This window comes from Ambystoma mexicanum, chromosome 6p (genome assembly GCF_040938575.1).
Source record: "Ambystoma mexicanum isolate Mex_15411 chromosome 6p, UKY_AmexF1_1, whole genome shotgun sequence".
Lineage (NCBI taxonomy): Eukaryota > Metazoa > Chordata > Amphibia > Caudata > Ambystomatidae > Ambystoma > Ambystoma mexicanum.
Window position 1 is genome coordinate 778,548,040 of NC_090935.1, and position 576,716 is coordinate 779,124,755.

General features: G+C 46.8%; 1 protein-coding gene across 1 annotated transcript; it reads right to left on the reverse strand.

Annotated features, from left to right (window-relative positions):
• Positions 1 to 109,664: 109,664 nt before the first annotated feature.
• On the reverse strand, positions 109,665 to 473,966 carry ELL2 (elongation factor for RNA polymerase II 2). The gene is made up of 12 exons (XM_069627653.1): positions 473,585 to 473,966; positions 381,922 to 381,969; positions 288,367 to 288,488; positions 227,795 to 227,958; positions 223,490 to 223,749; positions 169,456 to 169,580; positions 169,236 to 169,329; positions 148,146 to 148,725; positions 118,575 to 118,641; positions 117,204 to 117,375; positions 110,543 to 110,587; positions 109,665 to 110,072 (listed from the first exon to the last, which is right to left on the reverse strand). Exons 1-12 carry the CDS (start codon positions 473,741 to 473,743, stop codon positions 109,959 to 109,961), a joined length of 1,950 nt encoding a protein of 649 aa, XP_069483754.1. The 5' UTR covers positions 473,744 to 473,966; the 3' UTR covers positions 109,665 to 109,958.
• Between the last annotated feature and the right edge of the window lie 102,750 nt (positions 473,967 to 576,716).

Sequence of the window (576,716 nt, forward strand, 5' to 3'; positions counted from 1 at the left end):
TGCTCATCACAGCCAATATCTCCCTCTCACTACCCATCTCCTGGTCTGACCATGCTCTCCTATCCTCACATTTGGAGATCTCTGGCTAAGCCTCTGCCTTCACTGCCAGTTTCCTTCTCCATCAGTCGACCGATTAAGCGAGTGTCAGTAGCTACTTTGGCCACTTCCTTCATCCCTTCCCCCACTCCTGCTATGGACTCCCACATTGATTCTTCTGTTGGTAACTTTTACATCTCCATCTCTAACACTCTCAATATCTTTGCCCCTGCCATGAGGATCCGCATGAAGCCTGCCTCCTGCTGGACCCACGATGATGCCACTGGCTGCATCTGCGGGTTGGCCCGTCATTACCGTAACTTCCACCTTGGCCTGGGCCTCCATTGCTGCCCGCACCTCACCTGGGCCTGTTAACCATGCTGGGTCCTGTCCATCCTCGTGCTGGGCCTTGCTCTTTGTTCTGCTGGCGGCACCCTCCGCACCCCTCTGGAGCCCTTCTTCACCTGCTGACGTACCTACCTTCTTCCGAATTCAACTAGCTCCTTACACACCTTATCATCACCAGTTCATTTGTGTACATTGAATTGACTTTCTGCAACTGTGAACTTGGTCCCTTCAACAGCAATACGTTTATGTACGCTGAAATGACTACTTGAATTGCGACTTTGGTCCCTTGACCCTCCGTGCTGCCTTTTGCTGCTTCTTTATTCAGTTGCTGCCTCCTAATGATGCAATTTCTACTCTCTGTCTTTATTGCAATAGTTGGTATGATTCTGACATGGTCTTGCTTAAACGCAAGTGCAAAGTTGCTGAACGAAAATGGTTGGCTTCTAGCATATCCACTGACAAACTGGCTAGTCAGCTGCTCCAAAGGTAATACAGGCTCCATCTGTTCAAAGAAATGTGCCATATTCAAGCCTGCATTTCTGGGGCCACAAACAGATCTGAACTATTAAAAATCTGCAAGGAACTTGATGATCCTACTTCTCTTCCTTACCAGGCTGTCTGCAAAGCCCTGGCCACCCATTTCACTACCACAGATTTTCTCTTTCTTTCTCTCTTTTTCTCTCTCTCTCCCCCCCCACTCTGCCCCTGTACCCAGGCCTCCCTTGGCCACCCCCCTCTCTCCTTCCCACCTACTCTCCTCCTCACCCATAGCGCCAGACAAGGTCACCAAGACCATCTGTTCTATGACAGTCTCATCCAAACAGGTGCTCCATTGCTCCTCTGGAATTATCAAGGACAACACTGCCTCTCTCCCTCCCTGGCTCAGTTCTGTAACCCTTCTTATGCCACAGGCTCCATTCCATCAACCCCTCAAGCACTCCCATGTGCATCCCCTCCTAAAGAAGCAGTCTACAGACCCTTTCTGCCCAGCTAAACATCGCCCTATCCCCACTACCCCCTGCTTGGGCAAACTCTTGGAGAAGTTGATTATCTCCAAACGAATCCATCACACTGAATCAGTTGGCTGTCTAAATGACCACCAGTCTGGCTTCCGAGCAGCCCGAGGCACGGAAACTGCTCTCCTGAACACCGGTGACAAACTGGTCTCAAAACTTGATTCCAACTCTCCCTCTGTTCTCATCCTCCTTGATCTGTCCTCCGCCTTTGACACAATCATTCCACCCTCATAAATCAGCTTTGTGATACCCTAGGCATCCACTGACTGGTCATTGTATTGGTGGACCTCCTTCCTCTCGAATAGGCCCTCCCAAGTGCAAATGGGACAGTTTCTCTCCTCTATCTCACTGGCCACATGCAGTGTCCCTCTGGGCTCTATCCTCTCTCTGTGACTCTTCAACATTTACCTTGCCCCTCTCACCCACCTGAACTCCACCTTCTCTCCTCATTTTCAATGCTAGGCTGATGACACAGCTCTCCTTCAAGCTTCCCTCCTCTCCTTCCTCTCTCATTCCCGACTGACTGCTATTCAGGCATGGTGTGCTTCTAACAAGCTCTACCTTAATGCTAGTGATACTAAGATCCTTATCATTGTGACTCCTGCCCCCTACTTTCCTCCTATTCTTCTCTGGCCACCCTCCTTGTGCCCCCTCCCGACACCCTCTTATGAGCCAAAAAACCTGGGCGTCATTTCAGACTCTTCTCTCTCTCCTTCTCACTTCACATTGCTGACCTAGTCAAGAAATCTCACTTTCAGCTTCACCTCCTCAGAGGTATTCTCCTTTTCCCTACCTTCCCCCAGAAACTCAATGGGCCTCGTTACGACCCTGGCAGCCGCAGTATGAATGGTACCGGTAAAATACTGGCACAATTCATACCGGGCCGCCACATTAGGAGTTTGCTCGCGGGTGGCAGTATGCACGTCTGGTCTGGCCAGACAAGCATACCGGCACCCACGAGCAGGCCAGTATACTAACAACAGACCCATCATTAACGGGACCATTTTTAGCATCCTCCCCATTCCCATTGAGCCCTATGGGGGCTCAAATGGGAATGGGGATATACCGGGTCCGGGTCCCGAAAATGGAAATTACCGGGCCTGCAAAAGTTAGAATGGCCCAGTAATTCCCTTTTTTCGGGACCCGGACCCAAGTTTGGAGGTAGCCATGCCGGTAATGATGGCATGGCTACCTCCAAACTCTTAATGAGGCCCAATGTCTCCAGAACTCTGGTTCTCTCCACGCTGGACTACTGTAACGGTCTCCTCCTTGATCTGACTCTTTCCTCCCTTCTCCCTTTCACCTAATCCAGAATAGGACTGCAAAAACATATCCTTGGCCTCAAGCACAGGGACCGCATCTCTCCAGCCCTAAAATGTCGACACTGGCTCCCTGTGGCTATAAGGATCAAATTCAAAACCCTCTGCATCATCCCATCCACAAGGCTTTCTGGGGCCTGGGACCTCACTACATCCAACTCTCTTCCTAAATACCTCCCTGCCAGAACTCTTCGGTCTTCTAGCTCTAACTCTCTGCAAGTCAGACGCTTCTCGAAGCAGAGAGCGGGGGAGGGGGAGGTAGATCTCTTTCCTCGGCAGGATCCTCCTTCTGGAATGGCCTCTCTGCCCCCCTCTGTCTTGAGCCAGATCGCCTTAAATTACAGAAGCTCCTCAAGATGTTCCTTTCCTCTCTATCTCCTTCCCCTGCTAGTTTCACCAGCCTCCACGTCTGGTCCAGTCTGCCTGTTCCCCCTCATGAGCCTCACTAAGGCCTGGCCCTCATTAGACTAGTCTCTCCTTCAACCCTCTACCAGCACTTGCCCTTGGGCACCCTTCCCAGACTAGCCTTCAGTCTTGTCCACCCCCTCCCTCGCACTAGTTGAGCCCCCCCCCTTGTTCCCCGAGCACTTACCCTCCTGGGCCTCCATTTGCACTTGCCCAGCCCCTTTGCCCCGACCTCCCCCTTCCTGCTATTGCACTTACACGATCCAAATTTCGCAAGGCCTAGCAGGACCGTTACTGTTATTTTCTCCTCTGTACCCGCCAACCCCCTTTGTCTTGCGGTGCCTGGAAACACTTAATGTATAGGCACCATACAAATGTTCAATAAATAAATAAATGAAGGCTGGTGATGTGAAGCATACACTGTCTTGGCACTGTTCTTCTGGTAATGGTGTGGCCCTAAGAGATAACAAGGAATGTCAGAGCTATCACCCATGGAATTCCCAATACCCACCGTAGTCCAGACCCCAGGGATGGTGGACTTACCGGGGTGATGGTGGGTTCAGAAGCATCACTGGAATGACCCAATTCAGCTGTGGACAGCTTCCCTCTGTCTTCCTGTTACTATTCCAAAGTTGGCCCAAAAAGCAGCTTCCTTCTGCAAGTTAAGTTTTAAAGTTCCAGGATGATTTCCAAAATATCTTGATAATGTGAATGAACTCCAAATGCCTTACTTGTATGTTTTCTGTTGTGTCCGGATATGTTGCCTCTAAAAGCGATGCCTTTAATATGGTGTTCTGCCTATTGCAGGCCCCTTAAAGCAGGCGAAGACGTGGGGGCCAAGGCAGGGGTGGCAGAGTTCCCCAGAAGGGGTTCGACACAAGGAGATGCAGGTGAGAGTACTTTGCTGCTGGTGCAATGCTCTTCGTGTGGGCCTCCGACTGATGAAAACTTTCTTTTCAGGTGTTGCCATAAGATCCAGGTCCGTGGAGAGGCGGCAGAGGAGAAATAATGGTGGTGTCTTCAGGTAAGTGGCTACTGCAGCACTGGATGCCAAACGCTGAGCATGTGCAGGATTTATATAGCCCTACCCATCCAACATGGAGGATGTGATTTTGGAAGTCTCACAAGATATGCTGTCTTCCTGTACTGTTCCTTTGGTGGTGGCCATCTTAAAACTGCATTCATCATCATCCAAGCAGCAGAGTGGTCTATCTGCATCCATCCTGTGACTGTGGTACTGTGAACCCTAGGGGCTATATGATGGATTTGTGTGCATGCAGGGTGTACATGAGGGTCTTGGGGGCTCTACTAATGACAGGTGTGATAGTCTTCTGGTACTGATTGTTCCATTCCAGCTGCAGTGGAAGAGTGAATTCAGCAAACGACCAGCATTGTCACTGTTGGAGGAGGAGGAGTCGGTTGTGGTGGGACTGGAGCCAAGCTGAAGACGATTGGCGAAAGCAGAGGTGGTGTTGTCACCTGGGGTGGCGATCGCAGCAATGTGCATGAAACCAGGCCACGATCCAAGAACATTTGTCTGCAGTGTTAAAAGGACCGAGAACAGGCCGCGCCACCAGGGCTGGAATGCAGATTTCCACTGATGGACCTTCGCCAGTATCCAGTCTCCTGGCTGAGGAGGGTAACATGGCTCAGGGGCTGGTTCAGGCAGGGCGTGATGGACCGGAGCATGGAGGGATCGAACAGTTTTAATCAACATGCAACAGTATTGAGTAATGTATCATCCTCTAAAGGCAAACTTTGGATGTGGGTGGACTTCTGGGGGTGCAGACCAGGGAGGATTTCATAAACAGTTTGTGTTTACGCTGGGGATTATTGTGCATGGCGAACAGAGCCAGGGGCAAGGCCTGGTGCAATTTTAACCCAGTCTTTTTACACACTTGGGACAGCCTCAATTTAAGATCTCTAATGCATTGTTACACATCGAGCTGGACAGGGGTCGGCAGGGGTGATAAGCGCAATGGAACTATTGAGCTATTCCTAAAGGTTTGCACACTTCTTTAATAACCCGAGCAGTAAAATGGGTGCCTCTGTCACTGTCTGTTCTAAGTAGCAATCTAAATCGAGAAATTAGACTCGATTAAAGACAGGCGCCAAATCATTATATTAAACATCACTATTTATTTCATAGTGTGGTGCTCTTTAGATATTCCATAGTATGGTGCCCTTTAGATGACACATGTTTCAGCCATTGGTCTTTCTCAATTCAGGGCATACGCGAGAGACTGAACACTTCCACCAACTTGGGATTTAACCCACCATTACATCGGACGGAATTAAGCCATTAAGGAGTAATGACAAACTGTTAAAAATACAAATATTAACTATGCCGTGATTTGAGAAAGGCCAATTTAAGAACATCAGAACTTTGACTTTGTCCATCGACTTTGGCTGTCCTGGCTCCCTAAAGGCCTCCTTCTGAACCAATTGGTTTTGGCAGTGCTTGTTCCCTTACATGTTTTAAAAGTTAAACACTTTAATGCTGGGATAATGGACTGCCTGCATTCCTCTGAGTGAATCTAACTGTTCTCATCACTTATCAGTCTGTAATGATCTAAGCATCACCTTTCCTTCCTGGACTAACTCAATATTGCAAAGGTGATCCTATATAAATGCTATACTGTCCTCAAATGACGTCACCTCAGGGTGCTGCAACATTGTTCACTTTTTTAATTGAATCCTGAGAATTAATTTTATAGCTAATCACTGCTCTTTAAAGAAAGCTTTAATTATCTGTATAAATAAATATTTATTATATAACTAAGTGTGTAAGTGTTTATGGATACTTGTATTTACTGGTTTCATTGCACAGCTCTATAGCTCACATTACCCCTATGAAGATAAGCCTGGCTGCTCAGTCACACTACCAACTTGTGTAATACAGGCCTATATTAAAAGGTGGGTTACCTGATACCAAGAGATAAGTAGTTTAGTCCCACACCAGTTGCACTGCACACTAATTATTACCCAACACTGGTGCCAGGCAGTGAACTTGGTGTACAGTGGTTGCATTGACTATTGGTTGTACTTGTGCCCAAATAAACCATCCACAAGGCTAACTCCACCAAAAAGAAAAGTAATCTTGTAACTGAAAATAATGCCAGGAATGGATAATTTTAATCAACAGTCCCTAACTGCACTTACAATGGAAAAATTGAAAGATGTATATAGGACAAGGGGCGTGAATTTAAAGGCTAGAACGAGTAAGTTGATTGAACAGTTAATCACCAAAACCCTGGGAGTAGACCCATAACCCCTACTCCCAACCCCGATATGGAAATTGATGAAACTGGAGCTAAGCTGTAAACTATCAATCTGCTAAATGTATTTATTTAATTTACTTTTGTTGCTTATATAGCACGCCAAGCCCAAGGGCATCAGTGCGCCTGCTTACATAAAAAGATTACAGTTGTTACACAGGTTTCAGGCATACAGTAATATTTACAATTATTCAAATGTATACATTTTTGCAGCTTTAACATTGTACACATATATAGATGTTTGGGGTGGCTATAGTACCATGGGATACAGAATGCAGCGTGCACCGATGTAGTACGGTAGTCGTATAATTTATGACTGAAGGTGTGTTTTAAGCTGTTTATGGAAGATCCAATAGGATTCCTGGGCTCTGAGTTTGACAGACAAGGCGTTCCGGAGTTTACTGGCCATCAAGGGGAAGCTGCTGCCACCCGCTATTTGGAGTTTGAATTTGGGGGTGATCAGGAGGTGTTTGTAATCTGTATTGGTCAGTTTGCAAACCTTGTTTAGTAATGGCGCTGGTCAAAGGTGGAAACCATATTTGCAACTGCTGCTTGAAAGAAGTCTGCAACACTTGCTTCGTGTTCACGTACAGGGTTTATTAGCAATTGTTTGTTAATAGAGATCGAGTGCCCTGGCACAATTGTGCTGGGTGCATGTGAGAGACGCCAACACGTGTTTCAACCGAAGTCTTTGTCAAGACAGAGGGCAAGTATTGGGTGGTCCTTCTTGAGGATGTCTTGTGCCCGTCATTTGGTACAGTACCAGATGGTGATGAAAGGTTGGATAGTCACTGAGTTAGCTGGATGACGAGCTGTGGTTTAACGATGAGCATCAGGCGTGTTTGTAAGCTGTTCTCGTGGGTCTGGAAGATTGTGGTTTGGATATTATGTCTGCCAGATAGGCGGGGCTACCCGGTGAAGGCATTTGTGCATCAGAGTGAGCGTTTTGAACCTGATCGTTTCTTGGATGGGTAACCAGTGGAGTTTGTCTAGTTTCAGAAATGTGTGCTGATCTGGGGATATTAAGCGCTGCTCTGATGGCATTATTTTGCAGGACCTGGAGTTTGTGAATGTTCTAAGTCGAGGTGCCGCTGTATAGGGCATTGCAGTAGTCCAATCGGGCTAGCACTAGGGCTCTAGCCAAAGTGATGCAGCTATCAGGAGAGAGAAAGGGTCTGCAGGCGTTGATGAGTTTGCATGTGTAGGAGGTTGCAGAGGTGGTGGTGGCGTTGACTTGTTTCGATAGGGTGAGGAATGAATCTAGGTAGAAACAGTGTTTTAACCTGGTTGGAAACTGTGATGGTGTTGCCATCAATGTTAAAGGATTGAAATGTTGTGCTAAGTTTGGCAAGCCTGAGTTGAGAGCCTATGAGGAGTAGCTCAGTCTTGTCATCATTAAGACACAGCCCGTTATGTGCAATCCATGCTGGAATGGTAAGCTAGATGGCATTGAGAGTAAGGGTGTCAGCAGCATTGGTCTCCTGTGATGGGTATGAGGACCTGGGTGTCAGCATAGTTGGTGTTGGTGACGCCCAGGCCATCAAGGCGGTCAAACAGGAGCTTTGTAACAATGTTATACAAAGTGGGAGACACGCGTGAGCCCTGCGGTACTCCACAGGTGACTAGGGTGGGTCTTCAGCTTTTGGTGAGACCACCTTCATGGTCCTGTCCGAGAGGAACGATTTTATCCATTGGGTGGTGTTGGGAGAGAATTATGCAGCTGTGGTTAGGTGGTTGCAAAGCGTGCTATGGTCCATCAGATAGAAGGCGGCCGAGAGATCCAGTAGGAGGAGCAGGGAAACCTTCCCTTTATCCTTCAGGTCATCCATTTGGACTTTTAAATCTAGGAGAGCCGTTTGTCCGGTGTCTGGGGCAGAAACCAGATTGCCCGAGTCCCAGAATGTTGTTTTCTTCCAGGTACTTCTGAATTTGGAGGTAGGCAACAATCTAAACATTTTTGTAGAAATGGGACAGTTGTGATTGGGTGGTAATTTGTCAGGATGTTGGCGGTCGAGGCAAGGTTTAATAATGGTAGAACCCAATAATTTTTTAGGTCAATTGGGACACAATTGTTACTGAACAAAGAGTTGATGAAATTGGTGATGAACGGGGCAAGTTGGGATGCGCATTCCTTGATGACTGAGGGTGGTCAGGGATCCCCTTGGCATTTGGATGGTTTTAGGCTAGAGATTTGGAGAACTTAAGTGTTGGTGACCTTCGTGAATTCGAATTGAGGAGTTTCAGTTGTGTGTGGCTTTAGGTTGGGGACTGATTGTGGCCGATGAGCGTGTTAATATTTTCTTTTTTTCTGTTATTTTTGACTGGAGTTGAGAGATTTTGCCCAATAGGGTGTTCTGAATGTCTAGGCACCAGCTAGCAATTTTGTTGCAGTAGTTTTCTACAGGGGGCATGGGGGCTTCTAGCTCTCTAAGGATAGAGAATAATGCCAAAGATTTTGAGTTGACCATGGCGATTCTGTCATTGTATAATGCGCTTTTGGTTTGGAGTACTTGTAGTTTAAATTCTCAAGCAGTTTTGTAGAAGGCAATTTTATTTAGTTTGGTAGGTGATTTCTTCCACAGGGCTTCACTTTCTTTACTTTCCTAAGGGTATTTAGGTTGGGGGTGAACCACCCATTTAGGTGAGCAGCTTTAGCTTTGCGAAAGGCGAGGTGGGATAATTTGTCAATGGCTGCCAGCATGGTGTCATTGTATTGTTTGGTCATCATGCTCGAGTCCTGGTTGTCCTTGAGTTGAGTTACAAGGAGGGGTTGCAGTAACGGTAGAAGGTTGTCTGCCGTTATGTTTCACTTATTTATGGTTGGGGCAGCTGGAGTTCGTTTAAGGGTGTTGGACTTGTTGGTCAGTGCCTCAATCTCGAACGTTATCAGATGGTGATCTGACCAAGGACATTGAGTGTTCGAGGAGTTGGTGGATTTGTAGTTGATGTCTGCGAGCCAATCAAACGTGCAGCCTTTGGCATGGGTAGGATTGTGAATCCTATGTGACAGCCCGAGGGCTGACAGTGTTTGCTAGGGTGTTTTTTGTCCAAAGGGTCAATGAAACTCAAGTTGAAATCCCCCAATATAATAGATTGGAGTTTGAGGATAGTATTTGAGTAACATCGTTTTCGAATGAGAACACAGGCCCTGGTGGTCTGTAGATAAGGTAGAGTTGCAGTGGCATTCGGCAATATTTTTACCCAGAGGTGAAGGGAGTGGTGGGCGTCTCGTTCAGGGACATTTTAGTGATGATGGCAATGTCAAGTGCATGTGCTCGTAGGGGTCTGGTGTTTAGCGTGCCTAAAATGTTATGGGTAGGCGCAGGTGAGAGGGATGTTGAGGGGGGGGGGCACTCAGGCATGCGGTTCTCAAAGTGAGGAGAGAGTTCTTTCTTGGGATGGTGGGGGTGCTGCTGCTTTCTCTAATGAGGTTCGTTCTGGGTGCCAGGTTTTTTGTTTCCGAGTGTGGGAGGATGTTTGGGCAGTGGTTGATGGACTGGAAGGTAATTGGGAAAGCGGCATGGTGGCATGGAGCGGGCCAATCAGGCTTTGCAGGGTCGAGGACCTGCTAAAAAGATTGAGAAGTTGGGTGCCCATGTTGTAAAGCATGAGTAAGGGATTCATGGGTGCACTAGTGTATGTAATCATGTTGCACTTGTGGGCAGATTGGTAGGAGTCCCTGTATATGGATTTGAATCAGGTCAAAGCACAACGTGGAGGAAGGTGACAGTGCAATGGTAATCAGTTCTTCCCTGTATCAGCATACATAATGCGTGGCAACCTTGTTACGCAGTGTGGGTGATAAGCAACACATCAAGAAACAGCTGGGTGGGGCAGAGCAGAATTCAGGCAGAGCAATATTCATGGGTACAGATATCAACTAGGGATGTACCGAACTTCGGCTTCAAGTAATTATTCGGCCGAATTGTGGCTGAAAAAAAGCTATTCGGCTCCAGCCGAATAGTTTCTTGCTATTCGGCTCTTGCCGAATACTTTGACACCCTCATATGAATGCAATACAACATGAAACTCAGTTTGCAAAACTGAATAGAATTAGACCAGACAAATTGCTATCACACAGCTGAAAAATATCTTATATTGTTATCTGCTCTTTAGGACATTTTATTTTTTAAAGATTCTTAGACATGAAAGGGGCTCAGCTTTTATACTTAGCCTGCAACAATACAGGAAAATCTTTTCTTTTTGAATGTTTATTTGCAATGTGCACTTTTTTCAGTTGGAAAAGACAAACTGAAAGAAATGTGCATAGATACTTTCAGTTCCTGTCATGTCACTTCCCATTGCGTACGTCATAGTCCCCCCTTTTCTTTTTTTAAGGACTTGAGTCAACATTATCTGATTATTTTATCAGGAATGATAAGTTGCATATGTTTGTGTATTGGCGAGAAGGAGTGGCAAGGATGAGTGAAAAGTGAGCAGCATTTGTTTCGGTGTGGTGAATAGTTGTGAGATGGAGTTCACGCATTTCAGATTTCCTCTTGACTTGTGTCCTGCATGAGCCGACATGAACCATTTTATACATTTCTATGTGAGCTGCAAAGAAGTTTCGAAAATAGAAACAAAGAAGATAAATAAAAGTACAGAATGCCTTTAAATTGGTGCTTTGTTTATTTAATAAGTGTGTTTTTTGAAGTTTGGAACATGATTTATTAAATAAAGCAACTATTCGGCTTCATATTCGGCTTCGGCCAAATAGTTGACAAACTATTCGGTATTCGGCCGAATACTAAATATGCTATTTGGTACAGCCCTAATATCAACAATGACAATGTGTGCCACTAATTAATGAGGCGAGTAGGGTCTGGCTAAGCAACAAACCAGGTAATAGCTCAGCGAAAAAACCCAGGTAATAGCTCAGTTGGAGCAAGACAATATTTGTGGGTACAAAGATCAGCAATTACAATGTTTGCTATGAATTAATGAGGTGAGTAGGGGCTGGCTAAGCAATAAATCAGGTAATAGCCCAGCTGGCTCAGGTAATAGCTCAGGAGGAGCAAACAATAATAATTGGTACAGAAATCAGCAATTAAAATGTGTGCCACGAGTTAAGGAGGCACTTAGGCGCTGGCTAAACAAATCCAGTAATCGCCCAGCTGGCTAAGCAATAAATAGGATAATAGCTTGGATGGCTCAGCAACAAATCAGGAAATAGCGTGGTAGGAGCAAACAATATTAATGGGTACAGATATCAGCAATTACAATGTGTGCCACGCATTAAGAAGGCACGTAGGGGCTGGCTAAGCACAAGTCTGGTGATATTTGGAGCAAGGCACTATTCAGTACGTTAGTAATAGCAGGTACGCTGCAGAGATTATTAGAAACGTGGGGGCTGTGGGTAATCTGGACGTTGTTGGTTCAGGACTGGTGCGAGTCTGATCAAGGCTCAGCAAGGGGCTGTGCTAATACCCCCATACCATGGTGAGCTGGGTGGCGTGGGCGATGCAAGTCTGGTTGGGAGTTCATCTTGTGGCAGAGAGAAGGGCACCAATGTTCCGGTATATCTACTGTGATGATGGCAGGGTGTAGAATATGTTGAGCTTCCTCGCCTGCCTTGTGATGTTGGTGCTCAAAATAGGGAAACCGGTGTTGTATATTTGGACATGATAGCGCAGCTCGTGGGTAAGATATGGCCACTTACCGATTGCTTGTGAGGGGGACTGGGCAGATGAGACCGGAGGCACAGGCAGGAGGGGCCTTGTGCAGTGGGCCTTAAGCTTGGGGGCCATTTTCCACCTTCCGGCGGACGCTAATTGGGTTAAAAACTTCGATTGTGCCTGTAACTAGGCAACCAGATTAAACAAAGTTGTGTCAGAAGGTGAGGCGGACCCTCAAGGATTGAGTAACTCCCCTCTTCAGCCTGCTCCTGTAATTCAACAGTCTCCTATCATGACCCCTGTGAGTCACAATCTAAGCCCAGAATATCCATCTCTTGAAAGAATGAGACTAACTGGAATTCAAGAAACTTGCAGTACAATCTGTAAACAGAGAAGGCTCAGAGTGAAATGCAGCAGGAGTATGATATGAAAAAGATGTCCATTGATTCTGCTTGTTTCACAGGGTCCTCTCGGTCTACTAGTCCAAGAGACCTGGCTTACCAAAAGAGGCTGCAAGCATGTATGATCCTAAACTTTATGTGTTGTATTGGTTGAGTACATTTGAATTCACTGAGGTTTGCACAATATTTGTTGGAATGATTTAGTTGCATGTATCACGTCTATGCTCCCCCAGAATGGTTGTGATGCCATTATGGAATTAGGTGCTACAGACAGGAAAGATTATGAACTAATGGAACAGGCATTTGTTGTAAGATTTGGGAAGACTCCTTCTCAATACCTTAAAAGGTTGAGACCAAAAAAAGAAAGATGGTACCCCTTGGGTTACCTGGGTTTGTGAATGCCTGAAAAACTTAGATGGTTGGGTGAAAGGTTACAAAGTAAACTCCTTTGAAGGAATGAGGACTTTGTTTTTAATAGAAAATATTTTTGATGCCTGCTCTTCTGCGCTGAGACTCTAAGGAACTCGATCCCAAGAGACTAGCTCAAGCTGCTGACTTATGAGTAGAAAACAGGGCCAATCAGAAAAAGGATGAAGGGGGAACAGCACAAGAAAGATGGTAAAGAATATTCTAATTCTACACCACCTAAAGAGGGCCACAAAAACAATAAGGGTACATTTCATGGGAAACCTTATAGGGCTAGTGAAACCTCTGGCGCCAAACGAGCGGGAGGTTACCACAGACCCCATTGCAGAAAAGCTTTGGTAAATGTGTGGTTTGTGAGCCTATTGACCATGTGAAAGGAGATCCCAGATTAAGGTAAACCTTCAGTGGTCCACACCGTCTCCTCAGCCTTACAAAGGAGGGGAGCTCCAATCACAGGTGCTCACTTTCACCTACTAGCCGATGACCTCATTGGAGTTCAAGCTAGTGTTTTAGTGTCCTTGGATCTGTGGGAACAGACTATTGATGTATGTAACAATACCTGACAACACAAGATTATAAAGACAGTACATGTAAATGGCCAGAAGACTCCTGCCATCAGAGACACTGGGGCCATCATTACCGTGGTTGATGAAAGCTTCAGGCGTGAAAATGTAGCCAAGGCACCCAAAGGTCCCACTAAACTGAGGGCCTATCCAAATGGCTCCTATTTTTCCAGCCCTCATCTAGCGCAATAACAAGACTATGAATTCCTGTTGGTGTACAATCTGAAGTACCTGGGAATGTTCTGTTGGGGAATTACTTAAACTCTTGGAGTAGCCTCCAGTATCCCCAGGCCTCCCAGCACAAAGAAACAGGTGCTTAACAGGTTAGCCGCCAGAGAGGCAACCTTAGGAGACTCAGTTTGGAAGTCAGAGGAATCCAGTACCTCAAACCAGCAGACAGGTCAACTTTCCACTTCTAGAAGGAAGAGACCAAGGAGAAATCCAGAGTCACTGAAAAGAAAAAGGCTCTCAATCCTAAATCTACGCTGAAGACAAGGACTTCCCCAAGAGGACAGTCACAGGTCACCCCAGTGACCCCATCCCCAGTTGCAACTGAGTGGGTGGACAAACCAACTCCTGAAAACGCAGCTACTGGTGAAACAGAACTGAAGGAGATCCTTCCCTACTTGGAAGATCTTGATCCTAGAGACCATCCTGATCTGCAGAAGGTGGACCCTCTAGGGCAGGGCGTGTTCCTTTCTAGAAGGTGCGAGACAACAGACCGCTTCCCAGCTGGAAGGGCAAGAGCCAGGGAGGCATACACTACTAGGATGGACTCCTACCTACAGTGAGCATACAGAATCTACCCCAGGTTACTTCAGGCAACTGGTAGTAGCCCAGGAGGTGGGATCCAAGCTACAACTAGCACATGATACCTTTGGCTGGTCACTAGAGCTCAAAGACCACCAAATAGGCTTTCTCTGTGCTTTTACTGGGCCAAGTTGGGTGCAGATGTTGAACATTGTAGAAGCTGCCACACCTGCCAAACCTCTGGCAAACGTGGATCTAAACATGTGGCACCTTTAGTGCCCCACCCAGAGGTGGGAGTTCCTTTTGCGAGGAAGGGGATTGAAATTGTTGGGCCCCTAGACCCTCCAACTTTCTCAGGCAATCATTTTATTTTGTTTGTGATAGACTATGCTACCAGGTACCCTGAGGCTATACCTATGAGGTTTGTTACTGCCCAGGCAGTGGCTAAAGCTCTCCTTTGTATTTTTACCAGAGTTGGGTTTCCTAAGAAAGTTATATCTGTCAGGGAATCTAATTTTATGTCTCACTACAAGCAGACCATTGGAATAACTGGAGTAACTTACACATTCTCAACTTCCTACCACCCTCAAACAGGTTGGTAGAGGGGTTGAACAAAATAATGAAGAGCATGATGGGTGCCTTAGAAGAACGCTTGAGAAGACAATGGGACCTTCTAGTGCCATGTCATTTATTTGCTTACAGAGCAGTGCCTCAAGCTGGGGTGGGTTACAGCCCCTTTGAGCTCCTCTATGGTCATCCAGCCAGAGGCCCCTTGGCCCTGATCAAAGAGGGTTTGGATGGAGAGTCCCCCATCCCTGAAGCCAGTCTGTTGCTAGGCCATGAAGACCCTCACGTATGGAAACAAGGCACAATCACCATACACTAAGTGATACCACAGACACGAGGTTCGATTTCCAAGTACTAGGGTTTATTGCAAAGCAAATATTCTCAGTCGGCCGACTGGGTCTAACGTCTTGCAACGTGCATCACCCAGACCTCGTGAGACGCAAGAGAGTGAACATTCTATAACAGCATTATATATATAAAAAGACAATCGTACAATCTCTTTGTGACACATCAAAAACGTCCATAATGTATCTTCTTGAGCTAGGGTTCGGTGATTTACAATTATGACACATTATGACACGTTTCTTATCCAATCTATAATACACATTTTAGCAACAGTTGCAATTTTGCCGTAAGCAGACAGTTCTTTGTTATGAAGAACACAAGGCACTTTTTCAGCGAGGATACTGTGTTCGTAGGAGAGAGACATTCCGAAGCATGTTATCTACTGGTTTCTATTCTTGAACTAGGGGTCAGCTTGATCTAAGGAGAGCCCCAAAAGGGGGGCCGCTAGGAAAGTATAATTCATGCTTTAACGGCCTGTTTCTACAGCTTCAGCAAGACCGGCCGGCACCTGGGCCACTGATTAAATGCCTCGCTGCTCGCCTTCAAGGAGACTTGTGAGGGAGAAAAAAAATGCATCTCTGTACTGTTTGGTGTTTCTGTCTGAGCCGGTCTCTCAACAGGCAAACCGTGGTCTTGCTCTGTTCATGAGCTCACGGGAAAAAATACATTTTGCAAAGTGTTGAACAGAAAGGAAAAGAAAGCAGATGGAGGATGTTACAGCACAAAATGGACGCTCTATGTTTATGTTGACGATTCTCTATTGGTGATGTAGGGCTCATGATGCGATTGGTTTTCGGCTAACATAATATACCTTCTATGCTTTTGTAGGGTAGTTTCTAAACTTACAAACCCTCCTTTTGGCCGTAAGCCAAGAGCATCATCCAGACATCGCATCTTCATCTGACCACGTATCTAGCTCTGAGCTATGCATGCTACTGTAATCGTCATCATTGATGTTAATTGACATGAACTCTTTCATTGTCTGTATTTGTATCCAATTTGGAAGTTCTTTTTTCAGTTACCATGTGTATACATTCGTTATTTCAGAGCATATGATTGGTAGACAATGTATGCAACAGCATGTCATGACGATTCAAAGTAATACTAGAATTGCAATTAGTTTCCATCCCCATGAGCGCAGTAACTCCCAAAACCATAAACTTATATTCAGCTCCCAAGCGCCTGTTGGAGTATGAATGTCAGAATTCAGAATGTGCAATTTCTTGATTGCCTCAAAAATCGTAGGGGAGAAGTCACTTACAAATACGCAGCACGCTGACCCCACGATTTTGCAAACACCTCCACGGTCAGCCAAAATTATATCAAAAGCCATTCTATTTTGAAGTGTCATTAATGAAACTGCCTTTTCTTCTAGGGTCATTATACAATATATTGGTCGTTCCATTTATCATTTTCTCTAATATTCTGGACAGTCTCCGTATATTCCAGGAGGTTATTGCTTGCCCCCAAAATGGGATAAATGATTTTGCTATGTTCTCCGCAATTAGTCCTGTGTCATCCCGCTGGGGCCTGGATCTAGATAATTTCGATATGTCTGATGTTTTGGAAAGGAATACACCAGGGAAAAGGATCCCTAAGTAACAGGTCCCTCCCCAATTTCTAGGCAACCAGGGATAAGCTTTTTCACCACATATAAAATAAACAGGATCACCTGCATATATTGGTTCTTCTTCTCTCAAGTACTGCAATATTCATGCATCTAGTGAATGTCCCCACTGAATAGGAACCTTTTTTTTTTAAATAAAAAAAAAATGGGACAGTGCGCGGTTTGTAATTAATAGTACAGGAGAGGGGCACAACATACTTGTTTCTACTGGAAACATGTGAAACGTGCTTACAGATGATTTATAAGGCACATAAAGTCTATCTACTGGCCTTACCACTGGTTTTATCACTCTTGCTCTGTTAAATATGGAACTTACATGTTCCATTACCACTCTTTCAAACTCATCTATGTTTGTTCCATCTAATTGACCAGTATCTCTCTTAATCCACTTCCCATAAAATAGTGCACTTAATGATGCCCAACATGCCGTATTAAGGGATAATGTCTGTACATACCAACCCATTCCTTTCCCGCCATGCTGGGGTAAATGGGACCAGACCCAGCAATTTGTTCTATTCAGGATAGAGTGAGTCATATTCATGATCAAGTGTAACGCTCACCTGATTTCCACGGAGGCGCTGGGCTGGACTGAGCTGTTGCCGTGTCTTCTAGTGTGACTCGTAGATCTCGGCCTTCTCCTAGGGCTGGTCCCCTTCTCACGATGTACCGGACGTGTAAAGTGAGGTGTCTGCAGACGGAAGAACAAGGATTTAGGAACTGGATTGACTGAACTTCTCCTTCCTCAGTCCTCTTATTCGAACCAAGGGCGTGGCTTGCTCACCTTAGATATATTAAGGCCGGGCTCTCCATCCTGCGTCTTTGGAGGGGCACAAGTACCAGTTACTTCACTGGTTCACTGACAATCCTCTTGATTGCAGAGGTTGATGCTGGAAGATACCGCCGTTTACCGCACGAGCGGTTTCTTGATAGTTATTGGAGCACCCTTAATTTAGTCCCTTGCTCAGTCTCAGGGTGTCAAGATTGAAATTGTAGAGGAATGATGCGGCGAGCAGGAAAGATGACCGGTTGCTGTCACCCTTTCTAATGTCTCTCTTTGTCCTGCAGGTTTAGGTGCAATGGACGCTGATGAATAAGTGCCCAGGATCGTGCAAGCGCGTATGTACGAAGAAGATGAAGCGCGGTGCACGTAAGTAAAATGACTGCTGTTTGTTTCAAAAGCACGCCTTAATGTCTCTTTTGTCCTTGCAGATCGTGGATGCAGAGAGCGTTGCTAGATGGATGCCGGCGAACGTGCGAGCGCGTAAGTAGAAAGTTTATGGTTGGTTTAGAATGCGCCTTAAAATGTCTCCCTTTGTTTTGCAGATGCCGGCATGCAGCGCTTCTTGAAGTTCAGAACGTGCGGAGCGCAGGTAAGCAATTCAAGAATGCAATGCTTAATCAAGTCCATTTCTTTGCAGATGTCGATGGGGAGCCGAAGAAAGCGGCGGAAGGCTTTGGAAGATGCCGCCGTATTTGGTAAGTAAGAGCGCTGCTCTCGAATTGAATTCTGCTAACCTGTTTTGTCTTGGCAGGTGCAGCTGAGGATCGATCTCTAGCAGGTAAGGAATTCATTTTCACAGGAACTGGAGCTGAAGAATCTGAGGAAGACTGGAGCTGACACGGTGAGCGTCCTGCTGCAGATGCAGAATAACGCGAAGCACGTTTCATCAATCGGGTGTGGTTTAAATAGCCTTCTGTAGTGCTTAGGCGTCTTCTTCCACAGCCTCGCCCAGGTAAGAAAAGAGTTCCTGTGTTCTGATTCCAGGGAGTGGCTCCTGCCCCACCCAGACAGGAAAAGTAGTTCCAGGCAGAGAAGGATCAGAAGACCATCGAGCTGGTAAGTAAGCAGCATGGTCTGCTGCAGGTAGGTCCACCCAAGCACTCTTAAGCATTATGAGCCCGGCGCTTCCAGCGCCGGGACCGGTCATCTTTATGAGCCTGGTGCCACTGGCGTCAGGACAAGGTCCAAAAGGTCCCGATAGGGACTGGCTGGTACCCAGGATCAAGGTTATGGGCCTGCTTCCAAGGATGTGAGGCAAGTCCTGACCCCTTGGAAGCAGGGATCATGACAGCCCCCCCCCCTCAAGGCCCCTCCCAAGCTTGACTTCTCCGGGGGTCTTGGTTTGTTAGGAAATGTTCGATGAAATTTCTTGACTAAACGAGGTGCGTGGACATGTTCTGCAGGTTCCCAAGACCTTTCCTGGGGGCCATAACCTTTCCAGTCAATCAGGTAGTATAGCCTTGATTTGGAGATTTTGGAATCTAAGATGTTTTTGATTTCAAACTCGAGTTCTCCATCAACTAGGATAGGTTCTGGAGATTTAGTCAATCGGGTCTCTGGCTGCACAGGTTTTAGTAGCGAGACATGGAAGTCTGGGTGCATTTTCATATGAGGGGGCAAGTCCAACTTGACTGCCACTGGGTTTATTATGGTAGTGATTGAGTAGGGTCCCAGGTATCTTGGGTTGAAGGTGCGCGGACCTTTTAGGGGTAAATGTTTGGTGGATAACCAGACTTGATCTCCTACTTGATATTGAGGGGCCTCCTTCCGATGTTGGTCTGCTCCTTTCTTGTATTGTTCCTTAGCCCTTTGCAGATGAGAAGTGGCTTCCTTAAAGGCTTGGGTGATTGCAGAATGCAGGTGGTCTACTTCTGGTGTCCCTAGATCCTGAGGTGGATCCAGATTAGAGGTTCGAGGATGGCTACCATATAAAAGAAAAAACGGGGTTTTTCCGGTTCCAGAGTGGACTGAATTATTGTAAGCATACTCGGCTATCCAAAGGATGTCCTTCCAAGTTCTTTCTGTTTGTTGCAGCATGCAGCGTAAGTACTGTTCCAAAGTTTGATTGGTCCTCTCGGTCTGTCCGTCGGTTTGGGGGTGGTGACTGGTTGAAAGCCTTACATCAATTTGAGCCAACCGACAGCAACTCTGCCAAAAGTGGGAGACAAATTGACTTCCTCTATCCGAGATTAAAACTGAAGGAAAGCCGTGCAACCGAACAATGTTTTCGAGAAACTCCCGGGCCAGGATTGCTGCTGACGGTAGACCTTTCAGTGGGATGAAGTGTGCCATCTTGGAGAATAGGTCCACGATTACTAAGATCGTATTATATCCGGAACATGAAGGTAAGTCGGTGATGAAATCCATGGAGAGAGTATGCCAGGGACGAGGTGGGATGTCAAGTGGGCGTAAGAGGCCTGCTGGTTTCTCCTTTTGACTTATTTTGAGCGCACACTCCACAGGACATTACAAAGTCTCTGATATCCTTTCTCCAAGACGGCCACCAGAAGTGACGCTTGATCTTTTCCGAGGTCTTGGCCATACCGGGGTGTCCCTCCATTAGGGAGTCGTGATAACAAGAGATGACTTGATTCTGTAAACTAGCACAGGGTAGATATAACCGTTCTTGGAAGTACAATAGGTCGTTCTTCACCGTGAAGTCTTTTCCCTGAAGATGCTAATTCTGTATGTCTGCTGGAGTTATAAGTTGTTTAACTTTGGCTTCAACTTCTTCGATGGATTGTGTGCCGATTAGACCTAGGATTCTTTGTTCGGGAATGATAGGTACGGGTTCAGGATTGATATGTGCTCTTCCACTCCCATCCGGGAAAGGGCATCAGCTTTACCGTTCTTGTTGCCTGGTCGGTAGGTAATGACGAAGTCAAACTCGGCAAAAAATAGTGCCCAGCGGAGTTATCTGGAGGATTGAACTTTAGCTGTCTTTAGGTATTAAAGTTGCGATGGTCTGTAATCACTGTGACTGTGTGTCTGGCACCTAGAAGATAGTGTCGCCAGGCCTTGAAGGCGGACTTAATAGCCAGAAGTTCCTTATCGGTAATGGTGTAGTTGATTTCAGGAGCCGAGAATTTGCGGGACCAAAATGCCACGGGGTGTAACTGGTTTGTTTCTGGATCTCTTTGCGATAGGACTGCACCCATCGCAAGACTGGAGGCGTTGGTTTCTACAATGTAAGGAAGCTCTGGGCGGGGATGTCTCAAAACAGGAGCGGAGATAAACTTGGCTTTTAACTCTTGGAAGGCTTGCTCCGCCTCGGTAGACCACACAAAGCGTTTGTTTTTCCTTAGAAGGGCAGTAATGGGCTGGACTATTCGGAAGAATTCTGGAATGAATCTACGGTAGAAATTGGCAAAACCCAACATGCTTTGGACTCCTTTCACCGACGTTGGTGATGGCCACTTAATGATAGCGTCTACCTTTCTTGAATCCATGTGGACTCCATTTGGTGACAGAATGAATCCCAGAAATTCGACCTCGGTGACATGGAAAACGCACTTCTCAAGCTTGGCAAAGAGTTTATGTTGGCGAAGCCTCTCAAGAACTGCCCTGACGTGTTTCCGGTGATCGGCCTCAGAGGACGAATATATAAGGATATCGTCGATGTAGACAACTGTACACACGTCAATTAGTTCTCTGAGGACGTCATTCATGAAGTACTGGAAGGCGGCCGGGGCGTTACATAGTCCAAAGGGCATTACTTGATACTCAAATAATCCATACTTGGTGCGGAAGGCCGTCTTCCATTCGTCGCCCTCTTTTATTCGGACCAAGTGGTAAGCTCCTCTGAGATCCAACTTCGTATAAATGCGAGCATTCTTGACTTGGTCTAGAAGTTCAGGGATCAATGGCAAAGGATATCTGTTCTTGACTGTAATCTGATTCAGGGCGCGATAATCGATACATGTTCTGAGATCCCCTTCCTTTTTCGGAACGAAGAACAGAGCTGAAGAGGCTGGAGACTTAGAAGGACGAATAAATCCATTGGCCAGGTATTGGTCCAAATACTGCCTAAGGTGGAGATTTTCTGGTTCGGTGAGAGCATAGATCCTACTACATGGAGGAGTGGACCCAGGTACCAGGTCTATCTGACAGTCATATGACCTGTGCAGGGGTAGGGAGTTGGCTTGTTCTTTCTGGAAGACATCTTGGAACTCTAGATATTCAGGAGGCAGTTGGGGACCCTCGGATGTAATTGCTGCCAGCTTAATGTCGGACTTCAGATAACAAGTGGAGGCACATTCCGGAAACTGAATCGTCTTTGCTCGCCAATCAATTTGAGGATTGTGTTTTTCTAACCAAGGGATCCCCAGGATAATTTGAAACTGAGGGGCCTTGATCACATCAAACACGATCTCCTCACAATGTCCATTTTGGCTTACTAACGTCACTCCCTCGGTGGTATGGGTAACTGGTCCGGAAGCTATTTCCGTACCATCCACTGTGGTAATAACGTCTTTAACCATTTTAGGACAGAGAGGTAGATTCATCCTGGATGCCATCTCGCGATCCACATAATTGCCGATTGCTCCACTGTCAATGTATGCCTTGATGGCATGCAAACGATCTGGCTTCTCGGGGCTTATTAGGACCATGGGCACGATGAAATGCGAGGTCAAAGAACTGGTTTTAACTCTCGGCAAGCGGACCTCTACACTTGTCGGACGAGGTCGTTTCCCGATTCTGGCTTTTCGACGCTTTTGTCGGAAGCTCCCACGGTCTTCTTAGCAGGTTTCACCGGGCATTCACGAAGAAAATGTCCTGAATTCCCACAATAGAGGCACAATTGCAGCTGTCTTCTTCTTTCTTGTTCCTTTTGTGTTAATGGCCCTTTCACGACTCCTATTTGCATAGGTTCTACGGTATTGACTCCTTTGGCGGAACTCTGTGGTCTTGAAAAAACCCGAGCTTCGAATCTGGAGCGATCAGCCTTCCTATTCTGTAACCTGTGATCCAGTTGAACCACCAGGTCAATATATTCAGAACAATCTTGCGGAGGATTTAATACTTGGGCCAGGACATCTTTGAGTTCTCCACGCAACCCCCTATAAAACAGCGTAATCCTTTTATCCTCGGGCCATCTGGCTTCAACTACCAGTCTGTTAAATGATGCAATATATGCCAGAAGATCCTGATTACCTTGTCGTAAAGAGAGGAGTTCGTTATCTAAGGCCTGTCCCTGAGAGTGTCTGGCAAATAGTCTTTCCATACTGGACTGGAAGGCCTGAAAATTACAAAGAATCGGGTCATCCTGGGTTACCAGGGGAATTGACCAGTCTGCAGCACTGCCACTTAGATATGAAAGTACGAAGGCCACTTTGGCCTGATTAGTGGGAAATGCAGCTGGCTTACACAGGAAGTGCAGACGACATTGATTGATGAACACTGCAAACCTTTTGGGATCGCCTGAGAAGCGTTCGGGTGGAGCCAAAGGCACATTTCCAGGTAGATTAATTTGTACGGGATTAGTGGAGGTCGCTGGGATATTACCCCCCCCTGGGGTCGGCAGCAGTGTTTGCCCCGTCTGCGTTTGTAACAACTGTCTAGCAAGATCATCTGTGCGCTCTTTGGAGACAATTAGCTCCCTCCTTAGGGCGTTCGTTTCCTGGCGCGCTGCTAGTACTTCTGCTCTTAATTCCCCTAGCAACTGGGCTAGTTGGTCAGTATCTGAGGTTTCCATTGCGCCTGGGTGGAGGATTTGTGGTGGGCTTCGCGTTCTGTAACGCTCACCTGATTTCCACGGAGGCGCTGGGCTGGACTGACGCCGTGTCTTCTAGTGTGACTCGTAGATCTCGGCCTTCTCCTAGGGCTGGTCCCCTTCTCACGATGTACCGGACGTGTAGAGGGAGGTGTCTGCAGACGGAAGAACAAGGATTTAGGAACTGGATTGACTGAACTTCTCCTTCCTCAGTCCTCTTATTCGAACCAAGGGCGTGGCTTGCTCACCTTAGATATATTAAGGCCGGGCTCTCCATCCTGCGTCTTTGCAGGGGCGCAAGTACCAGTTACTTCACTGGTTCACTGACAATCCTCTTGATTGCAGAGGTTGTTGCCGGAAGATACCGCCGTTTACCGCACGAGCGGTTTCTTGAGTTATTGGAGCACCCTTAATTTAGTCCCTTGCTCAGTCTCAGGGTGTCAAGATTGAAATTGTAGAGGAATGATGTGGCGAGCAGGTGAGTAGGAAAGATGACCGGTTGCTGTCACCCTTTCTAATGTCTCTCTTTGTCCTGCAGGTTTAGGTGCAATGGACGCTGATGAATAAGTGCCCAGGATCGTGCAAGCGCGTATGTACGAAGAAGATGAAGCGCGGTGCACGTAAGTAAAATGACTGCTGTTTGTTTCAAAAGCACGCCTTAATGTCTCTTTTGTCCTTGCAGATCGTGGATGCAGAGAGCGCTGCTAGATGGATGCCGGCGAACGTGCGAGCGCGTAAGTAGAAAGTTTATGGTTGGTTTAGAATGCGCCTTAAAATGTCTCCCTTTGTTTTGCAGATGCCGGCATGCAGCGCTTCTTGAAGTTCAGAACGTGCGGAGCGCAGGTAAGCAATTCAAGAATGCAATGCTTAATCAAGTCCTTTTCTTTGCAGATGTCGATGGGGAGCCGAAGAAAGCGGCGGAAGGCTTTGGAAGATGCCGCCGTATTTGGTAAGTAAGAGCGCTGCTCTCGAATTGAATTCTGCTAACCTGTTTTGTCTTGGCAGGTGCAGCTGAGGATCGGATCTCTAGCAGGTAAGGAATTCGTTTTCACAGGAACTGGAGCTGAAGAATCTCAGGAAGACTGGAGCTGACACGGTGAGCGTCCTGCTGCAGATGCAGAATAACGCGAAGCACGTTTCATCAATGGGGTGTGGTTTAAATAGCCTTCTGTAGTGCTTAGGCGTCTTCTTCCACAGCCTCGCCCAGGTAAGAAAAGAGTTCCTGTGTTCTGATTCAAGGGAGTGGCTCCTGCCCCACCCAGACAGGAAAAGTAGTTCTAGGCAGAGAAGGATCAGAAGACCATCGAGCTGGTAAGTAAGCAGCATGGTCTGCTGCAGGTAGGTCCACCCGAGCACTCTTAAGCATTATGAGCCCGGCGCTTCCAGCGCCGGGACCGGTCATCTTTATGAGCCTGGTGCCACTGGCGCCAGGACAAGGTCCAAAAGGTCCCGATAGGGACTGGCTGGTACCCAGGATCAAGGTTATGGGCCTGCTTCCAAGGATGTGAGGCAAGTCCTGACCCCTTGGAAGCAGGGATCATGACATCAAGAGCAACGTGTTATTATCGTACCTTTCTCTGTGTCTTTCTTCTAGTGGAGGGAGAGTATAAGAGTACATGGACTTGACTGTCTGTAACAGGTGCATTGGTAGCAGGCAAAAGAGAACTTAATGGGTGCATGCTCTCCAAATACCATAATACTGGGATCAGTGTACTTAGAATACAAAGTAGTGTTGTAATCCTTCGCATGAATTTTCTACAGCAAATCCTTCTAGACATTTTTAAAGTCTCTAAATCTATTATGTCATTAGCGTTGGTGCAGGAGGAAACAGCAGTAAATATAGGCATTGTGTGCAATTCTTTTCTCCAGCAATGTTCGTAGTGAATAATTTCTTTACAGCAGCGTTCATTAAAACAGCAAAGTGTTCAAAGAGGTCAGCAAAGCGTCTAGGCCAGTTCTCCTTAGCCCAACTTGCTAAACATGTGGCAAGATTATTGTCTCTCTATACAGTGCTCCAAAGAGTTTAGAGCAGGCATCAATTTTGTTTGTACCATATGCGCCCCGCTTGTTCGCATCGGGGTGATCAACATAGGTCATTCACTTTTTCAAAGATAGCACCAGGAAGCCACGTTCCAGAGTTTTCGATTAGATGCAGATTATTACAGCTCCCACGCTCCACTTCCCTAGGCCTCCGATTCCCAATTCAACCGTTTTGGGATTAGAGGCAAAACAAAACATGTAGATCAGATCACTTACGATTTTGGGAATGTAGGTTGTACCTTATTGCTCCCGCGTCATCTATGAACAATGCAGATTCACTTCCAGATGCAGGCTCGGTGTCAGCCTGTGATGCAATAAGTGACAAAGCAAGCTTAATGTCAGCCCGTGATGATGCAGGTTCAGATGGGCAAAGCTGGGGCACTTTTAGCCCTCTCTCCTTCGTAGCAATCTTTTCAGGCTCTTTCTCAGACTTGGGCAGTATTTGTGAGAGAACTGGCGATGGTGTCTTTCGAGTCAATGGCAGCTGTTTCTTTCTCGTCGTCTGGATCAGGCAGCTCTTTCAACTGAAATGGAATTCTTTTTGTATGGGTGGCGTGAATCCATGCTTTTCAACCATCCACTCTAACTGCAGTCTGTGTTGCCAGGAGAATCTGATACGGGCCCTTACACTGAGGGGCAAACAAAGATGTTCACCAGAATCCACTCTCCCGGCTGCAGACAATGCCCTAGGCCTGTGTATCTGACAGGAAGGGCCTCCTGCACCTGCTGATGTATCAAACCTAGTCCGAGTTAACACATCACAATAAGTGCTGAGCAAAGGGTATTCTATCTTATTCAAGTGCCTCTGCTGTGGGGCGCTCCAAACATTTGCAGGTCTTCCTATTATGATTTTGTATGGGGAGAGTGCAGTCCTTGTCTGCACAGACATGCACAACACAGCTAAGGGCAGCGCATCAGGCCACTTGAATTGACTCCCTGAACAGATTGTGCTAATCTTATTCTTCAAGATTCCGTTTTGGCGCTCAACAAGACCAGCACTCATCGGGTGTCTGGCCGAATAGAATCGTTTATCAATCTGGAGGCCTTCACAAATCTGTAATATCACGGCGGAAACAAAATGCGGGCCGTTGTCTGACCATATGACCCGTGGCAGGCCAAATCTAGAGAAGTACTCTTTCAGCATTACTTTTGCTGTGCTCGTTGCTGTGCAGTCCTCAAGCAGGTATGCTTCCACCCATTTACCGAATGCACATACTACCACCAGTACATACTTCAGATTCTGACATCTTTCCATTTCTATGAAATCTGAATGGATGACTTCAAAGGGCATAGAGGGGGGCCAAAACTACCTGCTGGAGTAGTTCCTTATCCAATGTTATGTTGCAAACGAGTCATACAATTCTGGACTAGTCTTTCCGCAGTTTTCTTTGTGTGGATTCTGCCATACTGTGGCTAAATGCCAACTCATTTTTTTTAGCACATGTGTGTGGGACTGTGGGCCATAATGACCATTGCGGTTAAATAGGAGCTGGGCAGCATCCATTTTTTACTTTCTTTGTCTACCCAGCAACCCTCTACGTCTAATTCTGCTGGACCCTCAGCCCAAGCTTTTATTTCATCTGTAGTTGCTTCTGCTTGCATCTCCTTAACTGTGGCAATCCCATTTTCTATCATAAAGGGCACTTCTGATTTCTCAATGAACATTTTCGTGTGTGGATCAATGGCAGTGTTTTTTCGCAATCTTTTCTGCAAATGCGTTCCCTTTTCCAATGTTACATGTTACTTTCTTATGCGCTTGGCATTTCATTATTGCTAATCACTTAGGATGCGCCAGTGCAGACAACAATCTTGCTATCAAAGGACTATGTTGAATCTTGTTAGAAAACCCCTCTCAGCCCAGAGTCGACCAAAATTGTGCACCACCCCAAATGCGTACTGACTGTCAGTATATATGTTTACATTCAAGTTTTCAGAAATTTCACATGCTCTGGTCAATGCTATTATCTCTGCAGCCTGTGCTAATTATATGGGATTCTTTTGCTTTCAACAATACTCTTTAGGGTTGTGATGGCATATGCAGCAGTTGATGTGCCATCGGGCAATTTAAAACAAGAACCGTCAGAAAACAGCTCTCCGTCTGGCTCTTTCTGTGGAGGTGTCTGCCATGTCAATTCTTCCTTTTGTTTCTTGTCCAGTAACCATTATACAATCATGGGGTGGTGATTCCCTTTCACCCGTTCTTTCATCGGGAGGGGGCATTAACTCTGCAGGATTCAAAGCGCAACATCTCAAAATTTGAATATGCAGTGTAAATAGGACAATTTCATATCTCGTCAGTCTAGCGGATGTAAGATGTTGCGTCTGCGTTCCATTTGAAAGAACGTACTGTGTGAGGCACCATTAAAGTTAAGGCATGCCCCAAAACCATTCCCTCGGTTTGTTTTACCGACGCGGCAGCCGCAGCAACAGCTCGTAAACAGCACGGCAAAGCGCATGCAACAGGATCCAGCGCAGAAGAAAAATAACTGCATGGTCTATTTCTTCCTCCTCGTTCCTGAGTCAAAACAGCCAATGCACGGCTCTATTTTCAAACCACCAACAACATTGTCATTCATCGCCCATATACAAATTGGCACACTACTTAACTCAGTAGGTAATGGTTGAGACAAAAATTGTGACACTGGCATTTTTTGTGGTGCTATTGTCAAATACACTCCATCAGGGGAACAATTAATAACCGCACTCAATTGTTTCAACAAATTTAAACCTAGTAAATTCTCGCCATAATTTTGTGTCAAAATAAATGGGCAAGACTCATTGAATGGGCCTAATGTTATAGGTACCGATTGTGACACTGGACTGATTACTGGCGTACCTGGAAACCCTACTGAAACAGTCTTTTGCCTTGACAGTGGTATTTCTGGAACCAAGTGACTGTCTATTGAGCACTTTTGCACACGTGTCCACTAAAAATGTATGCTCCCTATTCCCGACCTTCATTTCTATGTAGGGCCCTTTCTGGTCAACGGGAATAGACACTGGTTTCGACCCCTGTCTTGGGCTGTCCTAGTTGAACAATACATCATCAGATGTAAAGTCGCCAGAGTAGTATGAATTGGACTGAGTGTCAAAAACGTTTCCTTCTCCTGCACTATTCTGCTGTTGCGGATTTCAGTTCTGATTTGGGTTGCTATTTCCCTGGTGATTCTGATTTTTCTTGAGTTTGTATTTTGTCCTTGTGTTCCTGGGCGACCTCTATTCTGTCTTCTCGGGGCATTTCCATTCCTATTCTGTAAATGTGGGCACTGTGGTCGCCAATGACCTTCTCTACAGTATGCGCACTGGACCTCCATGCATGTTGGAAAAATTCTCTTTCGTTTGTGCATTACCTCCGCCCCTGTTATTATTCGCTACCTGTTGCATTAATACTCTAATTTTTAAATTCACTCTATCCCTCACTCTTTCTCTTTTTCTGTATTCACTCTATTCTCATAGTATTGTGCCATATGTAATACCTCACTCTGATTTTGCTTGCCGTGCACTTTCAGATGTCATTATTCAATTTTGAATTTTCGGTAGCAACCCTCTTACATATTTGTCAACGAATAATCTCTTTCCTAGTTCAGTGCTCAAATCTTGGCCACTAAAATCTGCAAATACCTCTTCAAATCTATTAAAATAGTCAGTAGCCAATTCATCTTTACCTTGCACACATGCCGTTAATTTATCCCAGATAATTCTTCTTTCAGGAACTAGTATTTTTAATTTCTGAACTATGCGCGCTGTTAATGCTAATAAAACTGGCGATGGTTTTTCGCCAGCTTTCCTGTCTGTATCCTCTTTGATCAGATGCTCCCAGGTTCCAAACTAAATATCAATATCATCTACATTTCTAATTTGTTTCCATATGTCTATTGGAAGAATTACAGGAAATAATAGGTAAATATCACTCATTGTGAAGATGGACAATTTCAAATTATGACTCAATCTCTTTATAAAATCCTGCCGGATTGTTTCTTAAATCAGGGATTTTTTTATATTATTTACCTCTTGTCTGGGAAAAGGGACATGCACAAACTGTGCTGAATAATGGGCTTCTATTACCTGTGGTGGATTTCCATCCGTGGCAGCAATCTCTACTTTTGGCACAAGGGTCGGAGGGACTTCTCTCATGGGCAATATCGAACTGGGCATTTCCTCATTGGTTCGCTTATTAAGGATTATAGCTAAGTCGAGGGAGAGGGCAGACTTTCCAGTTTCAGATGAAAACGCTCTTTTGAATATGGTCATTAAATTGGGGGGGGCAACAATACTTTTTTCAAAACATTCATATTGTAAATACTCTGCATCTCTACTGTATACTGATCAAAAGTATCATGCACCTCCATCGGAGAAATGTTAGCATCCATAATCCATCTAATCACCTCTCACGTACATATTTTCATCTCTTCACTAACAGGTTTAGACAGTGGAAAAAATATTGCCGCTTGACATGTGGGATCACCTGTTTCCTTCTTTTCACTGCTGCATGCAATTCATCTAGCTCATTTTTGAACTCAAATAGCCTGTCTACATGCTCTTTTATCTCTGCCGCACTTTCCCTCATACGCGAAAAAGCATTTAAATCCTGCAACTTCTGCGGTGCTAACATACCAGTCAATTTCTTCCAGCTATCTATAAGATACTCCCCCATGCATTCCAACAATACCTGTTGTTCACCAAGCTTCCCCTAGTCATACATTGCACTCGGCGCGTATCCTTCGTCATTGCCATCAATGTACGTTTCTGCCCATTCTTTCAATTCTTCTTTTCTCTCCCTGCTAACAGTACTACGAGTTACTCTGGTGCTTCCTCTCTGTGCAGGCCCCACCTCCCTAGAATTGTCTCCTTCTGCAGCTGCTAATTCCTGCTCTGTCGGTGGTGGGGGAAATGGAGGGAATGGTGTCACGTGCACAGGGGGAGATGGTGCAGTTGGAACATGAATGGGGAGTGGCAACAGAGGTGGAGCAACGTGTATTGGTGCAATAGTGTCAACATTACTATGAGGACGCTCTTTTCTCTGCTCGTTTAGAATTTTGTTTATTAGTTTGTCTGATGCATGCAATTCTTGTTGGGGATATATTTTTTGTATGCCTAATTGGATACTCCTATCCCCTCTTCTGATATCCTCAGTCCATTTTAGCTCTTCTAGTTCTATCGCTTTTTCTGCGTTTGATTTATGCCTTTATGCATGTTTCTCCGTACTTTTTAGACAAAGATTAGCTTCCTTCCTCCAGTCTCTTATGAGGTCAAATGTCGCGGGGCGTGCTTTCTTGCGCAGCAGTACTGATTCCAAGTGTTCTATACATGCAATATCAAAAGTACCATCTTTCGGCCACTGCAAGTCTTCTACATGGCTGATCTGCCTATGCCAAATGTCATTAAACATTATTGCCCCTATCCCATATTTTACATACATTTCAAACGCTGGCGACCCTATGGGTGGTGCAGCCTGGCCAGTTTCCAAAGATTGTCTACCGCAGTGGAAAAAATCCACTAGACAGGAAAATAATTTCCCAGGCATATTGATCTTAGTCGTACCTTACCCTGGGCGTTTGATCTTGCAAGAGCAACTCTCAACCAATATCAGGGCTGTTAAGAATCGGGGCACGACTCACCTGATCAATCAGTTTGTCTCTCAATATGCAATTCGTCCATATACAGATGCAACCAAGAATCGGTGTGACTGCGTATCTGGCTCAATCTGCCTCGTTTTGGGACCCTCGCGCCTCAATGTTCTCTGGCCGCTGCTCGTCAATCGGGGATCAGCTGTGTACAGATCTGAAAAAGGAGTCCATCACTTTTACAGGGGCGCCCCGAACACCTTTCGATCCGGGCTCGACGGCCTCGTCCTCGATTCATTTTCACCTTCTTCTCTTCAACGTACACGATGGAACAAAAGGGGGAGGGTCCCTGCTCAGGTGCCATTTTTTGCTAGGCCCTGAAGACCCTTGCATATGGAAACAAGGCACAATCACCATAAACTAAGTGATACGAGAGACACTAGGTTCGATTTCCAAGTACTAGGGTTTATTGCAAAGCAAATATTCTCAGTCGGCTGACTGGGCCTAACATCTCGCAACGTGCGTCACCCAGTCCTCGTGAGATGCAAGAGAGCGAACATTCTATAACAGCATTATATATATAAAAAGACAATCCTACAATCTCTTTGTGACACATCAAAACCGCCCATATTGAGGTAGGGTTCCGTGATTGACAATGACAAATATGACACATTATGGTACGTTTCTTACCCAATCTATAATACTCGTTTTTTTGCAGTAAGCAGCCATAGTTCTTTGTTATGAAGAACACAAGGCACTTGTTCAGTGAGGATATTGTGTTCGTAGGAGAGTCAGCTTGATCTAAGGAGAGCCCCAAGGAGAGCCCCAAAAGGGGGGCCGCTAAGAAAGTATAATTCATGCTTTAATGGCCTGTTTCTACAGCTTCAGCGAGACCGGCTGGCACCTGGGCCACTGATTAAATGCATCGCTGCTCGCCTTCAAGGACTTGTGAGCGAGAAAAACAATATATCTCTGTACTGTTTGGCGTTTCTGTCTGAGATGCTCTCTCAACATGCAAACCATGGCCTTGCTCTGTGCATGAGCTGACGGGAAAAAATACATTTTGCAACGCGTTAAACAGAAAGGAAAAGAAAGCAGATGGCGGATGTTACAGCACAAAATGGATGCTCTGTGGTTATGTTGACGATTCTCCATTGGCGATGTAGGGCTCATGATGTGATTGGTTTTCGGACAACATAATATACCTTCTGTGCTTTGGTAGGGTAGTTTCTAAACTTACACTGTGTCACTGACTATGTTCTAGCCTCAGGAGGATGGTACTTTTGATGACAGAAGCAACAGAAAACCTGAAAGCTGGTCAGGCTCTGGTCAAACATTGGCTTGACCAGAAGGCCAACATGGTGGACTTTACTCTAGGCCAGTTAGTATGATCTGTGTGATAGTTTATTTATATAGCACCTATACACAATGTGTTTCAAAGCACTTCACAGCAAGGGAGGGAACAGGGGGAAAATACAACAAAATTGTTATATGGATAAAACTAGCGACTATCGTACTAGGCCTGATGACATTTAAGATAGTGCTTGAGGGGAAGTGGAAACAAGAGAAGGGGGAGGGGACAGACCGTTGAAGCTATCATACTAGTTCCAGGGACAATTCTGATAAAGTGCATAAAGGAAAGAAGGGAGGTGGGGGGCAGAGAATAAAAACCAATGAAGTGGGAGAGAGTACATTTGCAGTGGTCAGTAAAACACAATGTTACAGAAGAAATGTAAGCAAGGATTCAAGAAGGCGATGTGCACAACATGAGAGGGCCATCATGCGTGCGAGTACATGGATAGGACCCTCCAAGGTTGTAGGCAAACTTGGAGCGGTGAATTATTTAGTGGACTTGGGCAACCCCAAGGACCACCCTAGGGTCTTTCACACTAACCGTCTGGGGGCCTATGTCTCTAGACCACAACTGGGAGCTTTGCTTCTGATCAAGAGGAGAGTGAGCCTTTCCCTGATGTCCTCGGGGTGACATCCTTCATATGAGACGATTCAGGGAGTCAAACTCTCTTCAGATCTCACTCTGCAGCAACAGGAGGAGTACAAAGCTCTGTGAAGTCAGTTTGCCTCCTGGTTTTCTCTGACACCAGGCTCGACCCCTTGGGTCAAGCATGATATTCTCACTGGTGACAGTCTCCCTGTTAAAAGCAGGGGCTAGATAATATCTGGTCATGTCAGAACTAGGAAGAGGTGAACAAGATGCTTGACCTCCAGGTTACAGAGCCATCTACATGTCCAATGGGCTAGTCCAGTTGTACTAGTGCCAAAAGCAGGAACCAAGGAATTCAGATTGTGTGGACTATAGAGCTTTAAATGGAGTCAAAGACGGATACCCATTCTTTACCAAGGACAGATGAGCTGGTGGACACACTTGGATCTGCCAAGTTCCTCAGCATATTTGACTTGACCTCAGGCTGTTGGCAAATAGCACAGACAGACCACGACAAGGAGAAAACGGCATTTTCCACCCCAGGAGGCTTATACCAGTTTAGGGTTATGCCTTTTGGACTAAGGAATGCACTTGCTTGTTCCAAATGATGGTGAACCAGGTTCCCAATGGGTTAGAGGACTTCTGCATGGCATACTTTGATGTATTCAGCACCATTCGGGAAGACCATCTTCATAACCTTGGATATGTATTGCTGACTGGAACAGCCGATCTGACCATAAAGGCAACTAAATGTCAAATTGGTCAGAGCAAAGTGGTCTACTTTGGACATGGGGTAGAAGGTGGCGAAAATAGTCCCTTGCCTAGCAAAGTACAATCTGTACAGGATTGAGCCACCCCCACTACTCAAACCCAGGTGAGAGCCTTTCTAGGTCTCACTAGGTACTACAGAAATGTCATTGAGAACTATGAGACCATAGCTTCTCCCCTGAATGGCATCTCCTCGCCAACATTTCCTAAGACGGTCAGATGGAAGGAGTGTGCCAAGGCATTTGCAGCGCTGAAACAAGCCCTCTGCAAAGCTCCAGTCTTAAGAGCTCCTAATTACAACCAATCCTTTATAGTATAAGCAGATGCTCCTAGTACAGGGATTGGTGCAGTCTAAAGTCAACTGGATGAGCAAGGCAGAGAACACCCCATGTGCTTCATCAGTAGGAACCTGATGGACAGTGAAATAAGGTGGGCAACTATAGAGCCTGAGTGTTTTGCCATTGTGTGGTCTTTGAATAAGGAAATTAGAACCATACAAGTATGGCCTAAACTTCAAACAGACCACCAACCCTTGAGTTGGGTAATGCAAATGAAGGGGGGAAATCCTAAATTACTCAGATGGTCCATCAGCATCCAAGGGTTTGATTTTACCATTGAGCACAGGTCAGCGTGCAATCACCAAAATGCTGATGGTCTCTCCAGAAAGTATGAACAACTGCAACAAGAGATTCATCCAGTAGTGGATTAAATCCTGTCTTAGTTTTGGGGGGGGGGGACAAGTGTTAGGGAGAATCTTCATTTGTGTGCCAATGCTCTTTTGCTGGACTCTGGTCTTTTTAATTTTTACTCCCGAGTGAGTGGGACTTTTTTTTTTTTTACTCATGTCTTTCAGACTACGATTTTCTATGTTCCTTACTGTTTTATGGAGTCTGGTGTGACCTTTTGTGCAGTGCCACTGAGAAATCCCTTGCACTTCACCCAAGAAAATGTAGTTAAACATTAGGAGAACTACCGTTCCCAAGAATAGTAAGATGACCCCCGTCTGTCTTACCTTAACTTTATGGGTCCAGCACACAACCCTATGTGGAGAGCTGGGGGGTTACATAGTAATTACTTTAACCCATTCCTAATGTTAGATTTTGTTACACTAACTCACTTGAATGGCTGGTGGCAGTGGTTTCTTTTTTACCACCTAGTGACATGCATCTGCAGGATGATACCTCAGCTGCAGTGCTGCACCCAATGGTGACCATTTTTTCAAAACGGGCAGTATTCTTTTGCCATTTCTTGTTAGTTTCTTCTTGGCTTTTATTCTGTTTGCATCAGGTTTGAGTCCTTTGTGTAGTTTGCCTTTGGCGGGCTTCAGCCCTGAAGCCCACCCAGGCTACAGTATGTCTGGAAAGGCGGTGAGGGAGGGTCCCGAAACTTCTGTCCTGTATCCGGGTGTACCTGAGTGAAACCAGTTCCCATTGGCTGTCTGGCTGTCCAGCCACCCTGCTGTGCGATTGACAGCCTAGGGCTGTGAATGAATGGCAACTTGCATAAAAAGCGAGGTTTTTGGGACTAAGAGCCGAGTCGACCACTGGAGGACATCCAAAGTAGAAGCGAGAAGACGCCATCAGCATCCTCCTGGACCACAAAGTGCCCAGTGAAACCCTGCAACTGTGCTGACCCCATTTTCGAATCGAAAGGGAAGACCCGCAAAGGACTGCTTAGGCTGGTGGGAACAACTAGCCTCGAGACAAACTATTTTGGTGCAACCCCTGACTTACTGAGACTTTCCAAGACTACAGAAGCCCAATACCCAGAGTACCCCGACCACTTGTGAGTGCATTGTCTTATGAAGTCCGAATACGGACAGATGTTCATGGCCATCCAGAGAAATCTGCATCCAGAGTCCCCCCTCACCAGAGTCCAGGACCCAGGGATCAAGGAAATCCTAACCGGATCTGTTAATTTTTCTTTGGTGCTGTGAAAAAGGTGCCAAAACCACAAAGCCCCTGAATCGACGAAAATCCATTGCTGCCAAGTCCCTCTCTCGAGTGCTGCCACAGGAGCCTGCCAGACATCCTCCCTTTCATCACCATGACCAAGTGTCTACTGCATTGCATCGTGAAGGCAACCAGCTGGAACACTTCATTTTCAAGGTACTGTGGGGGTGAGGGTATAATATCCTTTTGCCATTTGGGGTGCTTCCCATCTTTGGAAGAACGATTTAACCCTGCAGTAGATTTACCTCAACTTAACTGCATTGGCCTTACAGCTTGTACTTTCTAAAGTTGACTCATCTTGAATTGCTGTGATTTCTCTTGAACACCGACTATTCAAGAACAATTTTCTAAAAACATCAGAACTTTCACTTTATCCATTGACCTGGTCTGTCCTGGCTCCTTAAAGGCCTCCTTATGAACCTATTGGTTTTGGCAGAGCTCGTTCCCTTACATGTTTTAAATGTTGAACACTTTAATGCTGGTATAATGACTCCCTGCATCCCTCTGAACATTTTAACTGTTCTCATCACTTATCAGTCTGTTCTGACATAACCCTAACCTTTCCTTCCTTGACAAACTTAATATTGCAAAGGTGATGCTATATAAATGCTATACTGACGTCAAATGATGTCACCTCCAGGTGCTGGAACATGTGTAACATGAATTAATTACTCACCTGCTTTGTTCACTTTTTAAACTGAATCCTAACTGAGAATTAATTTTACAGCTAATTACTGTTTTAAAGAATGCTTTAAACATCTGTATAAATATATAACTTCATATTTAATTGGATACTTGTTATATTATGTGAATTTCTGAAGTGCAACATTCACCTTGAGGTATCTTGGCGCTAAGGTATACAGTAAGGTACAGCAGCAAGTACTAGAACAAAAGGGTCTTCAGGTTACAGCGGAAGACCAGATGGTTTTCGCAGGCGCAAAGATCTAAGGGAAGTCTGTTCCAGGATAAGGTAGCCATTACAGAGACGGCACGACCGCCAATCCAGGACAACCTAACTCGTGGAACCGCAATCAGTAAAGCAAACTGGGAGCGCAAAGATCGAGATGGCACATAATGGGAGAATTTTTCCTGTAGGTATTCAGCCCCTCGATTGTAAAAAGTGTGGTGTACTAGGCACAGGGATTTAAAAAGAATGCGCTTCTCAATCGGGAGCCAATGAAGTTGCTTGAGTAGCGGAGTCATGTGGGCACGGGGAGGAGGGCAAAACGCCACCCGAGCCGCAGAGTTTTGAAGAAGTTGAAGGAGCTTAGTGAGGTAGCTAGGCTGGCCGAGGTATAGAGAGTTATAGTAATCTGTGGTGCTCAAAACCAGGGCAGCCACCACAGGAGCCCCATGTTTAGCTGGAATGAACGGGAGCACCTCACGTAAAATCCGTAATTTGAAGTGGCCAGATTTACAGACAGACACCACCTGGGGTGCCATGGAAAGAGGATGAAAACAGAACATCCAGATTTTTAACTGAGGTCGCAGGTGTATGGCACATGCCTAGTGAAGTAGGCCAGAACTGATAGGTCCAGAAAGAGTGCGGGCTAGAGGTGCCCACGACCAGAAGCTCAGTTTTAGAACCATTGAGCTTCAGCCAATTAGTCGCCATCCAGGCGCCAAGATCTTCCAGGCAGCTACGTAGCTGGGCCGCAGTGTCAGCCCTGGTGAGGTCAAGCCGAACCAGGATCTGCATTATCATCGGCATAGGAATAATATCTGAACCCATGTGCCAATAAAAGAAGCAGAAGAGGGTGAATGTACAGGTTGAAAAGGATTGTATTTACTGGTTTCATTGCACAGCTCTACAGCTCACATTACCCCTCTTGAGATAAGACTGGCTGCTCAGTCACAGTACCAACTTGTGTAGTTCAGGCCTATATTAAAAGGTGGGTTACTCAATAACCAAGGGATAAGGCTTGTGTAGTCCCACACCAGTTGGACTGCAATCATTCTTAACACTCCGTGCTCACCGGGAGGCTGTTTGGCAGGCTTTCCGCAGTGCTGTGGGCCAAGCTCTGATGCACATAGTAGCACAGCAGGCCATCCTCAAAGCTCACAGCAATCTGGGCTCCAATGCCGGCTGCAGATATGCAGGCCAGGTGCCTGGGTTTCTGGATAGAAACAGCCTCCAGTATATAGGTAGGAACGGATAGCTCTACACAACATGTGGTTGTTCGATGAGGAGCTGCAGCTCAGACCAGGATTCGATACTCATCCAGGAGGACTCATGCCTTCATCATTCCGAGGTTGTAAAGGGAGTACCACAAATGTGAGTAATATTGATAGTAATTAGTAACACCTGCTACCAAGTGCTCTGAAACAGGAATTCCAATATGCAGCGCAATATAAAAACAATGATAATCATAGCTATATCCTCTTGCCCCCCCCCCATTAAACATGCCACGAAGTGGCTGGTACCAAGAAGTACTCCAAGACCAATATGTCACCAGGCTAGTTCCATAAAACCCTGTATTAAAAGTCCTTGATAGGCATCCTCTAGATTTCCTTCAATATTTTTAATAATTCTTTTTGTATTGAGGTTCAAGATTCACAAACCCTTTCTTTTTGCAATATCTACTTGCAGGCTTCTGGGTTCTCAACCCAAAGCAGGTCTCCAAATGCCTTTTGGTAGTCTGAGATTTCACCTCAACTTGTTACATACATGTGAGATCTTAGATGTCCACCATAAAACCGTGGTTCGAATGGCTCAATAGAGACGAATTTTGGGACAGATTATGGGCAGGGCAAGAACAATTTTTAACAGTTGAAGTTTTAAGATTTTAAAATAAGATTTGATTAACAAATAGTACTTGATTTTAGGATTTTGTAAGACATGATTTCCTTATAATATTGTGCAGTATGCCAATTTATAGAATATTTGTAAACATTTGATTTAGTGGATTCAGGCTGGATTCTATGGCACCTAAAAAAGCTTAATGAAGAATTCTCATTCACTGCATTTCTGTAATTATGGAACCAATACCATCATTGGTATTTTAACAGATGATTGATTTTACCTATTCTGATACAACAGGAGTAGCTCCACATGGCCTCATCTACTTCCTTGCTGATGCAGCACAGGTGGAGATGTAAAGAAAGTGAAATGTGTGTTTATTTGATCTGAAAGAAAAAAGAAAAAGTAAAAAAAAATTCTTGCTGTTTTTCGACTGCTGGCCCTGCGTTTTGTGGCGCTTTGTGTGGCCTAAATCCACTAATCACAGCATCGACTTCCTTTCCAAGATGGCTTACCACTTTGGTTAGGCAAGAGTGTCTGGCCATGTGTGAGGAAAGCTGCGATTGGGCCCCTGTTCCAGCTTTAGGCCCAATAAGCTAGCCGGCAGGTGATTGCCGGCCTGCATCTGAGGCCCCACTTCTAAGGCTCCTGCCTGGGCAGCCACAGCCCTGCATCCCCAACAATGATCCTTCCACAGACAAATTGTGATTGGTTTTCACTGAAACTGCTCCAAAGACGGCCACGTCCCTGGCTGGCATGAAAGGGAGTACCATCACTAACTCTCCTGAAGTTTCTACTGTTGCTCCAGCCTCACCTTATCCAACTTAATTCCTCTTTGCATTTCCTACCCATATTGTGTACTGGTGTTCCATCTTCTTTGCAGTTTGCTGCCCCCATTTGAAAATCGAATTTGGCTGTTTTCGCATTCATTGTGTTACATCTGCTTTGCACAGTTTGCCACCCTATTTTTCTGCAAAATCAAATTTAGCTGTGTGCTCATCCTGCACTGCGCTACTGTTCTTAACTTAAATCTTAATTTAGCTGTGTGCACACATACATTGCCTGGTACTCACTGCCCTCTGTTGGAGTCTCATCCCCCCCACCCTCTGTTCTCATATCTTCCTCTTCCCATCCCTCTGTGTCTGTGTGCCAGCTCCATTCCTGACACATTCCTCAGGTTCCTTCCGGGTTAAATGCACCACCTTGTGTCCACTATGGCACTTTCTATCGCCCCCATCTTCTCCAACTGCTTCCCCATCACCTATCCTTCGCCTCCAAGGACAACCTTGCCTCTAACCCAGGCCTACCTATTGCTGACACCCATGTCAGTGCTTCCACCAGAGAAACTCTTACCTACATCCTCTTTGTCGACCCTTCACCCAGGCTATGGACCCTTCATATGGTTGCTCTGCTCTCTCCCTACTCTTCCTCACACATCACTGGTGTCACCCGTTGGGAGGCCCTTTTTGCCCGCTTGTTAGGATCCCTGTGGGAGACTACACCAGCCTTGTCCTCTAGGTAATAGGTAACCCCACCTATTGGAATGGGTCTGTACTACACAAGTTGTTAGAGTGACTGAGCAGCCAGAGTTATCTCGAGAGGTAAATGTGAGCTGTAGAGATGTAACACAGATTCACAATTACAAGTATCCAAACACTTACACTCAAGGTTTTCTAGAAAAAGAATTATTTAATGGTCCGTTTTAAATAAGCCTTCTTAACAAATGGCAATATGCAACAAAAATGCACTTTGTAACACTTACTCAGATTTAAGGTAAGTAGATCCCCTTTTGGGATGCCTCACACACACTCCCTACACTCTGAGGTGACTTCAATATACTAGGACACTGTTGGCATGGATATATCACTTTGGCACTTAAAGGCATGGTCTAGTAAAAAATGTTATTGTCCCTACGGGTCGGCCATGTTTTTTTAAGCCTAAGTGGCTCGATTTTAGAAAACTTTCCTATGGACCTTACCCGAGTTTTCGTCCATTAAACGCACGCGAAAACAAGCACCAGGGCGCCGCCATTTTCTGATAATCCTATCATTTCCCCCATCGCCCTGGCTGACCTGCTTTTGCGGCACTAAATCAATTCCCCCGCCCCAGAGCCTGACATTATCAAAACATTCATATTCCCCGCCTCTCCCCGTGACGTTACTGTGCTGCGTAGGCAAACGCGCCCAGTCTTCTACGCGACTCCACACAGAACCCGGAAACCAACACAGACCATCTCACAACACAGCGCTCCACAATTCGGAATATGAAACTGTACTTTAAAATCAAACAGCAACACGGTACATTTGGTAAAGTACATTTATTTTACATTAAATGTTTAGAGAATATTCAGCAATTGCCATATGAACTTCGAAAGCCATTTATTTTCTTTTATCTGTATCCGCCATGGTACACATGGTGTTGCTTTTCGTTAAAAGAAGCACTTTGGAAGCACGGTGAACCGCAAGGCTGTTCCATAAACTAGGCACTAGTCCATCGTAAAGGTTGATAGGTTGCTTCTAGCCACTACTACAGCGTAAGGGCATGTGGGCCCTTGGCGATCGTCCCATAAAATTGTCAGCGTGCTCCAGTTGTTCACACTAAGCTGCAGGTGTCTACTGTAAAAGCCATCTGCTGGTGTCTCAAACCGATGGCAGTAGCAGAAGGGGAGAAAATACCTGTTATGAAAACAAAAAAATTATAATTAGTCTCGCCAGCCAATCTTCATTAATATTACTTATTTTATTTATTACAGCCGATCAGAAACTATTTGCTTGCAAGGATAGTTCAATGGAGTATGTTCGGCTCTAAAATCAATGCAAAAAGTAACGAAATAAATCGAGGCCAATACACAATGATAAACGACAGTCTACATGCGTGAGGAATGATATGATATGGCATTTGTAACGCGCCTATACTCAAGTGTTTCTAGGCGCGACGAGGCAGGTGGGGAACAAGGGCAGACAGACAACGATCCTACTAGGCCAGGTGTCGTTTTGATCGCTCATGGGGAAGGAGGGAGTGGGGGGCGTGGTGGGGAGTGTTGTACATGGTTAGTTGAATACAAATTAAATAATAGGGCCAGCTGGTGGCAAGTGCAAGGTAAATGCCGGGAGAAAGAGGCTGAAGGATACAGAGACAGTCCCGTAGTGCAGGTAGGCAGTGCAGGGAAAAGTGGCTGGGCCAAGGACCGAGATCGGTGAGACCAGTGGACCTGCATGCCCATGTGCCCACTACAAACACATTTTACTTGCTTTTCCTAGCTCTTCATTTATTCATGCATCCATTCAATAAATCTTCATTCCGGTATAAAAGCGTGTAAAGATTTACTTACATTATATTTGAAATTTCTATTGTGTCTCTTCGTAATGCAGTCTGTAAAACGGACCGTGCTCTTGACAATGATTTTTCGTATACTGAACTAAAATGAAACTGTCTAGTTTCTGAATTTTCTGCCTTATCGTCTTACGTTATTGCGCACCCCCTTCAAATGTAGTTCTTTCGGCATGGTCCCTGTCACAAGGTCAAAAAACAATAGACCCTTATACTTCCAGTGTGACTTGTGGGCCTCATCTGGGCGCGAGCTGAAAATCAAAGCCGCTGTCCTTCGCATTCTTTATTTGCAACATCACGTAGTATAGGCATCTGTGAGAACTTGAAGTTTAGAATCCGTCTATGTAGTGCGCATCAATGTGCAAATGCGAACTGGCTTCTCTCCCAAATGCCACGGCCCGCTTGGCTGGCGCGTTCTAAGTGCCCCAATTTTGTCCCCGTTGTCTGCGAGCTTTGCAGCCCAAATTGAGACATTTAATTTTTGGCGGAAGGTCAGGGAAAGTATAAAGTACCACAGGAGTTGAGTTAAAAGTGAGATTTATTGTTTGTTTTATTATTTGCAATACGCAAGCCTCCCCTCCGTTAACAGTGCGCAGCATCTACATTTACATGAGATGAGACATGAGAAAAATATATACATACACATATATGAGGTGAATAGAGAGAATTCAAAGATGACACCCAGCTTGTTCGCCACCCATGATGGTGAAGGTAGGGGTTAGTGTTTACAGGTACACTGTACAATAACATTTATTTACAAAAAGACAATCGTATTGCAATTATTTAAACCGGGATTTGTACTTCACAATCAGCTGTGCTTCGGGTGGGCATGGCACAGTCGCAATGTTCGGTGGCAATGGATCACTGCTCTGCACAGAAACGTCCAAAATTCCATATCTGTGCTTCTATAACACAGCAACAATAAGGCCTTTCACAAAGTCGAACTGCATTTCATCATAGACTGGTTTGATCACCCATTGCTTACTTCGTTTTGAAAACACCTTAGTGTAGCGAGGCATCCTTACTTTACCCCTAGTCCTAGATTGTTCACGTCCGACATTGCTGTTATGGGCCAAGACCGCTAGTAGAGTGCGATGTTTCATGCCCCGAAAGCTAAAATGCAAGCGCTTTGGCCTGTACTTTAGGCACATATTGTGGAACACCTCCAAATCTCCTGTGTGACAGAATTCTGTCAGTCCTCTCAAATCTCTTGATAGAGTTTTGTCGAAAACAATCTTCTCAATGGCTTTGTGTGTCGGTGAAGATGGAATCAACCACTTCTTCTTCCGTGCCTCCTCTGGGGACAAAGGGCCATGTTCACATTGGTGGAAATGTTGATTTGCTGTCCAGCGGTGAACGTTGGTACAGTGGTGAATCAGTGACCGCCATTTTTAAAGTAGTATTTCCACTGACCCTTCACAAGTTTTTGAGCTCCACCAAAGATGGTTGGTGATAGAATGTAACCACTGCAAAATACTTTCAAAACCTTTTTTTTTCCCTGCAGCCAAGATTTTCTTATTGATTGATTTAGCAAGATGCCATACGTCAAATTGATGTTTAATATGTGGGAACTGCTCTCTCATTGTCTTGGCAATTGAAACGTGTCTATCCGTGGCTATGAGGTCGATGTGCATTCCCCTTGATTGTAGATATTCCACCGATTTTATAAATCCTAGTTTCTCCATGGCCACTGACGATGTACATTGCGTTACATGCACGACCACCGAACTCACAATTTTCTTACTATCCATGTCCTGAAAGTGGTAGGTGCAGTACTTGGCAGAAAATCCAGGGCTGTCGCACTGTCCATCGCCGGCTAGCCTGAATCGTTTGCCTTCGAATGTACTTGCTAGAGACAATTGTTCAATTTTCCAAGCATCACTAATGGCCGGAAACAGATAATCACGTTGGTATATGTAGTACAGCGCTTTAGAAATGAAATGGAGTCCCACAAACTGAAAGAAAGCCTCTAACTTTCTAAAACTGGAGCCACTAAAAAGTGATGCAACTGCACACAGTAGATTGCCTGCTGGCAGTTTCCCCAGCATTGGTTGTGCAGACCATGAGAACCTATGATTTAATCTACAGGCGGCATTTATTTTGACCTTACTGCCTTTTATTTGACGAGTCACATTAATCAATGGCTTCCCACATACTTTCCCTCTAATGGAATGCACACATTTCAGCATACTTATAATTTCCATCAAACAACTGTCGAATACAATGTATTTGCTCTTTCATTAGACTGTCATCCTGCGTCAACGTTGTTTCGGCCTGTGACGTTGTGGAGATTTCAACACATTGGAAAGTAATATCGCTGATATCAAGTTCTGATGCGTCTATGGATGCTGCGGCTGGTTCATTCTCTGTCATTTCGACATCTATTAGTTCAACATTGATGGGAGAACACAACAATGTCAACCGGTTTTTTGGTGGCAAATTTTTGGCGGGTGTAGATTGTGTGAATTGATCTGCAACTACTTCACAGCTATCTTCAATACATTCAATAACATCTTCTTGTGGTGGTGCGGTCGCACTGTAGCTATGGTCCAATGCAACTTTGCTGTAGTCTCCAAACACAGTTAATTCATGTTCTGGCCATTGGACATGAGCATCTCGAGCCTGAACATGCCTCGCCTCAATTAATAGTTCCTCCATAGTGTACACGGTCTGGCAAGCCACATCTCTCATTCGCTTCACTGTCTGTGTATGTATAGTTCTGACACCCACGGGTAACTGGAGGAGAGATTGGAAAAGGGATGTTCAGTTTAAACACAAGATGGTGTAGTAGAATTGACTGGAAAAAAACATAAAATAGTCTGCAGCACAAACATTTTTTTTAAAGTTATGAACTGTTTGTAACTAACTTTTTTTTGTTTTTTTTCTTTGCAACTTTTTTGACTCGACCTTCAACATCTACACGCTGTAGCTACGATTCGTTTACACATGTCCTCCCTTCCTCTTGCGCTGCAACGACTATATTTTCTGTATCCGCATAGACAGCAAGGAATGAGGCTCCATCGTCTCCCTGAAACATAGTAGTTTCGTTACTATGTATCAAAATATTGTTAGCATAAAACACACGTGAGGACGAACACACAGGTACATTTCAATAGCCAAACACGATTTAAACATTGTGTGCAACAATCGAACAAGTATTCGACCAGTGATGATCTATTTCGATGGAACTGTCAGTATCCATACCTCTGGCTCTGCATGGACTGCCATGAATGGTTGTATTGGAGACGAGGCATCACCATCTCCCTGAAACACAGTACTTGCATTAGTATGGTTTTCAATATTGGAAACCTAACAGACTTGGGGTCGAACGCACAGGTACATATAAAGAGATAACCGCAAATGATGCATTGTCCAAAAGAATCAAGGAAAATCTAAATATGATCACATTTCATCGACTTATTTCTCCGATTTATTTCCATCTGCATCATCTAAATTGGATGTTGTGATTGTAGTGGAAGCTTCGTCGTCTCCCTGAAACACAACACTTGCGTTAATAAGGAAGAAAGTATAGCAAATGGAATCACGTTATATGATCACGCATGATGGAGCTGTCATTATCCATACCTCGTGCTGCTGAAGAATATCTATGGATGTTGCAAATGTAGTGCGCACCTCCGAAAGACTTTGCGCCGATTCGTATACGCATGGTCCCGCTTCCACTTCCCCTGGAATTACTTGAATGTCAGGCTCTGCATCAAGTGCAGGGGTTGACGCTCCATCAACTGCCTGAAACATAGTACTTACATTAGTGAGGATTACAATAGTGAAAACATAACACACACCTGGGGTCGACAGCACAGGTACATATCAACAGCTAACCACGAATGAAACATTGTGTAGAACAATCAAACGACAAGAATTCCAGCTCTGATGATGACGCTCGATGGAGCTGTCAGTATCCATACCTCCTGCTGGTGAAGAACATCTAGAAATGTTGTAGATGTGGCGGACGCTTCAGCATCTCCCTGAAAGACAGTACTTGCATTAGTATGGATAACACTAATTATAACTGAAAACAAACACCAGTGGACGATAACTAAGGTGTATATCAATTGGAAAGCACTAACCAAACATTCGGTAAAATAATTACACGATAAAATAAAACTATTACTTGACATGCATAAAACAAGTCTGTAGCGGATTAGCCTAGTAAGATTACCTGATACGCGCTAGAAGTGGTTGATAACTGCGACCACGTCAAGGATGTAGAATGTTCTTGCTTCAGATTCAAGGGATAGTCAAGAAGTTGTAAAGGTAAATTAATGATTGATAATGAAATGCCAATATTAAAAATAGCCATGTAAGGCGACAGAATACTTAAAAAATGCTCAATACAGCACAGTTCCCTGTTCCCATATATATATACATTGCGTTTGTGGGTTATGAAATCGAAAAAGAATATATTGATAAATGTCATTATTCAAAAAAACTATAGACTCCTATCAATATCGAAATTATTACAAGGGATAGAACACCTACAATATCAATTAATCCGTTCGGATACCTACACACTACCGCAAGGCCTAAAGCTAAATCCGGACACTTGACCCAGCGGTGGCGGAATGTGGACGAATAGAGTGGGAATAGCTTTTGAGCAATTTCCGTGTCGTTCGCCGTTTATTCTTCTTTGTTACCCAAGATGTGTACATGTCCAAGGAAAAGTGCCGGCTGCAGATGCGGTATCGATCACCCCTCTTGTCCTCAAAGACTTTTTGGACTCTACTTTCCAGCTCATCCAGTGGATATCCGCAATGTCTGACCCATTCTCTTATTCGATCAACAGTTTTCGGGAATACATGCATTTTAGTGCCTTCAGATTTCGCATGGGTCTTCGAAGGGCAACCGCTAATCGAACAGGCAGGCATTGTTGATAAATCTGAAAAGTAAATATCGACATTATTATACAATCTTCAAGAATAAAGATTTGATACAAAAGTAAATGAATCATACAATGATCAATGCAAGGTTTGTTTTGGTCGCAGGAACTATACCAGTTCATTATGTGCGGCTTAGTATTTGCATAAGTTGCAGAAATGAATAATTGATGTGACTAAAAACTGAACATGTGACTCATCCCTTGGATGTTCTGTATTGCACGAGAAGGAAACATGCTTACATTATAGACTGGACCCCCGAAGGATACAATTCGATGACAGACACAGATGAAAATAAATAGATCTATTGATAGCATAGCAATGGAAACTCAAGTCAATAGCAATGAGACCAATGAACCTAGCACTATTGTGTACTCAACTCGCAAATAGACATCTGCGAAATATGACTAGGATACATGGCCTTACCTTGACCAACAAACAGTTGGATTCAGCAAGCAGAGTAGTATGTTGCAGGAGAATAAGTGGGTGGCCACAGGTAGCACACTGATGGGTTTGCTCTAAGCGGTCACAGAAGTTCACGGATAGCACGACGACGAGCAGATTAGCGTAGATCTCAGTGGTTGCCAGGTAACACGTTCAGGAGTTGATTTGCAGAGCACAAAGATGTTCTCATGAGACATATCAAGTGGTTCATAAAGTATTAGAAACAGGGGTGTGTTTGTGAATGAATGACATATGTATGTCGTGGTCTTAGGGGGGCGGCCTGCTTCAAGGGGAGGCCTGGCTGGAGACACGGGGTCTGAGGAGGCCATGTGACCGATGGCCCCTTGGCGTGGGATACCTTTTGAAGTGTACATGTAGTTTGTATTTAGTGCATGCATTATCGAGAATATGATGTTAGCTTAGATAGTGACCACCCTGCTTCACAGCGACCAGACCCTCACCCATTCGGAGCACAGATGTCTGACGTCCATCCTTGAATGGAGACATTTGATTCATTTAAAAAATCGAAACAACCGTTGTTAAAATATATGTGGTGTTTCATTTTCATGACACAAAAATACAAGACTTTAAAGATTATACAGGTCAGGTTGCAGCACAGCGAGAGAAAATCCCCTGTATTGACCGCTGTCACTCGGGAATGTGTTTCTCTAATGGCACAGGCGGGTATCACTCTTCGAACGCGGTGTCCAAGCCTCCCGTGGAGCCACCATGTAAAGGAACGATAGGCCACCAGCCTGTACCACCTGTGAAAAGGAATGAAAAACTGTTTTTAAATGAAGATAAGTTTAATAAACGTTTGTTGTCAATGACAATTCTTGTAACTAATGGCATTCTGCACGGACAAATGCTATCTAGACAATGCACACTATTGAACGACTTCCATGCGTTACAATGATATGTAGATGTAATTTTGGATATAGTAGAACATGAAATAGGAGTGGCATGACAAGCAGAGTATACTTACTCGTTACTCGGATTACGAGGACGAACATTTGCGCGAAGTTCGTGCATAAGCACCATCATTATTCTCAACACGGCCCGTGTGAGGCAGGCTGCCCTGAAGTCTGGCAGCTCGGTGATGCATTGCGGTCGTGGCTCGCCTTCCGAAATGTAGGCCAGGCATCCCGAGTTCTCTCGGCAGCAGCAGTTCTCGTCCTCAGTTGGCATTAGCTTGCACCGATTGCATGTGCACCAGGTGGAGACGCCGTCCATTCGACTAGGCCCAGGCTCTTCATCTGTTGATTCGTCCTGACAACTGCCGTCCGAATCCCCATCGTTTTCGCGTGCTTCCCTTTCCAGTAGTTCCTCCTCGGTATACTCGGGCTCGTACATGTAGGGCATTATTGTAGCCATTGTGTGTTAAACAAACTAAAATAATTTATAGCGGTGGTACTGGTATCTGTTCACACGGGCTACAAGCAGCGAAGGTAGCTGACCAGAGCACTGAAACGAGTCACAGAATACTCAAAGTAACACAGAGAGGAATGGAATCGAAAATCTGCTGCTGCGTGTTGTGAAACGGTCTGTTTATACTTATTGAGTAAAGAGGCGTCCTGCCATTTCCATGGCGACACGTCATTAGCTGAAGCACAGCGAATGTTGACAAGACGTGCTTTGGCGTTGGGAAATGGGCGGTACGAGTCTGCTGATGACAGGCTCAGGGGCGGGGGATTTGATTTAGTGCCGCAAAAGCAGGTCAGCCAGGGCGATGGGGGAAATGATAGGATTATCAGAAAATGGCAGCTCCCTGGTGCTTGTTTTCGCATGCGTTTAATGGACGAAAACTCGGGTAAGGTCCATAGGAAAGTTTTCTAAAATCGAGCCACTTAGGCTTAAAAAAACATGGCCGACCCGTAGGGACAATAAAAATGTTTACTAGACCATGCCTTTAATACAATTCCGAGGTTGTAGAAAAGGAAAAGGTTAGGGAAGGAAAAAGGTTAACAGGTTCTTAGAACATGTGAATACTTTTCAATCTCCCAATGAAATCTAGATTAGATGTTTCCCAGCAATACAAGTTAAAAACTTATGCACCACCTATGAGGGACAGTTCGAACCAAAGTCAATTGTTTAGAAGAGTCTGCAGGGAGCCAGGACATACAAAGTCAATGTGAACTATGACTATGAAGCTGAGGCACTTCTTTAGATAGCACAACATTCTTGCACAATGTTTGAAGAGTGTTTGTTTTAAGAAAGAATCACTGTTGGGCCACAAGCTGTTAGGCTTGTGAAGGGCAGAGCTGAAATCAACTCTGCAAAAAGCAGCTACTGCAAGTCTCCAGTGAGAACAAGCAAGCTACAGACCAAAGAGTAAGTACCCCTTAGTCAAGACAATACCTTAGGTTTGAAGAAGAGTATCTAGCTGGCTTCTGTTCTGGTTGCAGTCTTGCAGATCCTTGGTTCCTGGGCCTCAGTCGTGGGAACAAGAGGGAGGCCATCTGGAGGACTACTGCACTGCAGTTTGTATGTCGTCGGCAGCTATGGGCTCTTCAGATCAGCGGCACTGCACAGTTTCAGCTACCAGTCAATAGCGCCACTGTGGTTCTTGGACACTTGATGGGCTTCCCTTGCTTCTGGGGTCCAGCACTCTGTTGAGGTGGCTCAGACTTTAGTCGTCCTGCTTCGGAAGGATCCTCGGGATCGTCCTGGAGCTTGGGTCTGGCTTAAGGAAGATGCACTCGATTCTGGGTTTCCTGACCCCTGGCACTCAGTTCCAGCAGCAGCAAAGCAGTACAGCCAGCAGGCAGAGGGTTTCAGGCAGAGAGTCTTGGGGTCAGTTGGTCCCACCAACCCAAGGGAAGAAGTCTTCCGTTCCAGGCTTCTCTGGTCAATTCGGAGTTTAGAGCTTCAACAATGCAGCAGGGCTTCACAAAGGAGACCAAGGACAGGGAGTTTCCGGTACCTCTCTCGCTTCCTGCCCTGCCACACACTGGAGCCAGAGGTGGGTTTCAGCACTGAAGACCGTCCAATGCAAATGAACAAAAGGATTAAACCTGGTTTGGCGTGCACAGTAAAACCCAGGACCGACCTCACAAGCAAGAAATGGCGAAAAAAGACCAGGACAATTTTGACAAAATGGGCACCCGTGGGTGCACTAGGCAGTTGAGGATTAAGCCTGCTGTAGAAATGCACAATGGTAGGATAATTAAACCACTGCCACCAGCCAATAACAGTAGTGAGGGTCACATAAAAAATGTAACATGAGTAGGTAGGTAAAGGGGCTACTAAGTAACCCCACCCACCCCACATAAAATGGGGTGTACTGGACCTACATAGAAAAATAGGCAAGTAAAGTCAATTTCACTTAATTGCTCTTGGGAACAGTAGTTCAGCCAAGAGAAAGTATTTAAAACATTTGAGAAATCAAAAAGACTTCCCTGTGACACTGCACTGAAGGTGATGTGTGTCGCAATACAAAAAGCAGAGGCCTATGGATTTCGTCAGACTCCAAAACCAAAGAAACAGTCCAAATCAGATCAAAAATATGAGGGTGAGAAAAGGTCTCACTGAAGGATAAAAATGAAAAGTTTTAAAGTCCAGCAAAAGAGCTGGGGGTCTCCAAGGTTGAAGGGAATTAGCACCGAAATGTGAATTCTCCCCAACGCTCCTCCTCCAGGGTTATCATTAATGTCTATCTGAATGGTACTGTCCTGGTACAGGGTTCTCAACCCAACTTACAACTCTGATAGGATACTCTCGCTCCTTATCAATTTTTCACCCTCTTCAAGGGCACCCTTGCCCCCTTCTGCTCTCACCTCCACATGCGCTACTCTACCTTCTACTTCCAACTCCCAGGCATTCTCGCTGCTTGCAGGAGGGAGAGCTGTCCCATGTGATCCCCCAACCCACATATGTCTCTCAAAAGTGGCAATTTGCTCCATGTTGCCACTCTTAACTCTCGCTCTGCTGTCAAGCACGCCTCCATCTGCCACCTCCTTGGTTTAAGGACAGCTCTGTCACGAGTTTTGACACTTCTCACTTAAGGCTACAAGATCCTCTGAGCCCTGGACAGAAAAACCAGGAGTGGAAGTAGCACTGATCTGTCCAGAGTGGAACCCCGTCTCCATCATTCTCACTCAGGCCTACTCCTACTTTGAATCCCTGGTCTGCAGGCTCACTCTTCTCTTACTTTGGCCACCTTCTATAGGCCTCTGGAATGAGAGTACCTGGCTGCCTCTCCTGCTGGGGAATCTAAACATCCATCTGGACTCCCCCAGACTCTTCAGGACTGTCACGCTCACCTGGTCTCTACGGAGAGTAGCACGTAGTCGTATGACCGATATCTGTACTGGCGTAGTTTTGATGGTATGATAGTTAGCCTGCAATGTTGAAACAAGAGGTTAGCTAATGAGTGGGTTGGATTGGTCCCACTTCCTGCAACCTCCCGATGCCAGACTCCTCTCCTGCTCACCTTTGAGTTTGGTGAGGTTGGCTCTCCGTATTACTTGACCTTCAGCAGGGGCGCAGTAGGCTCAGTCTTTCTCTGGGTACAGTTATTTCACTGTTCCTGAGTGTCTGTTGCTGTGTTTCGGGAAGGCTTGGATTAATCAGGTAAGTCTCTATCCCAATGACAGCTTGGTATAGATGCTCAAAGTCTTATTGTTCCAAGGTTTAAACGCGTTTTGTCTTTCTTGCAGACGCGGTTTCGTACGGAAGGTTAGAAGAATTGACTCTCCTAGGATGCTGAACTGGCTGCCTCCAGGTGAGTATTAGCACGGATGAGTGGCGCTGGATGACTGAACAATTGTTTGGTATTGTGCGCGACTAACCTGCTGTTTCTGTTCCCTTTTTGCAGGCGCGGCCCCAAGATGAAGAATAGAAGAACCGCTCCGAAGTAACCCGGAGGAATGCAGAATCCCGGGTGAGTATTGGATGCCTGCGCAGAAGTCCTTTCCCAACAGGGGCAGCGGTCGGAAGACCAGCTGGAGACGAGACCGATTAACAGAATTGCGGGTAAGGCCTTTGTCGCTGTAGTAACACCTGTTCTCCTTTTCTTCTTCCAGGCACTGATGGATAGAAATCTCAGACGGGCGTGGCTGTAGAAACTCGATGACAGAGCAGACACGGTGAGCGTTACGCTGCAGGAGTGTAGAATAGCGCGAAGCGTATTCTGCCTGCAGGGTGTGGCTTAAATGGCCTTGCAAGTAGTTCCAGGTAAAGTAGTCTCTTTACCACACCCTGCCTCTCAGGAAAAGTAGTCCCTCTGCCACACCCTGGATATACAGAAGGCTCAGCCTCACTAGGCAGATTAAGAAGTTCCATAAATTCAGCCCATTTCATGAGCCTGGCGCCAAGACTGAGTCCATGAGGCTCTGGGGCACTTCCTTGGTGCCTGACAAGTCCTTCTGGGTGACAGGGACTGGGGAGGGCCCAACAGTTCCAGGGGGTTTCGGAGAACGCACCATGACAAGGACCTTTCCACAAACTGTGCGACACTCTCTCCCTGTCCATCCTACCCTCTGGGCCAACTCACACTGCAGGCCACACCTTGGATGCTCTCATCTCCACGACAAGACGAACGAGGCAGCATTGAGATCCGAAGCTGCATCCAGTCCGCTTTTCAGCTTGTTGTGAAGAAGCTGATGAGGGAGACCCGAGCGCCTACAGCCACAAGCTGAATTTCTCTTTTTGGGCTATATTGTGGCCCCCACACAGCATTTCCTCGCACTGAACCACGTGGAGCGTCCTAAAATGGCTGATGCAACTTTGTTGATAGTGGTTGCCTAGCAACCCTCCTAGGAGCTCATTGGCTCAACCCTGCTTATTGCTGGCCCGGTTCCGCCGGAAGGCGTGAGCTGGCATTCCCACTAAAGGCACCCTTTTAAGGCACCTTGCCTGTTCTGTGCCTGTCCAGTGCTGACAGTGCCCAGGGCCAGGAACGCTGCCTGAGCGCCGACACCTACACCGAGCCCCCTAGCAACTCAGACAAGCGGTAAGAAGCCTAGACCAACCCCCATCTACGGGGAACACTCGTCCTGCTTGTACCCGAATGCTTGCAATATTAACTCAGTCTACCACACGATGCGCTCCATGCACCTCATCAGAACTATATTAGCACCTTAACTTTGTCATCCCGCCACCCGTTGCGGCTGATATCCATTACATGCTGTAGCTGATCCACATGCTTACCCAACACGTTCCATACTTAACCTGTTCATTTGCTAGTTATTTCCTCGTGCTGCATAACACCCTCTGCCTACACACTGCACTCTATTCCTTTGCAACGCCTCAATCTAATGTGAACCTTCACTGCCAATTGCTTCCACTTGAAAACACGTTTCTAGCCCTATTACGATTTTTCGAATCTAGGTGACCCTTATAGCGCTATTGCAACGATTTTGCGGCACTATGATCGCCTAGAGTCTCTTGCCACAAATGCGTACACCCTATGATCAGACCACGCAGTAATCCTGCTCGGCCCTATGGTCGCCCTCCTGCACTCTTGCCAATGCTGATCGCAAGCTACATTGCCTTCACTCAGTCTTCTGCAATTTACGATTCTTAGCCGATTCCCTACTGATCAACTGTACCTGCTTGAAAATGCCTTTTTCTACCTTTTTATGCCTCTTTTGCGATTTGGATTCTAGGCGACCCTTACTGTGCAATTATTGGCTGCTGAACTTGGTCGCTCCTAGACCACACTGAAACCTGATTATGCATTATGTCGCTTAGCAACCCTGCTGTGCCTCATGGTAGAGACTACATTGTTATTCTGTTGCACCCCTTGGTTGCTTAGTAACCCTGCTGTGCCTTATGGTCGCGCATATACCACATTGTAATTTATGTTGCTCCTTATGGTCGCCTAATCTCATTCTTGCTGTGCCTAAGACCACATTGTATTTATGTTGCTCCTTATGGTCGCCCAATCTCAATCTTGCTGTGCCTCATGGTCGCGCAGAGACCACACTGTAATTTTGTTGTACATCTTGTTTGCTTAGTCATCTTGCTGTGCCCTATGTCGCTCAGTAACCCTGCTGTGCCCTATGGTCGCGTAAAGACCACACTGTAATTTTGTTGCACCTTATGGTTGCCCAATCCTCAATCTTGCTGTGCCGTATGGTCACGCAAAGACCGCATTGTAATTATGTTGCACCTTATGGTCGATTAATCTTAAACCTGCTGTACCTTATGGTCGCGCAGAGACCTCCCCTGCCACTATTGACTGCTCCCAATAGTCGCTTCTAGGCCACATTGTAATTTTGTTGTACCTCATGGTCACTCATCTACACATTTGCCTCCTGCTGCTCGCCAGCTACATTGACACCCCTAGTACCCAGGATGCTCTCTAGCCCACTCAGAACCTAACTGTTCCTGCCCTCCACTGGCTAGAACCACCCTACCATCCTGACTGTGCACCCCACCGGTCAACACCTCTCCCAGCATACAATCATGCTCTTAGCCTCCTGCAAGCTTGTCACTACTACCTTTGTACTGTGCCTCCTTACTATCATGGCACCTGCACCCACTGCCTCCTGCCCACCTAAAGACAAACATGAGACTAAGGGCTAGACTGTCCCAACTACATGAACCATCTTCCCATCACACAATTACGGGCTATACCAGCCTAACTAAGCCAACGAACACATGATCTCAACACCCTAAGGTCGCTCCTCTGACCCTAGACGCCTCACCCACTATCCCTAGCAACAACCTTGACTAAAAAGCTGGCTTCAGGACCACATTTATCGTTAGCCATTCCTGCCAACTACTCCATCCTCAGAGCCGACAGACCTAATGGTAAGAGAGGAGGCATAGCGATCTTTTCCAAATCACTACTAGGCTGCAGACTAGCTTCCACCCTATCACTTAAATCCTGTGAGCTACTCACAATCAAGTTAAACACTTCCCCCACAAGTACGATCACATTACACCTTATATATAGACCCCCAGGCCCTCCTGGAGCCTTCGAGGAAGACATTACAGCGCTCATCACTGAAAACTCCAAGCCACTAGCACAAACTATTATCCTCAGCGACTTCAATCTTGGTTACAACGGCCCCAAGGACACACCAGCCACATCCTTAGCAAACGCCCTAACTGAGCATGGATTCGCTCAACTCAGCATCTCACCGACTCACCAGAAAGGCAGCATTCTCGACTGGGTAGCAACTCTTAACTGCAACACCACCTGTAAGAATCCCCAACCACTTACATGGATGGATCATTACCTTATCCCACTCGAAATTTACATCAACCAGGCAACTCCTAAGAAACACCCCTTGGCACCAGCCTGCCCAACCAGAAACAAGTGCAACATCACTGCCGAAGCCCTGTTACCTCTGGTCCTACCCACCCTTAACGCTCTACCGGACAATGCTGACCTTAACCTACTAGTTGACACCTTCAACAATTCTATGGCTACCGCCATCGATACCATTGCCCCTTTGAAACTATGTAAAAGTAAACCAATAAACCACTTGAATTCATGGTACACTCCCGAACTCAAACTACTCAGGAAAAAGAAAGCCAAACTAGAACTACTATGGAAAACCAATCCATCACCTGAAAACAAATCCAAACTCAAGAACATCTCCGCGCTATACAAAAGTGAGATAATTCGCACCGAAAAAGATGCCTATAACATCAGGATTGACCAGGCAGGCTCTTCCAAAGAATTATTTAAAATTCTAAAGGAGCTAGAAAACCCCAATCCCCCTCCAGACAACTGCTCTAAAGATAAACCCTGGTGCACCAACATCCAGAATACCCTCAACAATAAAATCACAGGGCTCCAAACCAAAATTGAGGACAAACGTCAACAGCTCTTCAGCAACAAAACTACTAACCCAAGCATAAGCCCACCAACACCTAACAAAGCCAATATAGGCTTCACCTTTAAGAAAGTAACTATCTTAGAAGTCCAAAAAATCATCACTTCCCTAAAACCTAATTGCAAAGGGGACAGCTGCCCTGCCCAAATAATAAAAGACGCTGCCAGAGACCTCTCCCCTTTTATCACTAAGCTAATCAACCTTTAATTTGCGAACAATTCTGTCCCCAACAACCTAAAACAATCTTGGGTGCTCCCTCTCCTAAAAAAACAATCCCTAGACCCAGCCATACCAACTAATTATAGACCCATCACCACTGTCCCTTTTCTGTTAAAAATCCTGGACAGAGTCGCCTACATTCAGATTCAGGAGTACCTAGAATCTAACCAACTGCTAGGTATACGTCAATCTGGCTTCAGACCTCAACATGGACAGAAACCGCTCTGGTTGACCTCAAAAGCCAGATTGACGAAATCAAAGGCAAAGGCAATACAGCAATCGTACTTCTTAGACCTTTCAGCGGCCTTCGATTTAGTCGACCACAAAATCCTATGCAACCACCTATCTATCGCAGCCCACTTCTCCTCTGCCTCTTCTTGGATACACAATCCTTCCTGGCGAATAGAACCATGCGAGTCTTCTCCACGACAGCTGGTGTTGACCCGATCCCCATCACCTGCAGAGTCCCACAAGGCTCCTGTGTCTCCCCCACCCTGTACAATATATTTACGAAGCCACTATTTGACAAACTGGACCGGCTGGGTGTCACCTACACCAACTATGCAGTCGACACCCAGATTCTCCTCACCATCTCAGGCAACTACAATACAGACGTCACCCTGATCAACAAAATCTTCTCCATCATTCAGGCATGGATGGCTACCCACGGCCTCTGCCTGAATGATGAGAAGACAGAGCTTCTGCTGGTAGGCTCTCCTAATAACCTGTCTAAACTCAGTCCCAGCTACAAGATCATAGACGGGAATACTATCCCCATCGTTAAGTGTGAAAACCTTAGGCTTCCACCTTGATGCCAACACCAACCTCTCCAAACAAATCAACTCAACCGCCTCGGCCACTGCTTATACAGGTAAGCGAATCAGGTCTAGCAGACCCTTCCGATCCCCCGACAGCTGCCTGACTCTGGCCAGAGCACTCATTCAATCCAAACTAGACTATTGCAACAGCCTGTACCTAGGAGCCAACCAGTCCGTTACTAACAAACTCCAGGTTCTCCAGAACAATGCTCTGCTTGCAGCGCTCAACATCCCAAGGCGTGAGCACATCTCCACAACCAGGAAAGCGTGTAAATGGCTTTCCATACAGCAAAAGATTACCTCAAAACTATCTGCCTGACTTATAAGGCCTTAAACAACCTAGCCCCACCGTACCTCTCTAATAAATTCACTTTAAAATCCACATCCAGAACCACTAGATCATCCAACTCCTTATGCCTGCTAGTGCCCAGATTTGCCTTAAAAAGAGCAGGAGGCGCTAGCTTCACGGTGCTAGCCTCCCAACTTTGGAACACCCTACACTCAAAATTAAAACCACTGAGTCCTTCCCGATCTTTAGGAAACTTGTTATTGGCTGGTTATTTAACAAAGAGTAGCATTTACCCTCACTCTAATATCTAACAGCCGCAACCATACCTGTATTATATGTAAATTGTTGTACTATGTAAAAAAAAAAAAAATGTTTTTGTAAATTGCTGTACTTTGTAAATGTAAATGCATATCTCATGCCTGTAACCGCTTCCTTAAGCGCCCTTCTACCCACGGGTCCGGAGCGCTCTACAAATAAATTAAACAAAGGAACCCTCTACTACCCTACCAACCAGCACTCTCCCGCTAACTGGCTCCCTCATTAATGCTAGATCTATGGTTGCCCAACCTACTGAGATTTCAGACACCTTAACTAACGAGAACCTAGACCTGTTCTGCCTAACTGAAACCTGGCTCCACGAGGCTGCTGGCCCTGCTATTATGCTAGCAATACCAGACGGCTACCAACTGCTAAGAGCTGACAGACCCAACACCAAAGGAGGTGGCTTAGCTATTATCCACAAAGCCAACCTGCCCATCAGACTAGCTACTACCATGCCACTTCAGTCCTGTGAACTCCTCACTGCCAAACTTCAACTCTCATGCAACCGCACTCTCACCATCTACGTGATCTACCGACCACCTGGACCACTAGGCACCTTCGAGGACACCCTAACTAGTATCCTAACCAACAATACAAAAGACCATGCGCAAATCCTACTAGGAGACTTCAACCTTGGTTTCAATGACTGCAACGACAAACGTGCCACATTTTTTATTTTTTATTTATTTGTTTTTGGTTTTGCAAAAAAACCTTTACAAAAACTATGGTCAAAATTCAAATCATACAAGAACCAAATATACATTCATACTTAACACAAAAGATGGTCAATTACAGACTCCGAATAAAATTTCAAATTACGATCTCAGAAACCAGGGAATAACTGAATGGACCGGTTCACATTAACCAGGGAGCTCACTGGCATAAACTGTCTTTTGGTAATTCATTAGTATGGTAAGTTTCTCCGAAACCTTCACTATCGCAGCAGTGAGCATAATTTCCTGGCCGGTGATCAGTCTATTCCAGAATGCACTTGGAGTAAGCTCTCCTCTCTGGTTACGAATCTCCTCAGTGATGATGCTCTTATGGCCCATGTGCCTTCGCACTCCAGCAGTAGATGTTTGAGTGATTGCAAATTCGGAGAGTCGCAGACTTCACAAAATCTTAGAGCCTTCTCTCCCTGGTTTCTTTGATCCAAGATTTCACCCGTGTGGACTAAATTCAATCTGAGTCTGAGAAAATTGTTTCTTATTGTTTGATCGGGGAACTTTTCCAGATAACGTGGCATGGTGCCGAGTTTCCTGTCCATTGTCAGGAAGAGGTTTGGTGTTTTAAGACTTCTGACTCCTGTGATTGTTTGGATCCAGTCAACCATTTCTAGTTTTTTTTTTACTTTCAAGGGGTTTTGCACAAGGATTAGTTAGTTCCAGCCTGTGCAGAATGTGTCCAATTTTTTTTTCTATACCACGAAGTTGTTGATTTTGCTTTTTTTAGGTGTTGATTTACGTCAAAAAGGAGAGTGGACCTACTGGCTGTAATTATGTTACGATGAAGGGACAGAAGTTTCCACTCTGCACGGCAACTCAAAGAAGTCAGACCCAATTCAAATCTCAGGCTAACAGAGGGAGTGCACATTGGGAGGTGAATAGATGATTTCCACAGGAGACCCTCAATTTTGCTCCAGTCGTAGTTCCACAGCAAAGGCTTCGCCTCAAGGCCATAGAGGAGGACCGGAACTGCTTTGCCTATGTAGAACTTCTTGAGTGGAGATAATGAGAATTTGCAGAATTTTCCATTCAGGTTTTTCATTTGTGCAATGATTTTTGATGTCTTTCCAAGGATAGATGGTATCACCTTGTTTGAGGTTGGATGAGCTAGGATTTCATATCCCAGATATATGAGCTCGTCCACACGAGGGATTGCCTTACTGTCCAGGACCCAGTTCCTTGAGGTCACCTTTTATTTTGGATGTTTAAAGATCAGGATCTTAGATTTCGATGGATTAATTATCAGACCATTTAGTTTGGCGTATTCATTGAGTTTGGTCAGAAGATGCTGCAACCCTAGTGCTGAACCGTCCAAGAGCACTAGGTCGTCCACGTAGGCTGGCCAATGGAGTCTTCTACCATTGATCCTAGAGCAGATTAGCAACGCCGAAGCCAGAAAATCTCCAATGTCCGATAGAAATAAATTGAAGAATAATGGTGCACCCAAACATCCTTGTCGTACCCCCTTAAGGACCTGGATTATTTCTGATAGGTTACCAAGATCATCCAGCCTCACCCTAATCGTGGTGTTCTTGGGAAGCTCTATGAGCATGGCCAGGAGGGGAGCAGGTATCCCCCAGTTATGAAGTTGCTGCCAAAGGAGTGATCTGTCCACAAGGTCAAATGCCTTGGACAGGACAACCCAAGCCCCATACAGCGGAGAGCCTTCTTTCTCATTTGAACCTTCGCTCAGCAGGTTCAGGATGAGACCGTTAAGGCTGGTGGAAAGGCCCTTCCTAAAACCTGTTTGGTGCGGTGGGAGAATCTGTTTTGAGTCCACCCATTGAGAAAGTTCTCTCAGTAATAGTCTCATGAATATTTTGCCATCTATATCCGATGGGTCGATAACATGTTGGACTTAGCCTATCACCCCCCTTAAAGAATGGAATAATAAGTGCGTTCTTCCATGATGGTGGGAAGATTTTTTCCTTTATAATTCCTTGGTAGAGATGAAATAATAACTTTGCCCATAATTTTGGCTGATTTTTTAACACCTGGTAAGTGAGGCCATTAGGACCTGCCGCCTTTGACGTAGAGGATGAAGTTATAAGATCTTCAATTTCTTCTTCAGTGAATGCGAGGGACCATATGATGTTGCGGGGGGTAAAGTCTCTGGAGCCAGTCGCTTCAAAGTTTTTGGACAAATAGTCTACCCAATTATGCTCCGGGACTAGATTGCAGAGGGAACTGTTTTGGCCGGTTTCAAGTTGGTTTAGTGCCGCCCAAAAGTTTCTGCAATTGTTTGCACGGAGAAGAGAAAGCATTCTCTCCCCATCTTCTTGGAGTTTTTGATGTTTGTGATTTTTAGACCAATTTCGGTAGATTTGTTTGGTCTTTTTAAGCTTTTGCATACAGCTGAGAGGGTCTTCTGCTCTATTCTGTCTTATTCTCTATTCTGTCTGAGTGTTTGTCGCAGGGTTCTTTTCTTGTTGAAAGTTTCCTCGTCAAAATGATGAAGATGTATCTGTTTCCCCACGATTTTTACTTCACTTGGATGGCAAATGGACCAACTCCCCCCCCTCCCAGTCTAGGGTAAGGCAAGGGCAGTGTAGGGTGAGGGATGATGAAACGAAAAAGTAGTCTAGACTTGACTGCAGCGTCCCTTGGCGCCATGTTGGTCCGGCCATTCCCACACTCTATTTTTTTCAATTATGTCGAGATCCCATGACTGAAAAAAGTCCCACCATTGTTTGCCTATGTGTGGTGCTTTGTTTGATTTGGCCATTCCTCCTATTTCCTGGGTTAATATGGTCTGTATTCAGATCCCCCGCAACAATGATCTGCGCTCCCTCGTAGTTAGTCTTAGCCGTAGAGAATAATTCATGAAGGGTATCTATGAAGTCTTGAAGTTTTGAGCTGGCTGGGTTCCAATAGATGTTTACCAGAATGAGAGTGAACCGACAATCATTCTGCCCTATCTCTGCTTTAAAAGCCTGGATACCCACCATGTTGTTACATAGCGGAACAATATCTTTGACGCTGGAATTTTTAGTTGCCATTATCAGACCTCCTGCTGGTCTTCCCTTTGGCTTTTGTGAGGCCTTGAGGTTTTGTACTGTGAAGCCCTCTATCTCAACGAAGTTGGCTAACCATGTCTCCTGGAGCAACAAGATATCATTGTGTTCTAAAAGGTAGTTTTTAAGTTGCTTTTTACGCAAGAAGCTCGGACCGCTCGTGTTCCAGGAGACTAATCTAAAGACCTCTGCCTAAAGACTGTTCTGCTCCTCACCGAGTTTCAGGAAGATTTGCATAATGATTTCTGGGAGTTTTGTTATCAAGTTCTCATTTAGTTTGAGACCAGATGATGCATTACTTTGGGGCCCTATAGCCGTTCCGGCGGAGCCCATGGTAGTAAGTGCGTGCTCCACTCCTGACCGTTTTAACCCCGAATGGTTTCCGCACCTGCCTGCCTTCCTCTGATTCGTATACCCAAAGACCTTCTTTGGCCAAGTCATCTTTGTTGATAAGTGCCTGTTGTGCCTTTCTGGAAGTAAGAGCTATCTCTACGAAGAATTTGTCTTCGCTAATCGGAAAAGTAAGGTACTCTGTCCTCTGGAGGCAAAAAGAAACAGGTTATAGTTTTTTTTTATTTTTTTATTTCCGACAGTAGGAGAGATCTACAGAGTGATTTCTTTGTATTCTGTTTCTCAAGTCTGAGCCATACTTTTGGAGTTGTAAAGTTTGATGTCACGTTTCCTCTTTTCTTGTAGCAAGGTTATGCTGATTTTGTTCAGGTTTCTCTCTTCCGCCATACTGAGGACATATTTCAAGATTTTTGGATTTCCCAGACCCATTCCGACAGTCAACTTCACAGAGTATGGAACTTAGTGGCATCTCGTCTTGGGTAGCTGACGCAGGAGATGCGTTGATTAGTGGTAATGTAGGGACAGTTTTCCCTAGCGGTTTTAAGAAGATTGGGGCCATTTTTAAGGCAACTTGTCTGGACTCCATATTGGTTTCCTTTGTTTGCCCCTTGTGTGCGTTTTGTTTCAAAAATGTTGGGGCAATCTTGATATTTGTATGAGCCAATTTTTCATTTTGGTTGTTGGGAGCTGCAGGTGGCAAAATTATAGGATCCGTTTGCATACCAAAGTTAGAGGTTTGAGCTTTGGTGTCACTGGGACCCTCCTTGCCTATTGAACATGCCTTTTTTTCCTGTTTTTCCCAGAAGCACACTTGATGGCCAGGGAATCGTTTGGATTTGATGTCTGAAGGATTGATGACTGGGGATGCAATTGCAGCAGGGTCAGCTGCCTTTTCAGCTGAGGGAGTAGTCCGATTTTTCAAGAATGTGTTTTTCCCTGGTTTTTTTTAGCCTTATTTTTCAGATTTTTTGGTTTCTTCATGGTCTTATCTAATTGTGTGTAGAAAGTAGTCTCACTTGGTTTGACCCCTTTATTCCTTTTCTGCCACTTTTTACTCTAAGTTTCTGTGGTGCGTCAGAGCTCTGACTTGAACTACCAGTCGGTTTCTTTTAGGCTTTCTTTATGAGCATTTTGAGTGCTATCACCGATTTCTTCAATCACGTCGATGGCGACATTTGCCAGCCTTCGAAACTCTTCCAGTATTGAATCAGAGAGCGGGGTATCATCAAAAAAATCCTTAGCCCCCTCTTCGTTCAAAATCTCGTTCCAATTTTGGAGATTTTGAATTTCCAGAGGCAGTTTCTTTAGAAGCTCATGGGTTGTGGCATTGCCTTTTGCCCCCTCTTTCAATAGGTTTTGAATTTGGGCGATGTCCAGCCCTTGTTTAACTCCCTCTGTGTTTCTTTTAGGATTGGAATCAGAATAGTATTCATGATGTTATTTACGGCTACCATAGCTGATTCGTTTTTAGTGATTTCATGTGACATTTCCAAAAGAAGGCCTGCTTGTGTTTGTACTTCTGTTTTTAACAGTTCGAATACTGAGACCAAGGAATTAAGTACATAACTCAAGGCTGCCAATGTACTTTCGGGAGCTGGAGGGGACCCTTCTGGAGGGGTGGCTATTAGCTCTTCTTGTTGGTCTCGGTGGATACGTGAACTCACCATATTTTCTTGAATAATGTCTGTGGATATTAAGTTTACTTGTGAGCCCTCTATAGGGGTTGTGCTGGCCAAAATGGTATGATTGTGAACTGGTAGCTGCCAGGTGGTGTCCATAATGTCGACCAGGTCATTAGCACTCTTGTTCCTTTTCCTAAGGAAGTGATCATCGATTCTTGTCTGGATTTTTTCAGTCAGTGTACTCCAACCCTCGTTTCCAACTTTTCTGAATGAGGAGGTTAGGAAACCTCCCCTCAGGGGTTTGCTGTTTGTCTATATGGCTCTAAACATGGGTATTGATTGAAACCACCTGTGCTGGGGCTAGGCCAGAACCATTAGAAACCCTCTTGCCAGGCTCCCTCTCTGCCTCCAGATATGACCCATCTTGGACGTCCATCTCTTCCTCAAAAGGTGAGCTCCGTAATCTCATTACAGATGTAATATATAAGATTTTGTGGCGATAGTGAGTGATAAACCCTGAATTTATTTACTTTTTTGGTGCGACCCCTGTGCGCCAAACAGTCACTCAACAGTCCCTGGGCTTTACTCCTGACAGGCTTAACGCCGCAAGGGTGGTAGCCTTCCTCCTTTGAAGAGGCCCACAGCCACATGATCTGGGCACGTGTCACTCTTGCCCCGCCTCCTCCAGGAAGCACGATGTTGCGTGGGCGAAGCCGGCAAGAGCCCAATGTAGCTCGCAATGCCGGGTACACAAAAAGCAGCCTCTGCACAATGGGGAAAGTTCGTTTTTCAAAAGAACGTAGCACCACATCTGGTGCCACATCTGTTGCAGCACTACTGCACGACTATGGATTAAAGCAAAAAGTCGCCACCTCCATGCACTCCAGAGGCAGGACTCTCGACTGGGTTGCTGACCTGCAACATCAGCATCACTAATATAACCCCAAAAATATGGACAGACCACCATTTAAACTCATTCTCTGCCTCACTTGACCTTACCCATCCTAAACCGATAATGGCCACGCCATTCCCCACTAGAAGCAAAAAAGACATCACTGCAGAACGACTCCTTGCTCACCTCCTCCCCACCCTTAACAATTTAGACAATATTAGACCCGTCCTTACTTGTGGAAACCTATTTACCAGGTTAGTCACTGTAGTGACCACCTTACTCCTAAGTCCATATTCCCCTTTCCTCCATACTTGTGGGACATCTCTCCGTCCTGTGGGACGGGACCGGAGAACTTTGTAAAAAGCATGCACATTTTTTTCAAAAATGTGTCCCTCTTTCCTGCGCGGGGCCCGGCACGCGGCTGTATCCCCGCCCACCTTGGCTCCACCCCGCGCATCGCCCATTAGTCCTTTTCTATCGCCGGGTCAAATACCCATTAGCAATAACAGAGGAACCTTATTAGAGGGGACGACAGGTGGGCGTATGGAGGAAAGGGGACTATGGACTAGGAGTAAGGTGGTCACAACGTTGAGTAACCTGGTAATACTCCAAGGTTCCGTCCCCTTTCCTCCATACTTGTGGGAGATTCACAAGCACTCCTTACAGGAACTACGGGTGGATGGAAATACCCCTTACTGAAATAGGTTCTTCAGCACAGCCTGACCAAACAGCATCAGCTCTAGAGCTCATGTCAAGACAGTAATGCTTACAGAAAGCAGATGGGGAGGCCCAAGTAGCTACCTTAGCGATGGCCTCCCAGGGAACATTTCTGAAAAGCAACCGCGGCTGCCTTGCCCCGCACCAGGTGTGCATGGATACCTTTAGGAGGTTTCAGCTTTTGGACGGTGAAAGACTCCATGATGCAGGCGGCAATCCACCTGGAAATAGTTGCCTTAGACGCTGGCTTGCCCTGAGGGTTACCGAAGGTCACAAAAAGTTAAGAACTCCTAAGCTCGGAAGTTCTGTCCAGGTAGAACTTAAGAGCTCTTCGGGCATCAAGACAGTGTAGAACTCTTTCAGCCTCTGAGGCAGGGTTTGGAAAAAATACCGGAAGGGAGATCAACTGATTCAGATCGAATTCGGTCACTACCTTCGGCAGGAAAGTCGGGTTTGTCCGAAGGACTACCTTGTCCTTGTGAAAGACCAAGAAAGGATGCTCCACCGACAATGCCTGGAGCTCACACTCTCCTCGCTGACGTAACGGCGACCAGAAAGGACACTTTCCAAGACAAGTACTTGAGGTCTACCGTAGCCATTGGTTCAAAGGGTTTATGGCACAGCGCCGTCAGGACTACATTTAGGTTCCATGGCGAGTGCGGATTACGAACCAGAGGGTAGAGGCATGTCAAGCCAGCAAAATGCCTCTTCACCACAGGGTTAGTTAGAGGATAAGAACAAAGGTCTGTAGAAAGGTAAGCGGAAACCGCTGAGAGATAAGTCCTGCATGACAGAACATGAACCCCTGACTCTGCTAGGGAGGACACGAAGTACAGCACCGTGTCAATCGTGGCCACCCTCGGATCCAACTTCTTCTCCAAACACCAATGAGCCATTTACTCCTGTATTGAGATCTGGTCGAGGGTTTCCTGGCTGCCTGGATAATGCGCATATTATCCGCAGACAAACTCAGATGCTCTATAGACTTGAACTCAGACACCATGCCGCCAAGGTGAGCGATTATGGGGAGGGGTGCCACATCTGTTCCCCCTGCTGAAGATTGGGAGTTACTGGTAACCTGATCGGCGGAGACACCGACAGATGTTGAAGTTCTGAGAACCAAAACCTGGCCGGCCACCACGGGGCTATCAGTAGAAGGGAACAGTTCAGTGTTAAACTTCCAAATTGCACAGTGAACTAGAGGCAGAGGTGGGAAGGCGTAAGCTCATGTTGTGCCAAGGAATCTCGAGGGCATCCCCCAGAGAGGAGGCTCCCAGCCCCCCTCTGGAGGCATACTGAGGAAGTTTCTTGTTCACCGCCTTGTCGAAGAGGTCCACCTCCGGTGTGCCCCCAACGCGAGAAAATCCATGATAGGACCTCTGCCTTCAACTCCCACTCATAGCTGACCACTGTCCACCGGCTGAGGGCATCCGCTGTGACATTCAGCTGGCCCGGGATGTGCACTGCAAGCAGCCAGACACCATGAAGCACGGCCCACTCCCAAATCTGGATGGACAGGTCCACGAGTGGGGGGGGGAACTTGAACCCCCTTGCTTGTTTATGTAATACATTGATACCACATTGTCCGTTCTTATGCGGACCACCTTGTTGACAATGAGCAGTCTGAACGCCCTGAGCGCTAGGAAGATTGCCAGAAGCTCCAAATGATTTATGTGCAGGAGCTAGTCCTGAGGCGACCAGAGATCCGAGACCTGAAGAAGATCTAAGATCGCACCCCACCCGAGGAGGGAGGAGTCAGTCGTGATCATCACTGTGGGGACCGGGTCCTGAAACCCTGCGCCCCCAGACAGATTGCTGAGAGATGACCACCTATCCAGGTCCACTCATGGAATCCGGATCCACTGCCTGACGCCATGAATTCCGAAGAGCCATCTGGGTCCGTCTCATTTTGAGACAAGCTAGAGGAAGAGCCAGTACACACGAGGCCATGAGGCCCAGAAGCCTCTGGAACCACCAGGCCGACATGCTCTCCGACTGCGCAAACATCTGACACATGGCCAACAGATCTGCCATTCTGTCCCCGGTTAGATACACTCTGCAGTCGATCGTGTTCCAACGAAAACCCAGGAAGATCAGGCCCTGTGAGACCGTCATGGAGGATTTCCACCAGTTCACCGACAGCCGAAGATGGAACAGGAATCTGAAGGAGAGACTGGAGGTTGCCCGCTGCTGCCAACGGACAAGGGCTGCGTAAGAGCCAGTCGTCCAAATAAGGATACACATGGATACCCTGGAGACGAAGATAGGCCACAATCACAGACATCTTCGTGAAGACACACGGCACCGAGCTGAGGCCAAAAGGAAGCACCCGAAACTGGAAGTGCTCCTCTCCCAAAGAGAAGCGGTGGTATCTCATGTGTGGATTCCAAATCAGGATATGCATGTACGCATCCTGTATCTACCACGCTGAGCTAATCGCCCATCTGCAAAGAGGAGCAAATCTGGTCGGGCGTGATCTTGAATTTCTCTTGGGGTAGGAAAAGATTGAACTGTGAAAGGTCTAGGATGGTACGCAGGCCAGCCAGGTTGGGTTTGGGCACTGTAAACCGCCAGGAGTAGAAGCCCTCCCCTCGCTCCCCAAGAGGAACGGGTTCCACAGCTGAGGTCCAGAAGTTTCTGAACCTCAGCCTTGAGCGAGGGTGAGTCCGACAGCTGAAAAGGAGGGTTAAGGGGTGGGTTAGGGGGTAAAGGCAAGCGGAAGCCCGCTCCAGCGACTGACAAGACCCATCTGTCTTCTGTGATGGTCTGCCACGCCTCCCAATGAGACGCAATGCGTCCTCCCACCGGGGTCTCGTGCGAGCACGGAAAAACCCTCATTTGGCAGCCTTATCGGTGGCGGTGCCACCAGAACCTGATGAGGAGGCTGAGGAGCGGGAGAAAAACCGTGTACGCTGTTGTCTACGGCGGTCATTCCCTGCAGGAGTATCCACTCTGAGATTTGCGGTCGAGGAAGCCCCTAAAACCAGAGGAAGATCGACTTTGCGACAATGGTCTCTGGGATTTGAAAGGAGCTTTAACCAGAACAGACAATGATTTAGCCGTCCGAGTGCTATCCTTGGTTTTAGTGAGCTCTACATCAGTAGAAGAATGAAAAAGCTCCTTACCATCGAATGTAAGGTCCAACACCTTGACTTACACTTCCTTAGAAAATTTAGTGACATGCAGCCACGCCTGCCGAGAGGTATGAATCCCAAGCATCACGCCCCGAGCCGAGGTGTCTACGTGATGAGCCGCAGCCTCCAGGAGATCCTGGGTCAAGACCCTGGCATCGGAAAGGCCTCCTTTGAAGTCTTCCAGCTTCTCGACCGGGATGTGCTCCTCAAACTAAGACCTTTCCACATCCGCATGTTAGCTCCCGCCAATATCAATTCGGCGTTGGCCTGCCTGAGCTGCAAGGCCGAGTTGGCGAAGATTTTCCTCCTGAGGAAGTCGAGGAGCTCGTCCTCCTTTCCCAGAACCTGAGTAGCCGTCGTGGAAGAGGATGCTGCAGGCCTGGACTGCAAAGTGGCTGCAGCCACCACTATTGAGGAGGGAGGCGGACAAGACGACAGGGCCACCTCTTACGAAGAATGCAGCCTGTACCTCGCGTCAATCTTTTTATTGACAAAAATTCCCAAGTGTGGCTTTTCCCAGACTCTTCGGACCTCGGCCAGAACGTCCTTCTGCAGGAACAGGCCGGTACACTCCAAGAGAGACAGGGTGAACGACCCAGAAAGCACGCCCTCCTCTGGAGAGGGTGCCTCGGGCACCGGAACATCTAAGAAACTCATGTCCAGTACCCGGTCATGAAAGGCTCTGATAGAGCGGGGAAGGTCCTCGTTGTCCTGATCGCCTTGAGGTTCATCTGACGGGTCAGGATCCTGCTGAGCCGTGTCAGGCACTGCCTTGTCCACTGGGGACAATGGAGGCAAAGGTGGGAGTACAGGGGGATGAGGGGGGGCACCACGGGCAAGGGAGGTGCCGGCGGAACCACCGGAGGAACGAGTGGAGCCGGAGGCACCAGTGGACATATCTCCTTGAAAAGCCCTTTGAAATATTCCCTCATGGGGTTGGTGCGCATAAGCGCTTGAAATTTACTGAAACAGGCATCCTCAGGAGATTGTTTCGGGACCTGAGGAGGCCTCTCATGAGGTGGACAAATCCAGGGACGTAACTGGGATGTGTGCCACACCGGCCCCTCCACAGACGTATCCACATAAATCAAAGGACCCGCCCCCGCTGGCAATGAAACACTGTGCGGAAGAGGCATCCGGGCGTTTCAATCATAAACCGGCAAGGATGCGCACAAGGGATCTTCGGTTCACCCAAGAGACCATGCCCTACACCAGAAGCCGATGGCGTAGTTGTAGGGGTAGCACCTAAAATGGCCACTGTGGTCGTGGCGGGAACGGGCGCCATTTTGTCCTCATCTGAGGGGAACTGCGGCACGTGAGGAAGTGAGGCAGGGGCCCCAGTCGATGGATCAGGGGTCTTAATCTTAGCCTTAACATAAGGAACCTCGGGCGAGCCGGTACTATGAGGCCTGGAATGTTTTTGTGACATACCAACCGCCAACTGAGCCTTCGAAGGAATGACCTCGGCACTGCCGGTAAAAAGAACTTTGCTTCTTTGCCCCCTCAACAGATCTGGCGTCACCACAAGAGCGGGAACGGTGCGCTTTCACCGACAAAGCGTTGAGGTCGGCCTCTCAGAACTGTTGGTAGCTTTAGCCTCTGTACAAGGGACCTCGGACCCAAACCCGGTAACAGCCTTTTCTGCGTGGGCCTTGAACATCCGTTCGGTAACTACAAGCCCAGCAAAGGCCTCGGGGCGCACCCCGGTTTTGTGTTTGAGGGAAGCCGACAGAGAGGCCTCAGAGCGAACTCCGGTACCCCACGAATCAGTAGAACTAGGTCCACAAACAGCCCCCACAGGAGGGGCCTCGGAGCGTACTCCGGTGTTCACAGGCCCCTTACTGAGACCCTCGGAGAAAACTCCGGTAGAATTATTAGGCCCAACGGGCACCTCAGGGCGAACCCCGGTAACAGAGCGATCAACGCCCCTCCCGGACCGAGAGGAACCCGGGAAGGTATCCCCCAGTCGGCGTGCTCTGAAAAGTAAAGAACTTACCGGGCATTTTTTCTTCTCGTCGATGAATGCCTGAAAATGCGAAGGAGGAGTTCGTCGGACCTCCTCCCACTGCTCCAACCGACGTTGAAGTGCCCGGACCGAAAGGGAGTCACAGTAAAAACAGGACTCCCAACGGTGTTCTGGACCCAAACACTCTAAACAAAGTCTGGGGATCCGCCCTCGCGAAGCGACTGTGACACGATGAACAATCTGGAAAGTCTTATTTGAAAGACAGACTAGTAAACGAACGCCAGCGAGAGCCAGAGAGGAAAAAAGGGAAGAAAATCTTCGAGGATGCAAGTGCGTCCGGCCCCGATGGAGCTGAGAAAAGGACTGATGGGTGATGCACGGGGCGTAGCGAAGGTGGGCGGGGTTACGGCTGCGAGCCGGGCCCCGCGCAGGAAAGAAAGGAGGGACACATTTTTGAAAAAAATGTGGATGCTTTTTACAAAGTGCTCCGGTCCCGTCCCACAGGACGGAGAGATGTCCCACAAGTATGGAGGAAAGGAGACGGGACGTAGGAGTAAATACCAGGACCACGGCATTAGATATGGTCGCCCCCATTAAAATCCGTAAAGGCAAAGAACTCTCCCACCAAAATAACTGGTTCACACCTCAACTGAAAGACCTCAGACCTCAAAAAAGAAAACTGCAATCTATATGGCGACACTCGCCTACTGAGGAAAACAAAATCAAGTTAGTCACCAATGCCAAACAATATAAAAAGGAAATCATTAGTACAAAAAAAAGAACACCTACGACGACAGAAAAACCAAAGCCAAATCTGATACTAAGGAGCTATTCTCCATCCTGCGTGAAATGGAAGCGCCCATACAGCAAACGGATAACGCTCCCAAAAATAAACTCTGGTGCACTAACATACAAAATGCCCTTGCAGGAAAAATTAGCTCTCTTCAAACCAAAATTGCAATTAAAAAAGATGCCTTGCTAGTGCCATCTGAGCCCACTCCCAAGGCACAGCCCTCCCCAAACCAGCCCAATAACACTCCTCACCCCTTTAGCTTCAAACAAATAACCATACTAGAGACAGAAAAAATGATACTCTTCCCTAAAGCCATCTAACTGCAAAGGAGACAACTGCCCTCAAATTATAAAAGATGCAGCGAGACCCCCAGCTCCCTTCATCTCAAAACTAATCAACGCCTCCTTTAGGACTAACCTAGTGCCCATTAACCTGAAACAGCCCTGGGTCCTATCTTTGCTAAAAAAGAAACTCTCGACCCCTCCATCCCGACAAACTATAGACCTATCACTACCGTCCCATTCCGACTCAAAATAATCGACAGGGTAGCCTACCTGCAAATCCAGGATTACCTTGAGTCCAACAATCTACTAGGATCACGCCAATCTGGCTTCCGCCCCCTTCACGGCACCAAAACAGCCTTGATTGATCTTAAGACTCAAATTGACGAGTTGAAGGACAATGGAAAATCAGCTATGCTACTACTCCTTGACCTATCGGCAGCCTTCGACCTGGTAGATCACGCAGTTTTATGCAATCACCTCGGCTCTGCTGCCCATTTTTCAAGCGACGCCATAACCTGGGTTCAATCCTTCCTTGCTAACCGCACTATGAGAGTCTTCTCCCCCCTTGCAGCTGCTGATCCCATACAAGTCTCCTGCGGTGTCCCCCAAGGATCATGCATGTCTCCTACTATGTATAACATTTGCCAAACCCTTGTTTGGGAAGTTGGATAGACTGGGTGTCATCTACACCAACTATGCAGAGGACTCAGATCCTCATCCCCCTTTCGGGCAACTTCTTGGAAGACTCAGCTTTGGTAAATAAGATACATCTCCTCATTCAGGCATGGATGGCATCCCACGGCCTCTGCCTGAATGACAAAACAGATTCTGATCCTCGGCACAGAGACAGCGATTAAAAAACTAGAACCCAACAATGCTTCATTTAACATTGACAACAATGTCATCAAAGTGATGCCCACAGTCAAAACCCCTGGGGTCCATCTGGACTTGGCACTCACTTTCAAGAAACAAATTAACTCCCTAGCCTCCTCCACAGCCTATACTTGTAAACTGATCCAGGCATGTAGGCCATTCCTAACGGAGGCCAGCTGTACTACCTTAGCTAATGCAATCAAAGATTGGACTACTGTAAAGCCCTATAGGCGGGATCTAACAAGTATATCCTTAAACTCCAAACTCTCCAAAATAACACTCTTAGAGTAGCCTTAAACTTTTCCAACAGATCCCATGTCTACACCGCCAGAAGGAACATCCACTGGCTAAAAGTTAGACAGGATCACCCTCAAAACTCTCTCGCTCAACTCCAAATGCCTCAACAATATAGCTCCACCATACCTAGCAAACAATCAGCAAAAGAATCTCGAACCGCCCCACAAGAACGTCCAACGCCTTCACCTTGCTGGTGCCTTGATACAAAAAAAGCACAGCTGCCCAAACCTGGAACAAACTCCCCTTAGAACTCAGACATGACCAACCTTACCCAAGTTTCAGGCGCAAGTTTCTCTCATGGATACGATCTAATGACATCTAATGTGATCCTCCTCCTTAAGAGAACCACTCGTCCTGAGCGACACCTTCCCGACTATGCCCTTGCTAACCTGTCCCCGAGGGACCCCGACCTCCACTGCTAGTATCCAGCTACCTCACTGGACCCCACTGGGACTACATCCTGTGGCTGAATCCCACTCCGCTCTCTTGCTTCCTACTCCTGGCACTCAAATGCTCAAGTACACTCAAACTGTAATGTCACTGTACGGTCCCACCGCCCATCTCTTTTGCCTCCAACACCCGGCTCCAACTGTATAAGCACATGCAGACTATAATGTAGTTGAACTGTTCCCACTGCTTATTTCTATGTGTGTCGCTGTAACCAAGTTCTCAAGTATCCTTGTAATGTTCACGCCCGGCTACCTACGGGTTTGGTTTCGTGCTATATCAAATAAACAAACCAAACAGACATCCATCTTGCCACCCCTCTTACTACAACACTCTCCTGGACCAATCACTTCTCATCTTAAGCTCTTGTTTCCTCTAGCACTGGCATACCCCACACTGCCTCCCGTATTCAAGGACATCCACCCCATGAAAAGAGTGACAGTGGCTGCCTTTGCATCCTCCTACTCTCCGCACCCTACTCTTGCAGCCATCGCCCACCCTGACACAGCCCCCTCTAACATTCATCTCTCCATTTCCAACACTCTTGCCATCCTTGCACCCGTCATTAGGGTGCACATAAAGCCGCCCAAAAAATGCAATTCCTGGTACGACTCAGATCTGGCTGACCTCAAACACAAGTGTAGAGAAGTAGATCGGGAATGGATGGCCTCAGGTGCACCCTCTGACAAACTGGCCGGTCACCTTATCCAAAGGCAATATAGACTCTGCATGTGGTCTAAGAAGAGTATTTCGTCTGCAAAGAATTGGCAATCCCTTCTGCAGCCTCATCTTCCACAGTGCCCACCCAGGCCCTCTGCTGGGCATTGGCAGCACATTTCACCAACAAAACCTTGGACATCCTTTCCTCCTTCACCCACACATGCACCAAAATCCCAGAGGCCTCTCAAACTCTTCCCCCTCTACCTTTTCCCCAGTCACACCTGAGGTGTTCACTAGCGTAGTCTGGTCTATAAAAGCCTCCAAACAGGTGGATCCATGCCCCTCTAAAACTATCAAAGACAATATTGACACTAACTCCAGCCTTGGAAGATCTCTAACCTCTTTCGCCGCTTGAGCTTTCCCCTCCTCTCAAGCACACCCTGGTGCGTCCACTACTCAAAACCTTCTGCCGACCCTTCTATCCCGAAAAACTATTGTCCTATTTACATCACTCCTTTCCTGGGCAAACTACTGGAGAAACTGGCTCTCACAGCTTACTCACCCCACATTGAATAGGTTGGTTGTCTCCACAATTGTTAGTCGGGCCTCAGAGCATCCAGAGGCACAGAAACTGCTCTCCTGAAGACATGTGAAGACCCGCGCTCAAATCTTGACTTACTCTCCTTCTGTCCTCATTCTCCTCGACCTCTTCTCTGTATTAGACAGTGATTCATAACACCCTGATCTATTGTCTCCGTGATACCCTGGGCATCACTGATCAGGCCCTGGCGTGGCTTGCCTCTTTTCTCAGACTGTCCATCCCAGGTGGAACTGGGGCCCTTTCTCTCTGCTATCACTCCCTACTTGTGAGGTCCCTCAGGGATCTAACCCATCTCCCTGGTTCAATTTCTACATGGCCGCCTTGGCCTACTATCTCTTCCTTCACTTTCAACTGTGTGTATGCGGATGACACTCTGCTCTCATTCAAGCTACCCTCTGCTTCTTCCTCCTCGCTCATTCATGACTGACTGCCCGCAATCCAGTCATGGTGTGCAGCCAACAACCTCTGCTTTAATGACAGTAAGACAGATTATTCTCATTGGCACCCCAGCTCCTGTTTTCCCATTCTCACTCGGCCAACCTCCGTTGGCCCTGCACCCTCGCCCAACAGTGAGGCAAAAAACCTGTGGGTCATCTTCGACTCCACGGTCCTCAAACGCAGATATATCCCAAAAATAAATCTCACTACCAGCTGCACCTCCGCCAAGGTATCCTACCTTTTCTCACTCTCATCCCCCACCTCCCTGTTCCCCCAGACATTGTCTCGAGAGCTGTGGTTCTCTCTAGACTGGACTACTGTAACAGTCTCAATCCCCCTACTTGCACACTCAGACCATTATAACTCACCCAGAACAGAACCGCAAGACATCTTTGGCCTGAAGCACAGGGACTGCATCTCTCTGGCACTGAAATCCCTCCACTGGCTCCCTTTAGCTGCAAGGATGAAGTACAAGACCCTCGGCATAGTTCACAAGGCTTTCTGGGTCCGGGGCCACACTACTTGCATCACACTCTTCCCAAATACTCTACCTCTAGAGCACTCTGCTCTTCCTGTTCAAACTCTGCGAGTGAGCTGTTTTTCCAAACAGACTGGGGGGTAGATACTTATCCTCTGCAGGAGCCACCCTCTGGAATAATCTCCCTGCCCCTCTGTCTCAAGCTGGAATTCCTTAAATTCAAGAAACTCCTCAAGACCTTCCTCTTCTCCTCTGCCTTCTCTCTACCACTCCCCTGCTAACCTCTGCTTTCTACCTGCTACCACCTCATCTGCTCAGCTGGCTGACTGGTTGCCTGGCTTACCTCAGAACCTTTCCAGGTCCCAGGCACCCACACCAGTTCCTGCACTTTCCTCTGGGCACCCAGCACTACGCACTTTCCTAAGAGACAACCCGCTGCACTAACCAGGCCCTCTGGGACCTGGCACAATTCTAGCTACCCTGACTGCTTGTCACGCACTTACATTGTCAGTTGTGTTTGTACCCCCTCTACTCCTGGTCTCCGCACCCCCCTCCCACAACTACCCCGCAACACTTGAATTAGCAGAAATTTCATCAGGCCTGGTATGCTTATTGTAGATCATTCTGAAATTTCCAAGGCCTTATGAATGTTTGCATCCCATGTTCCCCTCCTGTCTTGGAGCACTTTGAAGCACTCATTATGCGCATAAACGCTTTATAAACTATACAATAAGACCAAAACATTTCACCAAATATTTGGTCACACAAATTTGCTGAACAGTAGATTTGGTGTACACAATGAAAAGAATGTAACTAGATATTGGACAGATTATGCTGCAATCACCTATGAAATGACAAGTATAAAAGATATGAAGTGTTAAATGTGTTCAATGAATGTATATATTGCAACTACTTCAAAAGTTATCACTGATAAATGCCTGAATACCATCCTGTTGCGATTATGCATGTATCCACATTATAATCCTGATTCTAGCAAATTATCATGAATGCTAATCAACACGAGTCAATGTTGTATGTATGTAATAGCTTTACTGTAATGTAACAAATTGATTTAATAACTGTTCACAATGTCCATGTTGAGGCATGTAACAAAATATTAACAGCAGCATTCTTGCTGGGAGACTGAGAAGTGTTTCCACATTGCAACGCAGCAAATTGAGATTTAGGACATCCGTAAGAAAATATTTATGTTCATTATTTTGTATTACTATAGAAGACAAAGGAGACAGGCATTAGCCGCACTACCTACAGACGGGTAAATCTAAATATGTCGGCACGCCCACAAGGATGTGCTGCACGTCAATATTTAAAACAGCCATTTTGGATGCACCAGTGTTTTCCCTCAAGTCCATGAGGATCGTTGTGCAACAGGGAATAGGATGACACCCAAGTGGATCGCCTAATAGATACCTCTATTTTAATAAGACAAAGTGAATACCTGGTCAATTGGATTCATAGATCTCTGAATGGATTGGACCGCCATACGCCATTAAATGAGCCATACGTCATTATATCAGCTTCCAGTATTCCAAGGGATACCGACACGCTGAGGTAAATGGCCTAACTAAATTTCATACTGTTGTGTAGGCGAAAGAAACTGACAAATAAGCTCACGAGAAGTGATCCAATGATCATGGTTTTCTTTAGAACATCAGCTCTAGAAGATACAAGATTCGGAAAATAGAGTACCCCATTAACACAACTCAAATACTGCATTGGTAGGAATTTGGAGGTAGACATTTCACAAGTAATCCATCACAGCACAGATCAGTGATTATATGGCGGTTAAAACATTTTTTTGTATAATGCTTTTAGCAGATTGCTGCATAATTAACAGATTATGCAATAAGTAATTTGGCCTATAAAGATCAGTCAGCTCTTCCAAGCATAACATTTCCGGACAACCATTCAGGTGATCATGCATACGTGTGCCTATATTGACACATAATGTGTTTCTATATAGAAACCTGTGAGAAACAGTGTATTGTATAATGTTTAATTTACATTTTAGATATTGTAGGAAAGTGGAAGCTAGAAGTCTGATCCAAGCCTCTGAAATTGATGCATTGTGCTCCTGATGAAGGGAACTTGTTCCGAGAAACGCATCGAGAACCTTTTATTTGATGTATATGCACTTGAACTTCTTTCTGAAGCGAATTGAAAATATATTTTATATTGATCCCACTAAACTGTACACGCTTGATTTTTTGTGAGCAAAGAATGTTAGAATACCTACAGTCCTAAACTATCAATTGTTGACAGATAGTATGAGGCGAGCAGGGGATGGCGTGTCTACCAATTGTGGACACCATTTGTTATTACGTATTAGAGACTTCTAGTGCCAGAGTGGCACTGTTCTCCCCTGCGGACTGCCACTAAGTCAGAAGTTAACACTACATATCTAGCCACAAAGGTGTGCGTCTCCTATATATCCCTTGCACCACAAACACTCCCAGCCACAATGAATCCCTCCGACTCAGACCACTTCCACAACATAGCCCATGAGCTACAAATCCATCCTCTAAAATCTCAACGCTCGCTCCCCCTCACCCACATCAGAACTGTCCAATTTTGCTCTATATTCTCAACACTCCTCTGGAATACCTGAAGCTACTATCACTCAGGCTTCCCTAGAGACCCCAGCCCCTCCTCAATGCTAAAAGAAATCTTGAAAGCCACCTGCACTGGAAACCTCGCAAGATCCATCAACTCCTAATTGACTTCTGGTACCTTCCCAGCGGAATTAAAGATCACCTACATGATATATGATATATGGCATTTATAATGTGCCTGTACACAAATGTTTCAAGGCGTGACAAGATGCGGGGGAAACAAAGGGAGGACAAACAATCTTACTAGGCCTTGCGTCATTCAGATGGCGCACATGTGGTGAAGAGGGAAGGGGAGAAGTGCCAGGGGTGGGGAGAGGGAGAAGAGCAGGTATATCAATAAGTGCAGCCAGCAGGTGGCTCATAAGTGCAGAGAGAAGGGACTGTAGGAACACACCTTTAAGTGCTTGGGGTCAACAGGCAGTGCAAGGGCAACTGGACATGCAGGAGCCTGTGCCCGAGTTCAGAGGGTATCCAGGTGACCAGTGCGCAGAACAGTCAGGTACATCAGCAGGGAAGAGGGAGACAGCGGAAATGAAAAGGAAGGTCTCGAGTGGTTTCTGGAACCAGAGGTGGTTCTGCTCAAGTTTGAGAGAGGCAGGGAGGCTATTCCAGAGGGAGGCTCTAGCCGAGGAGATCGATCTGCACCCAACTCTCTGCTTGGATCAGCATCTGACCCTCAGAGTTGGAGGAGCAAAGAGGTTGAGAACGAAGATGTTTTGGAAGAGAAAGTTAGAGTAGTCCCAAGCCTCAGAAAGCCCTGTGTACGATGCAGAGTGTCTTAAAATTGGTCCTTGCAGCCTGGGGAGCCAGTGAAGAGATTTCAGTGCTGAGAGATACGGTCCCTGGGCCTGAGGCCAAGGACAAGTCTTGCAGCCCTGTTCTGGGTAAGTTATAAAGGTCCAACAGTAGAGGCAGGCAGATTTAGAAAGAGGCTGGTGCAGTAGTCCAGTCTAGAGAGAACCAGAGCTCCAGAGACAGTGAGCTTCTGGGGAAGTGAGAAAAGGAAGAATACCTCTGAGGTGCAGCTGATAGTTTGGCTTCTAAGAGACGTCAGAAACGTGAGTCGAGAAGGAGTGTGTGGAGTCGAAGAGGACACCAAGGTTCTTGGCGTCACATAAAGGAGTAAGAAGAAATCACAAAATGTCTGGCATGATAGAAGGAGCAGAGTTGGCTGAGGGGAGCCTGAAAGAGCTGGGTGCCATCCGCATAACACTGAAAATTGGAACAGAAAGTGGCGATGTGGTGGGCAAGAGGTGCCAGGCATTGGTTAAACAGCCAGGGAGAGAAGTTAGACCCATGGGGAACATTCCAAGTAGAGCGATAGAAGAGGAAAGACCCCAATTGGATCCGAGAGGGTCAGTGAGAAGGGTAGTCAACCAGGCCAGAGCATGATCAGCGATAACCAGGTTGACGCAGAGGCGTTTCAGCAGAATGGCAATGTTGACCGTGTCAAAAGCAGAGGATAGATCAAGGAGAATGACAGAAGGGAGATTAGAGTCAAGATTAGAGAAGTCTTCACAGGTATTGAGGAGAGCAGTTTGTGCTTCTGGCAACTCTGAAGCCAGACTGGTGGTCGTGGAGGCAACCAACAGATTCAGTATGCAGATTAAGCTGGGAGATTGCCAGCTTTCCCAAGAGTTTGCCCAGGAAAGGAGTGATGGAGATAGGGCGATAGTTAGCCGGAGAGGAAGGATCGGCTGAGGGCTTCTTCAGAAGGGGGTGAACAAGGGAGTGCTTAAGGGGGAGAAGGTTCCAGTGTCAAAGGAGTGATTGCAGGAGTCAGCCAAGGCTGGAGCAAGGGTGTTGATGTGGTCCATGGTTTTTGATGAGCAGGGGAGAACATGCTTTGACACTTTCATAGATCGGACTTATCTAGAAACCTCGTCAGGGGTGAACAGGGGAAAGGAGGGGAGGAGAGAGCCTCAGATGGGCCAGGAACAGTAGAGGAGGTAGAGAAAGAGTGGACAGGATGTCCTGAATTTTAGTGGTGAAATGAGAAGCCAGGGCCATGCAGAGGGCCTTGTGAGGGAACAGGAGAGGTAGAGACTGCAGCAGGATTGGCTAGCTCCTTGGAGATTTTGAAACGTTCGGCTGAGTTGTTGATTCCGCAGAGATGCAGGTTTGGATGTAGGCTCTCTTAGAGAGGACAGGGTCTGTACTGCCATTGGAGCAGGCTAGGTTGTCGGGGGGTGCGCTTCATGCTCTCCACTTCCTCTCCGCCACTCTACACTTGCGTTTAAGGGTGGAGAGGTCGGAATCGTACCAAGAGTTGCACTCAGATTGGGCTTTAATCAGATCCTCATGACAGGGGCAAGAACATCCAGAGTGAGAGATGGAAGTTAGAGAGGGCTGTGTCAGGGTGTGAGTCAACCAAAGGTGAATAGAAAGTAGTGGCGAAAGCCTCAACTGACATACGCTTCATGGGTCCGATGACTGAGAAGGTAGATGGCAGTGCAGGAGTCGGCTTGACTTGATGGGTACAGAGGTGGGAGGAAAGGATAAAGTTATCACTCCAAGAGAGGAGTGTTAGAGAGGGGGAGGTCAGAGGAGATCAGAACATCCAGGGTGTGCCCCGCAGAGCAAGTTGGGCCAGAGGGAAGAATAGAGAGTCAGAGGTTGCGAAAGAGTCCCGAAGAAGGGCTGGTAGCATCCAAGTGGATGTTCAGGTCTCCAAGGAGAATTTGAGAGGAAGAGGCAAGGAGGGAGGAGGAGAGGTCAGCCCACTCAGAGGAAGAGAGCAACCTGGCCAGGCAGCCTGTAGACAGTGGCCACAGTGAGAGGCCAGGAGAGAGAGAGCCTGCAAACCAGGTATTTAAAGGAGGAGTAGTCCTGCATTGGAATGATGGAAGCCAGGAGCCACTCTGGGAAACCTAAGTCTACACCCCCACCGGGACGATTGGTTCTGAGGTCGGAGAGGATCTTGTAGCCATTGGGAAGCAAAACTTGTGACAGAGTTGGCCGTGAACCAAGTCTCGGTGAGAGTACATCTAAATCAAGTTCTTCCAGGAGACACCAGATGTCAGGAATGTTTGACAGCTGAACGAGAGTCAAGTAGCAATGTGTAGCAGGTTGCCACATTTGAAGACTTCCAAGGAGGGGTACAGGCCAGAAGTACTCCCTGCAGAGGTGTAGGAGGCACCCGCGGGTGGGCAGAAGGAGGGAAGAGAAGTCAGGGTAGTCGGAGGAAGAGGCCTGAGGGGTGGCAGAGGAGCCCAAGATGGGTAAGAAGGGATAGCAAGAGGAAAGCAAGTTGATGAGGCATGGTAAGCGTCCATCCAAAAGGAGGAGAATGGCCTGAGGGCCCTAGACCAAGACAGCACCATTTAAGTAGACATTAATGATGGTCTTAGAGGAGTAGAATGGGGCCAGAAGAGACTCCCACCGGGTGCCACCATTAATGGGAGAAGAGGAAAAAGGAGAGAGAACAGAGACCGTATGGGGATTCATAGGCCTGGCGAAGAAACGATAAGAGTGTCAATAAGAGTGTCTGGAGGAAGCACTGCTGCATCACCGATAAAGAGATAAATGCAGTCTTGGTCGACTAGTTTGACGAGTCCTTGGGAAGTTTTCTTAATATGGGTTATGTCAGCAGAATGATGTTCAAATATTGTGACTGCCCAATATTAATTAAAAGTTTGTTTTCTAACTAGGATTATCCAAGCCCCGCCAACAGAGTAATTTGGAAAGAATGCTTTCAAATGTTTGGGTGATCAAGAATTTAATATTTATTCTCCGATGCGTCTCATTTGTAATAAACTTAAAGTTCCAAGCAAACTTGTTGTCTGGTTTTTAAATTGTAAATAGACTTGTTGCTCATTTCTTTTGACAATCATTCTGAAAGATCCTTTTTGGATACCTCAAACGCATTTCCCCACTTCATTTTCAGTGGTTCTTCAGGAGGGTTTATTGTTATCTTTATTTGATTCTATATCGAATTAAAGTGAAAGGCAAAAACAAAATAGAAAAAAAAGATTCATAATTGATTAGATATACTTTATATTGGCTAAATTAGGCCGCTATGTTATTCGTTTGTGCAGTGATTTATACTGCTATCAACTTGTAAACCTGACTCACCCCGCCGTCTTGTGCAGGCTTGTATTACATCATTTGAGATCGAATGGGCTCTTGTTTGTGTAGATATGCCCTGCAGGTAAGGAGATTCCAGTCTATTAGTACTCAATTGTGAGTAATCGGGATGTATAGGGACACAGATTGGCTAGATTGAAAGTCATGCAAAGTTACTCACCTATTTTTTTTATTTATAAAGTGCCTATACACATGCAAGTGTTTCAAGGCGCGCTCAAGGAAGGTGGGAACACGGGGAAAAAACAGTTGCTCGGAGCCCATGAATTTCTGAAGCGCTAATAGTCTGCACTGGCCGATTAAGTGAATATGTACATTTGACAGGTAAGATAAAACAAATAGGCCTGACGGTGATTCTGCTGGTTTTTCAAGTGCACATTAAGGAGTGAGACATGGAAGGACAGAACGATCTACAGGCAGAGCTGTAGTGCAAGTGCAGGCAGGACAAGGGAGGGGTAGGGGACCAAGTGCACCCAGTCTGTCGAGACTGGGGAAATGCAGAGAGCAGCTCAGGATTTATTTCAAGTGCAGCGAACGGGTGGGTGGGTGCAGAGCAGGGCTGCGATTGTCCAGAAATTCAACAGTGTTAGGACAGTTTTTCTGAAGTCCAACTACGGGCTTAGTAAAACCATGCAACTGAGGCAGAGCAAGACTCCACTCTTAGTATAAGGCTGTACCACCAAAGTACATGGTCACGTAGACAGAGCAGCCAGGCTCATCTTAGGAGGGAGAGAGGGCTGTAGAATCAGTACAAATGAAATAGTTATACAAATGGTCCAAAGAAACACTGAAACACTATGTAAAAATAAAGGCTTTATTTAAATACAAGTAGGCCCAGATACATTTAGGGGGTGAATAAGCGCTAACACATGAAATCACAATTTAAAAAAAAACACTATAAAGTACACAAATGTAAGTATAAACCTGATTTGAAATACCTAGCAGTAGTTCTAGGGAAGTCAAAACCTTTTCATACACATTCGGTATAGGTCACACCTATTCTTGGGGAGTAAAAAACCAATGGTTACTTTCACAATTACATTCAGTAATGCAAGGGCAGTAGACCCCACCAGTTGTACAGTGACTCAGTACAAATCACATAAGTCAACTGGACAATATACTTTGTGAATAGCGGAACACTTATTCCAGGTACAGTAAAAACTATTACTACTTTTGCGATAATTTATATTAGGTGAGTAAAACCTAAGGATGTAATATTCAATTACAAGTGCTTTTGAGATCAGAGAAACACAGATTGAGATGAGCAGTAACTCTTCTAACTTTTTTGGATGGCACATAGCTCACTCAAGGTAAGTAAAACCTATATACTTTATCTCACAAGGGAGTCTAGGTTAGATCGTTCCCAGCTATACAAGGAACTTATGTAGGACTTATAAGGGACAGTTCGAACCAGACTCTGGGTTAGATAGCACAGGGAAAGTAAACCCTAATGTTACACTTTACTGAATGGCTCGAGTATTCTAGGTAGGCAACAACTCAATAGACTTATTTTGGACAGGCTAACAGCAAGTCACGGGAAGCAAGACCCAGTTGAGGGCCACTCATACTATTATGCCAACAGGACTAATCTGGTTATACCAACAGTTGGAGGACACTAATACAGTTACCCTGCAGGAATAATCTGGCGAAACAAACATTACTTTTGGGAAGAGGCACAACCTAATCACAGGAGAGCATCTACCTACACATCTACTCTGTTAGAATGGCAAAACCATACTTTTGAGAATAATGCATCACACATCCAAGGTAAGTGAGAACTTTTGTAACTGTTCACTCTTAGAGTTAGTTAACAACCAACTCTTTACAAGTAATTTATAAACACTTATTTTTTTTCCTAGCCAAAAGTCCCAATCCCTTAAAAGTCTTTCCCTTATTCTTATTCAGCGAGATTCGGAATTCGGAAGACTGCACTGCACAGTGGATGAGGTCCCCGGGTATTACAGCAACACAAGGGCGCGGCAATGCGTGGGATGGCTCAAAATGCAGGTCTCGAGTCTAGTGGGTCTCACCAGGGTGTGGGTCACTGTTTTTGGAGTCCCCAGGTCGATTGGAAGGCAGGGCTACAGCAGGCTCAGGTTACAGAGCAGGCTCTCCGGTTGTTGGAAATTGACTGCCACTTTTCCTTCATCATCCTCTTCAATTTCAGAACCAGTGGTCAACTTTTGTTCAGCTTCCAGCTTTGCAGTATTTATCAGGAATGACAACTCTGCATTCAATCCCTGCATTTTACAGGAAGGGACGGTCTGGTTGTCCAATCAGGACAATGGGATTTGTCCCCATTCAGACAAGGGGGAAGACAAAGGGCTGTTGAGTTGGACTCCTCCCTCGCTTCCTGCCCTCACAGACCGACTGGAACCTTGACAGGGAGTCCAGGGGACTCCCGCCGAAGATAAAAATCACACAAAGGAATTTTCCACCTTGGATGTCAGGGGAAGACCAGACAAGAAACACTAAAATGGTTAAAAAAGAAGATGCGCCCTTTTGGTACAATAACCCCCATTAAGTGCCTGTACTGCAGCTGTGAACACAGCCTGCGGTAAAGGTGCACCAAATTTATACAAGGCATCACTGCCACCATCCACTGAAGGTACGCTTGTCCTTGCAACAGAATTGTTACAGTTTTAATGCTAAAGGGGATACATTGCATCTCTGCAGCACTCCACAAAAGATGGGGTGTGCTGGTTTCACCAAATGAAATGTAAAAGTGATCCAAAGATCCTTTCTACCCTTGGGAACTGTAGTTCTCTAAAGGTTAGCAAAATAAAGTTAAAAAGGGAGCCCCTAGGGCAACCCAGCAACAGGCACGTATTGCCAATAAGTTGTTAAAGAGGATAGCTTTAAAAAGCCACTATGGAGATTCTTAAACATGACACCCATAAAAAGAGTAAAAGATTCTGTGAGTGTGGAAAAAGGTTCCCACTCACTGAGATATTAAGGAAAAATATCCCACTAGTAAAGCAAAAAGTTCTGGGGTTGACCCAGGTCAGGAAGACTTACCAGTTCTGTGAAAATCCTACCAAACAAAGTGTTCCGGGCCCACGTTAAACGCAAATCCATGATGGCCGCCCATATTTGTGTGCACGTGATGACATTACGCTCATTGGCACAACCGCATCATCATGTTTAAACGCTGTAGCGGCCATCTTTAATTGGGCTCAACGGTACCAACTTTAATCTGTACTTTGTTTTGACTACAAATCACAACCTAAAGATTACAATAAATGGCTACTAAAAATGCCATAAAACGGAGGCTTAATATTTAAATGCTGTTTCTTCTCTCTAATGCTTTGACTTACTTATCCAGTTCATTAGCTTATTGGGCTATGTCATTTGATTCAGAGGATACTCCTAGCATATGTTTTTCTATCTTGTATCATTTTTTGAAAATAGACTGAGTGACAAATATTGCAGTCTGGTATACCTAGTCTCATAGGTTCAGAGCTCAAAGTTGTATTAAGCATACATTACTAACAATTCTAGCACTTAAGAGTCAGTTTTAAAGGTAGTGACTCATTTCTGTATCAGGACTCAAACCAAGAGGTGCAAGTGTCCATTATATTAATTCATACTGCTTTTTCTTTTTGTCTTCATATAAGTTCCTTGTTGCCTCCTCTGGGTGGCAAGTTGATTTTTTTCTATGCCATAAAATTGAATAAGATTGATATTGTCTACGGTGTGGTCCGTTTGAAAATGCCATGTAAGAGGTTGGGATCTTTCTTTGATGGCCCTCAGTTCCACAATTCTGATTTTAAGGGGGTGTATATTGTGCTTCCTATGTATGGGATACATTACTCTCCATAACTCGTATTTATGATGCTTGTACCTGCTTAGATTCACATGCTGTGCATAGACCGACATCTAATGGAAGCTGCAGAGTATTGCAGTTTTTTAAAATCGAAGAGAGAAGTCGAAAGGGATGTGCCAGTAATACTATCCCTAGAGCATATGTTACAGTTTCCACATTCATAGTTGCCCTGAGGGGTTTGGAGCTTCCACATCTTCTGTAACCTTAATAAACTGCGCTTGGGATTGAAATGTGGTGGACTTATGTTCTTAATAGTCTGCTCTTTGATAGGTAACTGCTGGTTCAGTATCTAAATATTGACACATTTCTTGCTGCAGTTTCAGTATAGTCCAATTTTTTTTTTAGAATTTCTCTTTATATGCATCAGAGCTGTACAGTGTGATGAATCTCAGTTTTAGTGTTTTGTCAGAGTATTCTTCAATATATTTTGATGTGAGATCCTTTCTTGATTTTAGTTTTGTTTTTTCAAGGGCTGTTTAGATTGTCTCCATAGCCTTTGTATTAGTTCATTTTCTGCACATTAAAGAAATTTATCATTTGTGCAATTCCTTTCGATTCTCAATAGTTCTCCAAAAGGGGAGGTTTACAATGTAGTGCGGATGGTTGCTATTAGCATGGTGTGCACCATTTCCTGATGTGGGTTTAATCTATAGGGTATTCTGAATAATGATGTTTTCCACATACAGTTCCAAATCTAGAAAGCTTAATCTGGTTGTGCTTTCGCTCATTGTTAATTGAATGTTATATTGGTTGGTATTTAGGTAGTTGACATTGTAGGGATGGTTTGTCTCCACACTAACAGGCCGATTCATGGAATTCCTCACAAAAGTGTCGCACGTGGCTGGCGCCCAGTGTGCCCGTGCGAATGTATGCGCCAGCCGCGTGCGATAAAATCAATTTCCGCGCACAGCGTATTCATGGATTCTCGCCTCCAAAAGCAGACTTGGTGCAGCGACCCGGCAGCAGCGCCAGTTACGCCCCCAAGAACGCCCTCACGCAAGGAAAAGCCATCAAGATCGCAAAACCATCGCAAAGGGCTGCGCCAACCCTGTACCAGTTTACCGGACTGGCAAACAGCAAACGCAAAGCGGGGAACGTGTATTACGGGTTTCGGGAACACGCGTGCGCGAGAAGTCTCACACGCGATCTGGCCTGGGGGAGCGTGTGCGTGTATTTCAGGGGTGCGCGAGAAGTTCCACAAGCGATTGGCCTGGGCGCGTGCATTTCAGAGGTGCGCGAGAAGTATCACACGCGATCGGGCCTGGGGGAGCGTGTGCGTGTATTTCAGGGGTGCGCGAGAAGTTCCACACGCGATTGGCCTGGGCGCGTGTATTCGAGGTGCGCGAGAATTTTCACACGCGATTTCAGCAGGGTACATGTATTTCAGGGGTGCCGGGGAGTCCTACATGTGATTTGGCAGTGTGGGTCCTCCCAGGTGTCCCCTGTACACCCTCCACGGCCCCTGCAGGCAGCCCACACCACAGGGGACTACCCTGCATCCCTGGTCATGTCCCGCAGGCACCCCCACCCCCCAGCATTGCGGGGCACCTGCCAGCAGGCCCTCACTCATGTCCCACCCATGTCCCCCTGCACCCCCACCCCCCAGCATTGCAGGGCACCTGCCAGCAGGCCCCCACTCATGTCCCCCTGCACCACCACCCCCCAGCATTGCGGGGCACCTGCCAGCAGGCCCCCACTCATGTCCCCCAGCCAACATGTCATCACAATCTAGATCCCTGGCCCTTATGGTCAGCCTCCAAATGCAAAACACCCACTCGAGTATTGCATCCACCCACTTAGAAATGGCAATGACATGATAGAACCCCAATAGGAAGTTTGGAAATGAACACATGGCCCTCACATACACCCAATGGGTGTCAGTGAATCTCAAAACCCATATCATGATATGCATGATACCAATGAGATGATACATTTTTTTTCATCAAACTTCAATGTGTAGTATTAAAAACAGCATAAATGGAATTAAAAATAAACAAATGACAATGGGAATCAAAAACCAAAAGCAGCATGTCCGTAAAATAATGAAAAACGACAAATCATAATCCAAAGGAAAGGTGTCCAAAGTCACAGTTCAAGAAAGTAAATCCAAGGTAAAAACAAAACCGAAAACCATTGCTCCATGGGTAAATCCCCAAAAAAATAAAAAAAATCCAACAGTGAACTATATACAGATAAACAAACCAGGGTCCATGATCCCAACTGAAGAAATGAAACCTACATAAAAATACTACCTAATAAAATAAAACTATACAAAAATGTGGCCCATTGTCCAAAAGGTCCAAAATAAATAAAAAAGCAAAGGAAACCTAACACTAACTACATAACTATTTACAAGGGCAGCGGGCTAGTCCGACTGCTCACTGGATGTTGTCATGGGCCAGGGCATCATCAAACTCCTGTTCAATGGCTTGGAGGCGGGCATGTTCCCTGGCCCCGAGGTCCCGCAGGGATAATGCAGTGTCCAGCTCCAACTCCCTGCGAAGACCCTCGAGGCACTCAGCCCGCCTCAGCGCCCTCCGCATGGAGTTCTCCGCCATGACCATTGTGAGCCGTTCCTCCTCTGCCCGCTGCCGCTCCGCACCTATCTGCTGGCCCAACCGCTCCCACACGGAAGCCACTCCCATTCCAGGGTTCTCCTGCCCTCCGGCCGATGCCTGCACCCCTGATGTTGATGGCCCCGAGCCATGATGCCTCCCACGTCGAGCCTGCCGCTGCCTCCGACGCAACTGCCTGTGCCAGCACGACAGCATCCAGGCTGATGGAATCCACCGACGCCGTCGTGCCTGTGCCCTGCCCGATGATGCCGTCACATCCTCCATCTACTGGGGTCCAGTTGCTGGTGTGTCCACTCCTGCTGGACCTCCGACTCCCGAATGTGGCAGGGATGGGATCCCCACCGAGGTGGCTGCATTGGTCGGGGCAGGTCCACAGGGGGCCCTGGTGGCATCTGGGCCGGAAGACGGCATGGAGTTTGACTGGCGCATAGCCTCCACAGAGGAGGAGAGGGTCGCCAGAGTGCCCGACACATGTACGAGACCCCTGACCATGACCGCTCCCAACTGGGCCACGTTGGCACGGTGTTCTTTGTGATGACATGCGTGCCCCGCCCGGGAAGCACGCACCTCATCACGAATGACAGCCATGCGCAACGCAACACCAATCAGGACCTTCTCCATACGGCCAGGGGTCCCCTCGTCCGCAGGTGGAGGGGAGTCAGATGACATGGACATCCCCCCCCTACCTGTGGACGGGCCTGGGATGGGGCATCCCTGCTGGTGCATGGTGGTGCAGTCACAGTACTTAGGTGAAAACACACCCCTATTCAAATGTTTCCACACGGTCAGGGGATGACCTAAATATATTGGTATGTAAAGGCGATCATTACACCATATAACATTTTACTGATCTAGTGCATATGTGTAGGTGTGTATCCCACACTAATGGTACCTTCAGTCCTGAAAAAAAATAGACCCGTACTTGTTTCTATTGTAAAAAAGTTTTAGTTTTTAATCATTAATTCAAAAATATAAAAACACTTATAAAAGTGTTCGGTATGAGTCAGACCCAACCTCACACAGCATGGTAATAACATTACAAATTTCACATTCTTATAGCCACATAAAACGATAAAAAATTGCACAAAAACAATAAATGGATTTAACAATTTTCCAAAAACTGAGTGTGATGACTCAGATACAAACAGCTCCCGGCATGTTTCAGTTTTTGGTTGCTCAAATGCATGAACTTTCTTCAGGGGAATATTACAATTTCTAAGTTTCCACCATGCAATCCAAGGTCACAGATATGGGTTCTCACAAGTTTCCCCTTAAATTGGCACCAGTAGCGCCGGTGTAGCAACACCACAAATTGGCCATTGACTCCAACAAGTCGAGTCGTGATTATTCAATAGCTCCTAGTAGCTGAGGGCCAACTTAAAAGCTCCTTTCCCAAAATGCACCAAGTCAATATCTGTCCTGTTCCTCTTAGGAATGGATCGAAAATCGCTGTGTTAAAGTATCCACAATTCAGGACCTGTGACACGCGTAACGAAGAGTATATATACACTCCGGAGCAGCCGAGTCTGGGACAGTGACATGCACAGGCATCTCCACGGCGACCTGTGCTGCCTCCTGCCCCTGGACTGCACCACTTGCACCAGCAGGGATGCCCCCACCAGGCCCCATGTGCGGTTCAGTAGCGGCCTCCTCCTCCTCTGTGGAAACCACCAACCTGGATGGCTCCACATGTCTTCCGCCATTGCAAGCCCCTGTGGGGGCTCACCCACCACTTCCGCTGCAGCCGTGGGGGCATCCCCGCAGCTTAGCTCCACAGCGCCGTCTCCGCCCTCTTCTTCACTTTGCGCTGTGTAGAGGGAGACATAGAACACAAGCATCAGGGTACTGTACAATGGTCCCCTAGACAGGAAGCAATAGCAGATGAGTGGCACTGTCAAAGATCACTTCCATCATGTCCCTCCACAACACATGGGTCAGTGCAGGCAAAACACATGCAGTAACAGGCATGGCGCATGCTATGGACATAAGCAAACATGTCCAAGGGACTCTTGAAGCATACAATGTTTTTGGACTCGCATGCATCATGCCTATCACATGCACACACTTCAACGTACTTTCATCCATCTGGACTCGTACACCCCAGACACAGTGGATGCAAGGATAACTAGGCTGCATCAGTGAATCTGAACATTGTCACAGACATGTGTCATGCATCCATGGCATCCACAAGCCACAGACACGCAGGTCAAAAACACAGACCTGGACACCATACATGTACATGGCATCAGCACCCATCCCACACCCATGTCCAGGAACAGGGACTGGCATGCTCTCATGTGTTCATTCCACATAGGGCTCCCCATGTTACATTTAAACACATACACCGTGTGCTTCACACATTACTGGTCTCACATGCATGACCATGATGTCCCTACACACACACACACACACACATGTACATGGCCTATGTCACGCATACAGGCAAGTATCAGACAACCAGCACGCTGCAACATGCACTGTCTCACACAGCAATGCTTGGCCACTTACCGCTCGACTCCAGACGGGTCTGCCTCTCAAGGATCTGGGCATGGAGCGCTGGGCGTATGCATTCCAGGACCCTCAGCTGGATGGTACTCATGCTGCCCCGGCCCCCCTCCACGAGGCGCCGGACCTTTATGAGGGTCCTGGACCTGAAGTCCTCCCAGCGCTTCTTGACTTGCTTGATGTTGCGGGTTGCCACCCCCTCCGCGTTGATGGCAACCACAAAGTCGTCCCAGATCCTGTCCCGTCCTTCCTTGTCGGCGCGTGGTGATCCGAAGAGGGCATCATAATGCCCCAGGACAAGCTCCACCAGGACACCAACTTCCTTCTGACTGAAGATGGTGGCCCTCTGCCCCTCTGGCTGGGGGTCGCCAGTGGTCTCGGATGGTGTTTGCCCCGACATGGCGACCCCCGAGGCAGGCGTGGGTGGGCAACTGGGTCCTGGGGCTGTGGAGCGATGGTATCCCAGTCGGGAGTGTTCTGTTCCAGCAGGGGTGGACACAGCAACTGGACACCTGCAGATGGCTGATGTGCAGGCACCAAATGGCAGGGCACGGTGGCAGCAGGCAGGCAGCAGCAGATGGCTCGTGGGAGGCTGCTCGGGGCACTGGGGGCAGTAATTCGGCCTTTTGGGCAGGAGCGTGGTCTTCCGTGTGCTTACGCGTGGCCAGCTTGATACGGAGTGATTTGGCACGTGAAAATTCTGCACGTCAGCGTGTGTATCGAGGAAAGGCCCTTAGCGCGTAAGCGCGTCAGCACGCATACGCGACTCCATTGGACCAAAGGCCCTTATTGCGTATGCGTGTCTGACGTATCGCGCACAGGCGTTGCTTTTCGTGGGGTGCGGTGCGTGTGTTTTGCAGGAGTTGGGGTTCACACGCTATTACTTCACAGCTGGTGGGTGTTGGCTACGCGTTCTTTTACACGCAAGGCAGACGGTGAGTGGTACCCTGCTCCCCCAGGCCCGATCGCGTGTAAAACCACCCGCGAGCCCCTGAAATACATGTACCCCGCTCCCCCAGGCCCGATAGCGTGTAAAAACACCCGCGAGCCCCTGAAATACACATACCCTGCTCCCCCAGGCCCGATCGCGTGTGAAAACACCCGCGAGCCCCTGCAATACATGCACCCAGGCCAATCGCGTGTGAAACTTCTCGCGCACCCCTGAAATACACGTGCCCAGGCCAATCGCGTGTGGAACTTCTCGCGCACCCCTGAAATACACGTGCCCAGGCCAATCGCGTGTGAGAAACTTCTCGCGCACCTCTGGAATACATGCAAACGCTCCCCCAGGCCCGATCGCGTGTGTAAACACCCGCAAGCCCCTGAAATACACGCGCCCAGGCCAATCGCGTGTGAGAAACTTCTTGCGCACCTCTGGAATACACACACACGCTCCCCCAGGCCCGATCGCGTGTGAAAACACCCGCAAGTCCCTGAAATACACGTACCCCGCTCCCCCAGGCTCGATTGCGTGTGAAAACACCCGCGTGCCCCTGAAATACACGCGCCCAGGCCAATCGCGTGTGAGAAACTTCTTGTGCACCTCTGGAATACATGCACACGCTCCCCCAGGCCCAATCGCGTGTGAAACTTCACACAGAAGTTTTTTCCTGCGCAGGGACGCTACCGCCTGCTTTCGTGTGGCAGACATGTATGGGCCTGTGCGCGTCTTTGGCCGTGCGCGGTTTTTCCCTATTCGATTCCATGAATACGTGTTGCAGGCGAGCGTGTGGGCGTTCTGCGCACTTGCCTCCTGTACTTCCCCCGTGACGCCCACATTTTCACGAGTGGTTCCCCATTCTGCGTGTGACGCCCCGTGTTACGCCTACTTTTGTTATGTGCGCCGCGCTATGTGCGAATTCGCTGTGGCCTTATCGCACGGCGTTCGATGACCTGTGCGCCAGCGTGCGCCGCGCACTTTCAGCGCACATCCCACATTTTGCGCGTGCACGGACTTCCATGAATTGATGTGCGATGTTTTGTGCGATAATCGCACTTGCACTGCGATTTTCGCTATTTCACTGCGAATCGCACGTTTTCGCACACGTGCACCGTTTTTTCGGCGCACATTGATTCCATGAATCGGCCTGTAAATGTCAATAAATGTGGAACAAATCTAGTATTTACAATTTGAAAAATTAAAGAAAACAAAGCCAACAAGTTTGCTTGGAACTTTAAGTGTATTACAAATGAGAAGCATCAGAGAATAAACATTCAATTCGTGACCACCCAACCATTTGAAAATGTTTTCTTTCCAAATGACTGTTGGTGTGACTTGGATAATCCTATTTAGAAAACGATCAGCGATAGGGCGACCTGGGTTAGTGACCAGGATGTCTCTTTTGAGATTCTTCCTGCCAGACCTAGCGAGTAGGATAGTTGATAGAAAAGCAGTTAGAGAAGATGGGGGGGCATAGCATCGTAGGGGGTGCAGGGAGGACGGGAGAAGGGAGTCCAAGCAGGGAGGGGGGCTGTGCATTGAGGTGGGGAGTAGACCGGAGGTAGGCACAAGGGGGACACATGAGGGAGGGGAGCACAAGCAGGGAATAGTTTCTTACCTGTAACTCCATTTCTCCAGCATTGGTATCTTTCATGGATTCACATGCTTAGAATATTTCCAGTCGTCAGACTGGGAACCCTCGGTACACTTATAAAGCCATTTTTCCATAGGAAAACTTCGACACTTGTGTCCTATCCACGTCGTTTTTGGGCTGCTCACGCATGCCCCAATAGGACGTAGCGGTAGAATTGTCCCACCCCCGCGGCTCCCTTCAGATTTTAACCCTTCCAAAGTAGCATGGGGGGATACAGCATGTACATTGCATTCAGGGGAGGCCGGCGGGCGCATGTGAATCCATGAAAGATACCAATGCTTGAGAAATGGAGTTACAGTTAAGAAACTATTCCCTTCTCCAGCATTGGATCTTTCATGGCTTCACATGCTTAGAATAGATTGCACAGCAGTAACTGATATGGTGGTGTGAATGCAAACCAAATTATATAATATATATATACACACACACACAGTCATTCCCCCCGGACGGGGCTTACCTCACTGAAACAGATGGCGCAAGACTGCTCTTCCCATCTGCACATCGTCCGCATGTTGCCGTTCAAGGCAGTAATGGCGGGTAAACGTGTGTGGCACCGACCAGGACGCCGCTTGGCAAATGTCTCAGCGGAATCCCTGCCCACAGCGCCGCCGAGGACGAAGTTGATCTCGTGGAATGAGCTCTCGGATGACATAGCGGTGTTCCCACCTTGGAGTGACAAAAAGCAATCGTTGACCAGACCCATCTAGCTAGTCCTCGTTTTGAGATTGCCTTTCCTCTCGTCGACGGACCATAAGCCACAAACAGTTGCTGCGTAGTCCTGATTTGCTGAGACCGATGAAGGTAGAATTTCAGAGCTCTCTTCACGTCCAAAGTATGGAGGGCCTTTCCCGCAGCTGATGAAAGTGTTGCGAAAAAGGTAGGTAGAACAATTGACGAATGTTTATCATAAACAGTAGGAACTTTTGAAATAAAATGATTAGTCGACAGCACCACTTTGTCCTTAAAGAACCTCAAGTAAGGCGGATCTATGACCAATGCTTGCATCTCCGAGAGCCGTCAAGCTGAGGTAATAGCTATTAGAAAAGCCAACTTCCACGATAAGAACTTCATAGACGAGGAAGCCATCGGTTTAAAGGCAGCTTTCATTAGCCCCGCTAACACCAAGTTAAGATTCCATGTTGGTGGAAAGCGCTTAATCGGCAGGAATGTACGGAATAGGCCCCTCATGAAGTGCTTCATCAGCCTGTCAATAAATAAGGGAGACAACTGCCTTTTCCTTGTGAACCTTGAAATGGCCGCTAGGTGTACCTTTATCGACGAAAAAGGCAATCCGCTGTCCGCCAAATGCAGCAGATATGGGAGAAGCTGTTCTGGAGTTATATTCAGGGGGTGCAATCCTGGCCGACTTTGACGCCACCCACAGAATCTCCTCCACTTGCATGCATATGACGGGTTCGTGGAAGGAGCCCGTGCGGCCTGCAGGATTCTCCGACAATCCGACGAAATACTCAGGTTACCAAACTCTGAAAAGTCAGGAGCCAAGCTGGTAGGTTGAGACTGTCCGGGTCGTGATGCCACACTATCTTTGTCCCGGGACAGGAGGTTTGGGGCTTTCCGAAATGTTATCAGCTGCTCTATTGACAGTTGAAGCAGGTCGGAAAACCAGACCTGTCTCTGCCAATACGGAGCCACTAGGATGACTCAACACCTGCATCTGAGAATCCATTGCAGGGTTCTCCATATGAGAGGAAACGGGGGGCAAAGGCGTAGAGAAACTTATGTCCACGGGAAGGAGAACCCCTCCCCCAGCGAGCCCCTCTTTGGCCACCTGCTGGCGTACAGTTCGCACTTCTTGTTCTCCTTTGTTGCAAAGAGATCCAGAGGAGGTTGCCCCCACTTCTTGAAGATCGATAACTGAAGACAGTCTATCCCTCATTCGTGTATTTGGTCAATTTTCCTGCGGAGGGAGTCTGCTTGCTCGTTCCTTACTCCAGGGAGATGGTGAGCTACGATGGTTATATCGTGCTTCCGAGCCCATTGCCATACTTTCTGAGCCTCGGTGGAAAGGGTTCTGGACCGAGTGCCTCGTTTTCTCAAGTAAAACATTGCTGTCGTGTTGTCTGTCAACATTCTCACTATCGAGCCTTTTGTGTGGTAGGAAAGATTTTAGGGCCCAGCGCACTGCCCTCAACTCCAGAACGTTGATGTGCAGGAGCGATTCCCTCGGAGACCATCGACCTTGCGTTTGGAGAGAGCCCATATGTGCTCCCCGACCCGTCAGCGACGCGTCCGTCATTATGGTCACGCGAAATTCTGGTGCAGGGGTAACCCCCCGGATAGGTTCTGAAAGCTCTGCCACCATCGAAGAGCTCGTAGGAGCTTGTTGTCGTCGACGACCAGTTTGTCCGACCAGAGTCCTTGGGTCTGGGTCCACCGGTCCGCCAGGAACTCTTGAATTGGCCTCATGAAAAGGCGGCAGTTCAGAGGAATGCACAACGCCATAGTACCCAGTATCGACATACATCTCCTCACCGATACTCTAGTATTGATCCTCCACTGATTTGCTAGCTGATGGAGTCTGGATTCTGTCGACGGATGGCCTCACCAACCTTGACTGGGTTTCAAACTGCGCACCTAAGAACACTAAGCCTCGACGGAGTCAACGAAGACTTCTCGAAGTTTACTGCAAATCCCAGCCATCGTAAAAGTTACATGGTGGCTTGTAAACTTGTTTGAGTTGCCATAGGGGAGGATCCCCTTACCAGCCAGTCGTCGAGATACAGGTACACGTGATGGCCTTGCTTTCTCAACCATGCTGCAACTGGAGCTAAACATTTCGTGAACGTCCTGGGGAGGATTTTAGTCCAAAGGTAAGCACTGAACTGGTAGTGAGTCCGTCCTACCACAAACCTTCGGAACTTTCAGTGTCGTCGACACATTGGTATGTGGAAGTATGAGTCTTGAAGGTCCAGCGATGCCAGAAAATCCCCTTCTTGGACAGCCCGGATCACTTCCTGGAGTGTGAGCATCTTGAATTTTAGGATTTTCAACACTTTGAGGTCGCGAAGGTAGAGAATGGGACGCCATTTTCCGTTTGGCTTTTTCACTACAAAGTATCGGGAATAAACACCTTGACCCCTCTGCGATGCAGGAACCAATTCTATAGCCCCTTTTTGTAGCATAAGCACCACCTCCTGTTGCAACACGCTCAGGTGGGTTTGAGCCAAAAACGCTGGAACATGCGGAGGGTTGCTTTTGAAATGCAGGGAATGTCCAAACCTTACAGTGTCCAGCACCCACTGATCGGTGGTGATTTGCTCCCATTGGTCGACAATGCGATACCCTGCCTCCCAGGACGTTCGACACCCATCATTGCTGGTCTTTGGCCTGCTTATCTTTCGACGAGTAGCCCCGTCCTCTTCCTGGAGGTCTGGTAGTCTCGGCATCGTTTCGCAGCTTGAGAAGTCCGTCTGTAGCCGTGCCAGGAGTACGCCGGCCTATTGAAAGACCTGTCCCTTGATGTTGAGGATCAGGAGTTCCCTGATGCTCCCCTAAAGGGGCGAAAAGAACGAAAATTCCTTACACTCTGGAGGGCCCCAAAGAACGTGCCGTGTCAGAGTCCTCCTTCATGCCCTTTAAGGCCTCATCCACCTTTTTGCCGAACAGATGGTGTCCCTCAAAGGGCATATCCAGCACCTTGTATTGCACCTCAGGTCTAAAGTTGGTGCATTTAAGCCACGCTTGTCTCCGTAGAACCACCCCGTTGTGGACTTGCTTACATCCCGATTCTGCGAGGTCCACAGCGATATTTATACAATGATTTGAGGCCTCTTCACCCTCTCAGACGAGTAACATCGCCGCTTTCCTCTGTTCTTCTGGGAGATGTTCTAGTATGGGTGCCAACCGGTGCCACATCTATCATACCTGGCCATTATAGCCAGAGAGTTGGCCGCCTTCACCGTCGTTGCACCCACCAACACAACCTTGCCAAAGGCATCCTGTCTCCTGGCCTCGTTCTCCGGAGTAGTTGTGCATTTGTGCTGGGACCTTGCTTTTCTCGCTGCAGCCGCTGACACCACCGACTCTGGGACTGGTTGGGAGGATAGACATTTGGGGGTGGATTCTGGAGCCTTCAATTTCTTCTCTAGCCTACCTTTTATTGCGGGCTCCAAGAAAGGAGGATGCATCGTCTGTAAACCCTCCTGCCACACATGATCCAGGATGGGTACTGAGAACACCAACCTCTTTCCCATGTGGTTGAATAGAAAACCGTCTTTTTTCTCTTCCTCTTGAGCCAATCCGAATTCGGTACATGCTTTGCTCATCATGGCATGGAACGACCCAACGTCGTCTGGGGGAGACGGCTGAGCTGGGATCCTTGGGGCTTCGAATTCTGCCGCCGACTCCCAGGTTGGATCCCTAGAGGGGGATAACGAAATATCCGATAAGGACCTTCTGTCCGAGTCCAGCAGCTCTCCTTCCTCGGCGTGCACCTGTGAGGTCCTCACGTGCCGGTACTGCAGTAGACACCGGAGTTGGCCGACGGGAAGGGCCAGGTTCGTCGACGGTCGATATGGTCGGAGCTGCCATTTGAGGTAATTTCTCGTCCAATTTCTTTAACAAGGTCTGCAACGTGGATAGAACTTCCAGTGATAGAACAGACTGCGGGTTAAGAAGAGGGGTTGTAACCGGGATGTTTGTCCCGCTGGAAAGAGCTTGCTAACCCCTTGTAACCCGAGCTCTGCAGGCCGAGCTATCCTCTCACACTCCTCGTCCACAGAGGATACAGACAAGGCCGCCTCCTGTTGCAGCAAGGATTCTGGTAAAACCGGGTCTAATACCTCCGGTCGCCAGGCCTCCTGCGGGATCTCTGTCGACAAGGCTAAAGTTGGGCCAGCCGTCATAGCCACCACCTGCGGCATAATAGACGAAACCAACTGCATCATTGGTAGTGAGGGAGTCTACGATCACCCTCCCGTCGACGACGGTGGTATCTGCACAGCTCCCTGAGGCGTTCCTGCCTTTTTTGAACTTGACCTGTGTTTCTCAGACTCTCGACTCGAGGATGATCTATGGTGATCACCTGAGCAGGATCTCGACTTCTCCTTTCTCTCCTTTTTTGACGATGAGGTTTTCTTCAGTGAAGATTCCTTTGCGGAATGGTTTCCCGAAGACCACCTTCTCCACAGGGCGTGCTTTCTTCACCGGTGGTTCAGCCGATGCCGAACGGCAGGGGGCCCATGAGGATTTTAATGCTGAGGCCACGCTGCACGTGGAGCCTACCTCCAAAGGCAGGTACGCACCCGCTCCATCGCTCAACCAGGCCACCAACCGCCGACTCCGGTCTTTTAGTGTTTTGGGAGAAGTCCTCACATATGTCGCACTGGTCTGCCGAGTGGGGAGGGTGTAGACAATATATGCAGTCCATAAGTCCATTCCCTCATACACTTTCTTCAGCCGGCATGTAGCGCACGGGAGGAACAGAGCTTTTCCATACATCAGGAAAAAACACAACGAACAACCTTGACAAAATAGATGACGCAAGGTGATCCCACTACTTTGGAAGACGGTTGAAATCTGAAGGGAGCCGCGAGGGCGGGGCATTTATACCACTACGTCCTATTGGGGCATGTGTGAGCAGCCCAAAAACGACGTGGATAGGACACAAAAGTGTCGAAGTTTTCCTATGGAAAACTGCTTTATAAGTGTACCGAGGGTTCCCAGTCTGACGACGGGGAATATTCTAAGCATGTGACTCCATGAAAGATCCAATGCTGGCGAAAGAGCATAAACGGACCTAATAATCAGATGCAATACAGAACCAACAACAAAGCAGAGCACAACAGGGAACCTAGAAGTAAGAAAGCAGATGTAATACAGAACCAAATGCAAAACAGAGCTCAACAGGAACCTGGAAGTGAAGAATGCAGGTGATGCAATGTATTGCCAAAGACCATGGAGAACACAAAGTCAACCATCAACAAAGCACAGAACACAACAGGCCTAGCAGAAGGAATGGAACACCACAAAAGGAACAAGTTACTTACCTGTAACTGTTCTCCAGCATGGGTCTGGCATGGATTCACATGCTCATGAATAAAGAATACATAGCAGTACACACATGCACAACCACGGGAGGTGGCAAAGGCTCAACATTAAGCAATCTTACCTCCTCACCAGGCTCACCTCAGGCGAACAGGTTGCGCAGCACTGCTTGGCCGATCCTGGACTCCTCCCTGGAATCCCGATCGACGCAGTAGAATTTCGTGAAGGTGTGCGTCGACCTCCACGTAGCAGCCCTGCATATGTCCAGCAGGGGCACACCAGATAGGAACGCCGTGGTAGCTGCGATCGCTCTGGTGGAATGGGCTCTCGGACGGCCAGGCAGCGGTCGGTTTGCCAACCGATGACAGTACATGATACAGCCGGAGAGCCATCTGGAAATGGAAGCCTTCGAGAGAGCCTTCCCCTGATTGACAGGTCCAAAGTTCACAAAGAGTTGTGACGTCTTCCGAAAGCACTTCGTGCGGTCCACGTAGAACTTCAGCGCTCTAGCCACATCCAGCGAGTGTAAAGTCCTCTCAGCCGGCGACGAAGGCGACGGGAAAAACACAGGCAACACCAAGGGTTCGTTGAGGTGGAAGTCCGACGGCACCTTGGGCATGAAGGAGGGGTGCATCCTGAGCACCACCCTCGTGTCGTGAAAAGTCAAGTACGGGGCCTTGCAGGAAAGGGCCTGGATCTCTCCCACCCGTCGTGCGGAGGTGATGGCCACAAGAAACGCTGTTTTCCACGACAGGAACTTCAACAGGGCCGAGTGCAGAGGCTCGAACGGAGGTCCCATGAGCTTGGTCAGCACCACGTTGAGCTCCCACGCCGGGGCCAGAGCCTTCACCGGCGGGAACGATCTAAACAGTCCCTTCATGAACTCTTTCACCAGACGAAAAGACCACAAGGACGTCCGCCCCGTGGTTTTGGTGTATCGGGAGATTGCAGCAAGATGAATCTTGATGGATGCGTGTGCCAGTCCAGCCTTGGCCAGCGTCAACAGGTACGGCAGTACTTGGGGAGCCGTAATCCTTAGAGGGTTAATCTTCTGTGCGTGGCACCAGACAGAGAACCTCTTCCATTTGTGTCCGTAGCATTTAAGAGTCGAGGAGGCCCTGGCCATTGCAAGAACCTCTCTGCAGTCGGCCGGTATGTCGTATCCTCCAAACTCTAGCGCTGCAGGAGCCAGGCCTGCAGGTTCAGCGACTTCGGGTCGTGGTGGAGGATGGCGCCTCCTTCCCTGGAGAGCAGATCCGCGTCCACTGGCAGCTTGATTGACGGGGACGCTGACAAGTCCAGAAGGTCCGGGAACCATATCTGCCTCGGCCACGCAGGTGCGACGAGGATCATCCTGCACCGTGACCTCTTGAGCTGGTTGATGAGCCGGATCAGCAGTGGCAGTGGGGGGGGGGGGGGGGGGGGAACGCGTATAGGAACAGGCCCTCCCAGGGGAACGAGAAAGCATCGCCCATGCTCCTCGGCTGGGGAAACCTGCTGGCGAACCTCCGGCACTTGGAGTTCGTCGCCATCGCGAACAGGTCGATCTGGGGTGTGCCCCACCGTCGGAAGAGGCGATCCACTAGATCCTGCCGTAGTTCCCACTCGTGGCACGAGCGCAGCTCCCTGCTGAGTGAGTCGGCGATGGTGTTTTTTATCCCTGCCAGATGAAACGGCACCAGAAACATCCTTTGGGCGACGGCCCAAAGCCACAGGTCCTGCGCCTCCTTGGACAGTGCTGGGGACCTGGTTCCGCCCCGTTTCCTGATGTAAAACATGGTGGTGGTGTTGTCGGTGAAGATCCTCACCACCTTGCCCATGAGGGACGGAAGGAAGGACCTGAGAGCCCAAAACACTGCACGGAGCTCCAGGACGTTGCTATGGAGGGACTTCTCCGTCGGGAGCCAAAGGCCTCTCGCGTGCAGATTTTCGGTGTGCGCTCCCCACCCCTCCAGGGAGGCATCCGTGGTCACTGTCTCCTGGTGGCCTGGAGTCTGGAAGTCCATGCCCGCCGTCAGATGCGCGCGGGTGCCCCACCACCAGATCGCTCGTCGGAAACTCTCGTCGAGTGTGATCCTCTCCTCGAAGCTGCCCGTCGTTTGTATCCAGCGCGCGTCCAGGAACTCCTGCAACGGGCGCATCCGGAGCCTGCACATGGGAATGAGGTAGATGCAAGAAGACATCATTCCGAGGAGGGACTTGATGGACCTCACATTGGCCGTGTCGGCAACCAACATCCGCTGTACCTTGCCCAGGATGGCCCTGGTCCTTTCCTCCGACGGGGAGGCCAGAAGGGACACTGTCGAGCTTCGCTCCCAGAAACAGTGAGTCTTGCGCGGGTACCAGGTGGGACTTGGCGTAGTTCAAGGAGAATCCCAGGTCCGTGAGAAGTTGGACAGTCCTTGCCGTGTGCTCCATGGCGAGCTCCCTCGTCTTGGCACGGATGAGCCAGTCGTCCAGGTAGGGGTAGACGTGGATCCCCTCTCGGCGCAGCTGCGCCGCCACTGGTGCAAGGCACTTGGTGAATACCCTGGGTGCCGACCGTAGACCGAAGGGAAGGGCTCTGAACTGATAGTGACGCCCTTGGACCACGAACCTGAGAAATTTTCGGTGCCCCTTTAGGATGGGAATATGGAAGTAGGCATCCTCCAAATCCAACGACAGGAAGTCGCCCTCCTCCAGCTGCCCCAGGACGTGCTGGAGGGTGACCATCCGGAACTTCTGTGCCTTGATGAACTTGTTCAGCCGTCGTAGGTCTAGGATGGGGCGCCATCCTCCCGTCTTCTTCTTCACAAGGAAGTATCTGGAGTAAACTCCGGAGCCCCGAAGCCTCTTTGGGACGAGTTCGATGGCGCCCTTCCTGAGCATCGCCTTTACCTCCCGGAGAAGCTGAGGGACGTGAAGCTCTTTCCTGGCCACAGGGGGGACGCGCGGGCACCTTCTTTGAAACTCAAGCGCGTGGCCCTGGGCTAGGGCGTCCAGCACCCAACGGTCAGTGGAGATGGACTCCCGCACGCTGACGAAGCTCGCCAGCCGGCCTCCCACCGGGGTGCTTCGGTGGGGGCCCGACCCCACGGCCGGTTCAATCCTGCTTAGACGAGGCTTTGCCGCCTTGGCCTCCTTGGCGACGGCGGGGCCCGCCTGACTTGCCTCGTCCCCTGTAAGCTTCCTGAGACGACGAACGGGGCGCTTGGCGGTAGGTGGAAAATCCGCCGCCGGAACCTTTGGAGGCGCCCTTGCCTCCACCGCTCCGAAAGGGCAGCCGCTGTTGCTGGAGAACCCCGAGAGCCCGGGCCGTCTCCGTGTCCACTTTAATGGGTTGAAGGGAATCGTCCACTGTTTTCCCAAACAGGTTGTTTCCATCGAACGGCATGTCCAGGACTCTGGTCTGTACGTCTTGACGGAAGTCAGTAGCCTTGAGCCATCCACGCCGCCTAAGGCACACGCCGTTGCCCAACTGGCGATATCCAGTGTCGGCGATGTCCGTCACAAAAGTGATGGCGTGGTCCGACGCCACCTCACCTTCCTGCAAGATCTCAAGGGCATCCGCCCTCTTGTCGTCCGGTAGGAAGTCCAGCAGGGGAGTCAGTTTGTACCACAGCTCCCTGTCGTAGCGGGCTACGATAGCCAAGGCGTTGGCCGTCTTAATCGTCGTCGCTGCAGATGAGATGACCCTGCGCCCCATCGTGTCCAATTTCTTTCCCTCGCCATCCGGCGCGGGGAAGTCGACGTGGAGGCCGCACCCCCCCCCCGCTTTCTTCCTGGCCGCCGCGGAGACGACGGAATCCGGGGTAGGCTGTGCCCGGAGGCACAAGGGTGCCGCGTCCGGGACCCGGTACTTCTTCTCGTACCGGTCTCTTCTAGCCGGCGTCGTGGATGAGTTCTTGAGGAGGGCGAGGCCCTCATCCCAAATATCGTCCAGTAGAGGTACCGCGAGGACCGTCTTCCTCTTGGCCTCGCGCCGCTGATAAAGGAAACCTTCCTTCTTCTCCTCCTCAGGGCAGAGCTGGAAGAGCTCGGATGCCCTGGCGATCATGGAGTGAAATGATCCAATCTCGTCGGGCGGGGAAGCCCGGGTGGGAGGTGACGGAAGATCCTAGTCGTACACCTAGTCGTCCGTACACGTCGCGGCCGTGTCAGTCCCCGTATCATCCCCTCGAGTTGTGGACGGGGAGGAGGGCTGAACGGGGCGCAACGGTTGAAAAGGAGGTGGAGGGTGAATCCTTTTCTTAGGAGGGGGGCTGCCAGAAGGGCCTGGTTCCGGGTCCCCCGACGGGAGTGGTTCCTCCACTGGTAACGGCAGTCTCGTACTGTATAGCCAACAAAATGGCCGCCGAGTTGTCTTGCGGCGCTGGCAGAGGGGAGTCCGACAGGCGGTCAGGGGCCCCGTCGGTACCCTCGACGATGTCGTCGTCTCCTGCGTCGGGATCCCTCCCGACGGGCTGGTCGTCTTCCACGCCAACGCCGTGGCTTAAGACCTCGATCAGTTCTTCCTCAGAGGTTGAGGCCGAATCCACGACGACCTCCTGCCCCCCCTTTTCCTCTCCGTCGGAGGTTTCACGGGGGTCCTGTCGATGGGCATAAAAGAGGACTCCCTCCGCGGCGGCAGGGAGACTCTGGGCCCCCGAGGTCGCCACCACTGGTGTAGCCTCCACAGGCTGAGCCAGGGCCGCCGCGACTATCTCGATAGAGGCCTTAGCCGGATGGATTAAGGATTTCACCACCTTAGGTGCGCTCACAGCCTTCTCCTTGAGGGGGGTGGGGACACTGCCTCGCTCTCCCTCCGATGGGGCCTTCGAGCTCGACCGGGGCCTCTCCAGGAGCTTCGCCGGGTGCTCGGCCTTCCTCTTACCCGACCCAGAGCGTTGGCTCGTGGTTGATGGTGCCAGGGAGGGTGCGCCCTGCCTGGCGCCCGTAGAGCCCGACCGTTCGGCGCTCCCGGTGCCAGCGGACTCGCGGTGCTTGGCCTTGTGTTGGACCCCCGTCGCCGGGGCGTCCTCAAAGGTCTTAGAAGACCGCTCGGATTTCTTCCTCTTCTTCTCGCCGGACGGGCTCATCCCTTCCAGCCAGTTGGCGAGACGTTGATGGCAGTCCTTCATGGTCCGCTCCGACATGTTGCGGAAAAACGCACAGTCCTTCTCCACGTGCGTCTTGTCCTCATGTAGGCAGTAAAGACAAAAGGAGTGTTCGTCTTCCTTAAAGACATTCTGCAGCTGGCATCCAGGGCAGACCCTGAACAGCTTTCCAGGCGTCGAGCTTCCCTTCTCCTGGGCCATGACCGAGATGGGCCTGAGAAACTTCTGGAGTCCTCCAAAAGCGTAGCTCGACGAAATCTTCACCCTTGAGGGGCGTAGACGAATCCGACACGGGTTCCCGTTGATCGGATGGAGAGTCAGTGGAGCTTGAGGCTCTTTTGACCGAAAAAGTTTGAGAAAAACGTGAAAAATATAGCACTAACGCTCGAGAGCAATAGCACGAGGATCCCAACACATGAACGCGTGGTAAAAATCTGAAGATGGCTGCCAGAGGCGGGGCTTAGGTAGAGGGCAGTCATTGGCTGTGGTCAGCATGATGCAGAGATCAGTGATTGGTTACTACTACGAAAGACAGATCAGAAACGAAACTGATACTGGTTTTTTCTTTACAGAGGATTCCCAGCCTGACGACGGGGAATATTCATGAGCATGTGAATCCATGCCAGACCCTATGCTGGAGAATGTTGAAAACAGTACACAACAGCTCAAAGGGAGGGGCTAAAATGCGTATGCGAAAATCGGTGGGGGAGCAGAACAGGATGCACGGACCTACAATGCGAGGGAGCGCACGCAGCTAGAGGAGCAAGGGCGCGCATGCAGCCAAGTTGCTAGGGAGCACACAGGATGCGGGAACCTAAGATATGAGGGAGCGCATGCTGCTAGAAGCAAGGGAGCGCTAACAACCAAGTTGCACGGGGGGCACGCAGCCAAGTTGCGAGTGAGCAAATATAAGAGGAGATGCGAGCATGAGGGTGCGAAGATTGGTTGCAGGGGGAGCAATGCATATGCAAGAGGGAAGAGGGGCACAAGGTCAGGGGGTTATGTGGAGTGTAGCAAAGCTAACTCTTTGCACCTTAACTTGCAGACAGGAGGATGCCCACGTTCACAATCTGTGCTGCTACTCCATTGCTGCCAAACACCTGCTTTGCTCAGCACTGCAGCACTGTCCGAAACATTCGGTTCTTATAGGCATGGAAGCATGGCTCTAGCGAAACATGCTATGTATAAACTGGCAGCATTTCCTATGCACCCAAGTTGCTCAACACTGCGGCAAGAGTATGAGGCACACCCTATTCCTATGTATGAATTATCTGTGTGGCGCCGTAAACCACTGTTCGCCGATTTGTGGCCTAGACCAGGTTTGCAGACATCAAGCACCTGCAAAAAATGTTTTAACGTCCTCGCCCCTCTTGTCCAAACCAACTACAGACCCATCTTGAATCGCAGCAACATAGGTAAATTAGCTGACCAAATGGCATACTCACAACTATGAACCATTGAAGAGGAACTGAATCCTGCCTAGTCTCCATCCAGGCCCCTCTAGAAAGGCACCCAGAAGGCTATACCGCCCTACTGCAACATGACCTCTGGGTAGCGTACAACACCACCGACCTTTCCATCGCCAAGAGACTACATACCATTGGCATCAGGGATAGAGCTCTGAATTGGTCATTGTCCTTCCTCTCCAACAGACCGCAAACAGAACACAGTGCGCCAGATCAGATTTTGACATGGGAGTAGTTTACTCCCTATTTTTTAAAGTTGGGAGTAAAATGATTTTTTAGGGAGTAAAAATGTAAGTTCAATTCCCAATGAGAGTATTTTCTAAGTGGGTAAAAATATGTTTTAACTGGGAAACGGAAATGTTTTTTGTAATCATTTCTTGGCACCCATTTATTCACACAAATTAAAAGATAAGTTTACTTCTTCTAATCATGCAGTAATAGCAGTTTCTACTGGTGGTACTACGTGCACTGCTGGTCCGTTCATGGAGCTGTGCGAGCGAAAGCAGTGGCACAAGGTCATATGTCCGTTTCCCATTTTTATTCCATATTTTTATTCTTTGGGGAGTATTTACACTATTTTTAGAGCGTAAAAATGGGTGATACACCCCTTATTTGTAGGGCTCAGTAGACATACCTCTGTTCAGCTCGTCTCCCCTCCCAGTCGCCCACTTGCGGTAGCAAGGTGCACCGCTCTCCCTTTACCTCAACATCTACCCAAGCCAGATGACCACACATTCGATTCCACTGTCCATCATGCTACCATTTATAGACGCCCAAATCATTTTCAAAATCTCAAAAAGCCCGCCCGCGTCTACCTCCCTTGATCTCGCAACCTGCCTCTCAGAGATCAAACACTGGTTGACAGCCAATCACCACCTACTAAATCAAGGCAATACCGAGATCATGCTATGTGAGAAGACCGCCCTCGTCCCTCAACCCACCCACTGGTCTCCCTCCCTAGGCCCACCTCCAACTCAGTAAAAAATCTCGTATGGACACAGAACTGACTCAGTCACATCTGATAGAATGCTGTTTGCAACTCAACATCCTTGAAGGGTGCAGCTGATGGCTTGGCATGTGCTAAGATTTATAAAGTAATGCTTTCTGACTATGGCAAACTCACCTTTGAATTAACCAAGTAGTAAGCCTGCATTTGTAGTAACATCTTAAACAATTTCTAAATCTTGACAGATGCAAATGTAAGCGGCAGAGCTTCAGTTCTTCATTTACAGCAAACATTTACAAGAAACCAGAATAATAAAAACAAGTCAGATTTGCAAAGTCAACTTCTTTATTAACAACTGAAATTGGTGTAGAACACATAGGGGCAACAATGGCTCATAAACGTCATTTGCTAACAAAATGCCCCTGTGGCATTTAGCCTATAATCTGAACAATACAGTTTGAATGGAACAAATGAGAAATGGTTTAACACTTAGAACCATGGACAGGAATACAACCATATTGTCTCTTCAAGTTAACAGTTCCAATGCTGTTAAAGAAATTCAGTTTCCCTCCCTGGCTGATATCCTTCCACAAATTTATTTTTAAAGTGCTGGCTTCAGCTATGCCCATTGTGTGGACACAAATTTTGTATCGCATGTGCAGAGACAGTAGCAAAGGCAAGTGCCAGGCCTACATGGCAGGAGTCAACATTTGGATCATCAGAAGGATGAAAATAAATAAATGTGTGGTATAACAAGGTTTGAAAATTGTAGTGGTGCCTTGAAGTGAAGTTAGTGAATTTGATTCTTCTTGTTGACAGACTATCCAAATACGAATTATCTTTTAGATGCCAAGCATAACTTTCCCACCAAAAAGCATTTGTACATAGATTTCCAAATTTTAAAATATGTAAGTTGCAAAACAGAACAGTTTGATTCTCTGCAGAAAGGAAAACATGATTTTAAAGTTACATGTCAAGTGGGACACTTTAGAGGAATAATACTGCAATGAGGATTCATAAACAGTCCTTACTAATTGTAACATTATCTAATGTTGTGCTGGCGACCAGACATAGGACTTCACCAACTCTGACTTTAGGCCAGCCATGAAAAGGTGGCATACATGTATTTTTGCACACATGATCTGTTCATTAGCAAGTACTGTTCTGATGAACCATAGTAGTCTTGGTTTTTAGACCAGATATTGGCCTCCACAACATGATCCCATTACAAATGTAATCAAAACAAATCTGCATAGTAGTGTAACTCAAACTGTTTTGCCACGATTTGCACAGATTATTTTGCTGGCATTTTAGAAAAAAAACAAGTCAAGTGGTGAGCGTAACACTTGTAATGGCCCAATAGTTCCAGGCAATTACAATTTTTGTTCAACAGGAATGTAGTCATGGGCGTAGCAGAAGATATGTAGACTTGCAGGACTACTTTACAAGACAGGGCAACATCATTTTCAAGACCTGAGAGATGCACATGGTTAAGCACAAGCCAATTCAGTTGAGGCTTTACAGTAGTTCGTCAGGCCTACCAAACATGTGCAGTGAGGACCTCTGATATTTAGGCCGTCTTCAGTTTTAATGAATGCACTCAGCCTGTAAACCAGAAAATGTGATCTACGGGAATGATGGCGTTTTCAGTTAAGGCCAGTCAGAGCAGACTTGCTCAACCAAAGCCTAGTTGTAAACCCAGGATGCATAAACTCTAGATGTGCTACCAGATTAAGCATGGTCAGCTACAGATGAAACATTGAAAGGACCCCTAATGTGCACTGATTTAACTGATGCAGTTCATTTTCCTGTCGGTGTAGTTCAAATAATTGGCACAAAGTCCTGTAGATCTGGTTTCATTATGCATTTCTACAAAATTATAACAAAGTTGTAAATACATTACATATTACAACCTGCCTGAGCAACTTGCATCCCTTGTAGGTCTAAGTGTAATAGTGCCATTGAAACTACATAGATGGCGTGTGCAGTTACCTGTATAAAAAAGGTAGATGGGCAACTGCTAAGTGTTTTGGGGAATCTCCATTGTAATTTAATTGTAGCGTTCATCTCATTAAATAGCCATCTTTAAAAGAAATAAATAACTCCTTCATATATATTTAACTTAAAGTCAGGTAATTTTCCAACAGATCTAATTTACAAAGATTAATTTTGGTTAAATTAATACAGATTTTATGTGCAAATCTACGGACTGGCAGTCTGGCTGCAAATAAAGGACAGTGCCTCAAAAAAAGAAGTTAGCCAAAATAATTCATGTTGGCTTTGTTTCAAAGAACATTTTCTGGTTTACAGTGATTTCATAAAACAATCTAAGATGATAGAAGCAGAATTTATTAAAAATACTACCAAAGTTTTGGCAAACATTCCAATAATCAGCTCTGTAAACATAATGCTTCCCTTTTCAATTGGCAGCACTTTGAAAAGACAAATAAGACAAAAAAATATATAAGGATGTAGAATTCAAGTCAAGATAAACTCATATCCTTACATTTGACCAAATAACTTATGTTCCCACTTGATAAAATAACTGATAGTTTATATCAAAGTAAACAGAATCGCATGAAATGAAAGTTTGTGCTGTTGGATCACAGTATGCTCTATAAATACATCTGTTCTTAGTTATATTCCTGGTACTCAGGAGAAACATCTTTAAATATACATTTTATTTAGGCAATAGCTTCTTTGCATATCTCTTCAAAAAATACTTTATAGCAGTATATAAATAGGATACCTACATGGTAATTTCTTTTGACTTTTACCCCAAAACTATAGATCTGTTTACTCATTGTATAAGTTAGCACCCCTCCCATCCCACCCAGACCCATCCTTGATGTTATTAAAGCTGAAAACTTGAAATGGAAACACTTTCCCCTCTAGATGAGAAGTAGCAAATTGTTTTAGGAAAATACCCTACAACACTCAAAAGCTGGTTAAACCTGAGCGTTTGGCCTACAAAAGGAGTAACAGCTTTTCTTCATGCATCCTCCCACACACACAACTGATGCACGCAGACAGGCAACCTCTTTCAGAAGCTGGTAGGCCACAGTATGCTTCCCACTCTCAGAATTAAGTGGAAAGTAGTGTAGCTAATTTTTTAACCACACTAAAATACACAAGCAAACACCTTAAGGCAATCACTGCAGTGGGGGGTTTAAACTTGCAGGGATAAGTTACAGTTCAACATAAGACTGTATGGTATCCAGATATTTTACTGTTCAATCCGCTTAAACCTCCAAAACAATGTTTTTTTGTCCATTTTGTGCAAATTTCATAATACCTTCTACCATTTAAGGCAAAGGGCTTACTTGACTATAAAAGATCAGAAAACAGACTCCGGTTTGTCCAGACACATTTCATTTAGCGTCTTTAAATAAGCGCATTTCAAAATTAAAGACACTGGATCCCCAGTGTCTCAATTTGTAGACAAACAAGTCTGTAGAACAAAAGGAAATAAAGGACCAAATAAAGCAGCTTTAAATACGCAGGAAAGCAAAAGAAAAACCTAGTAACTAATCTGCTAGCCGCAAAACTTGAGAATTACAAAGGTTTTGCTTTTCGTATCTTTGAGGAGAACAATTGGAATTTTAAATAAATAAGGTTAAGTTTATTCACATCCTGTGGGTGTAGCAGAGTACTAGTGCCATGACTCTGCCTGTTGGTCAAATTCACTTATTAGTCTTTTAATGTGTGCCAGCTTGCTGTGAAGGTACTCGCATCTGTATTTTTCTTCATTGTAATTTGGGCTGGACTGAAAAAAAGAAAGGAAACCAATGTTAAGATCGTCATTTAGGTTTTAAAGGATATGACGCACATTACATTCATCAAGTCCAAAGGATCTATGTAGCAGAAAAGGTACACTGTTAAAATAGGCCTAATAAGCCTCTACAAGGAAGAACACCTTTCCAAAAAACATGAATGGGTCCAGGGGAGAGCAGGTTTGGGTGTCATGCAAGTTTTTTTAAGGCATGGAGGAGGCTCTAACAAGTACAGGGGCGGTCAGGTGCGGTTTGCATTGGCATTCTGCTTAGGCTGCATGTGGAAGCCTAGTACGCACCAGAACAGGTACATGCAGACAGGTTTACACAGCAACCTGTGCGAGAAGGGTTAGGAGCAAGGTGCATTGACATTTTTAGATTACAAACTAGAAAAGTTTGACCACTGAATTTGTGAAATGTACTATAAAAAAAAAAATTAACTACCATAGTAAATATTACTAACCCGTTTGATCTTCCGGTACTCCTGTAATACTTCCTCGTGAACAATCTAAAAGCAAAAACAGTTAGAACAAAGAACTTTTCGTTAATGGTTGTAATCTGAAAAGCAGAATTACAGGTTTACTTTTAGAATGTTAAATGACAGCACTGAATGGTGGATTCTTTCAAGCAGCTCCGGCAATGCCAGACAGTTAACCTAACTCCCACTGAACCAGAAGGTAAACAGCAGTGTCACATACAAACCTAACAAGGTGGAAGAAAATTCGTTGACATAGAAACTAAAAATTGTATATTTTAAGAATGGCTATTTTTGGAAACTAGCTGCACAAGTAAAAGTAATGTATAGTAATCTCAGATCAATTACCCAAAGATTTACATTAAAACATGAGCAAGTACATCACCTTAAAACGGCATCAGTATTTGAAGAGACATTAATACCAATAGTGTAGACAGTGGTAATCTATACATTTGTCATACATAATCCATAGTTAGCAAGCTGGAATGCACAGACTAGCACTGTGGTACTGCTGCCTCACGCCGATGCTTAGGGAAGCATACAAACCAGTTGATGCAATTTCATTTGCCATCTAAACCTTACACTCAAAATACCAAAATGTTTTTCCATGGCCTACAGAAGGTACTGTGCCTTTATACCCTGCCATTTCTAGAACTCCATTCCATAGGCTGCTAAACAAAGCACATTTGGGGCTCTGATTACTTTATTAAACAATAACTCCTCACTGTCTGCCTAAATAGCATGCTTACATAATGTTTTTTAAATCCATCACATATCCAGTGTTGAAGGTGCTCATCTTAATCAAGTTAATTTATCTGAAGGTAGAAAGGACCTACTATCTGCTTCATAAGTCCATTCAACTACAGTGGTGTTAAGGCCCAGATTTGCTTAGCCCTTCCAACTACATGTCTTAATCTGCATATTCATTTCATGGAGAGCAGATCAAGCTTAAGCTTTCAGATAAAGGAGTAACAACGCTGTTAGGGCCAATTCTGTGCCAATTCTCTTCAACCTCAAAGACCCCCAGCTCTTTTGTTGGACTTAAGGACTTTTTAAATTTAACCCTGGAGAGAGCCTTTTTTCTCACTCATGTATTTTGATCCGCTTTGGATTATGTGTGTCATTTGTTTTTGGAGTCTGACAAACTCCATAGGCATCTACTTTTTGAATGTTAACAGCACCTTCAGTGCAGCGTCAGAAATCCTTTAGATTTCTCATAAGGTTTAAATACCTTTTCTTGGGTGTTAAAGGACATTTGTACCGTGCACCATCACCACCGGAGTGGTCCCCTGGAGGCTCTGAAAGAGGAAGGGAGGGTGAGTTAGTGAGGGGGAAGCTGGAAAAGTGCAAGAAAGCAATGATGTGCTGTTGGCGGCCTCAGCCTGGTGGTTCCGTTGGCTGGGCCTGGGGTGTTTGTGGCCGGTAGTTGTCGTGTACTATTGTGCGCGAGTGTGTGTTTTTTGTTTTGTTGGTGCAATGTAGTGAAGTTTGTGCAGTTTGTTGTGTAGTAGGTTTGTGGTTGTGTTTGGTTTGGAGTTTGAGAGGTGTATGCAGAGGGGGAAATTTTTGGTGGAATTGATTAGTTGGCATTTCTATCTTGAATTGAGGCGCTGGGTTTGTGTAATCTCCCCAGATGGGTGCGGTAGCATTTCTGCGCCTCTGTCCTGATCTAGGCTTGGCTGGTATTCACGGTCCCTTTCGCATCAGGCCTCCACTTCCAACTTTCTTCATGACCTTACCAGTCTTCCTTTCCCACTCATATGACCAGTGTACCTGCTAATGTCCACAACTCAGTGTGGCGATTGCTAATATTTTAACAATTCTGTAACATTGTGGTACCTGGTAGAAGCTAAGGGTCAAGTGAGGAAGTTGGGCGGGATTGGCTGGGGTTGTTTGTCTTTATGGGTGTCGCTTGTGTTCTATTTTACTATTTTATCTAAAAGTGTCAATGCACCTTGCTCCTAACCCTGTCTGGGTGTTGTGGGAGTTTTAGCCAGTTCTGGGAGTTGTCAGTGCCCTCTTTAGTCATCCTATTTCCTTTCCGGTTTTCAGTTTGAGTCTGTGGTGTTGAAGAGTCAGGTTTTTAGTAATTTCCTGAATTTTAGGTGATCTTTGGTGTCGATTTCCTTTGGGATGTTGTTCCAGGTTTTTGCGGCCAAGTGGTAGCAGGAGGTGCCTCCAAGTTTTTTCTTCAGGTATAGTTTCAGTTCCAGGCGGATTTCGTTGCTTGACCCAAGGAGTCTAGTTGGCTTAATTTTCTTTTGTAGGAATTCTGCTCCTTGTCCACCGATTGCCATGTGCGTTATGCACATTGAACTAAAGTTCCCAAGAATAGTAAAGGGAAATTGACTCAACTTACCTTTTCTCTTGTAGGTCCAGCACACCCCATCTTATGTGGAGTGCTGGGGGGGTCACTTAACCCCTTTTCCTACTTACTCATGTAACATTTATTATGTTACCCTCACTACTTTAAATGGCTGGTGGCAGTGGTTTAATTTTCCTACCATTGTGCTTTTCTACCGCAGGCTGAATCCTCAGCTGCAGTATACCACCCATGGGTGATCATTGCGTCAAAATGTCCTGGTCATTTTTGCCATTTCTTGTTTGCAAGGTCTTTTTTTGGGTTTTACTCAGCAAGCCAAACCAGGTTTGAGCCCTTTGTTCATTTTGCCTGTGACGTGCTTCAGTACTGAAACCTGCCTCTGGCTCCAGTGTGTCTGCAGGGGAAGGAAGTGAGGGAGGTGCCCGAAACTCCCCCATCCTTGCTCTCTTGGCAACCCTGAATGACCCCAGTCCCGATTGGCTGGCTATCCTTGCAGGACAGCCACCCTACTGTGCGAGTGACAGCTGGGCCGTGCATGAATGGGAGAAACCGGCTTAAAAGGAGAAGCTTCTTGGACCGAAAACCACTGGGAAGAACAACCAGACAAAGAAATACTTAAAGCTTGTGCATCCTGCTGGACCACTGAACCGCCCGGTGAAGCCCTGCAGCTGTGCTGCAGTTCCTTTATGATCGACAAGAGAAGCTCTGGAGAGGACAACTTCTTCCCTTGGGTTACTGGGTGTGATGATGCCTACCCCCGGAGCACCAGGCCAGGCCCAGCACCCCCGGGAGCAGGCATCATGCCCCCGGGTAAGAGCCCAGCAGCCCCTTATAGGGGCTCTTTGGACTCAGTCCTGGCGCCATAGGCTCATGTTGGACATCAGTCCTGGCGCCATAGGCGCCAGGCTCATAAAGGAAAGTGTTTGGTGCACTTACCTGATGCAGACCATGCTGCATGAAGACCCAAGCCAAATGAGGCTTAGGCGGGACTATTTTTCTGAAGGGAGTATTTTGTTGCTTGGGTGGGGCTGTGGAAGAATACTTACCTGGGACTTCTTCCAAGGCTATTTAAGCCACGCCCGGACAGCCACACGTGCTTCACGTTGTTCTGCATCCCGCAGCTGAACGCTCAGTAAAAGTAATGCCTGCTCCTGGACTCCAGCCATGCCCGCCTCGAACCTGGAACACCTGTAAGGAAAGAAGAGAAAGGTGAAAACCAAAAACTTATTCAAACTTCTTACCTGCATCCGGAATCTTCACGCCAGCATTCTTGGAGAGACTTCCATTTAAAAGCATCGCGTTGCTTGCTGCAGCGCCGCGCTTCACTCACCTGTCCTCGAGACATCTCCCGGCTCCATCGCGGCTGTCAGCACCGGTCGCCACATCTCTGCACCTAGGGGAGAGAAGAAGGGGCAAAAGGTGAGCAGAGGGAACACAGGAGGAAAGCCGAATTTTCAGCCATAATACTTACCGGCATTCCACATTTCGGGTCGGCGCCGCTTCTTTGGCAGGTACCGCACCCCGGCCCCTATGGGGAAAGGACAAAAGACATTACTGGGGAATTATAAAGACATTTAGAGGGGTCGCCCTCATCACTAACTCACCTGATTTTACCGTCGGCAATTTAACCCCTCAACGCATCGCCTTCGTTCTGCACCTGAAATAAAGGACAGATCACAGGTTAGGAAGACAACATTAAAAGAGGCTTACACTTGAACTTTTGAATCTTCATACTTATGGCGTATCGTTCTGAAAAGTCAAGTGGATTTTGCCAGCGCCATTCTGAAAACCGGTGAAGTAACTGGACGAACGCGCGCCCCTGCACCAGAAGCAGGATGGAGAGTTCATCCTTCCAAACCATAAGGTGAGCTTAAACCGGGGGTTTTGGAGGAAGTCCGAGAAGAACGAAAGGGGGAAAAGGGGAAGCAAGCACACTATTCTGCAGACAGTTAATTCCCCTTTCTCATCTGCAGAAGGATATTCCTACGGGTCAGACAAGCAAGATTTGGGGGTCCTGTCCAATCGGTGGTCCGAGTTCTGCGCTTCACGCTTGAAGAGGCCACAGCAACCCAGACTAGACCAGCGCCTCCGTGGGAGCCAGGTGAGCGTTACACTGGGACCAACTAACCCCGAGACGAACTTTGCTGGAAGACCTCTCACGATGGCTGTACTTTGCTGCTGCAGGAACCGCCAGGGGTTGAGAAATCCACAGTCGAGTGCAATGTCTGTAAGCCGGTCAAAAGCTCCAGGAGTCTCCCCAGGACCCTCCAGAAGCAGTACGACCCCAAGCTCGAGTCACCTCAGCAAAGTGCAGGACTCGAGCAGTGAAGGAAGTCCAACCGGTGTCCAAGATCAACAGTGGTGCAGTTTACCGAGCGATGAACCAGTGAGGTACCACTGATCCGTAAAGAGCCAGTAGCTGCTGCTGACCATCAAATTGCTGCCGCAGGAGTCCCCAGACCACCTCCCTCTTGTCCCCATGACTGAGGCCCAGTAACACAGGATCTGCATCACTGCAACCAGAAAGGAGCCAGCTAGACCCTCTTCTTCTAACCAAAAGGTACTGTTCTGAATTTGGGGTACTTACCTCATTGTCTGTAGCTCGCTCTTCTCAGTTGAGCCATGAAGTAGCTGCTTTTCTAGAGTCGCAGCTAACTTTCACAAGTTTAATAGCTGGTGACCCGACAGTGATTTTTCTTCAACAAACTAACTTTGTGCTAGACTAAGCAGTGCCTCAGCTCCATATACTTTGCTCCAATTGACTTTGGCCATCCTGGCTCCCTGCAGACTCTTCCATTCAATTTGACTTTGATTCTTACTGTCCCCCATAGGTGAGGCATTGGTTTCAAGCTAATTTTGTTGGGAAAGCTTTTTATCTAGACTTCACTGGAAGATTTAAAGTGCTCACATGCTCCGACACCCTGTTTAACCCTTTTCCTTCCTTTAACCTTTCTGCCAACTTCAGAATCTACCAAAGTATACAACTGATAAAAAAAAGCCATTAGTGTCCTAGTTCGTGAAGTCACCTCAGGGTGTAAGAAAAGTATGAAGCATATCTAAAGATGATCTACTTGCTTTGAATTGATTCTGGAAAAGTATTTTGTAGTATATTTTTATTGTTGCACACTGATTTAAAACTGTTGAATAATTATTTTAACTAGAACCCTGGAGTGTAAGTGTCATTTGGATATTTGTATTGGTGGATTTCATTGCTACAGCTCACATTTACCTCTCTTGAGATAAGCTTGGCTGCTCAGTCACACTACCAACTTCTGTAGTACAGACATAGGTGGGTTACCTAATACTAAGAGGACAAGGGTTGTGTAGACTACCAAAGGGTTAATACATCAATTCTTGCTTAACAGATGCTGCTTGTGGCAGACAGTAAAGAAGTCGTTCTGGCATGCCTAGATCTAGGCTGTTGGTGTAGTCTACTCTGGACATGAGCAATGAAGGTGAGCGTTTTGTTGGCAAATGAGTGGAATGGTAGCATCTTTTTACTGCTCGCAGGAGAAAATTATTTGATAAGAGTGTTCACTTGTGGCTCTAGAGTTAGTTGGTTGTCCATCAAGACTCCCATGTTTTTTTTTACTATTGTGGGCTGGGTTGTACCAAGTTCAGTTGGCCAGCGGGTGTAGTGAGTGTTCTCTCCGTTTTTACAGATCTTTTGCCTGGGTTGAGTTTAAATGTCTATTTTTCCCTAAGCACATTTAGGTTAACATTCATAACTACAGATCTCACTCATGTTAATTATCTTTCAAAATTAGTTGACATCAGCTTCTAAACGGAGCTCTGTTCTAGGTATTTTATCATGTAATTTTATTTAAATCTCGTGTATCTGAATTTTATGACATTGTATGCTGAATTTTGTGCTTGTGAAAAGCTTATATGCTATATCGTACAATAAAATGATAGATTTATTCAACAAGAACCAATTCAATCTTATGGTAAATCATTTGGTAGAACAAAAGCTGCCATTGGCATGGAACAATTGACAGATTGCAAAGTCTCAAAACATATGCCAACTTGTCCTAACAAAGGCTTAGTTTTACTACCATGGGAAAACATCCAATCAAAAGGTATTTTTATGAAAATAAACTAATCTGAGGTCTTGTTTAAGATGAGATTGAATAGGGTACAGTGCAATGTAGTTTTCTACCCCCTTCTGGCATGCCATTTCTCGGTGTACATTCACAATTAGGAAATTGAAGGTGACAAGAGTAAAGCTTGTACATTTCCAGTAGAAACATGCTAGCTCTAATCAGAAATATACTGTAATAAGAGCACAAACACTTGTATACTGCAGATGTGAAGTCCATTCCTTACTTTATATTCTTTAGATCCAGGCGAAAGACGTTTCCGCTGTGAATCAAGTTTCATAAACCTTCTAGTGACATTCTCCACCCTGGCATGTAAACTCCGATATTCATCATACTCTGAATTGAAGTCACTCTTGTACGTTTGACGTTGTTCAGAAGATAAAATGGCTGTGTATTTCCTATTACAAAATATCACAATATAATTAGTGTTCACACAACATTCTTGGCAAGGCTACAATAAAAACAAGGAAATCTATTCAGGCAACAACCAATTCTAGGCACGCAGAGGTCAGCTCAAATAAGAGCTGCACACTACCTTCCGGGTAAGAAGTATGTGTACACTTTCAAGGAAATGGGACAGGTGATTTTCAGCCAGAGTCAAAGTCTGTATTTAACAGAATTAGCATCAATGATATCAATGTGTAATGCAGACAAAGTGTTAATGGGTCAAAAGACAGCTTAGTCAATGTGATGATTTTATCGATCCAATTACATTAATCTGTATTGTATGCTTTTAGGGAAATATGTACCATTTCCGAAATAAAAATATGCTGGGAGTAAAAGCGTGTGCCTTGAACATTTGAGCGTATTTGTCCAAGAGGAGAAGGGGTGTGTAGTCTCAAGTGTTACTACATTAATTCTTGCCTAACACTGTATGAGAGAAACCTTCCCAGGGATGGCTGGGAGAGGTGGAAATGTTAACGGGTTAATGGCAAGTTCGCAGTTGGATACAGACCCAACACTAACAAACAAATTAAGCAGCACCCGCACCCCCAAGCAGTCTGTCTCATTTAATATCGCTATTGCAGTGAAAAGGAGGAGTCGGACATTGTGTTGAAATGCAAGATTACTTGAACGGCCAGCTGAGATCAATTTGCGATTACTTCAGACACCAATCCTGGCCAGAGGCATAGATTGAAGATTAGTGAGTCTCAGCGGCGATGTGGTCCAGGAGGACCTTGTGGAAGTAAGCAAACCGGTAGAGAAACATCAAAAAAGCAGGATTGTCCTGCCAACATGTATGGGCTGGCCCAAGCAATATGATGCCCGAGAGCCAGACATATCGGATACGGCTGGGATTCTTGGCCACCTGTAAATTGGGTGGTACATCACATCTGAAATACTGAAGTGGCATGCTAAGCTAGTGGCTGAAAAATGGAGGCACATAAAGAAAGGTGTGCTTGGAAACCAATAATTCACAGAGTGAATAAGAAACAGGACAAAACAAGGGAAAGGATGCAGAAGAAAACCTGAATAGTATTTAATAGTGATGCAAATCATGTTTGGCTGAACAAACAAATCTTCAATTTTGCATCCACAACGCAATTGGACCAACACGAATACACAAACCAAGTTTTTGAACAGCATATTTACTTACGTCAAGTAATCTGGTAGTTCAGTTGTTGATGAAGGATCGGAAGAGGCGGTGCATATCTCTTTAGCTCCTGTGGAGAATAATAGCTTAATTTATACATCTTAAGTTAACGTTTGTACTGCAAAACGTTCCGGGAAGAGCCTAACCAGCAATTCTGTAGTGCAGTCTCAATCTACAATGAATAAGTGAAAGGAACGACTTCACACATAGGGTCCATGCTTAAAACAAGGCAAAGTTAAGCTGCTCTCATTTCTAGGGCACTGGAAAATACCGTTCATACAAGACACGCTAATTGTAGAGGAACAGGCAAAACATTTATGAAAGAACCCTTCATGCTATTTAGTCGCTACTACCAGGACTGACATGATCAAAAAGGTTCATCTGGCTGCTAAAATGCATCACTCAAGGATTGAGAAAAGAACAAACCTTACAGTACCACACCCCCTCCCACCACCGGCACAACAAGGTTTACAGGGCCATCAACTTTCTCTATGTAGTACAATATAAGAATTAAAGTTCATTCAATCCTTTTTCAAGAGCGGATTATGCATTGCATTAGAAGAATAATTATCCATGGCTGTGCACTATATATATGCCATTTCAGTTCGATCCAAAAACACATGGTCTTGTTTTGGCAAAAGTAGCACATGTGCGCACTTCTGTAGCCAGGACCTGGAAGCGGCCATGATGGAGAATGGGTAAAGTGTGTATATATTGCGAGTGTGTGTGTTGCGCGTGTGTGTTTATTTTCGGTGGAGTGAGGATGCAGGGTGTCGTTCGGGGAGGGGGTGAAAACCCCGATATTTAAATTCTGTCCAGGGGAAGGGCAAAGCAATGTGGGGTTCGCTTTTTGTAGGCCGTACAAAACAAAACACCAAAAAAACCTACAAATCGGCTGCAAAAAAAAAAAATCAGTGTTGGGCGACCTACAAAAAGCAAAATGATCACAGAACCATATATTGACTTAAAACCTACTTTTCTGTGAATGTGAATATCCCTAGCCCAGGAAAAGTTCATATGCTCCTCTTCCCGGTTGATTAATGAAGTAATTCATTCATGCAGTGTCGAAACTGAGTGGGATTTGGAAGAGGGCGTACAGGATATGGCTTGCATACTGCATATGAGGGCTAGGGACACTAGACTAACTTAAGAGAACCAAATCAGAGGGCTTCTAAAACGTTAACCCATCTTCATGTTTTACATTCTGTTTTTTCATTAGTAAACAGCTCATTGAAAGGCTTATGAACACACTGTACAATACATCAATGAGCCTGCCTCCTGAAATATTTCTGAAGGCCTGAACCAGAGGTGGAATAGAAGCCTTGCAGTTTGCACTGTGCAGACTGCCATAGGCAGGAGAAACAGGATTGTAAGAAGAGGAAGAATCCGTCTAATGGGATCTACGTTAAAAAAACATTGACAAGCTTGAATTGCTAAATTGCAAAGCAGACTTGGTCGCATTTTGAAACTGAAGATTTTTGGAATCTGGTCATTTGTCCTCCGCTTACCCTTTAATGTATGTAGGGGACACCCCTGTAACCACCGACGCCCATAATACTGAACTAGGGGAGCAGGGGACAACCCCGCTTACCTAAATCAGCATTTTGGGATTTGTAATTAGCAACTTTTTTAAATGTTATTTTGGGGAAATACCGTCTGTTAGCCAAGAAAACATCTCTAAAAGAACAGTCTTCCCTGAGCCGCACTGTGGACCACTCTGCACTACCTGGCTACAGGACCAGTGTTGCCAGCTTGCCGATAGCTGCACCATACCCCAGCTTTAGAACACCTCACTCTCTGTCCAAGCACCATCAATGGCAAGTCTATTCCTCCCATTCTGCAACTGGTGACCTTTGACTTCTCATATATTTCAACATTTTCGGATAGCTGGTTTTCCTAGAACTGCAAGTGCTTACCTACGGTCTTTACAGTGCTGCACAGTCTTCTTTGGACGAGATTTATAATAAACCATACTTTGTTACTATGCAGGTAGAAAGATCTGTAGAGATCCTAGGGTTCGTTTTCAGGAAGATTAGTACACAACTAGGTTCCAGGGCTTTCCTGTGTATGCCAGACGGTCACTAACTGTGGCAGAACAGTCAAAGCTGTACTCCAGTGGGAGCAGGATGGCAGAAAGGTACAATGGAACATACTATACATGATTGCCCACAGTAATATTTTTAATTATCTAGATTTATGCAAGAAAGATGAGGGTTTTACATGCAGCTTACTTCAACATTACATTGTTGGGGTTCTCGTGCCATTTAATGGGACCCCTAAACTCTGTTCCCCACCTCCCTCCCCAATTTTCTTTGGCTTTATTTCTGTGCAGGGAAACTTCTACCTCTGCACGTCCCTCATCCCCTTGCTGTTGTACTGCTTTGGTAGCCCATATGGCTTCCACTTTAAGATAGCTTTTTAAGCACCCCAATTTTGGTGCTATGTTGATCCCATCACCCTGCAAGTATTGTATATTTATATAGCACTCTTTCCCCACCTGTGTGGCCTCCATGCGCTTTTCCTTGGTTGAACGCCCTTGGTGATCATGGTCGACGTGGTTGTAAAGTTCTAGGTTTAGTTTAGGAGATGCGTGTATGCATGTTGCCGTTCGAGGACTTGGGTGGCTGGCAAAGCGTGACTAAGCAGCCCAAGAGGGGTCAGGCATGTGGGTGGGTGCTGGCGGGGGTTCGAGATAGCTTGCTATTGTTGAGTCTTTGTGGAGCCAGCTATACCAAGTTCCTTTTGGGTGGTGGTCACTGTATGCTAGCTGCAGAGGTGTTGAGGTACGTCAGATGTTTGTCTGGACGGCTGTGTGTGCACTAGGCTGGATGTGCATATGCGTGTTCTATCGTGCATGGATGCTTGGCCGTGCTGGTGGCCCTTGTCCACGCCGATAGACGTACCTTAGGCTGCGATGTTGCTCCAGGTCTATTCCAGATAATAGAGTCCTGTCTAGTGGGAAAGAGGCCTAAACCCTATAGTGCCCCTTTGGGTACATGGAAAGAACAGCTAGAGTTGAGTCCTGTGGCAGCTGCATTTAGTTTTTGGTTTCAGATTGTTGTAGCCATTTTCACTTTACGGAATGCTCCGAGCAATTCTGTTTTGTGGCCTTCCTTTAGTGGCCCACAAAGCAGGTTAAAAATGTCCATTGTGCAGACAGGCTCACGGAGCCCAGCCCTGCACCTTTTCAGGTGCAAACTAGTTAGCTTGGTTTCCAGCCCCAGACCGGATCACATTGTATGGGTGGACCGTAAACCCTTTGTGCTGCCCTGTTGTGGGTGCCTCTGGTGAGGCATGTGCAACCATCTACTCCAAGGGTACACAGGCAAAGAATCAGTGGGAGACACTTAACTCAAGATGGTTAATGGAACACTAGGTGCTGCTACTAAAGGAATGGCTGCTGCAAAGTGTCTTGTCCTTGCCATACGGTTGGGGCCTGGATACATTTTGTCCTCAGCACTCCACTTTCCTTTTAAATAAGAAGATAATTCCCATTGGACCGAGTGCTTCAAGGTGGGGTGTCTCACTGCCTTTATGAGCAAGGGTCACCACTTCTCTGCCTCAGCTCCGTCTTGTTCCACCACCCATTGCTCCCATCATGGGACGGATCTTGCTGGCTGTCCCCCTCTTGCCACTTCAGCTGACCGAATCCCAATTTGTGAGGTTCCTTCATCACTGCTGCTGCCTGGCGAGTCATCCTGCTGCGTGCATGGTTTACAGTAATCTGCAGCATAAATTAGTTGCTCAAGCGTCCAAGTCAGTCGGTGCCAGATCCTTTTCCAAGACCTGTACTTCCTGTGTTTTTGCGCCCTTCGAGCCAAATACAGTAACTGGCACTAAATACTCGTCATGGGTACTGATACATTCCTTGGATTAATTGTCGGGGTCCTGGAGCAGCGGGGAGTTGCAGCCCATCCTAGTGCACATCACCACCGATTGGTATTGGGGTCCGCCCTACCTGGCTTCCATCACTACAAGACTGCTAGGGCATTGAACCCAATGGTAGTCTAGCTGAGTGTACCCTCTGGTGTTTGAAGGTCGGTTGCTTCAGCATATCTGGTACGTACCTTAGTTTACCCTAGAACCACTGCTTGCCTATGGACTACAAACTTTAGCTCCTAAATCGACGAACATGGTACCAAACGTTGGGGAGATTATTCCCCAGCCCTTTACGGTGTGTGAAACCATCCATTTTAAGTGTACACAAGGCTCCAACCAAAAAGCAAGCCATATGTGATTAGTCTTTCACCGACATTTTCTACAGCTCTGGGGTGATTTTAAAACAATGTAACCTAATGCCAAGACAGGGTTTCCAACCAAGATTAAAAAAAAACAAACTTTAAAGCATAGGTATGGCAGAGCAGTATGGCATCACTCAAAGAAGGAAGATTGCCAGTGAGGTATAACTGGTCCCACCCCAGAGAATACACCACACTCTTATACTGAGGAAATATACACCATTATGGTCACTAGAATTTTTAGAAGGTTAAATATAACAGCAAACCCAGTATCTATAAAAATAAAAAGGGCCATAGTAAGACCCATCCCACTACTTAAGTGATAGTATGACTTCCCTGGTGGTGAACTCAGTATCTATAAAAAGGGGCTTGGTCTGCAAAATGGGGCCCTATTGGGATTCTGAAGAATCTCAGGACTTGGCATCAGGGACATGTTTATGGCAGTAGTCACTGAGGATTCCGACTGAAGTACAGGGTTACAGTGCTGGCCATAGGATCCTGTACTCTGACTAACCAGAGCCCAGAACCATCCAGACAACTATCAGCAGCCAGAGGTCAAAGCAGGTACTAGGAAGGCATTAGGAAACCGAGCAAGGAGAACCAGGTAGCTCCGGCGGTAAACATGGGAAGGCAGCCTCCAAAGAATGGTCCCACAACTGGAGTAATGGTTGGAGACTCCAAACAAGCCAAGACTGAGGCAGAATAGTGGTGACCCACCACTCCAAGCGTCTTATCTTGAGATGCTTGATCCAAGAGAATTTGTTCCCAACACTGAAATTTTCCATGGCTCCTCTTGGGTCCCTGGAGTTTTACACAAGACTGGATTATTTAGCTATACCTGTGATTTCTTGGGGACTTGAAAGTAATAAAATCACTGCACTGATGCCTGTAAAAATATATTTGTGTTGAGGGAAAATTCCATTTGTGGGTTCATGCTCTTCCATTTTATGGGCCCCTTAAGCGGTTTACTTTTTCCGGTTTTGACATTTCTGAACTTACATTTGTGGTCAGACGGAACACTAGTGAAGATTCCATGCAACCTTTTTGTTGCAATATGGGATACCATGGGCCTTAACCTTATGGGCCCATAGCAGCCCTTATGGCTGCTAGGACAGGGGTGCACTTAAAGCACCCCATTTTGGCCCCAGGTTTAGTATATTACACTACAATGGTGCTGTGGAGTAGGCTAGTGGCACCAGTCAGTTTTACAGCATTAATAGTTCAATGTACCAGTTATGAAGATTTATAACGAATATGAAAATCTTACCTGACCAGTGTCAACCCCAGAACTTCTTGCTTGGACTTGGTGACTATTTTTCCTTGTCCCTAGACTACTGGGAATCTCCCCCCACCGCACCCCCACCTAGTATTTTACTCTTTATGGGTGAACTTTTTATTTCCTTCCATAGTATATAATTGGAGTATAGTTTCCTGTAACCTTTGGGATTAGAGTGGGTCGCCCCTTTGTAATTTCTCTTTAATGTGGTGAACTACTGATCCCAAGGTGTAAATGCAGATTTTCATACCCTTCACATTTTATATAGTGAGCCAGTACTCCCCACCTTATGTGGAGTGCTTGGGGGATACAATGTATCTCCTTACTTACCTGGTAACATTTTTGTTACAATTGCAAATTTACTTGAATGGCTGGTGGCAGTGGTTTTAACTTAGTGACCTTTTAGTCTTATTACTCACAGGCTGTTAAATTACAGTGGTAGATTAAAGTGGATTCAAACCGGAGGATGTAGCCAAGGACCACGAAGGTCCCACTAAACTTGCAGGTTCCCATTCTGCCAGCTCTCATCCAGTGCAATAATATGACTGTTCGAATACCTGTCAGTTTACAGAATGGAGTGCCAGGGAGAGTCCTGTTGAGCAATGATTTGAAAACTCTTGGGAGTTGTATCCAGTACCCCCAGGCCTCCCAGCAAGAGAAATCGGGAACAAACAAGATTGGAAAGAGAAACAACCTTGAGGGGCTCTGTTTGAGGTTGAGATTTCAAATACCTCCAGTCCACAGGAAGGGCGCTGTTCTATTCCCAAGAAAGACAAAGGAGAAATCCAAGGTCTCTGGAAGAAAAATCTCTCAAACCTAAACCTGTTCACAGGACGAGACAATCCCTGAGAGGACTGTCCCAGGTCACCCCCAGTGACCCCTTCCCCGGCCGAGTGGGAAGAACAACCAAACTCTTTAGGGACAGCTACTGGTGACGGAGTGGAAGAAAACCTTACCTGCAATGGAGGTCTGAATCCTAGAGACCATCCTGAGCTGCAGTCTTTACTTGCAGGTGGTGGACCCTCTAGGGCAGACTTCAGCAGAGGACAGAGTGTCCATCTCTAGAAAATCTGGGCCAGCAGACAGCTTCCCAGCTGGAATGGCAAGAGCTAGGGAAGCATAGGCAGTGAACCTACTGAATCTACCCCAGGGGACTACAGGAGACTAGTAGTGCCCCAGGAGGTGAGACAGAAGTTCCTACAGTTGGCACATGAGATTCTTCTGGCTGGCCATTCAAGTTTCAAGGACCAAAGAGGTCATCTCTGTACTTCCACTGGTCTAAGGTGAAGGCTGATTTAGAGAAATTCTTTAAGAGCTGCCACACTTGTCAGACTCCTGCCAAGAGTGGGTCGAAGAATGAGGCACCTTTAGTGCCCCTCCCTGTGGTGGGAGTCCCTTTTGCGAGGGTAGGGATTACATTGTTGGTCCTGTAGACCCTCCAACTTCTTCAGGCAACCGATTTATATTGGTTGTGGTAGACCATGCTACCACATATCCTGAAGCAATACCTATGAGAACTGTTACTGCTCATGCAGTGGCTAAGGCCCTCCTTGGTATCTTTACCAGGATAGGTTTTCCAAAGGAGGTCATCTCTGACAGGGGATCACATTGCAAGTTCCACTACATAAAGACCATGTGGAAGAACTGTGGACTGACTTATAAGTTCTCAACAGCCTACCATTCCCAAACCAATGGATTGGTAGAGGGGTTTAGCAGAACTATGACGAGCATAAGTGATTTAGAGGAACCCCTTAGAAGAAAGTGGGACCTTCTTCTGCCATGCCTTCTCTTGGCTTATAGAGAAGTGACTTGAGCAAGAGTTGGGTTCAGCCCCTTTGAAATTCTCTATGGTCATCCAGTCAGGGGCCCCTTGACCTTTATCAAGGAGGGGTTGGGGAGTGCTCCTTCCCTACAGCCAGTGAGAGTCACTGACTAAGCGCTAGGCCTCAGGAAGAGGATGCACTTGTTAGGCAAGAACTGATGTAACCCGGTGGGAGAATAAACAGTAAATCTCCATGCCCTTAGCCTTGAGGACAGAACCATATCTCTGCTTCTTCCGCAAAGGCCAAAAACCTTGGCTTTTTACCCAAGATCTCATCTAATTTACGACTGGTGGTATCACAGGCAGATAACCGTTAGTTGTGCAATCCTGTCTGCATCATCTGTATTCACTTGATCCAGAGGCTGCCTGTAACTAATGGAACCAATTTAACCAATTACCACATATGATCTTTAATTAAAGCAAGACAATACCAACTTGTAATTTGCTACACATGCAAACTTTCTGTGCAATGGCTGTTACCAGCTACCACAGCACCTTCTGTAACCGAATTCTTAAGCGAAAAGCGCTTGGATTCCTTTGGGTTACGTGTGCTATATAAATGTCAAAGTAAATAAAATAAACCCTTGTCCTCTTGGTATTCTGTAACCCACCTTTTGGTATAGGCCTTTAATATACAAGTTGGTAGTGTGACTGAGCAGCCATGAATATCTAAAGAGGGGTAAATGTGAGCTGTAGCAATACAATCCACCAATACAATCAGCCAATTAACACTTACAATCAAGGTTGTTCTAATTATTTGACAATAGTTTAAATAAGCACTCTTTAAAAAGGGCAATATGTATAACCATCAAATATACTTTACTAGCTTTGTGTTTCTGGAATAGTATTTTAGATACACTTCCTACACCCTGAAGTGACTTCATTAACTAGGACAGTAATGGCATTTATATATATCACTAATGGGTAATGGTCATGCATTTAGCGAGTCGGAAATTTCTGCAGGTGGCCCTTAATGGCTTTCATTCATACACAATAAGTTGGTGTAATACAATGTGCTTATTTGTACAAGCTACTATATGTGCAATTCCCCCCCCCAGTCTACTGAATAGTATAATCTTCAGGGGATCTCCATGGGACCAAGTGTACTAATCCACCAGCCTTCCAAACTCCCTTGAGTGAAGACTGAGGGCTGCTAAAAGGGCTGTCACAGGATCTAAAATTAGGCATTTTGTTTCCACTCATGTACTGAGACTATGCAGGTCTGGTATTGTAAATCCAATTACTATCCAACTTTCGAAGGCTCCTCTGGGGCATGTTGTAACCTATTACCCATTGCACTATACATATTTACAGGGTTATCTGTATTACTGTATATTAGACAGTGAGTATACGGTGGAGGTTAACTTACTGTCATTGAGGATGACTAGGGCTATTAGATGCATGCTACCAGTGTCTATGGACTTTATTGTATTTTTCATAGCAAAGATCCAGCTCGGAAGTAGCAAAGCTCTGTGCAAGGGACAGTCCTAGTCCACACCTACCAAGATGCAGGCCAAGGATCTGAGGAGGAGCTCAGTGAACCCCAGCCAAAAACGAGTTTAAAGGATCATGGTAAAGTTAACCAGTGGGCTGAACCCAATGCTGGGATACAGTGCAGCTACTTCATTAGATTAATTTGCAGTCTTAAGCGCAACGTGGTGCAGGGGTCAGCTCAATGAAGGCAAGTTGCTCTCTGCTAGTCAGTTCAGAGATTTGGGTCCCTGAAGCAAGAGGTGCCATGCAGGGATCAACAAGACGTGCTAATCAATGGAGGGAGGAGCTCTGGCGAGAATAAGCACATGCACGCTTACTCAAGGAAAGTGAGCACTGGTGTGGCTCCCTTGGTCCCTGTAGAAATGTCTGGACTGCGCAGAGCCCAATACCACTACATTTGAATTGTCCATTTGGATTAGGATGCATCAGCAAATCCTTCATATTTGGGTAAGTTCTTCTAGCAGCCCAAGAACATCCAGCGATTGACAAGTATGGTGCAGAACCCCCATCTGTGTAGCACACTTGCTGCAAGCCCATCGAGGTTCCCATCGGGTACACTTCACTTTTGAGGCCACCCAATCGGGTATTTATGTTCAAATCTTACCAAGGTCCTTGACCCAGAACTACTTTGTATGTAGATTCAGCAGTAAATCCCAGACCACCACATATCTGGCCAGAGCGAGTCATATCTACTGTGATCTTCCAACCTAAAAGTTTGAGATCATGAGCCTACATGTGCAGAAAGGGGCTTCCATACTAGCCAATTTAACACTGGAGTTTAATTTGACCTCTAAACTAGGTAACCATTTTAATGGAAACTTATAGGGAACAATCTTTAGTCCCATAAATGCAACAGGGCCACAGAAGAGTGCTTTAACATTTACACAGAGCATCTGCCAGCAAGTAAGTTACACAAGGAGCCAAGCCAGGGGACCGATTCTGGGAAACAATTTAGTTTGCCTTTTTATCACAATGCACAAAGTCTTAGGGACCCCAGGTAGATTCTACACTTGGATTGCTAGTGTTGCAATTAACTGTGAGGGCAAGCAAAGTTTGAAGACTGATGGGGTTGCATAATAAGACTTTAAACCCAATACAAACCCTAAAGCGATAATACCTTGGTGTCCGCAGTATACCAGAGTGGCACCCAGCTTGTCATGGTCACAAAGTCTTCAACTAAACATGTAACAAAGTTGCTCAATTGCAATTCCTTTCCCTTGGACACAAAATAGTAAATATATTTGGTTTAAGTGTTTCTTGAATGTTAAAGCGTTTTCAGGGCCCTTGACCATGCTGCTTGCCTCCAGAGTGCTGCCCTGAATCATTTCCAGGTGTAAGGAGAGTCAAAGACTTGTGTGTAACCCTGCTGCATAGATGTGGGCAGAATTTTTGTTTAGAGGAGAAGGGGGTTAGTAAAGCACAATATTTACCCAAAAGGTGTGCCACTGTAGAAGAATAGATGCTGCCAATATAGGATCCATCACGTTTCCAGAGGTTTTAAAAGGCAGATTTTAGAGTAGGAGTTTTTGCTACAAAAGTTGATACAACCAATCTAGCTTTTAAATTTGGGGTAGCAAGAACAAAGGCCAGTTGTAACCACAAGGATAAGCGGGGTAGAAGGCTGTACAATCTTAGTGCACCAGGCACATCTTTTAAATGTGCTGCTTGGCTGGCATCCAGTATAAACCAGTGCCCAGATGAAATGAACAATTTTCTGTTTCCCAGGAGCATCCCAACAGTTTTCTGTACAGGTTGAAGTATGGTCATCTTTTTTGACAGAGGAAGACTTGTAATGGTTTCCAAAATTCAAGCCCCAAGATATGAACTCATTAAGTATGGTCACTTTACAATTTAGGGAAAAAAAGACAATGGCTTACATTTTGTAAGATGGAAAATGTTTTATGGGTAAACAGGAGTACAGTAATGCCACGGTTTTCAACTTATGAGAAAGGTGGTTGTCATTCACCAAAAGAATTTGCTAAGTGTTACACCCCCGCCCCCTCCACACAACAGATGAGCCGTGGCATTAAAGTTAAGTTTCAGAGGGTTTGACCTTATGGCAATTGTTGCCCATCCAATTTTTGATTGCTACTTAATGGAAACGGTGACCATCTACAGGAAATGTTATTAAAATCTCGTCCACATAATTTAATAAGCCATGTTTGATATTAGTCAAAAGGGCCAGATAAAGGTTAAAAAGCAATAGGTTAGGTGGAGAGCAGATCCCAAGGGAAGCCATATCAAAGGTGTTAGAGGTAAAATCATCCAAATTAAACAAGTGGGTACAATTAGTTCGGAAAGAGCGTGTCCATTAGAAGACTTGGCCTCCAATACCCTATTTGAGGCGTGCAAGTAGGACAGGATGGTCCAACACTTCAACACTGCAGACTTGTCTGGAAGGCACAATTTCTGATTAAGTTTTTAATTTGTTAAGCATGGTTGTGGTAAATCTGTGCTGAAAAGGTGTCTGAAACCTGTATGAGAGATTAAGAATTTGGGCCAGCATGGTTTGTTGGGTTTAGCCAAGTAAGGGATCAAATAGCTAGGTCTAAAGTTTAGGTCCAAGATGGACTGCTTCAGCATTGGACGGAGTGTTAGGGAAGTTGAACAAGTTACTTACCCTCGGTAATATTCTTTCGACTGGACGTATTCCTCTTCTTTGACATGCAATGTCCAGCTTCAGCTGAATATGAAAACTTTTTTGGCAGAGGGTGCCGTGTGTCGAGTCGATGTCCCTCAGTGGCCTCCATCAAGGGTGACATTGGATGGTATATGTTGTACGCACAATGCCCGTTGGCCTCAGATCTGTTGTCGCCCTCCTCGTGTAGCTCGGATTCCCATAAATACAGGCATGACAGTACTCTGCCTTGGTGGAACGGAAGCTGTAATAGCATGGGAAGACATTCACTCTAATATCCTGCTGTCCTTGTTCCCCCTGCTCCACACGCCCTGACGCTGACTGATACTTATAACCCCAACTACCCTCTTAACTAGTAGACCAGCAAGGTTGCAGTGCCCTTCAGAACACCTCCCCATCCCCCAGCTTCTCATGCCCCAAGCCTAACCATATGAGAAACCAATTACTAAGAGCTTTCTCCCTTCATACCGCAGCCACCACTAAACTTAAGCAAGGAATGCAACTACACCCACTCCCCCTAAAGCTACGCTTACTGCTTTTCCAAACTAGGAACTCTAACAAGGATACAATGACTCCAGTTCCTACCAAAGAAAAGAACACAACAGCTTCTCCCACCCCACTCCAAAGTGCCCTTATTAATGCGCGTTTACTCTGCACATTCCACTGAGATTTGTATCCTGCTCACCGACCTGGATCTTCTTGCACTCGCCATTACTGAAACATGGCTTCATGAAGCATCTGGGCCACCCATCTCTCTAGCCCTCCCACCAGGCTATATCATAGCCAGTCAGGACAGAACTACCACCAAAAGAGAATGTGTGGCCATCATAGCCAAGGAATCTCTTGCTATTAGAGAAATAAACTCACCAGTAACTGAGAACGCAGATGCCTGATCTCTCCCTCTCACCTAATACTATCACTCTCCACATCATCTACATCCCCCCCCTGGCCCTTTACCCGACTTCCAAGGAACTCTTCTCCACCTGCTAGGCGATAACTTAAAAAACACCACCATCCTTTTGGAAGACTTTAACCTCAGTTTCAATGATCCAAAAGAGAAGCAAAGCAATGCCTTTGCCAAATCACTCGAGGACATGGGTTTCCTCCAGAGAGTCACTGACCAGACTCCTACAAAGGTTGCATATTAGACTGGATAGCAGATCACAACTGTGCTGCAGATATCAGTTATAATGCCTCCCCTCCCTCCCACCCGTGGACTGACCACCACTTCATACACTTTCACTTTGGTAGGGAAAATTCTCAAAATGTGCCAATTCCTCCCACCTTAGAGCCATCCAGCTCCTTTGCTAAACTTAGCGACTTTGAATGAACTTTTCAAATCAATGTGTTGTGTGTTCTTTGGTTATGGAGTCTAACCAACTCCACAGGCATCTTTTTCAATTTGCCTCACACAGCACCCTCAGTGCAGCGACAGGGAAGCCTTTCCGGCTTTACCAAGGTTTAACTACCTTCTCTGGGACAAACTACTGTTTCCCAGAGTAAGTAAAGTGAAATTGACTTTACTAGTCATAAATTCCTAAACCCAGCACACTCTTACAATGGAGTGCTGGAGGGGTTAATTAGTATCCCGTGTCTAGATACTCATGTAACAGTCAAATGTTACCCTTTCCTCTCAGAATGGCTGGTGGCAGTGGTTTTACAACAAACTACCATGAGGTGTCCCAACCGCAAACTATTCATAACGCTGGTAACGTTAAATCGCGGGACCCATGTTTTTCAAGATGGCATCTGAGCCCCCTTTGTTAAAACAGGTCCCAGTGGTCTTTTTTCACCATTTCTTTGAGAAAAGGTCCTTTTAGAGTTTCTCTGCGTGCCAAACCAGGTTTGGTCTCTTTGTTCATTCGCCTTTGGTGGGCTTCAGGAGTAATGACCGCCTCTGGCACCAGAGTGTCTGGGGTGGGCAGGAAGTGAGGGAGGTGCCCAAAACTGCGTGCTTAGTCTCCTAGGAGTCCCAAATACACTCTGTGGTGATTGGCTGGCTGACTGTCCGGCAAGGACAGCCACCCTGCTGGATTAGTGACAGCTATGCTGGAATGAATGGGAGAAAACTGAATAAAAGGAGAGTCTCTTGGCTTGGAAGGCAGAGTTGACCACTGGAACGAAGGAACCAAAGAAGAGTTGAGAGGACTGCTGTACCTCCTGGACTGTTGGTTTGCCCGGTGAAGCCCTGCTGCAGGTCCGAATCGCCAGAAGCCCTGCAAAGGGCGATTTCTCCCTTTGAATTGGTGGGACCAATCAACTCCAAAGTAAGCCACCTGGATACGCAGCTCAGAGCTGGTTGAATTTCCTCAGAGTTTCTGCAGGACACCGTAGGACCAGGGAGAGGGACACTAGCTTATGCGTGTTGCTTACAGCCACCAGAATTTAAGTTTGACGGTTGCAAGCTTTTTGACCAGTCCGAGTGCAGTGCAGGAGTCCCGACATCCTTCCTCTTGTACCCACAAATGAGGAACAGGAACAGTGAGATCTGCAGGAACAGAAGTCATCAGCTGCCTCTTTCTTCATTGAAAGGTACTGTGAAACGAGACAGTACTTACCTCTTGCGGTGAAAGTGCTTGAAACTTTTGCAACTTGCAGGCCTAATCGGCTTGTGACCCAACATATGATTCTTCTTTTTACAAACTACTTCTGAGAACTTGTGCAGCCAGGTGGCTTACTTTAGAGTCGATTGGTCCCACCGTTTACTTATCAGAACCGCTTTATCCTATCCAAGACTTTAGCCCATTGACTTTGGCCTAGCCTATTGAATTGACTCTTGTGAACTCAGTATTTGCACTGTCTACGAATAATTAACATGTTCTAATCTTTCCCTTTTACTCCTTTTGTATTCTGAAACAGTATTGAAGTAGATTTGTGTGTTCTATAATTGCCTCCTTCCAATTAATGTTTTATAACTGACAAATTAATAAGTATTTATCAAAGAAACCGAGTGTAAGTGTTTTTGAACACCTGCGATTGTAGACTTCTGTAATATTATTGCTAAGATTCCACTCTTGAGATAAGCCTTGCTGCTCAGCCCCTCTACCAAAACTGTGTAGTACAGACTTATACCAAAGGTAGGTTTGCTTACACCTGTAGTCATAGTTGTTAGTGTTCCCAAAAAATACTGCATACAAACTCTGCCTAACACATCCCAACCAGAAACATCACCAAACGCAACACATCTGCACCCTCAGCTCTGGCCAGATGCTCACGGCTCCTTACCAAATTATATTATTATAAGTTACTCACCGTAGTGACTAACGTACTCTTAGTCCATAGTCCCCTTTCCTCCATACTGCATGGGCTTCCCTCGCGAGGGATGGGAGACAGCCTTTTTCACCAGAAAAATGTACTTCCTCTAAATTTAGAGGCCTGGGAGCATGCGCTGTCCCGACTCCGCCCTCGGCGCCACACCTCTGTCCCCAAAGACGCGTCGACAATACAATTACCATTGCCTAATGACACCAGATTATTAGGGGGGGGGGAAGGATGGTGGGACGTATGGAGGAAAGGGGACTATGGACTAAGAGTGTGTTAGTCATTACGGTGAGTAACTTCCTCTTACGTCCCGTCCCCTTTCCTCTATACTGCATGGGCGATTACAACTGCATGTAGCCCCAGAGTGGAGAGGAGACCCTCCTTAAGCAATGAGGTTCCGGAGAACCGCCTGTCCGAAAGCTGCATCTGATCTGGAGCCAGTATCAGAACAGTAATGCTTGCAGAAAGCCGAGGGAGAGGCCCATATGGCCCCCCTGCTAATGACCTGCTAGGGGACATGACGCTGAAAGGCGATGGTCATTGCCTTGGCCCTGACCGCGTGGGCATGTATGTTGGCCGGAAGGGATCTATGCTGGCCCTCGTATGCTTCCTTGATGGCCGAGACCATCCAGCGGGAGATGAGGCTTTGGAGGCCCGATAGCCTGGTCTGGCACCTCCAAAGGTGATAAATAGGGCATCTGACTTGCAGAAGCCCTTGGTCCTGTCCAGGTTGAATTTCAGGGCACACCCGACATCCAGGCAGTGCAGAACTGAGGCTCGTCCTTCAGGTCCGCAAAAAATGTAGGAAGGACGATCTCCTCGTTTAAGTGAAAGACTGATGGCACCTTAGGTAAAAATGCCAGATGGGTCCACAGGACCACCTTATCCTTGTGAAAGGGGTGTAGGCAACTAGGGACTGGATCTCACTGACCCTGCGCACCGATGTGAGGCCAACTACCAGGGCCATCTTGATGGTGACCAGCCTGATGTCTGCCGTCGCCATAGGTTTAAAAGGCTTGTGTGCGAGGGCGCCCAAACCAGATTTAAATCCCAGAACTGGGTGTGGCTTCCTAATGGGCGGGTAGAGCCTAGCGAGCCCGGCATAATGCCTCCTGACGATTGGGTTGGATGAGTAGAAGACTCTTCCTCTGAGTTCCTGTAGGCCCCAATGGCTGAGAGGTATGCGCGACAGGTGTCACCTGCATGCCAATGTTGGCGAGGTGAGCTGAGAATGACAGCACATCGTCCAATAAGCAAGCCAGCGGGTCGATGTCCTTGGAGTGAGCCCAGTGGCAGAAACTGGTCCATTTACTCTTATACTGGGCCCTGGTACCCTTGCTCCTAGCCCCTTTATGATTTCTAGGTGGCTTGGGATAGGTTGAGGTGGCCGAGCATCACCTGCTCAGGAACCACGCTGTGAGGGTCAGCTTCTGGGGGGGCGGCGTGAACGACCATGCCCTCATACTGTGTCAGAATGTGTGCTGGGAGGTGGATTGGAGGGACCGCCGAGAGGCTGAGCAGCTCCGAGAACAATGGCAGCGATGGCCACCAAGGAGCTATCAGAATGAGGTTGAGCTGGCGAGACTCCTTGAACTTGCCAAATACTCTGAATCAGTAGAGTGGGCGGTAAGGCGTATGCGGACATGCCGTTCCATTGGATCCGTAAGGTGTCGCCCCATGGAGCCTAGGCCCGGCTCCTGCCAGGAGACGAACTGGGGCACTTCTTGTGCCTGGTGGCAAAGAGATCTACTTGGGGGAAGCCCCAACAGTGGAAGATCTCCCGTGCAACAAGGTCGTTCAACTGCCACTCGTAGTTGGCCGCTCCCAACCTGCTGAGCCTGTCCGCTTCCAGCTTGGATTCCCCCGGAAGGTGTACTGCCGTGAGGTAAACTTCGTTCTCCAAGGCCCATTCCCACATGCTGATCGCCAGTCTGCACAGGGAAGGGGACCTGGTCCCCCGCCCCCTTGCTTGTTGATGTAGTACATACTGGTCGAGTTGTCTGTCTGGAAGAGGACCACTCTTCCCTTGATACGTGGGAGGAAGGATCCGAGTGCTAATCCAGCCAATTAATGTGGTATGCTGGTTCTTGCCTGGTCCACGTGCCGTGGACCGCTAGGTCCTCCAGGGTGGCTCCCCAGCCCTCTAGGGAGGAGTATGTGGTAATCGTTACCTGAGGGACGGGAGAACGGAAGGGCTTGCCCGTCCGCAGGTTGCAGTCCCTGGACCTCCATGTGAGGTCCGGGTGGAGAGAGATGGAGATCCTGATTCGGCCTGGGAGCCCTCTCTGGGTTCCACAATGTTGCGAAGTGTAGCTGAATCCTCATCATCATGAGTCTTGTGTGGGGGACAGCCAATATTACCCCTGCAAAGAGGCCCAGCAGATGCCGGTACCGCCAAGCCGAAGTAGAGCATCGGCTGAGGAAGTGGGATGTGACCCTCCTGATGGCAGAGATCGTGTCCTCCGAGGGGAAGACCCTCTCGGAGCGTGTGTCCCAGAGGAGGCCCAGGAAGGTCAACAACTGGGTTGCAGTTGTGACTTGAGATTGAGAAAAAAGCCCAGGTTGTTTAGCGTATTCATCAGTGCATAGGAGGAGTGGTGAACTGCTTCCTGAGATGTAGCCCTGCCAAGCCAGTCATCTAGGTAAGGGTATATATGAAGACCCCGAGGAGGGCTGCCACTGCATTCATGAGTCTGGTAAAGACCCTGGGGGCCGAGTTGATCCTGAATCTGAGGAAAGACCGATGGGGTTGCCAGATTGGGACATGCAGATAGTCGTCCTTCAGATCCAGGTAGCACATCCAGTCTCCCCTGCCTAGTGTCTCCACAAAAGCTGGCGTCACCATCTTGAACCTCTGGAGCGGTAAGGAGAGGTGGAGGGTAGAAAAGGTCCAGTACAACTCAGGCCAGCCTGGTTCTTTTTCTGAATGGCAAAGATCCTTGAGTAGAAGCCCGATCCCAGCTCAGAGGCTGGGACTTCCTCTACAGCCTGGCTCAGGATGAGCGACCGAATCTCCGCCGAAAGAGTTGCTGTCCCGACATGCAGAAGAGGGGGAGATGGATGGAGGAGTGGCAGGAATAGGTAGACTGTGCCCAGAGGATACTACTGACAGGATCCAGGTGTCCGCGAAGTTCTGTCACCAGAAGTGTGCGTGAAGAGCAAGGCTGCCCCCCACTAGCGACATGTGGACCCGAGTGGGTCTGTCATTACTTTTTGCCCTTGGAGGGGGGACTGGAAATGCCCCCCCCCTTTTGATGCTTGCGCCGAGTGTTCCGGCTGCTTAGACCTCCGTTCCTGGAAGCCGCCAAAGCCTCCAGATGAGCGACCTTTATCCAAGCGTTGCTGAGACGGAGTATGCTTTGGGCTTGGCCTTTGTCAGAATGGATTAAAACTTAGCAGTCTGGGAGCTATTCTTCTTGTCCAGCTCTTTGTGCTGAAGTGGAAGAGGTCACTGCCCTCGAAGGGCAGATCTAGAATACGTTCCTGGACATCTGGGTTGAACTTGGTTGCCTGGAGCCAGGCCATCCTTCACATGTCCGTGGCAATACAGATGGCACATCAAGAGGTGCCAGAGTGGACTCCACGATATCCTGCGCCATGAGCTTGGCCTCGGCTAGCCCCGCCTTGAAACATGATTGGCTGCGGGTGGGGAGTTGCAGGAGGAAGTCAGCACTTTCCCACCATAATCTCTGGTTAGCGGCTGCCATCATGGCGTCTGCCTTGGCCTGTTGCAGGTGCAAGGAAGCATTGGAATATAGCTTCTTACCGTATGCCTCCAAGATTCTCCTCCTTGCCAAACAGCGTTGTTGATGAAGACGAGGACGACTGAGGCTTGGAGTACACCGAGGAGTGTGGCTGAGGATGGGAGGAGAGCAAGAGTACCCCCCTCCATCGGTCTGTACTTGGCATCCAGGCAGCGGTTGACTGGCTGGACAGAGTTGTTTGAGCCAACCCTTCTTGGCGAAGAAGACTACATCGGTTTGCAGTGGCATTCCCGTTCGGGCAGAAGGGCACCTCGTGAGGACTTCAGCGAGGATGCCCTCTGCCGGCTGTTCGAACTGGGGCTGTGCGAGGCCTAGGTATTCCGCCAGGCCCGCGATACATTTGCAGAAGGCCCGTGTGTCAGGATTCTCCTACTCATCAGTATCCCGAGGGTCTGGCAGATCCTGTGGAGGAAGAGTATCTGGAGCCGGAGGCTGGGGCACAGGGACCACCACCGGAGGCGGAGGAAGAGGCTGGTATGGAACCACCTGTGGAGTAGGCTGAGAAGCCAGAGGAGGCGGCTGTGCCGGAGCCAGAGGCGTTGGCGTCTGTGGTGCCGCTAGCGTCCTTGATGATAGCCCCCATATCTTGAGACTTCATGAGGCCGAGGAACCTCTTGAAGATCCGGTCCTTGCTAGCCGAAGTTGGGCACTGAGGGGGTTACTAGAGGAAACTGAGGCCACAAAGGAAAACAGCCTTGCGCATACGAAGGGTAGACCGTAGGCCACGTACCTGGTTGATGCCAGTCCCACCTTGATACTCGTTCTTCACTGAAGTCATGCAGAGACGTCGAATGGGTGTCCTTTTCTGGCACGTCGGCCATTTTGTTGAACTGCTTACCACGTGGCTGCAACGTGTTGCTTGGCCCAACCTCTGCCAAGTTTCATGTGTGAGGCGCGCGACTTGCCCTGCTCGAGCATGTGCCGGTAGGTGTACTAAGCTCAACCCGGGGGTCATTAGAGCTGTGTTCAGGGGCCCCCTCGGACGTACTGCCAGTAACAGGGGGTAGCCCCTCGGCCATGATGCCAGTACAAGGATGGAGCCCCTCGGCGCAAGCCCAGTAATAGAGCCTAGAGGCCCCTCAACTATGACACTGGGAGGATCCGAGGAACCCTCACCCCGAAGGCTGGTAGCTGACAGCCTCGGTGTGCGAGTTGGTAAAAGGACCAGACTGGTCCCTCCCACGTAGGAGTCTCCCTGGGAAGGAATCACCCTTGTGAGGTGTGGATGAATATATAGGCCCTACCTCTGGCCTGGAATGTCTCACGAACCTCTTGAGGTCCTCAGAAGGAGACCGCTGAAAGAGCTCCCTCCACCTGGCTAGTCTGTTCTTCAGAGCTTTCGAGGACAGCGAGCTGCACACCGGACAGGCTTGCCAACCATGGTCTGAGCCAAGGCAACGTAGGCAGAGGGTGTGGGGGTCTGAAGTTGGAAAAGTCCCGTTGCAGGATGGGCACTTGCTGAACCCTGTCGAAGTCGACATGCGCCGGGGAGCAGCTGTGGCGTCAGAGGACCAAGTACCTATTGAACAAAAAGACAAAATAAGAGGAAGAATCTTTGTGTGGAATTACATGGCCGAATCCAACTCCAGGAGCGCTGGTGAATTTGGCCTGTTTCCGTCAGTGCGGAAAAGGGGACTGAGGTGTGGCGCTGGAGGGTGGAGTCAGGGCAGTGCCTCTAAATTTAGAGGCAAGTAGATTTTTTGGGTGCAAAAGGTTCCGTCTACCGTCCCTTGCGAGGGACGCCCATGCAGTATGGAGGAAGGGGGACGGGACGCAAGAGTAAGATAGGATCTTTCCACACCTAGAGGTCTCATCACTGAAGCCACCTTTTTCCAATGACTCCCCTGGCACTGGTAGAACTCTACAACAGCATCAAAGCAGCAGTAGATGCCATTGCCCCGCACCACCCCCCAGAGAGAATAAAAGCTAAAAATGAAAATAAAAATTCATGGTTTACTCAAGAGTTACTAGAACCAAGATCCCAGAAGTGCTTTGTACCCACCAAATGGCAAGCCTTCCCTCACAACGCCACACTAGCCGCTTACAAAACACTTAGCATACAATATAAAAAGGCCATCACTAGCGAAATCCTCAGCCTACAAATCCAGAATCTGAAATGCCAAATCAGAAAAAAGATTGGTTTGCAATATTTAAGGAGCTGGCTGCACCACCCACCAACACCCAGGAAACAATGAAAGATGAAGCCTAGTGCACCATTATGCAAACTGCCATGCTGAATAAACCTCCCCAGAAAAAAAAAAAAAAGAAAACGCTATAATGCCCTGCCTAAAGCCAGTCTGCCCTCTGCAACAGTCATCAATCTGGATAACAGATTAAAAATCTTTCGCTTTCCAAGAAATAACTTCGGCAGAAGTTTTAGCTATCATGAAATGCATCAAACTGTCTTTGCCCCACCAACCTTATAAAAGATTGCGCAGACTCACTAGCTCCATTCCTCACAGCATTATTAAATGCTTTGTTCTCCTCTGGCATTGTCCCCCCCCGAAGGAGTCATGAGTTCGCCCTCAGCTAAAAAACCTCCCTTGATCTGGATTCGCCAAATTAATTATAGACCCATAACTACCGTGCGGTTTGTTATATTAGACAAAGCTGCTGATTTACAAATTCAACACTTTCTGGAAATCAACAATATTCTTGGAAAGAAGCAATCTGGCTTCCGTCCACATCACAGAGTCGGCCCTACTCTACAAGAACCAATTAGGGGGAACTATGGACAAAGGCAAGCCACGGCTCTTGCTCCTTAACGGGTCTGCAGCTTTTGATCTTGTAAATCATAAGACACTGTACACTTCTCAGGGATGCTGCCCAATTATCCCAGGAAGCCACATACTGGTTCACCTCATTCCTTGAAGGAAGACTTATGAGAGTGTTCTCTGACCAGGCTTGTGCTGCCCCCACCACCATCTATTGCGGAGTCCCTCAGGGCTCCTGCACCTCACCTACACCGTACAACATCTTTACTCAACCACTTTTCCATGACCTGGAAAATCACAGCAAAGCATATACAAACTATGCCGATGATACTCAGTTCTCCTCCCCCTCTCTGGCTTTTATGAACAAGACTCAGCAAAACCTATGTCCTTATCCAGGCCTGGATGGCGTCCAATTGTCTGTCTCAATGGGGACAAAACAGAAATCCTCTTGGTAGGCCCCAAGGAAATTCTCAACAAGAAAGACAGTCTCTACAGATCCTTCAGCATTGAGAATACTGTAATCACTGCCTCGGCACCAGTAAAAACACTGGGAATCTACTTTGACTCCAGCCTCTGAGATACGTCAAGATAGCGCCATCTCCTCGTCGGCAGAACTTACTACCAAAATCATAAATGCGGCCAAACCGTACCTCATCCAAAAACTGCCTCACTATAGCCACCATTGGGGACTAGCTAGACTATTAACATTGTTTCTAGGCACCTCAACAAAATACCTTAAACTGCAAATCACCCAAAATAATGCCCTTAGAGCAGCGTTAAGCATTCCCAAAAGGGTGCACATCTCCCAGGCTAGACATGATGCAGTGGCTCAGTTAAAGAGCGTAAACTCTTTAAAACCCACGCTATCACACACGTGGCTGACCCGCACAGCACCCCCTTACCTTTCAGAAAGAATTCACTGTGCCACTTCTAATAGACCCAAGCAGGCCCAGAATTCCCACCAGCTCCTTGTCCCTACCCTTAAAAGAGCCAAAGCTGGAGGTGCAAGCTTTCCCTGCCTAGCACCAAAAAATTATATATAATCTTCTTTGACACGACCAAAGCAGTTATGATTGGAGGAGGGTGTAGAATTTATATATTAATTATTTTCAAGGGAAGAGCCAAGTATTGTCTTGCCAAAAGCAACCTCTTGAGAATTGTAAGCATCCAGAGAATAATGCTTTGTAAACGTGTGTATTAATACCACGTTGTAGCACAGATATTCTTAATAGGGACACCCTTTGACCCCCCCTCCCCTTTAATGGGCCGTAGATGTAGCCATGCCCCTGGTGGTATGAGCTTGCAAGCATTCAGGAGGGTCTTTCCCTCTTTCCCCGCCAGCCTTTAGCACTCAGGATCTAACCTATGAAGTCTTTCTTCCTCCTTCACAGGGTGAGGTGGAGGATAGAAGGAACAACAATTTTCTGGCTCAATGGAAATCGGAAATGATTATCAGCAACGAAGGTTTGACCTTCAAGACAACTTTGTCCTTGTGCAAGATTGTAAAAGGTGGCTTTACTGACAGTGCATACAATTCGCTCACTCTGCGGGCTGATGTAAGCAACCAATAAGATGGTTTTAAAGGTTAATAACCTTAAAGGACATGTGTGCAGGGGTTCAAAGTGTGCACACATTAGGAACTTTAAAACCAGATTTCGGTCCCAGACCGGAACCTGGAAAGAAGGAGGGTACACAGTGAGCCCTTTCAGAAATAGAGTCACCACTGGGATTTTTAAATAAAAACATTCCTCGGACGAGTGCTTAGAAAAGCACAGCGCCGCCAGGTAGCATTTAATGGTACCAATCTAGATCCCAAAATTGGCCAAGGATAGAAGGATAAAACATGGGGGTTTTACACAGAAAAGGATCTACATTATTTTTCTTGCACCAGTTGCAGAACTTGTTCCAACGGCACAGGTACAAAGATTTTGTTGCTGTCTTCTAGCCAAAAGGAACACCTCCATAACGTTATCCGGGAGGTCCCAATTCTTATATTTCAGCCCTTCAGATACCAAGCGTGAAGGTTTAGAGTGTTGACCTCTGGATGGAGAACCAGACCCTCCTCTTGCAAGTGAACGTCCGCTCTTTGTGGAAGACTTATTGGAGGACAGATGGACATGTCCAGAAGGTCCAGGTAACATGTTCTCCTGGCCAATACGGGGCACTTCGGATCATGTGTTTCCCGAACTTCCTCAACCTCCCGATTACATAAGGAATGACAGGGACTGGAGGAAACTCATACAGGAGTGGAAACTCCCATTCCACCACAAACCCGTCTCCTAGAGCTCCTCCTGGAGGAAATTCCCTGTAGTAGTACAGTTTGCACTTCTGGTTGACCCAGATCCACTTGAGGGGTTCCCCAAAGAGTGAAGTTCTCCTGAAGGACTTCCTGAGCTAGTCCCACTTGTGGGAGACTGCTCTGCCTACTCAGAGCGTCTGCCTCGGTGTTCTCCTCTCCGGCCAGATGAACTGCTGATCGGGAGATTACTTCTTGAATTGTCCAGTACCAGCGCTGCATTGCTTCTCTGCACAGCGGTAGTGACCCTACAACACCTCTTGTTGAGGTAGTACATGGCCACTGTGTTGTCAGTCATTATCAAGACATTCTTTCCCCGTACAGAGGGCAGAAAGGCTTTCAGCGCTAGTCAGATTGCCCTCAGCTCCAAAAGGTTGATGTGTATTTTGAACTCCGATGGAGACCAACTACCGCTGACTGTCAGATCATTGCATGGGCTCCCCACACTGAGTGAGGCGCCCGTCACTACTGTAATCTCCGCCCATGGTTGTCAAAAGGGCTCCGACTTCACAAATATTTTCCTCGCAGGCCCACCACAGAAGATCCTGCAAGACGCTGGTTGGAATCTGAAGTCGGTCTGGCAGTCCAACATCTTTCCCGAGAACTGGGACCATTGTGTTATTGGAGCCCATTCAAGGGTTCTTATTCTCAGGCAGGCCTCTGGCACCAGAAAAATGCAGGATGTCATGAGGCAGAGCAACCTTTAAAAATAAATAAATCGGCCGGAAAGCGTCTGGGCACTGACATTTGGAAACCATCTGAAGAATGTCTTCAGCCCTCACCTTGGGTGTCAAGCTCTTTCCCAAAGATGTGTCTAGTACAGCTCTGATATACTGAGCTGGAGGTGTCATGTGGGACGTCTTGTCATTGAGGGAAAAGGCCAATATGTGGAGCGTGGCAGGTGACAGATGATCCAAGACTTTCAGGAGAATGCGCCCTGATCAGCCAATCATCCAGGTAAGGTAGACGTGAATCCCCATCTCCTGAGACTCTGCCACCACCATCATCAGTTTGGTGAACCCTCGGGCGGAGGTCAGCCTGAATGGCAGAACTCGAAATTGAAAATGAGAACCGCCAACTGCGAACCTCCGGTATTCTCTGTGCTGGAGATGGATTAGCACATGAAATTAAGCATCCTGAAGGTACAATGACACCAACCAATCCTGAAGATGGAGAGCGTGAAGGATCTGAGAAAGTGTGACCATCTTGAACTTGTCCTTCCTGAGAAACTTGTTCAAGCATCTCAAGTCGAAGATGGGTCTCAGTGCCCCCGTCCTTTTTGGGGATTATAAAGTATGGAGAGTACCACCCCTTGTTGCTCTACACTATAGGTACAGAGATTCTATAGCACCTTCCTCTAGCAGGGTTAAAACTTCCTGCACAAGGAGCGGATCCGGAACCATCGAAGCGCAGTTCCACGGTGGATTGTTCTGATGTCTTATTATAAAAGGAAGGCAGTAACCCCGGGCTACGGTTTCCAGAGCCCAAGCATCCAAAGTAATGTCTCGCCATTCTTCTAGATGCACTTCCAACTGAGTAGCAGAGAAAATATCTACCCCTCCAAGGTTGTCCACTAGAATGAAAAAGCTGAGGTTGCCCAACAGCTGTACCTAAAGATTTGTCTGCCGCTTTTGAGATCTAAAACCTCAAGGCTCTCGTCAGCCTTGTTGGCCAAAAAGATGAGAACCGTCAAGGCATGTTGGAGTGTAGACTGCCCATCTGGTGCAAAACCAGACTTCCTCAAACACGCAAATCTGCACATGACAGTGCTTTTAGCCATGGATCTGCCGATTCTATCCGCAGTATCCAGTCCCGATTGAAGGGATCCACAATTAGCTTCCTTGCTGGCGCTATTATGAAAATCTTGCTAGGGCACAAGTGGAGTTTGCAGATTTCAGTGCCATGCTACCAGCAGAAAATACCTTGCTCGCCCATCCAGCTACATGCTTGTCATTCCCATCAGGAGGAATGATTGGGTACGCTGCCTGTTTTAACGTAGCTGTAGCCGCCTGCATCACAAGACTCTCCGGAGTGGGGTGTTTCGACAGGTAGTCAGGGTCACTACAGGTATTTGTCAGATTCTTATTAACTGCTGGATTTGCCGCCAGAGTTTCCCAGTTTCTAGCCTACCTTTTTTGTAATGCCATGCGGAAGGGCAAAACAGAGTCAGACTGAGGACCCTTAGCCAAACTATTGGTGAGATCTTGTTCATAAGGGAATGGTGGCCTACTCCATCCCATGTACTTTAGCTACAACTTTGGACATTAGTGGTCTGTATGAAGCGTTGGCATGTTCGCCAGGCTCAACTCTTCCAAACTCCAGTTTGGGTGAAGTATCAACTCCACTTGCAGACTGTAAATTGTCATACAAGTCCTTAATTCTGGACTCCTTGGATATAAAACACACTGGCACCAAAAGGTTAATCTTCCTCATCAGAGCGTACCTCTTCATAAATTGAAGTTAGTGACTTGAAAACGTAACTTTTGGGAAGAGGAGCATACATTTTCTAAGGTTTTGAAGCGGTAGGCTTTGACGACAAAGGTTTTATTGCCGCCGACAAAGGAGGGGTGTTCGGCTTGGTTGCAACAGCCAGCGTATGTGGCGCAGCTGGTGTTGAAGATTTAACACTTTGACTTTGCCATTGCTTGATCACACAAGCACTCCGAAAGTTTGGAACACGTTTGTTAGCTAGTTTAACTCTTCCCCAGAACTGTTCACTGGACCCCTTAGAACCTAGATTCAGGTTTGCCAGCTTCATAAACTGTGTGGAACTTTGCTGAACTTTTGGGCCCCCCTACATATTAGGGATGCACTTCTGAAGTTAGTATTTATTCTCTGTGGACATTCAGTGCAAATACGAATCTGTACCTTTCTTTACAGGGGTTTGATATGTATTTTGCCCTACCCTACAGATTGTGTAGGTATATCATCATTTTAGTGTTGTGTGATATTACCCGGTTGTAGTGATTTACTGTTAAGTCTTTTTATGCCCGATTGTACAAGTGTAGTCTGACTGCTGCACTGTGTGTAGTCCTTATTGACCCCTTACAAGCTCAACACCTCTTGCGACTTGACCCACACCACTCACCTTGCTACCTTGGACTGGTTTGGTTACAGCTCAGAGTTGTCCCTGTCACAATATAGGTTGGCCTTCTATACATCTGTCCACCAGGCCAGAGTAAAGAAAATATGTCCCAACACAGCACCGTCTCTTTGAATGTGGGACTATAGCAATTGGAAGGAAAAGATTAAATGGATAGTAAATCTTCCATGTAACATGGCAGAATGAACTCCGGGCCATTGACAAAATGGGCACCCATGGGTGCACTACTGCAGCTGACGATTCAGCCTGCGGTAGAAACACAATGGTAGGAAAATGTAACCACTGCGACCAGCCTTTAAAAGTAGTGAGGGTAACAAAGAATGTTACAGGAGTAAGCAGAAAAGGGGCTACTAAGTAACCACCCCCCCACACCCACCCCCACCCCCACCCCCCCCTGTACTTCCACATAAGATGGGCGTGTACTGGACCTACAAAGAGAAAAGGTAATTCAAGTCAATTTCACTTTACTATTCTTGGGAACTGTAATTCACCCCAGAAAAAGTATTTAAACATTATGAGAAATCTAAAGGATTTCTCTGGGACACTTGGTAGGGAGGTGGCAGAAACTACCTGTCCTTGGTTACCTGAATGCACCCAGTGCAGATTGGCTGGGTGGCTTTGCAGGACAGCCACTCTGCTGTGAGTGACAGCTAAGCTGTGCATGAATGGGAGGAACCTACATAAAAGGCGAGGTCTCTTGAACAGAAGGCAGAGTCGACCACTGGATGAAATATCTGAAGGAAACTGGAAGAGAAGTTTGGTGCACCCTCCTGGACCTTTGAACTGCCCGGTGAAGCCCTGCTGCAGTGCTTAAGCTCCGAACTCCGAATGGACAAGAGAAGCCCGGAACAGACTTCTTCCCTTGGGTTGGTGGAACCAACTGACCCCAAGACAAACTTTGCTGGAAGACCTCTCCCTGCTGGCTTTACTTCTTTGCTGCTGCTGGAACAGAGCGCCAGGGGGTCAGGAAACCCATAATAGAGTGCATCGTCTTTAAGCCGGATCTGAGCTCCAGGAAGATCCCGAGAATCCTGCCAAAACAGGAAGAAGCAAGCTTGACCCACCTCACCAGAGTGCTGGACCCCAGAAGCAAGGGAAGCCCATCACTTGGAAGTGTCCAAGAACCATGGTGGTGCTAGTTTACCAGTAGCTGAAACCGTGCCTCTAATCTGGAGAGCCCTTAGCCGCCGACAACCTTCAAACTTCAGTACAGGAGTCCTCCAGATGTCCTCCCTCTTGTCCCCATGACCGAGGCCCAGGAACAGGTTCTGCAAGACTACAACCAGAACAGAAGCCAGCTGATCCTTTCCTTCAAACCTAAGGTACTGTCTTGACTAAGGGGTACTTACCTCTTTGGTCTGTAGCTTGCTGTTCTCGCTGGAGGCCTGCAGTAGTTTTTTTTGCAGAGCTCAAACTCTCTACAAACATTGCGCAAGACATTTGTGCGATCTAAAGTAGTGCCTCAGCTCCATATACATTGTTCAAATTGGCATTCCTGGCTCCATGCACACTCTTCTTTGTAACCCATTGACTTGGTTTGAACTGTCCCTCATAGATGGGGCATAGGTTTAACTTGTATTGCTGGCAAAGATCTAATCCAGACTTCATTGGGAGATGTAAAGTATTCACATGTTCTGAGAACCTGTGAATATTTTTCCTTCCATGACCTTTTCCATAACCTCAGAATTGCATTAAGTACAAAAAAGTGATATATCAATGCCAAACATTGCCATAGTAATTGAAGTCACCTCAGAGTGTAGGAGTTGTGTGAGGCATCTCAAAAGGGTATCTATTTGCTCATCTTAAATCTGAGGAAGTGTTATGTAGTGTATTTTTATTGTTGCATATTGCCCTTTAAGGTTTATTTAAAACTGACCGTTTATTTTACTAGAAAAACGAGTGCTACTGTTATTTGGATACTTGCTTGTAATTGTAGATCTCAGCGTTACATCTCTACAGCTCACATGTACCCCTCTTGAGATAAGTCTGGCTGCTCAGTCACTCAGCCAGATTGTGTAGTACAGACCTATACCAATAGGTGGGCTACCTATTACCAGGAGGACAAGGCTGGTGTAGTCAACCACAGGTTTACTGCAGCCAATCTTGCCTAACACTGCATTGAAGGTGCTGTGTGTCACCATTCAAAAAGTAGATGGGTATGGAGTTTGTTAGACACCAAAAACAAAGGAAACAATACAAATCAGATCATAATATGAGAGTGAGAAAAAGGGCTTGCTCACTCTAGGGCTAAAACTAAAAAGTCCTTAAGACCCACAAAAGAGCTGGGGGTCTCTAAGGTCGAAGGGAATTAGCACAGAAATGAGAAGTCTACCAAACAGGGATGTTGTACCAAACCCCTTTGGAGCAGCATAAGCAGCTTTCTGCCATTAGCTTGAAAGGAGAACACATGTTAGGTCTTCTACAAACTTCACAACCAAAAGCAGTTATAGCTGTGACTGGAGCACTACTCCAATTGGCATTTTTGAGGGCTGTTAGCAGGCAGATGTGCAGTGTATTGTTTGGAACTAGTCAGGCTCTGAAAGTCAGAGTGGATATTGCAAGGAGCTTGCAGCAGGCAAGCCACTGAACTGTTTTGAAGCAGTGTGGGATAGACCATGGTCACCTTCTGTAAAAGGGCTCTTCACTGAAGGTGTGAATCAAATTATGTTGCTAACTGCAGTCACACATTGATCAGACTTCGTGCCATTGATTGCAGTTCATGCTCTTTGCTATAAACTGAAAAGGATTGGATAATGCCATCCAGATATACTGCGGGGTTGAAAATCCTTGCAAATGAAAGCATTTAATCTAAAAACATGCAATGTTACTGTGAACTGCCCTAAAGAAAAAGAACACCCACCAGACAAACTTCTCATTGTGGCAAGTCATGCAGTGACAACTAGCACATCGAAGTGTCAAGAACTTTTGCACATATTTTACAGCAACACATGTTTGTTGGTATGCATACCTTTATTTGTGTCTGGGCTGGAGATCTTCTCCATCTGGACTATTTCTTCTTTCTTGATGTGCTCTGGTTTCTTTTCCTCAATACATTCAATGTCCTCCTTTTTTGTTCGATCCTTCTCTTTGTGTTTCTTGGATTTCTTTTTGGATTTTTTGTGCAATAGTGAATAGTTCTCATCTGCTGACTTTGTGCACTCCAGTTTTATTGGCGGAGGAGAAGGGCTTTTTTCCAAAGAAGTCCTAGAGGTATATTTGTCTTGCTGGTCCTCAAAAATGCCACCATTTTGGCTAAAACTGTCCACAGGCAGGTCTTGCGTTCCTCGACCTTCAGGTGTGCTAGGAGAATTAGAGTTAGAGTTTACAGTGCGGGGGGGATTTGATGCTGGCAGGCGAGCAGGAGGCATCTGGGGAGGTGCTGGGGCAGCAGCAGGCGGAGGTGGAGGAGGTGCAGCAGCTGCTACAGACTTGTCACTGGCAGGAGTCAAATGACCATTTAAAGTTGGCTGGACTCTATTTGTAAGATGAGATATTCGAGGCTTTTTATGTATTAAGGGGTCAATGAAATCTGAATCCGAAGGCCGTTTCTGAAATGATAAACGATTGTGTATCATGTACATTTTACTTAATGCTTTTTGTAAGCACCCAATACCTTTATGCTAGCAACTTTACGTTTCCAATAATGTATGTCCCAACTGCTAGAATTGTGCCCATTGCAATGGAAGCATCCATAATGCCCCAATACAGCAAACTGGTGTGCTGTGTGTGCAATACTACTGGATATGCAGCTTGCTTCCCATAAACCACAGTCTATGATTAATTCCTCAACTTGGTCTAGACAGACATGGCAGAAGAAAATGCCACATACAATGCTTGCCCAATTCTCCATGTAACTACTTTTTTTTTGCTAACACTTTGGTAACTATGCTTACAGGGATAGGCAAGAGATTAAAACAATACCAGTTTAGTTATTCTCATCATAACACCTGAAGAGAAAAAAATACAGCTTCACCCAAGCAGGAAAAACTAGCATTAATGTTAGGTTAAAAAGAAAAGCAACTATTTAGGATTGTTCACCCCTTCTATAATGCTTTCAAAGACCCCCAATCCTGCTTATTGCTGCCCTTCAAACTGCAAGAAAATTGAAATGTTTGAAAAATGAAAACATCTGTACTAGAATGCCCACATTGCGCATACCAATAGGCAGGCAAACCAATGTATCTAGGACTGGTTCATCCTAGAGCAGGTTAGCATATTAACCAATTTAATCTCTTATGTTGACTTGAGCATTTGACAGTCTAGACTACAGGTTTCTAACAAAAGTTCAGCCATCAATGCTCACACTTCAAGCTTCACATAGCACTTCAGTATGTGCAGGCTAGCATGGTTGGACCAGCATGAATTAGCCCACCAAAGAGGATGCCATCAGGTGGATCGCTTTAGCATGGATTTGCAGAGTGCATAATAGTTATGGCACATTAGCCTCATTTTGGTCTTAACTGGGATATGGATTTAAGAATCTGGACAACTGTTAGGTCAGACAAATAACACCAACTCACCGGAGTGAACATAGGACTTCAGATCAGTTGGAATGTCAAAAAGTACTTGAAACAAAGGGCAAAATGCTTTGAGCAGCAAACAGATGATTGTTCAGATTTTAGAATGTTGCTTCACACAGTCAGCACTCTGCGTATGCCTCTATTCTTGGCTGCCTTTATCACTACTCGTTTTGGGGTAGCACACACTCTCATGTAGTCCCTTAGCTACACTGCAGCTTTCTGTGCTACTACCCTTCCACAGGGCTCCACTCTGCAGCCGTCACCTCTGCCAATAACCTGGGAGAGCACCAACCAGCAGCCTTATTTCAGCAGTGTGCCCTTTTGGCTTACACTTCCAGCACACTGAAGGTCCTCTTCCCATTAGTGCAGCCAATGTGGTCTGTGGGTTTTAGACTAAGGACCAGGCGTACAGAGAAGTCATATCAAACAAGGGAATAGGACTATATCAAAAGTAAAAACAGACAGTGAAAGGACTTTATTTCCCGATTAAACAAATCGGCCACTTCCATCCTTCATGTATTCTCCCACCTTGGACAACCATTAAAGTGATGGATGTTGATATGGCTATGTGCAGAAACATGGTTACACGGATCACTAGAACAATCACGTTTCTCAGACCCACATTGCAGACCATCTAAAAAGCCCAGGGTATATTATTTTGTGCCCCAGAGGCTACGCTATTAGAGTTGATGGCACTATTGACTCCCACAAAAGATGAGTGGGAGGCAAGATTGTATGCAGTACCCTTTGGGTGCACTACAACAACCCTGACACCCTGGCAATAGGAACCAAACCTTTGATCCAACTAGCTCCGAGTTGTGTTCTTGCTTCAACAGTGTTTGAACGGAACGAGACTCTGGGTTTCCTGAAACCGACATTCATTTTATATTAATTTTTGACTATCGCCGACACCACTTACATCGCTATGGAGTCCCAGGTGCGCCAGAACTTTCCGAGTGCGAAACGGGCATCAACCGCATGGTTGACACCGAGCAGTAAGTCTCCTACGTCTACCTGTCCATGTCCTACTACTTTGACCGGGATGATGTCTCCCTGAGCCATGTGGCAAAGTACTTCAAGGAGCAGAGACATGAGGAGCGCGAGCACGCCTAGAAGTTAATAAAATACCAGAACAAATGCGGGGGGCACATGGTTCTGCAGGATATTAAGAAACTAGAGCGTGATGAGTGGAACGCCCTCGATGCCATGCAGGCTGCCCTGCAGCTGGAAAAGACCATGAATCAGGCTCTGCTGGACCTGCACAAGCTGGCCTCTGACAAAGTCAATCCCCATCTCTAACTTCCTGGAATTGATGGCACAATTGATTTAAAAAAAAAAAAAACTTCCTCCAGGTCACCACATTGCCCTGGTCACCTAAACTCGGGAAAGCAGCAAAGGCACTAGACTCCATTAAGGAATTTGTATTCAACACCGATTCAGCACACTATTGCCAGCTTCCAGATTAGAGAACGTGGATTTATACTGAAATTAGAATTATGGTGATTCATTTGCCAGCTCTTGGCCAGGGATTTTAAGCTTTAAATGTTTATTATTGAGCCAGGTGCAACACTTTGCAGTGTTTCAATGAAATACTAACGTTTTATAAGTAATGCTTCCTGACTGAGTTGGAGCCTTTAATCCGAGTGGCATCAGATATTACTCTAGACAGCTGTTGAGGGTCTGAATTCAGAGTGCTCTTCACCCAGTGATGGCAATGGATGTTGTGCAGTGCTGGAGGAGCATAAAGAATGGTAAACCCGATGTCCATGTCCTAGAACATGTAATCCTGTGGCCCTGCAGAAGTTCTGGACTTCAACTCCCATTATCCCTAGCCTGCATAAGCCATGTTGAGCCAGTATGGGAGTGGGTAGCCAAAACATCTGGAGGACTGGAATGAGTAACCATTGTTAGGGAGAATTCTCATTTCTGTGCCAATTCCCTTCAACCTTAGAGGCCCTACCTCCCTCTTCTCCTTTACTGGACTTTAGGCCTTTTTAATTTCAACCCTGGAGAGAGGAAGCCCTTTTTCTTACTCTTTTGATCCAATTAGGATTATGTGTTTCCTTTGTTTTTGGAGTGACAAACTCCATAGGCATCTACTTTTCTATGGCGACAGCACCTTAAGTGCAGCGTCACAGAAATCCTTTAGATTTCTTTTAAGGTTTAAATACCTTTTCTTGTGTGAACTACAGTTCCCAAGAATAGTACATTGAAATTGACTTTACTTACCTTTACGCTTTGTAGGTCCAGCACACTCCATCTTACATGGAGTGCTGGGGGGGTTACTTATTAGCCCCTTTTCCTACTTACTCATGTAACATTTTTTATGTTCCCCTCACTACTTTAAATGGCTGGTAAATGGTTTCATTTTCCTACCATTGTGCTTTTCTACCGCAGGCCTGAATCCTCAGCTGCAGTATAGCACCCATGGGTGACCACTGTGTCAAAATGGCCCCACACTGACATTTGTTTGTGAGGTCTTTCTTGGGTTTTACTCTGTGCACCCATTAGGCAAGATTGTATGCAGTACCTTATGGGAGACTGCACCAGCCTTGTCCTCCTGGCAATAGGGAACCCAACCTTTGGTATAAGTCTGTACTACACAGGTTGGTAGTGTGGCTGAGCAGCCCGGCTCATCTCAAGAGGGGTCAATGTGAGCTGTAAGGTTGCAACTCAGTTACAAAGACAATTATTCAAATAAACACTTAAACTCAAGGTTTCTTGTTAAAACAATTTATTTCACAGTACGTTATATAAGACTTCTTCAGAAGGGAGCAAAACATAACACTTAATATACTTCAAACACTTCCTCTAAATTAGATTATACGATTGGGGATGGCACACAGACACTTCCTACACCCTCAGGTGACTTAGACAGCTAGAACAGTGGACATTGATTTATCACTATTACATTTATAGCAATACTGAGTTTGGTGCAAAGGATTAGATATGGGAATAAAACAAAGATTAACAAATTAATAAACTGGGAAGTAACCCTCCAATGCAAAGTAAATTAACCCTTTCCTGGGGGAAAGGCAAAGCACAAAGTCAGAGGTAAGAAGAGTCTCAGGGAGCCAGGACAGCCAATGTTAGTTGAGCAAAGTCTAGTGGAGCTGAAGATCTTCTTGCAGGTACGTAAAGGTCTTGCACAATGTTTTTAGAAAAGCTTGTAGAAATAAGATTCACTTAAAGGGTCAAAGCTGCAAGCAACTCTGCAATGGCAGCCAAGATGAGTCAACTGAGAACATGTAAGGCTACAAAACAAGAGTTAAGTCCTCTAACTTTACAGAACCTTTGGTTAGAAGACATTGATCCAGCTGGCTTCTGTTCCTTTGTAGCTCTGCAGTTCCTGAACCTCAGTCAGGGGACAAGAGTAAGGACATCTGGGGACTCTTGCACTACAATTTGAAGGTTGGTTGCAGCAATGGGCAAACTTCAATTCAGCTGCACTTTGTGGTTTCAGCTCCTCATGTCTATAGCAAATAGCACCTCTGCGATCTCTTGGATACCACTCTGGACATTCCTTGCATCTGGGGTCCAGCACTCTTGAGGTAGCTCAGGCTTGGTCAGTCCCGCTTCAAAGGAGTCTGGGGGGGTGGGGTGGATCTTCCTTAAGCTCGGGTCCAACTTAAAAGCAATGCACTCCGTCTGGTGTTACTCTCCCTGGCACTTCGTTTCCCGCAGCAGCAATTGAAGTACAGCCAGCTCCGAGAGGATGTCCAGACGAGTTCACTTTGGGGTTGATTGGTCCCACCAACACAAGGGAAGAAGTTGTCCTTGCAGGGCTTCTCTAGTTCAGGCAAATTTGGAGCTTCAGCACAGCAGCAGTGCTTCACTGGGCAAAACAACGGCCCAGGAGTTGCAGCAGGCGTCTCTTCTAAATTCTTCTTCGGATTCCTTTGTTCCAGTGGTCGAGTGCCTTCCAAGCCAAAAGCCTCGCATTTTCTGCATGTTTCTCCCATTCACTTGCAGCCTAGCTGTCCCTCACAGCAGGGTGGCCATCATCCAAGGACAGCTAGCCGGCCAATCACCTTTGTGTGCATTCCTGTAACCAAGGGGATTAAGCACTGGAAGGTGCAGGCACCTCCCTCACTTCCTGCCCCTGCCAGACACACTGGAGCCAGAGGCGGGGTTCACCACTAAATCCCGCCAAAGACAAAGAACAAAGGGACCAAACCTGGTTTGGCGTGCAGAGTACATCTCAAGATGGACCTTTCCGACAAGAAATGACAGAAAAAGACGACCAGGGCCATTTTGACAAAATGGGCACCTATGGGCGTCTTACTGCAGCTGCAATTGCAGCACGCGGTAAAAAACACAATGGTAGGAAAAAGGTATACCACTGCCACCAGCCATTAATTGTAGAAAGGTTAACAAAAATGTTAGATGAGAAACGACAAAGGGGGTACCAAGTAACCCCGCCAGCACCCTATTGGAAGATGGTGTGTGCTGGTGTAGAAAGTTACAAAACTTAGTCAATTTCACTTCACTGCTCTTGGAAACAGTTTATCTAAGAGAAAGTATTTAAACCTTCTGCGACATGTAAGACTTCGCTGTGCCATTATGTGAAGAAAATGCCTATGGAGTTTGTCAGACTCCAAAAGTCAGAAAGAAACCGTCCCCATCACAGAAAGATATGAGTGTGGGAAAAAAGTTCACTCCCTCCAGGTTAGAAATCAAAATTCCTAAAGTCCATCAAAAAGAGCTGGGGGTCTAAGTTCGAGTGAATTAGCACATTTCTGAGAATTCTCCCCAACAGCACCAATCCAGGTTTGAGCCCTTTGTTCAGTTTTGCCTTTGGCAGGCTTCAGTACTGAAATCCACCTTTGGCTCCAGTGTGTCTGCAAGGGCCGTGAGGGAGCTGCGCGAAAACTCCTGTCCTTGATCTCCAGGGAAACCTGAATGCACCAAGTCCTGATTGGCTGGCTGTCCTTGCCTTGTGAGTGACAGATAGGCTGTGCATGAATGGGAGAAACCTGCATAAAAGGCGAGGCATGTTGGAATGAATAGAGTCGACCACTGGGAAGAATACCCAGACGAAGAAAACGTGAACAAAGCTTGCTGCATCCTCCTGGACAGTTGATCTGCCCGCTGTAGCCCTGCTGCTATGCTAAAACTCCCTTTTCTGATCAACAAGAGAAGCTCCAGGAAGGACTTCTTCCCTTGTGTTAGTGGGAAGAAATAACCCCCCCCCACCCCCCCGAGACCAATCGTGCTGGAAGACCTTCCCCAACTGGCTGTACTTCTTTGCTGCTGCTGGAAGAGCGTGCCAGGGGTCGAGCAATCCATAGTCCAGTGCAACGTCCGTTAGCCGGCCAAAAGTTCCAGGACCCTCCCAAAGCAGGACGAACCAAGCGCGAGTAAACCTCAGAGTGCTGGACTCCCAACCGGTGTCGAAGATCGGCGGTTTTGCGGTTTACAGAGCGCTGAAATCACAAAGTGCAGCTGATCCGAAAAACACCCATAGCTGCCGCAGACCTTTGAAATGCTGTGCAGGAGTCCTCCAGATGTCCATCTTGTCCCCACAACTGAGGCCCAGGAACACAGGATCTGCATCACTGCAACCAGACAGAAGCTAGCTGGGTCCTCCTTACCTCTGTTTGTAGTTCTGATCTTTTCAGTTGAGACTTGCAGTAGCTGCTAGTCTAGAGTTGATTTTAGTTCTAAATTTCACAAGTAACAGTTTGTGACACAACAGTGATTTTCTACAACAAACTAAACTTTGTGCAATACTTTTTCTATCTAAGAAGTGCCTCGGCTCACTAGACTTTGTTCCAATTTACTTTGGCTGTCCTGGCTCCCTGCAGACTCCTCTAGTCTATCAACTGATTCTTACTGTCCCGCATAGGTGATACATTAACTAATATTGCGGGGAAGGGTTTTTATCTAGCCTTCATTGGGAGATTTAAGTGCTCACATGCTCGGAGAACCAGTTCAACCTTTTTCCTTCCCTTAACCTTTCTACCAACCTCAACCTACCAAGTACAAAAGTGATATATAAATGCCAATACGGTCCTAGTTAGTGTGTATGAAGCATCTCTAAAGATTAACTACTTGCTTTGCCTCCATTCTTAGAAAGGATTTAAAGTGCATTTGTAGTTTTGCACATTGCCCTTTTTAAAGAAGGCTTATATAAATGGACCATTAAATAAATTATTTTACTAGAAAACCTTCAGTGTAAGTGTTATTTGGATACTTTTATTGGTTCATTTCGATGATACAGCTCTACAGCTCACATTTAGCCCTCTTGAAGTAAGTCTGGCTGCTCAGTCACACTACCAGCCTGTGTAGTACAGATCTACACCAATAGGTGGGTTACCCAATACCAAGAGGACAAGGCTGGTGTAGTCTCCCACAGGGTTACTACATCAAGTCTTGCCTAACAACCATGCTCTAGGGGCTGCTCTATGACAATTTTCCCAACGGCAGAAGGCTTGCTTTTAAACTACAGCACTGATAATTTCCAACTCAAAAGGTCATGTTAGGAGTTGTGGCACACCCAGGTTCGGGAACTGTGCATCAAACAAACTGGTCTCATGACGATACCATTGCATAGGTGCCATACCGTTAAAGGGTTGAGAGCAAAATTTGGTTTGACAATGCAGGTTTGAATGATTTGATCAAACCATTTAATAGTTGTGTCATAGGGTGCCATCTTGTGAGGGTTATAGGAAAAGGGATCTGGCTAATGCAACAGACTTTAAGGTAGCCTACCTGAAGAATGCGAGCTTGGCATCAAGACTAACTCCACTTGGGGCGAGTAGTAAACGAAAGGACAAGGAAATGTTACTCCCCTGGAATTCTAGCATTTGCAACTTCCAACATGCAACTATAAACCCCTGTTCAATCTATAAAAACTGCATTGAATCACAGCCTATCCACATATTTTGGTCATAGCTAATTAAGCTCTATTCTGAACGTTTGCCCCCCCCCACCCTCCCTGCCCCCAGAGTCCACCTTCAGCTTCTTTAAGCTCAACGTGCCTACAAATATCCATCAGCCTTAATAGGTGGCAGGGTTCAAAGATTACAGGAGGTGGGAGCTATTTAACTCCTGGTTATAGCCAAAAGGTGCCTGGTTAGCTTGAAACCAACAGCTACCAGGAGCTACTTTGACTCTCCAGGCAAGTGGTGCCATACAAACAATGCTATGTGATAACAGTTTAGATTTGGGAATGTGTTTGAAGGAGAATAAAGGACAAACCTTAAAGGACTATTGTATAATATGCAATGGACAAAACTAGTTTGCATCTTGCGCACATGTTAGATTTTCTGTGCGCTATGGTCTGGCTCCTGCCTCTTTAGAGGTAGCTCCTGCCCAACAGGTGATGTCCGATACCCAGGAGCCGCTTTTTGCTCCTGGTGAACAAATCCTAATTTGGATCCCTGGGTTAGGAGTGGTCATTCAGGCACCCCCTTTTCTCTAAGCTTCTTGAATCACTGGTGTCACCCTTACTCTGCTTTTCTGGAATCTTCTGCTCAGTCTGGTTTTCGTCCCGGTAGAGGCACTGTGAGTGTACTGGTTGCCATCCAGGATGACATGGTCAGGCTGGTGGACACTGGTGGAGTGGGTGCCCTGGCATTCTCGATCTCCCAGCAGCGTTCGATATGGTTGACCACTGCATCTTGCTGTCCCGCCGTGCCCAATTTAGTATATCTGGTCAAGTGTTGGCCTGGTTCACGTCATTCCTGGTGGATCGTACTCGGACCCTCTCGATGCCAACCTTCCTTTCTGATCCACGTCACCTCAATTGCGGAGTCCCTCACGGCTCCTCTTTGTCCCCAATCTCATTTAACATCTATATTTGGGCCCTTGTATGTATGATCCGCTCCTTCGGCATCAGATTAACAAGTTACTCTTACCTGGTATCGTTCTTACGATGGGATGGTCCGACAACGTATTCCATATCTATGACATATAATCACCACAGCTGTGCTGATTATATGTCATAGATATGTAATACGTCGGAGGACCCAATCCCCTCGAAGCTACTTGTATGCCGACAACACCCAGATTCTGATTAGACCTTGATCAAGCTGAGGGGTCGTCGTGCTCGAGTGTCTGGCAGCCGTGGGAGAATGGATGAACTGCAATTGGCTCAAACTGAATGGGGACAAAACTGAAGTGATGGTGGGGAGTTGTCCCCCTGATCCCACACTGACCCGATTCTCTGGGTCCTCTAGCAGTTCCGGTTAGTAAGGTGAAAAATCTAGGTTATTCTCTCGGCTACACTTAGGATGGACAAACAGATTACAGCAGTCTGCCCAGCAGGTCATTTTCAGCTCAAGGTCCTTCGGATGTTTCTCCCCCATGATCCCAGTCCCACTTCGTCCTCCAGTGGTGGCTGCCTTGGTACCATCATGCCTAGATTACTGCGACTCTTTGTACCTGGCCCAACCCAAGGGCTAGATAAAACAATTACATTTGCAGAATTCACTGGCTACCAGTGATCCAACAGATCAAGTTTAATTGTTCACCGTGCCCTCCATGATCAAGCCAAGTTTACGGTACCTTCCCAACCGTGACCTTCACTCAGCTTCTGCATGCTGTGTAGTGGTGCCAAGATAAAAAAGGGGTATGTGTTGGTGGGTGGGCCTTCTCCATGGCTGCTGCATTCCTGTGGAATGAGCTCCCGTTATCCATAAAGAGAACAAATAAATTACCCTTTAGAAAGGCTGTTAAAACCCATCTATTCGGACACTTCAGCGATGTTCGGCCTGTTTTCATCTTCCCATAGCGCAAAGATACCTTTGGGTGATGGTGCGCTCAATAAATACTAACATAACACACCAACACTGAATATCTAGTCATAAATAACTGGCTTCTTCTCCAGAACTGTTCTTTAAGTGCACATGCTTTAGATTCAAAAGGAGCGTTTGTACACCTTTACAGCATATGAAAAAAGGTGGGATGCGAAAAAGGTGTGATGCGTAGGCTCACTTTAAAGAAGTTCTAAACCACCTCTGCTCCGCCCCCTGCTTCTGCATTCTTTAAATTCCAGTCAGTATTGCCTTGTGAAAGTTTGTGTTACTGTTCACATAGCCAAGCCTCAATTGTTTGAGGCAACACCTTTCGGCATTAGAAGGAAGTCCCCCATGCCCCATTTCTATTTTGGTGAAAGGTGCAATGGTGGTTGCTTCCTTGATCTGGTCATCTGGCCCCTTGCAGTTCTGTAGTGACGAGATAGTTGTGGTGCCCCTTTAAGAAGCAACTATTCATGGTCTAACTTTTGCCCACATCTGCCCAGAAGTGGGGAGTCCACAGCAAAGCAGCAGCCATCTGTAATACAAATTCTCCTGAGGGGATTCCTTTAGAGCCCTTCCCATCCTTGCTACGAAGAGGTGGTATTTATGCCTCGTGAGCCACTTCTTTCTATGCAAGACTTAACACTGTTACCGATTGGCAAATATAGGTTGGCAAGATGTTTTGCCTTTGTACCAACAAGCTTAGAGAGGTTTGTTCGTGCTTCACATTCTACAGAAGTGCCACAGGGTAGAAGTATCCAACCAGAACGGGGTTGTGCCTTTAGCAGTCTGCTCAAATTCGCAATATTCACTTGCTGGGGAGCATTGGGTGCGCTACTCTGGGGAGGTCACAGAAGTGGCTTCCTACTCCAATTTCATGCCATTGCCAGTATTTCAAAAACCTTTTCTAGTAGTCTTCCTCAAATCCCTTGGTTTTCTGTATGCCAGGAGATTTCTGTACCATCCCACTCAAGTGTAGAGTTTCTAGGCAGGCTGGGATATGTGGGGGGCCTCACTTCTCACCATAAGGAAGATCTTGGGAGCCTTTTGTGCAGAGGAACAGTTGCAATGGACAAACTTGGCAGCGCTGCTGTTTTGAATGGGACATTGATGCAGTTACTGATCCAATTGGGGATTGCAAGATGCCTCTCAGCAGTTACTTCCAACAGGCTTCTAGGAGTACAAAGAATGTGGATACCATATTTTGCATATTTATATATGCTGCCTACTGGAAGGAGAGCTTAAGTAGGCTTATCCTGAGAGAAAAATGAATCATTATTGGATTGGCACTTTGCCAGGAAGGTCTTATATAGGAATATAATACCTAGACTGTGTGGAACAGAACATGGACTGCCAATCACTGAGAAATCTAGGACTAATTGCCAACTACATGAATATGTGGTTAATGACAATTTGAAAGGGCATAAAACTATGTAAACTCAGTAAATGCAAGTTTCAAATCCTTTGCAACATGTAACAAACTGAAGATTTAGTGCAGACACCATTTTATTGGGCTTGCCCGTTTGGTTCACAAAGATCAGCCACACATCTTTCATCTAAAAGTCAATAGGAGGACTTTAAAAAGATACATGCCTTTTGGCAGGAGCAAGGTTACCTGTATGGCCAATAGCCTGTGTTGGGTAAGAATTGGTGCAGTCACACTGTGTGAGACTACACAAGACATATCTGCTTGGTATTAGGTAACCCCAACCCTTTGGGTACAGGTCTGTACTACACACACTAGTAGTGTGACTTAGCAGCCAGGCCCATCGCAAGAGGGGTAAACACGAGCTGTACAGATGAAGTCAATAAAAGTAACCAAGTAACACTTATTCAAGGTTTCAGTTATGAATATGTATTTATACATTCGTTTTAGTTCAGCATTCTTTAGAAAAGGCAATCGTTTGTAACAGTCAAGTAAACTTTGGAATCGCTTTACAAAGTCAATAAAGTGGACTACTCTTTGGACATGTGAATACATTTCTCCTACTACCTGAAGGGACTTCAATAACAAGGATAGTATTGAATTAATCTTAACACCAATATACTCTTCAGACTGGGTTTCAGGAAGGAAGTGTTAGGGAAATAGAAAGCCTAGAACATACTAATAAAGTGAAGACAGTTTGAATCCTCTAATGAAATCTAGGTAAGCCTTTCCCAGCAGTAAAAGTGTTCAACAAAGTACTACCTATGAGGTGACAAGCAATGCTAAAGTCTTTCACGAAATCCGATAGTTCAAGAAAATCACTAGAAGAAATACAAGCTGTTAAGCCTGTGCAAGGAGAGTTGAAATCAAAAAGGTAATCCAGTGCACTTCAAGTGAGAAAGCACGTCTTCTGGCAATAAGTTAAGTACCCAAGCCCCCCACGGTACCTCTGGTTTGAAGAAAGTGTTCCAGCTGCATTCTGTCTTGCTACAGCCAAGCAGACCTTTGCTCCTGCGGCAGCACTCGGGAGAGGACTTGGTCATCTATGGATTTGCTTCGATTCAGCGGCTTTGTGCTTTCAGCGCCTTGTAAACAGCACTGATGCAGAACGAATATCCCCAGTTGGACTTTCCTTGCTTCCTCGGTACGGGACTCTGGATCGGTATTTCCTGCTTCTGGAGTGTCCTTAGGCTCCTGGAGCTTTTGGCCAGATTTGTTCTGTGGAAGATGTTGCACTCTGTAATAGACACTCGACCCCTGGCATTGGGCTTCTGCAGCACTGGAGAGGCATAGCAAGTCGGGGATTGCATCAAGTGGAGTTTGTCTCGGGGTAGTTGGTCCAACCAGGCCAAGGGGAGAAGTAGTTTCGTCCAGAGCTTGTCGATGTGAAAAAGAGGTCAGCACAGCACCAGGGCTTCATCGGGCACTCCGAGGTCCAGGAGTTTTCAGCAGGCTTCTCTTCACGATTTCTTTTTCCGAAGTTTCTCCAGTGGCCGACTATGCCTGTGTCTCAAAAAGGAACAAGTTACTTTCCTGTAACTGTTGTTCTCCAGCATGCGTCTGGCTTGGATTCACATGCTCATGAATATTCCCTGTCAGGATGGGAATCTCGGTAAAGAAAAAAATCAGTTTCACTTCTGAACTGTCTCTCCTAATAACCAATCACTGGTCTCTGGGTCCTACTGCCACCAGCCAATGACTGCCCTCTACCGAAGCCCCTCCTCCAGCAGCCATCTTCAGATTTGGTAACACAAGGTGGCAGTAGGACCAAGAGAAGAGCTGCAGAGGGGTAGGTGGGAGGTTTCATATGTGAATCCATGCCAGACCCATGCTGGAGAACAACTGTTACAGGTAACTTGTTCCTTCTCTGGCATGGGGTCTGGCATTGATTCACATGCTCATGAATAAAGAATACATAGCAGCACACGCACAGCCACGGGAGGTGGCAAGGCTAAAAACATTAAGCATCTCAACATTAAGTATCTCTTACCTCCTCACCAGGCTCAACCTTCAAGCAAACAGGTTGTGCAGCACTGCTTGGCTAACTCGACTCCTCCCTGGAATCCCTGTCGACGCAGTAGAACTTTGTGAAGGTGTGCGTCGACCTCCATGTAGCAACTCTGCAGCTGTCAAGCAGGGTCACAACAGATGGGAATACCGTAGTTGCAGCGATCGCTCTCGTCGAATGGGCTCTTGGACGGCCAAGCAACGGTCTGTTTGCCAACCGGTGACAATGGGGGATGCAGGCGGAGAGCCACTTGGAAATGGAAGCCTTGGAGAGTGCCTCCCCATGGTTCACAGGGCCAAAGTTCACAAAAAGTAGCGATGTCTTCCGAAAACTGTGTGTTCTACATATAGCTACAACGCTCTAGGCACATCCAGTGATTGCAAAGTTCTCTCAGCCGGCAACAAAGGCGTCGGGAAGAACACAGGTAACACCAAGGGCTTGTTTAGATGAAAGTGCGACGGCACCTTGGGCATGAAGGAGGGATACGTCAAATAAGGTGGTTTACAGGACAGGGCCTGGATCTCTCCCACTCGTGCGGAGATGGCCACAAGAACTCTGCTTTCCACGACAAAGTCAGTGGCGCCGAATGCATAGGCTCGAACCATGGACCCACGAGCCTAGTAAGCATCAAATTGGGCTCCCACGCCAGAGCCTTCACCAGCGTGAACTAGCAAAATAGTCCTTTGACCAACTCCTTGACCAAATGATGTGACCATAAGGATGATCGTCCAGGAGATCTGGAGTAGCAGGAAATAGCCACCAAATTAACTTTGATGGAAGCATGACCCAGTCCTGCTTTGGCCAACAACAACAAATACGGAAGCACCTACGCAGCAGTGACTTGTAGAGGGTCGATCTGAGTACGGCAAATGGCAAACCTCTTCCACTTGTGCCCGTAGCATTTGAGTAGATGAAGCTCTGGCCTTGGCAAGCAACTCCTGGAAATCCGCTGGAAGATCGTAGCCCCCAAACTCGTACTGCAGGAGCAAGGACTTCAGGTTCAGCGATCCTGGGTCGTAGTGCAGAATCGCGCCTCCTTCCATGGCAAGAAGATCTGCATCCGCCAGAAGCTTGACTGGAGGGGACGCTGACCTGTCCAGAAGGACCAGGTACCGTATCAGTCTCGGCCACGCCAGTGCGACGAGGATCATGCACCAGAACCATCCAAGTTGATGGACTAGTTGAAGAAGCAACAGAGGGAACGCATATAGAAACAGGCCCTCCCAGGGGAACGAGAATGCAGCCCCCATGCTCCCTGGTTGGGAAAACCTGCTGGCAAACCTCCAGCACTTGGTGTTCGTCGCTGTCGCAAACAGGTCGATCTGGGGATTGTCCCATCAGTGGAATAGGTGATCCACTTGGTCCTGCCGAAGTTTCCACTCGTGGCAAGATTGCAGCTCCCTGCTGAGAGAGTCAGCGATGGTGTTCTTCACTCCTGCTATATGAAATGGGGTGAGGAACATCCCCTGGGCTACGGCCCAGTGCCAAAAGTCCTGCGCCTCTTAGCACCAGGGGATCTGGTTCCTCCTGCTTCCGGATGTAGATCATCATAGTGGTGTTGTCCGTGAACACCCATACCACCTTCCCCTTGAGGGCCGGAAGGACTTTAGGGCCCAAAACACTGCTCCAACACGATGTGCAACGAGTGCTCCTCTGGTAGCCACAGGCCTCTTGCATGAAGACTTCCGGAGAGCGCGCCCCATCCTTCCGGTGAGGCGTCCGTCGTGACCGTCTGACGAGTTGGGGTCTGGAAATCTGTGCCTTCGGATAAAGGTGCGCACGCCCCCCCCCCCCCCCACCACCGTGTAGCTAGACGGAAACTCGTTGTGTGATCTTGTCCTCGAAGCTCCCTGCCACTTGTATCCAACAGGCGTCGAGGAACTCCTGCAGCAGACGCATCCATAGCCTGCACCGCTGAATGAGATATGCATGACATCATGCCGAGTAGGGACTTGACACCTCACCCTCGCGACCTTCAGGGCCAACAGCCGTTGCACCTTGCCCAGGATGGCCACGATCCTATGGAGACACCAAACATAACACTGTATCGAGTCAGGCTCTCAGAAACAGTGCGTCCTGCGATTGAGTCAAGCAGGACTCTGCAAAGTTTATCGAGAACCCGAGGTCAGTCAGTAGTTGGACCATCTTCTTTGTGTGGGAGACAGCAATGTCCTACGAGTTCGTACAGATTAACCAGTCGTCCAGGTACAGGTACACGTGGGTCCCTCGTAGAGGCAGCTGCGCCGCCACCAGGGCCAGACACGTGTGGCGTCGACTTCGAAGGGAAGGGCCTTGAACTGGTAATGTTGTCCTTGAATTACCAAGTGTAGGTATGCGGTGTCACTTGTGCATCTAGATGTGAAAATGGGCATCTTTCAAGGCCATTGACATGAGACAATCCCCCACTTCCAGCTGTCCAAGCACGTGCTGAAGAGTCACCATCCGAAACCTTTGGGACGGAGGTCTAGAATGGGCCTTCTTTGGTTAATTCCCCCCCAGGAGTACACTCCGGAGCCTCTTTGGGACGAGCTTGATCGCCCCCTTTTTTAACATGGCCCGTACCTCCAGGAGCTGAGGGAGATGGTTTTCCTGACGTGTCACTGGTGGTATCTGCACACTTCCGTTGGAACTCTAGGGTATGTCCGTGGGCCAGACAGTCCAGCACCCAATCGGTGGAGATGGTCTTCCACACGCGGACTAAGTATGCCAGTCGGCCTCCCACTAGGGTGCATGGGTGGGGGCATCCACCTCCAGACTTTGCGCTGCCCCTATAGGTCTCTTGGGCCGATGAGCGGTAGGGCCGACAGGACACCGCTACTGTTGAAGCATGCCCAAGGCATGAGCCGTATGTCTGCTTTGATGGCCCGGAGAGACTCGTCCAGTCTTTCCAAACAAATTGTCCCCATTGAAGGGCATGTCCAACACTTTCAACTGAACATCCTGGTAGAAATGAGTGGCCCTCAGCCAGCCTTGCCAAAGGCAAACGCTGTTGCCCATTTGACAGAATCCCGTGTCGGCAATGTCTGTGCACCACAATGGCGTGGTCCGAAGCCACCTCGCCTTCCTGTAGAATCTCCAACGCCTCAGCCCTCTTGTCGTCGGGAAGGGAGTCCAGGAAGGGGGGGCCATCTTGAACCAAAGTTACCTGTCGTAATGTGCCACAATGGTGAAGGCGTTAGCGGCCTTGATGGTAGCTGCCTATGTCATCACTCTTTGCCCCATGGCATCCAACTTCTTCATTTCTTCATGTAGAAATCCCTCCTCGCCGGAGCAGATTAAGGTTCTTCATGAGGGACAACCTCTCGTCCCAAATGTCATCCAATAACGGATCGAAATCACCGTCTTCCTCTTCGCCTGCTGTCGCTGGTAAAGGAAACTTCACCAGGACAAACTGGAATAGCTCCATGGCCCTAGAGATCATGGTGTGGAATGAGCCAATTTCGTCGGGCGGTGAAGAACTGGCAGGCGGGGATGGGAGATCCCACAGGCCGCCACTGTCATCCGTGCCAGTCATTGCAGTGTCTGGTTCTGTGACATCCTTCGGGGGGGCGCAGGATGCGAGGGGTGAAAAGGCAGAGGGGGTGAACTCTCCTCTTGATGGTGGTGGTTCCTCCGATGGGGCCGACGCTGCAGGTAGGGTCGTCGGCGGGGATGCCGGCGCAAGAGGAATCCTTGTCTGGATCTCCGAGCACAGGGTATGCAGGGCAGTAAGAATGTCCACAGAGATATCCCCAGAAGGCTGCTGGGGTGTTTGCGGCTTAGGCTGGTCCGCTCCGTCGTCACGGCTGTCATGATCTCTGCTTCCAAAAGGTCAGGGTTTTCCCAACTCCCTTGGAAGCAGATCCATAACCCAGGTTCCGAGGGCCAACCAGTCCCAATTGGGACCTTTTGGACCCAGTCCTGGCGCCAGTGGCACCAGGCTCATAAATATGCCCAGTCCCAGCGCTGGAAGCGCCGGGCTCATAATGCTTGGGTGGACTTACCTGCAGCAGACCATGCTGCTTACTTGCCTGCCAGCTGAGCCTCTGATCCTCTTCTGTTTGGAACTACTTTTCCTGTTGGGTGGGGCAGGAGCCACTCCCTAGATTCAGAACACTGGAACTCTTCTGGAAAGCAGGAACTCTTTTCTTACCAAGGCGTGGCTGTGGAAGGAGACACCTAAGCACTACAGGAGGCTATTTAAACCACACCCGGTGGATGAATCTTGCTTTGCGTTATTCTGCATCCTCTGCAGCAGAACGCTCATCGTGTCTTCTGCATCGGATCCTGGGCCTAAGGGAAAAGGCTTACCATCCTGAATCCAGTCTTCAGCAACACCTATAAAGACAAGAAAGAACAGGTTAGCATTCCGGCATCTGAAAGACAAAAGCTTACCAACTCTTCGCACGCTGCGGAGGCCTTCGGCGCTGCATCCTGCATCTGAAAGACAAAACAAGGTGCGTTTAAAGACATTGGGGAACTTTAATACTCGCGTGCCATTACTCCTTTCCACATCTAACCCAGTGGGTAATCCGGCACCCTGCAGCCGCTCCGAACTCGTACCTGCAAAATAAAAGACAGTTGGAGCGCATCGTGAAGCAGGCAACAAGCGCTTACTTACGTGCTCCCAGGCGCTTCTATTCATCACACGGACTCCATCTTCAACTCACTTCAGCCCGTCATCTGCCATCGCCGGAACCTGCAAAACAAGAGACATCATTACTAAAGACTTTAAAGACAATAGAATTACTCGAAACGTACTGTTCGTGCAGTAAACGACGGACAGCAGTCCTCTGAAGTCAAGAGGCCTGCGCTACCGATCCAGTGAAGAAACTCGTTACAGCACCCTGCCCCGAGGCAGATGGAGAGCTCAGCATTCACTTACCTAAGACATCTTACTCTTGAAGTCAGGCATACAGTGCACAGAGGTCCAGCCCAAAGAGCCAACCGGGTGCTACACATCACCTTTGAAGATCCCAGTCAAGACCGGCGCCTCTGCGAGAATCAGGTGAGCGTTACAACGGCCCTGTTGCTCCTAGTCTGTTTCCTTTTGATCATTGCCCTCTTCGGGATCCACCCCGTAGGGACTGCTCGACGCATCTCCCCTCTTGGAGGACCGGGAGGCTGGCAAGTTCTTCCTCTGAGGAAATGTCTGTGCCCTGGAGAACTACCGTGCCCCCCCCCCTCTCTGCGAACAAGGTAGACAGTTTCAGTGAAATGATGGGCATCACCTTCTCCGGAGTCTTCGCTGGGCTTTAAAGAGGACTCCCTCCTGCCAGGCAGGGATACTCTCGCCTTCGGGGCCGTGTCCTGCGAATCCGTCCTGGCTGCCTTCGCGAGGGACGCCACTACCACTTCAATGAAGTGTACGTCTTCACATCATGCACCTGGGCCATCGCGGTCTTGGCGATTCAGAGGCCTCCATATTGGGGGAGGGTTGGGCCCACTCCCCATTGGCCTTCTCTGTCGGGCCGATCTGTCTTTTCCCGAAGCTTACCCGGGTGGTCTGACTTCCTCAAAGAACTTGAGGTGCCCGTCACAACTGCGCTCCCGGAGGCAGTGGCCTCGCGGTGCTTAGCCTTATGGTGGTCCCCGCAGGAGGGGGTGCTCTCAAAAGGTCATAGACTGCTCACCTTTCATCTGGGCAGGGGAGGCATGTTGCCGGGAATTCACTCAGTAAAACTTAGAAAAATCGTAAAATGCAGCTTGAGAGCTAAAGCACGAGGCCTCCAAACACTTGAACGTGCAGTAAAAATCGGAAGCTGGCTGCCGGAGGAGGGGCTTAGTTAGAGGGCAGTCATTGGCTGGGGGCAGTAGGACCCCAGAGACAAGTGATTGGTTATTAGGAGAAAGACAGTTCAGAAGTGAAACTGATTTTTTTCTTTACCAAGGATTCCCAGCCTGATGGGGAATATTCATGAGCATGTGAATCCATGCCAGACCCCATGCTGGAGAACCTTGCCTTTTAAGCTTGTTCTCATTCATTCACAGCCCTAGGCTGTCAATCACCTAGCAGGACAGCCAGCTGTCCTATCAGGACTGGTTTCGCTCAGGCACACCTAGAGACAAAGGACAGGGGAGTTTTGAGACCCCTCCCTCACTTCCTGTCCTTCCAGACACTGGAGCCAGGGGCGGGCTTCAGGGCTGAAGCCCAAAAAAGGCAACACACACAAAGGGCTCAAACCGGTCTCAATTTGCAGAATAATATCCCAGAAAGACCTCACAAACAGAAAATGGCGAAAAAAGACAACAGGGGCCATTTTGACAAAATGGTCACCCATGCATGCTGTACTGTAGCAGAGGGTTTCGCCTGCAGTAAAAATGCACACTGGTAGTAAAATGTAAACCACTGCCACCAGCCATTTAAAGTAGTAAGGGTAACACCACGTTACATGACAAAGTAGGAAGAGGGGCTACTAGGTAACCCTCCTCCCTCCAGCACTCCACATATGCTAGTGTGTGCTGGACCTAAAGTAAATAAGATCAAGGTCACCACACTATTTTTGCGAATAGTTCACCCACGAAAAGGTATTTAAACCTTAAGAGAAATCCAAGGGATTTTAGTGACACTGCACTGAGGGTGCTGTGTGTCACAATACAAAAAGCAGATGCTTATGGAGTTTGTCATACTCCAAAGCAATGAAAACAAAATCCTAGTCAGAGAAAAACATGGAGTGAGAAAAAGGTCCCACTCAGGAGTAAAAATTAAAAAGTCAAGTCCAGCAAAGGAGCTGGGGTCTCTTGGGAGGAAATTAGAGAAATGATCACAGAAGAAAATTCTCCCCAACAGTCTGCATGACGGTGCTCAAACAAAGGGTAACCGCATTGAAGGAACTTACTTGTAAAACCAGTGAGGCAGAATATAAGACCATGTGACTGGTTGAAATGAGTGATGACAAACGGCCTCCCTCAGATTTGAAGGAGATGATTCGTAAGCAAAGGGCAGCTGCTTCAAAACAGATAAATCGGATCTCAATCTGAACTATCATGTCGAAAAAAGGGGAAGAGTTAAAACCATTGGCAAAAGAAAGCTAGATGGACACTCATTTGCCAGACTTCAAGGAATTTGGGGTGGCGAGGGTTAAAGCAAAAGGACAATGGAGTACGAGCAAAATGCAACACCATACCCATTGTTTCAAACCATCAAATCCATTGTACTGCCTGATGCCCCAAGCACGGTTCATGATGTGCATTTGAGTGCACAACCAAGCTTTATTCAGAATAAAATAAGTGGATCCAAGAAAAAGGTTATTCAAATTAGTTTTACAAAATGCATGTTAAATCACTGCACAGCAACATCACAAAAGCAGCGCTAGCAAAATCACATTTTGAAGATTGCAGATCATGTTGCTGCTTTAATGTTTAGTGAGGACAAAAGTACCTGGGATGGAGAAGTGGAGGCAGGATCTTTAACAGAGGTTGGAGGTGAGTCAGACAGACCAGTGCTGGAGCCATTCTGGGACGGATTTTGTTTCCTGACATCACACCAGGTTGTAAAAAAGAAAAAACAATTTGCAACCTCTTTGGTAAACTAATTGATGCATAAAGACCAATTCTAAAAATTCTATTCTATAAAATTACTTCATTCTTTGATTACATACCTGGAAAGAACTCTGTCTAACAACTGCTTATCTCCATCCAAGTACCCAGGCCAATCCTTCTGGATCTCCTTAAATACAAATTCCTTTAGCGTGTAAGAGTTGTCCTTCGGATTCAAATTTGCTACCTACAACACAATGTCACACTGTTACGGTGAATACAGGAATGCATGCAAGAACCAATTTCTTTTTTCAAAGACAAGGCAGCACAAGTGCAAAATGCATTTTTGACCCTTGCAACATTCAAGTGCTAAAAAGGTGGTGCGGATATTAACTGCTCATGATCAAAGCTCATTTTTCAATGTGCATAGACATTTTTTTGGAATATCCTAGATTAAATGGTACTATCTTCTGAAGGAAATGCTTGACCAAGTCTCTTGCTTGATCAGTCTTAAGATGTTACAGTACTTTAGTAGCAACAATCTAAATACAATCTGGACAACCCATTAAATACAAATTGGACAGCTCATTACTGTACACTTCTAAAAACAAAATATGTTGTTCAATACAAGAGAAACATTAAGCTTAACAGCCATTGATGGCCCGATCGGCAAACTGGAACACTGATGCACAAAAGAAAACTAGCAACAAATGCAAGCTGCAACTACATTCTGTCAGTGTGGTGACACGTTAAGATATTCCTGCAAGATCCCAATGACTCAGGAGTCTCATTTTCATAAGAGGACATGTAGCGTCCCATGTCTAGAATCAACTGGAACTCTGGGCTTGTTGGAACAAGAATCGGAACTACATTTCAGGGATTTGTTGCCGTGTGTGTGTATGACTGATTGAAGTAATAATTGTCGATCACCTTGAAAAGGAAGTATCTTCTAAGCCCATCTACAACTATTTTACACAGTTTATACTAATTGGAAGAAATTGATACAGGCAACTGAATAAGGGCGCTGTTCAGAGGTTTAAGTTATAACTATGGACAAAAGCTTGATCACAGAAGCCAGCTCTGTTTTTATAAGCAGACAGAACTCGTAAAATATTGTAAAGCCACAGCGGCAGGCTAAAGCTAAATCAAGTGGTTGGACAACTGCAGTAAAGCTCTCCTTGGTGCTTTAAAGAGTTAGACAATTACCTATAGGAGGTTGGCATATAGACTTTGAAAAGGTGAAGTCTGTTGCGCCATCTGCGTCAGGACTGAATCTTAAATGGATCTTTATTACTTGTTCACATAGCCTTTCCAGTGCCCACCTAGAAAAGGGGTTTGTTCCTCTGCCACACGACCACTGTACTGGGTAGCCCATGAAGGAGATTTTCTAACAGCCCACTAATGATAGGTGTTAAAGAGAACACTAATGGGTCGACCAAGTCAGAACAAAACACTCCATTTGTAATATAGTTGTACAATCAAGCTTCACTCTTAGGAACTGTTAGTGACAATGGGCCAGACAAAGGAAGATTACACAGATCTGAATAACGTATACACTATCACAAGAAATAATAAGTTTAAATAAGTAGACCAACACAAGAGTCACACCACCTTCTGTGGAGTGCCAAGGGGATACTTTGTCTATGACAGCCACAGCAGCAGAGATAAGAGGGATACAATCTCCTACTTATGGCTGGTGGAAGTGTTCAACTATTGTGTGAATTTTCTATCGCAGGTTATGTCCACAGCTCTGGTTATGCACAATAGGGTCACCCAAGTATTAACTAGGCGGCTCCCTTCTTTTTTGCCATTATTAGCGTGGTTGTTCTCAGTCAAGCCTTCTTTTATGGTCCTGGGTGGGAGAGGCCTGTGTGCTTTGCCTTTGGCGGGAACCCTCAGATGTCCCCCCCACCTAGGATCCAGTGTGTCTGGGCAGGCAGGAAGTGGGGTGGAGATTTTCACTCCACTGCCCTTTGTTAGGACAATTTTTCTGAAGTCAACTAAGGGCTTAGTAAAACCATTCAACTGAGACAGTACAAGACCCCACTCTTAGTATAAGGCTGTACCACTAGAGCACATGGTAGCATAGAAACATAAGCCAGTCTGATCTTAGGAGGGTGAGAGGGCTAGCAGTTGTACCACGACGCTCAGCAAGCAATCACTTAGTAAACCAACTTGACAAACTTTGTGAATAGCAGAACACAGAATCCAGTAACAGTAGAAACCTATACACGTTTTACAGGAGCTATCAGCAACTTAAAGGCAGGTATAAACCCTGTTATTGTGTCGGTTTACAACAGACCAAGGAATGCAAAACCCAGTGTTACACTTTATGAATTATTACAAGTTATTCTAGGTAGGTAAAACCCAAGACATCATTCTGGACAGGCCAACAGTAAGGCAGGGGAAGCATGACCCAGTTGGGGAAAAATATAATACATTTATTATAACAGAAATAGTGAAGTGAAACCAACAACATTACTTCACAGGTGAGTAATATAACCTTACATCTACTCTGTTAGAATGGCAAAACAGTTTCTAAGGAAAGACGTTGCATATAATTTTCAGAATGGCAGAAGATTTCTAAGGTAAGTAATAACTTTTGTAACTGTTCACGCCAAGTTACAGTTACCAACAAACTTCTTGCTGGGATCACTAGGGTCTAGAGTCCAACAGGCAGGTCAGGTCCTTAAGTAGTAAAGTTCCTAAGAAAGACTTTTACAAGCAAGTACTTTAGAGTTCGCTGAGGATCCAGGGCCGTCACAGAAGACACCCTAGGAGGATTCCAACAGGGGCCTGGGTGCACTGGACAAGGGGACTCCTAATCACAGACAACACCCCAAAACTACACAGGAATCACAAGAGACTGAGGTATGTAAACACCCAAGCCAGCACAGTACCTCAGCACAGAAGACTTTGCAGCAGGACTACAAGATCTGCAGCCAAAAACCTGGTAGTTGGATTCCAAGAGGACAGGACACTGGAAGGGCCTATGCAGACTTTAGCAGCAAGGATCACAGGGAAGGCTCTAGGCAAGGTTTTCCTCACGGCTGGATGCAGCTATGGATTTGGCGCTTTTTCATGAGCACAGAAGACAATCACTGGTCGGACTCTCATCGTTTGTAAGGTCCAGCATTCTGGGGAGGACTTTTTCGGGTTAGAATTGTGCCTCTGGTGATCCAGCAGGCTGTACATGAACTTTCAGTGAGATTCATATGTCTGTGCACTGTACAATGCTCGAGATACCAGGGAATTGGGGGTATTGCAGCCCTGCAAGGTAGCAGCATGGCGTGGGATGGCTCAAAATGCAGGTCTTCAGTCTAGTGGGTCCCACTAGGCTCTGGGTGGGGGGGGGGGGGTCATTGTTTTCCGAGTTCCCCAGGTCGATTGGAAGGAAGGGCTACAGCAGGCTCTCAGGTTGCTGGAAATAGTCTCAGCTCTTTTTCCTTAATCATTCTCTTCGGTTTTGGTTCCAGTGGCAGACTACCTCTTCAGCTTCCAGGATCTGACTTTTATGCAGGAACCTAGCCAATCAAACAGCCTTGGAACATTCAAACCTGGGGGTTTGGCAATTCTTTCGTCCAGCCTCCCAGTTTGAACTGGAATTCCGCAATTAGGCTTGAAGACAAAGGGCTGCAAGGGTTTGACTCATCCCCAGCTTCGGAGCCTGGGCAGGGAGTCGATCCGACCCCCCCCCCCCCCCCCCCCACCTGAAGATAAATACACAAAGGAATTTCCCGCCCTGGATGTCAGGGGGAGGGGGAAATGGGCAGACACTAAAATGGTGAAAAAAACAAGACCAGGGCCATTTTGGTAAAATGAGCACCTGTGCAAACAGCCCACAGTAATTGTGCACCGAATTGGTAAAAAGGTTCACAGCCACCAGCCATTAGAGATATGTTTGTCCTTGTAACAAATGTTGAATTTAAAATGAGAAAGGGGATACTCAGTATCTCCCAAGCACTCCACATAAGGTGGGGGGTGCCGGTCTCACTTAATAAAATGTAAAAGGGAAGATCCTTTCTACCCTTGGGAACTTTAGTTCTCACAAGGTTAGCCAGAGAAAGTTAAAAGGGGAGCCCCTAGGGCAACCAGCAACAATAGGCACTTGTTCCCAAAACGTTGTCAAAGAGGCTCATTTGTAAAAGACACTATGGAGAGTATTAAACATGACACCAATAAAGAGTAAAAGATTCTGTGAGTGTGAAAAAAGGTTCCCACTCAGAAGTATAAGGAAAAATAATCCACCCGTAAAATTAAAAAGTTCTGAGGTTGACACAGGTCAGGAAGATTTATCATTACTTTGAAAATCTTACCTAACAGGAATACGTCCAAGTCTTCGTTGAGCCTTCAAGGACACCCACGGAGATCCGATCCAACTCGTCCTGACCACCTCAGCAGAGTGTGGGACTGTAAGACGTGAAGACTGACCAGGTGAACAACATCCTGTTTGTGCTGCAGAAAAGGTGCCAAAACCGCAGGGTGGCCAGAGAAGTTGCTGAAAGCTGTGCCAGAGGTCCCCCCTCGAGGCTGCTGCTTAGAGATCCCATCCATTGTCCTGCCTTTTGTCAGACCAGAAAATCCAGGTCAGGTCGAGCGCCAACACATAATGGAGAATCCAGCTACAATCTTTTCCTCTAACCTAAGGTACTGGGTGGGGGATGGGGGGTGAGTGGGGAGGGGAAGGCATTGCTCATCTTGATCGGTGAAGTCGCTCCAAAGCTGAGAGCATAGGTGACCAGGATACATCCCTCCCCTAACTTCCGACTCAAGACGCCGAGTGTGTCCCTTTAGCAAGTCCTTAACAGGGTCCCTGAAGTGAATTTAATCTTGCTACACACTAGAGACTAGAGACTTGTATCCACAGGAACCTTTCATATTCTGCTGCTTGTCAAGACTAAGGCTTCTCTAAACTACATTTAACTAGGAGATTGAGTGTTGGAATTAAAATACTTGCTCTGAAAAGAGACTGCCTTTAGAATCTTAAGCCTTGCTAGTACAACACTAACCCAACTATTTTTCTTCACAAAAATCACCATTTTAAATGTGTATGCAGAGTAAATGCCTTTACCCTATTCCTGTTAAGATTTGCGAGTGTGCGTTATTACCAATAGAAATTACTGTCAAAAGCTGCATCAAAAGTAACGGCAAGCAACTATAAACTAAGCATTGGCCTTTGAAAAGTATCCTACAGTATTCCTGAGTGTTTCAGTTTGTGCTTAGTATTTTAAAGTGATTAATAAATCTATATTTTAATACATATGTAAGTGCAAGTGTTTCTTTGATGTGCATTACTAGCTAGGTTCAGTGTACTGACCTACAGCTCACATCTTCCTCTCATAAGCCCAACTGCTCTGCCACTGTACTAAGGTTCCACCAGCAGTACAGACTGATACTAAGTTGGGATCTCCAAACCACTGGCATTGTTTTGTGAAGTCCTATCTTCCAGAGTGGGAAAACGCTCCACAGCCCCAATGCCTGCCCCTGTATGGCTATACCAGCTGCTCAGCAACAGTAGCCTATGTTCAGCAGCAGTTCTCCAGCAATTCAGGCAAGAATGTGCAGGGTCTCAGAAAATATTCACTCCAGGGGTATTGATATTTTATTTCTATTGCGCTCGTACACAAGTGTTTCAGAGCGCGACAGGGCAAGGGAGGGGAACAGGGAGTACAAAACAACGATCTTACTAGGCACAGTGACATTGAGAACGCGCAAGTGCATGGGAAAGGGGTTGGGGAAAAGTGCACTGAATGGGGAAGATGTGGAAAGCGCGGAGGAAAGGAGAAACAAATAATAAAGGCAATGAACAGTGGTAGTGGAGCCGGCAGGTGCTGGGTTTAAGGCAGCAGACAGGGTAGGTCTGATAAGTGCAGGAACAAAAAGGGGGGTGCGGGGGCTGTATGGCTCCAGATACAGACCCCAGTGAAAGGGGTGGCCTGGAGGCAGTGCAGGAGGGTGGCCGGGTGAGCAGGTAGCTGGGCCCGGAGGACAGCGGGTGGCCAGGTGCAAAGTGCCAAGAGAGAAAAGATCAGCAAGAGAGGGGGAGCAAAGGCAGAAGCAAAGAGGAAGGTCTTGAGGTGCTTCCGGAACCAGAGAGGGTTCTCCTCAAGTTTTAGAGTGGCAGTAAGGCTGTCCAGAGGGAGGCCCCAGCTGAAGACAGATCTACCCCCAGCTAGTTTCTTTGAAAAACGGACCCTGAGGGAGGTAGAAGAGCAAAGAGCTCGAGAGGGGAGGTATTTGCAGAGGGATAGCTGAAGGTATTTTGGACCCAAGCCCCAGAAAGCCTTGAGGACAATGCAGAGGGTTTTGAATTTAATCCTTGCATCCACTGGGAGCCAATGGAGAGATTTCAGAGCTGGAGAGATACGATCCCATCGCTTGAGGCCAAGGACAAGTTTCGCAGTCCTGTTCTAGATTAGTTGCATAGGGCTAAGAGAGGAAACAGGTAGATTTATAACTAGGCTGTTACAATAGTCCAACCTAGAAAGAACCAGAGCTTGGGAGACATCGAGCTTCTGTGGGAAGGAGAGGAAAGGCAGAGTACCTCTGAGGAGGTGCAGTAGGAAGCTTGACTTTTTAGAGACAGATGTGGGCGGAGAAGGAAAGGTGTGGAGTCAAAGATAACCCAGAGGTTCTTAGCCTCGGCAGTTGGTGGTAGGAGGGGGGCCAAGGGAGGCCGGCCAGAGACTGAGGGGAAAGGATGGTGAAGGTGTGCTGATGAGGAGGATCTCCGTCTTGCTGGCATTCAGACAAAGATCATTGGCGGCAGACTAAGATTGGATTGCAGTTAGGCAATCAGAGGTGAGGGAGAGGAGGTGGCCGAGTGCAGCCTGAAAATTAGTCTAGTATCGTCAGCGCAACACTGGAGATTTGAGCAGAAAATGGCAATGCAATGGGTGAGAGTTGCCAGGGTGGCAGAAGCTGTCCCTCTATAAGGCAGCACAAAGGTTAACATGGCTGGCCAATCGGGCAGGCCACAAAACGTGGCACTCCAATAGGAAGTACACTAGGGATGTGTCTGGGGACTGTAAACCAGCTCAAACCACAGAGAGGATGAATTGTAGGCGTGGGTTCAGGGTGAGACTCCGTCATAAAAAGCATAGTGAAGCCAGAACCAAATTCCACCAGCCTTCTCCAACCCAGCGGTCCTTTTGAAGCAGTTGTGGTCTAGGTTGACCAAGGTAAACCCAAAGAATGGGTTGCAGTGGATGGTATACTTAAGTGCAAGTTTATCTGGCTACAAAAAGAAAGTGCACTCAAATTTGTACGGAACAACCCCCAAAATTGGATTCAATCCTATTTTTTTTTTTAATTTGCGTGGAAACATCCAGAAGGTTAAAATCACCACTTCTAGCTTTGAAGAAGGCTGGGTCCATTGGAATGGTTACAAGATGAGCGCTAGAGGAAATCATGTCAGACAGCTAATGCATAGCATGCCACAAACAGCATAGGGTCTGATAGTCTCTAAATATTTCAAAATAATGGTCCAATATTTGTAGCCATCTTCTGAACCTTCCCTTTAACTTCACTAAACACATGTGTTGCCAAGAAGGATCCATGTGTTGCCAAGAAGGATGCAATCATTGAACCCTATACAACACACAAGTGAGCCATTGTCCGACTGGACCAACAGATTGAGTGGCTTACTCTAAATTCAATTTTGTCTGCTATTCTGTATGGATTTAGGGAGGGCCTGGACTCAGTCACAGGGAACAAATCTGCATTTGATACTTTTGAAAATGTATATTCTTATGGGAACCCTGCATTTTAAGCCCTTGTGGACTGGTCAGCATGAAGTGATATGGTTCTAGCCAATGGGGTACATTTGATTCAAACTGCACCATGCTAATACTACAGCAGTTTGAACCTGCAAACTCGCCGCCTATAAATTCAAAAGGTGATGTCACAAGGAAAAACATCCCTTTGTTAGGTAAGATTTTCATATTTGTGATTAATCTTCCTGACCTGTGTCAACCTCAGAACTCTGCTTGGACTTCGGTACAAGGAGAAAAAATCCCCATGTGAGTGGGAATCTTTTCCCCCCCTCTCCTAATCCTTTACTCTTTTTATGAGTGACCTTTTTATATGTCTCTCCATAGTGTATGGTTTGAACTATAGTTTCCTATAACTTTTGGCCTTTGGCTGGGATGCCCCTTTGGACTTCCCTGTTCTCTTTTATGTACTTGAGTGAACTACTGTTCCCAAGAGCTTAATAGGGATTTTCATCCCCTTTACATTTTATATAGTGAGCCAGCACCCCCACCTTATGTGAAGTGCTGCGGGATACAATGTATCCCATGTCTCACTTACCTGTAATATTGTTGTTACAATTGCAAGTTTACTTGAAATGCTGATGGCAGTGGTTCTACCTTAGTGACCTTTTAGTCTCATTACGCGCAGGCTGTTAAATCAGCCCTTTGTCTTTCGCCCTACCTGAAAGGAACCAACTCCCAACGGGGGCTGGCTGTTCCGAACGGACCACCAGAAAATCCCCTTATGTAAACTGCAGGGAGAGATTGCAGAAGGTGTGATGTAGTTACTGATAAATACTCCGAACCTGGAAGCCGTTGACCATTGGAGCTGGAAGCAAAGAGTAAGAAGGCGTCTGCAGTGAACGGAGAGCCTGTGTAACGGGAGCCTGATGCAACCCTTCCCCATTGGCCTGGGGGTCCTAAACAAGACTGCTAGCAGAGGCTGGTGAGATCCACTAGTCTCAGGAAGACCTGCATTTTGAGCCATCCCACAACATGCTGTTATCTTGCTGGGCTGCAAACCGCCAATACCTTGGGATCTCAAGCCCGAGACCAGTGCATGGTCTTCTGAAGTCCGAATCCGTCCAAAACTTTGGTGGACTTCTCCTGGACCACCAGAGATGATGCAAATCCCTGAGGCCCCCTTACCAGAGTGAAGAGAATCTGACCAGCAATATTTGTTCATCTGGCTGCTGTAAAGAAGGTGCCAAATCCAGAGAGCCGCAAGAATCTGTTAAGAAACATTTGCTGGAAGCCTCCGACGACGACTGCTGCTGCTGCTGCACGTTCCCATCCGGTGTCCAGTTCTTTTGTCTCCAGACCAAGAATCCAGGGACTGGACCCTGTGCTGCTGCATCCAGAAGGCATCCACTACAAAGCTCTTTTCTCACAAGGTACTTTCTGGGCTTGGGTAATAACTATCCAAGTCTGTCGTGCAATCTGTGAGGGGGGAGTGTGTGATTCGAGTGGTGGGGAGTTTGCCCAACCACTTGCCCAGGCCTAATGCTGGAACACATAGGGAGCCTTCTGTGAAGTCCCTGAATACTTCAACTAACTTTGAAAGTGAATACTTGTTTAAGAATATCTCCTACGGAACTTTGACTTTCCGGCAACTGAACCCCGTTTCAACCTGCCTACAGCTGTTACCTAGACCACTAGAGTCCCTCTTCTGCCCGGAAGAACTCCGACAATAGACCAGGGAAGGATTGGATTAGAAAAGGATTCTGACTTGAAAGTATAACAAGTGCAAAGGTACTTGCTTGCTTAAGAAGTTAGAGTGGTAACAGTTTCTCTGTGAAAGTAGTAAGTCATTATGTTTAGGCTCATTTTCGAGTTGAATGGAGTTCCCCCTCCTAAAAAGTAATAGGTGTTGGTACTGTTTTATCATTGCTTAACTGAATGAGTCTAAAAGCTTACCGATAGGGTTTACATGCCATGAATAACCTTGTGTTATTCTTAAAGCTTAACATTGGGATTTGTTTCCCGTGGTCTGCTTTATACAGATCTAAAACAGTCTTCGAGTTTATTTTATTTATATAGCGCTGGTAACCCACAGGCATTTGGGCACACGAAAACACAGCCAGCCATACATGAAGGGGATAGAAAACTAGACTATACAGTATGAACTGAGCACATCATGGACGTGGGGACTCTAGTTGAAGAGTAAGGTCTTCAGTGTTGTGCAGAATACAGCCCCGTTTATCTCCATTTAAAGAGACGGTGTAAGGGAGCTCCACAACTGAGCAGCTAGCGTAGGGAAGGTCATTTCACCTGATTGAACTTGCAGCAATTGACCAAAGCAATTTCTGATGACCGAAACATACGTTTGGGCTCATACAGGGTCCTGTGAGCCTGATGGGCTTTACCATAGAGGCATTTATTCATGAGTAGGGTAGTCTTGAACTTTATCTAGGCTGGAATAGGAAGCCAGTGTAGGGCGTTATATGCTTGCGTCGGGAAATCCTCTTAATGCAACTGCATAATTTTGGAGAGTTTGTAGTTTCTGCAAGCATTTTATTTGTCCTCATCAGTAGCGCATGACAGTAGTCCAGCGAGAAAGAATTGTTGCTAGTGCTACTGAAGAACAATTAGTTTGAGATAAAGGGTTTTATGTTCTTTGAGAGTTTGATAGTAACGACACCCGAGATGGTTTAGCTGTGATTCAGCGCTAAGAGGCAACAAGAAAGACCCCAAGGTCTTGACTTTTCCAGCAACTACGATGGGGCAGTCCTTGATACAGAAGCAGGAGTACTTTCCCCAATTTAGCTCCAGCCTGCAGTGTTCCAAATATAAGTAATTCAGTTTTTCCTCATTTAAACCTAGCCAAATATCAGTCTTCGATTATACAATAGATGGAATTGAGTTTGAGGTTACTGGAATCACAGTCCCCACTGATTTCCATAATCAACTGGGTACCATCCGCATAATTTGTTAAAAAAAAGACCCCCCTTTTCTCTAAAAGACTACAAAGAGGTCTAATGTACAAATTAAGAGTAGGAGGAAATGCAGGCCCCCTGTGGAACCCACAAGGAATCAGTGCTGGGTTAGCTGAAGAGATCTCCCAACATAAATAGGAAATTGTGTGAAAGGAAGGACTGGATCCAGCTACTGGAATTGAGCAGTTTCACACCCCCGCCAAGATGTGTAGCAGGAGTTCCGGGCCAAGTAGGTCGAATGCTGCAGACAGATCAAGAAGGACAAGTAGCCCCGTTTTCCCCTGGTGCAGAAGCTCGCACATGTTAGTCTGAAGGTCGAGTAAGGCAGTCTTAGTGCTGTGATCTGCTCTGAAACCAGATTGTTTACTGTGAAATTGTATGTTTATAAGAACCTTTAAATAGCGGTAGGCTCCTTTGAAAAGTGTTTATGTCTTACCTTGATTAGATGCTGCTCATCTAAACTTGTAACCCTGTGTTGCGTTTCCCTGAATTACTAGTTCTTACCTTAGAAACTGTATTATACACTTCTTCAAAGTATACTGGAATAACTAGCTATATGTACCAATAGGTCAATTATTTACCTTGAAATACAGTAACTTTCTTAAAGTAATTTGGTTTTGCTTTACCCGATTTGCTTCGTGCATTCTCAAATAGTGTTCATATGTCATAGCTTGATGCCCCTGCAGAAAGTAGGAGTCATTTTACTAGTTCTGATCTCTTAAAAGTAACATTGCAAGGTGTATACTTGTAACAAGGTTGATTTGATTATTTCTATAACTGAATCACTGCATGACTGACAGGGTCAACTACCCTTGAATTACCGATGGTAGAATAAATTATGGTAGAATAATGATGGTATTCTAAAAAGTACATCTAACCTGGTCTTATTCTCCAAGAATAGTATATTATCCTGAACGTATAACCCCACTAAAAACCTTCATAGGTTACAAGTAACACAAAACAACGCCCATAGAGCTGCACTGAACATCCCTAAGAGGGAACATCTTTCACAGGCTAGGTGAGATGAACATTGGTTACCAGTCAAAGAGCGCATTCTCTTTAAAACCTTGGCCACCACACACAAGTGCATCTCCTGCACTGCTCCACCTTACCCATCAGAAAAGATGACTTCTCACATCTTACAGACACTTCCGATCACACCTCCCCAACATGATGTACGCCCCCCACCTTCAAAAGAACTAAAGCTGGAGGGTCCAGCTTCCAACATCTAGCCCCAAATGAAGGAACGCCATGCCCACAGCACTCCGAAATGAAGCCTCATTCACAATTTTCCACAAAGCTCTTAAAAGTAAGAGGGCGCTAGAGAGCCAAACAAGATGGTGGCTCCCTAGCGAGCTCTGACGCTGCACCTTCAATAAATCCTGAAAACACCCAATTCCAGGCTCATTCAAACTCGCTTTGCCCTCACGCGCCACTCCAGCAGCCCAGAGTCAAGGAAAAACCATCCACCAGGGGCCCTAAACCTACCAGGCGGTCCAGCCGTATCAATCTGCGCCGGCCGGACCTCAAACACACGAGAGGACCGCTGCGCCTCCACCCGCAGAGACTGATCGGCAGCGAAGCCCTAACCGAGCACGGCCAGGAGGGATCACGAGGAGGAGCTTCCCTCCGCTTGCAGCCACGGCGGATCCGGGCCGCGCAGCGAGGTGTGCCCTGGTACCCTTTTGGGGCGCGACCGGAGCCGGGATCCTGCTGGGACTGGCTGTGAGCCCCGGAGGCGGCCCAGCGTCCACAAGATCCATACCCCGGAGGGGAATCATGGTGCTCAGCAGTGCGGCGCACAGAGAAGCCAGAGCGAAGCTGAGGCAGCTGTGGGGACGCCCGGAGCCACGTCGGCCCTGAGCCCCGGATGGGCCGTGAGCTGTGCGGTCCAGAGGAGAAGCCAGCCACTTACCTGGAGCCGCAATTGGGAGCAAACACTCCCTGCAAGGTGAGAGGAACCCTGGCCCTCGCCCCCCACCTGAATTCACCCAGCAACCCAGTCCTGTCCACAGCGTGAGGACAATAGCAGTCATTACAAGCCGGTGGCACCCGCTGTGTGAGAAGTGGCAATAAGCGGCAAACCCACGGAGCGCACTGGGACGTCCCCACTGTCACTGGGACTAAATTACAGTTATCAAGCAATGGGCTCTGACCCCACCCCCTCCAGATCAACATCCTCAAACTACACACCCTATAACGGAAGAAAACGCTCCTGAACCACCACGCAGGCACTCCCACACAGTGCTTCAGCCACACAGCACTACCCAATCCCACAGAAACTAAGCTGGGTAAGGGTCCCCTAATGCCACTCCTGTGGCTCTGTGCTGCACCCAGACCCAGCTATTAGGACACACTGCACCGGGAGCCTCTCTCCCCCACCTGGCCACCAAGAGGAGATGCCTGCATTGGGAACCGGGCCAGCAATCCATCCCATCCTCTAGCTTCTACCGCGCACCGGTGACTCTCACAGCTGTCCGGTTTCCCCAGGCCTCCTCTTGACCCAAAGATCTGGTACAATGAAGAAGCTTGAAAGCAGAGTCGAACAAGCCCACAGATATAGGGAAATCCGACAAATCACAAAGGAAACTTACTTTTGGACTGGATTCAAACAATAGCAAAAGTGCAGAACTCTATTCCATGTAACAAATTCCTGGCTGCGGAAAAGAAACAAGGTCTTCTCCCTCGTTATTTGGTAAAATATCCTGACCATAGGATCAGGAATAATTTCCTAAGGACAAGATTGAACCTATTGCCCACTGGCGAGAACTTAGAGGCATGTCACTAAGGCGAGGAAGCAGTTAAGCTCTGCAATATCTGCACTACTCTGTCAAACCAGTCATCTTCTAATGGAGTGTGAAGGGACTTGGACTCTAAGAAGGGACAAATAAGAAGATTTGTCTCAGGGGAGGAAAGAATTACATCGGATCACCTCTGGCACAGAATGATAACAGCATGAAACGCTTCTAACAGTGGTAGAAATACTAGTGGCCCTGAATTTTCTTAATTAGATCAACTGAGAAAGGGTTATCGGTTTGGCTGAGAGCAGGAAGAAGGAAAAAGTAATATATATTAAACGCTTAGAGAATAAGGCAGTTTGAAGGGGTTAATGGTGGAAACTGGATAAGAATAGAAGTAGATGGGAATAAAATATGACTAATCTTGATTTTGATAATGGTTTATGAATTTGTTTTACGCATAATCTGAGGTTTTTCTTTCGTTTTAATTAACTAAATTGTGAAATGTTAAAGGTTTTGTAAAGGTTTAAATTCTTGTTTGAATATACCAAATACAAAAAAAGGTACGGCAGTAAATCCCAGTAAATGCAGTAGGAGGTCTTTGACAAAACTGCAGTCAGCGATTGTGAAAAGCAGACACCAAGACTATTAGGAATAATTTTCAAAAAGTCAGTTGGGGCACAAGACATGTAACGGACACATGTTAGAAATGTACATAACAAAATATGCTCCTTGCCTCAGCCGATACTGTCACTTGCAACCTAAACCCCTGTTAATTCTCATCAGGCAACAGTGTTGGGGAGATTAATCAGTTTTATGAATGTGAAGTCCAGGACTGCTGCCATTTTTCAAAAATTACATAGCCAGTGTAAAGCAGCTATGTCAGGTTGGACTCTTGCTGAAAGCGGTATAAAGCACGATTTATACCAGAAGGTAATCAACGACTCATGATTGGCGTGTTATGATCGTAGTGCATCATTTAGTACTACAGTTGTTTTTCTAGCTCTTTTAAAAGCACCAAGACCTTTGAAGCATCATTTGGGTAATATATTTTAGGATGTCTTTGGTATTACTGGATGTGATTCTCTGATTCTCTGATTAATGAGAATATCACATAAATGAATGCAAATACTATAACTGCATGCTTTATTGTATAGAGTATGGTTGTATTTGAAGTAAACAAAGACAAGTTATTTTTTTTAAAGTCTAAAATGGGCAAGTAACATGTACATGCATGAAAACTGCACGCAATAGCATTTGCAGCAAAACCTCCATTCACTAATTGCGAGTGACCTTAGAGCCAGGGTAGTAAGATAATTTTGCCATTTTGCACCATGTCCTATTGTGGGCATTAAAAAGGGAAACGGAATGGGTGCAAAAAACTCAGAGCTAAAGGCGGCACAGTAGGAGGGCAAGGGGTGCAACCAGAAAATGTTTAATTACTGCCGAAAATATGGGGTGCGAGAAGATTACAAATTCAAATACTTGCAAACGTTTAAGCATTACAAATCAGTGATGTTTGCCGCTTTGGAAAGTCTCTAAAAGATTTGGGACTGATCAATTGGCTAGGAGTCACACAATTCACTGAATTTATACTTCTACACAGGGACTTCATTTCACATCACACGACCCTTGACCCCTGATGGCATCACAGGAAGTGATCATTTGACCCCACCCAGAAGTGATATCGCGGGAAGTGATGGAACACGACCTTTCATCCGTTGACAACCAAGGAAGTCGCATCACATAGCATTGTACACTACGAAAAATATGGTTAAGATATCACTATAATGTGATGTACATTTCATACAAGAATGGATCACCATATGTATCCGTTAAGATCAGTGTATAGGCCCATATTACCAAATTACTGTGAATGCAAGCAGACGTCACTGACCAAATAATGGTGTTATTATATAGCACTTACGCTTAAGCGCTTTATATAGAAAAAATATACACCCAATATCACCCAACCTGTGTTGGTACTCTTATCGACCTCAGAAGGATGAAAGGCTGAGTTTGAGGCGTTTAACAACAGACTAAATCAGTGACTCACCCTCTGAAGTGTGCCTGAAATAAATATTTGAGTAGAAATTGACTAAAATTCCAGAAAGACACTATTTGGTATATTTTTTCTTATTTAGGGTCAGTGCTTAAAGTGTTAGACTTGTGGCACTTTTTTTTTTTTAAAGGGGGCCTGAACAAGAAACCCAGCCACTCCAGAAGTTAAGAGCCACAAGGTGCTGGTCACATCCCAGGAAATTGCATTGAAATAGAAAGAAGAAAAAAAAAAAAAAGAGAAAAACATGTTTACATTTTTTTTTATAGAGGTTGCAAGGGAGACCACAGATGTCGCAACGGAGACCAGAGGTCACACTTGCTACCTCTGGCGCCCCCTAAATGACATCCCTGCTTCCACACTTCTAAATAATCATTTAGAAAGGTTATCAGTTGGAAGAATAAGTTACCTGGTAACGTTCTTTCAATGGGATGATGCGACAACGTATTACATATCTATGACAGTAATCACCACAGCTGTGCTGCTTCGGAAAAAATCTTTCTGCGTCCTGCGTCAATGACGTCAATATGCTGTCCTCGGGGGGCCTCCGTCGAGCAGACGTCACCAGATGTTATAAGTAGGACGCACGACGCCCTTAGCCTCAGTTGTAGTTTTTTCCCCAGAACGTGTGGCACCAATCTACTGCCAGTATGACCACAGAAAGCCTTGCGGAAACGTAAGCTGCAATCGCATAAGAAATTCTGTAGCGGGGTAGGCAGGGGGAGACCATCTCATCTAAAGAATGTTACCAGGTAATAGAGTAACTTGTTCTTCAAAGGGATTGGGTCCTCCGACGTATTCCATATCTATGACAGACTCCCAAAGCAGTACCAACGTAAGGAGGTGGGAAAAGAGTTTAGAATATACAAATTTAGAATGTCCAATCAAATCGCAGAGTAAAGGACCGCCTTGCCAAAGGCTAGATCCTGCCCATGGGATGAATCTAGTGAGTAGTGACGTACAAAAGTATGGACCGAAGCCCAAAAGGCTGCTTCACAGATGTTACGAATAGGAACACCCCTCTGCAGAGCAGTAGAGGCAGCCATACCCCTAGTCGAATGGGCCCGTAACCTACCGGAGGGTCCTTACCCGCCAGGCGGTAACATTCAGAAAATAGCAAGATAATCCATCTAGACAAAGTCTGCTTAGTCACAGCTTATCCCAAACGCCTTCCAGCGTAACCAATAAAGAGCTGATCGTCCACTCTGACCCGGGACATGCGTGAAATGTAGAAACTTGAAGCTCTCCTAGGATCAAGCCTATGAAGCCTCGCCTCTTCCTTACCAGGATGTGGCGGAGGATAAAATGCCGGAAGAACAACCTTCTGGCTTAAATGAAATTCCGACACCACCTTCGGAAGAAAAGGACGAACTCTAAGGACAACCCTGTCCTTATGAAATACAGTGAAGGGTGGCTTAACTGAAAGTACCTGTAACTCACTCTGCGAGCGGAAGTGACCCTAACTAAAAAATACAGTTTTAAGGGTTAACATTCTCAAAGGACAAGAATGTAAAGGCTCAAATGGAGCACCCATTAGAAACTTGAGAACAAGGTTCAAATCCCAACCGGGCACCTAAAAAGGTGACGGAGGGAACACAGTGAGCCCTTTCAGAAACTGAGAAATTAAAGGAATTTTAAAATAAGAACACTGAGGGGTGCTTAAATATGGACAGCGCCACCAGGTAACCTTTAACGGTACCCACTTGCAAGCCCCTGTGGGCTAAAGAAAGCAAAAAAGACAGAACCACAGGAATGTCACATGAAAAAGGATCCACATTCTAAACCCTGCACCAGTCACAGAACTTTCTCCAACGCCAACAGTACAGGGACTTTGTTGCAGGCCATCTAGCTGAAAGCAACACCTCCATCACGTCTTCAGGGAGGTCCCAATCCTTATACCTCAACCTTTCAGAAGCCAAGAGTGAAGGCTGAGGGATCAGACCTCTGGATGGAGAACCTGACCCCCCCTCCCATGAGAGCAGATCGTCTCGGTAGGGAAGACGACGTGGAGGGCAGATGGACAAGTCGAGAAGGTCCGGGTACCACGTCCTCCAGGCCCATGCCGGAGCAATGAGGATCATCCGGGAACCGAACCTCCGCAACACTTGCGGGATGACGGGGACTGGAGGAAACGCGTACAGTAGTGGGAAGGACCACTCCACCACAAACACGTCTCCTAAGGCTCCTCTTGGAGGAAATTCCCGCGAGCAGAACCTTACGCACTTCCGGTCGACACTGGAGGCGAAGAGATCCACTTGAGGGGTCCCCCAAAGGGCGAAGATCTCCAGGAGAATCTCCTGAGCCAACTCCCACTTGCAAGAGATTGCGCTCTGCCTGCTCAGAGCGTCTCTCGTTTTAGTCTCCAGCCAGATGAACTGCCGAGATCGAAATTTCCTGCTAGATGGCCCAGAACCAGAGCTGCATCCCCTCCCTGCACAGAGGAAGTGACCTTGCCCCACCCTTTTTATTGAGGTAGTGCATGGCCACTGTGTTTTCCGTCAGAATCAGGACATTCTTTCCTTGCAGAGTTGGCAGAAAAGCCTTCAGGGCAAGCCTGACGGCCCTCAGCTGCAACAGATTGATATGGAGTCTGGACTCCAGAGACCAAGGACCGCTGACTGTCAGCTCGTTGGTATGAGCTCCCCATCCCGTGAAGGACGTGTCTGTCACGATCGTCACCTCCGGCCAGGGTAGCCAAAACAGTGGCCCCCCCTCATCAGATTGCCTTCGACGGCCCACCTCAGAAGGTCCTGGGCGACCGAGGGCGGCATCTGAACAGGGTCCGACATCCTGCCGGAGGACTGACCACTGGAGCTTGAGAGCCCATTGCAAAGATCTCATCCGCAACCTGGCCTCTGGCACCAGAAGAATGCAGGATGCCATGAGGCCAAGCAACCTCAAGAACTCAAACGCTGAGAGACTCTGGGCATGCTGAAACTTGTGCACCATCTGCTGAATGTGGCGAGCCCTCACCTGGGGAGGAAAACAGCCCCAGGGACGTGTCGAGCACTGCTCCGATGTACTGAAGCCGCTGTGTTGGCGTCAAGTGGGACTTCTTTAAGTTGAGGTAGAAGCCCAGCTTGTGAAGGGAGTGGCAGGTGACGGACAGATCCAGGACTTGCTCGGGAGAGCGCGCCCTGATCAACCAATCGTCCAGCTAGGGGTAGGCGTGAATCCCCTTTCCCGAGATACGCTGCCACCACCACCATGAGCTTGGTGAAAACCCTCGGGGCGGAGGTCAATCCTAACGACAGGACCCGAAACTGAAAGTGCGAGTCGCCAACCGTGAACCTCAGGTACTTCTTGTGCTTTGTACGGATCAGCACATGAAAATAAGCATCCTTGAGGTCGAGAGACACCAACCAGTCCTGAAGTTGAAGGGCCTAGAGGACTTGAGAAAGAGTAACCATCTTGAACTTGTCCTTCCTGAGGAGCTTGTTCAAACCGTGCAAGTCCATGATGGGTCTCAATCCCCAGTCTTTCTTCGAAATCAAAAAATAAGGGAATACCATCCCTTGTTCCTCTCCGCTACAGGCACCAGTTCTATGGCGCCTTTCTCCAGCAGGGATTGCATTTCCTGCGCAAGGAGCGGATGCGGACTCTTCAAAGAGATTCCCTGGTGGATTGTCGCGAGGCCTCTGCCGGAAAGGAAGACAGTAGCCGTGGGCTATGATCTCCAGAACCCACACATCTGAAGTAATGGCACGCCATTCTACAAGATGCTGCGCCAGCCTTCCCCCAACCAGAGAAGCATGGGCCTCATGACTGAGCTGAAGCGGCAGTGCCCGAGGGTAAAGAGGCAACTGCTCGTGCGGCCTTGGCACCTCGTGTACCTTGTTTTCCACCTCTGGCACTCCTACGGTTCCCGACTTGCAGCTCCTCTTGATTTACTAAAGGACGAGTAATATCGAAAGGAACCTCCACTCCATTGCTGTCACCTAGGACGAAAAGGCGGCGGTTGGCGAACTGCAGCGTCCAACGACTTCGCTGCAGCTTTGGAGGTCTGCAACCTCTCAAGACTCGTCAGACTTGCTGCCAAAAAGATGTTCACCATCAAAGGGCATGTTGAGGAGCCGGGTTTGCACATCAGGAGCAAAACCGGACTTCCACAACCACGCAAACCTGCGTATTATGGTGCTTGCCGCCATGGACCGGCTGACGCAATCAACCATGTCCAGACCCGACTGAAAAGATTCACACATGGCATCCTTGCCATCCTGTACAATAGCAAGGAAACCATCCCATTCCTCCCCTTCGGGAATATAATCAGCTGCTAAGGAAATACAGTTCCACTGTGTGTGAAACGAGACAAGGCACAAACCGAGTTGGCAGCCTGAAGCAGCATATCCCCAGAAGAAAATACATTCTTCGCCCAGCCGTCAAAACGTTTGTCGTCCCCATCAGGAGGGATGGTAGGGTACGACGCCTGCTTTGCTGGGGCCGTAGCCGCCTGCACCCCCAAACTCTCCGGAGTAGGGTGCATGGTCAAGCAGCAGTGGGTCGCCACTGGCTGGGCGATATTTATTCAGCAAGGACTTGCTCACTGCCGGGAGACTCTCCGGAGAAGTCCAAGCCGCAGCCACCCTTCTCTGCAAGGCCATATGGAATGGCATCGCCGGGTCAGTTGGAGGACCTTGGTCCAGGATATCAGTCAGGTCATCCTGCTGAAAATCCCCCGGGGCAGACCACCCCAGGTAATCCGTGACCCTCGACATGAGGCGCTGGTATGAGGATTCGGCATGCGTGCCAGGATTCGGCCTACCAAACTCCACCTCCATAGAGGTGTCTAGACCACTGGCTTTGTGCAGCGACTGACGCAGTTCCTCAAGATGACTATGACCAGAAACAATGTCATCAGGAACCACTGCAGGAACCTCACCTTCCTCAGACACCTCAGAAATATAATCCAGAGGCTGGAAGGAGGGTACAGAAAAAAGGCACAAAGACATGTTTAGCCTTGGCCAGCGCCTTCCTGGGGGGTGCCACCGACCCCCGACAAAGCCACCTCGAAAGGCATCAATGGAATTGATGTCGAGCGCGGCGCCAACAGCTTCGACAGTGTTGACACAGGCCTCGAGGGTGGAGCCCCGAGCGTTTATCGACAGCCTGGGCACCGATGGCGTCGACGACTTCCTCGAACGCGGGGCCTCGAGAGAGTCTGTCGACCTCGACGTCGATGTCTTCCTTGAAGACATCTCAGGTTCTCACGGTCTCGAGGGCATCGAGGACCGGGACCTTGAAGGGGCATGTCTAGAGACGACCATCCTTGTCCGACCGGGACCTCGAAGGGGCCCGGTGGTCGCGACGACTGCTCGAGCCCAAAGTCGGACGAGCGGCGTCTCTAGCACGGCCACGACCGGCATCCTCAGACAGCGCGAACGGACCGGAGCCCTGCGATTGAAAAATAGCCAACATCTCCCTTCGGAAGGAATCCCATTCCTCAGGAGTGGAATGCTCGTTGGGACAAGCAACCCGCTGACGGGCGGAGTCCTCGGAAGAGGAAGACGACCTGTGACCGCGCTTCCTGGAGTACCTCAAAGAGGCAGAAGAATGACGGGACCGACTCCCAGGCCGAGAACCCCCGGACTGACGACTACGCAGAGAGTCCCCCCCTCGAATCGTCCGTTGAAAGACCAGTGGAACGCGACTTCTGGGGTTTGGCCACCTTACCGACCGACAGCAGCTTCTTACGCTCCCGCAAGGCCTTCGATGTGAGCGATTGGCAGTCGACACAGTCGTCCGTATCATGGTCCGAGGCACCAGAGGCAAGCGTTGTGCGTATCCGTCAGCGACATCTTGGACACGCACACCCAACACTTGTTAAACCCAGACTGCGGGGTGGAAGAAGCCTAAGACATACAAACTCAATGAAGAAACCGGTTCGAAGAACCGAAAGAACAGGATTCAGTAAAATCGAGGCGCGCCGAGATCTCCACAGCGAACACATTCGCAGAAAAAACTGAACTGAGGCTAAGGGCGTTGTGTGTCCTACTTATAACATCCGGTGACGTCGGCTTGACGGAGGCCCTCGAGGACAGCGTATCGACGCAGGAGCCGAAAGATTTTCCAAAGCAGCACAACTGTGGTGATTACTGTCATAAATATGGAATACATCGGAGGACCCAATCCCCTCGAACAGACCCTCGGACCAGGACTTCACATTTGAGGTTGCCCTTTATTGCAGTGAAGGGTCAAAGGATAGCCCACACTCACATTAAGAAACTAAAGGCTGGGAGAGGCTATGAATAGGCTAAAAGCTATCTGAAAATCTGGTACATGCACCAGAATATCAAATGCTTGCAGGGCAGTTTAACAGGAGACTAAACTGAGGATTTATGAGCTGGCATGCAGTTAGTACCCAAGCTGGAGAGAGGATTGCGGTAATGTTTTATTGGCCAATTGGTCAGATTATAGAAGTTAGAGGCCAAATAGGAATCCAACATCTTAGATTACATGCAAACAATACACTGGCCTTCTATCCTTGCTTAAAACATTACCCTAAAGTCAAATACCAAAGTACTGGCCCACTTGAATCTCAATAGATCCAATATAGATGTGCCCACCCATTCGGTCTGAACTTCAATTGGCAGGGCAGGCAACACAAAGTAACAACCTACGACCAAGGGAATGGCCCTCCTGGGTTTGGAAGACGGTCCTACAAAGAGTCCCCACCCCTCAGTCTCCCAAACCAATCCCCGTAAGCCATGGGAATGGTCCACGGCGAGGTCCAAGTGGCAGAAAAGTGGGAACGTAACCCCCATACCCAGAAATGACTCCAAGAAGCCCATGACCGCAGGGGGGAATCTGGACTCGGGAGCAGTACAAAGCAAGGGAAGACTCTGCAGCGGCCATCTCAAAGCCCTTGTGAGAAGGGCACAGGAAACCCCAGGGAGAGGGATCTATGTGAGACATGTAAATCGCTAACAAAGATCAATTGAAAATCCTATCACTGAATGTCAACAGATTAAACTCACAGGCTAAAATGAATGTCAAAAGATTCATAAGGAGGGGAAAAACCACAGTGACACTACAAGAGACCCACATACAAACCAGAGTTACGTACAGGGTAAAGTTTTGGGGATACTCAACAATCCTCCAAGTCACATAACCAAACAAAAAGGGTGTGTGCTAATAGCCCTGAAAGATGGGGCACACTTGACAATCAATAGAGGAAGAAGGATGACCACGGGAGATACTTACAATAGCTCTGAAGGGGAGGGGGGAGTCCTACACGGTAGCGAAACACTAACAGGACAGGATGCCTTTATCCAAAAAACCCTCACCCGCCTGGAGAAGTTCCCCAAGTCCCACATCATACTAACGGGTGATTTTACCCTGGCCTGGGACCCTACTGCAGATAGTGGCCCTGAGGAAAGGACAGGATCTCGCCATTGTCAACGTGTGGAGGGAGCTCCAGGTGAGTATAGACGGGTACACCTATTTGCACGCTCATCGATCACATTCACAAATAGATGACTTCTGGGTCTCCAGGGCCCTGGTGGGAAAAGCAGCAGACATCACAATAGAGGCAACGGCAATATCTGACCACACTCCAATGACCCCATCCCTAAATAGAACACGAGACCCGCCCGGCCTGTGGGAGGTGGAGATACCCAACCCTGCTCTTTAAAGATGCAACCCTCGCCTGAGAAATAGAAGGGGAAAATGGAGATGTACACAAACCTTAAATGGGAAGATACCACACCAGATATGATGGAACGCCCTCAAAGCGACAATACGAGGTAAAATTATAGCAACAAAGGCAAGAAAGGACAGGGAGTTAAGACTGGAGTAAGATCAACTCGAGACTAAGCTAAAAGTGATAATGGCAAAGATGGGCGAAAAACAAACCAAAGCCACAAAAAAAAAGTACAGGGCAGTAAGAGGGCAGCTTAACTTCATTCAAAATAGAGCAGTGGAACGCAATCTACTACGTCTGACAAAAATACTACATCAAGACTAATAAATCAGATTGTCTCCTAGATACGATATATGATATGGCATTTATAACATGCACATACACAAGTGTTTCAAGGCGCGACAAGGCAAGGGAGGGGGAACAGAGGGAAGACAAACAACGATCCTACTAGGCCAAGTGTCATTCAGATCGCGCAAGTGCATGGAAAGGGGAAGGAGGAGAAGTGCGGGGGCAAGGGGAGAGGATAGTGCATTTCATGGGATATAAATAAATAACAGTAAAAGTAAGGCCAGCAAGTGCAAGGGTAAAGGCAGACAACAGGTGTCAAGTTCTGGTAGTGGGACTGTAGGGATACAGAAACAGTCCAAGTACGGGGGTGGCCAGGAAGGCAGTGCAGTGTCAGCCAGGAGGTCAGCAAGGGAGACAGAGAAAGCAGAAGCAAAGAGAAAGGTTTTGAGGTGCTTCCGGAACCGAAGATGATTCTCTTCAAGTTTCAGGGAGGCTGTTCCAGGGGGAGGCCCGAGCAGAGGAAAGAGATCTACCACCAACTCGTTGCTTGGAGAAGCGACTGACCCTGAGGGAGTTTGAGGTAGATGAGCGAAGAGCTCAAGAAGGAAGGTAGTTCTGAAGAGAAAGTTGAAGATATTGAGTCCCCACGCGGCCGTGGACTATGCAGAGGGTTTTGAATATAATCCTCGCAGCCACTGGGAGCCAGTGCAGAGATTTCAGTCCTGAGAGATACAATCCCTGGGCTTGAGGCCAAGGACAAGTCTTGCAGTCCTGTTCTGGATAAGTTGCAGAGGGCAGAGAGTAGAAGCATGCAAATTAAGAAAGAGGCTGTTGCAATAGTCTAGCCTAGAGAGAACCGGAGCTCTGGATAGACTGCTGAGGAAGGAAGGAAGGGAGAAAATTCTTAAAATTAAATGAGGGAGGCGGGACGAGCACCTATAATAGACATAGAAAAGGAGTTTGTCCGCTTCTATACTAAATTATATAGTTCCAATAACCCGCCACCTTCAACCCAGGAAACCCATCTGGATAAGATAGCCCTGCAAAGAATCTCTGAGGAAAGAGAAAGCCTGGAAGGGAACATCACAAGGGATGAGGTCAGACGGGCAATGACCCGCCATCTAATAAAGCCCCCCGGTCCTGATGGATTCGTAGCAGAATTCTCTCAAACACATAAGGAACCCTTGATCCCACATCTCAAACACCTTTTCAACCACACGGGGCCCACTAAAGCTTTCCACAAAATCAATGGAAGAAGCGAAACTAATACACAAGCAAGGCAAAGACCCCACGGAATGTGGGTCCTATCACCCCATACCATTGATAAACGTGGATGTGAAAATATATGCTAAAATCTTGGCAACTAGGCTGGACGGGATCCTCCCCAAATTAATACAGCCCCACCAATCTGAAAGAGGAAGACAAACGGGAGACAATGTGAGGAGGACTGTTCATCTAATCGAAAAAACACACAAAAAGGTAAATACCCACCCTTCTGCTCGCAATCTATGCTGAAAAAGCATTCGATCGGTTGGAGTGGGGATTTCTGTCTGCCAGCATGACCAAGATGGGCTTCTAGACTAGGCTAAACAGGATCCTCCCCAAATAAATCCTCTGGTGAGGGGACTTCAAGGATTTGATCCGTGTCCTCCGAGATCCAGCAGGAGCCCAAAGTTTCAGACGGAATCAACTAAAGACCATGCACTGCACACTGGCTCATGGTCCAGGGTATTGGTGGTTTGCAGCACATTGTGTGATAGCTCAAGATCTCTGGTTAGGAGTAATCTTCAGGACGACTGGAAGGAAGGGTTACCTCAGGCTCCGCTTACACCGCAGGCTCTGTTCGCTGGAAATAGCTACAGACATCTTTTCTTCAGCTTCCTCATTGGCTTCAGCTCCAGTGGCAAACTAGTCAACAGCTTCCAGGATCGGAGTACCTATCTGGAGCACCACAAATTTGGCAAACTCTTCCTGCAGATAACAGAAAGGTACGGTCTGGGTGTTGCTCCCCCCTCTGGTAACTGGTTCCTTTCAGGCAAGTTGAAAGACAAAGGACTCCTCACTCGCTACCTGCCTTCTCATATGCTCTCCTGCCAAAGGCTGCCCTTATCAATACTGGTCCCTCTCTCAAACATGCCTGCACATCATTTTATGTGCCTGTTACTGCAATTCCTTTGTATTCCCTGCCTTGGCTTCAAAGACGAAACTTCCCACCTAGAATGGCAGGTGAAGACCTCAAACAAGCAAACTAGAACCAGCAAAAAAAGAAGCCCACTATTCTAGAAGAATGGTGGTCCTGTGCATTACTGAAATTGACTTAACAGCCTGCAAGTAATACGACTAAAAGGTCACTAAGGTAAATCCACTGCCGCCAAGCATTCAAGTAAACTAGCAATTGTAGCAAGAATGTGACAGGTAAGTCAGGAAGGGGCTACATTGTATCCCCCCCGGCACTCCACATAAGGTGAGGGCTGCTGGCTCACTATATAAAATGTAAATGGGGATGAAAATCTGGCTTAACCACTTGGGAACAGTATTTCATGCAAGCACATTAATGAGAAACAGGGAAGCGCAAAGCCAACCCAGCCTAAGCCCAATGGTTATAGGAAACTATAACCCCAATCACACTATGGAGAGAGACATAAAATGTCACCCATTTAAAGAGTAAAAGACGAGGTGGGGGAGGGGGGAGATTCCCTTCACCTCAGGAAAAGGGAAAATAATCACCAAGTCCAAGCAAAAGGTTCTGGGATTGACAGGTCAGGAAGATTCATCACCAAACTGAATCTCACCCAGCAGTTGCATGTAATCTTTCATCCAGATTACAGGCTCTGGCTGCCAATCCACCTATGGAAGGGCCTGCATTATTTGATTAGGTGGAAGCTATCCAAACAGTGGCAGCCTGCCACCTCAAATAATGCCCAGCAACAGGCCATACCCTTGCTGGACAGGATTGTGAACAGACAGTCCAAACCCCAGTTTTAGCCAGTTAAAGCACTGACCCTGCAGTCCAACGCTTGATAGCACAAAAGTGCATGTCCTCAAATATTTAAAACCTAAGAAAAGATAAAAGGCAAAGATGGCACAAAATCCGACTTTCATCATGAGGCATCCCTGTTGAGTTCATGGTACTTAAAAAGTACTATAAAAATTGGATGTGCACAGCAGTACACCAGGATAAGGAACAGTTCATGGCCAGCAGTCCGCTCAGTGGATTGCTGTCGGGATGCTGTTGTGTGTACCGACGGTGACTTGCATTAGACTGCAAAAATTGAACAAATTAGATTCCCTGCATGGTAGCCAAAAGGGACTGACCATGGCATTGCAAACAAAAAGAAGCAGGAGAGCCAGACCATAGGGCATTACCCCAGAAACTGGTCACAATCCAGATCAAATAGATATGTTGGTGACTCCATTGAAGATAATGGAGGAAAGTTGCAAAGAGAAACTTCAACAGTTTAAGAGTCTCTGAACCCACCAGACTAGGACGAATTAGGATCCACAACCTTCCCTTTGCACCAAAGCACATCAGCTGCAGCCAGCCCAGCCCCTCCAAAGCTACCACTCCCCCAGAATTAGATCAACAAATTGTTTATCATCCAGAGTTCCCTGCTCTATTCTTCCCTCTGTGCTACACACCCACCAACCCTCCCCCACCCTTCCCCACCACTTCCGAACATTGGCTCACTTTTCAACACTGGAAAGGGAGAGAGTGAAGGATCCAACAACCATATGCACAAAAGACCTTAATGAATAACCTGGTTACCTAAACCAGAGAGGACAGACTGCTGTTATTACCCAGTAGCCATTGCCCCCTGCTTCATTCCACATGCATCCATCTATTGCTAGAAAATGTGTCTTCGCTTTACTGCATACCTAAGCAACAAGAATTTCAACTCACATGAGAGCTCCTTACCCGTCACAATGTGTTACCTTCATTTTGCATAGAGTCTCAGAACAAGAAATATTCCTTTAATTTCTTGATCTGCAACATTTAGTGACTACTCGGGCAGAGTTCACTATTGGGTTTGCAGCATCTAAGGATTTTGAGGGGGGACATCTGTGTGGTAGCATATGGTGCTATCCTGTACCAGAAACCCGTTTCATCACAGCACTACTCTAATCCCTCCCTTAATTGGCCGGAAATGCCAATGGCATGCATTAATGTGAGATTAAAGTGGGGGTTTCTCATGGGATAAGGTTCTTGTAATCTGAGCAATACCATTACCCATAAGAACTCAATTTCTTGTGGAGACAGAATTAGGACATGTTCTCATTTGCCTAGGGAGCCCCCGTCCTCTAGAATATCAATTGAGAACATACTCCGACACCAAGGTCTACCACCACTACTGTATAATTGTGTGCATTCCTCAAATTGAGAATCAAGCATGCTCAAAGCTTCTTACCAGGGTACAGTTTGCATCATGGGCACAGTCATGGGATACATGTTCTCATTACCAAAACCATGTCACTACATGCATTAGTCACTTAGCAATGGCCTGTTCAACCAGAAGGTCAATTACAGGTCACCAAACAGCTTTGAATATTAAGGCTTTAGTTGTGGCAATACTAAGCCGACCCTGCGGTTCCAGGCCTTGCAGTCACAAATCCAAACTGGTACCATCAACCTAGGTCTCATATTCATCCTTTCTCTACTAACTCATTTCATGGCCAGCGTTCCACAAATTGTAGAAACCAGGTTTAAGTCTCAACCTGCATACAACATATTCCAAGCATCCACCTGCACACTGACAAAACAAATCGATGTTAAATCATTAGGCCCATCTGCTTCAATGAGATCACCCCCCATACCCTGTACAGGGTTGCAGGACGGTTATCAGTAACACCTTGTTTCGGTCTTGAAATCCAAAATGTGTAATTTGTAATCCACCTCCATTCTGTGAGCATCTTCATCAACACCGTTGACAATGATATCCAAAAGGCGTGTGGTCACTCTAGACAGTGAATTTAGTTCCCAAGTTACATTCCTTAAATTGGTTTATGGCCCACTCAATGGCAAGAGCTTTCTTCTCAATCACTGAATACCTGCGTTCATGAGACTGGATAAATTGTTTTCTGCTCCTGTCCATCTAGATGCATTGAACCGTGCCCTGCATTCATTCTCACTAACCTTTGTTAATAGGTTGTCATCCCCGTTCAAAGTGAGTTTTTCTGATTTCCCATATCCATAAGACCTCTCCAATCCAGCCCTCAGACCAATTAAAGTGTACATTTTTTAGCTTGGCTCCTAACACCAGAGATGAGATGCCTCCGATTCCTCACAAACTTGGAATAGAACTGATCCACAGCAAGACATGTATTTTCAGACAGCAGTGGCATGACCCATGGCCTTGACTGCATCATTCTTTGGTCTTTTCCTCTCCATGATTAATGCCCCATAGTCTTAGTTTCGCAAAATGTATAGTTCCATAGGTTTATTTTAAGGTATGCTATCCAATAAAATCTCCAACACTGCTTAGCTTACTATTGTGTTCTTCTACAATGTTTCCCCACACATGCATGGTGTCCTGCTAATGCTCAAGCTTTCCAGCTCATCTTGAACTCTAGCTCAACATCCCTTGATTTCTAAAGAGGGCACCAACTCCCAAAATCTTTATGGCACTTCGGCTCCTGGGTTTGTCTGCATGTCTGTCTCTTAAAGGGAAAAACAAGTGTGTACTCTTCTCGGTCGTCATTGGATCTATTTAATAACATTCACACAAGTACCTAGTAGGTTTCTACGTAATTGCTATTCAATGCTCCAGACACACCCCTCTAACGCAAGAGATGGAAGTTTCCTTAAACTTGCAGTTTCTGCCCATATAACCCTTTTTACCACACTGGTCATGCCAATTGCATAACGTTTGGTCAATGGCCAGATTCTTCCTTTTGGTTTCTGTACATAGAAGCATCCACTACACCAGCACACAGTGCTTAGTCCTTTGAGATTCTTTGTTGCTTTGCCCTACTCTGGCTATATTCAGTTTATTCTTGATTTGCTTCAGACTCTACTTTCCTTATGCACATCTCACTATGTTCAGCTACTTTAGATGCTTCTCTAGCAGCACTTAAGATGGGCTCACATTTCTTATCTTGTAGGATGCAGGATGATAAGCCAGATGCGGGTGCTCAACGTTATCAGGGCCAAACTCACATTTTACAACAAGTACTCCTAAGGCAAAGATGAATTCTTTGGTTTCACTTTTTTTTCTAAAAGCAAGAGTATTTTATTTAGCAGCATAATGCTAATCCTGTTTCCTGAAGCATTTTTTGAAAACAGAAACAGAGTTCCACGACTACATAGGCATCAAAATTGTTGGAATGACTGTTGATGTGCCAGATTTGATGAGGTGCTAGTGTGATTTTCCTGAAAGCTCCAAGGTGGGGTCCGATTCCCTCAAGCTCATCAGGCTCTCAAAGTTGAAGACATGACCGTGCAGCCATGGCTCAATGGTGTGGTGGCTCACAGGTACAGTAAACACTTTACATTAATAACAAATAAGAACGGCCACACTTTGCATAATAATTGTAAAATTGAGGTCACAATGTAGCAGGTAAAAATATTAAAGTTATTTTAGAATCCGTTCTTCCTGAAAAATGTTGTTGAGGCAGGTATGTTTGAGAGAGGGACCAGCATTGACAAGGGCAGCCTTTGGCAGGATAGTGTTACCAGAGAGCTGAAGTGCTTTCAAGGAGCAGTTCCTGTAATTCCATCTGGAGACCAGAGTTTACGACAATTAAGCGGTCCAGAGAATAAAAACAGAAAGCCTGCCAGTAGTGCCAGAGGGTCATGAGACTAATACCCTGGCACCAGGTCAGCACTTCAGCAGGATGTAAATGGCGGTTTCCGAAGGTGCTTGCTTCAAGAGTTCAACCACGATAGACTCCAGTATCTGCAGTGAAGCAAATGGGAACTCTAGACCCTAGGGAAGGATGAGGATTCTTGTTTTGCAGATCCCCAGTTCCGAGCCATAGGAGCAGAATGAGCCTGCTGTGGATGCTGGTTTCATCCATCCACACGCACAGGATATAGCTTCTGAGGAGGGTGAAGAATGAATATTGAAGAAAAGTTGAAGAGAGCACACCGCGAGAAGCCAGCCTTGGAAGGACCAGGAAAGGGTTGAGTGGTATGGTCACAGGTGGGCCCCCTGAAGCGTCCCAGATGAAGGGTGAATTAATCTGACTAGCCTGGGGTCCTGTGGTGAAGATGGCCAGATCTGCAATTCTGCAGGGTCCTGGCAGCAAAGTAACAGCCGCTGCTTCAGGGTCTAGCAATGCAGCCATTAGCAGAAGCGTTGATTCAGTTGTCCTCCGTTTACAGCTAAGGAGAAGCGGTGTGTTCCTTCTAGTCTTCAGAGGTAGCGCTTCAGTCTGATTCTTCAGGACATAAGAGGGTGCTGATGCAGAATTGCGGTCTTCCCTAGAGTAGCAGATATTGCATTGTGCAGGTTCAGAGATCCAGCTGTAGAGAAGGTGAGTGGAAGGGGGTCCGCTTTTATACACTCAGGAACCAGTGAGTGAGCACTGCACCCAATCACACCAAGCATAATACAAACTCAGTGGTTGTCAGCCAATGGCAGACAATCGCTCCAAGCAGACATGCATTCTGGAAATGTCTCGCTTAAAGGAATTCATCCACAAGGGCCCCAGACAGCCATCTGCATCGAGCAGTCAGAATTTGTATGTTCGACTACAGCCGCCAGTCCTGGGACAAACCCATTAGCCAGAGACTGGTAACTACCAACATACACAAAGAGGGACAAGCGACAGTCATGTGAACCACCAGGCCTTCCAGCCAGAACATTTTATGCAGAGCCATCAGACTAGCCACATGACTACCCAAGAGATGTTACTATGGGAGATTAAGGGGGTATACACTCGAGGTACTGCTGGCTGGAGCAATAAGGACTAAGGCACAGCATAGAAGAGCGACAGTCATGTTGGAGGTCAAAACTGGCTGGAGCAACAAGTCACAAATCCAAAAAGGCCAGCAAATAGTACAGGTGGCTACCACATGTGGTACAAAGTGGGCTCTCAAACGGGTGCCACCAAGGGGCATTCTCCTGATGGCAGGAAAAGCCACCTTGGACTCTCTTCTGCAGACCTGCCAGGTCCTTAGAAGAATCAGAGTACGGGGGGGGGGGGGGGGGGTGAGTTGTAACAGTACTTTCCCAAACCTCCAACTCACCTTTAAAAGTTTGGTAACTTTTAGAAGCTTTTATAACCGTTTAGTTTGCCATTGCTTGCTCAGGCAAGCATTTTGAAATGGGGGTCACTTATTAGCTAGGATAATGTGTCCTCTGCCACTTGGAACTCATTTGATCACAGAAGCCCTACACTAATTTATTACTGTCACACAAAACAAACTTTGGTGAACGTTTGGGCACAAGGCCCCATACACCGTATGGATGGACTTTAGCGTTATATCTCTGGACCTGTAGTGCTGCCTAATAATAATAATTGCCTCCTTTTTCAGGGGTTTATGTTATTTTGACCTACTCCAGTGATTGTATATACACATCTTATTTAGTCTATTTGTTCAAGTGTGTTCCTTGGCTTTTCACTGTACTCATTGAGGACTCCATACAGGCTCACCACCTCTTCAGACTACCACTCGCCTTGTTACCTTGAACTGGTTTGGCTACAGCTCCCCAGAGGTGTCACCGTCACTAAACTAGGTTGGCCACATGTCCAACAGAGCATAGCAAATCAGTCCCAACAGTGAGCATTCTTTGTTGGAAGAAGCCACTACTTGTGTAGTGCAATTTGGAGGATACAATGTTGCAGGTCTGCTGGAATTAATTTAGGACAGTTAAAACGTGTTGGTAGTTTTTGAACCTTGACTGCATGATGCTTCTTATAAAGCAGCACAAATAATTCTACTGCACCATGTAAGAAAGCCACTACACCATCTTCGCTCATTTCATCCACATTTATTATGCAATGTTTGGGACTGAAGAACACCACAATTCTTGGCTCGCTGCCGGGGTCAGAACCACATTTAAGATTACTCATGCAGAAGGCTTTGTGGTAAATCCCCTCTCAAGGACTAAGTTGCAAGGTTCATGACCCTCCCCCCCCCACCCTCGCAGTCCCAGCAATAAGGGCTAAGGTAACCTGTGCAATTATGAGTTTAAGTGATGCGTCATAGGCTGATCTTTCAGGGTCCAGGAACTACGCCCATCTCCATGTTTCAGACAAAGAAAACCTGTGGATCCATGTATACTCCACCTAACCCGTTGATACACTACTCCACCAAACCCACAGCAGTTCGCACACAGACACCTTGTCTGCACTTTAATTTCATTCATATTTTCAAAGTGTGGAAGGGTCATCACAATTGCACCCCGTGAGGACAATATCCAGATGGGAGTGTAGGCTACTTCTAAGCAGGAAAATGCAAATTCGAAATCTAGCAATATTTACACAGCAGACTAAGCAAGGGCAAAACAAAATATATACATATAAATCCACAAATAAATGCTAGTGGTCCTTATGTGGTGTCAAATACACATTTCTGAAGATTCGGCATTATGTGTTACGACATTACACTACATCCCACTTTACAAACGGTTACACAATTGGACTATGGCGGCATACAAAACAAAAATGTATAAAAACGCCCCACTATATTTAATAGGCCTTCAGACAATATGTATTAGGGTCATTCAGAAATATGGCTAAATAAACTCATTGGTATGTTAAAGCAAAGCCTAGTTTCAGTAATACATTCTGCTCAAAGCCAACCATTCATCTGGAGAATGCACTTTTCTACTGAATGGGAAATATCTGAATATCCTGTCTGTTTTACAATCCACAAAGTCTTTCAAATATTCTACTTTAAAGATTTCATGCAGTGCATTTAATATCCACTGTCCATGTGAAAATCTGCTAAGTGGCAGTGTGTGCCAGTGTGTCATACCTGTAAATTGACGACTTGCAAGCCATCCAAGCTTCCCCACTGCCCAATAAGGATGTACATTAATTGTGTTCGAAGTGCACAGCTTGCTGCAGAAGTTATAAATAAACACAGGATGCAGTGTCGAGTTAGCAATAACGAAGCAGGAAGACGACGGCCGGGGGTCCAGTGGACATGCATCTCTATGTGTAACTATTCAGTGCATTATGATTTCTGCAACAAGATGCACCAACAGTTGGTGGGTGACACGAAAAGACAAGCCGTGATCAATATTAACTGGGGGCTGTGGGCGTCCCCCGTTCAGACAAATTTAGTTTTAGAGTATGGTACAGCAAAACAATTTGAAGTCAGTCGTCATTAACCAGTGAAGACGAAACCGATTAAATTCCAAAGCAGGAAGCGTGAGCAAGATTAATTTCAAATACCAGAGTTACAACACAATAACATCTAGCCGTCTGATCCATTTTACTACATGCTGTCGACATCTCGGGACCAATCCAATACGAGAAAAGTACATTCATAAGTGCGGCCATACACGTGCCATTTCAGAAACAGGTGTACCTTTAAAAACTTGAATGTCAAAGTCAGAATCTACCTTCAACTACCACAATAAAATATCAAGAAATCTAACGTAGAGGAGAGCATTTCAAACCAATGGGACAGATGTGAAACATGGGCGTGCAATTGCACAAGAGTGCACATTTAGGCCAAGAACTTCAGTCAAAAGAATGCGGCCAAGAGTGTACCTTGGGTGTGGGTTCCAAGTTGATCAATTGGATTGCAAACAGTGACAGGTTACTAAAGGGTGCTAGTTACAAGTAAGCTACACACGTTAAAGTGGATGGTGGGAGGAACACAAGAAAAAAAGCCTCGAATTGAATTTAATAAGTGTGCAACAATTCTATGTGCATAAATGTCTAAAAATGAACTACCTGCAAATTCCAGGTTGCATCAGCAGTCTTCAGCCAAAATGTGCCTGGACGTTTTATGGTGAGCAAGTGATATCACCTCTGCACCACCCGCCACCCCACATTGCAAAACGGATGATCGGTATAGATCCATAGTTGTGCAACTATTGTCTGGGAACCAGAAGGGACGACAGTTAGGATTTCAGCACATTCCTCTAAAAGTCTAGGGCAAATTTGCAGATTTGATAAATCACGTCTGAAAGGCATAGCAAATCCCCCATCGCATTCCAAAGGTAAAGTCCTGTGTTCCAACCTTCCTCCATTTGCTGCCCCCTTTCAGTAGATAAGGCACTGTTCCTGTACAAGATTCATATATTTTGCTGTTTTAAGTATCTGATATTTGCTAAATATTGCCTGTGCAGCAGTAGCGGAGTTTGAGAACATTCATGAGGTGAAGATGGGAGCACAGACTCTGGTCTCACATCCGTGCATTGCAGGTCGAAGTTCTTGAGAACAACCTGTAACGGAGGCAGGGCAGTGGGGTGGCATGTAGAACTGTGTCTACAGCCCTAGAAAGGGAAAGTTAACGGGCATGCTCCCATTGTTTCAGGGAGCCCATTAGGTTTTGACCAAATAGTTTAATATTTGAAGTTCAGAACTCCACTCTATTGACTAGGGAGTGCCCTTATTAACTACCCTACATAATACTCAATCCTGCATGTAGACTACTGCCTCCCCACACATGCACCCAGGACATAAACATACAAGTTCAGCACACTTCGGAGAAAGCATTTTTGCACAGTGACCTGACCAATTGGGCATTACCATGTCCAGTGTGGAGTGGTGACATCGGGAATAGCAGAACCACCTGGGGACTATTACCAGGATGTTTTCCTGGGCGGCACACGGATTTTCGCATGGATCTTAAGGAAGACCCAAGAGATGGACAGTATACTAGCAGTTCGATTTAAATTGGTTCAGGTTAACTGGATAGGACACGACTACATTTTGAAGCTCATACAAGACATGCTAGATGTGAGAAAGGCCATCTAGGCCCACTCCAGACTCCTGCCAATTAAAACCTAGCTGAAACTAAAGAGGTAACCAATGTGTGGAATGTCCCCTCGCCCTCTTCACATGTACCCCAAGATGCTTCCAGGGATGGGCTTTGTGGTCCAAATTTTACAAGGCCTGCCTCCCCTCAGAATGCAGAGGCTGCAGACAGGTTAGATCCACATTACATCCAATATCCTACCCCCAGTGAATGGGGCCATTCACAGTGATTACAACATGTAGACTAGAGAAGGCAGTGCATCTCAGATTAAAAGCATAATGCCCTAGACATGGACTAGAGATAATCAGCTACTTCAACGGAATCTTCAACTCCTGTAACCCTAGTCAGGAACTGCAAATCACAGAATTCAAGACGCCAGGCTGCTCAACCCCTCACACCCTTAACTCCAATCTCTGACAGCCTGTCTGAAAACGTTCACAATATCGCTACTGCTAGACACGGTCATCCTTTTAAAACTAGCCTTGCTAGGCAAGATTTTAAGGTTGGTGCAAAATCTCCCTCACAAGACCCCCAGAATGTTTTGTTGGCCTGGTGGATTATTTGTCCTTATTCCTCAGTGAGTGGCAACCTTTTTTCACACTCCACCCTTACTCTTTATGGGTGTCATTTTTAAGACTATCCTCCGACAACGTTTTGGCATGCATAGCCTATTGTTGCTGGGTTGCCCTTTGAGGCTCATTTGAAATAATTTCTGGCTAAACTTGTGAGAACTACAGTTCCCAAGTGGTAATGACAGATTCATCCCCCCCCCCCATCCCCTTATATTTTATAGTGAACCAGCACACACTCCTTTATATGGAGTGCTGGGGGATACAATGCATCCCCTTTCTTACTTACCTGTAACATTTGTGTTACAGTTGCAAGTTTGCTTGAATGGCTGGTGGCAGTGGTCGTTTACCTTAGTCATTTTTAATTCCAGGCTGTTAATTCAGCCTCAGTAATGCACAGAAGAGTCACCATTTTTCTGCAGTTTGAGGTCTTCCTCTGCTGCCATTCTAGGCAGGAAGGACCTCAGTAGTGGGAGTTTTGTCTTTGGCAGGAATCTTTTGTATTCCCTGCCAAGGCTCCAGAGTGTCAGAAGGCAGGAAGCGAGGGAGGAGTCCAGTCTTTCACCTTGCCTGAATGGAGCCTGGTCTCAATGGAGGGAATGCCGAAGTTGTGATGTAGTTCCTGTTAAATACCCTGAACCTTGAAGCTGCTGACAAGTTGACCACTGGACCTGAATTCCAAGAGGAAGATTAAGAAAAAAGGCTGAGACTATTTGCAGGGACTGGAGAGCCTGCTGTGCAACTAGAGCCTGCTGTAGCCCTTCCTTCCAAGTGACCTGGGGACTCCGAAAACGACAGCCCAGAGCCTGGTGAGATCTACTAGACTCAAGACCTGCATTTTGAGCCATATCACAACGTGCAGCAACTTTGCTGGACTGCAATACCCTAATACCATGGGACCTCGTGCCATAGGGCGGTGCACGGTCTTCCGAATTCCAAATAGAGCTGAAACTTTGGTGGCATCCTGCTGGACCTCCAGAGACACAATGAGTTCTTGAAGTCACCAGAGTGTTGAACCAGATTAGATATGAGAATCTGACCAGCAATATTCAGTCTTCTCCCGTCTCCTGAAAAGGAGGCCAAAACCACAGAGCCGCATACAGCAACAAAAACTTTCCGAGTCTTCCCCGTTGATCCCTGCTGCAAAATCCCTCCGTTTCCAGTCTTCATGACAAGGAATTTAACAACCGGGTTTTTGGCTGCAGATCCTGAAGTCTTCCTGCTGCAAACTCTTCTTTGCCGAGGTACTGTGTTGGCTGGGGTATTTACTTACCGTAAAGCTTTTGCGATTCCCATGTAGCTTTGGGCGATTCTTGCAATTGGGAGGGCCTCTCATACAGTTCACCCAATCCCACTGCTGGAATGCTCCTAGCTCTCTTCTCAGAAGTCCCTGGACCCTAACTCTAAAGGGAAAAACTTGTTTGAAGAGACTTCCTCAGGAACTGCGACTTTCCCTGAATCGGATTCCGCCTTGAAAAGTATAACAAGTGTTTAAAAGTTACTTGTGACAGAGTTGCTTGGTAACTGCCCATCTGAGTGAGCAGTTACAAAAGTTCTTACTTACCTTGAATGTGTTTAGCCATTCTGAAAAGTATATATGATACATGACTCACTGTAATCTTATTTGATGCTTGTATCTGCTTAGATTCACATGCTATGCATAGCAGACATCTAGTGGTAGCCACAAAGTATTACATTATTTGTTTCTTTTAGAATATAAATTTAAACTTATACCATCTGGGTCTTGCATCCCCAGACCTGCTGTTAAGCCGGTCTAGATTAAGTCAGCCTTGGGTTTTACCTGCCGTGAATAGCTGTGTGCCTTTCTTAAAGAGTGTCCTGTAGGTTTAGATGACTGGTCTGCCTGGTGCAATACTAAATTAGTGTAGAAAGTTATTGCTTACCTAGTGTGTGTTCCACTGATCTGAAGAGCAACTAATTGTATATTACACCATAAGGTCCTACCTGGTATAACTTATCCTGAAGGTAGTTCTAGATTTATACTGTTCCATGCATTTGTGTTCCACTATTCAGAAAATGATCCTGTAACAGGGTTGGTTTACTAAGTGATTCCTTAACAGGGTGTCACTGCATGACTGACAGGGTCTACTACCCTCGACTTACTGTAAAGTAATCCAAATGTAACTGATGGTTTTACTCCCCATGAATACGTGCGTCCTATGCCAACTGTTTGATAAGGTCTGACTTCCCTAGAAATACTGTTTTCAGAACAGAATATGCTTTGCTCTGCAAGTTAAAACATTGTTTTTTATAATGTGTTTGTGGCTACGAGAAACTAATTACCCCCAAGTCTCAACTTGGCCTAATGGTATTTATAATAAACCTTTATTTTTTATATTACTTCTGGTTGCAAGTGTTTGTTGAACCCTTGGTACACTACAAGTTTTGTACATTCCTACAGCCCCCTCTCCCTTCCAAGATAAGCCTTGCTGCTCTGTCTACGCCATCATCCTCTGGTGGTACAACCTTCTACTAAGTGGATTTTTCTACCGTCTGAGTTGTATGGTTTTACTAAGCCTCTAGTTGAACGTCAGAAAAACTGTCTTAACAGGGATGAATTAAAAAGATCAGCAGACTAGGAAGGATGCACATCGCTCAGCCTTTGACACAAAGGACCACACCATAAGGTCAGGCTAAACTGCTTAGGAATCAAAGACTCTGCTCTAACATGGATCTCTGCAGTCTTCAACCGCTCGCAAATTATGCTCCTCCCTCTCGCCCTGTGCCTAAAGGGGTCCCGCACGGAGCCTCTCATCTACCTTGGCCCATTCCCTGCACTCATGCAATCTAAACCTCATTTGCTACAACTACAAACACCCTGACCTCATCCTGCCTTTCAGATATCCATCATTGGATGAAAATCAACCACCTCCTCAAGCCCAGCAAAACAGAAATCCTACTATGCGGCAAATCCACTCTCCTTCCCCAAACTATCCCCAGGCCACACTCCCTAGGAACCGCAACATCCACTTTTGTAAAATAATCTCAGATGCATGCTGGACTTGAATGCATCACATTCCCACCACATCAACTGTCTGGAACCAGTTTCTTTCACCTATGCATCCTCAGGCAAATCTTGCCGTACTTACCCACACCAAATATCTGCTTATCCATGCCATCCTCTCCCGCATGGCTGCCTGCCTCCTCCTTGGCCTCTCACGAAGAGAACATATTAGCCCCACACTCTGGCTACACTGGCTCCCTATCCCCCAACAGACTACCTTTAAAGCCATGTGCATCACTCACCAACCCCTCCACAACACCAGACCCGAATTACTCCAGGATAAACTTGCATGCCATCAACCCACCAGGAACCTCCAAAGTGGTTCTGCTCCGATTGGGAGGATCATCCTCCAACCAAACCCCACCATCTGTAACTCGCTTCCACTACACATCCACTGCATTTGTAACTACCTCCCTTTCAGAAGAGCCTACAAAACCTGGCTATGAAACACTCATCCCCACCTTTATTTCTTTTGCCTCTGCCTCATTCGCATACATCAACCTCACTCACGTCTAAACACCAACAAGTCACGTGTGCACACATCTATAAGCAGATGCCGTCTGTTGATGCGGCCTGCCCTACATGCATGAAAACACAGAAAAGCCTCTTGTACATAAACCCACAAGCGGCCGCCCTACACACCCATCTGGATATTTGTATTTATTGTTTTTATAAATAAATGTTTTTATATCACAGTGTACAAAAACATCTGCCCACTAGGCCTCCTTCGCTGCGACTGGTGCGCTCAGGCTACTCGTGTAGAGCTCGACAGTTTGATGGCAGCTTGTCCTTTACCAAAAAAGTGTATTGGGATATTCACCCAGGACCCAAACATGCACTTCGTTCCCGTTTACTTCACCAGCCTCTGCTGCACACCTGTAGGACCCATACTGCAGCCCATCCCCTGTCAAAGATTAAGGGGATTGCAGACAAAGCATGCAATGTTCATGAAACTGAAATCGCAAGTTAAAGGACAACCCACCCATTTGATTACAAGATGTATTAGGCCAGCATGTCCAGTTCCAATCTAGAGATAGCGGAGCGTTTACAGATGACCTAAGCAACAACTACTTCAAAGACAATTGAACATTAAGAACTGTGAAGACTAGCATGGGTACTGCTCTAGAAGAGATAACAATCTAGGAAGGTTAGACGGATTGAAAGGGGGCAATATGCTTCACCTGGACAGATCTGGTAGTGGACACTTGGGACGGCACCTTATGTTAACCTTTATTGCGCTAAAAGATACAATGGTAACCCATCTATTGCAATTAGAAAATGTTACATTATACACAATATATGCAGGGATCCTCAATGCAGCTCTGGAACTATTCTGGAACTTCGAAGATCTGAAGTAACTCTAATGGTAGCTTGTATTGTGCTAAAAAATCCTGTGACCCTAGATTTTAAGGCAGTCTGCTACATCTAGAAGATGAAACAAGACGCCATCTATTTGATGTTAGATGACCTAGGGTAGCCCATCTATAGTGCCTAGAAGAGCATGAGGGTAGCTGATCAAAGAAGCTCTGAGCATAAGGTATGTATGAATGCACCACTTCAGTGGACATATGCCGCAGGTACAGCTATCCATTCACACTCTGGAATGCAGCTACAACAAATCAGTCTAGCTGGGTATGTAATGGCTTTGCCCCCAACACCAGACTTGCCTTCACACCTCTGTCTTGCTCTGTCGCTGTATTCTAATGGCAATCTGTTTCAGCTGGTCACATATCGAATCTCTCGCACTAGCCCTCGGTCACGACCTCCCTCAGCATCCATCCACATGCCGGACCTCTTGGGTTACATGCTGGAGCCTAGACTGCCACCTCATTGCTAATCTTGGCCAAATGCAAACGCAAGCTTTGAGAATGTTCCCATACCTTGACTTCGGTCCCTGAGGGTGTTCCTACCACAAAGTGCTTTGAGGCCAGACAAATGGGAAATGGCCTTTATGAATGACAACCAATACTAATGCAGACACTCCCATCCAGACTTGTGTTCAAGGGTATTAAAGATCATGATAGGGCTGGACCACAAGGCAGCTGTCCCAATACAAGGTTTGTACTCGCCCTCGAGCTAATAAAATGCACAGAAAGGGGGAAAAGACCCTGATGAACCAAGGGGAGCACTCCCTATATTGGCAGGATGAGCTTAGGAGTGCATCAATTGGCACTGCAAATCTGTAGAGGCCAGGGGATTCTCGCAGCCTACAGCCTTACCCAAGGCATTTACAGTTTGGGGATACCTTTAATGAGATGGGTGAAGTCAGTGGGCAGGTTAAGAGCACCGAGTAAGGCAGAGACCTCAATTAGGAGAATCTTCTAAACTAGAGAAGTCAGAAGAGCACAGGCAGGAAGTGCCTCACTTCGCAATTATCACAGACGTAATCAAAAGTTCCAAAGTGGCAGGGGCTTCTCTCAACAGTGGGACCACCGACAAGATATTGAGGGAGACTTTGGAACGCCACACTCCAACCCAGCATTATGAGAAATTGCTGCCAGGAAGGCACTGTTTTAAGACTACAGAAAATATCTGATATGTTTTTTTTGGAGACACTCCATTCCAAATTAGTTTTGCACATTAGGATTTTCTAATCCAGAAATGGACGTTCGAGATCAGGTTCAAAATATTAAGCAGGTTGGTCTTCCCACAGGTTTAACAGCTATTCCTTACTCACAGGAGAGAACTAGTTAAGGGGCGTGCTCTTATTTCAAGATAGACGGTATACATCCTTTTGAAATGTACCGGCATGTTGAGTTAATGCTCAATGTAAGGTTGCCATCCAACCCCCACAGAGTAGGCACCTCTGACGGCCATTATGGCACATTGGGAGTCTTCCCATAGGTCTGTGCCATTAGTTTCAGAAAGATTAAGAAGCCAATGACTGCTTTCATAGAGGAAAATGTGCAGGCTTAATTTCTAGACTACTGGGACACTCATTTTCAAGTGCCATGCCACAATCATTTTGAATAAGATTGGTGATAAATATGCTAATCTGTTTAGGATTTCTAATCAACTGGACAAGCTTGTGCCATCTGGGACAATAGCTAGAATGTGTAGTATTCACATAAGAAAAGTATGGCATCCCAAGAACTGTAGGCTCAGAGAAAGTGTAACCTATAAGCAAAGATGCTCTGTGATGAACAAAGGAGAACAGGCCAGAACTGTAGGACTATTAGCATGGTCAACACAAGATATTTTTATGGGTCTCCTATATAAGGTATCTTCGGTGGGCACACAAGACCGTTCCTCAGCCAATGCAATAAACCACAACAGAAGGGTCTTCAGTGCTCTCCTGCATTGTGTAAAGACTCTGCAGATACCCAATGCGATGCTTTAAAGAGACTGCACAAGCACTGCTTTGACTACTAGTGCCACCTTTGGTTACCAGTTGCATGGTTGTGGCATTGTGCGGAATTCCATAGAGAAATTGTTACTGAAGTAGGCAAGTTGGTACCCGAATGAACGCATCCTTGCATGCAATACCAATTGCATTGCAGCTCTCGGCTGGCATGGCAGCCAATGGCCATCTGTTCAAATTTTGAAGCCAGGCATTCAGGCTGTGGTGTGTTGTACTGCTTTGTGAGGCGCAAGGGAAGAGAAGCAACCGTAAATACAATGTGCCTTTAGTCTAGGCAGGTGAAAACTAGGGATTGGAGATAGATTCAGGGATGGGAAATTAGGTGAAGAAAGGGTGGTTTTGTTAGAGGTCAGTTCATACTTGGAGGCATGGGCTTTTTTGCAAGGTACTGTGAATGAGGTGTGGCAGTCTGATTTAACAGGGCTAGCTTCAGTGTGAACCCTTCAAGATCCATGCAGATCGCTATAACTCGTTTATTAGCACTACTGCTGGGCTGATGAGCACAAACTGTTTTGTAGGAGTGAAGTTAAAGAATGCGGTAGATCGAGGATTTAATGAGCGCAAGACTGCATCTCAACCATTAGATTTCTTGCAACAGCTCTGGTTCATTAAAGATCACCCTTAGAGGCCATCTATAGATTAAAGACTACTTGGCAAAAGGGAGTCCTGAGGCACCAGGTAACTGGGCGATACATTGTGTATTCTACACATCTAGAACTGTTGGAATTTTTTGGTTAAGAGGCAACAGACATGCAATGAAATCGGTGAACCCCATCTGTGTTGCTCAAAGTGCCAGTAGTGGTGTGTGATACTGTCAATGCTGTAGAGTTTGAGTAGAAGCACGGACACAGGATATGTAGTGTGTTGTCAACATGTTTGTTTGATCTTTCAGTGTTGCATCTGGGTCTGAAATCAGATTGGTAGTCCTGTAACAGTGCCGATTTGCTTGTGCTGTTTTAAGGCCACAGTCCTTTCCTGACAAGCTTCCCCTAGGAAGAGAATGTAATTCAGCCATGACCCAGCACAGTCAAAGGCCATGACAGATCTGTGTGCTACCATGAAGCCTGCAGCCATTTGTGAGTTTGAGAAAAGTACAAGTTGGATCTTCAAGGAGGGCCTGAAGCCTCTGGGCTCGCCACCTGATTTGCTTGTCTATATTTTACCCTTCTGCCTAGTGAAGGGGACCTATATCCCCTTGCAATGTTTTTACAGCACAAGGTCTTGTAGCGCATGAAATATTGATAGATCATGACAGTTCAGAAAATTCACAAACCATTTAGATTGGCCGCTTTCCAACATCCAGTCAGCTTACTAAAATAGGCAACTTGCCCATTCAAGACCAACACACCCAGTGGATCCACAATTGGGAGTCCAAATTGCCATTCATAATTTCAGACTGTGGCGGTCCCCTGGGAGTCCATCTATACACACAGGTTTCGGATGGGGCAGTGGTGGTGTAAAAAGGGGGGCGGAACAAGGATTAAATAATCCAGTACCAGTAAATAGACCAGTTTTTGTTGGGCCTGGGAGCAAACCATGCCCAATTGCACATCCGGATGGGTGACTGCAGGACTAGAAGTACACACGTCTTGCCCAGTGGCCACTTTGGCTAGGATAGTCTTTGGTCAGGCAGTGGGAAACCCAGTGATGCCCATGGGCTTCTACCAAATCTGCGGTTCTGAATATGGCAGAAAAGGCTGTCTTTTTGGGGCCCACCCAATTCCTCTGGGCCCCAGTCTAGCTTGAGGGCAATCCATTGGGCTCCAATCTGCCCAACTGTAGTGAGCCACAATGTTGGCACTTCAAAAATAGGTTTCACACTCGCACCAACCATATTGGCCAGTCAGACGAGCATGAGAACCCTTTATTAATGCTCAGACCGGTGGGGCCCATCCTGTAGGACAGAATGTCCCGGAAGTGTAGAGGAAAGAGGACAGAGTAAGGAAAAGTTACAGTAGTAGCTGTAAAGCCCAGAGTCCTTTCCTTCATACTTCTGGGACATTCCATCCTAAGGTACAGACTGGTGCCGCATAGGCCGAAATGTGCCAGAGGTTTTGAGGACGTGGGACAGGAGATTAATTAGGGGATAAACCACACTTGTTACTTGGTAACACCTTCAATGCTCTTAAGCCATCTCAAAGCACTGCGGGGGAATAGGGTGAAGCAACTGCAGTGTAACAAGTTAGTAAAGGCAAATAAAGAGAAAATGTTGGAGGATTCACTTGAAACAGTCTTGTTTGAATAGGAGATCACCCACCCATACCAATACATTAACCCCAGGGCTACTGTGCCTTGGGCTCTCAGCGATGGCTGAGCCAAGAGGGGACGATTGAGAAAGCAGTGTAGTAATTGGAAAACAAGGGTGAGTCAGGTCTGGTCTACACAGTACCCACCAGGACACGGTGTGGAGGTTTGTCGTGTAATTAGATGAGGTTGCTGATGCATTAAGTGTCCAATTATAACGTTAGCAATTTTGATCTGTTTCCCAATCACACCCCTTCTATAAATACCCGCCCCCAAAATCTGATAAATGGTTCATGGTCGAACTTATTGAACTTACATTTGTTTTGTAATTAAGAGCATGTATGCCATTGTAAGTACAAGGAAAAGCAAACAATTGTAAAATACAATGCCATTCATGAGGTCAAAGCTAAAAATGTAACCATGACACCTCAAAGGTCATCAAGCCTCAATATACTGAATGTATGGTTGACTCCCCTAAACCCAAACAGCCCCTATATTTCCACCTAAGAATTTCGAGGCATATCATTACATTTTTGCTGTCAGAAAATGTAAACAAGCTATTTTCTATAGGAGGCACTGTATCCGTAAGGGAGGTTTCGGGTAAACCACATCATTGAGGAGACCCGGTTTGCAAGTTTCACATCTGCCTGAACAGTTACCACTTCAGCAGTCAAGCAAACCCTTCTAACATCTGTCTTACGTAGGTTTACAAACTTCCACCTCAGGCAAGTTTTTAGAAGAATCACTTGGGACACAGGGATCCAACACTGCATAGGCCTGAACCACACAAGTATGTTGGCAGCAATGGCAGAGCAGCCAGACTAATCTTTAGAGTGAGAAAGGGCTGTAGGCATTTCAAAGAACTTAGAGTATACACATAGGCCCAAAGAAACAGACTAAAATTATAAAAATGATGGTTTATTTCAAACACACACTAAGGTAAGTACTAGACCACAATAAGTAACTAAGAAAACCAATGTATTATTCACAGTAGGCCTAACACTTTAGAAGTCCATCCTTAACTAGTTATGAGTGTCATCAGTTTGGAGAACAGGACAGTAAGGCACAGCTGTAGAAAGTTCAGATGTTCCAGAGGAAGTCTTGAGTAGCAAGTAACTATTTTCATCTGGAAAAGGGTCAGGAACTTTGGAGAAGTCTCCATGTAGGCTCAGAGGTGTTCAGCAAGGGTGAACGTGAATGGGCAAACTCCCAAAAACTCAAATAAGCACTCCAGCAACACAGGAGCAGCAATTCAACTCTAGGTAATTTCTACCAAGAGTCTCACATTACCTAGGAGTGACGTTGCAGCACAATGACCCCATGATGCAGTAAGACCTGGTCACTGCATTCTTGGTCAGGCAGATCAAAGGAACACTGGAATGGATGTAGTAGTGGAGAGGCCTTCAGCAACGGATTCTCAGTTCTGTGATTTTGTTGCGTTTTGGGAGGAACTAGTGAAGAAAGATAACTGCCTTGGTCATTTTGTAATGCTTTCTCGGTCCTGCACTCTGGTGAAGGGACCGAGTGGAATCTTGCCTCTGGAAGTCCATAAGGAGTCTAGCAAAGTTTCTGGAGGATTCGATCTTCGGAAGATAGTGGCCACAAATTCCAGGGTATCGACAGGCTGCAGCCTGTGAAGGCCACAGCTCATTGTGGGATGGCTTGAAATGCAGGTCATCTCAAGACCGATCGGTCTCACCAGTCTAAAGGGGAAGTTGTCCTTTTCCAAGTTCTCCCGATGCTTGGAAGCAGGGGGTGTAGTGGTGAGGGGGGGGGGTTGGTAGTAGTGATTGCACAGCAGGCATTTACGGTTCTCTAGAAGCGGCTGCAGACACTTATTCCTCATTGATTCTTCTGTTCGAGGGGTCAGCTGGTCTTTAGCCTCAGGATCCATGCCTTTTATGCAGGAACCCAGCCAATCAGCACCCATGAATCACTCAAACTGGTTCCAGGACAGCCAGCCCCCGCTAGTTGGCACGGGTTCCAGGCAGGCAAACCAGCACACAAAAAGCAGAGTTCGAGTCCTCCCCTTTTCCTGTACACAGATACTGGAGCCTTGGCAGGCTTCACAAAGGATTCCCGAAGACAAATCAAACTAAGACCTGCCCCACTCAGCATGGCAGAAGGACCAAGCAGGGACAAGCAAACAAGAAATGGTGAAAAATAAATATTCGCCATTTTGGGAAATGGTGACCCTTCTGTGCACTACTGCGTCTGAGTACAGCCTGGAAGTAAAAATGGCACAAAAGTAGGTAGGCTAACACCACAAATATTTCAGGAGCAGTGAGAAAGGGGATACTGTGTAGCCCCTCAGCACTCCACAAAAGATGGGGTGTGCTAGTTGGAAGGATACTAATTATCCCCTGCTCTTGGGACCATTAGTTCTCACAAGGAGTGTAACAGAAAAAAAAGGGAAGCCCAAGGGGCTCCCAGCCATACTGCACAGTGTCGTGTGTAGCAAGTCAAAGACAGATGCCATGGAACTTAGAGGAAAGCATTTCACCAAGAAAGTTACAAAAAGAAATACAAAGTATCCCAAATAAAAAGGGTAAAAAAAGGTTCCAACTCACTCATGGATTTTTGGTCTGTTCCCCAAAGTAAAGCAACATGTTATTGTTAAGCAGGAATTGGTGTATTAACACAGGCTACAGAACGCTTGTCTGCTTGGTATTAGGTAACCTACCTTTTGGTATAGGGCTGTAATACACAAGTTGGTAGAGGGACTGAGGAACCAGGCATATCTAAAGAGGGGTAAATGTGAGCTGTAGCACTGAAATTCACAAATCCAAGTAGCCAAGTAATACTTATGCTCACGGTTTCAGTTAAATATTTAACAGATTTTTTAAATAAACGTTCTTTAAAAAGGGCAATATATGTATCAAATATACTTTAAAATACTTTTCCAGAATCAGCACTAGTTATAGGTCGGTCAAACAGGTTTCTCAGGGCATGCGAGTATACCTAAATCTTCCAATGAAGTCTAGACAAAACCTTTCCCAGCAATAACAGTCTAAAAACAAGTTATCACCTCTGAGGGACGGAACAAAGTCAATGACTAGAGTTTACAGGAAGTCAGGACAGTCAAAAGTCAATTGGAGGACAGTCTATGGAGCTGAGACAGTTTATACTTGCAAAGATTTTTGTAGAAATCACTTGTAGGGTCACAAGCGGTTACACGTGTGGAGAGCAGAGTTGCAATGAACCCTAACAAAAGTAGCCACTGCAAGTCTCAACTGAGAGGAGCAAAGCTAAGTACCCCAAGTCGGAACAGTACCTCTGGCTTGAAGAGTGGTCCAGCGGAATTCTTTCCTGTTGCAGCGATGCAGATCATGGGTTCCTGAGCTCAGTCGTGGGGACAAGAGGGGTGATGTCTGGAGAACTCCTGTGGAAGCAACTTCGAAGTCGTTGGCAGCTACGGGCTCTTTTTGGATCAGCAGCACTTTGCGGTTTCAGCATGCAGTAAACAGCACCAGAGCAGATCTTGGATATCAGTTGGGCGTCCTTCACTCCTTGAGTCCTGCACTCTGGTGAGGGTACTAGAGCTCTGGTTGTCCTGCTTCTGGAGGGTCCTTGGGAGACTCTTGGAGCTTCTGCCCGGATTGCAGACGTTTCACTACACTACGGATTTCTCGACCCCCTGACACTCTGTTCCTGCAGAAGCAAAGTACAGGCAGTCAGGGGAAGAGGGTTCAGTGGATTTCGTCTCTGGGGCAGTTGGTCCCACTAACCCATGGGAAGAAGCCATCCCTTCCAGAGATTCTCTCGATCAGAAAAATTAGTTTCAGCACAGCAGCAGGGATTCACCAGGCATTTCAAATGTCCAGGAGGATGCAGAAAGCTTCGTTCATGGTCTTAGTCGTGTATTCTTCCCAGTGGTCGACTAACTCTAGTCCCAAAACCCTTGCAGGTTTCTCCCATTCATGCACAGCCTAGGCTGTCAATCACACAGCACGGTGGCTGTCCTGAAAGAACAGCCAGCCAATCAGGACTGCATTCAGGTATTGGTAGAGACAAAGGACAGGGGAGTTTCGGGAACCTCCCTCACATCATGCCTTCCCAGACACACTGGAGCTAGACGCGGGTTTCAGGACAGAAGCTCACCAAAGGCAAAACTAAAAGGGTTAAAACCTTGCTTGGCGTGCAGAGAAAAACCCAAGACATGCCTCACAAAATGAAAATGGTGAAAAAAAGAAGGCTGGTCACCCATGGGCGCTATGCTGCAGCGGAGGATTCAGCCTGTGGTAGAAAAGCACAATGGTAGGAAAATTAAACCCCTGCACCAGCCATTTACATTAGTGAGGGTAACACTCCACACATGTCCCCGCCCCGCCCCCAACACTCCACATAAGAATGTGTGTGCTGCACCTACAAAGGGAAAAGGGTAAGTAAAGTAAATTCCACTTTACTATTCTTGCGAACAGTAGTTCACACAAGAAAAAGGTATTTTAACCTTCTGAGAAATCTAAAGGATTTCAGTGACAGTGCACAGAAGGTCAGTCCTGTGTGTCAAAATTCAAAATGTAGATGCCTACGAGTTTGTCAGACTCCAAAAACAGTGGACACAATCCAAATCAGGTCAGAACACGAGGGAGGGAGCAAAAAGGTCTCACTTCTTCCAGGGTCAAAGTTAAATAAATTCCAGCAAAAGAGCTGGGGGTCCCTAAGATTGAAGGGAAGCACAGAAATGAGAATTCTCCCAACAATTGCTATGAATAGCGTACCTAACATTGCGTAAATTTAAGACCAAGGAAATACTGTGAAAGGCAAAAGTCAGCACAGTCTGAATTTCATCAGGTAAGGTTGTTTTGCAGGAACTGCAGACCAGAGACGACCAAGGGAAAAAAGGGTTAGGGTAAGCAGGTGAATGAGACCTCAATCTAACAAAGACCAAACTACTCCACTGCATCAGATAGAGGCGTTTTATGACAAAGTTAGAGGTAATCATGTATGGCAAAGAAGTTTGTCTAGTGAACCAACCAAGAAGACACTTGGGAAACTACTGAGCCCCTGAATTGAGCAAAGGAACTTCCCTGTCTAGAGCTTGGGATGACCTAAAGTTATTCTATTATGCTCTGGCAGTTTAGAGGATTGAAATTTGGGTCCATACTGCAGCAGTATTATGTTGCAACCTGATTGACGACCTAGTGACCAGAGAAAGGCCAATGAAAACCCTGGCTTTGTGAAAAAAAGCTTCATTAAGTGGGTCTACAAATTTGGCAAACACTGCATACAAGAAAACTAATGGATGCATGCCAGCCAAAAATTCGCAGTTAAATAAAATGTCCAGAAGCAAACTAAAAACAATTTCAGAATTTCTAAACTGTGCCTGGTTATGAGCCAAATATGCATTATACATGTCCAAAGAAATTGAGACTTACAAAAGCCAGATTCGTGCAGCTTAAAATGTATTTTCTTGTTACCACATGGCACAATGTAATATGCACCGGTAAGGAGCCGTTTGTTTCTATGTGAAATGACTACATTTTAACGAACACAAAAAAAGATTTTTTTTTGGGCCTTTGTGTTCACTTTAAAATGCGCCAGTATGGCATGCTCGCCCCATCCCCATCTCCACCCTCTCCTACCATGCATGTAAAACAAAACGGGGGGTTCACCACCCCTACTCCCCAATAACCCCACCCCCATTTCCCAACACAACCCACCCCAAGTCTTAACACACTCACCTGTCAGCCCCTGCATGCACTCGTGCGCAGCAGGGGTTGACAGTTTCAATTTAGAATGACCACTCTGGTGTTTCAGAGCGGTCATTCAATCGATCTTCTAAGTTTCCGGTCAAGGTGAACTTAGTACCAAGGAGCCACCTTCAGCTAAGTGCCACAAGGATGTTGCAGATAAAGCTAAAGCAATTCATTTGCGTTTCCTTTATAAACAAAGCAAGGAAAACCACCTCGAAAGGTTTGGTTTAGTCACACAGGGGTGTGGTACTTGTGCAGTGGCCAGAAATGTAACCATTTCCGTGGAACAATTCCCACATCAAGTATAATTGAGGGGATACAAAATTAATTTCAAACTTAGCAGCATCTTAAAATTATTTGCCCACTGTTTAATGTATCCAAGTTTGAAATTAATCATTTTTTATCCCCTCAATTATACTTTATAGGATTGTAAATGTAGCACTGCCCCACATTTGAAACCCAGCATAAAGTCAGAGCCGCCGACACTGGACTACTGTGTTCAATTGTCAAATAACGCCATCTTCAAATTATTTGCACATCTTTTTTAATGTATCCATTTGCCAATTGAACACAGGAGTCCAGAATCGGCGGCTCTGGCTTTATAGGATTGTAACCCAGCCGCACATTTGAATCGGGGACTACACATACAGATGTTTAAAATCTGTACTGCCTTTCTTAGTTGCATTTTAAGAGAATACAGCTACTAGCTTTTTTTGCAGATGGATCTTTACACGCAATTGTCTCATAACTTTTGCTAACATTGTTGAAACTGCATGTTTGTTTCTAGTATTGGAGGTTCCAATTAGTGAAATGGCCCGACAACTTCAAAACACGTATGGGAGTTTAAACGTTTGAACTGTGCAAGAAAGTGGTAAAACGCTAGCACTTTTTTTTTACTATGTAGACTGAGGTCTCTGAATAAGACGGAGGGAGCGTCACATTAGATTTTGCTCGATAGTAATTGATAATTGGCCACCTGTCCAGTAGTCTGGAATGTGGATTTGTGGGGCTGGATATCCAGCACCACACAAGGTATGAACAACCTTTGGGAAACAAGGAGCTAGTACATCTTAAATTGCACATCCAACTTCCACATGGGAGGCAAAGCGTGACCTCCTTTCCATTATATGACCCATTATGGTTGAAATGTAATCTAGATATGTTCCTTTGAGCACATACCCAGACTTCATGTCACAGGCATGGTTTCAAGGCACTAGTTGGCCTAGGGAGTACAACGTATCTTTTGGTACCTCCAGTTCCTGGCAATTCTGAACCCTGGAGAAGTGGGAAAATAGATGCAAACCCATCAAGCCTAGTTCGGTGGCATCACAAGATGGATTTGATCCAAGATTATTCCATACATTACTAAAGGTAAGCCCACCAGCCGAATGAGCTTTAAATGGTGTAGGTTCATGAACTATAATGGAACCTCTCGGGTTGACAGATGCTGAAGTCCCTACTATAATGCATGCAGAATATGGCAGCTAGTCTTCTGTGCAAACAGACCACAAGACCATGTGTCTTGCTCTGCATTTGTAAGCAAAAGAAACGAGCAACGAAGCTATTTGCCTAATTCATTTATGTTTAGCTGGTAACTAGCACCATAACTGTTAAACTGGAATGCTCCCTTGAGATGCAAGTGGAACATATTGAAAATACCCAACTATTGTCTAAGAGTTGGAGAAAAGTCTCCCCCACACCACCCTCTTGAGGGCACAAAAGCCAAACTCTGACAGTGGACATCAGATGGCTCACCCACCTCGTGGAATTTCGCAAGAAAATAAAGTATTGGCTATATTCAATTATGAGACAAGTACTACTGATTGATAAGCTGCGGCCACTAGATGATGCAATTCGAGATGTTTTTACTTTACAAATGCCTAGAAATCAAAAACCTCAGTCTAGATAGTGATTTGGAGTCAAGAAGGCATCACTGCCCATTCTGTCTCATGGATCATCTTAGAATTGCGTTGCACAGAACTGACAAACTACTCCTGCCCCACCTGCAGTGAAAATGGCCAGCCATTAAGACAGACCTATTGGAGGGCTCTAGGTCTTCAACCGGCTAGCTGAAGTACTCACTTTTTTTTAAGCCCATCTGGTAAAGCCTTCAACAGGTGGGATTGTGCAGCCATTGTGGAATTCACCCATCACGACCCATAGCAACATCCATAGGTAGGATTGGCATGTCTCCGCTACCCCATAAACCACTTCCATGTCCAACCCCCACCTTTCTCATCCACACTGCATTAAGTGTAATTCCTGTCCTGGCAGAACCACCCTCTGACCCCCCCTCCCCCCCACATCCCTACCTACTTGTTCCTGCGGGGACTTTCTGGTTCCAGAGGACCAGGTCATGCTTGGGGGCAGGTTGTAAGAGAATGATAACTTTGCAAAATAAGTGTTTGATTCTTGTACCCAAGTGCACGCTCAAACGACCATCCACCATGCTTGACGGGAGGTTCTGTGAACTCTAGTTCCATGGCAAATTCTTTTGAAGTCTGCATTCCAGAGTGCACTGGACCAGTTCGATTACCAGCCATGGCATGTGGTGAAGGAGATGGCATGCAGAGTAATATACTAACGGGCAGCAAAAGCCTACGTCATTGTTCACACAAGGAACTCATTGCAAATACAAAGTCAAGAGGTTTTCCTACAGATAACCAGTATTTGATATGATATCCAGGTTTCATAACATAACTAAAATACATGGATTGTGAAGCTATTTAAATAGAAAATATGGCATTAGTCCTACTCTTTTGCATGTTAATAGTTCAGTTGTGCACCCGAGCAGCGATGCCAAGTTATAGGAGCAAATTAACAAGAGGTTGCTTAATCTGCACCAGTGTCCCAATACTTCAGTGAGGCAATATTATCAGCGGGATGGAATGAGATCATAGAGGGGCACCTACTGTGCAGAAGAGGCAGTCGCAGAAACGACATGGCAGCCAAACAGAAGTGCTGCGGGGCAATGAGAGTCAGGACAGAGGCACGGTAGAAGCGAGAGGTTGGCTGCTAACGCACAGGTTGAGAAAGTTGGGCAGGACAGTAGGTGGGACAGTGACTAGCGTGCGCTCATATGGGAGGTGGCAGGGAAGTATCTGTAAAAATAGAGTAGTGTGAAGGTACAAGAGCCTAACCAATGCAAAAACTGCAAGTCAAATGAAGTGCAGAAAGCCAGGCATGGCAAGGAATGCTGCACGGCAGAAATGCTATCGTGGATGAAACTGGTGTAAAAAAATACTCCAGCAGACAACCAACATTGAATGTATACATTCCATCTGCTGAACATACACAAGCCGATTTCTAAGGTGTGCATCTGCATGAGGAACAGAACAACCCTCCTTAACGGTTGCTTGACCATACAAAATAATTCAACTAAATTGCAAACAAGTCTGCATGAAAATTAAATGTAGAAGAATTGAATAGGTATTGGTGCTGAACACATTTTTAGTTATTCCTAAGCAACTGTTTAACAGTTCATTTTAATGTTTCATTGGAAACAATTTGAACAGCCACACTTCAGTAAGAAAATACAACGTAACAGCATTACTACATTCCTCCCAACCCCACTAAGTTCAACTAAGTCCAGTTCATGCATGGCCTTCAAGACAAACATTTTATAAAGTGACATTACATAATAGCCATAAAATGTGGTGGGAGGCTAAAAGATCAACCAGCTCAAAGCAACTTTGCACAGTAGGGAATTCACATGTAATGTGCCATCTGGTATACGATTTGCATGGAATCCTCAAATATGACCACAGGATACCTACCTAGAGTGTTCCACAAATTGGCTTCTACACTCCAAGTGATACGAAGCAAAGAATACGATTAATAATTCTGCTCATTATTGGCTTTACAAATTAAAGGCATCATTCTAAAGTAGGTTGGCACAATAAAACAGTTAGCAAAAGCTTTGCAATCAACTCAAAAGGTGGCAGTGAGGCAATATTTGGCTGTGCTTACCTGTAGCAGGATTGCGCCAAGGGCATTCTTGTCTTTCTGATTGACACCATCTTTCTGTAAGCGAGCGAGAAGCTCTGGTTTCTTGTAGGTCTTCAGTGCTAATAAATGGATAACCCTTTCCCTGTAGGGACGCTGAGCAATGCTGCTGTTTAACCCAGTCTTTCGCAGTGTGTTTGCAGGGTTAATAGGCGCCGACCTTTTCCGTTCAGGCACTGCATCTGGAACACTTTGCACCGGTTTACGAATATGTACTCTTTTACCTAAGAAAATGGATAAAACATGCAGTGTGTATAACGGAGACCGATTTAAAAATATATTTTAAAGTAAACTGCAATGGTAGAATCTTAATAGGAGGGTTAGCTTTATCCCCAAAGTTGAGTTGTTTACAATATGCATTGCAATAGCTGCGCTTAAGTGAAAACTTCAGGGAAATGGCCCATCCATTCAACTACAGCATCCATTTTGTTCTAAAGGTTCACCAGCTATACCTTAGGAACCCAGATGTTCTGGTTTAATGGATGTATGTAGAAGAAAACGTGTGCCCATAAAGTAGCTGTTAAGGTTTCACTAACTCCCAAATACACAGTACTTTAAATGTAGCATCCGGTAATGTTTGTCAGTCAGCACTCTGAGGCCAGTGGGCGAGTTGGCACTTTATAAAAATCCTATAGAATAGAACAGGCCTTTATGGAAAACCCAAGTCTCCGGTAAAAAACAAAGTTTAAAAAGTATGAATTTATGTATACGCCAAGTTACCAAATACTGTTTCGAACAATTTCCAAAAAAAACCCCAGCTTACTTTCATATTCAGTCTAGTTGAACATAAACGGGTCTCAGTCATTAGCTGGGCAAGGGAAGGGAATGACTGGCAGCAGAGTGTATAATCAGTCTGAGGATTGCAACCTAAAAAACGTAGTTTTCCATCAAGTTTATTTAAAACTACAATATGCGTACAGAGGACAAACACTGGCTTAACAATTTAAAACATTCAGGACATGGCCATACACAACATGAGTGAGGCTGCTCTGCTTACAACAGCTGCAGCAACGCAAAAGGAAAAGCGGAAAACGAACACAAGATGATAACTTTTTTTTAATTTGGAGGATATAAAATAAAAAAGGTATGAACGTAGAAATCGCACACCAAGTACCCAGAAAAATGTACCGATTTCTTCAAAATGATATCAGTGCGTATATTTGGTAGTTCTCAGCCTTATCACCACACTATTAGAACACAAACGTACCTCAGACCAGTGGAGCAGTGTCACCCTCGTGAAGGGACAACTCTTTGTAGGTTTTCCATCAATCAAACAAATTATACTTTAATGGAATGTTAATCTTACCATTTATACAGAAAATTAGTTTGCATTATAAAATTAATCAATTCCATACAATCATAGTTCAAACAAATCAAAACCAATTGGTCAAATTCAAATGATCACATTGATACATCACAAAATAATTTTAGAAAGTCCAATCGGAGTACAACCCATTAAACGATTTTCCAAAGATTTTATGCAAATATACATTTGATGTCTAGCAGTTTGTGTGCTATTATTCATACAAGCTGTTTGAGGATACCATTTATCATGAATGGAGATATTTCTTTAATTATTCTGCCCTCTGGTGTATTGCTGAAATGTTCAACTGCAACAAACAAATGAAAATTCAAATTAGATGTAACATGCTCTCCCCTTCTTGGAATGTAGAGAAGTCTCATTAAATCTATGGTAACTGGGTGATGTCATGAGATCTGAAATATGGCCTGATTTTATAAACTGTTGGGCGGTGTACCCAGCCGACATGGACAACTATCACAGGGCATCCCCGAAAATGTGTCAAAAATACTTGCAGACAAGATGCAAGAGCAATTTATATCATAATGTAATCTTTGGACATTGGTGTAAAAAAAATGTCCAATCTGTTAGAATAAAATCATTTGAGGTAAAAAGGCGATCTAAATAATGTAACTAATTCGTTTTTGATTGGTTTGAACTATGCTCAAATTGTGAGGAATGGATTAATTTTATAATGACATTTCGATTAATATGATTCTGTATATAAATGCAGAGAACAAAATTGCTCATCAAGGTTTAATTGGAAGCATCATTTACCTATAATTGACTGGGAACTATCAAGCAGCCATCCTTTAGTGAGTGCAGCAACACTGTACCAACAATTTAAGCCATCAAACCACCATTAGAGCCACAGACAACCCAGTAACAACTAAGATCTGGGGAGCAGAGTAGATAACTACAAGGGACAGTTTAAAAAACCTAAAAAACTGAAGAGCAACTAAATTTCTAACCATGGACAGATAGTCTCACTAAATTCTGCCAACCTTGTAATGCTATAACACTTGAAAACTGGCAAACTGTACACCCACTGTATACATTCGTTTTCAAGAGGAAAACCCCAGCTAATTAATAGCGCATAATAGTGACTTTTCATTTAAAGAATGTCAAAAATAGAAATGTGCTATAAGGCATTAACAGGTTCTTACTACAGTCATGTGCAGCCTCTTCTACGATCACTTCACATCTAACAAACATAACTAATGCTACAGTCGTGAATTGGGTAATACAACCGGAGGTTTTGCATAACTTCCTTTATGGACAGCATCCCAGACTTTCAGAAAAATAAGTCGGATGCTTCACAGTTTAATAAGAAAACAGTTTCAGCAGGCTTCCACACAGAAATGATGCCATGGTATCCTGTACAAACTAGCTTCAGCAGGGCAGCTGGACGACACAACCATTTTGTCGACCTAAACCACAATTTAATTCGGAATTCTCAGCAGAGGGTCTCGAATGGCAAGGAAGCAAATGCATTAGGACTATGTTGCTTTGTCTGGGCACATAAATGTATCGATTTGATAGTCAACTTTCGCTTTATGAATACCAAATCTGAAAAAACAGTAAATTCATTACTCATTTTCCATGTCATATACATACACACTTCAGAAACCGGTGAAAGGAATCCACAGGAAGCTCAAGTCGCACTCCAATAGGCAGCAGTAATTCATAAATACTAATGGCCAGAGACCAATGTCAACCAAAAAAAAAAAAAACATTTAAAACCTCATACCCAGGCTACAAGGGACGGCTGCATAACGCCTTTCGCAACGGGCTTGTTCACATCGGGTTTTGCATAACTCAAAACTCTTTATAGGAGGCGTGTACATTGCCAATTACATGGCCTTCCTTTCTTTCAACCATGCACTTGGTTTCTAGTGGGCTGGTGTACGCACCAGTTCGCGTCGCCATGTCGCCCCATCATATATTCCCCTACAGACACCTGAATAAGTAAAATGGTGAGAAGAATTAATGCGCGAAGGTCCCTGAAATCTAGCCACAAATGGTAAGTGGCTATTCAGGAATGCACAAAGGTATATTACATCTAAAATACCTACCCATTCAATTAACAGGATTGCCACGCTCGCTTGCATGAAATTAAACATGTGCAACACAATACTTCCTGCTCCCATGGCAACGCGTTCTGGGACACATACAAAACACTTTACATTCAGGTGCATAATATGTTTCTTTGCTTATACACCAACATCTGACAAATGTCATCCACACTATAACACTGATTGTGGCAATCGTAGTAAAACCAGTTAAAATCCCAATATATAAATGACACAATTTGCCGCCACCACAGTGCATCATAAATACCATTTTCAAATCTCCTGCGCTATATTCTGAGCTTAGTGCAGGTATACGGCACAGAATACATACACATCTATATGGATTGGGTAGACCAAAGTATATCAAATTGCAACATTTTTCAATTAGCTGACATTCACTTGTACACACAATTGCTTGAGCTTTTAGGGATACTTTTCGGGGCACGGATCACATGGAATCGCTTAAACCTCTTGGTGTTAATTGAGAGGCACTAAAATATTGCTCAAGATTTTAGAGTGGTCTATTCATCCCTATTCTATACAAAACTGCAATGTCTGCATACTGCAGGCAGTTTTGAGCCCCTTGCGCATGTCAAATGCCAGCTCAGGAAAGACTTCAGGTGGACTGCAGTCAGTCAATAGATACATTTTTTTTAGTAAGATGTAGATTGCTATTGTGAAAAACAAATCTATTAAACCAAGTGATGCAGTTACTGCACACACTACAACTATTACTCACACTGAAATAAGCCCTCAGAAAGGGATCAGAAGGATTGCCAAATTAAGTTCACGCACCATTGTTAATATGTTCTTGTTTGTGGTGTAGCCAATAAATTAAAGAAAATTACATAAAAATAAAAAACAGATTTTTTTTTAAAAAAGGTCAACCATACATACCAACAAATGGGCCGCCCGGTTTTATGACCTTTGTACTTCGACTGCGGGAATCTTCATCTGCTTGGGCCATACGTTCTCTTGTTATTTGATAGGAGTCATTAGTGGCACAGACAGTAATTTTATCTTGTATAACCCCCAGGCAGTTTAGTTGTGATGTTCCAGAACTACAAACGAATAGTTGGGAAAGGGGACAAGAATCAATATCCTCAAGTGCAACTTGAGTCCCCCGCCCCCTCCACCCAACAATCAAGACAAAAATTAAACACTGATCGTCTTTCTGGTGCTTATTTAGAATCACATACTATGTATACTCCGCAAACTAGTTATGGATCCGAAGTATAAAAGGTCTATTCAAAGAAAAAGCAAGCGTAATAAAAAAAAAAAGGCACTCATTTCATAACTATACAACCCATGCATGAGCCTACAAAGGCCTCACTACATACACCGATTGATTTTTCCATGCAGCAATCATAGGAAAGTCAGTGGTCCCTTACCCCATTCAACTTTTTTATAGTACCTAGTCTAACCTTGTGAACGACTGGAAGGCTGACTGCATGCAATTATAAACATCTACAATCTCCAGACAAAACTTACTGGGAAAGTACAGTCATTTATTTAGGCATTTATAAGGCTTGTATCACTGTTTAGATTCACATACTATGCATACTTCTTAGCATAGTGTTTTCTTGGTGAGTGTAGTTGGCACTGCAGAAAGATTATACAGTACTGTCTGACCCACTCTTAAACCATTGTTTGGAAAATGGTATGTACTGAATGACTTTCACATTGCTGCCTTGCAAATGGTGTTACGGGGAACATTGTTAAACTGAGGGCACATTACACAAGAAAAGGGCAACAAGCATGAATAGCACATTGTTGTGCTAGTGGCGAGCACCATGCAGCATGCAATCCTCTTTGTAATGGTAGATTTAGTGACAGGACATCCTCTTGTCCCAGAGAAAACAGGCTTGTTTTGTGTCGCTTTGGCGCAGTTTATGTCAAACAGGCCTGCCCTGCATGCATCTAGGGTATGTAAAGCTTTTTCTGATGTGTGGTGATTGGGGCGTTCGGGGGAAGAAACTGCCGGCACAATGGACTGGCTCATTTAACTGATACGAATTGTGATGAAAATCTACAAGGTGTCCAAAAGACAGTCTTTGTCCTTGTGCACGGCAATAAGTGGTTAATCTACCGACCAAGCCAGAAGCGAGCCCCATCTTCAAGTGATTGAATTAGGAACACCGTTTTATATGAAAGGTGTTGCATGAACATTCAGGACTTGTTCAAATGCTATGAGCCTGTGAAAGACTACTTCAATCAGAGGAGGGTGCAAAGTAAGGGTTGTAGGTCAAAGGATCGACAACCAAAGGATCGAATGGTCAAAGGGTCGACACCAAAGGACTGAAAACAAAAGCATCGATTTTTTTACATTTTTGGGGGGGTCCCCCCCTCAGCCCCTGTTTTTTGTGGTAAAAAACACTTTTCCCATAAACGAAACCCCCCCCAAAAAAATGTAATTTAAAAAAATGATATCCTTTTGTTTTCGGTCCTTTGACCATTCGACCCTTTGTAGTCGACCCTTTGACCGGACACCCCAAGTAAGTACTGGTGGGTGGATACATTTCCCCCCCCCCCCACTCCATGAAAGCCTCAACTACTGGAGCCTGCCACCTTAAATTCAACACAAAGTCTAAATCTAGAATGTTATCACCTTGCAGTAGAATTCTTTAGATTGACAAGTTTTGTTTCACCACATGGCAATTGTTGCCACTGGTTAATCAAGTGTGCATGTTGGGCTGGAGAAATGAGATTGAGCTAACTGCACGTTGGTTTCTGTACCATCCTTTGCTAGTGGAACAGCATAAGCAAACATCCTTGACCTAGTCATCTACAGTGCATTGCCCAGCAATCGGTCTTGTGGGCATCTAAAAGCATAATTTTGGCATTTTGCATAATTTGAGGCAAATGGCTCTGTAGTTAAGTTTCACACTTTTGGAAAACCTGTTAGGGCTGCTGTCCTTTATCTAAAAGGATGCCAGGCAGTTTAGTATTCCAAAGGTGTAATGACTCTGGGGCCATTTTGCACCCCAGTGCAGATTTGCGGTCCAGCTTTGAATAGTGAGAAGGAGCGAATTGACCCCAAACCAAATTGGCTGGGGCAGTCTTTACATGTGAACACATTCTGCAGCAATGTTTCGAAACAGTTATGTTCCAAGAGGTTTAATAGTGCGTCATGAGAATCCCATTTGTATTGTGCTGTGGGTGTGCACTCCTCACCCAGGTCTGCAAATGGTCCCTTCAGGGGGTATTACGAACAATTGCCCAAACATTTAGTGGATTCCACCATCACAGACCTTTTACAGCCTCAATACCACCACTATATCTCCCCAGCCCCTCGTTGCATGTGACCACAGATCCATTCTTGGGGTGATATTATGCATACCCTTGCCTACAGTATCTGATAAATGCAAGGGGCCATTATCCCACTACTTTCATCATTTGTTTGCAGTCGCAACATTTCTGGCCAATTCGAGTAAGCAGTCGCCTGGAAAGCATGTACCCACATGCAAGATGGGTATGTCGTTATGATCACCGTTTAAATCTGCTCACAGGAAAGTTCTGATTGAAGAGGGACGCTAGCTCAATGTTGGGACAATCAAAAATATCTAATGGTGAAGAAATGTAATTTTCTCCTGTGTGCTGGAAATGCTGCTTGGTGGTGTTTGCCGTTATGAACCATTCTTCCCAGTATAGAAAAATCTGTATCCTCTTCGTAAATGGCAGACCACGACTTCCAGTATATTTGTGAATGCGTGTGGTGTCAATGCTATTTAAAATGGAATGATTCAACTGCTAAATGGGGCTTCCAACCGGAAAGCAGAGAAGCTTAGTTTTGAAAATATCGTAGGATGAATCTTGTGTTTCCATAAGAGGCCCTAGAATTTGCACTAACCATTGGCTACTGACAACAGTCTCTTAACGAGTGAAAAGGGTGTGCTTTGTATAGGTAGCAAACGACTTTGGGCATGGCTAGTAGCTTGCACTTGACCTTTTTACCTGTTCTATTACCTCTTGGAACATTGGAACACAATCATTCAGAATGTCTACACCTTGACAAACTTGTTTGCAGGACACAGGTCGAAGAATTGTTGCATTTGTACGTTTTTCTTTGGTACAAGAAAGTAGGCAGAGTAAATGTAGAATAGAGACTGCTGCTCTAATGGAGGAAAATTTGGTGCCCCTATTGTAATAGAGCAATTACCTATGCTAGTAGAAGTAGGTTCTGGTTTTTGATTTCTTTTTTTGTTGGTATGTACAGGCATGTTTTGAATTCCACACATTAACCTATGCTACCAATTCTTATTACTGACATGTCGGCTAACCATTTACTGATGTAAGCCAATCTTATCTTGCCACCTACTGGGGTGGTGTAGACACAATATGAAGAGTAACTAAGGAGCAGACCCACGACGTTGGCAAGAAATTCATCTGGTGGGAGAAACTCATCCTGATAGTTGTCCTAGGCTTTTAATTTTGTTTTTTGCCTTTTCTGGGCACTCCTCCAACGACTTCCTGAAAAGGACATCCTGATCCCAGGGATTAATAAACACCACCTGCGTTTCCGGCATTAAGCCAGTTACAACCACAACACTTGAGCACTACAGAGTTTACTGCAGACGCCCAGTAGTGTCTGCTGCATCTAGGTTACTCTTAATCAGAATTGGACACCAATTGGCCTTCCTGGATGATAAACTGAGCTTTTGCCTGGATGCCATTGGGCATAGTCTCGATCAGGTCTTGCATTTCGTCAAATTGTGCTGTCTCATACCTCAAAACTGGTGGTATTGCATTTGATACAGGTATATTGTATGCGAAAGTGACTACTTTTGTCTTAACCATGAAATATTATCTTACTTCCCTTGCGAGTTTCTGAAGAGTCAGTGCCATAATTTCTGTGAAATAGTACATGCCATTGAGTCTTCAAATACCTGGCCTTCAAATTATGAGGGAGTCTGAGCACAAACGTTTATATTTCCCCTCAGTCTGCAAAAGGAGCTCACTTGCACATTGAGGTTCCCACTGTGGCTGGGACTAGATGTCCAACAGACATGAGGGGCATATATTGAGCTGGTAGCTTTGATGTTGAATTCAATACATATCAAAAAGTGTTTACTCTCTAGAGCAGGACATAATGAATTGGTAGATTTACATGGATCCTCCATTGGGGATTCAGAGGCTAGAAGTTCGAAATCCTATAGTGCAACAGTGGGGTAGTCTTGTGGTTCTTACTTATCAATATCTTCTATGTGAATCCTACCCTGTGTATCATAGGCAGGGTCCTCCTCTGTAACTTAGTCTTCCCTTGTTACATTATGTGATCTATTCCAGCTACAGAGGGTGGCTGTTTCTTTGTACAGTGCTACATTGCTTCGCAACTAGGTTCACGCTTTATACATCCCATACATATTTGCTGCTACTACCTCTCCCTCATGAGACATTGGCTGTTTGTGCCAATGACAGATCTTATCACAGTGTCCACATCTAGGATACAGATACCCGTCCATCGCAATTTCTCCTTCCATCAGGTCTTGCTCCAATTACCTTTTGCTCTAGAGTGCGCTAGTGTGGGGTTTTCCAGCAGATGCATAGGAAGTAATGTGTTAAAACTTTCTGGACGTTGAAAATTAAAGAAAAGTTTAGAAAGGGTCTGCACTTTTCTGGCGTTCTTTCTGCACAAACCTCTCCATTTGGTGTGCTTAGGCGCTTCTGCCTCTCCCTGATGTGTATGTGCACCGTTTGTTGTAAACATTTCAGTGCTTTTAGGTGCAGATTTCCCGTTCCTATGATGTAGAGACCGTTTTAGTGCTAGTCTTTTCAGCACTTTACTTGGGTAGATGCTGAATTGTGCAAATCAATTTGGTGCCCGGTTAATTTGTGCTCTTTTTAGCAATTTGCTTTACACACGTTTTGACCACTGGCTGTGTGGAAAGGCTTTTAATAGATGGCACTGTTAGGGAGAATTCTTAGAGACCCCCAGCACTTTTGCTGGACTTCAGGACTTTAATTTTTAACCTGGAGAGAGCGAGGCACTTTTTCCTCCACTCACGTGTTTGGTTTATTTGTATTGCGCACCTGGCCCAGGGGCATCTGGGCGCATTTCTTACAAGTTACAGATGAACTTACAAAAAGCATCGCGATACAGATAATGAAAGTGCGTATAAGTACATATTTTACATTACATATATTATGCAGATTCATATGTCAATGATGTTTCGCAGAGTAATTACAGAGTTATAAGCTACTAAAAGTAGACAAAGGAATCAGTATGCAGAGATATATACAAGGCATTTAAAGAGTATATACATCAGGAGGAGGCGGCTATGTCCTGTTCCGTGAGCCAATGTTTGGCTTTTTTCTTGAAAGCAAGGTAAGGGAGTTCCGTTCTGAGTGGAAGGGAGTTCCAGAGTTTGGAGGCTAGGACTGGGAAGCAGAACTCCCCAGCTTTCTGCAGTTTGACTCTGGGTATGGCCATTGAATGAGCTTGTGCAGATCTGAGTGGTCGGGTGGCAGTGTGGGCTGTAAATCGGTTGGCTAGGTAATCAAGAGCTTGGTTGGATAAGCATTTGAGAGTGCAAGGGTTTTTAGCGATATTCTAAGTGCAACCGGGAGCCAGTGAAGGTTCCGTCTTGCATTGGAGATGTGATATTTTCTGGGAATATTAAGGGCTGCTCTGATAAAATTATTCTTAGTTACTTGAAGCTTATTGATATTTGAGACTGGTCCCTAAGTAGAGGGCATTGCAGTAATCAATTGACCATAATGAGCGTTCTTGCGAGAATTATGCAGTTCGAGGCGGTGAGGAACGGTCTGCAAACTGTTTGGAGTTTGCATGTGTATGCCGATAAACCACTGCACTGACTTACCTCATCAGAGAGGGTTGGGTCAAGGTAGAAGCCGAGGGTTTTGGTATTATTGGACACTTTGATGGTATTCCCATTGATGTTAAAAGATCTAAAGGTGGGGTTCAATTTATTGAATTTGAGGTGGGAACCTAAGATAAGTAGCTTAGTCTTATCGTTTAAACAAAGACTGATGTGCCATCCTGGTTTGGATGATAGTAGACCTTGTTAAGAGCTTTAGAATCTGTTTCGTGGTCACCAGTGATGGGGATGAGTATCTGGGTGTCATCTGCGTAATTAGTGTAGGTGACCCCAGATAGTGGAGAATATCTAATAGTGGTTTTGTGAACACATTATACAATGTGGGGGAAACAAGATCATTGCGGGACACTGCATGTGACTGGTAATGGCTGGGCAGATGGGGAGAATACCCGCATGGTTCCGTTTGCCCGAAAGGAGCTGATTCAGGAGGTGGCTTCTTCTGAGAAGTGGACAGCTGTTTTTAGATGACGGCAGAGAATTTGATTGTTAACTAGGACGAAGGCTGCAGAAAGGTCTAATAGGAGTAATAAGGCTAATTTGCCCTCATCTTTAAGGTCCTCGATTTGTGTATTTAGGTCAATGAGGGCGGTCTCTGTTCCGTGTCTAGGACGGAAGCCTGATTGCCGGACGCCAAGGAGTTGGTTAGATTCAAGGTAGCCCTGTATACTGCTCGGTCTACGATTTTCAGGAGAAAAGGCACCGTGGTGATGGGCCTACAGTTTGAGGGGTTGCTTGGATCAAGAGTAGGTTTTTTGATGAAGGATGACCCACGCATCTTTGAGATTATCAGGGACTACACCTGATTTGAATGAGGCATTGATGAAGGTAATGAATGGAGCTAGGTCGTGGGCAGCTTCCTTGACTGTTGCGGGGCAGGGATCACCTTGGCAGTTGGTGGGTTTGAGCTTTTTTTTTGTTTTACACCTCCCAAATAGACAGTAGCAAGTTGCTTTTTTGTTATCGATTTTAACCTTTAAAGTGGTTATTTTATCGAGAAGCGCCTTTTGGATGTTAGAACACCGAGGGGTGTCTGTAGTACACTTGTCAAATGGGGGTTATAGGAGATTCAAGTACTTTTAGAATTTTGAAGAGCTTTTTGGTGTTAGATTCCGCCTGCATGATGAGTTTACTGTATGTGTCCTTTGCTGCGAGTATCGCTTCCTTATAGTTGGCAGAGGCGGTGATTAGCATGCTTTTATTGGCATTGGTTTGGTGACTTTTCCAGTGTGATTCAGCATTTCTTTTTGCTTTGCGTAAGTCTCTCAGCTATGGTGTGAACCATGAGTTAAGGTGGACACGTGGCTTTGATGTCATTTTCTGTGATTTGAATTCTGTTCCTTTTTGGTTGTGGAGTCTGACAAACTCCACAGGCCTCATCTTTACATTGTGGCACACAGCACCTTCAGTGCAGTGACACAGAAGTGTTCCAGAATTTACAAAGGTTTACATACCTTCTCTTGGATAAACTACTGTTTCCAAGAGCAGTAAAGTGAAATTGACTTTACTTATATTTTGTAACTTTCTAGACCCCAGCACACACTCTTACCATAGGGTGCTGGGGGTGTTACTTAGTATCCCTTGTCTAGTTTCTCATGTAACATTTTTATGTTACCCTTTCTACAATTAATGGCTGGTGGCAGTGGTTTACTTTTAACTACCGTTGTGTGTTTTTACCGTGGGCTGCGTTCGCAGCTGCAGTAAGGCACCCATTTTGTCAAAATGGCCCGTCTTCTTTTTGCCATTTCTTGTTAGAAAGGTCCTTCTTGAGATTTACTCTGCGCGCCAAACCAGGTTTGGTCCCTTTGTTCATTTAGTCTTGGGCAGGATTCACAAGTGAAGCCTGCCTCAGGCTTTAGAGTGACTGGCAGGGGCAGGAAGTGAGGGAGGTGCCTGAAACTCCGTGCTTAATCCCCTTGGTTACAAAGGTGATTGGCCGGCTGTCTGTCTGGCAAGGACAGCCACCCTGCTATGTGATTGACAGCTAGGCTGGAATGGGAGAAACCTGCATAAAAAGGCAATGCTTTTTGGTGTGGAAGGCAGAGTCGACCAATGGACGAAGAAATCCGAAGAAGAACTTGTAAAAGACGCCCGCTGCAACTCCTGGACCGTTGGTTTGCCTGGGAAGCCCTGCTCCTGCGCTGAAGCTCTGAATTCAAACCCTGCAAGGACAACTCCTCCCCTTGGGTTGGTGGGACCACTCAACAAAGTGAACTCGTTTGGACATCATCCTCTCAGAGCTGGCTGTACTTCCACTGCTGGAACCGAAGACCACCAAAAAGAGTGAATCGCTTTTAAGTTGGCCAAGAGCTCCTGGCAGATCCTCGACTCCCAGGAAGCAGGACTGACCGAGCCCGAGCCACCTCAAGAGTGCTGGACCCCAGATGCAAGGAAAGCCCACCTCAACAGCCAAGAGTCTGCGGTGGTGCTATTTATTGAGATGCAAGGAGTTAAAACCACAAAGTGCCGCTGAATTGAAGTTTGCCCTTTGCTGCTGAAGACCGCCACCATGACTGAGGCACAGGAATAACAGGATCTGCAGAGCTACACAGGAACAGAAGCCAGCTGGAACCATTTCTTCTAACCAAAGGCACTGTAAAACTAAGGGGACTTACCTCTTGTGTAGCCTTAGTTCTCAGTTGAGACTTGTCTTGGATGCCATTGCAGAGTTGCTTACAGCTTTTCCCCTCCCAAGCCTACCACCCTGTGGCTCTACATTTCTACAAAGACCTCTAAAACATTGTGCAAGACTTACTTACCTACAAGAAGTGCTTCAGCTCACCTACACTTTTGCTAACTTAATATTGGCTGGCCTGGCTCCCTGAAAGACCCTTACCTTGGACTGGTGTATACCTTTCCTCCAGGAAAGGGTTAATGTACTTTGCATTGGAGAGTTAAAGAGTACTTGCCTGCTTCAAAATATTTGTGTAACCTTTGTTTTATTCTTAAACCCTTTTCTTGGACACTAAACTCAGTATTGCACTAAATGCATCAGTGATATATTAATGTCCACAGTGTCCTACTTATGTAAGTGACACCAGGGTGTAGGACTAATCTGTGCCATTCCAAATGGCTACTTACTGATTTAGAGAAAGTGTGTATTTTGGAGAGTATGTGTGTTACTGTTACATTGCTCCCTTCTGAAGGCTTATTCAACTGACAAATTAATTGTTTAATCAAGAAACCTTGAGTGTAAGAGCTTATTTTAATATGTGTCGCTGTAAAACTCAGACCACGACTGGTCACATTGACCCCCTCTTGAGATAAGCCTATCTGCTCACCCACACTGCCAACCTGTGCAGTACAGACTTCCAACGGTTAGGTTCCTATTGCCAAAGGGTACTGCACACAATCTTGCCGAACTGGCACTGTGGTGTGTGGCCTCCCAACCAGCCTTGGGTCCTCTCCAGTGATGGCCTTATATCTAAATCTGGAATTGGGGCCCAGCTGGCAGACTTTACATTCCTAGTTTCTGGGCATTCAAATCTCGGTCATATTGTACTCCTTCCCAACAGTACCTCTATCACTGCACTCTAGTGAGATGGCAATACATCGACCTCCATGGCATACTCCACCCATCTCTGTACTGTACTCAACTGTAGCCTAATAAACTTTCTATAAAGGGTGCATGAAGTTACTAGAAAATCTTGAAGCACATTTTTACTGCATACATTACGAAATATCAGTTCAGGGGAAATAACTTAAAGAATTCCAATACAGAAAGACCTATTCCCAGCCAGTGCCCTGCATTGGCCTTGTTCAGTAGATGTTGGGACGGTGATTCCATCTGGCCATTGTAGCAGTTTTCTAGTTCTGAATAATTAGAAAAGCCTGTTTTTACCACATACACTCGTAAACACACCAATGACAAAAAATAACCCAAGGACGAAGGGGTACGTCAGTGTTTACATTCCTAGGACACGGCTAGCATGACCATACACCACTGTTGACACCTACTTTGACTTGGAAAGAAAACGTGCAATACCCTGGACCCAACACTGGATGGTGGAATGTGCATAGCATGTTAACGTTAACAGATCCACAATCCCCTGAAACATTATTGTAGGAGTAACTAATTAGACAAACCCTCGATTGTGTCATAGTGTTTCACCAACTGCAAGCATCACCGACACACAGCATGATGGAAGTACTGAATTTACACAAGTGAGGTTCAAGTAATTCGGTAATTGAGAAGATTTTGCATGGAGACAGACACATCCAGGGTCATCTTGCCCTCCCGGACCCGGCACTCTTAAAAGGAAAAGAAAAAAAGAAAGCAAACACGCTCTTGAGCGCCTGCTTCCCTCTGCCTTGTTTTCCTGCTCCCTCCATCCCACCCACCAAGTCTGATTGGCCTCTACTCCCTGATAAGACACCTTCCAGGGGAGCCCTCTGCCCATGCAGTAGGGACTGCCTCAGGGGAGGCTAAGGGCGGCTCCAGAAAGTGTCTGCAGGTTTCAGCTGGCCGCTGGCTTCCCCTATCAACCAGCAACCATCAAGCTAGGTGTGGCCTGGGTTAGTTGAGCAATCACTAAATCAGAATCCCTGCCACTCTGCCCACCCTCAGACCATAGCAGATCAGGATATTAATACTAACCTGCTTAACTGGATAACATTGTGAACACTAGCCTGCATCGCATCTAGATAGAACTGTGATTGTTAGCTAGTGCAACACTTGGAACTGAAGGATAGCAAGTGCCACAACGATACAATTGTCAACATTAGCCTGCGTCGCATTGAGATAGGATTGAGAATGTTAGCAAGTGCCACACTTAGATGGAATTGGGGATGATGACAAGTAAAACATTAAGATGGGATTGTGAACGTTGGCCTGCGCTGGACCCGGACGGATTTGTGGATGATATCAAGTGCCACATTTAGTTACAATTTTAAACATTAGACTGCGTCGCACCTAGATAGGATTGTGAATGTTAGCAAGGGCCACACCTAGAATAGCGAATATTAGCCATTGACACATCTACACTGCATTGGGAATACAACCAATGACACATCTACATATAATTGTAAATGATAGCTTGCTTCGCATCTAGACAGGTTTTGAAGGTGGGCCAGTGCCACGTTTGGATACAATTGTGAATATTGGTGTGCGTCATATATAGACAGGATTGAGAATATTAGCCAGTGCCGATCTAGACAGAAATGCAGAGATATTCACAAGCCACATCGAGTAAGAACGTGGACATTTAGCACATATCCCTTTTAGATGGTGAGGCCAATAACTAACCCACTAACAATTTCACCCCTCTGCATACACCTCAAACTCTAACCAAATACAACCACAACCCTAAAGCACAAACTTCACTACAATGCAACAACACCACATGCAAATAGCTTTGCACAACAGCACACACCAGCTACCGACTGGAAATCGCCCCCCCAAGCTCAGCGAATGTTGTTAACTGAGCTGAAGCTGCCACAGCACATCACTGCTCTCTTAAACTCATCCCAATCGTTCCCACTAACACCCCCCACCCCCTTTCCTTTTCAGATCCACCAGGGGACCACTCTGGTGGTGAAAATATCCTTGAACATTATCAAATGTTCAAGTTAATATCACTTCAATTGACAAGACAAGCATATTAAAAAGGGAAGGGAATAGTTTACCTGTAACTCCATTTCTCCAGCATTGGTATCTTTCATGGATTCACATGCTTAGAATATTCCCCGTCGTCAGACTGGGACCCCTCGGTACACATATATAGCCTTTTCCTATAGGAAAACTTCCGACACTTTTGTGTCCTAGCTACGTCCTTTTAGGACCCGCCTACGCATGCTCCGTAGGCCGTCCCAGTATAAGAGGCCCGCCCCCGCGGTTCCCCTTCAGATTTCGGCCCCTCCAAAGTAGGAAGGGTTAAACTTATCAACCAAATACATTGCATTCCGGGGAGGTTGGCGGGCGCATGTGAATCCATGAAAGATATCAATGCTGGAGAAATGGAGTTACAGGTAAGAAACTATTCCCTTCTCCAGCATTGGATCTTTCATGGATTCGCATGCTTAGAATAGATTGTATAGCAGTAACACTTGAGACGGCGGTGAGAATGTAATCTAATATACCCTCACCATACTACACAATGTATATGTACAGTAGGAATAAGTTAAATCATAACCTTACCAACAGAAAGTATACTGTCATCAAAAAAGGTAGAAACAGATTCTCCACAGCGTGAAGCTTACCTTACTGAAACAGATGGCGCAGGACCGCTCTTCCCATCTGCACCTCGTCCGCATGCTGCCTGGCAAGGCAGTAGTGGCGGGTAAACGTGTGGGGCACTGACCATGCTGCAGCTTGGCATATGTCCGTCAGCGGAATTCCTGCCCATAAAGCTGCTGAGGACACTGATCTTGTAGAATGGGCTCTAGGATGTCCTTGCAGTGGCCTTCCGGCCTTGGAGTGACAAAACGCAATCGTCGATGAGACCCATCGAGCCAATCCCGGTTTAGAGATTGCTTTTCCTCTCGTCGACGGACCATATGCGATGAACAGTTGTCGAGTAGACCCGAGTTCCTGTGTATGATGTATGTAAAATTTCAGTGCCCTTTTAACGTCTAGGGTATGAAGAGCTTTTTCTGCTGTCGATGGTGTGGCGAAGAAAGTAGGGAGAACAATGGACGAGTGTTTGTGATACACTGTCGGAACTTTTGGGACAAACGTAGGATTAGTTGCCAGGACCACTTTGTCCTTAAAGAATCTTAGGTATGGCGGGTCTATGACCAGCGCTTGCAGTTCAGAGATTCTCCTAGCTGATGTGATAGCAATCAAGAATGCCAACTTCCACGAAATGAATTTTATGTCGGACGTGGCCATAGGCTCAAAAGGCGGTTTCATTAAGCCTGCCAACACTGTGTTGAGACTCCAAGTTGGGGGGAAACGTTTTACAGGGGGAAAAACTCGAAATAAACCCCTCATGAAGTGTTTCACCAGTCTGTCGCTAAATAGAGGAGACGACTGCCTCTTCCTCGTGAACCTTGAGATGGCCGCCAGGTGCACCTTTATCGATGTGAAGGATAACCCCCTCTCCGCCAAGAGGAGCAGGTAAGGTAGAACTTGTTCCGGCGTCACCAACAACGGTTGTAGGCCTTGTTGTCCTCTACACCATTCACAGAACCTCCGCCACTTATAGGAGTAAGATTTGTTTGTAGAAGAGGCTCGAGCCGCCTGCAGAATTTTTTGACAATCCTCCGAAACGTCTAAAGCACCGAACTCCGAAAAGTCAGGAGCCAGGCTGCAAGGTTGAGACTGTCCGGGTCGTGATGCCACACCGTGCCTTTGTCCCGGGATAGTAGGTTCGGGACTCTCGAAACGCTATGGGATGTTCTAGCGACAGGTGAAGCAGGTCGGAGAACCACGGTTGCCTTGGCCAGTATGGTGCCACTAGAATTACCCGGCAATTGTATCTGCGTATCCACTATCGTCCTCCGTATGAGGGGGAACGGGGGAAAAGCATAAAGGAACATGTCCGTCCATGGGAAGGAGAATGCCTCCCCATGGAACCCTCTTGGGGCCATCTGCTTGCGAATTGCTCGCATTTCTTGTGGTCTTTGGTCGCAAAGGCGTCTAGAGGGGGGGTGATCCCATTTCTCGAACACTTTCATCAGGTGAACTGTGTCCATTTCCCACTCGTGTATCTGGGCCATGCTTCTGCTGAGGGAGTCTGCTTGGGAGTTCCTCACTCCTGGGAGGTGGTGAGCCACGATGGAAATGTCGTGCTTTAATGCCCAATGCCATGTTTTCTGGGCTTCTATGGAAAGAGTTCTTGATCGCGTCCCTCCTTCTTTCCTCAGATAAAACATGGCCGTTGTATTGTCGGTCAGTACTCGTACTCGCGAACCCTTGATGTGTGGTAGGAATGCCTTCAAGGCCCATCGTACTGCTCTGAGCTCTAACACGTTTATCTGTAGGAGTGACTCTGTTGGAGACCAGCGACCTTGCGTTTGGAGAGCACCCATGTGAGCTCCCCATCCGGTTAGGGACGCATCCGTGACTATGGTTCGCTGAAACTCCGGTTCCTGTAGGGGTACACCGTTCAGATTGTGGAAACTGCCACCACTGAAGGGTCCGACGCAGCTTGTCTTCGTCGATGGTTATCTTGTCTGACCACGATCCTTGAGCCTGCGTCCATCGGTCCGCGAGGAATTCCTGGACTGGCCTCATGAATAGGCGACAGTTTTCCACCAGATGGATGCAGGATGCCATGGCCCCTAGGACCGAAACGTATTTTCTCACCGAGAGCCTGGTGTTTCGCCGTAGTCGGCTCGCTTGCTGATTGAGTCTTGAGGTTCTGTCGAGAGACGGTTTCACTAGCCCTAACTGGGTCTCGAACTGTGCCCCCAGGAATACCAGCGTTCTCGATGGCCGCAGAGAGGATTTTTCGAAGTTTATGGCGAATCCCAGCTGTTGTAGAAGCTGCATGGTGGCTTGTAAACTTGTGTTGGTCGACGCTGGGGCGGATCCCCTTACCAGCCAGTCGTCGAGGTATGGGTATACATGGTGGCCTTGCTTCCTTAGCCAGGCCGCTACTGGAGCCAGGCATTTCGTGAACGTTCTGGGGGAGGTCTTGAGCCCAGAGGGAAGAACCGTGAACTGGTAGTGAGTCCGCCCTATTACAAATCTCAGGAATTTCCTGTGTTTCCGACACAATGGAATATGGAAGTACGCGTCCTGTAAATCCAGGGATGCTAGAAAATCCCCCTCTTGAACGGCGCAGATCACCTCCTGCAGAGTGAGCATCTTGAATTTTAGGCTCTTTAAAGACTTGTTGAGATCGCGTAAGTCTAAAATGGGACGCCATTTGCCGTTCGGCTTTTTTACGACGAAATATCTTGAGTAGACTCCTTGACCTCTCTGTGATGTTGGAACTAATTCTATCACGCCTTTTGCTAACATGAGTGTTACCTCTTGTTGCAGTACCTTCAGATGGGAATGAGCGGTGAACGCAGGTGGAATGTGCGGAGGGCTGTGTTTGAATTGTAGAGAGTGTCCGTTTCTTATAGTGTCCAGCACCCATTGATCTGTCGTTATTCGTTCCCATTCGTCGACATATGCGGACACTCTTCCCCCCAGAACGGTACGTTGTATGTCACTGCTGATCTTTATTTTGCTTGTCTCTCGACGACGACAGATATGATGGTCTTTTCCTGGAAGTCTGGAAGTTACGGCGTCGGTTTGCCAATTGGGAAGCACGTCTGTACCCCTGGGAGGGGTAAGCCGATCTGCCAAAGGATCTGTTTCCAGAGGCAGAGAATCTGGAATTACCTGAAGCTCCTCTAAAGGGACGAAAAGACTTGTAGCTTCGGCCACTCTGGAGGGCACCCAATGAACGTGCCGTGTCCGAGTCCTCCTTCATTCCCTTTAGGGCTTCGTCCACCTTCTCACCGAAAAGAAGGTCTCCCTCAAAGGGCATATCTAAAACTTTGTATTGTACCTCTGGCCTGAAGTAGGTACACTTAAGCCATGACTGTCGTCGTAATACGACCCCATTATTGACTTGCTTGAAGCCTGACTCAGCGAGGTCCACCGCGATGTTTATTGCGTGATTTGAGGCTTCCTCACCCTCTCGGACCAGTAACATCGCTGCTTTCCTATGCTCTTCCGGAAGATGATCAAGCAACGGAGCTAGCCTGTGCCACATCTCCCTGTCGTATCTGGCTACAATTGCCAGAGAGTTTGCGGCCTTTACTGTGGTTGCTCCCACGGATAGCACTTTTGCCAAAGGCATCCTGGCGTCTCGCTTCGTTTTCAGGTGGAGTCGTGCACTTGTGCTGGGCCTTCGCCTTCCTCGCCGCTGCCGCCGACACCACCGAGTCTGGCGTTGGTTGGGAGGATAAACACTTGGGGGTAGACTCTGGAGCCTTAAACTTTCTCAAGGCGTCCTTTCACTGACGCATTGTCTGCAAACCCTCCTTACACACGTGGTCTAGTATTGGTATTGAGAACACAGACCATCTCTTACCCATGTGGTCGAACAAAAAACAGTCCTTTTTCTGTTCTTCCTGGGACAAACCAAATTCTTTGCACGCCTTCTCCATCATAGAATGGAATGGTGCAATGTCGTCCGGAGGGGACGGGTGAGCTGGGCTTCTAGGGGTTTCCAACTCCACCTCTGACTCCCAGGATGGATCCCTGGAGGGGGATGATGAGATATCCGACATGGCTCCCCTGTCAGACTCCGAATCTGGCAGCTCACCTTCCTCTTGTGCCAGTGCTGAGATTGGCGTGCGTAGGTGCGTCGGTGGACGGGACGGGCCCGGCTCGTCGACAGGTGACTGTGGCGGGTTTGCCTGAGGTAGTCTCTGGTCCAACGACTGTAGCAAGGACTGAAGCGTGGACAGAATTTCCAACGACAAAACAGATTGAGGATTGAGAAGAGGGGCAGATACCGGTATACCGGATCCCCTCGTCGACGACTTGTCAGCCACTCGTAGCCCTAGGTCTGCTGGGCCAGCTATTCTCTCGTTCTCGTCTTCCGAGGACAGCGACACAGCCTGTTCCTGCAGTAAAGTATCCGGGGGGGATCGGATCAAAAACTTCAGGCCTCCAGGCCTCCTGTAGAACCCCCGTCGACGAGGTCATCGTCGCCGCCGTTGTCGGTGGGACGGTGGATGCAACCTGCGTTAGTGGCAGGGTGGAGGCCGATGACTGGACCGCCGACGACGGGACTTAGCAGGTGGTTTAGGCGGTCCTGCCTTTTCCACACTTGGCCTGCTTTTACTCGACTCTCGACTCGTGGTCGATCTATGATGATCGCCCGAGGAGGATTTCCTTTCCTTTTCATGCTTTTTTGAAGATGATTTCTTTGACGAGGAGTCTCTAACTGAGTGACTCCCAGATGACTCTTTTTCCATCGGTCGAGATTTCTTCGCTGGTGGTTCCGACGAGGCAGCGCGGCGTGTTGTTTTCGCCGATTGTGTGGAGCCTACCTCCGAAGGGGGGTATGCCCCCGCTCCATCATTCAGCCATGCCACCAGCCGTCGACTCCGGTCTTTGAGGGTTTTTTGAGAAAACCCTTTGCATATGTCGCAGTTATCCGCCGAATGATGAGGGTGGAGGCAATATATACTCGTAAACTTTTTTCAAGCCGCACGTCGCGCATGGACGGAACAGCGCTTTTCTTGACACGGAGGACATTTTCTCCAACTCCAGGTATACAACCTTGTACAAAATAGTAAGAACGCAAGGAGATCCCACTACTTTGGAGACGGTTGAAATCTGAAGGGGAACCGCAGGGGCGGGCCTCTTACACTGGGACGGCCTACGGAGCATGCGTAGGCGGGTCCTAAAAGGACGTAGATAGGACACAAAAGTGTCGAAGTTTTCCTATAGGAAAAGGCTATATATGTGTACCGAGGGGTCCCAGTCTGACGACGGGGAATATTCCAAGCATGTGAATCCATGAAAGATCCAATGCTGGAGAACTATGGATACAAAATGAAATTCACAAACAATTGTTCAGCCCATGTGGTGAAATGATATGCGATTGCCTTCAACACAGAATTTGAGCATACTCCGTTAGGCAAAGTTTAAATGCAGTACCCTCTGGGAACACTACAAACAACTATGACCACAGGTATAGGCAACCCAACCTTTGGTATAAGCTTGTACCACAGTTTTGGTAGCGTGTTGAGCAGCCAGGCCTAGCTCAAGAGGGGAAATGTGAGCTGTAGTGGAGTTACAAAGATTGTTACAGGTACTCACAAACTCCTACACTCAAGGTTTCTTACATAAACAATTATCAATGTATTTTACAGTTAAAGCCTTCTTTAGAAGGGAGCAAAAGAATAGTAACAAATATACCATACTGTACACTGAGTTTCTGAATCAGACAAGACCCTTTTGGGATGGCCCACAGACAACCTACACCCACAGGTGACTTCAGTAACAAGGGTGCTGGGGACACATCTTACTGTTGGCATTCAGAACACGCTTTAAAAGTTGGTAAAAGGCAAGGGTTATTAGAACACAAGAGACCACAATTATTCTTAAGCAGTGCAGATACTTGTAGAGTTCACATGAAGAGATTCAATTCAATAGGCTAAGCCAAAGTCAATGGGCAAAAGTCTTGGATAGGATAAAGCACTTCTGGTAAGTCAATGGAAGAGTCTTTGCACAAGTTCTTAGGAGTCTTTGATCAAAGGAAGAATCAAATGTAGGGCCACAAGAAAGACTTGAGTTGTGGAAGTTACAAGCACTTCCACAGTAAGAGGTTTCACAGTACCATAGTAAAGAAGAAAAGATGCAGCTGATTACTTCTGTTCCTGGGCCTCAGTCGTGGGGACAAGAGGTAGGACGCCAGGACTCCTGCAATGCACTGGATCTGCCAAAACCTGCAACCGGCAAACTTAACTTCCAGTGGCTGTTTCGCGTTTCAGCTAATGCAAATCGCAGCAACCCAGCTCCTGGCTGTCAAGGTGGACTGTCCTTGCTTCTGGGGTCCGACACTGAGGGGGCTCAGGTTTGGTCAGTCCTGCTTTGTGGAAGTCCGGAGGACCTTCCCAAAGCTTTAGGGCAGCTTAAAAGTAACAGAATCTGGTGTCCCTCTCCCTGGCTATATAGTTTCCTGCAGCATCTGAGGAAATTCAACCAGCTCTGAGATGGGTGTCCAGGTGGTCCCACCAACTTAAAGGGAGGGAGAAGCCCTCTGTTGATGTGAACTTGGTGTTTCAGCACTGCAGCAGGTCTTCACTGGGCAAACCAATGGTCTAGGAGTGGCAGCAGGCATCCTCTTCAAGCTCTTCGGTTACTTTGTCCAGTGGTCAACTCTGCCTTCCATGCCAAGAGGACCTACTTGTCACACCTACTCAGAAAATGTGGAAAATGATGAGGATGTTAATGATTCAGAGTCCAACTCTAATGTTATTGAGGAGCCAGAAGTGTCAGTCGTCTCAGGTTGTGAGCCCCTCTTTACCTCAACAAGCTCTTCGGCCTCAACCATTAGCCACAGGGACCCTACCGGGTCCAGTACTGAGTCCAGAATGTGTCTCTTGAAAAAATGAGACTGTTAGAATTCAATAGGCTACAAATACAAACTGAAAGCAAACATGAAGACATCAAACCAAGGGAAATTGAAATGCAACATGTTCTTGCAATGAAGAAATTGTCTCTTGAAAATGTTTCTAACCCAGAGTCTTCTAGGTCTTCTAGTCCTAAGAGACCTCACATGCCTAAGTAAGATGAGTATGTATGAGGTGAAACCTGATATTTTGGATTGGTTGGGTGCTTTTGAATACAACTATGGGATTCAGGGTTTCACATGGAATCTGTTGATTCCTTGGCTTTTGTCTAGGCTTCCCCCAGGTTGCAACTGATGCTGTAATGGAGGTGGGGGAACTTGAAAGATTGGAGTAGGAAAATGTGAAGCTAGCTTTGATGGCTAGATTTTGGAAAACTCCTCCCCAGGACCTTAAGAGGTTTAGGACCCTCAAAAAGACTGATGGTACCCCTTGGGCTAACTGGGTGTGTGAATGTTTGAAAAACAGATGGTTGGGTTACAGAGTGAAATCTTTTGAAGGAATGAGACATCAGTTTTTGTTGGAAGCTATTTTTGATGCCTGCTCTCTTGAGCAGAGACAGCACTTGGCTGACTCTAAAGCGATTGATCCCAAGAAGCTAGCAAAAGCTGCTGAGTTGTGGGTTGCAAACAGGGCCACTCACCAGGATTCTGGGGTCACTCAAAAAGGATGAGGGGAAGCAGCAAAAGAAAGATGAAAGAATTCTAAAACCGCCAATCCAAAAGAGGGCCCGAAACAGAAAAAGTGTAAGCCACATGGGAAACCAGGTCAGTCTAGTGAAACCTCTGGTGCTAAACAAGAGGGAGGTCAGCAGAAGCCCCCATTTGTCAAAACAGTTGGAAAATGTTAAGCTTGTGGGTCAAATGACCATGTGAAAGTGGATCCCAGATGCAAGGGTAAACCTTCAGGGGTCCACACTGCCTCCTTAGTCTTCATCCCTGAGGGAGAAGTACATATGGCAAGTGGAAACTTTCAACTATTGGCTGAAGACCCCATTGCAGTCTCTGCCAGTATTTGTGTCCCTGGGTCTGTGGGAACAGCACAATTTAGAGGTCTATAATTCTATACCAGATAAAACAAAAGATTCAGAGCTGGAAGAAGACCTTCCCCCTGTTGGAGAGCTCGATCCTAAAGACCATACTTGTAAATGGACAGGAGACCCCTGCCATTAGAGACACTGGGGGCCAGCATTACAGTGGTGGATGAAACCTTTTTCAAAGCCGAGGATGTTGCTAAGGCAACAAAAGGCCTCACTAAGCTGGCTGGAGGTCCCGTCTAAATTCTTCCAAGACTGCCAGCTCTCATCCAGTGCAACAATATGACTAAGAATACCTGTCGGTGTAAAAAGTGAGGTGCCGTGGAGAGTCCTGCTGGTGAATGACTTAAAAACCCTTGGTGTTATATCAATCACCCCCAGGCCTCCCAGTAAAAAGGAACCAGGAGCAGACAAAGGCCAGAGATCTCACCTTAGATGACTCTCAGGAAGTTGTTACAGGAGAACCTATAACACCCATTCCACAGGAAATGCCAACTTCTATTTCCAGGAAAAAGGCGACAAAGGGGAAACCCAAGGTCTCTGGAAACAAGATAGCTCTCCTGTGAATCAAACCAGGACATCCCGAGAGGACAGTCCAAAGTCACACCTGTGACTAGTCCACCAGCTGAGGCCGAGTGAGAACAACCAGGAGAGGTTGAATCAGCCGCTGAAGATTCAGAGCTGGAATAAGACCTTCCCCCTGTTGGAGAGCTCGATCCTAAAGACCATCCTGAGCTGCAATCTTTACTGGCAGAAGGTGGCCCTGTAGGGCAGACTTCAGCACAGGTCAAAGAGTGTCCTACTCTTGAAGGACTTCGCCAACAGGCAGCTTCCCAGCAGGATGGGCAAGAGCCAGGGAAGCACAGGAGGTACTGGCAGGATGGCCTCTTCTACAGTGAACCTACTGAGTATATCCCAGGGGACTATGGAAGACTTTTAGTGCCTCAGGAGACTCAGGAGATAAGACACCAGTTTCTACAGTTAGCCCATGAGATTTCTTTAGCTGGTCACTTAAGCTTTAAGACGACCAGGGAAAGTATTTCTTTATTTCTACTGACCTAAGCTGGGGTCTTATGTAGATACATTCTGTAAGTGCTGTCACTTGTCAGACATTTGGCAAGAGTGGAGCCAAGAATGTGGCACCTTTGATGCCTCTCCCAATGTTGGGAGTCCCTTTTGAGAGGGTAGGTATCAACCTTGTTGGTCCCTTTTACCCTCCAACATCTTCAGGCAAACTATTTATATTGGTTGTGGTAGACCATGCTACCAGGTATCCAGAAGCTATATCTATGAAGACTTGCTGCTCAGGCAGTTGCTAAGACCCTACTTGGTATTTTTAACAGGGTAGGTTTTCCTAAGGAAGTCCTCTCCGACAGGGGATCAAACTTGATGTCCCACTACATGCAGGCCATGTGGAAAAACTGAAGTGACTTAGAAGTTCTTAACTGCCTACCATCCCCAGACGAATGGATTGGTAGGGAGGTTTAACCGAACTATGAAGAGCAGGATAGGTGCTTTACAGGAACCCCTTAGAAGAAAGTGGGACCTTCTACTGCCATGCCTTCTCTTTGCTTACAGAGTGGTCCCTCAGTAGGGAGTTGGATTTAGTCCCTTCAAGCTCCTCTATGGTCATCCAGTTAGAGGTCAGTTGGCCCTAATTAAGGAGGGGTTCAGAGTGCTCCTTCCCCCAAGCCAGCGAGAGTCACTGACTGTGTTAGGCCTCCGAAGGAGAATTAACCATGATGAAAGAAGCTTCTGATAACTTAAGGCAGGTCAGGCTCTGGTGAAGCATTGGCATGACCAGAAGGCCAACATGGTCGAGTTTACTCAAGACCAGCTAGTTCTAGTTATGGTACCTACAAGGCAGAGGGCCTTCCAGGACAAATGGATTGGGCCCTTCAAGGTTGTGGGAAAACATGGAGGTCAATTATTGCGTGGACTTCGGCAATCGTAAGGAGGACGCCAAGGCCTTTCACGCCAACCGTCTAAAAGCCCATGTCTCTAGACATGAAGTGGGAGCTTTGCTTCTAGCTTCTGCTTAGGAGTAGAGTGAACCTCTATCTGGCCTCCTCAGGGGGCAACCTAATCTGACACTGGAACAGGAGGAGTGCAAATCAGTGTGTCCCTCTGTTTTCACCATCACCAGGCTTGACCCCTTGGGCCAGCACAATATTCTCACTGGTGACAGTTCACCTGTTAAAAGCAGAGGTTACAGGATGTCAGACCATGTAAGAACCCACATAAAGGAGGTGGTCAACAAGATGCATGATCTCTGGGTAATAGAGCCATCTACGAGTCCTTGGTCTAGTCCAATTGTGCTAGTACCAAAGGCAGGATCCAAGGAGTTTAGATTTTGTGTGGCCTTTAGAGCCCTAAATGCAGTCACAAAGATAATGCCCATCCTCTAACTAGGACAGATGAGTTGGTGGACAAACTTGGTACAGCCAAGTACCTCAGTACATTTGACCAAATATCAGGCTATTGGCAAATCGCTCTGACAGACCATGCCACAGAGAAAACTGCATTTTCGACCCCAGCAGGCCTCTACCAGTTTAAGGTGATGCCTTTTGGATTAAAAAAATGCACCTGCTACATTTAAAAGGATGGTCAATCAGTTCTGAATGGGATGAGGACCTCTGCATGGCATACTTGGATGACATTGCAGTGTTCTGTCCTACTGGGAAAGAACAGGTTGACCACTTAGGATATGTATTGCAGGCTCTTGAGCAGGCCCATCTGACCATAAAGGCAAGTAAATGTCAAATTGCTCAGAGCAAAGTTTTCTACCTTGGACATTAGGTAGGAGGAGGTGAAATAATGCATTGCCTAGCAAAGTACAACTGTACAGGACTGGGCCACCTCTACTACTCCTACCCAAGTGAGAGCCTTTCTAGGTCTCACTGGTTATTATAGGAAGTTCATAGAGCATTATGGGTCCACAGCTTCTCCCTTGAATGTGGTCTCCTCACCCAAATTCCCAAGGTGGTCAGGTGGAATGAGGAGTGCACTAAGGCATTTGAAGGACTCAAGAAAGCCCTTTGTCAAGCTCCAGTCTTAAGAGCTCCTGACTACAGCCAATCCTTTATTGTACAGACGGATGCTTCAATACAGGTATAGGTGCAGTCCTGAGTCAGCTGGATGAGAAAGGCAGGGAACACCCCATCTGCTTCATGAGCAGGAAACCAAAGGAAACAGAGCCTAGGTGGGCAACCATAGAACGTGAGTGTTTTGCCATTGTGTGGTCTCTGAAGAGGTTTAGACCATATTCATATGGATCTACATCAAACCACCAACCCTTGATGGTTAACTCAGATGGAGGGAAATCCTAAATTGTTAAGATGGTCAGCCAACAGGGGTTTGATTTTACCATTGAACACAGGTCAGCGTGTAATCACCAAAATGCTGATGTCTCTCCAGAACGTACCAACAACTGCAGTAAGGAGATTCATCCAAGGGTGCATTAAATCCTCCTGTCCCCTAGTCTGGGGGGTTGAGGGGGAAGGAATTGGGGGATGAGTGTTAGAGAGTATTCTCAAAAATGTGCCAATTCCCTTCACCTTTGAGACCCCCCCCAACAACTTTGCTGGATTTTGAGGACTTGATTTTTTTACCTGGAGAGTGAGCCTTTTTCCCCCCACTCATGTATTTTGATGTGTATTTGACCTCTGGGTTTTATTTTGTTATGGAGTCCAACCATAGGCATCTTTTCATTTGTGTCACACAGCACCCTCAGTGCAGTGGCGCAGTAAAGCCTTTCCAGGCTTTCCCGAGGTTTAAATACCTTCTCTGGGATGAACGGTGTCCCCGAGAAGGTAAAGTGAAATTGACTTTCCTAGTCCTTTTAAATTCCTACACCCAGCACACCCCATCTTACAATAGTGTCCTGGAGAGTTACTTCGTATCCCCCGTGTCTACATACTCATGTAGCAGTCAAATGCTACCCTTTCCTGTCAGAATGGCCAGTGGCAGTGGTTTCACAACAAACTACCATGATTTTTCCCGACCGCGAACTATTCGTAGATCTGGCAGCGTTAAATCGCAGGAGCCATGTTTTTTCAAGATGTGTCTGAGCCCCCTTTGTTTAAACAGGTCCCAGTCTTTTCTCACCTTTTTTTGGAAAGGTCCTTCTAGTGTTTGTCTCTGCGCACCAAACTAGGTTTGGTCCCTTTGTTCATTCGCCTTTGGTGGGCTTCAGGAGTGAAGGCCGCCTCTGGCGCCAGAGTGTCTGGGGTGGGCAGGAAGTGAGGGAGGTGCCCGAAACTCCCTGTGCTTAGTCTCCTAGGAGACTCAAATGCACTCTGCCGTGATTGGCTGGCTGACTGTCCGGCAAGGACAGCCACCCTGCTGGGTGAGTGACAGCTAGGCTGGAATGAATGGGAGAGAACTGAATAAAAGGAGTCTCTAGGCTTGGAAGGCAGTCGAGCACTGGATGAAGGAACCAAAGATCTTGAAGAGGACGCCTGCTTTAACTCCTGGGCCGTTGGTTTGCCGGTGAAGCCCTGCTGCAGTGGCTACTTGCCATTTTCTAATCGACAGAAGCCCCTGCAAGGACGACTTCTCCCTTTGAGTTGGTGGGACCAATTAACTCAACAGTAAGCCACCTGGATACTCACCTCGGAACTGGTTGAATTTCCTCAGAGTTTCTGCAGGAAACTCTAGAACAAGGGGAGACACCAGTTTGTGTGCTTGACTTACAGCCACCTGAATCCAAGTTTTACCAGTTGCGAGCTGCTTTGACTGTCCCAGTGCAGGAGTCCCCCCGACGTCCTCCCTCTTGTCCCGACTGAGGCCCAGGAACAGCAGTCAGCTGCCTTTTTCTTCATTTGTAAGGTTCTGTAAAATCAGACGGAGTACATACCTCTCGCAATGAAAGTGCTTCAAACTTTCGCAACTCACAATCAGCTTGACACCCAACATACGATTCTTCTTGCTACAAATTACTCCTAAGAACTTGTGCAGAGACTTTTCTGTTTAACCAAGAGAACTGCTTTATCCTATCCAAGACTATTGAATTGACTTATGGTGAACTCTAAGTCTTTGCACTGTCTAAAGAATAACTAACCTTTCTTGTTCTAATAACCTTTGCCTCTTACTCCTCTTGAAAAGTATTCTGAACGTTCACAGTAAGAAATACATGTCCCCAGCACCCTTGTTACGAAAGTTAACTGATTGTAGGTTGTGTCTGTGGGCCATGCCAAAAGGGGTCTTATCTGATTCAGAAACTAGAGTGTACAGTACTGCGTTATACAGAATTGCCTCCTTCTATTGAATTTTTTATAACTGACTGGTTAATAAGTTTTTAACTAAGAAACCGAGTGTAAGTTTATTTGAACACCTGTGATTGTAGACCTCTAACATTACAGCTCAAATTCCCTCTTATAAGCCTGGCTGCTGAAGACGCTACCAAAACTGTGGTACAGAATACCAAAGGTTGGTTTTGCTTACAACTGTAGTCCTAGTTGCCTGTAGTGTTCCCAGAGGGTACTGCATTCAAACTTTGCCTAAAACCCCTCTTAATGTTGAGCTACATTTTCTTGGGTGAACTACTGTTGCCAAGAATAGTAAGATGAACTCTGTTTTGCTTACCTTTACTTTACGGTCCAGCACACACCACCCTATGTGAAGTGCTGAGTGGTTACATAGCAACTGCTTTAACCCATTCCTCATGTAACATTTTGTTACATTAACTCACTTGAGACTGGTGGCAGTGGTTGCTTTTTTACTATCTAGGGTGACCATTTCCTCAAAATGGCCCCAGTCCTTTTTTCTCCATTTGTTGTTAGTTTCTTCTGGGCTTGTTTGCATCAAGTCTGAATCCTTTGTGTTTTGCCTTTGGCTGGCTTCAGGCCAGAAGCCCACCCATGCTCCAGTATGTATGGAAAGGCAGGAAGTGAAAGAGGGTCCTGAAACGTTCCTGTCCTTTGTCTCTAGGTGTGCCGGAGTGAAACCAGTTCCCATTGGCCAGCTGGCTGTCCTGAAGGACAGCCACCCTGCTGTGTGATTGATAGCCTATGGCTGTGAGTGAATGGTAACTTGCATTAAAAGGGGAGTTAGGACTAAGATCAGAGTCGACCACTGGAGGACAACATCCGAAGCAGAGAGAAGACGCCAGCAGCACCCTACTGGACCGCGAAGTTCCCGGTGAAGCCCTGCAGAACCCATTTTCTGATAGACGGGGAAGACTCAAAGAACACTTCCCCCCCCCCTTAAGGCTGGTGGGACCAACTAGCCTCAAGACAAACTCTGGTGAAACCCCAGACTTGCTGCAACTTTCCAAGGCTGCAGAATCCCAAGACCCAGGGTACCTCGGCCACCTGCGAGTGCATGCATTGTCTTCCAAAGTGCGAATCCGCCAAATCTTAGAGGGCATCCAGAAGACCCTAAAGAAGCAGGAAATCCGCATCCAGAGCCCTCACCAGAGTCCAGGACCGAGGGATTAAGGAACTTCTAACCAAAGCTGTTAGTTCTTTGGCATAGAAAAAAAGGCACCAAAACCACAGCCGCTGAAATGACAAATCCATTGCTGCTGAGTCCCTCCCTCTAAAGTGTTGCTGCAGAGGTCCTCCCTTTCCTCACCACAACCAAGGACCAGGAACAAAAGTCTGCTGCATTGCATCCAGAAGGCATCCAGCTGAACTTTCAGTTCAAAAAGGTACTGTGGGGCTTGGGGTATAATTTTGCCATTTGGGGTGCTTTCTACCTTTGGGAGTGCTATTTAACCCTACTCCGAGTTGACCGACTCCCTTGCAGTGAGTGGCATTTCAGCTTGTGCTTCTTGAAGGTGACTCCTTGAGTTGCTGTGATTTTTTTTTTCTTTTAACACCGACTATTTCCGATTTTTTTTCTGATAAGGGCAGCATCTGAACTGACTTTGCCCACCGACTTTGGCTGTCCTGGCTCCCTAAATGCCTCCTGAACCTACTGGCGTTGGATGTTCCCTTACAGGTTTTAAATGTTGAACACTTCAATGCTGGGACTGCCTGCTAAGATAGATTCTCTCAAAGATATGCGGGAACCTGTTAATAGAATATCAGTCTGTTCTGATCTAACACTAACCCATCCCTCCTTAATTCAATACCGCAAAGGTGATACAAAACAAGTATTATACAGACGTCACTTCTGGGTGCTGGAGCATGTGTAACATGAATGAATTGCTCGCCTGCTTGGTTCACTTTTTCAATTGAATCTTAACTGGATGTTATAGCTAATTACTGCTTTTTAAGGAATGCTTTAAAATATCTGTATAAATAAATGATATAACTTTAAGCGTGTAAGTGTTAAATTGGATACCTGTATTTACTGATTTCAGTGTAGAGCGCTACAGCTCACATTACCCCTCTTAAGATAAGCCTGGCTGCTCAGTCAAAATACAGACTTGTGCAGTACAGGCCAATTTTAAAAAGATGGGTTACCTAACACCAAGAGAGAAGTATTCTGTAGTCCCACACCAGTTGGGGCTGCACCAATTATTACCCAACTATAAATCGATCTGGCACAACTGAGTTGCAGATAATTTGGTCAGCAGCTCAATTTGGTCAGTAGCTCATAAAATGATGGGGGCCTGCACTCTGGGAAAATAAAAAGATCCAACAATGCTCAATAGGGGGCTGTGCACAGGGGGACGGGGGGTGTAGCACAACAATGATGAATCCTCAAAACAAAGTTTATATATCAATTTGCAACATGCACATACTGGGGGAAGGCAGAATAAGCCAACAAAAGGACAAGTCAGAATAAGAAATGTTACTTCGAAAAGGTCCGGTTTTACCAACAGATGCAAGCAATACATAAGGAGATGGCCCTTTAACACCAGGTGGTGAGGTTTAGTGATGAGGTGAAATGGTGTCTAAAGTGGAACTAACGCCATATCTTCAGATGATTTGAATACGATTATGACCAAATTCTTGCAGGCTTCTGGTTTCTATGCAACTGTAAAAGGTTTAGTAACATTTTTGCGCAATGAAATTAACTAAATTCTTGCAACCGCTCAATCTGCCAAAATGAGGACTACGAAACTGGTTAGGCGGTAGTGGTTCCCCTAACCTATGTTTCATAAGCACAAGCCACAGCAATGCATCCAATGTAAGGCAATGTAACTACTTACATGGTTGCATTTTAACCACAGTTTTATTTTTCCTTAATAAAAAGACAAATCTGTTTTCAAAAATAGATTAGCAGAGTTTGCCAATTAATATTGTATTGATTAGCAAACTAACTTATTTGATCAGCAATGTTGAACTAATTTTTAAAGTCAGAGGTTATAACCAGGTTACTCACCGTAGTGACCACCTTACTGCTAGTCCATAGTCCCCTTTCCTCCATACTTAGGGGACATCTCTCCGTCCAGTAGGACGGGACCGGAGCACTTTGTACAAAGCTTCCCAAAAATGTGTCTCTTACGCGGGGCCCGGCATGCGGCCGTAACCCCGCCCACCTTGGCTCCGCCCCATGCATCGCTCATCAGTCCTTTTCTATCGCCAGGTCAAAGACCTGTTAGCAATAACAGGAACCTTATTAGAGGGGACGGCAGGTGGGCGTATGGACTAGGAGTAAGGTGGTCACTACGGTGAGTAACCTGGTTATACTCCTATGTCCCGTCCCCTTTCCTCCATACTTATGGAGTTTCCCAAGCACTCCTTAACAGGAACTACGGGTGGATGGAAATACCCCTACTGAAAAAGGTTCTTCAGCACAGCCTGACCAAACTGAGAATCAGCTCTTGAGCTCATGTCAAGACAATAATGCTTACAAAAAGCAGATGGGGGAGGCCCAAGTAGCTGCCCTAGCGATGGACTCCGAGGGGACATATTTCTGAAAAGCAACCGCGGTTGCCTTGCCCCGCACCAGGTGTGCATGAATACCCTTAAGAGGTTTCAGCCCTTGGATGGTGAAAGAGCAGGCGGCAATCCACCGAGAAATAGACGCCTTAGACGCCTGCTTACCCTGAGTGTTACCAAAAGTCACAAACAGTTGAGAACTCCTAAGCTCGGAGGTTCTGTCCAGATAGAACTTAAGAGCCCTTCTGACAACAAGCCAATGCAGAACCCTTTCTGCCTCTGAGGTAGGGTTCGGAAAGAAAACGGCAGGGAGATCGACTGATTCAGATGGAATTCAGTTACCACCTTCGGCAGGAAAGCAGGATTGGTCCATAGGACTACCTTATCCTTGTGAAAGACCAAAAAGGGATGCTCCACCGACAAGGCATGGAGCTCACTCACCCACCTCGCAGACGTAACAGCGACCAAAAAGGACACTTTCCAGGATAGGTACTTGAGGTCCACCGTAGCCATTGGTTCAAAAGTCTTGTGGCACAACGCCGTCAGGACTACATTTAGTTCCCACGGTGGGTGCGGACTACAAATTGGAGAGTAGAGGCGTGTCAAGCCTGCAAAATGCCTCCTAACCACTGCATTACCCAGAGAGTAAGAACATTGGTCTGTAGAAAGATAAGCGGAGACCGCTGAAAGGTAAGTTCTGCATGACAGAACGTGAACACCTGACTCTGCTAGGAAGGATACGAAGGACAGCACCGTGTCAATCGTAGCCCCCCCTCCTCCTTGGGCCCAACTGTTTTTCCAAACACCAATGACAGAACCTGAGCCATTTACTTCTGTATTGGGATCTAGTCGAGGGTTTCCTGGCTGCCTGGATAATACGCATGTTATCCGCAGACAAGTTAAGATGTTCTAAAGACTTGAACTCAGGCACCATGCCGCCAAGCTGAGCGATTGTGGGGAGGGGTGCCACATCTGTTCCCCTTGGTAAATAAGATCGGGGGTCACTGGTAACCTGATCGGCGGATACACCGACAGGTGTTAAACCAAAACCTGGCTGACACCACGGGGCTATGAGCAGAAGGGAACAGGTCACCGAGTTCTTCAGCTTCCAAATCGCTTGGTAGACTAGAGGCACAGGCGGGAAGGCGTAAGCGGATGTTGTGCCATGGAATCTCGACAGCATCCCCCAGAGAGGAGGCTCCCAGCCCCCCTCTGGAGGCATACTGAGGAAGCTTCTCGTTTACCGCCGTAGCAAAGAGTTACACCTCCGGTGTGCCCCAACGCAAGAAAATCCATGAGGACCTCTGCCTTCAACTCCCACTCGTAGCTGACCAATGTCCGCCGGCTGAGGGCATCTGCTGTGACATTCAGCTGGTCCAGGATGTGCACTGCAAGCAGCCAAACACCATGAAGCACAGCCCACTCCCAAATCTGGATGGACAGATCCACGAGAGGAGGAACGCCCCAAGCGCTAGGAAGATGACTAGAAGCTCTAAATGATTTATGTGGAGGAGCTTTTCCTGAGGCGACCAGAGATGCGAGACCTGAAGAGGATCCAACGTTGCACCCCACCCCAGGAGGGAGGAGTCCATCGTGATCGTCACCGTAGGGACTGGGTCCGGAAACCCTGCGCCCACCGACAGGTTGCTGAGAGAGAACCACCATTCCAGGTCCACTCTCATGGAAGCCGGAATCATTATCAGCTTGGTATCCGGGTCCACAGCCTGACGCCAAGAACTCCAAAGAGCCATCTGGGGCCACCTCATCTTGAGACGAGCAAGAGGAATAAACACACACGAGGCCATGAGGCCCAGAAGCCTCTGGAACCACCAGGCCGACATGGTCTCCGACTGCGCAAACATCTGACACGTGGCTAACAGATCAGCCATCCTGTCCCCGGTCAGGTACACTCTGCAGTCTATCGTGTTCCAGCAAAAACCCAGGAAAATCAAGTCCTGCGAGACCGTCATGGAAGATTTCCGCCAGTTCACCAACAGCCCAAGATGGAACAGGAGCTGAAGGAGAGACTGAAGATTGCCTGCTGCTTTCAACGGACAAAGGCTGCTTAAGAGCCAGTCGTCCAAATACGGATACACATGGACCCCCTGCAGACGAAGATAGGCTGCAATCACTGACATCTTCGTGAAGACACGCAGCGCCGAACTGAGGCCAAAAGGAAGCACTTGAAACTGGAAGTGCTCCTCTCCCAAAGAGAAACAGATATCTCCTGTGTGGATTCCAAATCAGAATATGCATGTACGCATCCTGAAGATCCACCACACTGAGCCAATCGCCCATCTGCAAGGAGGACCGTATCTGGCCGGGCGTGATCATCTTGAATTTCTCTTGGGGTAGGAAAAGATTGAACTGGGAAAGGTCTAGGACGGTGCGCAGGCCAGCCTGGTTGGGTTTGGGCCGAGGGGAACGGGTTCCACAGCTCCGAGGTGCAGCTCCCACCGGGGTCTCGTGCAAGCGCATAAAACCCTCATTTTGCAGGTTTTTCGATGGTGTTGCCACCTGAACCTGAAGGAGGCCGAGGAGCAGGAGAAAAACCGAGTCGGTTATTCCCCGAGGGGGTATCCACTGAGATTTCTGGTCAAGGAAGCCCCTAAAGCCAGAGGAGGGTCAGCTTTGCGACGGCGGTCTCTAGGTTTAGAAGGGGGGTCTTAAGAAGGACCGACAAGGACTTAGCCGTTTGAGTGCCATCCTTCGTCTTGGTGAGCTCTACATCTGTTGAGGAATGAAAGAGCTATTTACCATCGAACGGAAGGTCCAACACAGTGTCCTCTACCTCTTTCGAGAATTTAGTGGGATGCAGCCACGCCTGCCGTGAGGTATATACCCCCAGCATAAGGCCGAGACCCGAGGTGTCCATGTGATGAGCCGCAGCCTCCAGGAGATCCTGGGCTAGGACCCCGACATCAGACAATCCCCCCCCCCCCACCCCTCAAAGTCTTCCAGCTTCTCGACCGGGATGAACTCCTCAAACTCAGACAGACCTTTCCACATCCGCATATTAGCCCCCGCTAACACCAGTTCGCATTGGCTTGCCTGAGCTGCAAGGCCGAGTTGGTGAAAATCTTCCTCCCAAGGGAGTCAAGGAGCTTATCCTCCTTTACCAGAACCTGAGTAGCCGTCGTGGAAGATGATGCTGCAGGCCTAGACTGCAGAGTGGCCACAGCCGCTACTGTGGAGTAGGGAGGGGGAAGGGGGGGAAGAGGGTCGACAAGACAGGGCCACCTCTTCCGAAGAATGCAGCCTGTATCGCGTGCCAATTTTCTTATTGACGAACAGTCCAGAGTGTTGCTTCTAGACCCTACGGACCTCGGCCAGAACGTCGTCCTGCAAGAACAGGCCGGTACGCTCCCAGGGAGACAGGGTGAATGCCCCAGAAAGCACACCCTCCTGCGGAGCGGGTGCCTCGGGCACTGGAACATCCAAGAAAGCTATCATGTCCAGTACCCACTCATGGAAAGCTCTGATAGAGCGGGGCAGGTCCTCGTTGTCCTGATCGCCTTGCGCGTCATCCAACAGGTCAGGATCTTGCTGAGCCGCATCGGGTGCTGCCTTGTCCACGGGGGACAATGGTGGCAAAGGCGGAAGAGTCGGGAAGGCACTGTGGGCAAGGGAGGCCCCGGCGGAACCACCAGAGTAACAAGTGGAGCTGGAGGCGCGGGCGGACATATCTCCCTAAAAAGCCCTTTGAAATATTCCCTCATGGGGTCGGTACGCATGAGCATCTGAAATGACCGAAAAAGGCTTCCTCCAGGGACTGCTTTGGAACCTGAGGCGGCCTTTAATTCCAGGGACGTAATGGGGAAGGGTTCCACAACGGCCCCTCCACCAACAAATCCACATGAATCAATGGTGCCAACCCCACAGGCAACGAAAGTGCGAAAGGGGCATCCGGGCGTTCCAATCATAAACTGGCCGATAAGGATGCGCACAAGGGACTCTGTTCACCCACGGAACCAAGCCCTATACCCGAGGCCGATGGCGTAGTTGTAGGGGCAGCACCCAAAATGGCGGTCGTGGCGGGAACAGGCGCCATTTTGTCATCACCTGAGGGGAACTTCGGCACGTGAGGAAGTGAGGCAGGGGTCCCCGTCGATGGATCAGGGGTCTTAACTTTAGCCTTAACATAAGGGACCTCGGCAGAGCCGGTACTGTGAGGCCTGGAATGTTTGTAACATACCAACCGCCAAATTAGCCTTCGAAGGAAGGACCTCAGCACTGCCGGTAAAAGAAGAACTTTGCTTCTTTGCCCCCTCAACAGGTCTGGTGCCGCCGCAAGAGCAGGAACGGTGAGAAACAGCTTTCACCGACAAGGCCTTGCTAGGCCTCTCAGAACGGTTGGTAGGTTTAACCTCTGTATGAGGGACCTCGGACCCGGGTCCGGTAACAGCCTTATCTGCGCGGGCCTCGAACATCTGTTCGGTGACAGCAAGCCCACCCAAGGCCTCGGGGCGCACCCTAGTCTTATTTTTGAGGGAAGCAGATGGAGGCCTAAGCTCCGGTACCCCACGACTCAGTAGAACTGGGTCCACAAACAGCCCCCACAGGAGGGGCCTCGGAGCGTGCTCCGGTATCCACAGGCCCCTCACGTAGACCCTTGGAGTAAACTCTGGTATAATTATTAGGCCCAACGGGCACCTCAGGGCAATCCCTGGTGACAGAGCAATCAACGCCCCTCCCGGTCCGGGAGGAACCCGGAAAGGTATCCCCCGCCGGGGTGCTCTGAAAAGTAAACTTATCGGGCGTTGTTTCTTTTCGTCGATGAACGCCTGAAAATGCAGGAGTTTGCCAGAACACCTCCTCCCACCGTTCCAACCGACGTTGAAGTGCCCGGACCGAGAGAAAGTCACAGTAAAAACAGGTATCCCAACGGTGATCTGGACCCAAACACTCTAGGCAAAGAGGATGGGGATCCTCCCTCGCGAAGGGACAGTGAAACAAAGAGCAATCTGGAAAGTCTAGTTTGAACGACAGACTAGTAAACGATCGCCAGAGAGGAAAAAAGGGAAGAATATCTTCGAGGATGCAAGTGCGTCCAGTCCCGAACGAGTGTAGAAAAGGACCGATATTCGCGGGGCGGAGCCAAGGTGGGCGGGGTTACGGCCGCGTGCCAGGCCCCACGCAAGAAAGAGGAAGGACAAATTTCCGAAAACATTTTTTTGATACTTTTTACAAAGTGCTCAGGTCCCATCCCACAGGACGGAGAGATGTCCCATAAGTATGGAGGAAAGGGATGTAGGAGTAAATGAGCAATACACCATGTGCATCTGAAGACCTTAGTGAGAAGAGGATCCGAAATGTGATGGTTAGCTGCATGCATGGGTGTTATGGAGAATTCAGAAATGTGCAAATTCCCTCCACCTTAGAGACTCCCAGCAACTTTGCTGGATTTTGAGGACGAGGTTTTTAACTTGTGTGACTTTTTCCCACTCCCTCATGTATTGTATTGTGATTTTGAACACTCTTTTGGTTGTGGAGTCTGACAAACTCCATAGGCATCATCTTTTAAATTGTGTCACAACACCTTCAGTGCAGTGGCACAGGGAAGTCTCTTCAGATTTCCCAAAGGTTTAAATACCTCCTCTTGGATAAACTACTGTTTCCAAGAGCAGTAAAGTGAAATTGACTTTACTTACCATTGTAACTTTCTAGTCCCAGCACACCCAATCTTACAATAGAGTGCTGGAGGAGTTACCTAGTATCCGATTTGTCTAGTTTCTATGTAACTTTTTTTGTTACCCTTTTTGCACTGAATGGTTGGTGGCAGTGGTTTGAACTACTATGGTGTGCCTTTACCGCGGGCTGCGTTTGCAGCTACAGTAAAGCACCCATGGGAGCCATCTGTCAAGATGGCCCCAGTCTTTTTTCACCATTTCTTTGTGGAAATGTCCTTCTGGAGATTTACTCTGCACGCCAAACAAGGTTTGGTCTAGTCTGTTCTCTTTGGTGGGATTCACGAGTGAAGCCTGCCTCGGGCTTCGTGGTGTTTGGGTTAGGCAGTAAGTGAGGGAGGAGCCTGAAATTCTGTGCTTCGTCTCCTAGGAGACCCAAACGCACTCTGATGATTGGCCGGTTGACTGTCCGGCAAGGACAGCCACCCTGCTGGGTGAGTGACAGCTAGGCTGGAATGAATGGGAGAGAAGGGAATAAAAGGCGAATTTCTTGGCATGGAAGGCAGAGTCAAGCACTGGATGAAGGAACCAAAGATCTTGAAGAGGACGCCTGCTTTAACTCCTGGACCGTTGGTTTGCCCGGTGAAGCCCTGCTGCAGTGCCGAAACACCAAGTTTACATCAACAGAAGTCGCTGCATAGAGGACTTCTCCCCTTGAGTTTGTGGGACAAATCGACTCCAAAGCCAGCCACCTGGACATCCTTCTTGGAGCTGTTGAATTTCCACAGAGTTGCTGCTGGAAACCGTATAGCCAGGGAGAGGAACACCAGATTGTGTGTGTTGCTTTTAAGCTAGCCTAGAGCTTCAGGAAGATCCTCTGGACTCGCAGGAAGCAGGACTGACCGAGTCTGAGCCCCCTCAAAGTGCATGACCCCAGAAACAAGGAAAGTCCATCTCGACAGCCAGGAAATGCAGTGTTGCTATTTGCGGTAGACGCAAGGAGCTGAAACACTGAACAGCCACTGAAAGTGAAGTTTGCCGGTTGCAAGTTTTGACCGTCCCAGTGCATCCTCATCCCCACGACTGAGGCACAGGAACAGTGAGACCTGCAGAGCTGCACAGGAACAGAAGTCATCAGCTGCATCTTTTCTTCATTTTTAACGTACTGTAAAAAGTGAGAGAAATTACCTTTTACTGTAGAGTGCTTGCCATTTCTGCAACTCACAATTCTAATCAGCTTGTGGCCCTACATTTGATTCTTTTCATCAAAGACTCTTAAGAACTTGTGCAAAGACTTTTACTTACCAGAAGGGATTCATCCGATACAAGACTTTTGCCCATTGACTTTGGCTTAGCATATGGAACTGAACAACTCTTCTAGGAAAATCTAAAAGTATTTGCCTGCTTAAGAATATTTGTGGTCTCCAATTGTTCTGTTAACCTTTGCCTTTTACCTATTTAAGAGTATTCTAAATGCCAACAGTAAGATATTAATGTCCATAGCGCCCTAGTTATTGAAGTCACCTGTGGGTGTAGGTTGTGTGTGGGCCATCCCAACAGGGTCTTTACTGATTTAGAAACTAAGTGTACAGTATTGAAGTGTATTTATGGGATACACTTATATTGCTCCCTTCTGAATGCTTATTCTAACTGACTGAGTAATTGTTTATGCAAGAAACCTTGAGTGCAAGTTTATTTGAATACCTGTAACTGAATCTCTAACTCCACTACAGCTTACATTGACACCTCTTGCGATTCAACACGCAACCAAAACTGTTGTACAAGTGTATACCAAAGGTTGGGTTGCCTATACCTGTGGTCATAGTTGTGTGTAGTAGTCCCAGCGGTTACTGCATACAAACTTCGCCTAAATATGGACACAAATAGAAATGAGAAAAGCTCTGAAAACATTTCAGTGCAAGGCTGTATAGCTGGTTGCAGTCTGTTGCACAAGGCAGTGTCCAATATACTGTGTGCTTGCCCCATCATCTGCCATCTAAGGAGAAGTTCAGAAGATTCATAAATCAAAAGTTTCACAATGTTACAGGAAAGTCATAGCTGAAGAACAAGTACATAGTGTGGTGTTGCAGCAGGCAGGGTAATTGTCAAGGGCCATTTTGTATACCTGAAGTTGACGGTCATTGATCAACTGTTTTCAATATAGCATAACAGTTACTCACTGCAGTGACTACCTTACTCCTAAATCCATAATCCCCTTTCCTCCATACTTGTGGGACATTCCGTGCTTCGGGAAGGGACCGGGGCACTTTTGTAAAAAGCTTCAAAAATGTTTGTCCTTTTATTTTTATGCTGGGCACCGCAAGTGGCCGTAACCCTGCCCTCCGCCCTTCAGTCCTTTTCTATCGCCAGGTCTGAGACCATTTAAGCAATAATAGAGTATACTTTAGAGGGGACGGCGGGCGGGCGTATTGAGAAAAGGGGACTATGGACTAGGAATAAGGTAGTCGCTACAGTAACTGTTATACTCCTACGTCCTGTCCCCTTTCCTCCATACTTGTGGGAGATTCCCAAGCGCACACACACCATAGGTAGTACGGGTGGATGGAATCCCTTTACTTGAATAAGTTCTGAAAAGTGGCCGAATTGGGCATCAGCCCTGGAGCTCAGGTAAAGCCGATGGGGAGGCCCACTTAGCCACCTTGGCGATGGACTCCCAAGGGACATACTTTTGGAAGGCAACAGCAGCCGCTTTGCCACGCACTAGATGCGCATGGATGCCCTTGGTGGATGAAGGCCTTGAATCTTATAGGACTGAAATACATGATGCAATCCAGCAGGAGATGGATGCTTCGGAAGCTGGTTTCCCTTTCGGGTCTCCAAATATGACATTTGCAAGGAGTTTGAGTTCACTCGTTCTAGCGAGGTAAACTTCAGGGCTCGCCTGACGTCCAAGTTATGTAAAACTCGCTCAGCATCAGAAACCAGGTAAGGGAAGAAGACTGGTAAGGAGATAGATTGGTTCAAATGAAAACCAGTAACCATTTTAGGCAGGAAGGATGAGTTCGAAGCACAACCTTATCCCTGTGGAAAATGAGGAACGGATGTTCCACGGAAAGAGCTTTGAGCTAGCTTACCCGCCTTGCCAATGTAATTACAATCAGAAAAGCAACTTTCAAAGAGAGGTACTTAAGATCGGTAGCGGCCATGGGTTCAAATGGCTTATGGCATAACACGATGAGGACCACATTCAGATGCCATTTGGGATGGGGGTACGCACTGGTGGGAGAGATGAAGACACAAAATTTCTTGATTGGATTAGGCAATGAAAAGGAACAGCTGTCCGTGGACAGGTAGGCTACAATAGCGGATAAGTAAGTTCTGCATGACGGACCATGGCCGACAGAAGCGGCCAGATGAGAAAAGATAGAATGGTGTTGACCGAAGCTTGCCTGGGATCGTGCTGTTTAGCTAAAAACACTGATGGCAAAACTGGAGCCATTTGCTCCTGTACTGAGAACTTGCAGAAGGATTCCTGGCCGCTGGGATAATGCGCATATTGTCTTCGGACAGCTCAAACTGTCCTAACGATATGAACTCTAGCACCAGCCTGGCAAGCTGAACTATTGTGGATAGGGGTACCACATCTGGTGATTGCTCTGGTGGAGCAGGCCGGGAATTTGCAGCAATCTGATCGGGAGAGTACCACAGATGCGGTTGTTCCGAAAACCAGAGTCTGGCTGGCCACCAAGGAGCCATGACAGGCAAGTGCAATTCAATGTGCTCCTGAGCTTGCAGAGTGACCGATGGATCAGAGGCAATGGAAGAAAGGCATAAGCGTTCATGTCCCACGTGATTGAGGGTGTCCTGCAGGGAGGATGCTCCGAGCCATCCCTGGATGCGTATGACATGCATTACTTACCGTAAAAGCAATTCTGATGATTGTATCTGCTTAGATTCACATGCTCTGCATATGGTCCGACATCAGTGGTAACCGCAGAGTATTGCATCATGTCTTTCGGGGACCGAGAGGGGACATCGGCATAGGCATGTCTGTAACACCATCCCTATCGTGACGTGTGTAGTACCCAAAATCCCTCACGCGCCGAGGTACCTCCGATTGTATTTTTTCTGCCATGAGGGAGCCCAAGGCTATAGTGAGTGAGTACATGAAGAGAAAGTAGTAGGAAGTCTATGTTCCTTCCACCCCGAGCGGGAGGCGGGGAGGGTGCATGTGAATCTAAGCAGATACAATCATCCGAAATGCTTTTACGGTAAGTAATGCATGTCTTCTGATGCTGGTTAATCTGCTTAAAATCACATGCTGTGCGTAGACTAGCGAGCAGTACCCGGAGTTTGAGGTGGGTTGTGAGAAGGAACAGTAGAAAAAAAAGATGTCTTATTACTGCATGTCCCACCTGAGAATCAGACCTAGAATGAGTATCTAGGCAATAGTGTTTTGTAAAGGTGTGTACAGAACTCCAGGTTGCCGCTTTGCAAATGGACTCTAGAGGAACATTTGCAATGAATGCTATGGATGCCCCAGTGCCTCGAGTAGAATGTGCTCTAGGCTTGAAGGGCAGTTATCTCTTTGCAAGATAACAGTGTGATGCATTTGACAATCCACCTTGATATTGCTGAGTTAGAGACAGGATCCCCCTCTCTACCAGCTGCCACTGAAACAAAGAATTGTTTAGTATTCCTCAGTGGTTTAGTTCTATCCATGTAGAACATGACTGCCCTGCGCACATCTAGTGTGTGAAGGCTTCTTTCGGCGATATTAGTAGGTCTCTGGAAGAACGTAGGTAGTTCGATTGACTGGTTCACATGGAACTTCAAAATAAATTTCGGCGCAAATCTGGGATGAGTGCGCAGAATTACCTTATCTTTGTGGACTGTCAAAGGGGTCCAAAACCGAGCGCCTGTAGTTCGCCAACTCTTCTGATAGAAGTGATAGCTACTAGAAAGGCTGTCTTGTAAGTCAGGTCTTTCAGACTAGCTTTATGCATAGGCTCAAAAGGGGGTCCAATGAGCCTAGTTAAAACCACATTTAGATCCCACCCAGGGGCTGGGTGAGTGATGGGGGATACATTCTTTTAACCCCTTCCATAAAGGCTTTAATCACAGGTATTTTCCACCACGACACCTTCTGCTGTGACGTGGTGTAGGCTGACAACGCCGCTAGGTGAACCTTTAAGGAATTGAAGACTAACCCAGAGTCCAACAGATGGGTTAGATATAACACAATGTGTGAAGGCGAGCAATCGGTGGGATTGACGCCTTTGGAACTGCATCAGATGACAAAACGTTTCCATTTGCTGGCATAGCAATAACGTGTGTTAGGCTTTCTTGCCTCCCTCAGTATGTCCATGTATCTTTGAGGGAGTTGCAGATGTCCAAACTCTATGACCTCAGGAGCCAGGCTGCTAAATTCAGAGTTTGTGGGCATGAGTGCAGAGTCTCCCCCCTGTCCTGAGACAACATGTTGTATGGGCAGGGCAGCTTGACTGGTGGGTAGAGGGACATTTCCATCAGGTGCGCGAACCAAGGTTGGCGGGCCGACATGGGAGCCACCAGAATCATGGTGACTGGTTCCTGGTGCACCTTGTGTACTATCTTGTTCAGAAGGGGAGTCGGGGGGGGTGGGGGGGAGAGGTAGACAAATTTCCCCGACAAGTTATCCAGTGACCGTTCCCCTTGGATCGGTTCTGGGGATACCTGGAGGCGTAATCTTGGCATTGGGCGTTCTCCTGCGTAGCGAACAGGTGATCTCTGGAAACCCCCATTCTGCGAAGACGTTGGATACAATGTCTTTGTGCAGTCGCCATTCGTACTCTTCTGGCAGAGGCAAATCTCTGCGGAGTACGTCTGCCAGAAGATTGAGTTCCCCTGGAACATGTTGGGATATCAGGAACATCTTGTGTTTGAGAGCCCATATCCAGATGTTTTGGGACAGCTTTGATAGCCCTGGAGAGCGAGTGCACCCCTGTTTGTTCAGGTAATACATTGCTGTTGTGCTGTCGGTTAGGACTAGCACGGTCTTCCCTTGCAGTTGCCCCTGAAAATCTTTCAATGCTTTGAACACTGCTAGTAGCTCCAGTAGGTTTATATGGTTGGACACTACCTGAGGGGAGCACACTCCGTGCGTGGTCTGTTGAAGCAGGTGAGCCCCCCACCCTGTGAGAGATGCGTCTGTCGTGAGTGGCTTCCACTGCAGGGGTGGTGAAGGTGTTCCCCCTTCAAGAGGTTCTCCCTCGACCACCATTGCAGAGAGAACGAGGGCTGGCGAGACAACTAACAGATATTCCCATTGTCCGCTGGCCTGACACCACTGGCTGTTGAGCCACTCTCGCATGGGACGCATGCGCAGCCGCGCGTGGGGGACCAAGTATATGCATGACCCCCATCATCCCTAGCAAACGCATAGCTTTGCATACCGTCACAACTCAACTGGCTACATACTGAGGAACCCGAGAGAGCATGTTCTGAAACCTCTCGCTGGAAGGTAAGACTAGACCGTCTTCCGTACGAATTAGAGCCCCCAGGAAGGGTTTTACTTGGCTGGGGAATAAGCTGGATTTCTTTTCGTTGATAGAAAATCCTAGGCTGAATAGTAGGTCTCCTGTTTTTTGGGTGTTCGAAAAACAAACGTCGAACGAGTCCCCCGTGATGAGCCAATCGTCGAGGTAAGGGTGAACTGAAAGTTGCGCAGGTGTGCCGCGCTGCCACTGCCAGGACCTTGGTAAACACCCTTGGCACCGAGGCTATGCCGAAGGGGAGTACCTTGAACTGGTAGTGTTTGTCCTGAATCACGAAGCTTAGGAATTTTCTGTGCGCTGGCAGCATTGAAATATGAAAGTATGCATCTTTCATATCCAATGTTGGCATGAAGTCCCCCTGCTTTAGCAACTCCCACTGCACCTCTTGCAGCGTTACCATGCGAAACCTCTGGGGCTTTATGAACTTGTGCGCTGGGCGCAGGTCTAGACCAGGATGCATGGCGAGATCCTTTTTGGGTACAAGGAAGTACAGTAAATAGACACCCTTGTTTACCTGAAGAATCGGGACGGCTTCTATGGCGTCCTTTCCCAGCAGCGCTTCCACCTCTTGGATCAGGACCTGCAGATGTTCCGGTGAAAGGCGTCGATGTTTCGGCGATCTGAACTGTGGGTGTCAGGCGAATCCCACGCAGTAACCGTGGGCGACCGTCTTTAAGACCCACTGGTCTGAAGTTAGCCCCTCCCATGCCTTGAGGAAAGATGTTAAATCGCCCCCCCCGACTGGGGCTACATGGAAGGGGACCTGGACTAGGTGGTCATTTCTGACCCGAAGTTGACGCTCTGCTGGAATTGGAGCCTCTGCCTCGATTCTTTCCGCGCTTCCGACCCCTCTGGGGGTAGTAAGTGGGGCTTGCAGCAGGTTGAGTTGAAGTTGCCCGTGCCGAAATTATTTTGAGCGGCGCGGGCTCGTCCTCGAAAGGACCACCGATAATTACTGCCCCTCTGAAGGGAGTTTCTGGGAAATTTGGTGCAGCGACTTAATAGTCTCGTGCTCCTTCTTGGCTGTCTCCAACGCATCATCTACCGCCTTCCCGAAGAGGGTGGCCTCTTCGATGGGTTTGTTGATAATGGATGCCTGGGTCTCCGGCCTGAAGCCTGACGTGCGCAGCCACACGTGCCTCTTTAGGAGAGTACCCTGTGCGAGAGACCTGCCTGCTGTCTCTGCGTTGTCCAGGGTATTCTTTACCACATTCTGATTGGCAGGTTTGCCCTCGAGACAATGGCGAGAAGCTTGGCTCTGGTTGGTTCCAGAACCTCTTGAAGGCCTTCCTGGAGTAGGTTCCATTGGGCGTCGATGTAGCTTGCCAGTAACGTCGTGTTATTGGCAATCTGGACGGTATAGGCCGCCGCAGACGTAACCCGTTTGCCCAAGGCATACAACCTTTTGGACTCCTTGTCCGGGGTGACTCTCACGTGGCAAGGGGAACCCCTGCGCTCTTGCGAGTGTTGGTCACCACCAGCGAGTCTGGGATTGCGTGTCCTTTGATATAAAGCGGGTTGGTGGGGGAGGGTCGGAAACGTTTTGACCCTTGGGTTCACAGCCCTAGTCTGAGTGTGAGTGGAAGGGGCCAGCCATCTCTTTACAGAGATGAAGAGGGATAGACTGGCTTGCCTGAGGCTTTTCATTAATAATATCCTCTGCTAAATCTTGTTCGGGCAAGGCTTCAAGCGTGGCAATTTTAAAGAATTCCGCTGCTTTTTTCAACATGTTGAAAGCCAATTGATCATCCACCGAGGAAGCTTGTCGAATCGGGCTGGATGGGGGAGAGTCGAGGCAGACGATAGAGTTGTGATCGTCCTGCTGGGTGTCCTCCCAGTTGTCCGTTGCTCCTCGATCTTCCCCAAAGTAGTCCAGAAAAGACTCCTTCTGTATAGATGTCTCTACAAGTGTCCATCTGGACATCTTCTTGATAGTCAACTTGGTGTTGGACATCTTGTGTTTGAGGGTTAGGGTCTACCCGAGCTTTTTTCGGTGGAGGTTGATCAGAAACCCTGAAAAACTGCTCCAGCCGATCCATACACCCCTCAAATTGCTCCGTGGTCCACTTGGATGACCCAAATGGACCTAGCTGAGTAGGAACCATGTTCTCCGCCCTAGGGCGTTGGGGGGTCGGGGGGGGGATCTCCTCAGGGTGCTTGAGAGGGGTACCTGGCTTCCGGCGGATTGGCCCATAAATGGGCGGAAACGGTACTAGGGTGTGTCGGCAGTGAAAATGGCTTCTGCGGCTCCAGAAGGTTTGTTCTGAAACTTTGGGGAGTAGCGCCCTTGTTATGTTTGTTATGCCCAGTCATGCGCTGCTGCAGATGCGGGGAAGGCTTCGGATCAGACCGATCCGTGGGCGCCGCCGAAGTTTCCGGCGGACCCGTTGGCGCTTTCACCTTCGACGAAGTCGTCGAGGAGGGCGCTTGGGTTGTGTGCTTTGTGCGGTGCGATTGTACGCCCCTGTCACCGGGTGTGGTCCCTGTAGCAAGACCGGAGTCGAGCCTGGAAGGGTCGTGGACGGGCGTGGCGGCCTTATAATAGTCCGCCTCAAGGACTATAACGTCCACGTTGGACGTTTGGTCATCCGATGTACCCCCGTCACTTTCGGCTGGTGTCGCAGCAGGGGAGGGAGGCTTCACGCTTAACATTCCGTATGCGGCCCACCGCTTTAACCGGCGCCCCTTAAGGGTTTTAGGTCTACACGCCAAACACCGCTTCTCGTCGTGCTCTGGGAGAGATGAGCGTTACGACATGTGCTAGTCTTTCCACGGATATCTGACCCTACACACAGGGCAGAATCTAAATGGAGTCCTTTCCATAGCAGAAGGAAAGGGTGACCAGACCAACAAGGAAAGCAGTGGAAAAGACATAATTTCTAACAGTATGGCAAACCCCGAGCCCACTCTCCCCTACTGTGTAGGCCGGCCAGAAGGCCCGACCACGTGAAGTCCGAACGCCAGAACTAAGGTGCCAGAACCCAGCGCCGTAGACGATTCCCCCGTAGTCTTTGTCAAAGATGTTCTTGATGGGCGAAGTGACTTAACGGGGATTAAACCGACAATTCGGTAAGGTAAACAATGTCTCATGAAGAGCTCCGCTATAGGGCGACCAGTTATCTGGGTGGAAAAAAACAATGAGGGACCTCGGCGCGTGAGGGATTTTGGGTACTACACGTCACAATATGGATAGTGTTTCAGACACGCCTATGCTGACGTCCCCTTTCGGTCCCCGAAAGACAAGATGCAATACTCTGGTTACCACTGAATGTCGGACCATATGCACAGCTTGTGATTCTAAGCAGATTAACAAGCATCAGAAAGAGGGAGTTTCTTATTTTAAGAAGTTGCCAAGAGTTCCACCTCTGGAGTGTCCCATTAATAGAAACCGTTGAAGAACATTGCTGTTCATCTCCCACTCGCAAGTGCCATCGACTGGCGACAGTAAATCTGCGGCCACGTTGATGTGACCCGGTATGTATACATCCTGGAGCCAAACATCGTGCTGGATGGCCCAGTCCCAAATTTGTATGGCAAGATCCACAAGGAGAGGAGACTTGGTGCCGCCCTGCTTGTTGATGTAAAATATCGCCACTGAATGGTCAATGCGAACACGGAACTACATTGTTGCTGTAAGGGAGGTATTCAAAATGGTCGCCGTGGTCCAGGGAGGTTGGGCCGCCATTTTGTCAACGCCTGAGGCAAATTGCGTCACAGGAGCAAGTGAGGCAATAGTCTCCTCAGGGAAGTCAGGGGCCTTGTGAGCCATCTTAGCGTTGAAACAAGGAACCTCGGCCGAGCCGATACTGGCAGATCTAATGTTTACTGGACATCTGAGGGAATGCCCCAGAATTAGCCTCTAGTAGAGAATCCTCAGCAGAACCGGTACTGCAAGGCTTGTGGTGAGTGACTGCCTTCTTTGCTCCCTCAACAGAACTGGTATCACCACAGCTGTACACGTGGGAATGCTGAGGGATATACCTTACAGCCAAGACCCTCAATGGCGACACCCAATTCTGTTTTCAGATTTCTCCCCAAGAAGGGGAACCTCAGGTTTAACCCTGGTACGTATAGCCACCTCGAAAGGGGCCTCGAACCAAGACACTGCGGTTAGCTCCAGATGCAGAAGCCTTGGGAGAACCCCTGTATCCAGCGAGCGCCACAGAAGAACTGGGTCCAACTATAGCCCTTAAAACTGGGTAACTCAGAAGATCTGGTTTTGGCAGACCTGCAAGGGGGGGGCGGCTTTCGGAGTAGTTTGCAGTGTGCCTCGCTGAGCTGAGACCAAAGGGGAGTACACAAAACCAGAAGTGTTCTGCTCCCATGGAAAATCGCAGATATTTCTGATGCAGGCTCCAAATCAGAATGCATTTATGCATCCTGGAGGTCTACCAATCTGAGCCAATGGCCCTTCCGAAGAGAGGACTTTATTTGACAGGGCGTCATCTTGAATTCCTCTTGGGGGAAGAGAAAGATTGAACTGGGAAAGATAGAGGATAGTGCGCAGGCCAACCTGGTTGGGTTTGGGCACAGAACAGACAGGAGTAGTCCTCCCCTTGCTCCCTCAGGGGAACAGGCTCCACTGATCAAGGTCTAGAGGGAGGGCCACCCCAGTCTGCTGGAAGGGAGGGCCACCCCAGTCTGCTGGAAGGGAGGGCCACCCCAGTCTGCTGGAAGGGAGGGCCACCCCAGTCTGCTGGAAGGGAGGGCCACCCCAGTCTGCTGGAAGGGAGGGCCACCCCAGTCTGCTGGAAGGGAGGGCCACCCCAGTCTGCTGGAAGGGCTGAAAAGCAGGATGGAGGGGAAGGGCAAGCGGAAGCTCGCCCGATAGATGGACAAAACCCACCCGTCTTCGGTGATGCACTGCCACACCTCCAGATGAGACGAGATTCATCCTCCCATCGGAGTCTCGTGTGACCAACAAAAACTATTTGAATGATTCGTCGGTAAGGAGACTACCTGTCCCTGAAGAGAAGGATGAGGGGCGAGAAAAATGGCTACCTTGCTGTTTTCGGCAGGGCCTGCCAACCGGAGTTTCAGATAGGCACGCACAGCGATCCTGAAACCCACTGAACCCAGAGAAGGGACCATGACCTCTGTGTATAAGGTGCCTTAGCTGGAGCTTAGATTTGGCGGTTTGAGTACTCGCCTTAGTCTTTGTGAATTCCCCATTTGTGGAGGAACAAACTCTTTGCCATCAAAAGGAAGGTCTAGCACCTGGTCCTGCACTTCCTTTGAGAACTTCGTCCAAAGGAGCCGCGCTTGACCGGAGATGTCGACCCCAACCATAAGGCCTCAAACTGAGGCATCTACGTGGTGTGCAGCAGCTTCCAGTAAATCCTGTGCTAACACTTCGCCATCTGACAAACAGACTTTGAAGTCATCCAACCTATCTGCAGGAAACATTCCTGGAAATCTACGAGCTTCTTCCACGGTCTAAGGTTTGCTGCTGCTAAGATGCGCTCGGTGTTAGCTTGACGACGGACTGCTGAATTGAAATAAAGATTCTTGCCAATGGCGTCTAGGAATTCATCCTCTTTGGAGAGGATTTCGGCCGCTGCCATGGAGGATAGAGACCAGCTTGGACTGGAGGGTGGCTGCTGCCATCACAGTGGACTATGGGAGCAGACAAGCCGAAAAGGCTATATCTTCTTTACAGGCCTCAGCCAAGACATCTTTCTGGTGAGAGTAAAGGCTCCAGAAAGCACCCCTTCCTGTGGAGTGGGGGCCTCAGGCACTGGAATATCAAGCAGAGCCAACATATCCAGCACAGGGTCATGGAATGCTCTAATGGAGTGGGGCGGTTAATCACTGTCCTGGTCCGCTTAGGGCTCATGCAGTGAAAAGGGAACAGAAGACTGACCCACTGCACATAATGCCTCTGGTTTTAAAGTTATTCGGTTCCGCCAATGTTTTTTCTATCACAGAAAGCAGTGGTGGAGAAGGTGGCACCACCAGGACCTGCGTGGGAACAGCCGGGACAGGAAGTTCAGGGTACATTTACGAAAAGACCCTTAAAGTACGCCCTCATGGGATCAGAGTGCATGAGCGTCTGAAACTTCCCAAAAAAAATGCATCCTCAGACGAAGGTCTAGGCGCTGGGGTAGGCAGACCATGCTCATGAGGGGCGTACCCCATGAACACAATGAGGATGGTTGCCAGGAAGACCCACCACCGGCTGGATCCACATAGATCAGCGGAACCAGGAGGAAGCAAGACACTATGAGGCAGTGGTGCCTGAGCACGCAAATCCATTGAAGGGCGGAATGGGTTCTTGTTGTCCACATGGCGTGGAAAAGACTGCTCAGCACCCAAAAGAAATGCTCCCAGCTCCAGCCGTTGTGGACGTTGGTGTAAGAGGTATCCAAAATGGCCACCGTGGACCACAGTGGTTGAGCCGCCATTTTGTCAACACCCAAGGCGAACTGCGTCATAGGAGAAAGTAAGGCAAATGCCAGGGGACTTAAGTAACACTTTTGCCTTGAAACAAGGATCCTCGTCCGAGCAGATGCTGGCAGATCTAGGATGTTTACTGGACATCTTAGATACTGTCCCAGAATTAGCCTCCAGTGGAGACACTTTGGCAGAGCCGGTACTGGCCTGTGGTGCGTAACCGCCTTCTTCACCCCCCTCGACAGAACTGGTACCACCATGAGCATGGGACGGTTGAGAAATGTACCTCAAGGACAGGACCCTGACAGAGGATCCCTCGACTGTCGGTACTTAATTTAGCCCCAAGAAGAGGAACGTCGGGATCTAACCCGGGACATATAGCTCCCTCAAGAGGGTCCTTGAGGCATGACTGTGTGGAAAGCTCCAGAAATTGAGACCTCGGGGTGAACCCTTGTATCCAGAGCCACATAACTGGGCTGAACTTTAGCCCTCAAACAGGGAACCTCTGAACAATGTCCGGTTTTGGCAGGCCCACTGCGGGAACCCTCAGACCTCCAGTGTGCCCATTAGGCCCCTTGTGGGGCACCTCAGGGATGCCCCTGGTAACAGAGCTACTCAAACCCCTCCCAGTCCTGAAAGACCCTGGGAAGGAGTCCCCTGGCCGGGGCACCCTAAAAAGTAAAGAACTTACCAGGCGTTGTTTCTTTTTTTCGATTAAGCTGAAAATGCAGTGTCGAACCACCACCTCCACCGTAGAAGCTGCTGGAGTGCCCAGACAGAGAAGGAATCGCAATAAAAACATCAGTCCCAGCGATGTTCCGCGCCAAGTCACCAAGCAAAGAGTGGGGATCCGCCCTTGCGAAACGACGTTCGCATGAAGAACAGGACACTAATCCCAGACGCTCTGGCATAGACTGAGGACTAGAGGACCGTGGAACCGGAGCAAGAAGGAAGGACAAAGGTAATAAAAAGGAACATTTGCGGTGATGCTCACGCGTCCAGCCCGGACTGCGCGGATAAAAAGGACTGAAGGGCGATGCAGAGCTCAGGAGGGTGGGGGTATGGCAATTTGTGGTGTCCTGCCTAAAAATAAGAAACTAAATTAATGACGCGTTTTATAAAAGTGCTCCAGTTCCGTCCCGAAGGACGGAATGTCCCACAAGTATGAAGGAAAGGGGACAGAACATAGGAGTAAACACTTTCGGGGGAAGGCAGAGCTGGTAATTGCCCTCAAGACCGAGCCAAGGATGAAGTGCAGCATTACAGCCCTCCACGCCCACAGAAACAGTATTCATCACTATTGGCACCCTGAGGCACCATTTTGAGGGAACCAGACTCTGCAACTCATTCCTCCATTAAAGAGAAATAATACATGTGTCCGTGATTGGAAAGATACATGACCTGGGAGGTGGGCCAGGTGGTGTGCTGCCAAGTTGGTAGGAAGGCTGGGGACTCGGTGGGGGACTGAGTTGAGTTAAGTTAGTACAGTGGACACTCTTCATAGGTTACTGCCTCAGAGGACAAGGTGAATGCTGGTCAGAAGCAGCAGTTCAGCATGAAACGCAGGTAGCCACTTGCCGATTGCACGTGTTCCTGACCTTGATTGACCGGTTTGGACTGGAAGGACCCGGGACAAGAAGCCCTGCTCCTCCAACATCAGGTAAGCTCCCTTGAAATAGGTTTCACACCCCTCTCCCATCACCACTCATCACCTCTCCCAGGTGCCAATATATAATGCAGTCAGTCTCCAGAACGCACTTTGCTCTACAACTACAGTGTATGGTACTGCAGTAGGTCTGTAGATTTACAAACTGCTAATTGCTACTTTGTGTAAACATCTAGTTAGCTTTATTTATTCATTACATAAGAACAATAAGTAAGCAGAGTGGATGGCATAGCAGGCAAAGAACTGGGCAAACTAGGAGGAATATTGTAATTTGCGGATATATATATCACTTTCAGGGTAGCTGGTATAAAGCTTCAAAATGATAAAATAGAAGTAGTTTGGGGGGGAAATCAGCTCATGGGTGGAACACCAGTTGCACAGAAGTATGCAACTAGCAAGTCACAGACCTACATTTTCTGTCAAAGGCATTGGGCCTTGTGATCATGTTCAAGTCACACGTCACTATGATGCACCTGCCCCTTGCAAAATGAAATCTAGTTGACAGATGTCAATACACTAGCTTACCTGTAATAACAATGGAGACCATGCAGTATTTTACAGTAGAAACACTAATTATTCATTATGCACCAACTCAGATTTTTAGGAATGGAATTGCAGGACATAAAAATAATAAAGTTAACACATACTGATTTATGCCAAACAGACTATGGTGAGCTTAGCATCACCTGGATTACTTGTGCTTTTCAACTGTTTGAAATATATATAACTTTTCTTGTCTAGCACTCTTAGCACCTTTCAACTTGCAGTGAACCTAGTAATTTAAAACAGACAGCTGTGCTACACAGGTCAATTTAATTAGTAAACCTACAACATTTTATAGCAAATTGCTAGGCTTATTTTATGCCTTGCCTTATGTACAGCAGACTTGCAAAAATTGCTAAATAACTCCTTACGATGAACAGCTCAAACCAAGAATTTTTATTTTCCCAAAACTCTGAAAAGGGTTGCTATTTGTGTCTCACAAACAGCTTTAGGCAATCCAAGACATTTTGGGAGGAAATTTGATGTTGGCCTAACCTGGAAATCTTAAAGAGTGTTTTATTATACCAGATGTGAATAAAGCAGTTTTAAATGCATGAATTATAGAATCACTAAAGGAATAGGATATCTATTTCGACCACAAGCCAGTATGATGTGCTTTGCTTGTCATTACCCAAGACGCCATTAATTGAAAGTCTGGAAGAAGCTCTTACAAGTGCAGTCACCCCTATTCAATCTCTGGCTGAATCTGGGATAACCCAATGTTAGGCAGAGTTTGAATGCAGTACCCTTTAGGACCACTACACACAACTAGGACTACAGGTGTAAGCAAAACCAACCTTTGGTACAAGTCTGTACTACACAGTTTCTGGTAGCGGAGCCAAGCTGCCAGGCTTATCTCAAGAGCGAATGTGAGCTGTAATGATGTTACACAGAGGTCTACAATCACAGGGGTTCAAATAAACTTACACTCAAGGTTTCTTGGTTATAAAACATTCCCCTTGGCGGCCAGGTGAAACCAGCAGGGTGGCTGTCCTTGCTGGACAGTCAAGCAGCCAAATCACACCAGAAAGCGTTTGGGTCTCCTAGGAGACTAAGCACAGGGAGTTTCGGACACCTCCCTCACTTCCTGCCCACCCCAGACACACTGGCACCAGAGGCGGGCTTCAGTCCTGAAGCCTGCCAAAGGCGAATGAACAAAGGGACCAAACCTAGTTTGGCGCAGAGAGAAAAACTCTAGAAGGACCTTTCCAAAAAGTAATGGCGAAAAGAAGACCAGGACCCGTTTAAACAAAGGGGGCTCAGAAGCCATCTTGAAAAACATGGCTCCTGCGATTTAACGCTACTGGTGTTCGCGGTTGGGAAAAATCATGGTAATTTGTTGTAAAAACACTGCCACCAGCCATTCTGAGAGGAAAGGGTAGCATTTGACTGCTACATGAGTATCTAGACATAGGGGATACTAAGTAACCCCCTCCAGCACTATTGTAAGATGACTAGTAAAGTCAATTTCACTTTACTTTCTCTGGGAAACAGTAGTTTATCCCATAGAAGGTATTTAAACCTTGGGAAAGGCTGAAAGGCTTCCCTGTGCCACTGCAGTGGGGGTGCTTTGTGACAACTACATAGGCATCCTCTTCAGTTGTCTAAAACGCCATAATCAAACACAAGAGTAAAACACACATCAAAACATGAGTGGGAAAAAGCATCACACTCTACAGGCTAAAAAAAAATAATCAAGTCCTCAAAATCCAGTTGCTGGGGGTCCAAGGTGAAGGGGATTAGCACATTGCGAATTCTCCCTAACACCCAATATAAATGTACTAAATTAGGACATAGATAAAATAATCACTGCAGGACCTTGTACTTGACTCAAGGTAAGGGAGCTGGCAGAAGTAAAGCTTGACCATGGAAATCACATGAGAATCTGTTTAAGAAAAAAAAAGCCTCCGTTTATGTTTATCATGGTCTTCTCTGAATGTAGGAGTTTACTAATGTCATTAAAAAGGTAGAACACCAAATATCTACTGTAATTCTATCAAGCACAGTAGTTTGGTCTTTTAAATTAGGCTTGCAAATACAAGGCACTTGCCCTTCATGGAATGCTATTTAGTACGTACTAAACTTCAGCACACTGGAAGGGAGGCAGGCTCTGAACACAGACTGTACATTGTCTGGGACCAAGCAGAATTCCAATAAGCCTTTGTGCTGGTAGCCAGTGCCCCAGTCCCCGTTTTTCGCTCACCCCTACCCCCCAAAACGTTTAACACCCATGTAGTTTCCTATCTGGGTGCCAAGAGTATTTTTTATTTTTAAAATTAACTTAAACTTGCTGAGCAGTGCTGAGGTTTCCCAAAATCAGTTTTCATTGTTGATGTCAGGGTCAACAGACAGTGGAAGCACGACGCAGCGCCATGCAAGTTTATTAAAAAAATTAAACCAAAAAACCACCATTAGCATAGAGTAGGGAATTACATGGGTTTTAATGTCACTACCAGGTAATGGCACTGCCAACCGTGTTGAGGGTCCCTCTGACTAATCAACTTCTAGTGCGCTATACCAATATAAAAATAAACTTCCAGGGCACCAGTGGTCCAGGGATGAATATCTTTCTGAACCATCAATTAATCCCACACCTCTAGTACACCAGAAGGTAGCCGAACAGATTGGAAGACAAGTCAAATATAAGACCTTGTCCAATTTTGGAAACGTGCCTGGACTGGCAGGCTCATCTCCACAAGGTCGTGGATTAATTGGTTAGTTCCAACACAGCAAAAATACAATTACCCAATGATAAAAGTGACTGTCCAGTCAAGGTTGTATAAAATATCTACTTTATTACTACTACAGCGGACAGTTCTAGCAAACTACAAAATACAACCCACTCTGTAAAAACACAGGGCCGTTTCATGAACGAAAGGTATGCACTCTGGATACTGACAGGAGGGTGGTTGGTAAATAGGATATGAAGTTTCTAAGCGCAGACCTGGGGATCGAACCTGTGGTTCTCCATGTCGTCTTGCTTTCAAGTAATCAGTCTTCCTGTTTGAGGTTATTGGGTTCCAGCACCAAGGGGGCAAAGGGTCGTAACAGCGTCTAGGGGCCTTTGGAGAAAGACCAGAGGCGGGGCAGAACCCCAATGTACCTTGTGATAAAGAGGTTTTTGGTGCTCAACAGCGTCAAGGTGGTTCCAAGATGCTTCACAGTCCTTGAGACAGTTGGCGGCAGGCAGTTCGGCAAGCAAGGCTGGACGGACATCTGCCGGCTGTCCGGCGCGGCAGCTTGGGCCAAGAATCATTGTCTGGTCTAGGTTGGCGGATCTGGAATGCTGGTTGAGGTGGCTCGGATGGCTCTTGTGACTGCGTATGACAACAGTTTTACTTTATTCAATTTATAACACTTCCTTGAAGCCTGAGGCGTGAGGGTGCAAAGACATGACAGACAAGACATAAAACCTAACAGAAGTAGCAATGGATCAGAGGGGGATGTGGGGAAGATCAGAGCAAAGGGTGTGGAGGTACCGAGTCAGCAAGATGGATACAAGAATATTAGTTTAGTAGCAAAGATGAGTCTTGAGATACTTCTTAAACGAGGTGACGGAAAGTTGCTGACAAAGCATAGGGCGAAGCAAGTTCGAGTTTAGGGGCTGCCATGTAAAACGCCCCATTCTCCACCTTCTTAAGTTTGCAGCGTGGTAAAGATAGCAAGTTCTGGTTGCTGGCTCTAAGAACCCTGGGATTGGATTTGCCTAAGATTTGATCCAGTAGGTATTTGGGCATTATGCCAAGCATACATTTAAAGGCAATTGTGAGAATTCTGAATCCAACCCGGGCCTCAATCGGTAGCGAGTGTTAGGAGCGTTGAGCTTCCGAGATGGTCGCACTGCCAGGCCAGTGACGACACGGACTGGTCCATTCTGGACTACTTGAAGTCTTAAGATCAGTTTTTCCTAATCCGGCTAGAAGGCTGCCACAGTAGTCTCTCTTCGCCCCAACTATGGCTCTTCCTATGGTCTCGGCATTTGCCTGGAGAGGTATGGGGTCTCAGGTGGGACAGGAGTGTTAAATAGTAAGTCGAGGCGGAGATGACACTACTAACATGAGCTCTCATGTTGAGGGACTGGTCCAAAACGATGTTAGGCAGAAACCTGTGCAGTTCCCTTAGGGACCACTGCAAAACGTTTTAGACTACAGGAGTAAGCAGTAAACCCAATTGGTAGCAGTCTGCACCACCCAGATTTACCTGGTAGCTGTGGCTGAGCAGTCAGACTTCTCTCAAGAAGAGAGAGGCAGTATATATAGTATACAGAATAGGGCTAAAAATACAGTAGCACAAGCAAACACTGACCAGAGCTTTGGTATAAAAGTACATCATTATTTAAAAACACACTTATAAAAATACACTGGCACTAATATGTCAAGCAAGTTCAAACAGTCAAGTATATACATCTCCCTAATTAATCATTCGACAAGTCTAGGTTAGGTCACCACTTATTTAGCAAAACAGGTGAGCACGTAACCGTAGATGGCACTCCAATAATTATTTAAAAAGGGAGAGAAAAGGTAGAGTAGGAAAATAAGACAGTACCAACACTTAAGAAACCACAGCAAGTCAAGAAAGGCAGGGTCTACTGTAGAGCAAAAAGTTCATAGGTCAGGCCCACTCTTGCAGAGAGCAGGGCGGAATGTGCCCAAGATCACAGTGGAAATGCACTCAAGGTCTTTGCAGAAAAGTCAAAAGAGGTTGGATCAGTTCAGAAAGGCAAAGTTAGCAGCAGCAAAGCTGCTGGGGGACTCACTAGTTTTGGGAAATTAGCAACAGAGAATTCTCCCTAACAAACGACACCTAATATTTTTCGGTTGGGGAGCAATATCAACTAGACCTAGCCTAAATGATTTAAACATCGGATCCAATTTGGCAAGGTAGTTTGTGTTGCCCACAATCATGAGCTCAGTTTTGCTTTTGTTTAACGCGAGATTGTTGGCCATTATTCAATTTTCAATAAGGGCAAAAATTCTGTTAAGCTCTAGTTCATCCTGAGAATGAACACCCGATAGTTTTACTAACACCTGGGTGTCATCAGCGTAGAGAATGAAATACCTTCTTCCTCAAGCATCTTAAAGAAGGGAGCTGTGTATATGTTAAAGGCAGGGAGAGGTACTGGCGCCCTGCGGCACCCCAAAGAGAACTGGGATTCGATCAGCGTCAGACTACCCGATGCAGACTCTAGTTTGTCTGTTGGCCAAGAAAGAGTTAATCCATGATGCAGCGGAAGGGGAGAAATTGGCCACCTCATCCGTTCTAGCTACCAAAATCGAGTGGTCAACCAAATCAAAAGCCAGGGACACGAGAAGAGTTGGTAGGCCTTTATCCATGTTAGCAAATAAACGTGACTTGAGGTCTAAAAGGGAAGTCTCGGTGCCATATCCCTGCCTAACACCCGACTGGTAGATATTTAGGATGTTATTCTGGTTCAGGTGGGAGGCTATTTGTGAGTAAGCCACTCAAGTATTTTCAAAAGAAATTGTGTTAGTGATTGGGCGATAATTAAGTGGGTTGTCGGGGGAGAGTCCAGGCTTCTTGAGAATGTGCGTGATCCAGGTGGTTTTGAGGTTATCTGGGATACAGCCCTCTTGTAAGGAGGCATTAACAAAAGTACAAATCGCTTTTATCAGCAGGAGAGGGCAAGATTTTATGATTAAAGAGGAGCAGGGATCACGTTTACATTTAGTGGGCTTAAGTTGTTCGATGGTAGATTTTAATTCAGCCTCTGAGATTGAATGAAAATTAAATTAAATTCAGTAATTGAGGGATTTCTAATAAATGGTTTACCGTGTGCCGATCCTGGGTTTACGGTCTGCTTCTGAATAATATCGGCTCCAACGCCAAGAAGTTTATTGTGCATGCCGTTCTGGATTTGTAGACACCAGGAGTTGTCTAATGATGGAAGTTGTCCCTGTGGCTCAGGAGTAGATTCTGCATCTTTTAAGATCCTAAACAATTCTTTAGTGTCAGATTTAGCGGTAAGTATCCGATTGTTATGGTCAATTTTTTTTGCGGCTGTGAGCTCAGATCTATAGGCCTTGAACGAGGATTTATATGCATCCAAATTGAGGTGGTTAGGATCGGCTTTCCATTGGTTAAAAAGCTTGGCTGTAGCCGATTTGGACTTTTGAAGGTCCTTAGTAAACCAGGAATTGTTTATTAGGGCCAAGTGATTTTCTGGACTTGGCAGGAGCTAGTGACTGGGAGATGGAGGCTAAATTAGCCATAAAGGTTGGAGGACATATCCAATAAGGTGGTATGTGCTGAGAAATTAATTGCAGGGTTGAGAAGAGGTCCAATTTTGGGCCAGATGCGGTTCAAGGATTTTAATGTCTCGAAAATGTCTTTAAAAAATGGAGCGTGGATGATGCTTGTGTGGCACTCCTAGCTTCTTTGCATGGCTCATATCTTTTCAAGGTGGACGGGCCAAAGCTCAGGAGGGCGATTGCAGGCAACGGTCTCGTCCTTTGTCCAGAGACTCTCCGCCACTTCCCACCTAGGAAGCTTGCTGGCAGAACCTAGCAGGGCATGCTGTGTGCTGGCCGGGTACCAGTTCTTGAGCTGCTGGATGGGTCCTCAGAGTCCCATCTCCCTCTGTTCCCTGGCACATGTTTAGGGGAGGGACCTTGCTTCCCTCTTTGAACTCATGACCTTTCTTCACTGGCAGAAGATGTAAGGTACACTGTCCTTATGCCTTTTGAAGTCGGATGACCTGCTAAGTGGGGGGGTAGGGGGGGGGGGGTTTCACCCAGCTTTGCCAAATGGGCTTTAGTGATTGTGCAGGCTAAGCCCACCTTAATGAACCAATCCTGGTTCCCCACCAACAATCTTCTGTTAAACATGAGGTCAGGACCAGAACGCTCTGCAACAGGACAGACAAGGGGTGACAACATATACCCATCTTCCTGTCTGTTGTAGATCAAAGTGTCTCTTTGGTTAACTGAGCCCCCTGACTTGATTAAAGTGCAGGTTTCCCTTCAAGTCTGTGGCGAGAGTAGACTTCTCGTCTCCGCCAAATCACAATTCTCGCCTCTGAAAGAGGTCTGCTCTACAGTGACACCTGCAGTAACTGCTGGACCCAGATAGGCCATTAACTGCCTTTCATACAGAGGTGGGAACTAGCTTCAAGTTGACACATTGCATACCAAAGGGTTGTTAGTCCCTGCCTTCCTGTTGTCTCTTCTGGCAACCAAGCCTCTCAGGCTTGCCTCAATCATCTTGTTAGTATGAACTACCACCAGCCGGAGTAGACAATAGGAAGTCATATCCATCGAGCCTTTGATATTTAAATGAGGCTGCTCATGGCTGGAGGAAGATGTGCCTTCCCCCTTCTTGGAATGCTTTGATGTACCCGGGGCAGTCACATTTCAGCTGAATAGGACAGGGGAAGATAAAGCCTACAGGCACCGTCTTTCCGGAGTACACGCGGCTATTGTGCGGAAAGCAGATAAAGTGTGCAGAATGGCCTCGCACATTTCTTGGAGGCTGAACTCCCAGCTTTCATTTTTATTATTTTTTTTAAAAAAAATAAAAAAAAGTCCAGGCGAGCGCATTTTGCCAGTGTAGATGGTCTAATAACTCACAACCTCACTTTGCTCGGGCCCTTGACTTGGGTGGCCGGCCTTACCAACAGGGCCAGTCCACCGTCCTGGGTAATATCGCCCCAGTATACACTAGCCCAGCTTTTAAAAGTAGAATGCAAAAAAAAATCTGGCTCCATGGCAATCATTCATAAAGCTAGTCACTTAATATTGTGTACTGACATGACAGTTTACTTTTGAATATTGTAAAAGCGTTTAGAGAGCGGATGTTAAATGTTGAAGTATTTGAATATTCCCATCTTTAAAAACTAATGCAGTAGAAATGGGCGTTTAAATATTGGTATCTTTGGGGATTCAAATGTGACCAGTGGTACAGTTCCTTTTGACAATTCACATATGTTCATTGATGTATTTATACAGCGCCTTACACCAAGGCGCTGTACAATAGAACAACTTAATACAAACTAACAAATAACATTGGGAGAAAAAATTACATCTTAAATCATTCAAAACAGTGCAAAGAGCAATTAACTGAGGGAGTGGAGTGGGAATAGGATTGTGAGGGGGCAGGAGAAGGATAGAACGAGCGTAAATGGAAGGGAGAGAGTGAAATAGGAGAGGGGAGATGAATTAGATGAGGGAAAGAAGGAGGGAGTGGAGCGGGCGGGGGGGGCTTTCAAGGTGGGGAATGGAGGAGGGATTTAAGGGAAGTGCGAAATGAGGGGAGGCCATGGAAGAGCGGATTGAGAGGGGGAGAGAGTTCCAGTGCAGAGGAGCAAGGAGTTGGAAGGAGCGGAACCGGGAGGAAGCGCAGGAGGAGGTACAGTGAGAAGGAAATGGTCAGCGGAACCAAGGGAGCGAGAGGGGGGGTAAGGAGACAAAGGGTACGAACAGCAGAGTGGTATATGGATTTAAGGGGGGCAAGCTGAGATGCGGGAAGTCCCAATATTAGAGAGGAGCAGTAGAAGAGGCGGGAAAAGATGAGGAAATTAGGAGTTTGGTGGCGTGGAATGTGAGGGAGGGGCGGATTTTGAGAATATTGTAGAGGTGGTATTGGCAGGTGCGGGAGGTGAGTGAAATGTGATGTGAGAAGGAGAGAGGAGTCAAATAGAACGCCTAGATTATGAGCATGGGTGAGATAGGGAGATTGGAGGGAGGAAAGTGGATGAAAGGGGGAGGAGAGGGCGGAGGAAGAGTATTAGAAGGGAAGAAAAGGACTTCGGTTTTATCATTGTTAAGAGAGAAAGCGGGAGGACATCCAGTTCTTGATGGCTGTGAGACAAGAGGAGAGTTTAAGGTGGAGGTCAGGTGTGAAGGAGGAGAAAGAGTTGAGTATCATCCGCATAGAAGTGATGGCGGATGCCAAAGGAGGAGATAACAGGAGCAATGAGGGAGGTATAAAGAGAGAAGAGGAAAGGACCAAGTACAGAGCCTTGAGGAACAACGTAAATAAGAAGGAAGGAAGGAGAGGTCTGGCATCCCCATGAAACAGCAAAGGAACGGGAGGAGAGGTAAGAAGATAGCCATTTCAGAACAGGGCCTTTGAAGCCGAAGGAGGAGAGAGTGTGGAGCAGGAGTGGGTGATCGACAGTGTCAAAAGCTGCAGAGAGATCAAGGAGAATAAGGATAGAAGATTGCTTGGCATGCTGAGCAGAGCGGAGAGAGTTGAGAATAGAGGAGAGCAGTTTCAGTGGAATGTTTGGGAAGGAAGCCAGATTGGAAGGGAGGAAGGAGAGCGGAAGAAGAGACGAAGGAAGAGAGTTGAGTAGGCAAGGCGCTCAAGGAGTTTAGAAAGGAAAGGCAGAAGAGAGATAGGTCTGTAGTTAGCGGTGAGAAGTGGATCAGCAGAGGGTTTCTATAGAATAGGAATAATCGTTGCATGTTTGAAAGCAGAGGGAAAGGTAGATGAGGAAAGGCAGGAGTTGAAGAAAATGGTGAGGTAAGGGATAAGAAGAGGGTAGATCTTGGGGATGAGAACGGGGGGAGAGGGTTAAAGTGGGCGGACGTGGGGTGGGCTTTGGATAGAAGGGAGGAGACATCAGAAGGGGAAACCGATGAAAAGACAGACATAGTGGAAGAGGGAGGAGAGTGGGGAGGAGGAGAGAGGGAGTCAGAGAGGGAGTTAATTTTTTGGCAGAGTGTGATGATTTTGGAGGAAAAGTTGGCAAAGTCACAGGGAGAAAGTGTGGAATTGGATGAGGGATCAGGAGTAGGAGGAGAAAGAAGGCGGGAAAGAGTTTGAGAAATCCGATGAGGATGAGAGGCTTGAGAAGGTTAGAGTAGTAGGAGGACTTGGCCGTTGCAAGGCAAGAGTTGTAAAGTGCGTGGTAAGAGAAGTAAGAAGTTGGATTAGAAAGCGAGGGAGTTTTGAGCCAGAGTCTTTCTAATAGCCTGAGAAGGTGCCGCATGGAGCGGAGATGGTAGGAGGTAAGCCAGGGTTGAGAAGGTTTCCGAGTAGGGCGAAAGAGAGAAAGGGGTAAAGTTGGTCAAGGGTAGTGGAGATAGAAGATGAAAGGGAAGAGCATCGTCAGCAGAGAGTAATGCAAAGTCTTGGTGAGATGGGAGAGAAGAAGAGCAAGTGTCATAGAAGAGGGTAGTGTTAAAGTCACACAGGTCACGACATGAGTAGATTGGGGGTATTAGTGGGTGGTGAGAGGAGAAAGGGAGAGAGTAAGGCATGGTCAGAGAGATAAACAGGAAGAGAAGAGACAGGGGAGGAGGGATAGGAGGAGTTAAAGATGAGGTCAAGAGTGGAACCAGAGGAGTGAGTAGAGGGTGAAGGAGGGAGGGAGAGGAGTTAGGAAATCAAGGATGGAGAGGAGAGAAGATTGGGGGGGGGGAGAAGGAAGATGGATATTAAAGTCGCCAAGTACAATTAGAGGAGAGGGAGTAGAAATAAGTGAGAGGAGGTGATCCAGGTCTTCAAAGAAGGAAGAGAGGGCCAGGGGGCCGATAGATGATCAGGAAGGAAATAGGGTGGGGAGAAGAGAAGGACTTGTAGAGGAATTCAAAAGTAGGGAAAGAGGGGAGAGTTGGAGATGAAGAGGAGACCGACGCCTCCACCACGACCAGAGGTGCAGGGGTATGGATGAAAGAGGAAGACAAGGTTAAGGAAGCAGGGACAGGTGTTATGAGGTGGAATCCAGGTTTCCGTTAGGCAGAGGAAATTAAGGTTAAGGCGAAAGAAAAGATCAAGGGTAGCTGCGGTTTTGTTGCAGATGGATCTGGCGTTCCAGAGAGCAATGTTCATGAGGGCAGAATGACTGGCTGTGGGGGGGGGGGGGGTAGAGAAGGTTAGGGCGGTGAGAGAAGGAGGGTGGGTGGATGGGGGAGTGGGGGATAGGATAGTGAAGAGGACTAGGCATAAGGAGGAAAGAGGAGAGTCTTCTCCTCAGGTCTTCAGTGAAAGACATGTTTGAAGTAAAAGTGCAGTGGTTGAAAGAGGAACTAAGCCACCTGTATTGGTTTAATCTAAATCGTTAAGCACCACCACAACAACAAAAAAGTACATGTTCACTTACCTTGAGACAGTTTGTTGCACGCAGTCAAAACTTCCTTGAGGATTATCTTTGCCAACATTGGATATGTAGAAATTGAAGTTGTGGACTTCAGTGGGACAATCTGTTTTGGGAATTTTCACACGCTGAAAGAATAGAGAAAAATGCAATAAGTCCACAGTGGCCAACTTTTACAAACCTTTATCCACAGTGCAACCATAGTTATTTTTAAAACCTCTGACGGACGTAAACTATTGATTTTACTGCCACACGGCAGCGGTTTTGATTAAACGGCCGATAATGAAGGAAATGCTTGTTCATTTTACAGAGTAAAACCATTGGGACTGCCTTGAAAGCAACAATGAGCACAGAGGCAGAATTAAAGCAGTACAAGTATTCCCATTACCCTTCCCCCGCAGCACCTCTGCAGGTCAACTAGAAAACCCAAACAACTTTCAGAAGTTTAGCATTGCTCGGGGGAGAAGGCACGGTGGCGGAAGGACATACAAACCGGTCTTCCAACTAGGAATAAAGAGTCCTTTATGCTCACAGAAACCAACATCAGATTTGGCGCATGCAGGGAGTTGGGGGTTTACACTGGCCTTGCAGAACGCTTGAAAATCTAAAGAACTGTTAAGCCACGGGAATTCGCACTAGTCAGTACACATGTCAAAACTTATAAAAAGGAGTTTCCTGTACCCAGTTAAATAAGGTCTCACTCATAAGCTCTCTAGTCTGACCTCAGGCTTGAGCTGCAAGGAGCGGTTTCAAAATGCTTGTAGCTGGAAGCTGCAGGGCTGCAAATACCACGACCACCTTGGCCTTTCCAGGTCAGTCCTCCCAATCATCTTTGGTAATTTTCCATTTTAAGGACTAGTCCTTTCACTGCTTCATTGCCCGTGGAACCACTACTTCTGAAAAACGTGACATTAGATCTACCCGCAAATCAATAATGTTACAGTGTGATCTGGTGGGAATTTGCAGAGTTTCAAACATAGCCTGCCGTTCCTGGGGCTCCATAACCTCTTGGAACCATGCCATTGGCCCAGAAACCTCTGGTTTGCTCCACTGGTTTAATCACATCTCCTTGCACTTTTGCAAGCATCCTTTTGAATTTGGGTGCTTATTCCGACCTGCCAACTTCTAGGTTTGCTGGACATGGCAGTTGGTAAGCTGGTAAGCAGGTGCAAGTGTATGTAGGCCATGTGACCCTTAAGCCCCACCCACCTGAGCCCTGCCCCATTCATCCTTCCTCAAATCTTCGATCAAGGGCGTCTCTCAACCAGGCAATTGAAGTCAACGGCAGTTGAAAAAAAGGCAAATCCTATTTGGACTGGAGTGACCCAGGAAAAGAACCTTTGCTCCTCTAACAGGTATGCTCCCTTCGATATGACCCCCTCCCCGCAAACCCCAATCCTAACAGCTTATCACTACCATCAGTTTCACCAGGAACAAATCGCAGCAACCTCACCCGCGTCATGTACCCCCCCCCCCCCATCAGCACTCCATCATCCATCACTACACAAACTGATGGTCGCCAATTTCCACTCAGCAATCAACCATGCAGATTATTGCCGACCTCCACACTTTACTTGGATGCCATCTTTGCTGCTGAGATCAAGCGGACATCAGCCTCTACCCACATCCTACATGTCATGAACCCCATCAGCTACAGAATTCTACAAGACACTTCAAACAAGATTGGCCTAGCAAGGCATAAAATAAGCGGTATCGCAAATTCCGATATAATTAAGCCCTTTTGCCATTTATGTTCATAATCATGTCGCAGTTACGACGATATGATTTTCCAAAACAAAAATGCTTCCTTTTAATGCCTGCCTCTGCACAGCATGCACTGCAGACGAGGCAGGCAGAAGCACCCGGGCTGGAATGAACACATTGCATCAATGTGAGCCCAGCCCGGGTGTGGCGTCACGTGAGAGGAGGATCTCCACACCGCGCCCTCACTCTACTCCGGCTTCCACGGTATCGAGGTTTGGGTGGGGGAGCGGGCCCTTTTTATTAATTTATCTGTTGGGTGCAAGTGGCTTATAATCGGTCTTCTGCCCTTTCGGGCAGGAGAAATATTCTCAGCCACTTACACCCAGCACCTGCCGTAATAACGCAGCCTTTTGCTCGTAGATGGCCTCTTCTACAAGCACAAAGCTGCATTATTACGGCGGGTGCTGGGTGTTAGAGCAGGCGCTCTCTAACACCCAGCACCCATACCGGTCTACGTTTTGAAAATCAATATTCCTGAGATTTATGCCCTGCCCACAGCGAGTCATACAAAACCGCGCTCTGACCAAGTGTCAAAAAGGTAAACTAAATGTGATGCAACGCCAGAAATTTGCGGTTCAAATTGAAACATGCATATTTCATTAAATTGCCTTTTCACAACCACCCAAATTGCATTGGATAAAAGGCATTCGCCTTCCGTAAAATCAACACTTTAAAATGTGCACATGCAAACTCCAGGAACCAATACAAAGGTTTTCCCTGAATTTTGCAGTACCGAAATTGGACATTTCACCTTAGTTTCTCATCAGGTTAGGTAGTGGGCACAAGGGACACTGCCCCCCCCTTCCCCCCCCTCCTAGCTACGCAACTGGTCAGTGACGGTCATTAAATAAAAGCACATTATAGATGCCAGGGTGCAGGACCAGATATAGAACCGTGGAGGGGACTGTGTGCCCACCGGCCTCCCCACTGCTGATGGTGAAAACAGTGGGGCAGGGTCAGACTGGGGCATACAATTGTCTTGGGCACCAACCGAAAAAGTGCTCCAAAGTCAATTAATTCCTTTTGTGACATTGAATAACCCAAGGGGGAGGTGAGGCAAATTGTACATTTTAATTCAGCAACACTGGTCAAAACTATTGGGCAAGTTTTATGAGTTACTGGACTCCAGTAACTCAAACTGGCCAAAAAGGTGGCTCACTCTGACCCAATATATATATATATATATAAAGGCCCACACAAGCATTTTGCGTTCTTGGTTAAGCCATGGGCCTATTGCCCTTCATAGGCCAGTCCGAGCAACCTGTAGTGGTGCATGGAGGTTAGCTGCCGAATTTATCACGAGGCAAACAGCCAGAGCCCGCAGGAAGCTTTACACTGGCCAGTTTGTGGACTGGAACCATGGGGGCAGTTGCTGCCCCCCCCCAAATAGGCTTGAGGCCTCACTTGTTTATAGGTGCAAGGCCCCAACGCTGTTTCCGATTGCTGGGCTGGGTGTTGGCAAGTGGCGCGCTGGCATTTGTTCAGCTGTCTATTCTCGAGGCCCCCCCGCTCCAGAGTGAGTGCATTGTTGTGGGTAGCCGGTAAATGAGTTGCTTTTTGCCTATTTTATAGGAATTGTTCTGCAGTGTAGAGGAAGATTAGGCAGAGAGGACCTCCCCACTTGATAACAGCCCTGAGAGGTAAGCCTAGCCCAACGTTTTATTCTGAAAATATCTTGCAGCGAACCTTTACATTTTACAGCCATTGCAATGATGTTATACTTCAGGAGGTACACAGAAATAATTTCTGCATTCTTGCCAATTCTATATCTTGGGGTACAACTAATTCTGGTGACATTCAATATTAGTACAAAATTGCTAATCAAATTAGTTAATTTGCTAATCAAAAAAATGTTAATTAGCAAAATCTTCTAATCAATTTTTGAAAACTAATTTATGCCTTGCGTAGGCCTCGACATCATACAGAAAGAATTATGGCCATGCACCCAACTGGACGTTGCCACCATTGGCTCTTTAGAAAACATATCCTGCCACTTCCCGCTCTCACCAACATACAGTCCTTTTCACCACATCTACAGATCACCCAAGCCAAACCACCGTAAATCGAAGATCACCGATTTGGTCACCACCACGTCTCATGTGGCAACCAAGTAAATTAAGGAAGATCTTGACTGCCTACCCACCACTCTGAACCTCTCAGCATACGAAAGATCCAATTCACAAGAAAGGTAATATCCCTGACATCACTATCCTGCCCACCCTGAACACAGATCCGCGCCCCCCCCCCCCCCTATTCTGCTCAACTAGTCAGACCATCTGGCAATCCTTAGATTAGTCACACTACTCCTCAAGTAAACCAAATCATGAACACAGCAAACAGGCCTTCCCATCATTCAAGATCTTCCCAGTGGAGGCCCAAACTCCACCTCAAATAGGTTGATCTACCACTGATTAACCAGGACTGTGATTCGCCAAGAACTCCCCACCCTCAGAAACTTAAACCTCCATACCGCAGGGAAACTTAACCTTCCACACCATGGTACACTCAGGAACTGAGCTTCAACAAACGATTAAAAACGAATTCACAAAATCGTGCAGCGCACATCCAACCTCGCCCTGTTCAAGGAACCCTCTTGCTGCATGCAGAATGATCACCACCGCCAAGGACACCCACTACCAAAACACCATAACCAAGGCCAACAATGAAAGCAGAGCCATCTTTAAAGTCATCAAGCACTGTCAAGCTTACATGACCTTCGATGCTGCACTGCATCGAAAAATTGACCAACACTTGATTCACCAACACAGACACCAATGTCACAAATAACAGTAAACAAACACCTGACAACTTTCTTAGACACTCAATATGGAAGACTTCACTGACACACTAGCTCGCTCAAGGTCACATCATATGCAGGCAAAAACCTCCCTGCCACTGTACTCCTCCCTTATATGACAATCAACAGCTCCCTAACTCAAGGCACCTTCCCCTTGACCCTCAAGAACCAGACAAACGCCAGCTTCCAAAGAAACACTGGAGCTGGACAATCTCAGCAACTACCACCCAATCCTAGATAGTATAACACATTGATGACAGCTTCCTTCAGTCCTGCCAATACAGTTTCAGACCCAAATGCAGCACAGAAACATCTAGCATCAATGTGACCGACTATGCCCTTAAGATTTGATGGCCATCCTAGACTCCTGGTGCTACTTGATTCGCAGCAACATTTGCCACAGTAGACCACCAGAAACTCATTAACAATCTACATTGTTGCATGGGGATCAGCAAGATGATCCTCAGCTGGTTCAACTCCTACCCTTGCTAATCACCATTTTGTACAAAGTGATTCTTCCAGATCACCAACTCCACCAATCACCTGCAGAGTCCTTCAAGTATGCATCCTGTCCCCCTGTGCAATATTTACATGCAACCACTGGGACCCTCCTTGCTCTACACACAATCCACCTCCTCGAATACCCAGAGGATGGGCAGATCTACCTCAAGATAGCCTCATCAAAGACATGCACAGGTTAAAAGGCCTACCTCACATTGATCCAGTTGTGGGTGTAAGTGTTTACTGCTTAATCCCCTAGACTGATTCCTACGGCTGATCGACAAGGACCACCAACACCCTAATATCCAGACCTGCCTCTGCCAGCAGAGACAGCATCATACCCCAGGTGGCCACCTGTTCTAAGTCCCTCTGGTTCGACAGACACCTCACCTTCAAACAGCACATGGCAAGGAAGGCACAGCTTGTTAAACTCCTGCAGGAAATGAAGCCTTTAATCCCAGAAAAGAGATCAGATTAGCTGCCCAAGACTTGGTCCTCTCCCACCTGGATGGTGGCAATGACTTTTTGGAATGCCTTCCAGTGAGTACCCAAGCACCCCTTATATATATGTGTTCTGCATGCAGCATTACTGAAAGTCTGCGAATTCGACCACATCACCAAACCCTCATCGAACTACACTGGCTCCCACAGAAAGCTGCCATCTTCAAATCCTGTTGCAGGATTTAAGGCCGTCACCCCAGGTCTCCAAGCTACCTCACTGAGAAGAAATCAGCATCTCCAGAGGCCTGCGATTTAAGTAAGGACATGTGCAGGCTAACTCCACCGGTGTAGGAAGGAAAGCACCACAAGTCCGGCTTTCGTCTATATCCCAAGACTCTGGAACCTCCTCCCCGTCAGTCTGGTCACATCACTTCTACAGTTCAGGAGAGCTGAAGACCTTCACTCTTCAAGAAATGGCTTCTCCCCAATACATGGGACTACACAATCTCCGCCCTACCAGAGATTATCTGCTCCTCACCATTTCCTCCCCTGGTTGCTTATGGATCCTTGCTTGCCCTCCCCAGTTAGCTCACTGATCCCCCTTCTTTCCGTCAATGTGTTCTTCCCTCTATGATTGTAAAGCACTTTATTGCTTGAAGCCAAGTCCAATAATATAATAGCCGCTTTCTTATGCTCTGAGCCTTAAGCCACATTACCCTTAATGCCTATGGGGCTGGGTCATTTCAGAAATTAGTCCGTGGCAAGGTCTCAAAGGTCCCAATTCCATAGCACTGGACAGTGGTCACAAGAAATAGTACTGTAAATTTAGATTTAATTCTGAAGCAGAATATTGCATCCGACATTGCAGGCTAACGCAATTCGCAAGGAGAAAAAAAAAGTAGCACAGGGCAAACACCATTTGAAATCGTGTTCAAATGCAAAAAAAATGGCATTGCAAACCAGAGGCTCAAACATCACATGTAACCAGGGTTCGAGATCAGACTACCAGTCATACCTTTGAATGTTCTTTTTATAATGCAAGTGCATCATAAAGTGGCCACAGGTATTTTTAACGAATTACACAAATCTTACAAATGGTTCATTGCTGCAAATCTGTTATGAAATCTCAGGAGGCTCTTCAGAATTTGTCCTGCAGAACTAATTGTGTTTTCCAATACAATAGTCCAAAGAAACAGTTGCAACATCTCCAATGGATCCCACACATGGGAATTTGTGCTCATACCTTCACCAAGCAGCTAGAATGCTTTACACCAAATTGTAATCTTTAACTAGTCTGGTGAAAATCAGTTCTCTTATAAAATACTACAAATGGTAGCCAAACCTGACCAATAGTAAATCTGAATCACATTGCCCCATTCACTGATCTGCATGCAGCTGTTGCATAACCAGTCTGGTCCATTTGAGTCTGGCCATGTCCTGGTCCAGGCTTCAGTTATTCTAGCCAAACTAAGCAACATTTGCAGCACCAACCATTTTGGCCTGCAAATTGTATTGGGTCTGTAGAGTATGCTAAACTAAAATAAAAAGTGAAATGACAGCAGTTATGTGTCATATCAACCATAACCCTGATAAGTGCCAAGGACGAGGCATCTCATCCTTTTTGGCAATTCACTTTCTGCAATCGCTGCTTTGCAGCCTCCGGGCTATGTGAGGAGGTTCTTCCTCACGGTCTGGGGTTTGGATTGCCTTCAGTTTCACGTCAGCGTGCATAATGCGTGCTGAAATGAAACAAAGTAAATTTCACCAATGCAGCCATTTTCGGCTGCGACGGTGATTACGAAGCTAGGTCCTGCCCTTTCCCTGCCTCAATCAAGCATTTTTGTGCTGTTTTGATTTAGGGAGGTGTCATTGGAAAGGTGAGACACTCCCCTTTCCAACGACACCATCCTTGAAGCATTGCTGGGCGTGAATCGCTCGATCCGCGCCAAGCAATGCCACTAGACCACCAGAGATCTGTCTTTGAAGTGGAGGGTGAGGGGGTCACTATGTACTAGATTTTCCTCCCCAGCCCCCAAAGCATGGGGCGGCATGTTTTGCCCACCCTTTATACCTACCTCTAGTAGAACACAGACAATACAAAGCACAAGCGTACCCTAAGCTGCATCCAACTTGCTAAGCCATGCCCAAGACATGATCCAATCCAACATGGAAAAATCCCACGTAAAAGTGAAAACTGAAACCACAGCACTAGATGCCTCAATACCCCTCCATATTATGATAGAGGGGATCTAGCACTTCCAGCAAAGGTGAAACATACTCTTCAGTGAAAGTTAACAGAACTATTCTGCATTGAATGGACCACCCATAGGTTTCAATCTGCTAATTGCAGAGGCAATTAAGGTGGAATATCACTTGTACCTGGATTCATTGATGTAAAAGCATTACCTTTGGATACCATCAAAGGCTGCAAACCCCCTCCACAATTCAACAAGCCAACGTTAATCACACGTCCATCTCAATGACTTCAACCCAAAAATCCTTTGAATAAATAATTTTCAAACTTCTTGAACCTTATGAAAAAACATGCATGATTAACAGACCAATGTATGGAATGGAATCAAAAATAATTTTAAGTGCACTCATCCAAATGGGCATTTCAGTAGCATTGCATACTAAAAACCAAAAACCCTTTAAAAAAAAAAAACTGCATCGGAAAACTATACAAATGATCACATCCAGCATCTCAGATCGGACTACCTAACAAGGCACCCTTTAAGTTGCCCATCCAAGCCATTGCCCTACTTATTACATTTTGAACATCGACATGTCGCCCACATGGAAATAATTCTCAAACATCAACTATGCAGACAATACGCAAATCCAGAAAACGACTTCCATACCCAAGCCGGGACCCACCCAAAATGGACTTAATCTAAAACTGAACTTCGGATGTCAGATCTGAAGATTGGCCATTCCATTGGGCGACACTAGTCCAATCCCAGTTTTAACTTTGCATTCAGGCACTTTGTGGCAACTTCTCCATAGTAAATTTAGAACTACTAGCCCCTAGAACTGGACTCAAACAACTCGCAATTGTGGCACGTATGATATATGCAGCACCAAATCACTTATTCCTGGGCCTGAACAAATGGGAACCTGCCCCCAGCCAACAGTAATTAACAGATTCCGCATGAGCAGCTCCCCACACCAAATTCAAGCCATAGTAAGATGTTTCTTCCAAGTCTGCAATGGTTCTAGAGTGGACTGTCCATTAGCACCTTAGGTGGGGGAGCTAGCCAGGGAGCTTGGAATGCAGGCTGCATTCCATTGTATACACCGACATTCCCAGCTCCTCCTGTGTCCCTTGCCCTGTGCCTTTGCCCTGCCCACAGCACCTGTGGAACTGCAACTGCTAAAGGCTCAGTTTATATTTTTATTTTAATATTACACTTACCATCTGTCTAGTAATGCCAGTCCTTGGAGATATGATAGTTTATTTATATAGTGCCTATACACGTGTTTCAAAGCGCTTCAAGGCAAGGGAGGGAACAAGGGCAATAAAACTACATTCTTACAGGCCATGAACAGTAAGGATGTGAAATTAACTATCGTACTTGGCCTGACGACATTTCAGATAGTGCAAGAGCCAAGACATAGATAAGGAAGGGAGGGAGGGAGGGGGAAGGAAATGGAAACAGACAGGTGACTATCGTACTAGGCCTGACAACGTTTCAGATAGTGCTGGAGGGGGCGGGGGGGACAGTAAGGTGAAGGGGGAGCGACAGACGAGGTTGCTATCATACTAGGTCCAGGGAGAATTCTGATAGAATAAGTGCATAGAAGAAAGTAAGAGTGGGAGGGGAGGAGATAGGAAAAGGGAGAAGGGAGAGGAGGAGAGAACAGTAAGCAGTCAAGAGGGGAGAGCGAATACAATTGCAGAAGTCAGTAGCACAATGTTGCAAGCCAGGATACAAGATGAAGATTGGAACAGCATGATTCAGGGCCACCAGGAGTACAAGATGCAAAGGAAGTCCAGCATGAGAGTTGAGAAAGGGTGACGCACCGTGAATCAATGAAGTCCATAAAAGTAAAATCCAGCATTGGCCACAAGACGGTGGTGGTGAAACCAGAATGTATCAGAACAGACTGTGTGGGAAGGGGGGGGGGGCACAAGGGAACAACATGGGGGGACCAGAGAGTTTGCGGATGTCCTGTGGGGACAGAGAGTGTAAACACATGTTGGTGCATGCTTACCTGCCGTCTTAGCAGGGGGTCGGACCCTGGATTCTCCTGGTCCGAACAGGTCCAAACAGGAATTGCCCTTTTGACTGCCTTTCACTTTGGACGCCCGGGCGAGACACCCTTGATCTAAGAGTTAAGAGCAGGAAGGAAGAGGCAGGGCTAAGAAGGTGGGTGGTGCTTAGGCCAGGTGACCTAGATCCACTTACACCTGCTCCCCACTACCAAGGAAAAGAGGCTGGAGATGGAGCCAGGTTTCATTATGAATAATCAACACTGAAAACCGACTTGTAAGATTTAAAATAGCTGGGCAGGGGAGTATCATTTCTCTTAATATATTACAGCCTTTAGCACTGCAATTTCACAGGTGCTAAAGGCAACAGGACCCTCTGGTGGACTGACCAGGCTGACCACTGCTCATGCTAAGTGACACTTCACGCAGGCCCTGAACTTGGGCAGCAAACTTAATGGCAGGGTCAGCTGAGGGGAATATCGGTTCAGTATGGCACAATGCTCCAGATCATTGCCCTAGTATTCTCCAGCCTCCAATACTTGGCCTCAGTGTTTGCTAAACCACCTACAATGAGCTAAAACATCAGCAGATAGACTGCTCCAAAGACTAAATGAAATCTCAGCTTGCCGAACAGGCCACTGGCTACCAGTCAAACAGATTCAAATTACTCACCCCCAATGGGCCTTGTGAACAGAGGACGAGATGCAAACATGATTAAAATAAACCACACGCCTGTCTGAACATTTTGATCAATCATTCTGATGTTTCATCTGGAAATGCCAAGAGGATATAGATATAGATATAGATGGGATACATTACTCACCGTAATCGTATTTCTGATGCTTGTATCTGCTTAGATTCTTAGATTCACATGCTGTGCATAGGCCGACATCTAGTGGAAGCTGCGGAGTATTACAGTTTGTTTTTCGAAACTCGAAAATGGGCGTCGACACAGGGCGTGCCAGTAATACTATCCCTAGTGTGATGTCCACTGTACCCAAGATCCCTCACGCGTCTAGGATCCTCAGATTGTATTTTTTCTGACATGAGGTAGCATGAGGAGTAGCGTGAGTACAGATAATCCAAGCAGATAGAAAGATTAGACTACAAGCAATCATGCGCCTTCTCTCGGAGGGGAGGAAGGGTGGGTCGCATGTGAATCTAAGCAGATACAAGCATCAGAAATACGATTACGGTGAGTAATGTATCCCTTCTGAGGCTTGTGGAATCTGCTTAGATCACATGCTGTGCATAGATTAGCGAGCAGTACCAGAAGGAGGTGGGATGTGAGAAGGGTCATGAGCAAATAAGTGTCTTAGAACCGCTTGTTCCACTTGTGTATCTGCCTTGGAATGAGTGTCAATGCAGTAATGCTGAGTAAAAGTGTGAATAGAGCTCCAAGTAGCTGCTTTGCAAATGGTGTCAAGGGGAACATTTGCAATGAAAGCCAGAGTGGCCCCAATGCCTCTAGTAGAGTGGGCTCTTGGCGTAAAAGGCAGAGTCTTTTCAGAGAGTGAGTAACACAGCTGGATACAGTTAATAATCCACTTCGAGATAGCACCTTTAGAGAGGCGATCCCCCTCTCTGCCTGTAGCTACGGAGACAAACAGTTGGTCTGTTTTTCTTAGCGGTCTGGTTTTATTTACATAGTAGAGGACCGCCCTACGCACATCTAGGGTGTGTAGTTTCACCTCACCAGAGCTTTGCGGGTTCTGGAAGAAAGCCGGAAGCTCTATGGACTGGTTTACATGGAATTTTGATATAAATTTAGGTGAGAACCTAGGGTGTGTACGTAAAACCAGTTTGTCTTTATGGATAGTAAAGAAGGGATCCTGCACTGACAGAGCCTGAATTTCACTGACCCTTCTTATAGAAGTAATAGCTACTAAGAAGGCCGTTTTATAAGTCAGGTGTTTGAGACTGCTTTTATGCATGGGTTCGAAAGGGGGGCCCATGAGCTTGGCTAGCACCACATTAAGGTCCCACCCTGGTGGTGGGTTTGAAATAGGAGGGTGAAGTCTCTTTACTCCTTCCATGAAGGCTTTAACTACTGATACTTTCCACCATGACACCTTGCTATGGGAAGTGGTCTAAGCCGAGAGGGCTGCCAGGTGTACTTTCAGTGAGTTAAAAACCAATCCTGCATCTAGCAGGTGGAGCATGTATCTAACAATGTTGGAAGGAGTGCAATCAACCGGGTTGATTTGTCTACTCTGGCACCAGATAACGAACCTCTTCCACTTGTCAAAATAACAGTGCCTTGTGTTTGGTTTCCTAGATTCCTTTAGGATGTCCATACAGCTCTGTGGCAAATTGAGATGTCCAAACTCTATGACCTCAGGAGCCATGCTGCCAGGTTCATTGAGTTGGGTTGCTGGTGCACTGTTTGACCTTGGTGCTGGGACAGTAGGTTGTACCAGGCTGGAAGTTTGATGGGCTCGCACACCGCCATCCTGCGTAGGTGTGGGAACCACGGTTGTCTTGCCCACATGGGAGCAACTAGGACGAGCGTCATCGATTCCTTGTTCATCTTGTTCACCACTTTCCTGATGAGGAGTTGGTGGAAAAGCGTACGCAAACATCCCTGACCAGTTCATCCACAGGGTGTTCCCCTGGGAGTCTGGTTGGGGGAAACCTGGATGCAAATCCTGGGCATTGTTTGTTTTCGCTTGTGGCGAATAAGTCTATAGTGGGGAAACCCCACTGAGAGAAGAGATCTTCTACGACCTCTCTGTGAAGAACCCATTCGTGTTCCTCTGGGAGGGAGTCTCTGCTCAGAGCATCTGCTAGGGAATGGAGCTCCCCTGGAACATGTTGCGATGACAGGAAAATGTTCCGTCTGAGTGCCCATATCCAGATTTTCTGGGCAAGCTTGGACAGATTTGGCGAGCCCCTCCTTGCTTGTTCAGGTAGAACATGGCTGTAGTGCTGTCCGTCCGGATTTGCACTGACAGGTTTTGTAGATGGGGCTCGAACGCCTGAAGTGCTCTGAAAACTGCCAGAAGGTCTAGCAGGTTGATGTGATTCTTGGCCACTGTGTGAAACCCAGAGACCCTGAGCTGTGTGGTTGAGATGGTGAGCTCCCCATCCTGTCAGGCATGCGTCCGTCGTGACTACCGCCTGTATCTCGGGATCGTAAAAGGGTTTCCCCTTGGATAGATTGTCTCTTGTCCACCAGTGGAGGCTTTGTACAAGTGTTGGCGAAACGACCACTAGATCGTCCCCGAGACCAGTTTGTCGAATGGTCCTTAAGGGTCTTCGGTTTGAACCGACTGCACGCTCTGCAATTTGCCTCGGGGTGGTCCCTCGGCAAGCCGAGGTTACACGTGGCATGTCCGTCAACCCAAGGATACTTGCGGTTGCACTTGGGGCAAAATTGAAAAGGGGTACCCTCCATACGCACCCTGTGGCAGCGGGCTGGGAGTGTAGGAATATAAGTAATGTACCTATATTAATCAGAGTGTAGGATATGTGCCACCCCCCACTCTCCCTACTTGCAGGGCCGAGTCCAGAGGACTTCTGAGGCCCGGGCCGAGGCCCAAATCCGTCGCTGTCGATGTTCGGAGACTCGACGTATAGGTGGAATTAACAATATTTGCAAAATCTGACTAAGTCGGGGAACTCCGCTCAGTGCTTCCGACCAGCATGGCGGAAAAAAACAATCTGAGGGTCCTAGACGCTTGAGGGATCATGGGTACAGTGGACGTCACACTAGGGATAGTATTACTGGCACGCCCTGTGTCGACGCCCAGTTTCGAAAAACAAACTAATACTCCGCAGCTTCCACTAGATGTCGGCCTTTGCACAGCATGTGATCTAAGCAGATTCCACAAGCCTCAGAGATAGATTATATACACACACACACACACATGTATGCGTAAGTCTGAATGTGGCATTTGAATGATTGGACCATCAAGTCTTTGAAAGAATACCCAACCAAACAAGTTAGGGAACCGACGCACTCCGCTCCCAAAAGACCTTTAAGATATGGGAAATTCACCTACACAGTCAATGTAATAATTACCCAAGCACAGAAACAGACACTGGATGTTCTGCTGCATCTGCCCACGATAAGTTACTGGCAAAGACCTGCTTTGCTCAGCAGACTACATCCTTCGATCAAAAGTGACAACCATGAGCAGTGCTGCATAGCCAGCACACAGATTGGCTACAAGCATCAAAGTCCCCTTTCCAGCCATAAAACCATGCTGCTTATGACAAAGCCATGAGAACTAGCAACCACGGGAGGTTAAACATTTAGCCAGGACACAATAGTGAAGGAACACTGAATGAAGACCTGTGGGACCAACTACAAATGTACCCAATTTACAGGTCCAGTTTTTAGATGGTGGCCCCAGCAGTGTGTCAGCTACCGAGCAGCAGCACCATATGAAGAACTAGGTCATGTATAAACACTTCCTTTGGCTCTATAGTAGACTTGCCTGTGGAAGCCTTTCACAACAGATTAGTTGCCTTTGGTAAACTATCCACAGAGTTTACAGTTCATGGTTGATGTTCCAAACTGTAAGGCTAAGTCAACTGGCATTACAACACAATCACTGTTTATTACCTTTTAGAATAAACTGTTTAGGACCAGTCCAACCCTAAACTGGCCAACCTTTGAGCCGGAAGCCCAGGTTGACTCTGCACTCCAAGGTGAGCTAAACTGAGGGAGAGGGCCTAAATCTACTGAATGAATTATTTCACAAAAGCTACACACCTATAACTCAGCCTTTTTGCTGCATAATCCGATACCTTTCCACTTGTGTGGCTGTTGCCTTATTGGCTGCTTAAGTGTTACTGCACCCTCCACCAGCCCGCCCACCACTCACAGTTCAACACTAGTAGAGTCAGGTTGACTTGAGAGCAACAATGTTGCTTGGTATGAAGTAACCTGGAAAGAGACTGCGCCTAATTTTTGCAAATTAGTTTTATTTCTCAGAAAATTGCCCTTATAGTTGATGACACGTGTTTCGGTCCTCCAAGGACCTTTTTCAAATCAGGGCTTATAGTCATGTAAGATGCCCCGGTCACGTAATGTGAAAAATGAGCTTCCATATGTCAAAAGGGTAAATCCCTGCTGTTCAGAATAAGCGCGTACGATCGCAAAGTTGCTACAAGTCTCGAGGGGGCCCCCTCGAGACTTTGACATATGGAAGCTCATTTTTCACATTATGTGACAGGGGCATCTTATAGCCCTGATTTGAAAAAGGTCCTTGGAGGTCCGAAACACGTGTCATCAGCTATAAGGGCAATTTTCTGAGAAATAAAACTAATTTGCAAAAATTAGGCGCAGTCTCTTTCCAGGTTACTTCATACCTTACACTATTTTGCAAGGGGTCTTGTACTTGGCTAAACCCCAGACCTCGTGAGACGCGACTCCATGGAACAAATGTATTGATTGTACCAACTACTTTCCTTGTTCACCATTATAAGATGTCGCCAAGTTAGACCAAACCTTCAAAGCCAAGGTTTTTGAAGAACAACAATGTTGCTAGGTCTCATCCTGGAATACAGGGCTGACTAAACCCACTCCCAACAGTCACCAATACAACAATCCCTCACGTTTCACTAGGCTGGCTAGGACCAATGTTAGTTACAGACCCAAATATCTGGCGAGCAATGTTTTCAGTGCCATGCATTAGGAAAACAGAATTGCCAGCCTGATGTTCGACCTAGACACCAACTTATGTTGGTGTGTATACTTGCTCCACAGTACATATAGCCTAGAGTAGTCTGGTACAATTACATTCTAATTATATAAACGTTGCATGGAAATTTGCTCTTGTGGGATAAAATGGCATTTGCGAAGTAGTTGCCTATACCACCAGGAGCAGTCAGAACTGGGAAGTGACGATACAAAGAAAAGATTTCCTTTAATGCCATTTACACATTAAATACATTGTAACTCGCAACAATTTAAGATTCCTCAAATCTAAAAATCACAATACCAATGTAAAATACGCAGCCAGTTTACCATCTGATCGATGTTACCCATCACCAGTGCGTGCATTTAGTTATCTGCAACAGTGATGACCTTTGAACACGAAATATTTGCACAATCTAACTTGCAACTTTTACACAAGAGATCCATGTACTCTAGATCTAATTTGCCTTCCAGTACTGAAACGCATTTCGAAAGTTAAAATAAAGGCGTGCAGATTTCACAAACTTCAGAAGCCACCTGGCATGTGCTATTTGCAGTACTAGAACAAGAACCTATATGAATACTGCAAAGTCAGAAAGCATTTTTTTTTTAAAATAAACTTTGCTATGTGTAATCTGTGGTTTCTGGCTACCCAGATGGTAGTTTCCTTCTCCCATAAGTCACACGCACAGATTCTGAAATTTGCTAAACCATTCACAGCTGATTTACCAGAGTAACAAAAAAAAAAAAGGAACATTACCTAGTTCAGGACATCTGTTCCATTTCTTGTCCACACCAAAAAATGAAAAGGTAGATATACTGCGCCCAGCCTTTGGCTGGAAACATTGACTCAAATTGGCAAATACAAATCCCGCCCCCAAAAAATTAAGCGATTGTTCCTTAAATTTGGATACGTTTGTTAGCTTCTGTAATTATCTGAAATCAGGCTTTTTCGACTGTTTGCTTGAAATTAACAAGGCAAACATGTCACATTACTTTGGATGCCTCATGAAAATCTACGAAGTGTTAAGTACTGAAATGTATTTTTAAAAACTTCTTTGCTGGCCTTATGTGGAATGGTTGGCTTCACTGTAGCCGCCAACATCGTGAGCTAAAAACCTGGATTATTTGCAGATGTTTCCAACGAGTTAGAGGACGACATGCCCAAAGGAGGGCAGTGCCACACAAGATTGTTTAGATCACATTTGCGTTATCCAGTTACAAGATATACTTTCATGGAACAAACACCACACAAACTGCCACGGTAGACATATTTACATAAGGTGGGAGCCATGCCAAAGTGGATGAACATGGTTAAAATAGCCTTTTCCATGGGATGCATTCCACTCCGGCAGGTCTAGAACATCTTAGAGCACAGTACCTTTCAGAGAAGAACAAGTTACTTACTCCTGGTAACGTTTTCGACTGGATGTTCCTCCCACGTATTCCTCATCTTTGATGGATTCATTTCCAGCTTTAATTGCTTTGTTAAACATTGTCGGCAGATGCTGCTGTGCGTCGAGACGGTCGACTCTCCGACCCTTGAGGGCTTCCACCTCAGCTGACGTCATCGTAAAGTACATATACCACACGCTGTGCTCGTTGGATTCAGTTCTGTTTTTTCGCCACCATATGCAGAATAACCGGCCTTCATATTATCAGAATTTAAAAGGAGCACAAGGTCCAAAGCTTGTAAATTCTACAGTGGGGTAGGTTGGGAGGGCAATGAGGAATACGTGGGAGGAACATCCAGTTGAAAGACCGTGACAAGGGCCAAGTAACTTGTTGTTCGAATGGATTGTGTCCTCCCACGTTTTCCTCATCTTTGATAGCCTCCCAAATAAGTATTAAGTTATTTTGGAGGAGGGAGTAAGAATGGGGAGTTTTTGCTTATTCAGAATGGAGCATAGTACTGTCCTTCCAAATCTTCCTTCATGGTTAGAAGTGTCTAAACACTAATGTTTTGTGAACGTGTGGAAGGTGGACCGTGTAGCTGCCTTGCAGATGTCCTTTATTGGGGCTCCCCCAAAGGGCAGAGGAAGTTGCCATGCCCCTAGTGGAATGAGCCCTCAAACGCTCCGAGGATCTTTCCCAGCTAACCTGAAGCACTACGAAATAGTATAATCCATCTGGGTAGTGTAGGGACTGACATAGAAAGCTTGTGCCCTATATAACCAATAAAAAGTTGATCATGGTGTCTCAACTTTGCCATCCTAGATATAAAGCTTAGGGCTCTCCTCGGATCGAGTCTATGGAATCTCTCCTCTTCATGGAGGATAGAAAGCTGGAAGCGCAATCTTCTGTCAGATGGAAACCAGATACAATAGTTTTACCTCAAGACCAACTTCATATTTGTAAAAGTTGGATAATGCCTGCAACTCACTCTGCAGGTAGATGTTACTGCCACTAAGAAAATGGTTTTGTAAGTTAACAGAATTAGGGGAGTGAAGTGGCTTGAATGGACTGCATGTTAAAAACTTTAATACCAAGTCAGGGTCCCAAGTTGGTACATGGCAAGGTATACATTTGTTAGTCATTTAGGGACATTTTGAGATGGATGCCTCTTCCGAGGTGTGCTTGAATATAGAAAGCACAGCTAAACATTTCCTTGTTCCATTCTGGAGCCCCAGATGTGCCAAATATAGAAGAAAAGTTAACACCTTAGGCATATCGCATTGAAATGGGTCTACATCCTTTTCCCTACACCAGCTGCAGAACTTGTTCAAACGGCAGAGGTATAGGGATTTTGTTTCTGGCCTTCTGGCCGAAAGCACATCTCATCATCCACGGAGGTCCCAATCCCTGTACCACAGCCTCAGAAACCATGCGTGAAGGCTGAGTGTCTTGACCTCTGGCTGGAGAAACCAGACCCTTTTGCGAAATTCCATGGAGCAGTACAGTTCATACTTCTGGTTGACACCAGTCACAAACAGATCCACTTGAGGGGTTCCCAAAGGGTGATCTCCTGAAGGACTTCCTGAGCTTGTACCTGCTCAGAGCATCTGCTGCCGTGCTCTCCTCTCCTGCTAAGTGAGCTGCCGAAATGGAGATTCCATCTTGAATTTCCAAGTACCAGAGCTGCATTGCTTCTCTGCACAGTTGTAGTAACCCTACCCCAGCTCTTGAGGTAGTACATGGCCACTGTTGTCTGTCATGATCAGGCCATTCTTTCCCCATACAGAGGGCAGAAAGTCCTTCAGCGCTAGTCCTCCGCTCCGAAAGGTTGATATGTAGTTTGGAATCCGATGGAGACCAACGACCGCTGATTGTCAGATCGTTGGTACTGCCTCCCGAGCCTGTGAGGGAGGCATCTGTTACTACTGTACTCTCCAGCCATGGTTGCCAAAAAGGTTCTCCCGTCAGAATGTTGTCTTTGCAGGTCCACCCTGTGCGATCCTGCTTAGAACCTGAAAGAGATCCGGCCTGAGAATTGAGACCATTGAGTCTTAAGAGCCAACTGTAGAGATCTCATTCTCAGGCGAGCCTTTGGCACCAGAAGAATGCAGGATGCCATGAGGGCGAGCAACCTCAGAAAGTCAAATGCTGGGAGACGCTGGCACTCTGAAATGTGCAGACCATCAGCAGAGTGTCCCGAGTCTTCACCTCTAGTGGCAAGGCTTTTTCCAGGGATGCTTCTAGGACTGCTACAATAAACTGCAGTCTTTGAGATGGCATCATGCTGGACTTCTTGTAATTGAGGGAGGAGCCCAGTCTGTTTAGAGAGTGGCAGGTTATGCTGAGAGGTTCCAGGGTGTGTTCGGGTGAATGTGCCCTGATCAGCCAATTGTCCAGGTAGAGGTAGACATGAATCCCCCTCTCAAGACTCACTGCCATCAGCTTGGTGAAAGCCCTCGTGGCTGAGATCAGCCCAAATGGAAGAACTCGAAACGTATGAGTACCACCAACATCAATCCTCAGGTATTGTCTGTGCTTGTGATGGCTTGACACGAAAGTAAGCATCCTGAAGGTCCAATGACACCATCAATCCTGGAGCTGGAGAGCCTGAAGGATCTGAGAAAGTGTGACCATCTTGAACTTGTCCTTACTGAGGAACTCATTCAAGTACCTAGAGTTCAAGATGGGTCTCAGTCCTTTTTGGGAATTGGGGATAGTACCATCACTTGTTCCCCTCCATTACAGGTACTGGTTCTATAGCACCTTTCTCGGGTTAGGATGAAATTACCCAAGTAGAAAAGTCCTACCACCAAAAGTCTGACCCCATTTATTTGCATATGTATGTGTGGTGGGTAAGGAACAAGTTAACTTACCTGTAACTGTTATTCTCCAGCATGGGTCTGGCATGGATTCACATGCTCATGAATATTCCCCGTCAGGCTGGGAATCCTCGGTACAGAAAAAAACAAAATCAGTATCTGTGTAGTTTCTGATCTGTCTTTCCTAGTAGTAACCAATCACTGATCTCTGGGTCATACTGCCCACAGCCAATGACTGCCCTCTCCCTAAGCACCGCCTCCGGCAGCCATCCTCAGATTTGGTAGCACGTAAAGTGGCAGTATGACCAAGTGAAGAGCCGCAGAGGGGTAGGCGGGAGGGTTCGCATGTGAATCCATGCCAGACCCATGCTGGAGAAGGAACAAGTTACTTACCTGTAACTGTTCTCCAGCATGGGTCTGGCATGGATTCACATGCTCCTGAATATAAGATTATATAGCAGTACACACATGCACAACCACGGGAGGTGGCAAAAGGCTCAACATTAAGCAACTCTTACCTCCTCACCAGGCCCTTCAGGCAAACAGGTTGCGCAGCACTGCTTGGCCGACCCTGGACTCCTCCCTGGAATCCCAATCGACGCAGTAGAATTTCGTGATGTGTGCGTCAACCTCCACGTAGCAGCCCTGCAGATGTCCAGCAGGGGCACACCAGACAAGAACGCCGTGGTAACAGCGATCGCTCTGGTCGAATGGGCTCTCGGACGGCCGGGCAGCAGTCGGTTTGCCAACCGGTGACAGTGCATGATACAGCCGGAGAGCCATCGGGAAATGGAAGCCTTCGAGAGAGCCTTCCCTTAATTCACAGGCCCAAAGTTCACAAAAAGCTGTGATGTCTTCCGAAAACTCTTTGTGCGGTCCACGTAGAACTTCAGCGCTCTAGCTACATCCAGCGAGTGCAAAGTCCTCTCAGCCGGCGGCGGGAAGAAAACTGGTAACACCAAGGACTCGTTGAGGTGGAAGTCCGACGGCACCTTGGGCATGAAGGAGGGATGCGTCCCGAGCACCACCCTCGTGTTGTGAAAAGTCAAGTATGAAGGCTTGCAAGATAGGGCCTGAATCTCTCCCAAGTGCCGTGCGGAGGTGATTGCCGCAAGAAAAGCTGTTTTCCACGATAGGAACTTCAACAGTGCCGTATGCATAGGCTCGAAAGGGCCCCCCCCCCCCGAGCCTAGTCAGCACTACGTTGAGCTCCCACGCCGGGGCCGGGGCCTTCACCGGCAGGAATGAGCGGAATAGACCCTTCATAAATTCCTTCACCAGGCGATGAGACCACAAGGACACCCATCCTGTTGTCCTGGTGTATCTGGAGATGGCAGCCAGATGTATCTTGATGGAGGCGTGAGCTAGTCCAGCCTTGGCCAATGGCAGTACTTGAGGGGCCGTAATCCGTAGAGGGTTAATCTTCTGTGCCCGGCACCAGACAGAGAACCTCTTCCATTTGTGTCCATAACACGAGAGTTGAGGACGCCCTGGCCTTTGCAAGAACCTCTCTGCAGTCGGCCGGTATATTGTATCCTCCAAAATCTAGTGCTGCAGGAGCCAGGCCTGCAAGTTCAGCGACGTCGGGTCGTGATGAAGAATGGCGCCTCCTTCTCTGGAGAGAAGATCCGCGTCCACGGGCCGTTTGACTGGTGGGGACACCGATAAGTCCAGAAGGTCCAGGAACCAGATCTGTCTTGGCCACGCCAGTGCGACGAGGATCATCCTGCACCGGGACCTCTTGAGCTGGTTGACGAGCCGGAGTAGCAGTGGCAACGGCAGGAAAGCAAAGAGGAACAGGTTGTCCCAGGGGAACGAGAAAGCATCGCCCATGTTGGGGGATCCTGCTGGCGAACCTCTGGCACTTGGAGTTCGTCGCGAAGAGATCGACCTGGGGTCTGCCCCACCGCTTGAAGAGTCGATCAACTTGATCCTGGCGTAGCTCCCGCTCGTGGCACGAGCGCAGCTCCCTGCTGAGTGAGTCGACGATTGTGTTCTTTATCCCTGCCAGATGAAGGTACCAGAAACATCCCCTGGTTGACGGCCCAGTGCCAAAGATCCTGGGCTTCCTTGGACAGGGCATCTGGTTCCACCCTGCTTCCTGATGTAGGACATTGTGATGGTGTCGGTGAAGATCCTCACCGCCTTGCCCTTGAGGGACGGAAGAAAGGACCCGAGGGCCCATAACACTGCACAGAGCTCCAGAATGTTGATCTGAAGCTGTTTTTCCTCCAGGAGCCAAAGGCCTCTCGCGTGGAGATCTCCGGTATGCACTCCCACCCTTCCAGGGAGGCATCCGTCATCACCGTAACCTGGTGAGCTGAGGTCTGAAAGTCTGCGCCCGCCGTCAGATGAGTGCGGGTGCCCCACCACCGGATCGCTCGTCGGAAGGTCTAGTTGAGCAGTATCCTGTCCTCGAAGCTGCCCAACGCCTGGATCCAGCATGCGTCGAGTAACTCTTGCAGCGGACGCATGCGAAGTCTGCACAGGCAGACCAGATAGATGTAGGAGGACATCATCCCGATAAGGGATTTGATGGATCTTACCCTGGCTACGCCCGTGGCTAGCAGGCATTGCACCTTGCCCAGGATGGCTTTCGCCGGACGGCGAGGTCAGCCGTGCCACTGTCGAGCTTGGCTCCCAGAAACAGGGCGACCTTTGAAGGGACCAGGTGGGATTTGGGGAAGTTAGAGAACCCCAGGTCCGTGAGTAGCTGGACGGTCTTCGCTGTGTGTTCTACGGCAAGCTCCCTTGTCCTTGCTTGTCCAGGTAGGGATAGACGTGGATCCCTTATAGGCGTAGCCACGCCGCCATCAGAGCTAGGCACTTGGTGAATACCCTGGGTGCCGACTTTAATCCGAACGGGAGGGCCTTGAACTGGTAGTGCCGTCCTTGGACCACGAACCTGAGGAACTTCCGGTGTCCTTTTATAATGGGGATGTGAAAGTAGGCATCCTCCCAGTCTGACGACGACAGGAAATCGTCCTCCTCCAGCTGTCCCAGCACGTGCTGGAGGGTGACCATCCAGAACTTCTGAGCCTTGATGTACTTGTTCAGTCGCTGCAGGTCCAGGATGGGACGCCAACCTCCCGTCTTTACGAGAAATTATCTTGAGTAGACCCTGGAGCCCCAAAGTCTTTGGGACGAGCACAATGGCACCTTTCTTGAGCATCACCCTTATCTCCAGCAGCAGCTGGGATACGTGGTTTTCCTTCCTGGCCACGGGTGGCACACGAGGGCACTTTAGAAACTCGAGGGTGTGCCCCTGGGCCAGGGTCTCCAGCACCCAAAGGTCGGTGGAGATGGACTCCCACACGCTGAGTAACTTCGCCAGCCGGCCTCCCACCAGGGTGCTTTGGTGTGGGCCCGATGCCACGGTCGGTTTAGTCCTGTTTTGAGGCTGCCTTGACCTCCATGGCGACGACAGCGGGAACCTCCACACTTGCCCCGTCTTCTATAGGCCTCCTGCGACGAGTAACAGGCCGCTTGACGGTAGGTAGAGGAGCCGCTGCCAGAACCTTTGGAGGCCCCTTGCTTGCCTCCGGTGTTCCAAAAGGACGGCCGTCGTTGCTGGATAACTCCCAGGGCCCGGGCTGTCTCTGTGTCTGTGTCTGTTTTGATGGCTTGCAGGGACTCATCAACTGTCTTCCCAAACAGGATGTTCCCGTCGAAGGGCATGTCCAACACTTTGGCTTGTACGTCCTGGCGGAAATCCGTTGCCTTAAGCCATCCGCGCCTTCTGAGGCAAACACTGTTGCCCAACTGGCAGAAACGGTGTCAGCGATGTCCGTCGACACCGTTATGGCGTGGTCCGACGCCACCTCGCCTTCTTGCAAGATTTGCAGGGATTCTGCCCTCTTGTCGTCCGGCAGGAAGTCCAACAAGGGAGTGATTTTATACCAAAAGTTCCCTGTCGTAACAGGCAACGATAGCCAGGGCGTTGGGCGCCTTAATCATAGTCGCCGCCGATGTGATGACTCGTCGTCCCATCGCGTCGAGCTTCTTTCCCTCGCTGTCCGGCGGTGAAGTCGATGTCCATGCCAATGCCCCCCCGCCTTCTTCCTGGCCGCCGCTGAGACGACTGAATCCGGGGTCGGCTGTGCTCTAAGGCATAGAGGGGCTGCGTCGGGGACCCGGTACTTTTCGCATCGGTCCCTTTTTGCCGGCGTCGTGGACGGGTTCTTGAGGAGGGAGAGTCCCTTGTCCCAGATGTCATCCAGTAGAGGTACTGCGAGGACCGTCTTCCTCTTGGTCTCTCGACGCCGATAGAGGAACCCCTCCTTTTCTTCGGGGCAGAGCTGGAAAAGCTCGGATGCCATGGAAATCGCATGGAAGGATCCAATCTCATTGGGTGGGGAAGCCCGGGGAGGAGAGATGACAGGAGGTCCACCCCGTCATCGTCGCCGCCGCCCTAGTCGTCCGTGCCCGTGTCAACCCCGCGGACTGGACGGGGAGGAGGGTTGAGCAGGCCTCGAGGGCTGGAAGGGTGTAGGAGGATGTGTTCTCCTCTTGGGTGGTGGCCTTCCCGACGGGCCTGCCCCTGGCTCCTCCGTCGGGCCTGGCTCCGGCTCCTCCGTCGGGGGTAAAGGCAATCTAGTCCTTATTTCAGAGCATAAGGATTGAATTGCCATCAAAATGGCCACCGAGTTGTCCTGCGGCACTGGCTGCGACTGGCGTGATGGTTGGTCTGGGGTCCCGTCGCTTTCGTCGTCCCCCTCGTCGGGATGCTTCTCGACGGGCTGGTCCTCCATGCCCGCGTCGTGCTCTCAGGGACTTCGACAAGTTCCTCCTCGGAGGCTGTGTCTGAATCCACGACGGCCACTGGCCCCCCCCCCTTCTTTCTCCGCCGGGGGCTTCGTGGGGGTTCTTTCGATGGGCTTGAAAGATGCCTCCCTCCGAGGTGGCAGGGAGACTCTGGGCCCGGAGGCCGCTACCACAGGTGTAACCTCCGCAGGCTGCGCCAGGGTTGCCGCAACCTTCTCGATAGAGGCCTTGGCTGGGTGAATCAAGGCCTTAGTCACCGACTGCGTGCTTGTGGCCTTCACCTTGGGGGAGGGCTCCCCGCCTCGCTCCCCATCAGCCGAAAACTTCGAGATCGACCGGGGCCTCTCCAGAAGCTTGGCCGGGTTCTCGGATTTCCTCTTACCCGAGCCAGAGCGTTGGCTCGTGGTCGATGGCGCCGGGGAGGATGCGCCCTGCCTGGCAGCCGAGGAACCCGACCGTTCGGCGCTCCCGGTGCCTGCAGACTTGCGGTGCTTAGCCTTCTGTTGGGCCACCGTCGCCGGGGCGCCCTCATAGGACTTAGAAGACCGCTCGGATTTCTTCCTTTTCTTCTCACCAGACGGACTCTTTCCCTCCAGCCAGTTGGCGAGACGAAGCTGGCGGTCCCTTCCCAGGCCATGCACGGGGTAGGCCTCAGAAACTTCTGGAATCCTCCAAAAGCCTTGGATGAAATCTTCACCCTTGAGGGGCGTAGAAACTTCCGAAACGGGTCCCTGTTGATCGGATGTAAAGACGGTGGAGCTTGAGGCTCAATTGAACCAAAAAGAGAAATTCTCAAGTGTGAAACCGCAGCAAAAGCTCGAGAGCAATAGCATGAGGACTCCCAACACTTCAACGTGCAGTAAAAATCTGAGGATGGCTGCCGGGGCTTAGGGAGAGGGCAGTCATTGGCTGTGGGCAGTACAACCATTGGTTACTACTAGGAAAGACAGATCAGAAACGAAACCGATACTGATTTTTTTTCTGTTCCGAGGATTCCCAGCCTGACGGGAAATATTCATGAGCATGTGAATCCATGCCAGACCCCATGCTGGAGAAAGTTAATAAAAACGTATAGGTGTAAGGTGGGGGCTGCGGGGGGTCTCCCCCCCACATACATATAGGAGAAAAAAAATGGAGAAAAAAATGGAGAAAAAAAAACTTTTGGTGGTCGGACTTTTCAACTCAGTAATATCACACAGATCCCCTTTCTCTAACAGGGTTACAATAGGGGCGTGGCCAGCACGCATGCAGTGACAGACATCCGAAGAGCTCCGGTCCGCGATCCTAAAGAAGGATTATAATATTGCGTTAAATCGCCTGCCTATGCAAAAACACCACACAAGTGTGGGGGAACCACTTTCCAACGCTCGACTCTGCTCTTGGAGGGAATCAGAGCTGCAAAGGCAGAAAACATGAGGTTGAAAGTGGAGCCCCTGCGACTCCCAAGATGGCGACGCTCGCTATAAAACGAAAACACTGAAATATAGCGTAGCGAGCTCGTTTAACAGTTGAGGTTTGCTGCAACAAACACTTCCCCCCCCCCCCCGCCACCCCCACCCCCATATTTGACAGGGTGCAACGTCTGTCCTTTGGTCACACTTAAGACAACAACGGCGTATTAAGCAGCTGCGCAACATAGCACCCAGCAAGTCGGAGCCAGAGGCACCAACACCAGGAGCCACCCCAAGGTAGCTGAAGGACGAAGTCACCAAATTCTGAAGCGACGGACGGGGTGGCGCAAGCTGACACCGTGCATGAGATCGGACGTGCGGGCGTCAGCACACCGTACCGGCGAGAAGCGCAAAGAGGCGGCCCAGTGACAGGCGCCTGGTCCGTGTGAGCCAACAGCGACTCCGGCTGAGCGGAGAGAACGAAGATCCAGCACCCGGCGAGCACAGTGAGTAGCGAGTAGCGAGTAGAGTATGTCGGACCCCCCCCCCCACATCATTAATAAAGGCACAAGTGTGTGACTGGCCCCAGCCAACACGGTTATCCAGCCAGGGGGATAGGACAACTGGACCCACAGGCCCAGAACTGGGTTGGGGTGCCTGAGGAACAGAACGAACGAGGCAATACAGGCTGAAAGCAGGCCCAGAAAAGGCACTGGGCTCGCGGACACCTGGCATGAATGGCAGGTGCGGACTGGCTAGCGCCTCATAACAGCTCCAACTAAGACAACTGCTGAGTCTCAACATGGGCAGAACGCTAACGCTTGCCTGAATCAGAGACAGCTGGGGGCAACCACACCGTCTGGCGTCCTGCAGTGACCCACGCAGTAAACTAATACTAGCTCCGGCACAAGATCACAAATCTGGACAATAGCCCCACCCTTGACAAAGGACCAGATCCAACATAAACGGGAACAGGACCTCCAAACACTAACAGCAAGCAGCAAAAGCACTAAATTACAGAAACAGTGCAGCAACCAGTCAACCTGCAATCGGCCTTAGGAACACTCGCCCCCCAGGTGTAAACCAACAGTAAGGCAAGCACCATAAAGGCAGATGACACATCGGGGCAGGGAACAATCAAAAGTGTTAAAGGCAGCAACCTGGGCTGCACCCTGGCCAACTGAACTGCGAACAAGAGCGAGTAGTCCTGAGAAGCGCTGCCCCAATCTGAAACTTCAAAGCACTTGCCCGCCAAAGGGCTCCAGCCAGCTCTACACTTTTGGGGATAGAACGACTGCAATACGGTAAGGGGCCACCAAATTGGGCAGCAGAATAACTAAGTTCGACCTGGCACAGTGGACTGAGGGCCCAGAGGAAGAGGATATCGCCTCCTAAAAGCAAATCGAAATCGGTTACAATGGACTCCTTCATGACAGTTAGACCCAAACAACAACAAGATACCACAACCACTGAGGAGCCGCCCCACTAGAAGAGGACCAAGAACATGCAAGTCCTACAAGCAATAGCAGCACTTTGCACATTTATTGACAATAAGAGGAGGTAAAGTCGGACATGCAGCTCATGCGCCAGGACGCCAGCAACTTAACAGAAAGGGTGACTAACGGAAACCACCCTACAGGACAATGTTGAGAGTACCCAGGACCTAAAGTTAAGAGTCCAAGATCTGGAACAAAAAGTGGCGAGACTGGAGGCGTGCTCTGAAGATGCTGAGGACGTGCCCGTCAGAATAACATCCGCATCCTAGGGGTCCCAGAGGACCCAGACCCAACGGAATTAATTGAAACAATGCTGCAACAAGAAATAGGGCCAGGGAAACTCTCCCAACAGTTCTCTGGAGAGCCCACAGATCGTTACAGAAGCGTCCCTCACCGGGGTCACACCCTCACCCAATCATAGCCAAAATTCTAAACTTCTGTGACAGAGAAACAATACTGCGATACTCGAGGGAAGGCGGAGAGATCAGGAGAAAGGACTACACTACTCATGTACCCTGACTATACCCCTACAGTGCAGCAAGCAAGGAACTTTCATCCCAATAAAAGCAAGATTACGGAAACTTACCCTGAATTACATGCTGCTCTACCCATCATGCCTCTAGGTACTTTATAAAGGGAAAAGCGATCTTTCTGGAGACCTCAGCTGCAGCAAACCTGTGGCTTGAACAATCTTGCGGATGACGGAGAAGAGACATGAGATAATCAAGCACCCGTTACTTGAAAAAGCAAAACTGAACTCTCCCACAATAACGCATGGAACAGACATTATACCGCATTTGAAACTTACCATAAGGATAGCAACATCGGACAGGAGCTCAAAGGACTACGCGTGAAAACGAAGTGACCCACCCCACCAGAAACTGTGCAGGCGGCCCGTCTACACACCACGCGTTCTGAAAGGCCAGGAGTGGCCCAGAAGGCTTGGGACCCCCTGAGCGCTGCAAGTTGGAAGCAACTGCTAGGGGCAGTTTAAAGCGGTTTTGTTTGTTTTCCTCATTCACCAAAATGAGAGTTGTACAAGTTAATAAGTCTCCAAATTGTACCACAGCAGGGGTGGGGTAGCAGAGCGGGGGGGCGGGGTGGGGGTGAGAGCTGGCTGGAACTGGGCGAGCAAGCGGAAGAAGTTGACAGTTGCCGGACTGAAGCTGCAGACAACCCCACCAAGGTACCGAGATACCAGAAACCCCCCCCATCCCCCAAACCACCATGGCAACTAGAATAAAAATAATGACATGGAATGTGAGGGGCTTGGGAACTCATCTCCGACGGAAAAGAATCAAGACCTACTTAAACAGAAAGGGAGTGCAAATAGCACTACAAGAAACATTGTACGGCGGAATCTATGGCTAAATTATGTGAACATTGGGGTGGACAGGTAGTCGGATCCACCTACTCCAGATACGCCAGAGTATATACCTGGATTCACCTCCAACTTCCATTCCACTTAAGTCGGAAAAAGACCCGGAGGGCAAGTTTGTGATATGGGGCTGAGTGGAGCAAATTGAGGTATGTATAGTGAACTCTCTCCCCAACAACAACATTCCGAGCACCGGAACATAGTGTACGCCAAAAATCATGCCATACATAAATGGCCTTTTTTTCCTGGGGTGGAGACTTTTTGACTGTCCCAGCCCCACCCGAAAGGCCCATCTGCGGCTACAACAGCCCTAACCCTAATGACGAACAGGCTAGACCTTGCAGATACATGGAGGGAGTTGCACTCAGACACATGGGGCTACTCATACTTCTCGTCTCCACATGGCCTGCATACGAGATTAGATTAGGTCTTTATAAGCAAGGAACACCTATCACAAATAGATGTAGCACAGTACCTGGGGAGGACCATCTCAGATCATTCACCACTCCTGGTGGAATGGAACCACACTGGCCCTAGACCCCCCCCTATCGCTATGTGGAGAACGCCTGTGGAGGCCCTGAGCGACCTAGCATTCAAAGAAGAGTTGCATGACTTCATAGATAACTTCATTCAGGTAAACATGGGCAGTGTCGACCACATGAGCACGGTGTGGGATGCCCTAAAAGTAGTGATAAGGGGAGAAATTATAACAAGCGGGAGGCATCCGAAAACAGCTGCGGGTTGAACTGGACCAGTGGGAACGAGAGGTTGAAAGATTGGAAGCCACCTCCATAAACACCTACCAGAGGGAAGTCAACCTTAAAACACTCGGAGTTAAATGCATGACAGCATGGGATAGACTAGTTAAATTTGACCACACCACTAAAACGAACAGAGCGCACTCGGAAGCAGACAGGCCGAGCAGACTGCTGGCCTGGCTATGCAAAAAGGAGCACCCCAGAAGCACAATCACAGCACTACAGGACACATAAGGCAATATGCATCAAATGCAACAGAGCATAAATGACACCTTCAAGCACTTCTACGAGCACCTATACTCCAAGGACCAGGTCCCCCGAGAACAAAGAACAGATACACTGGAAGAGATAGGTCTGCACAGGCTGTCTCCTGCACAATCCTAAGCCCTAGAACCAGACATTACAGCTGAAGATATAACAAGCAATCAAATCTCTGGCCACCTGCAAGGCTCCTGGGAGCGAAGGGCTACCCACAGTTTTATAAAGCATACGGACTTCCCCAACACCCCTATTACATGAGGTCTTTCAAGAGGCACACGAGAGAGGGATACTACCTGAAAGCATGAGAGAGACCCTTGTGATTCCAATTATCAATTCAATTTCTTTAATGTGATAGATTGAAATAAATTCAAACTTTACACATAATACAAATTACACACAATAGACCAATGAAAATACATAAGCTAAATTTCTTTAAGATATTAAAAATATTAAATCCTCAAAAGGAACGAAATGCTGAAATAAAACAATATTGTTAATTTAAATCTTTATCTTCGTCTCAACAATTCCAATTATCAAGCCCAACAAACTCACTGACAAATGTGATTCCTACCGTCCACTAGCCATGCTCAATTATGATGTGAAAATATTGACCACAATCCTAGCTAAAAGGCTGGCTAAACTAATAGGTGATATTGTGCACATGGATCAGTGTGGCTTCTTACCGGGCCGAAACACTGCCACGAACTTACGCAGACTGCAACATGTCATAAAGTAAACTGACACAAACATGTAAACATACACGCCGTTATCCCTTGATGCCATTAAGGCATTTGATTACATATATTGGGAATGGCTGGTGGCTGACCTTGAGGGTTTCGGCTTTGGCCCGGGGTTCATTAGATGGATCAAAATACTTTACACCAAACCTAGAGCACGGATAAAGACCGGGAAATATGCATCAGAGGCTTGGGACATATACAGGGGCACAAGGCAGGGATGCCCGCTATCCCCCATGCTTTACATACTGGGACTGGAATCCATCGCCATTTATTTTCAGAAGCAATTTTTTGATGCGGGGATACGCCTGGGTGGAGTGGACCACATCATCTCACTTTACCTGGGCGATGTACTGCTATATGTTCCACATAACGTGCCTGCAATGCTAGACGTTCTAGATAACTACTCTAAGGTCTCACGCATACAATTCCGCAAGGTAAAATCCTGTCTCTTTCCACTGGCGGGCCTAAAGGAAAAGAGTATAGAAAAATGTCCTTCAGTGGGCATACAGTAGGTGGCCACCTCATTTAGATACCTTGGAATTCAAATAATGCACACCCCTGAACAAATGCACACGCATAACCCGAATCCTTGCACTGCATAAATCTACGAGCTTCTGTGCAAAACTCCCCCTGTCAATGATGGGCAGAGCCTCAATTAAAATGATGGTCCTCCCCAGATTCTTATATGGGTTCCAAAATGTGCATTACTACATCAGGCTTTCTTTTGCCTACTGGAGGCGATAATTCAAGAATTCCAGTGGGGGAAGGGCAGGCACAAGATTGCGCTTTCCACTAGTCCTACCATACAGACAGGGGGGAATCCAACTCCCAAACCTACAATAATACTACCTGGCAGCATAGCTCAGCTTTGTGATCAAGTGGTTAGCAGACACCACATCTGAGACACCCCTACTACAATCCATGATCTCCTTGATGCATTTAAGGGAACTTATTTGGGCTCCCCACCAACTGCTGAGTAAGGCCCACTTCTTAGCCGCCCTGGGCAGGAAAATATGGCACAGAGTAAAGGCACTCGCCCATCTAAAGCACCCATACTCCCCAGAAATACCAATGATCTCGGACCTGTGCAAAACAGATACTGTCCTGCAACACATCACATCAGACACTGGGAAAAGAAAGGGGTATACACATGGGGAGACTTGTACGCTGATGGCACCTTCAAGGAGTTTGCGACACTACAAGCGGAGGATGGCATTCACACAGGCCAATTCCCATGGTACCAAAAGCTACGCACTACAGTGCGAAACAAGTGGACAACATGGCCACAGGAACCTGAATCAGATCCCTTGATTACATTGCTGTATAACCTAGGCGAGGGATAGAAACCAGTGTCCCAAGATTACTGCCTCTTGAGTGACATCCTTAACCTACGGAGCACGGAACTGAAAAGTAAATGGGAGGCTGATGTGGGTCGAAAATTAACAGATGGGGAATGGGACAGCACTAGCGTTTCCTAAAGCAGTGTCCAGAAACCATAGATTCAGGCTGATACAACTAAACATACTGCACCGAACATACCTAACCCCATCCAGGATGGCGAAATTCAATAAACAAACACAACCTAACTGTCTGGTGAGGGGCAGACAGAGCAGATCTGCTCCACATGTTCCGGTCATGCGCCAAGACGTAGTCCCTTTGGGACAAAATAAAGCAAACCAGTGAAAAGGCAGGTTTGACCAGGTACAAGTGGACTCCGGACGAATGCCTCCTGGGAACATACCCCAGACCAGCCAAACTCAAACACCTGGCAAAATTGATGGATATAATGTGCATACTGGTGAAAAGGACTATTGCAATATCCTGGAAGCCAAGTGTGGTACAAAGAACTAGAGCCGTGGGTGAACTCCAGGCATGGGAAGATAGCGTTGCCAGATCCACAGATGCTTCGAGCATAACATTAGAAGCATGGAAGGAAATCACAGGAAATATATTTCACCCCTCAGACGATTAGCCCCCATGAACACAAACAGTCTACAGAACATAGATTTGAGACTAAAGTTACAACGCCTCAGGGGAGGCTAGATACAGGCCAAACGGGACCTTGCTGGCACGGGAAACCCCACCCCCACCCCTGCTCGGCCAAACTCCTTATGCTAAAAGACATGGACCGACCCTGTTGGGACAAAACGAGGAGACAGTTAAAGTTGTTTTGTTTAAAATGTTAATGTTTTTACTATGGAATGCTCACTATCCTTTATGCACGGGCATGAGGGGCGTCATGCAAATGTAATATGATAAATGCCAATAAACAAATTTTAAAATAGTGTTACAATTTCCTGCAAAAACTTTTAGTGAATGGTTTCCCGGTAGATAAGGTAGCTGAAGGAGCGGCTGTTTTTAAAGCAGCTGCTGCTTGGGTGGGTTTAGCACTCTCCCTTGTCCACCACGAGGGAATCTTCTCTGTCCTCTCGCTCTTCCAACTGAAGAATATTAGCAAAAAGACCTACCCCTCCAAGATGATCTGCTGGGGTGAAAAGGCTGTGGCTGCCCAACTGCAACACTTAAAATTTAGCCGCTGCCTTTGAGGTCTGCATCTTTTCAAGGCCCTCATCAGCTTTATTTCCGAATAGATGGGAGCCATCAAATCAGTGCATGACGGTGGATGCCACCCTGGTCCTGCTGACACTCAGCAGTACCCAGACCTGATTGCAGAGACTTGCATGTGGCCTTGTTGCCATCCCTGATCAGGTTCAAGAAGCTGTCTCTTTCCTCACCTGCAGGGATGTGATCCGCAGCCCCTTGGGATGTGATCGGTAGCCATCGCTACACAGTTCCACAGGGTGTGCAAATTTAGCCAGAGTACAAGTGTAATTAGCAGATTTTCAGGCCATGCGGCTAGCAGAATATACATTCTTGGACCAAGAATCAATCATTTTTGTCATCCCCATCAGGCGGCATGGTGTGATGAAGAAGCCTAAACTACTAGGCTTTCCGGGATTGGATAACTTGAAAAGGTAGCTAAGATCACTACTTGGTCTATATTTTTGGTTACATTTCTATTGTGGGATTGGATTCTGGAGCTTCCCAGTTTGTTGCAACTCTTCTGCAGTGCCACATGGAAGGGTAAGAGTTTTCTCGGTGGCCCCTTCTCCAGAATGTCTGTCAGGTCATCCTGTTGAAAACAGGAGCTGGAAATCTACTACACTGGACATTAGTGATCGGTAAGCTGCATCTGCATGTTCAGCAGGTTCTGGTTTTCCAAAATGTAGTTCTGGGGAGGTGTCAACTACACTGACTGTACTGATTCATAACATTGTTTGACTCTAGTTTCTTCTGAAACTAAACAATCTGGTGTAACAATCTTTGGCATTAATTGGACCCTATTGGAGACCACCGGGGGGTGTCTCATCAGTAGTTCCATAACCCTCATAAATAGAAGTTATTTGAGAAAAAAAAAATCCTTTTTGGGTAAAGGTTTAAATAACTTGTCGGCATCGATGGCGTTGATTGTTTAGGTAGACAAAGTTGTCAGTGGCATTGTCAACGTTCATGGCGTCCGTGGCATTGATGGTGTTGACTTATTTTTAGAATATATTGGACTGGATTCTGGTGAATCACGCTCTGCCTCCCTAAAGTTCATAATCTTTGTAGTAATGTAAGATTGAGTCAGAATCCTCCAGATAGGTATTCTCAAAGTTGCAGTTTATTCCATCTGGTCAGCCTACACGCGTTTCGACCTTGGTCGTTTCCAAGGCTGACTTTAAATCTAGATATCATTCATAATTCTATACATTTTGTGAATCAGTCGGTATAAACAAAAGGTCCATAAATCCATAATTGCCATGCATTTCAAAAGAAAAAAAAATGTTCCAGAATATGTGTGTACATTTGTAAGTTAACATGTTCTGCAAGTGAAATGGTTTGACAAAAAGAAAAACAAAAAGGTGTATAATGTTACATACCCAAACGGTTCAACGATTGAGGGTCACGAAGGAAAAACACAGAAAATGGTGTATTTTATCCATCATGGTCCATAATTATTGTACTAAAAGGTTGTGAAATATACCTCACTTGCACCCGACCATTAAGGTGATTGAAAATCATTAAAGGGTTGCGTCAGCCTAAAAGGTCCATATGCTGGCCATATTACACCAAAGTGTTAGTTAACAGTTATCAGAGTTAAATGATAGTATTTAAGGAAAATTGGACAAAGTGCCTACTGGTTTTAAACTGATTGTTTCACTCATCGTGTTATTTCAACCATGGGTTGTGCACTGTTAGTGGCAGGTGCTAGCTTACCCTTTCTCCTAACTATTTCAGTGGATAGTCCTAATGAAATAAGAAAAAGCAACCGTAAAATTATGCTTTCTTCCAACATATATGATGTGATATATTTGCCATTATAATCCTGAGACCAAATAAAATTGGAGAAATGTCTCATACCATGATAGGTCTGTCTCTATCGAACCTTTAGTATTAATCAGAGTAGACCCAGTGATTAGTTGGGATGAAACTTACACAGTGGTGCATCTTAAAGAAGTCAAAATTACAGTAAGCAGTCTGCTCGCCATTCTTGCAGTGTTGCAAGAGAAAGCTTGATTTAAATACCTTAAATGTATTAGTGTGTCTCTGCATTGGGTACAGTTCAATTGTCTCAAAAGTACATATCCCGGAGAAAAGTTGTGAGCAATGATCCGCCTGTATGAAGCAAAAAACGTTTGCTTGCATAAGTCACACCATTAGTTTCTCCCCAAAGGTTGCCCAAGTTATCCATTCTACACGTGCATGATGTAACTTTGTCAAAATCATTGAACTATGGACTTCACTAGTGTCTAGACTAGTAGTGTACCCTTTGGATTTAAACTTCATTATAATCTGAACATTTCGCGCATAAGTTACATTATCTATGAAGTTTTAAAAGTTAGTTCAGTTCTGTATGTATTGCGTATGAGTTTCGTTAAATGCATAATGCGTCTCAGTCGTAGTTCCTATCCATGCATTGCCATTTTCCCTTCATTGTGCAGTTGTAGAGAACGCTTACCTTAATGGCGCGTAGCTAGCTTCTACAGTTGAATCCCTATGACTTGGTCCCTGGTATGCGTCTGCATAGCAGTGATACATTAAGTCTGTTAGGACCAGATTGTGTGTGTTGTGGCGTGCAGGTTTGACGTAAATTCGTATGTCATGCATCTTGTATGCATGACTCATTTGTAATGAAATAAAAGTGGATTACTCACATTTATGTTGTGCTCCATTTCAATGTGCTATCTTGTTATGTATTAAATACCTTTTACAAGCTAGGTCTGTACCAACTAATAACAATATAGTTACATTAGATGTGGATGGCAACTAGATTTCAGTTGGGCATGAGCTACACTTACATTTCAGATGTTTAGTATTTTAATTATTACTCTTACAGTTTATTCTGTGATATATTGGTGCACATTAACACTTGGCCTGAAACAGCAATTGTTAGAAGCCACGTACACCTTGCGCACACCTTCAAACACATGTATAGCTGCGTTATAAATGCCATATCACATTACTTATGTCTTGAAAAATGCATATGGCGAACACTGGTCTCAAAGTTGTTTCTATATAAATCTTCTCAAACCTATCTACCTAGGTCAAAAGTATATCTCCCATGTTGCATTTATATATAGTTAAGGCAATAGTAACTGATTCTATTTGTAAAGTCACTATTATTGTGCCACAAAATACATAATAAATTACTGTCCCCAAAACTATTCCGGATGACAAAATGGTGGCATCAAGTGAGGTGCATGTGTCGAACAAAACATTTTTCCTTTTCATCCGATAATCAAACAAACTGGTGCCATTTTGAGAAGTTATGGAAATCACTGCATCAACTCCCTTCAAACATTAGCATCCTTCTTGGATTACAAAAACGCGTTAATTTCATGGTCTGTTGAGGCCATATTGAGTGCAAAGCAGGAAACAAATCAACTTTCATTCCATTTTCCTTAGCTTCAATTTTATGTTGCCTCCCCAATTCCCCCTCTTGGCTCTCAGTCCTACACATTTTTAATCTTAATTTACTGATTTTCCTACAACAGACTATTTGCGTGAACAATCAGACCTGCCCAAGCCAAGAGACAAAGGCATTAAATCAGCAAGTAATCTGGCCATAATTACTAAAGTTCCCCCCAAGATGCCTCGACTCCGTACAAACTTCAGACATTGGCACATCTTAGGTCTAGATAATGATTTTTGAAGTTCTTTTATACCAAAGCCCATACCGTCAATAACAAGTTCAGTCCATATTTAGATACAAGTAACTACAATCTAGTAACAGGCAGCAATTGGCTAAAATCTGCAAAAGGTTTCTATAAATGCGGAAGTTGCAGTATGTGTAAGTATGCACATAAGGACTGAAGAAATGTACAGATCTTACTGGAGTTACTGTTAAAATCTAAGATTTCATTAACTGTAAATGCACATGTGTATGTGGTAAACTCTAGTTGGCAGCACTAAGGGCTGAGAGAACATTTAGCCAGTCTAAACAGTACAAATCCAAAATTGCCTCTTGCTATACTACATTGGCATGAGAACCATCAGTTGGCGGACAATTCAGATTTAAAATTTGCAGGACGAATGCGTCAAGGGCCACGGGGTGAGTAGGTGGGGTGGGGTGGGTTGTGGTGGGGTGTGTGCGGGAGGAGGGAGGCAACACTAAATTGAAACCAAGGAAAATGGAATGCAAGTCGATTTGTTTCCTGCATTGCACTCAATATGGTTTCAACACAGACCATGGAATCGTGTTTTTGTAATCCAAGAAGGATGCTAATGTTTGAAGCAAGTTGGAGTGATACAATTTCTCAAAGTAGCACCAGTATGTTTTAATGATGATCAGATGAAAAGGAAAAGAACGGAGGCCACCAGGGGGCGCACAGGCAATGGCTGCCTGAGCGTACAGCTCCCGCTGAGGCCTGGCCGTTTGAGGATTGAGCCCCCCCCCGAACCTCCCCAGGCGAACTTAATGTGGCATTGCCCCCCCCCCCCACCCCTGGGCACCCTTGGCTCGAAAGAGCAACCCCCGAGAACCCCGTGGAGCATGAGAACATGCCCGGACACACACGAGGGGAGAAGGGAAACGAGGCCTGGGCGACCACGGGTCCAGAGGAACGGAGGCGTTTCACCGAGGCCGCAAGGAGGTGCGGACCGTGAGCACAGACCCGGAGCGCGAGGTGAGCCCTCGCCCCCCCCTAACCGGAGGCCGTCAGGTGGGGGATTGGGGGCCAGGAGCGGTGGAGCCCCCACTCATTGGGACAGGTCGTCCCTGAGTTCTGGACAGCCTGGAAAAGTTAAGGCGGCCCGGGAGGTGCCGCTCCCACCAGAATAGCGAGCGGAGGGAGCACAAACACGCCGACTTCAGTCGTGGAGGGATCCGCAGGCACTAAGTGAGGACGGCGAGTTGGAGTCACCAGGCCCATTGACCATTCCTTCCCCCGGGGGAGACACCGAGGAGGCCCGGGTGCGAGGCCCCCACCCGGCATCGGTGGGGCGTGTGCCCGCCCGCAGACCCCCTCTGGGCCTGGCCGGACGGACCCAGTTGCCAGCGCACCAAGAACCCCCGACTGCCACGGTGAAACGAGAGTGTGAGGCCCCCGCCCGGCGACGGCGGGGCGTGTGCACGCCCAACACTGGTACCCCCCGCAGCTGCAAATCCACACTAGGGGCGGGTGGGGAGAGACCCCGGCCCCCCCCTCTCTCGCGCTGGCCCCCCCCGGGGCACCCCAGGAGGAAAATCACCGGCTGCCTCTCGACGGTGGGGGACTGGGGGTGTCCGGATGAACTGGCGGAAAACATTGCAGGAATTTCGCTTTCAGGAGGCTGTGAGTAGCATCCACGGTACGACCCTCAGGTGCGATATGGCCCAGCCGGAGACCCCGGCACCCTCCACAGCGGCAATGGAAAAGGGTTTTGCCTCGATCCTGCAGGAGATCAGGGACATGCGCTCGGATATTGGCCAGAAATTTGAAAAAATTTACCAGAGGGTGGATAAGGTTGAGGACAGACTACTACAGGTGGAGACCAACCAATCCTCATCTGCGTCCCAAGAAATACAAATAGAAATGAGGCTAGCGGCCCTGGAGAAGAGAGATGAAGAGCGGGCCAGGCAGATGGACGACTTTGAAAATAGGGAACGGAGGAACAACCTCAGGATCTTTGGGGTCCCGGAATCAGAAGGAGAAACAGACATCACCTGCACGGTGAGAGACATCACCCTCCTGTTCGGAGGAGATGACAGAACTCACATTTGATAGAGTGCACAAGGTGGGGGGCAGAGCGGGGGGCCCTAGGTCGATCCTGGTTCGGTTCCATTACTACTCAGAAAAGACAAAAGTGTTGGAAGAGGCCAGAAAAGCCTGGGAGATCACTTATAATAACGCTGAAATCTCAATATACCAGGATCTTTCGGCCTATACATTGGCCACATGCAGAATGTGCCGCCCCCTAATGCAACTGCTTAAGGAGAAAGGGGTGCGAAACAGATTGGGCTACCCCTTCTCCCTGACCTTCGAATATATGGGTCAAAGGTCAACTCTGATCACAGAAGACATAAGGGGAGCCATCCAAGACTACGTAGTGGACTCGAACACCCCGGAGGGGCCCATCGGGCCCGGAGACGGGCAGACCAAGCAGCTCTGGCCCTTCGGGAGACAGAAGGAAAACGGTGCAAAAAAATGCAGAAAAATGAATACACCATCACCAGCGAAGGACGGAGAGCAGAACGACTCGGAGGACTGACAGGGGCATCCCATCAGGCTCCAAAATGGTGTGGTGGGTGTCTCGGAAGTTCAATTACTCACAGCGTCCCCACGAACAGCAAGTATAAGGGGACCAGGGAGGGGGTCGCTGCAATTAGGGGTTAGGGGGGCTCAAGACGATGAGCTTTACCACAGATGGCCTGGCCGAGGTGGGCAGGCTGGTGGTTCGGCCAAAGGCAGCGATGGCAGAACTAATTGGCTGGATGCCGGGGAGGGAGGGGGAAATGCACGACAGTTGGGGTTGTTCAGTTCGGGACGGGGCAGTTGGGGAAGTTTCAGGCCCACCCAGGGGGGCAGGGAGGGAGGAATGGGGGACCACAAAGGAAAGGGTGGCGAGAATAGGTCGACAGGGAGAAGAGCGATCTTGGATAATGGCTGAAAGTCCGCCGGCCCTGGGAGTGGGTTCCCTTAACGTGCGGGGCCTAAACACCCTCACAAAGAGGTCCCTGGTCTGTAGGGAATTTAGGAGGGCTAACCTTGGCCACCTCTTACAAGAAACTCACTGGGCACGGGGGGGAAGGAGCTCAAGATGTGGGGGAGGAATAGGGGAGGTTTTTTGCGCATCCCACAAGGGTAAAAAAAAGAGGGGTAGCCATCCTCCTGGTGAGGAACGTTGGTTTCGAAAAAGAGGACATACTGAAAGACCCTGAGGGCCGTTACTTGTTGGTACGAGGGTCCCTGGAGGGCACCCCACTTACCCTAGCGGTGGTATACGGCCCAAATGAAGGTCAAGGCCAATTCTGGGAGGAGGTGCGGGGAGAAACGCAAGCTTTTTGTCCGGGGTGTGTTGGTGGTGGGGGAGATTTCAACATGGTCCTCGATCCAACCCAGGTCAGGAAACGCGTTGGTCCCCAGTCGTCCAGGGCAACGAACGAGTCCATGGCTCGGATCTTCCAAAGGGTTAACTCAGGGCTGGGTCTGGTGTACACGGTCCCAACTCTCAGAACTGGAGCCCCCTCCTTCACATACTATTCGGCCATTCACTCATCTTTTTCCAGAATAGATTACATCTTAGTGGACGAGACCCTGTACCCATTCATCACTGGCCACAAAGTCGACCCCGTCCCCTGGTCGGACCACGACATGGTCCGAACCACCATTGCAAGGGGCTGGCTAAGCGACCGTAGGGGACAATGGAAATGCAACAACTTTGTTGAAGGATGAGGTCCGCGCGCAGGAAGTGCTAGATGCAATAACAGAATTCTTAGTTTAACGACAATGGGGAGGTAGGTCCGCGCACCCTATGGGATGCCTTCAAGGCGACCCTAAGGGGACTCCTTATCAAAATGGGTGCCCAAAATAAAAGAATAAGGGAGGCCCAGGAAAAATCACAGAAAATAGCTCAACTCCAACCTGGGGGGGCCCCCTGCAGATCCATTGGATCGAGATCAGCTCGCCACTCTGGCCGACTATAGGCTCCAGTTGAAAGATCTCCTGCACAAAACGGAACAGAGTCTCCAGCTGGTTAAGCAAAAGTACTACAAAAAAGGGGGGACAGGGCGGATAGGATCCTGGCCTGGAAACTGAGGGAGATGTAGAGAAGCAGAATGGTGAAAGCAGTAAAGAACGAAGAGGGGGTTAATAGGCCACAACACTCCCCACATAGGAGAGGCATTCCGCCGATACTACGAAAAACTATATGACGCGGAGATGGAACGGTTCCTGAACTCAATACAAATGCTGGCCCTAACTAGGGAAGTGGCAGAGGGGTTGGAGGGGCTGGTGACCGAGGACAAGGTGGAACACGCAATCAGCGGGATGAAGGTGGGCACTTCCCCGGGTGAAGATGGCTTCACAGTCTACTTTTATAAAAGGTTTCACTCTACCTTAGCCCCGCACTTAGTGAAGGTCTTCAACACAGTACTAGAGTGGGTTGGGGGGGACCCTCCCAGACTCCCATAATTGTGGTATTGCCCATGGAAGGGAAGGACCCCACGGAGTGCTCCTCCTACCGCCCGATATCCCTGTTGAACATCGATGTTAAGATCCTAGCCAAGGTAATCGGGAGGCGGATGAAGATACTACCGAAACTGATCCATGGGGACCAGGTAGGATTTATAAGGGGAAGACAGGGCTCAGACAACATCCGTAAAAGCATACTTGTTCCACCACGCCCAGGAGTCTGACCTCAATGCGAGCGTCCTCTCCCTTGACTCGGTAAAGGCATTCGATAGGGTCGAGTGGAGATACATGGAACTCCTCCAGAAAATGGGATTTGGCGCACATTTCAGGGATGTGTGGCTGCATTATATAGAGCTCCGATGGCAAGGGTACAAGTGAATAGCAGGTTATCGGATCCCTTCCCCCTCTCACGGGGCACAAGACAGGGATGTCCGGCGCCCCCCCCGATATAAGTCCTTCCAATGGAGCCCCTGGCCATAGCAGTTAGATCACACCCGGATATCAAAGGGGTTAAGAGGGGCGAAGTGGAATTTAAGCTTTCCCTGTTCGCGGACGACATCTTGGCTTACCTGGTGGAACCCAGCTCCTCCCTTCCCCCCTCCTGTCTCTGGTGGGCGCATTTGGGCGCGTCTCGGGGCTGAAGATTAATGCGTCTAAATTAGTTCTGCTCCCCATGAGAACACAGGCTTAGACTCTGGGCGTACTCAACGGGATAGCAGTGGGAAAGGTCTCTATCCGATACCTGGGCGTCCTCACCAGGGATTTATCAAAACTCGCCCCCACCAACTATGACCCCGTTTTAGCAGGTATTACCGCAGACCTCAGGAGGTGGGGCTCAATGATTCTGTCCTGGTATGGCCGCATGACGGCAGTGAATATGAATGTACTGCCGCGTCTGCTGTATCTCTTCACCTCCCTCCCAACCAGCATCCCTGACCAAACCTTTAGGACCCTGCAGAATGCTGTCTGAGTTTATTTGGCAGGGCAGGACCCCGAGGACCGCAAAGGTGGTCCTGACCCTGCCAAGAGAAGAGGGAGGGTTTGGCTTACCGGACTTCCAACTTTATTTCCGCGCTGCCCAACTGCGTGTCCTCCTGGAGCACATGAGGGAAGGAATGGGCACCTACTGCTCCTACTTGGATATGGATGCCCACCGTCTTAAAGTTCGAGATCTCCTCTGGGCCCCGTGCAGGTTCATCCCGAACAGACTTAAAACCCATCCTACCCTGGGAGTTCTCTGGGCAATTTGGAGGGAGGGCCCCCAGACAGAGCACCCAACATCGTGGCCGTCTCCGATGTCCTCACTTTGGGGACACCCCCTTAATATAGGTAGTAGGGGGTTCCGCAAGGCACAGGCCTGGTTCGACTCGGGACTGGAATGGGTGGGGCAGCTTTTCCGGGAGGGGGAATTCCTACCATACGAGGATTTGAGGGACGCTATTGGGCAGGGGTCCCTCTCCATATTCAAATATCTTCGCTTGAAGGGCATTCTTTGTGACCAATCATGGGGTCAGAACCTGAAGAGACAGCTAACCCCCTTTGAGAAACTACTTGACACAGCGACCTCCAGGAAGAGAACGGTGTCAGGGATGTGCAGGATCCTGAACACTGCAAATTTAGTGGAGACGGGGTTTCTGCGCTTTTTGGAATGACCTGGCAGGAGAGGTGATCTCGGAGGACGCCTGGTCACGGATATTTAAAATAGCATTCCATGGGAATTTATTCACAGCCGACATGGAACACAACTTCAAGATCTTGCAGGGGTGGCACAGGGACCCGTAAAGTTATCGAAAATGTTCAAAGGGGTGTCTCCCATGTGTCCAAGGGGGTGCGGCGAGACAGGATCGAGGGGCCACATGTGGCATTCCCCAAAGGTACAGGTGTATTGGGATAGGGGCTGGATTGCTGAAGTCAGGAATTTCTCCTCCAGAACCCTCTGACGGTGTTGTTGGGTCTCCCCCCGGAGTCCACGGACATTTACAGGTTCCCCAGAATGTGGGAAACAATGCTGAGGGCGGTAAGGGTGGCCCTGGCTCAGAAATGGAAGAGCCCGGAGACCCCCTCAAAGGAGGGCTGGCTAAAAAAAAAAAAAAAAAAAAGTGAAAAATATGTTCTTAATGGACAAGCTAACGGCAATGATGAACAATGACTGGTGCATTCCAAGAGAACTGGTATGGGGTGCAGCAGACCTGGGGATGGGACCTCCACTGATGCCCGGTAGGGGCCAGGGGCGGGGCCCGTTGAGACGGGACTGGGAGGAACCAAAGACGGAACAGGCGCCCACAGCCTGGGGGGTAGGCCGTTGAATCACAGCCATGGATGATTGTCAACATTCACACTCTTTACCAAGCTCCGGACACAAATGAACAGTTTTAGACTCCCAAAATTACGGTTCATGTTTGATTAAGGGGTTAGGGGGGTTGGCATGTTTTAGGGTGGGAGGGAGGGGCCGGGTTCATTGGGCCTGTCATGTGTACTTCTTTTGAACATGCATGGGGCCTATTTGTTATATTAAGAAAATGTTAATAAAACAAAGTTTTAAAAAAAAAGAAAAGGAAAAGAACAAGTAACTTACCAACTGGTAACGTTCTTTCGACTGGATGTTCCAATGTATCCCTCATCTTAGATATTCACATCCAGCTTTAGCTGCTTCTGAAGAATTCTCGGCAGAGGGCGGCGTGAGTCGGGTCGAGGTCCCTCGAAGGCCTCCGTCGAGGGTGATGTCATCAGGTATACAAGTAGCTCACGCAGTGCACGTTGGCCTCAGTTCTGTTTTTCCCCTCTTGCTCATGATGATAGTCAGTGTAGGTCAACATGGTTCAGCCTGGCTAGAGTTGAAGTAGTGATAACCTTAGAAATTCTACAGAGTGGCAGGCTGGGAGGGCAATGAGCAATATGTTGGAGGAACATCCAGTCGAAAGAAAGTTACCAATTGGTAAGTAACTTGTTGTTTGAATGGATTGTGCCCTCCAATGTATTCCTCATCTTAAACTACCAAAGCAGTCTAAGAATTTGGAGGAAGGAGTAGAAACTTTTTTTTTCCAGTGCTGAATATAGTACTGCCTTACCAAAAGGCAAGTTCCTTAGAGTGGGAAGCGCCTAAACTAAAACTTAGTGAAAAGTATTTATTGAGGACCAAGTGGCTGCATCACAAATCGACTTAACAGGTACACCCCTTTGAAGGGCTGCAGAAGAGGAAACACCTCTGGTCGAGTGAGCCCTCAAGCCTTCCGGTGGGTCTTTACCAGCCAATCTGTAGCATTCAGTAATGCAAAGTAAAATCCATCTTAATAAGGTCTGTTTAGACACCACTTGTCCCAATTTCCTTCCGGTGTAGCCAAAAAAAAGTTGAACTCTAAGCTTGGAGAGCCTAGAAATAAAAACGTAACGCCCTTCTAGGGTCCAACCCGTGGAGTCTTTCTTCCTCCATACCGGGATGCAGGGGGAGGATAGAAAGCCGGTATAATCTGATCCAGATGAAAATCTGGAACAACTTTAAGCAGAAAAGAGGGTCTAACCCTCAAACCAACTCTGTCTTTGTGGAACACAGTATAGCGTGGCCTGGAAAATAGTCCCTGCAACTTGCTCACTCTTCGCGCAGATGTTAATGCGACCAACAAAATGGTCTTGAAGGTTAACCTTAAAGAGCATGTGTGCAATGGTTCAAACGGGGCACACATTAATTTTAGAACCAGATTAAGGTCCCAAACTGGAACTTGGATGGAAGAAGGTGGGAACACATTTGTGAGCCCTTTTAGGAATTGGATTATCAAAGGAATTTTAAAATAGGAACACTCTTCCGAAGAGGGCTTAAAAATAGAAAGCGCTGTCAAATAACCTTTAACTGTCTCAACATTCAGACCCTTATGTGCCAGTGATAAGAGGAAAGATAACACCTCTGGGATTGAAGGATCAATATTCTTTTCCCTGCACCAGTTGCAAAACTTCTTCCAATTGCAACAGTACAGAGACTTTGTTGCTGGCCTTCTTGCCGAAGGGAACACCTCTATGATGTCATAGGAGAGGTCCCAATCCTTGCATCTCAGCCTTTCAGATACGAAGCATGAAGGTTGAGAGTGTTGACATCTGGATGGAGAACCTGACCCTCCCTTTGTGAGAGAAGATTGAGGTATTGGAGGACAGATGGACATATCTAGAAGGTACGGGTACCACGTTCTCCTGGCCCAATCCGGGGCAATTAGGATCATGGGGCTTCCGAACCGTCTCAACCTCCCAATTACTTGAGGAATGACAGGGGATCGGTGGAAAAGCGTGGGTAGTGGGAATTCCCAGTCCACCACGAACGAGTATCCTAGAGCTTCTCATAGGACATTCCTTTGAGCATTACTGTTTGCACTTCCGGTTGACTCGCAAACAGGTCTACTTGAGGGGTTCCCCAAAGGTTGAAGATCTTTTGAAGGATTACCTGAGCTAGCTTCCACTCGTGCATACTGCCTGCCTGCTCAGAGTGTCTGCCGTCGTGTTCTTCTCTCTGGCTAGGTGAACTGCCGATCAGGAGATTCCTTCTTGAATTGCCCAGTACCAGAGCTGCACTGCCTCTCTGCACAGAGGTAATGATCCTACACCCCCTCTTTTGTTGAGGTAATGCATGGCCACAGGGTTGTCGATCATTATTAGGACATTCTTCCCTCTGAGGGCAGAAAAGCCTTCTGCGCTAGTCTGATTGCTCTCAGCTCTAAAAGGTGGATGTGTAGTTTGGACTCCGATGGAGACCAACGACCGCTGACTGTCAAATTGTTGGCATGGCCTCCCCACCCCATGAGAGAGTCGTCCGTCATGACTAATCTCTGGCCTTGGTTGCCAAAAATGTTCTCCTTTCAGGATATTATTCTCACAGGTCCACCATAAAAGGTCTGGTTGAACCCTGCTTGGAACCTGAAGTAGATCTCATCTTTCCTGAGAACTGGGATCACTGAGTCTTTAGAGCCCATTAAAGGGATCTCATTCTCAGGCGAGCCTCTGGCACAAACGTCTTCAGCCCTCATCTTGGGATGCAAGCTCTTTCCCAAGTATGTATCCAATGCCGCTCCGATGTACTGGAGCCGTTAAGGTGCCATCTGTGACTTCTTTAAATTGAGGGAGAAGCCCAGTCTGAAGGGAGCGGCAGGTGACTTCCAGATGATCCAGGGCTTGTTCTGGAGAATGCGCACTGATCAACCAATCGTCCAGGTAGCGGTAGACACAGATCCCCCTCTCCTGAGATACGCTGCCACTACCAAACCTTGGGGTGGAGGTCATCCCGAATGGCAGGACTCGAAACTGATAGTTCGAGCCACCAATGGCGAACCTCTTTCTGTGCTTGGGATGTATTGAAACATGAAAATAAGCATCCTGAAGGTCCAACGACAACAACCAATGCAGAAGTTGAAGGGCCTGAAGGATCACAGAATAGTGATCACCTTGAACTTGTTCAAATATCTCAAGTCCGAGATGGGTCTGTGTCCTTGTCCTTTTTGGGAATAAAAAAAAATATGGGGAGTAACTCCTCTTGTTCCTCTCCGCTACAGGCACTGGTTCTATAGCACCTTTCTCTAAAAGGGTTAAAATCTCCTGCTATAGGAGCGGATCTGGAAACTTCATAGAGTCTCCCTGGTGGATTGTTTTGAGGCTGCGTTAACAATGGAAGGCAGTAAACTTGGGCTATTGTTTCCAGTGCCCAAGCATCTGAAGTAATGGCTCGCCATTCTTGCAGATGCTGAGAGAGTCTGCCCCCCACCAGTGTTACATGATGCAAGCCCTCAAGGCGATTTTGGGGCAGTTGCTACGGCTGCTGATGGCAAGGAAACTGCAGCTGGAGCTGGCTTAGCACTTTTACCTCATCCACCACAAGGGATTTTTCTTTGGCCTCTTTGACTGGCCATTCCTCTCACCTTTCCATACGAGTAGTAACGATAGGATCGACCCCTCCAAGAATTTCCTGATGAACGAAAAGGCTGAGGTTGCCCAATAGCTGCTCCCAAAATCTGGCAGCCGCTTTTGAAGTCTGCAACCTCTCGAGGCCCTCGTCAGCCTTGCTGCCAAACATGTGAGAACAGTCAAAAAGGCATGTTCAGGAGACGGGACTGTACATCTGGTGCGAAACCCAAACCACGCAAACCTGCGCGTAACTGCACTAGTAGCCATGGACCCGCTGACTGTCTGCAGTGTCCAAATCAGATTGAAGGGATTCTTGCACGGCTTCCTTTCCAACTCCAACGATAGCCAGGAATCCTTCCCTTTCCCCCTTCTGTTGTATGCTCTGCTGCCATGGAGATGCACTCCGAGTGTACAAGAATTTTGCCAAGGCACATGTGGAGTTGGCCGATTTTAAGGCCATACTCCCTGCTTAATATACCTTGCGTGCCCATCCATCCACACGCTTGTCATCCCTATCTGGAGGGATAGAAGGGAACGCTGCTTTACTGGATGTAGCGGTGGCTGTCTGGACCACCAGACTCTCGGGAGTGGGGTGTTTGGACAGATAGCCGGGGTCGCTACTGGAAGGGCAGTATTTTGATGTAAGGGGCTTATTCACAGCAGGAATAGAGTTTGGGTTCTCCCAATTCTTGGCCATCCTATTTTGCAAGGCCCTGTGGAAAGGTGAAACTGGAACAGTGGGTGGCCCTTGATCTAGAATGTCCGTCAGATCATCCTGGACAAATCGGGCCCGTGGTCTAGTCCAACCTAAATTATCAACCACCTTTGTCATTAGTTGGCGGAATGAGGAATTGGCATGTCTCCTGGTTCTGGATTTCCAAATTCTGTCTCCGGTGATGTATCCACACCACTAGCATTGTGTAATGTCCATATGAGGTCCCTCATTCCACTCTCTTCAGAGTAGAGATATTCTGGGACATTTGGGGTGCCATTTCCAAGCCAAATGGGACCTCATCCTCCGACCTTTCCTGCTCTTCAAAAATGGATAGGGATTTAAAGAATACTTTCCTGGGCAGGAGTGAAAGTCTTCTCTGTAGGAACTGTGTGTAGGCTTTGCAGCTTTCTCTTTTGCTGCAACCTGTTCAGATAACTGAACTGGAGCCTTAGGAATTTTCGGTGCCAACGGCTTCGGAGTCGACAAAGGCGTTGATGAATTAGAAGGCATGGAGGCGCTTCGAGACTGTCCTTAGAGCTATGCGGGTCCTTGGATGCAGTAGACCTCGAACGGTCGTCTCAACTCGAGCAATCTTTCTTGCTCGGGGTCCTCGAGAGTTCCCGATCAGCTTTTCTTCTGTCACCCGGGCTCGAGGACGCACGAGTGTCAGTACGGGAATTCTCCCGGCCAGCTTCTGAGGAAGGCGCAGTCCGAGGCTTTGCCCTTTCAAATACTTCCATTATTTTCACCCTGAAAACTTCCCACTCTTTGGAATAAGAGTGTTGTGGGACATAAGATTCTTTTGGGAGAGTCGTCTGACGAAGTGGATGGGGACCGGTGGCGTCTTCGACCTTTTCATCAAAGACAAGGAGTGGTGGGAGCCACTTCGGGATCTCGACCTATGTGTCCCATCACGTCGAGGAGATTCTTTATGGGTTCTCAACTAGAGGATTTTTGGTCGGATGTCTGTCGACCCACCTGCAGTTTTCCCTTCCTCTCACAAGGCCTTACTGGTCATCGCCTGACACTTCATGCAGGCCTGTGTGTGATTTTCACTGAGGCACCACCAACTGTGTGGGTCAGTTATCGACATTTAACTGCATCTTTGCACTTCTTGAACCCTGAACGCAGGGTAGTCGGGGGTCGATGAAGAGGACATCTTTGATTTTCTAAAAAAAATAGCTGTCACAGAAGTTACCAAGGCGTGCCGAGCTTCCGATAGCAACACGTACTGCGGAAAAATGAATGGAGGCCAACAGGCGCCATGAGTGCTACTTGTATACCCAATGACGTCACCCCCAACAGAGGCCTTCGAGGGACCCCGACTCAACGCCATCGACGCACGTCACCCTCTGCCGAGACAATGTTTCCGAAGCAGCCAAAGCTGGACATAAATACCTAAGATGAGGAATACGTTGGAGAACACAATCCATTCGAAATGTTTTTTTTGCACCTCACTTGACACCACCATTTTATGACCTGGAATAATTTGGGGACAGTCATTTAATACGTATTTTGTGGCATAATTGTGTCCATATAAATGTAATGTAAAAGAATCAGTTACTATTGCTTTACCTATAAGTTAACATGGGAGATATACCTTTGACCTAGGTAGTTTGAGAATATTTGCATAGAAACAATGCTCGCCATATGCATTTTGCAAAACATATGTAATGTGTATGTGGCTTCTAACAATTGCTGTTGCAGGCCAAGTGTTAATGTGCACCAATATATCACAGAATAAACTGTACGAGGTTATAAATATTAAACATGTGAAATGTAAGTGTAGCTCATGCCCAAATGAAATCTAGATCGTTATCATCCACACCTAATGGAACTATCATCTTCATTGGTACAGACCGCTTGTAAAAGGTACTTTCTAATAGATAACGATAGTCCATTGAAATAAAGCACAACAAATGTGAGTAATCCACTTTACATATTTTTTTACATATGGCTTTATGCATACAAGCCGCGTGACGTCATATGTATTTACGTCAAACCCACACAACCTGGTCCTAGCCAGCTTAATATATCACAGCTATGCAGACACATACCAGGGACCAAGCCATATGGATTAAACCTTAGAAGCTAGCTATGCACCATTAAGGTAAGCGTTGTCTACAATCTCACAAGAAAGGCAAAACAGCAATGCATGGATAGGAACTACGATTTTTGAGACGCATTATGGATTTAACGAAAGGCATACACAATAGAACTAACTTTTAAACAGTCAGATCACGTGGCTTATGCACGAAACTTTCAGATAATTAAGTTTAAAACCGAAGGGTACACTACTAGTCAAGATACTACGGAGGTCCATAATTCAATGATTGACAACGTTACATTATGCACGTGTGGAATGGATTAACGCAGGCAACGTTTGGGGAGCAACTAATGGTGTGACTTATACAAGCAAATGTTTTTTGCTTCATACAGGCGGAGCGTTGCTCAACTTTATTCCGGGAAATATACGAGACATTTGAACTGTAACCAATGCAGATGCACACTAATAAGCATTTAAGGTAAGGAGCATTCAAATCAAGTTCTCTTGCAATATTGCAATCATGGCGAGCAGACCTCTTACTGTAATTTTATGACTTCTTTCAGATACACCAATGAGTAGGGTTCATCCCGACGAATCACTGGATCTACTCTGATTAATACTAAAGATTTGAAAGACAAATATGGTATGACATTTCTCTACATTTAATTAGAAATATATCATATATGTTAGAAGAAAGCATAATGTTACGGTTTCTTTTTCTTATTTGATTAGGACCATCCACTGAAATAGTTAGGAGAAAGGGTAATCTAGCACCTAGCACTACCAGTCGACAACCCATGTTTGAAGTAACAATGGGTGAAACACTCATTCTTTAAAACCAGTAAGCACTTTAAACTATGCCCAATTTCCTCAAATACTATCACTTAACTTGGATACCTGTTAACTACCACTTTGGGTAATATGGCCAGCATACGGACCTTTTAGGATGACAAACCTAAAATGATATTAATCACCTTAATGGTCGAATGCAAGTGAGGTACATTGCACAACCTTCTAAAACAATTCTGCGGGAACGATCATCATGGACCATTATGGATAAAATACATATTGTTCTGTGTTTTTCCACTTCTGGGTGACCCTCCATCGTTGAACTGTTTGGGTATGTAACAACCTTATACACCTTTCATGATACTTTTCTTTTTGTCCAACACCTTTTCACTTGCATAACATGTTATCTAACAAATGTACACATATTCAGGAACCATTTTTCTTTTGAAATGCATGGCAATTATGGATTTATGGACATTTTGTATATAACCACGCAAAATGTATACAATTAAGAATGATATCTGAATTTAATGGTCAGCCTTGAAAACGACCAAGGTCAAAACACATGTCGGCTGACCATTTAAGGAATAAACAAACTGATAATACCTATCTGGAGGAATCCGACTCCTTACATTATTATGAAGCTTATGAACTTTAGGGAGGCAGAGCACGATTCACCAGAATCCAGTCCAATACAAATTGTTTAACTTTCAAAGCCCTTGTCTGGGTGGGCTTTGTGGAGGGGTGGACGCAGCCTGCATCATTTCAAACAGCAGTGGTCATAAGCACACAAATTCAATGTCGAACCCATTCAATACAATACTTATTTTTAGATTTATACTTCGAGGGACTATGCCCTTGACTTGACAAATTGATGGTTGCATGGGTTTTAGCATTGGCATCACACTGGTCACGGCCGTAGCACGGCCAGTCTTGTGCTTCGAAGGTATCTGAGCCTCATCGAAGATCATTTTCTGTTAAGTATTTCCCACTCCTCTTTAGAAGATTGTCGGGAAGACTACCCCGACGAAGAACACTGATTCGTGTCTACTCTGATTTTTCTTAGAGGAAACAATGTCTGCTCCTCGAATTAAAACGTTTTTTCAATCGTTTATGAGGAGAGGAATCTCTTGACTCGTGGGATGATATTTGGGAACAATCCTACCCACTGCTAATTTAACCTTGTGCTCTTTTAAGACCTTACCAGTGATCAACTGACAGGATAGACAGGCGCCGGTTACGTGTTAGATGATCAGGCAGCAGATAAACTTCATGTGGGTCAGTGATGTATATCTTGGTGCCGCATTGCACACTTCTTGAAATTAGTCTTTGGAGTACTCCGAGTAGAAGACAAGGCCATCGACAGCTTTTCAAAGAAAACTGAAGCGATGTTAATCACTATTGCAGGAAAACAGAACTTAAGCCAACGGGCGCTGCACATGGTATATGTTCTAAATGCCGACATCAGCCAAGATGGAAGCCCTGGAATCGATCGTCTAGATGCAGTGCCCTCTACCGCTGCAAATATATTTACCAAAGCAGCTAAAGCGGGAAATGAATATATCAAAGGAGGAATAAGTGGGAGGACACAATACATTCGAAATATACATTTCCAGATCACTCTCGTTTCACCCCAACAGATAATTTCAGCACAGAAATGTGAGGCAATGCTCGTAGGAACAAAAAGTATGATAAGGCATTTATGATGCGCCTATACACAAGTTTTTCAATACGCGACAAGGGAGGGGGGGAACAGAGGGAAGACAGGCAACAATCCTACTAGGCCAGGTGTCATTCAGATCGTGTAAGTCCATGGGAAAGGGGAAAGTGCAGTACATGGAATAATAGAATAAACAACAAGTACGGCCAGCAGGTGGCAAGCGCAGGGGTGAAGGATAAGTGCAGGCATCAGGTGTCAAGTGCTGGAAGTGGGCCTGTAGGCATACAGAAACAGTCCAAGTGCAGGGGTTGCCAGGAAGGCAGTGCAGGTGTGTGACTGGGGGGTGGGGCCGACCTTGGTCCGAGATCAGAGGGTAGCCAGGTAACCAGTGCAGTTTCAGCCAGGAAATCAGCAGGGGAGAGGAGGAGAGAAAGCAGAAGCAAAGAAAGGTTTTGAGGTGCTTCAGGAGATGGTTCTCAAGTTTCAAGGGAGCAGGGAGGCTGTTGCAGAGGGAGGCCTCAGCCGAAGAGAGATCTACCACCAATTCGTTGCTTGGAGAAGCGACTGACCCTGAGGGAGTTGGAGGTGGATGTGCAAAGAGCTTGAGAAGGAGGATATTTAGTAAGAGTATAAGGTATTTAGGCCCCAGAAGCACCATCTGAGCCTCAGTGAGATGAAGCAAAACCTCCAAGGCAATTAGCAAGGAGTACACGTCTGGACTGCCCCGAGTGAAATGTGTGAGCACCCCCCACCCCACTGAGTATGAATATTGTTAAAATAACCTGGTTGATGAGATGTATCTATGTGTAGCCATTGTTGTCCGTATTAGCTACAAGTAACAGAGTGCAGACCTGTAATTAGATTGTTAATTTGCCATTACTACTGAAAATGACGTCAGGTTGCCACCAAGAATAAGGGATGCATGCAATTTCTGAAGTTAACTTTGCAGAAATAATACAGATTCGGGCAAAACTTGACCACTTGACATTTCACCTGTGAGCAATAGCTGGAGTTTTGGCAGTTTTAATTTTGCCGATCCCAAGAGCAATGGCTTAGATACTATGGTTGTATACCATTAAGGTCAATCATTTACACATCCATGATGTTAAACACAAATTTAGACTGAAAAATAGATTGAATAAGGCACTGAAGCCGGTCTTATTCCGTGTTTGAACAGCAGACGAGCAAATATTGAGAACTCCAATCGAGCCCCTGTGCAATACTTAGCTGCCTTTAATTCTTTGGGCTTGATTATGTATTCTTCGAAATTTTAACTGTAAAAGCGGTCCGGTTAACTGAAGAATTTGCATATTCAATTTCATGCATTATAATTCGCAAAATCGCTTTGTGTCTTTTAACTTGAGCATTTTAACTTGGATCCTGCGAACTTGCATCTAGAATTGGACAAATCTGTATTTTGCAATTGAAATCCGGTACTTTTTACCTTATGAACTAGCATTCAGAATACAGGATTCTGCAGCTTGACACCAAGACCGTGCACTTTGGAACAGTTGATTCTACAACGGCAGCTATTACTTGGCGAATGTGTACTATTTGGTCCTTGAATTGGCAAACTTGCATTTTGGATTCGTGACTTTGATGGGCGATTTGACACTTTGGATGTGTGAATTATAATTACATCAATTTTGGATTTGTAGACCAGCAGCTTTTGTATTGGTGAATTCCTAACTAGATAACTCCTAGAACGGAATCCGTATATTAGTTTGTGACCTTCTATTTTCAAGTCTGAATTTGGCACTTCATACTTTCTCTTGAGTATGGCGTACTGTGTGGGGTTGAGGAGCCAAATAGGCGTACCACAGCCCAACATTAAAGTGGTGACAGGTAGTCAAATGGGAGGAGCCTTTGAGGGCAGAGTAATGCTCCGAGGAGGAAATTATCACAGCGCTAATACACAATATTTCAGATTCAAGGGTTTGCACAGTAGAGAGATAGATGGCCAATGCGTACACCATGTTTGAAGAGTAAAGCTGCAACTGCTTCCTCTACCAAGCCATGTCAGCCGGTGACTTGTCCTCTCCACACCCCCCCTCCCCCATAGGATCTAGTACAGAAATTAGATGAGTAAACCCAATTCGAGCAATGGCTACCATCATTAGGTCCCACGTGCATTAACTGAGTCGGATCGAGTTTATGGCCAGGGCCGATAGAGCGTTGGAGGAAGTGTGCCCATCCACAAATCTCGTTCAGCAGAAGCAAGATGCCTCGTTCATCGGCTCTCCTACAAAATTAACCATCTTAAGGATAGAGACTCTTTTGGGGACTACAAGGGGGGGGGGGGTGACTCTCGGGGGAGCATTCTTACACCACACTCCGAGATGATCGTTTAAGACTGACCTTGCCTACAGTTTCAGCATCAAATATGGTGCACCTGAGCGAGATTAATCTTAAAGTGGAAGTGTTGGGGGAGCACTGTGTCCTCAGCCTCGCTTAGGAGTCAATGCAAAGTCAAAATCATTTGGATATTATTCTCCCGACTGTCATATGTGATGAAAATAACGATATGGGGTGGAAAAGGTTAATGAGGTGGTAATTCTCTGATGGCAGGTCTGAAGGAAATTGTTGTTTTAGAGAGTGGCAGAGGGGTGTCTCTGCTCACCAAACTACTGGGTGGTAACTAGGAAAACTAATGTGGCTACTGAGGGTGGGGGAATCTGTGTTGGAGTTCTGGCGGATTCCTTGCAGGGCAAGATGTGTTGGTGCTAGGGAGAGGGGCAAGAGGCGTAAGAAAAATCGAAAGATTCCAAACAAATATAAGGGGGTTTCATCTCAACTATTGTGGAATCCCTGACCTATTCAAAATGCTGGCACAGTAAAAACAATCCACTTCACTGGTTAATGCTAAACCAGGACAGGTTGTGGTAAATACGAGGCTGGGAGAGCAGTGGACCAGAGGTGAGCATGTTTAGTTGCAACGTGGTGAATCGAATGCGGTCGAGAACGGGCCAATGATGCCTGTAACTATAGATTCCGCCGCCCAGACTGATTAAAGTGTTGGCAAGGTATTGGTGTGAAAGGGGAGCAGACTAAGCGGGGGCTACACACAGGATAGGAGATCCCTGCATCACCCGCGAAGACAGCAATGCCCTCGTTATTATAGGTTTACCAACAGGGGGCCCAAACGTGCTCGACTGAATGAGGGCAAAGCAACCCTTCAGAATGGCGATATTAGTCACCTGTTGGGGAAGATATAATGGCCGGGGTTAGTGAAAACCACAAATGTAACTAAGCAGCTGCAGCTGGTAGGGAGGGGGCGTTTGAGGGGGGACAGGGCAGTGGGATTGCTGTGTAGCCACAACCTGGTATATCATTGAACCCCAGGTCCAGCGCCCTACCACAACAGTCGGCAGTGCTTTGGCCTTTTGCACCGCCTGTGAGCATGGGGGCGGGGGTGGACTAGGCACCACCAAATGAGTAGGCGAGAAAGGAACCCCAGGAGCGAAAAATCTACGATATAAACCAACATTTGAGGAAAATGTACTGGAATGTGCAAGAGAATTGTAGGAAAAATACAGCCAGAGAATCTGGCTGCTTAAATCATTTTGATGGCCAAGTAAGGGTGGATGACAACTCGGCCAGAAGCAAACAGCAGTGCAATGAGCTAGGAAGCCGCAATGGGAGTCATTATCCGGACAAGGTCAGACTCCCAGCCACCTTCATAAAGTAAAGAAAAAGCTGTGATCACACTACAGGTATAAATAACGCCCAGAGACGCTTACACTTTATGGGGGAATGTTCTAAAAACTACACTTGTGGGATGAAACAAGGTCAACAAACTAGGTTGTTATCCTGTTGGATAAGAATGTTCTGGTATGTCTGAACGGATCTAATGTTTTGTTGATTTTTTCCAAGCCTGCTAGCGTGAGAGCTCTATCCTCCAGACCAGATGCATTGATCCAGTAGATTTCCTGGACCAAACGAACAAGTGCATTTTGCACTTCGGATCAAAGTAACTAGTCCTAGCTGAAAGGAAAACTGGCTAATTTCAAATTCATTGTCAAAGGTGGGTAGACACACGGTGTAGGGTGGACAGCGACCAATGCCCTTACAGTTTTGTTTTACTTTAAAGACGGCCCAAACTGAGGCTGGTTGGTACATAGAAAATAGGCCTATGCAACAAAGATTGTCAGGCGGCGATGGCAGCCCTCTGGGAAAATGAGTAGGTCCACGTAACAATGTTTTTAGCAGCAAGGCCAATATTACAGTGGTTACTTGAAATGGCTGTGGAAATGCACACCTACTTTCTAACATGGAGGCTACCAATCTACTGCAAGAGGCCAACTGTGTTCTCTTGCACGAGTCTTGGTTAACCGCCAAAGTGAAATCAATTCTTAATCCATTACACGATAGGAGTTTGTAGAAGAAAAAAAGACAAAACATAAAAAGGGTGTCCCAAAACATTGAGAGATTCTCCGTCAGGGGAACTTTACTTCTGGTTTGTCTACAAACAATAGAGAAAAGTTACTGTAAATATAAATACATTTCAATTGATAATGTACTGCCATACTCTTTACATAATGCAACCTTAATCATACTATCCAATATCTCATTCCAGAATTCTCCAAAATCCACCATTGACAAGTTTTTCCACTCATTCATTTGTTTTGCTATCTTCCTAGTAATAACAGAATAATCGAAAGCAAAGGAATTAATTTTGTATTCAATCATGTAGGGCAAACTGGCAAACTTTATCCCACCTGCCTCATCTGCATGCTGGAATTCTTGGATTCCCTATTCGGTCCAACAGCATCTCCTGTAAAGATGATTCCTAACTAGGAGATTCATGAAAATATATGTCAGTTTGTGTCGCTTTTATTGCAACATCTTGAGGCCTGGGCACACTCATTAGGCAGGATGAACAAGTTTCGAACGGGGGGGGGGCGTGGCTAACCGCCATGTAGAGAGGACGCGACTTCAGCTAGATGTGCCATATATAAGCTGTTTTCTACGACTCTGAAACATTCAATGGACCCTGCGAAGCACCACGATTGTTGCGGACGCCTGCGGGAAGCACCAGGACCCTCCATACTCGAGGGTGTAAGCCCGAAAGACTCGCTTTGGCCGCCCGCGGATTACCGCTCGGCGAGGAACCAAGATGGCAGCTCTCACACACTGAGCCCGGGGAACCCAGCGCCATCCCAACGGACCGCGAGACTACAAACCCGCGTAGGAGTAGGAAGAGCGACTGGGAGGCAGAGCTGCCAAACGGAGCATCGGCGGCGTTGTATGGGCTACCGCACCTCGAAGCCGCGAGCCTCACCCGAGGCCACAAAAGAAAGCGCACATTACCGCAACAGCCCTCAGCACCCGTAGCCCCCAGACGTAGCCGGATCCAGGAGAATGTCGCGCTCGAACAAATCGCCGACGAAGGGGGCTAGGTTCAAGCAGCGCCAGACCACCATAGACGCTTTTACGGCCAACAGTCTCCCCGACCCCGAGGCCTCGGACACGGCATCTGTTGGGACGGAAACCAGCCCCACTAACGGCGGCTGAACCTAGCAACGCCCAACTACTGGAGGCCATTAAGACATTCCAAGCAACAATGGTGAACAAAATTGACGCTGTGGCTACAGATCTGGGCCTCCTACGTCAGGAGGTCCGCTCCTTGGCTAGCAGGAGCAAAGCGCTGAAGACCAAGGTACAGGAAAATACGGAAGCAAAAACCCAACTCCTACACGACGTAGATGGCCTTCAGCAGAGAGTAAAGAACTTGGAGGACAGAGCGGAGGCGACAGAAGGTAGGGCTCGCCGCAACAACATCCGGCTTCTCGGCCTGCCGGAGGGCATTGAAGGCCCAGATCCCACCAACTACGTGGAGAACCTCCTGCTGCAGGAGACTGGGGCAGAAAACCTGTCGCAGGACTTCTCCATAGAGAGGGCTCATATGTCACTTGCCAAGAAACCACCACCTGGCGGTCCACCTAGGCCCATGATAGCGAAAGTACTGAACTACAGGGACCGAGAGGTCATTTTGGCGCATTCACGATCAGGTGGCCAGATCAAGAGGGACGCCGCCAAGATTGCGATTTATCCCGATTACACCTTCCAAGTACAGATGAGCAGAGCTCATTTCATACATATGAAAGCCAGATTGAAAGCAGCAGGATTGCGGTACATGCTTCTATACCCTGCAAGACTAAAGGTAATACACAACAACAGGGCCCTCCTGTTCGACACCCAGGAACAAGCAAGGGACTGGATGGACGGACAGCAACTACCCGACGAAGAAGACAATAGGCGGAAGCCGCACCAAACCGCCTCCCTAAAGCCGCAGGAGAACTCTTCTTAATACAACTGCGTATAAGCAGAAAGACCTAGCTTATTAATCGGCTGATATTATCCTACTTGCGGAAACCGAAGCAAGTGCTCCCCCAACCCCCCAGGAGTCTCTTTTTCAGGGTACGTTTACCCACCCGTAGGGCACCCGAAGACCATGCCTGGTCCTAAGGAGCGGAAACGGGACAGTCAGAACAAGGGTCACCTCGCTGGACCAGTTCTATGTTTGGGAAGTTTATTTAAAGGGAGGGAGAAATGTAGCGTTGGCACCCACGCTGCGAAGTTTGGACGAAGAACAGCAAGACCTCAGGATAACTGCATGACAGATACAGCATTGACAGGACCTCGACCGAGGCCCAGGAGGAGCAACGGACATTATAGCGCCTATGGCTGAAAAAGTCAAGTTAATGACATGGAACATCAGGGGCATGAACAGCTTTGTGAAAGAACGCCGGATACACGCATATTTGCGACGATGCAAGGTCAGAATTGCTATGCTTCAAGATGAACACACCTGATGGAAAAACTGAAGGCGCTAGCCAAAACATGGCGAGGAACCCTGATCGGTTCCTCCTACTCTTATGCAAGAGGGGTCCTGATTTGGATCGACCCGAACATCCCATTCAGAGTGGTGAGCACCAGAACGGACGAGGGCAGGATGGCACTTGTGCAAGGTACCATGGAAGGGAAGGAACCATGCCTTGTTAGTACTTATGCCCCCAATCATGATGCCACCGTTTTCTTCCACTCTGTTTTCCCGACTGAGCCCCTAAGCAAATTGCACTATTATTTGGGGGTGGGGGAGACCATAATTGCACACTTGATCCCCTCAAAGACAGGTCTGATACTAAACACTCCCGCCCACCCCCCCCCCCCCAGCCAAGATATTATCTAAGTTAATAAGCCAGCTATCACTATGTGATCTATGGAGGGAACAGGACCCTGAGCGAAGAGAATGCTCCTTCTCCCTGCCACACAACGTCCACACTAGGCTGGACTATATTCTAGTCAGTCAGGGACAGCAAGCCACGTTTAGTGAAGCACAGTATTTGCCAAGGGTGTTGTCAGATCATTCCCCCCATGTTGGCCACCTGGGAAGTATACCCGCCCAGACCCCCGATTCCCACGTGGAGACTTAGGGCCGAAGCCCTGCTCGATGCAGCCTTTCGCGAACATATAAAAGACAGTACCGACGAATACTGGCAAAACAACCTGGACAGTGTTGAATGAGTCGGTACCGCGTGGGAGGCGTATAAGGTAGTCATGAGGGGGGAGATGATAGCCGCGGTGGGGGGTGCCCATAGGTCCATCACTAACTCCCTGGAGGGCGCAGAAGGGGAGTTGAGGGAGCTGGAGAGCAGGACAGAATAACCAAACAGACAGACCTGCCTGTCACACTGGGAAACCTTGGGGAAACTAAGTTACGCTAAGCACACTGAAAGAACGCACATGCTGGGAGATAAACCCGGTAAACTCTTAGCCTGGCTCTACAAAAAGGAAACCCCCAGGATCCCCATTTGCCACATACTCAGACCTGAAGGCACCACAGCGCACACCAAGGCAGAGATGAACTCTGTCTTTTCCAAGTTCTATCGTGACCTATACTCCAAGACCGTGCCCCCCCCCCCACTGACACCGAGAGAGGACGTCCTGGATAACAGAGCTACCAAAAATAGATCACAGATGGCTGAAGCCCTAGACGACCCAATCACCCCCGACTAAGAGCAATAATTACATCCTTACCATCTGGGAAAGTGCCGGGCATGGATGGCTTACCTGGGGAATTCTATAAAACATATGAGGAGACCCTTGCCCCACTGCTAGCACAGGTATACAACGAGGATTACGAGCGCGGTACCCTTCCCGACTCCATGAGAGAAGCCATAATCCCCTGCTGAAACCGGGAAAAGATGGGACGGACTGTGGGCCATACAGACCACTATGTGAAATGTGGATAACAAAATACTGACTGCACTCCTGGCTAATAGATTACACAGAGCGATCCCCCCCCTACGTGCCTGGGCGCTCTATCACCAAAAACTTGCGCAGGTTACACCACAATATACAGCACCGAGCGAGGGCCTCAGAAATATGCTGTGGTGTCACTAGACGCCAACAAGGCCTTCGATTCGGTGAGATGGGAATGGTTATATGCCACCATGGTCAGGATGGGGATCAGACCCGCCTTCCTGAAATGGACCCAATTGGTCTACACCAATCCCATGGCCAGAGTGCGCACCAATAAGTCATACTCTGAGAAATGGTCCCTCTACAGAGGCACACGGCAGGGTTGTCCACTGTCCCCTATGCTATACATTATTGCCGCGGAGCCTGTAGCTGCGTATCTCCAGCAGGAGTACGGAGGCATCGAACTCGACGGGGAGACACCTCATCTCTATGTACGCAGATGACATGCTGCTTTACCTGCACAACCCGGAGCATCTCCTGCCCTACATTTTAGAGACTTTAGATGGTTACCACAAACACACGGGCATTCAGATCAATAAAGAGAAGTCCTGCCTCTATCCCCTCGCCGCACTGTACAGAGAGGAGCATAGATCCCTGCCCCCTTTAGACCTTCAATGGCAAGTGACATCGTTCAGATACTTGGGTGTTCCCATACAACGTAACCCTAGCACCAAACACATTCTCAACACGGTTAGGGCCAAAGATGCCCTTGCAAAATCTAGGGAATTCTGGGGTAAGCTCCCTCTCTCGGTGGCTGGGCAGGCGGGTCTCCTCAAAATGGTGGCACTCCTCAGATTACTGCATTGCTTTTCCAACGTCCCCTTCAACATCCCTCGCTCCTTTTTCAGAGACATAAACAAACTCTGAAGGGGGTTCCTTTGGCAGGGAGGTAGGCACAGGGTGGCGCTGGACATTCTCCATAGACCATATGAGAGGGGGGGGGGGGTTTAAAGGTCCCCGATTTCAAACTTTACTACTTGGCTAGCCAACTAAGGCATGTGACGCATTGGATGGCAGATGAAACCACTTCTGACACCCGACTCCTCCAACCAGCTCTGCCTCGTCGGTTGCTCCGAGACTTACTATAGGTTGACAAGGGGGCCCTGAGACATTATCCATACCTGGTTAGACTTGGATCCCAGCTCTGGAGGCGGGCATGTAAATCAGTGGGGGCGACAGACCCATATTCCCCGCAGATCCCCATTGCGGCAGTCATGGCTAAACTCTCATGGGGACACAGAAATACGCACTCAGTGGGAACCCTATGGGGTGGCAGTATTAGGAGACCTCATGTACAAACAGGAGCTCATGACATTTAGTGAGTCCACAGGCCTGCCCACAGGCCAGTTTCTGCTCCACAGAGCAGTGACAGGGCATGAAGTACAGATGGCCAGAGGCCACCAACCAAATCATGGAGAACGATACCATTGAGTCGATGTTGGACACTGCTGAGGGGGGCCACGCAACCTCCAGACTATACGAAGCCCTAGTGCAGGGCACCACCAAAGAAAAACTTTAATGCAGAGAGAGGTGGGAGAGGGAATTGGGCCTTGAATTTGAGGACAAAGCATGGGAGAGAGTAACCCACTACCATAAGAACGTTTCTAGAAATGCCTGCCAACTCATCCAACTGTACATTACCAACAGAGCCTACCTCACACCTGACGACATATCAAGGTTCAAAGGAGCCACAACCCAGATATGCCCCAAATGCAATGAGCCAAGGGTGGGAATGACCCATATGTTCTGGGGCTGCCCGACGGTCCAGAGGTTCTGGGCCCAGGTGAAGGAGAGGGTTGCAAACTCTGAGATTGAATTGGAAATTCACGAACCAGCAGCCTGTATTCTGGGAAGGTATAAACGAGACAGTAAGAATAAGCCCCTAAATAAACTCAAAGACTTGATATACATCACTGCGAAAAGACGCATAGCCATGGGATGGAAAAGCGCCAGAGGCCTAAGCAAGGCCCTTTTGTGCTTGAAGGACAGCCACCCTGCTGTGCGAGTGACAGCAAGGCTGTGCATGAATGGGAGAAACCTGCATAAAAGGCGAGGCTTCTTGGACTGAATACAGTCAACCACTGGACGAAAGGTCAGACGGAGGAATCATGAAAAGAAGCTTGATGCATCCTCCTGGATACCCGGTGAAGCCCTGCTGCTGTGATGAAACTCCTTTCCTAATCAAGAGAAGCTCCGGAGAGGACCGACTTCTTCCCTTGGGTTAGTGGGACCAACTAAGCCCGAGACTGACTGGGCTGGAAGACCTTACCCAACTGGCTGTACTTCTTTGCTGCTGCAGGAACAGAGTGCCAGGGGTCGAGAAATTTGTAGTTTAGTGCAAAGTCTGTAAAGTGCCAAGAGCTCCGGAGGACTCTCCCGAAGCAGGACGACCCAAGCCTGAGTCACCTCACCAGAGTGCAGGACTCGGAGTCGAGGAAGCTCAACAGGTGTCCAAGATCACTGGTGGCGCCGTTTAACGCGTGCTGAAACCACAAAGCCACCGAATTAAAAAACCTGTAGCTGCCGCTGACCTTCGAACTGCTGTGCACTCCAGACTCCTCCCTCTCATCCCCACAACTGAGGCACAGGATCTGCAACACTGCAACCAGGACAGAAGCCAGCTGGATCCTCTAACCTTAGGTAATCTGCTGGTCTCAACTGAGATTTGCAGTAGCTGCTTTTCTAGAGTTTATTCTAGCTCCACCTTTGAACAAGTGTAACAGTTTGTGGTCCAAATGTGATTTTCTACAACAAATTAACTTTGTGCAAGACTGTTTTCTAAGAAGTGCCTCAGCTAAATACACTTTGCTCCAAATGGACTTTGGCTGTCCTGGCTCCCCACAGACTAACCCATTGACTGATTCTTACTGTCCCTCATAAGTGATACATTGGTTTTGAACTACAAATATTGCTGGGAAAGGTTATCTAGACGTCATTGGGGGATTTAAAAGTGCTCACATGCTTTGAGAACCTGTTAACCTTTTTTCCTTCCCTTGACCTTTCCATTTTACCAGTCTCAGAATTTAGTATACAAGTGATCTATAAATGCCAATACTGTCCTCAGTGTCTAGGAAGTGTGTATGAAGCAGAGTGTACTTGCTTTGCCTCGATTCTGAAGTATTTTGAAGTGTATGTCCATTATTGCACCTTTTGAAAGAATGGCAATTTAAAAACGGACTGTTAAATAATATTTACTAGAAAACCTTGAGTGTGTTATTTGAATACTTTTAATTGCTGATTTCAATGCTACAGCTCACACTTACCCCTCTTTACATATGTCTGGCTGCTAAGTCACCCTACCAACTTGTTTAGTAGGGACCTATACCAATAGGTGGGTTACTCAATACCAAGCGGACAAGACTGGTGTCGTCTCCCACTGGGTTGCCTAACACTGAGACAGGACTGTGTTTTTTTGTAATCTATATGTATGCAATATAAGTGATTTTTTAGATTCATCCATTAGATCACCTAAACTGGGGTTTAAGGTTCCCTGGATTGCATATGCCGATTTAAAATTTTTTGATAATACACGCATAGGTCTCCAGCGTCTAAGGTGCTTTAACTAAATATGCTAAAGACAATGGACCTCATCACAAGTGTGCCAGTCCGGAAACAATGGTGCCTGTAGTTCCGTACTGGCACCTTTTCCTGGACTGGCATAGTCTGAGTTGCAATGCCGGTAACACCGGCACCCCAAGTGACCCACCGTATCCATGTTGCAAGTATCTGGAGAGACGCGGCAGCCGTCCCCTTCATACTGCCATGGCGTAAGTGAGTGCACATTTCGTGCAGCACAGACACAATTACCAGCATGGACATGCCGTATGAACGTGAAATTGATGCCCGAAACACTGGCATCGCTGACAAGGTGTTAAGTAGGTGCATGTGTGTAGGAACATGCCACAGGTGTAAAAAAAAAAAAATCAGCACAGATGGTACAAATGAGCAGTGCTACAGCACAAACGGACCACTCCGACACCCATTACAAGACCACAATGCTAGCAGTACTGGACTTGAGGCAGAGGATGCACTTTAGAAGGACACCATTGTCCAGCGGGTTGCATCATACAGAGCCACCAATCCCATGGTTAAGGGCCACACCATTAAACCTGAGCAAAAGTCAGATCCACACCCTGTACTGGCTAGACAGGGACACAATTTATATAGTGGACCCAATCCATGATGACCTGGTCAGCCTCAAATATATGCACAGCCACCCCCCCTCCCCTTGCTCAAGGTATGGTCTGTGCTAAACTTCCTTACCATAGGCACATACCAGAACAGTTTGAGAGCTGCATGGCATATTGCAACCCTGTTTTTCACATGTCCTGTTCCAGGTCATTAATGCACTCCTGCGTCACGTTCGAGACCACACCAGTCTACCCACCAGTCTAGACAGCAGACCAGGTCAATGTCACAAAAATAGCCTGCATGTCTTTGCAGACATGCCGAACGTCATTGCTGCCTTGGAATGCACACATGTGGCACTGGTGGCCAGGCATACTGTAGAGGCTGCGTACCGCAACAGAAAACTATGTTACTGAATGTGCAGATGGTGTGTGATGCCCATTGCTGTGCTAGATTTCCTGGTTCCATCCATGACTCCATGGTGCTGTGCAAATCCACGCTGCCTTGGTACATGACACGTCACAGTGGACAGAGTACCTGGCTGCTGGTTAAGTCGAACTACAAGGCCATGTGCACAGTAGAATTGGGAGGCAGGAAACGGCATAGTGTACCCGGTGGCTGGGCGAGTCCAACTACAAGGCCATGTGCACAGTTGCATTTGGGCAATATATAACACCCATCAGTGGCTGTGCACAATGAATGCTTCCATCCATCTTTAGTCACACTTATCTGTGATCCAATTTAGAAATACACCATGAAATTGAACATGTGCAGGATAGGAAGGTTAAAGGGGAAGGATTACAATTAAGAGCAATGATCATAATTCAAGGCAATGGTACAATGAAAGCGGAGAAGTACCTACTTTGTGTTGTGCTTGTATTAAACCTGAAAGTGTACAGGTGTGACTCCAGGTGCTACACAGTAATAGCATGCCTGGGTGCAATGCCTCTTGACAGGCGTGCCACAATTCAGGAAATCGATCTAGTGCATGCATGAGCTCAACAATTCTGTACAGCTATAAATAAAACATGTACCACTAGGGGCGTCACAGTATTGGTTTTATGGCGGTATGGTGACCCGCTTGCCAAATGAGGTATGGGATACATTACTCACCGTAATCATATTTCTGATGCTTGTAATTGCTTAGATTCACATGCTGTGCATAGGCCGACATCTAGTGGAAGCTGCGGAGTATTACAGTTTGTTTTCGAAACTCGAAAATGGGCGTCGACACAGGGCGCGCCAGTAATACTATCCCTAGTGTGACGTCCACTGTACCCAAGATCCCTCACGTATCTAGGATCCTCAGATTGTATTTTTTCTGGCATGAGGAGTAGCGCGAGTACAGATAATCCAAGCAGATAGACAGAAAGGTAAGACTACAAGCAATCATCGCCTTTCTCTGAGAGGGGAGGAAGGGTGGGTCGCATGTGAATCTAAGCAGATACAAGCATCAGAAATACGATTACGGTGAGTAATGTATCCCTTCTGAGGCTTGTGGAATCTGCTTAGATCACATGCTGTGCATAGATTAGCGAGCAGTACCTGAAGGAGGTGGGATGTGAGAAGGGTCATGAGCAAATAAGTGTCTTAGAACCGCTTGTCCCACTTGTATATCTGCCTTGGAATGGGTGTCAATGCAGTAATGCTGAGTAAAAGTGTGAATAGAGCTCCAAGTAGCTGCTTTGCAAATGGTGTCAAGGGGTACATTTGCAATGAAATGTAGAGTGGCCCCAATGCCTCTAGTAGTGTGGGCTCTTGGCGTGAAAGGCAGAGTTCTTTCAGAGAGTGAGTAACACAGCTGGATACAGTTAATAATCCACTTCGAGATGGCACCTTTAGAGACGCGATCCCCCTCTCTGCCTGTAGCTACGGAGACAAACAGTTGATCTGTTTTTCTTAGCGGTCTGGTTTTATTTACATAGTAGAGGACCGCCCTACGCACATCTAGGGTGTGTAGTCACCTCAGCCGAGCTTTGCGGGTCCTGGAAGAAAGCTGGAAGCTCGATGGATTGGTTTACATGGAATTTTGATATAAATTTAGGTGAGAACCTAGGGTGTGTACGTAAAACCAGTTTGTCTTTATGGATAGTAAAGAAGGGATCCTGCACTGACAGAGCCTGAATTTCACTGACCCTTCTTATAGAAGTAATAGCTACTAAGAAGGCCGTTTTATAAGTCAGGTGTGCTTTTATGCATGGGTTCGAAAGGGGGGCCCATGAGCTTGGCTAGCACCACATTAAGGTCCCACCCTGATGGTGGGTTTAAAATAGGAGGGTGAAGTCTCTTTACTCCTTCCATGAAGGCTTTAACTACTGGAACTTTCCACCACAAAACCTTGCTATGGGAAGTGGTGTAAGCCGACAGGGCTGCCAGGTGTACTTTCAGTGAGTTAAAAACCAATCCTGCATCTAGCAGGTGGAGTATGTATGTAACAATAGTGGAAGGAGTGCAATCAACCGGGTTGTTTTGTCTACTCTGGCACCAGATAACACACCTCTTCCACTTGTCAAAGTAACAGTGCCTTGTGTTTGGTTTCCTGGATTCCTTTAGGATGTCCATACAACTCTGTGGCAAATTGAGATGTCCAAACTATGACCTCAGGAGCCATGCTGCCAGGTTCGAGTTGGGTTGCTGGTGCACTGTTTGACCTTGGTGCTGGGACAGTAGGTTGTACCAGGCTGGAAGTTTGATGGGCTCGCACACCGCCATCCTGCGTAGGTGTGGGAACCACGGTTGTCTTGCCCACATGGGAGCAACTAGGACGAGCGTCATCGACTCTGTTCATCTTGTTCACCACTTTCCTGGAGAGGAGTTGGTGGAAAAGCGTACGCAAACATCCCTGACCAGTTCATCCACAGGGCGTTCCCTGGGAGTCTGGTTGGGGGAACCTGGATGCAAATCCTGGGCATTGTCTGTTTTTCGCTTGTGGCGAAAAAGTCTATAGTGGGGAAACCCCACAGAGAAGATATCTTCTACGACCTCTGTGTAGAACCCATTCGTGTTCCTCTGGGAGGGAGTCTCTGCTCAGAGCATCCGCTACGGAATTGAGCTCCCCTGGAACATGTTGTGATGACAGGAAGATGTTCCGTCTGAGTGCCCATATCCAGATTTTCTGGGCAAGCTTGGACAGATTTGGCGAGCGAGTCCCTCTTTGCTTGTTCAGGTAGAACATGGCTGTTGTGCTGTCCGTCCGGATTTGCAATGACAGGTTTAGTAGGTGGGGCTCGAACGCCTGAAGCGCTCTGAATACTGCCAGAAGCTCTAGCAGGTTGATGAGGTTATTGGCCACTGAGTGAGACGAGAGACCCTGAGCTATGTGGTGGAGATGGTGAGCTTCCCACCCAGTCAGACATGCATCTGTAGTGACTACTGCCTGTACTTCGGGATCGTAGAAGGGTTTCCCCTGTGCGAGATTCTCTTGTCCACCAGTGAAGGCTCTGTACCAGTGTTGGCGAAACGACCACTAGATCGTCCCACTGACCACTTGCCTGAGACCACTGTTTCGCCAACCATTCCTGCATGGGACGCAGGCGCGCTGGGGGACCAGGTAAATACATGACGCCATCATGCCCAGTAAACGCATAGCCTTGCGTACCGTTATTTGTTGACCGGACTGATAATGCGGAATTTGCAGTAGTATATTCCGAATTCTTTCTTCTGAAGGAAAGGTCAACCCCTCTTGAGTATCTAGGATTGCTCCTAGGAATTGTTTGGAGGTGCTTGGCACCAGGCTTGACTTTTTCTCGTTGATTGAGAAGCCTAACTCGTGGCGGAGGTCGATAGTCCTTTGAACGTTTATCCTGCAAATTCCTGGGGTTTCCCCAGTTATGCGCCAGTCGTCCAGATAAGGGTACACTGGGATTGCCTCCCTGCGTAGGTGTGCAGCCGCCACCCCCAGTACCTTGGTGAATACCCTTGGTGCCGAAGCTATCCCGAAGGGCAGTACCTTGAATTGGTAGTGTCGACTGTCCACCTTGAAGCGCAAATACTCTGTGCGCTGGGAACATGGAAATATGAAAATAAGCATCTTTCATATCCAAGGTTGCCATGTAATCCTTTTTTAGGAGGGGGGGATTACCTCTTGTAGCGTGGTCATACGAAACTTTTGGGGCTTGACATACTTGTTGGCAGGCCATAAGTCCAATACTGGGCGCATTGTCAAATCTTTCTTTGGCACAAGGAAGTAAGTTGAATAAATACCCTTGTTTACCTGGTGTCCCGGGACGAGTTCCATCGTGTTCTTTTCTAGCAGAAAGGCGATCTCCGAGGAGAATCTTCTGATGTTCTAAAGAGTGTACTCTGTCGTGGAGGATGGTTCCGGGGACGCTGCAGTAGCTCTATACAATATCCTGTGGATACTATTGACAGCACCCATCTGTCTGATGTGATCCCTTCCCAAGCCTGGATGAAGTTGGAAATGCGTCCCCCTACTGGGGTTGCGTGAGAAGGGACCCTGAACTGAGCGTCACTGCTTTGGTGGAGGCGTGCCGCCTCCCTTGCTGGGGCTGCCTCTGCCTTTACCACAACCTCTCCTATTACCCCTGCCGTAACCCTGGGTAGACTGTTGGTTGTTCCACTGTGTACCCTGCCCCTGGGAATAGTTTGATCCTCTCTGGGAATTTTGGCCGCGTGGGCGACGAAAATTACTATTCCCCCTCTGGTTAGGGGGTTTATTGGTTAAATGGCCAAGGGACTTGAGTGTTTCGTATTCGTCCTTGGCATTCTTCAGTGCGTCTTCGACCGCCTTACCAAACAGATCGGTTTCCACCGGTTTGTCCAACAATGATGCCTGGGTTTCTGCCTTAAAACCAGACTGCCGTAGCCACGCATGTCTTTTGATAACAGTGCCTTCTGCTATCAATCTGCCTGCGTTGTCCACAGCGTCGAAGGATGCTTTCAAAATGCAACCAGACATGGCTCTACCCTCTGCGGAAATCCGAGCTAACTGGCCCTTTAAAGGTTCAGGAGCAGAGGCTATGAATGCCGCGACTTCTTCCCACTGATGGCAGTTGTAATCCTTGCTTGATAGGCGGACGTTGAGGCTACTTTCCTGCCGAAACCGTATAGTTTTTTGCTCTCCTTGTCGGGAGGAGCTTCGGACGATGACAAGGGTGTTCCAGCCCTCTTACGAGTGTTGGTGACAACTAGGGAGTCTGGCTTCAGATGTCCTCTTATATAGAGAGGGTCAGACTGGGCCGCCCTGAAAAGTTTTTCAACCCTGGGATTGACTGCTCTAGTGAGCTTCGGGTTCACCAGGGATGGGTCTATTCTTCGCTGAATGGACTTAAGGATAGGGATGGTCTGGGCAACAGGCCTCCTTTCTCCCACTAACTCTTCTGCAAAGTCCCTCTCCTCCTGGACACCGTGGGTGTCAATATGGAAATGTTCTGCTGCGCGTGCGAGAACCTCGTTTAGGAGGGGTTGGTCATCGACCGGGGAGTCGGTAACCGGGGCTTCGTTCTCTACCGAGGAATCTACTCTGTATGTTTCCGGGTCTTCCTCTTCCTCTTCCTGGTCCTCATCATCCCCATAGTAGCCCGTCCCGGTTTGCTCTTCTACCATGCCAAATTCTAGGTCCTCACCAAAGGAAGCCTCTCCTTGATATAGTGAGTATGGTCTTGAGTATGGTTGTACCTCGAAGGGGTCTGACCTCATCGATGTTTCAAACAGGGCTTTTTACTGGGGGGGGGGATAGGATCATTAGAGCCTGAGGGTGTCGCCCCTTGTGGATCATACGAGAGGAAATGTTCTGGATTTTTATCATAAAAATCAGCCAAAGAAGACATCCTTGACATGATCCTATCTATGTCTTCACTCGACCATTTTCTGGGACTGGGAATGACTCAGCAAGTCTATGGGATTTGTCTTGAGTAAATTTGCTGGTTTTAGACATAACAGACCTGGTTTTGTCTGTCTGTTTAGGGGGAGTGGTGTGTTTCACATGTGTGGAATAGTGCAAAGGCTGCTTCTTCTGCTGTTTTCCCCCCTCCCCGTGAGTGGAAGTGTTTTCCCTGTCCTTTAGTGGCTCGAGGTTTTCGACGCCTGGCGTCTAGGATCGGGGGTGGGGTCCCTGTCCTTCGAGCGTGGGACCTCGCTGATTTTGACTGCGGGCTCCGACTCCTGGAGCGCGGCCTGGGGGTGGAAGTCGTCTTCGTCTCCCAACGATCGAACTTCTGTTCGCCTAGGGAGCAAGGCACTCTTGGCAAGAGTGGATGATTGCCTGGAGTCATGCGGCGATCTTGATTGTGAGCGCCCAGAGGACACTGAATCGGACCGTTCTGTTTGTGCCTCTTTCCGAGAACTCGGCGTCGTCGAGTCTCGGTTGGACTTAGTGTGTTTAGTGTGAGTAGTGTGTGTAGTGTGTGTAGTGTGTGAAGCGCTTGTGTCGCCGGGGGTCTTCCCCATAGCCGCCCTGCCGGACGACCTTCCGAGGCCGGGGACCTGGGCTCGGCGGTCTTTCGACGCCGTAATGCCCTCGCCGTCCGAAAGTACGGCGTCGCTGAAGGCACCCTCCGCTGCCATGGCCGCCTGCCTGGCGTGGTGGGCCCAACGCTTCGTCGAACGGTCCTTAAGTGTCTTAGGTTTAAACCTACTACACGCTCTGCAGTTCGCTTCGGGGTGGTCCCTCGGCAAGCAGAGATTGCACGTGGCGTGCCTGTCGACCCAAGGGTATTGCAGAATTGAAAAGGGGTACCCTCCATATGCACATTGAGGCAGCAGGCTGTTAAGTGTAGGAAATGTATAAGGTGTACCTATATACCAAGAGTGTAGAGTATGTACAAACCCCCCACTCTCCCTACTTGCAGGGCAGAGGCCTTCCAAGGGCAGAGGCCTTCCAAGGTCTGGGCCGAGGCCAGAGGCCTTCCGAGGCCCAAATCCGTCGTGCAGCAGCCGACGGTCGATTTCTTCTCCAGCCGGCGTTGAGTGTCGAAGTTCGACGTTGGGGTGGGGAAGGATGTCAATAGATTATGATTTTAAATTTTTAGCAAAAGTATGGCTAAGACCAGGGGACTCCACAAAATGCTTCCGACCAGTATGCCAGAAAAAAAACAATCTGAGGATCCTAGACGCGTGAGGGATCTTGGGTACAGTGGACGTCACACTAGAGATAGTATTACTGGCACGCCCTGTGTCGACGCCCATTTTCGAGTTTCGAAAAACAAACTAATACTCCGCAGCTTCCACTAGATGTCGGCCTATGCACAGCATGTGATCTAAGCAGATTCCACAAGCCTCAGAAATCATGGTTATTGGAGTATAGCAGGTGGAGTTAACTAATCTTAAATATTTTCTTAAAGGTCATAAATGGTCAGCATTTTGAAACTGGTCTCTGCACATTTTTAGCTGATCCCCCAGGAATCTAAGGCGGCTGCAGATTTGGTCTTTCATGCCGCTCACTCGATCGCCTTGAATGAAAATGTGACTAGTGAAATGTTAAAATGCACATTTTGAGCAATGAGCTTGCTGCTCAGTCACAGGTAATCGCTTTGAAAATGGCCCTGCATTATTTTGCAACCCCCTTGGCATGGGCATCATGACCCCTCGCTGCGATCAGTCATACAAGTTAACGCTTTATCCCATTAAAGGGAGAAAAGTCACTCATGTGAGAGCCCATGTCATTGTGTTTTTGTCAAAATGTCATAGCCAACACTCACCGAAAATTTGCATATTGATGAAATCACTATAGCTTGTTTACCATCTGCCTGGTGTATTATAAAGGTCTGATGTTGGAGTCACCACTGACCATGTAATCCTAACAGGACAGAGGGTGCTGTTGATTTCTTTCTCGATTCTTGCAATACATGTTCATTTACCTTCTTAAAGATAGTGGCACAAAAACCTTTTGAAAATGAGTTACACTTCGGCACAAATATGGCCTAGACCACATATCACCACAGCCCCATCATTACCATTCTCCCCCCACCCCCTGAAGTCTGAGCGCATTAGGACCCTTGTCATGCGAGTTAAGAGAGGAATGCCTTCATGGGTGGTGTCGCAAATCGAGGATAGACCTGATAAATCTCACCCCCATTGCTCTGGATACTTCAAATTGAATGTACAATCTGTCATGCCTGGTTGAGTCCAGTGCAGTATGCAGAAGGCAGAGGATCAAGCAAAGCAACAACTCTAGTGCCAATGTGTAAATCTACACAGAGGACAGTGGGAGAGGGAGCGGCGAGGGGGGGGGGAGCAGTTTATATACTAGCACAAATCACTTATTGGCCCAGTGTTCATACAGTCTACAGAGCTAACGTTTTTTGTGGACATGCATCAGAAGGGCATCCAGTTCATTCCCCTTTAAATTCTGGGACGTGTAGTTCCCCAGCTTTCAAATTGGTGGGAAAACTACAAATTGGCTGATCTTTGACCCAACTCTACTGATTAGAGAAAGAACAGTCACAGCATCAAAGCTGCATTTACTAACGTGGCCTCACTTTTCCTATGCTCTTGTCTGCCAAACGCCACATCCCACAGTGCAAGATCCAGAATGCAGCACTTGCTTGCTGCAGCCTTTCCAAATCAGATTGAAAAGCTCACTTAATAGCTGCAGGCCCTAAAACGGTATACCAGAATAAACAACGCAACTGTTATTATAGTTCAATTAAGCTGTTCAAGCTGTATACCGTTATACCCCTAACCACAATGCACCACAACAGAATGAGAAGCAGCAACAGGCAAGCAGACACCCCTGATGCAGACAGAATACCTCTGCAGCCACCCACATAACGGTGTCTGTCAACACACCAATTGTCCATTTCCCCGGTCTCTTAGAACCACAGTTCACATGCATCTCATTTCAAATCTAAAAGTACCCTAGTACATGGCCATCGTTAATTTTTCCTTCATAACACAATGACAGATCCAGCATTTCTGTCTTTTGTACTAAAAGGGTCATGTCTGAATGGCCCAAGTGAATGCCACTGCAAACCACAACCCCCTCACACATTTGACAGTGCATTTCAGGTACCCGATAAAGGACATATGCTAGCTGAGCTAAATGTTGCGTGTGCATGTCTGTCCACTCAAATGAACACTATAGAGCCTGCACCAACATGACATGACCAGAAGAATGACATTGTACACTGTTGCCCCTGCACAGGTGATGCTGGTTACACCCTGATGCCATGGTTGATGATGCCCTTGAGTCAACCACACGACATTCACAAGCAGGCACAGAATGGTGCCCATGTACATCCTCAGAGCACAATTGAACAGACATTTGGCCTGGTGAAAGTGAGGTTCCGCTGCCTGAGCAGATCAGGGGGGAGCACGGATGTACAGCCTAGAAAAGGTGGGAAAGATGGTGCTTGCCTGTGCTATGGTGCACAACATGAGCATTAGACGCAACATACCCTGCACTGCCCCGCTGACATGGACATGCACCCGGCAGAGGACAGTGATGAGGATGATCAGGCAGTTGGCCAGCGCTGTGATGGCATGGATGGACGTGTTGCAGCACTACTAATCACCTGTCACACGCAGCACAGCCCACCTAGCGCACTGCCATTGGGCACAGCATGTAAATACACGCACACTCAATGTCCAGTCATTTCTGTTTGCAACACCAACTATATTTTGTGATTTGAAAATATGTACAATTGTTGAATGACTACACTAATATTGTGCACGCCAACTGTCTATAGCCAACTCCTGTCCTGTTTAATTATGTACATTTGGAAATGTTACTGACGGGGCACCTATAGGCCCATGGCCTATTTGCGGCCCCTTTCATGCTCCGGTTTGCGGCTGTGTGCACTGCAAGACAGCTGTGTGGAGCACCACCTTGGGTTGCTCTCAACTCCCTTGTGTGGTGCTAGCTGAGTGAGCCGGTGGTGTTCACAGGGGTCTTCGGTCCAGGAAGGCCTGGAGCAATCTGGCCATAGTTTCTGCAAGTGAAGAAATCCTGCTGTTGCCCTCAGACATTTGAACTATAGCACGTGTGCATCGAGTACCCGTGCATTTTGCCTTGAACTGGCCTGCACACATCAGCTGTTTCTCATTAAGGTGCTGTTGCACCAGTGATCAGAACATCATGGTGTTGCTCCATCCAGGTTAGATGCCCTATATCCCTCACACTGCGGAATGGTGAGGTTGGGGGCTCATTGGGCCCATGGGACTGAAGGGCAGGGCCTCTTAACGCCTGTGGGGGAGGTGGCCACCGGGATCTGTGGCCGCTGTGGGGGAGGTGGCCACCGGGATCTGTGGCCGCTGTGGGGGAGGTGGCCACCGGGATCTGTGGCCGCTGTGGGGGAGGTGGCCACCGGGATCTGTGGCCGCTGTGGGGGAGGTGGCCACCGGGATCTGTGGCCGCTGTGGGGGAGGTGGCCACCGGGATCTGTGGCCGCTGTGGGGGAGGTGGCCACCGGGATCTGTGGCCGCTGTGGGGGAGGTGGCCACCGGGATCTGTGGCCGCTGTGGGGGAGGTGGCCACCGGGATCTGTGGCCGCTGTGGGGGAGGTGGCCACCGGGATCTGTGGCAGCAGGAGGGATGCAGCTGCCGTAGCACTTTCACATCTACCTGTTGAGGCTGCGGAGTCCTGTGTTGAGATGGTGGTGGTCCTTCCGCAGCGAAGCCTGGTGCCCCCTGAAGTACTGGGCTGGCCGTCATTGCCAGATGATGTGCCTAAGAAAGGCAGGGCATCAGTGATGCATGTGGATTGATGACAGACAAGAATGCTTTGACTTTGATGACAGTGCTGTGTCAGGAACATGGCATTGTGCACACATGCTTGTGTCATGGATACTGTGCGGGTTGATGTGCGATGTGCCTACATGGTGTGTGCCTTGCCAGAGATACTTCTGTGGTGTACTTGTGCCACACCCCTAACACCCTACCCAGAAAACACAAGCTGTATGATGTTGTGGCGGGTTCTGCCATGGATGTGTTACACATGTGCCTGCTGCCTGTGGTAGTTACTGAGTCTGATAATTTGGCGTCATGGGTTGTGCTGGATGGGATGAGGGGGTAACATGTTTCCTTGGTGTGCAACGCTGGTCATTTGTTGAAGTGTAGGTGCTTGGCACAGATGTGACTTTGTGCCAGCAACAGCATGTTGCAAGGGCAAAACATGGTGCCTGCGATATGTTGACTGAATGGGGTATGAGCGCTTTGGGGGCATGGTGTATGCCAATGCATGCAACCTGGTTGCGGGGACGGGGGGCGCCTGGCAAGGCTGTACAGTTGTTGTGCACAATGTGTTTATCAACTCCAGTACACACAGGGTGGACAGGGAGGTTGATGTTGATGTGGGGGTTACGTGTACTCACCAGCCTCCTCGGAGGTCACGCCTCTGCAGCACCAACTCAGATTCGAGGAGCAGCACACTGCTAGAGGTCTTCTCCAAGGCCTGCAGGTGGATGGGGGATGCAGTGCCGCCTCCTGTGGCCATGCCCTGCACCGACAGGATGTTGCGCACCCTCAGGCACAGGTCGGCCCACCTTATGGAAATGACAGTGCGAGGGGTTGTGCCAACTGCAGTGACATGTGCCAACTGCAGTGACATTATGTGCCACCTCCTCCCAGATGGCCCTTTTTTCTTAGCCGAGCCTGCCTTTGTAGGTCTGTGCTGAACAGTTGGTCGGCATGCTCCATAATTGTGTCTGCCAGCATGCTGAGTTCTGACTCGCTAAAGCGTGGCTTGCGCCTCCAGGTTGCAGGTACCCTTGATGTCTCCATTTCTCAGAATCAGTGCTCTGGATGTGTGGATCAGTCCTGTGCTCTGAGGATCGCAATCGATTGCGTTTTATTAATGGCTGGCGGTCGATTTCCTGTTCCGGCGAACACCATTTCCAGTCATGGTAATAGCGGCACCATTGTAACCAGGGGTACCAGGGAGCGTGATGCCAGAATCAGAGTCACCGGCACCGAAGGTTGCAGAGTTGGGATTTTGGAGGAGTTGTGCAATTACTTGCATGCCAGTGCCACTGTATTCAGCATGCCGGAATGCACGTGCGTGCCAATACGGAATCAACTGTTATTTTCCGGCAGCCGTTATGTTAAAGGTATTTGTATAGCGCACCGTCACCAACGGCATTGGTGCCCAGGCGGCTCTGTAAACGAGGAGGCGGGTTGGGTTAGTAAGGTGAAGAGGGAGTAGGATAGTGAGAGGTGGTGTCCTGTTGGCTTCAGTTCGGATACACAGTGCGCTGAGCTTTGGTACGAGTATCGGATTGAAGTCAGGCCTCGTGTGCCGTTGGTGCGGCATACGTTTGTTGCGGTGTGGTGAAGTGCATTGCATCTTGCTGTAGGAGAGGGGGCTGTGTACGTTTCTGTAGGAGTTGGATATGCAGAGTTTGAACTTTCTTGGTTAGTGGGTTATGTGTCTCAAAGCTGGCCTTCAGTCAGGCAGAGTGCCGAGAGTTAGGAATCCTGTGTGGTGGGTCATAGGCCCAGGTTTCATAGTACACTACATTTCACCATACAACAGACAAAGATGAAGGCTATGCCTAGAGTTGAGAGTCCTGTGAAGTGAGGCAAATGCCCCGGGTCCACAGTAAGTGGGATTCTGCATATGAACGTCAGGGATGGAGGCTATACCTGGATTCTGCTTCACCAGGCTAATACACAGTTCTGAGTGTGGGATTTGCTAGCATTCACAATTCCATCTAAGTGCGGCGCTTGCTAACCTTAACAGTCCTATCTAGATGTGACGCAGGCTAATGTTTACAATTCTATGTGTGCCACATGACTATTCACAGATCTAGATGTGGCACTTTAACCCTCACAGATCTATCTAGATGCGACGCAGGCTAATGTTCACAATTCTAAATGTGGCACATACTGGAATTCACAGTTCTAGGTGTGGGACTTGCCAACACTCAATTCCATCTGAGTGTGGCACTTACAAGCCTTCACAGTCCTATATAGAAGTGATGCAGGCTAATGTCCACAATTCTCATCTAAATGTGGCATCTCTTAATATTCACAGTTCCGAGGTAGGGTAATGTAGAGTGGCAGGGGTTTTCTGGAATGAGTAATTGCTCTACTCCCCACCCATGCCACACTTGGTGGTTGAGCTGGTTGATGGCTGGCAACTGACTTCACCTGCAGACACCTTCTGGAGCCACCTTTTGCCTCGGAGCCCTTAGCTGCAGGGCTGGTGGGCATGGGGATACCCAGTGGAGTCAGTTATGAGGGTGCAATAGGCCAATCAGGTGGGATGGGAGTACTGGGAGGCGTGGAGTAGGCCTATGGGGGAAGCAGGCAGGGGAAGGGGGCCCACACACACTATGTGCAGATTTTAAAAGGTGCTGTGGGCACAAGATGTTGCCAAAACATGCCTAGGGTTTTGGGGAGCAAGGGCACTCACCTGATGTCACAACGGCACTGTCCGGAGTAGATTATGCCAACAGCCTATACCTAGGAATGCCAGAATGACTAAAAAAACTACAGCGCATCCAGAACGCTGCAGCACGATTCCTGCCAAGACTGCCACAAAGAATACATTACCCCAGCGCTGAAAATGCTACACTGGCTGCCAATAAGAGAAGTCCAAAACTATTTGCATAACAGCAGTCCACGGCCAGGTAGCAGAATTCCCAAAGAACAAAATAGGTTCACCTGGGACTATGCTTCGCAATGTTGGACCCATCATGTGCCAAACCTGTACTGGAACTCTAGTTGTCACAATTCGAAAAGGGGGCCGCAGGGGTAACATTAGTACTGATTCAGCCACAGTAGCACAGGCAATGCCGTTAATTATGATTTTTTTTTACCACCAGACTCGAAATGAGGCCTAATGTCCTCTAATCAATCCAGGGAAAACAAGAATTTGCAGGGAGTGAGGGATGCACAGTAATTGCATGGCACCTGGAAAATACTGTTTTGACTCGAGCCCCCAGTGTTAACCTATCCTTGGTTTCCATATAAGAGGGCAGCTGGCATTTTAATATTTGTACCATCTTAAAGCACAAGGCGTGCGCTCTCTCAATTATTGAAGATGCAAGGAAAAATTGTTGCTTTTCAATGAATTGTATTCTACAAAAATGTTATGTAACAAAAAGTGTCTGTATACATGGGTAACAGTCCCACAATACCGTTTTTCCTTTACAAAAAATACACATTTTATCAATCAATCAATATTAAGAATCATAAAAATGATCATGTCATAAGTGTAATTTTTTACCACAACTAAAAAAACAACAACCAAGTAAACCAATATAAGTGGGTCCTAATCATATAGTATAATATAGGCCAAAAAGTGACTCATTTACACTGTGGTCCTATTACCGTAACAATTCCGACTATTGCATATTTTTTGTTCTATTCAAACAAGAGCTGGATGATTAGAATTCTTCTTACAGAACCAAAGTATGGTACCCGTTGATCAAAAAAAGGGGGCACTATTTTAATACCAAAAGTTCTACTGAAGGTTTTTCACTTTGACCCTTTTTCCATTATCCTCATCAACATACTTTGTTTCTGTAAGAAGAATTCTAATACAGAGCCCAGCTCTTGTTTGAATAGAGCAGACAAGACAACTTATGCCCCTGAAGAATGTCATACATTTTCGTGTTGAATGGACTGAAACTTGTACAAGTCGGGAAATTCTAAAGTATAAAAAATATAATGGAACATATGCCTGAAGAACATACCTGATAAATCTCTTGTAGATCACTACCGAAAAAGACATGCATATACCTATTTCAAATGGTATGTGATGCAGACCATAAAAGCAAAATCGAGGTGGTGACAGATCTTGAATTAAAAAGACTGGAACAGAAATCGATACAAAGGGTGGACAGTGTAAAAATGGAGTGAACTCAGCAATAGAGTGGAGTCTGTTTTTCTAGACACATCATAAAGAATTTATGCGAACTTTGGTTTTGAAGACCACTAAAATAATTCCCCCTCCTCCTGTTCATATTGAAAAGGGAATGAAACACTAGTTATGAAATATGGAAGAAGGAGCCCAATGTATCTGTCAAAACAGTGTCGGGGAGAACATATGGTACTGATATGTAAAGGTGGTGAGACATTGAGAAACTGGAGCGATAGGAGTTTCACAAAACATCCATTGATAAAGGTGATAGGATGACAAAAACTTGATAGTGAAACGTAGAGATACTGTGTTCCACTTCAAAAGCTCCCCTCTGATCAGAGAAAAATATAAAAATATCAAAAAACATGATCTACAAATTTGCCAAAGCATATTTTGTAATGTTCATTTATGTTATCAAATCTCTGCCTGTAGAAAACAGAATTGGCACGTGTTACTCAATTATGTTGAACATGAAAGATCACATGGTAGTGTGTACATATCCTCGTTAACATGTGTGCAATATAATATGGCACCTATGAGTAAAAATGCTGAAATAATGGAACCTTATAAGCTATGTATACAACATAAAATGTGCAGTGAACCCCATATTGAAGCATGGAAATTGCTGCATCTGGAGAGAAAGGGATGGCAGTTCGGTGAAATATGAGGACGTGGGAGTAAAAAAAACTGTCTGGGGGCTTAACAATGTCTATAGACTTACAAGGAATTCCCAGTTCCTCGATTGAAAAGATCTCTGCCCTGTGCTTCAAATTATATTATAATAATTGATCATTCTAAGGTTACGACACATCAGTGAGAATATGCATCTAATATGTCGTGTTGTATTTTCAGGAGAGCCAGCTCCATACATGTAGTTTTCTATATACAAAACACATGCCCCTTATTTTATGGGGCTGTGTGCCGAGATTAGGTCATTTGTAGCAGTACACATACAAGGAGGTGTTGCCTCCCTGTCAGACTAAGGCTGATACATTTCTGTGAACACTTTGTTAAATTCGGAATGCAGGATGTCGCAACCTGCGAGCGGCAACTGTTTGGAGTAGGGTATAATATCGACACCCCTTCATGTAAGGGGTAGAAACACAGAAAGTTCCTTAAGGAATGGAATACCTGAGCAAGTCTAATTTCTATGTTTATTAACTACGGGAGATGACAGCCCCTTCAAAAGAACGCGCCAGAAGCGAAACAGTTTGGCAATTTGAGCAAAATCGGGAATAGTTGGATAGAGACTTCTAAATCCTGCAGTGCTCATTCCGTTTCATGTAGAACATCGGTGAGTGACAAATACAGACGAAGCCGCAAGGGAAAGGGTTGTCTACCCAAGTACCAGCAGCACGTTCTAATGTCTGTTATGCATAAATGATAAATATTGGCGCAAGAGGCGCGTTATAATTATCCCTTTGTAAACTATTGACTCCATGCGTTCAGTAGACAGGATGTCTGGTGCGCATTTTAAGCTGCATACAGCAGCAGATTACACTAGCATTTAAAACACAAATAAGTGCTATTAAATAATTCGGGATACAAGATGTATCACAGTCCCGAGAAATTAAGTGAAACCCTATGTTTTTTGCAAATTATTAATGAAGGTGTGCCAGCCAACTGCATAGTAAATTAATTTAAGCTATGGTTTTGTTCCATAGGTTTTCCATTCAAAAAGCTCTATTTGAAAGGAAATATCGATACCACGATGGCCTAGGGCAATGCAGATTATGGCTTAAACAAGGCAGGGTTTGGTGCCCACTTCGAGAACTATGAAATCATTAATATATGCATGGATACATGGGTTCCAACGTATACCCTCAGTCTATTTTAGAGTGACATAATAGTTTTCCAGCTATTGAAAGTTGATGTCTGCGAGTTCCCGTTTAAAGTCTGCTCAATAAGGTGAGTAGACGCACTCTTTCCCTGATCTATGTGGCTTGACACTTTTATTTAGCACACTGATTCAGTTTTATTATTGTCTTTTAATTACACTACGCCATAAAGGTTAAAAGAATATTGAGCCATTTCAAACACCACCCATCACCTGTCCTAAGGCCTTTTACAACACGAAGAACCCACTACAGGACGGGGTTCATTTTGTACAATATAGGCCGAAACTCGTAGACACATTATCCTGACATATCACTGATGAAATGCCATTACTTTCTTTGAATAATTAATTGTTGGTATAAACAGTAGCATATTCTCTGCTGTGAAGATATGATGGCAAACAAACATTTAGAAAACGTTGGCAGAGACTAAAGAAAATGTTGGTTTATGTTTTACAACATGTTCTGAATTAATTGTGAAAGACAAATGTAATATATTTTTAATATTTTAAATATTCTAAATCTGATCGTTGCATGGTCAGTTTCTTGAAACATTTTTAAAAAATGTGAATCAAAGAAGGGGTGTACCAAGTACGGGAGACAGGGGTAGTTCGTGTTTCATCATTTCTCATAGGATCCTTGCTCTACTATAACACGAGCACCCCTCCCCCAACCCCCCCCCCCCAAAAAAAATATTGAGCATGACCTAACCTATATATTTAGGGCAAAGTTTAAGCACATTGTTAAGCGCATTGAAAACCATGTGTGCTCACTTCTAGAAAACAAATTGCAGAATGTAGGTAATTATGCTGTGCTCCTCTCCTCCGAACAAACCCCCCCCCTCCTCCTTCGTGCATGCTATAAAAATCAATTAATTTGTACAGGTTTTAGAAAAACCATTACCAGCAAGAGTGTGTGGGAGCCTTCCAAAATTGGGTTCATGAAGCCATGTATAAAGTAACCTTGCCTTCAGAATTTCCTGGAGCAAAAGGCTTGCATTTGGGATAATTTTCATACCCATGTGGCTCTGAACTGAGGTAAACTTCCAGCGATGGCGGCTAGGTAGCGTTGTGGAATATGTGACGGTCTTAAATAAACTATCCTACTTGCATGCCTTTTTAAACCAGTTATGGAGAAATCATCACCTAAAACGTGAAAGTATGACAAGGAAAATCTCAAAGCATCCAATCCATCTCACTGGCTGTGTAACAGCACACTGTCACTAGACATTCTACAAGTCTTGAGCAGAATTGCACTAAAAATGTCTAAAGACAAGTTTAAACCTATCATTTTGGGGGATAATCCATATTTCCAGGCTTACTATAAAACCCAAGTACAATAGTCTGGCACGACACTCCGGTAACATCAGGGTAAACTACAAGACTCACGATCTCCAAATGTAGAATACATACAAATCCCTTGAAGAAAATGCAGTGAACTGGGAATACATGGTTTATTCAGTTTTCTGAAAACCTGCTGAAGAGCAACTGGAAATTAATTTTACTGGTGCTACCCTCATGGTGCAGTAGTTATACAGCATTTGTTCGATTTCCTTGGCAATGTTCAGTGTGCACTTCTACAAACCATTTTCCAGAGGGTCAAGCATCTCCATTTTTTCAGTGCAATCTTCATCTCGTTGTTGTAATTAAATTGCATTATTGCAATCGAAAAGATAGCAACTGTTTCCACTCAAACCCACCACGTTTTGCTATAACTTCACAGCACACCCATGGATCACTTGACCTCAATAAAAAAAAAATCTCCCTAGAGCAATTTTTATCTACATTTAAGGAAAAAAGGGCAAGTGCGGTAGACTGCTTTGGGGACTGAAAATCAAAGTCGACACTTGTTAGGAAAAATTTCATATTAGAATGTAATTTTTTCCTCCATGTGTCAACCCCCAAACATTTTGCTGCTGTTCTACACCCTGATCTAATCTCTGCCACAGAAGCGCAGCCCTCAGCCGTACTCCTCTGGGCTTTCGCTCACTTCTTATGGGGAAACTGACATGCCCTTAAGATAGTCGGTACTGGGAGACTTTGTTTCCCTTAGTCCTTTCCTCATGTTGCAGCTTTTGTGCAACATGTAACAAGGGTGCAATGCAACTTACTTTACCGCACCCTTGGCCTAGAAACTCTCGCTGGACTTTAATGAACTGTGCAGATGTGTCACGGACAAGACTGGTGGCAGCTATTGTTTATCTTATGTTTTGAACCCTTTCTTGCCATGTTATCCACGCATAGGTGGTCTGGCTCCAACATGGCCGTGCCACGAGGTTTTGTCCTGTCCTTTGGCCATCTTGCCCCTTCAACTTCCCCAGGTCGATCAGACCCGGGTCAGTCCTTATTTGGTCATGCACTTTTCCGCGAAACCCAAAGCTTTCGTGGGCTTCTGCATGCCTTGGGTATGTGCCTCCAGGATGTGGGCTGGGAGGTCTATTCACAATACACATCCTGGGTGCCAGAGAGTCCGAGTGTCCTGAATGCCTGGGACCAATGTGGTCCGTGATTGGTCCACATATGGAGTGAGTGTGAGCAGATCTCCCATTGGGTCCTCTCCGTTTTGGCGCGAAGGGAACTTTGGATAAGAGGAGTCCGAAATCACCACTCCCATGTCGATCTCCTGAGTTCACACGAACAAAGGATAAGGAGCCTGAGGGGCGCTGTTGCGCACGCCGCTGATGGCCGCCTGAGAGGAGAGCTCCGGCCCATAAACTATCCCTTTATGTAATCGATCTCTTCAGGAGCCACCGACGCACCTACAACAGAATGCAGAGGATCTATAGCACTGCTCACTAAAACCCCAAAGGAAAACTGGCTCGGTATCCCAAGATACGGGCCAGGGAAATTTCACCGCGGGAGCAGAGGAGGCAGCCCCGTGTCTCGGCTCCACAGCAGATCCAACACAGCCCAGATGCGTGACCGACTGCAGGCCAAGCGGGGGAGGAGCCGCGCTACGCGCCTCTGGGCCAGGAAACTCCTGAATTGGCTCGTGGTGAGCTCCACAGCCACACGCCCAGGCGAGTGCGCTGGAACAAACTGGGGCTGCCCATGGGGCAATCCACCCCCCCCTTGCCAGACGCTGTGACCTGGCGACAGACCGCCATAGCAATAATAGCAATATCCTTGGCCGCGGCCTCCCCTGGAGCTTGCGGTACCTCACCCTCACTGAGGCGCTAGTCCCCCCCACCCCCTGAGACCGTGTCTGCCTGGGGAGTGCGGGCCCTCAAGTCTAAGTCTGCATTGGTGCGGATCGCAGCTGCTGGGGGCCCGCTGCTGCTGGGACATACACACCAGCTTAAGACAGGAACCCACGACGAGACCCCTGCATTGAAGGAGCCGGCTGCTTGGACCCCCAAAACCCTGAAGGTACCATCCCTCCACCCCAACCCATGGAGTAATAATCCACTGGGTCCAGCTTGCACCCTGACTTGAAGCTACATTCACAGGCTGGGAGACTGGGCTGAACTGCAGAGCAGAGTGCCCTGCTAGGGACATCCAGAGGTGGTGGTTGACGCCATCTGGGGAGATCACAGAAACCCTGTTGAATTTAGAGGTTCCAGGGGAACCCGCGGTGTAGCAGTTGGGTGGAGTGCACGTCGTACTGTTTACTGGAACTGGGCATTATCCTGCATATATTGCCATACACCAACCCCTGTCCACCACAACAGACCGCAGGGTGGCACCCACGGGAAACACCGGAAGCACAAACAGTAGAAACCGGCGTAGCCCACATAAGCATCAAACGCTTGACCTGCACAGCTCTACAGTGCAGGCTCCAACATAACCCTGGCACTCCCATTTCCCGACGGCTAAACTTTGCAAGCCCAATCTAGGCGGCAGGAGTGATCGCCATTAAGGTGCACAGACATAAAACGCCCCATCCCCAACCAAGACAACTGATATCACGAAAGAGAACTGAGGGACATGGGAGAACACAAGCCACTCGACCCACCATATGGGCCGCCACGAAAAGAAGGGGACGGGCTCCAAGAAAACAGGCCCCATGGACTCCTTTGCCAGCTCCCAGCCGCACGGGTCCACAGGGTCTCCACCTAAGCCAATGGACAGTCAACCAGAAACCCCGATGGATGAAAGAGTGGACAGGCTGATATCAATGGCCCAGAGTGGCTTTCTTGCAGTCAATAGTGAATTAGACGATATTGGGGCGACAATCAGCTCCTTGAAGGCAAGGGTCGATAAGGAAAGCATATGCAACACGGAAGCCGAAAATAGGATCAGCACCAATGAGGATTAGATAATACAACATAGCCGCGACATCGCCCAGCTGAAAGGTGACCTAAAAACCTGAATAAAAGTGAGGACCTTGAATCTCGGTCCAGAAGGAACAACATCTGTTTGGTCGGGGTTGCCGAAACCTTTGGCAGGGGATCCATGCAACGCCAAGTGGAAACCTTTCTGAAATCCCTTCTGGGCCCGGACTCCTTCTCAAACCATTTTCTTGTGGAACGGGCTCACTGTACACTAGCACCCCCTCCCAGACCTGGAGCACCACCCCGTAAAATAATTGCCCGCCTCCTTAATTATAGGGACAGACGCTATCCTGAGAATTTCCAGGGAAAAAGGCTCTTTATTCTACGAGAACAGAATACACATATCCGGATTTTTCAACAAATGTGCAAACACTAAGGAGGTACTTCGAGCCAGTTAAGAAACAGCTGAGCCTACACCAGATTCCCTATGCGCTCGTCTTCCCAGCTAAAATGAGGATCCAACAGAGGGGCCGAGCGCATTTCTTTGAAAATCCTATGAAAGCCAAGTCATCTGTTGAAGCCTCCTTTCCCCCTACCGCCCCCCCAGAGGCCGGGCAATGAACCAGAATTTGCCACCCCAGCCAGCTGAGGAACCGGAGGACCCCGCCGGCTGACAGCCATCTGTCCACACGGCACTATCACAAAGTAAAAACCGTGGGCGGCGAGGTGGCCCTGGCCGCTACATGCCGTGAGCCCCCCTTGGTAGGCGGTCACGTGAGTACAGCTTTCACCCCCAGGAGACTTCCCAAGTTATGGTTCAAGGGATACATCGGGTTGGGGTTGATGCAGGTGGTGGGTGGGGAAATCAAGAAAGGGTTAAACCTGGCAATGTGCCAGGACTGTTTTGGGAAGTTATAACATTAATAAACAGAGCTGTTTTATAGCGGGGCGCCTGCACTACTTGGGAAAGTGGCAATGCAACAGGCAAACAGTTATTCCGAGATATGACTGACAGGCTAACAAAGGCTTAAACATTAAACTACTCTCCTGGAATATTTGAGGGCTTAATAACCTGGTTAAAGCGAGGAAGATTGCAGCATATATTGCACGCCATAACCCCCAAATCCTTTTCATACAAGAAACACATGCATTGGGGAGTGTTAACACCAAACTCCTGCCACGGTGGGGCCCCCACAGATACTATACGGAATACTCAGCACAATCTAGCGAAGTGCTGACACTCATACATCCCAAGCTGTGCTTCAAATATCACTCTAGTAAGATAGACCCGCAGGGTAGATATGCACTGGTATGGGGGGGGGGGGGGGGAGATAGAGGGGCGCCAGATACTGATTAACACATATGGACCCAATGTAGATGACCCGCAATTTTACTGTACAATAGTGGATATGCTGACCACATCAGGGGAGGCACAAATAATCTGGGCTGGAGATTTTAACACTATACTCGATCAATCCCTAGATCGTTCAGCCACCCCTAGGGCCCCATCCAAAGCTGCACTGGTTGTGAAACAAAATGATGGAACAGACTGACATGATAGATGCATGGTGTACATTACACCCATATGAGAGGAAATGTACCTTCTATTCGTCCGTCCACGTTTCCCACTTGCGCACAGTTTACTGGCTTATCAGTTCATCCCTAGCTGGAACGGTTTCTAGCTGCGAAATACACCCCTGCACTCTCTCAGATCACTTGCTGATAACACTCGTCATCAACCTAGGTGATACTCCACCTCCAGCTAGAAGATGGAGGCCCCCCCCACGATCTTTAGAGCCCCCCTGCCCCCTCCCCCCACCATGTCTGAAGCCCTACATACTGAAATTGGGGACTTTCTGGAACTAAATGAGGGCTCAGCGAGCACCTATGCCACCCTGTGGAGGCATTCAAGGTCTGGATTCGGGGAACCATCCTGGGCAAGTCCACGGGTATGCTGAAATCTGTGCGAAAAGAACTGGGTATAGCCGAAGCCAAAATGGATTCGTTACAAACGGAATACAGCGCCAGACTGGATAAGGAAACCCTGTCGAAAATCCCCATTATTGTAAAGGAATTTAATGAGCTGGCCAATAGGGAAGTCCTGTACATGGCTTCCCCAGCCAAAGCCCGTGGATACAGGGAAAGTAATAAGGCGGGCACATGTTTGGTCAATATGCTTAAAGCCGATAGATATCACAATCCGATCGCCAGCATGCAGACACCAGGTGGGGTAATGGTTAATAAAGAACAAGACATCAACTCCACCTTTGCCGACTTCTACTCCTCTTTATACTCCAATCATGATGTAAAAACCAAAGAAGACACATTCAAGTACCTGGATTACCTAGACCTCCCAACATTAACCCCCGAGACACAAAACATACCGGACCAACCCATCACAGTCGAAGATCTTGTAGCAGCTATTAAATCCTTGTCCGGTGGCCGGGCCCCCAGTTCAGACGGCCTGAGAGCGGAATTATATAAAGAATTTCAGAGCAAATTAGCCCCACTAGGATTGAAGGTGTGGGAGGAGGCTATGGACCAGGGCGTCCTCCCGGAGTCGATGCACGAAGCAATCACGGTCCTTTTGAAAGCCCGTAGACAAGCACAAGACAGGCCTCCTACAGACCCCTTTCCTTAATAAACACTGATGCGAAGATTTTCGCTAAAGTACTAGCCACCAGACTCCTACCGTACATGCCAATCCTGGTCCACCCGGACCAGGCTGGCTTTAGATCGAGATCCACAGCCCTGAACTTAAGGCGTCTGTTTGGCGTGATGGCACAGATGGATCCGAAGGCAAAAGCAGCGGTATTGGCCCTGGACACCGAAAAGGCCTTTGACTCAGTCTCCTGGACATCTCTTTCTAGTACTCAAGCAGTTTGGTCTCGGTCAATATATTATTAAATATGTGCGGCTATTGTATACCCAGCCGCCTGCCAAAGTCCTAACCAACACCTTATCCTCCACATTTCAGCTACATAGGGGAACCAGACAGGGCTGTCCCTTCTCACCCATCCTTTTTGCACTTACCATAGAACCAATGGCTGAATATATCCGTCAGAACCACTCACATAGAGGTCTCAGGATGACTGGTCCCCCACAGATCATATCACTATATGCAGACGACACCCTACTGTATGTCCGAAAGCCACAGGAGAATGTGCAACACAATGTCAGACATACATGAGTTCTCAGAACACTCGTGATACAAAATCAATGTCCTGAAGTCCGAAACATTTCCTTTGACCCCCAATACGGGAGACCTATCCAGGATAAGGGGGTTTAAGACTGCTCCTACTCAGGTACGCTATTTGGGAATCATGGTAGCCAGAAACAAACAAACGCTATACACACAAAATCATGGTGAACTATTGCTAAACCTGACGACCAAGCTCCATCTGTGGGCTAATCTTCCACTGTCCCTTTACGGCCGAGAGGCACTACTTAAAATGGTGGTTCTCCCCCAAACTCCTATACTACTTCAACAACATCCCGATCTGGCCCGCTAAGCCCTTCTTTATGAAACTCAAGTCACTCACCTCCTCCTTTATTTGGAATGGAAAGATGGCCAGGCTAGGGTGAGCTAAGATGGTGGAACCATATTCACAGGGTGTTATTGCTGCTCCTGATTTCGAACTGTATTAACTGCACAGGCACAATTTGCGAAGCACTGGTTCGACCCCAAGGACACAGCCCCACATATACCCCTTGAAAAATATGCTGCCCGTCCCAATGACATACGTCCCATCTTCAATTCCTCTTACAGGGACACCTACCCATTTGACCTGGTATATACCACACCACACGCTTGGTCCAAGATCTACAAAAGTATCGGCTTGGAGACCCCCTTACGACCAAGAGGTCCCCCTGTGGAACTTCTCTAGCATCTCCCCAACATTTGACAAGGCCCTCCAGCAATCTTGGGACCCCAATAAACTCATGATGCAGGACATGTTCCCAGAAGGCACGCTCTGCGAACTCACAGACTGATGCAGTGGGAGGGGGCCAGCTTAAATGCTTCCAGTTCCATCGGATGAGAGCCGCTTTTGATGCTAGATGGCCAACATTCCCACTGGAACCCCAGACACACGAATGTATTAGAGCTGTAGTATCCACAGATGGTCACGGCAAGGGGGTCTTGATGCTACACTCCTTGGTGCAGACTCACTCCAATTCACGTAACACAATTAAACAGACCTGGGAGCGGGACATGGGCACCCAGATCGACGACATCAGATGAGCCCGTTACTGTCAACTCACCAAATCTGTTTCAATGAATTCTGGGCTCCGATTGATTGAATTCAAAATCTTAAATCAATTGCACTACGCCTCTGCTAAATTAGTTACGTTTGTAGAAAACTGTACAGGCTCTTGTCCAAAATGTAATGCTCCCAATGCGGGAATGTATCATATGTATTGTCATGCCCCTTAATTGTGGAATTCTGGCGGGAGGTGGTGGGACTCGTTGAGGAAATAACGTCAATCCCAGCGAGACTGTCCCCCTTGAAGTATTATTTGGGGACATCGGTAAAGTGAAGGAAACCACTAGACTATAATATTTCATGTATTGTTGCCAAACGATGTATCCTGAAATTTGGAAATGCGCAGCTAAACCAACCCGAGCTAATTTTCTGAAAGACCCATGTATGGTGAACGATGAGGACATATGGACACTGTTGCGCCTATACCTGTGTAATTTGATACCTGACGTAGATGTAACGCCTACATCTTCGCCCTGATTTGCGATATTTGCCTGTCCATTATATGCATACGAGTAACAACTAGGTTTAAACTATACTGCAATGTTTATGTAAATGGTATTGCTATGAAGCTGCTCTCTAAATAAAAAATAAAAAAAAGATAAAGGAGCCAAGTATCCTGCAACAAGAAGCCGAGTCGAGGAACCACTGGTGACCCGCTAGAAGGTTTGGCACCCTGAGCCCACCATCGTCCTGTGAGACCCCTCTGCATCTCTGCATCTGATCATCCTAGGTGGTCTGCGAAGGCGCTTTGACCCATTGGAATAGTGGGACCAACTTTTCTCGGCACCTGCATCAAACCCTGCAAGTAAGCCTCTTCGGAAGTGTCCCTGGGCCAACCAGTGGGCTAACCAGCTTACACAGGACGTTTGCTCTGTCACCGCCACGGTTTCGAGAAAGCCCTCGAAACTTGGTATACTGCTTGCTCTGTGTCCACGGCACCCTCACACCGTATTTCGTACACTTGGCATTCCCAGGTCTGAAGTGAGACGAGTGCGTCCGGAACGGAGTAAATGCAGTTACCGTGTTGCCCTGCTGTGGCAGCGACCTGTGCAAGTTTGCTGCACTTGTGACCCCCTTGACCCTGAAGCCTGCTACCACGGAAACTACACTGTCAAGACATTCTGCTTGTCGCATTCAAACCTGCCAGCGAAGTGGACTGAACTGGCGAAGTCTGGGTCTGCCTGCGTCGGGGACCGGCGAGTAGTCCATACCCCAACCGATGGCCCCTAGCGCAGGAGCCCATTTCTTTTCGCATGAAGTGGCCCCCTGAGGGCCCCTTTCCTTGCCACCGCTATTGCAAAATAGTGACTATCCCGCACTCTCAACCTGCCTCTGCCCGCAAGTGGAAGTCCCGATTGAATAGTGGGGTCTTGTTCTTCATCAACCTTATCCACCTGCCTGAGCTGCTAGTGAAGAGACCCTATTTTGTCCAGTGGCACAAGCGCGTGCATTTACTATTGAGCATAAGGCTCCTCTCTTCGTAGGGCTTGGACTGCCTCGGAGTTAGGTGTATTCTTGATGTGGAACTGGGTCTAAAGATTTAAAGATTACTTGCACTGCCCGTTTTCCTCCCCATCTAGGTGGTCTACATATTTCGTGCTTCTTAATCCGTTAGACCCCTCTGGTCTTGTGTAATTTATATATATATATATATATATATATATATATATATATATATATATATATATATATATATATATATATATATATATATATATATATATATATATATATATATATATATATATATAGTGTTGATTGTGATGTGTTGGTTTACTTCAGTATTGTGATTCTTTGCTATGGTCTATATTACAAAGGCCTTGTAATAAATGTGTCTATATTTTTAATACAACACCTGTCTGTAAATTTCCTTGCTTTGTGTGCTCATTGAGGTCTTTCAGTCACCCTCACCCCTCTTGAGACTTAGTCTTGACCGCATGCCATAGCTACCCTGATTGGTCTGGCTTGTACAGAGGTTACCCTGTTCCAAGAATTTAGGTTGGCCTTCTGAACCTCTGCCCCTCCAGGTCAGAGTTCAGAAATCCCTCTTAACAACCCTCAGACGAGGGTTAGGGCTCCCAGCTGCCTTGCCCATACAAGCTCTCAGGGCTCAGGCCAATCCTTCATAACATGCCCTCTGGAAGTCTGAAAATATCAGTGGCAGCAGTCTTAAGCATTTCTCTTACAGCGCATGTAGCTGTGTGAAGTAGCTAGAAAGGCAGCATGTTCAACTCAATATAAAATACCAAAATGTTCTGATGCAGCTTCAGCACACCTCCATATATCTGGACCTTGGGTCTTCACATTGAAAAATATTCCTCTCTAAGGGGATAGGTTAGCCTTCTACAAAGGCTGTTACTTCAGCATTATCTTACAAATGGTCCAACTTTGTACAATTGGTGTAATGAAGGTAAATGTTGTCCAGTGTTTATGTAATAGGTTGATTTTTATGCCAATATCCAGGACAGTGTATGCCTGAATTTTACAAATGGGAGACTTAATTGCCATATTATGCACACACCCCTCACTAGCAGATATTAGTGGGTGAGGGAGCGGGCATATATATTCAAGTACACAGTGCAACCGAGCATCACGCTCTAGATCAATGCGTTTGGTACCTCTTGGAACATTTCACTGAGGTTGCCCAGTCACACCATTTAACATTTCTTACTGTTAAAGCTGCCTATGGCTTTTCCCACCTCGAAAAAAAGGTTTCTGTAAACCAGTGCAAAACCGATACTGGTCACTAGGTGCATCACCCATTTGTAACAATGTGCACAATGTTTCCATAGAAGAGTGAATGCTTGGTATAATGATTCATGCTGGCATGTTCGTGTCAGTACCAAGAGTTCAGTTTATTTGTATGGCACACCATATAACATGAAGGCGTGAGGGCGCAAAACTCAAATCCTTCATGGATGAAGGGATCTCCTTCCCATATACCCAAGCCAGATTTATATATAAAGGCTACTCCTTTCCTTGTGGTTCTATATTGTTGGACCATACTATAACTCTCGTGAAAGGCCAGAGGTTGGTCCAGCCGAGTCATAGCTCCATGTTTCCGTGATAGCACACGTCAACATCGTGGCTATTAATGTACGAGGCTACTTCTATGGCATGCTTTAGTAATGATCCTGTATTTAATAATAAAACTTTTAAACACTGCAATACAAGATCCTTTCCATTAAGCTTGGGGTCCATCTTTAAAGTCTTTTGTACCCTGTTAACATATCGCCCTTAAGCTGTAATACCAGTGCTTGCGTGCAATTTGGCTCAGCCTGTGTTACAAAATGGTGTTTATTCCCGTCATTTATATCATTAGGTAGTTCACACTTAACCTCAGAGCCTCACATGAATGACTCGCTATAGTACAGGTAGTATGATCTTATCTAGCTGTTTATTTGTGTATGTTATGAACAGCAAATATTTTGCTCTTTTTGCAATAGCATACAACATCCCCTGTAGTCCCATAATACAACTAGATCTATGTTATATTTACTTGCATTTTTGCCGGATAAGGACTCCTCCACATCTTCCACGAACCGCTACAGATACTTGGGTTCTCGCGCTTGCGCGGCTGTTTTTCAAAACTATGGCGCGAGAACTACCAGGCGGTCTGGGGGGTGTAGTTCTAAACGGGGTCTGCTGATCTCAAGGGACAAGGCTAAAACTAGTAGACAAGTCATACGGAACACACCTTTGCCATACAGAATTAAATAAAGCAGTCATCTTCATATTTGAGATCACTACTTACTGGCACCATTCCATGCTAAATGTCTCCAATACATTTAGCAGAGATTGTGTCCCCAAATAGCCAAGTCTAACCGCTTCAGCTAAGATTTGCTGGCCATCTGCTTGTATAAAAGGTTATAGGACATTTTAGTAGAATTAACACAATATATGGATGTAAAGATGTAATGTTAACATGGGACATCATTGCAAGCAAACACAATATGGCAGAACGCATTTGATAAATACTCACTCCTTGTAGCCCTTGAAATTGGATTGTTGGTCGTGAAGGTGCTACATTCTGTAAAAAGAAACGCTACATTTTAATACAGTGAAGACTGACATTAAACACCATAAAATCCATAGATGCATTAGTTATAACAAGTGCACAAAAGGTCAACGACAAAATTGTTCTGTGTAACAGCCGGCCCGAAGAAATTCCCAGTGTTGGGGCCACTTTTTAACCCCAGAGGGAAGTTTAAAAAATATCCTTGGATACTTATATGGACAATATGCACTCACCATGATACTACTACCTGTAGAGCAGGCCTCACAATTTGTATTCCGCCCACTGGCAAGAGAAATTGACTTGCCAGTGCATACAGAGCTCTGTAATATGCATGGACAGTGGATTGCAAACTGAAACTTGCACCTGCAGTAGACCTTTTGTATCAGTGGTGATTAGGTGAAAAGGGAAATTACCTCCACATGGTGCGTTAACAGCAGTCTGGGATAAATTTAGCATTTCAAGCACCCAACCATTAGATGTTCAAGATTTTAAAAGCCCAAGTGATGACAATTACGTCATCCAAGGAAGCTGTAAAGGTTGGGCATTTCAAAATCGCAGCTCGAGTTGCACTTCAAGTAATCTCAGTTTTGTTAGGTTTAACTTCGTGATCTTAAAAAATTCATCTGAGATGTATAGATTCAAATGGCAAGATTACTTTTTTCAGTCAACTGATTTTTATTGAAAAGTTTATAAATTCACTAATGCATTTGATTAAATCAGAAAGTGAAACATGTAAAACCTTTACCTTGTCATAGTTTCAGATATTAACCATAGGACATCAAATATAATGTATGAATAGGTTAAGGAGATCTGTGAAGATAGGCAGGGGGTGGGGTGACAAACCAGACAAGAGGGGATGATTCCATCATAAATGAAGAGTACAAATTATATTTGTTGTAAAATTTAGTTAGCGTTCTGGAGAATAGTGCAAACATGTTTTCAATTCTTTCAAAAAAAGGTAGCAGGCGCTCCTCTCCAGAAACATGGCATGATAACCTGTTCTGAGATGAGAGTTTACAGCACACACTTTTCGCTCACTGTACCTTTCACAGATGTGAAATATCCATTTGCATACTAGTCTTTGTCCCGCCCACATAGGCTGTCCAGCACCGAAATGCTATGGCAATTCCTCTCTGAACAAGAGTACCAACAGCAACCCCATACACGTGTTTCAGCCTTGTTGGGCCTCAGTGAGGTGAAGTTGTGCCTCTGAGCACAGTGAGCAGGGAGTCCCACGTCTGGTTGCCCCCAGGTACTGCAAACTCATCTCAGAACAGGTTACCATGCTGTGTTCTTTCTGGAGAGGAGCGCCTGCTACCTTTTTTGAAATATTTGAAAGGAACTTGGGGTTGGTCACAGGTTTTCAGCAGGTAGTAATGGAAGTGCGTGAGAAAAAAAATGGCAATCTTGATCGTTATGGCAAGAGCTTTCCAGAAAGATTGTAGTGAGGTGATAACCGTCTTTAGACTCAAAGTATAGGCAGGTCCAGTGCGGTTATGGGTGCCAAAACTCTCCCAGAGGGATCCTTGTATTAGTAAATGGAGGGAATTTACAAATCGTAAAAACGGCTTCATTCTAGTTTGCATCTTATGTGACATTTTTGTCTGAGCGCTTGCAAGACAAACAGGCCTTAAAACATTAGCTAGTGATAACGGACGCTTGGCATCAGTTTCCTTTGTGCTTTTGCCACCTGCGCCCCCTCTATCTTATAATCTTTGGCCTGCTTTCTGGACCCTCTACAGTCTACACCATCCCTCTGCTTTCCTGCACTTTCTTCCGTTTTCGGCCTTTTTTCACCTTTCAAGCTGCGGCATCTGTGCAACTTCTTTCATACCCCTGGCTTGTCCCCCAAGGGAAGCCAAAGCATCATCTGAAGACCAAGACGCTCTTCCATCTAGCGTCCCGACCTTGAGGTGGTAGGTGCTGCGCTTTTGCCCGCAGCACTCCCTCTATCGTGTAATCATTGGCCTGCTTTCTGGCCTCTTCCCGATAAACCTCTTGCCATCTCTTCTCCCCCCCCATATCTCTGCTTTCCTGTACTTTCTTCAATTTTCTGCCTTTTCTCATCTTTCCAGCAGTGACACGCACCTGTGCCACCTCTCCCCTGTCCCTCATTACACCAATGACTGGCTGCTCATCTCTAAGAGTGTCTTCCCTAGGACAGCCTCTGCCCAGGCATCCATTGGCTAAGGGCCCAAGGAAAGGGCAGATCCTTAAGAAGCAGCTCCAGTCTGTTTGGCTGTGTTCGCCTGGGCAGCCAGCCATCAACCACTCTTCTTGCCTACATAAGATAGCGCACCAAGTTTAGCCAGCTAGTAAGTCGTTTTCCAATCACTGCTGTGTACCAATGTGTTAGGTGGTTTTCATTTCACTGTTGACACCAATTGAGGCTTTTCTCCTTCCCAGATCTCAAATCTGGATTTTATCCATTTAGTGCAGTGTCGTCAATTGAGTCCTACTCCAGCTGTCCTCCCCCCAGCACGTCTCCCAACTCTAGGTGTTTCACCACTACTGATGCATTTCCAATGTAGGGGTTTGCACACTACTTTGTCCCACTACTGCTGTATTCGACCCAAAGGGTCTCTACCAGTGCAACAGATAGTTAGCCACATAGTCCAAACCTCCCTTCCTGCTGCCAAACCAGTGCCCCTCAATAGGAATTGAAATGAACTATGCCCCAGAGCCACCCCCAGAGGCCCGCCACCCCTAGTTATCCCCACACAGGTGTTGAATTTTTTTTTTGCCATACCAACGCAAGACCCAACCACCCAAGGTTAGGCAGAACAGCACCAATTGGAAAGCCTCAGAAAAAGAGAGCCAAGCCCTACAATCACCACCAGAGGACTACACACGGGCCATGCTAATCCCCCAAAAGAACACCCAAAAACATAAGGCGCCACAAAGGAAAACTAGGAAATGACCGAACCAAGAGGGTTCAAGGCCCCTGGTACCACAGTGAAGACTCAATCCCAGGGACCAAGATAGATACCCATGCAAAACGAACTCCTAGCCCAAGAAATTCAACCCACAACTCAAAACATGCCTCGCCACAAGAAAAAGCTTTGAAATCAAAAAGGAAACCTCGGACACACAGGAAGGTGCTGATAAATCAAGTTTACATGACTCCAACAAACTCAGAAGGAAATGCCAAACAGCCAGAGGACAAAGAATAGAGCAAAGACTAAATTGCTCACTACCTCTCCACATAAGACTGCTCTGGAAGTGAAAACTGACCACAAGCAACAAACCCACAGTCAAGAAGCAAAACAAATCACCACCCGGAACGAAATAAAACCAAACAACCCTGCAATCAATCTAGCCAGACTACTCGACAAAGAGACCACCAGAGACCTCGACAAAGGTAGACCACCATTGTACCATTGGTATGATCAAAAAGTGCTGTGGGTTGAACACCCTCATGGTCCGTATCGGTGGACTGTAGTGTAGCATATAGTGCTTGGGCGCACTTGGTATAGGAGCATGGGTTGGCTGCATTCTAATGCCAAGTGTGGTGAGGTGGATGTGAGGGATCAGTGCACTGTGTGCAGCAAGGAGCGTGGTCTCCCGTCTGCATTCTCGCTGCAGTGAGGTATGCGAGAAGGTGTGCTGCTAGGCCGATTCTTTCGTGGGATATAGCTGCGTTGTACCAGACTGGAGGTGTTTTATGAACGACATAGGTATGCGTGGAGCTAGGCTGAATTGATTGAGGGTTGTAGCTGCGTTCAGAGGTGAGTGAGCATAATGGTAGAAACGAGTGCCTGGGGTTACCGATGGTTGGTTCCTGGCTGGTGAGGGTATGTGGATTTATTTCAGGGCAGTCCTTTGAGATGTTCTGTGGTTGGACTTGAGGGCCAATTTTCAGGGTCCCTGTAGGGATTTTGAGTTGGGTTGTTGGGTGCTTTTTGGCATATTGCATAATTTTCCATTGATGTTTTGTTTCCAGTTCGTGCAGACTCTCAGGACAATGGCCTTGGGGGGGATGGGTATATGGCCATGGGCCGACCTTTTCTTGGATTTGGGAAGCCAGGTTTTTACCACTTTTATGGAAGGCCATGTAGTCCTGGATGTGCCGAATATGGGGCGGTAGTAAATTCCTTAAAGTGCCAAGTTAGAGTAGGCTGACCCTCCAAGTCTGACAGAATTGGAGGCAGATATAAGTGGGAGGGCCGGGCTTGACCTTAGGCCAAGTGTTGGGCGGTAGTGCATAGTCTTGGAGGTTGTGATGGACAGGCCTGGTGAACCGCTCAGTGGTCGATACAGGATTGTGAAGGTGCCCCTTTGTCCAACAGGTAGCCAATGGAAGGTGCGGAGAGCAGGCGAGATGTCCCTTCGTCCTAGTGCAAAGAAGAGCTTAGCAGCAGCGTTTTGGACTCTTTGCAGTTTGTTAATTTGGTATGCCGGAGCACCCAGATGCACAGAGTTTGCAAAGTCCAATCTGGACATGATGATTGACATAATAGAAGTCAATCTGTTGGGGAAGGAGATCTAAGGGAAGACGAGTCTTAGAAGCCTGAGGTGGTAGTGACATGATTTGGATACATTATTGATCTGGTGGGACAGGGTTAGGTCAGAGTCCAAAATGGTTTTTGACTGTTGGAGGTGGCAGGGGGTGCCGAGGGAGGCCATGGGAGTGGTTGCTGAGAATAGCTGCGTTGCCACATACCATGATCTGTTCTTCCTGGGTTGAGAAGGAGGTGGCTTCTAGACACATTAGGTCTATATCACTGAAGCAAGGCATTAGGTCAGGGGGTGATCAGAGCTCGTCTTGGGGATCCTCAGGATGATTTGGGCGTCGTCAGCATAATTGTAATGGGTGAGGTTGCGTGAGCAGATGATCGCTGGTAGCAGGCTCATGTAGAGATTGAAAAGGAGCGAAGGGAGGTGGTAAGCACCCTGGGGTATTCGGTGTTCACTGGTCGAACTGAGGAGGTAAAAATGGGGAGGATCGTGATTTGTTTCCGGTTAAGGAATGAGGCAATCTAGTTGAGTGTCAGGTCTTGGAATCCAAGAGTGGAGAATTGAGTGGTTAGAGGTGAAAGGCAGCCGAGATCAAGGAGAACCAGAGCGGCGCATCCTTCAGAGTATGCCATGACCTTGAGGTCGTCCTAGATCGAAATCAGTATGGTTTCAGTTCCATGGCGAGGCCTGAAGCCAGACTGAGCAGGGTCTAGTAAGTTGTTGGATTCAGCAAAAAGGTCGAGTTGAGAGTAGGCAGAGCGGTCAATTCGTTTCACCAGGAATCTGGTGTTGGAGATGGGCTTGTAATTGGATGGCTGGAGGGGGGTTGAGACGAGCCTTTTTCAGAAGGTCTGACGTGCGCTATTTTGAAGGCTTTCGGAAGGAGACAGAGGTGGTGTGATCGAGTATGGATCTAGCCTGCTCTCCTCAGAAATCTTCTCCACTTGTGCAGGAGGAGGCAGGGCAGGGGCCAAGGGGGCACACAACGGGTCTGCTGCTGGACAGTTTGTGGAATTCCTCGCTCGAGATCGGCTTGGAGTTGAAGGTTGGCGCTGCAGCAGGGGTGTGGAGAGAGTTTGGCATCAAGGGTGGCCACCTGGTCTAGTGTTCTGTAGAAGTGATGGGAGAGGGAGTTGCACAGCGATTGCGTGGTTGTGTTAGGGGCAGTGATCTTACTAGGCTTCACATATTCCAAGATGATCCTGTGTATTTCTTTTTTACAGTTGCAACACTTCAATATTCTTTTATTAGTCGTTTCTTTGGCTTTTCGGATCTCGCATTTCTAGTTACGGTGATGGGCGAGCAGGGATTTGCCAAGGATTTTTTTTTTTTATGTTCACCATATGCGCTCGAGGGAGGGGTTAGGGGTTTTGACGGTCTTCAGGTGGGGCGTGAACTATTTGGGGATTGGTCCCACAGGTGTGGCCAGGGTCTGAGGGGGTGAGTGGGAGGGGCAAGTTGTAAGCCAAGAGTCAAAGGCTTCAGTAGGGAGAGGTCTGAGGTTGGGAGTGCGTAGCAAGGCTTCATCCAAGTTTGGTAGTACCATGTTCCAATATTTGTGGTCATGACAGGAGACGGGGAGGACTATGGGTGGCGGGGTAGGAGTGTGGATGGAAAAAGGTAGGGCTGAGTGTTCTGTCCAGATGAGAGGTTTAGGGCAGGACAATGAAACGTGGTCAGAGGAGCTTAAGATTACATCAAGGGTTTGCCTTCAGTGTGGGTGAGACCTGTGGGATGTCCAGAGAGGTTGAGCGCCTCTAGGCTGTTAACCAAGGATTGGGTCATGGGTTTGCTGGTTATAGCCAACCAGATATTCAAGTCCCCCAGTAGGGTGAGTGAAGGATAGTTGATCAGAATGTTAGCTAGTGAGTCAGATTATTTTTGTCATATCCTGGTGGCCTGTAGATGAGAAGGAAAGTGAGTGGGCAACGGGGAGAGTGACCAGTAGGGATTCGCAGTTAGCTGTGCATGATTGGGTTTCGACGAGAGATGGATATGTAGGGCTTGTGGAGGATGGCCATTCTGCCACACCCTGGTGGCTCTGTTGTGAGTGAGGAGGGTGTAGTCGGGAGGGAAGGCTTCATGGTAGACTGGTTTAAAGTCTTCCTTGAACCATGTTTCAGTGATGAAGAGGAGATTGGGGTTATCAAAGATGCTATGTCTGTTTATGGCCATGGAGCGGGCATTGAATAAGAAGCAGGTGACTTGGTGGGTGGAGGAGGTTCCAATAAGGTTGGTGGCCGGGTGGACCAGGTGGGCAGGGGTCAGAAGCAGTGCCAGGCTGGGTGGTAGGACAGGGCGGAACTGTTTGCATAGTCAGGGATGTAGTTTGGCAGGGTAGAGTGTGGTTTGGTTGGAGCGAGAAGTGTGCAGTGGCAGGTTTGCATGCGATGGCGGTAGGTGGAAGGATAGCAGAGGGGGCGGTGTTAGTGTATCAGCAGGCTGCTGGATGGGGGGCCCCATTTCTGGAGGGAAGTGTAGATGTGGGAGAGGTGTCCTGTACAAAGAGGGACATTGTGTGTTGCTAGCAGTGAGTTCATGGTAGCCGGGCTATGGGTGTGTTCAAAGGACTGATGTAGATGAGGAGATGCAAAAATGTAGAGGGTGTGGGCCGGTCATTTTTCATGAGTTTAGAGTGTTTCGATGCTGGGAGTGTTAGAGAGGGTAGGGGGTGGAATGGGAAAAGGGACGAGGCGATAGTTTGCGAGAGCAAGCTGTGCCATGTTTAAAGAAGGGAAAGGGGTTGAAGATGTCTTTAGATGGCAGGCAAGTGGATGCTGGCAGTGTGTTGGGAGGATGGGCATAGCTGATGGGAGCGGAGCTTGTTTGGCTGAGAGGAGATTGGGGCTGGGTGGTGTGAGTGGGTAGGGTGTGCTGCAGGCACCCCAGGTGGAAGGTGTGGAAATGGTGAGGTAGGTCAGATTGGAGGGTTGTCTGTGTTGGCGGGATGATGTGGTTAGTGGAGGACATGTAGCTATCCTTGCAAAAGTGATTGGTGTTGTTGGAGGGGGGTCTGCAGGGTTCTGGGTGTGGTGAGATGTGGGCATTGGTGATCTACAGGGTGAAATTCTGAGCGAGAGGCAGATGAAACGGTGGTGGCAAGGGGATTGTGTAAGGAGCGCCAGTGTGCTCCTCTGGCTTGGGAGTTGGATGTAGGCCAGTGTAGGGTTCTTGCTGATGTGGGCAGGGATGAAGGCAGTGGATCTGCGAGGGCTGATGCGTTCGGCATAGGGTTAATGGGGGAGGTTCGGATGTTGTGGCAGTTTGGGGGTTGTGATTGGAGCGCCAATCATTGATATATGACTGGATACACAAAACTTCTGAGCCGTAGCAATCACCTCAACTGATGTCAAAGACTGAAATGCTCCTCATCAAACAAAACCAACAGTTTTCCTCCTGATCTACAGAACCCCGGCCTACAACCCGAACTTTCCAACAAAGCTAGCAGACTCAATCGCCATTTGTTCAACCTACCACAACAGTCATACTGGGAGACTTCAACATTTGGTTCAAAAGAAAACCAAGCCCAAGCACACTCCTGCAAACACTGCTCTTCAAGAAAATAGTAAAAGGATCCACCTACGCCGCTGGACATATACTGGAGGCAATCTTCTGCAGACAATGTTATGCAGCGAACATTACCAGATACCAAACCTGCCTACTGGCTGGAAAAGAAATACTCCACGCCAGCAAGAACAGAAACTGGAAGGACCTAGAGTCTTCAACAAACTCATTCAACCCTACCTAGCACCACAGAGCCAACTAAACCTCAGACTTAGCTGAACACACTTGGATTACAGAGGCCCTAGACCATCTGGCACCAGCAAAACCTTTCAAAGCCACACAAAAAATTAAAAAAAAAAAAAAAAAAAACACAAAGATGAAAAACCCTCATCCTTCACGAAAGCAGTCCCACACGAGCACTGCGACAGTATCACCAGCCACCCAATATCAAAAATAGGAACAATCCAACAGACCAATGCAACTTACGAAACACAGACAATGGGCGAAACAGTACAGCAAGACTCACCTGCCTAGAACCAAGAACCAATCACTGAAAATCTTCTGTGATCAAGGACACCAGCCTTGCAGGATCTCCAAGGGACCCCTGCCCCCCAGACATCTTCAAAGAAATCCTCAACCACAGCACCTCAGCGACACTTCCGGAACCTAATGAACTGGACACAAACAGGAATCTTACCAAGCGCCTTCAAATCAGCATGCAAACCACTTGTAAAAAAAATAAATAAAATAAAAAGAACCAGAAAGCACAGAAGACACAAGCAACTACAGACGGATATCCAACTTGCCCTACCAAGCAAAGATCTTGAGAACCATGTATAAAAGATCCCCCTTAAATACCACAAAACAAACACTCGGCCAGTAACAAGTTGGCTTCAGACCAATGAGAGGAACAGAATCAGCGCTCCCATTGATGAGCAACAACTTGAACATAAATGCAGACAATGGCGCCCAATCGGCCCACATACTGGACCTATTGGCAGCTTTTGACACGGCACTAGTAGTAGCCACACAACACTAATAAAAAGACTGATAGAATGTGGCATACAGGAACCCGCACTAAGATGGCTTCCCTCATTACTCACAAATCTAACCGAAGAACCTACTTACTGTTCATCTAAGATAACAAAAACCTCTCCTGTGGAATTCCAAAGGGATCCAGGGTCTCCCCCGCTTTTCATCATCTACATGTGCCCCTGATGATGAAAAATCATTCGAACCCACGGACTAATCGACTCCAACTACGCAGACAGCCGATTGTGAAAAAATAACTGCCTTTACAACTTCCTCACAACGAACAATTTCAAACTGAATCCAGCAAAAACAAAAATAATGTTCTCACCCACAGAAAACAATGCAGCAAACACAAAACTGGACTTGCCGGCCAGCATGGACACAACCAGAGACTTCTAACGTAGTAAATAATCTGGGAATATTTCATGAACAGACTGCCTGGAACCGCATGTCAATGCAATCACTACAAAGTGCCCCTACCGCCTAAGACTACTCAGGATATCTCCCATACCTTTCCTCACAGAACCCTTATAATCATATCCCTGATACTAACAAGAATTGACTATGCAAACAACCTCTACCTAGGAATGCCAAAAGACTCACCAAGAAACTCAATCACTGAAAAGCCTTCACTTGCTACCAGTTAAAAAAAAATTCAAAGCCCTCTGCATTGCCCACAAAGCATTACAGACAAGGAGCCGAATTCCTCCAAGCCAAGATCAGCCCCAAGCTCAAGCGATGACCTACAAATACAGTACGAATAAAGGACATTGAGGAACAACACTCACACCTAACTGCCAACCTTTGGAACACCATACCCAAAGAAATTAGAACCACAGAAGACCACATCACCTTCAGGAAACTACTCAAAACCTGGTTATTCAACAGACCATGACAAGTTCAAATGGACATGGATAGCAAAATAAATTGTGTGCCAATAGGAAAACACCAAGGGACATGGTCACAAATAACCGCTGCAAAAATCAAAAGACCAGTACACTGCAGTGCCCTCCCCAGCCATGCCCAACAAATCCTGATCAATGTAGAGAAGGACATCCAATCAGATTTAGTGATAACACCCACACGCAATTTATGCGCCAGGGAAACAGAAAGCCTAAGCCTCACCCAACCTCTCATCCAACCAACTAGGGCCACCCCGTCAAGTACCATCAACAGCTGCGCAACCATTCAGCAGTCGACCACACAACAGGTCCACACCCAACTGCCACGACTAACACTGACGAGTAACCAGCAACACTAGGTACAACCAAGCCTCTGCCAATAAACCCGTAGGGGAGGTCAGCCTCTGGGCCTAGAGGAGGCAAGACCAACGAGCCACACCCAAGAAGATTGGTAGATAAAATCAAACGTCAAAGACTCACACCAGAGGTACCGTCAAACCAACGCAACTTACAAACCTATTTTCCCAGTCTTGCTCCTACAGCATTACCAATGCAACTACACATGACTGGGGCTTGCCACTCTACACAAAACATAGAATGAATCTAATGCTCACAATCCAACAACTCCGAGACTCAGGAAACACCCCAGCACATAGTCCATAAATCCATCAACACTACACAAATGCACACTAACAACACATTCAAAACCTAAGCCATCCGCTAGTCAGGACCCCTATGGATACAACTAACCAGTGTGGACCCACCCCACAACCTCCCCCAACACTAGCACAAATCTCATGCACTACCCATATGGTTACAACACATGGGACCTTCTGAACCAACTCCAACATGCAAGACAACGCCAACTCCAACTTGCAAGACAACGCCAACTCCAACTTGCAAGACAACGCCAACTCCAACTTGCAAGACAACGCTCACAGATGCCAGTTCCTCCTGGTTCTTACCCATCATCCTATCCCCACTAACACACCAAGCTCCGTTTGCTTGCTGAGCTATGTGAGCCCCTGGGGACTGCTCATGGGTGGTAGCAGGGAGAAAACTGAGGATCCTCTTCTCACCTAAACCCAAAAACCTGAAACAAACTACCAAAGAACATACGGAACACAAGCAATCACCTACAATTCAGGAAACTACTCAAATCATGGCTCTTTACCCCATAAACAGAAATAATGCCCATAAGGACATACACTGAAAACTAGGCTGAGAAAATAAAATTACTTTGGCAATCGGGATAGGTTATTTATTATAAATTACGGATCTGCAACATATCCACTTATCAATTAAAAGACAAACTACATCGAATCATACCAAATAACACCCACAGAACAATTGGAAAGGAGAGCAAGCTATGACCCAGCAATAACACCTGGCCCACCTCAAACACGGCCAGCAATGGACCACCAACAGTAACGAAGGAGCAGGGAATGATAATATACTACCCAAGCAGGGATAATGCTCGCCCTCCTGGGTGTACTAAGCTCAATAACTTGGATGCCAGCCTCACCACTGCCTCTGAAACTAGACAGTCAGGAAAAAGGGAAGAGAAGAATAGACCTACTGAATGGACTGACAGTAAATAGATAGAAAGGAGCAGGTGAATGGTAATACCACTAACTAGGGGGTAATGCTCGACCAACCGGGGTGTACTAAGCCCAATATATTTGCTAGAAACCATCCACGGTATTGCCCCATAAACTAGTCAGTAACCCAAAAGAAAGACTATCCCTACCCAGTATGGCAACCCGATACATAAACAAAACTACAAGGATTATGAGACATGACCAATTAACCAAAACCTCAAATTTCTGCATACTTCAATTAACACAAAAACCCACACAACCACCTCACAGCAAACCTCACCAAACTGCAACAAACACATAGATCACAACAGCACGCAAGGACTCACTTCGATCCTATATGCACACCAAACTCTGCGCACAGTGACAACCGAACTAAAGCTTCCAACAGTACACCCCTTTCCTACACCTTCTCACCCACCCCTCACCTTTGTTAATAGCTCTGCTCGAGCGCCTGGAGACCAACTCCGTTGGTGACGGTGCATTATATAAAATACCTTTAACATTAACATGTTACACATGTAGAGAAATGTGATGGCCATAAGTTTCAAATTTGAAATATCAACCCGTTGCACCTTATAAGCAGAGAATCAGTGCTAGCTCTGTTTCTCCAACAGTTTCTTCATGTACTAGTTAAATAGGTCATGCATATCAAAAACACCTTGTGTTTAGGCCTGTATATATATAGCTGTACAACTCAAAACAGGGGTTTCGAATTGCTTTTCATTTTGTGTGCACATTAACCATACCCAATTCCTGATGGTAATTATTCATTCTCAACTACAACAAGTCATACTTATTAGGAAATGAGTTCCAAAATCACTTGCAAGCTTTTTCCAACAAAGTTGATCTGATGGGCAGTCAAGATCTTATGCGTGTCTTGCCCGCTTGGATACATTGTATTTGAATATAGTTTGGTCCTGAGCCGCTCCTGTGGAAAGATCCAATATGTGGAATAATACCCAAATGTCAAAACTCACTTATTCTCATATCTAGTGCCATGAAAGCTCGTCAAATAAGGCAAAATCCACACCTTCGATCATCTCACTACGTGGGCCATCTTCAACTCATGAATGCATTTACGAGGACAATACGGACGCTGCATGCAGATGAAACTAAGCAGGATACCCTTTGAAATATGTAGCATCCATCTTTTCTACGCTCAGTGTAAAGGGAGTGGTTAATCCATTGAAAGATTAACATTTTATTTATTTTTTTTAATTAAGTTGGCACTGCTTACTTGGCAGATTCTGTAATGGGAAGAGGTTTCAGGACTTCACTCCCTAGTTGCTGGAAGAGGGACGTTTCAGTTTTCAGCCATACGACTACCTCATTCATATAACTATGACTAAAGAGATATTCGGTGATGCAAGGATTTGCCCACCAACCAATTTAACTTGAATGAATATGCCCGAGAACTTCCCTCCAACCACTTAACATGTTTATCTACATATCGCAAACTTGTTAAAATCAGGTCTGAGAGACCCCTCGCCACTAGAATGGACTTTTGGCAAGTAAGAAATTGTGTGCTCCAAGTGGAGAATTGAGGCAAATTACTTTCTAGCTAGAAGTCTGCAACTTCATTTACCACTGATTAAATCACTTAATTGTTGGGGATATTTAGTTTGCTGATGTCAGATCACTGCACCCCAATTTGAGAGAGAATACTTATCCACAATAGCTACGTGCAAACTGACATGTTCTTCACATCTTCTCTAGCACATGTTTTTGATAAAGTTAAACCTAGAATGATTGTATTTCCCTTCATGCCAACAGAAGGCCATAATCAGGTATCCAGAGCATCGGATGAAAATATTAATGACCTTTTTGGTGTTTTACATGGCCCTTCTTTACACTGCCCCTCACGCCAAGACTACTAAACTACATTCTTAGGGACATACATTTACCTTAATTTGCTATTAATCTAATACTTTAAATGAACCTTTTACACTTTGTCATAAAAGCCACGGATTCCCTTGCCGATGTGGGATACCGAAAAGACTTTCATAGTATATTTGGAGAATCCCCAACATAGTGAGTTGATGTGGCACAGGGTGGGATCTCTCCAGAGGAGTGTGAACTTGTTAAATTACTCTTCAAGAAAGCCGGTAGAGCCAACCTTTTGCGCCCAAATCCAGTGCAGTTCATGTTGGTAGTGATCACTTAAGAAGCCAAGCTATTGGCTAATTGCTTAGCCATGACTTACAAAATGTATGAATCATGAACACAGGTGTTGGCTGGTTCGAAAGTCAATGCATACAAGTAGTCCCAAATGGTGAAATCAGTTGACCCAGACACCATTTTATCCTGCAATACAACATACCTTTGACTGGGATTGGATTTTCCAGTACTGCAAAACAGTCCCCTCTCCACTAGTCTATGTGCTGGCTATAGAACCACTGGTGCCTAAACTGTTCGGGCACAGTTCCCAGGGATCATGTTGGGGCATGAGAAACACCATCTTACTATGTGTACAGCATTCTGCACTATATCAGTCTGTAGTACCACACTCCCACTGATAAATGAAGGGATTTAATTTTCATCCTATTGCAGCCTAGAAGATTAATTTTGACAAGTAGGTGATGATGCAGATCTGATAGCACATGGTATCCTGTTGGGGTATCCACTTCAAATTCTTATACCAAGACTACACATTACTGCCAAAAGGTAATTTCTAAATTAAGAATAAAAAGAAATAGAGATTTTAGCAAACATACTACCAGTGTCCTAGACAGGGTGCATAACACTTTTACCATAAACTCCATTTGTCACAAATGTTGCCTTTGCACCCATCTGTAAAAATGAGAAGGGATTTAGAAAAACAATGTGGAAGTTTCACTTTGAGACCTACGAAATCAGGTCTTAAAATATTACGCTGAGATAATGGTGGGCTTGAGCTCCTGTGTCAAAACGTTCTACCTGCGCATTTCTGCTGGGCCGATATTGCTGATTGCGTGTGAAAATATGAGCTGTAAATCGAACTACCCTTGCTTCACCCTTCTATGCACCAAAGCATTTTGGCTGCACCTCCGTACACACTCATCAAGGCCATCGGATACCATCCCCATTCTAGGTAGCACACTTGAAAAGCTGTTGTGGCTACTAGAAAACCTCTCCATCATGGCTAGCTGGAGCACAGAGGGGTGTCATTTGCTAATGAAAGATACCTTGGGGAAAATACCTTCAGGCATTTCCAATTTATACAATTCAAATAGTGATAAACTTCGAGAAGCTAGCTTAGTCCGGCTATGGTCAGGGGACCTAGAGACCCCTATAAACACATCCATTGGTTCTTTGAAATGGTGCAACAAGTTTACTGTCATTTTAAACTGCATTTCCTTGGGTTTTCAACTAATTCAGAATGCTTACTATAGTCCGCTACACTGTTCCCCAAGGATCCTATAGTCCCAGAGCTGGAGGGTGTGCTTGATAAGGTAGGTTAAGACAATGTGCCCCAGTCATGTCCCTTCAAAGATTTTTGGAAGTATTGCTTACATTGAAGAATATTCAAGATGGTTCTAATGACCGGACACCTTAATTGTAAAGGATTTAGACCAGGGTGCAAATATTGTTACTAGCACATTTTTTAAGTCACTAACCAGATCAATTCTGTAAAACAGTACATTTCTTACTTGCCAACAATATTATTATATCACTAGACAGTGGTGAGTCAAAATCTTGCACCCTTATGTAGACAAATGTATTGCATGTGGAAAGATTGCCCTATTCTCTGCCTGCAAAGCCATCCCCTTGGATACAGAAAATCCCAGTAGCTTCCACTTGGGGGATAGATTGCAGTCACAAATCGGTAACTGAAAAAAGTTAAGAAAAAAGTAGATTGGCACCAGACTATGGTCTTTGAGGACTAAAATGGATGAACTTTTACTTAAAACAATCTGTTTAGAGCAGGAGATTAAATTCCACCCTCAACACTATTCCCATTAGGTATCATCCATACCCAATTGGAGTATTGAACAGTGTACTTCTAATTGACATTGCTTAGTGAATATCGCCACTGGTGAAGAAGAACAAAGTGGTTCATCGCTGTTTCACAGCGGTCAACTAATGTGTACATTTAAGCTACTGTGACACTTAAAAAAAGAAAGTACTTGCTAGGGTTGGTGCAGGGCAAGCTACACATGTTGGCCCTTTTAATGAGTACTTGTTCAAGTCATACTCTCCCATTTATGAGTGAGGTAACATGTCTGGTTAGTATCCATCAACTTGACATTTTGCAAGACTCGTCCTGGTTAACATTTTTACAAACCTTTTTCGATGCAGTTGAAGGGGTATGCAGTGATAAAATTAAGTCAAAAATGTTGCCTGTACAACAAAAAATTGCAGCAAAAATGCCCTGGTTTGACCCGTTAAAGGTGTACCCTATTACACCATTTAAGGGCTACAGGGGTGTCCCCTGCTTCCTTTACATGGATTGCAAAACTACTGCCTTTTTGCTGCGATATTGTGTGCACAGCCATTTTTGCAGCGATTTTAACACATGGGACCATTGAAGGAAGACCGGTTTCATATCTAGCAGAGCCAACTCCCATTTAGTTCTGGAGCCCTCAAGTAAGGCAATGTGCGAGGGAGTTGATTGATTACATACATTTGTTATTTGCTTCATATGCGAGAATGGGTAAATGCATGATGTTCTGGCAATAGTAAATGGGGTCAGGGGGCATACGTCTAATCTAGATTTTGCCAATTCACTCAGTGCACCTAGCTTGCAAAAGGTGTAGCACCATAGGTTGACCAGTTAAGGTCTTGCAACCTACAGCTTCACAGAGGTTTTGTACCAGGACTCCCATGTCCACTCATTAAGGTATATGGCTTATAACTGTTGTAGCACAAAACCCATGAAGAGCATATCGTTACAGGTGCCTGGTCTAGCTCAGCCAAGGACTCTTGAAAATGTAAAAACTAAGCATTGGATTTATTGTTGTACGGCAAAAGGGTGCCTAAACAATGCAGGTCGTTTAGGACAGCCAACATCAGTTTGTTCACATTCCATCTGTGTTTAGATCACAAACGTACAGAGACTTTCAGGGTTCGAAATTGAGGGTGATGTGAGTGAATTAGCTCCTGCTTTCAGCTTAGATGAACCTGGTCAGCTCAACAGCTACTTTTAGTTACCCATGACAACTGATGCCAAACAAACCAGTGAGAAATAAAACTTGTACATTTGGAACAATCTATAAACAAACATTAGGACACATCTATGCAACATTTTAAGGGGCAATATAAAAAATGCACAAAATGAGGTTTGCATCTTACGTGGAAGTTCGATTTGCAGAACACCATTTACTAGCTCCTCGTTCCCCCAGTGGTAGCTCCTGGTCACTTGGTAATGCTGGAAACCCAGGAGCTGCTTTTAGCTCCGATTTAATTTCGATCACTAAATTTATTCCATCAGTTGTTACGCATCCAATGACAAAATTAGCTGCAGTCAAGTTAATTGCCAATCGGATAATCTCAGGTTTGTGTTCACTGTTCCATTACAATATTTTTCAGACTCAAGGTAATGGCTGATTGACAACCACCAGCATCAATGGCTGCTTTTCCTAACACTCCATACCATCCTGCGCTGGACCAGAAGAATAGCACTCTCCTTGGTGCCTACAAGGACTAGGAGATGAGCCTCACTACCCAAACCCTGACAGGACAGTGGAGGAAATTAAGCACTACATTTAAATCTCCAATATAAAGGTTCGAGGGAAGCAGGTGAGCCTGTAGAAAGTCACAGGCCAAGCACCAAGTGTGTCCAATACTGCAATCGGAACAGATAGACTCAAGCAAATAGGCACTAGAGAGGTTTAAAGGAACGCATCTGCACCCAACTGGAATATCACACCTTCAGTACCAAGCAAATGGGTTGCAGAAGGATGCTTGGAGGCTATCGGGGGGGGGGGGGGAGCAGAAGCATTGAATAATTGACTCATCTGATCAAACAAAGCATCTGGAAATCAAGCCTTCCACTATGGCGCACAGCCCATGGAATCGCTGTGGCTCTTGCAAAAGCCACAGAAACACCTAAGAGGTAAAGTGGTCATTTCATTTGATTGTTAAATATGATCTTAGATGAATGGGCTGGACTACCAATTATAACCACAGGACAAAGTTTGACAATTGAGCATGAAACCTGGCTGCCAACTTCCCAAGACAGGCAAAAACTGTTTGGAGGTTCATTAATCAGTTGTGCAGTCCAGTTTGCCACAATATTAAATATACATTTAACCCAAGTTACTTTATTTGTGGATGTCAAGAAGTATGCATTAAATGAAGGTTTGACTTTGCCTTTTTACAGACCAAGATACTTCAAACCAACTTGGCCAAGTGAGCTTGCACAGACATGCAATGGAAGATTTGGCAACGGATCAGTTAAAACTTTCAAAGAGCCACAAGTCAATAAGCCTGTCACAAAGTTACTGGTCTAAGTACTATACTAAAGTCTCCAAGGCACATTGAGCCAGATCCATCGGCTGGGATCAAAGACCAAATCCTGCAACCTGTGGTAATGCTGTAAATTTACAAATCAAGGGACTGATAGAGAGAAGGTAATGCCAAAAAGATAATACAAGTTATAAAGTGGATTACTGGAGCCAGACAAGCAGTACTAGCCTGATTGAATGTAAGCATGGAGTGCTTTTGAGTTAGGCGCCTAGAAAATCAGAGGCCTATATTGAAGGTTACAGTAGAACATTTACATCCAAGAAAATACTTAGTCAAATGTGGTACTAGGATCGGCGGGCTTGTGCAATAGGGCACGATTAATCAATTTGATTGTGATCAGTCCTATTCAGCAAGGATTAAGGAGTTATCTGGTTAAGTCTCACATCAGCCCCATATACACTCCATATTGCAATGCTTGGAGATTGCCATTTTCGGCTATATTGCAGCACAGGTTGAAGCAGCATCCAAGGATCAGTTATGTAGTTATTCTTGAGAAACTTCTGCAAAGCGCTGTAAATCCTCAGCAGTTGGATGCATAAGAGCTACTCCGTCAGTGCTCCTAGTTATTGCAAATATTTAGCATGGAGTTTGTGTCCCCTTGGAAGACAATCACTTCCTTTCCCTGCTGCAGTGTACTTAATGCTGGTGTCGGAGATCACAACCCATCTGGAGGCCCAAAATAAATTGTAGCCAGAAAAGGCCTTGAAATTGAGTTTCCTCGCAACAGTTGATGCTAACCTGCACCCTTCCACACTCTCTCCCCCCCTGCCCTACCCCCTCCATCACCCGACCTTCTCAGTACTCAATTTCTGCCCTGCCAAAATAGTCTGAGCACACCAGGGCTGACAAAATGACTGGCCAATTATGGAACAAACTTGTCAGGATCTTCTGCCAAATACATGGTATATGGCTTTCAAACGACAACTGACCCAAATGACAAACACAATGCTGTTCAGACTAAGACGGGACACAATTCCTCAGTTGTTTTGAGGTCATCAGGCAAGCTCTTGGTGCTATTAGGAAGGAGAGGGTCTTCACACCCCATAGACGATAACTAACAAGAACTAGATGCTAATAGAGCACACCCAAGGAGCAGGGGGAAGCAAGTACACATGAAAGGCAGGTGCATGAGCACCTTAAAGCATGCAGATGCGGGTGTAGATGCGATCTTGGTAAGTGGCAGCCATCTTAGAAGTTAAGCCCAAGCGCACCAAACTATTCGGTGTATTAGGATTAGTCCCCTTACAGGAGCGTGACCACCACCCCCACCTTGGCCTGGTCTGCGAAATCCACAATCATCTCCATTGTTCCAAGTTACAGGCCCTCACGCCTGGGAAGAATGCACCCTGCAAGGTCCTGAGAAGGAAGCGGAGCACCTCGTTGCAGTACCATCCCACAGAACAGATAGCAAAGCCCTCCTTCCCCCAACTATCCCCACATGAGAAATACGGATTTGCCATGCTTTCATCCCATGACCCCCCCACATGCCACAATACCATCCAAGCCTGGAACACAGACCATAAAACCTTTAGACCCCCTTGATCGATCACTAAGACCTGAAGGCAATGCTATTGCATCTTCAGTAATGAGTCAGGTGATTTGTGCAGCAAAGTGCAGGGTGGCATCAGCATTACAGATCAAAACTAAGATGAGGACCTTGGAAGTTGCCGATTGGTCTTGGAACGAGTTAAGTGATACAGTTAGTGTGACCTCGGTTATCCCCAGAGCCACAACCCTGTATCTGCCAGTTGCATGGTTACAATCTTAAGAATAACATTGTGTTTTAAGAGTAGCCAATTGTTAGGTCAGCTCACTGCGGATGAGGAGCCCAGCAACACCCACGTGAACAGAGATGGACCAAAGGGCTGGCATCCCATATGGAGCAGGCCCTACACCTATAGGCCTTATCTGTATTGTAGAATTATACGGAATAGGACATTAGTGACACTTTTTGTGCTTATAAATGTACTGCACAGGCCAACGGACCTCAAAACGTTCCGTGGTAGCAGAGGTCTTTGCTGATGCATTCCTATGGCTATATTTATTCTGGTGTAAGTGTGCAGAGGTGTACTTTCATCACGGTTAGCAATGATCCAGCAATATGCAAAGACTGCAAGGTTCATGCCACTGCCACTCCCAAACCTTGATGCCACATCCCTTAGCCAGAACAAAGTCCAAGCTCTCTAAGGATAAGAGGAACTAGATGGTGTTATTGAAATTTTGCACAGACCAAATGCTGTTCTGGTGCAGAGCACACAAGTGGGATTTTGAATGAAAGTCACATTTTAAATAAAATAAAGCAACATTTTAATACTGGTAATTCACTGCATTTTGCCAGAGAACACTGGTAGCAGGCCTATGAAGTGGTTGCACAAAAAAACTTCATAGCCGACCATGACATTTAAAACCAAGGACAAGCAAATCAATAAAATGCAACATAACTGAAATATTTTTCAGTAAAACATTCCTGTGATGAAATAAATTGCACAGAACATTGTTGGTATATAAAATGGTGCTTAACCATTATGGTGAGAAGATGGCTGCAACTTTCTGGATAGGCTGGCTTTGTATGCCCAGTAGTGAGGCACCTTATGGGTACACTGTTGTGCAGCAAACTATGTACAAAGTCAGGATTAGGCTCCAAGATTAACCTTTGAGTAGAACATGTTCATCAAAGATGCATGCCATGTAGTTCATGGTCAACTACTAGGTCTTGTGGGTAAATAGTTAAAATAACAGGAGCCTTTTTGTTCAAAGGCCTATGGGAAAGTATCTCTGTACAATGTGAATAACTGACTTAAGACCATCATTTTGCATAAACCATCGCTGGAAAACAGATGCGTAGCCCTACTAAAATCAAAAAGTCTATCCCGTGGTAAGACTTTAAGCAGGTGCATACTTGTGGAAACTGGCAACAGTTTTTGCCCCATAAGTGCAGGAGAGGTTAATCATGTTCAGCTTGCCCCATCTAGGTTTGTACAATCTCCATCACTATATATTCTATATTTGTACCGCGACTGAGCCCGCGAGCATCAGGGCGCAAAACGTTAATACACAGCACTCACACTTGACAAAGGCCACAAAACAAATTTAGTATAGATTAAAGATGGGAGGACAGATACTAATTGAGGGGAGAATTATCGAAAGATCGGTCTTGACTTTTTTCCGGAAGATACTGTATGAAGACTAGTCTGATTTGTGATGGAAGGTTATTTGGCATGGAAGGCTTTGTCCAGTCCATTTGTCTTACTGTGCCTGGTGATTGTTAATTGGCTATGGGTTTTGGATCCGAGGTCACGGCCCGGCACATAAGCTACCAACTTGAGGTAGGCAGGGGATTTCCCATAGAAAGTGTGGGCCAGGGTCCGGGCTTTAAATTGAATTCTGTCCTCTACGGTTAACAAATTAAGATCTCTCCCATCTTTACTTCTCTGTTCCATTTTCCTTTTATAATTCTCACGGCAATGTTTTGAATTTGTCATTTTGCAATGTGCCCTTTATTTGACCCCAACATGAGTACATTTCTGTAGTCCCAACCTGGACAAAATGGTCACTCTTGCAACTGTTGCACAATTTTCCTCACTCAAATAAGGGCGTATTCAGTGTGCGAGTCTTAAATAGGAGCAGTTCTTATAAAGCTGCATGACATGTGCTTCCATATACATCCACAGTGTCTTAACTTTACTTACAACTTATTTGGGAGTCATTTATGTGGTACAACTCATATTGATGGCTTAATTTGGCCCTGGCTTTGTTGGTCCCGAAAATCATTAATTCAGTCTTCTTGGTGTTTAAGCACAGCCAATTGTTGCTCATCCAAATTTCAATAAGTTAGAGTTTCTCAACATTAGCACTGTCCTTGGCGTAGTCCTCAATTAGTTCAATGACCAGCTGGGTATCATTGGCGAAGAATACAGATTTTCTCCGATTTCCTGGGCAAACGCCTGGAAAAATTGGCCATCGCCCATCTTAATCTTCACACTGAATCTGTAGGTTGTCTCCATGATCATCAGTCTGGCTTCAGAGCTGCCAGACGCACTGAAACTGCTCTCCTAAACATCCGTGAAGATCTGCTCTCCAACCTAGATTGCAACACACCCTGTGCTCATCTTACTTGATCTCTCTTCTGCCTTTGACACCATCAACCATGCCATCCTGTTCAAGCATCTCCATGATAACCTGGGTATCATCGATCAAGCCCTGGCTTGGCCTGCTTCCTTCCTCTCCAAATGACCCTTCCAGGTCCAACTTGGGTCCCGTCTCTACCTGTGGTTTTCCCCAGGGGTCCAACCTCTCTCCCTGGCAATATCTGGCACTTCTTGCCCACCTCATTGCCGCTTTCTGGCCCAACTTACAGTGCTATGCGTGTGACACTTCAAGATGAGCGAAGAGGTGCCTGAAGGGAGCCTGTAAATGAGCTGACATTGCTATCCAGGAGTGGTGTGCCGCCAATGATATCTGCCTTAATGCCAGTAAGACAGATTCTCCTCATCGGCACACCTGCTCCCTCCTTTGTCACTCTCTGGCCGGCCTCTTGGCCTTCTTCCTGCTCCCATCTGTGAGGCTAAAAACCTCAGGGTCATCTTCGGCTCCACACTCCCCTCATCTGTGATGTCTCCAAGTAGTGTCACTACCAGCTGCACCTCCTCAGAGGTATTCTTCCCTTCCTCTCCTTCCCCCAGAAGCTCACTGTCTCCAGAACTCCGATTCTCTCTAGGCTGGACTACTGCAACAGCCTCTTTCTAAACCTGCCTGCCTGTACTCTCTGCAATCTGCAACTCATCCAACACATGACTGCAAGACTTGTTTTTGGCCTCAATCCCAGGGATCGTATCTCTCCAGGACTGAAATCTCTGCATTGGTTCCCAGTGGTTGCTAGGATTAAGTTCAAAACCCTCTGTTGTCCACAAAGCCTTCTGGGGCCCAAATACCTTCAACTCGGTCTGCCTAAATATCTTACTTTTCGAGCCCTTCGCTGAGTCGCTTCTCCAAGAAACTACTTGGTGGGGGGAGGGGGCAGGGGTCCCTTTCTTCGGCTGGGGCCTCCCTCTGGAACAGCCTACCTGAAACTTGGAGAACCATCTCAAGAACTTCCTCTTTACTTCTGCCTCCTCTCCCCTGCTGAACTGGCTGAATCTGAAATTGCGCTGTCACCTAGCTACCCTCTGTTCTCTGGCCCAGGTCCCCTCCCTGCCATTTGCACACCTGCTCTGCCCCCCTGGAATCCCCCTGCACTTGGAGGCGTTTCTGTATCCCCTACAGCCCCCTACCAGTACCAGACACCTGATGTCTGCACTTACCCATGAACTTGCCACCACTTGGCTGCACTTTATTGTATTCATTGGTTTTTATTTATTTTATTGTTATGCTATGTACTGTACTGTTCCCTCCCACTTTTCCTCTCCCCTTACCCTGCACTTGTGCGTTCTCAATGTCACCTGGTCTAGAAGGTGTGCTGTCTTCCCTCTGCTCCCCTCCCTTACCTCATCGCACCTTTACACTCGTATATAGGCGCGTTATAAATGGTATATCATAAGATATTAACAGTGATATAGCACCTACTCATTACTGTGTTAGAGTTTCTAAGATCTACAGGGTGCCAGATTACTTATTTCAAAGAAAATAAATCCTGAACACAAATGCAAACAAATGCCCACAAAAGTCAATGAATTCACCAGTTTTAGGAGATTCCACTTTAGGCTTCAAGGGGTCACCATTTCAAAACACACATTTTACACTCCTAGCACATTGACAGTCATTAACTGTGAATGCTTAAAATGTGTATGGACGGTGGGTCAGATGTAGCAACTTATTACAGATCCAACACGTAAGGTACAGGGACAGAAGACCAAAAAAACAATGTTTGCCAAGTGATGTATCCATCATACTAGTGCGTTTTAACTAGCCAGTATCATCGGGTTAGCTATACCCCGTAAAACAGTTTTCAGTGGCACAATACTGAAAGCATCACCATGCCATTTAAAGGGCTAAGCCGACATGCAATAATAGAAATGAAAGAATCTCAGCCAGATGCATCCCTTGAATCAATGGGAACCGGGCATCTGACAAATAAGGTACATTTCGATAAAACCAGATACTCCTAGCAAACGTAAAGACGACTGCCTGCCGTTGAAGCCAAAAAAATAAATAAAAAACACAAGGCCACACGATGTTTCCAGCTAAAGAACCTGCCATTTCATTGAAACCTGGAGCTTCTTACTGATAATCAACTATTGCACAAAGTTTTTGCAGCCATCAACTTTAAAATACCATTTACGTACCAAAGACATACACCTTAAATGAACATTGTTACAAAGAAACCTGCCAAGTAGTGCACAAACAGTGGAATGTTTGGTATTAAATAACCATCTCTGGGACCAAAATAACTTCTGCCTACCAGAGAGAAACCAAGTGCCGGGGTTAGTAAAGTAGCTTCAAGGGTCATTCACTAATAGTAAAGTAGCCCATCAATATACATTTAACCATAACATCTTTCATCAGGAGTACTGGATTACAAAAGCCAAGGTTCAGACATATTGAAAGTTAACAAATTTCCCCTTCATGGAAAAATTACACGCAAGTTCACTGCAGAAATAGTCAATATACACACATTCCTGCAAGATGACAAAGCAAATGCATTTCTCCAATGTAGCAATATGGGAATAGAAATAAGCCCTCCACTGGTTATGGGTTACATTAAAATTGGACTACCAAATATCCCACATTGCGTTTAGACACGCAGTATTCCTCCTTGCATACTATTTTCAACACCATGGCAGAATTCCAGTGGACATCCGATACCAGCAGACAAGCAAGGCAATTACTAATTTGTATAAGCGCAAGGAATGATGCACTCCCTCTTATTAAGGCTCTCAATTTACAAGACTGTCCAGGGAGAAAGCAATCCTAGCCTCCCTAAGGTTTTCAATCTATGAAACCATTCATCACAGCAGAAAAAAAAAAGAGTCAAGGCAGAAATGAAAGTTAAACTTTTAGTCAGTCCTACAGTTGGCTACATCTCCGACATGGCAAGTGACAAAGTTGCATTACAATAGCACTCCATCGGCTTTCGGGGTCACGCCATGGCGATTTCTGGGGTAATCAAGGCATGTTCACGCCTTCTGGAAGGATACAGAGTTGTGGCTAATGTGGGTTCAGTTTCCTTTCATAGGCAGAAGGACTTTTCTTTTTAGGATCTACAACTATTACAGAAGAACAAACCCTGTACCCTGACTAGGATCACACACAGGGGACAGGTAAATAGGACCCCTTTCTTACTCTGATCTGCTGCATACGGCCATGTCTTCATGGTCACTGAGGCGGAAAAGATACAAGTTAAATCATCCCATCTATTTCCCAGATTGCAATGAGGACACAGAAGGCTGGTCGTATCCAAGAACAGACCCCTCCAAGGTATCCTTGGAACAGGAATACATAGGGAACATCAGAGAAATACAGGTAAGAACCACTCCCATACAATAGGGACAAATAGTCCCACGCCAGGATAGAAGATACTTACCTATAAAAATCACTCTAAAGACTGATGATAGTTCCATCTGTGTCTTCTTTTAACCCCTTAGGATTCAGGGAAAGACCCAATAAGCCCTTTGGATACCTGAAGACGCCCTCAGCATCCATAAAATGGAGACTTGAAAAAAGGAATCAAATATCGCATGCAGAATGCAGCACGAAGAAGCATTCGTCCTGAAGAAAGCGGCCATTAACTAGTCCCACTGAAACCGGTTGACCTTTGTTGAAATAGTATTGGACTGATAACCCATACTCCGAGACCCATATACATTGGTGAAAGGGATCGTATAATTTATCAGAGCTATCTATACCCAACACACAATCACTGTCTGGTGAATAGAAAACTAGCTTTAACTATTCTGACCTTAATGGTCACAGAAACCACCTTGATTAGATACACATACTGGAGGCAGTACTAATAAAGACTAACACCGACCACCAGCAAGTGTACACTTACCTTTTTAGAAATTTAGAAAGGTAGTGAGTGAGAAAAGGGCCAGGACCTCTACATCTCTTTGTAGGCAGAACACCAGCGAACACTAGGGCCGGCTCCAACTCTATCGAAGGTATCTCACATGTAGGGCTAAAAATACGTTTTTGCTAAGGACCTAGAAGTAGGAATAACTAACAAATATCCTTCTGTTTACAATGTGTTAAAACGATTAGGGTACAAAGAGGAGGCGACTACCCGTCTACTCCAATTTGTAGCTACACCTTTCATAGGCAGACTGTTCTGGTCCAGACCGCATCGATTTTCTACCACACTGCAACACCAGGATTCAAATATCAAACACCTTCGTTCACTTTTGGTCTTGGCAGTAAGTGACGGTGCCTCAATCACTGGAGAGCAAACCAGAGGGAATCAGTTTGTAGGACACCAATGCAAGTTTCTGGTATTAGAGTTGCTTTTTCAAGGCGATTCAGCAGCAATTCATCCATCATGGTGCAGTTTGAAAGCTGAAGAATTTAGTATTGATGAAGGCTTGATCTGCCTAAAATGGACTTGGCATGCCACTGCAAGCCCAGCAAAGACCTTACACACTTCTTTGCAAATCTTGATTACCGATTGGAATTATTGAAGAATTCGAATTTGACCATATGGCGAGCAGAAGGGGCATGTGAAGTGTCCAGGTCTCATGTCTTTGCGTGGGGAACCAGGAGGATGCGTGGCAAAATAACTGCATCATTTGTGCATTGTTCGGGGACCAGTTTAGTGGATAAGGGTTTCTGTTTTGGCATTTCACTGTTGTATGCAGTAATAAAAGGGTTCTCTGGAGCACCCTACCAATTAGGTCCCAGGTTATGAATACCAGAAATAAATGGCAAAGGGGTGTTTACGGAGCCAAGAACCCAGCACAAAATTAAAGGCAATCCAAGAAACAATGTTCAGTCATCCCCAAGACAGACTTACTGGAAATGTGTGAGGACCATATGGTAAAGGTAGGACCAGTTATGAAAAGCCGATTCATTACAGGTCACAACCTGGGGCAGATCGTTAAATCGCTCAGCTTCTGAGAAATACAGATATAATTTCATTATAAGATATTAAAAGGCACACCCATTCCCCCCATTCCCCCCACCCCCCCTTAGCCATATGTCTGTATGGTTCATTTGATGCAAATTGATTTATGTATGTCAGAATGTGTCAATGTGGAGGTGTAAATAGGTGGGGGCTTCTTCTGGGTAGGGTTGTTGATGGGCTGGACCGAGTGGCAAGAAAGGTTTTTCGCTTAGAATTGTTTCTCGGTTAGGTATTGTGGAAGATGAGAATACATATGAGGGAGCGGGTTGGCGTTTCTTTCTACACAATTGTGGGAGGGAGATTCCAGAGGCAAATGAGTCAACTGCAAATACACAAAATTAACCAAGAACTCCACGCAAAATGCCAGCAGGAATAGGTTGCTACTCCAATGCAATAAAAAGAAAGATAAAGTCTGCTGCTACGTTTTGTTATGCTAGAGCAGATAAATGAAGTGCCCCATAAAAACACAGAAGGAAATACCTATACGCAGGACAACTTTTAATGCCTATGCAGCCATTGGGTCAGCGAATACAAACATGCTTTTATGTAATGAGAAGCATGGGAATTATGCTTAAATCTGAAAATTACGAGGAAAGGCAAGGGCGATGAATACTGGGTTATGCTTGTGTGGAGAAAATTTAAAAATAAAGTCAGGTGGCAGCGCAGCTGGCGCAGGTCTACATAAAGGGGCTACCTGCTGTCCCACTCCCTCTTCACTTCTACCCGCAGTGTCCATTAGGTCTCCTTCAGAGCCCACCCTGCAGACGAAAATTGAGGGCAAACAAATGCAGCTATAGAGCCGCCAGTGATATCAGGCATTTAACACTATTAAACTCAAGTCACTCTGCACCATGCCCCCACACCCCTCCCAAGTGGAGGACAGATTGATGGTGTTGGAACACTCCTGCATAAGAAGTGCCTTGAGAAGGGCCCGTCGATTGCTGTTTAAACACATTTTTAATGTATAAATATATATGTGATTGGAACTATGATGCAACGTTTTGGGGTGAAATCCCACACACCACTCAGTTCCCTACCAAATAGGTCAATCATTCCGTAAAAATCAGAACTGTCTTTAATCAGACATAGTAGATATAAGCTATGCTTTGCAAAAAAAAATAAGGGTTTTGCTTTATGTGGGTTATTCAACTTTACCAACATGCACAACAAAAAGCTGAAAGTAGATGTAAAAAAAAAAAATGTTACTTCGGGGATTCCCAAGATGGCCGCCGGCGCAGGGAGACGTGTGTGAAACTCGCTCCCGCCGGGCCGTTCAGAAGCACCACATTGAGCACCGACCCCAAGGGTACCTACTCCAAATTATGCACCCAACCACCTCCAGAGGCTGCCGGCACACCAAGAAAGCAGAATCGCCCCCGAGGAGCGAACAAAGGCAGCTCTCCGTGAGCGAGTCACCCCTCCCCCACCGGAGCAACAGGTTCCACGCGGCTCGGGTGAGGGAGGTCGCGGCTGGGACCCCATCGGCGCAGGACATGGCCCCGTGAGATAGCGGTGCTGCAGGCACCCCAACAGGACGGTGGGGAGCAGCGATGAAGGGGCCCGCTGATGGTCACAAGTAGCACCGCATACGTGCCGGGAGATCCGCCCCTCCCCCAACACGAGACCAGCGGACCATATTGAGGAGAGGAGCAGCGGAAGGCGCTGCTGGGAACCCGAAGCGGAGGTCCCTGTACCACGGCGACCCCCCTCCCCCGTAGTAAGAAGCACGGGGCAGCATGAGCAGGTGGGGGTGATATCCAACTCCTGCTCAGATGATGCGGACAGGATTGGAAACACCGCTGTGAGGCGCAGGCGGTATCAGCCGTGCACAGCCCCCATCCCGGAGGAATCAAGCGGTGGCAACAACAAGCTTAACGGAGTCACAGGTGAGACTCCCCACTGCCCCTCTAAGCAGAGACGACACAGGGATCGGAGGTCAGACAAGGGTGGGGGCACCCCCACACCCTGCTTCGCAAATACTGAAGGCCAGGTAGGCCTAGAACCAACGGGCGAAAGGACACCCCCCCACTCTGCACACAGAATCACCCCCCCCCGCGCAAGGGGGGGCAGAGGGGACAGGAGTGGTAGAACCGGACAATCATCTGCCCGAGGGATTATCATACAAGGGCCCCCTACGAGGTGGGATGGACAGCCCGCCATAGGGCATAACGCTTTGGACATAAAAAGGCTTACTACCAAGCAGGCCCACCCCATCTAAAACAGGAAGAGGCCCGCGGAGGCACCACCAAGCAGGCACAACCCACTCATCCCATAGCAAACCGCCTACAACAAGGGGGCAATTTCCAAGGCGAAGGGGAGAGGGGATGCCCCCCCCCACCAAACCCGCAAGCAGCCAAACAAGACTCGATGATTCTACAAATGTGGCCGTCGGATACCCCCGGTGACTACTAGGGGAAGGCTGCAGGAGGACCCAACAACAGACGCCATTACTACCAACTCTGGCAACCAACCCCTGTCTAAGGACAATATGCGCGCCTGGTTCGTGGAGCTGCAGGACAAATTCATGTTGACAGTACAGGATCAATTTGCCATATTGAGGAACGACATGAAGCAGGCAGTCCAAGAGATAAAAGATGTAGCTTACTTGGAAGAAAGGACTGACACCCTTGAAAGAAATCGTGCAAAATGTGGAAGACGAAACACTAAAGATTAGCGAAACAGTGCGATTAACCCACAACCTTGAAATCCAATGTGAAGATCTAGATAATAGGTCCAGCAGATCGAACATTCGCATTCAAAATATGCCTGAGACCATTTTGGATAAGGATCTAAAAAAATGCAGTGCAGGAAGTGTTCAGAGACATAATTGAAGCAAAAGAAGCAGAGTCAATAGGGATTGACCGGGTACACAGAGTGGGCCCAAAACGAATAGGCGAACCCGGGGAAAGACCCAGAGACGCGTTGGTAGCCCTCTCCTCGTGCCCACATAAAGAACAAATCTTAAGGCGAGCCAGGAAGTTAGACCAGAGAAGGATGAACGGAGTGCCCATTCAGCTTTACCTAGACCTGGCAGCAGTGACACTTCTAAAGAGGAGAGAGATGGCCCCACTGATCAGGGAACTGGTCGCAAAAGAAATTATGTACAAATGGACATTCCCCTTCAGGCCTGCTATTCGAGAGGGAAGGAAAGCAAAGGAGGGTGACTACATGTGAAGAAGGGCTCCACATAATGGACATACATCCAGATGAGGCGGTAGGCGGGGGCAATATGGCAAAGGGGGACCTATAAAAGAGGCAGAGAGGGTGGGAAGTGGTCCGGAATTAAAGGAAACGGAACTGAAGGGGGAACTCCAAGCCGGCAACTGTGGAATAGCGGAAACACTCTAGCAAGGTGAAGGTAGGGATCTGTCGCTACCTAATGAACATGGAGAGGTACATATAGAAGGGAATCGGAATAACCGCTCTGCGGCCCGGCTGAGTATCAGGAACGAACACACAGTAAGGCCTGAGGAAGATGCAGGGTTTAGGACTCCCCGGAAAGATAGGCTCGAGTCTGAGGGCTGAGAGCGATCGGCGTAATGCTATAGCTAACATAGGTACCCAGACCCTCCTCGGGATTAAAGTTGGTTCACTGTTAATGGTTGGGGGGGAAGTTGGCAGGGGGAGGGGGGGAGATTACTCCAGAAGAAGATGGGAATTCAGCATTCGGGCTTAAAAAGAATCCAATCTGGGCCGGTTGACATGGAGAAGATCAGATTATTAACATGGAACGTAAGGGACCTAAACTCCCCCATCAAGAGGAAAAAAAGTAGAGAATATGCTCAGAAGGGAGAAAGCAGATATACTGCTGCTCCAGGAAACACACATTAGAGCGCAGGAAAGGGGGAAGGTTAGTCTTAGAGGGTACACTGTACTTGTACAATCAAATGCAGTGGGAAAAAGAGCAGGGTTAATAATAGCAGTAAGGAGGGGAGCGGATGCAATGCTCATAGACTGACAAGGAAGCGAGATATGCATTCACCAACATCAAGCTAGACAATACTAAGCTCACTCTGGCATCATTGTATGCACTGAACACGGGCCAAGATGGTTTCCTGTGGGATGCATTGGGGCGGTTGGAGGGGTTCGCAAATGGAGAGATAATAGGGGGCGATCTGAACATGGCTTGGCACCCACGGTTGGACAGGAGTGCGGGGGCCCCAGGGCCAGTGCGCCCCATCCAAATCTCTCCAACGATGGAACGAATGCCGCTAGGCGATGCATGGAGGGAGCTGCAGGGTCAAAACAAGGGATTCACATACTACTCGCACGTACACAATACAATGTCAAGAATAGACTATTTCTGGGTGTCAGTAGGGATGCTGGGCAGGGTTCAAGGAATGGATCTAGGTCCCATTGCACTGTCGGACCATGCCCCGCTCTGGCTAGATATTTCGATCCCTAGGAAAGGAAGAGGGCTATGGTGGTGGAGACTCACGCTGGACTTAATCTCAGACCCGGTGATGGGAGAGGCAATCAGAGACAAAATAGAATTCTTTGAACTCAACGACATGGGGGGAGGAGGGAGATGTCCCTCTGGGAACAGTATGGGAGGCGTTCAAGGCAGTAATCAGGGGGCATAGGATCTCTCTGAAAGCCACCAGGGACAAACAGAGGCACGGCTGGGAACGAGAGCTGGAAAAGAAACCGATCTCGCGAGGAGCTGTTGACCCACCCCACTAGAACCCTAAAGAAGGCGATGAGACATACACAGGGGCAACTGGAACTTATCTGGAACAAAAAGGCAGAGAAATCCCTCCACTACCTCAGGCACAGTTACTACATGAAGGCCAATAAGACAGACAGAAATCTAGCAATGCAACTATCCGCAAAACAAAAATCCATGGCCATCTTAAACATCAAAAATGCACAGGGAGAGACTAACACGCACCAAAGATATTGGGGACGTATTTAAGGCATTCTACCAAAATGTATATGCGACGGAACACCCAGATGAAAAGGACCAAGAAAGATTTCTGCAGTCTCTTCCCATCCCAAAAATTTCCAAAGAGGCCAAAATAGCACTGGATGCCCGGATTACGGAATTGGAAGTTAAGGCAATAGCAGATCTCCCATATAACAACGCACCCGGTCCAGATGGCTTCACGGCCCCTTTTATAACAAATGTGGACATCCTCACCCCAATTCTAACAAGACTCTTAAACACCTTCAAGGGAAATGGAAATGTAACCCCAGCCATGAATGAAGCCAAAGTCTTGGTGTTCTACAAACAAGGTAAGGACCCCTCTCTACCCGGCTCATATCGACCCATAGCATTGCTAAACCTGGACTCCAAGATCTACACGAGAATTCTGGCTACTAGACTCTCCTCGCTTCTGCCCTCCCTAATACACCCCGACCAATCAGGCTTTATCCCGGGCAGGCAAATTCACGATAACCTAAGAAGGCTAATCCACCTACTAGAAAAAGTGGGCATTACACACACGCCAGCAATACTACTCACTAGATGCCGAAAAGGCTTTTGAACGGGTGGAATGGGCCATACTATTTAAGATCTTGGAACATATGGGATTCGGGAACCATTACATAAATATGGTCAAAGCCAACTACACCTCCCCTTCAATAAGAATAACGGTTAATGGGGAAGTCACAGAAAGGGTAAGGATCACCAGGGGAACGAAACAGGGATGCCCGCTTTCCCCCTTCTGTATGCTATCTTCCTGGAACCATTACTAATCAAAATAAGGGAAACAATCAACATTAAGGTGATAGAGATGGCAGGCAAACACCACAAAGTAATAGCCTACGCAGACTATATGCTCTTGGCGCTAGAGGACCCGGGGAAGACACTACCTTATACATTACAAGAGCTAGAGGCATTTGGGGAGATTTCGGGCCTTAGAATAAATCCTACTAGCAGGGGACAAAGAGGCATTGGAGAGGGAAGTGGGAATAACAGGCCTAAAAATTGCAAGAGAGGTATCAAATACCTGGGTATAACACTCACACAGGGTGGAAATGCTGTATAAAGAGAACTACCCCCCCACTACTCTCCAGAGTTAAAAAAGACATGGAACAATGGAATCTGCTAATGATTTCATGGTGGGGGAGAATCCAGTCGGTGAAAATGAACACTCCCCAAGCTGCTGTACTATGTTCATGCCCTCCCGATAACGATTCCTAAATCTTTCTTTAAGGCACTGTCAAAGACTGTCTCAGCATTCATATGGAACAGGAGGCCCCCCCCCCCCTAAGGGTTGCAAGAGCCGTCCTCACAACTCATGTCACAGAGGGGGGACTGCAACTCCCACATTTCAAAAACTATGATGCGGCGCAACTCTGGGTGTTGAAAGAATGGCTGGGGGATGACCAACGAACGATCTGGGTAGCCCAGGACAGGGCGGTCGCTAGAACCCCTCTAGAAGATGTCTCATGGAAACTCAGACACCAGAACCTCCGCATTAGCGAAATCATGAAAGCCACATTGAACGACTGGGACGAACAAACGCAGAAGGGCACCATGACCACGATGCCCGCCCCATTCACGCCCATATGTAGAAACCCCCCCAATTCCCACCGGGACAAGAACATGGGGCCTTTGAGAAATGGGAAGAGGGGAATAAAATGGGCCTACATGAAAAGATGGGGAAAAACATTAGGGAAAGAAATTACAAAACAGCAGTGGCAGGTGCTGTGGGCTGACATCCCCAAACTAACACAAGCATTGCAGACTAGGGAAATGTGGATAAAAATAGTCACCCAATGGCACTACACACCTGAGACACTCCACAACATGTACCCAAATACGACAGACCGCTGCTGGAGGGGCTGCCCAGAAGCTAGCACTTGGAGGCACATCTGATGGGAATGTCAAGGTGTCAAAGGGTTCTGGAAGGAAATGATATCGGAAATCAAAAAGATGTTCCCAGAGGCTGATCAGATGGGGAGAAAGTGTGGCTCTGGAATGAAAGAGCAACAGGCCAAGAGATACAGTAAGGCGCAATGGAGAGGCATCATGGGCCTAGTCATAGCGGCGTGGGCTACGATCGCACAGAACTGTAAGCACGACCCACCACTAATATACACCTGGCTGCAAAAGGTCTGGTCACAAAGGGCCACGGAAAAAAAAAAAAAATCACGCACCACTTGCAGGGATCGAAATAATCCTTCATGAAGGAATGGTGGGGGGGGGAGGGGTTCTGGAATATTTGCAATCAGACTATATGGAACAATGGTGTCCGCATAACATTAGAATTACAGATATATTTACCTCATAGTCAGCCCAGAGAACATTTGGAGCAATGAGCTGCTCTTCTGCAGGGAGGGGGGCGGAACTTCAGAGGGGTTATTGGGTTAAAATGCATTTGGTCTGTACTATGAAAACAAAAATATGTTTTAAAAAAAAAATTACTTTAGGCAAGTGATAACCCCTCCTTGTTTTTCTGCAAGTGCTGAAAGTAATGTGAAAGATTTCAGGCTTCCAGTACACAGCATTCTGAGACCCGCAGACCTCCATCAATGAGACGTGCCTGCTGTAACATTGCATACATTTCTGTATCACTTTGAATCAACCAAAAAAAAGAACACAAAAATAAAACAAAAAAAATAAAACAAACAAAAAAAAGAAATCTATGAATCCTTGTTAATGACCAAATGACAGCCAAACTGATTTAACAAGGAGGGACTCACCTGGCAAATGATGTTAAATATTTGCCAGGTAACGGTTGTGACTATTTCAGCCTGCTGGCACAGATAGTCACAGATATTCTTGTTTTCACACAATAACCACCACAAATTAGTGGTCATAGAAAAGGTCTCATTACAGATGAGAAATCTGCTTTATCAAACAGCCAATGATACCAACTATATTTCCTTCCAAAGGTGCACAAGCTTTGGACCATTCCAGAAGGACGCCCAATACTAAGTGGCATAGGGTGGGCCACAGAGAAGATATCCGAATATATTGACAACCTACTACGCCCACGAGTACCCAATTGGAAAGCATACATCAGACACTGTAGACACTAAGGGTCATAGAAAAATAGATTGGAAATCAACTTACCTGCTAGCTACCTGGGACGTGCAGGTACCTTACACGATCAAACATGATGCAGCCATACAAACTATTGATTTCGTATTCAGAGAGGACTCTGCTTCCCATTACCACCATGAACAGATGATCAAGGTGATGCTTACAGCAACTTAGAGCACAACATTTTCACGCTTGACAATGAATCTTATCGACAGAAAAGAGGGATAGCCATGGGCACAAAATATGCTCCCGCTCTGGCTAACCCGTTTATGGGCATGTACGAGGAGGAGCTAGTGTACAAGGCGTTTACAACAAAAGTTGTACTATGAGCCAGATGCATAGACAATGTTCTAATTTGGGATGGCACAGAGCAATTGGACAATTTCAGAGTAACAATGAACAAGAATGATTATGGCATTGAATTTCTGGGACATACCAGCAAGTCATTTATCAATTTTAGACTTGACAATTTATTATCTAATGGGAAACTGTCTAGTCAACACGCACTTATCGCAAGTACACAGAAGTCATCTCGACATTACATGCCAGCAGCTGCTACCATGGGCCACTTAAATGGAATGTACCTACAGGTGAATTCGTTAGTGCAAGACGAAATTATAAGAAATCGGATACCTTCTTGGCAGAGTGTAATCTATTGGAAGAAAGATTCAAGCAGAGAGGCTATTCAAGAGCATGTATACGTGTAGTAAGTCAAAAGGCTAAAAACGCGACGAGCGAACAAACTGTTCGCCAAGGCAAATAAAGGGATTCAGGAAGATGAGCAGGTGAATTTTATTCCCACGTATTGTTCTGACAAATCGAACTGAGAAAAATTCTCAGGAATAATTGCCACCTCCTCAAACTGGACCCACAATTAATATATTAATGAACAACCAAAAACACTGAAAATGACTAAGCCCATCATTACTTCCAGAACATCATAACAAACTTGGCTTGATACAGAAGTCAAGTTTCAGAAAATGCGGCACATACACATTATGTCAATATGCTCCTCCGAGTACAAAGACATTTTAGGATGCAAGAGGAACTCGGATCAAAATCAATGAGAACATAAATTGTAGATCAAAGTATATAGTGTACGCAATATGTACATGCCAACGGCTATATATTGGAAGTACCATACGGAAAGTGAGAACTCGAATTCGTGAACATCTTTCGACAATTTGGCAGCCAAGATGTGGCATTACATTGGCAACAAGCACATCAAATGCAGAGAAAACAAGACCAAGTGAAACTAGGAAGTTGGAAACCTGGAAAGACTACTCAGACAAGAAGTGTCATTAATTTGCAAATTTAGAACAATTGAATATTAAATAAGGACAATGAGATGGTTCATTTTTTATAATCAAAATTCTAATTAATTTGTTAATTTTCACTGCAAAGAGGAAGCTTTTGATCCTCTTTATAATTATGTGTTGCTCTTGCACTTTGTCTATGTACTTGGACACTTACAGGTAACGACTGCACTCAATACTAGTTTGCAAATGACTGAGCAAGTATGTTATGTGAAAGAAATACTCTGTAATGGGAAACCGGAGAACTCAACAAGGGACCCTGTAAGTGTAACTGCTTTTAAGATGTGTCATACTGTGCACAGAACTCTCCTGATGAGGATTAGTTGCAACCACGAGTAATATTTGACCTAAACTTATATGATGGTTACCAGGCTTTTACATTTCTTACTGAACATTATCACTATGAATGCAGATTGTCATGTGCTCTCAATTCTCATCCATATTTACTTAACGTTCTTACTAGAACACCATGGGCTTATCAGCACCTCAATTTTGAGGAGTCATTTTTTTTTTAACTGTTGTACGCGTTAATAGTCTTCTAAATTAGTATACCATTCGATCTATTACATATGCTAAACGCTCGATATTCGACATTTTAGGTAATTATTGTTCTAAAACAAAGGTTCATTTTTAGGTAACTTATTTTCATAATACTTCAATTATGCGACCGGGTTACCACAATACCTCATATTTCATGATTGAATATCATTATTCTGTATGAAAGACTGGATGCACATTTGGCTGTTCCAAGATGGCAGCTGCATTATAGCCAAGGCAACAGAGGGAGGACTTACCGGGTTGCTATGGCAATGCAAGTATTTACTTAGACTGATCTACCGCGCCGGCAACTGGAAACAGCCGACGCATGGAGATTGTAATCGATGCCTCACAAGTAAAAACTCAGATCTTGGGGAACCATCTGCTAATATATGCTTATACATCAAGTTGCAATCCTGGCACAATCATGACCAATAGTGCGCACCAAGAACAGACAGAATGGCTAATATGGGGAACATGATACTTAGGACGGGCTCGCAACAAACATACGCTAAAAGTTATTAGAGAAGGTATTCTATAAAAACAGGGTGACATCACTACTTTACTATGTAGGACAAAATATACTACCCCGTGACTTCTCAGACAAAAAAAGGGGGATTATAGCCACATGTGATATTCTACCAAACCGTGTAAGAAATCTTTTTTTATTTCTAGAAATATTCATATGTATTGAGCAAAGGGATTCCTGTAATTCGTTTAATTTTTGTTATTTGTATGCAGTCATGCCTATATTTGGAAGGTTTTTGAAGTAAAACTCAAGAGTTCATGTCATGTGATGGTGGAATCGTCGGATCGCTGGGGAAAACAAAAATTGACCATAGTAATTGCCTTTATAAAAAGATCAAACCCAAGTCCGAATTTGTCAGAACATTCAGAGCCAACGACATTCAAAACGTCTGGGACCACATGTTGTTTGGCACGTCATCTTTCTATACGCTCTGACCTTGTCCCATTAGGTTGTGCGTTTTCGGCCTTTTCCATCGTCTGACCATCATTGATCTTTGGGACCTTGTGTATAATCAAATTACGATTTTACAAGTAGAAAAAAAAATGATTAACCGTATAAAAATGGACCGTTTGCAGGTCAACACAGATTACCAACTGCAAGTTCAAATAGTGCTAAGTCATGTAATTTAAATTGACTAGCCTCATAGGAAGGGACCTCATGCAAGTCAAAGATTTATTGTTAATGAGTTCGACATTATTTCAACAAAAGGAATTATTTTTCTTCCTCTTACATTTAACCTAATCAACCCAACCCTCATCCCCTCCTTTACTTTGTATACAAATGACTACGCACATGCATATACATGTTTATTTATAATATTTGTAAACAAATGTGATTTGAACATGCCCTACTGTTTGAAAAAGGCTCCTGTGTAGCCGAAACATGCATCACATTTAAAGGGCTTTTAATTTGCACAAACTAATACAAATCTTCAAAAACTACTATTGTGTGGCTCAGTTAGTGTGAAAACAAGAACTTCTACTTATCAATGGAGGTAGGGGCTTTTGGTTCCTTCGAATCCCTTCACACCAATGCGACATGTTCGAATACGAAAGTAAATGGGTCGCAGGCAAAAGGAGTTGTACTCCCAACAAACAAAAGCCTCCAAAAAAATGTAATACGTATTAGCAACTAGTAATTGACTAATTATCAAACAATTTATCGAACTGTGGGGGTGTGTCCAGGTAGCCGTGCTGTGACGACGCTGACTCCGAGAGCTCCCATAGATCCAGAATCATCCTGGCCTGGAATACAGGCCCAAGCTGGCAGAAACAGATGGAAACTACAAGGTTGGGTGTCAAAAGGTGTTTTGCGCAACCGGGGGCAAATGCGGAGCTGGAGAATTAGTCGGCCATGGAGATAGAGGCACAAAGTGGGAAGGCACAAAAGTGGGAAGCCCCGCCGGAGACAAAGAACAAGATGGCGGCTGCAGTGAGGAACAGCAGAAGAAACACTAGAATACGCCGTTGATGGCGGCGTACCTAGGACATCACGACTAGAGTCACCACGAGCGAGCCGATGGGTGCGGAGTGAAGCCGACCCACGCACTGATTGCAGGAGGATTGAAGACGGTTGTGGCGTGACTGGATGAGGCAAGAGGCATGAGCGACCGGGTTCCTGCAGCCCCTTTTGCGCCTAAGTTAACAGAAGGACCCGCTGCAGCACGAGGAGCCCTGCACCTGAAGTAGTGTAAAAGGATATTAATCCCCAGACGGCAGTTTGCAGGGAGAGCGAAACAGTGGTCAGACAGGTGAACCGCAGGATGGCAGCTCACTGCGGTCCACCTCTGGGAGAATGATACACGAGGCAAACCAGTGAGGGACAGTGTAACGGTGTAAGCTGTGACGTGTTGACGTGTTTGTACCCGGATCAGAAAGAAGCTGCGGTTTCCCACAGCCCGCCTACAGTGAGGGGCTCAATAGGGAGGAAACATTCACCTCCCTGGCAGGCTGGTAAGAGGCACTCCCATCGACGAAAGTGAACAGCAACAGGATAGGTGCAGCACAGAGAAGCATGTGCGGGATCGCAGCTGTCACTGTGTTCCGCCCTCAGGACAAAAGCATAGGGGGAGAAGCAGGGTGATCTGTGAGCAAATTAGCCTTTGGGAGACTGGCCCAACAGAGAAGCATCCTGCTGAGGCGGGCAGGGAGGGCACAAGGCCCGGCCAAGCAAAGAACAAATGGACTCTCAGCAAGGACAGATCACCAGTGGCTAAGGTGGTCCGCCCAGGAAAGTGGGCACAGCACAGGAGGAAATGTAATCAGTGGGCCGGTCGGGAGTGTAACCAAGCTGTGCGATCCCCACCAGGGCCTGCCCACAGAGTTACTGAAGGGCATGAATATAAGGCCTTGAGGCGGGGGGGGGGCGAGTTGGGGAAGACGCAACGTGTCCACCAGGAATATTCAGCCCTCAGGGCGGCAGAGTGTGGAAGAGCAGGTGAGGACCCACCAACGGCAGAAATAGGCAGCTGCACCACCAGTAGTTGGAGTCTACAGAAGCCAGGCAGAACTATGCTTACATGAACACTTACAGCACTGCAGCAATGGGCGAGGAGGGCTGGCGCCGCACTTCAGACGCTACCACGTCCAGTCTGTGATGGGCAGAGAGCCACACCAGTGGCAATAAGGGAACAGGACCATGGCCAGCAGAGCAAAGAATATCAGGTAACGACAGGCAGAGGCTGGTGGATGCGGGATAACCTACCCGTAGAGCAAAATAGCGGCATCTGAGCAAGTGTTTGACACCTGGGAGACATTCAGCTGAGCTATTTGGGGTGGGGGGGGGGGTGGGGTGACCTGATGCAGGCAGGATATGCAGTGGGCCTACCACCCAAGAAGGCCCACTCAAGGGTTTGACCAGAACCCACGCTTGGGCATATCACACAGCCCGACTTCACGGACCGCTGTGCACAGCCAGCAGAAGTCTTCTCCCTCCCACGAGGGGCCAATAACAGAGCCGAGGGCGGGAACCCACATGTGGCATGGGGTATTGCCTGGAAGGTCTACGGCTGCATAAACACACAAGAGGGGCAGAGCGCCTCACTGAAAGGAGGGCGATAAATACCAGCCCCCCCCCACCCCTGTACAGCAGGGGGAGGGCGAGAGTCAGAGCCAGATATTGGAAGCCATAGTGGCCCTGAAGGCTTCTATGGAAAACAAAATGGACACAGTTATGGTGGACGAGAGTCTCTACCGGCAAGACGTGCAGACCCTGGAAGACCGGATGGGTACAGCGGAACCGGTGCAGCAAAGCACAAGACGTTGCAACGACCCAGACCCAAATATCAGATGGGTGAAGATCCTGGAACAGAAGGGAGGGCCTGAAGGAATAATATCAAGATTGTTGGACTACCGGAGGGTCAGGACCCCACAAATTATATCGAGAATCTCCTGCTGCAGGAAATCAGGCAGGGGTACTGGCCCAAGGTTTCGCAATGGAGAGCCCATAGAGCCTGACCAGGAGGCCAACAGGGAGCCCCCCCCTACGTCCACCCGTAGAACAACTCCAGAATAACGATATACCCAGACTACATATGGCCCTACCAAGGAACACCTTAAACCAGTGGGCATACGCAACATGCTGTTGTGCCCAGCAAACTGAAGGTGATACGAAAGGGCAGATCGCACTTCTTCTAGACAATAGAATAAGCCCAAGTATGGATGGACCAACAGGTTATCCTGCATAGGAGACCCAGAAATGCCAATAAGGACGGGGGATCAACCCAGGGGACAGCAGGAGTGAGCCTGTTATAAGAGAATTTAAGAGAATTCTCCCTAAGGCTAATTTCCCAAATCTAGTGAGTCCCCAGCAGCTTTGCTGGATTTTTGGGGTTTGTTTTTTATTCCTGCTAAGAGTGAGATTCTTTTCGTCCCACTCTTAATGATTTGAGGTATGTCTGACTTATTGTGTGCTTATGGGGGTCTTTTTACTCCATAGGGTATCTGTTTTAGTGTATGTGTTACACAGCACCCTCAGTGCAGTAACATAGTGGTGTCAGTGACGCCCAAACAGACACCATACCCTGGGACTGACTACTGTCTTCCAGGGCATGTAAAGTCACCATTGGCTTTACTAGTCCAAGATTGTGAACAGAACCAGTACAAACCATCAAATTGTGGAAGTACTGGAAGGGGTTGATTAGAATACCCCTGGGTCTGTTTCAAGGGGGCACTGTCTAGTCCCCCCCCTTGTCTAGTTTCTGGCTGGTGGCAGTGGTTACCACGCAAAATATTCCACCGGAATATTTCCTATGGGATTTTCCCCATTGATTTTAAACGCACCACATTTTGGTGCAACGTTAAAGATACCACTGGTTTATTTATTTAATATAAAATCACCCGTTGGGTCTTTTCACCAGAACTCTTTTCCAAAATGGCATGTGTGTCCGTCTCTAACTCCAACCAAGGTCGGGCCCTTTGTTCCACTTTTTGGCGGGCTTCGATAGAAGCCCTCCAACTGGTGCCACTGTCTGGGTTCCACAGGATGTGTGTGTGGGGAATTGGCACCCTGGACTGTGTTGCCTTAGCAACTCAAGTCGCACTCTGTTCTGATTGGACCAGTGGTGAGCCGCCCGGCTCGCCACCTAGCATGTATGAGTGACAGCTAGGCTGTTTTTTCCTGCATAAAAGCAGGGCTTTTGGGACTGGAACTTCAGAAGTCGCCACAGGACCAAAGAAATCCAAAGAGGGGAGAAGCTGAGCCATCTGCAACGACGACACCACCGGTAGAGCCCTGCTGCAACAACCTCACCACTTTCCCGATGACGAGAAGATCTTCTGCTGTAAGAGTCTTCTCCCTTTGAGATGGTGGGGACAACCAGTTCGCCATTCGCCTTCCAGAACGTCCCTTGGTCGAATCGCCCGTGCCAAGCATCCCAGCGGCCGGATAGCCAAGCTTCACCACTGTGACCACGAATAAAAGGAATGCACCTTTTTAACCGAACGAACTCCGCGGCTGGTCTCTTCGCTGGGCAGTACAACAACTCCAAGTTTCCTCCTAGACGAGATCTTCTCCTTCCCTGGTCGAAACCACGAACTGCACTCGCTGCCAGGAACAACTGCCACAGCTGGAGCTTCCTCACTCTTTAAGTTACTGTGTTCCGCCTGGCCTTCCTTTCTGCGGATTGCTAAAGGTGACCCTTAAATCCTTAGCTTTCCAACTGGGTTGGCCCCCAGACCTTCTAACTTTACCTTTCGCATCAAACCAACCTCTTTTGAACATTTCTGCAAAGACTCGAGTGCTTTTTAAACTGTGATCTTGGGCACATTTCGCCTTGCTCCATTTAAAGTGGGCCTGGCCTATGAACTTTGGCTCTACAGTAGACTCTGCCTTCACTAACTTGCTGCGGTCTTAGAAAAGTTTTGGGAACTGTTATTTTCATGAGCTGCCTTTTTCTCTCCCTTTAACTTAAATTTGAGTGCCATCTAGGTTACGCGCTCACATCTGTTTTTACAAATAGTGGTGTTTTGACCTAGACTTGTCTAATTATTAAGGGAGGTGTGTATACTTTATCTGACTGTTTGAACTTGCTTTGATTTACAGTGCTTAGTGTATTTCCTAAAGTGTGTTTTAAATAAATGATATTCTTTTGATACCAAGCTCTGGTCAGTGTTTGCTTGCTCTGTGTTTTTAGCCCTATTGTGTATCCTCTGTATACCGCCCTACTCATCTTGATAGAGGTCTGACTGCTCAGCCACAGCTAGACTTGTTTGTTAGGATGCCAGTTCTGAGGCATCCAGCTGCCACGGGCCGGTCCCACCAAGGTAGGCAGTGCAAGAGAAGCAGCGGGGCTCGAGCAGGGGGAGGGTGGCTGGCCGTTGGTTTGATAGTTGTTTGGTTGGATGGCAAAAGGCATGAAAGGTGGAGGAAGTAGCACACAAGTAGTACAGGCACGGTGCGTGTGGTGAACGAACCGATATGGATCAGAAGAAGCAAAACCGGGAAAAATTCCCCAGTCTGGGGTCAGTGGCGACAACAGCACAGAAGGACATCAGCAAGGGTCAGAAGAACATATGCATATTGGGAGGCAGGACGACACTGACTGAGGCCAAGATGAGGAGCACTGGGCAGGTGGGCTTGCAGAAGGACATGAAAGGGGCCGACAGTACATACTGCTAAAATGGGTCTGGACGAGGTGACTATTGCATCCTGGAACGTCAGAGGGCTCAACGCTTAGGTCAAGAGACTATGCCTGCGTTACGCTCACCTGGTTTCCACGGGGGCGTCGCACTCTGATGCTGCAAATGCACTGGAGGGACAGGGCCTCCGTATCCTTGTCCTTAGCTTCTTTTTATCATGTGTTCTGTCGTGTTTTCCACGCAGGAGTTCATGTGCGACTCCTGGCAGTGCAGCTCTTTTGGTTTGGTGTACAGACCCATGGGATACCCTTATGGCACCCACAGGTGGGGGTACAACCCTGTGCCCCTAGTGTATGTTTTTTGGCACCTGTGTGTGGGCCAGAGAGCAAGGTATGGGCTGGCGGCAGCTCCATGCTGAATTTGACAGGTGCCCAGAGTATCCTCCATTTTGGGAAACCCAGGCCATGCCATTGGAATCAGTTGATTCCTGATAGGAAACAAGATGGTCCCCGTGGCCTCTTGCTTTCTATTGCCTGTTACCTTGTTTTCCCAAAGTCCTGGGAAGCCCCGACTGTCCGTTCCCCCTGACCGGCTGTTGAGTGGCAGTTCCATATATGGTGTTGTGAAGTCCAGGCTAGACTGGCAGGAGCCTTCCCAATGACTTGTTGTGGGTACGCCTGTGGGTGGGACCTCAGTGAATGGAGTGTGTAACAAATACGCATTCTGTGTTGTGGGTGTCTAGTATCTGGTGTTTGACAGACAGCCCTGCCCGAAACTTGTATGAATGCAGCGTGGAATGTTGAATGGCTGGGTACTTGTCCCAATAAACATAACTTGTTGTGAGTGTCGAGAGGAGTGAATGGCCTGAATGCACTATGCACCTGGTTGGATGCCTGCCTGCATGAATGCCCTTCTGACAGATGGTTGCCAGAGTGTGACCCAGCAGAATTAATGGGAGATCAGCTAGTATATCTGGGGGCCTCTCACTGCTAGAATTCGTGTTCAGAAGCTGAAGTCCACTACAACAAGTAACTGGAGTAACTGAAGCTTGAACTAGAAGCCCTGCTGGACAAGAAAAATTGCTGTTGCTCTCCTTCACAATCTGAAAGCTGCTGTGTCTCCAAGGACTGACCCAGAGAGGACCTGGTAAGGCGCCCTCTTCCCGAGCTACGAGGGACCTTCGTGCATCAGCTGATCTTTGCCAAAGCTCCCTGGTAGATAGACCTTCGACAGGCTGCCGACCCGAGACGGGGACTGCTACCGAATCCCAAGGAGACTTGTCCGCCACTGTCGCCGACCGGAGCCGCAGTGCTCCCCTTTGCCTAAGAACTTCATTTGATCCAAGGACGCTCTCGTCTGCATCGCCGCCCGCTTTATCCCACTGGAGAAGCCCTGACCGGCGACGCGGTGAGGAGCATCCGCCGGTGGGTTTCCCGCCATTTAAAGACCAGAGGAGCCGACGATTCGACGCCCTTGCTGGGCCACAGTTCTTAATCTTCTCTTTGCAGTCCAGAACTATCGTCACCGAGGTGCCCCGCACGCCGCCTCCTTGCAGGACGCCAACGCTCCGTCGTCAACTAGCACCACTAGGAAAGAAGCTGCCACTTCACCACCGTAGTTCACCCTGTTCTCCGCCGGATGTTCGACGACCCGTGACTCCTGCCTTAAAGGGAGGGCACTCAAGAAGGGCCGTCGATTTCCCATCGACGAACGCTACAATTCCAGGTACATTGGGGCTGCAGAACTATTGTAGAGGGAAATAAGACTCATAGAATAATATATGGACTGGGCTTGTGATACATCTTTGCTTTACAGGTTGCCTGAGGGGGGGGGGGGGGATCTCTACACAGAACTGTTTAACGGTAGAGGCCAGTAGTCTGCCTATTGTTTCACCCATCTTGCTTTCCTTCCCATCTCTACTGCTGGTTTCCTCTTTATTGATCTGTGTGACATTTTGACAGTATAGTTGATGCACTTTAATGAGATCTGATATTTGTGGTACCACTTTAGAACTGTATATATTTACCATTATTGATTTTCTGAGCACAAAGTGAGTTATTGTGATAGTGTACATAACCTTGAATATTATATAAAGACTGTTTTAACTAATACAGTATGTGGATATTCCTTTGTGGGGGCTTGGGGACTACACTGTACAGAACTAGCCTGCATGACCTGAGAAGCTAGGCCTTGATTGCTCGACCATAGCTACCAAATAGAGAATCTTGGCTTGGGTCCTCTGTGCCTCTCCTCTACCATATGGAGAGCAGAAGTACAGACACCCCCCTCCACTCTTTACACGCACGAAGCTGAGCGATAAACATCTGCGCGCGTCTCTTCCTGTATCACTACTTCTCTCACACTTGGGCATTCCCCTAGAATGATGAAAGGAGAGGTTAACCTGCTGCACAAGGTGGGCAAGACTCCCACCTCCCTTAAACCTCCAACCGTTTCCCTCTGTGCTTATGTCTCACTATAGGTATTTTAACGATGGACTATCTGCCCTGCGTCTGAATGCAGGGGTGCTTTACCGTTCTCAGGCACTTCACTGGATCTAGTTCTGTCACTGATCCTGCGGCCTGTGGAGGAATCCAGACTAGCTGTGACTCCGTAGGTAAGTCCTTGTATCAATTGGTTCTTGGTAACAGTTTTTGTTTAATGTTTTCTTTTGTTGCCAACGTTTCACTATTGTGCTTATTCTTTTGCAGGTGCGGTTTTGGAGGTGCCAGATGAAGGAATGGACTCCTCACTGCGACGCGGAGTAGTATTTATGCAGGCGAGTGTTAGCGCAAAAGCGCGGCGTCGAGATGTATTTTAAAATGGATATATTTCTATTGTACGGCTAACATGGTGTCTCTTTTCCCTTGCTCTGCAGGTGCGGTGAGGCTCCGGAGCAGAGATCGCGTGAACCGCTTTGATGGAATCCTGAGATGACTGTCGCCTCCGAGTAAGTATTCGTTCTCCCTTCTTGTGTCGTTTCTGCAGGTGCAGTGGTTCCCAGGAGCGGCAGAAGAGAAGGCTGTTCAGATGGAGCTGGAAGACTGCTTCTCTCTGTTAAGAACTCAACCGCTGTTCTTGTTTTCCCTTTCATTTCTCCAACAGGTGCTGATGTCTGTGGTTCCAGAGGTGTGGCTGAAATCCAGGTAAGCAGGAGCTGAGCAGGCACGATTAGCGTTACCCTGCAGGAGTGCAGAACGTGTTCTGTTCCTTGGGTGTGTTTTATATAGCCCTGGTCAAATAGTCCCAGGTAAAGTAGTCCCAAGTCCAGCCACTCCCTGGAAACTAGACTGCATAGCTCAGTTCCTCAGGACGGAGATGTGTGCCTCCATGTTCACTGAATCCTAATCCACATGATCATAAAATATGAGCCTGGTGCCAAAGGCGCCAGGACTGGCTCCGGGAAGGCCTCTGAAAAGGTTTTGTGGCCTTAAAAAGGTACCAATGGAAGCCTGCAACAAGGGAAGGCTGTTTGGCCCTGGAGGCATGCATCATGACAGCCTGGCTGAAGAGGATGAAGGTCAAAATAGTTTTAAGACTCATTTAATGCCTGAGAAGAAAACTAAAGTGGCTAAGAAATGGGGAGGCCAAATGTACAGTGCAACATACTCCAATTATGCTAGGTGAGTCCTGATATGGGTTGCTCCGGGGGTCCCATTTCAATTGGTAAAGCAAGACAGACCAGGAAGGCAGATGTGTTAAGTGTACGGAATGCTGGAGAACAAGGAAATATGCTTGATAAACACGTACGCTCCAAACCATGACAACAGATCTTCAAGAAACTTGCACCCAGGCTAGCCCAATACAGAGAGGAGACATTTATCTGGGCAGGCGATTTTAACTCTCCCCTGGACACGCCCCTCGATAGATCTGACAAGTACAGGAAATCAGCACCGCCAGCAAAAGGCCCTACAAACGATCCTGAACCAGCTGCATCTGGAGGAAGGTACATGGACAAAGGAAATGGTATACACACTATAGCGCCCCCATGGGACATTCACACGCAGAGATTTCTTATTCACGGACAGCGAATCTAAGGGAATTCACGGGGTTACACATTAAGGCACGGACACTGCCAGATCACGCACCATTGCTAGCGACATGGGCACATACATACAGAAAAGCCCCTATACCAACGTGGCGGCTGAGGGCATAGGCACTGAAGGAGGGAGAGTTATAGGAACACAAGCAAGATACGACAGTAGATTACTTTGAGCATAATGTGGGAAGTGTGGAGAGCACCAGGGTGATCTGGGACACCTTTAAAGTGGTGATAAGGGGAGCAGCAATCGGGAAAACAGGGGGACTGAGAGGAAGCGCTCATGTGGATCTGGGGGCGGTGGAAAGGGAGATAGAACAGGCCGAACGGCAAGCAGGTATGACAGGGGAGGAACCTGGAGAACACAGTTGAGACGGAGATGTGTTGTAATCTGGGGAGATAGGATTACGGGAGGTATTTACAGAGGTTGCATGCAAAGGTGCACAAACACGGCATGCTCTTGGCCTGGCTCACCAACCAGGAAAGCAGGAGGGACCCTATAAATGTGATTAGAGACAAAGCAGGCAAGAAGGTCAGGACCCAAGAGGGCATTAACGATATATTCTCACAATTCTATGAGTAATTGTATGCTCCCAACCCGGCAGTAGAAATGGGAGATATAGCCGACGCCCTGGCTGAGATTAGACTACCAAAGCTAGAGGAAGAGCAGGTTCAGATACTTGAGGCTCCCCTCACTGTGGAGGAACTATCAGGCAAAGCCCTGGGGGCCGATGGGCTCCTTTGTGAGTTTTACAAGGAAAGAAAAGAGCACCTTAGCACTGAGACTGCTGCAAACATATCGAGGTATATGAGAAAGGGTAGTTGCCCGACAGCATATCGGAATCAGTAATTATACCCATCCTCAAATCGGGGAAGTCACCGCTAGAGTGTGCCTCCTATACGCCAATTTCCCTCCTTAGCCAGGATTCCAAAATTCTCATGACAGTGCTGGCCAATCGACTGAAAAGGGCAATACCCACGCTAATCGACAATGACCAAACGGGATATGTCCCATGGAGGAACAACGTGGAATCCGCTGAGACTCCACCATGTGGTGGGCCAGACAAACAGATGGGGTGAATGCGCTACAGCGTCACTAGACTTGGTTAAAGCTTTTGATTCTGTGAACTGGGAGTGGCTGTTAAAAGTCCTTGCTGCGTGGGGCTGCTATAGAAAAACCCCAGAACTAGAGTCAAGACTTGGAGACATCTCGGGGGTATGGACATTCATAGAGGCATGAAGCAGGGATGCCTGCTGTCACTGCTGGCGGTCTTCCTGTGGGCAGAATACGGGGACACTGGGATAGATGTAGATGAGATTATACACCAAGCATCGTTGTACACAGATCTGCTCTTCGTGGAGAACCCGCGGGTCCATCTACCATGCTTACTGGAAGCAATAGAAGCATACACCCGACTTCCAAGAATAGCCATCAACAAGGATAAGTCCTATTCCCCCTGGCTGATCGGAGATGGGTCCGCCCCGAGCCAATTGCCCGTCTTGGACTTACATGGGCACCAAAGCCTTTGTTATCTGGGGATAGAGGTGCACCACGATACCAAGGACACAAATCCAACACACTGGTAGCCCTTGATAAGGGACAGAAGGCCGCTAGGGATGGCAAGGGCGGCCCTGCTGAAGATTGTACTGCCACGCATGCTATACTACACAAACATCCCACACACTAAACCAAAGGCTTTTTTCACACAGTTGAACACAATGACATGGGGATTCCTGAAGGGGGGTGGGGGGTTGCGGGGGGGACGAACAGGGGCACAGGATTGCCCTAAAGACTTTGTAAACGGACTATGAAGCAGGGGTTATCAGACTGCCAAACTTTGGATTATCTTGCAGGGGGCAACTGCAATTTGTGATTAGGTAGATAGACCCACTATTCCAGCCGGCGTTGAAGCAATATGATCCGACGGAATTTTTATGGAACAAGCCCCGGACCATGACCCCTACCTAATATGGTTAAACTGGGCCTGACCTTGTGGAACAAAGCATGGAAATTTCAGGTGAGCAGGACCCATGCTCTGTACAGATTCCCCCCCCTTGCAGGGTTCATGGGTGTAGAATCAGGGACCCCCACAATATACCAATCCTAGTGGGAAGCGAAGGGTGTAGCTCAGATAAGGGATCTGAGAAAGTAAGGTCAATGGGTGGAATTCCGAAACTTGGAGCACGATATACATGGTGGCCAGTTCATTCTGCACAACTACATGGTCCAGGCAATCAGGACAAGATGGCCGGAATTGCCAGACGAGAAGACTCAGAGGGGAGGCTGGATGGTGGTACGATGTATCAAAAGGGGGCTGCAGTCTCTAGACTGTACAAACAATTGCTGAAATCTAATGAACGGGAGCTACAAACAAGAGACCGATGGGAAAGGAAGCTCCAGAGGCACTTTGGCTACTAGGAACAGTCCAGAGTCTTGCGATACCCGAAAAAAAAAAAGTGTCCAGGAATGCAAGACTCAGGCAGGCACTACCTCATGCAGAGAGCATATCTCACACCCAGGAGGATGACTGCAATGAAGATGGGGGAAACCTGGGGCTGCCCACGTTGCGCCGAGAAGGATGTTGACATGCTGCACATGTTCTGGACCTGCCCAGTGATAAAAGATCTTTTGGGAGGGGGAATCAAGGAAAGGGTGGAGGTCGGAATTCACATGCAAGCATGGCCACCATGGGCCTCTTCCCTAGAGGAGACGGGCACAGGACACATCTGGTTAAAATGAAGGATCGATCTCTGTGCATTTTGGTGAAAAGATGCATAGCAATGACGTGGAACACCAGGACAGAGCGTGGTCTCGTGGTGGACAGATCTGAAGAAATTGTCAATGGCAGAGACAGCAGTGTGGACTAGGGCAGTGCAGAGGGGGCAGGGGGGAAAGCAGGCATAGGATCCTTGCATGGAACTCTGGTACAGAGCTTATTATTTGGACAAATTAGTGAGTGCTACTGTCGGCCCCAGTGGAGTGGAGGAGCTTTAAACAGAAACCTGCTAAAGTGCAGGTAACCCCGACACAGAAATAAGTGGGATATGGACCCAAGATTGGATGGGAGGTTATCGACCAGGGCCGCAAGCCACGGAATCATGGCATGACGAATAACAATCCACGAAGTAGTGCCAGAGTGATCGTTATGTTTTATATGGTTTTGGTTAATTGTTGTAAAACAGAGGTTTAAAAAGAAATATATATGAAACAACCGTCTGTGGCACTGCACAATATACTGGCATGAAAACTTAATTATCAAAGTAAATACAAAGGATACTTTGGAGTGATGTTTTTCTCCAGAAGTGATCATTTTGGTTTGTAGCTTCTCTAAAAGTCTATGTTGCTGTACGCAGTTGGACTTGAGACATGCGTGGGCATTTTGCCATCTCGCTGGTAACTCTGGTGGTTAGGGGATGATGCAGAGCGGCTTGGTCCGATTTTACTTGAGACTAATTTCTCCAGTTCTGCAAGAAGAAGCAAGTGTCCTTAATCTCTCTGTATGCAGGACAAAAGCATTAAAGTTCCTCGTTCTAAACTTTACACAATTCACGGTTGACCGATTGCCCAGCCAGTATCCATTTTTGTGATTAGTCTGTATATTACGCGAGTAAAGGAAAAAGAAAAAAATATACAAACCCAGAAGCAAAGTAAAAGTAGTACTCTGTAGGTTGAAGGTTTTGCCCCAGTGTGGTGTACAGTGTAGTATTGTCCTACTTAACGTTACATTATACTACACATTACTTCTTTAGGGCCTGTTCCAACTGCTCGACAGTTTCTTCCAGTTTTTGCTCTCCTTAAATGGAAATTTGTGTGGGTTCTACCTTAGTACTGTAATATGTTAATGGTTGTTTGGATTTCCCAACTCCCCCCTCCTCCCCCCAACTGGCCAGAGTAATCTTGCAGTGCAGGAGTATGGATTACTGCTCTTGATATGGCACCAGAATTCTTAAAACACCTTTTGGATCTTGAGCAACAGGGGCATACACCTAATTTTGCACCCCCATTATTTGGTCAGTTTCCACGTAGACCAATCACCCGTATGTAGAGCTGGAGGTACAGTTTTGTCCCCTGCTGCATATTTTAGTGTTGGACCCCTGCACCTAAATCCCATAAAGTACAATAGGGAAAAATTACTTATCAAGTTCATTTTGCATTAGTTATGCTAGTTGCTTCATGGCATATAATGCAAGGAGAGCTTTTTCAAGTGCAGTCGCTGCCAGATCAAAACTTCTAAAGACACTACCTATGCAAGAGGTCACATGCTCAACTTCTGTGCCATTAAGGAATAGGTTTAATTTGTTTCAGCCTTATTAGAGTGGTCTCCTAAATCACTACCATGACTCCAGTCTTTTACTATTCAAGGCTATCAAAATTGTGTTCAAGTCCTTTGGCGTCTGCCAGTACGACCAGATCTGCATATAGCTGCCATTTAATTTGATATCGGGTCATGCATTTCCAGTTAGGGACTTTACATGTCCACCTGGCAAAATAACCACCATTTCCAGTGTGCAACCTTTAGTAGCCCATATGAATACCAAGACATTCTGGCATCGGGGGAGGGGGGGGGGGGGGGGGTAATCATTTTTACCACATCAGCTTTTCAATTTATCAATTTGGAAGACATTTTGGCCATCCCTTTAGCAACGTGGACCACGGGGCACGCCCAAATAGCAGTTTTAATGGCATACGGTCTTCCTGAGCCCATAAATCACCCTCAAGTTTGCAGACTATAACCTGTGTGAGTGGGTTTGTGCGCGCTTTTTGGAGTCGGTCTGATTAGATGGCAGTCAAAACCTTTCTAATGGGAGACAATGCGTAACTCAGATCTGTACCAGACTTCATGTAAGGCTGCTGCTTAAGATTGGCTGCTGAGAACCCGAGTGGCCCATACTGACTGAGCCCCTAGCTTTGTTCCCAGTTTTGTTCCAAGCTGCTGGAATACCATTCTGCGCTCTTCCTGGATTCCCACAATGACCTTTACTTTACTTTCACTCTGCCCTCCCAGTCGTCCTTGCTTACTGAACTGCCCATTCCTAGGGGGGACAATTTCCAGACATGTGCTGCCTCTGTTAAATCCACCTGGACCAAGTGCCTTGTGGAGGAGTCTTTCTGGCATGAAGTTGGAGAGATCATTGGTACCACTACCAGTGCTCGATCTTGGGCCACTCCATCCATGCCTCCATCATAAGACCTTTACTGGCCGTCCAATCCTTGGAAACCCACCACCTCCCACCCCACGATTGGTCCTATATAACTGATATGGTTCCAGAACCCTCCAGTCACCTCTCTAGATGTTGGCGCTTCTGCCTTGTGGGTACCATGTTTATTGTTCCTTTGGCTGGGGGTGGGCAGGGGGGGTCATGGGTTAGAATGCATCGAAGTCCCCATCACACCCATGATGGACACATGGTGCCTAAACTCGCTGTCCCCCATTATTTGTGGGCTGAATCTTCCACATCCAGTGATAAGTATTTTGTCTCCAGGTCCAGTTATATTAAGTGGATTCATCGGGTGTCCATGAGTAGTGTGGGGGAGGGTCTTGGTGATAAATAGAACCGCCCTCCTCAAGTCTACCACTTTTTCCATGGTCTGGAGTTTGAACGCCCTCTGCAACCACCGCTGCAAACCGCTCACTCCAACAGTGGACTCAATACCTCTGGTGTCCCCCTTCTGCTGTACCTGTGGGTTACAATTAAAAAGCATTCCCCTGCTTATAACAGTACTCCCATTGGTTGCTGCTGCTCTCACATTAGAAAACTTTTGGGAATTTAAACTATGGAAAAGTTTATAACTGGTATGGACATTCCTAGTCCCCTCTCCCCAGTGGCTTTGAGTTTTGTGAGCAATTCTAGGAGGAATCTTGATTTATCAACTACTTTATGATAAATCAACGAAACATTCTCTGCCACAAGAGAACATCGGGTATTATGCATCTATGGTTGATAGTGTTTCATTTGTTGGATATGGAATTAGATCTTGAGAATACCGAGACCAATATTGGCCCAGGACTGTTATTTACACTTGGAAAGGGACCATTGGTCTGCCCACATGTTAACCATCCTCCTCCATTGATGCATTAAGGATTATAGGTGCTACAAGGTCTTGTGCAAGGTTCAAACTGAGGGAAGCTGTGAGCCATTTAGCTTCTACTTGTATCCTAGAAGAGCCTCGTTAGCTTGACACAAACTACGTTTGGCTCCACAAGTCAACGACCAAGTATACCTAGGTGACAATTTTGTGCATTTGGGACAAGCCCTACCGATAAGGGGTATACTGGACATTCACTGCCTACAAATAGGCAAATGCACCCAAAAAGTAAAAATCCTCCATCAGGAAACAGACACGTAGAGCCTCATGCCCACATGAATAGGTTTGTACCAAAGTACCACTGGAAGAAACTATTGCCTGATTAGAAGAAACATTTATCTTAACATGCATGAACAAAGTGCAAACAAACAACTATTACAAAATGTGTTTTCCAGTTAACATTTTTACTCGCTTATAAAATAATACTCCCTAAAATAATTTTACTCCGAACTTAAAAAAATAACTAGTAAAATGCTCCTTTCCAAATCCTAGCTAAGCACTTGGGAGTCGGACAGTCTGTAAATGAGCATTAGGTCACATCTATGTGACATTTAAAGCATAAGGGGTCATACATTTTATGTTGAAGTTAGAGTTGCAGAACGGCATTACTAGCTTCTCGTTCCCCAGTTGTAGCTCCTGCTCACTGGTGAATTACAGATATCCAGGAGCCGCTTTTAGCTGCTGCTTCTCCAATATTTATTTCAGTCCTTGTAGTGGAGGTAGTAGGGAACACTTGATCCCATGTCTTCGCATTAAGAGTCAAAGACTATGCAATGTACGTGTATCCAGGAATACCTTATTCAGATGCTGCCTTCGGGAATGGGAAGGGGCATGCCCAATGCCCTTTCCCTTTAGTGTTATTATAGTGCAACTTTTGCACTGTTTTATAGTACTTTGTATATTTTAGTATTGTATTTTATGTGTAAAACTCATGAGGTAGTATATTTCAGTATCAGTGCAGTGTCTCTCGCTTAATCTTAGGACACTGGTGTCCTAAGATTATAGACCCAACTATGTACAGTTGGGCCTAAAAGTGAGTGACAGAACTGTTAACCTAGAGTGTTCCGTCTAGCTTAGTAGACAGTCGGTTTTACCCACAGATTCCAGTGAGGGTTGTGGAGAGATCGATTTTATTTCCTCGATTGTTACAAGTAAATCGATGGATTAAATTTTGCCAGGACAATTTCATTACCCCTGGTTTTCTCTTTTATACTTTTAATAATCTGACTGCATGTATCAATGTATAGCTATAGAGTAGGAGCTACCCCCATAGTCCAGATAAAGCTTGACTGTAGCATCTATCCTAGGCAGTTCCCTTGTTATGTACCTTGGCTGAGCGGGTGACAGATTGTGCGAGAATCGTCCATGTGAGATTTAGTTGGCTCTGTGCCCTCTGTTCCGCTCAACTCTGTCCCGGTTTCCCTTCCGCTTTGTTCCCCTGCATCCCAGCCTCCCAGCCCACCCTCCACCCCTGATTGGCCATTCATTCCCTGCCTTCCCAGGGCAGCCCCCTGCACGGCAGCCCCTGAAACCAAGGGCCCCTAGGCAAAGGGAAGCTCCGACTGAGGCGGCTCCCTCGTGTCTGAAGGTATCAGCAGGGGAAGGCAGGGGCCAGCTGTCAACCAGTAGCTCCAAGTCAGGTAGGATTGGCCCGGGTTAGGAATAGAGCCTTCACTCTACCCTAATAACCTGGCCACAGACTCAGACTGAAGTGTGTTTCTGGTAAAAAAAAATAAGAATTTGCATGGTGAAAATATTTAAAATTGCTTGCGATTCCTATGCCTTTCCCCCCCCCACTTTCAGGACTCTCTCAAAACGAGAGAAAACATCTAAGATTGAAAGTAGTGCAGTTATGTGGCTTGCCTCCTAGCAAAGCAATCATCCAGCAAACCTTTCAACCGCTATCTAAGCGCATGTATTGTCCAATTGTCAACTTGGACCATCTCATCTGCTTGCTCCCTGCCCTGGGTCCTTCCCTAGTGCCCTCTCCTCACTCTATGGCACTCTGTCTCTCCCATCTTTTCTAAATGCTTCTCTATCCACTATCCTGCTCTCACTAAATCTGGTAGGAAGAAGTTTAAAAAGGATATCCTGGTCTCCAAACCAGGCCTCCCTATCGCCAACACCTATTCCAGTGCCTCCTCCAGGCAACTTTCAGACCTCCTCTGTCGTTCCCTCGCCAGACCTATGGACTCTACATATGGTCTCTGCCCTCTCCCTTCTCTCCAATTATTGGTGGCACCCGGTGGGAGGCCCTCTTGGCCTGTAGCACTCCTCCAAGGTCATCATTAAGGTTTACTTGAATGGTACCGTCTTGGTCCAAGGCCCTCAAGCCAACCTTCATTGCTAGACGCTTCCCGTGCCTCATCAATTTCCTTTCCTGCTATCCCCTCTTGCCCCTCCACAGCTTCCTTGCCTACCCCTGCCATCTCCCTCTTGGCTACCTTGCCCTCTCCTTCCTCTTCTGCCCCCCCTGCCGGCTTCTTATACAGCTCCACAGGGCGTACCTCTGATTTGTACCCCTCCCTGGAAGTCTTTCAAGGACGGCAACCGTCTCCATATTGCCACTCGCTCAGCTATCAAACACTACTCTGACATCTGCCGCCTCCTGGAGAAACTTGACCTTGGTCTCACCGAGCCATGGATCACAGCCAGCTTGGTCACAAGCTTGGACACTCACCTCCCTGATGGCTACAAGATCCTCTCGGCGCCCAGATCCAACCACTGGAGGGGGTGTAGCCCTGATCTTCCGAGTGGATTCCTGCCTCATCATTCCTATGCAGGCCTACTCATCTTTCGAGTCCCCCGTCTGCAGGCTCCCTCCTGGCAATTCCCTCACTGTGGCTACTATCTATCGGCCACCGAGTCAGATCTCCTTCCTCCGAGTAGGCAGACCTCTCCTCTTCCCTCCTGGCCTCACTCAACTCCATCTTGGAGACTAAAACATCCACTTGGAAGCTCCCAGTCCTGCCACTGGACTCTTGTGACCTCTGCGACTCACTATTCTCTCCTCTGGCCCGACTCACTCTGCAGAGCACACTCTGAATGTTCTGATCTATTCAGACCTTCCCCTTTCGATCCCTCTCACCACCCTCTCCTTTCCTCCCGTCTCACCCCCTCTACCCCTCAGGCCAAGCCAACTCCAGCACTACCACCTACCATCCAACCCATGAAGCGTGTGTCAGTGCAGGCTTTCGCCACCACTTTCTCACACCGTCCTCCCCCCCCCTTGGCTGACTCACACCCTGACACAGCCCTTTCCATGCTATACCTGATACTCGCAATGTTCTTGCCCCTGTCATGAGGATCTGCTTGAATCGCAAAGCCAAGTGCAACTCGGACCTCATCACCCTTAAACACAAGTGCAGGGTGGCAGAGAGGAAATGCCGTGCTTCCGGTACATCCTCTGACAAACTGGCCTGCCGCCTACTCCAGAGGCAACACCAGCCCTCTGTCCGCACCAAGAAGAGAGCCCACATCCAAGCCCACGTTTCCGCTGCATCTAACAACTCGGCAGAACTCTAAAATCTGCAAGGAGCTGGCCAATCAGGCTGCAATCTCCCTCTTGACCCCTCCCAGGCCCTCTGCACGGCCCTGGCTTCTTATTTCATCTCTAAAACTCAGGCCATCCTGTCCTCCCTCTTCTACCCCACCCCCATACTCCCTGCTCTTCCTCTGGCCCTTCAGCCACCTCTCCTCCCTCCTCTGCTTTTCCTGTTGTCCTCAGATGAGGTTTCTAGACTAGTCTGATCTATGAAAGTCTCGTCAAAACAGGTTCACTCCTGTTCCTCCAAACCATAAAGGACCACATTGACACCCTGGCTCCTGCTTTGTACGATTTCTGAAACCACTCCTTTGCCCACGCAGTCTTCCCTCTGCCGACCCTTCCTGCCCAGCTACCGTCCAATCTCATCACTTCTTTCCTAGGCAAACTCCTAGAAAATCTGACCATCTTCCAGCCTAATCTTCACTCTGCATCTGTTGGTTGTCTCCATGACCATCCATCTGGCTTCAGAGTTGCCAGAAGCATGGAAATTGCTCTCCTGAACATCTGTGAAAACCTGCTCTCCAAACTTGATTCCAGCACCCCCGTGTCCTCATTTTACTTGACCCCTCTTCTGCCTTTGACACAGTCAACCATGCCATCCTGCCGAAACGTCTCCGTGATAACCTGGGTATCACCGATCAGGCCCAGGTTTGGCCAACAAACTTCCTCTCCCATTGACCCGGTCAGGTCCAACTTGGGTGCTTACTCTCCTCCATCTCTACCTGTGGTGTACCCCAGGTGTCTAACCCCTCTCCCTGGCTGTTCAACCAATACCTGCACCTAGCCCACTGCATTGCCGCCCTCTGCCCCAACTTTCAGTGCTATGCGGATGACTGCTCATTTTCAGGATTCCTTCAGCCACCTCTTCTCATCTCTGACTGTCGGCCATCCAGGAGTGGTGTGTAGCAAGACTGATTCTCCTCATCGGCACACCTACTCCCTACTTTCCGGTCACTCTCTGGCCAGCCTCTTGGCCCTCTTCCTGGTCCCACCTGTGAGGCTAAAAACCTTGTGGTCATCTTCGACTCCACACTCATCACATCTCCGACGTCTCTAAGAAGTCATACAACCAGCTGCACCTCAGAGGTATTCTTCCTTTCCTCTCCTTCCCCCCAAAAGCTCACCATCTCCTGAGCTCTGGTTCTCTCTAGCCTGGACCAGTGCAACAGCCTCTTTCTAAATCTGCCTGCCTCTACTCTGCGCCCTCTGCAACGCATCCAAAACATGACTGCAAGACTTGTCCTTGGCATCAAGCCCAGGAAATCGCACCTCTCCAGGACTGAAATCACTGCACTGACTCCCAGTGGCGGCGAGGATTAAGTGCAAACATGGTCCACAAGGCTTTCTGGGGCCTAATACCTCCAACTCGCTCTTCCTAAATATCTTCCTTCTGGAGCTCTTCGCTCATCCGCCTCCAACTCCCTCAGGGTTAGTCGCTTCTCCAAGCAGCAAGTTTGTAGATCTCTTTCTTCTGTAGGGCCTCCTCTGGAACATCCCCCCCTGCCCCACTGAAACTTGAGAACCATCTCTGGTTCCAGAAGCACCGCAAGACCTTTTTCTTTGCTTCTACTTTCTCTCCTCTCCCCTGCTGATCTCCTGGCTGAATCTGAAACTGCACTAGTTACCTGGCTACCCTCTGATCTCAGGCCCAGATCCCCTCCTGTTTCACACCTGCACTGCCCCCCTGGCAATCCTTGCACTCTTCTGTATCCCTACAGCCCCTACTAGCACTTGACACCCGATGTCCGCACTTACCCCTGCACTTGCCACCAAGCGGCCGCACTTTATTTTATTTATTGTCTATTTATATTACTGTTATCCTTTGTACTGCACTGTCCCCTCCCCCCACCCCCCCACTTACGCGATCTCAATGTCACCTGGCCTAGTAAGATTGCCATCTCGGCCTTCCTGCTTTTCCCCTCCCTTGCCTCGTCGCGCCTTGAAACACTTGTACATAGTCGCGTTATAAAATGGCATATATCATAATGTACGTTTTCTTCCAGAGTTGAATTCTATTCTGAGAGGAGATCTGGGTTTGCCATGTCTTCGTGCTTTAGGTTAAACATATCGGTTTGTGTTTTTTTTTAAACAGTTGCCCCTAAAAATGTTTGCAGTTGTGTTAAACATTTGAATTTTGCGTTAACGTAATCCGAGTGCAGAAACCAATCTAATTTGACATGCAGGAGTGGGTGGGGGGGGGGGGGGGGGGGGGTGGGTGGGAGGGGGGTCTGGGGAGATAGAACTCTGAAAGGGTCTCTGCCTTGCTCTACCTGTAGATGACCACAACCAGAAGAAACATGAAAAAGTGCACTATTAGATGGGCTGATGCACACAGCCACTACAACTTAAATAAAGCAAAGAAAGATGCACATGTAAGAGGTTGTTAGGTTCATTTCTGTCATTGATTCAGTACAAGTTACTAGGGGAATCCAGACGTGGACCCCTTGCTCACCATTCTTAGAGAGGCACAGATCCACCCTACTAATGAGGTCCAACCAGACCGAAACACGTGTCTGGGGTTTCTGTTGGTACTCTTGTTCAGAGGAGAATTGCCTAGCATTTCAGGGTTGGACTGCCGCAGGGCAGGAAAAAGACTGATATGTTTGGGATATTTCTTCTCTGTGAAAGATAGTGAGCTAAAGACTCTGGGTAAGTCTTTCGTAACCAGGACTAATGTCTGGCAGAGGGACTCTCAGGACCCCCCTTGTTAATCTGCATTGATCCAGTACAGACAGAACATAGTGCCAATATGGAATGTCTGCCCGTTTCCAGATCCACATACAACAAAAAAAAATAAGAAACTCCACTTCAGCTAGGTTTCCCGGCCTTTATCCTTCATTGTGAGACAGACCCATCAGCTATGCAATACTACTGCTAGTATCAATGTGGCTTCAGAAACATACTATTTCTACACCAGAGCTGTTTGGTATACACAGTCAGGCCTGTGTATCACTCGTGCTTTGTTTCGGAGGGTGGATACGCCCGAACCTGGAAACTGGCATTAACTTACAACCAGTCCTATTAAGTGATTGACAGCCCACACCCAAGTGTTTGTAGCCTGGCGTACAGAGCAGACCCAATCAAGTTTGTCCAAAAGCCTCACTCTCCCAGGTAAGAGAACACACCCAATGCGAAGAAAAATCTATAGGGAGACCCCGCAACCTCATAAGATGGAGCTTTACTAGACACTGCAAAAATAGATTTTTTTTTAAAACTTGTATTCATCCTTTTACAATACATAAACTATAAAAATCCTCCATCAAGCCATATAGTAGATGAGAAATGATAATTAGTTACATGAAGCTAAAGAAATAACATACAATTTCTTGTAAAGAATGTAAGTCTTAAAGTCCTATCTTGTCCATCTTGTCTCAAAAAACCAATGAAATAAAAATAAAAATCAGCCACAATACTAAAAACTGTAAATATAAAAACCACAATACACAACACCAAATAGGCAACATATGTGCAATTAGACCATATACACATGCCCTCTACCCTTACATGTAAACATCCATATAAATAGAATCATCCCCTAGAATTTGTTAGCAACTAAGAATTAACATAATTAAATAGAAAAATAACCACTTACTGTGGGTGGCTCCCCTCCCTTAAGGTTGTGCCTACACCTTCCCTTGAGACAAAATCTGTTTATAGGTTATATGGTGACTGAACCATGTTATAATGTAGAGCGCCCTTTAAATGGCTTGGCTGCTGATCCCACTGTTGAGCTCTGTTCTGGAGACAGAACCAATCCAGTTTCCCCACTTGTTTTGAAGGAGAACATACAAAGACTATACACCACAACGGGAGAGGAAGCATGAGTCGAAGTATGCACCAACACTAGGTGGATGGATCCTGGAGGCAGAACCACGTCAGATCCGTGGTGGGCGGAGGAATACCAGAGCCAGCACACCACTGCCGATGGGTGCCCTGAATTGGGAGATAAAGCTGCTGGACAACACGCAACAACGCAGAATCAAGGGCCTGCTGCAATAATATTAGTATTTGTACTGTGCTACAAGACCTGCCAGACTAAACTGCATTTGGGAGCAGTCTCCTTCAGAGTTACAGAGGGTAAAAGACACCATCCAAAAAAGGTGCCAGCAATATGCTTATTTTAACAAGTCAAGGGCTTTGCCAAAGCAAGTCCTCTTTTTGACAGCCAACACCATGCAGCTGAAGCCCCGCAGCCCCCAGCCATAGCTCCTTCAGCAAATCACACTGCCACAACACAGGAAGGAGGCCATGGCAGATAAGCTGAGGCACTACAAGAAGGGGTGAAAACATTGTACAGCTAGCGAGGTCAGATGGGTCTCAGCCCATCATGGGCTGAGACCCAATAGCGTTGAATGGGGTGAGGAAATTGCATCCTGGACGCGGCAGGCCAGCTAGCCCATGCAGGGCTGAGACCCAGTAATCCTAGAGGCAGTGAGGACATTGTACTATTCCTATGACCAAATAAAGTCTAGCAATAACCTGGAGAGGTAAACTCAGAGCCACAACCCCCATGAGGGGTAGGAACAGAGAGAAGCAGGTGGTCTGGGGGACCAGAAGGCCCAGCCAGGGCTAAGAAACAGAGCAAACCACAGACGGTTGAGAATCAAAGGTTTGCAACGGGTGACATGTTCCAGGCTGGACCGAGAACACTTATCAGAAAAATATAAAATACCCTTGAGGGGTGAGCACGAGCCCATGTAACCCGAAGTACAAATAGAGTTGCAACACACAAGTGAATGAACGATAACAAATCTCAACTAAATAGAACTATGTTAAACAGAACCTGATGAGGGGTTCAGGAGTCCCCTTCTACAGAGTAGCATACCTTATTTTGGACTATACCTGCAGGCTGATGCCGAACAAGGAAAGAACTGGAAATGGGTGGGTGCCAGATACCAGACAGCACGAGCCAAGAAGTGAGTAAGATACTTCTAGGGACCAATTTATGTTCCTTTGCTAGCAGTGGTAGAACTTAGGTTTGGGACAGAGAACGAATGCTATTTTGCAAGACATCCTGACCAGCACCATTTTTGTAGGATAGGGAAGCACCACAGGGGTAGGGATAGGACAGAAGTTTCACTTTAATAATCCTGAACTAGTTGAGAACATCTCTTCAGGTCGGTCTCCCATTTCGGACTTGCCCTCACTGACTTCTTGACATTGGAGGAAGAACCTAATTAAAAATAGTACCCTCGATGCAACCTGTAGCATATGGGCTGTTATGAGGTTTCCACTAATGCACAATAGAAACAGCTCTGAATGTTTACAAATCAATAGGACCATCTAACATCCAGCTGGAATATTTTGGAAATTCATTCATCAACATTCATATTCACTTCTAAAGCCCCTATGCTCATTGAACCCCTTTAATTAATGTCACCAGTTAAATGCTGCTGCACTGCTTGATAGTCAACATGTGCGGTGAGTACCCAGTGCCGCTTTACATTAGTGCATTGATAATTGATCAGAGGACATTTGTAAGGAGTGGGATCTAAAATTAGTCTCGAACGAAAGATTAAGCTGGGAAAGTTCAGATGCACCTTTAACCAGGATACATACATTTAATCCACCCCAATTAAGTCCTTTCCACCATGAGCATCATCGTTTTCCTTTATAGTTTTTTTTATTAAGACACCCCATCCCAGATTGGGGTTTATGGACTCGCCATGTGAAGTGATTAAGAGGACGAAAGATCACTGTACAGTCAGAGTTACTGGGTCAAGGACAGCATGTGCACAGTGGACTGACCACGTTTGGAATGGCGAGAATAATAAGGTGCTAAAAAGTGTCAGGAAGTCTTAATGGGGTGGAGGTCCAGTGCACTTAGGGTAAGGTGAAACCAGATAGGAATGGAGACACTATACTTCTTGGTTAGGGATTAAAGTAACCAAAAGGTATAGGAGTCAAACCAGAACTGAACATTAACAATGAATGGTTACTGTTTTGGTGGGATAAATGTGCTGCAAGGCCTAGTATTGATATTCTGGAAACTTCCATAGTCATGTGACTAGTCACTTCTAAAAAAATGTTAAGTTTTCTGGAGTGTGGGCAGGTTAGTCCCATCGCACCAGGATGCAGTTTCTCGATTTGCAAATCAATTAATAAAATTGCCCATTTGCCATTGTCCAGAATTGATGTAGAAGCGGGTTTTCTCAGTGCTGGTGCTGTAGAGAGGCGTCATGCCGTGAGGTGCACAGCGAGCTTGCAGGTGGCAGTGTACGACATGGGATCCAAGGACCCTGGTTCAAAATCTGAGGGGTGGTTGGGAGAAGGGAGATCTTAAGTGGTGTGCTTGCAGACTCCCGAGCCAAACAACGTTTTTATTTTTGCCCGGTTTATTATGATAAAGGGAATTACAGGTTTGCCATTTCCTGGGGATATATATATGGCACTGTAGTTATGTACTTGTATTTTATATCTGGTGAGAGTTTTGTGGATCCAAACAAGTTTTCTGCTATAGGTAAGCAAGGAAAATGGTGAATACATTTTTGTTTAAAACAAACCTACTTTGGGCAAGATTGTTCTTGTACCCAATTGGGGTCAGGTGGGTCATTGGGCCAAACCATAGGGAGGGCCCTTATTGCCCTTTCAGGACCACTCAGTAAAGCCCCATCCATCCTCAGAACTACGTAACGCCAAGTCATGGGCAATAAAAATAAATCCAAGCAGGTGGAAGCACCAAAAAAAAAATAGAAAAAAAAAAAAGTACCTCTGCACGTTTTTATGTACGCTATCACAGCAGCGCTACATGCAAATTGGCATCTGTAAGAAACACTTCATTAGAGGGTTCTTTAGGTAAGAAAGCGGCTTTAAGGTGTATGTTGAGAAAGAAAGGAAAGGAGAGTGAGACAGTAGGGCTATCCACCACATCGTTAGAAGAGTCAACAACCAAATAGAATGCATCGAGGATTAGGGGACTGAAGGTATGATTAACTATTAAAAGACGATAACATTTTGAGGAGCAATTGGTAGGCAAGATAGCCCCCAAATAGACACGAAACATGGAGAGGCAAGATGGTGAAAATTTTGATTTCTTTACTAGTGTGCACACTCAAACGGGTCCAAGCAGTCTCCGACAGCCCTGGCTCAAGTGACCGCTCAGGTAACTTGTCATGCAGTCCGAACAAGTGCAGTATCCAGTGAAATAGCGCAGCTAGAGTCAAGTACTTCAGGAGTTTCGTGCCTTCTGGGTTTGTACAGATGCCCCTTCTGCCTCCCTTATCCCTAGTCGGTAATGAGTGGGAAGTATGCCAAACTATTAAACGCTACAATGCTCCAAACACCAAGGCAGATGCTGCGGCCTCTAGCAGGAGAAATGGAAGATCGCTGCTTGCTGTTAAAGTTCCCTAGCCTCATGGGGATTTTGCTACTGACAAATATTTCCCAACATAAGGGAAGAGCCCCAGCTGTTTACTGAAGAAATTCTTACCTGCTGTCAAACAGCATTTTAATCCTGCTTGGGCTGATAAGAATTAGCTCATGAGAGTAATCATGGGTCCGGAGTTTGGAAAGAACATTGGTGATGCCCTAGAAAAGCCAGGAATAGATGGATTACTGCCAATCTTGAAATATGCCCCAGAAAGATGGATTGGGGCAAAAACTGCCGGCAGATTTTTGATCCGAGATGGTGTTCACACACAAAAAAAACACAACGTTCACGGATTACTAAAACAGCACCGAAAGCCATTGCCAATACCATAGTTTCTGGCCTGCAACCTACAACGAAGTGCAACTTTGTCTGTGGTGTCAAAATATGCAGTTACTGGAGTTGAAGCCGCAGTGAACCACTGTGTAGGCTGCTAGGAACAAGATTGAAAAGCCTAGCACTCTGCAGTTACAAAATTTGCTAAGAGGTTCCATTTCCTCCTGCACAGGGGAGGGTTTCAGGCAGGTTTTAGAGGTAGGGGCAGAGGAGACCCAAATCAGCAAGGACAGAACGTTAGTCCAATGGTATTACCCAAATTGTTAGTTTACAATTGTTCAAAAGAACAATTGACCGAATTTAAAGGGTCACAATGGACCTTTTCACAATTGATATATATATGGGTTTGGTGTTGGGTGGAGGGGTTTCCCCCCACATATATGTTACACTTGACCTTCACAATTCAGTCAATTGTGAAAAGGTCAATTGTAATTCAAACAGTTGTAAAACGAACAATTCGTATACAACCAGTCCAATGGCATCTAACTATTGCAAACAGGCGGGGCATGGGAAAAATAGAGCCCCAATAGACACTAGCCAAATAACAGTCCACCTCAGAATTCAAATACTGTTGTACACGGTTCTCTACCATATCCTAAAATATGACAAACACCTTCACAAAACTTAATGGAACACAGTCCGATAATTTCACCGTCAGCCAATTACAATGGACCAAGAAGATCCATACTTTCAATGTGAGGTTGATCTACAAACCATTCCCTGCTTTGAAGATATGGGTGCCAGTAAGCATTATGATCAAAGTGTTTCCCCAGGATGCCATTATCCTCCAACTGTGAAAGCCATAAGGATATCTAATGATCCAGTGATGCAGCAAGCTATAGAGCCTTATAAGATACTTTAGGTCCCATTACTGACGCATGTATTCCTTCTTAGCCCCTCAGTTCCAGTCATCCTTTAAGGAATAGACCCAGTTATGCAAGATAAATTGCACCACCTGTTGTGTGCGTGAAGAGGTAATTTGGAGTATTCCAAGTAAGAACATTTAAGCGGTCCTGGACGAATCATGAAATGCACTCAATCCATTACCTATTATTCAGTCTATGTTTTTTTACTGTATTTTACTGTCCAAAAAAAGCAGCGCGAGAGCCCCTGCAACTCCACCCTTTCTAAAATACCCATCCCCAACTCCCTCCCCACCTACACCTTTGCAGTAAGAATGTAGTTTAAAAAGGTGTGCAAGAATATATTCAATTAAATGATCTACGAGCAAAATGGGTAATGTCTTCCAAGCAACTCCATGTTTTGCCATACAAGCTGGTATCAACGGGTTGGTCATCTAAATTGCATCCTATCCTTGAGGTAAAAAGCATCTGCAAAGATGAGCCAGAAATAAATTGAGAATCGATCCCTCCAAAAGGATGCTTCAGACAGACTTGGCACAAGATTGCTACAGATACAGCTTTAGCCTTCAGAATAAAGTGGAAATTGAACACAAGCGGCTCATTCTCCACATGAGGATCCACAAACACCTTTCAATCACCCCATCGTAACAACTTAGAGTACACCTTCTCCAGGTTGGGCAGAAGTAAACCCAGGTTTTAGAACAGATGCAATAGTTTAGGCTTTATAAGACATTGTGCCAACATGTGGGATACCTCTTAGCATAGACAAAAAGGGACTTCCCATGACCAACATAATCTCTACTGTCCATACCATACTCAGTCTGCAGATGCAGTAGAGCAACAGGATAGGGGTTAGACCAAACTGTCAAGCGAGTGGCTGGAGGCACTTTCTCTTGTTGTGCTTATCATGCAAAGTACGCCCAACTGAAGGACAAGCCCAATAGTTAGACAGGACAATTTTGCAAAGGTACACAATAAGCTTGTATCAAAGTTGACTTCCCATTACCAGCCTGTTATCAGAATGCTACGGCAAAGCAGCATTGATTCAGACTTCACTGGAGATGGCGAATACGGTTTGGACGGCGACTGAGTCCAACATGCAGCTGGACTAAAGCTAGTCAGTTGCTGCAATCTCTGACCAAGCCTTAAAATGGGTCAACCATCACAGCTGACCAAGGGAGTAGATTCATTCCATTTCATGTTTGTCAACGAAACAGGAGCCAGGTTGAAGGTACAAATTGCGACATGCAAGACCTTCACCTAGTCCAAGTGGCAGAACCCATACAGTCAATAGCTACACCATGTAGGAGAAATCATGCAAGATCCGGTGAGAGGCAAATAACCACCTCTGTCTAACTTGTCCTTTCTCAAGAAAGGCTTGGAGGGAAGGTCAGAATACACCTTCCATCCCGAAAGACCATCCAACGCGAAGAAGCACCAAAGACAACATGGCCGCCTATTGTATGAGCTAACATCAATTACCACTGCTCCCACAATGGACAACTACCATGAAAGATACCCTCTCAGCAGGCCCTAGAACCCAGCAGCAGTATGAACCCTACCCAGAGTGGACGAAGATGCACAAGAGGGAGCCAGAGACAGTTACATGGAGAATCTACTAACGCACTGAGAAGCCATGCCTCAAGTCGTTAGACACCATGACGACATAGCAATGTTACACGAAGTACGTTTCATCTGCACATCCAGGACCCTCACTCACACAAAAACACACAAAGAACACATCTGTACAGTTACATGATAGAGGACAGTGACATGCACATACTGTCTGCATGTTTATTATTTTTGCCATTAGCTTGCCGGAGAAACCCAAGAAGAGCATGTGTAAATGCTTACAAAAGCTTAAATGCAAATAACCCTATGGACTGTCAGGAGCACTCAAGGGACTTAGCCATAAAGCACTAACCTATGGATACTATGGGACAACGCACACAGTAGAAGCCAAACCATGGCTAAGGAAGTCACAGTAGGCCGTGAGCACCAAGACTAACTCGAAGCCACACAGAAGGCCGTGCAAGCAGCACTACTGCGCCAGGAACTGAGCCACTGCCAAGGTTGTAATGTTGCAGATTGACATTCCTCACCCTGAACCAAAGTAACAGGCTGCAAAAGAGGCCCATTCCCTGTTAATACAGAATAATTCAGAGCCTCCGAGCTCAAAATGCGGTCTCCTAAGATATGACTCAGCCGTGCTGACTAGGAGCCAAGATTCGGTGGCTAAGAGCAACCCGTCTCGTGGCCCAGACAATGGTGGCAACAAAGTTGTTACACTCCAACTACAGTTGTGCGTTGGAAATGGAACGTACTCCTTGCTGTAATGGTTTACACATGGTTATGGAGCTGACAGTTGCATCTTACAGACACAATTGCACATGCACTGGGGGCAGATGTCTAGTGGGCTGAGAACAGCGTTTGTCCCAGGCTTGGGGGCCCACTGCTTAACTAATAAAATCATTACCCTAGGGGTGGGTAGATGGGGTCACTGACCAATCACAGGGTCCGTATATTGTAACAAATAGCATCAGTTTTCGGGGATGGTCCAAGCCCAACACCTGACACAGCTTTGTCCAACGTTTCTATATGGGCTCGGGGAGGGATGGGGGGGCGCGCTACCACCCGTCACCCTTATCCAGAGTGGGATTAGGTTTTGAAGAAGGGCCCTGACTGACACGCATAGTGACGCCACTTGAAACCAAAAAGCCTGAATGCGGCGAGATGTGCCTGGTCTTCCCACTGTGCATGTAATCCCTCCGGCGGTTTGTTGGCTGTAATAAACCCCAGTTATACCTTGCTACTTGTGTCGACCCTACGTTATTTTGGGCAAGGGAAGGAGTTAAGCCTTCTAGGAGTTTGACATCTGTGGACTCCTAGCATGGCTCTGTCTACCTGGGAGGGGTGGGGTTCACCCTAAGACTTTTAGATAGAATCTTGAGTCGCTGCAGAGCAAAGGGTGCAATTATCATAAAGAAACAATGGAAAACTTCACAGTATAATACCCCAAGTGGTTATGGGTGACCCCAATTACTACAGCGCCGAGAAACTGGAAGAATCCAATATAAATCACTAAAGGGGTTATTAAATTATGTGAAAGCAACGCTCGATCTTGCTGACAAAATGGATAACAATGTTCATCTCCGCAAAGCCTTTACCTGTGCAACAAAGTGTACCTTTAGCTTGCAGCATAAAAGCCTTCTTTGCTTGACACCAACACTACCAGACCTTAACAGGCCAAAGCAATACATACTTCTATGACATTAAATGTGTGATTGGGAATATGTGTAAACGAACATTAGGACAACTTCAAGACATTTAGAGCATAATGGGTCCTACGCCAATAAATATAATGTACAATTTGCATCACTATTTACAAAGGCCTTGCTCCCCATCAGTAGCTAAAGCTTATGGGGTGGGTCGCTCAAGGAAGGGGGCTGCTTTTAGATCAAATTCTGCAAGTTATTTGGTCCATGTAGTTGCACCCAGTTTCTGCAACAATGTATGAAGCAATTTGACATTCATATTACAAAGCTTTCCATCAACAGCCAATCCAAGCAAAATGCATCCAGTGTTTCATTAGGGTCCAACTAGATGTACTCGGCTTTGCACAAATGAAGAACTTTGTAAATGGACCTGAAACTGCTTTCAAATATACGCTGCACGAGGGTGGACTTGGAAACATCCAATCTGATACCAACAAATGTAACTTTCTAAATATCGCAAACTTGAAAAATTGCTGTTAAAGGAGTTTTCACACCATAATACGATTTTCTTCTCCATGCCAATTGGAACAGGGGGATATGGAATGGGTCAAGCCTGTACAAAAAGCTTTGGACAAAGAAATATGTTACTTGACGAACAAGAACTTGACAGTCTTGGAATGGACTCCCCTAGCGCTCAGAACTGACCAACCCTACTCCAGGTTCAGACGGAAAGTCCTCACCTAGCTACGAACTAATGACATTTAACCTGACCGCTTTTCTTCCCGTACGATCCTTCGCCGTGCCTACTGCAATGCCCCTCCAGGTTTACTATGCCTTGCCAAATTATATTCTGGTTTCTATATTGCTTGCATCTTAGAATTGTAGCTCGGAATCCCACTTAGTACCATCTTGATCACTGCCAACGGCTGGGTGCATCCACACCACCTCTTTTTCAACTGTTTACTCACTGTATGAAACTACCTACACCTGTAACTAAGCTTCTCAAGTATTCCTGTATTGCAACTAATTTTCTCAAGTATTCTTGTAATGCTCGCGCCAAGCTACCTGAGGGTTTTGGTTTGCGCTATATTAACTAAAACAAACAGTATAAGCAATGTTCTATGAAGTGCTCCGTTCCTTACCGAAGCTATGCCCGCACTCGATACAATAGTAACGCAAAGAATTGAGCATCCACCAACGCAAAAGTTCCAGAAAGGCAATGCAAACTTACTTTCAAAAAGGTAAAGACACATTTTATGTTGAACACCACTGATCGACAATTGATGCGCCGAATTTACTGCTTATCCATGCACCATCACTCCCAAAAGCTGAAAAGGCCATTTACTACCACCTTAAATAAGCCACGTAAAGGAAATCCCATACAGCACTGCCCTACATAAGCTTGTTCGGCATGTGAGAAACGCTTGGAAGTCACCCACCGATCTGTTTCAGCCAACAAAAGCCAATTTTAATAAACCTCAACATGCAAGCTTTCCAGTATGTAGCAGTTCTGTTGGATCTGAAATAAATCAGACAGCTAACAGCTAGGGAACAAAAATGTCAGCTTGCACGTATTACGAGCAATTTGGAAACTCAAAGCAAATAAACTGGCTGTTCCTGCTACGTGGCAACCGAAACAATATCCCTTCATCATGTACGCATATCACTGAACGACGCCATGCAGAGTCAAAGACACCAACGCTATACGATGGCGTCATATTTTCTAGTTGCACGTTACTATTGAGATTTGAAAGCCGTTTGACTTGTGGCATGCATATACCAGTTCTCCACATGCACAGCATAGTTGCCATGAGTTTATTCTCCCAGACCAATAGCTAGTGTAAGTGTAGATTTTGTGGCCTGTACTGCCAGGAGAGTTTCTTACAAAAATACAAAGTGTAAACATTCCTGCCTGACAGGCAGAGAAGCATTTAAGGAACTTCGATAGATCGGATCATTTCACCCGGGAAAAAAAAAAAAAAGTCCAGCGCTTCTAAACAAAGCGCTACATACATGATTTTTTTTAATAAACCCCAGTGAACAAATTACTCATTGTGTGCATGGCTTGGGGCCTTGGGCTGAAGGATACTAAGTTGCTGCCAGAAATTGGACGACACGTCTAGTCCTTATGCATGAAATAATCACTCCAGTCAGACATACTCGAAGCTAGGGCAAAGTGAACGATCAAGATTTCCATGCTGACAAATGTGTATTTTGACATACAAACACTGCAGGCTATTAATAGTGTAAAGCTTTGCAGGTTGTCCATACCATGCCTGCAAGTCAGAACATTAACGTTTCCATGCCTGTTCACACTTGGGCTAGTTGGCCAAGGGACCCTTTAGTGGTAGTCTTTAGGTGCACTAGTGTTCATGTTGGCAACTTGCAGCCTGATAGATTACCTCCTTGCTCCTCAGTCGTGTGTGATTGACTTACTGTGGTCGAAATTGATGTAGCCTTGTGGCTACTCAAAGTATAGTAACATAACTAAAGCCTGCCAGACTGTCACTGCATGTCACCTCTCTAGGCTGTTTCTGCCATATGCATCTTTCACAAACTCAGATGAACCCAGCCTGCTCAGGGTATATCTCGTCACTATAGATCACTACGTTTTTACTATACTTCAATAGCCTACTCTCAAGGAAGGCACACATCCAACTGAACAAATGCTTAATTGCTTTTTTAACAAGATGCAATACGTTTTCCAATTTCACTATACTCGTTCCCTTACCCTGTTCCCAACAATATTCACCTTTATAACCAGGCTTTACCACTCTTAGCGGAGTCTTGCAAGTCACATTCCGAGTTAGACCTAACATGCAGATTTATCCAGGCAAATAAACCACAAAACTACCAGAATGGCCAGAACACGCACACACAAGCCCCCTCATGTAGCCAGCATGCTGTGTGCACCAACAATTCTCCAAAATCGGCCTCAAGAAAAAATAGCAGCGCTCTAGGATGAATCTTTTCCCTCCCAGATGGCAGAACTATGGTCCACCTAACAGGACTGGCACCCATTTTTATCAGAAAAGGCTCTACCACATATTGCATTCCGGGGAGGATAGCTCAGCAGCAACGTGGTGCCTTGGAAGCAAGACGACACGAAGCAACACAGGTTCGATCCCTGGGTCCGCGCTTAGAAACCTCTGCCTATTTTAAGCACGTTATAATTACACAAGACAAAAAACACAAAAAAAAAAAACACACAATTACGCAACCAATTAACAAAATTCCAGAATTCCTGAACAGCGCCTCGATGCCTGCGGGCTTTGTGAGCCCTTTAAAAAAAATGCAAAATTAAAAAAAAATTGCTCCATCCTTTTGTAGCATCCAGTCCCTACTTTCCCCATCCTCCCAAGGTTAATTGCGTTTCCTTCAGCAGACCATAGTCCGGACGCCCCAGTAGGCCACTCCATGGGCAAATTGGACCTCTCAAATGCTTTAAAATCCCCCTAGACCTGCAGGGCTTGTTGGTTTACATAGTTGACCTAAGGGAAATGCACTCGATGGTGCTTTCTGTAAAATGGTGCATTCCATCAAATGTACACTTCATATTTGGGGCACAGCTGCCACCGAAACGCAAGCCATGCACACTGAAACCGATTTACCATTTCCTGCATCTCCCATACTCGCCAGCAAGGTAGAGTATAGGCTAGTAGATTTTGTAAGCCCTGATGCCTATGCTCTGAAACTAGCAGTGATAATTTGGCACACTATTAAAGCATATTCATCTTGTTTCTTGTAAGCTTCTGCATCCCCCTCCCCTGTTTTTATAGAGTCTCTCGTGGAACAACAAGTTAGAGTAGAAAAGTATGCCAATAAACGTAACTTAAGGAAAGACATTCTGTATGGTCGTCTGGATGCAGATAAACGCCACAGCTATATGGCACAGGAGGAGTTTTAGGAGGGGAGGTGCTCAAGGGAGAGTGACAGACCAATGTGTCCAATGAAAGATTGAACTTGCCATGTCAATAACTTGGTGCTGGAAATGCAAGTACTGAGATCAAGGGTTCCATTCAAGGAGAAGTCAGACGAGAAATGTGCATAACTAGCACATGTCTGAGGGCTGGCTTCTCCTGCTACAAAAGAATCGTGAAAATGCAATTTATTTTTTGCATTTATAAAGCGCACAAAGCAGCCCCAGGGCATCGTGGTGCTGTTACAAGAATAGCTTACTTCGCTACAAGGCATGACAGCCTGTCTGAGATTTGTGGTTACAGGGAACCTACCAGACAGGTAGCAGCTAACAGTGTTACAGATAAGGGGTCGCTATGGTTGAGTGGGTTACAGGTGAACCGGCTGCAGATAGTGCATTCCTGAAACAGTTATAGAAGGGAGAGCCTAGGTGTGAGGTGTGGACTAGTTGAGCCTTGTTTTTAGGGCTTTACAGAATGACAGGTACAAGGTCTCATTCCTTAGGGCAGTTATTCCATTGTCTTGGGGCTATAAAGGGGAAGGTGGTGCTGCCTGCTTTGGCACGTTTGATGGTGGGGATGTTCAGTTGGTTGGAATAGAGTGATGGTACAGACCTGGAGGAGCTATCACTAGTTACTTTCTCAGAGAAATAGGAGGGGGCTGTGAAGGAGAGGCATGCGTGGGTTATGGCTAGGGTTTTGAATAGGATGCATTCTTTGACTGGGAGCCAATGTGCAGCGCACCGAGCATTGGAGATATGCTCCTTCTTGGGGATGTTCAAGGCTGCTCGGAGAGCATTATTTGCAGCCTAACATTTTTACCAGAGGTACCAGCAAAGAGCATGTTGCAATAGTCAAGGTTAGCGCCTATCGTGGCTCTGGCTATTGAAAGACATTTCTGGGTAGAAGGTAGGATTTGACTGCTTTGATCATTTTGGTGGCGAATGATGCTGATGAGGAAATTGCGCTGACTTGGCGTGTCATGTAAAGTGTGGAATCTAGGTAAACCCCCAGACTCTTTACTCAGGGTGAGAGTGATTTATGTATTATCTATGCTAAAGGCGCTATATTGTTTATCAAGTTTGAGGATTTCTTTGGGGCCAAATAAGAGGATTTCACTTTTATTTCCATTTAGGCAGAGATCGTTGGCCATCCAAGCATGGATGGTTGCATAGGTAGTGTCAAGTGTTCTGGCATCACTTTCATATGAGCCAGATAGTGGGAGGAGTACCTGAGTGTTGTCAGCATAGTTTGTGTATGTGAAGCAGAGAGCATCCAGATTGTTAGAGTGGGTGGTGAATTATATTGTATAATGTGGGTGCTGTACAGGTGCCCTCTGGAACCCTGCGGTGAATGGTGGTGGGTGCTGGCCTGTTCAGAGAAAACCCTCATGAATCTCTCCCTTCGAGAAAGGAAGCGATCCAGGTAGTGGCTTCAGATGTAAATTGGGCTGATTTTGTGAGATGTCTACGAAGGGTCTTATGGTCAACTAGGTAAAACGCTGCAGATAAATCCAGGAGGAGAAGAGCTGATTTGCCCTCACCCATGATTTCTGCTAGTTTTTTTTTTTTTTTTAAGTCCAGTAATGCCGATTAGGTTCCGTGGCCAGGTCGGAAACCCTATTGCCACTTTCCTAAAATGTTGGTTTCTAGGAAGTCCTGGATTTGGGTGTAGGCGGCTTGATCAAGATTTTTTTGCAGAAATGGGACTTGGAGATGGGATGGTAGTTGGGGGGTGGGATCGGTCTAGGGATGGTATTTTCAGGAGTGGCCAAACCCAGGCCTCTTTACAGGGAAGGTGGGATGATGCCTGATGCAAAGGAGGCATTCATGAATGGTGTGAGGAAGGGTGCCAAGGTGTCGCGCAGTCTGATGATATTGGCTGGGCAGATTTCCCCTTTACAATTGGATGTTTTTTTTTTTTTTTTTTTTTTTAATAGGGGGGCCGGGACTTCGCTTTCAGAAACATTTCTGAAGGTGAAACAGGTCTTGTCCTGAGAGGGGGAGTTAGGTAGGCGGGATGAGAGGGTTTGAGCTAGTCAGGGGGTTGTGGTTGGAGCAAATTTTGCTCTGTGGGAGGTCCATTTTTATCCAGGATAGCTTTTTGGATGCTTGAGCACCAGGATTCATCTTTGATGTCTTGGGTGCTGGGAATAATCTTTGGATTCTGATTTGGCATTAATGATTCTAGTGTTGAGGGAGGTGGATTTGGCCATTATAATGGCTTTTTTGCATTGGGTGGATGGTTTTAAATTCTTATTTGGTAGAGTCTAGAGGGTTGGTTTGCCATCTGGTGAGTGATGTGCTTACGGGAGCGTAGTTCCTGAAGTTTCGCTGAGTACCAGGAGCTGGCGTGCCGAGTCAACTCAGCTTTCTTACGCAAGGCATACATTAGTTTTCAAAAATTGATTAGCCCTGAATTGGTAAGCCCTGTGGAGAAAGGGCTGGACTTCACTGTTAGGCTGTGGCGAGTGTATCCTGTGGACCTTGGAACTGCTGAGGTGCGTGTGCCTTTAAGGTATCCTGACCAGCTGACCTTAAAAGGCCGCCTCTTCCGCCCTTGTGGCGCGGGTGACGTCAGTGTGCTACCTAATGGCTGCTCAAACCACCCCTGTGTCCAGAACAAGGGCACAGAAGAAGTGTGATCTTACAGGAGGAATCGAGGTTACCGGAGAGCCTTGTGATTAGGGGTGTCACGGTATTCGTTTTATGACGGTACAATAACCTTCTTGCCAAATGACGGTATATCATGGTTATCGCGGTATAGCAGGTGGAGTTAACTGATCTTAACAAATATTTTCTAAAAAGGTCATAAATTGACAGATGTATCATCACAAAGAAAACCAGGCACCCAGGGCCAGAATTGGGCTTTTCAACATACTTTCCACTGAAATGCCTTGCTTCCACCAAACACAAACACACGTGTGGAGAGGAGGGGGTGGGGTGGAGGCCTGCTGCAACTGGCAAAGCAAACTGAATAGCTTTTTTTAAGTGGTCATTTAGGCTTTTTGCTTCCCCACTGGCTACTGGTGAAGAACAACATGTTACCATCTTGATAACTTGCATGCCACAGATCAATGGAGGCTGATGGTAGTATACGCTTGTGCACATACACACACACACACACAAACACACACACACACTCTCTCTTTACGTTACAGCCTTTAGTTTACTTGCGGGCCAAAAGGTGTTCAGTAATCACTGACATGTTACCCTTTGGTATGGCAGCAGGGAATACCCACAGATGAGTGAATTTCGCAGTGTGACTTATTATATGTAAATTCAATGACAGAACCAGCAAAATCCCCCATTGCCATATGTTTAGAGAATATTATCCATTATAAATATATAAACCCCAAAGCCGCCACCCCAAAGTAAACCCTATTCCTTCTTGGCACTGTAGCTATTCTTCCTATTGCTAACATATTGATTTTGTGTAAGGCACGTGTGGTTTATGGAATGGCATTGAAAACTGCTCCAACTGAAACTACTTGGTAGACGGCACATGCAACAGTGCAAAACCAAGACTGCACAGCAATTGCTTACTGCAGCCTTTCCAAATCAGATTGAAAAGCACACTTAACGGTATGAACGGATAACGGTATAAACAATGTGATGTTATTATTGTTCAATTAAGTGGTTCACAGCATCTTTAATGGTATACCGTTATACCGTTACATCCCTACTTGTGATCTAAATCGGTTGCCAAATAGAAAAGTAAGTCGATTCTACTCCTGTGACTCTACGAATGATGAGTTAAACATTGCCATTGGGAATGCTCCTGATGAGGAGTTGGACGTGGAAGCGGAACATGGTAATACCAAACATTTGCATCTATGTTGTGCTGTGGTACATGATACACTTGAGCCGGACAGAACAGTGTGTAAATGTAACAGTATTATTAACATCAATGGCGCTGGTTGTGCTACCCCAGATAAGGCGCTACCTGATGGTATGGTCTCCAGCAAAAACACAGTCTGACAACACTGAGAATGGCGACTTACCCGGCGCGCTGCCGGCACTTGATGCGGTGGACGTGTGGGCACGCGGGCACGGTGGTGGGTCCTGTGGGAGTGGCGAGGGGGTTGAGGTCTTGGCCGTGTACGGTGTTGGTTCGCCGGCTCACAGGATCACTACGAGAACCGGAGAGGAAGCTGCGCCGTGGGCCCTATGTGATGTGGGCGAGGCGAAGACGCCGCTTAGGGGCGGTGCCTGTGGCGAGGATGCCGGGGGTTCTCCCGTGGCTGGGCGGTCCTCCCTGTTGGCTCCCCCCCGCTCAGCTGTGAGATCTGGCGGGGCACCTGCGCTGGTTTGCGGCGGCAGCGGTTTCCGTGCGGATGTGGCTGGGGCTGCAGCAGGATTCGGCAGCGAGGGCGTGTTCATGATTACTAGCTTGCCTGTCTTGCTGCCCGAGGGACGTCGGTTCCCACATGGGGACATGGACAATGAAGTATTTAACACAACATTTGTCAGGCTAAAGGAGACTTACGGCCAGAATCAAGTTTCAATTATAACTGAAGCCGCTGCTGTAGATGGCGGGCTATCTGCTCACCGACGTAAAGAACGTCGGGATTCACTGGGTGTGGCCAACAACATATTGCACAATTTAATCTCCATGAACAAAGCATGTAGTGGCATAGCAATGAAGGGCTCAATAGGGCCTAGCAAGAATGTTAAAAAAACAGCCCCCAAACGCCAGAATGCGTTACTAAACGACCCAAATGAGGATATATGGGTAAATGTTTCATATGAACGCAGTAAGCGGTCACCCTGTGGTGCAAAAGAGAAGTGTGGCTTCTTCAGACGACTCGCCCTTTATACAAAACACTCACGAGTGTGCGTAACTCACAATCCCCTGGCACGGTCACATCGGACATTGGTGACCTGTCTGATTCTTCTTTTATAGAACGTCTGTTCCCGAAAGTAAGGAGGGGGAAGAGTTCATAGGCCCAGAAAGGTGAGGAAGCGCACCTCGGAGGTCAGAAATTTGGTGGCAAAGGATCTTAGATTGACTGTTGAGCTACAAACAGCAATCCTGTCTTCTCTAGCAATTTCCTTGGCCCCATTAATGAAACTATATGAAAATGTGAATGATACAACGAAGGACCTCACGTTGACTGCCTTGATGAATACTAAGGTAGCCCACCTGGAGCATATATGCAGTCAGCACTCGTAAAGCAACGTAACGAACGTAACGAAACCTTGAAAAACCTGGACGACTCATTGAAATCTCTAGGCGACCAGAGAAGAAACGATTCTACTGACAAAAAGCTCTTAGCCGAAGTAGCTCGCGAAGCGCTGGCATTGTTTAAATACGAAGGACTGGCCCTAGTAGGTTCCAATAGATCAAGTGAACCTAACAGTAATAACACACGGCAAAGAAGTTCAAAACTGCCCTTGGGGGCGTGTCGAGAACCCACAATGCAATCTGTCAATGGCGATTCAGAGACTGTTCTAAGAGAAGCCGTAATTGCTTCTGGAGGGCCTGCGATAACTGCCCCAATACGGCTTGATAAGACACCTGATCTCACTGTAAACATGGGTACGGATTTGGTCATCAACTCACAATCAATTAGTGCTCGAGCAATGCCTACTATATTGGACCAAGCAGCTATCAACCCTCTTGCGTGCGAGCAAATCTTGAACATTTCATTTAACACGGCCTTCAAGCAGGCTAGAGCTAGTAAGGAACAGCTAGGTATTGAAGATCAAACGCCAACAACTTCTAATATAGTACCACAACAAAGTACAGAAAAAAGTGTGGGTTATCTAGCATACAAGGAGTTGAGAAACTCCATGTATTCTCGATCTTTAGTGCCACCTCAAATACTTACCCAGAATCGGCAAAGCCAAAAAGTAAGCTTACTAAACCCGCAAAAAAAAAAAAAAAAAAAAAAAAAAAAAAAAAATGAAGAATCAGACGGTAATACAGGAGCAAGATGATCCTAAATCGAGCAAACATTTGATTATTCGACCTAATTCCAAGCTTACACGCCATTAAGTCGAACGACTTAAAAATTGTTGAATTTCCAAACAAAAGAAAGCACGACAAAGTAATTCTTCATGTGATCTCGTCATTTATAACCAACACAATTATTGAAGCTAATGTTGCATTATTTTCACTTGGATTCGAGGTCTATGCGCTGGATGTCTCTAATAGGAGCCTTATTGATACAGATACGTGGCTCCCAGGACGATCTAAGATGTCTACAACAGAGCACAGTGATACGCTCTCAGTCTAAAGACATCGTTCACCATTTGGGTGAAGGTGCATGGAAGACGGTTAGGGACAGGCCAGCGAGCCCCTCGCGTGAAATAATAAAATTCATGGGTAAACCTTTTCTTCAGACGCCAAAAGAGAATGTGGAGACAATGGAACCATCTAAAAAGAACATAAGGATTACAATATGTGGAAAGCAAGATTGGAAATAGTCACCTGAGAATACTAACAGTGGTCTAAACATAGATGGAGCTATCCGTGACTGGGGCTGGGTTGCCGCAACGCTCAACACAAATGCCCAGCAATACTGCCAGGAAGCGATCACTGGGAGTGCGTGTTTCTTGTAACACTCGAGGCTTTACCCACCTCCTTAAAACAAACTGGTTGGAGGGTTTAACAATAGTTTGCTTACAAGAAACGTGGCTCCAAGAATCCCCAATCAAGTGCTTATGAGGTGGCCTTAAACCCTGTGATAAAATTGGAAAAAGGATGCCCAGTCGCGGGTCTATTGACGATGGTAAACAGGACCTCGGGCTTTAGGATCCGAAAATCCACCAACCATTTGCCTTACATTCAGGAAACCTCAATTATAAAACAGGCGAAGGGCTTGGGCCACACTGGAAATAATTATAAACGTATACTGGAATCATTTGAGGGCAGGTAAAACAGAATTTATAGAACAAATTGCGGAAATTCTAGATGCCCTCTACGATTCTATGACAAGCCCGAATATTATGATATGTGGAGACCTGAACGTTGACCTTTTAATCATGTGACAAAGGGTAAAAAGGCTCTGGCACACGAATGGCTAGAAGAAATGGAAGTGAGACAACTGCTAATGGTGAATGTTAATGCCATTGGGGACTTGCCGGCAGCAAAAACTTGGCAACGTGAAGATTCATAATCGACAATTGACTACATGTTCGTGTCTATTGATTTGCATGCTCGAATAAAATCCTTTAAATCAGGAAAGAATCCAGTAGCGACCACGACATGTTAACAAATTTCACAACATCGACACAGGAAGGTTTGCCTAGGTGGCAATATCCTGTATCGGTTGCGGCGAATAGGGTCAGTTTTCGACTCTAAGATCACAAAGTTGCCCAGCTGTCAATGGCTTACGGGCATAACTCCGACTTGGAATATGAACAGCTATTGCAGCAATTCAAGACCAAGTAAGTTGGGCTGAAGAACCTAAATATGGTCGGCAAACACAGGTTCGACCCTGAAATCCAGAAACACAAACGGCAGATGAGGCAGGCGATGCGACAGGCCCAGTAATTGGACCGCACACTTCGAAAGAATAAAATTAGAGTTGTAAAACAGAGGTACAAGAACTGGATGAAATCACACGTGCATTTGACCATCCAAAAGGACGCCGAAACAATGACATCTGCCCTAAGGAACAAAAACACAAGTGAGTTCTGGAGGATCATTAATAAGACACAGGCCCCACAAAAGGCTTTACAAACTTGCCTGGTGACGGAATTAACCTGGATCTCTCATTTTGAGAATTTATACAAGGGGTATAGGACTTCGGGCATCGAGTGTGCTTTGACTTTTCCACTGCGTGCACTCAAGTATTGTAAAAATGACATTGTGTCAATTATTACGAAGGCCAATAATTCAAGAGCTCCTGGCCCGGATGGTTTAACCAACTACACCATCAAGCAATGCCCCGAGATTTGGGCTGAGTTTTGTATAACCCTTTTCGACAGAATAAATAAATCGGGTCACCCTCCTAAGTCCTGGAAATCAGCAATCGTCGTACCGATATTCAAAAAAGGAGACAGATCAAGCCCTCAAACCCTAGAAATTATCAGCAGGTGGCTTTATTGGATGTCCTGGGCAAGGTCTATGCTACCACTCTGCAAAGAAAACTAGTAGAGTGGGCTGTAGAAACGGCCCATGTAGACGCACAGCAGTCTGGGTTTGTGAAACAAGTGGGGTGCTCCCTAAATTTACTATTACTTAACCTGGTAAAAATGGAGGCCCTGAAATCTAACAGTAATTTACCTGGCGTTCATCGACTTTGAGCGCATTCGATATTGTTGACCGGGACCTATTATGGTAAAAATTGCATCGATGGGGATGTCCAGAAGAGTTAGTGACCGCAATTCAGGAGCTACACACCAATACAACTATAAGGATCCGCCTAGATCAATCTGGCACACTGTCTACAGTGATTACCACACAAGGGGGTAAAACAAGGCTGCCCACTTGCTGCAGCCATCTTCAGCTTGTTTATATCGGACATAGGAAATTCGATAGAAGCTGTAACTTCTTTCCTGCCGAAAATAAAGACTCACATAAGCTGGCTCCTATATGCCGACAATCTTGTTGTAATGGATTTAACACCTGTCGGCTTACAAAGAAAACTTGACGCCCTTCAGAGTTCTGCCATGCTAAAAAAAAAAGTGAAATCCTAATATTTAAGAAGAGAGGAGCCACTTCAAAAAAATTCAAATGGCATCTAGGAGATGCACCAGTGACGTTATCCCAAAATGGCATGGTACTAAGCTCGTGTATCAACGATGCTCCCTGGGAAGCCGACACAAAAAGGTAATGCACTCAGTTGGCGTGTCACGCGCTTTGTATGAAAAAGAATCGGGAAATCATTAGAACCCTCACGACTTAGCTACAAAAAGTCATTCCTGTTTTGACCTATGGGGCTGAGAATGCACTGGGATGTTCCTACGAAGTATGGTCTTCTCTGGAGAACCAGTTTTGGACTAAAGTGTTGGGTCTCCCAAGAGGGACTATGACCTTGTGCATCAGATATGAGTTATCGTTCATTTCACTACAGGCAAGTATTACCTGGAATTTGTTATCCTTGTTCCGAAAGACATGTGCGCGAGAAAACATCTTGCAGTTTGAAATTTTCCACAGCGCAACGGCCAAAGGACAAAACGTAATGGCTTTGTGGATACAGCGGTGCGAAAGCCTACTCGACGAATATAACATCAACATTAACTTGCTTCACGAAAATCCAGACGCGGCAAAACTGAAAATTTGGCGCCTGGACTGGGAGAGAACTTGCTCCCAAAGAGCCCTTGCAAAATTGATATACGTGCCAGCTGAAGCACGTGCTTTCAATACGGCTCAACGTTACATTAGCCTTTTTCCTGACCCTCAGGCACGAAGGCGCTTCATGTTGTTCCGCATGAACTTGTTCAAAACAAAGGAACGCCTGCAAACGTGGAGCTGCAACAAGACCATAAACCACCTGTGCAGATTCTGTGCAAAAGACAATAGAAACACAGTCCTATTTTGTAGCAGTTTTTGTAATGAAAGAACATTGCAGTTGGGCCTGTGGAACAGGACTCCCCCCTCATTGTGTGCAGACGAATGGTGGGGTCATATGTTCAACGGAACGGATCCTAAACGGTTAATCACATTGACGCATTTCTTAAAGATAATGGAACTTCGACTAGACATGGTCCCTGGAGTTTTGGAATTGAGCCATGGATGATGTGAAATCTTTGGAGTTTAATGGACGGGGACGGACCTGGTCTGTGATGGTTGTGGTAGTAACGTGAGGCTTGTTACTTTGTTGTTCGTTTTCACTTTTGTTCTTGTGATTATTGATGTGTGTGAATATATTTTAAAGGTTTATATAAACCATATAAAAAAATTGATTAGCAGAGTTCTGTTGATTAGCAAACAAACCCATTTGATTAGCAATTGTGTACCAATGTTTATAATGCCACCAGAAGATAAGCGTACCCAAGATACAAAATGAGCAATAGAACTGATCTGAAGACATTAGTGAGATAAGACAGGCCTTGCAAATTCTTTCTGTAAAATGGTGCATGTCACCACAAACCCACTTTGGTTTGGCGCACTGCTGTCATCCAGAGGCCAGCAATGCACAGTGAAACTTTTGACATTTATTGCAAACAAATTAAAGTTAAAATAAAAGTTTCAAACATTCCCTGCAAATGGTACCACCCTTCTTACAATCTACTCTACTATGCGAATGGGCAAAAATACTTTGTAAGCCCTGGTCGAGTGTCTAAAAGGGTTAGCTGCATGAATGGACATAAATAGATATTATAAAAACGCTCTGAAAACAGTTTGGCCAGCTCTCTACCGCAGGTGCAAATATATGATGCAATCATAATCAGAGCAAAGTGAGCTCTGGAGGTAAGTGTACAGTTTTGCAGTAGGTCTGTAGATGGACATCCTAGATTAAACTATAGATCGCTACTTTAAGTAAATATCAAGTTAGGTTGTCTATTATATAAAAGACAAAGCAGAATGGATGGTGTAGCAGGCAGAGAACTGGGCAGAATATTGTAATTTGCGGCCATCTCACTTTCAGGGTAACGGGTATAAACCAACATGGTAAGATAGAATGTCAAGGAGTATGGGATCAACTCATGGGTTGAGCACCAGTTGCAAGCTGTATGTAACCAGCAGGCCACAGGACTAGGTTTGTCATTAAAGCATTCGGCCACATGGTCATGTACATTTTCAAAAGCGTCCACTCGTCAATATGATGAATCTTCCACCAACAAAATGAAATCTAGTTGACACTGAGATTTGCATTCACTTCACTGTAAAGCATGGAGACACTGCAGTGTTTTACAGTAGCAATACTGTAATTATGCATTTTGTAACCCATTACATTTTGAGAAAAGTTATTTTTTTTAAAAAGGCTTTCAATTCCTAACACATAGCTTATCTGCCAAAAGACCACTAACTGTATCCTAACAGAATTGTCCCGATTATTTCTGGTTTGCAATTATTTGAAAAATAAAAATGAAATGTGCATAGCACTCCCACAGAGGCATGTTGGCACATGAGTGAAGGGGATGATTACTGCTGCACTCTCGCCATTAGCCCCTTTAAACTTGCAGTGAACAGAGAAAAGAGGGTGGCGAGAGCTCTGAAGGCAGGAGAGGATTAGAGGGTGAGCTGTGCTTTCATTGAACAGGGTAACTTAAATAGTTACCTTTGCTACACAAGTGCCAATTTAATCAGCAAACCTACAGAATTGCATAGCAAATTGCTCCGCGACACTGCTTATGTTATGCCTTGATATGTAGTAGAGGAGATATGGCGTCAACTGCGTTTTTGAGGGTGAGGTTGTAGATTTCAGCCAAGACAGTAGGGTCGTTGGAGAACGGCGACCTGAGGGCTGCAGTCTCCAGGTAGGGTAGGAGGTTGTCTTTGGGTAATTTACAGGCGTTCCTGGCTATGGTCAGTGGCAAAGATGCGTTGACTTAATGGTTTTAATGGATGTTGGGATGGAGAAGTGAATAAGATAGTGGCCTGTCAAGGGACATGGGGTGTCGGTGCCGGTTGAGGCGGAGCAGTTGTGGTCAACAACCCAGTCAAGGATATGCCCATTACAGTGAGTTGGGTTAGTGACTCGTTGAACGAAGCCCATGTTCTTTAATGCATTGGCGAGCGATTTGGCCTGTGTCTTTGGAGTCCTTAAGGCCTAGGTTTAGGTCGCCAAGTAGGATTGGTTTGGCGATTTTCATATTTTCTCCCAGTAAGTGGAGAAGGTTTTTCTGGAAATCTGAGGAAGGACCTGTGGGTCAGTAAACGATGTGAATGGAAATTGAGCAATTGGGCGATGAGGAGAGTTTAACGGCGATTAGAGTCCATATTACCTCCCAGTGAGGAATTTACTTGTCGAATGGAGACACTGGCTATGAGAGCTACCACACCCCCTTTCATATGCAATCTGTCCTGTCGATATACGGTGTAGCCTGGTGGAAGGGCTAAGGGTATAGCGAGTCCCACTGCCTCGTGAAGTCAGTAATTGTGAGGAAAGTTGTGGTTGGTAAGTCCCGGATCTCCACAGTGGGGGCTGGGAGAGAGCACATGTTGATAAGGGCACAATCAAGTGGGATGGAGGAAGTGCTTAAGGGTGATTTTAATAGGGTGGAGTTGGTTGCTGTTAGTGCCGAGGGAGCCGTGTGGCTGGAGGTATGGGGTGAGAATTGGCTTTGACGAGATGCTATACTTGGTGGTCTAAGTGGGAAAAGGTTGGGAGTAGCTGATTTGTCCCCTCTGGCTGTGAGAGTTTAGTTGGAGTGGGGGTTGGGGGGAAGCTTTGTGGGCGAGCAAAACGTGACTGTGCGGGCTGAGGTCCGTGTGGAACAACAGCCAAGAAATGCGTTTCCAAGATCAGTGGGCCTGGGGCACATTACGTAATACAGTGGATTAGTGCGGCACCCAAGCCTAGTCCGTCTACAGGCCAGGTATTCCGGGGTGGGGGGGGCTAACCTTGGTAGATTTGTGCGTGTGTAGGTCAAGAGGGCTGAGGAGACCTGGTAGGGGTGGGGGGCATCAGCTGCATTAGGAGTCTAGGATACATTGCAAGAATGCTTGAGCGGGGAGCGCAGGTGGGCAATGGCGCCGAGCTGAGGCATGGCATGGAGGAGGGGGATGCCTTGTGATGTGAACTCCGAAAGCTGGATTGTGCTGACTGCGTTAAGGCACCAGAAAGGAGAGCTGGTGTGGGGAGGAGGGACTGGTCTAGCAGGGAGCAGGTGCACCACTGGTGCAGACGCAGATGTGGCTAGCTATGGGCTGTCAAGTAGCCAGTAATCTGTTTCACAGGGGGTGGATAGTTGCGCGTAAAGGGTCTTATTAAGTGTGCAGACCTGGATGCGAGAATGCTAGGGGCCAAGGAGGTGGCCGAGATCCTATCTGTGGAAAGTGAGAGCCAGACAGCGGCTATGGGGCTGCCTTGAGCAAGTAGGGATAGCTGTGTAGGAGGAGTGCCACTATCTGATACATTTCTCTGGCTGTTCATGGATTAGGTATTCTCCAGCAGTGCTTGAACCAGTGGAAGCAGGACCCACAGAACGAGATTAAATAGGGACCGAGTTGTATATCAGAGGGCATCAACTGCACATCAACGAGTATTGGGAGAAGAAAATGCCGAACAGATCCAGGTAGAAGAGGGTTACACAGAAGCAGATTTATACGGATGAGGTAGTAGGACATCTTGACCTGTGCTGGGGTTGGGCAGGTAATTCATTAGGAGAGGCAATGGCCTACAAGGAGTACAAGAACCAGAGCGTGGGTTAGGTGTAGAAGCACTTCTTGAGGAAAGTGGCAACAACTGTCATACATGCTGGCGAGGTAGACCCACGTCTACAAAAGGGAAGCAACTACAGGTCAGATAAGCAGTTGGGGAGTTAGGGAGGTTGGTGGAGACCAGCAAGCACAGACAGATGTCTGGCTAGAGGAGTTGCTGGAAGCAACCACAGGGTCGGATCTGCAAGGCAGGTATTTGACCAGGATCTTGGTTGGGGCAGGGGTCGGACCAGGAGCCAAAAGAAGATCAAAAAGAGGAGGGGTGGGGGTCGGCCGAGCAACCACAGGGCTAGATCTGCAGACTGGAACGAGCAGCAGGGGCACACTTTCCATAGTTCGATCTGACTGGGCAGCAGCACATATACAGCCATATCTTAAAGGAGGGGGGAGCAGCACACAAAAGGAGCCACCCATACAGCCAGTCACAATGCAAGGGGACAGGCACCAGATCAAATGGAAAACGGTGCACCCAAATATCCAGACAGTTTTAAACACTGAGTTTTGCATAAAAGTGGCTGTCCGATTTGTGAAGACGCACTTCGTTCTTGGTCGGCTAAGAACTGGGCTGGATAAAAGGCTTGGACTAAAGGTACATCGTTTAAAAAAACATATATAGCTCCTGGAGACTCTCCGTAATGTTTTACTGATGGTTTTGTACTGTAACTGCATGAAGGATTACGTCTTGTTCGTGGATTAGGTATTCTCCAGTAAATAAAACATAAAAAGGGGGGGGGGCGATTCATTTCAAAACGAGTTCATACCAAGATGGGGGACCTCCAATCAGAAGCAAGTTTCAACACTACTCTTCCCTCAAGGACACCAGGCCCAGCAATGCTGCACTAGTATTAGTCCCCAACTTAAATAAACGGCGAGGAGAATCTGCTTTTTCAGTTAGGCCACAATACTGAACACCCTACCCAAACCTCACCACCTGAAGTGAACCACCCGACTTCAGCTCAAAATGTTGCTTTTTAATCCACCACTCAAAAACCTGCACTAGAAACGTGGCTAATTTACAACAAACAATTTTCGAAATTCTAGGCACTACCACCTGTTGGAAAGCAATTGGATTTAGGGATCATTTGCTGCGCGATTCTAGTCTGTACATTAACCTCAGTGAAATCTACAGCGAAGAGCCAGAAAACAAGCACACTGCCCCCATGCCTCAACTAACACCTCACTACTCCAATCTGGTCTCTTTACACCTCCTTCAGATGATACCATGTCCAGTATATGTTCTAGTAGCCGATCTGATAGTAGAGCGCTCGCTTTGACATCTGTGCAGTGCCTGCTGATAAAGGTTCGAATCCAGGCAGGGCCAAACTCCGCCTTTCATCCTTCCGAGGTCAATAAATGAGCACCACACAGCGTGGGTAATAATAAGCAGCGCTCCGATACCTAAGGGTTCGTAGCGCTATATAAATGCTAAATTATTATATTTAGAAGATTAAGGGTCTGAATTGGTTAACCATGCTGTCAATTTTTTTTTACACTCCACAATCCGGGCGCTGCCGAGATGGCTATACGATCAACAGATTTTCACACAGGTAACTGGTACTTCCGACCTACATCCATTAACCGCAAACGTTTCTGCATCTGGCTTTCTCACTAAAACCACGCCCTCCTTTTACAGAGCCATAAGCAGCAAGGCCAACATTATTGGCAGAAGGGCACTATATAAGACCGCTTTACATTACATGATTGAATTGGTTACCTACCGAGCAGCTCACGAGAGTTCGAAAGATTAACAAAAAAAAAACAGATTTTCATAATTCTTCTGTTGCAGGATACTATTAATGTTATGAAACAGCTAGGGTGAATCATTGATATACAGGACCCAAGTCTGGGGTCCACACAGGCAGTGTGCGCCTTTTATATTTTGCCAGCAGCACTACACGAAAATATCACGTTTATTTGTCGTGTGTTCGTTTTCTAAAAGACAAATGCTTATTTGTCTTGTACACTCTAATAGAAATTGGCAACTGGATGGCCTTTGCCTATTTCAATTTACAACATGTTCACTTCACGTGATGTCACTTCCTGTTGTATGCTAGGAGATGCAGATGCCCCATTCTTATGACTTCAGGCTCTTAATATACTGTTTAACCGTAGCCTATAAGGGCAAAGTTGCTTAGATTAAAAAAAAAAAAGTAATGACAAACTCGCCACCTTTGCATACGTTGGGAAGTTAGCGACTGTATATGGCAACTTCAATTTAATTCAAGACAATGGGGTTAGAAGGCTTTCTTCAAGTCGTACAGAACACCAAAACTTGCATTATGTTAAATTTAATAAATGTATATGGTGCTAATGAACGTGTTCGATGGCGTTTTTACAAAGATGCGCATGGACCCCACAGGACCATAAGGCGAATTTGAAGAAGTGGCTGTACTTCACTCCGCCAGAGTATGCCCCCAAAACCGGGCATGGAGAACAAGGTGCTGACCGGTTGGGAGTTCAGAGTTTAAGGATAAACCGGAGAATCCAGGCAGCAACTCCCAAAAGGGGTGTAAAATCCAGTGGATAACCAGCCAGTCCAATCGGCCAGAACGACGGAATGTGGTTAGGGCGAGGCAGAAGCTAGTTCGTGTTTCTGCAGGCAGGGTAAAGGAGCAACTGGGATACTGCAGGCCTACAGAACACTGACGGCTCAGGAAATAAATGCCTGTATAAGTGAGAAACCTGAGACATGGTTAAATACCATTCAGCACCCACAGTGTCAACCCACAGACCCTCCCCCATAACATGGCACTAAATGTATTAAACTGAAATCTTTTAAAAGCATAGCCGCTCTAACAGTTTAGGAGACTTACGAGTTAAGAAGGCAGTCCCTTCTGTATATGGCGATATTTAAATTCATAGGCGGAACATTTGGTGTAGGTCTGAAAAACCATGTATACATGATATCGTTGACAAATATGCATGCCACGCAATCAAACTAGCAAACTAGAGACAGCAACAGGCCAAATGCAAACCCATGTCCCCCAGTCAGGCACAGTACAAAAAACATGTTATGTGGTGGGCGCAGGGCCTGAACTCGGGGGAAGCAGCAGCCACAGAACGAGATGAAATGAGGACCGAGCTGTATATCGGAGCGAATCAACTGCGGATCTATGAGAAGCACGTGCCAAAACGGAACTAGTGAGAGGAGGGTTACACAGAAACAGATTTATATGTGATGGGGAGTAGGAACACAGATCTTGACCCGTTCTGCGGGGGTCGGAAATTCATTGGGAGAGGCAAAGGACCACAAGGAGTACAAGAATCGGAGCGTGGATTGGGTGCAGAAGCACTCGAACTTGAGGAAAGTGGCCAATAACTAGGAGCCATACATGCTGGCGAGGTAGACCCACATATACAACAGGGAAGCAACTACAGGCCAGATAAGCAGTTGGGAGAGGTTGGCAGAGACCAACAAGCAGAGTCGGGTGACTGGCTAGTGGAGTTGCTGGAAGCAACCACAGGGACGGACAAGGAGCCAAAAGAAGATTAAATTAGGGGCGAGGGTTGGGGTTTCAAGCAATGACAGCGTAGATCCGCAGACTCGAAGAGCAGAGGGTCAAAGTTTCCACAGTTCGATCTGACTGGGCAGCAGCACAAACAGAGCCATATCTTCAGGTAGGGGATGGGGTTGCCCCACACAGCCAGTCGAAATGTAGGGGGGACAGGCACCTGATCAAATAGAAAAGGCGTGCACCCAAATATTCCGACAGTTGCAAGTATTAAGTATTGCAGAAAAGGGGCTGTCCGTTGTCAACGAGATTTGTTAAGACACGTTTAGTTCCTGGACGGCTTCTAAGAACTGGGCTGCATAAAAAGGCTTGGACTAAAGTGACACTTTAAAAAAAAAAGTATAGCTCCTGGGGACTCTCGCTAATGTTTTACTGATAGCTTGATGCAGTTACAGTAACACGCAAAGACACAGAAGTTCTTTATAGCCCGAGGGGCTGATTCTCTTAACCCAATCCCCCCTCCCCCCGCGAGAGCCGCACGTATTCACTGCAATGGCCACCGAGACTGACTTGTCTCCAGGCAAATTTCCAGCTTCAGAAAGTGATAAATGATCACAATTTGAATTCCCATACATGCCACCAACCCGACCTTCCTGGTTGTGGAGATGAGAAAATGAACACATCCTAAAACAAAATAAAGACGTGGAGTTCCGTTCAAGCCAGCTAGCCGAGGAGATTCGTTCATCAAATAGTCTAAAGCCAGTGGAAACAAGATGAACCACACAATTGTGCCAAAGCTCAGAGCGAGTAAGGATAGTGAGCCATGTGGAGTCACGCAAAATAGGTTACCTTGGTCCGAGAGAATATAGTAGAAGCTGGAGCGGAGCTATCCCCCTCTGAACGGGGGGATGGGGAAGCTGCCACCGGAGGGGAGGGGGCGGGCGAGGGTAGCGTCACGATCTCTAATAAGCATCATTAGGGTTGCCTTTTTCTCTTACACTTCCATGTCTGCTGATCTCCACACAGGATTGTATTGATCCGTGTGCTTTGTTAACCACTGGCTTTGCACCGTCAACTTCATTTCAAAACGAGGGGGTGGTGAGGAGAGCACTGGATGAGCCAGAGACACGAAAAGCGACAACTCAGCAAAAAAACCCTCGCCCCTCCTTCCTACGAGTAGAGTTGGCTCGGCTTACCGAGCAGACACAGAGACCAGCTGGCACCATGTACAGGGCAACATTATCAAAATGAGACGTTTTAAAAGAATATTGTCATACCAACATTATCCAGTTGAGAAGTTGTAAAAGAAAATCGTCATACCAAAAAAGACGTACAGAAAATGCTAACATTGAAAATTAGGTTTCACGTCAAGTCTAGATGGGACGAACTGAAATAAAATGAATGCTATGAAAAAAAAGATATTTGACACATCACGAACGTGTCAGCTTTATACAAATCAAACGCCAAAATGAAGTTACTACAAACAATTAACGAATAAATTATGCTTTGTGGGGTGGCTAAAACGGAATGAGATAATTAAGTTTCGAGACGTGGCGTCCGATTTAAAACCATACAAAAACAGTAGAAGGGAGATCAGTCAGGGTATATACAGTCAAAGGCCAGCGTGTGGAGCAAGTTACCACTTTAACCCTGTATTAAAAGAGACTGAACTGTTGACAGTTTTAATCCTGTACAGTCGAACGTCTGTTCTAACCAAGACCCGAGACTCTAGCAAGAACACCACCACCCCAAACTTAAAGCCAGTACTAATCCTAGACCCAAAGTGACAGGCACAACGCCACCCCCAAATACACTTGGTGTTAAACGAAGACCCCAAAGTCCCAGCTGTGAGGGTTTGCTCCAGGCTACCCACTGCACAGTCATTTCACTAGCAGGGAAGAGAGGTGGCCCTTGGCAGAACTAAAAACTTGTCCCAAGGGTTGGGGGGGGGGAGGGGGTAGCGATGACGTTTTCCTCAAGTACATTTCGAAGAAGTGCCCCAACACCCGACATTTGATGGGGGTGCCCCTTAATCCAATTCAACACCTGTTGTCAAAGTCCCTCTCCTTCGCACCAACCTTGGTGTTCTGGTAGTTCTCTAGCGCCCGGAATGCAGTCTCGGTGAGCTTGACGTGCAGGACGGTGATGCGGTCCTGGCTCAGCCTGCCGCAGGACAGCCCATACCTCCCTTCCTCACTAAGCGCCGCCATCTTTGATTTCCCCCCGCCTGCGGCCATCCAGCTGAGCCGAGGGTCATATACCAGCACAACCTAACTTGCTGTTCTGCGCCGCTGTAGCTTCACACGCCTCCACTGTAGAGAGAACTTTTGCATCGACAATTGGTCACCCTTAGTCACACGCCCCGCCTACCACGCCGCGGCGCTTCTGCTGATTGGACAAAACCACCGCACATCTGCCAAGGGGTCTGGCTCTCTGTAGATTTTTGGCCAGTCTTGGTTTCATTTCAAAAGCCGGGACGCGACGTTTTGGAGGAGGTGACGTCTGAGATACGTTTAATTAATCATTTTTGACGTCACTGATGACGGCTGCGCTTGGCCGGGTTGGTCAGCATACAGATGAGCCATGATCAGCTTCAGCTAACCGTGCTCCCGGAATGGCTGAGAGGGCGGGCTCTGGCTGTACGGTGACACTGGCTTAGGTGTCCTGATTCTTCTTTAAAGCGGCAGTGACTGTGTTATGTCCATGACAAGCCCTACCTATTAATGCTGGTGAGCCAGCAATGAGCTCCTCCCCTGCAGCTTGGCCGCCCTTCTACGACCGGGAAAGTCCTGCTTGTTAGACGGAGAATTGCCCACTTTCGGGTCATTTTCGATCTCACTATTTAAAGTATGTATTTCTCTTGGCCCTAATTCTGCCCCTTTCATCTCTAATATACAAAAGTCGACCGGTTTTAGAACAAGTAAAGAGTTTCGTGATTTACTCCCCTTATTTTTTGGGGTATATTACAGACAGTTATATTCTGGAAGATACAGACCTTTGATTCTCAGGATAAAACGTGTATAGATGTTATCGCTTTTAATATGAACAATACTTAATTTTCCAACTAACAAAAACGGCATCAAATATCAGATGCTTGCACCCATTCTTTCTCTTAACACTATTTTTGGATTTCAGGATTAAAAACGTTGCTGCACATAACCTCTATGAATTCAATGCGATTTGGATGTCTGGTATACGAAATTACTTATAACATTTTTTTTTTTTGCATCGTTTATCATACATACTGGTCAACAGTGCATTACAAAATGAAAAAAAAACACGGAAGTACTCCACGTTTCGACATATCTGTTTGTTCTGATAATTGGCAAGACTGTCTGTCCCATTAAAGGTAAAGTAGCCTTTCCCAGAACGCAACTTAGTAAACCCGTGAGGTTCTAGTGCACTGCCTTTCACGGAAAGAAGTGACAGTACCGATAGCCTGGTCATGCCTGCCCATTTAAAGCACTGTTTATTTTTTCCTCAGGAAGTGGCTCAGAAGCCTCCTGGGCTGTAAAATGGGTGGGAGGTTGCGGCGATAAAGATTTCAGACAAGCCAGCTGTTTTTATTCTAATCATATGATAGAATTCTGTACAGCCATGTGCATGTGTATGTCAGTGTTTTCATTTGGCCTCAGCCCTTGCTTGTATTTTTGAGAAATACCGGTTGTTGGATTACCGCTGGCGCTCTAGTAGGGCTGGTAGCATGAACCCTGTCGTGTCCCTGTCAGCAACTACACCCGGGCCCACCCGGATGGGAGGCCCGGGGCCGTAAGCTGGGAGGTGGGGGGTTTGTGCTAAGTCCGGTGGGGCAGTGCCTTTTGGCGCTGCCCCACTTAGCATGCACATGGTGGGGTCGGGCTGCTGGGTCCCTTTACAATGGGAACCCAGACAGCGCGTCTCCAAGACAGGAGGGTGAGGTGAGAGGGGCAGGTGACAACCGGCAGTCGCTGCCCCCTGTCACCTCGCCCTCCATACTTCAAAGGCCCCCCTTCCCATCCTGCGGATGCTGAGCGGGGGCCTTTTGAAGTTCAAAGAAGGGGCCGCCTTGCCCCCAGGCCGAATTTTGCCTTTATCTGGCGGGGGCAAGGTGGCCCTTCTCATGCTTCCTCCCCGTCAGCCACGAACAGCAGCAGGACGGCTGCAGGTCCGGGGAAAAGGATCGCCTTGCCTTCGCATTTCACGGATCTCGAACATCTAGAGCCCGGAGAGGTCGGCTCAGCAGTGAGCAGCTACAGACGGAGCTCGAGCACAACACAAGAAGTGAGCAGGCTTGCAGCAGCAGAGCCCCTGTAGCACCGCAAGCAGAGCGTCAGCCTCCGGCATACAAGGACATTGGTTCGAGCCCAGTTGAGGCTCAGGCTGAGGGGAAGAAGGAGGGTGCTCCCTGTGCTGAGCAAGAAGAGGCAGGTCTCGGGTTACAGGTGGTTAATTATACTCCCCTCTACGGCTCCACCAGTCAATCCTTGTTTTACTTCGCCTTTTACAGCTGGGGAGGTAGAACTGTTGTTTTGCCCGTTTGCGGCAAATGGCGATTGTAAGAAGGGCACGTACAGCTCACACGCGATAAGTACATTTATGCCTTCTGCCCCTCCTACCGTCGCAGCTTCAGCACGGATAACAATTTGATAGTTGAGCAGAATTTATTTTTAACCATAGAACAGGTGAAATGGGCAGATATTGAGTGACGTTATAAAGTGGGTGGAGATGGTCAGGCGTACCACATCCTTTTCGGTCATCACAAAAATGCCACTAAAGGTCCCCGTCGCTTAATTATCATTGCGAGTTATGTTGGGAGGTTGGTTGTATGACGTATGTGCGCGTGCTGGAAGAATATGTTTAAAATCCACTTATATGCAGCATACTGTGCCCTAACAAACACGATACTTCGTACAGATACATTACATTCACAAATACATAAAGAAGCCAGGGTCATCAAACAGCTTGAACGGATTGTACATGTTATGCTCTTTTACCGTATTTTATTAAGTATTGCTTTTGATGCATTATGATTGTGTTTATTATGTATTTATATTATTTGTAAAGTTTATTTATAAACTGTAACACATTAAATAAATCAAAAAAAAAATTTGAAAATTTTTACTAGGCTTTACGCTGTGCCAAATCGCCAGCAGAGTAGTTTCAGAACTCCAGTGGATGGTCATTTTTACCGTCCACAGGGCTCGCTAGGGGTGCGTTGGGAGCTGGTCATTGACCCTGCAAAAACGCAAACCATGGCAATCGCCAAAGCTCTGTGCGCCTTTGCAGCAGGTGCACATCGCCATAGTCGATTTTGGCCTCTTTGTAGCTGGTATTATGTACACATTGTGTCAAATTCGAGTCTGCTCATTGTCTGCCTGCCCAGAACTATCACGGATTACACCGTCAGTAAATGTACAGCGAGAAGCCATTCTAAACACGGCTACGTTCAAGGTGGGTGAGTCATGGACTGTTAATAAAACATTTTGTTTTTTCCATAATTCCATATATGGATCTCAAAGTGCTCTAGAAACAACAAGCCTAATTGTGACAGATTTGTGCTGCTGCACATAACGAGATGTCCATGAGCATTTCAGATTTGCACATGGTACCCTTTACCGGATTCACAAAGCCTACAACTTGCTAGGAGCATCTCCAATATGAGTTTGAGGATATGATATGGCATTTAAAACGCGCCTGTAAACGTTGTGATTACATTTTTATGCGAGATTCTCACAGATGTGCCACGTATCTTCAAATTTGCTCCAGACTTCTTAAATCCAGTAGGTAATGGATGCAAATCTGAGCTACCCACCATTACCCCCTGATTTGCTGCAGTGCACATCTTTGTGAATCTGGCCCATATTTAACACAGCACAAAAAAGATAAGGAGATAATAAGAGGAGAGACGGTCTCCTTTATGAATTCTGTCAAAGGAATGCAAAGCTATCTGAAATCCACAGGATATCATGTCAGACCATTGATACAAATATACTGGCTTCAAGTTGTTTGTTAGTGTTTCACAGCTTCTGGACGGCATGTGTATTTTTGTTTATAAAAATGCACACTACTGGGTATTTTAAATCCCACACATGTATGATATCAGTGCTAATTCACCTTAAGTATATACGTTCCTCCTGGGATCAACCCACTTGGGAGTTGTGATTGATATCGAGGAGAGAGAAAGTTGAGAGAGGTCCAGGAGAGGAGAGTGATGGGATAGTGTTGATCAGCTCAATTGCTTGTCAGTTTCCTGACTGACATCCTCTGAACTTCTAGCAAGGGTCTTGCCTATTCCCCTTATCTTGCATCTGTGCTCTTGACTTGTGAAAGCTACTCTTACAGGAATTAGCTCTACGTATTGCCCTCTCAGTTTAGGTGGAGCTACTCTTACTCTTAACCAGAAAACACTGTGTACAATCTGCATTTGACAATCGTTTCAGGTGGATTACACTTCGGAGAACCATAGTGGTCTTAGAAGCCTTTCTTAGGTTGCCAGTTAGTTTGCGCCCTTTTACTTGCTGACCATAATCCTGCCGTTCATTTTCAGGCGACACTGGGGACGTTCTTTTGGTATTTGGACACATGCTACTGGCTTAATCTGCATACTGAATCTGTTGGTTGCCTCCATGACCACCAGTCTGGCTTCAGAGCTGCCAGAAGCACAGAAACTGCTCTCCTGAACACCTGTGAAGACTTGCTCTCCAATCTTGACTGTAATCCCCCTTCTGTCCTTATTCTCCATGATCTATCCTCTACTTTTGATACTGTCAACCATACCATCCTGCTCAATTGTCTCCGGGACAACCTTGGTTTTATCAGGCCCTGGCCTGGTTGACCTCCTTTCTCACAAACTGGCCCTCTCGGGTCCAACTGGGGTCTTTCCTCTTTTCCATCTCTCTCTACTTGTGTTCCCCAGGGGTCTAACCTCTCTCCCTGTCTCTTCAACCACTACCTAGCACCTGTTGCCCACAGCATCGCTACTTTCTGCCTCAATTTTCAATGTTATGGACACTCCGTTCTCTTACAGGCTCCGCTGAGCCACCAATGCTTCTTCTCTCACACCAGTCTGTCTGGCGGCAATTCAGGAATGGTGTGCCGCCAATGATCTCTGCCTTAGTACCAGTAAAACTGAGATCCTGCTCATTGGGACACCCGCTCCCTCATTTCTTCTCACTCTCTGGCTGCCCACCCAGGGCTCTCTTCCTGCTCCTTCGTGTGAGGCTAAGAACCTTGGCTCATCTTCGACTCCACCCTCTCCTTCTCTCCTCACATCTCTAACGTCTCTAAGAAGTTCCAATCAGCTGCACTTCCCCGAAGTATTCTTCCTTTTCTCATTTTCCCCCAGAAGCTCACTGTCTCCAGAACTCTGGTCCTCTCTAGGCTGGACTATTGCAACAACCTCTTTCTAAATCTTCTTGCTTCTACTCTTCTAACTTTACAACTTATCCAGAACAGGACTGCAAGACTTGTCCTTGGCCTCAAGCCCAGGGATTGCATCTCTCCAGCTCTGAAATCACTTCGCTGGCTCTCTGTGGCTGTAAGGATGAAGTTCAAGACCCTCTGCATCGTCCACAAGGTTTTCTGGGGCCTGGGACCGCTCTACCTCCAACTTTCTCTTCCAAAACATATTCCTTCTCGAGCTCTAGGCTCATCCACCTCCAACTCTGAGGGTCGGATGCTTCTCCAACCAGAGAGTTGGGGGGGCAGATCTATCTCCTTGGGTGGGGCCTCCCTCTGGAACAGCCTCCCTGCCTCTTTCAAACTTGAACAGAACCACCTCTGGTTCCAGAAGCAACTCAAGACCTTCCTTTTTGCTTCCGCTTTCTCTCTTCCTCTCCCCTGCTGGTGCACCTGACTGCTCCGCGCACTGGTCACCTTCTGAACTCGGGCTCAGGGTCCTGCATGTCCAGTTGCCCTTGCACTTCCTCTGGGATCCCCAGCACTTAAGGGTCTGTATCCATTAGAATGGAACTGGTGGTGAGGTCCCCTATTCCAACAATTCACACCAGGATGTGGATCTGCTTAGTCCTGCTAGTTGCAGGAAAGCGAATGTTGAATGTTTTGAAAACTGATACTAGATCCAATTTGATTAAATTCAAGACCTGATCATGCTCTCAATGAGGGAGAAAGTATTTTAGTAGGAAAATGACTGTCAAGTAGTCTTTGAACCTCATGACTGGTATGATGGACGGATTCAACATTATAATACTGATCAGTCTTGGAATAGTCAGTATTACGTGTAGAACTCCAGAGCTCGGCACCATATAATCCAATAGGGAAACGGGCAGCAAAGGCAGACACAAGTTTTCTTCTATGCCGCTGTGCAGAAATGGTTCGGGAGAGCAGCATAGAAAGCCCTTCCCCAAATATTGGCCCAGGAGCACAGAAAATCAGGGTTTTAATGCAGTTTTACACAATGGTCGTTATACAGAAAAGTCAGTATGATACTTTAGTCTCTTAAATTAAGAGTGAACTTCTTAACAGTGCATCCTGTGGGAATGGCTTTGCAGGACAACCGACTTTGGTACAATTACACTGGGCCGACCCATGCAACACAAGCCACCTCCTTTAGTGGATATTTTCTATACACTGCAGACACTGCATTAGTTTGACTGGCTTTGAGGTTCTCAAACAGCAAAACCCGCCTTCTTGACATAAGGGTGTGTAGGTGGATGTACGTCTCCTCAGGCAGCAACTTACATCATCCTCGCATGGCCTTATGGGCACTTGAGCACTTACCAACCAATCACTGTTTGTTATGCGCCACCACCGCTAGCATGGCTGTGGATCCTACGTCATTTTCACAATGATTGCTGTCGTTCAATACTATGAAAAAAATACTTGGGCACAAACCGCTCATAACACAAACATACACATCCAGGAGGTCAACGGAAATGTTCCAAGAGTTCAATGATACATTTATAGGCAATTCTTTGGCAAAACAAACACACATTTAATTACATCAAGTTAAAAGAACACACATGATAATTCAAGGAAGCAAAAATGTTTTGGTATAATAACCTAATCCCTTCAAAGTATCCAACCTAGGGATAGTAATGGTTATAGATTCAGGGATAGTAATGGTTATAGATTCAGGGATAGTAATGGTTATAGATTCACAAGAACCTTTATAACAAAGATCAGTATTCATAGCAATGTGGAGAACATAAATAATATATATATATATATATATATTAAATATGGTAGGGCTCACAAATACAGTTGGCAAAATAAAAATTTAACACTCACTGAAGGTGATACTATACACAATACTACCAAGTTTCGGGACCTTCGAGCCAAATCATCATGGACCAAACCTCAATATTTTCTGTAAATGACAAAAGTAACGATATGACGTTAGAGCCTTTCTCAAAATTACATGGGAAACAGTAATTGAAAGAAACAGAACACTCATGGCGTTTCCCAATCTTTAGAATGTACACTTTAGCAAGAAAAACTCTATGTTACACAGACAGGGACCCAGAAGTACTCCAATTTCTGCCCATCGAGTCCTAAATAAATCAACACTAAAAAACAATAAAGAACAGTCTCAGAGAATATAGTATATAAAACCACCACCACACCTCTAGTGCCAATCAATTGATCAAAAATACCTGAAATGTGGGGGGTGCTCGTGAGCCTGAGCAAGAGGGCCACAGGCTGCGAGGTGAACAAGCTTTGCTGCTTGCATAACCCGTACTGTAATGAAATAAATGCCTGACCAACAAGCCATGCTGCCTGCTGATGATCTGGGGAGTCATTTTGGGCCGCTGAGGAGCCCGGTCACCTGAGAGAGATACAGAGGCCTGGGTCACACAGGCCAATGGCAGATGTGCGCCTTCCTTTTGCAACATGTGATTCTACTAATGTGATTTACGCCATCAAGTGTCCGTGTGGACTGTACTATGTGGGTCAGACATTACGAGTAGCAAAATTGAGGTGGAATGAACATAGATCATGCATAAGGAACCATAATCTGAACTCAGCGGTGTCAAGACATTGGGATGAGAAGAGACATAACTTGGCTCAAATCCGCTTTGTTATCCTAGAAGTGATTTTAAAAAGAGACACCCACGAGAATTTCCAAAGGAAAATGGATCAAAGAGAATCCTTTTGGATAGACCGTCTGAGTTCCCTTACACCAAGGGGGCTCAATGAAGAAATAAACTTTATGTGTTTCTTGTGATAACATGTTTGTAGAAGAGAATCAACTTTATGTTTTTTTCACAGTATATCGATATTTTCTATGAAAACAACCGCTGCTACTGTTCCGCTATTTAATTGCATTTAACATTCCTTGCCACGTCTTTCTCTAAGATTACACGAGATCTAGGTTTATGACTTCATAATAATGAAAACTCATTGCTTATATAACATCATAGTAATAGAATATATGTTGCAGAGTTGGATTACTATGGATTATTTCATTACATACTTCCCACTTCCCAGATTTAGTCACTTTGAACCTTTAGCTTTGCATACATTATTAGGATCTGCTTAATGAATACACATTGCCAGTCCCCTAATTACTCTGGCCCAGTAGACATGAGATTACAATCACGCGCGTTTACTTTGAATGGGTTTGTCACCATGGAAACATCCCCGCCCCCTGGCTGGCGCCCGAGGGTGGGGCGCGAGGCGTACGTGCTTCTCACTGAACCACGACGCCTCACTCCGTCTCCATGGTAACCTTTAAAACGAAAGGAAAATAACGCTTGCTCGTTGCAAGCGGCTCACTCTGCGGTTACGCTTTGTGCACAATAGAAGCTTAGTAAGTACAACAGTAACAATTAGATTATACAAGCTTCACCTACGGAAAGACTTGAGGATGATATAGTGTTTTTGTTAAACTTTTTTATAGATCGTGTTGTATCCTCGCACAACACCACGATTGCAGCGTTCGGCTTGACCAAGGTATGACACGTACGCATAGTCAGAATAGTTAAAATAGAGAAAATACATATTTACCCCAGTTAACTAATTGTTATTCCGTTTTGCTTTTCTCATTATCTCTACAAATGGACGTGATTCGCGGATTGGTATGTGATTTTTGAAATAACCTTTGAACAATGGCTGTTGTATGTACATATACTATTAACAATGTAATAAGTTATGCTATATTAATTGTTTGTTGCTATAATACCGCCCTGAAGAAGGATTAATTCCGAAATGCATTGGCATTAGAGTATTATGGACAATTTGAGATGCAAACTCATTGTGTGATTTACATGAACAAAATTTGGCGGCAAATACTACAGGAATGTGAATTAAACAATTCCTGCTAAAATATTTAATTGAAAAACATTTCTTTAAATTCATTACCTGTATAACATGAATTGGATACCTAATCTCTAATATATCAAAGATTAGCAACCTATTTGGGGCTAACTGAGAGGCGCCTTTCTTAGCAAAGTGGTTCCATTTTGCTTTTTGGAAGATGTGCGCCTTCCTGCCATCCCCACAGTAGCGTCCCTGACGTGGGCTGGCCGAGATGACAAGCCGTAGGGGTGCTCCACGGTCCAGAGACGAGCAGCGCTGATCACCTGATGCTGACACTGTGAGTGCGACTGGGGATCAGAAGCTGGTGAGCGGTGGTGAGTGGAGACATCCTCCATGCTGCTCCTCACCGCAGGGGAGACTCCGGTGCTGGGCGTGCAACTGTTTCCGGTGAGGCCCTCAGCTGGGGGTGAGCAAAGAGCAGCGGTGCTGTCTGACCCCCCTGGGTGGTGTGTAGAGGGTGCCAGCCATGGGGAGGCCGCCGGGAGCATCCACCCCAGAGACAATTGCCCGGCCCCAGAAGCCCCAGCATCGATGTAGGTACTAGACAGAGGGGTTTGGCTTGCAGCCAACGGGGGAAACGGCAAATGGCGCTACACATATCAACTTTAACAAGAGAAAATGATACAAATGAAAGGCAAATAACACTAATAATAGAACAGGCGGAAGCACTTGCACATATACGTGGCACCAGGTCCCATACTTGTAGCAGATTCAAACCGCAGCAATTCAAGCAAGCACCCACAAAACCCGCATGGCAACAGCTAAACCTCTCATGGCAGCACAAACGACATAAGCACCATAGTGAGAAGTACTGGGCCCAATGAAAATACTGCATGCGTTAGCCCAAGCAGGGCAAGCCTGCAGGGACTGCCGAAAGAGGTGACTCTCCTCAGAGGCGCGAGACACTTCATATAAACCCACCCTCCACTACTGTCCGCAAAAGCAGGTTGGCCTGACTGGCCTGGTGGAGACTACATACGAGAGGTGGTGGAGGTCCCAAGGGCCCCGACATCGATGCAGGTACCAGACTGAGGGGCAGCCAACTGGGGGAAACAGCAAATGGCCCTACAAATATAAACTTTAACAAGAGGAAATGTTAATGTTAAAGGTATTTGTACCGCGCACCGTCACCACCAGAGTGGTCCCCAGGCGCTCCGGCGGATCTGAAAAGCAAGGGTGGGGGGATAGTAGGGTGTAGTGGGAATAGGAGAGTGAGAGCTGTGATGTCCTGTTTGCAGCTTCAGGTCGATTTACACCGTCCGCGGAGCTTGAGTGCAGTTATTGTGTCGGTGAGAGTTCCCATGTGCTGTTTACCCGGCTGATGTGTTTGTCTGTTGTTGCAGTGTGGTGAAGTCCGTGCGGATTGGTGTGCAGAGAAGTGGTTGTGTGGGTTTCTGTATGCAAAGTGTATGGGGTAAGTAGAGGTTTTAGAGTTGGGTTAGTGTTTTTTTTTTTGTTTACCTCTTTGCATTTCTTTGCTCCACATCTATGATTTAACCTGTGTGTCTGGTATTGTAGTATGTTGGCCTAGTTGGTAAGCATGATGAGGGTGGCAGTTTTCCTCTGTATTACTGTAGAGGTTTAAGTACCTCGCTGGAATAGGCGTGTTACCCCACACTGGGGTTGGGGATGTTTAGGTTAGAGGATTCTGGTCCCTCCCTGCCCATTCCTGTTTGGGGTCCTTAGCTACCTATGTTTCCTCTTTGGACTAGCTATATGTGGACCTAGCATCCTCCCCCCGTCCTCCTGGCCCCTCCCTGCCCATTCTCGTGTGAGGTCCTAACCTACCTATGTTTCCCCTATGGGCTAGCCCTATGTGGACATGTTGTCCCCTCCCACCCCCCGCTCTCCGTTTAGGGAAGATTAAATTAGGGATGATGGGTTCCCTCTCTGGAATTCTTGTTTCTCTCTGCATATATGCTTCCTAGTCATTTCCTTCTGGTTCTGGAGCATATAGCCAAGTTTAAGTAGTTTTCTGAATTGTAGAGGATCCCTTGTGTTGTATATGTTTTTTGGTATCTCATTCCAGGTTATTGGTGCAAGGTGAGGGAAAGCTGAACCTCTGAATTTTCCTTTGTTATATGGTTTTGATACTAGGCAGATGTCGTTGCTTGATCTGAGTGGTCTTGTCGGGTGGTAGACGTTTATTTTCTCTTTTAGGAATTCTGCTCCTTGGCCGTTGATTACTCTATACGTTACGCACATTGATTTGAACTTTATTAGCTCTTTTATTGGTAGCCAGTGTAGCATTTTCAGTGCTGGGGTAATCTGTTCTCTTTGTGGTAGTTTGAGCAGCAGTCTGGCCGCAGCGTTTTGGATGTGCTGGAGTTTCTTTAACAGTCGTTCTGGCATTCCTAGTTATGGGCTGTTGGCGTAGTCTACTATGGACATGATGAGTGCAACAATGGTGAGTGTTTAGTGGGTGAAAGAGGAATGGTATGATCCTTTTTACTGCATGTAGGATGGAGAAACCTTTCTTGATGCTAGCGTTTACTTGTGGCTCAAGTGTTAGTTCGTTGTCCATCAAAACTCACAGGTTCTTTACTATCATTGATGGGGCTGGCGATGTACCAATTTCCGTTGACCATGGGATGTAATCATCGTTTTCTCTGCTTTTGGATATGATCATTATTTCTATTTTGCCCGGGTTGAGTTTAAGGTTATTTGAGTCCATCCAGCCGTAGAGTTCTTGTAGGCAGACTTCCAGAGTTATGTTTTCTTCCTGTGTGTCTTGTATTTTATAGACTATTTGTGTGTCGTTCGCGTAGTTGTAGCAAATGAGGCCATGTCTTTTAATGAGCTTGATTAGTGGGGCCAGGTATATGTTGAAAAGCAATGGGGAAAACGATGATCCTTGTGGTACTCCACAGGTGGATTCCCTTGAGGTGGATTTGAAAGGGTTGATCCATATGGCTTCTGTTCTGTTTGTTAGGAAGTATTTAATCCATAGTAATGCTAGGTCTGAAATTCCTATTTCTTCCAATCTCCCAATGAGGATGTCATGGTTGACTGTGTCGAATACTGCAGTGAGATCCAGTAGCATTATAGCTGTGCTTTTGTCTGAGAATGCATTCGCCTTTAGATCGTCCCAGATTGAAAGCAGTGCCGTTTCCGTTCCTCTCATCGGTTTGAAGCCTACTTGTGCCTGATCCAGCAGTTGGGGTTCGTCTATGAATTCTTGTGTTATTCTATAGACGTATGTTTCGAGTAGTTTAGCCGGGTACAGGATGTTGGAGATTGGTCTATAGTTGGAGATTTCCCCCACGTTGCCTGATGTATCCTTCAGGAGTGGCTTAATGTATGCTGATTTTAAGGATTGTGGTACTTTCCCTGCTGAAATTGATTGGTTGAAAATGTTTCTGTAGTATTCCATGGGTGTTCCTTGTGTGAGGATTGATTTGTGTATGTCTGGGGGGCAGGGATCCATGGGGGAGGCTGCTTTGTTGCTATTGCTTACCAGCTTGACTAATGTCTCTGCTGATATTTGGGGGAAGCTTTGGAGTTTATGCTGGCGATCCTCGGATGGGTGGTTGGGTTGCAAGTTGTGGTTGCTTGTCTGCTTTGTATTATCTGTTGGATGGTGCTAATTTTATTTTTGAAGGGGTCTGCAAGGTTGTTGCATATTTTAAGTTAAGGTATTAGTAAGTTGTTGCAGCTAGGGTGGTTTCTCATTTCGTTTATGATTTTTAAACAGTTAATTTTGGATGTTGGGAGCTTCAGTGATTTTGTTGTTGGGGTATTTCTTCTTGGCCTTTTGGATTTCCTTTTTGTATGAGTGGATTTGCTGTTGGAATTGAAATTTCTTGACCCCAGTCGTTTTTATTCCTCCATTCTTATTCAAGCTTCCTGTTTTTTTTCTCATGGTGCTGAGTAGCAGGGTAAACCATTTTGCTGTCGCTCTTTTGCGCAATGGGGTGAAAGGTTTTTCCTTGGAGATCTTGTCTATTGTTCTGGTGATCCACATGTGAATTAGATCTGTTTTTCTGTCAAGGTCAGCTTCATCCATTGTTGTTGCCGATAGTTTGTTGATTTCCAGTAGTTCAGTTAGGTTGCTATTTTTGATGGCCCTCCAGTTTCTTTTCATGATAGTTGGTAGTTTGTCGGGTTGTTTGGTTGTTGGAGTGGCCATCATGATCACGAAGGGGCTGATGAGGTGGTCGCTCCAGAGAATCTGTATTGGCGGCACTGTGGTAATGAGGTTTTTGTTGGCAAAGATTGTGTCTAGTGCATGTCCCACCACGTGAGTTGCTCCCTTAACTAGCTGATATAGTTTCATTGTCTTCAGTTGTTTGGCTAGTGATTTTTGTGTGTTTGTGATTTCTTCATCAAACGAGATGTTGAAGTCACCAAGGATTATAAGGGGTTCCTGTTCGATGGGTAGGTTGGTGATTGCTTCCATGAAGGCGTCCACGAAGGTTGCATCGTATGTCGGTGGTCTTATAAATTTGAGGTTTGTTTCAGGGTTTGTTGATAGGCAAAGGATTAAGTATTCACAGTTTTCAATGCTTGGTAGGTTTTCTGTTTTAATGTTCAGGTGTTCCTTGTATGCTATTGCCAGTCCTCCTCCTCCTTTTGTTTTTTCTGTTTGCTTGTGAGCACTTGAAGTAGTCAGGAAGGCAGTTATGGAGTGTGATTTTGTAATTGTCGTCTATTCATGTTTCGGTTATGAATAGGATGTTGATACCTCTGTCGCATCGGAGGTCGTAGATCTCAGTGCCATGTTTGGTCATTCACCTAGCATTGATTAGATTGCAGTGGATCTTTTTGACTTGGTTAGGTTTGTTTCTTGGTCCTTGTTTTGTGTTGCGGATGTTCCGTTGGAGTGCTTCTGTGTTGTTGTCGAAGATTGATTGGGGTTCGTGGAGGCTGCTTCGTCGTTGAGGTGGTCTGTTAGATTAATAGTTGGGTAGATGAATTCTACAGCTTCATCATCTATTGTTTTAGATGTGGTTGTTGGTGGTGCCATTGGGTTTTTGTGATATATGGAGTAAGTGTGTTTATTATTGTACTTTTCTCTTCTCTGGTCCTCTTCTTTTTTTTTTTTTTTTTTTTTTGTGGGTTTCCAATAGGTGCTCAGCGTGTCTCGACATGTCGGTGGCATTGCTGTGTCTAGGCTCTGCGGATGTTGCGAGGTACGGTGTAAGTTATAGGGATTTGTCTCTCATGCTGTTTGTTCTGTTAGTTGTAGTGTTTGTTAGGGTTCGTTCTGTATTCCTGACAGCTTCTACTGGAGGAGGGTGAGGGTGTAGATCAGTTCAGATTGATCCTTGTTCCAGTTGTCTTTGGCAGCATTCAATTCTGTGTCTTGGTATTTTGTGGTCTTTGGTAGTAGGATGGGTTGGGTTTTGAGGTTGCAGGGGCAGTAGCCCACCTGTAGGGTCTTGTGTTTGTATGATTGTGGGTTTTATCCTCTTGCGTTCTGACCGCTGGATGCCCTCTAAGGGTGGCTGTCCCCTAGTGGGTTAGGTACGTTTGTTCCTCTATCTGTGGGCGGACTGTCTAGGCGGGATACTATGCGTTGGAAAGGGTAGCGCAGTTGGGTATGGGAGGTCGATTACGGGTTCCTGGTTAGCTTGGGCAGTGATCTGGCTATAGATACTAGCTTTCTATAATTGCTGGGTGTTCCTGGGTAATGGGAGGGCATTCGGTTAAATGAAGGCAGGCAATGTTAGAATACAACTAGATTTGCGATTCCTAGATAGTAGGAAAAAGGCCTAGGTTTCACAAAGTGGCAGGCAGTGATAGAATACACCTAGGTAATGGGTGGGAAAAGCCTAGGTTTGACAGAATGGTTGACAATGGGATGATGCACTTGGAATTTGGGTTCCTAGATAGTGGGAGAAAAGGCTAGGTTTCACAAAATGGTAGGCAGTGACAGAAATACACCTTGATTTTAGATTCCTAGATAGTGGGAGAAGACGCCTAGCTGTAGTGCGTGTGTGTGTCATGATGCCTACCCCCGGAGCACCAGGCCAGGCCCAGCACCTCCGGAAGCAGGCATCATGCCCTCGGGTAAAAGCCCAGCGGCCCCTTATAGGGGCTCTTTGGACTCAGTCCTGGCGCCTTTGGCGCCAGGCTCATGTTGGACATCAGTCCTGGCGCCATAGGCGCCAGGCTCATAAAGGGAGGTGTTTTGTGCACTTACCTGATGCAGACCGTGCTGCACTCTTCAGGCCTTCCTGAGACCTGAAAGGGACTATTTTTTCATAGGGACTATTTTTTCACTCGGGCGTGGCCAGGGAAGGATACATACCTAGTTGGGGAAGGATACATACCTGGGACTTCTTTGGAGGCTATTTAAGCCACGCCCAGACAGCAGCTCATGCTTCGCGTTGTTCTGCTTCCTGCAGCTTACCGCTCGCCGTGTCTGCTCCTGCTCCTGGACTCCAGCCACGGCCGCCTCGAACCTGGAAGACCTGCAAGGAAGGAAGAGAAGAGAAAGGTGAAAACCAAGGACTATTTCAAACTTCTTACCTGCATCCAGAATCTTCTCGCCAGCATCCCTGAAGAAAGACTTCCATTTAAAAGCATTGCGTTGCTTGCTGCAGCGCCACGCTTCACTCACCTGTCCTCGAGACATCTCCCGGCTCCATCGCGGCTGTCAGCATCGGACGCCACATCTCTGCACCTAGGGGAGAGAGGAAGAAACAAAAGGTGAGCAGAAGGAACACAGAAGGAAAGCCTGATTAACAGCCATAATACTTACCGGCTTTTCTTCCACATTTCGGGTCGGCGCCGCCCCGTTGGCAGGTACCGTACCCCGGCCCCTATGGGGAAAGGACAAGAGACATTTCTGGGGAATGATAAGGACATTTAGAGGGATCGCCCTCATCACTACTCACCTCAGCAGTTTAACCCCTCGACGCATCGCCTTCATTCTGCACCTGAAATAAAGGACAGATCACAGGTTAGAAAGACAAAATAAATGGGGCCTCACTTGAACTTTGAACTTTCATACTTACGGCGCATCGCTCAGGAAAGTCAAGTGGATTTTGCCAGCGCCATTCTGAAAACCAGTGAAGTAACTGGACGAACACGCGCCCCTGCACCAGAAGCAGGATGGAGAGTTCATCCTTCCAAACCATAAGGTGAGCTTAAACCGGGGTTTGGAGGAAGTTAGAGAGGAACGAAGGGGGAAGGTGGAAAGGGGGGAGCTAGCACACTATTCTGCAGACTGTTAATCCCCTTTCTCATCTGCAGAAGGATATTCCTACGGGCCAGGCAAGCACGATTTGGAGGTCCTGTCCAATCGGTGTTCCGGGTCCTGTGCATCACGCTAGAAGAGGCCACAGCAATCCAGACTAGACCAGCGCCCCCGTGGGAACCAGGTGAGCGTTACAATGTGAAAATGAGCTAAATATCATGGCGCTCGTGTGCGGCCATTTTGGACACTCACTTCCATTACTGCAATGAAAGCCTATGTTTTCGTGGGCTCAGTAGGCAAACGTGAATTCTGCAACGGTTGCAAGGTCACATAATGATGTCAGGTGATTTAACTGTGAAGGATAGTTGTTGTATTTTCCGCTGAAGGACGAGCCAAGAATGGAGTCCGAGCTTTGCAGGTGCAGTGATAAGGGGTGCTGGGAACAAAGGCGAGGGAGAGAAGCTGAGTTTTTCCACTTCTAGCTGGATTTTTCCACTCTTTGCTCCCAATGCTTGATGCTGCCCTTCGGCTGAGGGCGGTCCGGTAACCATGAAGGGGAGGGGATTTCCCCATAAAGAGAAGAGGTATTCCTCATGAAAAAGACAGAAAGGGTTGGACCCCAGATGATGCAGTCTCGCTGAGAGGGAGGACGCTACACTCCAGACCCCGTTAGCTCGAGTGATCTCTCTACCTGCTCTGGGACTAAGCAGTGTCGTGTTGGCCGACATGAAGGTTTCGTCTGCAACCATACCAACCGTGATTCTCTTTTTCTATATTTATGTATAATCTACTATATGTTATGTTTTAGTTGTGTGTGCATGTGTATAGTGTGTAAATAAAGGGCCTGTAACGAGCCATTGTTATCGCCATATTGGTCTAAGTGCGATTCATTGCCTCTCTGAGTCCAAAAACTTTTCTGGGTCCGTGTAATAGGGTGCGTGAGTCTGAAGTCCCTACACAGTGCGGACAAAGCAAAACACTAGGGTTCCCAAAATGGCAGGCAGTGACAGAAATGCACCTATATTTGAGATTCCTAAATAGTGGGGGTACAGGCCTAGGTTTCACAAATGGGCAGGCAGTAACAGAAATACACATTGATCTTAGATTCCTAGATAGTGGGAGAAGGCCCAGGTTTCACAAAATGCCAGGCAGTGACAGAAAAACACCTAGATATGACATTCCTAGATGGTGGGAGAACAGGCATAGGTTTCACAAAATGTCAAGCAGTGATAGAATACACTTAGATAGTGGGTGAAAAGCCTAGGTTTCAGAGTGGTTGACAATGGGATACTACACTTATATTTTTGGTTCCTAGATAGTGGGAGAAAAGGCCTAGGTATCACAAAATGGAAGGCAGTGACAGAAATAAACATAGATTTGAGATTTCTAGATGGTGGGAGAAAAGGCCAAGGTTTCACAAAATGGCAGGCAGTGACTGAAATGCACCTAAATTTGAGATTCCTAGATGGTGGGAGATAACAATAATAGAACAGGTGGCAACACTTGTGCATATACGTGGCACGTGGTCCCACACTTGTAGCAGATTCAAACCGCAGCAATTTAAGCAAGCACACGCAAAACTCGCATGGCAGCACGAACGACAGACGCACCACAGTGAGAAGTACTCGGCCCAATGAAAATACTGTATGCATTAGCCCAAGCAGTGCAAGCCTGCAAGGACTGCCGAAAGGGGTGACTCTCCTCTGAGGTGCGAGACACTTCATATAAACCCACCCTCCACTATTGCCCCCAAAGGCAGGTAGGCCCGACTGGCCTGGGGGAGTCTACGTACGAGAGGTGGTGGAGGCACACTCTCAGCACACTGGCAGGACTAAGGTGGGGACAGTGCTGGGGCTCTCTACTGCCCAGGGGGTGCCATTCTGAGACCGGCCTACCAGGCTGTTGATCTCCCATAGCACCCAACCCTTCCGCACTGCGCTTTATCTGCAGATTACAATGACCCTTAGGGCCCCAGACCGTGGACTGTTCTACTGAGAAGTTGGGGTCCGTACTTTGGACACGCTGCCATTTTACCTGCTGTCTGGTGTGTCCTGGGAGTCCAATTGTCATGCCAGAGACTGTGCGGGATCCTGACTCAGCAAATACTAACGACAGCCAATCCACCGGCACCCCACTGCGCTGCTGTTCCAGACAATGCCCCAAGATGGAGATCCAAACGTAACTACAAGCCATTCTGACTGAGAAGAAGGTAATTGGGCAAAGGACACAAGAAACAAATGCTACCGTCCAAGATATTAGGTGTGACCTGCAAAATGTTCATACCCGGCTGAACGCACAGGCTGAGAAGACAACCGACAATGAACAGTGCATCAGCACCATAGAAGACAATCACGACCTTGGTCGCTCCTGATCTGCATGCGGTTATCGGGGAGGTGCAGCACCTCAGGGCCAACCTAGAGGACCAAGAAAACCGGTCCCGGTGCAATAACCTCTGCCTGGTGAGCCTCCCAGAAAATACTGAAGGCACCAATCTGGAGGCATACGTCTACTACTTTCTACTAGACCAGCTCCACATGGACAAACCGCAAAACTTAATTATCAAAAGGGTACACCAAGCCAGCTGCAGGAAAGCGCTTGTGCTTAATCACCGCGAGGCTGTTCAAATTCCAGCATAAACTTGCTATCTTGAAGGTGTACAGGGCAGCGGGGATAGTACGGATTGATAATAGACATTCAAATCTTCAACGACTACTCCCCTAAGGTATTGTGGTGCCCGAAGGGATTCAGCCCCCTGTTTGATGCACTCAAGGGTACGGAACATAAACATTCCCGGCGGTGTGGTGCATACAACACAGCCGGGGATCTTGTTTGAGGACCCCGAGGAAGCCTGACGGTTTTTAAAACATGATCTGGTTCCAAGGACTAAACCCATGCGGTAGCTGAGAATGCGCAGACGGATAGATCATCACTGATACCACAGGGCAGATGCAAAAAGTGGGGAAGCGGTCTCGAGGCCCGGAACGTAGATACAATGGAACAGTCAAGTGAACAGGGGACCGGGGCGCATCCCTATGAAATGGTTTTGGTCAGCCGCTTAACATAGGGGAACTCCTACGCTGGCTCCTAGTTGTAGGGGTTGCTCAGCCTGAAGGTACTACACAGCCAATTGCCACCACTGGAACTGGGCCCCCCGCTAGACAGCAAACTGGCACACAGGCAGCACACCTTGTTTTCATGCAATAGCTGGGATGAAATGTGGCACATTACTCATCACCTGAGGCTCACTCTGCCGTAGTGATAAGATCTCCATGGTCCCCCACTGGGGGTGATGGAATACGTGGGACAGGGAGATGGTCTGCAGGCCCCTCCTATCCATCTTTCCATATGGGCCCTATAAGCCATGTATTGGGAGAATGTTAATAAATCACAATGTTTACCTGTTCCTATTCTCTGTTGGGGTCAGTTCTGTGTATATGCTCAAAGACTTGGAATGTGACTGCTGGTAGACGTGCGGGGTGTGTTCATTGGGAAAAACCCCCACCCCAATAGGCAATGATGGCCGCTCTTACATCCAGGGCCTGGGATACCCGATCAAAAGGAGGTGGATGCTTAACCACATGAGGGATATTCAGAGGGATGTCATCTTCCTACAGGAAACCCACCTAAATGCAGTCGAATCAGTGAAGCTGGAGCGGGGCCAAGTTGGAGTCGCAGCACATTCTCCCTATCGGGGCAAGGTAAGGGTATCAATATTGATCCATAAACACGTCCCCATCCAAGTCCTGAATACAGTAGCAGACAAAGCGGGCCGAGATGTCTTACTCCAGGGATGCATCTGTCAACATCCTGTCACCCCAGGCCTATAGATAAGGTGTGGATCGGCCACTTGTACTCTCTAAAAATAGGCAAATCTCCCAGAAAATAAAAATGAGGAATACAAATCCTCCCAACAAGAATTAGGAAACAGACACTTAGGAGCTTGTGACACTGCTTTCACCCAAACAGCTCCATGGATATGGTTGGACCAGTAATACATGAGGAGGTAACAACTATTATTACTATCTGATTTGGAAGAAGTAAACATGTATAATTTAATGTGCAAGAATAACTTAGTGCAAAGAAATAATTATTAAAAAAACATTTCCAGTTAAAACATGTTTACTCGCTTATGAAAAGACTCCCATTGGAAAAAGAACTTGGATTTTTACTCCCCCAAAAAATCTTTTTACTCCCAGCTTTAAAAAATAGGGAGTAAATTACTCACATTTCAAAATCTTATCTGGAGCACTGTCACCCTACTCAATATTTATGCACCTACGACAGACACACTGACTTTCTTTACCCATACCTAGATGGCATAGGCGCGATTTATGGGGAACCTGACAATCGCAGGAGGGGGGAATTCAATGTTGCCCTAGACCCTGCCTTGACTCAGCAGAGCACTGCCACAGGCATACCCACTGGCCCAAGGAAATGAGCAGCACTTAGCTCCCTTATAACCGACCTCGGTCTGAAAGATGTGTTGCGACTGACACATGGGGGGCAGAGGGAATACACCTTTTATTCTAACCAGCACCACAGCTACTCTAGGATCGATTATTGTCTAGTACCCTCCCATGGCACTGATGTAGTAGGCGAGTGTGCTATACTCCCCACAATGCTGTTGAATCATGCCCCTGTGTGCCTGCGCTTGTCACTTACTAACACCCCACGTCGATCCCCGGCTTGGCAGCTAAAGCTGAGGTTTCCAGATTTTCTCACGCACCTAGAGGAGGACACAGACATATTTTGGCAGACTAACCTATCCCCAGATTATACCGCACACGCATGCTGGAATGTATTCAAAGCCTATATACGCAGATGGTGCATCTCACGTTGGTGTCACGTCGTACAGATTGAGTTTCTGGAGACGTTGGCGGCTGCCTTTCTGTTTGGTTCTGTCCTGTTCACGTTGAAGCATACCAGCGGTCTAGCTTTTTCCCCAACATGGCCGCTGTACTATTTCATCACAGCACCAATGTTGCTCGGGTGTTGCAACCCTTGCAGTTAGTTTGCCCGGGTTAGACGCTGTTGGTGCTTCCTCCGTAGATTCGCCCCACCCCTGATTTTCGCTACCCTTTGCTCACCCTCCTTTGCTTCTATCCTCTCTCTCCTGTTCAAGGGTTTATGCCGCTCTAACTCTGCCTCTTCTTTTTTACCGGTCTGCTTCTGGATACATTCCTCCCCTTCCTACAGTCTTGAGATTGTGACAACTGGAGCCTGCATTTTGCGGCCGGACAACAGAGCAGCAAGCAAGGACTTAAGAGGTTTTCTGTGCCGTAAAGGTTTTTCCCCCATCCGGGCTATCTCCCTGGGATGCACAGCGCCTAGGTTGTTCCCTAACTGCTCTTCATCAACAGGAAGACGATTAAGGAGACAAAGAAGAAGAAGGGAAGAGAGCGAATTCACAAAGACTCACATGAATCCTCAGGTGAGGAAGTAGCTCTCCAACTCGATAGTGCTGAGAGTGAGTGTGATTCTGCCCAGACTGAGCGACGTGAACCTTCCAGATTTGATAGCTGGTCACACAAACTAAAAGCATGGGGGGAACGCAAGGGGAAATTATGAGCCGATATCCTCTACTCCGAAAAACAACACAAGCGCATGCATGACCCTCAAACATATGCCCGTCTATGTAAACTCTGTTCAGAGATTAAGCATTTATCCTTCATTCGGGTGCAAAAATCCTTTACAAGCTGGTCCTAGACATTCTACTTAGAGACAGGCCATTATGATATGATGCTGGTCACACTGAAGCAATGGCAGACTGGCAAATCATTGATTCTATCTGTGACTGCCATGGGGTTCTCCTGACAGCGGATGACAATATTAATTCCCGTTTTGCTGAATATTAACAGGGATTGTACGTGTCGCCTGAGGTGCATCAAATACACACATTTCTCTCCTCTATCTCTCTGCCTAAGATCACTGCCTCTCAAGTAGACCACCTCAACAACCTGATTGCAACATCAGTGATAATCCTGGTGATCAAATCTCTTACACTGGGTAAGGCCTACGGACCGGATACTCTGCCCATCGACTTCTATAAAGCACTTGCTGACACACTGGCATCCATGCTGGAATAAGTGTTCTCGGAGGCATAAGTTCAACTACCGCGTACGATGCTCGCTGGCAACATAGTGGTGTCCCACAAGAAAGGGTGGGACCCTGGGGACTGTTGCACATACCGGCCTGTTTCACTGATTAATTTGGATGCTAACATTCTAGCGAAATGCTTCACACACCGGATAGAGGGGATCTTCCCATCTATGGTCCACAAAGATCAAACTGGCTTCATACGCAACATACACTCGACTGACAACATGCAGCGGCTATTACAATGCCTCACAGGTGAAGCGGACCCGGGAGATGCAATCCTAACTCTCGATGCCGAAAAGGCTTTCGATAAAGTTCAATGGGATTTTATGTTCTTGGTCTTGGTGAAATTAGGCTCCCCCCACTGTTCATAAACATGATCAAACTGCTATACACTAACCCAGAGGCGTCGGTAGTCACTTATGGCATTACCTCTGCCCGTTCACTCTCCTCACCGGCACAAGTCAGGGATGCCTGCTCTCACCCATTTTGTACACTCCATAGAGCCATTGGCGATTAAACGTCATACTGACCTGGCGTGGGTGGGTGCAAGGTGGGGGGCAAGAGGAACACTGTGTCTCCCTATATGCCGACAACCTACTCCTCTATGTTAACAACTATGTGGCCACTTTGCTATATATCCGGTCCCTACTACAAGATTGTGGCCCAATGGTGGGCTATAAACTTAATTGGGGTAAGTCTGAGATCCTTCCACTGAGGGTGGATATTCTTTGGGACGCGGGCAGGGTTGCCCCTTTCAGACATCAGCTACATCATATTAGGTCCCTGGGGTGAAAATTAGCGCAACCCTTGGAGAGACTTGTGACTTAAATTACCCACTGATCCTCACCACGATTCAACAGGAATTAGCTAGATGAGACTCTTTGGCTATATCCATATCGGGCAGAATAAATGCTTTTTAAAATGAATTCTTTACCGAAATGACTATATCTCCCCATGATGATACCCTCCGCTCCCACACCTAAAACGTTTAAAGACTTAGAAACCTGCATTACTAGATTTCTATGATGGGGGAACGAAACGCGCCTCCAGTTAAAAACACTTCAAGCCTCAAAGACAGATGGGGGACTAGCGCTGCCCTCCTGGGGAGGATACTACAAGGCGGTGCAAGTCTACTCGGTGAAGTGCTGGCTTAACCCCAAAGACGTGACAAACTGGAAGGCAATGGAACTCGCCGTACTAGCACCATTCTCCCCGGTTGAGGCCATGGCCATCCCGCCGACCAAGCTGCCGATACAGATTAAGGTGCAACTATTACTGGCACTGACATTCACTCAGTGGCATAAAATGAGGACACTACTGGGCGCAACCGTTCAGATGGCACCATCCTGGATAAGCATAAGGGCAATACTCTCCTATGGGCTAGAACACAAGCTGTACCCCAGACAGGACACAGCATGGCCACAGGTAAGGGTTACGGATATGTATGAAGGGGAGGACTTAATGACGTTCCAAGCGGCACACCAAGTACTGGGTCTAGAAGACATGATTGGCTACACTATAGAACACTACAAGCGGGTATTACCACACGCACCTGAATGACATCCCACCAGGCTACCTCTACTGCGTAAGGGCTAGAAACGGAACAAAATCCGACAGCCTTTATGCATCTCTGCACATTTTATACCATGTGCACTGAAGGCAAGTTCCTGTTTACGCTCACGCCAGAAAGAATACAACCCTCCAGGGAAAGAGGCCAAGCGGTTGCTTGCAAGGTTAACAAGGTTTAATTGGACAGAATACAAAGGTATCAGCAAAGAACTCTGCTGCTCGAGAACATTCGGGCCAAAGTTAGTACAAGCAGAAGCTTAAAAGGCAGTACATTGTCATCACTATACAGTAAAAACTAGTGTCGCTGGTTGATGAGCCCCTATACATGAGCCTGATCCATAGGGGATGCCAGGCTACGATTGCTTCTCTTTTCCGCCATCTGTCTGTTGCCACATGGGCCAGCTGGGCTTATCTCTCCAAGGAGTGAAGGTCAGGGTCCTCGTAAGTTACAGTTTCAAGACTGCTATGATACACTAAGACTACTACTTCATCGTTGTGGCATCGACCTGGAAGGCTCGGGTACTGGTGCCAGGGGGAAGGCAGGAAGGAAGAAATACAGTCACACTAAGCCATACATTCTGTGCTTGGTATCGCGCCCCTTGCACCCAAGGATTCCACCCTCATTTCGATCTATAATTTATCCTTCCCAGTACCTTGTATTACAAGGGATGTATTTATGCAAAGAGGTAAAATGGTCGTACATGCTCAAATCCTTTATGGCCATTGGTTTTATGGCTGGTGCCACTCGCCATCGTAGAATGTATGGGGTTTGGACCTGGTCTGTGGTGTGTTCTATTGCTCTGGGTAGGCTGTGTGGGGGTTAGAGGTCTGCTGATAGTTTGGCTGTGATGACTGGGCACTGCGAGGAGCCTGGTGTTGTTTCGCGGCCTTGCAGGGCGCATTTTTCTCAGTGATACTAAGTAATTGCAACAGTGAAGGGACAAGGGGAAGTTTCTGTGAGAACTGGCCGTGCAGGCTCATCCCTTCTAAGTGTCTCGAGGCCTATTTCAATTCTTCCAATGAGCTTAAGTTGTACCGCGCAGCAATGCAGAGCTAAGTGTCTACCATGACTATAAAATGGTGTTTCTTTCCATGTGCGCATTGAATCTATGCATCTATTATTCCTGATTACTCGGCTCTGTGCCGAGTTTCGTAGCACGGTTCCTTCCCCCCCTAGCACGTTACACTGCTACTGTTATGCTCACCTGATATCCCTGGGGGCTCTGGAAGGCTCTGAGATCTGGAACCCTGGATGCGTAGTTGCCCAGTGCTGAATAATGAATCTGCAATTACAGAAGGGAGGATTTGTGATAACTGTCTCTAATGGGTGAATCTCCCACCTCCCTCTGACCGATTCCCTTTCCACTGGGTTCTTTTCTCACCTTAGTTATTTGTAGGTTGAGCTATCCGTCCCGCGTTTCTTGTGCAGGGGAGCTTGATGTTTGTTGTCGAGCATCCCGAGTTGCTTCACTGGTGCAGTACACCTTCCTTGGGCCCAGGCCTGCTGTGACCCTGAATCTGTTGGTAGGCAGGTAGGTTTGTTAATTGTAAGTCTTTGTTCTGTTTATGGTGGGAATTTGTTAATGTCTTTATCTCCTTCTTTTCAGGTGCGAAGGTCTTGATGCTGGCATGCCGGATGGAGAGGCAAGTTTTCTAGATAAGAGAAAGCGCGAAGCGCAGCGCCTTTATTGTTTTTTAAAGCTAACCTTTCTTCTTCTCCTCACAGGCCACTGTGGTGCTGCGAGTAGATGAGAGCGCAATGAAAAACAGGCCCCCGGGATCCGTTAAGGTAAGTACAGCGCTGTGCGGTTGTTTAATATTCAAAGCGAACCTGGATTTGTCTCTTTTCCTTTGCAGATGTTGCTGTGGTGCTCCGGATGGAAGTGTGGCGTAGCGCAATCTAATTCAGGTAAGACTGATGGAATTCGATGTTTTAGAAGTGCACGTTCTAATATTGTTTTTCCCTTTCTCGTTATTGCAGGTCGCAATGTTCGAACAGCAGCTGTGGTAGCGGTTCGCCGGAAGTCCTTAAGCTAGTACTCACAGGCGAGTGATGTTTCTTCTTCTGTCGGTTTCCACAGATTGCAGCCCCGTTGAGATGCTGAGTGCTGGATGGTGTTTTCTCAGGTAAAACAGAATAATCTTGTTCTTGCAGGATTACAAGAAGAGGCTGAAGACCAGGTGCTGGACACGGTGAGCGTCACGCTGCAGGTTGCAGAATAACTCAAAGCGTGTTCTGCAGTCAGGGTGTGGTTTATATAGCCCAGGTAAAGTAGTACCAGGGAAAGTAGTTCCAGGCCTGTCACACCCAAAACACTAGACCGCAATGGCTTGGTTCTTAGAACTAGATTGTGTGGGTGCTTCCATGTTGGATTTAAAGGCCCATACATAAATGGGACCTAGTTTAAACAGCCCTTCCTTCCTACATATGAGCCTGGTGCCAAATGCTCCAGAACTGGCTCCAGGAGCCCTTTTGCAGTGGTTTTAAGGCCCTGAGGGTTCTGGTGGGAGCCTGCTTGTGGCACAACTTGTGCCCCCTCACAGTGGTCATGACAGCTACTTATGGGATTCACCTTTCTCTAAAGCACCTAGGGGTGTGGGATAGAGTCATTTCAACCCCAACATTTGCCCCTTTCGTTACTTCTACAGTATCTAATTTGTCCCCGTATTTGCGCTCATTTCCTCTTCTCACCGCAGTCTCATAGAGGGGTGTTCCTTTTATCGGCATCCAGGCCCCCTACACACATGTCGTAAGCTGTCTCCTGCTCGTGCATACTTTTCAGCTGTATATGTCATATAAATGCAGCCCCCATACCTTGCTAGGTCAACCCAGACATCCTTTGTCAATTTAATCTCCGTAGGGGATAGGGACCATTTGGGGAATGGGATGATGAGTCTGCACTACTACTTCCTTTGTATCATGAGGTACTTTTGGACCACCAATAGCGACCATCATCATTGCGCTGTTAGGCAATGCTTTGGCACATCACCGGAGACCCAACTGGCACATGCAGATGACCAAGACAAACACGTTGATTGGCACCAGCATTTTCACCAATGTTCCGAGCCAGGACCGGGCCCTACTGAATGAAGTGAAAACCAATCTTCCTCCTGGGCGCCAGCTTCCTTTTTCATCTTGGCCCCGAGATCATGCACTGCAACAATAACGTGTGACAATGTCCCATTTTCAGCATCTTCAGAAGGTGCGAATGTGCAGCATTAACTCCCAATCTTGTTGCAAACACCTCCTTCCTTGCTGTCAGCATGTCGAGGACATAGCGGTTTTGCATCATTATCAGCCTGAGGGCACGCAGCTAGACCCTTATAACGTTGAACCCTTGCTCGGTATCGTTAGCCAACTGGACCAGCTTCCAACGCATGACCTGGAGCCATTTGGCATTGGTTCGTGATTGCACACCGGGTAGCAATAAGGAGTTGGGGATGCATTTTTCCCTTTGTTGTAAAACCAATAAAAAAGAAGTTAAAAAAAAAAAAAAGGATGCAAAAAATGTCTCTGCTGAGTTAAACAATTTATATTCCTTGAGTATTTGTTCAAGCAGTTCTGATGAGTCTTTTGATAGGTAATTCGATGCTCTTCTTCTCCTTCACAGCTGGCCATACGGTTCTTTCTCAGGGATGATGCAAAGTCTGGTGGTGGCAGCGTGTGCTGTACTGCAGTGCTTGGGGGCACTGTGGGTGCTTTGTTAGGCAGTGGCCCCCCTTTCAGGTGTTCTTCTGGGATTACTAAGAGGGTTGAGTGTGGCATAGCTAGCGAACAATAGCCCATCCAGGAAGTTGGGAGGTGACAAGTACGCCTGTTGACCACACACCCAGTAATAGTCCATCAGCGCTGCAGTGCTATTCTTTAGGTCTGGAATCAACAATGTTCTGTTGCACTGTTCGTTTGAGCCAACAAAGACAGTTCCTTCACTGAAAAAGCACAGCTCATAAATCTTTTCTTGGTGCACGTTCTACGGCTTCTCCATGGCTGCAATCCATGTCACTTTTGTGATGTGCTCTGTCTGTATCTGTGCACATGTTTGTTCCACGTGGGCCATCTTTTTTTCTGGAAATCCTAGAAGTCCTTCAGCTCTACAAGTGAGGGTCATTTCTTGCCACTTGTTGTTAAAGGAATGGTTTGGTCAAAAATTTGTATTGCCCCTACGGGTCGGCCATGTGTTTTTAAGCCTAAGTCGCTCGATTTTAGAAAAATTTCCTATGGACCTTACCCGAGTTTTACTAAATGCATGCGAAAACAGGCATCAGGGCGCTGCCATTTTGTGATAATCCTATCATTTCCCCCATCGCCCTGGCTGACCTGCTTTTGCGGCACTAAATCATATCCCCTGCCCCTGAGCCTGACATTATCAAAACATTCATATTCCCCGCCTCTCTCCATGACGTTTCTGTGCTGCGTAGGCAAACGCGCCCAGTCGTCTTCTACGCGACTTCACACAGAACCCGGAAACCAACACAGATCAGCTCACAACACAGCGCGCCACAATTGGGAATATGAAACTGTACTTTAAAATCAAACAGCAACACGGTACATTTGGTAAAGTACATTTATTTGACATTAAATGTTTATAGAATATTCAGCAATTGCCATATGAACTCCGAAAGTCATTTACTTTCTTTTATCTCTATCCGCAAATCCGTAAAAGTTTATCGTGAGTCACACGCTGTTCCTTTATGGTACACAGGGTGTTGGTTTTCGTTCAAAGAAGCACTTTTGTCGCACGTTGAACCGCAAGGCTGGTCCATCAAGTAGGCACTAGGCCAGCATAAAGGTTGATATGTTGCTTCTAGCCGCTAGTACCGCGTAAGGGCATATGGGCCCTTGGCGATCGTCCCATAAGATCATCAGAATGGTGCAGTTGTTTACATTAAGCTGCAGCTGGCGGCTAAAAGAACCATCTGCCGGTGTCTGAAACTGGTGGCAGTGGCAAAAGGGAAGGATATACCTGTTTTGAAAACATACAATTTATAATTAGTCTCACCAGCCGATCTTTATTAATATTATTCATTTTATTTATTACGGCCGAGCTGAAACTATTTGCTTTCAAGGATAGTGCAATGGAGTATGTTCGGCTCTAAAATCAATGCGAAAACTAACAAAATAAATCGAGGTTAGTACACAATGAGAAACTACTTTTTGTCTACATGCGTGTGGAATGTGGACCTGCATGCCCATGTGCCCGCTAGAAGGACGATCCCACAAACGTTTTCAAAGCTCTTCATTGATTCATTTATTCATGCATCCATTCATTAATTCTTCATTCCGGTATAAAAGCGTCTAAAGAGTTACTTACATTATATTTGCAATTTCCATTGTGTCTCTGCGTAATGCAGTCCGTAAATCCCACTGTGCTCTTGACAACGATTTTTCGTATACTGAACTAACATGAAACTCAGTCTAGTTTCAGAATTTTCTGCCTTATCGTCTCTTACGTTATTGCACCCCCACCCCCATTCAATTGAAGTTCTTTCGACATGGTCCCTGTCTCTCAAGGTCAAAAAACAATAGAACCTTATACTGCCAGTGCGAGTTGTGGGCCTCTTCAGGGCCCGAGCTGAAAATCAAAGCCGCTGACCTTCACTAGAAATGAGCATACATTCTTTCTTTGCAACATCCCGTAGTAAAGCCATCTGTGAGAACTTGAAGTTTTGAATCCATCTATGTAGTGCGCCTCAATGTGCAAATACGAACTGGCTTCTCTCCCATCTGCAACGGCTCGCTTGGCGTGTTCTAAGGCCCACAATTTTGTCCTCGTCTGCGAGCTTTGAAGCCCTAAAGAACCATAACTATTGAGACTTTTAATTTTTTGGGGAAGGTTAGGGAAAATATAAAGTACCCGAGGAGTTGAGTTGAAAGTGAGATTTATTGTTTGTTTGTTTTATTATTTGCAATACGCAAGCCTCCCCTCGGTTAACGGTGCCCAGTATTTAGAAGAGATTGCGAAAATTAGTTACATTAACAAAAATATATACATACACATATAGACAAGGTCAGCAATATGAGGTGAATAGAGAGAGAATTCAAAGATGACACCCAGGTTGTTCGGCACCCAGGATGGTGAAGGTAGGGGTTAGGGTTAGCGTACTTTGATTGCACACTGTACAATAACATTTATTTACAAAAAGACAATCGTATTACAATTATTAAAACCGGGATTTGTACTTCGCAACCAGCTCTCCTTTGGGTGGACATGGCACAGTGGCAATGTTGGGTGGCAATGGATCAGTGCTCTGCACAGAAACGTTCAAAATTCCATATCTGTGCTTCTCTAATACAGCAACAATAAGGCTTTTGACAAAGTCGAACTCCATTTCCTCATAAACTGGTTTGATCACCCATTGCTTACTTCTTTTTGAAAAGGCCTTAGTGTAGCGAGGCATCCTTACATTAACCTTAGTCCTAGATTGTTCACGGCCGAGATTCTCGTTATGGGCCAAGACCGCAAGTAGAGTCCTATATTTCATGCCCTGTATGCTGAAATGCAAGCGCTTTGGCCTGTACTTTAGGCACATATGTGAAACACCTCCAAACCTCCTGTGTGAAAGAATTCTGTCAGGCACCTCAAATCTCTTGATAGAGTTTTATCGAAAACAATCTTCTCAATGGCTTTGTGTGTCGGTGAAGATGGATTCAACCACTTCTTTTTCCGTGCCTCCACTGGGAACAAAGGGCCATGTTCACATTGGTGGAAATGTAGGTTTTCTGACCAGCGGTGCACATTGGTACAGTGGTCCATCAGTGACCGCCATTTTTCAAGTAGTATTTCCACTGACCCTTCACAAGTTTTGGAGCTTCACCAAAGATGGTTGCTGATAGACTGGGACCACTCTGAAATACTTTCCAAGCCTTTTTTTTTCCTGCAGCCGAGATTTTCTTATTGATTGATTTAGCAAGATGCCATACATCAAATTGATGTTTAATATGTGGGAACAGCTCTCTCATTGTCTTGGCAATTGAAACGTGTCTGTCCGTGGCTATGAGGTCGATGTGCATTCCCCTCGATTGCAGATATTCCACTGATTTTATAAATCCTAGTTTCTCCATGGCCACTGAGGATGTACATTGTGTTACCTGCACAACCACCAAAATCACAATTTTCTTACTATCCATGTCCTGAAAGTGGTAGGTGCAGTACTTGGCAGAAAATCCAGGGCTGTCGCACTGTCCATCGCCGGCTAGCCTGAATCGTTTGCCTTCGAATGTACTTGCTAGAGACAATTGTTCAATTTACCAAGCATCACTAATGGCCGGAAACAGATAATCATGTTGGTATTTGTAGTACTGCGTTTTTGAAATGAAATGGAGTCCCACAAACTGAAAGAAAGACTTTAACTTTCTAAAACTGGAGCCACTAAAAAGTGATGCAGCTGCACACAATAGATTGCCTGCTGGCAGTTTCCCCAGCATCGGTTGTGCAGACCATGAGAATGTATGATGTAATCTACAGGCGGCATGTATTGTGACGTTACTGCCATGTTTTTGATGAGTCACATGAATCAATGGCTTCCCACATACTTTCCCTCTGACGGAATGCCCACATTTCAGCATACTTATAATATCCATCAAGCAACTGTCGAATACTATGTATTTGCCCTCTTTCATTAGACTGTCATCCTGCGTCAAAGTTGTTTCGGCCTGTGACGTTGAGGATATATCACCACATTTGAAAGAAATATTGCTGCTATCAAGTTCTGATGCATCGGTGTATGCTGCTGCTGGTTCATTCTCTGTCATTTCAACATCTGCTACTTCAACATTGATGGGATAATACAACAATGTTGACAGCTTTTTTGGTGGCAATTCTTTGGCGGGTGTAGATTGTGTAAATTGATCTGCGACTACTTCAGAGCTATCTTCAATACATCCAGTATCATGTTGTTGCGGTGGTGCGGTCGTACTGTAGCAATGGTCCTTTACAACTTTACTGGATTCTCCGGACACATTCATTTCATTTTCTGTACATTGGACATGAGCATCCCGAGTCTCAACACGCTGCGTCTGAATTAATAGTTCCTCCATAGCCTCCATAGTGTAAATGGTCTGGCAAGCAACATCTCTCATTCGCTTCACTGTCTGTGTATGTATAGGTCGTAGACCCACGGGTAACTAGAGGACAAATTGGAAAAGGTATGTTCAGTTTAAACACAAAGATAAAGTATAGTACAATTGACTTGAAAAAAACATAAAATAGTCCCCAGCACAAAAAAATTTCTAAAGTTATGAACTGTTTGTAACTAACCTTATTTTTGTTTCTTTTCTTTGCAACTTTTTTGACTCGACCTTCAACATCTGCACACTGTTGCTCCGATACGTATCTGCATGTCTCCCCTTCCTCTTGCGCTGCAACGACTATATTTTCTGTATCCGCATAGACAGTACGGAATGAGGCTCCATCGACTCCCTGAAACATAGTATTTTCATTACTGTGTATCAAAATATTGTTAGCATAAAAAACAGGTGAGGACGAACACACATGTACATCTCAATAGCCAAACACGATTTAAACATTGTGTGGAACAATCAAACGACAAGTATTCGAGCTCTGATGACCTGGTTCGATGGAGCTGTCAGTATCCATACCTCTGGCTCTGCCTGGACTGCCACGAATGATTGTATTGAAGAGGAGGCATCAGCAACTCCCTGAAACACAGTACTTGCGTTAGTATGGTTTTCAATATTGTAAACATAACACATACTTGGGGTCGACGGCACAGGTACATATAAAGAGATAACCACAAATGTTGCATTGTCTAAAAGAATCAAGGAATATTTAAATATGATCAGATTTAATCGACTTAATTTCTCCGATTTCTTTAAATCTGCATCATCTAAACGGGATCTTGTGATTGTAGTGGAAGCTCCATCGTCTCCCTGAAACACAGTACTTGTGTTAATAGGGAAGAAAGTATAGCAAATGGAATCACGTTATATGATCACGCTCAATGGAGCTGTCAGTATCCATACCTCGTGCTGCTGAAGAATATCTAGGGCTGTTGTCAATGTGGTGCGCACTTCCGAAAGCTGTTGCGCCGATTTGTATCTGCATGGTCCCGCTTCCACCGGAATTACTTGAATGTCAGGCTCCGCATCAAGTGCGTGGGTTGACGATTCAACAACTGCCTGAAACATAGTATTTGCATTAGTAAGGATTACAATATTGAAAACACGACACACGCTTGGGGTCGACCGCACAGGTACATATCAACGGCTAACCACGAATGAAACATGGTGTATAACAATCAAACAACAAGTGTTCCAGTCCTGATGATCACGGTCGATTGAGCTGTCAGTATCCATACCTCGAGCTGCTGAAGTACATCTAGGGCTGTTGTCAATGTGGTGGACGCTTCAGCATCTTCCTGAAAGACAGTATTTGCATTAGTATGGATAACACTAATTGTAACTGAAAACAAACACCAGGGGACGACAACGAAGGTATATATCAATTGGAAAGCACTAACCAAACAATTGGTAAAATAATCACACGATACATACAAACTCTTACTTGACATGCATAAAACAAGTCTGTAGCGGAATAGCCAAGTATGATTACCTAATACGCGCTAGAAGTGGTTGATAACTGCGAGCATGTGACGGAAGTAGAATGTTCTTCCTTCAGATTCAAGGGATAGTCAAGAAGTTGTAAAGGTAAATTGTTTGATAATGAAAAGCCAACTTTTAAAATTGCCATGTAAGGAGACAGAATACTTGAGTAATGCGCAATATAGCACAGTTCCCTGTGCCCATATATAGATTTTGTTTGTGGGTTATGAAATCTAAAAATAATATATTGATAAATGTCATTCAAAAAGCTATACACTCATATCAATGTCGAAAGTATTACAAATTGGAAACAACACCTAAAATATCAATGAATCCATTCAGCTACCTACACACTACCGCAAGGCCTAAAGCTAAAAACGGACACTTGACTCACCAGTGGCGGATTGTGAACGAATAGAGTGGGAATAGCGTTTGCGAGCAATTTTCGTGTCGATCGACGTTTATTATTCTTTGTTACCCAAGATGTGGTGTACATGTTCGAGGGAAAGTGCCGGCTGCAGGTGCGGTATCGATCACCCCTCTTGTCCTCAAAGACTTGTTGGACTCTACTTTCCAGCTCATCCAGTGGATATCCACAATGTCTGACCCATTCGATCAACAGTTTTCGGGAATACATGCATTGTAGTGCCATCAGAATTAGCATGGGTCTTCGAAGGGCAACCGCTAATCGAACAGGCAGGCAGGGTTGAAAATTGTGAAAAGTAAATATCAAGATTATTATAAAACCTTGATGAATAAAAATGTCATAAAAAAGTAAATGAAACAATCCATGCTCAATGCAAGGTTTGTTTTGGTCGCCGGAACTATACCAGTTCATCATGTGCGGCTTAGTATTTGCATAAGTTACAGAAATATTTTAAATTATGTGACTAAACTCTGAACATGTTACTCGTCCCTTGGATGTTCTGTCTTGCACGAAAAGGAACCATGCTTACATTATAGACTGGACCCCCGAAGGATGCAATTCGATGACAATTGACACAGATGAAAATAAATAGATCTATTGATAGCATAACAATTGAAACTCAAATCAATAGCAATGAGACCAATGACCATAGCTCTATTGGGTACTGTAATAGCAAATAGATTGAAATGTAAAAATGACCGAAATATGACTAGGATACATGGCCTTATCTTGACCAACAAACAGTGGATTCAGCAGGCCGAGCAGTATGTTGCAGGAGAACAGGTAGATGGCCACAGGTACTGACGAGTTTGCTCGAAGCGGTCACAGATAGCACGGCGACGAGCAGATTAGCATAGATCTCAGTGCTTCTCAGGTAGAAGGTTCAGGAGTTGACTTGCAAAGCACAAAGATGTTCTCATGAGACATATCAAGTGGTTTATAAAGTATTAGAAACAGGGGTGTGTTTGTGAATGAATGACGTGTGTATGTCGTGGTATTATGTTTATTGCAGGGGGGCGGCCTGCCTCGGGGGAGGCCTGCCTGGAGACACGGGGTCTGAGGAGGCCCTGTGAGCGATGGCCCCTGGGCGTGGGATACCTTTTGAGTGTACATGCTGTTTGGCACCTTGGCCGTTTGCCCCCGTGACAGCCCCCCATGCCAGCGCTCATCCCCGGGTGCGAACCGCCTTTGATAGAGGGGGGTGGGATGGATGGGCCTGGGGCGTGCAGATAAGGCACAGGAAGACTGCTGAATGGAGACACACTTATGTGGATTGCAGGGGGGAGGCCTGCCTCGGGGGAGGCCTGCCTGGAGACACGGGGTCTGAGTAGGCCATGTGAGCAATGGCCCCTGGGCGTGGGATACCTTTTGAAGTGTACATGCTGTTTGGCACCTTGGCCGTTTGCGCCCGTGACAGCCCTCCATGCCAGCGCTCATCCCCGGGTGCGAACCGCCTTTGATAGAGGGGGGTGGGATGGATGGGCCTGGGGCGTGCAGGCAAGTGTGTGGGAGCGAGGGGCCATCAGGCCCCTCTCATCCTTTACTTCTCAGTAGAAACTCGTACCAAGTGCCTCCAGTAGTGGGTTCGCCGCTTGCCCTTATGAGATGTGAACTTTGGATGACATTCGCGTAGATGGGAACACTGAGCAGGACACGGGGCATCCATTTTTGTACCCCCTTTCCACTCCATCTTGGTGACCAGGCCTCACTGCGATGGTACAGCGCGCAGAGCACATGGCCCACACCCTCGTTCCCACTCTGACTGGAAAACTCCAGAGGTATGTGCAACAGCTAATAAATGTAACACATCACTCTTCCTCTGAGATCACGGTCCTGCATGTGAACCAGCCTGAACCAAGCACATAGCTTGTTCATCTCCACAAACGTGTCCTTGCCCACGCACCCTCGCCAGTGGAAACTTACTGCCATTCTGACCCTGTGTCCCTGCAAGGTATTCTCTTCATGTGCCAGACCACTGACCACGCCATGATGCCCACCTAGCAGATCCCCCAACTAACATTAGACCCCTACTGCAGTATATCGTTGCCTATCAATAACAAATGCCACATACCGGAGATTCTTGTGAGCACAGACCCACACTTCAAACAGTGTATTATAGTGGTCAAGACCCTTGACCTAAGGCCTGTATAATCCAATGTTAATTGATAGTATAGATATATGTGTGACTTTTATAGAGACATAACCGACTGAAAGACTTTGAACAAGTGTTATTTAGTGCATGCATTATTGATAATATGTTATGTTAGCTTAGATAGTGACCACCCCGCTTCACAGCGACCTGAAATTCACCCATTCCGAGCACAGATGTCTGACGTCCATCCTTGAATGGAGACACACTTGATTCATTTAAAAAATCGAAACAACCGTTGTTAAAATATATGTGGTGTTTTATTTTGTATCTTATTTTGATGACACAAAAATACAAAACTTTACACATTGTACAGTTAAGGTTGCAGCACAGCGAGAGAAAATCCCCTTTACTGACCACTGTCACTCGGGAACGTTTCTCTTATGGCACGAACGGCACAGGCGGGTATCACTCTTCGAACGCGGTGTCCAAGCCTCCCGTGAAGCCACCATGTAAAGGAACGATAGGCCACCAGCCTGTACCACCTGTGAAAAGGAATGAAACAAACTGTTTTTAAATGACCAAGATAAGTTTAATAAACGTTTGTTGTCAATGACAATTCTTGTAACTAATGGCATTCTGCTCGGACAAATGCTATCTAGAGACTGCACACTATTGAACGACTTTCGTGTGTTACAATGATATGTATATGTAATTTTGGATATAGTAGAAGACCAGGAAATAGGAGTGGCATGACAAGCAGAGTATACTTACTCGTTACTCCGATTACGAGGACGAACATTTGCACGAAGTTCGTTCATAAGCACCATCATTATCCTCAACACGGACCGTGTGAGGCAGGCTGCCCTGAAGTCTGGCAGCTCGGTGATGCATTGCGGTCGTGGCTCGCCTTCCAAAATGTAGGCCACGCATCACGAGTTTTCACAGCAGCAGCAGTTCTCGTCCTCGGTTGGCATTAGCTCGCACCGATTGCAGGTGGAAACACCGTCCATGCGACTAGGTCCAGGCTCTTCAGCTGTTGAATCATCCTCCCAACTGCTGTCCGAAGACTCATCGTTTTCGTGTGTTTCCCTTTCCAGTAGTTCCTCCTCGGTATACTCGGGCTCGTACATGTAGGGCATTACTGTAGCCATTGTGTGTTAAACAAACTAAAATAATTGATAGCAGTGGTACTGGTATCTGTTCACACGGGCTACAAGCAACGAAGGTAGCTGACCAGAGCACAGAAACAAGTCACAGAATACTCAAAGTAACATAGAGAGAGGAATGGAATCGAAAATCTACTGCTGTGTTTTGTGAGCGGTCTGTTTATAATCATTGAGGAAAGAGGCGTCCTGCCATTTCCATGGCGACACGTCATTAGCTGAAGCGCAGCAAATGTTGACATGAGACGTGCTTTGGCGTTGTGACATGGGCGGTACGCGTCTGCTGATGACAGGCTCAGGGGAGGGGGATATGATTTAGTGCCGCAAAAGCAGGTCAGCCAGGGCGATGGGGGAAATGATACGATTATCACAAAATGGCAGCGCCCTGATGCCTGTTTTCTAGTGCGTTTAATGGACAAAAACTTGGGTAAGGTCCATAGGAAATCTTTCTAAAATCGAGCGATTTAGGCTCAAAAACACATGGCCGACCCATAGGGGCAATAACATTTTTTGACCGAATCATTCCTTTAACGTATTTTGCTCCTTCGATCAACAAGTATGGCTGATGGCTGTTTTAGACAGTTCATGTTGGTCATACTGGTTTTACATTGCTCAGCATCTGAATCGATAAGTTGTAGATGGACATTGCGTGCCTGGAAAGTGCCTCTGAGCCTGCATAGTTTTTTTTTAAAATATATTTTTATTTTATTTTAAATGAAAACAGTACAAAACAAACTTGTGACATTATGTACAATAGGACAATTGACACTTAAGAAAACACAACACTGCACTCCCCCCATCCCCCCCAAGAGCTTATCGACAGGGTAGTTCTGTATCGACCTGGAGTGGCCGGTTGACTTCCTCCTCCGAGGCAGTAGGTTCTCCTCGCACCCCAAACAGACCAGTGACTAACAACCTCCAGGCTACTAGGTTGCCCACATCCTCCTCCCCGCATTTACTGCATGCCTCTTGCCAGACCATGGTTTCAGCTTCCGCCCATTTTTGCAGATCCCTCCACCACATCTCTATCCTAGGTTTGTAGCATTGCTTCCAGTTCATGGCTATCCTCCTCTTAGCGAGTATATACGCTAGGTCTCTCAGTTTCCCCAGATGTCTGGTGTTCTTCGGTCTGGGGAACCCCCCTAGGAGGCAAGCCCAGGCCGTGTCAATGCTTATCTGGACCCCTTTGTCTGCTAACTTCTGTGACACTTCTCCTCAGAAGACTTCGATTACTGGGCAGGACCAGAACATATGCGTCATGTCCGAGTCCTCCTCGTTACATTTCGGGCATGCCTGCCTGCCCGTGTTCGCAAACTTAGCTATCCTTTTGGGGGTCATATACGCTCTGTGCGTGATATATAGTTGGATTTGCTGTAATCTAGCATTTCTGGACACTTGTTTATGATATCCCATAGCCCGTTCCCACATCCCATCAGTCATCTGAGCCCCCACCTCCGTTTCCCATTCTAGTCTCAAGTCCATCAGGTCCTTTCCCACCCGGGACATCACCACCTCATACAATCTGGAAATCTTGTGTCCGCCCTCTGATATATCATATATTGTATCAATCAGGGCGTCCGGATCCTCCGCTAACACCGTCTCAGGCCAAGATTTTCGGATAATCCGTACCAACCTGAGGTATGTAACGTATTGGCCCCCATGTAATGAGCCTGCATAGTTGAAGATGAATTGGGCCTTATGCCTCTATAATTGGTACCTGCTGTGGTACTACAACCTTGGGTGCCCCTGATGCGTGCGGTATTACGGAGCACACATAGCAACTGCTATTAGTTGTTTGCATTCCCATTCCACTCATGTCTGAGTACCAACTGTTGGAGTGCTCGGGATGACTATCTTCAATCGCATCCAGGCCTAGGCCATGGTATACGTCATATTTGAGTTTATGTGCTTGCCTTTTTATTCTGTTATGGCGTGATATGTGTCTTTTTGTCAATTTGCTTCTACTGTTCATGATATTTACACTGATGTGTACTACACAAAAGGTTTTTGACATTTGGAAGTAATACTTCAAAAATTTTACTCGTACACACAGTCATGCGGGTGTTGCTGTCATTTGTTAGGGTTGTATTATAAATATATGTATGTATTGTTTGCATGTTGTAATGTATTGTTTGCATGTATGTTTCTTTCCTTGCTGTGTAACTAAATTTGAAGTAACCTTGTATGCTGTGGTGCCCAGTTACCTAAGGGTCCGGGGCGCATTACAAATTAATAAACAAAACAAACAAACATATGTAGTCGTGTTTTCTTGTTCAGTTAATCCAAAAGATGTGCTTTCATTTAGGCTTTCATTCGGGTTCAGGCCTGGGGTCAATTTAGTTAAATTAAAGGGTGTACTTTCGTTTAAGGTCCAGTTCGCCATGTTCCCCCCCCCCTTCTTTCAGATTCCCTTCCCTGATAAAAGACGGCCCCCAAAATATTCCTAACAAAAACATGAGAAAAGTAAACGAAATGGCTGTAAAATAAAGTCCACACTGGTAAGAATACATTCTAGTACTGATAATAACATTTCTATCACTAGGCACTGAACAATTTGATATTAAAATCTTCATCTTTGCAACACCTGTAGTGGCAACAAGAATGGGTAAAGCAAAGGGACGGGTGGGCACGGGGAGGAGGTGAAAGAAGGTAAGGATGACCTGGGGAGTAAAGAGAACGAGAAGAGAGCGTTTTAATTTACAAAGCTCCTGCCTTTAGCAGCAATGCATGTTTGTATATCTCTTGTACATGCAGTAATATTGTCAGCATTGAGCTAAGTAAGATGAGGTAGACTCGTGTTAGCTTTGAGCAGTTGGTGTTTTAATTAGGTGGGGCCCGGCAAATGTCTGAGAGGTGTTTCCAATTTTCAGAGCCCTTTCATCTTTACTACGAGAGGGGTTGAAAACGCAACCTTGTAGGGCCCATGAAACCTGGTATTGTTCCTTTTTCTTACAGAACTCCTGACAACCAGTCCCCCTGGCAACAATGGTTGGGCGGGTGCTGGGTCAGTTGGTGGAACTGTGATGTTCTGTGCATTCTCTAGGTGTGGTGGTGACACACACACTTGATTGCACGTGTTAGGTGTGTCAAATATTGCTTGAATTACTCCCCCAGAATTGTTGCAGCTCTATGGGCTCATCATAGGGGAGATGGGCACCTGCATGCGTCTGAAAGTCACTATTTCATGGTGTGAGAGGTGGTGGTCCTTGCTGGGCTGAGTGCGTAAATTGAACAGGGCCAGGGGTAGGCAGCATATCCAGTTCTTATTCAGGGTGTTACACACATTAGAGAGCCTGCTCTTAAGGAGGCCATTTGTTTGGGGGTGATAAATGGAACACATGCAGTGTTTGATGCCCAATAGGGCTGTGATTTTCTTTGAAAAGTTAATTGAAAATATGGGGGCCTTTGTCAGATCTCAGAACGCCACATACCCCCCATCAGGGGAATACCCCACTTATGAGGAATTGTGCAGCAAATTTGACATCTGTGTGGGTGCAAGGTATTGGCCTCAACCCAATTCGAATGGGCACACTGCCACACTGAGATATCAAGCTCCATTACACCTCTCCCCCATGTCTGCATAGTCATTATGCAGCTCGCGAAATGGCCCGATGCGGCGGGGCAGGGTGCCTCATAATGTTAGGAGTGTCATTCCTGTACTGAACACTTGTCAGGTGGTGCATTGAACTACCATTGTTGAGAGGTGTTCCTGGAGATTAGGTATGAACTAGTCTTCCTGGATGTCTGCTGCAATGTGTTGTTTGGAGCTGTGATAAGGGTAGTGCAACTGCTTAAACGCTGTGTGTAGTAGTTCCACGGGCATCAATACTTTACCAGTGCAGTGTTGCCTTCATAATAGGTCAGTTGGAGACTGCACGCACCGACGTTTGAGCCATATGTCTTGCTCTTCCTGTGGTGCTGTACGCTGGAGCTCGATTATCTGCGCTATGGGCCGGGCAGTGTATGGGTCTGTCTCTGGCCTTGTGGTGACTGCTGCAATAAAATACTCAGCAGGCGTAGGCACCAGAAGATATGCTGCAGCCTTTGCAGCTGCTTCGGTGGCTGCATTGCCCAACGAGAGTTTGTCAGTGTTGTTGGGGTGTGTACCGCATTTGATTACCGCTACTACAGATGGTTCTTCAAGGGAGTAAATTAGTGTATTAGCAGGGTGGCATGTTGCACTGGTGAGCCGTCCACCCGCCTGAAGTCCCTCCTTCTCCAGCATGAAAGACCTGCTTGCACCGTTGTGGTGACATATGCAGAGTTCGAGTAAATGGTGGCATAACACTCCTTGGGTGCCCGAAGGGCCTCAATAAGTGCTATGAGTTCTGCTGCTTGGGCTGAGTAATGCATGGGCAACCTTTTCATTACTAGTGTCTCATAGTCATCCTCCTCTAGGCACACCACTGCTGCCCCAACATGTCTCTGCCCGTGTCCTGGTTAATGGTCGCTGACCCGTCAACAAAATGTACTTCTCCTTCCTCTGGCTTTGGGGATATCGTCTTCCTCGCCCTCATAATTTGCACAGTTATGCTGTTGCAAGTCTTTGTCAGTGCCTGGTTCTGTAAGGAACATGGCCGGATTTACTATTTTACTCAACACGACGTGGATATGTGGGCTTGAGAGAATAATCTCATATGCTGAGGCCCACTGGGTGGTGAGGGTGGACTTTGAACGGTCTTTGATAGCAAACACTGAGTGCTACATATGTCAAGTCACAGAGCATCCCATCACAATTGTGGAACTTTCTTCGATTGCAAAGGCCACATCAGCGAGAGCTTGTTCGCAGGTGAACTGCCACTGCATCACTGTGTCTAGTGTGCCACTGTAGTAGGCCAGTGGCTTGTGTGAGTACCGCTGTCATAAGTGTGCCATTCGAGTGTGAGAACATGTAAAACTCCTGCGTGTAATCTGGGGTGGCAAGAACGGGGGCTGTTGATATCACTTCCTTTATATCATCGTGTGATCGGAGGGATATGGACGACATGAAAGGGAAGAGGCGAGAGGAGGGACCACATGAGCGAGAGCACCCGGTCGAAGGAAGACCACCTGAGAGGGGGTACCAACCAGCCAATTTACGAGGTCGGGAGAACACAGTCCAGATAGTTAACAGTCTTGAGACCTCGAAAGACAGCATTAAGAAAGACATAGACGAAAGGACTACGGCTGACACCGCTTACCGAGGCGGGGGTTCACCACAAGGTCGAGACCGTACCCAGTGACATGGAAGGCAGAAACTCGCTTCCGTATTCACCGCCAACACTCCCCTTCAGAAAGCGTCACAGAGACCTTGAGGTTGCCAGACCTCTTCAAGACGGGGGTTCCTCGTGGGGACCCGGACTTGGCGGGCCGGGCAGGCAAACCTCCTTCAAACCAAGAGAAAGGGGGCAGGGCTTAAGGGGATATTTATAGAGAACCAAGCCAAATCCGTGCTGATTGGTTACCTAGGCCCCAACCCCTATATAAGGTAAAAACAAATGATGGACTGGGTGTCTTTTTGCCATTCTCTTCTAGGACTTCGAGAGAGAGAGAGAGCTGTGCCTGAGACGCTGTGGGCTTACGAGGACTAGCTGCAAGGTCGAGAAGCCACATCCTTATTCCAAGAAAAAGAAGACGCATTCTTGAATTTTCTGTTCCTTTTTTAATTCCTGTAACCCGAATAAAGGTTTTACTTAAGTTCCACTCCTGGCTGCCTGTCCCTCATTCACACATCGAAACTCTGAATCATGGTTGAGGTCCCTTCTATTTTACTGTTCTCTTATTGTGCTTCCTTGAGGCACTGTAAAAGTGGCCTTGTGTATGCTGCATAATCAAGAATCCACGCTCTGTAGTAGTTGCACAACCCCAAAAATGTTTGCATGTCTTTCACTGTATTCGGCTTGGTGGTGGTGTGCACTGTATTCTTTTCCCGTCTGCAGAAATGACTTGCCCCAGATAGAGTACCTCCTGCTGGCAATACTGGAGCTTAGCTTTGTCTACCTTGTACCCCTTATGTGCTAACAGTTGCAATAGTGCAATGGAGTCTCAGCAGCAGTTCTATTCACTGTCACTGTATTTCAATAAATCATCTAACTATTGAATTATTGGCTGGGCACCTGGATGTCACCTAAGTCTTTGAATATGCTTGGGCTCTCGCAGTACCCTTGGGGCAAACAAGTGTGTTCATAGCGCTTTCCACCAAGGGTAAATGCTGTGAGGTACTGTGTGTCTGGGTGCAGGGGTACCGAAAAGAAGGTGTTCTACAAATTGACCACTGTCCTTGGGGATGCTGCACAAAATGGAGGCCGGGTTGGGGAAAATTCTTTCTACACTACGTTGTTGAGGGGGCGGAGATCCTGGATCATCTTCCAACTGCCCCCTGATGCCTTTTTAATGGGGTATATGCCTGTGTTACATTGTGATGTGGAGGGTACTATGATCCCTTGGTGTAGTAAGGCCTGTATAGTTTCACTAATTCCTCTTCTGCCTCCCTGGACAATGGGTATTGCTTCAAGCGGGGTAACACTGCCCCGGCCTCTAGTGTGATTCTTACGGGGGTCACTTCTTTCGTTATCCCTACATCATGTGGGTTGGTTGTAAATCTGCCTAGCTGAATGAAGGTGGTGTGACAATAGCCATAAGGGAGCTTTGAAATATTTGGTACTGTACCATAATATGACTGGGTATGCACATTTCAAGTATGATCTCCCCGTCATTGTTGTCGTCCTCAAAAAGTTCAGGATCTGTCAATTCCTTAAGGGGCATAGTAGGATCAATGCATAAGACGGTGCACCACTGGCATCCTTGAGGGTCAGTAGCTAGGACTACAATTCTTTTGGCCGACACCACCAGACCCTCTAGGTCCAGGGAGAGTTTTGTGCCTGCAACTAGCTTCGGGGACACCATAGGCCGAAAAAGGTCTGTGGGTACTCTCAGCAAGTTCTGGTCATCTGGGGAACGGCTCGTGCAAGCAATGTAATGCCGTAAATGAACACGTCGGGGTTGACAGGGATGCCTCATACTACTACATCACATGCCATGGCATGTATCACGACCATTGCCCTCATTGAACACATGCCGGGTGTGGTGTAGATGATACCTCTGTTGGTAAATGAGATTGTCATGTTTAGTTTGCTTAGCAGATCTCTACCAAGCAAGTTCACAGGAGAGCTCCTAGAGTATAAGAGGGGGGCTCATAACGGGAAGTCTCCTTCACAAATGCACAACGTCTCGGCTCCTATAAAGATTAATTGTTTGTTCCCTATCTCTGCCCCTACCCAGGCTTTCCTAGTCAGAATATGTGTCCATCCGCAGGAACGAAAAAGAGCTTCCCCCGTACTACTGTAGCGCCTTGAAACCAGGTCACTGTGCCATTAGGCATTCCTGCTCTCCGCTTGTTGCATTTTATGGTGGGGTTGAAAATGCTGAACTGCCTGCTGCAGGGGCTACGGTGAGAAGGGGCCAGGAATTTGCAGGGGTAGCACTGATGGATCTCATAGGGTATTGAGGGCATTCTGGGAGTTGGCCCCTGGGGATTCCCTTGGGGTGGAGGGCCATAATTCTGCTGAATGTAGTTGCATCCTACACCCTGCCCACTCGGACATTCTCTGGAGATGTGCCTCCCACCTCCTTCATGTGCAGCACTGCCCCGTTCCCCCTCCTTTTGGCCCCAGACCCCAAACCCTCCCCACCATCGTTGCTGTCCTCCTTGCCACTGCGGGCAAGAGAATTGCGTGTTGCTGCCCCACTGTTTCTTTCTCACCCTCTTTTATTTTCCTGCAATGATTAACTCTTTTTGCTTTGAATTTCAGGCCATACATTTGCTTCCACTCCTGCTATCTTGTCGAGTGCCTTCTGCACTTCTTTGGCTAGGCCCTGTTTCACTATAAAATAGAAAAGAAAGGGGTGTTGATTGGTCCCAGGCGTTGCCTGTTCCTGCCCACCACATCTCCTGGACCCTGAGAATAAACTGAGCAATGTCTTCATCATCCCCCATAGTACACTGCATGATAGATTGTATATCTGGAGTGTCCGGGAATGCCCTAACTTTGTTGAATGAGGCCCCATCATAGGCATCATTACTCAGTGTTACTCCAGGGTACCGCGCTTTCACCCAGACACTTTCACTTGGTCCCCAACTGTGGCTACTAACAAGCTTTTAATGTCCCCTATTGCTAAGTGTACCCACAATGTGTTCTTCTCAAAAGCATACATCCATTTCCCCGCCATTAGTGGTGGCAGTGCTTTAAGAAGGTTATTTTTGTCCATTTGTGCCCATGGTACGTAGTGAGGGCTCCTTGCCCCCTTGTGTATCAGTGGTATTTGCATTTTCCTCTTGCTCTTTCCTTCTTTAGTCACACTTCCCTTTTTTCTGGCTAATGCTATCCTGCCAAATCTCTCCCTCAATCTTCTGTCCCACAAACCTTCTAACATCAGTGTGCGCTGGAATGCTTGCTCTGCATCCCCTTCCCCATCGTCCTCGGTCTCATCAAATTCACTCCAGTCTTCCTCATCTCCTCTCTGTGACAATACATTTTCATAGCCCAAGTGGTCTGTCTCTCCATCATGCTCTATGTGAACCGTTTTTATGAGTACGTTGTCTATTCTGAATAAGAAGTCTCCTGACTTCACCTTATCCCCCACTGGTTGCACCAGTGCACCCATGGGTGACACGGGTGTGTCTGCCTTTGTTACATCACATCCTGCCCTTAGTCTAGTCAACTCTGTCCATGTCAGTGGCAGTGCTATTTCTAGGTCTCGTGCACTCACCCCGGTTTGGGCAGCAGCCTCCGGTGAGACATACAGGGCTGTGGCTGGTGCTGCTACTATCTTGCCTGCTGATACATATGTTGGATTAGTGTACCCTTCTGCTGGGCAAGTTGATAGCGGATATAATCCATCCGAAGGCCTCTTAAGGCCATTCGAACCTGTTTGCCCCTGTTTGCGCACTGTGGTGCACGAGGGGCCAGCCCCCTTCCGCGGCCGTATCTAAAGTCCTGCACTCCCAGCGACCCAGGCCGACACACTGCAAAGTCGCCATTGCCTAGCATGAGGCTAAGGCCCTCCAAGTTGGCTGATCGCCGATCCTGAGACCTACAACATTCTAGATCCGCCAGCTACACCAACACGGCCACCTAAAAACCCTAATACAAAATCGTCGGTTCATTTCCCCCATCCCTCTGCTCCCACGTAGAGCTCTGTAAATACACCCACTAATTTCACACTCTCCTCACACACCCACACACAACACGTACATGCCCCTCCTGGGCCTCCTTCTTACACCATAAAATACACTAACAAAACAAACTAAAATAACAAGCTAAAACAACAACCACTACAGTTCCTGAGATCTCTAATTATACAGAGCTCCTATATCTATCCTTGTCTTTTTCCTCATTGTTTAAACAATGCATGTGGTACTGCCTTCCCCCCTCACTCGGAGGTTCCCTCTCTTCCATTTTCCTTTTCCTTAATAGCCTTAAAATAGTTATAAAAACTCCACAGATATGCCACACTCTCAATTTAAATCACTGTGTGTACACACTGCTCCATACACCCGACCCTACTTTGTTATCCCTTGCAGGCTATACTCATTGCGCATATTCACCTGAACTCCTCAGTTCGCGGGGTTCCAACACCGGCCTGCACCTCTCTTCGGGCCGCACCCTGCTTCAAAGAGCAGGCAGGATTCTGCAAAGTCAGATCATGCAGGGCCTCTCGGGGGTATGCGTTTTTGGGGCTGGTTGCTGTAGGTGGGCTTGGCCCTTCCAGAGAGGCCACCTGGATACGTCCGTAGGTACTGGGGGCACTTGGATCACATCGGCAGGGTCACCAAATTAAGGCAAGTCCCTGTTTACGCTCACGCCAGAAGGAATACAACCCTCTAGGGAAAAAAGCCAAGAGATTGCTTGCAAGGATAATATGGTTAAATTGTACAGAATACAAAGATATCAGCAAAGAACTCTGCTTCTCGAAAACATTCTGGCCAGTTAGTACAAGCAGAAGTTTTAAAGGCAGTACATCATCATCACTATACAGTAAAAACTAGCATTGCTCGTTGGTGAGCCCCTATACATGGGCCTGACCGATAGGGGATTCCAGGCTAAAATTGGTTCTCTTTTCCGCCGTCTGTCTGTTCCCCCCGTGGGTCAGCGGGGCTCATCTCTCCAAGGAGTGAAGGTCAGGTTCCATGTAAGTTACAGTTTCAAAACTGCTATGATACACTAAGACTACTACTAAATCGTTTTGGCATGCACCTGGGAGGCTTGGCTACTGCTGCCAGGGGGAAGGAAGGAAGGGAGGAAGGAAGAAATGCAGTCTCGCTAACCCACTCATTCTGGGCTTTGTTGATATCGCACCACTCATACGCAATGCTTCAATCCCTTGTTTTGATCTATAATTTATTCTTCCAGGTAACTCATGTTACAAAGGATGTATTTATGCAGAGAGGTTAAACGGCCGTACATGCTCAGATCTCTTATGGCCATTGGTTTTATGGCTGGGGCTGGGGTCACTCACTATCGTGGAATGCGGGGTTTTTGGACCGGGTCAGTGGTGTGTTCTATTGCTCTGGGGTGGGTAGTTATGCCATGTTGGCATGGGTTTACTTGGCGGTTTCTACATAATTTTATATGTCACCACTTGCAATTTCTACTAATGTAGATGCGGCCTGCCTCCTCACCACGACTGTGATTCTGTACCGACTGTGTTTTGCTGTATTGTTTTATGGCTGTATGATGACTTGTTATCTGAAACAGAAAAAACAAAAAAAAACTTAAACCCACAGGTTTCGAGCATAACACCGTATTTGCCACAACCCTAAAGAGCAGACAAGAATTATGGCGTAACTAGAAAGGTCTTAAGAACTCCTTTAACCCACAACTATGTGCTCAAACTTCCAACGTATAGTACCTTATGCTGACAACTTACTTCCAACGTATAGTACCTTATGCTGACAACTTGATGGAAAGCCGACGAAAGATTGCTTAGAAAGGGCTATAGTATAGACACAAAAAGTAAAAGCGACACATGAATCACCAACAAATAATGGGGAAAAAGAAAGGAAAAGATAAGCCTAAAGGAAAAGTGACATCTGTGCTTCCTGCTGAAATCACAGAGCAGAACGCCGGGAGGCAGTTAAGCCGTAGAGAAAGTTGCCGGGCTTCCAGCTCCATTAATAAGTAATGGGTTCCATGAAGTAGATTTACTTCGAAAAGTCCTAGGGCGGAACAGTCGCCATGTTGAATTTGTGAAGAAACAAGCACCAAGTATAATGAAGAGACAGAAAAAGCCTATATTAAGGTAAAGAAGCATGTATTACAACTTAAGAAACCTCAGAAACGCAAGCACCATAAAAAAAGGTACAATGAAAAAATAAAAATAAGTTAAAAAAAAGACATAAAATTAAAAGACAAATGTTATCCAAACTCTAGAGAAAAGCAAAATAATGTATAAATCTCTACCGCCAATGCGATGAGACATCATCTGTCCAGTTCCCTAGAGGACTAGGCAGTCCATCATCTCCAACAGCAGCAGCATGCCCAAGAGATTATTAATAGAGAAACCAAAAGAGATAAACAATGAACTAAGAAGTAATCGTCCACAATAAGCAGGAACTAAATAGTTCAAGTTAACAACAGCCATATATACCGGATAGAACATACAAATATTACGAAGCAAATGAGAAAAAGAATCCCCCCAAGGAAAAACGCAATTATTTCAACAATCTGCACCATACAGTGACCAAATCCAAGTAAAGGCAACATGAGGATACAGCTGCTCTTGTTTATCTCGCTAGGTTTGTTCTGTTGTAGATTGCAAATACTGTCTGCAGATATGGAGCCCCTATGAGAGAGTTTCCAAAAGCTCTGATGATTCTCTGCCAGTAGCATGGTCCGGAGCAGGAGAATGCTACTACCTCACATATCTGGAATCACAGGCACCCATTATGGGCTGGGCATGGCTTATGAGGGTATTCAATTTCCAAGATTGATACCCTGAAGGAATATGGGATTTGTAATCCCTTACATTAAAATACCCTCCTTGTTGCTTTCTAGAGTGACAAGCGCCACACCATTGCCTCCTCGCCCCCCTACAAGACCAGGCGGAGCCCAAGATTTCCCTATCTGTTGTTGACTGGCCATAGATGGAATTTGTGGCCCAGTGTGACTGGCATCATCTCTTCTCACGTTGGTATGACTACAGGGTCTCGGATGGTCACGATTCCTGGCATGATTGGAATGTAATAACCTTTAGGTATGCAGATAGTCGGCTTGCTTCCAAGATCAATCATCTGGGCCAAATCCGAAGTAGCCAATTAGGTACCATAAATGCCCTCCCTTCCATTTTGAGTCCAGAATTTTGCATACCTCATATTACTCATGACCACAAAGCATAGGAGTTGGTGGACAGAGAGTGCATACATAATATGGGGCCAGTTTTATGAAGGAAACGTGAAATAGTGGATGACTATGGGGACCAAATAACAACTTTAAATGCACTGGTTGAGGGGTGATACACTGCCTGATCTTAAAAGGATCAATATATTTTGGGAGCAATTTTCTTGATCCCAACATGTTAAGGTTCTTTTTGATAAACATACTCTATCACCTTTCATATTCAGGTGCTACCCTTATTTTTATTCGATCAGTGTGTTTTTTTTATATCCCTCCTTTGCTATTGATAAGTTTCGATGGACATTTCCCAAATGTGTCTAGATCACATGTTGATGGGTTTCTGCACTGGAGGAATAGTTGGCTAGTTCTGGTATGCTGCTTGGCCCATAGCTATGACTATTATAATAAGTCATATTGAGGTATGTTAAGCATTGTTCTGGTAGAATTCTAAAATTCACAATATGTCTAAACATGGACTTTATGGTTTCTCTCAAAAGGAATTGTAAATACTGTTCCATATTCAGATTTACTCTTTTTTTCTGTTTATCCATTTAGGGATAAACGCTAGTGGATAACTGACAAGTGACCCTCAACATTTTGAAAAATGTCCTCCTGAACCTGGAGCTAAATTGGGAGCCTTTATCTGAAACAATGGCTGTAGGCAACCTGTTAACCTGCCAATGGTTTGTAGGAGCAATTCATTTAACTTCCCAGAAGTTGAAATGCGTTGACATAGAACAAAGTAGGCCAGTTCCATCAGGTAATCTACAAGCACTAAAATGGTATTGTACTCTCGCATCAGTGTTTAATGTGGAGTGAAGTCCATAGATCTATTTTTCCATGTTCCGTGTTCCCAGTGATTCCAGGCTCTAACGTAATATCGTTAATTTTGTCATTTACAGAAATCATTGAGGGTTAATTCCTGATCCCTGATCATGTGGCTTGAAGGTCCTGAAACACGTGTATTGTATATAGCATCACACTCGGTGTCTGTTAAATTTTGATTTTGCCAACTGTATTTGTGAGCCCTACCATACTGTGAATTTGTTTTGATGTGTGTTGTTCAAATTATCATGATTACTACTCTTTGTTATTAAGGTTCTTGTGAATCTATAATCATTGCTATCCCTAGATTGAATACTTTGAAGGGATTAGGTTATTATACATTTGTGTTTCCTTGAATTATCCTTTGTTTTCTTTTAACTTGCTGTAATTAAATTCTTGTTTTTTTTGCCCAGGAATTGCCTATAACTGTATCATTAAACTCTTGGAACCTTTCGGTTACACCCCCTGTGTTAGTGTGTTTGTTTTCTGAGCAGTTTGTACCCAGACATTCTTTTCATTGTGTTATTGGGGCTTTGGAAGCAAGTCTATTTAACAAACTTCACCCCTTTAAACCCAACTATTAACGATAACGCTCTTTTACATGTTCAGAATTTCTGTTTAAATTTGAGTGCTGTCCCCTCTGTTTTTTTCTGCCGTTCAACACTGTGCAAGGCTCATGTACATCCATAGACCTACATTTAAATGCCACGTTTCCACATACCTTATTTCCACCACTGCCTTCTTTTCTATTTGCCTGCTTCTCTCAATAAAATATTTTGTACAAAATCTAGACGTTGTATCAGCAAAACACAGTTTTCTATGAATAACTCCTATCGTACTGCAACACAGTTGCAGCCTCCCTGTCTGTTCTATACCATCTAAAAGAAACCAACACGAAGCCTGCATAATCCTTAACATGAGTTCTGGATTACTTCACTTTCCCAGCAAGAATTCAACTCATAAACGTTTTTATTTTAAGTTATCTTGACTATTGTAACACTGTATATCTTGGCCTGCTAAAGAAAAAGGTTTTCAAATAATAACTAATCCAGAATACTGCTGCCAGATTTAGGATAGACTTTAAGACACTGTATGGTACACAACGCAATTTTTTTTTTTTCAACTTAATTTTTATTGGAAATATTTCATAAAACAGGTCAATTGAAAGTACACAAATAACAATCTTGGGTTTAACCCCCCCCCCCTCTCCCAGCCCCTGCTTGTAACTGACCGAGCCCAATTGGGCACTGGGGACTTTGATTACCACTGTTTCGGGACCATAAGCCGCAGGTCGACTGACAAGGGGGTTCTTTCAATGTAGCACAAGGTGAGTGCTGGAGAACGTTTCTCGGGCACAGAGCAAGGTGGGGCCTCCCGGAGGTGGGGGGGGGGAGTTCCTCAAAGTCTCATTGTACCGCAGTCCTAGTGTAGGAGCACCATTGTCCAATCCAGCAGGAAAGCCTTTATTGTACTATGGGTCAGTGCTGTCAGTTTCTCATAAGTAAAAATCACAGAGTTTAGCCAGCCATTCTGATCTGGTAGGGACTTGGATACATTTCCATTTTTGAGCCAGGGCTAGTCTCCTGGCTCTGTACATGGCCTGGACCACCATAGGGATGCTACAGGAGTCTGATTCTGAGGAGGGGACACCAAAGAGGATTACAATGGGATGCAAGGGCAGAGTAATGCCCACTATGTATTTGATCCAACTCAAGAGCTCCGACCATTAGATCTGAACAGACGGGCATTCCCACCATAAGTGATATCAAGTCCCCCCTTGGGCACATTCCCTAGGGCAGAAAGGGGATACAGCGGGGAACATCCTAGATAACTTATCGGGGGAAGTGCCATGCGTGGAGGAGTTTGAAGTTTTGTTCCTTGGCTGACGCATACAGGGAACCCCAAAAACAAGCATTTCAAAGAGATTTGTCCAGGTTGGTTCTTCCAGCTCCCCTGCCAGCCTTTCCTCCCAAAAATGTTTGAATCCCTGTCTGCCCTCCAGATGAGATGTAGTCAGCACTTTATAGATCCTAGACAACGCACCCCTTCTTGACGAAGACTCCACAATGACCCTCTCAATGGGCTTGAGGGGGCGAGCAAGGGCTTCGCCCCACAGGGGGTTGGTCAGGATCCCCTTTTACTCTGAGGTAGTCAAAAATCGACATCGGTTTGTCCCCCATGGCCTCTGCTAATTTATCATAGTCGATGAATGCATTCTGATGAAAAAGCTTGGCGGCTCTCTCCAGACCCATGTCCGACCAACTTTGTGTATCCCGTAGACCCTTCTTACCCGAATCAGGGGGGGAGGGGCAGAGGGAGGACAGAGGGGAGGGCCAAGAGGAGAGGTTTATTTTTACTTTTATCCCGTTTCCATAAGGCCCACAGGACTGATAGTGTCGGGTGACTTCTGACAGTATCGGGCAGGCTCCTGGTCGGGGACTACAGGAGGTCACTTACTTTCCTGGGATTCGTGTGTGTGTATCCTCAATGTAGGTCCAGAAGGTACGCATGTCGTCTCTCATGTGTTCCAACATAACCCTCATTTGTGGGGCTTTGTAGTACTGTCGGAAATATGGGAGACAGAAGCCTCACTGGGACCTCAGGAGAGTCAGGCTGTCGTGTCTGATCCTTGCTTTCTTACCATTCCAAATACAGATCCTTTTCTTGGATACTGAATACTTCCATTTTGATGGATGATGATATTTTGGAGAGGATTATATCTGAGGCTAATTTCTTTATTGTGGAGAACCGTTCTGTTGAGGTTAGTATACGAAATACATGAGAGGCTTTCAAGTGTTGTATGCGTGGGATCTGCTTAGGGTTATCGAGTGGTAAAAAGAAAAAAGAGGAGAGATCTAGATTGGCACTTGATCTGAAAAGTGGTGAAATAACCAGAGATTTGATGGTTGACCCGTTAAATTGACACTCTTGAAGAAGCTTAAAAGAGAAATGAATGATATTTTATCATTGAGGGCGGAACTTAGTTTATTCTTTTCTTAATGTACTTACTTTGAAAAAGGTGAGAAGTGCGATAAGTGGCTCGCATGCAGACTGAAAAAGAAAATGTCGGAAACCGCAATTGCTTCCATCATTGATACAGATGGTAATATTACATTCGACCCGCATAAAATAAATTTGGTTTTCTGTGACTTCTATGTAGATTTATATCGCAATGAAGCATATGTTTCTGGTGTTGGGAAAGATTGTTTTGGTAACCTTGAGCTTCCTAAAATTTCGAACGCTGAATGTCAACTTCTTGCAGCGGACCTAACAATTGATGAAGTGAAAACTGCAATTTCTAAATTGAATATAGGTAAATCTCCTGGTCCTGATGGACTTCCTTGTGAATTTTATAAAATTCTACCAGATTCAGCTCTCTAACTTTTAAAGGATATGTTCATTGCTAGTAAATCAGCTAGGGCAGTACCTGACAGCACCAGTCATGCCTCTATTTCTGTGTTTTTAAAGAAGGGTAAAAGACAGAAACTATCCAGCAAATTACCACCCAATCAGTCTCATCAATACTGATAATAACATTTTAGCTAAGGTTTTGGCTTTGCGATTAGAAACATTTCTTCCCAAATTAATTGGTGTAGAACAATCAGGTTTTATTAGGAATAGACGCACGTCCAGTAATATTCGACAATTGTTGCACACTATGGAGAGAGCTAACGAGATGGATTGTGATGCCGCTGTCTTCTCCCTCGACGCTGAAAAATCAGTTGATAGGCTTAATTGGAATTATTAGTTTTCAGTTTTGAGGGGAATGAATCTTGTGAAAGAGTTCATCTCGTGGATTGAGCTTTTATACTCCAATCCGACGGCTAATGTTAATACTAATGGAATCAAGTCGGAACACTTTGTTTTGGAAAGAGGCACTCATCAGTGATGCCCATTTTCACCGCTTTTCTTTGTTCTGGCGATTGAACCATTGGCCATTTCTCTGAAAAATGACCCTGGTTTGAGTGCAGTGGGCTGCTAGGGTGTCACACAGAAAACATGGTTTTATGAGGACGATCTTTTGTTGGTTCTTAGGAATTTGGATGATTCTCTCCCCCGTTTGATGCAAATTTTGATGGAGGTTTACACGTCCTCTGGCTACAAGGTGAACTTGTTAAAGTCTGAGGTTTTGCCTCTTTCTTTTCATAAAACTTTGGTGACTGGACTGGGATTTAAATGGTGTGATGTGCAACTGCTGTATTTAGGCATCTGGTTGACGCCCTCAGTTCGGAATATTGTTGATGAGAATATGTGTGCGATCTGTCAGGAATGCAGAATTAGATCTTGATTGGTGGTCACTTCTTAATCTATCATTATGGGGTAAGGTTAACACCCTTAAGATGAATTTGGCTCCCAAGTTTAATTTTGTAACGAGTATACTGCCTTTGAAAATCAATAATCGATACTGGAAGCATTTAGACCGTCTCATACACGAATTGTTGTAGGATAAGAAACCCCCGACACTTAGCATTTGGAAACTGCAACTTCCAGTTCACGAAATTGGATTGGGGGTTCCAAATTTCAAAGCTTATGATTTGGCCTTTTATTCACATACATTAATTCCCCTTTTGAGTGCAAATCCAGATTTTTGGGCTTTGGAGGAATCTAATTCCTTTCGTCCGCTTGGACTGGAGGCTTTATTAACTACTAACACAAAAGGTCAAGGATGCAGATCATTACTAACAACATCTTTGCGCACTGCTTGGAGGGAGTTGTTGGTGCTTTTGGGTAAGGATGCTTACAGATGTTTACGCGCTTCTATTTGGCTGAATCCTAAGATCAGGGACAACCCCAAAACCATTTTTTGGCCTGATTGGTTTCTTGTTGGCATTAAACCGATTGGTGATCTTGGGAGGGATGGTAGATGGATAACTGCAAATGAGTTAAGGTAGAAGTGGGATTTTTGGAATCTGACGGACTCAGCTTATAGACGTATGAAGAGGTCAATAGACGACGTTGATTGGTCCAATACCGTGGACTTGAATATTTTTCATGCAACATCTGAGAACAAAGGAGGTGATTGTGTCGAACTATTGTGGTAATGAAGCTCTACGGAATGTTTGGAGTACGAGGATCGGCTCCGATATCACACCTGATTATTGGCAAAATATTTGTAAAAATGGTCCTTAAGTTCTTTAAACCTGGGCGAAAGTACACAACAACTCAAAATTCTTAATCGTGTTTATTGGTGTTCAGAAAAGCTGAAAATGAGAGGGATGGTAGATAGTGATACCTGTTGGGGTTGTATACATGCAGTTGGTTCCTTGGAACATATGTTGTGGAGTTGTGTCAGAGTTTCTGGCTTCTGGTCCGAGGTTTGTGATGCATGTGTTCAAATTTCCGGTGGGGATCCCAATTTAGATTTCAAGACAATGATATTAGGAGATGACTCTGGGATTTGTGATCTCAGCTCTGCCCACAAAAAAATGTATTTTTAAGGGTGCCATTGTGGCCAAACGCTTGATACTTCGGGGCTGGAAAAGCAGGATTTCTCCTTCATTTGATGACTGGATAGAGGAAATGCATAAGCTTTTCGAGAATTGAAAAATTGATTTATAAATTGAAATGCAAATTGTCTTTTTATGATAAAATATGGGGGAAATTTAATGATCTTTTTTAAAGGTTTTTTTTTATCTTCTCTTCTCAATGCGTGTATATTTTGTAATTGATGTTTTGAATATGTATTGTAAATAATTGTAAATAAATAAATAAAACATTCCAAATAAAGCATTAGACCATGGAGTGCAGGGATTTAAAAAATGTCTCGGGGGTGATAATCGGGAGAGAGGCAAAGAGATAGAGAAGCCAGGGAAGGATGTTCATCTTTATAGAGATCATTCACCCGAACCACGAGAGGGTCAGAGGGGCACATCGTTGGAGGTCTAATTTTATCTTGGAGAGGATGGGGGGGGAGTCTAATTCAAAGAGGCCTCCCAGGTCTCTCGAGAGGAGGATTCCCAGATATGGAGTGGCTTTTCGTTCAATTCTAATACCCCCTATTGTTTTACTCTCACAAATGTCTTTGTCACCTTTACCCATCGGCATGAGACACAATTTGGATGGATTTATTTTCAATCCTGAGAAAACCCCAAAGGTGCATATCAGATCCAGGAGAGTCAGGAGAGAGACCTTCAGATCCATTCGATATGCAAGGATGTCTTCTGCAAAAAGAGAGGGAGTTTAAAATTGAGATCCCCCACACCAAACCCCCGAGATTCCCTGGTGTTGTCTTATCGCTATGGCCAGTGGCTCCATCGCAAGAGCGTATAGGAGGGGTGAAATGGGGCAGCCCTGGCGGGTCCCTCTGGAGAGGGGTAATGATTCCGAGACTGTCCCGTTAACCTCCACCCTGGCAGAGAGGCAGTTATACAGTGAGGCAATCCACCCACAGAATCTGCCCCCTATTCCCATCTTTTGTAAGACCATCCCCATGTATGACCACTCTACCCGGTCGAAGGCCTTTTCAGAGTCAAGAGGTAGGAGAAAGGCTTCCCTGTTGTTACTGGAGGCATGGTACATTAGGTCCAAGGTCTTCCTGATATTATTGGACCCCTGCCTACCTGGGATGAATCCAACTTGGTCTCCGTGGACCAGTGATAGAAGATGCTGGGCCAGCCTATTGGCCAGTAACTTATCCAGAACCTTCACATCCATGTTAAGTAAGGAAATGGGACGGTAGGATTGGCAGTTGGTTGGGTCCTTTCCCTCCTTTGGGATGACTATGATACAGGCCGATAGTATGGACTAGGGGAGGGTCCCCGACTCTAGGGCTGCGTTGAACAGTTTTGAAAGGAACAGCGCTAGAGGGGAGCAGAAAGATTTGTATAAGAGAACCGTGAAGCCATCATCGCCTCGGGTGGTACCCCACTTCATGGATGCAATAGTATCCACCACCTTATGGGGCGTGATGAGCCTTTCCAGGGGATCCGCTTTTTCAGGAGGGAGGCGGGGGATTGGGAGGGAGTCAAGGAAGTTATCAGCCTCGGACCCATCTCCTGAGTACTCTAATGTATCTAGGCGCTCATAATACAAGCAGAATTGTTCCGCTATCACTGGGTCATCTAGCCATGTAGTCCCCCCAGGATGTCGTACTGAGTTACTAACCTCCAGGCTAGGATTCTGTCTGCCTTCTCTCCCCTCTCCATATACCTTTGTTTCAGAAAGCCTAATTTTCTTTCGGTTTGGGCAACCAAGAGGGTGGCAAGTTTCGCTTTAAGCTGCTGGAGCTCAGCCCATTTGCGTGGGAACATTTGAGATCAGAGTTTGCCCCCTGGTTGGCTAGCCTCAATTTTGTCCCTGAGGATTTTCTCTTCTCTGGCCCTCTCCCGTTTTCTAGCTGACCCCTACCCAATCAAGACACCCCGGATCGTAGTTTTAAAGGCTTCCCGACTCCTGCTTCCCCCACTTGGCCATTGTCATTAATCTCAAAGTATTCTTTTATAGCTGCGACGAAGGACCGGGTTGTTTCTTCGTCCTTTTAATAAGAGGTCATTACACGTCCACCTTGAGGTCTCGGGAGGGGCTGGGGGTATACTTAGGTGGACCCGAACTAGGTCGTGGTCCGACCACGGGATTAAGTCGACACAAAAGTAAGTTTTTTTTTTTGCGCAATGAGTTGTCAACAAGGACATAGTCGATTCTAGAGAAAGAGGAGTGTGGGTTGGAGAAGAAAGTGAAAAGGGGATTGCGTCCATGACGTGGTGAGTGGGAGTCCAAGACTTCTAATTCATTGCTATTGTTTTGAAAAGAGAGGGCCATCTTCCTCTGTGTCTTGATGTCCTTGGGTGGTCCGACTTCCTGTCATGTTCAGGATGGAGTGAATGCCATCCTTACTTTCTCCACCCCCACCCAGAATTGGTCCTGAGCCTCGTTCGGGGCATAGATCGATACCAGTGTCACTGTGCTACCCCTGATTTCCCCTTTCACCATTACAAAGCACCCCTCTGGGTCCTTACATTGGGATCTTGGTGCGAAGTGCGCTTTAGGGGACACCACTATCATGACCCCCCTTTTTCTAGAAGGGTATGAGGCGTTGAAGACTTCCTGTATGTACCTAGACTTGTGCAGCATCTCCCTCCCCCTTGCCCAGTGGATCTCCTGCTAAAATGGAAAATGAAGTCTAAGCCTATTAAACTCCTTCACCACTAAAGATCTCTTATGCAGGGAGTTCAGCCCTCGAGCATTTGGCTAACACAGGGTCAGCAAGTGAAGTTCATCAGCCATCAGTGGGGTATCTTATTCTCAAGAACCCTCTAGGGGTGCACCTATTGCCCACCTCCCCTTTCTGGCTTGGTAAGTTCAGATCCCCTTCTGTAAGAGCAGTCGCCAACAAACTCAAGTCCCCAGTCGGTAGATAAAATTAAAAATTATCCCAGAACAACAGAAACTGAACCCCCATCTTACCCCCCTCCGCACTCCCCTCAATGTCTGGATTGCCTGCGACATAGGTGATGCCGTCCAACCAGGCCACCAATGTCTACCTCCACTGGACTATAACTCGACCATAAACAACAAATATTCTGAGCCCCCACTTTCCCATAACTCAAACTACTACGTCCTATATCATCATTACTCCCCCCGCCCCCATCAGGATAGACCCCAGCAAGAGTAGATAGGTTTGTGAACAAGAGACCAAGCCGGGGCCACAAGTCCAAGACCGCCTCAGGTGACCTGAGGCCAGTGTCGAGCGTGGTAACCTCCAACTCGTTCTTCAAAGGTAAGTTAAAACTGGGTTACAGTTATTCATTTATAGGCCTGAGGAGACCGGGCCACCCTCCTAAATTTCCAATTGCCATGGAATCGGCGCCTCTCCATGAATCCTTTGGACAACAGTGTTGTGGGGTCTCTTCCCGTACTAGGTTGGTCATTTCCTTGGCTAGGCTCACCCATCAGTTCCCGGGTCACTCTTTGGATATCATCTTCCGTTACCAAGGCATAGTTATAGCCATCATATTCAAAAGGGTGGCCCCATCTGTATCTCACCCCTTTCAGCTGGAGCCATTTCATTAGGTGGCCGCATAGGCGTCGACGTGCCAAGGTGAGACCAGAGAGGTCCTGGTAGATCATAATCTTAGCATCTTCCCATTCGATCTGACCTTTTTCCATGCCAGTTCGAGGATCTTACTCTTCCGAGTAGTAGTGGACTCTCACAAGTATGGACATGGGTCCCCTGGTGGGGCCCGGCTCTGTGGCCCCTGTCAATAGTTGACTCGCTGATGTTGCCCTCATCAAATAGCTTACTAATCACCAAGTTAACAATCCTGATGATATCTGCTTGGGTTTCCCCTTCGCGTTCCGTGACCCCTAGGAATCTCAGGTTGCTCCGGCGCTCCCCGTTCTCCAAGTCGTCAAGTTTAAGGGTGCATTTCTCCTCCCTCCTTTCCAGTTCTGATAGACGCATATCAAGTTGTGTTTCAAGGAGGTCGACCGAGGACTGGTTTGCCTCTAGGGCTTGGACACGGTCGTCTACAGAGTGTACCTTTGTATCCAGGGAGTCAAGCTATTAAATAATTTCTGCCCTAAATCCTTGGATCTCCTCCAGAAGTGGTGTCATTCCCCTACTAATTGACAGGGCTTCTATTGGTTCTTGTTGCTCGGTAGCCGCCATGGTGCTTTCTTCGGGCGTCAGTTGGAGGGAATGCCAAAACTTTTGTAGGGATTTCGCCCCCAGTCCATTGGGGGGATATGTATGACTAAGCCTGTTCAGACCTGTGGGGCCCCCCACTCTGCGGGGGGGGGCTCGAAGTGGCCTCCCCAAGGAACGGAACGCGGAGCTGAGAGTCCCAGAGGGGAAGGTTTCACCAGGAGATTTACAAGCAAGCAAGACAGAGGATTTAAGCCTTGGCTGAGGAAAGCGGTTATGGCTCTGGCCACTTAGACATGTGAGATAGGGGGAAAACGAACTTGCTTTTGTAGATGATCGAGAAGCGAGGGCAGGGCAGAGGCCGCACCTTCAGGTGTCAGGTGGGGCTTGTGGGATTCTAGTGCCCGCTCTCTTCCAGGGATTGGTGTGCGAAGCAGGAGGACCCAGCGGCTTCCCCCGGCCCCAAATTTGGAGCTCCTCAGTTACTATCTAAGGTTACTGAGCCCGGGTCCAGAAGGCGGTCGGGGGTATCTTGTGATGGGTCCCTCCTCAGGCTTCCGTTAGATCCTCGTGTGACCGGGGGGCAGAACTATTCACCTGGTAGGGGTGGTCTAGGACGGGGGCTAGGGCCTGCACTCCACCCCTCAACCTGCTCGTGGCTTGTTTGGTCTTCTGGAACCCCCAGCTGGGCCAACTAGATTTGGGGGATATGAGGCGGTGGTCCTTGGTGCTCACAACTTCCCCCTCAAGCGTATGGTGACAGCCTGGGTTGGGGGGCCATACGGAGACTCGTTTAACGAGTGGACTCTGTCTTCATTCGAGCTTTTTGAGTTCCTATATCGGGGTCATATGCTGGCAGCATCCTTCCAGACTCACCGAGGTGCGCTCTGACGCAGGGGCGGGCAAGGGGGTACAAGTACGGGTAGAGGAACTGTGGCCAGGCCTGGATCCTCTTTGCGGGGGGCTGATGTGCCTGAAGTCGGGAAGGCAAAGCTTCTCTTGCCCTCCCGAGGTGCGGATCGTGGCGTACGCACCACGGATAGTCAGAGGGTAAGCCATATCTGTGGCGCTGCACTTCAGTTCCCTGCTCACCACAAAACACATGCAGGGGAATGGTGGAAGAGCAATCAGCGGTGGGCAGCGGTGAGGCGGGATCAAACGGTGCTCCAGGGGAAAGGGACAGCGGGGGGCAGCATCCCAGTCACGGCTGCAGAGGAAGTTGGGAGGCACTGGTGCGGCTTTCTATGGGGCCCCCAGGCGAGAATGTGCCTGTCACAAGTACAACATTAAGCCCTGTCACCGGTGGACCCGCTTCAAGTCCAGCCGGAAGGCGCGAGGGTCGGCCGCACCCCAATGCACTGCAAGGTTCCTCAGATCTCTCCACTCCGGGGCTCCTCCTGCTCACCTGAGGCACATTGACGCTGCATGGCGAGCGGCTGGTCGGGATGGGGAGCAGGGGGTCGGCACTGTGGCTTGCTTGTGGTCGTAGGTAGTGGATGGGGGGGTCAGGCTCAACCCCCAGTGTAGCTTAAGCCGTTTGCAGCACTGGGGGGTCCTGTCCCTAGAATGCCCGGGTAGCCCGGCGCAGGAGTCTCTGGGCTGCCATATGGAGGAGCGGGGAACGAGCACCTCCAGGAACTCCTCCCCCGGACACTCCAGTGGATCATGGGCAGTCGCTCTGGCACGCCTTCGTCAGCGCCGGTGTAGGACCCGGTTACCCGGGGGAGAAACGCAGTTACCAGTCCCCCGGCTGCCTCTGCTCCGCGGGGCATGGCCGTTGTTCTCGGTGGCCGGGCACAGGCAGGAAAGTGCGGGAACTTTCCTCTCATAGAGCAGGCTCGGTTCTCGGGCGCACTGGGAGTTGAAACTCCGGATTATTTCCGCTCTGGGGCTTCACAGCATTAGGCTACCCCAGGGGGGGTCGGATGGACAGTCCTGGGGGCTCTTTGGGGGGGCTCTGGCCTTCAATTCAGCCCATGTGGCGGAAACACGACAGTCATGTTATAACGTAGCTATACAAGTTGTCAAATCCCAAAAGTGAAAGCCATGTCCCATGTGAAAGTTAAATAGATGGCATCCATTTTGGAACGGCTTATGATATAGGAAGCAAGGATGTTAGTGTGGTAACTGACTAATTAGTGATATTGCAAATAATGTGAAACCAGAACCATGTATTTATTGTTTGATTTCAACAATTTATTAGGTCCATCATCCAAAGAGTACAACATTCTATCCTACTTGGGACACCACTGTACAACATTCTGATCAATTCAAAATTTCAATAATCATGAGGTAATTGTTTGTTTTTTCAACTTTTCAAAGTTTGAAAAAAACATTAATCTAACTGTAAAATAGTGGTGTTATTCTTTGACACAATGCATTTGGATGAATGTTATTGTTAATATGAAAGTCTTAAACATTTAGCTGCATAGCCTACAGTCAAAATATTTTACCTTCAAAACCAGCTCCAAGGATGCTATCTATCTGCTGTATCATATGCCTTTACAATGTTCATTGACTTATTTGATCATGTAGTTTTACAGCCACAGTAGCCATTATCAAAATGAAGTATTTTGTAGCATATTTAGTGCTGATCCGTATCTCATGCAGGGCCTTGGCAATTTGCACCGGATCCCGAGTTGCGGTGGTGCTGTAATTGCCCATTTATTTAGAGTCCATAGGACTATATGTGGCTTTCCGGCGCTATTACCACCAGCAGTAATAGCTCTGGTGGTAATAGCGCCCGAAAATGGACGGAAAGCTGGAGATTTACCTCCCACACTAATGATAAGGCGGAGTGGTAATGCAGCAGTTACAGCATTCCAGCTGCATTTCTGCCACTCCGCCCAACCCGTGATGAGGCCCATAGTCAAGAGTGAAGGTGTAAATGAATGTAATAATTATCCTATCTATGTTATGACTGACATTTTGCATATTTCTTTGAACTCAATCCGATCAGTATAGTCCAGGTGAATGTGTAAATTACTGTCCCAATTATCCTCTCCATATTATAAATACCATTTTGTATGTATTGTTTCACACAAACCATGGTACAATGCAGTTTACGTAATGTCAATTTAACGAAATGTTCATCTTTAACATTTATACAGATGGCATAGTTGTCAGCGTTAGGAGTTATTCTATTTTTAACACACAAACATGTTGAACAGCATCAAGACATCTAACAAATAGATTCAGGTTCACTACTGGTGAAGCCTAGATTATGTAGTGAGCAAGTCTTTCAGTAGACCACATTTTGAGTGTCGCTAGTGAATCTAGCCAGGTCTGTAGTAAATGGGATCCATGTGTGCAAAGACACTAATTCCAGAAAGCATTTTGCTTTTCAAATGAAGCATCCTTGATCATATTTGGCATTCATGCCATTAGTAGGCCTGGGTGAATCTCCCAGAACCCACCTTCTATCCCACAGGTTCAACCACTTGATTCAGGAGAATATATGGAAGCCTACAGGCAAATCTGAGCCTGTGCAAGGATTTGGGTACTTGCACAATGTTTTGGGTGAGATTGTGATGTTCTATTGTGATTCAGGGACTTGTGCAAGGATTCAGGTGAGTGCTTAAACAAAAAGTGAGTTTGGGTCTGTAAGGATTGCATGGTTGCAAGAATAGACAGACACAAGTGATCAAAGTTCAAGGGTGTTCATTAAACTGTATAGGTAGGGTGAAAAAGCCTATTCCAAGCCTAAATCTAAAATGGAAGCAAGCTACAACCATCAAATCAAAATAAGGAAGTCCGAGTGGCGTATTGTCAAATAAAAAGGCCTATACTAAGAAAAACCTATTGCCAATCCTTACGCTAAATACAAAAGAGTGTAGGGTAGGGCGCATAAGCAATAAAGAAGTGTTCACAAATAATACGTCAGGATGCGGTAGTCGTGGTCTCCCTTCCCCACATTTTGAGCATGAGACAAGGCGGCACTCTGGAGCACAGCACACGCTCAAACCTTTCCCAGCACGAGAAGACAGTTCCGTTCTCAGCTATCCGGACCGTCGATGATCAAGTCTATTGCCCTGAAAAAAGTCTCTTGCCTTCGAGGGCCTGATGTTTTCAAAATAACAACAACAGTTCCTCTCACTATGTACGTTTGGTGATGACTTTTCACCCCAGGATTCCCCTTCTTCCGGGCTCAGATCCCCAAATAGTTCTTAACGATATCAGGCCCTTTGGAGTTAGCTTTCCTGCTTCCAGTGGCCTGATGGATTCAAAATCAAACAAACAAAAAGTTACTTTTGTGTTGCTCGTGAGGGGCTGATTCTTCACCCCTCCTTCCCACTTTTCCTGGCATCAGACCCCTCTAGAATATCCTCCTCTCTCTGTCAGGTTCACTTTAGCTTGTACACAAATAAAGGACAAGTATCCACAGTAGGAATATTCCCGTCCCTTGCACACTATCTGAATCCACCAGAAAGGTGGTTAGTTATTTATGAAAAGAAATTACAAACAATGTTTTATGTTGCATAATAAAGCATTGATTTCATATGACAATTCAATAAGAAGTCTCTGTACCCAGTTTGTATAAAACAAGGGTATCTTAATCACAACAAAACACAATATAGCAATGAGAAAAAATGCATCCCAGAAGTCCAATATCAATAGCTTGACGCGTTTCGAGGTATTCCCTCTTCATCAGAAGCCTAATAGGACTGGTGATGGATAACATTCATAAAGGAAAGGAAAGAAAACATAAAACTGCCTGTTACATTTCACCTATATTGGTTCGGTCATTTACACGAAAATTACTGGCACTATTCACGACACCTGGCGCCCCGGATGCGCGTAGACATGAAATCGGAGCACCTACTGGCGAGTCCATTCCATGCGTCAGGCTTCCAGGAGTCCAGACGCAGGAGTGGCATGAACCAACCACCCCCTCTAAGGTTTTGATGCCTGCAAGCAAGAGCTTATGCAGACATCCGCAACCCCAGCGGGGAAAGAGGGTTCGGGAACGTTGGTTGGATGGGTACGGGAAAGTAGGAACACCGGGTATTGGATAGGACACGGGATAATTAGGGTAAACACATTTGTAAACAAGATTTTAACATTGCACTCATTCATGCATACTTACACCCATTGTAAGTGACATTACAAACAAACCAAACAAAAGATCAAGGCACTTAGCTTTGGGTTTGAGTGCTGGCCTCCTGCCTGCGCACTGCAGGTCTGGTTTGCCTCAGAAGCGATCAAACACTGCAACAAGAGCGGAAATTAGGAAGTGCTCTGCATTGTTCTGAATTACAAAAATTCACATGCACACATTCATTAACAAACTCTCGCTCTCCAACAATATGGTTGTTAGTCTCAAAGCCACGTGGGGCTCCTGCCGTGCTTTTCTCCCCCAGGATTCACACGTTAGTATTTACGGCGATAATGTTTTTTGGCTTTGGCGTGCATTTATAAGAACCGCACATGGTTGTCTGCACGCAGCTGCCCACAATGTTTTGTTTGGGGGCGTGTGCTTTTGATGGGCCACACGAGGCTCAGGGCTCCTAGAATTGCAGCTTCCCAAACCCTCTGGTTGATCACATGCGGGAGCCGCACGTGGCTAATTAGTAGTCAAAACATGCAGCGTTAATTTGAACTCGGGCAGATTTACACGGGGCCAAAATGTTAGGTGCAGCTTCCTAGGTTATCCCCAGTCTAGTAAGCACAGTAACGTTCCACTTATCTTTCCATAGCGCAGGGGGGTTTAGGATCTAGGGCGTTACCCCCAGCACGTGATTCCCCTGTGGCTCCTTCCCCCAACCATATGGGTCCGTTGTCCCCTGCCAAGCATGCGCCACTTATCTTAGAGTTGCGAGGGGCCGGATTGACTGGTCCTTGGGGCGTGGTCCCTCACGTTGTCCCCTCAGGCTGGAGCTCCGATGAATGCGACCACTCGCACTAGAGTTCTGAGCACAAGCCCCGTGCTCGGAGCTTCGCGCATGCGCGTTGCCTTGCCACTCCCAACATGGCTTGTAGAAAGTAGTTCTTGCCTCTAGGGCTGCTGGGAAGTGTGGTCCTGGAAGGCCTCTTCCTGAAAGAAGGGTAAAGAAGCCTTCTGTAGGGCTTGACACTGTTCAGGAGCACTTTTTGCAGTCCTCTCCCCTGCCTAGCCCCTCTTGTTCCCCCACACGCACTAATGGGCACCCTTGGCACCCTGACACCATGGTTATAATTAGAGTGACCATTGGAGTATAGTTTCATGTATCTGTTATTATCCCCTAATTTAAGCGGGCATTAATCTTATTACAAAGTGTACAAAGGAACAATTTTGTCTCCTGATAGAATGCTTGCATAGCAATGTGTAAATATTATGAGTGTGTAAGATGGACTGTTTTCTTGAACTTTTCAACCCTTCACCACTGCCTTATGAGCCTTGAGTTATAGTGCTACCCCGAACACAGAGGTAGCAATCACATGAGGTGTTAGCATGTCATCTCACAAGGGGTTGGCTACCTGGGTGCTCCAGTTCAATGCTGAGAAGTTGGAGCTATGGGAAAAGGCTCATTTAATCTAGGCTGTAGTCCGTAGTTGATCATTTTATGTTGGGATTATATCAGAGCAATTTGAGGTGAAGTCAATTCTTTTCGTGTAAATGACCTTACCAATATGGATGAAATGTAACAGGCAGTTTTTTGTTTTCTTTCCTTTCCTTTATGAATGTTATCCATCAACAGTCCTATTAGACCTCTGGTGAAGAGGGAACACCTCGAAATGCATTAAGCTATTGATATTGGACTTCTGGGATGTGTTTTCTCTCCTTGCTATATTGGGCCTCATTACGACCCTGGCGGAAGACCATGGTGCTATTAGCACCATGGTCCATGCCGGTAAGTTACCGACTCCGCCATGAAGAAAGGGGGAATTACCACCCCATTACAAGGTTGGCGGGGCGGTAATTCCCCCTTCCTCCATGGCCCTTCCCCATTCCCATTTTTGCCCCTTTCAACACAATCTCTTCTGCTTATATTCTCGAACCTCAATGTCTTTTCAAACAGTTCAATGTGGACCACCCTCTGCCGGGTTCACTCTTGTCAACACACTGTTCCTTTGGGACTTTAGACTTTGCCCCTTTTTATCGGCATCACTCCTTCAGGTTCACTCTTGCCAATCTCACAGTTCCTTCTACTTTCTCATGATGTTGGATTCACTTCCCTGTTTCACAATCATCTGCCGGCCAAAGACTTTTGACTCTACAGAGGATTTTACTAGACCCCCGTATGACCACTTTGACCCTCTTTTTGCCTTTCCCAATGCCTTCTGCTAATAGTAGTTTCAACAATCGGGTAATCACCCAGAGTTTCTCAAGTGAGCACCCACATGGTGCCTGGCTGATCTGCAGCTGGCTTTCCCCTTTTGCATCAATAGTTCTTTGTACATTGTGCAATCAGCTGTTTGCTACTTTTGTTGAACACAGTTTGGTTTCTGTATCGGTCCTCCCCTCGACTCACCGGCTGTGATGAACCGATTGGCTTTCTTCATATCGGAAGTCAAGGCCGGTACTACGGTAGCAGGCATCTCCCCCGGTCCTGCTTATCAGCGTAGGTATGCTCCGTGTACCGTTAGCATCTGCTGCAACACACTTTGGGCTATTGTCGCGGTCTTACAATTCCTTTCACATCGTTTCACGGCCTTTGGTCAGAAAGGGCAAGTCGCTTCTCTCCTCGTCACCCTCTCGGTTTGCACAGTCTTTCTTCTCCTCTTGAACTGCTGTGCCTGGATGGCTGTCTCGTCGTGTGGTCTGCCTTGCTCGTATTGTGCTTTCGTGCTTCACCTTTTATCCCTCTGGGGAAGGGAAAGGGCAGTTAGGTGCGTGTGATTCTGGTCAATTGCTTGACTTTGCCTGACCCTTGTGTTGGGAGACATCAGATTAACAGCTCTGGTGTTTGTCCGTCGTCTTTCATGATGTGCGAAAGGGTTAGAGTCGAAAGAGTGGGGTGTGGGGGTAGAATGTTTGCTATATGGAATTACAACCCTTGTACCAGGGGTTTTGATGAACTTAAAAGGGTGAGATTGATAAGGTTTGTGAGACAGACTGGAATGACCGGGATGGTTATCGTGAAAGGAACAGGCGGGAACAATAGTGTTTAGTCCAAGCAGACTGGGGGTTCAGAAAAGAATAAAGTGACATGGAGAAAAATGACTGGGAGGATTCATGCCAAAAAAGAGGAAAACAGGGATTCTGGGAGTTGTGGTTATATTTGGGCAAGAGAGATGCGATGTGAGTGCTAAGGATTTAAATCGGGCTACGCACACCTTAGTCTCAGCCTAGCATGCAGTGCAAGATTGAAATGCTTATGTTTTTATGTTAGATTCAATATTGAGATGGTACACCACTCATATCACACACCCTTTTCAAATACCCTGGGTCACAATGGACCATGAACCAGGCTGGATGATAAAATGTAATATTTATTTATTTATTTTAAAATGAAAATAAATCGTACAATTTTTAATATGGGGCAGCAATCACCAATGGGGTGATAAGAAAAATAGGAATGTAAGCAATGCACTTAGTTTAACCTTCTATTGACACATCTACAAAACGCCAGGGAATAGGAGCACTTTTTGATTTTAGGTAAGATAGCACTTGAGTTAGAATTTCCCCCTACAATGTTCCCTCAACTCACAAATAATCAATTCTAAATGGATTTGAAGAAACAGCAGGTAATCAGGAAGGACAAATGGAAAACAGAATTGAAATCCGACATTCCCTCTCCAAACAAGAGAGAAAAACAAATGTTTAACCCTGGCAATGCTAAAAATGACACTCGGTAATGGATGAATAAATGAATGTGTGTAAAAACCTTGAAACAAATATTATTCCTCACTACAGCAACCATGTAGAAGTACAAACAATCGCAAGCAATATATAACCAAGAGCATACAGTTCAAAAATGAGTGGTAGGGTTTTAAAACGTGTTGCAGCAAATGACACGTTGGGAATTTTGCAAACCTTGCAAATCTCGCGTGAAGTTACCAAAACGGTTTTTAATAAAAATAGTGAAATAGTGTAAATCACAATGTGTTGGGGTGTAGCTATATATCATAGGTACAATATGGAAGTGTAATTAGGTCTCTAGCTTGTAAATTGAGTGATTTACGCAAGATCTAGAAAGGTATGTTTTGAGTAAAAATGGAGCGGTGAAAAAGGAAAGGAAATCAGTTTTGACAAAAACAGTTTTACACTACACTAGAGCATTCAGGCTAGGATACCAAAGAGGAACACAGTAAGCTCCAGGGTTGATTCGCGAATTCAACCCTAGTTCCCCAGTGCCTGCCCTGGCGAAACCAGTGCGATCTCTCGAAATAGGATTACTAACTTAGGAGTTTACAAGACATAGTTACTAAAAGAGCTGGCGCTAGCACTAGAAATCAATGGCAGGGTTTCAAGAATAATTCTGACAATATTACAAGTTGTCAGGATAAGGATAAGATGAATTAGAGAGGGGAACTAAGGACAAGCCAAGGCAAGTTATACTACGATTTTCTATGGTTCCTATTGATACTCACTGTCCACTTTTTAGTTTTTGGATTTTGGACAGTCATCGGTTCTGGTCACCACACTTATCTGTTCTAAGACAACTGGACAAAATCAGCGGGACAGGATCAGCTGGGCATGGACTGGTTACTGTGTAGCACTTCTGGACTGCCAATTCTGGTCACTGGATAATATAGGGCATCAGGGTAGCAGGATGACAGCAGCATGCAGTGAGTGGTGGCAAGCCAAGCTGGATCAGGATGCCAAAAGTACCACAGTTTTCCCCTTTGGTTATTCGGACATTTTAGTGATTTTCAGAATGTGAGACCTTGAAGGAGCAGGATCAGCAATGCTTGGCCTTGTAGTTGGGATCTTGAGTCTGGATAGATGAAACAGGAACAGGACGGTGGTGCAGGAAAATCAGTAAGAGTGTGTCTAGGGTCTTGTCGGGGACCCTTATCTATAGTGCAAAATGACATCATCAAGGTATATGACTGGGGCAGGCTTAACTAAACACACCCCTAACAAAGGGATTGGACAAGGGTGCTAGTCTCCGCCTCGCTCTCAGTTTTTTGGATTTCTAAGGGAATGATGTCAGGTTTATGAGGTGAGTTTTACAATGTCCAGAAACTCCTACATTTACTTTACTGAAAATCCGATTTTGCCAGAAAAGCTACATTTCTTCAATTGTAATTTCTTGGCAAATTATACACACAGGTTACATATTATGTGCAGCACAGATCAGTCTAATCCTCAGGTCTGTGCGACCTTGTTTAGCCTTTCTGATACATTTTGGTAATTTTAAACATGAAAGATTCGGCCTGAAATTCCCCAATTTTATAACCAGATGCTAATTATCCCCAGGGTGGTATGTACAAAATGTTGTTTGCAACATTAATACTTGCCGTGGAATCTGTCATATTTTGTAACTTCTGTTTCCCATGCGGCAATGAGTTCTACCAAGTTTTAAAAGATAGCCCATAAGATTAGATTTGAAACTGCAAACTTTTTACATTTTTACCAATTCTTGCTGCCGAGATAAAACGTCTTTAAAGTTTCTTTATAAAATAGTCTTGGTAACCAAAAGGCAGTCCATTGTTACTAGATCCTTTTTTTTCTCCCTCCAACTGCAAGCAACTGTCATTTTCTTCAATGCAAGGGGGGTTTCCCATCTTAATTGAAGGTTTTATTGCCTCTTACACTTGACAGGTCAGTGTCCCAGGACGTCTATTGTCTCAGCATAGATCACAGATGAATGTTTGACGAGCGTGTGAACTTGCTTTGTCGTGGCCCATTCAAAGTTTTTCAAGCTGGCAATTTTCACTTATGTGTCCTGGATTTATGGTGTGTTTCCCTTCCTTGGGGAAGTTCCATGGCTGGCAACTGGAATGACTGGTTTTTCTGAGACATTGCAAATCCAACCCATGTGTTTTAAACTCTTTAATTTCTTATTTTGGGTCCTGAATTAAACAAACCTGTGAAAGAAAATAGCTTATTTGTGTATTATCACCACTAACATAAACCCTTTACATTGCTAAGTAAGCAGGCTTTTATTAACAATTTATTTTCAAACGGGCCAATTTTTTTCTTCAGTCAGCAAAGCCCATTTTTCCACACGTGTTAAAACTGCTAGCATTTTTTTCTTCAAATTCGGTTTGGCTGCTGCCTCAGATTGCCCACACTGTCTTTGCAGCTGTAGTCATTTCCTTGAAGCAGGAGTTTTATCTAAAGCATAGATACATTTACACTTGACCTGGCTCAGAGAATTAGTCTCTTTGAGCTGCTTAGCCTGGATACATTTGGAAAGAAATAAACACGTGTTCCTGAGCGAGTGAGAATGAATTTGCTTCTTGATTTCTCTGAGTTGATTTGACTGGGCTGTCGCTCAGGAATTATACCTGGTTTTGGGGAAGCACAGTGAAATATCCTGGAATGACAGGGCCTTTTTGAATCACAGTGGTTTCAGAATGAACAGAGGGAATTGGCATCAAAGCAGCATTTTGAAAGGGTGAAAATGTTTCATTTTGAAGGGGATTTTGGCTTTTGCAGCAAGGCAGTGCTGCCTGTTCACTTGATTCCCTTTATAGGTTTCACAACACACTGGCATACTTTTTCAGTGTGTCCCCTCGTTCCATTTTGCCTGAAGTGTGCTAGGCAGGATGGTGCAGCCATTTCTTTTGTGGCTGCCAAAATGCAGTTTTGAGGTCCTGGTGCGCACAAGAGCCAGCACAGCCAGGTTGCTGTTTCTTGCGCAAATGCAGCTTGGTGATGTGAATGCTGTTGAGTGGGTCAATATATCCACATGAGGAATGGAGGTAGATGTAGTACAGCCTAGCAGGGCCTCTGGGATCTCGTCCTCCTCTCCTTCTTCCTCGGTAGAATACTGCATCTCACCTGGGGCATTCCCCTGAGCATAACCCCGGTCTACCCCATCCAGATGATCCTCTCTTGCTCGCCCGTTCATAGGATTGGGGTCTGAGAGTGTTGGTCCCTCCCAGGCCACCTGAATAAGGGCTTCCCAAGGTCTGCTTGGGAGAATACCCTCAGGTTTCTTACAGGGTCCCTATGAAAGAACATGCAGCTTGCTGTTTAACTTGTGGGTTCAGGTTGGCTGCAGGAAAGAGAGGCAGAGCTGGTCCACTGGAGCTGAAGGGTTTGGAGAAAGATTAGGCAACCATTTGTTGTTCTACCAGCGAGCAGGATTGTGTGTTTTGTGTGAAGCCTGTGTTACTTTTGTAACTTCCTTATTATTTCCCTATTTTATTAATCCCTTTAATTTTGAGAAGCCAGTTTGGTGTGGGACACCGTGAAGGGCTACTAGACAAAAAAATATATACTGTCCAACAGTGAGCACAGCAATCTTGATGCATGGGTACAGTGGACATGGAACAGTTGTCCTACCTGAAATCAGAAGAGGGAGAGGAACAGTTTTATAGCATATTTAATATGGTGAGAGAAACAGGCAATCTGCCTCCTCTTTCAATGGATGTATGTCATTACTGCGACCCCCCAGAAGTTCGATGACCGAAAATGCTGACTTTCATTTTTTATTTTTTTAACCCACTTTACACCACATACATATGCGGGCGAAGACCGCCCACAGCCTCCCCATACTTGTATTATATCCCATTCCCCCTCCCACATATATATATGGTGTAAAGGGGGTGGGAAAGAAAGTCTGAATTTTTCATCAGTCGGAGTTCTCGAGCTGACATTATGGTCTCTTTCCTTCTTAACAGATGCTGCTACTACTGGGTTGATGAGGATGATGATCAGATAGGTGGTTGCAGTGTTATTGAAGATGGGCCTGGGCCTGGGACTAGTGATACTGCAAATGATGATTAGTAGTGGAAGGAGGAAGAGAGCATGCAGGTTAGAGAATGATGTTGCAGGAGCATGCATGACTGGTGGAGCTAGGTGAAAGAGGAAGAGCATGCAGGAGTGTTGGTGGGGGGGCGAAGGGAGGAGGAAAATGCAAGAGTAGTGGTGAAGAAAGACATTGAGAAGAAGCAACTAGGAGTGGTGGTGAAGCAGTAAAGGGAGGAGGAGAATGCATATGAGAGGGTAGCAGAGTAGGAGGTGGCTGACCCAGTAGCACATTGTTCAGAAGGAGGCACTAAGCTCAATAATGGTAAAAGTCAGGCCTTGGAGTTCCTCCAGAGGAACATAAAGGGCAAGAAGGATGCCCCCATCTTGCCATTATTCCATATGGCCTGTGTAAGGAAGGCATGGTATTAAAGCAAGACAGACACAAATGATCCCAGTTAAAGGGTGTTTATTAAACTGTAAAAATGGGTGCGATAAACCCCTAATCTAAATTTAATATGGGAGCAAGCTACGACCATCAAATAATAATAATACAGTCCAAGTGGAGTCTAGTCAAATAAAAAGTATCTATACTATAAAAAACGATTGCCAAGCCTTACCGCTATGCTACAAAATAGTGGGGGATAATGTTCACAAGAAAAGAAAGAAGTGTTCACAAAATTAAGTCAGGATGTTATGGCCGTGGTCTCCCTTTCCCATGTTTCTAGCCTGGGACAAGGCGGGACACTTGAGCACAGCACACTCCTGGGCTTCTCCGCCACGAGCTTACAGTTCTTTTTCTCTATATCGTAGCCTTCTGTGCCCAAGTCTCTTCTCATGCAAAGTCTCTTGCTTCAGAGTGCCTGATATGTCAAAACCAACAAAACAAACAGTTCCTTCTGGTAACCTTCACACCGGGTGATTACTCTTCACACTAGGATCACCCTCAGTCAGGCTCTGATCCCTCTTTTAGCGTTAGCCTCTCAAAGCACTTGCCAATTTAAATGGAGGCTTCAGAAGGACGATTACACTTCGCTGGATCAATCTGTTATTTTATGACAAGTGCGTCCTTCACAATATCACAGTTCGCACAGCGTTCCCCCTCAAGGCCAGTTTGACAATTCCCTCAGTCGGGTTCACACTTTCCACAGTTCACAATTTCTCATAAGAAAGCAGGGGTTCCTTTCCCCCAGCTTTCTCTTGGCATCCCTCCATCGGGTTCATATTTGCCACAGTCAATTTCAACAAAAGGTAATTCTAGACTCCTAGGTTCTTCCCTTTACCTATGTCGAGTCTCAGCCCCCAATCAGGCTTTCTCTAAAACCCCCAGTCAGGCTTTGCACAGTTCATTCTTCACAATGTTCTACAGTGTGTTAGGGTTCACCCCAACTCGTAGGCCTCCCTCAGTCGAGTTCACATCTGCCTCCACAATGTGTCAAAGACTTTTGACTGTAAAAGGGGTTTGGGTTGGCCCTCGTATGACCACCTTGACCCCTCACACCGGCCTCCCCTAAGGCCTTTCAGTACTTGTTGTTTCTCCTGGTTCGGTAGAGGGGCACAAGCAAGAGACCTTCAAATGAGCGTGCAAATGGTGCCGGACCACTCTAGCTCTGGTGCCAGTTTCTCTCACAAAAGTTCACAAGGGTCTCCCTCTGCTGGGCTTGGACCCCTCTCACAAAGTTCACAATCTTCAAAAGTATGTTTTTGAACTACCTGTCCCAGAATGCACTTTTGATAATTTTGCTCCTACTTCACAGCACCCCAAAACAGCATTCCAGGACAGTGGAGTGCAAGGTTGCCAGGAGGGCAGTGCAGGAGTGCGACTGGCGGGGGAGGGGGAGGAGGCCTGGTCCCGAGATCAGAGGGCAGCCAGGCAGCCAGTGCAAAGTCTGTGTCAGCCAGGAAGTCAGCAAGGGAGAGCAGGAGAAAAAGCAGAAGCAAAGAGAAAGGTTTTGAGGTGCTTCCGGAACCGAAGATGATTCTCCTCGTTTCAGGGAGGCAGGGAGGCTGTTCCAGAGGGAGGCCCCAGCCGAAGAAAGAGATCTACCACCAACTCGCAGCTTGGAGAAGTGACTGACCCTAAGGGAGTTTGAGGCAGATGAGCGAAGAGCTTGAGAAGGAAGGTATTTAGGTAGAGCGAGTTGAAGGTATTGAGGCCCCAGGCCCCAGAAGGCATTGTGAATGATGCAGAGGGTTTTGAACTTGATCCTCGCAGCCACAGGGAGCCAGTGCAGAGATTTCAGTCCTGGAGAGATACGATCCCTGGGCTTGAGGCCAAGGACAAGTCTCGCAGTCCTGTTCTGGATAAGTTGCAGAGGGCGGAGAGTAGAAGCAGGCAGATTTAGAAAGAGGCTGTTGAAGTAGTCCAGCCTAGATGGAACCAGAGCTTTGGAGACAGCGAGCTTCTGGGGGAAGGAGAGGAAAGGAAGAATACCTCTGAGGAGGTGAAGTTGGTAGTGTGACTTCTTAGAGACGTCAGAGATGTGAGGAGAGAAGGAGAGGGTAGAGCCAAAGATGCCCCTGAGGTTTTTAGCCACACAGGTGAGAGCAGGAAGAGGGCCAAGAGATGCCGGCGAGAGAGCTACAGGAAAGGAGGAAGTGGGTGTGCCAATGCGGAGAATCTCAGTCTTACTGGCATTAAGGCAGGGGTCATTGGCGGCACACCACTCCTGGATAGTAGACAAACAGTCAGAAATGAGGGAAGTAGAGGAGGAGGCCGAGGGTTGGCTGAAAATGAGCTTGGTGTAATCCGCATAACACTGAAAGTTGGGGCAGAGAGCGGCAATGCAGTGGGCCAGGAGTGCCAGGTATTGGTTGAACAGCCAGGGAGAGAGGTTGGACCCCTGGGGGACACCACAGGTAGAGAAAATATAGCAGAGAGGAAGGACCCAAGTTGGACCTGAGAGGGTCGGTCGCATAGGCAAGAAGACAGCCACGCCAGAGCCTGACTGGTGATACCCAGGTTATCACGGAGATGGTTGAGCAGGATGGTATGGTTGACAGTGTCAAATGCAGAAGAGAGAATAAACAGGATGAGGACGCAAGGGGTGTTAGAGTCAAGATTGGAGAGCAGGTCTTCACGGATGTTCAGGAGAGCAGTTTCCATGCTTCTGGCAGCTCTGAAGCCAGACTGATGGGCATGGAGACAACCACCAGATTCAGTGTGGAGATTAAGCTGGGAGATGGCCAGTTTCTCCAGGAGCTTGACCAGGAAGGGAGTGATGGAGATTGGGCGATAGTTGGCTGGGCAGGAGGGGTCGGCAGTGGGTTTATTAAGAAGAGGGTGCACAAGGGAGTGCTTCAGGGGGGTTGGAAAGACTCCAGTGGCGAAGTAGTGATTGCAGAAATCAGCCAAGGCAGGAGCCAGGGAGTCGATGTGGTCTTTGACAGTTTTAGAGGAACAGGGGTGAACCGGTTTTGACAAGACTTTCATAGATCCGACTGGTCTAGAATCCTCTTCTGCAGAGAACAGGGGAAAGGCAGAGAAGGAGGGAGGAAAGGTGACTACAGAATGGCCAGAGGAAGAGCAGGGAGTGGGGGGGAGGGAAGGGATAGGAGGGGAGAGAGGACAGGATGTCCTGCGTTTTAGAGATGAAGTGAGATGCCAGTGCCGTACAGAGGGCCTGGGAGGGACAGGAGTGGTAGAGTCTGTGGCAGGATTGACCAGTTCCTTGCAGATTTTAAAGAGTTCAGCTGAGTTGTTAGATGCAGCAGAGACGCGGGCTTGGATATGTGCTCTCTTCTTGGTTAGGACGGAGAGCCGGTATTGCCTTTGCAGCAGGCGGCAGGCCAGTTTGTCAGAGGTTGTACATGAAGCACGCCATTTCCTCTCGGCCACCCTACAGTTGCATTTTAGGGTGACAAGGTCTGTGCCGTACAAGGAGTTGCACTTGGCTTTGGGCTTCAGGCGGATTCTCATGACAGGGGCAAGTATATCAAGAGTATCAGAAATGGCAGAGTGGAGAGTGGAGAGGGCTGTGTCAGTATGAGAGTTAGCCAAGGGGGGTCAGGGGGTGAGAAGGTGGCGGCGAAAGCCTCAGCTGACATGCACTTCATGGGCCGGATGACCGAGAAGGTGGGTGGCAGTGATGGAAGTGGCTTGGCCTGGGGGTAGGGAGGGTGAGGTGGGAGGAGAGGAGAAAGTGATCACTCCAGGAGAGCGCAGTGGTGAGAGGCACATAGAGGGGAAGGTCTGAGGAGATCAGTACATCAAGAGTGTGCCCTGCAGAATGAGTCGGGCCAGAGGGGAGAATAGTGAGTGAGAGAAAGTCACATAGGTAGTGAAAGAGTCCAGAGGGAGGACAGGAGGCATCCAGGTGGATGTTGAAGGCTCCAAGAAGAAGGAGTTGAGTAGTTGAGGCCAGGAGTGAGGAGGAGAGTTCTGCCCACTCGGAGAGGAAGGATGAAATCTGACCAGGTGGCCAATAGATAGTAGCCACAGTAAGTGAGTGGCTAGGGGAGAGAGGGAGCCTGCAGACGAGGCATTCAAAAGAGGAGTAGGCCTGCGTAGAAGTGACAGAGGCAGGAATCCACTTGGGGAAGATCAGGGCTACACCCCCACCTGAGCAGTTGGCCCTTGGCACGGAGAGGATCTTGTAGCTGTCAGGTAAGAGTGAATCAAACCTTGTGACGGAGTTGGCCGTGAACCATGTCTCGGTGAGACCGAGGACATCAAGGTCAAGTTCTTCCAGAATACGGCAGATATAAGAGGAGTGTTTGACAGCAGAGCGAGAGTTTAGAGTGGCAAGATGGAGAAGGTTGCCATCCTTGAAGGAGAGGTATGCCCTGCGGAGGTGTAAAAGGAGCCCGAGAGGGGGCAGAGAGGGAAGGGGACGGCAAGGTAGCCAGGTAGGAGGCAGAAGGGGGAGACAAGGTAGTCAAGGAATGGGGAGAGGGGACATCAGGAGAAGAAAGAAAGTTGATGAGGTGGGGGAAGCATCTATCAAAGAGGTGAAGGTTGGCATGAGGGCCTTGGACCAGGACGGTCCCATTGGAGTAGACATTAATGATGACTTTAGAGGAAAGGAAGGATGCCAGGAGGGCGTCCCAGTGGGTGCCACCATTAATGGGAGAAAAGGAGAAAGGGGAGAACACAGAGACCATATGAAGGGTCCATAGGTCTGTCGAAGGCAAGAGGATGTCGGTGAGAGTTTCCTTGGAGGAGGCACTGGTGTAGGTGTCAGCGATAGGGAGGCCTGGGTTGGAGACCAGGATTTCCTTTTTAAACCTTTTCCTACCAGATTTAATGGGGAGAGCAGGGTAATCAATAGAGAAGCAGTTAGAAAAGATAGGAGAGACAGAGAGAACCATAGAGTAAGTGGGAGAGCCGGAGGGTGGAAGGGAAGACACTAGCAAAGGTCAGTGGAGTAGGCAGACCAGACAGCGGGAGGCAAGTAGGTTGCGCAATAGGACAGGCGACAACACTCAAGAAAGTGCGCCGGTTTGAGACAGGTAGGAGGGCTCACCTAAGTTTGAGAATCCTAAAAGGGGAGAAAGGCCTGGTTTTCACAATGCGATTTTTTTAAAATACTGATACAGTGCATATTATAACAACACGGGGAAACGCACCTAAGTTTGAGAATCCTAAAAGGGGATAAAGGCCTGGTATTAACAAGGGGAATACAACACAACTGAGAAGGTGTGAAGGGTGCAAGGGATCTCAGTGGGACTGGCCAGAAGACTGACTGGCAACTGGCGTCCCCTGCGGACACCTGCAGACACAACAGAAGGAGCCGCTGCAGAGGGAGCCGCCCTTTGCCTTAGAGGCACTTAGCTGAGGGGCTGTCGGGCAGGGGCTGCCCTGGTAGCACCTAAAAAGAGGGGGTGGCGTGCCAATCAGGATGCAATGGGAGGGATGGGAAGCGGGAAGGAGGGAGGAAGGCAACGGAGAAACCACAGAAGGGTAATCTTCATCTTCCCAATCTCTCTCCTCCTCGTTTCAGTGACTTTAAAAAAGAATAGAGGGGAGGAATTATGGGGATTGTAGTTTTCACTGTAAATTTAGGAAAATCTGGAAAAATACTGTAAAGAAAGGGGGGGGGGTAGTCCGGTTGTTGCTCACTGTGAGTTGTCCATGGGAAAGTGTTTGTGTTGGGAAAGTGGGGAGGGGGTGGAAGTATATGGCACTGACCACCTCCCAACCCAAAATAAGTGAGAGGGAGGGGGAGGCTGTCCCCTCACAGGATTTTGAGAAATGTTGTCACTGCCATAACCAAAAGTGTGTCCTTCCAGTGGGTGAGCCGTGTTTCTGACACAATGGTGTTGTTTCCCACACACAAAAGCCCCAGACCCTTTCCAGGCAGCATCCCAGCACATGTGGGTGCCATAATAATTGTCCCAGAGAGCAGGGACACAGACAGTATTAACCACCGGCCAGGACATGCTGCCTAGTTAATGGGAATATGCATAGACCAGTCTAGGGAGAATTTTTGGAGGGGGTAAAATTGGGTAGTGGGCTTCAGCATTTTCTGATTTTATATTCAGAATTTGCCCACGAGTCAAACAATAAGGGGAAGAGGGTTAGGTACATGTCTCAGACTTGTTACTCACATTGTACAAAACATCACATGTTATGTAGTCTGTTTCATAGTTTGTATTATTTGTCACACAAATATTAGCCCATGTAAACTGCCTGCTGATCTGTGATGTGAGTTATCTTGCCACCTCTGTCCAGGGTTACATACAGTGTTTAGTATAATCAGAAGAGCACTGTTTATTCCTAGAGTGTACACATTCTTTCTTAGGGATCTGAGATCTAGTGTTTAGTGTAATTTTTTATTTCTTTTTAATGTTTTATTGGTTGTTTATCTTTCAACCTTTAACATACATATGTCACATTAATTTCCTAACCCAAACAGTTCATCAATGGAGCTGAGAGAATCATCTTGTCTTTAGTTTCAGGTGGTATTTCAATTCTCAATAGTTCATTAAAAAGTTTCAGAGCATCTATTGTTGCACCAGTTTTTGTAGCTGCTAGAAGTCTCTCCCATAGTTGGTTCTCACCAAATCGTTCTAAATCTGTCACAAAGGATGGCATTGCCATAGCTCTTTGCTCATTTAGTAGAGGACAGATTACCAGCAAATGTCTTGTTGTTTCAATCCTATTTGTCTCTCTACAAAAGTGGCACGTTGCTTCCTGCAACGTTATATTTTTCCTGGACAGGAGCAGTTCTTTAGTTGCTAAGATGTTTAATCTGCATCAAAGGAGTAAGTCTCTGTAATAGGAAATTTCTTTAAGTATGCTGGTAATTCATTCACCTTACTCCACTCCCAGATGATGTTAATACCCAGTTTGCTCTGATTTTTTTGCTTTAAGGTGTCCATCCAGTCCCTCTCAAATACAAGCCTTTTTGCCTTGTCGGGATTACTTTATAGAGTTTCTAGATCATTATTTAGGTGGTCTAGGTGGTCTTTACACCACTCTTTCCATCTTAACAGGTTTTTATTTTTAGTTGAGTTAAGCCCTTTTATTATCTCAAAAGATTCAGGAGAATCGTTTGTAATACATTTCCGAAAGAGGGAGAGTATTTTCCACAAAAGAATTGATGCTATTGACTGTAGTCTCAGCTCATATCTAATTACAGCTACAGGTACTGCATTCGGTAATCTTAGGACTTTTCGCCAAAAGAAAGCTTTGCTTATCTCCCAAGTTTTCCAAGATAAGTTCAAGAGCGCTTCTACCCCGTATGTTAAGACTACTATTACCTTTTGTTTGAAGAAGGTGGTAGTGGGAGACAGGGTGAAGGTCCCATATCGACGATGCAGAGCTTTCCCCCGATTCGTTAACCTTAGGAGTTTTTCCCTGATTAGCGAATATTGGCCAAGTTTATGTTCTTACCAATACATATTCCAAGATATGTAATGGTGTCTACTGTTTCCAGTGAATTATTTTCTATTTTCCAAGTAAAGGTTTTCTTCGTTTTTTGGTTGCAGTGTGCAGGTTGCGTAATCATTACGTTGGATTTCCCAACATTTATCTTCATGTCATTGGTATCCAGGTAGGTTTTAAATGCATTAGCCGTTGTTGGAGTCCAATGCTGTTAGGTCTACAAGGACCAAATCGTCCGCTTAAATAATCCATGGGATTTCACCATCCTCGATCTTTGGAGGAAAGGCCCTGATTTAATTTTTGAGACTCCATGTAATCTGCCAAATAAAGTACGAACAGGAATGGAGCGAGAGTGCATCCCTGTTTGATACCTCGAAACATGCTTATTTTCCTCGATAAAGAATCATCCTAACAGAGCTGGATTTGAATAGTTGTATTAGAATATAAAGCTTGTATAGCCTCCAATAGATCTTTCGGGCATCCCCTGCTCTTTAGCTTTGCCCAAAGTAATTCCCGGCTAATACCATTGAACGCTTGTTCGAGGTCAACAAAACCGAGGTATACTTTGCTTCTGGTCTCCAAAGCTTTTAATTTGAGCAGATTGAGAATAAACAGGTTCAGAGAGGTACCTACACCAGTGACAAAGGCGGTTTGTCGCTTGTCTAGGATCCTCGCTTTTTTTGCCCATATTTTCAAGTCCCGTAGCAGTAATGATGTAAATAATTTGCCCATTGAATCCAATAAGGCTATGGGCCTATAGTTTTTAGGATCACTACGGTCCCCTTTTTTAAATATAGGCACCACAATAGCATCTTTCCATGATGATGGAATGGCTTTGGTTTTCATGACTTGTCTAAACCGCGAGAAGATGAAGTCAGCCCAATTGTCTACGTTTTCTTTAAGCATTTGATTGGAGACCCGGTCGGGCCCTGCTGCCCTTGATGAACTAAGTTCCTTAATCATCCCAAGTATTTAAATGCGGTCGAAATCCATTGACCACGGCTGACATGAGAAAGCTTTTCCTGTTCTTCCATACCATCTTTCTTAGCAAAGAGAGTAGAGTAATGTGTAATCCCTCAATCTTCTGGTACCTGATTTGTTGCCACTGCCGCTTGAAAGTCATTCCTGTTGTTTATGATGTCCCATAGATGACATGGATTACAGACACAAATTGCTGCTAACATTCTTTCAGAATTTTGCTGTAGTCTATGGGCTCCTGTTGACTTTAGCCAATTTTTTGTTTAAACTTCCTGATTGCTTTGTTTTTTCCTGGCATATCCCTTTTTAATAGTCGAGAGCTGGGATCGATATTATTTCCTTTTTCAGACCAACTCTATATTATAGGCATGATATCTGTTTAACCTCGCCACCTTCGTTGAGTTTTGCTTTATTCCAAAGTCCATCAGCAGCCAATCGTAATCGACATCCTCTGGGTTTTCATTCACATGACGCTTGTATTTGTCTGTCAAGCAGACAAGGTTTTCCTGTTTTATTCTTAATTTATTGCATCCCCAGCATACTTCCATCAGAGTTATTTTGATCCGATTTGTTTTTTCCCCACCACATATCATTTCTATGCTTAGAAGGGCATGATCACTGTTTGCTTGTTTTTTTCCTTCCATCTTTTTGATGTGTTTACATGTGTTGCCAGCGACAAAACAGTAGACCAAACAGGTGCTGTTATTACCAGAAAACCAAGTGTCACCACCCCTCAAATCTCCTTTGTAATTGACCCATTTAACATCATCATGGAGCGAATTTGCATTGCCTTCTTCCAATTTTGTTCTTTTTCACCCAGCTGTTTATCATCTTTCTTTATTAATTGGATTTTAAGGTCACCACAGAGAATAATGAACTGATTTGGGTATTCTATCATTGATTTATCAATTTTCTCCATGATACTATCAAAGTATTTATTGAATCGTTTGTTCTTGCTCCAATAGACATTTATTAGGAGTATGCTAGCTTCCTTATTAGCCGTGCATATTTTAATTGTCAAGATTTGTACAAGGGGATTTGGGGTTTGGTGTTCTCACCCGGAGTTCACTTGATAGTTTGACCATTACTAATAGCCCTGCATAAGGGCACCCAGTTTCGCCTTTTCTGGCGGGATTTATGAATACCTCATAGCCCTCACATATCGGCTTCTCCCGTATCCATGTTTCCTGGAGGCATACAATTTCGTAAGATCCCAGGAATTTATCCTCACCTCTGTATAAATGTTCAAATCCTCTGGTAGTCCATGAGGCAATATGCAGATTAGTTTCCTGGGATTAATTTATGATCCATTGTTTTTTCTTAGCCGCTAATGCACTAGCCATCCATGACAAATCAACACCATTTTGTGATGTTCTTTGAAGATTTGATTTCAGTTTTCTGGTTGTGCTGGAATTATCAACAGTAAAGCTGTACTTTTGTCTTTCAGCTCTTGTAGGTAGTGTAAGAGATCGCATTTCAACTTTGGACTTGGAATGGCATATGGTCTCTCCTCTTTTCCTTTCATATGGGCAGCCTCACTCTCCTTAGTTTGAGGCCTGTTTACTTTCTTCGACTTGTTGTTTTCTTTCTCGAATGCAGGCTTCCCAGCCTCATCCGCTTCCAACAGATTCACCCCTCAATGTTTTCCTGATGCCTTTGTCACCTCACCAGATGAGTATTTATTCAAGGGTACGTCATGTTTTCTTATTTTCATTAGATCATATCCCAGTTTGGAGAATTTAGATTGCGTTTCCAACAGAGAATCTTTGATAGTTTCCGTTCTCAAATGGAGGATTACTAGGCAAGTCTCTGTTCAGCAGGAAATTCCACAATTACAATATCCTTCGAGGAGATTGATCTCAACATCGGAATCTGTCACAGAACATTCATTACGGTTTCACAATTTAAAATGAATCTTTTTGATCTGTTTAATATTTTCTCCAATTGAAGAATTATTTCTTTTTCATTTCTTTTTACTTCTTTCTGTTTTTGACTACTCATCTTTTTAGGGACATTTCCTCCATTCTTTTTGTTTCGGGGTGTTTTACTTGTTTCATTATTTTTCTTGGAATTGTCTTTTGCCATGTAGTCTTTCCTTTTTTCATCAAGTGTTTCGAAATCCTCATCTGAGGTTGTTTGGTCCAGTTCTTTACCCTCTTTATTCAAGGGTCCCTTTCTTTCCTTTGCTCTTGATTCCGAGGCAGGGGTTTCCAGTAATAGTTCTCCTTTTCTTATTGCCGGCATGGTTCTAGTCTGGTCCTCCATTTGCTCCCAGTCCACTGAATTAAAGCTATCCCAAGCGTCGTTTTACCTGTGTTTATCCAGGACTTCGATAAGATCACTTAGGCAAGCATCTGATATCAGCAAGTCTTCCATTGAGTGTTCTGATTGTAAATTGGTGTCCACATTCCTTTTCCTTGCAATACCAGTTCTTTTCTTGATCGTTTGGCACATTGAATATCATCAAGTTTTGGAGGAGTTCTTATATTTCTTAAAAAGGCTCTTTAGCCTTGTTTTTTACAATTGCGAGCTTGATTTTTAGTTTTTTGCCCCTTTTTAATTTGATTTGAGTTTCCTGTGAGTTAGGAATTTCAATTCCTCCCTGGAAAATCGAAAAGTTTGATTTTGAGGGATTTATTTCATCAGGTTCAATTGCCAGAATCCTTTAAGCTGGGGTCTTTCTTTTTTTTTTTTTTCTTTTTTTTTGGTCTCACCTGCAACTTATTGCAGCAAGGTTTTTGTTGTTTGTTTTGGACAATTGAAGGGGACCTTTCTTACTTGCGGGTATGATTGACTTGGGGTCATCCATCGCACCCCCCCCTTTATTCTTATCGGGGGGGTGCATTTGCAGATCCCTTGAGGGGTCATTTACTGGTAGAGTACTTTCATGCACGCGCTTGAGGTGTTCTTGGTCGAATTGTCGAAGACTCCTCATCCACTTAGTCTTCAAGCGGTATTACCCGAATTTACCTTTTACAATTGACCTTTTGCACAATTGACCTAATAATAGTAGTCCTAATTGACCTTCTGCACAATTGACATTTATATTATTTTAGTTATTTTATATATGTATTGGGTTGGGTTTGGATTATAAATATTATAAGGGATTGGGTGGAGGGTTGCGGGGGATTTTGGATTGGGTGGGGTGTTGCGGGGGTTTTTACCCCGAATATATGTCCTAATTGACCTTCTAAATTAGGTCAATTCTCCCGAGGTCGATTCTCCCAAGGTCAATTGTGAAAAGGTCAATTAGTATACAACCCTTCAAGCACTGCTACCACCAAAAGGGTCTTGTCATTTGCCTCACTTCTGACAAGGTCCCCAAGTCTATTTTTCCATGTCTTCGTTTGCTCCGCTTCAATCTCCAGCCTACTTTCCATTGTTTTTGTGAACCTCTCCATGTTCATAATCTGCTCCTTAGATTTTAAATTAGCCGTTAATAAGTTTTGCAAAGACTCATTAATTGTTTCATACAGCTTTAAAAATGGCTCAATTGTTATTGTAAGAACTGCCATCACTGTAGTTTGCAGATGTGAGGCGGTTTCCATCCTCTCTTTTCTGTAGACCTCCTCCCATCTAGGGAAAAGGATGTCATTTAGGCTTGCCTCAATTATAGTTCGAAATTCCTACACTTTCTCCGAATTGGGCATACTTATGATTTGTGGATCCGCTTTTTTAGTCAGCTTCAATGCATTTGTGTCTAGAGCTGCAATTTTGTTCCTTAATGAAAGATAAACCTTTTTGTTTTTTCTGGGCTATCTTTCTGGTAAAAACAGAAATATCCTTAATCAATTTATCTGTCAAATTTGAATTACTCAGATGTTTGGAAGTCATGTTACTCTGACTTTCAACCGGCCTACTATTTCCTATTTGATTTGAGGGCGAGGCCGTCAGATTGCCTTTATCACACCCCTCCAGTCTGTTTTCATTGTCTATGGATTAATCCCTTGAGGGGTCTTTTGTAGGCATTTTATTTTCCTTCAACAGACCAGGGGTCACCTGTTCACCCCCCTTTACTGGTGTTCCTGTGGGTTCCTCAAAAACGTTCCCGTTTTCTGAGTCATCCCACTTTTGCATACCTGGGTCTGGTACTGCTAAGTAAGAATCATCCTTCTCTCGCTGACTCCACGTAGAAGAGTACGTGCACTTTTTTTCCTGGCAGAATTTCACAAGTCTCAATCCCCATCCTAGTTTGGGGAGGTGCTCCAATTTGAGGATCCTCCTGTGATCAATGTATTAGTGGTACGATGTCTCTTCTACTTATTGACAGGTTTCTTAAAGTAGATATAGGCAAAAGCCTACTGCCATCCTGAAACACACTCTCCTCCTCCAAGTGTCTCCTGGGACAGCAGGCTTCTTCACTGTCATCGCCATTGATGGTGCCTCGATCAGCTAAAATGGGGTCCGCGTCACACAGACCGGCTCCCCAAGGTGATTTAAATTCGGCCGTCAGCCCCACTTGCCTGTGGCTTTCCTTTCCTGCAACAATGTCTCAAGGATCGGGGAGGCAGTAAGGTCCATCAGGCTCAAAATATGCTAAGGAGCCGCCATGACTTTCGCTTCCGAATCCCCTAGTACTTCGCACATCAGCCGGTCGTTTTCAAGCGGGCAACTTAATTCCAGTGTGGGAGTCTGTGTGTGTGGGAGAGTTTCCTTTCCCATCCCTCCTCGCGCTTCCCTCCTCTTTAGTCTGCCCAACTTCATCACAAGGTTCTGTAGCGGGGAGGGAGCTTGACTCTCTCTCTTTAGTCAAATCGGTAATCATCGATGGACACAGTCTGTTCATTTCAGCATTCATTCCAAATGGCAGACGTGATTGCTGAGTTGGTTAGAATGATTTGGCACTGTGTTTAACATAAGTGACTGACATCGCTTTCTCACCTGCAATCTGGTGCGGTAGCTGCCAGCCTCACTCACCGTATCGCGCAGGGCAGCGTTTGGCTTTCGCATTCTTCAAGTCCTTCTGGTAGCCTCCCGTGTTAGAAAGTGGCGTGCCGCTAACACCTGCAAACACCAGTAAACACCACTTGCCGACCACTTTCACGGCCGCTTTCGCAGTGTCTGGCAAATTTATAGCTGGGTTTCCCAACAAGCAGCAGCAGAGTCCAAGCCCACCCTCCAGGTAGGCTTAAAGGCACAGTGCCAAATGAGGGAAAACCGCATCCTCCACACCGGTAAACACCACTTGCCGACCACTGCACACTGCTTTGATTCCCAGAGTTCACACATTCTAATTTGGAGACCGTTTGAGGTAAGGATTGACGTTTTACAGTTTCACACTATAACTAAGAAGCACTTGTCAGTATGCACAGGGCTTATCTTGTGCCCTAAGTTCCTAACTGAAACCTAAAGGCTAGTAGATTGAAGTCCTCTAGTGACATGAGACGGTCTGCAGATATGGAGCACCCATGGGAGAGTTTCCAACAGCTCTGATGACTCTCTGCCAGTAGCATGGCCAGGGGCAGGAGAATCCTAAAACCTCACATGTCTGGAATCACAGGCACCCAGTATGGGCTGGGCATGGCTTATGACGGTGTTCAATTGCTGCCCTGAAGGAATAATGGGATTTGTAATGCCTTACAGTAAAATAACCTCCTTGTTACTTTCTAGAGTGACAAACGCCGCACAGATGCCACCTCACCCCCCCTACAAGACCAGGGGGAACCCAAGCTTCCCCTATCTGTTGTTGACTGGCCACAGATGGAATTTGTGACCCAGTGTGACGTGACTGGCATTATCTCTTGTGTGACTACAGGGTCTCGGATGGTCACGATTCCTGGAATGATTGAAATGTAATAACCTTTAGGCATGCAGATAGTCAGCTTGCTTCCAAGATCGATCATCTGGCCCATATCCGAAGCAGTCAATTAGGTACCATAAATGCTCTCCCTTCCATTTTGAGTCCAGAATTTTGCATAGCTCATATTACTCATGACCAGAAAGCATAACAGTTCGTGGGCGGAGAGTGCATATATAATATGAGGCCAGTTTTATCAAGGAAACGTGAAATAGTGGATGAATACGGGGACCTGATAACAACTTTAAATGCACTGATTGAGGGGTGATGCACTGCTTGATCTTTAAAAGGATCAAAATATTTTGGGAGACATTGGGCCTCATTCCGAGTTCGGAGGTAACCACGCCGCTATTTGCGGCATGGCTGCCCCCGAACTCGTCCAAACTCCGGCCTGGTGAATGGAGTAATTACCGGTCCATTCCGAGGTCGCAGGGACCGGTAATTCCCCATTCACCAGGCCATTCCCCATTCCCATTTGAGCCCCCATAGGGCTCAATGGGAAGGGGGAAGGCGGCAATAACGGTACCGTAAATTACGGTACCGTTATTGACCCCAGAGTCCCTTTGCGGGTCCGTCCTTGATGCCTGCTAAAAGCAGGCGGTAAGGATGGACCCGCAAAGGGAACTCATAGTAGGGCAGTAAGGGTTTAACGGCACCGGTTTCGTTACTGGTGACCATTAACCCTTACCGCCCTACTCGGTATGAGGCCCATTTTCTTGATCACAACATGTTAAGGTTCTTTTTGATAAACCTACATATCACCTTTCATATATTCAGGAGCTACCCTTATTTTTCGATCAGTATGTTTTTTTTTATTTTTTATATTCCTCCTTTGCTATTGATAAGTTTCGATGGACATTTCACCAATGTGTCTATATCACATGTTGATTGATTTCTGCGTTGGAGGAATAGTTGTCTAGTTCTGGTGTGCTCCTTGGGCGATAGCTATAAGTACAATAATGCATATTGAGGTATGTTGAGCATTGTTCTGGTAGAAATCTAACATTCACAATATGTCTAAACATGGACCTATGGTTTCTCTCAAGGGAATTGTAAATACTGTTCCATAGTCAGATTTACTCTTTTTGTCTGTTCATCCATTTAGGGATGAACGCTAGTGGATAACTGACAAGTGACACTCAACATTTTGCAAAATGTCCTCCTGAACCTGGAGCTAAATTAGGAGCCTTTATCTGACACAATGGTTGTAGGCAACCAATTATCCTGAGCATGTTTTGTAGGAGCAATTCAGTTAACTTCCCAGAAGTTTGAATAAGTTGTCATAGAACAGAGTGGGCCAGTTCCGTCAGGTAATCTACAAGCACTAAAATGGTATCGTACTCTCGCATCAGTGTTTAATGTGTAATGAAGTCCATAAGACATATTTTTCCGTGTTCCCAGTGTATCCAAGGTCTTTAATAGTACAATTGCCTTTTTGCTGGTCAATTTACTGTCAAAAACACGTTTGCTCAAATTATTTCACCTGTTGACTCATATTAAGCCACTAAAAGTGATGTGTTAACATTAGAGGATTTGTATATTTCTGGGTGCCCTGCTAACGGACTGTCATGGCACCACTGCATGGTTTTAACTTGCAATTCCAATGTGGGCAGATAAATTGGTTCCCTTGATTTGGCAATCCAGATCAGGTAAAATGATGTTTGCCTTGAGCGATCCAATGTTGTATGGCATCATGTGACATGCTTCCTTAGCCTTTATTTTAAAAAAGAGGTTATGGTTTCTCCCATCATTTGATGAACTGGTATAATTGGTTTGGCATCTGGTTCTGGCGGTGGGGTTGAATAATATCATGAAAGAGCATCAGCTTTTGCATTTTGTCTTCCTGTTAAACTGATTTTGAAATTACATCCGGTAAAGTACTGGGACTACGTAATTGCCTATTTCTCAGAGTTTTGCTTCCTCCAAATATTGAAATTTTGTATGGTCTGTGATTGCTCTAACCACATGTTGCAACACCATAAAGTAGTGTCATCACTCAGTGAAGGCTGCCTTTTTTGTAGTTCCATATCTACTATTTAGTTCGTATAGGTCTTTTCATTGTCATGCACTTTTCTGAATAAAAGGCTATCAAATAGAATTGACTTTTAGATCTTTCAGGAACAGAATAGCATCAATTGCAATATTGGACATGATGGTTCCAGCTTGAAAAGATTTTTGCCATGTCCTGATCTCTTGGATGCATGAGTGAATGATATCATGGTGAGAATGCTGATGAGTGCCTGGAATGTTTGCTTGTGAATAGTGTTCCAGCTCAGGCAGTTGAAGAGAGAGAGCCTGGGAGGTGGGTGCCAGTGGGGTCCACTCTGGGGATCTGCCCCTTAACTGAGCCATTTACATGTAAGATCTTGATTAAAGGAAACTGAGTGAACGTACCTGCTGTCTCCTTGAGTTCTTCATTACAACAGTTTTATTGTATGTAGATGCTGTAGCATTGGGGCAGTCATTAATGCATTTTTTATTGTCTAAAAGGCCTCTCCAGCTTTAGTATTCCAACTAAAACAAGTTCATTTTTGAGCAATTGGGGCACTCTGAGCTGAAAAGTTAAGTATGACTCTGTGATAAAAAGTTGCAAACCCCAGACAAGACTGGATGTTTTTAAAAGATGGAAGTATTGGCCAATCCACCACTGCTTGTACCTTTTTTGGATCTATGATTATACCTGTAGGAGTTAGTACATACCCCAAAGTCTCTAAGGAGCAAGTGTAGAGCATGCATTTCACTAGCTTGGGTGACGAATCCCATGGTATTAGCCCCTTCCCATGAGGTTAGGGAGGTGAGGCCGCCACATTGTAGTCCCCCTGGGGGTGGTACTCAACGGGTGGATCATATGGGAGGGATATGATATGGTATGGCATTTGTAATGTTCCTAATCACAAGTGTTTCAAGGTGCGATGAGGCAAGAATGGAGGAATAGAGGGAGGAAAGAGACAACGACCTTACTAGGCCAAGTGACATTGAGGTTGCGCATGTGTAGGGAAGCGGGGAGGGGAAAAGTGCCAGGGGAAAGGGGAGGGGGCAGTGCTGTACATGGGATCAAAAAATAACAAGAGGTGCCGCCAGCAGGTGGCAGGTGCAAGGTTAAGAACATACATCAGGTGTCCAAAAGTGCAGGTGGGGGGACTGTAGGCTTACAGATACAGACCCAAGTGCAAGGGTTGCCGGGAGGCAGTGCGGGTGTGCAACTGGGCGGGCAGGGACCTAGGCCCGAAATCAGAGGGTAGCCAGGTGACCGGTGCAGTATCAGACAGGAAATCAGCAGGGGAGAGGAAGAGAGAAGGCAGAAGCAAAGAGGAAGGCCTTGAGGTGCTTCCAGAGATGGTTCTTCTCAAGTTTCAGAGAGGCAGGGAGGCTGTTTCAAAGGGATGCACCAGCCAAAGAAAGAGATATACCACCAACTCGTTGCTTGGAGAAGTGACTGACCCTGAGGGAGTTGGAGGTGGAGGAACGAAGAGCTTGAATAGGAAGGTATTTGCCAAGAGAGAGTTGAAGGTATTGAGGCCCCAGGCCCCAGAAGGCCTTGTGGACAATGCAGATGCCCTCCATGGGACCAGTAATGATCACCTTGGGAGAGCACAGTGTTCCCCTCCTTCCTTTCACTTTCCTCCTTCCTTTCATCCCACTCAGTGCCCTGTGATTCCCCCACACCTCCACACCAGTTGAGGAAACCAAACCACCTCAAAATACTGAGACGAAAAAGAGTAATACTGAACTCTATGGTGATCATCATTTCAATACTGAGGCGAGGAGGAAGGCTGGAGTAGTAAGGAATACATATGGGAACCAAAACATGCCGTCTAGTGTTTGCAGACTGCCTATTGGTTACCCGAAGTACAAGTTAGAGGGAGGACTAGATCATTTGTCAAGCCTGCCCCTGGGGAACTGAGAGCGAAATTTTAATGCTGGAGACTGAGAGACACAGGGAGAAGTTGCAGACCGGCGTGATGGTGGAACTGAGCCGCCATCTTTAGAAGTGCTGTCAAGAGCCGGCAGACCATGAGAAACCAGAGAACATCCAAATGCGTGAGAGACTTGGGACGCCTCGCGAAGAGAAGCCGCGCAACCCGACTCACTGAAACCGAATCAGGGACACAGATGACAGCAGGAGCTGGGAGAAGCGGTCTGGAAGGTCGGCCAGAGAATCGGAAGAGGCCGAGCAGGACAAAACGCAGCAGGAACCCAAACACAAGGTACAGATGCTACCTGGATCCATGAAAGGGGCTGGGAACCGAAAGAGGGCAATCTAAGGAGGGTCTGGGACCCAAATAAAGTGGCTGATGAAAGGTGGGTCCAGGCCCCCAACAAAAATATAAGGACACAACCATAGAAGACATCCATAGACACTTGGCAGGAGACTAAACCCACAGGCCGATTCATGGAATAATTAGCGCGGCCAAAATTAGCAAGTGGCCAAAAACGTGCGAATCGCAGTGGAATAGCGAAAATCGCAGTGCAAGTGCGAAAATCGCACGAAAAGCAGCGCACATCGATTCTTAGAAGGCCGTGCGCGAGAAAACCATCGGATGTGCGATAATAAAGTGCGCGGCGCACGTTAGCGCACAGGCCATCTAACTGCGTGCGCCAGGCCACAGCGAAAATCGCACAGGCCACAGCGAAAATCGCACATAGCGCGGCGCACGCAACAAAAGTAGGCGGAACACGGGGCGTAACACTCGGAATGGGGAACAACTTGCCAAAATGTGGGCGTCACGGGGGAAGTACAGGGTACAAGTGCGCGGAACGCCCACACGCTCGCCTACAACACGTATTCATGGAATAGAATAGGGGAAAAAAGCGCACGCTCAAACCAGCGCACAGGCACAAACACGACCGCCACAAGAAAGCAGGCGGTAGCGTCTCTGCGCCTGTAAGAAATGTGCGCCAAAAGGTGCGCCAACAAACAGCACCTATATACAGCCATGATGAATGTCCTATACTGTGGCCCTCCAGGACAAATGACGTGCAAAGGGGTACCCACAAACACGGACACCCGCTGACAAAAAATACGTGTGCGTGTATACCGGGGTGCGCGAATTGGCAGGGCATGTGAATTCCAGGGGTTTGCGGGAAGTTCCACACGTGATTTGTCAGGGTACGTGGATTACAGGGGTGCGCGGGAAGTTCCACACGCGATTTGGCCGTGCACGTGGATTCCAGGGGTGCGCAGGAAGTTCCACACGCGATTTGGCCGTGTACGTGGATTTCAGTGGTGCGCTGGAAGTTCCACACGCGATTTGGCCATGTACGTGGATTTCAGGGGTGCGCGGGAAGTTCCACACGCGATTTGGCCGTGTACGTGGATTTCAGGGGTGCGCGGGAAGTCCCACACACGATTTGGCCGGGTAAGTGGATTCCAGGGGTGCGCGGGAAGTTCCACACGCGGTTTGGCTGTGTGCTCCCAGGTATTCCCTGTACACCCTCCACGGCCCCTGCAGGCAGCACACACCACAGGGGACTACCCTGCACACCTGCTCATGTCACCCAGCACCCCCAGCCCCCAGCATCCAGGGGCACCCTCCACCAGGCCCCCACTCATGTCTCCCACCACCCCCACCCCCCAGCAGTGCAGGGGCAGCCTCCACCAGGCCCCCACTCATGTCTCCCACCACCCCCACCCCCCAGCCACCAGGGGCAGCCCCCACCAGGCCCCCACTCATGTCTCCCACCCCCCCACCCCCAGCCACCAGGGGCAGCCCCCACCAGGCCCCCACTCATGTCCCCCTGCACCCCCACCCCCAGCCACCAGGGGCACCCTCCACCAGGCCCCCACCTATGTCCCCTATCACCCCCACCCCCCAGCAGTGCAGGGGCACCCTCCACCAGGCCCCCACTCATGTCTCCCACCACCCCCACCCCCCAGCAGTGCAGGGGCAGCCTCCACCAGGCCCCCACTCATGTCTAAGCCAGCAGGGGCACCCTCCACCAGGCTCCCACTCATGTCTCCCACCACCCCCACCCCCAGCCACCAGGGGCACCCTCCACCAGGCCCCCACTCATGTCTCCCACCACCCCCACCCCCCCAGCAGTGCAGGGGCACCCTCCACCAGGCCCCCACTCATGTCTCCCACCACCCCCACCCCCCAGCCACCAGGGGCACCCTCCACCAGGCCCCCACTCATGTCCCCCTACACCCCCACCCCCCAGCATCCAGGGGCACCCTCCACCAAGCCCCCACTCATGGCCCCTATCACCCCCACCCCCCCGCCACCAGGGGCAGCCTCCACCAGGCCCGCACTCATGTCTCCAACCCACCCCCACCCCCCAGCCACAATGGGCAGCCCCCACCAGGCCCCCACTTATGTCCCCTATCACCCCCACCCCCCAGCAGTGCAGGGGCAGCCTCCACCAGGCCCCCACTCATGTCTCCCTCCACCCCCACCCCCCAGCCACCAGGGGCACCCTCCACCAGGCCCCCACTCATGTCCCCCTGCACCCCCACCACCCAGCATCCAGGGGCAGCCTCCACCAGGCCCCCACTCATGTCTCCCACCACCCCCACCCCCCAGCCACCAGGGGCACCCTCCACCAGGCCCCCACTCATGTCTCCCACCACCCCCACCCACCAGCCACCAGGGGCACCCTCCACCAGGCCCCCACTCATGTCTCCCACCACCCCACCCCCCAGCAGTGCAGGGGCACCCTCCACCAGGCCCCCACTCATGTCCCCCTGCACCCCCACCCCCCAGCATCCAGGGGCACCCTCCACCAGGCCCCCACTCATGGCCCCTATCACCCCCACCCCCCGCCACCAGGGGCAGCCTCCACCAGGCCCCCACTCATGTCTCACACCCACCCCCACCCCCCAGCAGTGCAGGGGCAGCCTCCACCAGGCCCCCACTCATGTCTCCCACCACCCCCAACCCCCCCAGCCACCAGGGGCACCCTCCACCAGGCCCCCACTCATGTCTTCCACCATCCCACCCCCCAGCCACCAGGGGCACCCTCCACCAGGCCCCCACTCATGTCTCCCACCACCTCTACCCCCCAGCAGTGCAGGGGCACCCTCCACCAGGCCCCCACTCATGTCCCCCTGCACCCCCACCCCCCAGCATCCAGGGGCACCCTCCACCAGGCCCCCACTCATGGCCCCTATCACCCCCACCCCCCAGCAGTGCAGGGGCAGCCTCCACCAGGCCCCCACTCATGTCTCCCACCACCCCCACCCCCCAGCAGTGCAGGGGCAGCCTCCACCAGGCCCCCACTCATGTCTCCCACACCCCCACCCCCCAGCCACCAGGGGCAGCCCCCACCAGGCCCCCACTCATGTCTCCCACCACCCCCACCCCCCAGGGGCAGCCCTCACCAGGCCCCCACTCATGTCTCCCACCACCCCCACCCCCCAGCAGTGCAGGGGCAGCCTCCACCAGGCCCCCACTCATGTCGAACCACCACCCCCACCCCCCAGCCACCAGGGGCAGCCCCCACCAGGCCCCCACTCATGTCTCCCACCACCCCCACCCCCCAGCCACCAGGGGCACCCTCCACCAGGCCCCCACTCATGTTCCCCTGCACCCCCACCCCCCAGCATCCAGGGGCACCCTTCACCAGGCCCCCACTCATGGCCCCTACCACCCCCACCTCCCCGCCACCAGGGGCAGCCTCCACCAGGCCCCCACTCATGTCTCCCACCCACCCCCACCCCCAGCCACCATGGGCAGCCCCCACCAGGCCCCCACCCATGTCTCCCACCACCCCCAGCCACCATGGGCAGCCCCCACCAGCCCCCCACTCATGTCTCCCAACACCCCCACCCCCCAGCAGTGCAGGGGCAGCCTCCACCAGGCCCCCACTCATGTCTCCCACCACCCCCACCCCCCAGCCACCAGGGGCAGCCCCCACCAGGCCCCCACTCATGTCCCCCTGCACCCCCACCCCCAAGCATCCAGGGGCACCCTCCACGAGGCCCCCACTCATGTCCCCCTGCACCCAGGTCCTCACAATCACCAACCATGTGCGTAATGGTCAGCCTCCACAGCCAAAAGGCCCTACCAAGTAACCCATTCACCCACATGGAAATGAAAATTACATGTTACACCCCCAACGTACATAAAGCAAATGAACCCATGTCTGTCACACACAATGGTTGCAAATGAATTTGAAAACACCCAACATGACATGCATGAAACCAATGAGATGATAGCACACAGTGAAGTATGAAAACAAAAATGTATTAAAAAAAATTAATGCAAATGAAATGAAACAAACTACAATGCAAATGAAAAAAAGAAGAGGTGCATGTCCGTCCCAAAAAATGAAAAACACCAAAACCCAAAAAAATGTACTTCAAAGTCACATTAAAAATGAAATCAATCCGATAGAAAAAAAATAAAATCCAAACACCATTGCTCCATGGAGAAGAAAAAATAAAATTAAAAAATAAAACAATACAATGAAGAACTATGTACAAAATATCCAAGGGTCCATGAGCCCAACTGAACAAAGGAAACCTACTAAAAAACCCTAACAAAAAAGCAACTATATACAAAAAGTGGAGCTGTGTCCATCGACTCCAAATCATAAGAATAAACAAATGAAACCTAAAACTAAAGAACTATATACAAAGGCGGCGGGCAACTCCAGCGGCTCACTCCGTAGTGTTCCGGGCCAGGGCATCATCAAACTCCTCGTCTATGTCCCGGAGGCGGTCCTGTTCCATGGCCCCAAGGGTCTGCAGGGACGACGCCATCTGCTCCTCCAACCCCCTGCGGATTGCCTCGAGGCACTCGGCCCGCCTCAGGGCCCTCCGCATGGAGTTCTCCGCCCTGACCATCGTGAGCCGCTCCTCTTCCGCCCGCCGCCGCTCCGCACCTATCTGCTGGCCCAACCGCAGCCACACGGAAGACGCCTGGGTCCTCCTGCCCTCCGGCCGATGCCTGCCCCTCCGAGGTTGATGGCCCCGAGCCATGATGCCTCCCACGTTGACTCTGCTGCTGCCAGCACGATGGCATCCAGGCTGACGGAATCCACCGACGCCGTCGTGCACGTGCCCTGCCTGATGATGCCGGCACATCCTCCATCTGCTGGGGTACAGTTGCTGTGGTGTCCACCCCTGCTTGACCTCCGACTCCCGACTGTGGCAGGGATGGGATCCCCACCGAGCTGGCTGCATAGGTCAGGGCAGGTCCATCGATGAGTGTCACAATGTATGCACCGGTGGGTTTTGAAGAGAAGAGCAATGAAAATGTAAATTACATTGTGATCTGATGGAAAGATGATCCGGAACATGGGGGAGTAAATTTAGAATCATCAATTGATAACACAATTAATGCACCTGGGGGATGGATTCTGTACGCAGGTATAAAAAGACATCTTATCATGGGGACCTCAAGTTCCAGAATGCATTATCTTGTATGAATTTATCATAGGGACCTTTAGTTCCACAATGCATCATTTTGGAGAAACACGACCATGATAGTCGGGCAACATTTCAGTGACATAACCAACACAAGAATGGACACTCTTCATAAAACATGCAGTTACTAGATTTAAGGACAATATGTTAAACATCAAATACTACGATTCTTACAATCTTGTAGAAACATGTGATAAGATCACGCAAATACTTATGACAATGAGGAACAGGATCTTTACGACCTCATTGTCACTGTCGTTGTGTATAATTTAATAGAAATAGTTAATACATACACACAAATCTGCTTTCTAGAACGCTCACTTCTCGAATAAACGTTTACCGGTTATTATGCTCGGGTGTTTGCGTGGAAACTCATATCCCATGTAAAAAACGAAAACTACGTTTCCCATAATCCCTAATGAGCAGGTGATATGATCACATGAGTACAAAAGAAGTAGTTACTAGGCAACAAGGCTAACTTGGAAGAAGCAGTACGGGAGTGGAGAGCATAGTCGAGCAATAGAACGTCCACCACGGCACTCAACTACCGGTTCAGGTAAAGAGAGGCAGTTTCTTGAATCACCTTTTTTTAACACACGTAAACACGGGCAAGTCAGAGAATGTACTGACTAATATTATCGTTACTATACAGGGATGAAACGGTTATACCGTGAAGCGGGGCTAATACTCAGCAGAATACCACGTTGGAACTGTGCTTAGAAAAACAACTAGCAGTTGAACATTGGAAAGAGGCCTTATCTGTCCCGAGTGGGGGAGGTAAAGAACACGCAGGTACGATTGTATATTATATAGTTTGATATATAATTATATAATACTACGGATATTAAGTAATATAAACATATCGCATTACTTACAGATAATCTAAAACGAATTGGTCAACATAGAAGGATGACGTTTCAAACATCTCACAATGGAATAACTGCAATGGAAATTGACGAAGAAATGTTTATTTGTTGAAGAGGGGTGGAGTTCTCATTCTAAAATTACTATATTATTGCTTGGACAATAAGAATCAGATTACGAGAGATTTGAGTTTGAAGAAAATTGTGTTAGTGCTCCTGAAGAAGAGAGACAAAACTCTCGAAACGCGTTGAGCTACCTTTTTAACCTTGTGGTATTGGTGAATATAACAATTTTTTGTTTGGTTACATGTATAATTGAAGGTATTTGAGTGAAGTGAACTCAAAAAATAATAATATTGAATTCAAGCTGGATACATAATCAACAAGTATTAGAAAATTTAAAAATTGTAAAACTGAGGATTGAATTGTTATTTGGAAATATTTATGTTGAATGTGAATGAATATTAAAAAATTGTCTAAATGACTGAACGGCAGAACAATCATTTCCCATACACCCCAAACACAGCGGATACAAGGGTAACTAGGCTGCATCAGTGAATCTGTGCATTGTCACACACATGTGTCATGCATCCATGGCATGCACAAGTCACAGACACGCATGTCAGGCACACAGACATGGCTACCATATATGTACCTGCCATCAGCACCCATCCCTCACCCCCACCCATGTCCAGGAACAGAGACTGGCATGCTCTCATGTCTAAAATCTGCATAGGGCTCCCCATGTGGCATTTAAACACATGCATCAACCATGTGGTTCACACATCACTGGTCGCACATGCATCACCATGATGTCCCTGCACACATACATGCATACATGGCCTATGTCACACATACAGGCAAGTATCAGAGAACCAGCACACCGCAACATGCCCTGTCTCACACAGCAATGCTTGGACACTTACCGCTCAACTCCAGATGGGTCTCCCTCTGAAGGATCTGGGCGTTGAGCGCTGGGCGTACGCGTTCCAGGACCCTCATCTGGATGGAACTCATGCGGCCCCGGCCCCCCTCCACGAGGCGCCGGGCCTTCACGAGGGTCCTGGACCTCAAGTCCTCCCAGCGCTTCTTGATCTTCTGGACGTCGCGGGTTGCCACCCCCTCCGCGTTGATGGCAACCACACAGTCGGCCCAGATCCTCTCCTGTCCTTCCTTGCTGGCGCGGGACGATCCAAAGAGGGCATCATACTGCCCCAGGACATGCTCCACCAGGACACCAACTTAGGTGGCAGTGAAGCTGGTGCCCCTCTGCCCCTCTGGCCTGGGGTTGCCACTGGTGCCAGATGTGGAAGTGCCCGACATGGCAACCCCAGAGGCAGGTGTGGGTGGGCAACTGGGTCCTGGGGCTGGGCTGTGGAGCGATGTAATCCCAGTCGGGAGTCTTCAGTTCCAGCAGGGGTGGACACAGCAACTGGACCCCTGCAGATGGCTGATGTGCAGGCACAAATGGCAGGGCACGGTGGCAGCAGGCAGGCAGGCAAGCAGGCAGGCAGCAGCAGATGGCACGTGGGAGGCTGCTCGGGGCACTGGGGGGCAGTAATTCGGCCTTCTGGGCAGGAGCGTGGTCTTCCGTGTGTTTTCGCGTGGCCAGCTTGATACAGAGTGATTTGGCACGTGAAAATCCTGCACGTCAGCGTAAAATTCAAGGAAAGGCCCTTAGCACGTAAGCGCGTCAGCACGCATACGCGATACTATTGGACCAAGGGCCCTCAGCGCGTAAGCGCGTCTGTGACGTGACCCACACGGGTGTTTCCCACACAGCACGTGATGACAGAGCACACGTGGAAAGACTGCACGTCAGAGTGTCATCGCGTGTAATTGGACAAAAGTGCGCGTACACGCGATTGGCCTATGTACGTGTATATCAGGGGTGCGCGGGCACTTACACACGCAAGTACGTCAGCGCACCTGTATCCCAAGGTGCGCGGGAATTTCCACACGCTATTGGACTGGGTACTGGATTTCAGGGGTGCGCGGGTCACACGCTCGCCTACAACACGCGCAACGCATAAATTTGCGCGCTAACAAAATAACAAGCTCAGACCCAGGATGAAAATACCGTTCCTAGCAGCAGTGGACGTGGGCTACCAAAGGAGGAGGAGGAGGATAGTCAGGGCCAGAATATTCACACCCAGACCAGCCTTTTCGGGATGCCTGATGACCAGGTGTATGGGAGGTACAGGTTTCCACCACACATAATACTGGACCTGGTGAGTGAGTGGAAGGATGACCTCACATCACACACCCTGTGCTCCCAAGCACTCAGCCCCCTGGAGAAGGTCCTCAATGTACTGCACTTCTTAGCCACTGGATCATTTCAGCGGACAAGTGCCATAGTGGGTGGGGTATCACAGGCCACCCAGTCACGCTGCCTACACCAGGTCTTGAACATCATCACTGCACGCCCATCAGTCCGCAGGCACATATACCTGCCCAGAACACCTGCAGAAAGGCATGCTGCCGCCCTGGATTTTTACGGTGTGGCACGATTCCCCAAAGTGCTAGGTGCCATCGACTGCACCCATGTGGCTCTACGTCCCCCCAGGGCATCAGAGCACATCTGTAGGAACCGCAAGCACTGGCATTCCATCAACCTGCAGGTAGTATGTAATGCCAAGGGAATCATCACCTCAGTATATGCCAACTATCCCGGGTCCACCCACGACAGCTTCATTTACCGAATGTCCACCCTAAACCGGGACCTAGAAGCTGGGCGGCATGGCGATACATGGCTGCTTGGTGAGTATGAATGCCACTGCACATGCATGCATGTCAGCTACTGAGCAAGGTCACAACCCCACCAATGATACCAATCACCACCTCCACAGGGGACAGTGCCTACCCTCTCAGCCCCCACATGATGACACCAATTCGGAACCCCACCACGCCACCCCAGGTAAGATATAACACAGCCCACATTACAACCCGGGGCATAGTGGAGCGCACATTCGAAGTGCTAAAGTCACGCTTTCGCTCCCTTGACCGTTCTGGCGGCCAGCTGTTGTACGCTCCCCCAGTAGTGTGAAGGATCATAGTGGCAGCATGTGTCCTGCACAACGTTGCAACACGCCGGGGCCTGGCCGTGGACATGGTGGTGGCCCCACATCCCCAACCACATGCACAGCCGCTGCGCATGGGAGGGGAAAGGGCACGGACGGAGGCAGCCCGTACACAGCTAGGCGCTAATTACTTCACATAGAAATCACACCCCTGTGGAGTGCACACTGCCCTGGCACATTCCATCTGACAATCAATGATGACTCAACCTGACACTGATCCTGAATGTCTGGAGAATCAACCGTGAAAAACATATCAGCCTGAGATTGTTCACCTGGAAGTGTTACAATGCGTGCATCCCTACCCACACAGACACCACCAATGCGGTTTTGTGAAGAAACACATTCAAGCAGCTAAAATGAAAAATGCAACAAGAGGACAGTGCCATGTCTGCCAACCCATCCCCAGTGTCATGATCTCTGCTTCCAAAAGGTCAGGGTTTTCCCAACTCCCTTGGAAGCAGATCCATAACCCAGGTTCCGAGTGCCAACCAGTCCCAATTGGGACCTTTTGGACCCAGTCCTGGCGCCAGTGGCACCAGGCTCATAAATATGCCCAGTCCCAGCGCTGGAAGCGCCGGGCTCATAATGCTTGGGTGGACTTACCTTCAGCAGACCATGCTGCTTACTTGCCTGCCAGTTGAGCCTCTGATCCTCTTCTGTTTGGAACTACTTTTCCTGTTGGGTGGGGCTGGAGCCACTCCCTAGATTCAGAACACTGGAACTCTTCTGGAAGGCAGTAACTCTTTTCTTACCAGGAACTCTTTTCTTACTTAGGCGTGGCTGTGGAAGGAGACACCCAAGCACTACAGGAGGCTATTTAAACCACACCCGGTGGATGAATCTTGCTTTGCGTTATTCTGCAACCTCTGCAGCAGAACGCTCATCGTGTCTTCTGCATCCGGTCCTGGGCCTAAGGAAAAAGGCTTACCATCCTGAATCCAGTCTTCAGCAACACCTATAAATACAAGAAAGAACAGGTTAGCATTCCGGCATCTGAAAGGCAAAGGCTTACCATCCTGAATCCAGTCTTCAGCAACACCTATAAAGACAAGAAAGAACAGGTTAGCATTCCGGTATCTGAAAGGCAAAGGCTTACCTACTCTTCGTGCGCTCCGGAGGTCTTCACACTGCATTCCGGCATCTGAAAGACAAAAGTTTACCAACTCTTCGCACGCTCAGGAGGCCTTCGGCGCTGCATCCCGCATCTGAAAGACAAAACAAGGTGCGTTTAAAGACATTGGGGAACTTTAATACTCACGTGCCATTACTCCTTTCCACATCTAATCCAGTGGGTATTCCGGCACCCTGCAGCCGCTCCAAACTCGTACCTGCAAAATAAAAAGACAGTTAGAGCGCATAGTGAAGCAGGCAACAAGCGCTTACTTACGTGCTTCCAGGCGCTTCTATTCATCACACGGGCTCCATCTTCAACTCACTTCAGCCCGTCATCCGCCATCGCCGGAACCCTGCAAAACAAGAGACATCATTACTAAAGACTTTAAAGACATTTGAATGACTCGAAACTTACCGTTCGTGCAGTAAACGATGGACAGCAGTCCCCTGAAGTCAAGAGGCCTGCGCTACCTATCCAGTGAAGAAACTGGTTACAGCACCCTGCCCCGAGGCAGATGGAGAGCTCGGCATTCACTTACCTAAGACATCTTACTCTACACGTCAGGCATACAGTGCACAGAGGTCCAGCCCAAAGAGCCAACCGGGTGCTACACATCACCTTTGAAGATACGGTAGTCGCCCAGTCAAGACCGGCGCCTCTGCGAGAATCAGGTGAGCGTTACAGAACGCAAAGCCTACCGCAAAACTCTTGCCCAGGCGCTATGGAAACCTCGGATACTGACCCCCTAGCCCGGTTACTTGGGGAACTAAGGGCAGAAGTGCATGCAGCTCGTTAGGAAACAAATGCTCTAAGAAGGGAACTAATTATTTCCAAGGAGAGAACAGACAATCTTGCTAGACAAGTGCTACAGTCACAAGCCGGACAGACCCCGTTACCCACATCAGGGGCAAATCTTCCTTCAACATCCTCTATGAATCCAGTGCAGATCAACCTACCTGGGAATGTACCTCTGGCTCCGCCCGAACGATTTTCTGGTGACCCAAAGAGGTTTGCAGTATTTATCAATCAGTGCCGGTTGCACTTCTTATGCCGGCCAGCAGCCTTTCCAACTGATCAAGCAAAAGTAGCTTTTGTACTTTCGTACCTTAGTGGCAATGCGGCAGACTGGTCGATCCCTCTAGTTAATCAAGATGATCCGGTTCTCCATGATTTTCAAGCCTTTCAGCTTAGTATGGAAAAACTGTTCGCAAGACATTCACAGGGGCAGGCCTTGGACAATGAGCTTCTTTCGTTGCGACAGGGTAATCAAGACCTTTTGGCTTATATTGCATCTTT

Bases quoted from the DNA above. Each gene is read 5' to 3' on its own strand.
- ELL2 (XM_069627653.1), bottom strand. From the start codon at position 473,743: ATGGCCGCAGGCGGGGGGAAATCAAAGATGGCGGCGCTTAGTGAGGAA. The intron at 117,376-118,574 runs GTAAGTAAATAT...ATTTTGTAATAG, and splicing joins GAACTACCAGATTACTTGAC to GAAATACACAGCCATTTTAT. The intron at 110,588-117,203 runs GTAAGGAATGGA...TTTTGCTTTTAG, and splicing joins CTGGATCTAAAGAATATAAA to ATTGTTCACGAGGAAGTATT.